Source organism: Lepus europaeus, chromosome 15 (assembly GCF_033115175.1).
Source record: "Lepus europaeus isolate LE1 chromosome 15, mLepTim1.pri, whole genome shotgun sequence".
Taxonomy (NCBI): Eukaryota; Metazoa; Chordata; class Mammalia; order Lagomorpha; family Leporidae; genus Lepus; species Lepus europaeus.
In genome coordinates, this window is record NC_084841.1 from 90,747,201 (window position 1) to 91,206,828 (window position 459,628).

At 48.1% G+C, this 459,628-nt stretch overlaps 4 protein-coding genes across 6 annotated transcripts; 2 read left to right on the forward strand and 2 right to left on the reverse strand.

The window, feature by feature from the left end:
* The first annotated feature begins 15,757 nt into the window (after positions 1–15,757).
* SSBP2 (single stranded DNA binding protein 2) lies at positions 15,758–325,469 on the forward strand. Of its 2 annotated transcripts, XM_062212479.1 has the most exons (17): positions 15,758–15,878; positions 113,511–113,583; positions 126,730–126,791; positions 141,145–141,229; positions 246,673–246,762; positions 267,666–267,725; positions 278,628–278,694; positions 279,411–279,481; positions 285,121–285,188; positions 292,822–292,870; positions 301,762–301,797; positions 303,469–303,523; positions 307,745–307,815; positions 309,688–309,766; positions 311,819–311,847; positions 319,738–319,836; positions 324,879–325,469. In XM_062212479.1, the coding sequence occupies exons 1-17, from the start codon at positions 15,817–15,819 to the stop codon at positions 324,906–324,908; spliced, it is 1,086 nt and encodes a 361-aa protein (XP_062068463.1). In that variant the 5' UTR covers positions 15,758–15,816; the 3' UTR covers positions 324,909–325,469. The 2 variants fall into 2 exon arrangements, with proteins under 2 accessions (XP_062068463.1, XP_062068464.1); XM_062212480.1 differs by lacking the exon at positions 246,673–246,762.
* A 19,862-nt stretch (positions 325,470–345,331) lies between these two features.
* On the forward strand, positions 345,332–390,255 carry ACOT12 (acyl-CoA thioesterase 12). The gene is made up of 17 exons (XM_062212482.1): positions 345,332–345,587; positions 346,512–346,581; positions 350,770–350,830; positions 359,709–359,810; positions 363,705–363,840; positions 372,830–372,986; positions 373,971–374,090; positions 374,925–375,075; positions 375,985–376,040; positions 376,338–376,401; positions 377,824–377,907; positions 381,529–381,662; positions 383,596–383,724; positions 386,500–386,626; positions 386,880–387,006; positions 387,714–387,795; positions 389,953–390,255. Exons 1-16 carry the CDS (start codon positions 345,458–345,460, stop codon positions 387,752–387,754), a joined length of 1,689 nt encoding a protein of 562 aa, XP_062068466.1. The 5' UTR covers positions 345,332–345,457; the 3' UTR covers positions 387,755–387,795; positions 389,953–390,255.
* Positions 390,256–403,891: 13,636 nt separating this feature from the next.
* Positions 403,892–410,943, reverse strand: ZCCHC9 (zinc finger CCHC-type containing 9). 2 transcript variants are annotated; one of them, XM_062212484.1, is made up of 6 exons: positions 410,878–410,943; positions 409,564–409,972; positions 407,677–407,827; positions 407,352–407,444; positions 405,452–405,520; positions 403,892–404,388 (listed from the first exon to the last, which is right to left on the reverse strand). In XM_062212484.1, exons 2-6 carry the CDS (start codon positions 409,945–409,947, stop codon positions 404,270–404,272), a joined length of 816 nt encoding a protein of 271 aa, XP_062068468.1. In that variant the 5' UTR covers positions 409,948–409,972; positions 410,878–410,943; the 3' UTR covers positions 403,892–404,269. The 2 variants fall into 2 exon arrangements, with proteins under 2 accessions (XP_062068468.1, XP_062068467.1); XM_062212483.1 differs by lacking the exon at positions 410,878–410,943 and adding an exon at positions 410,440–410,536.
* Positions 410,944–434,544: 23,601 nt separating this feature from the next.
* On the reverse strand, positions 434,545–455,560 carry CKMT2 (creatine kinase, mitochondrial 2). Its single transcript, XM_062212485.1, has 10 exons — positions 455,477–455,560; positions 443,442–443,611; positions 441,894–442,092; positions 440,793–440,888; positions 440,358–440,579; positions 439,087–439,172; positions 438,271–438,394; positions 437,740–437,874; positions 436,179–436,304; positions 434,545–434,806 (listed from the first exon to the last, which is right to left on the reverse strand). Exons 2-10 carry the CDS (start codon positions 443,591–443,593, stop codon positions 434,687–434,689), a joined length of 1,260 nt encoding a protein of 419 aa, XP_062068469.1. The 5' UTR covers positions 443,594–443,611; positions 455,477–455,560; the 3' UTR covers positions 434,545–434,686.
* Between the last annotated feature and the right edge of the window lie 4,068 nt (positions 455,561–459,628).

Sequence of the window (459,628 nt, forward strand, 5' to 3'; positions counted from 1 at the left end):
CTTAGATGAAGCCAGAACTGACTGTGTGGGTAGATAAAACCACAGTCTTCTCCCAGAGTTCAGAGGTGCTCTGTCACTCTCTAATGTTCCTTCTGGTTCTGTGAATGTACTTGATTGCATCGTATGTTTTATTAATTCTGTGATGTCCACTATACAGTATATACAGAAAGTGAAGAGAACACTACTTTCATATCAACATTAATTTTTCTGCATTTCTTCTGTTAATTTCCACTGGTATCTTATTATTAAAATTGATTTTGAATTATTTTCTCAACAGAATTTCCATGTTTCCGTAATTCTGAAGTAGACTGTAAGTATAGGAGACGCAGCCATGTGGCTGGAGCAATCTAGAGATGGTTATAGCAAGGCTAGGAAGATGCCTGGTTCTGGCTTTGAGCTCCATCAGACAGGGGCCCTCAGGTATGGGAGACACAGAGAGTAGAGGTCTCCCAGTCATGGACTTCGCCAGGTTTCTCAGAATCTGTCTCAGTTCTAAGAACCACCTCCCTAGAGATCACACCCTCCCCAGGGTGAGTCAGATGGTGAGTGAAGCCTGTGTCTAAAGACCAGGTGATCTTGACCAGACAAAACGTCCTCTGATAGACAATATTTGCTCCAGAGATTTCTACTTGCAGTTGGTTTATTTCTCTGTCCAATTTTGCTTCTTTCACTTTCCTTTCATAAGGTTGATCCATAACCAACATCTTATACCAAGGGGACTTCCAAGAATGAGGAGAAATGGAATACAAGATAAAAAACAAAAAAAATCAAAACTATTTCTCAACGTAGACTCCATCCAGTTCAAGATGCTTTTGTAACTTATGATGTCAGACATTAATCCACCCCTGAAGAACGGATGGCCTTGGGCGTTCGCCCATGTCACTGCCATCTTTTTACATTATACAATGAAGGAGTATGGGTGTCCTTACAGGATTCTGAAGTATGGCTGCTGTTAAGTTGCCACTTGTGATACCCACATCCCAAACTCATATGCTGGTTTGAGTTTCAGCTGCTCTGCTTCCAATCCAGCTTCTCGCTCATGCACCTGGGAAGGCAGCAGATGGTGACCCAAGTGCTTGAGCCCCTACCACCCATGTCGGGGACCCCAGATGGAGTTGTTGGCTCCTGGCTTTAGGTTTACCCAGTCTTGGCTGTTGTGGACATTTGAGGAGTGCACCAGTGGATGGAAGATCTCTCTCGTACACTCTTGCTCCCCCTCCCCACCATGTTCTGTCTTTTAAATAAATAATTATGAAGAATAGGAAATAAAACAGATCAAAAAGGAGCCAAGTCATGACTTTAATGTAGATACTTGATGATTTCCCATTGAAACCCTCACAAAATTTTGCTTATTTTACAAGAAGAAATGAGTGTGGACATGGCCCTGGTGGAGAAGAACTCGTTGGTGAAGGTTTCTCAGGTGTTTTTCTGGTAGAGCTTTAGCTAAATTTCTCAAAACATTCCTAATATAAGCAGATACTGTCATTCTTTGACCCCCAGAAAGTCAACAGGCAAAATGCCTTGAGTTCTCCCAAAAGCTGTTGACATGACCTCTGTTCTTGACTGGTCTGCTTTGCTTGGACCAGACCACTTCCACCTCTTGGTAGCCATTGCTCTGATCATGCTTTGTCTTTAGGATTCTACTGGTAGAATCATAATTGGTCTCCTGCTACAAGTCTCAGAAGAAAAGCTTCAGGATCTTGATCCCACTTGCTTGACATTTTCATAGTAAATTCTGCTCTTGTCTATAGCCGGTCTGGTTGCAACAGTTTTGGCACCTGTTGAGCAGATTTAATTTCTTGGTCAGAATTGTGCAACCTGAATCAGTTGAGATGTCTGTGGTGTTGGCTGTTGTTTCTGCTCTTAATCACCAGTTCTCTTCAATTAAGGCATAAAAAAACATGAATTTTTTTTTCTTGCAGATGGATGTGGGTGGTCTGACTTTGTAGCCTTCATCTTTGACATCACCTGGCCCCTTCCTAAAATGAGTTATCCATTTGTAAACTGCTGATCTGGGGGGAGGGGTCCCATAAACTTTTCATAAAGCATCAGTGATGTCCCCATTCTTCCACCAAAGCTTCCTCCTCAATCTGATGCTTGCTCTTGCTTCAGTTTTAGCAGAATTCACGTCTTCAGCTCATTTCAGACTCCGCTTTCAGAGGCTCAAATCTGAGAACTGGCATGTAGCGTGAGATGTGGAAACTGCCCCTGTCAAGGTGTGAATAATCCAAGCCAGAACTTTGAAATGTTCCTTTACTCTGGCCTATTCTTTAAGAATAATTTTTCTGGGGTTGGTGCTGTGGCATAGCGGGTAAAGCCGCCACCTGCAGTGCTGGCATCCCATATGGGTGCCGGTTCCAGTCTTGGTAGCTCCACTTCCAATCCAGCTCCCTGTTATGGCCTGAGAAAGCAGTAGATTGCCCAAGTGCTTGGGTCTCTGCACCTACATGGGAGATTCGGAAGAAGCTCCTGGTTCCTGGCTTCAGATGGGCTCAGCTCTGGCCGTTGCAGCCAATTGGGGAGTGAACCAGCAGATGGAAGACCTCTCTCTCTCTCTCTCTATCTTTATCTGCCTCCCCTTTTCTCTGTGTGTAACTCCGACTTGCAAATAAATAAATCTTAAAAAAAATTTTTTTCCTTTTGTTTGGTTGCGACTTTGTTTCTTTGGAGTTTATTTGTTTTCGGGAAGAACTGTAGGAAGCACCTCATAGATTAGAAACCTGAAGAGAGTAAAGTGTTGATTTCTTCATCAACTTTCATTGTGATTGAACAGAGACGTTTTGTAAAATATCCTTGAGTCTGCCACGTAAAATAAATCAACAATCAAAGACATTTATATGCAATATAAGGAGCAAACTCTCTGCCTACGTAAAATCTATGGGTCTTTAATTGATATACATCTCAAAAGAAGTTAATCCAATAGATCATCTTTGGCCTCTCCTTTGAAATGGGCGTACAGAAGTCTTAGTAGTTCGCTTCTCTCCATCTCCAGATCCCTTGCCTGGCTTCATCTGTTTACAGAGCCATCCCAAAGTACTGAATACAATAGAAGTGGCTGGAAAAAGTCCCCCTTGCCGTCCTTTCTTCTCCCTTCCTTAGCTCACCCAGCCTGGGTCGCACTGCTGGAGCTTTGACTTGGGTCCTTGTGGGATCCGCGTCGCTGGCTTCCCACCTCATTCTCCTTCTCCTTCACCCGACTTCAGAGTGAATTTTGTAAACTATAAAGCAGACCAGGACATTCATCTGCTTAAACTGCTCCTGTGGCTCCCCAAGGCTGTCCCAGGACTTAAAACCCAAAGTCTTTCACGGCGTTCAGAGAAATTCTTCCCGAATCATTCATTTCCGGCTTCATCTCCACACGTGCTCCCTGGTAATCCCACTGCAGGCACATTCCTTGAGGGTTCTGGGATGTTTTTGCTTTAGTACATGCTGCTCCTTTCTTGAAATGCATTCCTCATTTGTATCCCTATTTGTTATTAAGATAAGCCTTACACCATCATGGCTCCAGGTGAGCATCACCCAAGCTCTGGGTGGAGCTGTTCCTGCTTGGCCAGAGTGGCCCCTGGCACTGACATCTTTCAGAGCACGTGTGAAAGACCAGACTGAGCAAATGAGATGGATATACTCCCCGTTTCACCACAAACTCCTCGAAGACAGAGATTTTATATGCACACCTGCAGTCTTTCCTGCAGGATCCAGCTGATCATTGGAGCTCAATAACCTTTTGTGCCTTTTCCAAGGCTTCTTTATGGCAGCTCCTGCTTCTTCCAGAGTTTCTGCATCCCTTCCTCCACCTAGCACAGCACCGTGGTGCTCAATATTGCAGACAGCAGGTGCTCAGTGAGTGCTGAGCGGCGGCTGCACTGCTGGTGTATGTCCGTTCTACCTTGAATGAATGCTTCAAAGATCCCAGTTGTCAGAGTAGCTTAGAAAAACACGGGAAGTGTTGACTGATCGGGAGAAATCTCTCGAGATGTTTTTATTTCACTCCAGAGCAGCCACCTCCACCAGGAGCTACAAGCTAACGGTATTCACGGGGGAGAGACTCTGTCTGTTTGCCGAGGCCGTTTGTGATGTTAGCTATGCAAATAAATATTTTGATTGTTCATTTGGGAGAAGCACACTGCTTGATGGCTGTCTTGGAGTTTATGTAGGCTTATTATGAGGTGGAGGGTGGTGACGAAGTTTTTTTTCCCTACTGCTACAGCTGATTCAATGAGGAAAAGTACTCCTAAGTTGTACCACTAGTTAAAGGTAAGAAGGAACTTCTTCCTGGATCCCAGGGGTGACACTGTGGAAGCTGCCTCATTGCAGAAGTGACTAGATGACATCAGAAGCCCTGTTTGTACCCTTAATTCAAAACCAAGTCCTTGCAGGGACCAGCTGCTACCACTGAAGAGGCTCCTGCAATTGGTGTTGCACTCACCATTCGCTCTGTTCACAAAGGAGTTAGCGGGTTTGCACGCTCCGTGTAGGAGCAGCTTCCTGCTGAACCACAGCGTCATCCCCACTGCTGAGACTCACGGAGGTGACAGCCACAGGGAAGTTAGGCTTTAGTAAAAGATGGCTTATGTATGGGGTACTTCAAAAAGTTAATGGAATTAAATACGAATTTATGGGTGGGTGTTTGGTACAACGGTTAGGATGCTGCCTGGGACATCTGCATCCCATATTGGAGTGCTTGAGTTCAGGTCCTGGCTCAGCTTCTGGTCCAGGCTTCCCTGATGAGCACCCTGGGGGGCAGCCGGTCATGGCCCAACTCTTTGGGTCTACGCTGGCCACGTGGGAGCCATGAATTGAGCTCTGGGCTCTGGCTTTGACTTGGCCCAGCCCTAGCTATTGTGAGCATTTAGGGAATGAACCAGTATATGGCAGCTATCCCCCTCCCTCCCTCTCGCTGCCCTCCACTCCATGTCTGTCTCTGTCTCTCTGCCTTTCAAATAAATAAAATAAATGAGGAATTTAAAAACCACAAGTTTGTTGGGAAAAGGCTTGAAATCTCTGCATAGATTGTGTGTAAGACACGTCTTCCATGGCCTTTTTGAAGGCTCCTTGTCTATGAGACGGACTGTAAGAGCAGAGAATGGGTACCCGAGGATCGGGAGTTGGAGGGGAGTAGGGAAGGCAGGTCAAGCCAAGGACACCACGAGCACGCAGAGCGGCGCTGTGGACAGAGCTACCAGCCATGTTAGTTACTCTGTGGGTTAGACACCAGCCCTACTGATGTGCCAAGCACGGTGCTAAATCTCATTTAATCCTCTTCACCACCCTGATATGTGGTTAGTAACACCATCTCCTTTTACAGCTGATAGCTCTCAGTGCAGAGAATTCAAACTCAGTTCACACATCAGCAAAAGGGACTAAAATTTAATTCAGACACGTTAATAAATACTTCCCTAAGGCAAGGCACAAACTGACGTCAGGACTGAGGGGGCTGGGAGGCAGGGAAACGTCTTCTCCAACAGTGCATTCCCCCGGATCAAGGCCAACGGCAATCCTGCAGATGTCTGGGGAAGAAGAGACTGTTTGCAAGGATTCTGTACCCTACTGAGGAAGACGTGCGTACGTAATTACAATCTACTGAAGGCTCCACCTTCTGATGGGCCAGACCAGATAACAATCTGAAGGGAGAGTGAGTTTTCCGGTAAGCAATGGGGAGGCACTGAGGTTTTTGAGCAGGAGAGCGACATGATGGAAGCTTATTACTGAAAACTTAATCTGCTGACCGTGTGCGACTTGTTTCCTTATTGTCAGCAACATTAAGCCACTTGGAACTCCAAGCAAGCTAGATCTGTGGTGATAGCAAAGAGCAGAAAATATTTCTCTCTCTCGTGTCCTGCTCACCAAAATTCTACTAAATTAGTTTAGATGCTGGAACAATAAATTGGAGTAGGAGCAGAAGCCTAAAATCGAAACGTGTGCTGACATTGTCTGTCCTATCACGATGGTTTCTAAGAATATGAATAGTCTCAGGCTGCAGGGGTGGGGTGTGGGGCTGGAAAGGTTGCATGTTGCAAAAATCTACCGGGGCTAGGAGCAAAGCCTTGTCCTAGATAATGGTTGCAGAGTTCTCCATTCGTTCATCCAGTCTGTCGGTGGCTGTGTGTTTACTGAGGGCCGCTGTGTACCCGGTTCTAGGTCCTGGGATGGAGGGATCCAGTAGGAGAAGCACAATGAGGCCCCTGCTTCCATGGGGTTTTCATGCTCATCGGTCATTCAGACCAGAAGCATCTCCGATAGTGACCTGGCACCAGAGAGAAAAGGAGACAGAGCAACGGGCTGGGGAGGAGGAAGCAAGCACTCTAGAAAGAACTCAGAAAATTATCTGTGGCATTGACATTCCAGAAGATGAATAGAAAAAGCAGCCTCAGTGGGAGCAGAGGGGAGGGTGTTCTCGACAGAGGAAGCAGCCAGGGCAAAGGGCCTGAGGCTGACTGAGAAAGAGAGGCAGCAGGAACGTGATCTTGCGCCATGAGCCACACGGAGGACGTGGAAGAGACCCTCGGAAACCGTCGCTAGCGAACGCTGGGCCAGGGGAACGTTGCAACCACAGACGGTTCCAGGATTCTTCTTACTGTTCACCATGTGTGTCAATTTAAACGTTCTGCCAGAGACAAGGGGGTATTTAGAAAATTCATTTGGGAATAAGTCTACAAATAATAAAAATGAAATAAAGGTCATAGATGATAAGAAGTCAAAAATATGGATGAAGGGGTTCAGGAAGCTCACCTTGGGGAGGGTGGTGGGGAAAAACTGACATAGGAGGCCGAAAATCATGTGCTATGTATTAATTTAATAAATCTGTCCTGATGTCAATGGAATCGAATGTTGCCACAAAATAATGGTCTCCTGCTGCTACATAAATGTGGAGGCCAAGCTCTGATGTTTATTTTCAAGACAGGAGACATTGATCCCTCACTGATAGAATATTACAAGTTTATTTCTATTATGCTAAGGAACCCAGGTTGATTGCGTTGTTTGGTTTGATGGATGTCTGCGCTGTCAGAGTCGGAATGGCTTGGGAGGAGCAGGCCAAGAGGATGAATATTTTTTCCTTCTCATTAGGCATCCTTGGATTTCACTGTGGTGTAAAATCAATACAGGAAAACTTCGGGGCAGTTCGTCTCTGGGATCTTTCTTCGGATGCCCGAGGGACTGGGCTGATTTGGTACCAGACTCTTCTCCTCTGAGACCACAAGGGCTCTGGAGCCAGACAGTGGATGAGTTGGATGGGGGCCCCACTGAATTGGAAAGGCAACAGGAAATGTAATGAGAGGAAAAGGACAGCTACAACAATAGAAAGAGGAAGTGAAGCCAGGAGAACAGGAGGAGAAGGAAGAGTAGCAGTGAACTGCAAAAACCCACGGGGAAAGCAACGCTGTGCAGAAAACACAACCCAGCAACAAACCCGGCGGGAACCGTGAACTGCTGGTGAAGTTGCAAGGGACCAGTCTTCGGCCATTTTCAGAGGGAGGACACTGATGTCCAGGGACCCGGTGAATGGACAGGGCTGCCCAAGTTTCCTAAGAGGAAAGCGAATCACACAAGAATCTTCAGTTTTGGGTTGTATGTACCACAGATCGCACAGCCACACAGATCTGGGTGACTGAGCAAGCAATGACCAAGGTAAAGCCTGGAAAGAGACATGGACCAAGGGGAGAAACAAGGATGTCCACCTCGAGTTCACAGCAAATGCCGCACATCAGTGCGTCCCACCGGAGTCCAAGTACTCACTCTGCGAGAGTCAAAGAGGAGGAACTGTGGTACCAGACACAGGGCTCAGTGAAGTGGGCTGTGGCTCACTGGTCCTGATTTCGCCTCACCAGAGGGTACAGCGTGGAGAGCTGCATTTGGGCCAATGCACCATGCTGCAGGCAGGTCCCTTGAGCCTCACTGTGATGGTCCAAGCTGAATCCAGGGAGCAGATTGTCCCTTCTAGAATGACCACCCGTGACAGGGCGACCATGAAGAGGGCATGGGCAGGAGCAATTGCAGCAGACTGGGTACCAGAGTCTTGAAAGGGCCTGGCGAGAGGTTGCCTGCACATGAATGACAGCTCTATCATTTACGAGTTGTTGAAACAGACAAATCTGCAAATAATAATACCTGCTTGCAAGGCTTGTTAAACACATTGGCTGAGGTACGTAAAGCATGTTGGTGGTGCACTTGTCACATGGTAGGAACATGATAGATGTTAGGGTTAACACACAAGGTTAACACATAGGGTTAACAATAAGAAATCAGCAGGAGATGGTTGAACCATACAACAGAGCCAGCAGTCAACCATCTTTGACTTAAAAAATAGTGATTTTGTGTATTGAAATATAGTAAGTTCCCACTAAATTTTCCTATACTTTTCCCATTTTTTTTTCTTTTACCAAGGGTAAAGTGGAAGAGAAAAAGAGAAGGAAGAGGAGAGAGGGACAACAGGTGAGAGGAGGAGTGGGAAGATGGGGCTTACGAGCACCAGTGGGCTGGGAGAGCAGTGAGGAGACGCAGTCCTGCCCCCCACGCCCTTCCTCGCCCTGGGCTGAGCCCTCAAGATCTTCAGAAAACTCCAGAGACGTGGATGCGGCACCAGCGGTCAATACTTCTTTAAAGCAAGGACCCAAACTCCAGGCACGGACAACGGCAGTGGCACAGGGACACTCTTCCCACGTGGTGGGGGACACGCCCAGACCTGGGCTCTTCCTTGATCACGCGTGTCTGCAAACTACCTACAGCCGACAGCACACGCACTCCGCCTGCCTCCCTTCTGGGAGCCAGAACAAGCTGGACAGCCGGAGTCCATGGATCGAGTGCTCCCGAAGCCTCTCATCAGCATCAACCACAGAAATGAAGAGCATCACAGAGCGGGCAATCCTGGCCCAAAGCGAGCTGAACCAGAGCAGCAACGGCAGCCCACAGGGGCTCCACAGGGCTGCTTAAGGCTCTGCTCAAAGAACCAACAATTCCCTGTGAGTTAGGGGCAAGGAGGCACAGGGGCAGTAGTAGATCATGAGACATAAATGTGTTCCTTTTTAACTTTTTTTTTTTAAAGATTTATTTTATTATTTGAAAGGCAGAGTTACAGAGAGGCAGAGGCAGAGCGGAGAGAGAGGTCTTCCATCTGCTGGTTCACTCCTCAAATGGCCGCAGCACCCAGAGCTGCGCTGATCCGAATCCTGGAGCCAGGAGCTTCTTCTGGGTCTCCCACATAGGCACAAATACCTGGGCCATCTTCTACTGCTTTCCCAGCCCATAGCAGAGAGCTGGATCAGAAGTGGAGCAGCTGGGAGTTGAAACAGCACCCATCTGGGATGCTGGCACTGTAGGTGGCAGCTTTACCTGCTATGCCACAGCACCGGCCCCAAATTCTTTTTTTTTTAAATATAAAGATTTATTTATTATTTGTAAATCAGAATTACAGAGGGAGAGAGGGAGAGAAAGAGAAAGAAAGAGTGGTCTTCCACCCACTGGTTCATTCCCCAGATGGCTGCAATGGCCAGGGCTGAGCCAGGCCAAAGCCAGGAGCCAGGAGCTTAATCTAGGTCTCGCAGGGGGGTGGCAGGGCCCCAAACACTTGAGCCATTTTCTTCCCCAGGCCTTTAGCAGGGAGCTGGATAGGAAGTGAAGCATTAGGGACACGATGTGGTGCCCAGTGGGATTCCAGGATCACCGGTAGTGGCTTTATCTGCTATGCCACCATACCAGCCTTCCTGCTTAATTCTCCAAATACAGAAGGTGGGTGAGCTACTGGACCCTGCAGGGGGCATTGGCAGAGGGATTCTCCTATCCATGGCCTCAAGAATTTAGGTCCAAGGAAAAAGACCTGAGAAGTTTGGAATGCCGATGACAATGAGGCTGTGAAATTATTTACCTGGTGAGGAAGCTGACTGAAGGGTCACCTAGGGATATGCAACAATGCTGGCAGGTGGTAAAGACCCCCGCAGAATACACACAAATCTTTAGGAACCGCTGGGCTACACCACAACACACAGGAGATAGCCTGGTTGGTTTCAAAGACTTTTTGAGTTCTGAAAAATAAAGTATTCAAAGTGCCCTCTATGTCATTGGCAAATACCTATAACCAGGGTAAGAGTGTTTCTACATTACAGCTTAGGATCGGCAGTGGAAATCTTCAGCCATGACTTCAACAACTCCTTCCTCTTAAGCTGTACGAAGGCAAATAAAATGCAATGGTGGCATAATTTGTCCCCCTCCGTTCCTGCCACACGCGGTGAGGAGGAGCTGATGTCGTTGGGAAATGATGAAAAGTGAATGTAGTAGGTGTTGGCTTTCCTGTGCTTTCCTTTCCAGCAGAAGGAAGTGACAGTGCTGGAATGCTGCGTGGCCTCCCTCTCCGGACTGGGGATTTCGTCAGCGCCAGGAGAGCAAAGACATCACACGGGCAGAACCTTCCTGGGAGAAACCCATTGCGGAGATTTGGAATGGTTTTGAATGAAGCACGCTCTGGCACGCTTCCTATCACACAGCTCTCAACAGTTAATGACAAAAATCCAGCCGGTGAGCACAGCAACACTTGGAGTTTGTTTTGCAAAATGTGCTAAAGTGGACGGAATTGCCTTACAAGGTGGCCCGGGGTCTTCATTTTCACCACCTTCAGCTTATACTGAGTTCTTTGTATCTGGATTGTTTAATTTGATCCCAAGTTACTAAACTTGAAATTCTTGAGGGAGCTAAAAAAACAAAGAGATGAGGCTCTCTGGAGCTGGCATAGCCACATGCTGAGTCCCCTAACCCATCCGTCAGTGTGTATGAATGTGTACATTGGGATCTTTAAAATCCAGACTACTAGGTTAAGTCAACAGTCATTGCCTCCGATTAACTGATGTTAACCCAATAACTGAGGCGAATGACGTCAATGGGGCCCTGTGTTGCTCTGCGTCACCATTGCTGGGACCGCGCATTCCACTGCAGTTAGAGGACCTGAAGGTGCTGCGCGGTCCTGCAGGGGGGTGAAGTGTCCTGGGGTCGCTGGCATTCCTTTGTGGCACAGTCACGGCTGAGGCAGCTTCACAGTCTGGGAGCAGGACTCAGCGGGAGCATGGGCGTCCTCCTGGAACCAGCTCTGTTTCCTGTACGGATCGGTCCACGCCAAGGAGTCTTCCCGGGACCCAGCGTACCCAGCTTCAAAAGCTGGATGTCAAAGTCTAATTACTAAGGGCATATGACCTATTAACAAATGAGAATCAAGCGATTTGAAATAAAACGTTCCATGAATGCAACCGAGTCATTGTTTTCATAAACTGATTAATTTTATGAAACAAATAATAGAACAGTTTTATCCTTTGGAAAAATGATGCCCAAACCAGAAATTTATTTCTATTAAGTGGTTTGGTTTTATTTTTCTGAATAATTATTTTCTATTCTCAGTGGTTTCTGCTTGTAGTTAACGTGCAATGAGTTCTCCAGGATGCCAACATGATTAGCTTCCATTTAAACATGAGGAGGCAGTCTCTTTGTTCTGTGTGACATGGGACATCTTTTCTGAGGTTCCCTTCATTGTAACAGTGAAGCTATTATTAACCTTAATGTTCTAGAGGGAAAAAAAAATAGGATCAAAGAAATGTATGGCCAATCTAGAGCCTGAGCAGGGTGGTGTCATTAATGGCCTGTTCAAAAGTGATAAAGACTTCCAAGAAAAGGGGCCGGGTCCAAAAAGAGAACCCCATGCATTGTGCCCAAAGCAAGTAGGGGGGTGCAGGGGGCCTCCTGGTTGGGTCACTGGGGCGTTCTGTGCCTGGGAAAATTAAGTTAAGCAAACATCCCCAACGCAAGTGCTCCACTCCAGGGCCTCAGTTGGACTGTGTTTCCTACCCCAAATCCAACCCTGCCCCCGATTCAACAACCTGATTTGTGGGTTAAACAAACACCTCTAGAAGAGACATTGTGATTCTTTGTACCGGGAAGCTTTCCATCTCCAATCTCTTCCCTCTTCTTGAAAAATGAAAACAAACAAAACAATGGATCTTCAAGTCTGTGTCTGGGATCTCAGATTTGGCTCTGAATATGTGTTTCAAATCTCATTAATTACAGTATTGGTCCCAGGAGAGAGAGTTGCTGATGCAAAAAACACTCTTTGTATTCAAAATAATTTGAACCAGGGCAAAGAAGCATTTTATTTACATATGTAAACATCAAGAGGAAAATACAATAGAGATGGTTCAGGTAGCCACTGGGGTTTTTAATGATAATTGATTTGATGACTTGAGTTTTAAGGTTTCCATCCAGGGGGTACATATCCTTATAAAAGTCCCACTTTCGCTTTATTTGTTGGACATTAATAGTCTTATAAAGGTAACTCTGACGTTAACTTGGCAAGTTCTTTTAGCATTGTATTCTTTACAGCTACTAAGACCGGCTTGTTCTGTATCCCATATCCCACCGTCAGATCCATAATTTACTTACTTTTTAAATATCAGAAAATATGTCATTACCCAAAGGACTTTTCCCTATAACAGATCTTGCTAAAAACTAATCAAGTAAAAAAAAAAATTAACAGCAGTAGACAGCAACTGGTCCTCTTGTTTCCTTTCTCCATTTTCTTTTCAGTTTAGGAAACAGTGAATTAAACCAAGGCTATTTATAGTCTTTTACTATGAGAATACAGATAGTCACATATTTTCATCCTCTTAAGAAGTTTGTTGGCTCAGTAATTAGGAAATAAGGCCCATCATAAATATGTCTTGTTGCCTCTCACGTCCAGGGCCATCTGCTATGCACAGCCACACACATCTTGCTCTAAGCTCTCATGGTACCCACTGGTTATCTTGAACCACTTATGAGTGGCAAAGCCACCCTATGGACAAAAAAGAATCACTTGGAGCCTACAAAATACACAGGTGCCAGGGTCCACCCCAAAATTTTTGGATTCAATTCGTCGACAAACTAAAACCAACAAGAATAAATCCCCCAACTGCAGCTGTAACGAGCCATGACTGAGAACCACAGATAAGAGAACCCACATACCAGCGCGTTTAGTTTTCCATCACAGGACAAAGCCCACTCCTAGTTTCTAACAGAAACCTCCCCCCTTTCCAGGTGTGGACAGGAAGATAGGTCAGCAGGCGCCCAGCTCGCTCCTGGATGGCATTCTCTGAGCAGCACCTTTAGGCACTGTCCTGGAGGAGCGTCCTTGACATGCTGACCCTGCTCTGGGTTAGTCAGTGGAGTGGACGCAGATAATGGAACAACAGATTCCCGAATGCTACCGTTAAAGGTGGCGTCTGTGACCCACCGCGGTCTCCTACACTTCTGAGCGCTCTGAGAGGCCTCTGGGCTCAGCCTCACTCTGCCCAGGTCTTCCGTCCACCAGTGCCACACCCCACCGGCCCCATCATTGCCAGCCGTTACAAACACAAGGCAGAATTTTGGAGTTTGAAACAACAAAATACTCCTCTTGGAAATTAATCTACTGAAGCCAATATAATTTTCACTTTTCTTTATGCTCTTATTGGCTGAATTCTTGCCTTCTTCACAGAAGTACTTCTATTTTTCTTTTGGTCACAATGTCTGACCTCTATTATTTTCATTTTCTTGCCATCACATTCTTTAAAAAATTTATTTTCATTTTACTGGAAAGACAGAAAGATATTCGATCTGCTGGTTCATTCCCCAAATACCTACAACAGCCAGGGCTGGGCCAGACTGAAGCCAGGAACCCAGAACTCATTTAAGTCTCCCTCTAGGGTGGCAGGGACCCAAGTACTGGAGCCATACCTGCTGCCTCCCACCTGCACATGAGCTGGAAGCCGGATGGGAATCGGAGGAGCCAGGACTGGGCCAGGGACTCCGTACGGGGCGGAGCAGCACCATCACGTTCTCCGTTCTCATCTTCGATCTCACTCCTCCCCCACCTGCTTTCCCTTGGGGTCAGTGTAGCGGGTGCTTCTTTTTCTTTTCTCCCAGACTTTGGTTCATATTTGGTCTTCACAACCCCTTCTTCGAGTTCCCACCAGTCTGTTGGTTTTATTCCTTTCAGCTGTTTCTGCCCCTTCTCTGTGTCTATATGCATTTTTATGATGCTACCCCCCCCCCCCCCACACAAGGCTTCAAGCTATGTTTGTGGAACAGAGCGGGTCCCTAGCCGTCTGAACCCCGTTCCTCCCTCCGCACAGCTGTCCACCTGCAGCCCCCTCTCCTACCCAGCCCCCCCCAGCATCCTGAGCCTGCGCGGGCCCCCAGCCGTCTGAACCCCGTTCCTCCCTCCGCACAGCTGTCCACCTGAAGCCCCCTCTCCTACCCACCCCCAGCATCCTGAGCCTGCGCGGGCCCCCAGCCGTCTGAACCCCGTTCCTCCCTCCGCACAGCTGTCCACCTGAAGCCCCCTCTCCTACCCAGCCCCCCCCAGCATCCTGAGCCTGCGCGGGCCCCCAGCCGTCTGAACCCCGTTCCTCCCTCCGCACAGCTGTCCACCTGAAGCCCCCTCTCCTACCCACCCCCAGCATCCTGAGCCTGCGCGGGCCCCCAGCCGTCTGAACCCCGTTCCTCCCTCCGCACAGCTGTCCACCTGAAGCCCCCTCTCCTACCCAGCCCCCCCCAGCATCCTGAGCCTGCGCGGGCCCCCAGCCGTCTGAACCCCGTTCCTCCCTCCGCACAGCTGTCCACCTGAAGCCCCCTCTCCTACCCACCCCCAGCATCCTGAGCCTGCGCGGGCCCCCAGCCGTCTGAACCCCGTTCCTTCCTCCGCACAGCTGTCCACCTGAAGCCCCCTCTCCTACCCACCCCCAGCATCCTGAGCCTGCGCGGGCCCCCAGCCGTCTGAACCCCGTTCCTCCCTCCGCACAGCTGTCCACCTGAAGCCCCCTCTCCTACCCACCCCCAGCATCCTGAGCCTGCGCGGGCCCCCAGCCGTCTGAACCCCGTTCCTCCCTCCGCACAGCTGTCCACCTGAAGCCCCCTCTCCTACCCACCCCCCAGCATCCTGAGCCTGCAGCCAAGGACCTCCCACAGGTGAACGGTGCAGTTCCATGGGAAGCCAGGTAGTCTGCCTGTCTGGAACTTTGCGTGTTTAGGAACATGGGCTTGGGGATCTGGGTCCAGAAATAGTCCCGGGCAGCCCTGGCACCTCGGCTGGGGCCTACTCTGACCGGGCACCGGGCACCGAGGTCCTCCAGGCCTACTCCACGGCAGGGGTCAGGAGGCCGGCCCGCTGGCCTGCGATCCATCGAGGTGGGGGCCGGGCCCCCGGGCAGGTGCGCCCGGGGCGGCGGCGCCCAGGCCGGGGGTGTGGGGGGCGCAGGCCCTCCCCGGGGCCCCCGGGCCCGAGGTCCGGGGGGCGGCGCGGGTGTGCCCCGGCCGTCGGGGGGGCGGCGCGGGGTCAGGGCCCGCAGTCTGGGGCCGCCCGCTCCGGCTCCGCCGGCTCCAGCCGGAGACTCCAGGCCGCACTTTCCCCTCCGCCCGGCGCCTTCTCTCCAGTGAGGAGCCGGGCGCGGGCGGCGCGGCGGGAGGGGCGGCGGCGGCGAGAACAGCCAGTTGTTTAAAATCCTCCTAGAGCAGTTTCTAATTCCCCGCGTGCGCCCGGGCCGGGGGGGAGGGGGAAGGCGAGCGCGAGGAGGAGGGGGCGGGGGGGCGGGAGCCGGGGAGGGGACTGCCGCGGAGGCCGGAGCCGCCGCCGCGCGCGCCGCGGCAGCCGGCGGGGGGGGGGGGCGCCTGTCAGTCTCGGCGTTGCCGGGGCGAAGGGGGCGGAGCCGCGGCGCGGCGCGGCCAATGGTGGGGGTGGCTGCGTGGGTCGCCATGGGGACGGGGCTGTTCCCGGGGAGGCTGTGATGGGTTGACAGGTGCGTGACAGTGGGAGCTGCTCTCGGCACAAGCATGTACGGCAAAGGCAAGAGTAACAGCAGCGCCGTCCCGTCCGACAGCCAGGCCCGGGAGAAGTAAGTGTCTCCGCTCCGCTCCCGCCGCCGTCACGCGCGCGCGCTCACGCACGCACCGCGCTCGGGGCGAGGCGGGCGGCCCGGCCCCGGGGCCCGCGCGGTGGCCGCGGGGCCGGGCGGGCGCGCGGCGGGGCGCTCGGTGCGGGGGGCGGCCGCTGCCCGGGCGGGCGCGGGGGGCGCGGGGCGGCGGCGGGGGGACGCAAACTTGTTCGGGGGCTGGAGGGAGGCCACCCGCGGGCTCACCTCCTCGCAAAGTAACTTTGGAGCCGGGTCCCGGGGGCGCGGGGAGCGGCCGGCCGCGGCGTGGCGGGGGCGCGGGGCCGGGCCGTGGCGGGACGCGGCGAGTGCGCACCGCGTCTCTCCGGGGCGGCGCCCAAGTTGGGGCGCCCGGGGAGGGAGAGAGCGCCGGGCGGCGGCCGGGGCCGGGCGGCCGAGGGCCCCACAACTTTCCGGGACTTGAGGCTGCGCGCCGTCGGGGGGCGAGCGGGCTGCGGCCGCGGGGGGACACAGGTGTCACCTCGGGCGGCCGCGGCTCCGGTGCGGCTCCCGGGAGCGGCGGCGCCCGCGAGCGCCGAGGCCGCAGCCCGCGTCCCGGGCCCCGGGGGGCGGCGGGCGGCTCCCGCGGGGCCCCTGGGCGCCCAGGCTGCCCCGCAAAGTTAGTTGCGGCTCGGGGAAGGCGAGGTGTCCTCACGCCGGTGCGGCGGCCGCGGGCCTGGGGGCAGCAGAGACAAAAGTGCGTCGGCGCTGAGGTGTTTGCCGAGGCGCCGCGGGGAGGGTCCGGGGCGGCGACCCCCGGCGCCCGCGGCTGGGGGGCGGCTGCGGGGTGCGGTGCGCGCGGGGGCCGTTTGCGGGTCTCCTCGCTGGAGGCTGCGGGAGTCGAACGCGTGCAGGCTTTGGGGGCGCCGCAAGTTGGGAAAGTGATTTGGGGTTTCAGCCGGGCACCTAGGGATGCGGGAACTCTTGGCTCAGTCTGATCCGTATCCTTTTCTTTCTTTTTTCTTTTCTTTAAAAAAAAAAAAAAAAAAAAGGCCGTTGGTGAGCCAAGGGCGAGGAAGCGGGGCCTCCCCGGGCGTGTGCGGGGCTGCCCGGCCGCGCCTGGGCTGTCAGCTGGAGCGCGGGCCCGGCTAGGCGGTGCCGTGGGCTCCGGGCTGCGCGCCCGTCCGTGGCGCAGGTGAGGCGGCGGCCGCGCGGGCCCGCTGGTTCCCGCCCGAGTTTCTGGTCGCGGCCGTCCGCGGCCGGGGCGGACGCGGGGCTGGGCCCCGGCTGCCGGAGCGAAGTCTCGGTTTCACTTCGGCGGGGGAGAGCTGATCACCGCGTCCTCCCGAGACTCGGCCGGCCCTGCGGGGCAGCCCGGGGCCAGCTCCCAAGGCCCCGGGCGCGGGGCTGCGGGTGGACCGAGTGGGCGCCGCGTGTCTGTGGGGTGATTTCTAAGGCGGGAGGCCGACTGCACGAGGTAGCTGCTGTCCTGATGTGAAAAACCACAGAAACTACTGGGAAGTGCACTCCAGTAAAACCTGCGAAAACACGGCGCGGTGAGGGCGGTGTGCACGGGGAGAAGCATCCCTGTGTGATCGCGGATGTGTCTTCGAACACGAAGTCAGAGTGCAGTGGAAGCCGGCGCTTGCCTCCCTCGGGTTATTTTTGTCTCACTCTGAGAAGTCCTTGTAGGAAACATGGGCAGTTTATCTGGAGGCTTTACACAGTTTGTGTGCTTCCAGAGTGTACTCCTGCCCGTACAGACGGCCGGAGTCGGGCCGATGACTTGCTTTTAAAGAACCGGTCAGATCAAGTCTGCTCAAAGCTCTGGCTTAGGTTTAATGAGGGAGGGAGTGACTGAAAGCCCTGGGAGGTGGGATGAATGCGTAGAAATGCTAGTTCTGGTCCTCCTAGTTCACTTCTGCCTTTGCAGGCTTCCTTTGTAGACACTGCTCTCCACTGTGGTTAAATAACTGTGTAATTGTCTAACGTTCTGCTTCCCCTAAAGTGCAAGCTTCCTGAGGGCAGAGGATACCTGTCATCTCTTCTCTGAAGTATCTTCCACGTTAATACCAAAAGTACCAGATAAATCTTTGCTAATGATGATGATAGACCCAGATATTTTCAATGTGAAAAAAGAGTTTGTCGCCGACCTCCAAAGTAAGGTGTTCTAAGTTTTGAGTTTCACATTGTCTAGCTGAGTTGTATTTCCACAGTACCCCCAAACAACAGCGTCGCAAAAGTTACCCTTACTTATTTGCCATCCTATGTGCCATTCCCGGTGTTTAGCAGCCTTATCTGTATTTTCTCTTAATTCTCTTAACAAATTTGCAAGATAGGTGATTTTTTTTTTTTTTGCCTTAATTAAAGACATTAGAAAACTAAGACCATAATAACTCAGCCTGGTATGCACAGGGTTTCTCGTGAATTTCTTTAACTTTGGAACTGGCGGTTGTAGCTGCAAGATCTGTTCTTCAGTCTTCCAGATGGCCTTCCTGACCTGGGGTGGGACGCTGCAGATTTAGGGACCAGTGTTAGATGATCGGATGAAGCCACTTTGAACCTTGATCACTGGTGCACGCTGGGGCTGACATCCTCTGCTTTGACTGGCTGTAGGGATGTGTGTGTACTGTGAAAGGCACACGGATTTTAGGAGTGAAAGTTGGATGCCTTTAATAATGAACAATCCTCGTTCCTTCAGATTTTTAGCCCCCTGAAATTTTGTTTGATCATTGGCATTTTAAAATTAAATGTTAATAGCTGTGAACAGTTCCTATGTGAAATACTGCTGAACTTGAAGCCATGTGGCCTGGCACGTGACCACAGGAAGAGTAACTGGCAACTGTAAATAGATGAGTAGTGAAATAAATTTTTTATTACCCTAATTTGATCTTTGAACATTATCTTATAGCTCAGAAAGACAGATCACTAGGAAGCAAAGTGGGGAATAAGGTACGCATGGTTGACCGTGATATGTATTAAATGAACTACCCAGAAACTGTAGAAGCCAACTGTATCTAACCTGGGCCTCTGAGTAGTAGCTTTGGCTTTTAAGTTTTGGATCTTGTTGAATAGGCCAAGAAACAAAATACAGTGTGTCTGTTTTTAAGTGGTTACAGTGGAATGGTCATTAAACTGCTGCTTCGCAGGAGGGAGCGTTTACAGGGGTGAGTACCTGGCCGCAGGGTTGAGTACCTGGCTGCAGCACCTATCTCCCACCCCCACCCCCAACCCAAGGAGAGACTTGGCTTTCTGAAAGGAAAGAGGACGAGTGAAGTCACACAGATCCTTCAGAAACTTGTTTGACAGCCCATTTGCGCAGTTGAAGATTTCTGAAATTAGTGGAGGGATATCTTGGTGGTATTAAACCAACTCCCCACCTCTCAGTCTTCAGGATGCTTCCTGCTGATTGTGGAACGACTCCCATCCAAAATGCGGTCGCAGCCATGAGAGGTTCTTATTTAGTCTTGATTGATCTTTTCTGTTATTTTAAGAGACGTATCAAAAGATGTTTTTAAAGGAACAAATCTAAAAAAAGAAATTGTGTAATGTGTTCAGAGTTAAATTTTAGTTTTCTTTAACCCGTATTTATTGTAGCTCCAAGAAATAGGATACTTCATGAAGTTTGTGGAAGAATACAGTTAAATGATAAGTTTAGTTTGGTGCAAAAAATTTTGAAATCCATCCATACGCACAGTATTAACATCGATAATGTGTGTTCTCAGAGCAGTGAAAGAAAAAGCAGTAAAAGGTTCTCCCTGTACCTTCAAAGACAGTTTGCCACATAAAACTAGATCTGGCCGAAAAAAAAAAAAATCGGTAAATTTCAGTTCTGCAGTAGTAGATCAAATGTGTCTGACACCTTCAGTTGCTGCTTGAGAGTAGAATTTTTTGTCTTAAAATTCGAGGGCACTCTGTAGGCTTAGGACAGGGAGTCTGATGTCATGGTTTATGAACGCTTCACCTCAGCATTTTGGAGCTGAAAGTTAAACTTGGGGGAAACTCAGTTTGAATGTAGAATCTTCTTTCCTCCATGGCGATCACAGCTGTTGCGTGAATGTTGGGATGTGGCGCCGGGAGTAAACTACGGGGTGCAAATCACATGAAACTACTGCTGGGAGTGTAGGATTTAAAAGCGTGAACTGGAGATAATTATTACTTTATTTTGGAGTCCATGGGAAAACTTAACTGCCTTGCACATTGTTGCTTTGATGTCCGTTGAATATTTGCATGTTGCACATGTATAACATCAATTCCTGTAGGGTTTGTTAACATAGCTAGTACTGTGAGAGCTAACTAGTACTGAGAGAGTTAACCTGGTGGTAACACTAATGGCCGGCGCCGCAGCTCACTAGGCTAATCCTCTGCCTTGCGGCGCCGGCACACCGGGTTCTAGTCCCGGTCGGGGCACCGATCCTGTCCCGGTTGCCCCTCTTCCAGGCCAGCTCTCTGCTGTGGCCAGGGAGTGCAGTGGAGGATGGCCCAAGTGCTTGGGCCCTGCACCCCATGGGAGACCAGGAGAAGCACCTGGCTCCTGCCATTGGAACAGCGCGGTGCGCCGGCCGCAGCGCGCTACCGCGGCGGCCATTGGAGGGTGAACCAGCGGCAAAAGGAAGACCTTTCGCTCTGTCTCTCTCTCTCTCACTGTCCACTCTGCCTGTCAAAAAAAAAAAAAAAAAATTAAAACAAAAAACAAAAAAACACTAAAACCCCACGAATACTCCAGAAGGTGACCTGGAGGCTGTCCACCAAGACTAGCTGTTCCTGTTCCAGGCAGTGTTGGCTAGTGTCGGCTAGGATAGGCCGTGCTTCACTCCCCTGCACAGTGCACCTTATGATTGTGTGAGGATGCTGGAAAGTAGGTGGGAAAACACTTTCCAGGTTGCTTTAAATTTCTGGTTGGTCATAATGGGTAAGTGGTCATCTTTTTCATGGTGGGTTAAGTTAACAAGGGTTTTGAAAGGTGGGGTTATTGCTGTTTTTTTGTGATAAAAGCAAAACCAGTGGACCGGGCCAGTCTGGGCAGTCTCAGCAAAAGGGTGGGAATTACGTTTGTTATTTTTTGTTGTTCATGTTTCAAAAAACAAACTTCAGTTGGTGTCAATTCTTTAGCAACAACAGAATTGCTATTGTGTTTTACTGGAAGAAATTTGATTATCATATGCCCTGGGCTGCAGGCAACTTTGCAGCAGTAATGAGCCCACAGTGCTTTTTCCCTCACAGTTCGGCTGGACCAGTGGGTGACATGGCCATCTCCTCTTCTCTGTTGGTTTTGCTTCAAGGGCATAATGTCAAGCAAGCGAATCACTTTGTTGTTGATGTTCTGTTGTGGGCATCATGGAGTATGGTTTGAATGACCAATATAGCTTTATTTTTAATTGTTTTTAATCTGTCATATTAAAATACTGATGAAATAATTGTGAAGGCAAGAAAGTGGCTGAAAATGTACATGTGTCTCTGTCCACATAAGTTAAAGAGTTGATGCCCCAGACAGACTCTCCCCCAAACATAATATGGTTATTTTTCTTTGGTGAATTGATACTTCCTTAGTCTCGTTTTATTTTCCCCTCCAAGTTTGAGGAAAAGAAAAAAAAAAAAAACAACCCAAAGTTACTTTATGGATGTACAAAATCGTAGTAAATGAGTTATTCTATTAAAAATATTCTCATTTGTGCAGGATTAAAATGAATGTTCTGTGTAAAATTGCAAAATCCTAAAGCCTGCATGAAGAACAGGTGGAGTTTTGTCCTAGCAGGTTATTAGTTAACAGTAACAGGGAAGCCTGCTAGCATTTGAGTACTTTGTTTCTGTTTGGCACTTTCCTTGCATTATCTGGTTTAGTCCTATCAAAAATCCTGTAGTCTGTAGCTGCTATTTTAATGTTACAGGTGAAACGGAAGTTTGACAGTTTATCGGGCAAAAGCAAGAGGTAGAGAACGTGGCTTGATCGATGCCGTTTAAAGCACGTGCATAGGGGCCTGTGTTGGGCACAGTGGTTAAGCTGGGACTTGCGATGCTGGTATCCCTTATCCCTTATGCAAATGAGCGCCGGTTCCCAGGTGAGCGCCAGTTCAGGTTCCTGCTGCTCTGCTTCCCATCCAGCTCCCTGCTGAGGTGCCTGGGAAGACAGTGAAAGATGGCACCAAGTACTTGGGTTCCTGCCACCCACGTGGGAGACCCGGATGGAGTTCCTGTCACCTCCTGGCTGTTGCCTGCATTTTGGGGATTGCACCAGTGAATGGAAGATCTCTGTTTCCCTGTCTCCCCCTCTCTCTGTGACTCTGCCTTGGAACCAAACATTTACAAAGCGTACGCGCATGCACACAGCAAATAACAGTATCTGAGAGTGGTCTGCAGGCTTGATTGAGTACATCAGGAATGGCAGGGTTCAGGGTCCGCCGCTCTGCCCTGAGTGACGGGACATGACTCGGGTTCCCAGCATGGCTTCCTCACACGGAAGAGGAAGGACAGGATTTTTCTTTCCTGTCTCATCAGCCAGGGAGCAAAACCTTTTCTTGAAGTTGCGAAGGAGATATCTTCTTATATGCTATTAGAAGTGTAAAATTCCTCTCCCTAAACCACTTACGGACAAAGGTAATGGGATTACCATCATTGGCTTAAGTCAGTCACTGTTCATCGCCTGGGCTGGAACCACCGCTCCCTGTGCCTGGGCGACCCGGGCAGAACCGGGAGTCTTTGGCAGGGAAGATGTGTCTGGAGGATAAGCGGAGAATAAAACGGGTCCCTGCTCTCATGGTGCGTCCAGTCTGAAGGAGAAGTCTCTAAGGATCATTTCCCAGGGGCACTGGGCGACTGCGGACTCTCGTGTCACGCTGTCCAAGCCGCAGAACACACACGGTGTCCAGGGTGCAGGTGGGGTGTTGAATGTTCCAGTGGAGAAGGACCGAGGGGCGGTGTTGCTCCCGGCAATGGGGTAGGCGCCATCAGGCAGACTCCTGAGTCATGCTGAAAGAAAAGAGTCAGGGCGAGACTTGGGCGAGTGCGGTTCAGGCAGGAGCAAACCACCCTTGAGGAAACCCCAGCGTCAGTGTAGTTGCTCAAGCATGTGCAGAAATGAAGGCGCTGAGCTTGTCTGTGACTGCCGAACTGGGTGCCGGGTGCAGCGTATTTGACCTCCTAGAACTACAGTTGTCTTGCATCTCCCTCGGCCCTCTCCCCGGGGGGAGGAGGGGATGTGGCTGTTGCTAAGGAGGACTGTGATAGACATGGCCCAGCTGTGGATGTGTTGGTCTGCACAGGACAGCGCCGCACCTGCGTGAGCATTTCTTCTGTACCTCCAAGTGGGACGGGTGCGCTCGCAGCGACCTTCATTTTTGCTTTTCATGTCATAAGGCCCTGGTGAATTGTGTGACGTTTTGTGCCTCCGGTTGGAAACTCCTAGAGGACAAGGACCGAGGTGTGGTGTGTGCTTCCCATGTGTGCCCTGTTGGCACAGTGTGATGCTGTGTTTGTGCAGTGAAGGGAGGGGGGCTGTCACCAGTTGTGAATACATTGCTACAGTGCGTCATTAGCTCGTTTCCTCCCCGCCATTTCTAGTATTTGGTACCAGGGCTAATGTGTAATTTCTAATTATTTTTCTACTATGTAGGCACTTAGTAGTGTTTCTGTGAATCTCAGGACTATAAACGGTTATCTATGTACATTCCTAGGCAGCATGTATATTTTTAAATAAATATGTTAAATTTATTTGTACTTTTTTTTCAAAGGCTTAGAGACAGAGATTTTCTTTCTTTTTATTTATTTATTTATTTTTATTTAGTGAATATAAATTTCCAAAGTACAGCTTATGGATTAAAAAGGCTTCCCCACTCACAACTTCCCCCCTACCCGCAACCCTCCCCTTTCCCACTCGCTCTCCCCTTCCATTCCCATCAAGATTCATTTTCAATAGAGACAGAGATTTTCTATCCTGAGTCACCCCTCAAACTCCAGCAGTAGCCAGGGCTTACCCAGGCCAAGTCCAGGAGCCCAAGTCCAGACTCAGTCTGGGTCTCCCGTGTGGGTGACAGGGATGCAACCACTGGAGCCATCACCTGCTATGTCCCAGGGCACACACGAGCAGGAAGCTGGAACCAGACACAGAACCAGGACTCGAACTCAAGCACTCTGACGTGGGATGTAGGCATACCGAGTGATACCTGCTGTACTGAATGCCTGCCCTGTTGATAAAACAGTCTCCCTTTGTGTGTTGAGTTTTATAAGAGAAATGAAATTACATTTTGCAGTCTGTCTGCGTTTCCCAGTAACTCAGCGAGGTGGGCAGCAGCTGCATGGGTGAGGGATTTACAGTTGGAGGTTGACTCACCTGGCCGTGCGATGCAGGTGCTGTGTGGTGTGCCTGAGCCATATTTAGGTTCTTTGGGTTCCAGCATCAGTGTTCCTTGCATGATCTGCAGCTGCCTTTTCATGATACAAGAGTCATATAAGAAGCCTTAAGTACGGGTTTGACTCAACAGAGAACTATAGCTCAGATGATGGCTACAGGTTTCTGTCAATACTTTGACTAAATGAAAAATACACATAGCGTGGTAGGCACAATTCTGAACAATTCCTTAACCCAAGTATCGTGCCAGAAGTAAAATGTGATTTTTTTTTGGGGGGGGAAATCTTTAGGTTTTCTTGTTTAAGTGGGCCAATATGGGCTTTAGGGTAGTTTTGGGTTTTTCATTTGTGCAGGCTTTGTATAGTGTTTGGCAGTGTGCCCCTCTCTGTTGCTTTGCCAGTTAGCTTCAGTGTGAGAGTTGGGGTGGGGTAGAGAAACACGCAGGGGTTTTTCCTTCCAGGCCCCTCTCTAATCAGGGAGGGAAGGTCTTTGACGTGGTGGAGTGGTCTCTTCCCTTCCGTTGTGGTAGGATTCCCATGGTCTTACCCTTTGACCCCTTTTTGGGGGTAGTTCAGTGGCAGTCAGTGCGGTCATGCTGTTTGGGAGAGTCTGTCCCTCTCTGGGGCTTTTCTCCCGTCCCAGCCTGACACCCCACCTACCCTAGCGTCTGAGTGACTGGCCTGGTGTCCCACCTGTGTGGAATACTACAGTGTGTGCGCTTTGGTGTCTCTGCCTGCTTTTTTTGCTTAATTCCTACAGCAACTTCACAGAGTGTGTATAATCCCCATTTTACGTTTGGGGAAACTGAGTCTCGGGTTGTATATTTTGTCCAAGATCACTCAGTAAATCAGTAAATGACATAATCTGGATTCCAATCTGGGTTTCTTTTTTTTTTTTAATTTTTTTTTTTTATTATTTTTTTGACAGGCAGAGTGGACAGTGAGAGAGAGAGAGAGACAGAGAGAAAGGTCTTCCTTTGCCGTTGGTTCACCCTCCAATGGCCGCCGCGGTTGGCGCACTGCGGCCGGCGCACCGCGCTGATCCGATGGCAGGAGCCAGGTGCTTCTCCTGGTCTCCCATGGGGTGCAGGGCCCAAGCACTTGGGCCATCCTCCACTGCACTCCCTGGCCACAGCAGAGAGCTGGCCTGGAAGGGGGGCATCCGGGACAGAATCCGGCGCCCCAACCGGGACTAGAACCCGGTGTGCCGGCGCCGCAAGGCGGAGGATTAGCCTAGTGAGCCACGGCGCCGGCCCCCAATCTGGGTTTCTGCCTCCACTGCCCATTTTAACCATTTTGACTCAGTGTGCTTCATGTTTGACTATGGGGGTGGGAGGCAGGGGCGTGGATTTTCACGGTGGGAGGGGCATGCTTGGACTGTTTTCTCATATCCACCATTTTTAGTTGGGGTGGGAGGTCACAGAGAGTGAGAGAGAGGTTAGGGAGAGATAAGAGGCATTTTACAACTGCTCAGAGGTAGACAAGATTGTAGGTACCCAACAAGCCCCACAAATAGCTCCCAGTTCTTCGTCTGGTGACTGAGATGTGACAATGTGAATGTAAACCCTTGGCAGGGAGGGAAAGGCCAAGTAGGAGCTCAGGCTGTAATTTTAGATCAAGCTGTTTTCCTGAACTTTGGATTCAGAAAGAAATAGAAGAGGAATATGTAACATCAGCCAAAAACATTCTCCTGTAACGATGAGTCTGCCCTACTCCTGTCTTCCAGCCAGCATGTGACCCGTTGATTCTTGTTTTGGATGAAGCTGCCGGGCGAGTTCCCCCCCGTCCAAGGGCAGTAGTACCACCCTACTGGGGCCGTGCCCTGGTTGTGTCTGCAGTGCTAACTGTCAGAGAAGACGGAAGCGTTTCTCTCTGGTGGCTCTCACAGCATCGTATGCCGGCTGTCACCTACAGCTGGAGGAGAGTCAGGCTACCCACGTGTTCTGTCGGTGCGCTTTAGCAGTGGCTGTCGGGCGGAAGCTCTGGGGGTTGCCTCGGCGTTTGGCCTGAACTAAGGGACTAAGGCTGGTATCCCTTCGTCTAGAAGTACTGTGATGGAAGTGCTTGAGTGGGGTTTCTTTCCTGAAGGGTGTGCCTACATTGGGAGTAGTTTTCCCATGGGAGTTCATCTTGGGGGGGGGGGGGGGAGGGGGAAGACTCACTAGTTGATTTTGAATTGAGATTGAACCCAGTCGTCATGTGAGTGAGGTGGACTTAAGAATTCAGGGCCAGAAAGATTGGGGGAAAGGCAGGTTTGTCCAGAAACACGAAGTCTGTCCATGCCTTGCGCCTCGTGGATGAGGGAACTCAGAACACAGGCATAGCAAGTGCCTGCAGAACCACTTTTGTGCTTGTATTGGTCAGGTGGCCTCAGGACGACTCCGGTATGGGGCTAATTGAGAGGAGTTTAAGGAAGCTATGTGCAGGGTCAGGGTGGAGGGACGCTCCAGCGTTACCAGCCCAGGAGACTGGATCAGCCTGGGTCTGCAGGGAGCGGGAAAGAGCAGTTGCCAGGTTCTGTGGAGAGCTGCTCCGCACCAGCGGCTGGACACTCAGCAGGGAGGAGCCTTCTTCCCTCTGCTCCGATGGTGCCCTCTTCTTCTGCAGAGCCGTGCAGGAGCCACGTGGCAAGGGAACGGGGACCATCAGTTTCCAATGACAGCAGGCCAAGAGGGGCAGGCCGAGGACATCGGAACAATGTTCAGTTTTCAGATTTTTAAAAGATTTATTTACTTTGAAAGTCAAAGTCACACAGAGAAAGGGAGAGACAGAGAGATCTTCCATCTGCTGGTTTACTGTTTAGATGGCTGCAATGGCCCGGACTGGGCCAGGCTGAAGCCAGGAGCTAGGAGCTTCTTCTGGGTCTCCCACATGGGTGCAGGTGCCCAAGCACTTGAGCCTTCTGCTGCTGCTTTCCCAGACACATTAGCAGGGAGTTAGATTGGAAGTGGAGCAGCCAGGACTCGAACCACCGCCCATGTGGGATGCTGGTGTCACGGGCAGTGGCTTAACCTGCTATGCCAGAACACCGGTCTCCAGTTTTGAATTTTTAAAAAAATTCTGAAGCAAGGCTTTTAGTTCTTAATGTGGAATAGGTTAAGAAAGTAGAGCTGCTTTAAAAAAAAATGGGTTTTACCAAAATAACATTTAAAATCAGGTATTGAAGTTTGTTTTACTATTTCATGGTTGTATGTGCTTCTTTAGAATTTGTGGGATGGGGATCATACTCCTCCTGCTTTCTGTTCTCTCCCCTTCCTCCATTGCTGTCCAGAATGTTCCCTGTTCCATGTCAGCCACTGTTGAGCCCCTCAGTAACCCTGCGCAGAGGGTCCCTGGGTCAGCGCCCACCACCATGGTTCCCCAGCGCCATTCTGGGATGCAGCAGGTGCTATGGGGAGTAGTGAACCAGGGCTTTGCATTCAGCCTCTGAGGATGCGATTGTCAGATGTTTCCAGCAGCACGTTCACTGACAAGCATTAGCTGAGTTGCTGGGCGGTGGAATAAACAGTGTTCTAGGGGGCGGGAGGCCTGTGCAGACAGAGGGGTGTGGTTTGCAGGGGCATCTGTGGCCCCAGGGTTCCTGTGGGCGCCGCAGGCTGCGAGGTGCCCTGTGTTCGCCTGGAAGCTGTGCACATCCTGCCATCTACTGTCAATCATGGCTCGCTTGCTTGTGATCCCTGATAAATGTGAGCACTGTCTTAACTAGTTGTTACACTGTTTTGTTTAGGGAATAGTGAGAGAGAGAAAAAAAACTGGATTTATTAGGTATAGGCGCAAGTTTTTTCTCCCCCAATATTTGGATCTGTGGTTGGTGGTACTCATGAACACCAAGACCTGTGGTTTTGGCGGCTGATGTGTGTGCGTGGTTTCCAGCAATTTTTTGCATTTAATTTTATCTTCGAATCGCGTTTTCCAGGAACCTTAAGAAGCCCCCGTGCACATGGTGGGCTGCAGTGCAGTCGGTGACACGCTGAACAGGAACTACTCCCAGAGCAGCCGTGAGTGGCAGCCTGACTTGGCAGAGTAGAAGCAACTTTAGGCAGAAGGGTTACGTCACCTGAGGCATGTTTTAGAAGGATCATTCTGGAAGTGATTGGAGCATCGGTCAAGGAGGGCAGGCCTCTTAGGAAGCTGTTGTGGTGACAGAAGCGACACTCTTGTCACTGTTGTGCTTCTACCCCATGGCGGCTGGCGGCCTTGTGTCCACATGTGGCAACAGCAGCACCCGGTGGCCTCCATGTCAAAAACTTGGATGTTGGCCGGCACCGTGGCTCAACAGGCTAATCCTCCGCCTAGCAGCGCCGGCACACTGGGTTCTAGTCCTGGTCAGGGTGCCAGTTCTGTCCCGGTTGCCCTTCTTCCAGGCCAGCTCTCTGCTGTGGCCCGGGAGTGCAAAGGAGGATGGCCCAAGTGCTTGGGCCCTGCACCCCATGGGAGACCAGGAGAAGCACCTGGCTCCTGGCTTCAGATCAGCGTGATGCGCTGGCCACAGCGGCCATTGGAGGGTGAACCAATGGCAAAAAGGAAGACCTTTCTCTCTGTCTCTCTCTCTCTCTCTCACTTTCCACTCTGCCTATCAAAAAAAACCAACCAAACAACCAACCAAACAAAAAACTTGGATGTTTACGATGGCTGAATTTGTGGTGGTAGTTTCAGCCTCGGAGTTCGGGAGAACGTGGGAGGAAGATCTTGCAGGCTAAGGAGGAAGCCGATGGGTTCCAGCGCCAGTCAGAGCTGGAGATGCGCTCCTTCCCGAGGCTGGGGGCAATCTCCGCAGGAGGTGCCACACTGGGGAGGAGTGGGGACAGAAGTCACATTTGTACGCTTAAAGGGCATGTGTTTCAGGCACCATGCCACATCCTTGTCTGTCCCATCTCACTTTCTACACTGCTGTGAAGTGGGGATTCTCATCATCGATTTTGCTGGTGGGGGAACTTTAATAGGATGGTTTGGCCAAGTCATATATCCAGATCTGGAATGTGAACTTGGGTTTAGCTTATTCTTTATCCTTTTTAAAAAAAAAAAAAAACATTTTATTGGGGGCCAGCCCTGTGGTGCAGCAGGTTAAGCCACTGCCTGCAATGGCCGTATCCACATGGGTGCCGGTTCAAGTCCGAGCTGCCCCACTACTGATCTAGCTCCCTGTTAATGGCCTGGGGAAGCAGTGAAACATAGCCCAAGTCCTTGGACCCCTGCATCCATGTGGGAGACCTAGGTGGAGTTCTAGGCTCCTGGTTGCAGCCTGGTCTTGCCCCAGCTGTTGGCTGTTTGGCGAGTGAACCAGTGGATGGAAGATCTCTTGTCTCTCTCTCTCTCTGTAACTCTGCCTTTGAAATATTTTTTTTTAAACCACTTCATTGAGCATGATATTCATAGGTAAAAGTGCAAATATCCCCAGCATCAGCTTGGTGCGTTGTCGCAGACTGAGCAGCCTTGTCTGGAAGCTGACATTAATGCTGCCCCAGGTACTGCACCTGTGTTGCTGCCCCTGCCTGCCTTTTAATGGCATGGGTCAGTTCTACCTGCCTTCCCCTTCGATTTGGCCCATTTTTCTTTGCTTTTGCTTGAGGGTACTTTAAAAAGTTTGCAGAGAAAGGAATGAGAAGTTTATTTTGGTAGAGAAAATTTTGAAATCTGTGAGTGTGCAGGGAGGAGGGGGTCTTCGAAAAGTTCATGGGAGATGCATGTGGAAAAAACTGATAATTTTTTTTTTGTGTGTTGAACCAAATTTTTACCTCTATTATTTGGGGACCCCTTTGAAGCAGCCCTGTGTATGCTTTGAAGCTGTGAGGTGGCAGGGGGAGGGTGCCGAGACCAGAGCCAGAGCCTGGGGACATGGGGTACCAAGGGAGAGGTGGGATCGGAGCTGGAGGTTGAGCCCGAGGGGTCCGAGGGACCCTGGAGAGATGGGCGTCCAGGGCTCAGGCGAGCCTTGTTGAGGATGGAGGTGGGAGGTACTGTGCCGGACAGGGTGGGATCAGGCTGGTACACAGAGAGGCCATTGGTGACCTCAGGGAGAGCGGTTTCAGAGGAGTGACCCAAGGCCGTGGGTCATAGCTGGAGGAGCAGGTCTGACGTTAGGATGTGCAGGTGCTCCCTCGGAGAGGAAGTGCGGAGATGAGGGGGGACGACGCCTCGGCGAGGATGGCCTCGGCTTCACTTGGGGGGTTTGTGTGTGGATGTTAGTGGGGAGACACTTCCTGGTTTATCAGGTTGTAAGTTCCGACCACTGCTCTCTGTTAGTGTCTTTAAAACATGGCAGCGCCGTGAGGTGCACAAGGAAAGGAGTTGGAAGGTGAAGTGAGTTCAGCTTTAGTTTGCATTCACAGTGACCGCATGCGAAATTGCTAAAGGAATATTTAGGATGGGTTACGTTGCTAACTTCTGTCACCTTTTTTTTTTCCTCAAATTATTTGAGAGGTAGAAAGAGACAGAAAAACACAGAGATAGAGGTGAAATCCTATCCCCTGGTTCGCGCCCCAAATGCCTGCAATGGTCAGGGCTGGGCTGGGCCTGAAGCCAGGAGCTGGGAACGCAGTGCAGGTCTCCCACATGTGACTGACAGGGACCCAGATATGGGAACCATCACTGCTGCCTCCCAAGGTCTGCACCGGCGGGAAGCAGGTGTCAGGAGCCAGAGCCGGGAATGGAACCTAGGCACTCCGCCGTGGGCTGTGTGTGTCTTAACTTCTGGGCTCCTTGTCAGCTGATTGGAAAGAGCTTTTTTTGGATCATAGGAAATTAAAAGATTAAAGTGGTGATTTTCAAGTGATGCCTGGGCAATGACTTGGGTACAATTTTTTTTTTAAGACTTATTTATTTATTTGAAAGGAACAGTTAGGGTCAGGGGAAGAGACAGAGAGAAAGGTCTTCTGTCCACTGGTTCACTCCCCAAATGGCCACAATGGCTGGAGCTGGCCCCCTCTGAAGTCAGGAGCCAGGAGCTTCTTCCGGTCTCCCACAGGGGTGCAGGGGCCCAAGCACTTGGGTTATGCAATGCTGCTTTCCCAGGCACATTAGCAGGGAGCTGTATTGGAAGAGGAGCACCTGGGACTTGAACTGGTACCTATGTAGGATTCCGGCACTGTACTTGGTGGCTTTACTTGCTATACCGCAGTGCCACAGTTAAGAAAACCAAGTTACTGTTCACTTGTTGTGGCTACCAGTCAGTAGGCTGTTAACCCTTAAAGCAAAAGTGTGGTGTAGAATCAGTGTTGGAATCTCCCTGGCTAGCAGACTCTGCTTTGCCTGGGGGATGGGCTTTCTGCTTTTCAGGTTGGTGGAGGCCCTCTTGACAAGAGCATGAATTGAATTTAGTGATTAGTTTGCAAGTGCTCTTTACAGTACTCTGTTATTCAGCGTAGAAAATTTAAAAACACAAATAAAAGGAAAATAAAAATCACCATATTCTATATCCATACATGAACTTTTTCATAATATTTAAAAAGAAAAGCATCAAAACCACTTAACCAGAAAGCAGCTTCTTAGAATGGGGGTAGGGCAACAAAAGGCAGCTTTTGCGAGCCGCTATCATTTCTGAAGTTCCCGATAAACACCACCCTCAAAAACAAGTTAAGAAAGCGTGGTGAAATTAACCCAGCATTTATTCAGTCATCAAGCACTTGTTCCGGGGGCTCAGCGTTGTGGTGTTGCTGGTAAAGCCATCACTTGTGACACTGGCATTCCTATCCCGGCCACTCCACTTTAGATCCAGCTCCCTGCTAATGGCTGAAGCTCCTGGCTCCTGGCTTTGGCCTGGCCCATCCCTGGCCTTTGTGGCCATCCGGGGAGTGAATCAGTGGATGGAAGACCTCTCTCACTGTCTCTGTCTGTCTCTCCTTCTCTCAAACTCTGACTTTCAAATGAATAAATAAATCTTTTAAAAACAAAAACAAATGCTTGTTGCAAGCCCTGCTGTGTGCCAGGTACCAGGCAAGGCTGTGGGCAAGGGGAACCGTTTGGGAGGAGTGGGTGTCCAGGGCACTTGACTTGGGGAGCACCTTGAGGTGGGGGGAGGCAGTGTGCACGTGGCAGGTGCAGCGCCCTGGAGGGTGGCAGAGGTTGCGGGGCCCAGCCAGGCTGGTTCTTGAAAACCAGGCTTAGGGCTGTGAATTGGTGCTGAGGTCGGGGACTGTACTCTGAGGTAGTAAAGTGGGGACAGTGCTGAGGTCGGGGACTGCACTCTGAGGTAGTAAAGTGGGGACAGTGCTGAGGTCGGGGACTGCACTCTGAGGTAGTAAAGTGGGGACAGTGCTGAGGTCAGGGACTGTACTCTGAGGTAGTGAAGTGGGGACAGGGCTTGGATCAGAGGTGACTTTGTACCAGGCCGCAAACAGGAAACAAGTCGTCTGAGGTGGGAAAAAAATGCCAATTCTGCTTTACCCAGATGCGGTAAAGCACAGATGGGCTAGTAAATCCCTTTATCATTTGCAGCAGGGAAAACAACACACATATGTAAATGATAGGCAGTGCGGTTTATTACTGATACTTTGTTTTTATCTAAAATGTTGTGGTAAAATTTATAATATTCTGCTCTGTCAATAGAGAAATTTATAAAATGTGTTTTGAATGAGCATTTATGGAACATGGATTCATTGTTAAGAATGATTTAATTTAAAAGCATATAAAATTTTGAAATTTAAGGTGCAAGTTGGAAAAAGTCCTATGTGATATATCATTAATAACATACTTGTCTTTTTCATAAACCTCATGACCGTTTTATTAGAGCTTTGGAATGCCACCGACAGGATTAGGGCCACCAGTTTATATTCTGTCATGTAGTTATAAAGTATACAGTAAATTAGGTTTTATCAATATGTATTTGATATAGTTTGCAACATCCAGCATGAGATGAATTAGCTGAAATTTACCACCATTGCTGTTCTAAGCAAAATTCTTAACCACATCCTTTTGATCACTAATTACTTATGCTGGTATTCCTCCACAGTCAACAATAAGGAGCATATGCGGGTTAATTTCGTTTTCCTCTTGGGAACTTGGATAAAGTGGCATTTATTCCACCAGTCTTCCAGTAAGTGTGATGATCCTGATAGGTTATAAACACACAGAAATCTACTTACAGGGCTCGCTAAGTCGGTTCTCCTTTGCTGGGATACTGTTAATATGGAAGTAATACAACAACATCTGTGTGTTTAATAATTATAAAAAGTGAAGAAACAGGTCCAGGATGGTGTGACTTTCCTGTATCTGCTGATTAACTTAAGCTCCTTAGCCCAAATAAAAGGGTCTGAACTCTTGATTCTAATCAGAAAATGTCATCCAAAAAAAAAAAAAAAAAAAAAAAATGCCCGTGTAAGGGAAAGAGTACTTGCAATACACATTCATTTTCTGACATTTGATTTTTTTTTTAGATAATTGCAAGGCTGACTCCCTCTGGCAGGGTGGGGAACCGTTTGGTTTTGTGTCTTTGTAGGTATGAGGACATTTAACCAGTTGGAATAAATGCTACTCAGTATGCCGGGCCCTGTTCCGACAGAAATAGCCACTGTGGCTGGGGCTGATGGGAGAGCTTTCAGTTTCCTAAATTACGTGGCTCTAGGCACTGTACTGAGAAAGAAGTCTAATTGTGGCATTTGGTCAGATTAAGGTGAGGTGTATGGAAAAAAAAAATCGGTGAACTATATAGGCTTACGGGTTTCTTAGATTTTATAAAACATGGTCCATCAGCAGAGTTGTTGAATCTAGAACAGTTCTTGGGCCTGTTTGGTTGGTTCGTATCATGTGACACGTGGGGCCTGTTAGTGAGAAGTTTGAGCGCACAGTCGGTGAGTTTCTGCCGTGTGGCTGTTGATGTCTCCACACTGAGTCGGCTGCAACTAGCGACATGAGTCTGGCTGTAATTTGAATGGCTGGAGCCTGCCTCTCCCCTCCCTGCACGTGGATGGCTGCGTTACTGGTACTCTTGTATGGTTGACTTCGCGGTTGTGTTTTCTTTTTCGGTGGGATCCTGAGGCTGTTGAGGATTTCCGTTTTCTTCCCGGGCATGACTGACAGATTTCATCTTGCTGACTGACACTACAGTGAACTTAATGGGACTTTAACAGGACCTTTCCTGTTCCTGGGGAATTCTGGGCATATCGATTTTGCCCAACAAAGAAGTCTTCAATACTTAACATGTCTATTAAAATAGTGTAGACATTTCGATCTTTTAAAATTACTTGAGTTGGAAGGTCTAATAACTCTGAAATACTTTCTAAGACCTCTCCTACCAATGATGAGAAAATTCTTCGACTTTTTTTCAAGGTGGAGATGGAATGCCCTTTGAGGGTGCTGTTTTCTCATCGTCTACACCGACAAGGCACCACTTCCCCAGGGCTCATTCCCAAAATAGCTGAGCACAGGACCACAGGACAGGTGTCTTTGTTTTGTTTTTTAATGCTTACTACGAAGAGCGTAGGATTTTCTATTTTAGTTATACGTGCATCTGCACCGAACTAGAACTGTTTTCACCTGTAGTCAGAGTGTCTTCCAGATGAAGCACTCAGGGCCCACAGGCCTGCAAAGCATTGTACCCAACACAAAGGCAGCCATCTAGAGCTTGATTTGCTCTTATTTATTTGCATATGTAATTTATTGTATCGGTAAAACGGGAAGTTCTTATAAAAAGCAACAGAACAGGAAAAAACAAGCAAATTGTTATTTCTTCTGGTAGATGATTATTTAGAGCTTAGTTTAAAAATATTGAGTTTGGGAGGTTCCATTTAATCTTAGTAGAGTTTTGATGCAAAGTTGAACCTGTGAAAGCAAGAACAGTTTATTTAAAACACCAACAACATTAATTGTAGGACGCTCAGGGTAAATCCACACAGTGCATTGGTGTTACTGTTTACCACACCTGTTGGTTTCCAGGCTGTATGTTATGATGGCTCTGTTTCATAAAGACCACCAATTTTTCATGTGTTTATATTGAAGTATTTATCCATATTATGGATCATGTGTTATCACGTTATTTTAAAAAGGGGGAACTAGAGTTTTCATATTTAGAAACCGAGAAAAAAGACATTAAAAACTTGAAGAACCAGATGGTTTAACATAATATGCCATTAATTTTTGTGTATTTTAATTTCTGAAATAAATTTATTTAGCATTCTAGATGAGTATATTTGCTGCCTCTCGTATAGTGTGTTAAGGATTTCCGTTAAGACTTGCTTGTTCACATAGGTGGATGGGATTAGAGGAAACCTTGCTTTGACAGAAGACATCAAAAAAAGACCGTCTGGAGGCCAGTTTTAAGATCTTGAAGTTCACTGCTTCAGCGCGCTGCCGTGTTGAACCAGCCAAAGCGTTTGCTCTCCTGATACGATCATTGGAATGAGGATAAACCTTTTCATTTCTCCATTTGAGTTCCTATTATAATACAATTCAATTTAGAGTATTTTCACCTTCCCAAGTTATGCACAACCCATTAGAAGGAAAGGGAGCACAATTTTGGGTGTTATTCCTCTTAATAAATCGACAGATAAATGGTCCATTGGCCATAAGAGAAAGGAAAAGGGTGTCTTCTGGCTGGACGATGATCTTGTCTACAGACATATTGAAACCTGGGAACTGAAGAAGCCATGGTAATCAAACTGTATTTGAATAAGGCAATTGACTTTCTGTTTTTTAAGATTCTTTACTGGAATGGTTACAGGCACACTGGAAGTGGATAAGCATTTTTGCCTGAAGCTTATTAAGGCAGCCAGGAAATCTTTCCTCTTACTTGGCCTAAGCAGAGATACTTTTCCATAGGATATTGCCAAAAATTCATTTGGCTTGGCAGTCACATGGTCTGTTTTGCGATTGCTTTCTGAAGGCAGTAATTCTGCTCCATGAACCCGTTCGTCATCCTGCCTCAGGTCTGTGGCCATCTACAAAACGTAAAGGGTTTACATCTGATCTCTCAGCACTGTTGATGTCATCGCCTGGCCCCGGGACTTCACTACATCTGACCACTCTGGTGGCGGGGATGGTGCACTCTGTTCTGTAGCCGAGGATTCCGGGGCAAAAGCAGTTAGAAAGTTGGAGCCACACATTTTAGTGTTTAAAGAATCCGTCTTTGAGCCCGTTGTTTGCACTGAACCTTTGTTGTTTTAATGGGAGTAGAGTTTCAGTTTTGAAAGGTGAAAAAGTTCTGGAAATTGGTTTCACAACCGTGTGACCACACAGAAACGGTTCAGATGGTAAATTCTGTGTTACTTGTGCACGGTGTGATTTTCTTTGTGTTTATTATCAGATGAGTCTCTACTGGCTCACGTCCAGGAGGTGAAGTGTTCAGCATCTGGCTCGTCGCTCATCTGCTAGGCCTGCCTTTCATAGTCAGAGGAAATCAAGTTTCTCCTGAGGTGTAGTCTGAGCTGCTTAAAAGCCTGGTTTTCTCTCCTTTCTATCAGATTTATTTCGTCTTAAAATGCAGTCAGTGATGGGCCCCCATGAAGAAAGACATGAGTTAGAGTTCCTGCACCAGAGGGGGCGTTTGCTGTCCCTGTGAGTGACACGCCCACTTTTTGTGTTGAGATAAAATGGAAGCCTACAGATATTTAGAGTTATCAATGTGTTGTCGACTCTGTAAGTTTTTTTAAAGATACAATTAGGCGATAATGGTTTTCCAGTGGTGAACATGAAGCATTTGCTTTTAAAGTAAGAGTAGAAGGTGTGTATGTGCAAGAATTGTGCGGTTTGGTTTGCCAAGATATTTGTGATGCCTTTTCAAGTAGCAGGATAGACACCTGTCATCTCACTTAATTAAAAACAAATGACCACTGGCAGAATCTGGTCTTTTTTCTCTGTCTTCAGTATCTGGCAAGATTTACTTTGAGCACCTGAATTTTCTAAACTTGTTACTCTTTATTTTATCATTTAAATTAAAAAGAGATTAATATTGGGTCAGTCCTTCAGAATTGGATATTTTAAATCATGAGGTTAGTCTATTTATTTTGACCTATCTCTGTAACTATTTGGAACTCAATTCTCTCTGTAAGTATAAGTCATATATACAGAGCAGATAATTCTTGCCTACTTCCATTTCAATTTCTACAAGCCTACTCCAAGAGGAAACTATGTTTGTCCAGCTTGCTGTATGTGTATCCAGTCCCTGTTACTTATTTATTTATTTGAAAGATGAAGGTAGGCAGGCTGGGAGGTGGGAAGAGATCGGTCCATTCATCCATCCATCTCCCATCTGCTGGTTCACTCCCCAAATTCCTACAACAAGAGTTGGGCCAGGCCATATCCAGGAGCCAGGAACTCATTCCAAGTCTCCCATGTGGCTGGCAGGGACCAAAAAGTACTTAAGCCATCACAGCTGCTCTCCAGGGTGCACAATCAGCAGGAACATGGAATTGGGAGTGGAGCTGAGACTTGAACCCAGGCATGCTGATGTGGGATGTGGCTGCTACACCAAATATCTGCTCCCTAGGCCGTATTTTTAACTGTGTAGAAGATACTCTATTTTATATTGTTTAACTGCTTGGGAATTCTTTCTTCTCTCCCTTTTTCCCTCTATCTTTCCCTCCTTCCCCCACTCCTTTCTTTTGTTCCCAAAATCCAGTCTGTTTGAGGATACGCATGCAACCTGATTTTATAAAAAATAAGTTAATTTTAAACTTTGAAAATATCAAGAAATATAAGTATTATTTACTTCTTCGACTCATTCACCTTCTTCCCTGTGTAATTAGATCATGGCTGATTAGCATCCTTTATGTGAGCTTTCATTTTCTGTGGTGAGACATTTAAAATTTACTCTGTTCTTTTGAAAAACGCAGTAGTCATTGGCTTTTGAAAATAAGTAATTGAAAGACAGAAATTATTTCCCATCAAACACTAAGTAGTTTTCCTTCCTTTTTTGCAGTTGGCTATAGTGTTAAACAAGACCTCAGCTGCAGAAGGGATTTACTGAAATGTGTTGATGTTTTGTCATGTCATTGTTTTTTTTGACAGGCAGAGCGGACAGTGAGAGAGAGAGACAGAGAGAAAGGTCTTCCTTTGCCGTTGGTTCACCCTCCAATGGCCGCCACAGCCGGTGCACTGCACTGATCTGAAGCCAGGAGCCAGGTGCTTCTCCTGGTCTCCCATGGGGTGCAGGGCCCAAGCACTTGGGCCATCCTCCACTGCACTCCCTGGCCACAGCAGAGAGCTGGCCTGGAAGAGGGGCAACTGGGACAGAATCTGGCGTCCCGACCGGGACTAGAACCCGGTGTGCCGGCGCCGCAGGTGGAAGATTAGCCTATTGAGCTGCGGCGCCAGCCATCATTCCTATAAGTTTATAAATTGGCTTGGGCATTTGTAAAAATTAATTCATGCTTGAGGACTTAATATTTCAATGTTTAGGATATCAGCCAAGCAACCACATCTACTTATCATGAAAGCGATAAAGGATATAGTTTCTGGTTTATAATGTAGTTGGTGACACCCCCAGCCCTGTCATCGCTGCTGATCCACACTGCTAGTCTGTGTGATGAGCATGTCAGGTGTTTGTGTCCAGTTTTTCTCAAGAGGGAGTTGAGACTCTGGGCATTAAGTGGCTTGCACTGGGTCACCTGGCTATGAAGTCAGAGTCAGGGGTAGGGCTAGGATCTTCTGACTCCTAGACCTTCTTTTCTCTGCCCCCATGTTTTCAAACTTTGTTCTTGAAGGAGCCTTCATAAAGAGGAGACACAGAAGGACTTGAGGGCCACAGACGCCATCTTGGGGTGGCTTCATCCTTCATGTTTTTAGATAATGGGGTATGAAAAATGCTTTTCTTCCTTAAAAAACTTGCAGTAAAACTTAGAAAACTACTGCATTGTACTGCTGGTGGTCTTTTCACTTTGGAATGGAAGCTCTGGGTCCTCAGTGGTAACTCCATGAAAGAATGAGAAAAATAGTCTGTTTCTGAGATACTTACTGCAAGTACATTGTCTTGTCATGTCCCTTCCAGTACGTTTGTAAGAAAACACCAGCTCCTTACGGAGGCCTGCAGCATCCTGACCACTTGCCCTTTGCCCACTTCTCCAGAAGCACCTGTTGGTCTTTCCCTCTTACTGGAGACCCTCCGTGGCCCACTTGAGTTCCAGCTCACGCTGCCTGCGTCCCTTCTCCAGCCCTCGCACCAGCTTTTCGGTCATCTTAGAGAGGCCTTCTCTGCACGTCCTTTATGCAACAGGTGCTTCCTTATCACCAGCCAGCGCCTCGATGGCTTCGCACTCATCCTGGAACGCGGAGTGGAGTTACGTGATGACTCTAGCCTCTGAACTCCGTGTGGGTGGGGCTGTGTTTATCTCCCTCGCTGTGGAATCCTTTGTCTCTGTGCACAAAATTGGCCCTACACCAGTGTTTTTTGGATGAGTAAATGTCGAATGAATTGTGAGTTATTGAGCGATGCTTTCTTTATATTCACTGACCTCTGAGGGAAATCTTAAAGTATATAGATGGGGATTTACACAGAAATTGATTGTAGTGAGGCTGGCATTGTGGCATAGCAGGTTAAGCTGCGGCTTGTGATGCCGGCATCCCATGTGAGTGTTGGTTCAAATCCTGGCTGTCTCGCTTCTGACCCAGCTCCCTGTGAATGCACCTGGGAAAGCAGTGCAAAGTGGCTCAGATGCTCGGGCCCCTGCACCCATGTGGGAGACCTGGAACAAGCTCGTGGCTCCTGGCTTTCATTGTGGCCATTTGGGGTATGAATCAGTGGATGCAAGATATCTTGCTCTCCCTCTGTAAATCTGCCTTTCAAATAACTAAAAAAGACTTTAAAAATGATGTTAATGTTTGCATGCGTAACAATTTTTGGAATAATTAGAGCGGTAATTTAAAGAATCTTGTGCCAGAGCCTTGTGGGATGCCTCACGCTCAGCACAGCTTGGTGGGGTTAGTGGTGCATCTTCACCGTATCGGCGATGCCCAGAGACCCTGGGCGAGCCAGGGGGAGTCGAGCCCCTGGTCTGTCAGTGACTCAGCTCAGCTCTCGTTGACTCCACTTTGCCGCCCCCTGAGTGAATGCTGAAGTTGTCTTGAAAGTTCCCTTCTGATGAATTCTTGCCTTTCCCAGAGGCGCTGGATGAATGAGGTGTTGCTGTAATGAGGTGCTAATTGAATGGCACAGAGAGTAAGTGCAACAGAAATTAAGACGGAAGAGGTGTGTAGGGAAGGCACGGGAAACTTTTGGAAGTAGCTGTGCAACTTCAGTTCATTCGGGCAATGCTTTGCAAGCGTCTGAACGCTGGACTTTGTTGGCATTGGAGGTACAAAAAAGGACAGAGCAGAAACAAGGGCGTTTCGTTTGGACACGTTAGAAGTGGTGTGTGTGTGCTGGGGGTTGTGTTGGAGAAAAGTTGGATGTCCGTTTAAGAAAGGGGTGAGGACGACCGGAGGGTACGTAAGCCACACAGAATTTAATTTTTCCCGTTGTCATGAAGCACAGTGGCATTGTGAAAGAGAATCATATTTTAGGAGGTCCCAGTTCCTACCGGTAGTGTTTGATGCGCTCATTTGTTGATCTGTAGAAGTGGCACTGTGCTAAAGTTCGTCCGTTTCTCTTTTCACGTAGCATGTTAAAAATGGAATTTTGCGATAGCAAACTTCAAACACATACAAATATGGAAAGAATAGTTTAGCAAACCCCATGTGTGTGTCATCTAGTGTCAGTTACCCACCCATAGCCAGTCTTGGTTCTTTTTAACCATCCTTTCCCCAGTAACCTGTCCCCACAACTCCGCCTATATAGACCGTCTTACTTTGAAGCAAAAAAATTGGAGAATTCCCCCTTCCCACTATTTCAGTGTGCAGTATTTAAAGACGACGCCCCTTCCCCTGCCCGCCAACCCTGCCCGTCCATTTTGAGCTCTGTGTCTGTTTATACCTGGTAGCTGCTGTGGATATTTCCACACACATCCCTTCCTGCAGCCACAAACAACTCGGATTGATTTTGATTTTCATTCACGCCCTCCTAAGGCCTTTTGGGAGAATTTGGCTTTCCAAAGTGGGATCCCCGGATCATGAGGTATGCACATACTCGACCTCACTGAGTACTGCCAGCTTTATTTCCAGAATGTCTGTCTGGATCGAGCGTCCCTTCCCCCGAAATGCTGGGGACCGGAAGTCCTTCGTGCTGTTACGGGTTTTGAAGCATCTTCACACACATAATGGGATATCTTGGAGACAGGACCCAAGCCTGAGCCTAGCATCCATGTGTATTTCCCAGACTCCTCAAATACATAGCCTGAAGGTAATTGTATGCAGTGTTTTTAGTGCGGCTGCGTGTTTGCCTACACGGTGTCAGGTGTGGAAGTTTCCGCGTGCGGCATCACATCTGTGTTCAGAGTTTCAGCTTCTGGAGCATTGTGGACTGTGGGCTTTGGCGTAGGGACTGTTGGGCCCGTACCCCTTTACACTGATGCGCAGTGAGGAGAGCGCCCATTCTGCCCCGTGTCCCGCAGCACTTGGTGTTGTCTCCTGTCGTAGTTTGGCCAGTCTGCTATTTGTAAAGTGCTCGCGTGATTGCTTACGTTCAGCTGTCTGCCTGTGGGTCATGTCCACCCACCGACAATACTCCATGGCTTGCTTGTTTCATGTGACTTATCACAGAAAACACAGTAATTATTTATATTGCATGTTTGCTTATTTTGTCTGCTCGAGTTCTGTGAAGTCAGAGACCCTATCTATGTTGTTTATGCTGGTATCTCTAGCGCTTAAAAAAAAAGTAAGTACTCAAGGCAGGTGTTTGGCCTAGCGGTTAATACGCCATTTGCGATGCCCGTGCGGCTCCCGAGTCTAGATTCCTGCTAGACTGAGCCTTGGGAGGCAGTGACGATGGCTCAGGTAGTTGGGTTCCTGCTATCCATGTGGGAGACATGGATTGGTTCTTAGAGTTCCAGCTGCTGGCTTTGGCCCCTTAGCTATTGTGGGCATTTGAGGAATGAGCCATTGGGTGGGAGCTTTCCCTCTATTTGTTTCTATCCATCAAATAAATCGTATGAAATAATAAGTGAGGGCCTCGGTAAACATCGTCGATGGAGTCGGCAGGAGGTGACTGTTCGCATCCATCCTCAGCTCTCCTTGCTCAGCAGGTGCTTCTGGCCGTTGCGGACTTTAATCCCCGCTGTTTGTAGTCACTGGAAGATGATCTGCTCATTGTTTTCTGTAGGCGCTTCCTTCGGTAAGGAGTCATAGATTTCTGAGTGGTGCAGTCATGACATCACAGTAGACAGGTCAACACACTGTGATTCGTGTTTCTGTGGGCCGAAGCAGTCCTTTCCTGACCTGATATCCCAAATTCACCTGCATTCTACTTTTCTATACGTTTTACAATCATCTATTTTCCGTTTGGGTCCATTGTCCCCCAGGAATTTGCATTTGTTGTGAGGTACAGTTGAAATCGGAGAAGACCCCCCCCTAAAATTTACACTAAAATGTGACCCCTTAAAGTCCCATAGAAATGCTATCCAGGGTGCCACATGCGCTACCGGAATTTGGGGTGCATTACGATTTCACCATGGGCTTATTACTAAATCCCTGGTATTAAGAAGCCCGAGAGGGTTCTTGCCTAATATTTAGAGAAGAATTCTAAGTACCGGCACAGATAAACGAGGCAGAATGGTACGTTTTAAGCTTTTATTTAGTAAGAAAGATGCATAGGAGAGTGAGAGCTTTATCTAGGGGAGAGAGGCAAATAGGGGTTCATACCGAGCACCAGGAACCAGCCACGTGGATGAGCATCTAGGCCAGGAAGCCTAGAGCACATGGCCCGAAGGCCATGTGCCCTGGAGGCGCGGGGCTACAGCAAGCCCTGTCCTGGCAAGAGGCCGGGGAAGAAGAGCAGGCTGGGCACACTGTGCCCTAGGCTTTTAACCCACTTCCAACGGGGAGTGGTTAATTAACCTGATTGGCTGGTGGGCACCCAGGTGTGGCCAGGTAGGGGGATGAGGCCACACAGGGGTGTGGCGAAGGCGTGGTCTTCCAGCTCACAAACCTAATCCATTTTAACCTATATGCCTGCCCACTTCACAGTGTTAGATTTTCTTTCTCTTCCAGTTTGTACCTTTGCTCATGCTTTGGGGCACACTCTCACCGTGTGAATTCTCTCGCATAGTGTCTCGTAGCACAGTGCTTTTGTGGCAGTGGCTTTGCACTGTGTCTGACAGTTTGGTAGGCCAGTCTTCCCTCTTTTTAAAAATTGACTTAGCAACGTTCATAATAGCAAGAATCACAGTCAAATAACGAACCTGAAAGGAATGCACGAGACCATTAGAGAGGAATTAAAAACTCTATTAGAGGACATAAAAGAAGACGTAAGTAATAGGAGATGAATACCATGGGATGACTTAATGTTATAAAGATGTCAGTTCTCCCAAAAGTATTGCAAAAACTGAATACAATGAAAAAGTGTCAGGATTGCTTTTTTGCATACCTCAGCATACTTATTCTAAAATTTATTTGGACTTTATTAAAATGTGTCTGGAACTTATTTTTTAAAATTAATTTATTTATTTGAAAGTCAGAGTTACACAGAGAGAAGGAGAGGTAGAGAGAGAGAGAGAGAGAGAGTCTTCCATCTGCTGGTTCACTCCCCAATTGGCCGTAACGGCTGGAGCTGTGCCAATCTGAAGCCAGGAGCCAGGAGCCTCTTCTGGGTCTTCCACGTGGGTGCAGGGGTCCAAGGACTTGGGCCACCTTCTGTCGCTTTCCCAGGCCATAGCAGAGAGCTGGATCAGAAGTGGAGCAGCCGGAACTGGAACCAGTGCCCATATGGGATGCTGGCACTGCAGGTGGCGGCTTTACCCACTACATCACAGTGCTGGCCCCGTGTCTGGAACTTAATATAAATATATGTCAACCTTTGAAAGAAATGTATACTTTCCTAGTTCTTCGTGTGCTGTATTCTTAGTGGCTAGCTTTTCAGTTCTGATAGGAAGTTGATTGGCAGCCACAGAGAAGACAGAGGAGAGCCGGAGAGAAAAGTGATGGGAACTGTGGAGGTAGCAGCAAATGGCCCTCTCAGAGTAAGAGGAGAGGCGGATGAGGGCTCGTTGGATGAACACCTTGCTGCTTCCTTCTGAGTGTGGTGAGAACCAAGCACCGGCAGTTGCCCACAGCGTCTCTCACCGCCCGTGCTGTGCTGTGCGAGTGACCTAAATCACGCCTAATGCAGCGTCTGTATGGATGCTAACAGTTTACAGAGCAGGCATCGCCGAGATGCCACTCCGTGTCTGATGCCCATAACTAATACCGAAGCCTGGGTAACCACAAAGACCTCCACCTGTGTCCTCGATGCTATGTGTAAAGTGGCAGGAAATAGACACTGGGGATTTTCAGTAAAGGGCAGTTGAACTAAAGAAATCAGCACTTTGGGTAGAAAACCCCACGCTCTCAGTTACCCATTGGCTCAATTTTCAGAATCACACGTTTACCCTATTTCTTGTTCACATGTGATTGTGTGTGCTTACAAGCTGAAAATAGAATAAAATCACTCTGCTTTCTGGGGACTACCAGTAGAAGAAAACTGAATGTAAGAAAATGACCATCCTGATACCATACTGTCAGTAGTTGTCTGACTTGGAAGAGCTCTCTGGAAGTTAAGAAAGACATGGAAATGTTTTTAGGCCCTGTGGTTCTTCAGCCTGACCTAGAAGTATTAGGTTGATCATTCACTCGGAAGCCTGGGGGTTGGCTTGACAGGTTCTCACGCTGTGACCAACCCCCCATGAGTAGTGCGCTTCACATTGCTCGTGGGATCTGTTCAGACTTGACTGGCAGTTGACAGATTTTAGGGTTCCGACTCTTCTGAGTGTTTTACGAAATCCCTGAAAATGGCACAGTGGGGGCGTGAGCCTGGATGATTGGTAATCGTGCTAGAGAATGTGGAATGAGACCGCCATGTGACTGCTTTGCTCCTGTTCAATTTTATTTTGAAACCAGTAAACTACTAATACTTTGCTTTGTGCTGATTGCCTATCAAGCATGCCTGTGATGATAAAACAGTAAAAAGAAAACCCCAGACTGTCGATGCCCTGTGTTTGTGTGTGTGCTGTAACCAGGTCGTTTTACTTCTGTGGGGGATAATCAGACACACGTGGGTAGCATTTCAGCACTGAAAGGAATCTCAGCAGTTAAGAAGTCAGTATAGAGATTTTTTCCTGTGTCTAACTGCTGAATGAGGGCAAAAGGCAGGCTGTGGACTGGAAAAGCGCACGGCTGATGGAGGAGAGAGGAAATCTCAGAAGCTTAGCGGAGGAGGGGGCCGCCTGGATGCTGATCTCATCAGTGCAGGACCTCTCTTCCGTAAGAGAAATACATGTGCCGTGTATACACAATGGAATGTTACTCAGCCGTAAAAAAGAATACAGCCCTGACATGTACCACAAGATGGATGTGAATGGAGATTCTTGCGCTAGGTGAAACAGACCAGACCCTAAAAGAAGAATATCACCTTTTCTCTTATTTGTGGTAGTAGAGAGAGGATAAAGATTGTGTGGATGTCAGGTCCTTGGGTATGTAGTTACAAGTATTGCTTACTGAATCATACCATGTAAATGACAATACACTCTTAGTTCATTTATCTTTTTTTTTTTTTTTTTTGGACAGGCAGAGTGGACAGTAGAGGGAGACAGAGAGAAAGGTCTTCCTTTGCCGTTGGTTCACCCTCCAATGGCCGCCGCGGTAGGCGCGCTGCGGCCGGTGCACCGCGCTGCTCCGATGGCAGGAGCCAGGTGCTTCTCCTGGTCTCCCATGGGGTGCAGGGCCCAAGCACTTGGGCCATCCTCCACTGCACTCCCAGGCCACAGCAGAGAGCTGGCCTGGAAGAGGGGCAACCGGGACAGGATTGGTGCCCGACCGGGATTAGAACCTGGTGTGCCGGTGCCGCAAGGCGGAGGATTAGCCTGTTAAGCCACGGCGCCGGCCCAGTTCATTTTTCAAAAAAGAAGTGGAGCGGGGATAATAATACTCTGTTCTTAATTTGGTTGTTGGTCATGACTGTGATCAGATGGCAAACACTTCTGTGCGTTTCTTGGAGTGTGTATTGTAATTTAGTAAAATGTTAGAGAGGAGAGCGACCTGGCGATGTCTGAGATCCCGAGGCGCTCCTCTTGTTGGCGTGTTAGGCAGACATGTGGACAGAGGCGCTGGTGTAGACTGAAAGGCCCCCCGGGCACCGGGAGCTGCAGTGCCCTGATCGCTTGTGACAGCAGCGTGCTGCTTCTTCAGGAGCTGTGAAAGGCCCTGTCGTTACTCTGATGGGCTGTGATACAGGTTTCGAATGCGAATGCGGACCGTCAATGTGAGCGGCGTGGGGGGGGGGGGGGGAGCTTGCAGAAAGGGCGTTCACCACCAGCCTGTGGCAGTGGTGGCCCAGGTGGGGGTGGGCTGGGCTTTCAGCGTGGGGAGATCTCAGCTGAGAGCGGTCGGTGGTGCCGGAGTTTAAAACAGAAGTGACATCCGGGCGACCGCTGAACCCAGCAGCACAACCTGTGCTGCCTGAATCATGTTTTTAATTTTCTGTGTTTTAGGTTTTTTGACTTCTGGGGCCTTGCTGGCTAGGGACAGACTAGCCCTCCAAAGACTCCCCTGTAGGTGTGCCTGTCCTATACAGAGCAGCCAATCCAGAGCCCCTACCCCCACCACTGCACTGAGTCACTGCTTTCCTGCCCTGGTGTTACCCAAGGCCAGGTTCCAGGCCAGGCGGTGCAGTCCTCCCTCCCAGGTCATGCTGGAATGACTCAGACTCACCCGTCCTGAGCTGCTGGCCCTGCCCTCACCTAGCCTCTCCTGCAGGCCTGTGCCCAGCTGGCCCCTTTCTCCTGCCTTCGCCCAGCTCTGGTACTTTCCTGCTTGACCCCGCATGGCCGGGTGTGATGTGCTCCTGCCTCTTGAAATTCCCTCAAAGGCAGTTAGTTGTCTTGTGTCTGTCATCATTGACAATGAAAACAAATCTTAGCTAGATTTTGCTTTATTATTTTAGAAGCTTTCTGGGGGCTGGAGGTGGGGAGCATCCACTGGTCCACTCTCCACACCCATGTCAGGAGTCAGGAACTCGGCCTAGGTTCTCCCGCATGTGGCAGGAACCCAATCCAGGTTCTGCAATAGCAGGAAACTGGAAATAGGAGCCCAAGCCAGGCATTGAACCCAGGTCCGTGCGTGTGGGATGCAGGTGCCTTAACAGCAGGTGAAGTGCCCACTCCATGTTCCCCGTTGTGTTCTGGCCATGTCTGATTCCAAGCGCACAGTCTTGGTGGGTAGGAGGACCTCGGGCACTGGTGTTTCCCCTGCACGGTACCTTCCTGCCCTGCACACTGAGCTCTGGTAGTGAGAAGTCTGTGCTGGACCTCCCTAGGGAGAAGTGGCAGCTTGGGCTGTGTGGGGACAATCACCTGTCCTGTCGTTCTCTGGGACTGGCATTAGCTGGAGGAAGGTCAACCAGATGACCTCAGAGGAAAGCCCACCGTGGCCAGTGTTCACTGTAGAGGCATGTGCCTGGTCCCCTGACTGCGGCCATGATGATTAGACTGTTCTAGAACCTGTGGCGACAGCCTCTGGATCCTGGTGTACAGCAGGAATGATCCATAAGCAACAGTGATGTTGTATACTTCTACCCAAAATATATTCTTATTTTCAGTGAAAAGCGTGAATGGAGGAGAATTGGACCAAACCCCATGCATTTATTGTTCATGAGATGCAGTTATATTTAAAGTGAGAGGTTAATGTAAGGGTTTGTAGCAGCGTATTAGTTAGCAGTGGCTTTAGGCGTCTCCATTAGCATCTCTGCCCTCCTGGGTTAAGGCAGCTGCAGGCTTCCTTGCGAGCAGCACTAGTGAGTGCATTTCTCCCGTAGTTGCAGTCCCGTTGCGCGGTGACTGGTTGATGTGTTCTCTTTTCCTAGGTGGCGTTGTTGGGCATATCTGAAATGCAACATTTATTCTCTATCACAGTTGCGTTAATAAATGTAACTAGCGTAGGGCAGCCTCAGTTCAGAGCTGGTTCAGCGCAGCTGGTGAAATTCGGCCCCACCAGGAGCCCGTTCTGGCGGCCTCTGCCTGGGGGGTGGGGGGGAGGGAGGGGGCCGGAGCACTGCTGCTGGCGGCAGGATGATGGGGAGTTGCTGGATAACCTGGGCATGAGCTCCTCTGCTTTGCCTGCTTCCAAAGCCGGTGGATCTTTTCTTTTCCTGTCCCTGACATCCCTTGGTTTTCTCAGCAAGTCTGTTTCTCAGTGCCCCTCGGAGTCCTGGCCGTGTGGCACCTCAGTTTCTTAGGCCACAGTGCCCGGTGCCCTGGCTAGTCTTCCTCCTCCTTCTGCCTTCCCACATGGTTCCTGAAACATCTCCCCTGCTGAAAACTGGCTACTCTGAACTAACCTTGTCTTCTCCCCGTCCCTGTCTGTGGGACCCGTTATTTCATTTTTGCAAGTAGACGTATAAAAATTGTACCTAGCTACAGGTACCATGTGATGTTCAGATACATGTATATGTTGTGTGAGGTTCAGATGAGCACGTTGATCTCCTCAAACATCTGTTATTTCTTTGGGGTGAAAATCTTTAAAACCTTTTTTTCCCTGGTTTTACTGAAACACACAGTACCTTACCATGAGTTGTAGTAACCCTGCTGTGTGACTGGAGTCCGAAATTTACCCGGTCACTTGGTATCCATCGGCCAGCTGCTCCCCGTGTCCCCGCCCATTCTCCCCATCTCTGGAAATCTCTCCCGCTCTCAGTTTCTAGGACAACGACTCTTTAGAGTCTCCGTGTGAGTGAGATCACGTGGTCCTTATATTTCTGTGCTTGGCTTACTTCACATACCATAAGGGTCTCTAGTTCCATCCATATTGTTGGAAATGACAGAATTTCATTTTTTAAAAAAAGATTTATCTATTTGAAAGGCAGAGTGACAAGAAGGGAGGGCAGGATAAAGGGAGCGAGGGAGAAAAGGAGGGTGGGAGGGAAGGAGGGAGACAGACAGAACTTCCATCCACTGGTTCAGTCACCAGATAGCCACACAGCCAGGTCTGGGCCAGGCCGTAGCCAGATCTCCCATGTGAGTAGCAGAGATCCAAGCACCTGTGTATCTGCCATCTTCCCAGGTACATTAGCAGGAGGCTGGATTGGAAGTGGAGTAGCTGGGACTTGAACCAGCAGTAGCTTAACCTGCTGCATTGCAATGCCAGCCCTAGGGTTTCATTTTTTTGTTTTTTTTTTTTTTGTTTTTTTATTTTTTTATGGCTCAGTGGTATTCCATTGTGTATATGTCCCATGTTTGCTTTGTCTGTGTACCAGTTGGTGGGCACTTGGCTGTTGTAAATAGTACTTCTGTAAACATGAGAGTGCAGTGTCTTCTCGCCTTTTTAAGAAACTATTTTCTTAGTTGCTAATGTCTGGGTAGGGGGTGAAGGTCTGTTATCAACAAAGGAAAGCTTATAAATAAATGGTTAAAAATCAGTCATGTAGAAGTGGTACAGAGAGTTCTCAAGTGGCTTCCAAGACTAGAACCCGGGGCAGGAGAGGCACCAGCTTTCTTCGGCTGCATGTCAGCAATCCTTGTTTGCTTACTTGTTTTAGTGTGGAGAGGCCACAGCCACATCACCCCCACTGATTGTTTCTGGTGCCTTTTGGGACCCTCAGGCTCTATGAATTGTTTGAGTTTTCTGTTTGGAGAGAGGACACACAGGGAAATGCTTCCGTCTTAAGGAGTATGTAGCATAAATGAGAGAAGTGGAATCATGAAGTTTATTTGGTTGAGGACAAAGGACTTGAGGCAGTAAAAAGGGGAACATTGGCAAGAAGATGAACTTCACGTCGGGTGCATGCTGGGCCTAGTGGTTATGAAGCCTGCCTCCCACACTGGCAGTTCTGGGTTCGATTCCCGGAGGCAGCGGTGATGGCTGCTGCCCACGTGGTAGACCTGAATTGCATTCCCAGGTCCCAGCAGGGCCCTGGCCGGACCCTGGGCATTGTCGACATCTGGGGAGTATAGCAGCACAAGGAGCAGTTTCTCTGTCTCTCTACCTTGCAAATGAGCGAATGAAAAATTAAAAATAAGAGCAAATCTTAGGAAGTCAATCTTAGTAAATTAATTCAGTAGGATATGTGGATTTTCATATACTATGATTGTTTAAAATGGTGGTAATGAAGAAATGGCAGTATCATTCAAGATTTTAAACATGACGTATTTGATCCCAGAGCTCTGTAAATTGCTAAGAGGCAAGTTGATGGGTTTGGGACTTGGTGTCACTCTGTTTCTCTTTCGTGGGTGCTGGTAGAAGACAGGAGACTCCTCGGTCAGAGACGAAGGACTTTATTACTCAGTGCAGCAAGTATCATGTTTGCTTTGGCTTTGCTTGCCCATGGGCATGATGGAATATAGTGCAGACTGATGCTATATTACGGGTGGATAGCAGAGGAGAGCACCAAGCTTGGGCGTGTCCACTGCCCCGCAGTCAGCAGGACTCCTCTTTGTCCTAGAGGGTGACTTCACCTCAGCTCTCAAAGTTGCTTGCTGCAGACACAGCCTGGCCATGGCTCCGGCTGAGCGTGGCCAGGGTCTTGCATTCCTGTCACACTCAGCATGTGCAGGACTGCTGAGAGACCCTTAGGAGGGCTTCTCCCAGCACCTTGTAGTAAGAGTTAGAAAATTCTCTTCGGTTTTTCTTAAGTTTGAAACTGTAAATAATGCCATTTAGAGAAAAAATTAACTGTAGGAGCTTAATTTTTAAAAGCTTAAAAAATGTTATTCTTTTGAGAGAGAAAGAGAGAGTGCTGCCATTCACTGTTTTATTCCCCAAATACCTGCAGTAGCTAAGGCCAACGTCTAAAGCCAGGAACTCCCATATGGGTGTCAGCGGCCCAGCTGCTTCAGCCATCACGACTGTCTCCCAAGGTGTGCATTAGCAGGAAGCTGACACTGGGAACCAGAGCTGTGCACTGACTATGAGCACTCAGTGTGGATTGTGGATCTCAAAGAATGGTGTGACTGCCAGGCCAAGTGTTTGCTCCATAACTATAAGAAAAGCTTAAATCAGAGATTGTTCTAGTAGGTTCAAGCCATGTGTTTCCTTAATTGTACAAAATATCACAAAATGTATACCAAACTTTATAATACCCAATGTACTTAGAATACACGATCATGTTAAGCATTCATGCTGCCAGTGGTTTGGGGTGCTTACTATTTAGTACACCTCGAAGATACCTAAGCTGAATAGTACATAGCATTGACTTCCGTGCAGCTAGGCTCAGAGAGGGAAACGGATCTAAGATTCAAAGCCTGGGACTGATGGGACCAAAGTTGTTTTGAAGAAAATCACTGTAGTAACGCTGAGATTGGAAGGCACATGAGGTTAATGATAGAGGCCGGGAGACTCCTATTAAGCTACTGTAGTAATTCAGGTTGATTGGGTAAGGGACTGAATGAAGGCTATGGCAAAGTAAGTGGAGCAATGGACAGAGGGAGGGGGAGACAGAGAGAAAGGTCTTCCATCCACTGGTTCACTCCCCAAATGGCTGCAAGGTCCGGAATTGGGCCAGTCTACAGCTAGGAGCTTCTTCCAGGTGTCCCACAGGTGCAGAGGCTCAGGCACTTGGACCATTTTCCACTGCTTTCCCAGGCCAGTAGCAGAGAGCTGGATCGGAAAAGGAGCAGCTGGGACAAGAACTGGTGCCCATATGGGACGCCGATGCCACAGGCAGAGGTTTAGCCTACTATGCCACAGCGCCAGTCCCATCAGGAGAGTTTTAAATGCCAAGATGGAGATTTGGAAAGGATTTATTCATTTAACAAGTATTTATTGCATATTTGTTTCATATGAGGGTGCTGTGCTAAGCATGGAGGCCCAAGTGTTGAACAGCATTTGTTCTCACGTAGTTTACGTTCTCAAGGGCTACAGACGTTAAACAAGAAAATTGCAGACTGTTTTACTGAAGCTGTGCAGAGCGCTCCTGTTGCCCAACTCTAGCAGGTGCTGTTCACATGGAATGCAATGGGCAAGTTGGTGGTCCTGTTCAGCATGTGTAAGAGGTAGCTAAGAAAAGAGTTGGGAGAGGGAGGGAGGAGTGACTCCAGGCGGAGGAAACAGCATATGCCCAGGCTCTGGGGTAAGAAGGATCTTGGTGTGATCAGCAGACAGAAAGACTAATGTTGGTTGGATCATAAAGGACCAGAGAAAGAGTGTGAAAAGAGGCTAGAATGGCGTGAAGTGCTAGTGATGTTCTCAGGAAAGATTACGTAGGAGCTTGTAGACAGAGAAGCGTTTTGGAATTTATTCTAAAATCTACAGTGAACTATTGAAGGGTTTTAAGCAGGGTGATAGGAGCTTATATTTTTAAAGGGTCATTATGACTGTTAGGTGGAAAATGCTTTGGAATGGGGCAGAAGTGGAATCTGGGAGGTTAGTGAGGACTCTAGGCTGATGATAATCGCAGCTCGGGCTGGATGAAGGCTGGATGGAGGCAGTTGGGTGAGTGGAAGCTGATAGGTCTGAGTTACTTGAAAGGTGGAACTAACAGAACCTGGCGATTGGCATTTATCAAGGTATCATATTGTTCCTGGAGTCATCCAGAGTGAGAAGAGAAAAGGGAGGCTAAAACCCTGCAATCCATCGCCATGTCGGGGGGAGGCTAAGTGGAAGGAGAGACCTAAGTGGCCACAGAGAAGAAGGGAATCGGGAAACGCACCAGCCCAGGGATGGGCTTTGAGAAAGGGAAGCCCTGCTAAACTTCTTTGTGCCAAAGAAGTAGAAGAATGATGAGATAAAGGGTGCTGTTGGATGAGGGGGAGTAATTAAGACATTTGTAAAGAATATTTAGGCTGGCACCGTGGCTTAACAGGCTAATCCTCCGCCTTGCAGCGCTGGCACTCTGGGTTCTAGTCCCGGTTGGGGCGCCGGATTCTATCCCAGTTGCCCCTCTTCCAGGCCAGCTCTCTGCTATGGCCCGGGAAGGCAGTGGAGGATGGCCCAAGTCCTTGGGCCCTGCACCCGCATGGGAGACCAGGAGGAAGCACCTGGCTCCTGGCTTCGGATCAGCACGAATCACCGGCCGCAGCGGCCATTGGAGGGTGAACCAACGGCAAAGGAAGACCTTTCTCTCTGTCTCTCTCTCTCTCATTGTCCACTCTGCCTGTCAAAAAAAAAAAATATATTTAGGGCATCAGCAAGTGTTGGTGAAATAATGGTAATTGAATAAAACGTTGGGTAAATGTGCAGATTCAGCATGCTTACCATACTTTCTTTTAAACTCTACATAAGTATGTGGGCAGAAGAATATTCAGACAGTACAACACTATGTTGATAGCAGTTTTATCTAAATGGCGACATTCCTGTACTCATAGTCCGTGCAGTTTTCAAATTACAATGTATGCATTAATATTACTTGGAAAAATTCTAAAATTTTGACTGAATTTTATCAATTTTTTTTAAAGATTTATTTATTTACTTGAAAGGCAGAGCTACAGAGAGGCAGAGGCAGAGAGGACAATCTTCCACCCACAGGTTCAGTGTCCCAATGGCCAGAATGGCCAAAATTGGGCTGATCTGAAGCGAGGAACCAGGAGCTTCTTCCTGGTCTCTCACATGGGCAGGAGCCCAAGCATTTGGGCCATCTTCTACTGCTTTCCCAGGCCATAGCAGAGAGCTGGATTGGAAGTGGAGCAGACGGGACTCGAACCAGTGCCCGTATGGGATGCCAGCACCACAGGCAGCGACTTTACCCACTATGCCACAGCGCCAGCCCCTTACCAGTGTTTTACAAAGATATTTAAATAGGGTGTGAGGTTGGGGCCAGCGCTATGGCTCACTTGGTTAATCCTCCCCCTGTAGACCAGCATCCCATATGGGCACCGAGTTCTAGTCTCAATTGCTCCCCTTCCAGGCCAGCTCTCTGCTATGGCCCGGGAGTACAGTGGAGGATGGTCCAAGTGCTTGGGCCCTGCACCCCATGGGAGACCAGGAAGAAGCACCTGGCTCCTGGCTTTGGATCGGCATAGCTCCGGCCGTAGCGGCCATTTGGGGGTGAACCAACGGAAGGAAGACCTTTCTCTCTGTCTCTCTCACTGTCTAACTCTATCTGTCAAATAAATAAATAAATAAATGAATAGGATGTGAGGTAGTTTCGCGAAGCTGGTAAGGAAAGAGTGAAACATCTGCCGTCATTAACTCGTTTGCTGTCTCTCAGCTCCACCACCTTCATCAGTCTCGGCCTCGGGTTGTGGCCTTCACTCTCTCTTTTTTTTTTTTTAATTTTTGACAGGCAGAGTGGACTGTGAGAGAGAGAGAGAGACAGACAGAAAGGTCTTCCTTTGCTATTGGTTCACCCTCCAATGGCCGCTGTGGCCAGTGCACTGCGCTGATCCAAAGCCAGGAGCCAGGTGCTTCTCCTGGTCTCCCATGCGGGTGCAGGGCCCAAGCACTTGGGCCATCCTCCACTGCACTCCCGGGCCACAGCAGAGAGCTGGCCTGGAGGAGGGGCAACCGGGACAGAATCTGGCGCCCAACCGGGGCTAGAACCCGGTGTGCCAGCACCGCAGGCAGAGGATTAGCCTAGTGAGCCACGGCGCTGGCCTATGGCCTTCACTCTTAACTCCAGTAACAGACCGACACTGCCGCTGTCTGCCCTGACAGAGGCTACGTGTTGCATCCTATGGCCCGCCATGTCCCCACAGTCATTCACACGTCTCCTGCCTCTCTGTTCTCTCTAGATGATGACTCTGCCTTTGGTTAGGGAAGTCTTTAATGTTTGCCTGATTATCGGTGGCCCTGCCACGTGGTGTGTTCTGTGGTGACTTTGCCTCTCCTGCACAGTTGTGATGGCCGCTGTGGTTTAAACCTGGTTTGAGTGTGGCACCCAAAGGTTCCGGTTCTGGAATATTGGTCCCCAGTGTGGTGGTGTTGAAAGGTAGTGCCTTGGGCCGGCGCCGTGGCTTAACAGACTAATCCTCCGCCTTGCGGCGCTGGCACACCGGGTTCTAGTCCCGGTTGGTGCGCCGGATTCTGTCCCAGTTGCTCCTCTTCCAGGCCAGCTCTCTGCTATGGCCCGGGAGTGCAGTGGAGGATGGTCCAAGTGCTTGGGCCCTGCACCCCATGGGAGACCAGGAGAAGCACCTGGCTCCTGGCTTCTGATCAGCGTGATGCGCCGGCCGCAGCGGCCATTGAGGGGTGAACCAACGGCAAAAAGGAAGACCTTTCTCTCTGTCTCTCTCTCTCACTGTCCACTCTGCCTGTCAAAAAAAAAAAAAAAAAAAAAGAAGAAGAAAAAAGAAAAAGAAAGGTAGGGCCTTGAAGAGGTGGGGCCTGGTGCAGGGGTGAGGTCGTTTAGAAGAGGTTGATGCTGACCAGAGTGAGTGGTCACAGAGAGGGGGAGTCTGTCCCGCGGGTATCTCCTGTACACACGCATTGCCGTTTGCCACCAGCTTTCACTGGAAACCAGGCAGATGCGGTTGCCCAGTCTTCTTTCAGCCTCTAAAGCTTGGGGCTAAGTAAATAAACCTCTTTGTTTATTAAACGCCCAACCTCATGTATTTTGTTGTAGGAACAACTGGCATATATACACTTTAACGGTGGCTTAGTGTTCATTTATCCCCGAACCTGTCCTGTCTGTAAGTAGCCTCTGAATTATTCTGTGTGATAAAGCTCTAGACTCTCCCGACCTGTTCTCCTCTACGCGCTCTCTATCCCGGCCTTGCGCACAGCTGCTGTCCTGGGCTGTGGTCCCTCTGGTTCGAGTCCCAGCTTCCTGCTTTGCTTGTGGTCATGTCTGTAGCTTGTCCAGACACTCTGTCCAGCAGCATCCTGAGGGTTTGGTGGCTTCTTCTGACCTGGAAGATGGATTTCAATTCTGACAGTTTTGTTGAGTTTGTCCCTTGATTTCCTTTCCCCAGTCTCTGTGTGTATGTGTTCAGAGTTCTCTGTTATCTTTTTAAAAAGATTTAAGTCTTCCATCTGCTGGTTCACTTTCCGCATGGGCGCAACAGCAAGGGCTGGGCCATGCTAAAGCCAGGAGCCAGGAATTCCTTCTGGGTCTCCCCCATGGGAGTCATCTTCTGCCACCTTCCCAGGCACAGTAGCAGGAAGCTAGATCAATACTGGTCAGCCAGGACTGGAACCAGTGCTCTAACATGGACTCTACCGTCTCAGGGAGTTAACCACCAGCAGCACCACCACGCCAGGCCCCAAGAATGCCCGTTATCGTTGATGTTGTAGGAATTTGGACTGGCCCTCTAGTTACTTTTGTATTTTCAGGTGTTTTCCTCGTTGTTGTTTTTGATTTTCTGTCATTGAGAGAGATTCTCAGTTTTATCTTCCAACCCTGTGTAGATAAAAGCAGTGGTCAACTTTTGAAAATACCAGCTGTTCTTGTTTCATGGTTGCTTAAGTTCTTTGATTTCTTTCAGGGTTGACAGTGAACTTTACTTTCCCTATTACCTGTTTCTTCCGAGTTACTCTTGTTTTGGTTGCTTGCTTCGGCCTCCGGCTCCCCAGTTCCGGCTCTGCTTTAAGGCGTGGTGGGTCTGTTCACCGCCACATTCCAGGGCGAGTGGAGAAATCCTGACCAGCAGTTCTCTGCCTCTGGCTGAAGCTTGAGGACATACAGATTTCAGTTTAGGGGAATCTGGCTCTGCCGTGCGTTGGGGAACCTCTCTGATGTTCACCTTTGTAGACGTTTCATCTCCCTGGAGGAGACTGCCGCATGCCTGCGGAGTGCAAGCCTCACCGGGGAAGAAGCGCTTACCCTTCCTCTTTATTCTCTTCATTTTTAGTATGTTTCATCTGTTCTGAATTTACCTTATCCAGTGATAATACCATGAAAAAAAACCTCCTCCAGGGAATTGACCTGCAGCCTCCTGCAGGGCTGGGGCAGGGCGTTCACCTGATTGTTTGCAGTGAGCTAGGAGTGAGGGAAGGCAGAGTTTCAGAGAGACAGAGAGATCTTCCATCCACTGGTTCACTCCCCAAACGGCTGCAATGGCCAGGGCTGGGCCAGACTGAAGCCAGGGTCCTGGAACTCCATCTGGGTCTCCCACATGGCTGGCAGAGGCCCAAGCACTTCAGCCATCTGCTGCTGCTTTCCCAGATACATTAGGAGGGAGCTGGACCAGAAGTGGAGCCGTTGGGACATGAACCAGCACCTGCAGGGGATGCTAGGGCCATAGGTGCCAGCTTAACTCATTATGCCATAACACTGGCCCCTCTAACAGCTTTTTAAAATGATTTTTAAGCCACACCTCTGTTTATAATTGTTCTTTGCCACTTCCAGAAGTCCCTGGTGCTGCCACTTTAGCCTTTGAAGCGTCTTTCGTGTAACCCTAACCCTGCTATCCGTTTTATCTGCTTGGTATTCAGATTGCTTGGTCTGAAAGTGGTGTCAGTGTCTTACCTTGCAGGCGTCTCGTCCTTGTGAGCTAAAGCCTCAGAAGAAATCCTTTTCCTGTCACTTTGGTGGGAGAGTGTGCCGGGAACTGTACGTCAGTCCTCCATCTTTAGGGAAAGCAGTAACCCTGTTTTTAAAGACGTGACCTGTTCCCTCTTCTGACATGTAGTGACAGACACATTTCTGAATGACAGCCCTTTTATTAGAAGACTAGGTAGGGGCCGGCACTGTGACGTAACAGGTAAAGCTGTCACCTGCAGTGCTGGCATCCCATATGGACGCCAGTTCTAAGTCCCAGCTACTCCACTTCTGATCCAGCTCTCTGTTGTGGCCTGGGGAAGCAGTAGAAGATGGTCCAAGTCCTTGGGCCTCTGCACCCACGTGGGAGACCCAGAAGAAGCTCCTGGCTCCTGGCTTCAGATCTGCCCAGCTCTGGCCATTGTGGCCATTTGGGAAGTGAACCAGTGGATGGGAGGCCTGCCTCTCTCTCTCTCTCTCTCTCTCTCTCTCTTTGCTTCTCTATTCCTCCACCTTTCAAATAAATAAATAAATCTTTAAAAAGAGAGAAAAGATCAGGTGACTATCTACTTGTTCACAAGATGTCTCAGCTGACATCTCTTATGACTTACTTAGGTATCATTTTTTGTTATTTTACCTGAAGATCTAGTGTTTAATGATAGCTGCAGTAGCAATCCAAAGAAATGACTGAGGATTCAGGAGAGCTCTTTAAGCTATAGTAATAGCAGCAGAGGGAATAAAATCATTTGAATAGCTCACAGTTTTATACCAAGCTCTAGACCTTGAATTCTCTATCCATGTGTTAACTCTTTGTAGACATTATACCAGCCTTGTGGAATAGGAACTGTTGCTGTTCTCCATTACAGATGAAGGAACTGAGGGGCAGAAAGACTGTAACGTTGCCACAGTCGACACAGCTAAAGCAGGAGTAGAGCACTAAGAACAGAAATCTGGGGAGTCCTGCTCCAGGACCCCCCCCCCCCACCATTCAGCTGATGTGCTGACTTAATCCCAGACACTGTTGGCATTGCTGCTGCTGCTTTTTAAAATCTTTATTTATTTTTATTCCTTTGAAAGAGAGAGGGAGAGGGAGGGGGAGGGGGAGGGGAGGGGGAGGGGGAGAGGGAGACGCTATCTTCTGTCTGGTGCTTCGCTCCTCAGATGGCCGTAACAGCCCGAGTTGGTTCAAGCCAGTAGCCTGGCAGTCAGTCTGGGTCTCCCACGTGGGTGGCAGGGGCCCGGTGACTGAGACCTTCTTCATCTGCTTGCTTCCAGGATGCATTAGAAGGAAGCTGGATCTGGATCGCACTCCGATGTGCGATGCCAGCGTTCGAAGCTGTAGCTGGACTCACTGTGCCACAGGCCTGCCCTGGGATGGTTTCTTTTGGTTGAGATACAAAGGTTTTGGGACCAGCGCTGTGGTGTAGTGGGAGATGCAATGCCGGCATCTCAGGAGCATCACTTTGAGTCCTGGCTGCTTTACTTCTAATCCAGCTCTCTGCTGATGGCTGGAACTCCTGGCTCCCGGCCCTGCCCTGGCTGCTGTGGGCATTTGGGGAGTAAACCAGCAGATGGAAAACCTCTCTCTCTGTCTCTCCCTCTCTCTCTGGAACTCTGCCTTTCAAATAAGTAAAATAAATCTTTAAAAAAAAAAAAGAGATAAAAAGGCTTTAATTTTTTCCTATGAGGTAGGTCAGGTCATCTATCTCTTCCTTTAGGCATTGTCATAAATAGCCCACAGACTTACAAATCCTGCCTCCCTTGTTGGCCACTCATCTGCTAAAGTATTCTTGGCCCTGGGGATTTCTGCTGCCTTGCGTGATGCCCCCTGTGCTGACCCAGCGTTGCCTCAGCCTTCAGGCTCCCTCTGCTTCCCTGGGCTGCCTTTGCAGCGTGTGGTCCATTGCTGGCAGAGTGGCGAGCTGTGCGAGTTTCTCTTTTTGAGATACTATCAAGAGTTCTTTATCTTGAAGGGAGAATTTTCCGTATTTTTGGTATATTTGGGATGGATAGGTCATTGGTAACTTATTACATGGAATCAGCTGAGCTGAGTGTTTAACTATAAAGCCTTTTGTTTCATTGTTTCAGTGTGAAGAAAGATGCTCTTAAAGATAAGCATCTAATTACCTTCGTGCTTCAAGACATGAACAAGTAACTTTATAGAATTAAAATCGCCCTGCTCTAGGCTTTTGTGCCCTCCTAATTACTTAATTTATGCCTGAAAGGGAAGAATCGGGTTTGTAATTTTTATTGTTATTAAGTGAATTTTAAGAGCATAAAATTTTGTTGTATTCAAACGTAGGTACAAATATATTTTCTTGCCTGGTTCTTTAGGATTCATTTATTGTGGTATAATTAAGGTGCTAAAAATAATTGCCTTTCTTTAATGAATCGTAGTGGAGATGGTTGCTTGTCTTCATTCAAGGAAGAATTCAGGTGGGAGACAGAGGAGTGGTCAGCGAGGTATTGAGGGCTGATGGGGCAGGGCACCCGTCAGGGTGGATGGGCACCTCCCCAGTTGGAATCCCAGAGGGTGAAGGCGTACCTCCAGCCATTCAGACTGGGGTTAGCACCTGACTGGTGGGCGTCTCGGCAAAGACCTGGGAGAGCTGGGAGCTGGGAGCAGCACACCTGATGGCCAGGCCCACGTCACAGGAAAGGGCTCAGGGTGCCACCTGTGTTCAGACTGGGGCTTGTAAGCCAGTGGTGTCCAGGTCTTGCCGCCTTTTCCCCCCAATCCATTTTTGGACAAAGGGTTTTCTAGATGTGAAGTAAGTAGAACCTCTCCCCCAAGGTTTTTTGTGCAGTATTACTGCTCTGGGTAGCCCAGAGGATTCTTCTGCCTTCCTTTGGGGGAAGGCTGGGATCACCTATAAAGTTATTGGGGCATAGTTAGGGCTTTGTAGTGGAAAGTACTGGGCCGCTTCCAAGGTGTGTTCCCCAGGCTGCTGCATTCATTTCCAAGTGCTTTGTTTTCCTTAGGCCTCTTTCACACACAGGCCAGTTTCTCTCTATGTCACATTAACAATTGTTGGAATTTTTTAGGATTTTTTTAAAATTTGATTTGCAGGTTTTTATTTCCATGACCAAAGTAATGTTTTTTCTTGTTTGACTTTTGTAGAGTTTATCCTCTTAATATTTTTTTTCTTTTAAGTTAATAAAGAGTAAATTTGTTGAATTTGAGGACATCTTGCAAGAACCATCTGTAGATGAATGACTTGTTAGTATAAAATTAAAAGCACAAATAAAAGTATCGGTAAGAATTTATGTCTGCTTATTTTCCTTCTGATGAATTTTTGATTTTTCAAATTAAAATATTGAATTGAGAGAAGTCTGTGCCCCGACAAACTGACTCCTAAATTGTGTACAAAGGAATAATTCTCTCAGTGTTGCACCTCTGGCTAGGACAACTTTTTAAAACTTACTTTTATTGGATTCTTCAAACTTTTAAAAAAATCTGTTTATAAAGACTGTCTAATAAAAATGGGTATATATTTTTAAATTTCAGGAAGGAAAATGTTAAATTCTTAGAGATCGGATTATTTAGAAGTCTATTTTTTGTTTTCTACGTTTATGATTGAATTCCTGAAGCTGTGAGAGTGAGGCAGGATGGTGTCAGGTCTCTGGTTTCTCCTTTTTCTTTCTTATGTCACATTTTCTTATTTCTGCGTTTCCCGTGAGATATGAACCAGGTTAAGATTTGTTGATGCACTGTGAATTGTGATTAAGATGCTATTCAGGAATTACAAGGAATAGGCATATACTGGGTGCAGATATGGGAGAAATTATGTATTTGAAAAGTATTTGCTTAGCCACATTCCAGGAGAGAGAGCAGGAAAGGGGATGAGGTAAGACGCGAAACGGAAGAGATCAGGAGGTTGGGTATGGATTGGCTTCCGTTTCAATTTATTTATTTTTACTTGTTCTTTTCCCATTGAATTTTAAACTTCCAGAAAATGGGGTCATTACTTCTGCTGCCTTTGAAACTCACAGATTCTAATAGTGTCAACTCAATTATCCATTGAGAGATTATCTGCTTTGTGTTTTAGCCTTTGCAAATATAACTTTCCAGCTCCTATTGACATAAGTAAACAAAGAGGTTGATAAAGACTTTTGGAGTCATTTCACTGTTACAGGCTTGCTTTTGTGTCCCGGTGCAGCGTGCTTCCTAGACCAAACTACGGTAATCCTCCAACTTAAATTCAGAATGCATCTGTTATTTCACATTTTTTTCTTTGCTTTTTCTCCTTTAAAAGCGATCACAAAGTGCTTTTCTAATGGATTTAATTGTCTCTAACTTGCGTTTTAGTCCCCACCTTTCCCCCCATGCCACCACCAGGGGAGCAGAGTTGAAGCCGGCACAGCGTTTCTGTATTCCCAGTTAAGAGCACCATGCCCTGATCGGGGTACTCAGCTGGCTCCCGAGGACTTGGGAGAATCTTCAGCCACAAAGACAGCTTTCACTGGGATATACTGCCCATACATACAAGCTCTAGAAGCAGCGGTACCTTTTAGAAGGGTTGAAACATTAATTTCCTGGTTTTCTCTTTGGAAAATAAAACCCCAGCTAGCTAGCTTCAACTGTAATTCTTGTCCTGGCAAAAGAGAAGGATAAAACACAAACGCAGCAAATTATTAAAAAATACTAACGGTTTTTAAAAGTTCTGGGAGATGAAGTTCTTAATCTCTAACATGAAGCAATGATCAGCAAAGAGTTAAGAAGGAAAATTGAAGAATTTTTCAACTAACTCATGAAAGTGTTGTTTTATTATGTTGTCTAAAGGATTGTCAATTCTAGAATAAACATTATCCAAGTAGAGTACAGAAATATGTGTGCTCTAAGTATATCCTATTGTCGTTTATGTGACTCTTTAATCATGTCCTATTTCCCCTTTGGTAGAGAGTCCTTTGAAGGCAGGGACCATGTCTTTGAGTTAGGAATCTGTAAGATGTAGTGTAGATAAGTTTTCAGAACATGCATACTAAGTATTGGTGGAGTTAATTATTTTATGAGCAATTAATAGTAACTTTTTAAAGGGAAGATTATAGCATTTTTTATTTATTTGAAAGGTAGAGAGACCTTCCATCCTCTGCTTTGCTGCCCAGATAGCCACAACAGCCAGGGCTGGGCCAGGCTGAAGCCAGGAGATAGGAACTCCATCCAGGTCTCCCACTTGAAGCATCGTCCACTGCCTCCCAGGGTGTATGTTAGGGAGCTGCAGGTGACAGGGAAACCCCACCAGTCCACACCGCCTACTGGGCACTCACAGATGGATATTCTCCACGGAGCACTTTGACTTGTGTGTGTCTTTGATTTGATTTCTGGTTGATATCTGGAGTTATTAGCCTCTCAGACCCCATCCTCACAACAGGCTATGAGCTGGAACTTAACAGCTGAAGCCCAGAGTGCAGGACTGTTGGTTCCTTGCTCAGGGCTGCTTTGTGTTCACTTACAGCCACTTGGACAACTCGTTTCCTGTTTTACCTCATCCCGTGAGTCTTCTACGATAACGAAGTAGCATTAGGTTAGGGCTTCAGGGTAGAAATGTGTCCTTTCTCGGTTCCAGCAGCTGGAAATGGGAACTGCCGTGGTGACAGGCTGGGCCCTCCTGTGGTCAGGGAGCGAGGCTTTCGCAGGCCCTGTCCTCGCAGTGTGGACACGTGCCCCCTCGCATCGTTGTCCCTCCCTCAGTGTCTCTGTGTCTGCCGCTCTCCTGTTCATACAGGCAGCAGGCACTGGATTGGGGCCCACCCAGGGGACCCTGTTTCCAGACAAGGTCACATTCGAGGGCTGGGGCCAGGAGTTACCTTCTTAGGGCAGAGCCATCATGTACCTGGAACGTCGGCTGTCCGGGCAGTGAGGACTCCGTGGGAACCAGGGCTCTCCTTTCCCAGAGCTGCAGTGTAGCAGCTCCGTGAGCCTCACTGCTCAGTTTCCTCCCGGAGAAAACACCAGCCAACTTTCTGTTCTGGTGCTGAGAGAGCAGAATCCTCTAATGATCACTTTGTGGAAAGAATCCGTGCTCGGGCCGGGCGCTGTGGTGTGGTGGGTTAAGCCTCCACGTGCAGCGCCCTAATCCCCTATGGACACCAGTTCAAGTCCCAGACGTTCTGCTTACGATCCAGCTCCCTGCTAATGCACCTGAAAAAGTAGCAGAAGATGGCCAAGTACTTGGGCCTGTGCACTCATGTGGGAGACCGGGAAGAAGCTCCTGGCCCGGCTCCAGCCACTGCAGCCATTTGGGGGCTGAACCAGCGGCTGGAAGATCTCTGTCTGTCTCCCCTCCCCCAACTCTGCCTCTCAAATAATTTCTTTAAAAGAAAGAACCCCTGCTCATCATTTCATTTCCATGATGTTCTAAGCTGGAATACATAGAGCACACCGAGTGTGTGGCTCTCCCGTCACACGGACCTGTGCGCCCACGACCGGCTGTCAGGCAGGAAGGGGCCCCGAGGGAGAACGGAGTCCAGTCTGACGCTGAAGTAGCTGCTTCTGCTTTCAATCATTCCATAAACAAATGGTGAGAAGACTTGTTGGACAGTAAGACAAAATAAAGGCTGTCCTGGGACATGTAACCAGATCCCCTACCCGTGACGGCTGTCAGTAGGACAGGTCCATGAGGAATATTGAAGACAGTGGTCGCTTTGAGGCCATGCGTTCTTGGTGACACCCTCAGATGGGCTTTCTGATCCTAACTGATACTAGAAAGTGTGTCTTTGCCATAGGCATTAGGCATTAGGTCGTGTGCTCAGATCTTTGTCCTGATTCAGTTCCCAGCTAACTGAACAGCCTTGGGCAAGTTTTTCACCGCTCTGGGCTTCCTGGTTTGTTGTCTGCAGACTGGAGCTCGGTGGGATACACGTGTGAAACTGATGATTCTGTTTAACAGTTTGAGCGCTTACTCCTTCCTAGGTACAGTTCAGGTTTCAGAGGGAAAAGAAGCTGTTCCCTGCCTGGAGGGAGGTGACAGTGTAGACGCAAGGTTACTGAGTGACATGAAGTCATAAAGGAAGTGGTCACAAAACGGTCCTCTGGCTTCTGGGGGTTGAAGAAGGTGAGAGAGGTATTGGTAGGGTAGAACCGCCTGGAAAGTCACTGCCCAGAACAGCGGTTATGTTCATCTCACAGGCTGTGCACCTAGAGGGAGGTAGATGACAACCTGGTGCACCTACTGAAACATACAGGCAAGGATCGGGCTGGTGGGGAATAGTTCGGGTAAGTGTGTTCCCTGGTGTGCACCTTGAGAAAGATCTCTAGTTAAATAGATTTGGAAGTGTGGCCTGTTGTGTTTATCTCAGGAAATTCTTCATATGGATTAGCGCGTTAAAGATCGTGAGAAGTCACTTAAACTAGGGCTGCCTTTTAAACCCCTGAGTAGCGTGTGCCTGCGTGTGAGTGTGAGCACATGTGCCTGATGGTGTGTCTACATGCCACACTTGGGAGACCAGGGGTTTGTGTGTCATGTAAGGGGACAAGGGTCTTGGCAAGGTGGTGGGAACGTGGCTGCCGGCGATGGTGCTTCCTGAGAGTCGTTGCTGGCTTGGCAAGTGTGGGTGGATTCGCGTTGGTAGCAGTTAGTGAAGGGGAGTCACTGCCAGCCACACGGTGCTCGCAGATGGCCGTGGCACTTTCCTTCGTCACCGGCCACACTGGATGGGTCAGGAACAGAGAGCAAAGGGGCAGCAGAGAGCAGGGAGGACCCCGCCTACAGCTGCCCGTGGGGCTGAGATTCATTTGTTTATTTGAAAGGCATTGGGAGAGAGAGAGAGAGAGAGAGAGAGAGAGAGAGAGAGTCTTCCATCCGCTGGTTCACTCCTCAGATGGCCGCAACGGCTGGAGCTGCATTGATCAATGCAGGAGCCAGGAGCATCTTCTTGGTCTTCCACGCGGGTGCAGGGGCCCTGGGGTTTGGGCCATCTTCTCCTGCTTCCCCAGGCCATAGCAGAGAGCTGGATCGGAAGTGGGTCACCTGGGACTCGAACCGGTGGCCATGTGAGATGCCTGCACTGCCAGCGGTAGCTTTACCACTACACCACAGCGCTGGCCCACTTTTATTTTATTTTTGAAAGATTTATTTATTTGAAGGTCAGAGTTACAGAGAGAGAGAGAGAGAGAGAGAGAGAGAGAGAGAGAAATCTTCATCCACTGGTTCGTTCCCCAGATGGCTGCAGTGGCGAAGACCAGCAGCCAGGAGCTTCATTCGGGTTTCCCACACAGATGGCAGGGGCCCAAGGACTTGGGCCATTTCCTGCTGCTTTCCCCAGGGTATTAGCGGGGATCTGGACTGGAAGTGGGGCAGCGAGGTCTCTAGCCTTCTCCCATAAGGGATGCTGGCGTTGCAGGTGGGGGCTGTACCTGCTATGTCCCAGTGCTGGCCCCTTGCCTGGCTTTTTGCCTGGCTTGCGTGTTCGCTGACAGCTGCTGCCCGATTTCCTCAGCTCTCAGCTTTCCGTTCCCCTGTCAGGAGTGAACGCCCAGGAACGCTCAAGTCAGCTGCTCTTGGCAGTGATTGGTTTTGGGCAGCAACATTCCACTCTGCCTCCATGTATTTGTTATAAGCAAATATTCTAAGGAAAGAAACTAGAATTCTTCAATGGTTACAAGAAGAAGCAGGCACCAAATCACCAAATTGTGGATCTTTTTTCTTTTTTTTTTTCTTGACAGGTAGGGTTATAGATAGTGAGAGAGAGACAGACAGGTCTTCCTTCCGTTGGTTCACTCCCCTAATGGCCGCTACGGCTGGAGCTGTGCTGATCCGGAGCCAGGAGCCGGGTGCTTCCTCCCAGTCTCCCATGTGGGTGCAGGAACCCAAGCACTTGGGCCATCCTCCACTGAGAACCTGGCGCCCCAACCAGGGCTAGAACCCGGGGTGCCGGTGCCACAGGCGGAGGATTAGCCTAGTGAGCCACGGCGCCGGCTTAAATTGTGGATCTTAAAAGTTATTTTTTTCAAATAGCCAATCCTTGTGGTTGTGTGACTCCACTGATAAGTTTTTTTTTTTTTTTTTAAAGTTTAACTATTTGTTTGAAAGGCAGAGTGAGAGAGCGAGTGAGAGAGAGTGCTTTCATTCGCGGTGCAGGGAGCCCAAGCAGTTGGGCTATCTTGCACTGCTTTTCCAGATACATAAGCAGGGAGCTGGATGGAAAGTGGAGCAGCCAGGACTCGAACCCGCATCCCTATGGGATGCCGTTGCAGGTGGCAGCTTAGCCCGTTACGCTGCGATGCTGCCCTGGGTCTGTGGATTTTATAAAAGCTTGTTTAAACACACTGAAAGATGACCTGGAATGCTTCGACTGTTCCTAGCGTCCTTGTTGGCGTTTCTCTTTTCAGAGAAAAGATCAATGAACATTAGTAAATCCAGTGTTACGGAATACTAGGAAAATGAACACAAAAGTAGAAAACTCAATTTTTAGACAATTAAGTAAAAGAGGAATTGAATTTAAACAGTTCCATTCAGCAACAGTTCTTTGGACTTTTTCCTGGAAACCTGACTTGGGTTTTGCTCTGAGCCTGCTCATTACCCTGGTGCCGCTCCTGACCAGCCATGCCTGAGGCCGAGGGGTGGGCACTGATGAAGGTGGTCTAGGACGCCAGGACCTCCCGGGCTGCTGGCACCGCACTGATGTTCTCCCACAGCTAGGCTGGGTGTTCACAGCGCAGTATCTTCAGAGCAACTTGTGTATTCTCACAGCTCACTTTTAAGTCTAAATTATAAATTTCTATTAAGTTATTTAATTAATTAGAAAAAGCTGTGTAAACACTGAAGGTTTTTATAATGTAATAGGCAAACTGCTTTACCATTTAATCCTTAATTAAATATTGAACCACTTTAACAAAGTGGCTGCCACGAAAGGAATACTGAATAAGATACGTGCAAAACAGGAATAAAGAGGAAAAAAAGACAAAAAGCTTAGCCCTCGCTGAAATGGGTAGCTTGTCTGTCCCGGCAGACAGTGGTGAGAACGCAGCACGTGCTGGTACCCCCAGGTTTTGGTGTGCAGCTGTTTAGGGTCCCCTAGCCCGAAAGAGGGCTGCACTGGCAGCTAGGAGTAGGTCACAGGTCCTGGTCACGGTCGCTCAGCCGGCTGACAGCTGTGAAGTTGGGACGTAGCTGTTTGGGGGACAGAGTGGATGACAGCGAAAGTGAAGTCCAGTGTTATGCTCATATAACACAGTGACAGGGAAATACTGTGACCCAGTTTGAATTAGCATTTGGGTCATCTGACATAGGGCTCTTGGGACTGAGCGCTAGCAGAGAGCTCACGTCCCAGTGGTCAGATGAAATCGTAAAGTGGCAAAGGTGAGTCTGAGAAGCACAGCCTTCCTGCATTTGCTCAGAACTTCCTGGCATTGTGTTCCTTGTACTCTACCGATGTCTGTCTTGGATCGTCTGTTGCTTATGTTAAGTGTAATTGAGTAGCAGGAAGAATCTAGCTGTAGCTTCTAAATACTTCAGAATCTTGTTGTAATTGAAAAATTTATGGTATTGATTTCAGTGCCTTAATGGTCCCATGTAACTTTGTTTCTAGGTACACTTATTAATATGGTTAAATTTATACTGTAGTCATCTGAGAAAGCATTAATTCAGTATTTTATGAGCTTTTAATTAGTTACTTTATGCATTGGTATTGTAGGATCAGGGATTCTGGGATCAGATAGGTTTGTAGAATGGTGTGTGCTATCGCCCCTTTTTGGAAATTCCTGATGGACTCCATAATGTCAAAGAATCAGTCGCTAAATCAAATAATTATGCTTAATCTAGAGTTTCTTCGGGAGCAAACATAGGGTAAAGTAGCTTTTGTATTTCAGTTTTTTTTTAAAGCTTTTGGTTAACAAATATTACTTGTACACCCGTGTGGCGCACAGTGCGTGAGCTGATCCAGTCGGGCAGTCAGTGTCCCTGCCTCCCACCCTTCCTCCGGGACTTCACACAGCGTCAGTGTGTCACGGTGATCTGTGTCACCCTCTGTGCTGTGGACGCTGGAACCAGTTCCTTGTGCCTCACTGGGTTTTGGTGCCTTTCTACTCAGCCTCCCTCAAGCCTCTCTACTCCACTCTTCCCAGTCTCTAGTAGTCACCATGCTAGTTTGGATCTACTTTTTTTTTTTTTAAACTGCCCATGTGTGAGAGAATGTGCCATGTTTGTCTTTCTGTGTGTGGCTTATTTCGCTTAATGTAATGAGTCCAGTTCCACCCATTTTGCTGCAGACAGCTGGATTTCATTCTTATTTGTGTTACTGAATCATACTCCATTGTGTGTATTTTCGTTAAGCAGTGGTCCACTGGTGGACGCCTCGGTCGATTGTGTATCGTGGCTGTGTGAGCAGTGCTGCGGTGAACGTGGGCTGTGGGTGTCTGTTTCACGTGCGGACCTCACTTCCTGTAGGTGTAGACCCAGAGGAGGGATAGCTGGGTCATGTGGTAGACTTCCAGTTTCTTCTGCTTTCCACAGTGTCTGCACTGGTTACCATTCCACCCGAGTGTATTAAGGTTCCCCTTCCTCCACTCTTTGCCAGCATGCTGTATTTTGTCTTTCTGATGGTAGCCCTTCTGAGTGGAGCGAGATGATATTTTACCGTGGCCTTTGTTTGCATTTCCCAAATGGCTAATGATATGGAGCCTTTTTTTCATGTGTATGTTGGCCATTTCTGTATCTACTTGAGAAACATGGATTCATGTCTCTTGAGTGGGCTTGTTTTGATACTACTAGAGTAGAAGGCTACCTGAAAGTAGCCTAGTCAGTAAATACTGCTTCATTTGAGCCATCTTCAGTGGACTCACTTAGCAGTGTGTGGTACATAGGAGATGCCTACCAAAGGAACACGATTCAGGTTGTTCAGACTGATCGAGGATGGCCAGTGCACGTCCTGGGAAGTGTTTTCCTTAAATCATCCCTCTGACTTTGGCTTTCTGCCCTGGGTGCTCGGGGTCGGGGAGGTGGAAAGTAGGGAAACCAAGGATCCCAGGAGCTCTGGAGCTTCGAACCCAGGTTCACCAGGGGCTGTAAGAGCCCTCCATTGGGACGGGTTTTCCCTCTGTCCACAGTCAGTGGGGTATGTCATCCGTGTTCCTGGAGGGCACACTGCAGGGGCTGTGGGCTTGGAGTCAATCCAGGTGATGGAGTTTTCCACCATACTCCTCAGATTATTCCTCTGTTGTACTTTAGGCATCAGGACGGCTTGCACAGCTGGGGAGGTTCCATTTCTGACTCCTTCAATTGTATTTGAAAAGGAATGAAGGGGCCGGCGCTGTGGCGCAGTGGGTTAATGCCCTGGCCTGAAGCGCCAGCATCCCATATGGGCACTGGTCCGAGACCCGGCTGCTCCACTTCCTGTCCAGCTCTGTGCTATGGCCTGGGAAAGCAGTAGAAGATGGCCCAAGTCCTTGGGCCCCTGCATCCACCTGGGAGACCAGGAAGAAGCTCCTGGCTCCTGGCTTCAGATCGGCACAGCTCCGGCCGTTGTGGCCATCTGGGGAGTGAGCCATTGGATGGAAGACCTCTCTCTCTCTCTCTCTGCCTCTCCTCTCTCTGTGTAATGCTGACTTTCAAATAGATAAATAAATCTTTTAAAAAAAAGAAAAGGAATGAATATGGTTCCATAATGTGGTCAGGTTTATCAATATGTCAGTGCAGTTACTGCAGTAATAATGGTTACCCGTTGACTACAGTGTGCCAAGCTTTGTACTGGGTGCTTTGTGTAGATGACCTGTGACTCTCACAGCTTCTGGAGCTGACTAGTTTGTTCAATTTTATACACAAGAAGTACTCCCTAAGAGATGGATTTTTTGTTGTTGTTTTTGCAATCTTCCCATTAAATATCCATCGTTCATTTTTATAATCATAAACTCCTTTAGCTGGTTTCAACTTAGAGCCTTTTGATAGGACCACAATAGATTGACAGGGGGAGACCCCATGTATTTCTCTCCTCATAAAACTTACTCTTGTTTTTCCTCATTAGCATAGCCTCCTTTTTTACTGGCCCGTTGGCGTACTCCGTGTTTGGCTTCCTGCTCTGTCGGTATCTTGCCTGAAGTAATCCCACTGAGTAGAAAGATGCTTGCTGGGAGCACTGGACTACTTTGGGCCTGCTTTCCCCCACTGCTTGGCTCGCTGTGCGTGCAGTGAGCACAGGCCTGGCCATGGCGGTTGTTGAAGAGGTCTGGGTTACTGAGGGAGGGGGCTGTGAGGCTGAGATGAACACCATAATTCCTTGTCCTGCTGCCATCTTGGGCAAACAGGTGACATCACAGCTGCCTGGGTGTTCTTGGTGAGTTGTTTTTTTTTTTTTTTTTTTTTTTTTTTTTTTTGTAGATTGTATTTTGTGTTTGGGGACTGAAGAATTTTTTTTTTTTTTTTAAAGTAGCATTCAGTAACAAGAACAAGCACTCGATCTTATATTAGTTACCAATTATTTATTTGGATTGTTAACAGTATTTTTCCCGTTTTGAGGTCAAATCTTTGTCAGTCTCAGGTCAACACTACAATGTGTCGCGAGGACTTTGTGACGGAGATCAGGTGTGGTGTTAGTTCACTGAGACTCGTGGAGGCCGGCGTCTCTGAGGGTGCTGCCTCTTAGAGCTGAGCTCCCGTGCCACCCTCGAGGGCTCTGCTCAGGTGCTGGCGCCCACCTGGCTCTGCTGCTCTCCCCTGTCCTGGGGCTGAGGCTGTAAAGGGTTTTTCAGCCCTTGTTCCTCTCAGCCCTGGGCTCTTTCACCTCTATGTTGGCTGCACCGTTGAGTTTGGTGTTTATTATTTTGCAGGAGCACAAATGCTTCTTTTCCCACTCTGTCTGCCACAACTGAATTCTTCCTTTTTGCTGAAAATGGAGTTATTTGTTAAAAACTTGATAATTTGCCATGTCTTCAAACTAGGGTAAATTGAGAAGTGTAGAACCAGGTGGAACATTCACATAAACAGTGTTAAGTACCTGTAGTATACATAGCTTTGCAGAAGACTTTAGGCCAACTGATTGTATTGTATCCACGTAAAGTAGAAGAATTGCAATTAATATGCCTTCCAAAATCTTAAATTCTTTTTCAGTATAATCTGATTTTGTCATTGGTATTTTGTATTAAAATATTTTACTTTATATTTCCTTTATTGTACTTTCATATTCTGTGTTAGTAATAGTCTGGTTATTTTAAATGGTCATATAAATTTCCTAGTGTTATCTTAACATTTAAAGAGATAATATTTTAATGAGAAATTGAGTATAAAAACTCATTGGATCTTAATGGAGAATGGGACTGGCAAGGGGAGAGGGAGGAGGAGGAGGGGTGGGAGTGTGGGTGGGGAGAATCACTATATTCCTAAATTTATATATATGAAATTTGTATTCCTTAAAAATAAATTTAAAAAATGATTTAAAAATCCAGTTGGAATATAAAACAAATGTAAAGAACTTATTCTCAGAAGAATGTATAGATGATATTTTAAATAAATCATTTTACCTGATTTTATTTTTATAATGTTAATATTTGTCCAGTTGGTATGTTTCTTCTGTGATCTTTTTTTTTTTTTTTTTTTTTTTGACAGGCAGAGTGGACAGTGAGAGAGAGACAGAGAGAAAGGTCTTCCTTTTGCCGTTGGTTCACCCTCCAATGGCCGCCGCGGTAGCGCGCTGCGGCCGGCGCACCGCGCTGTTCCGATGGCAGGAGCCAGGTGCTTATCCTGGTCTCCCATGGGGTGCAGGACCCAAGGACTTGGGCCATCCTCCACTGCACTCCCTGGCCACAGCAGAGAGCTGGCCTGGAAGAGGGGCAACCGGGACAGGATCGGTGCCCCGACCGGGACTAGAACCCGGTGTGCCGGCGCCGCAAGGCGGAGGATTAGCCTGTTGAGCCACGGCGCCGGCCTCTTCTGTGATCTTAATGCTTCATTTGGATATTTTAATTATTACTGTCATTAGGGACTTGATAACTACAACAATAAAATACTTACTCAGCATTTTACCTTGCTTATTTTGGGAGATTTTTATCCCTTCTTTAAGTGTTTTCAGTGGTCTTCAGAAAAGTTACCTGGCAGAGCTGGAACCCCGAGTCCTGCCTTGCTTTGTTCTTCGAAACCTTTTCCCATGACATTCTAGAAGTAGGGAGCTGAAGACTGCATGGGCGGGTAGTCTTAGCAGTCAACTCCCGTCTTTACCTCTCTGCTTCATTTCTTGCAACATTGGTTTTGTTTCCATGAATGTCAGTCTGTTTATTAACAAAGAATTCTTTTTTAAAAGATTTATGTATTTTTTAAACATCTTTATTTATTTGAGAGGCAGAGAGCTACAGACAAAGAGAAGGAGAGACAGAGAGAGAGGTATTCCTTCCACAGGTTTGCTCCCCAAATGGCAGCAACAGCTGGAGCGGGGCCTGTCTGAAGCCAGGATCCAGGAGCTTCTTCCGGGTCTCCCATGCAGGTGCAGGGGTCCCAAAAACTTGGGCCATTCTCTACTGCTTTCTCAGACTGTAAGCAGAGAGCTGGATCGGAAGTGGAGCAACCGGGACTCAAATCGGCGCCCATATGGGATGGGGGCACTGCAGGCAGAGGCTTAGCTAGCCTACTGTACCACAGTGCTAGCCCCTAGCTAAGTACTCTATGTGACAAAACACTAGGTTATACATTCCAGCCCAAGCTGCCATGGACTGTTGTAATAAAAGCGTTCTTAGGCGTGTACTTAGTTAAGTGAATAAAATAAGAAACAAAACAAACAATAACCCGCGTAGACGGTCCCATCGGAGGTTTTCTGCAATGGCAGCTCTTTTCCATTCTCATTAGTTTTGTTCTGGAAAAAAAAAAAAAATGTCCTCAGTCCCTCATTTAATTTTTCCGGCTGGTTAAGTTGAAACCATTTATTTTAAGTTATCTTGTAGTGTTCCCAGTGAGAGATGACTTAATATCTCAAGTCTCAACTGGACAGGCCTAATTTTTGGCAGTCTGTCCTGGGTAGATTGGGTTTTTGGTTATGGATAAATGAAGATTGCTTTTCAGGGAATCTCTTGTAACTTAAGACCTAAAGAAGGCCCCTCGCCGGCGCTGTGGTGTAGCAGGTAAAGCTGCCGCCTGAAGCGCCGGCATCCCATATGGCTGCTGGTTTGTGTCCTGGCTGCTCCACTTCCGACCCAGCTCTCTGCTATGGCCTGGGAGGGCAGCAGAGGATGGTCCATGTCCTTGGGCCCCTGCACCCACATGAGAGACCAGGGAGAAACTCCTGGCTTCTGGCTTCGGATTGGCACAGCTCTGGCCGCTGTGTCCAATTAGGGAGTGAAGCAGTGAATGGAAGGCCTCTCTCTCTCTCTCTCTCTCTCTGTATGTGTATGTGTATGTGTATGTTTAACTCTGACTTTCAAGTAAATAAATAAATCTTAAAAAAAAAAAGTAGAAGAAGAAGAAGGCTCCTTTGTTTCCTGTCTCTGAAATGGCCTGTGTTCTGTCCCAGCCAATCAGGTTTGCACTCCTCAAAGATGGGGTCTCTGGGGGATGTTGGGCCTTTCCTGTCCCAAATTCCACTCACTCTCTTTCCCTGGATTTTTGTCCATTGCTTAAAGGGTGTCGAAGACTAGGTGAGGGGTAAGGTACTAAACCAGACATGCAGGGATCCTGGTGTTCAGCAGTGTCTAGTTTTATCTCCTGCCCCTTAGACTCCTCAGTGTAGAATACACATTAGAAATTCTACCTGCTGCTTCCTCTTTTCTTTATTATCTTTCAAAAGGGGATATGTAAATTGGCTTCTTTGATACAGAACACATATACCCAACACAGAAAATATTACAAATGATAGTCACATTTCCAGGTGGTACCCAGAATACAGCTGGACTCTAGAACTAAGAGTACTAGGATTTCCCTCCCATTGTCTTTAGGGGTGTGCATTCCAGCCGTGGATGTAAAATTTAGAGAAATGGCTTAGCTGTACAAGTAACTCCAGTAACAAGAAGAGCACCCCTGGCCCTGAACAGCAGGGGGCTTTTCCACTGGGTCCCCACCCCTCCCCTGGGCAGTACAGCCGGAGTTCCTCTGCCACCTGCTAGGCATTGGTGACAGGACGAGACAGGGCTGGTGAGAGGGCATGGTGAAGCCGGTGACTCGGAGACGAGCTATGAAAGGTGGTTCTGGGGGTGGAGACTCCTGAGCACTCCGGAAAGGGAGGAGCGGAGTTCAGGAGAGATGGGTAGTGCTGGGGTGGCATCAGGCTGGCGTTGCAGGAGAGGGGGCTGTGGGCAAGCAGCCTCATCTGGGCGTGGCTGTTACAGATGCAGCAGGAACGTTCCACGTCCAGTTCCAGTGCACCTGCTTCTCCTTACTCTGCCTTCTCATCGTCACTTCTGTGGGAGATTCATAAGGATCCAGAGTGCACAGATGAGGTTTTTTTTTTTTTCTTTTAAAATTTATTTATTTATTTGAAAGGCAGAGTTACAGAGAGGCAGGGGGGGGGGGGTCTTCCATCTGCTGGTTCACTCCCCAAATAGCTGCAATGGCCATAGCCGTGCTGATCTGAAGCCAGGAGCTAGGAACTTTTTCTGGGTCTCTCACACGGGTGCAGAGGCCCAAGGACTTGGGCCATCTTCTACTGCTTTCCCAGGCCATAGCAGGGAGCTGGGTCGGAGCAGCCAGGACTCAAATTGACACCCATATGGAATGCCGGCACTGCAGGCAGTGGCTTTACCCACTACGCCACAGTGCCGGCCCCTAGAGATGAGTTTCTAGAATGTTTCTTTCACTGCATTTTCCTGTAAGTTATATAATCTTCTAAATCTTTTCAAAGATAAAAATTATTCTACTTAGCATATATTAAAATACTATAAAATAAAACCCCTTAAGAGCAGAAAGCTCAGTATTAATTAGAAAATATGCTATTTAAATCTGACATAAAGTGAAGGAAGAAGTCTCTAGTCGTAATAGTCTAAAAGAAACATATTCATGGATTACAAGCAAATATAGAAAATAACATTAGTAATATAGAAAACGTCAAAGTTTATTTCTGACATAAAAGTTAGACATTTAAAAGTAATCATTTAAAGACTAAACCAGAATGATTGTTCTTAGCCACTTTTTAGTGGGATTTATTCTTTATTTGCTGCACTTCTATTGGTTTCCTAATCCAGTATGTACTGTGAAAATACAACCCCGGGACAAGGAATTTTCAAGTACAAAAATTACAGATACATTATTTCGGATTTAGCAAGTTGATTTAAAAATGGTTATTTTTCAAACGGGTTGTTTTTATTTGAAAGGCAGAGTTAGAGGGACACCTTCCACCTGCTGCTTCATTCCCTCAGATGGCTGCAGCGGCGGAAGCTGGGCCAGGCCGAGTCAGGAGCCAGGCTCTTCTTCCAGGTCTCCCACGTGGGTGCAGCGGCCCACATACTTGGGCCATCTTCCACTGCTTTCCCAGGCACATTAGCAGGGAGCTGGACTGGAAGTGGGGCAGCTGGACTGTAACTGGCACCCATATGGGATACCAGCACTGCAGGTGGCAGCTTAACCTGCTGTGCCAAACACTGGCCTCCTAAAATTTTATTTTTAACTACTCGAAAGGCAGAGTGACAGGGAGAGGGAGGGAGAAAGGGAGGAGGAGAGAGAGAGTGCGAGCAATTGATCTCCTATCGCTGATTGACTCTGCAAATGCCCATACCAACAAGGACTAGGTCAGGCTGAAGCCAGGAGCTCCATCCATGTCTTCCACATGGGTGCAGGGATCCAAGTACTTGAGGCATCACCCAGTGCCTCCCAGAATGTATTAGCAGGAAGCTGGATTGGAAGCAGAGTAGCTGGGACTGAACCAGGGCCTCCAATATGGGATGCAGGTGTCTCAAGTGATAGTCTAACCTGTGTGCCACAAGGCCTGGCCTAGAGTTGATTTTAGGTATTTAGGTACGTTGTTTCATAGAGTTGGCTTATGTTGTAAAGAATGGAACCTCAGTTACAGCAGTGTGTTTATACATATTTTACTGATTGTTCACAGCATGTTCTTTGGATCATTATGTTCAGTTGAAGACACACGGCAAGGTGTGAGACGTGTGTTTGAATTTGGAAAGGGCACAAACTCAAGTTTGCTGGTAGGGGGAGGTGGAGGAGGGGCAGGTTTTAAAAATCCAGGTACGTCATGCTTTGATTGTTGGTAAGAAGAGGAACTTCCAAAGCTGGATTGGTGAGGATGGCTGATCTGGGAAATTCAGCCCCGACCGTCACTAAGTTCCTATGTTAGTGACTTCTCTCCGTTTATTAAGTACCTACTCGTCTTCTAACTCACCATGTCTTATGAAAGTAAAATTTCAGTATAAAGAATTTTAAAATATAAAAAATTTTCCTCAGGCTTTTCTAGTGTCTTTCTGCTGTTTAACTAACATTCTCTGTTAAAGCTGGCTTACATGTTTCGTGTGAGAGCCAGGTATTTATGGAAGTGCCATTAATTTAGTGACTATTACATTTTGTTCAGTAAATTTACAATATGGATTTGATTTACATTAAAAATCCAACAGATCTTCATTTGAGTTGACTGTGCCTAGAATTAATTTTCATTTCATCTGTAAGGCATATATTTTTCAATTTGAGATGGGTCATTTTGGTGACATTTAATGAGAATGTGGCTGATGAATGTGGCTCTTTATTTTAAAAAAGTGAGTGGTTGAATGAAATACTGAGGCTCTCTGGATTCAATTAAAAATAGACTTAAATGGAGTAATTCTTCTTTTGTTGAAGCTTTTTCATCCCCTTAACTTTGGGGAACATCTTTGGGAAACACGGCAGGACGTCTCCAACATGCCTTGCAGAACCTCACTTGTGGAAGAATTGGAAGAAAGTTCTAGCTAATGCAGTCTGGGGGCACCCACTGCTCATTGTTTGTAGGGAAATGATGTGAATCATTACGCATGATTTCTAGAACAAATGGAGTCTTTTCTGGATTGAGCTTGGGCAGCCTGCATCTGGTTTGGATTGTCTGTGCTTTGTGGCCACTCAGTGGCTCAGCCTGCCCCGGATCTGACATGGCAAAAAGGATCCTTTGCTGCTTGGGTACCTGGAGCCCCACCTGGTGGGGTTTTGGACTGGCGTTCTGCTTGATACACTTGCAGCCTCTCCCCATGACATGATGGGGACATCTCTGCTCCTTCCCCAGGAACGGCAGCTGTTCTTTTATCTGCTCGGACAAAGCTCTGCTTTAACTGAAGTGTCAGGCCATGCAGGTTTGCAGTGATTGTGTTAGCTTGAGTTCTCCAGAGAAACAGAAGCAACAGGAGATTAGACGTGTGTGTACACACATGTGTGTTATTGTGAGGGACTGGCTCATGCAATCATAGGGGTGCGGAAGTTCTCCATTCTGCTGTCTGCAGGCCAGAAGCCCAGGGAAGCCAGTGGTGTGCTCCGGTCCAAGCCTGAAGGCCTGGAAAGCAGGGGCCTCTGGGTGTGAGTCCCAGTCTGAGCCCAGGGCTACAACATCGGGGGTCGGTGATGGTCCCAGTCGGCGTCCAGTGTGCAGAGAATCAGAAGCATCACCCTCTCGGGGCCAGGGAAGGGACACAGTGGATGGCACAGGTCCAGCAGGGAGCACACTTGCCCTTCCTCTGCTGTTTTGTTCTGTTCAGGCCTTGACCGCTTGGGCAGTGCCCACGTGGGTTGGTGAGGGCAGCTTTCTTTTCTCAGCCTAGCGCTATTCCCCGTGCTCTGTCACTCTCAGATGTGCTGGGCCAGTCCTCTGGCCAGCTTAACCCATTGGAGTAACTGTTGCTGGCGTGGCTGGCTGGATGTCTGGCCTGTGTGTGACTGTTTTCTAGTCAAAGTCCTTGTTCCTATTTTTGTCTTCCATACTTTTTTTTTTTTTTTTTTTTTTGCGTTTTGTGATTTTCATTGAGCATTTTATGTGTTTTCATTTTCTCTCCTCAGAATACCAGTTGTGTTTCTTTCTTTTTTTTTTTTTTTTGTAATGATTGCTTTAGAGTTGGCAATACACATTGACAACCAACCCAAGTATACTTTCAAATAATGCTGTACCACTTTATAAATAGTGCAAGTATTGGTAGCAAAATATGTTTCTACCGACATGTATTTTACTTACACAAGCATATGAAGTATATACATGCCTAACCAAGTACATTGTTCCTATTTTTTAGTTTTGAACAGACTTACCTGTTAAATCGGTTACGACCAAGAGGAACCCAGGTTTTGATTTTCGCTTTAGACATTGCTGCCCTACTGCTCTTCCTTCTTTTCCGTGTAAACCCAAGGCCAACCTGTGTTATTTTCCTTCTCTCTGAAGAACTTCTAATATTTCTTGCAAGGAGGGTCTACTGGTAATGCATTCCCTCGAGTTTTAAGCCTGTACCCTTCACGTTTGAAGGGCAAGATTCAAGGCTCGTGGCTTTTCCCCAGCCCTCTGACTGACCGCACTACCTTACGTGGTTCTGAGAACTCAGACCCGGTTCTTCCTTTTGCTCCTCTGGAGGTGAAGTGTCTTCTTTCAGACGCTTTCAGGAGTCTTTGCTGTCTTTGACCTTCTGAAGCGTGGACATGAAATGCTCGTGTGGTTTTTTTGGTTTGTTTTGGCGTGTATCCTGCTTGATGTTCTCGGAGCTTCTTGGATCTGTGGCTTAGTGTCTGACATTAATTTAGATAAATTACTAATCATTATGGCTTCAAATATTCCTTTTTCTCTTTCCTTGCCTTCTGGTTTTCACATTATACCTATGTTGCAATTTTTGTGGCTGTCCCACAGCTCTTCAGTTTTTCATTCTGGTTCTCCTTCAGTCTTGCATATTTCTGTTTTTCCGTTTTGGTTGTTTCTCTAGGGACAACCTCAAGCTTAGAGGCTGCTCCCCAGCCCTGCCCAGGCTGCCCCCACACCTGCCACACACATGCTGCATTTCCTACACACTGTTTCTCATCTCTCAGGTTAATTTTTTACTTCATAGAATTTTCAGCTCTGCTCACATCGTCCATCTCTCCTTGCCTGTTGGTCACCTTTTTTATTAAAGCCCTTAGCATATTAACGGTGATTTAAAAAAACTTGCTGCTCCGATAATCGCAACATTCCTGCCATCTCCGTTCTGATTTGTCCTCGGGGCCTTCAAGCTGTGCCATCGCTGGTTAGTACGCTGGTAATCTTTGCTAGAGGGGAGGTGACAAGCTGGGTAGGAGGGGCTTCTATCCGTCCTCTCTGGGTGCAGTGGTAAGGTGTAGGTGTGAACAGGGGAAGCTTCCCACGGGCCTGTGCTTGGCCCTCGGTCTTCTCGTGAGCTCCTGCGGTGCACTCTCGCCCGCTCTGTTAACCCGAGGGAGGGCAGGGTGGCTGCAGGGGCAGTAGTTGGGTGTTCCCTCTGCCTCGGGTTTGGCTGGCTCTGGTGAAACCCTGGCAGGTTAGGCTGTGACAGAGGAGTCTCTCCTGCGGGCCGGCCTCACTGGGGACAGAAGGCTGTGGTGGCTTGCTCCTCCTTGCGGAGGAGTGGTTTTCTCTGATACCAGGCTGGGTTCCTGGAAATAAAGCTCACAGGGTGTGGGCCTCAGTACCTTACCCCCTGGGGTTTTTGACTCAGGTTTGTCCACACCGAGCCTCCAGCCACAGGTCCCTCGTGGCTCAGGTGTCACCCAGTGTCGCTCGTTCCAGCTGGGCTTCCTTCTCTGTACCCAGCTGTCTCCCGTGCCCGTCTGTCTAGGTGCGTCGGTTTGGTCTGCGACCTCACTGATCTGATGGCTGTAGGAACAGTTGCTGGTGCTTCCCTTTGCTCAGCATTCCTCTTGTTGCCAGGACACAGCGGTGACTTCGAAGCTTCTTGTGCCCTGGACCAGAAACAAACGTCCGGTCGGCAACTTTGATGCCTTGAGGGCACGTTGGATTTATAAATGCATTTCCTGCCACTCTTAGAGAAAGTGGAGTATTGGGATAGGGAGCCAAGGAGAGTAGATCTGAAAGGAGCTTATTATTCTGAGACTGAAGTAGACAGGAGACACAGAGGATCATTGTACGTCTCCCTACCTGTTCATTACTGTGTGACCTCAGCTACAGTTTGAAATCTCCCAGGGTGTTAATTTTCCTCATGGAGTGGTTGTGAGGGTCACCGGAGCAGGCTTTCCTCTCTCCTTTTCTTTCCTTTCTCTCTCTTTTCTTCCTTTGTCCACCAACACCTGCCAGATGGCAGAGGATTGCTCTGGATGGAAGGAAGCTTCATGGTCAGGTTCCATGTTCAATTCTAAAAGAAGAACCAGGAACTGTGCTCCTCCTTAATGCCTGTAACACAGGTACCACGGGACAGAGCGAGGGGTGGGTGTGCTGACAGGAGAGGCTGCTGGGTGGGAAAGGATTCACGGCTAAGAGACGTTGCCTGAAGCCCAGGAGGAGGAGCCGTTTTCCTCCTCCAGCTGGCCTGCAGGATTCCGGGCAGAGACGGGGAGCTGTGAGCACTGCTGCTGTTGGGGCCCCGTTTACCCTGGTTCCAGTGTTGCACGTGATAGCAGATGAGACTGCAGAAGGAGGCCACTGCCGCATCTGTGAAGGTCATGTTTGCAGACGGAGGTGCCTGGCCTCTATCGTTAAGGTACGGGACTCAGGGAGCAACTTGAAAAAAATTGGTGCTTTCTCATGATCTTTGACTTCATCTGACAAGAGACAGGTGTCACCGGGAAGGAGAGAGGTTGGAATGTTCCTGCTGTAACCTGGGAGAATGACAGCGAAGACATTGCCAGAAGAGGTGGATGTGAGCCATTGACTATAAACGCCCACGTGCTCAGTGACTGATGGAATCTTTGGCAAGCATAGGGAGTTGACCACAAGGTTTTTGGTTTGGGCGGCTGCATGGGTATGGCGTGGTTAACTAAGAGGCGAACAGGGAGGAACGTGGTGTTGAAGCTGCCTAGGGGATATTGCGCTGGATCTGCCCAGTAAACAGCCCAGTCGAGAGACTTGGAGCTTTTCGCAAATTGAGCTGGAGACAGAGGTTTGGCAGGGTGGACTCTGTCTGTCGACTCTCCCAGTAGAGCTGACGACAGTCTCCAGAACGAGAAGGGGGCCAGAAGTAACTGCAAAATGTAGGTGCTTTAGGTGTAGGTAGAGGATGACAAAGTATACAGGCACAAGCAGGGTGTGATTGAACTTGGAGGGGGACAGGCAGCCAGTGATTGGCTTTATAAGATGAAGTCAGTTACCACCAGAATCGAGTACCCTGAGCCAAGGATGGCATGGCGACCTGTTTGGGTGGAGTTATGGGGAACTCATACCAGAAGAGTGGAGGGTAAGCCTGACTTTACCAGTGTGTGTATGGTTAGGGTCTGAATAGATGGCATGCTACAGAAGCAGTGAGATTAGAATTTATTTCTTCTTCATCGTAAGAGGTCAGAAAGTTGAGACTTCATGAATGAAATGGTAGATTTATGAAGTTTTCAGGAATCTGTAGCTGTCTGACCAGTTTATTCTGACATCCCTAAGGTAGTCTCGTTGCTGCGGTCACGATGGGGTTTGACACTGTAGCCATCACAGTTGCCTTAAAGCAGGATGAAGGAAGGCTGAAGTGTGTAACTCCCGGACTGAGTCCACCAGCGTGGGAGAGAGGACCTCATTTTGTGGGGAGGGGGAACAATGGTTCTAGCAAAACTTTAGTTTCCTGCTATGCAGGAGACAAATCCTGGAGGCAGCTACAGTCACTGCTATGGAATGGGTTAAAAGTATGTGGTGTGTGGGGTGCATGTGAATTTGGGTGAGGAGAATGGTTTATTAAGGCTTTGTGCATTTGGTTAATTTTTTTTAAAGATTAATTTATTCATTTGAATGAGTTAGAGAAAGAGGGAGAGACAGATCTTGCATCTGCTGGTTCACGCTGCAGATGGCTATCACCGGCCAGGGCTAGGCAAGGCTGAAGTTAGGAGCCTGCAGCTTCTTCTGTGTCTCTCACATGGGCGTGGGGGCCCAAACACCTGGACCCTCTTCTGCTGCTTTTCCCAGGCCGTTAGCAGGGAGCCGGATCAGAAGTGGAGCAGCCAGGACACAAACCAGCACCCATATGGGACGCTGGCACTGTAAGCGGCCACTTTACCTGCTGCGCCACAATGCCAGCCCCTAGTTTGTTTTAAAAATGGCATGGCATTGCTCCGGGACATCACTGTGGGTCATAAGAAAGGGGTTGTTGAAAGAGGAGTAGATCGTGTGGCAGTGTTTTGATCTTCAAGCCATTCTGCTTTCAAATACATTGAGTTTTGCAGATACTTAGGGCAGTCAATTAAGGAAGGATACCTTACCTAAAATGTTTTATTTACATTCTAGAAAGTATCTTTTGATTTGCTAAGAGAATTCTGAAATGGCATAGTAATCCGATTTAGTACTGTGAACCTATTATTACTCACTTTCCATTTAGATGACTTTATAATAGTCAATATTAGTGTAATTTATCCCCTTCAACTGTTTTGGAATGAAAGCATTTTTTTTTTTTAATTATAGGGTGGATTGAGTTTAAAGGATTCACTTAATATAGGTCATAGAAATTATCTGCTGGTTGAAAGGCTAACATGTAGGGGAGTTTGGAAGGAGTAAATGTGTTTAAAAATTGTGTATCATTTTAGATAAGAGTTTTATAGTGATATATATCTCTTAGCTTGCTTTTTTAAAAGATTTATTTATTTATTTATTTGAAAGTCAAAATTACACAGAGAGAGGGGAGGCAGAGAGGAGAGGCTGAGAGGGGGAGAGAGAGAGAGAGAGAGAGAGAGAGAGAGAGAGAGAGAGAGAGAGAGAGGTCTTCCATCCAATGGTTCACTCCCTAATTGGCCACAACAGCCGGAGCTGCATTGATCTGAAGCCAGGAGCCAGGAGTTTCTTCTGGGTCTCCTATGCAGGTGCAGGGGCCCAAGCACTTGGGCCATCTTCTGCTGCTTTCCCAGGTCATAACAGAGAGCTGGATTGGAAGTGGAGCAGCCGAGTCTTGAACCGGCATCCATATGGGATTCCGGCACTTCAGGCCAGGGTGTTAACCCACTGTGCCACAGCGCTGGCCCCATCTCTTAGCTTTTCTTTTTCTTTTCTTTTTTCTTTTTTCTTGACAGGCAGAGTGGACAGTGAGAAAGACAGAGAGAAAGGTCTTCCTTTGCCATTGGTTCACACTCCAATGGCCGCTGCGGCCGGCGCGCTGCAGCCGGCACACTGCGCTGATCCGAACGCAGGAGCCAGGTGCTTCTCCTGGTCTCCCATGGGGTGCAGGGCCCAAGCACTTGGACCATCCTCCACTGCACTCCCAGGCCACAGCAGAGAGCTGGCCTGGAAGAGGGGCAACCGGGACAGAATCCGGCGCCCCAACCAGGACTAGAACCCGGTGTGCCGGCGCCGCTAGGATCTTAGCTTTTCTTGTTTGGACTTCTGCTTGCTCTGAATGTACTCATGGATCTAACTGATGGTGAGGGAGCGGGTGACTTGAATGCCCTTTCCAGTGGGTGCAGGTAACCTTTATCTTGCTTGTTATGGTGTGGAAACCTGAGTACACAGACCCGTAATGAACCATGGATAGGGAACCCCACAGACTCAATGTTATGCAGAAACAGAGCTGATCTACTCAGTGTTTGAGTGCAGGGCAGGCTGGTGGGAGTGCTGGTGGTTGTGTAGTAGTTGCTTTAGGTGCACCCTTCTCAGGTGAGCCTGCCACTTCCTGGGTGCTATTTCCCGGGTAACATTTCTTCAAGGGAAGATGCTGAATCATGATATTTTTCAATATTTTTCTCCATATGGTAGACTAAGGTTTCTAGTAGATAGAGTGATCTGAACTCTTCTAGTAACTAGTTGGTTAGATTTGTAAGTTATTCGCTTCCTCTGACCATATGTTGATAATAATAAGATTATATACTCTTGTACTTAGGAGGTATTTGACACATCACCTAGTCAGAACTTCTGTTGAGTGAATAAGGTCCCTGAATACCCCAAGCTTCCACCTGTACTGTTATTTCAGCAATCGTGCACCCATATTTCTCAGCCCCCTAGAGGCCCATTTCCCAGGCCATAGCATTTTTGAGTAGCTGTAATGGTTACAGACAGGTCTTTGGGATTTCAGTTTAAAACTTGCCTTCTTATCCCTGAAACTCAAGGCTTTAGTTCAGCTTTTTTAGCTCTGAGAGGGAAGACCTCACCACTAATAGCTGGCAACTATGAAGTCTTTCAGCCTTTTCTTTTTACAAGCTAACATGTATTTTTTCCCTCTCCCTAGGACTGACTGTTACCTCTTCCCTTCTTCTTATAACATTTTCAAATATTTTATTTTGACTATTTTTATATAACAGGTAACACTGATGCAGTTTTGGGGGCAAATGGCCCAAAATTTCCAGGTTTCTGTACAATGTAAATGGCTCACACCAGGCAACCGCCTTTCCGCTTCCTTAACTTCTCAGTGTGCGAGGAGGCTACCAGCGCCTCGCCCCAGGGAGTGGCTGCAGCGTGCAGTGTGCGGTTGAGAGCTGCCGTCAGCCTCTGTGCCGGGCAGCACCCGCACCCGGGACTGCTGCCTGACCGTTTGGTCCCCGTTACCCAGCCGCCCCCATACCTTCCCAGCCTCCTGAAATCACTGCTCTCAGTTCAGACTGACTTTTTAAAAAACTTGCACCTGTGAGAGAGAACGTGCGGTATTTGTCTTTTCTGTGTCTGGCCTCTGTCACAATGTTTTGCAGCACTTGTGAAGATTTCATTCTATATATTTTTTTTACAATTGAGTACTATTCCATGGTGTTTATAGACAGTAGGTTTTCTTTAACCATTCATGCATCAGTGGGCAGTTACGCTGATTCTCTCTCCTGGTGTTGTGAACCGCGTTTCGGTGAACACGGGAGCACAGCTGTCTCATGCCTGTGCTGACCTCATTTATGTCAGGTGTATCCCCAGAAGACCGGTAGCTGGTTCCTGTGCATCACCAGTTTTTCGGTCTGGAAGAACGTCCATGCCGTTCTCTAATTGCTGCACTCGTTTCTGTTTCTGCCAACATTATGTAAGTGTTTCCCTTTCTCCACATCATTGCCAGGAGGGTTTTTTTTTTTGTCTTTATCATAACTATTCTTCCTGGAATAAGATGATACCTCATTGTGGTTTTGATTTTCATTTCCCTAATGGCTAGTGATATTGAATTTTCTCCACATATTTGTTGGTATTTGCGTTTCTTCTTTTCAGAAATATTTATTCAGATCCTTTGCCCATTTCTTTAAGAAAAAACTTTTTAAAAAAGCTTTGAACATGGGGCAGGGGGCAGTGGGGAATCTTGCATCTCCTGGTCTGCTTTCCACATGGCCAGAATGGCTAGGGCTCAGCCAGGAGTCAGGAGCTCCATCTAAGTTTCTCATGTGGGTGTGGCAGGAGCCCAAATACTTGAGCCATCATGCGCTGCCTTCGCAGGAGGATTAGCAGGAGGCTGGATCAGAAGTGAAGCAGCTGGGACTTGAACCGGCTCTCTGACATGGGATGCTAATGTCACAAACAGAGGCTTAACCCCCAGTGTCACGTGTTGGACCTCTGCCCCTTTCCTAGCTGCACTGTTGAGAGATCTGAGTTCCTGATGAACTCTGGGTGTTAATCCCTTTTCAGCTGCCTAGTTTGATGTTGTGTTCTCCCATTCTGTTGGTTGTCTCTTCACTCTGTTGACTCTTTGCTATGCAGAAGCTCCTTGGTTTGATATTATCCCATTTGTCTCTTCTGCTTTGTTGCCTTGGCTTTGGGGATTTCATCCAAAAAGCCATTGTCTGTGCCACTGTGTTTAAATGTTTCTCCTATGTTTTCTTCTAGCAATTTCGTAGTTTCAGGTCTTCCATTTAGGTCTTTGACGCATTTTGAGCTGGTTTTTGTATAGGTGAAGAAGTGAGGTGGAAGGTCTAGTTTCAGTTTTCTGCATGTGGAAGTTCAGTTTTCCCAGCTCTCTTTATTACAGAGACCAGCCTTTCTCCAGTGGATATGTTTTTGGCATCTTTGTCAAGAAGATTGAATTCATTTCTGGGGTGTCCATTCTGTTCCATGCTGGTAATATTTGGTTATTATTAGCTCTGTTGTGTACCTTGAATCTGGTATTGTGGTGCTTCCAGCTTTGTGCTTTTTATCTAAGATTGCTTTGGCTATTCAGAGTCTTTCCTGTATCCATATGAATTTTATGGTTCTATGAAGAATGTCATTGATGTTTTGATGGGTGTTACATTGAATCTGTAAATTACTTTGATGTGGTCATTTTACCAATAGTAATTCTTATAATCATGAATGTGAAAAGTCATTATATTTCTTGCATGTGTCTTTAACTCCTTGTAGTAGTGTTTTGTAATTTTTATTTTAGAGATTTTTCATGTTCTTGGTTACATTTATTCTAAGGTATTTTTTGGGTAACTATTGTGAATGAAATCACTTTTGTAATTTCTTCCTCAGTGAGTTTGTTATCGGTATAAACATGCTACTGATTTTTGTGTATAGATTTTATTTCCGCAACTTTTTGAGTTGATGTTGTCTTTGGGTTAAGTCTTTAGGTTTCTATGTAGAATTAAGTCATCTGCTAACAAGAATAATTTGCCTTCTTTCTTTCCTATTTGTATACCTTTTATTTCTTTCTCTTGCCTAATGACTCTGGCTGAAACATCCAGTGTTAAATTGAATAAGAGCCCTGAGAGTAGACATCCTTATCCAATTACAAATCTTAAAGGAAGTACTTTAATCTTTTCTCCCATTCAATATGATGTTGGCTGTGGGGTTGTCAGAAATAGCTTTTATTTTGAGAAGTATGTTCCTCTATACCTAATTTATTCAAGGTTTGTATAAATGGATGTTGAATTTTATCAAATGCTTTCTCTGCATCAGTTGAGATGATCATTTTTTTCTGTCTTTCTGTTGATGTGATATTTACTTATTTTATGAAACTGATGTTGTTGATATTTATTGATTTGCGTGTATTGAACCATCCCTGCATCCCTGAGACAAATCCCACTTGATCTCAAGAATGATCTTTTGGGTGTGTTATTGGATTTGATTTGCTGGTATTTTATTGAAAATTTGTGCGTTTATGATCATTAGAGATGCTAGTTTGTAGCTTTCTTTTTTGCTTGGGTCCTTATTTTTAGAGGAAAGGTAATGCTGGCCTTGTAGAATGAATTCAGAAAGATTCCCTCACTTTCAACTTTTTTAATAGTTTGTTAAGCATTGGTAGTAGATCTGTTTTAAAAGTTCAGTAGAATTTGATAGTGATGTCATCTGTTCCTGGACTTTTCTTTGTTTGAAAGCTTTTTCTTTTTAATTTATTTTAATCTACTTGAAAGGCAGAGCGAGAGAGCCATGAGAGAGCAAGAGAGCAGAAGAGGGAGAGGGGAGGGAGGGAGGAGGGGCCCAAGGAGAGAGAGCTGTTCTGTCTGCCAGTTCACAGCCCAAATGCCTGCAGTGTCAGGGCTGGGCCAGGTGGAAGACAGACGTGTAGAACCCGGTCCACGTCTTCCCTGGGGGTGGGAGGGGCCCAAGGAGAGAGAGCTGTTCTGTCTGCCAGTTCACAGCCCAAATGCCTGCAGTGTCAGGGCTGGGCCAGGTGGAAGACAGACGTGCAGAACCCGGTCCACGTCTTCCCTGGGGGTGGGAGGGGCCCATACTTGGCCTTTGTGTGCTGTGACTCCTGATGCACCAGCAGGAAGCTGTGCTGGGAGCAGAGTCAGGACCAGAGCTGGCCCCCAGCATGGCGCGTGTGCACCCCAAGCAGTGCCTCCGCCTGCCCTGCTGACCGCTCTCCTTGCTCACCATTGCTCTGCTCAGGTTTCCTGCTCATTCGTTACGCTTTGGTGGGTTGTATGCATCCAGCATTCATCCATGTCTTATAGGTTTTCTATTTTTTTTCTTACAGGTGTTCATTATAGTCCCTAGGGATCTTTGCATTTCTGTAGTATCAGTTGTAATATTTCCTTTTTTTATCTCTCATTTAATTTTTACAGTCCTCTCTTTTTTCTTAGTCTAACAAAAGGTATATGGATTTTCCTTATCTCTTCAAAAAGTTAACTTTTCATTTGATTGATTTTTTGTAATGTTTTTGAGTCTTCATTTATTTCTGCTTTAATCTTTGCTATTTCTTTCAATTTTGCTATGAGTTCAGTTTGATCTTGTTATTGTAAGCCCTTGAGATTCACTATTAGGTAGATTGTTTATTTGATAACTGTTTTTTATGTAGGTATTTATTGCTATAAACTCCCCTCTTTATGCTGCCGTTGTTGTGTCCTGTTAGTTTTAGAATGTTGTGTCCTTGTTTTATTAGTTTCAAAAAAGTTTTAAATTTCTCTTGATTTCTTCACTGTCCCCTTATACATTCAGAAGCATGTTGTTCACACCATGTATTTGTATAGTTTCTAGACTTTCTGTGGTTAATTTTTATTCTTTTTTTCCATTGTGATCAGAAAAGATACATGATACAATTTTGATTTTTTTTTAATGTGCCAAGACTTGTTTTGTATCGTAATAGATGGTCTTTCCTAGCAAATGTTCTTTGTGGTAATGGTGAGAATGTACATTCTACAGTTGTTGGGTGAAATGTTCTATAAATGTCTGTTAGATCGATGTGGCCTAGGGCGTGGCTTAACTGTGATGTTTCTGTGCATTGAAGAAAGTGGGATTTTTAAGTCCCCCACTATTGTGTTGGAGTTTATTTCTCTGTTTCCACCTAATAATGTTTTTTTTTTTTTTTTATAAAATTGTGTGCTCAGGCGTTAGGCAGGTACACATTTATAACTGTCACATCTTGTGGAATTGATCTCTTTGTGGAATATAATCTCTTTGTTATTATATATTATAGAATGATATATATGTCATTATATATATACATATATATAATGACATATATGATACAATGTCTCTCTATCTATCTAGAGATTATTTATTTTAAAGTCAGAGTTACACAGAAAGAGGAAGGGGGGTCTTCCATCTGCTGGTTTACTCCCCAAATGTCCTCAATGGCTGGAGCAGGACCCTGGAGCTGCTTCCCATTCTCCCATGCGGGTGCAGGGGCCCAAGCATTTGGACCATCTTGTGCTGCCTTCCCAGGCACATGAACAGGTAGCTGGATGGGAAGTGGAGCAGCCAGGACTTGAACTGACACCTGTGGGATTCTGGTGTTGCAGGCAGTGGCTTTACTCGGCTGTACGTCAGCCCACTGTCTCTTTTTTTACATTTTTTTCCCTTAAAACCTACTTTGTCTGATATCAGTATGCCTACTCGCTTTTGCTTTCCATTTCCATTTGCATGGGATATCTTCTTTCACTCTTTCACTTTGTCTGAGTGTGTCTTTATTGGTAAAGTGTTTTTTGTAGGCAGCGTATTGTTGAGTCTTGTTTTTTAACCCATTCAGCTAATCTGTATCTTATAAGTGGGGAGTTTAGCCTGTTTACATACAAAGTTATTACTGATAATTAATGAATTAGTCTTGTAATGAAAATTTTTTCTTAAATTTTGAGTATATTTTGTGCTTTTTCTAGTGGATTTTATACTTCCACATGTTTTCATGCTGCTAAATACTTTGTGTAGAGAGGTCTTCCTGAAGCACCTTTTTGAAGGGCCGTCTGGTGATGAATTCCTCTGTCTTGGTTTGTCTTGGAAGGCCTTTATTTACAGAAGATACTTTACTGAGTAGAGTTGTCTTGACAGTGTTTCTTCATTCAGAACTTGGGATATCTTTTTCCATTCCTTTGTCATCTAAGAGGTACCTTTTGAAAAGTCTGCTGTTACTCTAATGGTGATTTCTTTAAAAATGATTTGGTTCTCTTCTCTAATGGATTTTAAAATTTTCTTGTGTTGTACTTTTGAGCTGTAATGTGTTATTGTGAGGATCTTTTTTAGTCATGTTTATTTGGGGTCCAGGGGGCTTCCTGTACTGTCTTGTCTATGTCTATCTCCAGATTTCTGGAAATCTTCAGTTATTTTTTTCATTGAATAGGTTTTCTATGCCAGTACTCCTCTCTTCTCCCTCAATAATTCCCAAGATCCAAATATTTGGGTTTTAAAAAGATGTATTTATTTATTTGAAAGGCAGAGTTACAGCAAGAGGAGAGAGAGAGAGATATACAGAGAGATCTTCCATCCACTGGTTCACTCCCCAGGTGGCTGCAATGGAGCTGGGCCAGTCTGAAACCGGGCTGGTCTGAGGCTGGGAGCCTGGAGCTCCTTGTGAGTCTGCAGTGTGGGTGCAGGGGCCCAAGCACCTGGGCCATCTTCTCTGTTTTCTCAGGCACATTAGCAAAGAGCTGCATTGGAAGTAGAGCAGTTGAGACTCAGACCGGTGCCCAGATGGGATGCTGGCATCACAGGTGGCGGCTCAACCCCCTATGCCACAGCGCCGATCCATGGTATTTTTTTTTTTTTTTTTGGACAGGCAGAGTGGACAGTGAGAGAGAGAGACAGAGAGAAAGGTCTTCCTTTACCATTGGTTCACCCTCCAGTGGCTGCTGCGCCCGGTGCACTGTGCAGATCTGAAGCCAGGAGCCAGGTGCTTCTCCTGGTCTCCCATGCGGGTGCAGGGCCCAAGCACTTGGGCCATCCTCCACTGCACTCCCGGGCCACAGCAGAGAGCTGGACTGGAAGAGGGGCAACCGGGACAGAATCTGGCGCCCCAACCGGGACTAGAACCCGGTGTGCCGGCGCCACAGGCGGAGGATTAGCCTATTGAGCCGCGGCGCCGGCCCATAGTATTTGTTTTTTAATGGTGTTCCAAAAGTCTTGAAGGCTGCCTCCATTGATTATTTTGTTTCTCTGGGCTTTAATGGGATATTTCAAAAAGCCTGTCTTCGAATTTATTCTTTCTTCTGCTTGATCGAGTCTGTTGGTGAGGCTTTCAAGTGTATTTTTTATTTAACTTTTGGAGTTCACTTCTGGGAGTTTTGTTTGGTTATTCCTCAAGATCGCTTATCTCTTTGTTGAGTTTCTCATTCACATCGTGCATGGCTTTCCTGATTTCTTGGATTGTCTGTCTGCATTCTCCTGTATTTCTTTGAGCATTTCTTGAATAATTCCTTTTGCATTTTTAGCAGGCTTCTTTCTGCTGTGCTCTGTAGTCTGTTACTGTCGCATTATCATGTGCCTTTGGGACTTCCTGTTGGCCTGCTGTTTCATGCTTGTAGGTTGATATGTTTGTATCTGGTAGATCAGTTGTTCGGTCACCTTTGAAGGGTGATTTTACTGTCCGAGGGCTTTTTCCTGAAAATGTGCGTTCAGATGTGAGCTGGTGGGCTATGCCTTTAGCTTCAGTTGGACGCTGAGGTGAGGTCTGCCTGAATGTCCTCCCGTTGTATCGATGACAACAGCCGCATGGATGTGGAAGGGGCTCCTCAGCCTGGCAGGCAGTGTGGCTCCTGGTTGTGGCGGCAGGAGTCGTGGCAGTGCCAGATCCCAGTCTGTGCCAGCGTGTACAGCTGCCTGTGCCTGCCAGAATTGGGGTGGGCTTGGGAAGAGAGCTGCCAGGACCAGGCCTGAGCTTGGGGCAAGGCGTGCTACCCTGCAGGGCAGGCGGGACTGTGAGGGAATGGCCCCACGTCTGCAGAGCCAGGTCCGACAAGCAAGACCTGCCCTGCCTTGCTGAACCTCCTGTCTCCTGTACTGTAGGACCCTGCTTGTGCTAAGGCCCTGGGCTCACAGTTGCTGCTGGGTCTGGCCGGGTTTGTGAGGCTGCAGTCCTTTTTCGATACTGTTGTGGGAAGTCAGTGTGTCCCTGAGATGGGGCCGTGCAGGGCTCCTGTCCTGCAGGGCAGTGTTGATCCTGACAGCGACTCTCACATGTTGCCACACTGCCCAGCTTGTGCTCCGGGGATTGCTGGGGAGGCCGCGCCGAGTGCCAGCTCGGAAGCACAGCTCCCGTTTCTGCACTCCATGCCTGCCATCAGTGTGGCTCCCTCCAGGTGCAACCATTGCCACTGTCCGGCATCCGTGGAGCTGCGTGTGCCGGGGTCTCCCACTTGGATGTTCCTCTGCGTGGGGATTCTCCTTTGCTGTGGGGCCAGGGTCCCAGCTGCCGCGTGCTTGGTCCCTGTTTATGCTGCTGTTCCAGCTCTGGTCCTGTGGGCTCCTGGGTCCCCCTGCTCAGTTCCAGTCTTCTCCCTCAGGCGCTCACCGTACTTTGGGTGTTTTCTGCAATGGAGACACACGCCAGCCACCTGTTGGCCGCTGGGGAGCATCTCTTCCCTCTCCTTCCCTAGACCTTGGGGTCCGTCAATACGTTAAAGACAGAATTAGCTCTTCTGGCCAGGGCAGTCAAATACACTATTAAATTCATATTGAACTTAGAGTCAAGTCAACTGTGTTTTCATGTGCTCTGTTGTTAAGTCATATTTGTCACGATCTACGAGTTTTTTGGTTTAAACACGTACTTTATAGGTAGCTGTGAGGTTCAAAGTGTTTTTGTTGTTGAGAAGCTAATTTATGAATCTAGATAGTATTTATCTCCTTAATTTTATCTTGAGATTTGATGCTGATTCTGTGCCTGCTGCTCCAGAACCAAGGAGTTAGTCTGTTGATTTCTCCGTGGACTCCAGGGCGTCAGGTCTTGCTGGCTCACTCTCCTGTCACTGCGCGCTGAACACTTGTCAGTGCAGGCTGTTGTCTGGATAGGGTTTATTCCCCAAGGGTCTGTGTGTTGGATGCATGTCCCTGCTGGGACCCGGAAGAAGCAGTGCCTGCTGGGAGGCCCTGGGTCAGTTGGGGGCATCTCTCAGAAAGGGTTATGGGCCTGCAGGCTCTCCGGTTCCTGCATACTCTGGCCATCAGTCCGTCGTCATTAGGCCCTCACTGGAGGCCAAGCCAATCGGACTGCCCAGTGTAGGACTTCTAGTCTCCATGTGACTCTGAGCTCAGTAAGCCCTTTGCTTCTCAGTGTGCCCAGCCTCAGGTCTTTCATTCTCGTCATAAGAAATGGACGTTAATGTCTGGAGATTCGTTCGGTAGAGGCTCGTGCTGTATGTGATCCTGCTTTGCCTCATCCTGGCCTGGTTTGCTTTATTACCTATTAATTATTTTGGCTTCTGTGCAGAGAGACATCTTAAAACATTTGTTTGAGGCCGGTGCTGCGGCTCAATAGGCTAATTCTCCACCTGCATTGCTGGCACCCCGGGTTCTAGTCCCGGTCGGGGCGCCAGATTCTGTCCCGGTTGCCCCTCTTCCAGGCCAGCTCTCTGCTATGGCCCGGGAGTACAGTGGAGGATGGGCCAAGTGCTTGGGCCCTGCACCCACATGGGAGACCAGGAGGAAGCACCTGGCACCTGGCTTCGGATCAGCACAGTGCGCCAGCCACAGTGCACCGGCCGCAGCGGCCATTGGAGGGTAAACCAACAGCAAAGGAAGACCTTTCTCTCTGTCTCTTTCTCTCACTGTCCACTCTGCCTGTCAAAAAAAAAAAAAAAGAAATTAAAAAAAATTTGTTTGAGATATAAAAAACAATGGAAGAATTAGAATTTTCTAAATTTTAAAAATATAGACTATTTTGATGTTCGAAAAAATTGCGGGTTTTCTTTTGTGAGTTTTTGCTTATGAAATAAGTTCCTATGCTAAAAAGCCTTGTACAGTAACTTAAATTTTAATTACCAAGTGTACTTTTTAGCTACAAGTGCACATGATAAAGATTATTTTAATAAAAATTTAAAAATAGTTAATAGAACTATGGAAAACTCAATAAAATTGCTATAAGCTAAATAGTCTACTTTCATATGTGAACGTATTTTGTCAGTTAGAGACACTGTCAGTGTGTTTCTATTACTGTTTTGTAGTAGACGTAATGCTGTTGCATGTTGATCTGTAGAAATCTCAGTGCTGGGATGTTTTCACCTTGGTCGCACTGATAATCCTTCCACGCGGGTGCCCTTTCCCTGAGGGTCCCCCTCTCTCCCCGCCCCTCTGCCCTGGTTGCTGGGCTCAGGTGCTGTTTTCTGTCAAAGCCTTCTGCAGTCAGGTCTCTTCTCACAGCCTCTCCGTATCCTGAATTCTTGATGCTTTCATTGCCTGCTTACCAATCACATGTTGTCTTGTGTTATTGATCTTATTTTTAATTACATGTCTTCTCCCATTAACAAGTCTGAAAATTACTTTTAGGGTAAGATTTCTGTCTTCTTTTTTTTCATTCAAAACCCAGAACGGTGACAGAAGCTCGCTGATTGACATATTGTTGGTGACCGACATGATACGTGTTGACTTGTAAAGTTGCTCAGGATGTTTGAGAATGGTTTTCATTTTTAATGAATGCTTAGAATTATCTTTGTGCTACTGATTTGTTGAACAAACTCTTTCTTGGAGTAAAGATGCATTCCTTTACCATGTTGTCACAAGTTCTGCCTTAGTGGGTCTTGCATTAATGACAGTCCATTGATTTCTCAGTACTTCAGATAATGAAGACGTGAAATAGCGACCTCACGTTGCAAATGTTGTTGATGCCTGAGCACACAGAACCGAGGCTAGGAAATGGCCTAAGTCCCGATGGTGGGTGAGCACCCCTGTGATTCTGATTGTTTTCCTTAGAGCTTTCAAAAAATAGCTTCCAGTAATTTTTTTTTAATGATTTCCAAACACGTACATCCTGTGGAAACCAGAGGACCTGTCCAGCAGTGACACTGTCCTTGCCCCCACGGCACCCAGCTCAGGATCCTCTGCCTGTAGTGCCAGGCTCTCCAGTAGCACCTCTCCCCTGGTCTGCCCGTGCCTCCGGGGAGCAGCCTGGAGACGTTGCTGGGGTTTGTCAGAAAGATTCTTCAAGAATTCCTGTAGGGAAAATGGATTGTATAAGCGTTAGCCTCATTATTGGTGCATGTTAATGTGGGTGTGAAAATACGACTGAGATGCTCAGGATACTGTTACAGGCATCCCCAAAGGTCATGGCTAGATGAACTCAGAGATTTGGCCAGGCTCACGGGAGGCACAGGAAAACACTAAACACGGTGTAAGGAGTAGGGGACATAAGCTGAGTGGGAAAGCAGATCTGAGTGCCGAAACGGCGTGGACGAAGACGGGAGTCACAGGAGGAAGTAAGAACAGCACAAGTGGTGAAGAAGGAGGACCTTCCGAGGAAGGTGTTTCCAGGGGAACAACATCAGAATGCCCGAAAGCTTTTCCCATGTACCTTGTTTTCTTGGGATATGCAACTGATGCTGTTTAGAAAGAAGATGCTCCCTTGGCTGTAGTGTATTGATAGAACCTGTTCCCCAGCTATTACTGATCATATGGCCTCGAGGAAAATGTCCCATGTAGAAAGTAATTTGTAAGAAGCTTTGTGCTGAGGGGCATGTTGTAAACATTTAGTTTTTAATTATAGAACATTTGAAAAATAGAGAAAAGTATGGGGAAGTTAGTAAGAAGCTCCATTGTCCCCTGCGGTAACTGTTTTGTTTTGTTTTTTTTCCCAACAGATAGTGCTGTTCAGGTTCACAGCAAAGTGGGGGGAAGGTGCAGAGTCTGTGTCAACACAGACCCCAGCGTGGTATGAGCGCCACGTTGATGAGCCTGCTTCAGCACGTGGCCTGTGTTAGGCATTGCTCTTGGTGGTGCACATGCTGTGGTTTGGACAGCTGTGCAATGACAGAGTCGCCACTGCAGTGGTACACAGAGCTGCTGCTCTGCCTGTGTCTGCGCCCGTCACCTGTAGCTCCTGGCAACACTGATCTCTTACTCTCTCCATAGCTTTAACTTCTGCACAGCGTCACGAAGTTGGAGTTACCAGTCTGTAGGCCTTTTGGGCTGGCTTCTTTTACTTCCATAAAATGCATTTAAGTCTCTCCCAAGCCTTTCCACAGTCTCATAGGCTCACTGCTTTCCTAGTGCCAAATAATTTTATCGTTTGGATGTACCACAGTTTAGCTCTCCATTTACCTACTGAAGATCATCTTGGCGGTTTCTAAGTATTGGCGATTGTGGCTAATACTGCTGTAAACGTCACTGTGCAGGTTTTTGGTTATGCATGAATTTTCTGTGCATTTCGATAAATGCCACGGAGCACAGTTGCTGGGTTGCATGGTAAGAAAAGCCAAGCTCTGCCAGAGTGGCTAGCTCACTTTGCATTTCCACCAGCAATGAATGAGAGGCCCTGTAGCTCCATATCCTCACCAACGCTGGCTGTTACCACCCTTTATTCTAATTAACTTGTAACGTTGTGTTCTATGTGCTCCCATTGTTTGATGCACACAGGGGCAAATGTTACAAGATAATGATATCTGAGGAATTGAACAAATAGGTTATTTCCGTCTTTTTCTATCTGTGAAACTGTCATAAAATTCTTCATATAAGTGTCTGTGTCTACTTTCGTCTTTAGAATAAGTTTCAGAGCTGGTGTTTTAGCATCAAAAGGGTCAGGCGTTTGGCACAGTTTGAGGCTTGGCTTCAGACAGCCACATCCAGTATCCAGTATCAGTGTGCCTGAATTTGAGTCCTGGTTATGTTTCTTCTTCTTTTTTTTTTTGACACGCAGAGTGGACAGTGAGAGAGAGAGAGACAGAGAGAAAGGTCTTCCTTCTTGCCGTTGGTTCACCCTCCAATGGCCGCTGTGGCCAGCGCTTCGTGCTGATCCGAAGCCAGGAGCCAGGTGCTTCTCCTGGTCTCCCATGGGGTGCAGGGCCCAAGTACCTGGGCCATCCTCCACTGCCTTCCCAGGCCATAGCAGAGAGCTGGCCTGGAAGAGGGGCAACCGGGATAGAATCTGGCACGCCAACCGGGACTAGAACCTGGTGTGCCGGTGCCGCAAGGCGGAGGATTAGCCTGTTAAGCCACGGCGCCGGCCCTGGTTATGCTTCTAATTCCAGCTTCCTGCTAATGCGCACCCCAGGAGGCAGCGAGTGATGGCTCAAGTACTTGGACGCCATCCATGTGGAAGACCTGGACTGTGTTCTGGGCTCCCAGATTCGGCTTGCACCGGACCTATTCTTGCTGGTATTTGGGAAATGAACCAGTGATTGAAAGATAGATCTCTGTCTCTTGGCCTTTCAAATAAGTAAAAAATAAATATAAAAAATGTAAAAATTATATACTTTAATAAAAGTTTCAAGAGGGGGCCTGTGCTGTGGCACAGCAGGCTAAGCCTCCACCTGTGGCACAGGCATCCCTTGAGTGCTGGTTCATGTCCCAGCTGCTCCTTTTTCCGTCCAGCTCTCTGCTTATGGCCTGGGAAAGCAGTAGAAGACGGCCCAAGTACATGGGCCCTTGCATCCTCTTGGGGGACCGGGAAGAAGCTCCTGTCTCCTGGCTTTGCATTGGCTCTGCTCCAGCCATTGCGGCCATCACAAGAGTGAACCAGCGGATGGAAGACCTTTCTCTCTGTCTTTCCCTCTCTCTGTAACTCTGCCTTTCAGATAAATAAATGAAGTCTTTTAAAAAAAGTTTCAAGGTTATTAAGATAACTTTTGAAAAATGATTTATTTGTTTTAAAGGCAGAATCAAAGAGGGAGAAAGGAGTAAGGGGGATATTTCCATCTGTTAGTTCACTTCTCAAATAGCTGTAATAGCCACAGCTGGGCCAGGCTGAAGCCAGGATCCTGGAACTCCATTCCGGGTCTCTCATGTGGGTTTCAGGGGCCCATGTATTTGGGCCATCCTCTGCTGCTTTGCCGGGTGCATTAGTTGGGAGCTGGATCAGAAGTGGAGCAACCAGGACTGGAATTGGCAGTCCAATATGGGACGCCAGCATTGTAGGCTGTGGTTAACTTGCTGTACCACAACACTGGCCCCTTGAGGTCACCTTTGACCTCTCTAAAACGATTCTTCCTTAAAGTTTCTGTACAAATGGTGAGAACCTTGAGTATACATAAATGAAATGTAAGATTTTGCAAGAACGTAATTAAAGACACTAACTTCAAAAGAATAGACCTCGAGCTTGCTACACAAATATTTAATGTTCCTGAACTGATATTAATGTCACTGGCTACCTTTTTTTTTTTTTTTTTTACAGGCAGAGTGGACAGTGAGAGAGAGACAGAAAGAAAGGTCTTCCTTTGCCGTTGGTTCACCCTCCAATGGCCGCCACAGCTGGCACGCTGCGGCCGGCGCACCGCACTGATCCGAAGCCAGGAGCCAGGTGCTTCTCCTGGTCTCCCATGGGGTGCAGGGCCCAAGCACTTGGGCCATCCTCCACTGCCTTCCCGGGCCACAGCAGAGAGCTGGCCTGGAAGAGGGGCAACCGGGACAGAGTCCGGCACCCCAACCGGGACTAGAACCTGGTGTGCCAGCGCCGCAAGGCGGAGGATTAGCCTAGTGAGCCGCGGCGCCGGCCTCGCTGGCTACTTTAACCTGACTCTGAAGTGAGACCCGTAGGTCTTTACTGAATGTTCTTGGTAAAATCATTCTACTGTGTGTGGTCCATGGTTCTTTTCCTGCTTTGGTGGAATTTCACCCAACATATGGCCAAAGGGACCCCCATACAGGTCATCGGCGCTTTTAGCTCTCTCTTGTCTGGTCCTGTGCCTGACAGCTCCAGCTGCCTAAGTCTCTCCCAGGTTTGATCTCTTGACTCCAACTCCGGAGACTGCTGTTGTGTTTTTGAGTTTCTCCCTCTCTCTACTGTGCTTCCCAGTGTTCCTGGAGGTGGAGGCCTGGGAGCACCACAGGACTCAGCCTAGCACATGCCCTTCATCGTGAGCCTGCATGGCCTGCCGACAGCACCTGCCACAAGCTGTCTAATGTATTATGTCCAGTTTTTTTATTAAATATTTCTTTATTTGAGAGGCAGAGTTACAGACAGAGAGAGGGAGAGAAGGAAAGGTCTTCCATCTGCTGGTTCACTCCCCAAATGGCCTCAACAGTCATCACTGGGCTGATCCAAAGCCAGGAGCCAGGGACTTCCTTCAGATCGCCCACATGGGTGCAGGGGCCCAAGCATTTGGGCCATCTTCTAGTGTTTTCTCAGGCTTTAAGCAGAGAGCTGGATTGGAATAGGAGCACCTGGGACACGCACCAGCACCCATATGGGATGCCGGCGCCAGAGGCAGAGGCGTCGCCTGCTGTGCCGCAGCGCTGGCCCCTGTGTCCACATTTTGAGTTGTTTCCTCCTCCTTGGCGGAGAAGTGTGGTGTTACTGCCTGAAGAGACAGTACGGGACGACCGCAAAGGTTAGCCAGCAGGTATTAAGACACCATTAGCGTTCTGGGCGGGAGAAGGAGAATCTGATCTCTGCAGGGATAATGCAGACGGACAAAGTGAAGGCTGGGACTTAATCGATGCACATCAAGATTACATTGACGTGCGGGCCTGAGTATCAAGTGTAGCCTCCAGGTTGGATTGAAGTGGAGTAAATACTGTTATCAGGTGTATCCAGTACAGTACTTCCAGTGTCTACAGCTGAGCTCAAAGATCGGATGAGAGATTTTACTGAACTTCGGAAATGACTGTATTTCTGCAAACTGCCGATTTAATTAGATTTTTATTCTCAATCATGTATTTTTACCCCTTTGGGCTCACCTCACTTGAATGTGGTCATTCTAATTTTGAACTTACTTATTTGTATGAGGCACGTGTGTGTCTGATTCTGAACACACGAAATCATTTGCTTCCGAATCCATGCCCACAGCATTGCTTGCCTACAATATATTAATATCAATGCATCATCAGCCAAATAGTGAGTTTCAGTGCCCAGCTGTCCGTCCGATTGTTAGATCTTTCCTTGGTGTCCCTGTGTGAACTGTTGGCAGTTATCCTCGCCCTAGATTGTTACTGCTCATTTTAGGGTCCTCCGCATCTGTGCGTACACCAGCTGACTGTCTCTAGTACTGGCATTGAGGACATAGAAGAGGAAATAGACGGACGTTGAAAATGCAGTCTGGGTGTTAGTATAATTGTGTGGTTCCCTAGGCACTGTTTGCCACTCTGGATCTGTTTTGCAGCTTAACTGTTGATGATGAGGGACTTTACGACGACAGTGTTAGGAGCAGATTTCTAGTTTTCCGCACCTCCTTTATACTGGGTTGTGGGCACTGATGAACGTGTGATCAGGCTGGTATGGTTTCACTATCAGTGACTAATTACCATCCCAGGAGCAGTGCTAAGGGCTGCCCGGGGCTCCTCCCTCCTCCGTAGCGGCACTGATCCAGTAGTAACCTTTGGCGTTCGGTCACCTGGTAGTCACATTTGGACACCCCTGGCATTGCTGGTCAGCACTGGGATTTGCACAGTGGCTGAGGAGTGAGGGAGTTCCCTCTTTTAGATCCAGCGTGACTATGAAGACCCGCTCAGGAGAACCTGACATGTTCTAAATCCTCCGTCTCCAAGGCTTCTCAGATCACTGGTGTTGGGATTTAAGGATGAAAGGTGGGACGTGGAAATGAGAGGCAGAGTTCCGGACACGTGCTGCTTCCTGGTGCTGATGGCAACAGCCAGGCTGCTCTGTCCAAGTCACCCCCTCCACAGCACCGGCAGGGCTCTGGTCCCTGATCTCTGATTTGGTTTTTTTTTTAAGATTTATTTTTTTATTTGAAAGACAGAGTTACAGAGAAAAGTAGAGATAAAGAGGCCTTCCATCCGTTGGTTTACTCCCCAATGGCTGCAACAGCTGGAGCTGCACCGATCTGAAGCTAGGAGCCAGGAGCTTCCCCCAGGTCTCCCATGTGGGTGCAGGGGCTCAAGGACTTGAGCCATCTTCTACTGCTTTCCCAGGCCATAGCAGAGAGCTGGACTGGAAGAGGAGCAGCTGGGACTAGAACCAGCGCCCATATGGGATGCCAGCACATCAGGCCAGGGCTTTAACCCACTGTGCCACAGTGCTGGCCCCTGACTTGGTTTTATTTCCTTTTAAAAGGAAATACTCTCTGAGGATCTTTTTTTTTTTTTTAACTAAGAATAAAAATTACAACATTAAAAAATCCACCACCCACGATTAAATGGGGGCAATTTATTATTATTTTTATTTAACTTGCTTTTTGTAACAGAGCTTGGGAATCCACGTGAAAGAATGGTTTTGATAACATCCAACATCCAAGTTGTGGAAAATTCGGCATTTCTTTAAGAGGCCAGATCTCGGGGACAGTGAGGGATGCTATCCTGCAATAGGTGTCCCCGTGAAAACCCTACGCTTCTCCCTTGGGTGCCTTGAATGGAAGAAACAGGAAATTCTGTTATACTTGGGTGAATCACTGATTGAAAAATATTGGATGGGGGCCTACTGTTGTAGGTGCTGTAGATACAGAGATAAAACAAGACAGATGGGCCAGTGCTGCGGCTCAATAGGCTAATCCTCCGCCTGCGGCGCCGGCACACCGGGTTCTAGTCTCAGTCGGGACGCTGGATTCTGTCCTGGTTGCCCCTCTTCCAGGCCAGCTCTCTGCTATGGTCTGGGAAGGCAGTGGAGGATGGCCCAAGTGCTTGGGTCCCTGCACCTCATGGGAGACCAGGATAAGCACCTGGCTCCTGCCTTCACATCAGCGCAGTGCGCCGGCCGCAGTGGCCATTGGAGGGTGAACCAACGGCAAAGGAAGACCTTTCTCTCTCTCTCTCTCTCTCACTGTCCACTCTGCCTGTCAAAAACACACACACACACACACACACAAACAAGACAGATGAAGTGCATTACAGTAGCTTAATTTCAAGAAAAAACAGCACACTGTCTCCTGCAGCTGTTACTGTACCCCATCTCTCCTCTACCTTTGCACAGATGCTGCAGTGGCCAGAATTTGAAAGTTCCAGCTGAGGACTTTGCAGACTTTATGTGAATTTGTATCTTTTTGTTTTTCTTGCTAAGTGGGGAAAAAGGTGGCAAAAAGGAAGCAAAATCGTAGTGTTTGCTGAAGCTGGAGATGAATGGGAGTTTTCCCACAGTGAATGGCTGCTTTGCGTTTTCAGTTTCAACACTGTTTCTTTTTGGAATTTTAAAAAGGGTCTTTAGCAGGTAATAGAGGTGAAAAGCAGATACAGGATGTTAGGGTTAGGTTGAGGGACGTGGCAGGTGGACCTCTGGCTGTCTGGGCACTTAACCTAATGCTGTTTATGCATAATTCATAGCTCTGTCTACCTCACAGGGATACACACTGTGAAGCACAACTGTGTTGCGTTTACGTGGCACATTTTAGAGTACATTTCTCTGTGAGGTCTTACAAATATTAAGTCACATATTGTTGTAATTTGCATGTGTGATGTGAGTCCTGTGACGAACCCTTTCCTCTGATGCAGTCACGTCCACTTTAACTGTTCTTTAAGTTCAAATACAATGGAAATAAATATAAATTCAGATGTTTAAACCTAGGCCAGTTGTATGGGCTGACTTAGGAAGTAATGATTTGTTTTGTATTGCTGAGTATCTCATACTTATGTGCATAAATATGTAGAAGGAAAGAATTGGGAATCAGCTCTGAACCATAGGCAGCATTCAAATCTGTGTGTGGCTTGGTAAATCTGTTCACAAATTGACAATACCGTCCATTTTTATATCTTGCCCCGAGTTTCTGTTTTCTACAGTTCCTGCAAATTCAGCCTCAAAGTGGAGAGCTTCATTGTAGAAGGGGCTGGGTGAAGCAGTCGCCTTCCCTCTTCCTAGGCTGTAAGTTCGCTCGTGTACAGCGATGGGGAGTTTGCTGGGAGCAGACTCCGAAGCCAGTCTGTGCTGTAGATGCCCAGGGACGTAGTTCCTCTGCCCTCCTACTGGCCAGCATGGGCTTTGCTTCAGTGAGTGATGAAAATTCCAGGTTCTTTTAGGGTTTGTAATTTTTACATGGTAAGTTTGAAGTAATTTTCTTTGGTGTGGCAAGGGCATTTTTTTTCTCAGATTTTTAGTGTTAGTTAAACAGAGAAAAAGTTACTTAAGTGCGTACTGAATGACTGTATCTAAATTCTGAGTTATATTGATAAATGAAGTTAACTAATGTAAAATATTTACTGACAGCTTCAGTTTCTTTTTTTGTGTTTGTTTTTATTTTGTACCCTGTATATTCTTTGAACAAAAATCTTTGGACATAAAGGACTTCTACATTTAGAATAATCTCTTTAGACTAGATCCCAAGTAATACAATTATTGGGTCAGAGTTTTCAACTTTTTTAAAAGTTCTTGATTTGTTTATGGCAAGTGGGTTTTGTAATTTACTGCCTTGAACAGTGTTTGTGTATCCATTTCATCAGGTATAATGTATTTTAGTGGGAATTGAAATCATTATTATTTTAATACATATTTCTTCAGTTATCAGTGATGCTTAACACTTTCCATAATTTAAAATTAAGTTGTGAAGTTTCTTAGTCTCTGCCCATTTATTGATAAGGACTTGATATTTTTAAAGATGTTAGTTATGTGTTTATTTACAAATAAAAAAATTGCAAGGTAACATCCATCACCAAAAACAAAAACAAAACACCCCCCCCACCCCCACAGAAACCAAGAACTTCACCTAAAGTAACTCATTTAACAAACTGGGGAAAATAAAATATATCAGGCTTATTATTTTTATGTAGCTAAATATCTTGGATTTTTAATTATGAAACATTGGTGAAACAAAGTGACTAAGACACAAGTAAGTGAAAAGATATCTGTTTTCATGTGTTGGGAAAATTAGAATTGTTAAAATATCAACAAGGGATCTTTAAAAAATTTATGGAAAATGGATGCTATGAAAAAACTATGCATGGATTTCAAAATTTTTCTGTACCAAAATAAGCTTATCCTTTTCCACAGACTCTTGGAAGTGTCCTCAGGTACTGTCCAAAGTGATTTATTGTAACCCCTATCAAAATTACAATTATGTTTTTTCAAAGAAATAGAAAGGGAGCCCTAAAATTCTTACAGAACCACTAAAGGCCCTGAATAGCCTGAGTAATCTTGAGCAATAAGAACAAAGCCAGAGATATCAAAGTACCTGACTCAAAGCACCCTGCAAGGGGCCAGCACTGTGGCGCAGCCGGTAAAGCTGCCACCTGCACTGCCAGCTTCCCATATGGGCACTGGATTGAGTCCCGCCTGCTCCATTTCCAATCCAGCTCTCTGCTAATGTCCTGGGAAAGCAGAAGAAGATGGCCCAAGTGCTTGGGCCCCTGCACCCACGTGGGACACCAGGAAGAAGCTCCTGGCTTCTGGCTTTGGATCAGCACAGCTCCGGATGTAGTGGCTATTTGGGGAGTGAACCAGTGGATGGAAGACCTTTCTCTCAGCACCTGCCTCTCTGTAACTCTGCCTTTCAAATAAATAAATAAATCTTAAAAAAAAAAAAAACCACTCTACAAAGCAGTAGTAACCAAAACAGCATGATAATGACATAAAAATAGATACATAGACAAATAGAGCAAAGTAACCCCGAAATGAACGTGTACGTTTACAGTTGATTTTCAGCGGAGATACCGGGAACACACGATGGGGAAGGGCGGTCTCTTCAATCATGGTGCTGTGATCTCCACGGCTGGAGAATGAAATGAGAGCCTCCTCTTATACTACATAAACATAGACCGCACGTTTAAGTGTGGGGCCAGCGCTGTGGGGTGGGAGGTAGAGCATTCGCCTGCAGCGCCGGCATCCCATGTGAATGCCAGTTCAAGTCCCCGATGCTCCACTTCCAATCCAGCTCTCTGCTATGACCTGGGAGAACAGTAGAAGATGGCCCAAATCCTTGAGCCACTGCACCCGTATGAGAGACCCAGAAGAAGCTCCTGGCTCCTGGCTTTGGATCAGCCCAGCTCCAGCCATTGCACCCATTTGGGGAGTGAGCCAGTGAGTGAAAGACTTCTTTCCCTCCCTCTCTTCCTCCCTCCCTCTCTGCCTCTCAAATAAAAATAAAAATCTATTGAAAAATTTTAAATGTAAGACTTGAGATTGTAGAACTACTAGAAGAAATCATGGGGAAAGACTGTTGTGACCTTAGTTTTTAAAAAAGTTCTTTATTTTCATTTTGTTTGAAAGGTAGAGAGACAGAGACCTTCCATCTGCTAGTTCATTACCCAAATGCCTGCAACAGCCAGGAGCCCGGAACTCAAGTCTGGGCCCCTCACATGGATGGCAGGAACCCAAGTGTTTGAGCCATTGTCTGCTGCCTCCCAGGGTATGCACTAGGAGGAAGCCACATCAGAAATGAAGTAGCCAGGGCTCTAGCTAGGTGCTCTCCTGCGGGACGCAGGTGCTCCAAGCAGTGACCAACCGCTGTGCCAGACGCCCAGCCCATCCATGGCGTTAGTTTTAGCAGCACTTCATGGGTGTGACTCCAGAAGCACAGGCAACAAAAGCAAAAATAGACGAATGGGATTACATCAGACCCAAAAGCTTCTGTTCAGCAAAGTAAACAACCAACAGAGAGAAAAGATAACCCACAGAATGGGAGAAGATATTCACAACCAAGCACCTGGTGAGGAATTAATATTCCAAATATATTAGGAATTCAACCCACAAGGAAGAAAGCAACCTAATTAAATAAATGGATAGTAGACATAAATACACATTTCTCATAGGAAGACATCAGATGGCTAACAGGTCTGTGAAAAAATGCTCAACATCACCAGTCATCAGAGAACTATAAATTTAAAGCGTGATAAGGTATCACTTCACACCAGTTAGAGTGGCTACTAGGAAAAGACACGGAGTGACAAGTGCCGGCACGAATGTGGAATAAAGGGAACCCTTGTATCCTCTCGGTGAGCATGTAAATTAGTGCAGACATGGAAACCAGTATGAGAGTCCTCCAAAAATGAACAATAAAACTCCTGTGAGTCAGCAGTTCTGTGACGAGATATGTATCGTGTATATGTAAAGGAAATGAACTCAGTCTTTGGTTGAAGTATGTAAATCCCATGTTCGTTACTGCGCTGTTCACAATACCAAACTAAGGAATCAACCCGAATGTCTACCAGTGGATGAGCGCATTAAGAAAATGTGGATAAATACACAATGTACCCTGTGCAGCCTTGAAGAAGAAGGAAATCCTGTTGCGTGTGACAAAACGGTTGACTCTGGAGGGCATTATGTTAAATCAGTGAGGCGCAGAACCACAGCTGCTGCGTGTTCTCACTCACATGACTCGTAGTAGCCGCAAGTGGGGCGGTGGTTACCAGGGCCCAGGGATGCAGAGGGTTGGGGACGTTGGTCCAAAGAGACGCAAGTTCAGTTGGACAAGAGTGAGTCCAGTCAGCCTGGTGTTATACTTAATAATGTGTTGTATACCTGGGAATTGCTAAGAGGGTAGCTTTTAAGTGTTCTCACCAGAAAAGAAAATGGATAAGTATGTGAGGTAATAGGTACATTAATTAGCTTGATTTAGCCATTCAACAATGTGTGTGTGTATCAGAGGATCTTGTTGTATACAATACACACAGCAATATGATTGTTATGCATCAATGGAAAAACTAGAAACATAAAGTTGTAATTTGACTTTCACAAAATAATTATTTATTTATTTATTTATTTTTATTTTTGACAGGCAGAGTGGACAGTGAGAGAGAGACAGAGAGAAAGGTCTTCCTTTTTTCCGCTGGTTCACCCCCCAATGGCCGCTGCGGTAGGCGTGCTGCGGCCGGCGCACCGCGCTGATCTGATGGCAGGAGCCAGGTGCTTCTCCTGGTCTCCCATGGGGTGCAGGACCCAGGGACTTGGGCCATCCTCCACTGCACTCCCTGGCCACAGCAGAGAGCTGGCTTGGAAGAGGGGCAACCGAGACAGGATCGGTGCCCCGACTGGGACTAGAACCCGGTGTGCTGGCGCTGCAAGGCGGAGGATTAGCCTAGTGAGCCGCGGCGCCGGCCTACAAAATAATTTTTAAAAAAATCTAAACCCCTCAAAGGTCCTCTCCTTAAAAGTAACCAAAAGTAAACCAGACAAGACACCGGGAAAAAAAAATGCAAAACATATATCAGGGCTCCTATTCTTATGTAGACAAATATGTTAGATTTTTTTTAGTATGAGTGGCACAAAGTTGAATCACTGGAGGCACCATCTCCCACTCTGACTGTTAGAGGTCGGGCTTGTCCCAGGACACGCAGTGACATTTGCCCGTTCTCTGCATAGGCCTACTGGTATTACTGCTTTGCGTCATTTTTCTGCCCCACCCATCCTAGTTTCTCTACATCTGTCACTTATTTTTATTACTGTCTCTTTTTTAAACTTAAAGGCAGAGAGAGAAAGAGTGACGGATTGATTTTCCACGTGTGCGTTCACTCCCTAAGTGCCCCGAATCACCAGTGCTGGGCCAGTGGTGTGGGCGTGCCACTGCGCTGACCACCTGCCTCCGTTTGGGGAATTTTTAATTTTAACAATAGATTATGAGCGCGTCTTCATTTCATCAAATGTTTTAGGAAGTATCTAGTAGTTTCCCATCACATACGTATATCACAATCAGATATCTAGGCCACCAGTTTTCACTGCTATAATTTTGCCATAAGCATCGTTATATAGAAACTGATTTCTGAGTGTTCTTTAGAATATATTAGGATAAAAATTAGTGGGTCAAAGTATATTAAAAGGCTCCCTTTTCTAGTTGCTGATTTATTTGTATTTACATAAGTAGTGTAAGTCTAGGGACTGAAGAAGAATTCACAGTAAAGAAGTCTTCTCTCACTCCAAGGCCCTCAGTCCCTAGGGGAATAGTCTTGTGACAAAATGTCACGCTCAAGCTCCAGTGATCCTACGAGCATGGGGAGCATGAAGGTGGCACTTGTCACTCCGGGGCCGTGTGACACAGCCTCCCTGGCAGTATGTGCACGCTGTCCAGTGGGGGCAGATGACGCAGGCTGTTCTGCCCTTCCCCACCCACCTGTCACCTGCAGTCTGCGTCCCTGGGAGACCTGTACCACTTCCACAGTGCACCATGGAAACCTGGAGTGCTTTAATTTTTGAAAGCTCGCTATTTTGAAATACTTCTTATACTGGGCAGTTGAATGTTCTTCCATAGGGTCACTTGCTGTATGTAAACATTTGCCTTATTGACTTTTTTTTTTTTTTGACAGGCAGAGTGGACAGTGAGAGAGAGAGGGACAGAGAGAAAGGTCTTCCTTTGCCATTGGTTCACCCTCCAATGGCCGCTGCTGCGGCTGGCGCACCGCGCTGATCCAAAGCCAGGAGCCAGGTGCTTCTCCTGGTCTCCCATTCGGGTGCAGGACCCAAGCATTTGGGCCATCCTCCACTGCACTCCCTGGCCACAGCAGAGAGCTGGCCTGGAAGAGGGGCAACCAGGACAGGATAGGTGCCCTGACCGGGACTAGAACCCGGTGTGCCGGCGCCGCAAGGTGGAGGATTAGCCTGTTGAGCCACGGCGCCAGCAATATTTTAAAATTAAGTTCTGGCAGGTGATTTTTTTGTGCTCTTTATGTATCAAGCTTGTTAGCCTCTTGTCACCTCACTGATTGCATATCCTGCTTTCTTAGTTCCTTGTTACTTTTTAATTTCATTAGATTTTGTGTGGAATAGTCAGCTACTTAACATTGCTTAACATTTTATATATTTTTCATTTTTATATATTTTAACTCTTCCAATTGTATATTTTTAAATTAAAAAAAAAAAGCCTTTGGTTTTGTTAGACTCACGTGCACAATAAAGAGTAAGTGCCACCCCTCAGCCATTCCTGTTTGTAGCAGGTTAAAAAGGTTAGACTGTAGACCTGTTCACTACCAGATTGTTATGTTTTGAGTTCTGGAGGCCGATTGAAGGAGAGCTGACCCAGTCGCAGGGGAGATGGGTGGGATTTTCAGAGTGGAACTCTATCCTTGGTGGCGTTTTGTGTGTGCTGCCTGTGGCAGTGTGTGTGCAGGTGTATGACCGAGGTGCAGGGCTTCCCTGCACAGCACGTGTGTGGGGATGTGGATTGCTGTTTGCAGGGCAGCCCCCGTGGGCTCAGCCCTCGATGTTGCTCTGTGTTCTTCCTGCTTTAACCTCTGCTGTTGCCCTGACTCTTGGCGCTTAGGCTCCTTTAGTGAGCATGGAGTGACGAAGGCGTGGAGCTACATCTGAGTTTACACTTCTGGCTTTGGCGCCCTCTTTAAAATAGTCATGCTGATAGCCAGCTTAAAATGAGAATGAATGAAGATAATTTGAAGGTGTATGATCCATGAGTCATGGATATGCTTTTTAAATTAATCATTTTTAAAGAATTATTTATTTATTTACTTGAAATTCAGAGTTAGAGAAAGATCAAGATCTTCCATCCACTGGTTCACTCCCCAGATGGCTGCAACGGCCAGGGGTGGGCCTTGCTGAAGCCAGGAGCTTTATCTGGGTCTCGCCCGTGGGTGGGACTGTCTTCCTCTGCTCTTCTCAGGCCGTTAGCAGGGAGGTGGATTCAGAGTGGAGCAGTTAGGCTATACAGTGGCACCCATATGGTACGCTGGCATTGCAGGCAGCAGCTCTATGCAGTTAGCCACAGTGCCAGTCCCAATCAGTGTTTAAAAAAAGAGACTGGGTCTACTTTTTTTTTTTTTTTTTTTTTTGACAGGCAGAGTGGACAGTGAGAGAGAGACAGAGAGAAAGGTCTTCCTTTTTGCCGTTGGTTCACCCTCCAATGGCCGCCGCGGTAGCGCGCTGCGGCCAGCGCACCGCGCTGTTCCGATGGCAGGAGCCAGGTGCTTATCCTGGTCTCCCATGGGGTGCAGGGCCCAAGCACTTGGGCCATCCTCCACTGCACTCCCTGGCCACAGCTGAGAGCTGGCCTGGAAGAGGGGCAACCGGGACAGGATCGGTGCCCCGACCGGGACTAGAACCCGGTGTGCCGGCGCCGCAAGGCGGAGGATTAGCCTGTTGAGCCACGGCGCCGGCCTGGGTCTACTTTTGTAACCAGCTCTTAACTGCACGATTGTTAATTTTTTTCTGTGTATTTAGATTACATTATAAATTACTAGGTTAAATAACCACTCTGTATCTTATCAAATGTACTTAAACTTCTTAAAGGTCATTAAAAAATGAAAAAAAATTAAAAAGTATACATTGTATAAATATTTGTGTATTCAATATTTGTCTTTTAATATTGAACTCAGACTGTTGCCTTCTTACGTTTGGTGATGTCATGTCTGTGGGTAAGGGACTGAGCTGGGTTCCACCTGTGTGGGTGGACAGGTGTCACTCCCCACATCTGGAATCATCTGTGGTACAGCACTCTCCCACCAGAACTTTCAGGGCATTCTTGTATTTGGCAGCTGCAAATGGGAAATACTCAGTGGTGTCTGCGTCTGAAATAGAACCAGTAGCTCCTGGTGGTTCCTCGGGTGCAGGAAGGGAGTGGGAGGGAAGGGCCGGTGTGGGAGAGATTCTAGCATCAGTTCCACCATGTGACTTGGTCGCTTGTTACTGGATGTGTGAAAGTTAGTCAGAATTGTAACTATAGTGGTTACATTCTACTGTGCTTCCTGCTCTTTCCAACAGCACAAGCAAAGTATTATCTTCCCATTGGACAGATGAGTAAATTGAGACTCGGGAATTGTGTTTCATTCAAGGTGAGCGTAGGTTCCAGAGCAGCAGGTGCACGTGGTGAGTTTAACTTTGGACGTGATGAAAACTGGACATGGCTGGTTTCAGAGCGGCATCTTGCTAGAAACTTGGAACAGTAATTTGGAGATACAGGTTTGGAGCTTGGAACGGAGGGAAAGGGCTGAAGGGAAGGGTCTGGGAAACACTGAGCAGGGGGTGATTACTGTACAAGACCTGCTGGTCGTGTGCTGCGTGCCGACACTGTGGTGTGGGGACTCTTGTTCACGGAGGCGTTGCTCCACGCCGTGCTTTATGGAGGACAGGTTCCCACTGTGCAGGAAGCGCTCATCTTGTTCAAAGTGGGTTGTGGTGGTGTTTCAGGTCCTTTCTCAGCCCAGGTTCCCAGGTGACAGGGTGGGCACAGGGCCCTGCCAGGTGCTGCAGCCGCTCAGCTGTGCTTCCTCCACGTCCCGTGCACGTTTTAGATGCACTGTCCTAGGTCCATGGAGAGAGAAAGTGGAGATTATTGCTTTTAACTGCACTCTTAAGGAGGTATCCTTTGTTACTTAACAAGGATATGTAAATTCTAGTAAGACAGAAGACATGCGTTAGCTCCCTTAATACACAGAGAAGCAATTACAAGTCCAAGGAAGTAACTCTGGATTTGGAGGGATGGGCTTGTTGAAAGGAGGCAGCCTTAGCCACACTTGTGCTGTGGCCGTGAATGTTCTGAGGTCTATTCTCTGCCCCACAGTCCCACCGTGGAGCCCCTCGCCAGTCTGTTCCCCAGCGTGGTGGAGCTTCCTCACTGCTCAGCCTTTGGCATTGGCCTCAGTGTCTTGCCTGGCACACCAGGTGGAAGCCGGTGCGGTGAATGACCCAAGGTTATGTTGCTTCCTTGCTAGGCTGCCGCTGGCAGGTTTGTGAGGCTGCACAGCCTGCCTGGGAGCTTACCTCCCTGGCCAGTGGATGCTGTGAGGTGGTCAGGCACGGTTGCTGGAGGAAGAGCAGGTCAGCTCTTTGTGCTGGAAGAACGCGCAGAGAGAATGCACCGCAGGTCATTCCAGTTCCTGTGCCCTAGGGCGCACTGAGAGCCCGGCCACACCTCCACAGAGACACTACCTGAGGGGAGCGTCCTGTGGTCCCCAGGTGCAGCAGGGTAGGAGGAGCTGAGAAGCCTGGCCTGGGAGTGTCGTTGAACTGGCCTGGGATTCACTCACGGTGACATATCTTCTTCATCTGCTTACAACTCTGATGTCCACTCTCAAGGTGTTTCGTAGCTACAGAATTGTCTTCTTGCTGACTGCTGGGCGATTTTGGAAGGGAGGAAGAATTAAATGGACAGAGGAACTGGTTTTTGCGGGCTTTCTCTTTTCATGACAGATGTGTGGTATGTTTTCATAAAAATGAAGAAAATACTCACTTTCGCAAATGCCATCAATCTTTACCAATCAAAAATTTTCTTGGCAAGAGAAGTGGCACAGCTCTACAGAACTGTGGTTATTGTTACATTGTATTGTTTACTGTAAACCTGGTTCAATATTGGTAAATATAGTGTGGCAGAAACTGAACCGTTGTGAGCCATCTGGGCATGCGTCCAAGGTATCATTAAAAATACTGCCTCAGACTAATTTGGTTTATGAATAATATTTTGTTAACAGCTCAACTGAAATTGAGCCACATGGTGTGGTTTAGAAATTCTTAATCCACAAGATAATGAGAGTCATTTTATGTGTATACGGCACACTCAGTATTTTATTTCAAGTGATAAATTGATGCATAATTTTGTCTTAACCTTTATACTGTAAGCACCCATGTGCTTAATATGGTCTGATATCTTTAAAGTTCACAGAGTGCTGTGGTTTCCTTGACTGAGTGCTTTATAAACTAAACTGTTAATTGACTTAGCAATCTGACCTAAATAATAAGACAGGTTGCTGAACAAATACTAAAATCACTGTTCAGTACAAGTTCTGGAGCATGGTTCTACAAATAGGAGTTATACTAATAGTCACCAAAAGTGTTGAAGAACAGAAAGGTATAGGGGAGTTCCAGTAGCTTAATTTACTTCTTCTATTGATGGAAATAATTATTATCCTTAAAATAGACTTGGAGATCATCAGTGATTGATTGTAAATTATTAACTGCATTAAGTGTAACAAAGGGAATGACTACGTAAGATGAGTCAAGGAAAAAAATCCCTCCTTAGATATTTTTTTGCCAAGAAGATATGTATTTATCTCTTTCCTTGTGTGCTATATTTTTTAAAAGGCTTATTTATTTGAAAGGCATAATTAGAGCAAGAGACAGACAGATCTTCCATCTGCCTGTTCACTGTAAATGGCCACAGTGGACAGGGTTGGGCTAAGCCAGCGGGGAGCTTCCTCCAGGTCTCCCACGTGGGTGGCAGGGGCCCAAACACTCAGCCCATCTCCCACTGTTTTTCTCAGGCCATTAACAGGGAGCTGTACCAGAAGTGGAGCAGCTAGGGCTTGAATGGATGCCCATAACAGATGCTGACGTTGTAGGCTTACCCTGCTACACCACAGTGCTGGCCCCTTTATGCACTATTTTTAGCAGTTTAAGTTCTTTCTGAATATACATGTATAAATTCCCATTGAAAGGGTGTGGTGAGGGTTTGAGTTCTGTCATTGTTAGCATGTAAAATATTTTTGCCTAGAAAAATAAGTGTATTATTTAAAGAATGAATTTTAAGTGATGCCTTTTCTCAACAGATGTTTTATTTGTTTTCCAGGTTAGCACTCTATGTATATGAATATCTGCTCCATGTAGGAGCTCAGAAATCGGCCCAAACATTTTTATCAGAGGTATGTTTTATATATTTTGTGTATTAACTTTTTATATTCTATACAAATGAATGAAAAATACACTGTAGCAGCTATGTGGAAAACTTGATTGTTGTCTATTTATGGTGAATGTTCAGTAATCAGTAGTTGTGATGTCATCTTCGTAGAATGTGTATAGCATTTTCAGTGTCCTCAAATGCCACTTTTTTCTTAAAAAAAGATTTATTTATTTACTTGAAAGTCAGAGTTACACTGAGAGAGAGAGGCGCAGAGAGAGAGAGAGAGGACTTCTGTCTGCTGGTTCACTCCCCAACTGGCCGCAATGGCTGGAGCTGAGCTGATCCGAAGTGGAGCAGCTGGGTCTCGAACCGGCTCCCATATGGGATGCTGGCTCTTCAGGCCAGGGTGTTAACCCGCTGCACCACAGCACTGGCCCTAACTTTTTATTATTATTATTAAAGTGTTACTGTATTTTTTAAAGGTTTCAGTTGAACAGATTTATTTTATTAAGCAAATTATCCATTTTTTAAAAGAAGATTTTATTTATTTATTTGAAAGGTAGAATTACAGACAGTGAGAGGGAGAGACAGAGAGAAAGTTCTTTCCTTCCATTGGTTCACTCCCCAAATGTCCCAATGGCTGGAGCTGCGGCGATCCGAAGCCAGGAGCCAAATGCTTCCTCCTGGTCTCCCATGCAGGTGCAGGGGCCCAAGCACTTGGGCCACCCTCCACTGCCTTCCCGGGCCACAGCAGAGAGCTGGATTGGAAGAGGAGCAGCTGGGGCTCAAACCAGCGCCCACATGGGATGTTGGCTTTGCAGGTGGGGGATTAACCTGCGCTATGGCGCTGGCCCCCCAAATGCCACTTTTGTGCAGCCCAGTAACCTTCCAGTCCACTTTCCAGACACTTCCCTCTTCCAAATGGAAAGGTATTTCATTGTGGCAACAGGAACCAACAAAGCAAATTGACTTTTTAAAACACACACACACACACACCATATCCCTAGTTTCAAGTGTTGTATTTTGTCATTATTCATAATTTTGAAAAATAGTTTTTTTATTTTGCATAGATATGATTGTTTTCCTTGGGAAAATATTTTGATAATCTTATTTCAGATTCTTGTTTCACTTTGTCCTGCTTTACTTCTGACAGTTTTGAATCTGAGCCTTTTTACAGTGGTCCTTTTCCTCCAGTTTGTATTTTTGTGATAAGGATTCTGATGATTCTATTGGGTTCTGCTGTACACTGGGGGACACAATGTGGCCAGGAACTTCACACAGACAAGGATAAGTGTAAGTGTGTGTGAACTTCAGAATGTTCATGGGAAATGCATGGATTTCAAAATATTTTACATCAAGGTAAATTTAGTCTCATTTTCCTTGAGATTTTTGAAGTGAGCTGTATTAGCTCTGATTCTTTTATGAAATCTGCAAGGCTGGTTTATTTTACAACTTTAATAGATCCCTGTTTTACTGATAAATGATGTCAGAGCTTTCAGAGTTTACATGACTGGCTGGGGGTGTCGCACGGAGTTGTAGAACTGGAATTGAAACCTAGGTGTCCCTTACTCCCAGAGCCCCACCCTTTTCTTCTATATCTGCGCTATTTAACATGTAGCCACTACCTGTATAAGGATATTTGAACACTTAAAATGTGACTAATTTAGTTAAAAAACGCTATGTATATGAGATCCACATTAGATTTTCAAGAAACCCAGTGAACCAAAGAATATAAAACATCATTAGTAATTTGTAAAATTTGGTTACACATTGAAATGAGAATACTTTTGATAACACCAGGTAAAAAGTGTATCACTAAAATTAATTCCACCTTCTTTTTCGGTTTTTAACGTATCTGTTCGAAGTGTGAGAGTGCCTACGTGGCCGTCACCTGTGTTCCTTTCTAAGTCCAGCTGCACAGAGCTGCTCCTACTCATCCGGTCGCCAGAGCCCCACCGGGTCAGAGGTGCCACAGGTGGCCGTGGCCCAGGGCGCCCTCTTTGGGTGTAGCCTGCCTCAGATTCTCCTTCTCCCCAGACACATAAGGAAGCACACACACAGCCCCAGTCTTATTTGTCAGCTGATCAGTGTGTGTGAATTAGTAGTCTATTTGCCAAATTAGGAGTTTTAGAGATTTGGTGAGAACAAAGAACACAGGAAGGAAGATACGCTCTGTGATGAAAATTTGATCTGAGAAGTATATGCAGATAACACAGAAGTTTGTGTGTCTGCCTCCTTTGCTCACTCATTGGGGTTAACGTGGCCTCTCTGAGTCATGTTTACTGTACAGAGGAAGTGACTGAGCCCACAAAAAGGATGTGTTTCATGCTTGTGTGCTGACCACCACCAGCTCACAGCACGTTTAGAAGAAGCTAACTGGGCTGTGGAGCTGTGGGCATTTTACTGTAGTATAGTGGAGAAGTCGATGAAAAGTTTTACTGATATCTTTCATTGTATCCCAGACCATCTTGGATGGATGGGCTCAACTTGGTGAATCCTTGGGGGTTCCCAAGATTCTCTCTCTCTCTCTCTCTCTCTCTCCCCCTCCCTCCCTCCCTCTCTCTTTTCTTTTTCCTTCCTTTCTCCCTCCCTCTGTTCCTCCCTTCCTTGCCTCCTTTCTTTCTGATTTATTTGAAAGTAAAAGGGAGAGTGAGAAAGATACCTTCCATCCACTGGTTCACTCCCTGCTTAGCTGCAAAGGCCAGGGGCTGGGCTGGGCCAAAGATGAGAGCCAGGTGCTGCATCTCACATGGGTAGCACTTGGGCCATCTTCCCCTGCTTTCCCTGCACGTTAGCTGGGGGCTGTATGAGAAGTGGAGCAGCTGGAACATGAACCAGGACTCTGTGGCATGCCGGCATTGTAGGCGGTGGCTTAACCTGCTGTGCCGGACTGTATTTTCTTACCAGTGTTGTAAGATGTCAAATACAGGGGTTACTAAACGCCATCAGGAAAGAAAAACACTGCTTATGTAAGGAAGTCCAGGTGTCTGGACTCAAATGGGTGATGTGGTTTGAGCAGGTACCTACATTCTTTACTCAAAGGCCCCGAGCTCAATGGAAAATAGATACACGAAATTTCTAGGGCTGTTTGGTAGAAACGCAGTTAGCATATCAGAGGGGATCGGACATTTTGAGAAGTGTATTTTCTCTTGCTGCATTCGGAACACAAAACTGAGGATTTCTCTGCATTGTCAGTCTGGTTCCATTTCACAAAAAGAATCAAACTGCAAACAAACGACTGTCGCCAGGAAGACACAAAGCTTCTGGATTCCGGAGATACGTGCGTGTGCCTCTCAGAATTATTCATCGGTCTCTAGGTTGCCAAACTCCTGAGTAGCGATGTGAACAACACATCCTCGTTACCCAAGTAATCAGTATAGGGGATGTCTCAAATAATTGAGGCTAAAGTCTTCCAGGGTGTCGAAGATTAATTTGGATGTATTCGGACATACATGGGTAGATTTCCAGAACACTGTCTAATAAAATAAAGAAGGGGAAGTATGCCGTTTTTATGGAAGACCATGAACATGAACATTAAGCGATGCTCTATATTTTTGTGGGTGTGTATTTATGAGTGCAAATTTAGTTAAAAGTTCAGAAAGAACATGCCTGACAGTGTTGTTTTGGGGAGTCAGGGTGTTGAAGAGACCAGAAGTAATTTTATTCTTAGTTGTAGGATTTTTAAAACAAGGAACACATGTATTATTTGTGGAATTACTTAAAAATAAGAGAAAAAAGTACCGTCTCTTAAATTACCTGAATTGAAAGGGAGAAGCCAGGAGGTTGCTTTGCGAGGGTCCTGGCTGAGCGTGTTCCCTAGAGTTCCTGGTGGTCTCAGTGGGGTCGGTGTCCGTGGCTGGCTGGCTGCTCCCGCGTGTTGTGGGTGCTGTACTGTCTGCGCTGGGTTTGCCCAGTGGTGCACTCCTTCTGCCACCCCTGCCCTCCCCCACCTGACTGGCTCGGCAGTGGGTTTCTCAGAGAGGCTTTCCAAGGCTTCGTCCCTCTAAGCCTTCGGTGCCTTCTGTTGGCCCCTCCGTAGAAACTTCTGCATGGCCCAGGAGCGTGGACTTGCTTTTCTTCAGAGGCAAGGGAGCCTTTAAGATGCCCAAGAATGACGTCATTAGGTTTGTGCTTTGGTGTCTGTGTGTTCTTTCCCATGACCATGGACAGTGGACGAGAGGACACAGTGTGCTAGAGCTCAGTGCCCCGTGGTGTTCATGCTCTGTTTCGCTTGGTTCGTGTGGCAAGTTTAAGGCTGCTTGTTGTAGGATGACTTCTTAATTTGTTTTTATCATCAAGGATCATCTTATCTGAATCTTCCTTAGACTGTGTCTTGGTTCAAGGCAAAGTAGAATACTTCTTCCAGTTTGTACATTTTTCCTTAGGGTGAGTGACAGTAGGAATGACTGTTGCTTTAATGAGCTCTTACCTTTCTTTTGTAAGGGCTTATTCTTATGGACGAAGCTGGGAGAAGGCAGAATGGAAGCCCTAGGCATTAAGTGTTCAAGAAAGATGAGCACAAGCTTTCTAAAAGTGCCTCTGCTTGGGCCGTGAGAGAACGGGGCTGCTGACGGTGCCTGCTGTCTGTCAGAAGAGTGGAGGGAGGACTCACCCATGATTAGCAGCCACGGCTTTTCTTAATTAAAAAAGGATAGCATTGGACTACCAGTTGACATCGACACATTTTTCTAACGAGGTTGTATTAACTAGCTCAGTGTCATCTCAGATTCATGATAGATTTTAAACCACTATCCGAATCTTAAATATAGTTTGTGTGACTTCATTTTCTGAGACCCACGTGGAGAAAACAGAATCTCCTTTAGAAATATTCTTGAAGCCCTTCTCTGTTTTCTTTATTCTTCAACACTCAATGCCCACGGACAGAATGCTGAAGATCTCTCCAGGTCGGTGCCAATGTTTATGACTTTGGATTCTTTGGAAACTATACTTTTTTTGGTTGTATTGTTTTGTTATAGAAAGATAATTCCTGCTTTTTCCTCCAACCTTGCATGGTATTCATACCTCGGAATGAGGCTTGATCTTAACAAATACAATTAAGATTTAGAGCCTTGCAGTGATTCTAAATTTTCCTCCTTTCTTAAAATTTTTACATTTTTATATTGTATTCCCAGTCCTTATTTGCCATATGTTAGTAGCAAGCAAGTTAGCCTGAAATGGAAGCATAAAAACGTCAAGTGGACCTCTTCTGTAGATGGATCAGGGATGTTGAGCTATGAGACACCATGGGCTCCAGCATTCTGTGTCTTCCATCCATCTGTACCAGGACTGGGGGGCCTTTCTTCTGCCAGCTGCCATTTGGATGTGCTGGGCGTGCAGAATTATCAGCTTAGTAATTAGCCTGCTGTAGATGTATTGACTCTCACGTCCTGCCTTGGACGGCCCCAGTCTATGCGAAGAGAGATGTGACCGTTGAGGATCTCCTAACCCACGCCGTGTAAAAGCAGCCGCTCGGCGCAGATGCCTGGGTTTGAATTGTGTCCTAAATCTCATTTGTTTATAGTATAGAAGGAAGACAGTCCTCGTGGCACTTGAGGGTTGTGCTGTGGTTTCGATGGAGTGGTTAGGGCAGTGCCTGGCAGATCACATGTGCTTCACGTTGTTATTTTTCAAATTCTCAACCATTTTTTTTTTCTGTCTTGCCCCTGTCTTTGGGTGTCACCGGCCCCCGTCCCTGACAGTGTGAGTTACCTCAAGTCCTCTGCAGAATCTGGGAGTCTCCCAGGCCCATGTGGGGGATTTCTCTCTGCCCTGAGGATCCCAGCCCCACTCTGATTTCTTGTTCCCTTCACAACTCTACCGCCTCACTGCTCTTTGCATTAAAGGTTATTCCTGAAGGCCAGGGGGTGACTGGAGGGATAGAGCAGGGAACGGTGTGGCGACAGCCTTAGCTTGGGTGTTGCACCCAGCAGCCTCCATACCCCCGTGTTGCCCCAGGGGATTTCTCATTGGCCGTTTTCCGTGGGTGCTGTTGTGGACTCCTGGCATCCTCTCCGACCCCTCAGAGGTCACAGAGATCCCCCAGTCTTGTTATGTAGAATGCTGAGTGTTCGTTTTCCTGGGTACAATCCTTCCACTTCATGGCACTCCTGGTAGCCTCTGTCTTTCTGGGTCAAAAGATTAAAAACCAAAATCCCGAAAAGCTGTGTGGGTCTTCCGGGTGGAAAGGAGTCCTCTTCAAGAGGCTGCTTCCCTCCCACAGCAGAGCAACAGTGTCCCATCACGCATCCTGGGGTGATAGGAAAGGACCGCCAGTCTGTGCTGTGTGCTGAGTGTTGGGCACTTGGGACCTGGCTGGTGCCCCTTAACTTAACACTACTGGTGTCCTGGTCAACTCCAGCTGCACCCAGACATCTGCTGGCTTTAATGTTTTGACTTCAAATGTATAAGAGCCTACTTCAATTCTTTTTCCTCATTTGGCTTAGCATGTAGATGCACCCGTACTTCTCTGTGTGGGAGATTTTAGAAAATTAGTGGGAACCATGGCTAGAAGCCTCGGCAATCTTATTTGGTGACAAACCTACACGTAGGTATGCAGGCATGCTTCTTAACACAGGAACTGGTTTTATCCTTTTATGGTATTGAAATTTTATTTTAAATATCGATTAACATGCATGGACAGATTTAGGACTACTCTGAAAGAGGGGAGGGCCTTGAGCGTCACGGCTGCTGCTGTGCCACTGTGGTCTGGGATTTGGATCTGCCGGAAGGTCCTGATCCGGGGGGCCTGCCTCCCACCAGCGGCTGCTGACGTCAGGACTGCCCCACCCGGCTGCCGCTGCTGCCTCTGCGTCACTCCCGAGGCCGGGGCTGGAAGCCTCTCTTCTTCCTCTGGCCTTTTGATCTTCTGCTAGTGTCCCTGATGGCAGAACTTAACAGGGAGCCAGCTGGCAAGGAGGCTAGGAAGTGTCATTTCAAAATCTAATCCCAAAGCATAGGCTGGAGTCAAGAAAGGGGTGTGGCACAGAGAGAATGGGCAGGTGACTGGTGGGCCTGTCAGATGCCCACAGGATGAAAAGTTGAACAGGTGTGTGTGTGTGTGTGTGTACACTCTTGAGTGTGTATCGTTTTTTCTTGGTACAAATGTTAGTTTATTACACACTGTTCTGTGCTTTCATTTTTTTGTTTCACTTGTTAGGTTTTGGAAATTGTGCTATATTGGTTTGCAAAATGTCTTAATTCTCTTTTTATGGTTGTAGAGTATTTCACTCTGTGAAATGTGTTGTGATATATTTCATTAGTCCCCTACTGATGAACATTTAGTTTTTTTTCCAGTATTTGTTTTTTAGAAGATTCATTTATTTATAGGAAAGAGTTACACAGAGAGAGGGAAAGACACAGAGAGAGATCTTACATCCGCTGGTTCACTCTCCAGATTGCTGCAACGGCCAAGAATGAGCCAGGCCAAAGCCAGGAGCCAGGAGCTTCATCCAGGTCTCCCAGTGGGTGGCAGGGGCCCAAACACTTAGGTCATCTTCTGTTGCTTTTCCCACAGCTTTAGCAGGGAGTTGGATCAGAAGTGATGTAGCCTGGATACAAACGGGCACCCCTAAGGGATGCCAGCATTGCAGGCAGCGGCTTTAACTGCTATGCCACAGCGCTGCCCCTGTTTGCAATGATAAAACAATACTTCAATGAAAAGAGTTCCATATATGCATGAAATAACAATAATTTTGTACACCTGATCATCTTTATGGGATAAATGCTAAGTAGAAGGATTGCTATATCATATATTACATCATTTATAATTATGCTATATGGCATGTGTTACCCCTGTCTAGATACCTCTGCCCATGATTCAGTGTTTGGATCTTTGTGTAGTAATGTTGAACTTGCTCTGTCACAGGATAAAGAAAGTGTGATCACAGACCAGGCCTTCCAGTGAGGAGGAGGGCAGTGGAAAATGGCCATACTTCTGTAGGAAAGTATGGCTGGTCAGATGATGGAAGAAGAGTGATCGATAATTGAGCACAAATCTCAAGACTAGGGAAATACACATTGGGGCTGGGTCATGGAAGAGGGGAGGCTGGAATAGAGAGGGAAGTTGTTGGCCTGGGTGCCGCCCAAACACCTGAACAGTCCTGAGGCCCACAAAAAGTCAGTTCAGCTGAAAATACCTCTTCCTTCCCAAGTGACTGTTGGCATTCAGGGGCATTTTCTGGTCACTCCTCACCTCCGCCCATCACTAATACATTTCCTTAAGGAATGCTAAACTACATAGATTAGTATCATTTTAGAATGAAGGGCACCTTTGCTTTTTTCCAGATAATCGTTATAAATTCAGCATGATTTTTTTCAATACACACACACACACACATCCTTTTTTATCCCCAAACAGGAGAGGTTTCACAGTAAATATCTCCTCTAGCCTTCCCCATCTCCAGCTTGAAAAGCAAGAGAGCACAGCCCTCTTTCCATGTGGACCTGTCTCGTTCTTCTCAGTGACTGCACATGTCTGTCCACACAGGCCCCAGAATTCACTTCGCTTGCCCTGTTGGCAAGTGTGTCTCGGGTTGCTCCTTCCTGTTTTCCTAACAGGGCTGCGTGAGCGTGGTTTGGTTTTCTATCCACCAGGGTTCTGTTTTGCCTTTCCCTGAGCACTGCTTGGTGGTTTCTATCAACAAGTAGCCTCCAGAGCTGCGGGTGGTGTGGAGGCAGGGATGTCAGTCTTTATGGAAACACACTCCTGCTGGAGCCATCTCTGTTCTGGGGAGAACTTGAGACAGCTTGAAGTGTTGTTCATCGAGCCTTTGTGTCCGGTGCACAGCGAAGGGCCCCAGTCCAGACTGCTGCGGCACAGACGTGTGTTTAGAGTGGGAAAGATGACCCCTACCCACTACCACGCAGGTGTGTGTGAGGCAGTTTGAGTGTCTCTGACAAAGAATAAGATGTGAGACTGTTTAGTCTCCGCACGGGGTACCTTCAGGCTGCCTCTCCCCACGACTAAGCCACATAGGGCGGTTCCCAGAGCACTTCGCTGAAATAGCTGGCGATTGGCAGAGACGCCGTGGATGTGCAGAGAGAGAGGCTGGGGAACTGACTCGGTGCCGCGGGGCCTGTGGGCTCAGCCTCCTCCGGCTGCCAGGCACAGCTCAGTGTGGAGGCCACCGCGTGTCGCCTTGGTCCCTCCAGGACTCATCTCACACCCTTCTTTTCATGGAGGGCAGCTATGTGTTGTAAGACTCGGCTTTATTTTATGTTCTGTGAAGTCAGGATGAACTGAGGCGAGGTATCGGGACACTCTATGGAAGACCCTGCCGCTCACCCGGTGAGGCTGAGTCCAGTGGTAGGGGGTGTTAGCGAGTGTGGCGCACACCTGCCAGGTCCTCCTCCCGTACCCTTCCAGGACGACACCGGCCGGGACCATGGCTAGAGGAAAGAGTGAGGCAAGGATGAGGCAGGTTTTTGACTGAATTAAACCTGTAATAGGCCATCAGACTTACTTCTCGTAAGTCAGTCCCTAAATACTCTTCTTTATGGTGACCCAAGATGATAAAATGTGGATCAGCTAACATTACTCAATCAAAGTTGGCACAGATATGCAGATTATTTGTGTAACTACTTAGGATGATTCACGTTAGGATCTAGCTTACAGTTATACAACATGTTCTCTTCTTCTTATATTTAGTCTAAGTTCAAGCACATTAGCTTCTGGAATTTTTCCTTTTAGCTCTTTTTAAAAATGGCTGTCATATTTCTAATTTCTAGAAAATTTGTGTTTGGAGACCAGTTTACTTGTATGCCTCAAGGTTCCCATTGATTCACATTTTATGTACTTAAAAACTCCAAAAAATACAGGGACTTAAGTGGCACGTAAGTTTTCCCATCTCTTTCTTAAATAAGTTCTTTTTGCCTCTGGTGTTTGCAAATCCAAGGATGCTTTTAAAGCTCCTGTTTGAAAGATTAAAAATTATTTTTGAGTCCTTTTGGGATAACTGATTTCTGTTATGGGTGATGATAGAGTGAATTCCTTGAGTTTTTCTGAAATCAACAATTCTAATTGTTCACTGCTTTTCAAAGGGCCCCTGAGCCTGCCTTGTTGACTTGGGATATTGAGAAAAAAATGATTGTTAAAGCCCACCACTGAGGCCTTTACTTGGTTTCCAGGGTCGTGTCTGAGGCCTTCCTGGATCCGTTTTTAAGTGTGACTGACTTCACTGTTTCCTGTTTCTCTGTCCCCTTCACTGCTGGATGGTCCTGCACAGCATTTGTCACCCTCCAGTGAGCACAGCTTGTTTGTTTGTTTATGGCCTGTCTCCACTAAGCAGTCAGCTCTCTGAAAGAATGGACTTTTAGGTTTTGTATTTCCTGCTAAAGCCGCCACATAAATACCCATCTGGATTTCTGATTTCTCAGTTTACTTTGTAAAAAGTATTTAGCCAAGAGGCTGGCATTGTGGTGTAGTGGATAAGGCCATTGCCTGCAATGCCAGCACCCCTTTGGGGTACCAGTTTGTTTCCCAGCTGCTCCAATTTCAATCCAGCTTCCTGCTAATGGCCTGGGAAAGCAGTAGAAGATGGCTCAAGTTCTTGGGCCGCTGCCCCCTGCGTTAGATCCAGAGGAAGCTCCTGGCCCCTGGCTTTGGTCTAGCCCAGCCCTGGCCATTGCGGCCATCGAGGGAGTGAACCAGCAAGTGAAAGATCTCTCTCTGTCTCTCCCTGTCTTTCTGTACATCTTTCAAAATAAATAAATCTTTACAAAAAATAAAAGTATTTAGCAACTACTGATTCATTTTTAATAGTCATCTTGTTTAAAATTTGTGTTCTTGTAAAGTATAATCTTCTAAAATATAAGCTATGTGACGTCAGCCTCACTATGATTTTAACTGTTACTGTGTGAAAGATGTGTGCCTGCATGGTCCCATCCCTCAAATCAGGAATATATTCAGAAGCTTAATCCTTTGGGTACAATCGCCAGTCCACGTGGTACGCCCAGTCTGTCTCCATTTCTGGGCCCGAGGTGACCCCTCATGTTCAGAGTGATGTTAGGACAGTGATTTGGGTGCTCTCTGTGGACCTGAAATACCTCCTGTTTACAATAAATACATAAAATTGAAATTGAAAAAGATTTCAAAAGTTTGAGCTCTCTTTAGGATAATTTTTAAATGGTTGCCTGAATTTGGTCTGTATGATACCACTTGAACAGAATACTAATTCCCAAATGATTTTAAGTAAAGAGAAGCTCAATTTTCCTGTTCAAATGATTAATTTTTACTCTTCCCATTTAAACCAGGAGTCTAGGTGATTCTTTCTGAGTTCCTACTCTGGTTATTTTTTTTCTGGCTATATGTCTGCCTTCCATGACGGTACTTCACACTTTTCTGATTAGTAAGCTAAGATTTCTTGGCCACCCCTGAGTACTTGAATCCGGACCTGTGGAATTTCACTGGAATGTTCTGGAGCAGTGATGATGGGATACCTTGTTAGGAGGACGGTCTTGTAGGCAAAGGAAAAATAGTGGTGGCTAATGGTTGTCACACACAAACGTCTCAGTCGCTCTTTGAAGGGAGTTTCAGGTACTCACAGGCGCTAGACGGGACAGGTAGGTATAATTGGCACCATTTTGTAGAAGTGTGTGACACTGGGGAGAGAAGATCTACGTCACTTTGGCCAGTCCTCAATTACACAAGCACAATGCAGTCCAGCTGAAGTCTGTAGCCCTCCTTTGGTCAGGAAGAGGAGCACACGTCAGCATGGTCGCTTTCTGAGGGGCTGAGGGGTAGCGGTACACACTCCCGATGCTGCTCACACCCTGAGACATCTGCTCTCCCGTGTCCATCGCAGCGCAGTCTACGATAGCCAAGCAGTGGAATCAGCCTCCGTGCCCATCAGCTGACGGACAGGTGAAGGATCCAGGGAATACAGTGTGATGAATGCCACTCAGCCTTAGACAGGAATGAAGCAGTCATTTGTGAACACGTGGGTGGAACTGGAAGACACTGCGTTACGTGAAATAAGCCAAGCACAGAAAAACAACCACCGTGTGATCTCACTCCCCTGTGGAGTCTAAAGAATAGATCCCATGAAAGTTGAGAGCAGAATAAAGTAGAATAAAGGAGTTACCAGAGGCTGGGGAGGATAGGGAGGAGAGAGGGAAGCAGGAAGGTTGGCTAACAAGTACTGAAATACAGCTAATTGGGAGAAATAAGTCCTGCTTTTCTGTGGCACAGTAGGGAACCATGGGTAATGATAATATATTGCATGTTTCCAAAAAGCTAGATGCGAGGATGTTGTTTCCACCACAAAGAAATAGTGAATGTTTGAGAGAATGGTATACTAAAACTTACCCGGTTTTGAACATTACACAGTGTATACGTGAATCTGAACATCACATAGTATCCCATATAGAGGTACAGTTTTTATGTGTAAATTAGGAAAAAATGTTTAAACCACTTTAAGTCTTTCAACAGAATATAATGTAGAAAATGGTTAGTTTTTTTTTTTAAAGGCAAAAAGGAAACCAGAGATACGAAATCAATAATTGCCATAAACAGTCCTTAGGTCTGGGGGCCCAGTGGGAGGCAGTTGTGGTTATTGCAGACTTTCAGGGAGAAACCTCACAGCACTGAGTCCTGGATCTCTAAGGAGAGGGAGCTGCCTGCTGGGGGCCCCTCCTGGCTCCAAGATGCCATGCAGAACCTGGCTTCAGACCTCTGGGCAGGGGTTTGCCCCACAGGGTTGGTCTTGTGTGGGGCATGGAGACGCTGGCTCTGGTTGTCTGGGACAAGATGGAGTGGATCCAGCAGGTGGCCCTGGAGTGAGCTGTGGCTGCTGGGGTGGACCCAGCAGCTGGGAGTGGCCAAGCTGACGGCCCATGTCCTTCTGGACCTAGAAGGAAGCCGTTAACCCCTCAGGACCATGTAGTAGACACATATCCAGCCTCAGCATTTGCAAGGGCACTGAAGCTGGATTTGGCGCTAAGAGATAAGAGCTTAGCAGCTGGGACTGGCACAGTGGAAACCTCACAGGCTGGTCCAGTCCACACATCACTGTGTACAGTGAGTATTTGGAAGACTTGAATAAAGAATTATGTGAAAATGATGAAAAACTGAAATAATGCCATAATGTTTTAGATGGAAACATCGTTGCTTTGTAATATGTATGGAAAAAGGTATTAGGAAAGTATTTAATATCTCTTTTATTCATTTTAGATAAGATGGGAAAAAAACATCACATTGGGGGAACCACCAGGATTCTTGCACTCTTGGTGGTGGTAAGTATCTTTTATTCTGTTTTTTCTAGATTGATCATGTGTTCTAGTGGGCCTACACTGTGCCTGTTTATGACTTCTTGCTTCCACTTTCCTGGTTTTCATTTTCTACAATTGTTTTCTGAAAGATAGGAGATAACAAATGAAACTCAAAACCAGCGTTTAGTGTTCTTTAACTTAAAGATAATGTTATTGAGTCAAGATTGGAATTGGAATTCCAATATGTGGAATCCCCAACTCTCAAGTGTGACGTGGTGTCCGTCAGCTGGGCTGCCGTGCCACAGTGCCACAGAGGGGCTGGTCAAGCCGCAGGTGCGGTGCTGACTGTCTCTCAGTCCTGGGAGCTGGAGGCCCATGGTGAAGGTCGCAGCATGCTCAGCTTCTGGTGGGGGCTGTCTTCCTGGCTTGTGTGGGAGCAGCCACCTTCCCACTGTGTCCTACAGTGGAGAGGGAGAGGGAGAGAGCATGAGCTCTGTCTCTTCTTGTCAGAGCCCTGATCCCAGCCTGAGGCCCCCTCCTCACAGCCTCATCTGACCCCATCACCTCCTGAATGCTTCCCTCTGAGCACCATCAGTCTGGGGGTTAGGGCTTCAGCACATGATTACGGGGCGGGGATGTGATTCGGTCCCATCTCCTGGTGATAAAAGAGGGTGGGCCTTGTTCTGGCTCTCAGCCAGCTCCGAGAGTGCCTTCTGCCGAATGGGTTGTCAAGCCCTCGTCGTGCCAGACCCCAGTGCAGGCAAGCGTAAACTTTGGTGTGCCGTTCCACTTTGCTGTTTGAACCCATAGGTCTCCTCTTGGCGAGGCTCGGAGCAGGAGGTAATAATTTGATGGACACTTCTCGAATGGGCCAGTCCTGTCCAGCATTAGAGCCCCTCCTCAAACAAAAGACTCCATGCACAAGATGGGACTAAATGATAACTGAGCAGGCAGTGGCAGAAGTCTCCCTCGCTCTCCTGGGCTGGACGTGGGTGTTTGTGAGAAGCCACCGCCCGTTACGGTGCCCGGCAGATATGTGACCAACCACATGACTTCCTTTGCTTGGAACACGTACCTTTCGTACCTCTGTATGTCTTTGTACGTCTGTCTTCTGGTAGTAGTGTGTTTTGAAACTTGGCTCGTTTACGTTGGGCCTATTTCTCTATGCAAACCTTGGAAGGCTTATTTATTGCCTACCATTCACAAGTGCTTCCTGAGTGCCCTGATGTGCCAGGCGCCATGCCAGGTTCTGTGGACACATCAGGGAGTAAAACAGACACACCCCCTACCTGCCTGCTGATGGCAGTTTCCTGGGAAAGACAAAGGTCCCAGGCAGAGAGAAAGCAGCGTTGATGGGGACACACAGATACCTGTGGGCAGGTGCTGGGCACATTTCTTCTTGGGGAGCTGGCATCTGAGCCAAGGCCCAGGGGTTGTCTAGGAGTTGGCCAGAGAGATGTGGAGAGACGAGAGTGTCCTCGTAGGCATAAAGAAGGCCTTGCAACTGAAAGGCAGAGGCCATGGCTGTCCACAGTGTAGGCAGAGCTTCAGCCGGCTGCACCTGGAGGTGGTGAGGTGGGTGGGCTGGTTAGTGCCCTGGGAGCTTGAGTTTACTCCTAGAGAACACAGTGCAGCTTGGTTCTCAAGCTGGAGAGGCAGGATGTCAGTCTCCCTGCCTGTAGATCCCCGTGGTCCTGTGGCCTAGGAAGTCCAGGGCAGAGAAGCAGGTGGAAGGCTCTTGCTGGAAGGGGAAGGAGTGGTCACTGGAGCAGGAGTCCTCAGTGGCGGAGTGAGGGCTGCGAGTCTGGAGGCCAGAGGCGGCAGGATCTGGGGCGAGCTCCTGTCTGGGGGCTCTGAGGTTGAAACGTGTGTCATCCCCTTGGAAATGGGGAGGGGCAGCTGGCTGTTTGGGGCCCAGGTTCAGAAGGGAATGAGGTGGGCATACTGTGTTTCCTGCAAGGGAGGAGAGAACAGGGCTGGTCAGAGCCCTTGCCACTGCCACAGCAGCAGCGCCCAGAGGCCTCTGGGCCGTGAAGGAGGCAGATGGCCGGCGCCATGGCTTAACAGCCTAATCCTCCGCCTTGCAGCGCCGGCACACCGGGTTCTAGTCCCGGTTGGGGCTCCGGATTCTATCCTGGTTGCTCCTCTTCCAGGCCAGCTCTCTGCTATGGCCCGGGAAGGCAGTGGAGGATGGCCCAAGTGTGTAGCTGGAGAGAGAGGAGGGAAACCGGCTCAGCATCGCCTCCCAGAAACCAAGAGTAAGGGGGCACCTCGAGGCAGGAGGAACGTGACTGGCATCCACCACGGCCATCTAGATTTGAGTGAAAAGGCTGCTGACGGTTTCCACCAACTGTGCCTCGCCGAGTGCGGGGCCGGCGAGCCCGTGTGTCCCAGCCAGAAGAGTGGCTGGGAGTCTGGAGGCGGGAAGTGGTGGACACGATCAGTTCTTTCAGAAGCTCCTCCGAGGGGAGCACTGTGGATTCATGCTTAGTGTGTGAGGAGGGGCCGCCTCCAGGAGGCAGGGGGCGGGTCTCAGCACAGGTGTTGAGAGGTGAGAGGTGAGCAGAAACAGCGAGGCTGTAGGTTTCATGGGAAGAGATTGTTCTTACTGGAAGGGTCTGGTTTAGTCTCCAGGTGTGTGTGTGTGTGTGTGTGTGTGTGAGGTCTGAGAGTGCAGAGTAGTGTAAGAAGACGTGTAGACGCCCGGAGAACTGACTGGGAGCACACGGAAGGCTGAGGTAGCTTTGGAGCTAATAGGTTCACGGTAGCCCCTCATGCCCAGGAATGTGACTTACGTGTCATAGGAGCCCCAGTGTGTCCAGGTGTGTGACTTAGGTGTTCACAGTAGCCCCACATGCACACCTATGAGCCTTAGGTGTTCACAGTAGCCCCACATGTGCAGTTATGAGACTTATGTGTTCACAATAGCCCCAGTGTGTCCAGGTATGTGACTTATGTGTTCACAGTAGCCCAGCGTGTCCAGGTATGTGACTTACATGTTCACAGTAGCCCAGCGTGTCCAGGTATGTGACTCACGTGTTCACAGTAGCCCCAGCGTGTCCAAGTGTGTGACTCACGTGTTCACAGTAGCCCCAGCGTGTCCAGGTGTGTGACTTCTGAGTACGTGGTGGCCCTAGTCCTCCCAGGTATGTGGCTTACGTGTTCACAGTAGCCCCAGCGTGCCCAGGTATGTGACTCACGTGTTCACAGTAGCCCCAGCGTGTCCAGGTGTGTGACTTCTGAGTACGTGGTGGCCCTAGTCCTCCCAGGTATGTGGCTTACGTGTTCACAGTAGCGCCAGCCTGCCCAGGTATGTGACTTTAGTGTTTAGGTGGCCCCAGCCTGCCCAGGTATGTGTCTTTTCTGCAGTGGCAGTTCACAGTCCAGGTGTGTGACTGGACAAGGTATGTGTTTTTTCATTTCTTCTATTCAGAAGCATTTCCTGTCCAGTACCCTTTATACCCATTTCATAGCATCTTCTGCAAAAGAAAACACAAAAAACTCTCTTGCAGCGCCATGCTCATCTTCTCCTTGGTACGTTATTTGGTGCCATCTTTTTCCTGTGTGTCCGGAAAGCCTGCCTTTCCAGTCCCCTGGGGCAGCTGTGGTTGTAGATTTCCCTGTTTGTCCCATAAGGCAGAGACAGGTGCGTGCTTTACATCCCAAGTTGTTGCTGTGTTGCTGTGTGTGGGGCCCGCCATCACTGGTCTGTTTTCCCATGGGTTAAGACTGATCTCTAGTGTGGTGTTATGAAAGTGGGTTTTTTTTCTGGTTTTTTTTTTTTTGGCCAGGCAGCGTTAGACAGTGAGAGAGAGAGACAGGGAGAGAGAGTGATAGACAGTGAGAGAGACAGAGAGAAAGGTCTTCCTTCTGTTGGTTCACTCCCCTAATGGCCGCCAAGGCTGGTGCTGCGCTGATCCAAAGCCAGGAGCTGGCGGGTGCAGGAACCCAAGCACTTGGGCCATCCTCCACTGTCCTCCTGGGCCACAGCAGAGAGCTGGACTGGAAGAGGAGCAACTGGGACTAGAACTTGGGGTGCCGGCGCCACAGGCGGAGGATTAGCCAAGTGAGCCACAGCACTGGCCGAAAGTGGGTTTTTTAACTTGCGCAGAGATATCAAAAAATGATAAATAATGGGCACGTAAATACTTTTAGACTGTATTTGTCCAATTTACATCAGTTTTAAAGTCATGATGTTCTCTGAGAACTGCTGAAAGCTGTGTATCCTTCTTCCAGAAAGATCTCAGCTTTCTTGAGCATTGTATGTAGCGAAGCCATCGTCAATGGCGTTAAATCCTGCAGATGCCTGACCTTGTAACCTTAGCTTTTTAGAACCAGGCTTCGTAATCTGCTCTAGGTTAGGGACTCAGGAATATAATAATGGTTGCCTTACAAATAAATTATTTGAGAGACACTGAAAGAGAGAGGGAGACAAGGAGAAAGAGAAAGCTCGCCGCTGCTGGTTCCCTCTGCAGCAGGAGGAGCGGGGTCAGGCCAAACCTGGGGGCCTAGAACATAATCTCGGTCTCCCACGTGAGTGACAGGGAACCAAGTGCTTGAGCCATCCCCTGCTGCCTCCCAGGGTGTGACTTCGCAGGAAGCTGGAATTGGAAGTGCGGCCATCCCTCCAGCCCAGGTACTCTGATACAGGATGAGGGTGTCCGGGGGGCGTGTTAAATATTGTGCCCATTGCCCACCCCCAGAGACGGCCTTTCCATGTTGCCCAGGAGAGCTGTGGGAGCTGTGGAGCTCCAGGTGACTGGGATCACGAGCGCTCTCTCAGGAGCTCACTGCTTGCTCATTTGGTCAAAGTCAGGGCTCCTGGTGGAATTTTATGACTTCTCATTTCAAGGTTTTTTTTTTTTTTTTTTTGACAGGCAGAGTGGACAGTGAGAGAGAGAGAAACAGAGAGAAAGGTCTTCCTTTTGCCGTTGGTTCACCCTCCAATGGCCGCCGCACCGCGCTGTTCCGATGGCAGGAGCCAGGTGCTTCTCCTGGTCTCCCATGGGGTGCAGGGCCCAAGCACTTGGGCCATCCTCCACTGCACTCCCTGGCCACAGCAGAGAGCTGGCCTGGAAGAGGGGCAACCGGGTCAAGTTTTTTTTTTTTTTAATTTTTTACTTATTTATTTAAAAGGTAGAGTGATGGGGTGGGGGTAGGGGGAGAGTTTCCACCCACTGGTTCACTCCCAAATGCCAACAGCCAGAGTTTGGTCAGGCCTAAGGCAGGAACTCCATCTGGGTCTTGCCCATGGGTGGCAGGCATGCAAGCCCTTGAGTTGTTGCCTGCTGCTTCCAGGCGCGGCAGCAGGAACCTGGGTCAGAAGCAGAGTAGCCAGAACTCAGACTGGGACTCTTGATTGAGCATGTGGCGTCCTCAGAGAGGGCTTTAACTCACTGTGCTTCAGTTCCCACTTCTCAGTACGGTTCTTTAGTGGACTGTCCCGTTGTCCAGGCCTCTTCACTGAGGATTTACAGAGCTCAAAATCATGGCGCTCTTAAGGAGGTCAGTAGTAGGAGACAGACGCCCTTAGCGGTAGCTGCGGCAGAGGCATGTTCTGGTCACAAACGGCGGCTCTAGGGAAAGACTTGCGTCAGTTTGGGGAAGTTGGAGGAGGCCCCGTGCAGGACGGGGGAGCTGAACTGAGCTGCAAGCTGAGTGAAGGAAGGGTACCTGGGGGAGGAGCGCCAGGCGTCTGTAGGGCCTTGTTAGGGATAATAGAATGTAGGGCTAGAGGCAGAGGCGGGGGCCAGAGTATGAAGTCGTGGGATACATCAGAGATGTTTGGGCTATACCAGCAGCCCAAAGATGTGACATGATTAGATCTGTGCTTTCGGATGCTTGGCGTGGATAAAGAGACTGAGAACAGAGGCAGAGACTGGTTCATAGGGTGCTGGTAATCTTGTGGAAGAGGGGACAGGAGAGGCCCCAGGTGGCAGCGTGTGGGAGAGTTTGGAGGTGAATGAGTGATGGAATGGATGGTGACGCCGCTGATACAGTGAAAGAACACAGAGAGCAACAGAGCGGCTTCCACGTTCGGATGCCTGGGTGGTGTTCAGATAAACTGCCCTGAGCAAAGTCAGAGCGTGGGGCCTGTAGCTGTGACATAGCACCTGTCCCCCGGGGTTGATGGGCACGGGCGGCCAGGTGTGTTCGCAGTGGAGCTGCCCCTGTGTTAACCCGTAAAAGCAGGACCTGGGTTGGAACGCTGGAGTGAAACCAACCTTTAAACATGGACGGATAAGAAGAGCTGCCAAGAAAGGTAGAGGGAGAAGGAGAGGAGTAGGCAGGCGAGAACCAGGAAAGAAAGCATTCAGCAATCTCCCTGCGTCGGGAGGTGGCTGGGCTGCAGCCCAGTGGTGGGTGTGGTGGAGCTGGTCAGGGATGGCGTCGCTCTTCCAGCTCCTGGCTCCTTGTTCCAGCTCCCGGGCTGCTGTAGGTGTTGGCGTGGGCGAGGGCATGTGTGGACATCTCGGCCATGGCACTGAACAGGCTCTGATGGTCCGTTTTTAAAGCAGAACAGATAGGCAAAGCCTTGGTGGGAGGGTTGGGAGAGGGTGCAGAGGGCACGGAGCAGGCAGAGCGCAGAGCAGGCCGAGCGCCCTTGGGAGGAGGGGGCCTTCCTGCCCTCCGGGCGCGATGGAGGGAAGTGTGTGGGTTTGCTCTCCGGAGCCCTTTCCCCTCGTTTCTGATGGGATTTCCCTAATCACTTGTTTTTTTCTTTCCCGGTTTGCACCAGGCACACGCTGTAGAATTTCCCATGCTTTTGTGTATTACCTCAACCTGGATCACATCCCCTTTGAAAGCTCACTTCCTGTTTGTTCTCTTTACCGAATGTTCCCAACTCTTCTGTTTATTTCAGAAATAAAATGTCAAGAAAGTTGAGTCTGTCCTTTTCAACTTGGGCAGTTTCAAACTACAGGCTTTTAAAAACTTCCCACTTCTGGTTTTAATTGCAGAAACTATTCTGTGTTTTTATTTAATAGCATAAAAACACGAAACACCTTTTAAAGTAACTTTGGGCCCAGGTATTTACATCTTAAAATAAATATATGTGACATTGCAAAAAAAAAAAAAGAGTACATAATTTGTCATGAGTTTGATTTCTTCATTTGGCAGTTGGAAGTTAAATCTTGTAGTATAGTAACAGTAACACTTTTAGAGTCCTGTGGGTGGTTCAGGATAAAATTCAAGAATAACCAGATATCCCCAGGAAAGCAGTAGCAGTGGAGTTAGTCACTTGGCTTATTAGGATGGTACAGTATCTATAATTGGCTGAGTGGTTATTACTATTCTTGTGTGTTTTGCCTGCGATGGGCATTTCAGGTTAGATTATTGATTTGCCTTGAGTTACACTAGGAATCCATCTTATACAACAAGGTACATGACAGCTAAGATACGGGCAAGGTGAGAAGGAGAGAAAAGAGCGAGCAAGAGAGAAAGCAAGGAACAGAGGGTGTTAGGTCATGGAGAGAACACACAGTCTCACCCAAGACAGGAAGAAAGGAGTGTGGAACACAGAGGACAGTTCGGCGAGGAGAAGACTTTGTGGAAAACTGCCGGAATCTCCCATTAAATGCGGACGATTAGACCTGCAAGTGAGGCCAGTTTCACCCAGTTAATAAGAAAACTGTTTTTTTTTTTTTTTTCGCAGCTGTACTAGCTATGTAGGAGCTTAAAAGTACCTTTCACTTCATTTTAAAAGTACTGTGGCATGTATCATTTGTTTATATATCTACAAAATCCTGTGAAATATATAACAGATTTTTTTCTCTCTTTGTACATTAAGAAATTGAGGAACCAAGCAATTTGATCAAAGCCAAATTTAGATATAGGGTGGAAGTTTCCAGAATTGTATTCAGTGCTCATCCCAATAGCAGGTAATACTTCTCACAGAGCTGAGTTCAGTAGCTCACTAATGTTAATACGACATCAGTTACACTTTTTGTTTCTTTTTAAAAGACATTGATTTATTTATTTGAAAGAGTTAGAGACAGAGATCTTCCATCCGCTGCTTTACTCCCCAGATGGTCACAATGACCAGGCCTGGAATAAGCCGAAGCTAGGAGCCGGGAGATTCATCCAGATCTCCCACGCAGGTGCAGGACCCCAAGCACTGGAGCCATCTTCTACTGCTTTCCCAGGTGCATTGGCAAGGAGCTGGATCAGATGTGGAGCAGCAGGGACATGAGCTGGCACCCATACGGGATGCCGGCGTCATAGGTGACAGCCGTACCTGGCTGCAGGTGGACTTTGTTCTTGAGTGTTGTGACTGGCAGACTCCAGGCAGCACAGATAATGGGTCTCAGAGCCCTGCCTGTACTGCCGCTTCCATGGCACTGGCAGCTGCTTGTCAGGGTGCTTGGGAACCGTGCTGGAGGATGGAGGTCAAAGGTTGGATGCCAGCGTGCTTGCTGTGTGGTCGGGGAAGGTGTCTCCATTCCCTCCTGACTGGCTCATGCTGCTCTTCATCAGAATTAGAAGTCAGAAGACAGGAACTCTTAATAACGTACTCACATTAGAAGCAAAGTAGTGAATAATTAAGAGGTTTAAGCCTAGTTCTACCACTGGTGTATAAACTTAACAAATTATTTATTTGACTTCTCTGAGCCTCAATTCCCTCATCTACAAAATGGGGATAATAGTGGGGAGAATTCAATGCTCTTATACGATGTTTGAATTTAGTACATACTGAATCAATGCTGATTTTAAAAAAAAAGGATTATTGATTTGTTTATTTGAAAGGCAAAATGACAGAAAGAGTGAGACACAGAGAGATCTTCCCTCCACTGCTTCACTCTCAAATGGCCGCGGCAGTCAGGGCTGGTGCAGGCCAGAATCAGGAGCCAGTTAACCCTATCCAGGTCTCCTGCATGGGTGGCACGGGCCATCGTCTGCTTCCTTCCCAGGAGCATTAGCAGGGAGCTGGGTCTGAAGCAGAGCAGTCGGGACTCAGACAGCACTGAAATATGGGATATTGGTGTTGCAGGCAACAACTTAACCCACCGCGCCACAGCACTGGCCCCAGTGTTGACTCTGGAGCAATATTTAATAATTGTGTTTCAAAAATAGCGATGAGCAATAATACAGTCCTGGGACGAGCAGGTGCATGTCCTTGTCGTAGGAAACCATCCTTGGCCTTGTGACTGAGTCGTTTTCTTCAGTAAGGATTAGGAATAGCTAGCATTCCTTGATAGATGTTTGGACCAGAGAAATTATTTTCTTGCCAATTAAGAATGGAACTTGGGGCTGGCGCTGTGGCATAGCGGGTAAAGCTGCCGCCTGCAGTGCCGGCATCCCATATGGGCTCTGGTTTGAGTCCTGGCTGCTCTACTTCCGACCTAGCTCTCTGCTATGGCCTGGGAAAGCAGTAGAAGATGGCCCAAGTGCTTGGGCCCTTGCACCCACGTGGGAGACAAGGAAGAAGCTCCTGGCTCCTGGCTGCAGATCAGCGCAGCTCCAGCCATTCAGACATTTGGGAATGAACCAGCTGATGGAAGACCTCTCTTTCTCTCTCTCTCTCTCTCCCTCTCTCCCTCTCCTTCTCTCACTGCTTAACTCTTTCAAATAAATACACTTTTAAAAAAAGAATGGAACTTAATAATAACATGGCTTGTTTCTCATAAATAATTTCCTCAGGATTTTATTTGGTTTTGTCTTTGAGCACTTATTTGCAGACCGTTTTCCTCCTGGCCGGTGGCTAAGGTTATGTGACTGTCAGCATCCTGTCTCCTTGGGGGGTGTGGTGTGTTTATTCACTTGCAGACTTTTCTGACAGCCACTTTGCTCTCTGTGTTCCCCTGAGACATTTTTAACAGCTCTCAGCTACATCATTTCCACTCACGTCATAGGAATAGAAAGAGAAACAGTGTTTGAGTGAGAAACTTCAACATAGGAATGTCATGTTTTACCTTGATTTATCCAGGGAAAATTTTAATAATAAATGATGCAAGACTGAAGACAGTAATACTTGTAAGTCTTGGTTCTCTGTTTGGTTTTGGCATCTTCCTTTGTAAAATAACGATTTTCTCATTTGCTTCTGCTTAGGAATAACGAGGCTTTCAATTCTAAAACATCCATGAGGCTGCAGCACTGTATTTCAGGGGTGCTGTCTTGATTTCAGATCTAATAGACATAGGAATTAGAAGACTCAGGAAGCTCCCCGGCCACCAGGACCTCAGGTGTGCGTGGGGTCCTGAGTTTACTGTGTTTGGCCCTCCCGGGAGTCATGGACCCCGCTGAGTAGGTCATCGGAACAGGACAGCAGTAAAGACCCCTCAGATAACTTCTAACATTAGCACAATAGGATAACTGGGGTTGATCGCCGCTAATTGGATGTTGCAAAATAGCTAGCAGAGTTTTGAATGTACCGAACACAAAGAAGCAATAAATGTTTAAGGCGACAGACATGATGGATATGCCACTTTACCGATCTGATCACTACACTTTGTGTTGAAATGTCACATTGTTCCCCATAAATAGCTACAACTATTATGTTTAATTAAAATAAGATGTATATTTAGAAATACAATGCTCTAAGGAAACATTGCCATGAGCCTTACCTATTGAAAAGCCCAGTTCTTCTTCCAGAAAATAAGTCCATGTGTTCGATGGGTGATTGTCATATAATCATTTACCAAGAGTATTTGTAGCATTTCGGTGACATTTGAGATGGAACTACATTTGGGTGAGTTAGTCAATTGAGCAGTGTTCAGTTCAACTCAGCACTGCTTGGCTGTCACATTTGTACAATGGATTATACATATCCTTTGCTTGGGTAGTGTATGACACAGCATATTATACAGACTATGCATTTAATGGATGTTTGAAATATTACTAAAAGAAAATAATTATTTTTTAATCATGAAGATTCTTAGAAGTTTTCTAGCTTTTTTAAAAATTTTTTTAGAAAACTTTTATTTAATAAATATAAATTTCAAAAGTACAACTTTTGGTTGTTTTTTCCCCCCCATAACCACCCTCCCACCCGCAAACCATCCCATCTCCTACTCCCTCTCCCATCCCATTCTTTATAAAGATTTATTTTTAATTACCATTATATACAAAAGATCAGCATAATATATACTAAGTAAAGATTTCAACAGTTTGTACCCACACAGACACACACAGTATAAAGTATTGTTTGAAGACTTGTTTTACCGTTAATTCTCAAAGTACAACACGTTAAGGACAGAGATCCTACATGGGGAGTAAGTGCACAGTGACTCCCATTGTTGATTTAACAATTGACACTCTTATTTATGACAGTAATCACCTGGGGCTCTTGTCATGAGCTGCTAAGACTATGGAAGCCTCTTGAGTCCACAAACTTCGACATCACTTAGAAAGGGCCATAATGAAAGTGGAAGTTCTCTCCTCCCTTCAGAGAAAGGTACCTCCTTCTTTGATGGCCCGTTCTTTCCACTGGGATCTCACTCACAGAAAATGACCTAAATGAAAGAAGTCTTCTAGTTTTAAGCTCATTGTCTTCAGACACAGTACAGACTGTATGGCTCGTATTACTAGGGCAAAACATGAGTGAACTTTCTAGAAAGACAAAGTTTTGAAATGTCTTTTCCACTTGTGATGCTTAACTGTAAGAAAGATAAGTATATATAGGTATGTATGCTTATAAAGTGAATAAAGCAAATTAAAACATGAATATCATGACCCTAAACTAAATGTATCCACATTGAATTTTTATTAAATTTTATGCTTTAAGTTTTATAACATATACCAGTGTTAGATTATCATATACTTCATTATGAAATTCTCTTGATAAATAGGATTTTTATTTTATTTTATTTTTTATTTTTTTGACAGGCAGAGTGGACAGTGAGAGAGAGACAGAGAGAAAGGTCTTCCTTTTGCCGTTGGTTCACCCTCCAATGGCCGCCGCGGTAGCGCGCTGCGGCCGGCGCACTGCGCTGATCCGATGGCAGGAGCCAGGTGCTTCTCCTGGTCTCCCATGAGGTGCAGGGCCCAAGCACTTGGGCCATCCTCCACTGCACTCCCTGGCCACAGCAGAGAGCTGGCCTGGAAGAGGAGCAACTGGGACAGGATCGGTGCCCCGACCGGGACTAGAACCCAGTGTGCTGGCGCCACAAGGCGGAGGATTAGCCTAGTGAGCCGCGGCGCCGGCCGATAAATAGGATTTTTTAAAATTGAAGGCTTACTCAACTTTTGTGAGTATTCTTCAACTTGTTCTTTTTTAGAGCGTAACTTTCTGGTGGCCTTCTTAGCTGTAGGAGCTGAGAGTTGGTGGCATAGATTATGAATGCCCGGAAAAGAACGCACACTTGTCTGAGGCGCTTAAAGATGGGACCTGGAACACAGCTTGCCAAGGTGGATGTTTTTAAAGGATCTCTTTCCTTACTTTTTTCAAGGAGGTTGTATCTGACTAGCACAGAATTCCCAGAAACAACACATACAAACTAATCCCATGTACTTTAGTAATCCGCTTTATTATCTCTGAGCTGGATCTTGTAAACTTTGACTTCCCACTGAGTCCAAAAGTCAAACTTAAAAATAGAACAATGTTAATATCCTCAGATAAATATTTGACTTAATTATAGAAGTGTAGATAACCCTTTCTAATATTTGTTTGATAATATTTAGGGCATGTACAATGAAAATAATAGATTATTTCCCCCCAGTTCATTGAGTAAAACCACCTTTTAAAAGTAGCATATTAGAATAGTTTTTAGGAGTGGTCTTAATTGTAGCTGCTAGGATATTAGAGAACAAGTTGATATTAAGATGTTTGTCATAATGTTGTATGTAATATTCTGTGATTAAACCAAAAGATATAAAGGCTACAGTATGAAATTTTAGTTTTTGAGAGCCTGGAAGCTCCCTCCTTAAGAAGAAGAAAATAAGATGAATTACTCTACTCTAACTCTCAGCACCCTCGGGAGCTGCACCCTTGGGTGTCTCCAGGCTTTGAGTTTTTCTCCTGCAAGGCTCTGGGGAAGCCAGGTACAGCGTCCATTGCTTTCACTCTCCTAAAACATGCTGAAATTCACTTAAATTATTTTTGCTCTATTATCTTCTTTGTATGTCTTGCTTGTTGTGGGAATTTAATAGGCGGGGAAGGATTGGCTTTCCCTTCCATTTGCTAGGAGAGGACGTAAGTAAGGGACTGAAGTTCATAATGGCAGCACTCAGCCGTCCAAGGGTGATCTGTTCCTGTGTTACTTGTGAATTTACTTTGTGTTGTATGTGTTCTCCCAGCTGAGGGGAGGGAGACCAGACTGAAAGGGCTGTGAAAGTCAAAGCAGAAGTCCATTTACCGACTGTACTGTGGTGTTGCTACCTGTGCTGTCACCACAGCGGCTTGCCTTAAAAATGTACGTGCGTTATAAGCTTCTATGCAAGGGGACCTCAGTGTTGATGATAGTATTAACAATGAGCTTACTGTGTGTGAGACCCTGTGCTGAGGTAATTTTTCTGAAAAGCCCCATTGTATATGGGAGGAAATTGTGTTTCTGTTTAGGGTAAGCAGCTTGTCCCAGCACTCCCCAGCTAGTGACTACAGGGATGGCTGCTTTCTCCCACGTGTCTCCCAGCTGTGCTGCCAACTACTTAGCTTAGCCAGCTTCCCACTTCCATAGAACTGGAAAAGTAGAATAAAAAAATAATTCTGGCATGCATTTTGATTGCCTTTATTTGTAGCCAACACCTTCAGGTATTTGCTTTCCTGATTCTTTAATTCCTAGCTCATGATCACTGTGGATTTGATAAATGACAGGATGACAGTGAACCTAACCAGTTCACTTTGCTTTAGCTTCTTAGGTCTCTTCAATAGGAGAGAAAAGAGAAGAGTTAGAGTGGCTTCTCTTATTTTCAAGATTACTAATCCATGTGGGTAATTGCAGGAAGATATGGGAAAATAGATCTCTTTGGCCAGTGTAACTGAATGGTTAGGGTATTGCTGTACAAGTTGGACATCAAAACTATCTTGAAGAAATTAATGAACCACTTTATTCTTTAATTAATTAGAATATTATGCTCTTTCTATTCTTCATGGAAAAATTGTGCAAATACTGTAATTACTTCATTCATGTGTTGTAAGTTATATAAACAGCCAATTATAAAAATGACAAATGTTAAGTTGTTTTTTTAGATTATTTCATCCTTTTGGAAAAATCTTATTTAGCATTTCTGAAAGATAGCTAGAGGGTACCAGATAATTGCTTCAAGAGCCTTGCCTGAATGTAAATCTTACAAAGACAGATTTGTGCTGGAGGAGAAAATTCTGTATCAAGAATAATACACGCCTTCTGCCTTTGGAATTGTGGTTGTTCACATTGGTGTTGTATGATTGTCTTACTGCTCCCATCATTACCTTTTTTTTCTTTCTTTTTTTTTTTTTTAGTGTGTTTTGGGATCTCTACTGTGCAGCCCCAGAGAGACGGGAAACATGTGAACATTCAAGTGAAGCAAAAGCCTTCCATGATTATGTAAGTGACCATGAACCTACACAGTCACACCAGCGTTGCTCTTCTTAACTGAGCTCCATAGGAAAGGTTGGGCTTATCCGTCCTTAAGATACTGGTTTTCCTGTCCTCTTCAAAAGGAGGCTCTTGACTTCAAAAGTGAATACAGGGCTGCATTTGAGGTTTGCTGAAACTTAGGATAGAGTAACCTAACTTCAAGCTATTAGAGATATTTCTTATTTTTAAGCACTTCTGATCTGTGAAATTTCAGATTTATGGAATTTAAATAGAATTTTTTTTCTCCAGAAAGATTCATGGTACGATTTTTTCTGTAAACAATAAACTCTTTTTTTGTACATAAGATTTTAAAAATATATATGGAAATATTCTGTTCACTTGTTGCAGCTTTTGGTCTTATGTCATAAGACGAAATATGTCCACTGAATACAGTTCCTTAGATGAATTCATTGTTGACTAAAGGAAATACCAGTCAGAGCAGAAGTTTCTGTGCACAAGTAGAAGTGTGGTTTTTCTTTCTCTTAGTTCATAGAAGGGTAACGCACTGTCCTTTGCCTGAGCAGTTTTCACAAGGATGACAAATCTGCTCTTAGAGATCTGGGAGAATCAGAATATAATGGGAAGATTGGGAGGGAGCAGAAACAAGGGAGAATTCTTTAGAGCAAACTGGCCTGTGAGAATGAGGAGAAGGTGCTGGGAGGCTGTATGCCAGGCCTGACCGTAAAGAGGACAGACTGAGGTCGGCTGGAGGAAACCCAGTTGCTTCAGTGGGAAGTGGGCTTGGGGCTGGGACCCAAGGCAGCAGCTGCTAGTGGAGGGCCTTTGACAGAGCACGGCCTTCCTGCTGGGAGAGGGAGCGCCTGCTGGGCAGAGCCCTCAGTAGGACAGGCCTCACCTCCTAGAGGGGGCCCTCTGTGCAGGACCTCAGGTAGAACAGGCCTCACCTCCTAGAGGGGCCCCTCTGTGCAGGACCTCAGGGAGAACAGGCCTCACCTCCTAGAGGGGGCCCCTTCTGCTGGGACCTCAGGTAGGACAGGCCTCACCTCCTAGAGGGGGCCCCTCTGTGCAGGGACCTCAGGTAGAACAGGCCTCACCTCCTAGAGGGGCCCCTCTGTGCAGGACCTCAGGTAGAACAGGCCTCACCTCCTAGAGGGGGCCCCTCTGTGCAGGACCTCAGGTAGGACAGGCCTCACCTCCTAGAGGGGGCCCCTCTGTGCAGGACCTCAGGTAGAACAGGCCTCACCTCCTAGAGGGGCCCCTCTGTGCAGGACCTCAGGTAGAACAGGCCTCACCTCCTAGAGGGGGCCCCTCTGTGCAGGACCTCAGGTAGAACAGGCCTCACCTCCTAGAGGGGCCCCTCTGTGCAGGACCTCAGGTAGAACAGGCCTCACCTCCTAGAGGGGGCCCCTCTGTGCAGGACCTCAGGTAGAACAGGCCTCACCTCCTAGAGGGGCCCCTTCTGCTGGGACCTCAGGTAGAACAGGCCTCACCTCCTAGAGGGGCCCCTCTGTGCAGGACCTCAGGGTAAAACAGGCCTCACCTCCTAGAGGGGCCCCTTCTGCTGGGACCTCAGGTAGAACAGGCCTCACCTCCTAGAGGGGCCCCTCTGTGCAGGCCCTCAGGTAGAACAGGCCTCACCTCCTAGAGGGGCCCCTCTGTGCAGGACCTCAGGTAGAACAGGCCTCACCTCCTAGAGGGGCCCCTCTGTGCAGGACCTCAGGGTAGAACAGGCCTCACCTCCTAGAGGGGCCCCTCTGTGCAGGACCTCAGGGAGAACAGACCTCACCTCCTAGAGGGGGCCCTCTGTGCAGGGCCTCAGGTAGAACAGGCCTCACCTCCTAGAGGGGGCCCCTCTGTGCAGGGCCTCAGGTAGAACAGGCCTCACCTCCTAGAGGGGCCCCTCTGTGCAGGACCTCAGGTAGAACAGGCCTCACCTCCTAGAGGGGCCCCTCTGTGCAGGACCTCAGGGAGAACAGGCCTCACCTCCTAGAGGGGCCCCTCTGTGCAGGACCTCAGGGTAGAACAGACCTCACCTCCTAGAGGGGCCCCTCTGTGCAGGACCTCAGGTAGAACAGGCCTCACCTCCTAGAGGGGGCCCTTCTGTACTGGGACCTCAGGTAGAACAGGCCTCACCTCCTAGAGGGGCCCCTCTGTACAGGACCTCAGGTAGAACAGGCCTCACCTCCTAGAGGGGCCCCTCTGTGCAGGACCTCAGGTAGAACAGGCCTCACCTCCTAGAGGGGGCCCTTCTGTACTGGGACCTCAGGTAGAACAGGCCTCACCTCCTAGAGGGGCCCCTCTGTACAGGACCTCAGGTAGAACAGGCCTCACCTCCTAGAGGGGGCCCCTCTGTGCAGGACCTCAGGTAGAACAGGCCTCACCTCCTAGAGGGGCCCCTCTGTACAGGACCTCAGGGAGAACAGGCCTCACCTCCTAGAGGGGGCCCCTCTGTGCAGGACCTCAGGTAGAACAGGCCTCACCTCCTAGAGGGGCCCCTCTGTGCAGGACCTCAGGGTAGAACAGACCTCACCTCCTAGAGGGGCCCCTCTGTTCAGGACCTCAGGTAGAACAGGCCTCACCTCCTAGAGGGGGCCCTTCTGTACAGGACCTCAGGGTAGAACAGGCCTCACCTCCTAGAGGGGCCCCTCTGTACAGGACCTCAGGGAGAACAGACCTCACCTCCTAGAGGGGGCCCTCTGTGCAGGACCTCAGGTAGAACAGGCCTCACCTCCTAGAGGGGGCCCCTCTGTACAGGACCTCAGGGAGAACAGGCCTCACCTCCTAGAGGGGCCCCTCTGTGCAGGACCTCAGGTAGAACAGGCCTCACCTCTTAGAGGGGCCCCTCTGTGCAGGACCTCAGGTAGAACAGACCTCACCTCCTAGAGGGGCCCTTCTGTGCAGGACCTCAGGCAGAACAGGCCTCACCTCCTAGAGGGGCCCCTTCTGCTGGGACCTCAGGTAGAACAGGCCTCACCTCCTAGAGGGGGCCCTCTGTGCAGGACCTCAGGTAGAACAGGCCTCACCTCCTAGAGGGGCCCCTCTGTGCAGGACCTCAGGGAGAACAGACCTCACCTCCTAGAGGGGGCGCCTCTGTGCAGGACCTCAGGTAGAACAGGCCTCACCTCCTAGAGGGCCCCTCTGTGCAGGACCTCAGGTAGAACAGGCCTCACCTCCTAGAGGGGCCCCTCTGTGCAGGACCTCAGGGAGAACAGGCCTCACCTCCTAGAGGGGGCCCCTCTGTGCAGGACCTCAGGTAGAACAGACCTCACCTCCTAGAGGGGCCCTTCTGTGCAGGACCTCAGGGAGAACAGACCTCACCTCCTAGAGGGGCCCTCTGTGCAGGACCTCAGGTAGAACAGACCTCACCTCCTAGAGGGGGCCCTTCTGTACTGGGACCTCAGGTAGAACAGGCCTCACCTCCTAGAGGGGCCCCTCTGTACAGGACCTCAGGTAGAACAGGCCTCACCTCCTAGAGGGGGCCCCTCTGTGCAGGACCTCAGGTAGAACAGGCCTCACCTCCTAGAGGGGCCCCTCTGTACAGGACCTCAGGGAGAACAGGCCTCACCTCCTAGAGGGGGCCCCTCTGTGCAGGACCTCAGGTAGAACAGGCCTCACCTCCTAGAGGGGCCCCTCTGTGCAGGACCTCAGGTAGAACAGACCTCACCTCCTAGAGGGGGCCCCTCTGTTCAGGACCTCAGGGTAGAACAGGCCTCACCTCCTAGAGGGGCCCCTCTGTACAGGACCTCAGGTAGAACAGGCCTCACCTCCTAGAGGGGCCCCTTCTGCTGGGACCTCAGGTAGAACAGGCCTCACCTCCTAGAGGGGGCCCTCTGTGCAGGACCTCAGGTAGAACAGGCCTCACCTCCTAGAGGGGGCCCCTTCTGTACTGGGACCTCAGGTAGAACAGGCCTCACCTCCTAGAGGGGGCCCTCTGTGCAGGACCTCAGGTAGAACAGGCCTCACCTCCTAGAGGGGCCCCTTCTGCTGGGACCTCAGGTAGAACAGGCCTCACCTCCTAGAGGGCCCCTCTGTGCAGGACCTCAGGGAGAACAGACCTCACCTCCTAGAGGGGCCCCTCTGTGCAGGACCTCAGGGAGAACAGACCTCACCTCCTAGAGGGGGCCCCTCTGTGCAGGACCTCAGGGAGAACAGACCTCACCTCCTAGAGGGGGCCCCTCTGTGCAGGACCTCAGGGAGAACAGACCTCACCTCCTAGAGGGGCCCCTCTGTGCAGGACCTCAGGTAGAACAGGCCTCACCTCCTGAGGGGGCCCCTCTGTGCAGGACCTCAGGTAGAACAGGCCTCACCTCCTAGAGGGGGCGCCTCTGTGCAGGACCTCAGGTAGAACAGGCCTCACCTCCTAGAGGGGCCCTTCTGTGCAGGACCTCAGGGAGAACAGACCTCACCTCCTAGAGGGGGCCCTCTGTGCAGGACCTCAGGTAGAACAGGCCTCACCTCCTAGAGGGGGCCCCTCTGCTGGGACCTCAGGTAGAACAGGCCTCACCTCCTAGAGGGGCCCCTCTGTGCAGGACCTCAGGTGGAACAGACCTCACCTCCTAGAGGGAGCACCTGCTGGGCAGAGCCCTCAGTAGGACAGGCCTCACCTCCTAGAGGGGGCCCTCTGTGCAGGACCTCAGGGTAGAACAGACCTCACCTCCTAGAGGGGCCCCTCTGTGCAGGACCTCAGGTAGAACAGACCTCACCTCCTAGAGGGGGCCCCTTCTGTGCTGGGCCCTCAGGTGGACAGGGCTGCACTTCCTGGAGAATGCAGCAGCCTTAGCTCGCCATCATTAAGCTCGGAGGTAGCAGGAGGAAGAGGATGTAGATGAAGAGAAGGGAAGGTCTAGGGCACTGGTGGGTCTCTAATTCCTTGAGTGTGCATGGACGTGGTTAATATGAGGCTACTGGCAATGACCTCTGCTGCTGACTGCACCCAGACAGTGGCTCCTGGACGAGGGCAGGGACGGGTGCCGCTGCACGTGAAAGCCGAGGAGAGAAAAGGCTGATATGCGGGCACCGGGCTGCAGGATTTATCTGAATCAGATCCCGTTCTCTTTTTACTCTCCCGTGACGACAGAAAGTAACGCAAAGACCCAGCCATAAAGAGTCCGCACAGAGTGAGCTACCACGTCTCATCTCTCCTTGATGCCAAGAAAGATGAGCCTGGTGGGCCTAGTAGTCACGGGAGAAGTTCCTTTACCATGGATTTGATTGATCGGATGGCATCAGATAGTGCCACCACTCTCTTAAAGAAAACGTTCTATCTGACCATCTGGATTCTAAGAAATTACTTATATAAATTCTGGTATCATTTACAAAGATACACTATACTGTTCACAAAGGGGGTTTTTCTGAAGAGTACTGAACACATTTAGCAGGTCTTTCTAGGAACGTGTCGCACGTCATGTTTGTTGCCGTAGTTGCTTTCATCATCGTCATCATCATCATCATCACCATCATCACCATCTTAATTCTAGTTCGTAAGGCACGTTCCGAGTCTCAGGGTGTGTTCACATTACTGTCTTCGGACACCCCACGCGTGTATTTCAAAGTTCTTGAAAACGAGCACTGGCCAAAAGTAGGAATGAACTCGAGTAGATTTTAGAAGACCAGTTCCCTGCCATGTAATTTGACCCTAAAGAAAATGTAGTTTAGGAAGACTCGTAGCATTTGGATTTTATAATTCATTAGGAATATCTGCACACGTTTTATCAGGTGTGCAATTTTACTTTAAATATCGGTTTCAAGAGATTTCAGTCTTAAATGGCATTTTCGTTACATCTTCAAGCCAGCTTCTTTCCAGTGGTGAGATAGCTCCAGTCTCTCTTAAGTTTATGTTTCAGTAGGATTTGTAGAAATGTGTTTGTTTTCTGTAGCACCCTTTTATGACATTTTCCATGAATATGATTTCCTGAATTCTTGATAGTAGGCAATTTCTGAAAATTATCAGTGTAACTTATGTCTAACATGCAATTGTAGAAGTTTGAAAGAATTGAGAGGAAGAAAATGAGAAACATAGGAATAAGCAGTAAGATTTTGGTAAAAGCCTAAAATACTGTATTCCTGCTTTGGAGGCTATAATAGAGTCATGTTAATTAGTACATTTACCTACTGAAGTTTAAGGTAGATCTCAAGGAAGTTTTCTTAAAATCTTTTCTTGAGCAGCTGCATCTTTAGAGTGAAAGAAGTAATATCCACTTGCAAGCATACATTCTGATACATTTAAAAATTTGTTTTATAGTAACTTCCTATGGATAAGGTTGAATAGATAATGACAGCTAAACTACTTTTACAAGAAGTATTGGCGGTATAAAGTACAAAAGTAAATAGGAATAAAATCTTTTTAGTTAAGAGAAAGGTTTTAATGTTAAAGTGAGTATCTTGATGTTGGCATTGTGTATTATTTTTTTATTTTGTGTATATTTTTTATTTTCCAAATATCTGTAATTAATTTTGTGTTCAAGAAGTTTGCTTTAAAGATTAATTCTCACCTTTTGCTGAGTTTTTAATCTCTCTTCTGAAACTGGGAAACAGGAAACTTAGCAAATGAGTATTTAAAGGCAAAGGTAGTGGTGCCTTTTTATATTCTTTCGTGTCTATCCATAGGCTTTTAGCATTTTTTTTTTTTTGGCGGGCAGATTTAGACAGTGAGAGAAAGAGAGAGACAGAGAGAAAGGTATTCTATCTGTTGGTTCACCCCTCAAATGGTTGCTACGGCTGGTGCGCTGCACCGGTCCGAAGCCGGGAGCCAGGTGCTTCCTCCTGGTCTCCCATGCGGGTGCAGGGTCCAAGGACTTGGGCCATCCTCCACTGCACTCCCGGGCCACAGCAGAGAGCTGGACTGGAAGAGGAGTAACCAGGACAGAATCTGGCACCTCGATCGGGACTAGAACCTGGGGTGCCGGCGCCGCAGGCAGAGGATTAGCCTAGTGAGCCGCGGTGCCGGCCGGCATTTAGCACTTGTCGTGGAAGATATCTGTTGTGCTTTCACTCATGCACACACTGAGAAGCATCTGTAAGCTGAGTAGATGTAATTTTGAGCCATTTAGTAATTCATTAACTTATTTTAATTATTTTATTTGAAAAGCAGAGAGAGGAAAGTAGACAGACAGGGGAGGTGGGAGCTGGGAGAGAGAGCTCCCATCCGATGGTTCACTGTACTTTTTGGCCACTTTACCAAGGTACAGTGGACATACAAAGAGCTGTTGCTCTGCGACACAGACAGTTCCGTGTTTGGAGCAAGTACACCCTCTTGAAACCACGGTCTCCATCAACGCCATGAACTCATCTGTCACCTCCCAAAGTTTCTGCCCACTCTCTTTTTATTTTGGTTCTAACTTCGTTTTCCTTTTGCAGTGCTTAATATCAGATGAGCTCGTAGCAAATTGTAAAGTATAGGATGCAGTGACGTCCATCATATGCCGTATATCGTGGGCAGATCTCCAGAATGCGGTTCTCCTGTGTGACTGAAACTCTGTACCCTCTGACCAGTACCTCACCATTGCTCCCTGCTCTCAGCTCCTGGAAACCAGCAGGGGGACCATTCAGATTCCACGTAGAAGTGAGATCATGCAGTATCTGTGTTTGTCCTTTTGGGACTGGCTCCTCTCATTAGCTCACTGTCCTCCAGATTTGTCATGCTGTCAGACATGACAGGGTTTCCTTCTCCCTAAGACTGAATGGTGTGTGCTTGTGGATGGCCAGGGTCCCACAGTGTCTCCACTGATCTCACCATCAGTGGGCACGGACGTTGGTTCCGTATCAGGACTGCTTTGAGTACTGCTGCAGTATGCGTGGGAGTAGGGTGGTTATCTCCTGAGCTTCTTTGGGTGTATCTCCTGAAGTGGAATGGCGTGATCAGAGAGCAGTTATTGTTAATTGTTTGAGTAATGTCTGTGTTGTTTCCCAGGTTGCACCAACTTAACCTTCCCACCAACCAGGCAGAAGGTTCCCTCTGCTCCACGTGCTTGCCAAAACTTGTTCTCCTTTATTCTGCAGTTTTTGCTACTCGTTTTTGGCAGATATTATTATAGAAATGTTTTTACTTTTGGTATTTATTTATTTGATTTGTTTTCTGATGCTTTCCTTTTAGAGCATGGATTTTTGTTACTTTATTGTTTTATTTGCTGGATAATTATATGTGCAGTGTTGATGTCTTCCCCTCATAAAATCACCCTGTGTATACCTATTGTGAGAAAAGGGGGTAAAAAGGAAAATATTTAAGATGGATAAAACCTTCATCTTCTTGCATTTATATTTTAAAATATTGGAACATTTACATTTGGAGTGAAATATTACCTAAGACATGCTCACCAGTTCTTGTTTTAATAACTAGCTATGTAGTTCCAGGAAGGTCTTTTAGTATTTTGTTGCTCACTTTGTGTTTCTGTGTGAGTTTAGACGAGCCAGCAACCTGTCAAGACTGACAAATGAAGCAGAGCAGGTAGCAGGGTTCCACGTCTCGAGAGGCGTGGTGCTCTGGAATGTGGTGTGAGTAGGTTCAGTGGACCCTGTCCTTGTGGGCTTTCTGCATGGCAAAGGAGACGGTTTCTCAGGAAGTCCGGGATGTCGAATCGTAAGATACGTGCAGCACAGACTTACATTTGTGGGCTAGTCAAAACTGATAGACTCGTAAGAAAATGAAGTGACACCAGAGGGGCACGTAGCTTTTGATGTGTGCGTTTTGGCATGGAGCAGGCCCTTAGTATATGGTCATGAGTGAGTAGTGTCCCAGTGGACCCTCAGACTCCCCCCTGGGAATAAGTTGTATCTGAAGCCTTTAAGGTGATAAAGACTTTCACAGGTCTACATCCGTGTTGGTCAGCCTAATGTGTATGCTGTTGCTCACCTTATCGGGTGGGGATGATAAGAGATTTCTGTTTTTAGCCATGTTGCTTCTATCCTTGCTTTAATTCCCTGCAGGGTCCAGTTTAATTTCTTCTGCCACTTATAGATCTTATGAGCCCCTTGTATGCTTTCTAGCCTAAGGCAGGTTGTGTGTTTGTTTTTCTGTTTTGTTTGTTGGGGGCAGCTGTGCTGAAGTATATCTACTCACTTTACCTGGGGGGCACGGTTGTCCCTGTGGCCCAGGGTTGCTTTTGGGTGGCTCCTGTGTACTGCTCATAAGTGTATCAGTGGTTTTTCTGATTTTTCTTGGATCTGAGATTTCCTATAGGGCAATGTGTTTCAGTCCTTCCATGGGAAACATGAGCAAGGGAGGCGGCTGAGGTCACCGTCAGTGGCTGTGGGAGCGTTCTCTCCCATCCCAGAGTCTGTCAGCGCTGTGCTGGTCTTGTGAGCTACGTACAACACAGGTAAAGAAACTGGGGGAGACACAAAGAAAAAGAACCCGATGACTTGAATCATCGTTTATCTTATTGTGAAAAGTAATGTATTTTTTTCAAAGTATGTATTACAAAGAAACATCATAGGCTCCTTTCTCTCACGTAAATGTATTTTAATTAAAATTGAGAAAAATTTCTAAAGAATGTGAAAAAATGAATATGTAATGAGATTCTTTACTATTTTTGGTGCTGTGATTATGTTGCCAGTCATATACTTTTTTTAGAAGTATATTCTCAAAATTGCTTGCATTTGTTGTTTGCATATATATATGTATAAATATACATATATTAAGTAAATATCCTTTGTTTTTTAAAAAAAGGTTTTATTTATTTGAAAGGCAGCAACAAGAGAGAGAAGGAGAGATCTTCCATTCACTGGTTTGCTCCTCAGGTGCCCACAATGGCCAGGGCTGGGCCAGGCTGAGGCAAGGAGACAGGAGCTTCACCTGCTCTCCCACGTGGTGGCAGGGACCCAGGCATCCTCTGCTATTTGCTGAGACCATTAGCAGGGAGCTGGATTGAAAGTAGAGCAGCTGGGACTTGAAGCAGTGCCCACGTGGGATGTTGTTGTCACATGTAGTGGCTTTTACCCACTAGGCCACAATGCCAGCCCCAGGGTCAAATTCCTATAACCACTTTATTTTTATTTTTTATACAACTTCATTTAAAATGATTATGTTTTGGACTGTTTAGAAAAGTGAAGGTATCTCTTTATTTTCCCCTCTTGATATGAAGGAAACAAACAAAAATCATTGGCAAAGCTTATCTTTCACCTGCCCCAAAGTAGTTTTCAGTTATTGCCCTTTGGGTTTTGGTGAGGGTTGACAGAAGAATGTTAAGAGATTCATATCTGTTTTAAAATAAATAAGCCCCTCACAGTGTTAGGTATTATGTTTTTGGAAGACAGTATACTAGAAGTGAAAACAGTGGTTACTTAGCTAAGAAATAATGGCTAGAACTGTCACGATGTGACCTTCTGTTTTATGCTAATAAGTTTTCAGTCTTCACAAAATGTCTATATATTCATTGATTTGTTTTGAGTATTAGGTTTGTTTTATTCTACATATATTTGACCTGATGCTTTTCTCTTGCCTCTTGTGTTTGAAATCACAAATAACTGCTCCCACAGAGAAGGAATTACTCACAGCCAGGCATGGTAAATGGATATTGTTAGTTCCCAAAGACCAGGTGCCGACTTTTAAATCCTTGAATTCTGTAGATAGACAGTCTCTAATCTTTTGAATAAGAATGTACTTCTTTTGAATAAGAATAAATAAGTAAAATCTTTAGTATAAGAAGGAAGATATAAGGTTTTCCTTACCAAAGTCACATTTAACCTGTAAAATGTCTGTGATGTATTGTGTTACAATATCTGACTTTTGAAAGGCAACAAGAATACAGCTAATGGCTAGCATCACTGTGCTGTGGGAAGGATTACTCTTGAGAGAAGTGATTCTGATAGACATAATATAGGATTATCCTTCCGTTTCTTTAATTTTTTGGCCTACTTTGTCTTGAGAGTCCGTTCATGTACAAGTGATTCTGAGGCTATGGGAGGCACAGAGGTTTATGAAATTTTCTCTCTCCAGCTGCTCATAGTCTTTTTGGAGGGATAGATGAGCTGTGTATCAAGAGTTCGAGTCTCCATCACGTTCCAAAGCATTATAATAGCCATTTTTGGATCTGACCCCACCATTCACCCCATTTGAGAATTCTCTGTCAAGGGTTCTTGATAAAACCTGTTGAATGAGCAGCTTTTTTCATTAACTCCTGTTTATTTACAATATCTGAATCCTTAACAATCCATAACAATATCTGAATCCATAACGATACAAAAATGAGTCCAACAAACCCATTTTATTAGATAAGAAACTTGTTACATGGAGGTTAAAGTAACCATTGTTTAAAAATTGAGTATAGGCCAGCGCCATGGCTCACTAGGCTAATCCTCTGCCTGTGGCACCAGCACTCCAGGTTCTAGTCATGGTTGGGGTGCCGGTTCTGTGCCGGTTGCTCCTCTTCCAGTCCAGCTCTCTGCTGTGGCCCTGGAGTGCAGTGGAGGATGGCCCAAGTGCTTGGGCCCTGCACCTGCTTGGGAGACCAGGAGAAGCACCTGGCTCCTGGCTTCAGATCTGCACAGCGTGCCAGCCGTATTGGTCATTTGGGGAGTGAACCAACGGAAAGAAGACCTTTCTATCTCTCTCTCTCTCACTGTCTAAATCTGCCTGTCCAAAAAAAAAAAAAAAAAAAAATTGAGTATAGTTCAGCCCATAAAATGGATTTTCTAAATTTGACTCTGATGTTTTCCCAGTGATACTAGATGAAGCTTATGTATGCACTGGAGAATTGATAAAAAATAGAAAGTTTCATTTTAGGATGGTTAATCTGTAGGCACTGATGTAAGAGAAACTGAAGAAGAGGAGGGACTAAGAGCCTCCGCAGAGAGGGAGCTCTCCGAACCGTCCTGCTACGAGCTGAAACCCATCACATGGGTGACAGATGAAATTGCCAATAAAGAATGAAGATGAAGAAGAAAAAGGTGAAGCTGTCTAGTTGTAAGGATTGAAGAAAAGAAAAATAATCAGTAGTTACCATGATTTATGAGCTGAGAGATCAGACTTGAAATTTGGAAAGAAGAACATAGAAAAGTGGGTTGTGCTGTAAATTGATGAGGAAAGTAAAGGTAAAATATGAAGCGAGGCCTGGAGCCAGAAAGTTGCCAAAATGCTCACATTTAAGGGATGATCACAAGGAAGGAACTCGCATTCGGATGTGGGAGAGCAGAACCCAGTGAGAGGCACCCCTCACCCTGGCTGCACCACTTCAGCTCAGCTGGCGTGCTCTGTAATCCTGTAGGTTTTCCAAATCTGTTCCCGGTTTTGAGAGCTCCCTACCTGGGCTCTGCATCTCAGTGCAATTAAAAAGAGGTCATTTGATGTTAACACACTATCTTGAGTTCTGAAGACATTCAAAAACTATGGTTGTTGACCCAAGACTTGAGCCTCCAACTATTCAAAGCCTGAATGATTTCTGCAGTTTCATTTTAGAAAGCAGTCGTTGATTGTATGGGGAGAAAGTAGATTCAAATTCAGGAGGAACACTTGGTGAACTTAAATAATCTGTGGCTGGCCTCTCCTGATTCTGAAACACAGATGAGCAGGTGGCCGAGTTTTCAGCGTACTGCCCTCTGCTTGCCTTAGCATCTCGGTTTTTGTTTTGTTTGTTTGTTTGTTTTGTTTTTTGTTTTTGACAGGCAGAGTGGACAGTGAGAGGGAGAGACAGAGAGAAAGGTCTTCCTTTTTGCCGTTGGTTCACCCTCCAGTGGCCGCTGCGGCCGGTGCATCTCGCTGATCCGAAGCCAGGAGCCAGGTGCTTCTCCTGGTCTCCCATGCAGGTGCAGGGCCCAAGCACTTGGGCCATCCTCCACTGCCTTCCCAGGCCATAGCAGAGAGCTGGCCTGGAAGAGGGGCAACCGGGATAGAATCTGGAGCCCCAACCGGGACTAGAACCCGGTGTGCTGGCACCGCAAGGCGGAGGATTAGCCTGTTAAGCCACGGCGCTGGCCTAGCATCTTGGTTTTAGCAAGTGTGGGTTACAGGACCAGCTCAGTAAACAGCAGTGCACAGTGCTCACCCTTAGGGACGTGCGGATAGTTGGATCATGTTTGGTTTGGTAGCCTGGGTTTGTCCTTGGAGGACTGGATGGGTTGATGCAGGAGTGGCCTCTCAGGCCTGCTGTTGGTAACCCAGGTGTGATGCTGCTCTTGGGCCACTCTCGGGTAACGCTGGATGCCACGCTACATCCCTGCTGTTTTCCTTTGATTATCTCCTGTCCTGCTTAAAACCGGATTCCTCTCCTCCTCATGATCCTACCTTTGCTGGCTCTATGACTGAAATGAAAGGGAAAATAAGGAAAGTAATTGAGGGTTGAGGTCGTGTTCTAATTTTCATTGTGGAGAAAAGCTCCAATGCACAGATGAAAAAGGAAATCTTCAGCTGTCACAAAGTGACTTCTGTCTTTAAGGTGGGGATGTCTTCCAGATGCGATCTCATCCTTCCGTGTCCACATACACGAGGCTACCGCTTTCCTGTTTGCTCTGCTTTAGAACAGCCTCAGAAAAGAGGTTGGGAGCTCGAGTGTAAGCTGGGCCTCTTCCTAGCTCGAGTGTAAGCTGGATCTCTGGGCCTCTTCCTAGCTCCAGTGTAAGCTGGATCTCTGGGCCTCGTCCTAGCTCGAGTGTAAGCTGGATCTCTGGGCCTCTTCCTAGCTCCAGTGTAAGCTGGATCTCTGGGCCTCTTCCTAGCTCGAGTGTAAGCTGGATCTCTGGGCCTCTTCCGTCGCAGGCCACCACTCTGCACCCTTGTCTCTTCCAGTCGGTGAATGTAGCCTTTCATTTTCTTCCCCCATTTCCCTTTGTCAATTGCTCATCCGCTGTGCCCTGCTCCTTTCTGTAAGTCCCAGGTTTGAATTTGATCCCCTAGAGAGAGACACAGCAGGTGCGAACAACCCTCAGGAGGTTGCAGAGAAATGAGGCATCAGGTGGAGCCTTCCTGCTTCTGTCTCCACCTCCACACCCCTGATTGTTTATCGGGTTGTGGGTGTGGCATTGTTCGGTCTCTTACTTGAAGTTCATTCTCAGTGGATTCCTGCATCGATTCAATGGAAGCTCAAACATCTTAGAATTCAGACCATTGCTGCGACTTTCAGGCTGAAATTCTCTACCTTACAGAGAAACCGGGCTTCTGTGTTCCTGATGAGTATTTGGGTTTTCTGCCTTCTAAAATTACTTTTGTTTATTTACTTGAGAAGCGAAGAGGCAGAGATTAAGGCAGAGATGGAAGGGGAGGTCTCCTGTCAGCTAAGGCTGGGCTGAGTCTGGAGTCAGGAACCAGGCATTCAGTCCAGCTCTCCCAGGAGACTGGCAGGGACCCAGTTACTTGAGCCAGCACCCGTGACTACCAGGATCTGCATCAAAAGGAAGCTGGAATTGGAAGGCAGAGCCTGGTGTCAAAATCAAGCACTTCGGCCGGCGCCGTGGCTTAACAGGCTAATCCTCCGCCTTGCGGCGCTGGCACATCGGGTTCTAGTCCCTGTCGGGGCGCCAGATTCTATCCCGGTTGCCCCTCTTCCAGGCCAGCTCTCTGCTATGGCCCGGGAAGGCAGTGGAGGATGGCCCAGGTCCTTGGCTCCTGCACCCGCATGGGAGACCAGGAGAAGCACCTGGCTCTTGGCTTCGAATCAGCGAGACGCGCCAGCCGCAGTGGCCATTGGAGGGTGAACCAATGGCAAAGGAAGACCTTTCTCTCTGTCTCTCTCTCTCTCACTGTCCACTCTGCCTGTCCAAAAAAAAAAATCAAGCACTTCAATATGAGACGTGGGTGTCATGGCTGGCGCCCCAGCCACTGCACTGTATGTCCCTTTTCTGCCTTTCAGTGCTAGCCTTCTTCAGTTGCTTGCAGCTAGCCACTGGGTTTTCCAGTGTATCACCTGGATCGTCTGTTGAACTCTTGTCTAGAAATACTCATTGCTAGAACAAATATGACTGGGGGTCTGCACAGGGTCCCTACCTGCTTAGATCAGTTTCCCAGCTACTCTGCATCAATCCTCAATCGTCTTTTCCCAGCTTAAGTTCTTTTCAACTGCAGTCAACCTCAACAACAGTGGGGAAAGTTGGGCTTTCCTTACTACACCTGCTTCTGCCTTTGCAAGCTCTCCTTTTGCTCAGAGTAAAATCAAGATCTGCTCCTTCAGGGAGGACTTGCCTAGCTGTGCCAGGCTTAGTCAGTTACCCACTTAAGGGCTGGCAGTGTGACTTTGGCTATCAGCACTCTGCCTGCTGTTCTTTTCATTCAGCCTACTGTGTTTAAGTTGCTCTTCTTCTTTATTTTTATAGAGTTAAACCAATAGGAAGACCGAATTGAAACAACAAAAATATCTCAGCAGTACTCTTTGGCATTAAAATAAAGGCCAGCAGGGTGTTTCCCCGGCTTTGGGAGTGTGAGATGGGATCTCCTGTAGTCTGCCTGTGTGTGTGGTTCAGTGGGCTGCTAAGACCTGCTGGGAATGAAGGGCAGCCGAGGCTTGGCTCCCTCATACCGAGGAGAGCAGAGTCCAAGCTGTGTGCTTAGGACACTCAGGATCACTTGCTTAGTTTGCAGTAAAATATGTAGGACTGGCTCTTAGCTAAACTGCAATTTCTATGAAGCCCTTCTTATTTGTTTTTGAATTGCTGGTGGAAGTTGGTTAGAAATCTATTGAAGGAATAATCGATCGTGTCATTTACTGTTTGCAGTGAACAAAACTGTGTGCTTTCCCCTTGGCATAAGCCTAGGGAGACAGGTGCTCATTTTGCTGTGGTTGTGCTGTCAAGAATCAGAACATCAGAACTCTTACCTTTCTGTTGGAGGGAATCAAGGAATTGCATCAAAGTTAAAAGAAATTCATAGAGATGATCACTGACGTCATTCCCAGCTCCCATCCCGCTCCCTTCTCCCTCTCCTATCTCCTTCTTCATTATGGTTTATTTTTAGTATGACTTTATATACAGAGGACCAACTCCATGCTAAGCATAGACTTCAGCAATCCGCACCCAGGCACACACACAACATATAGAGTACAGTTTAGGGAGAAAATTTGCAGTTGATTCTCATATTACAATCCATTAGGGACAGAGGTCCTACATGGGGAGCAAGTGCACAGTGACTACTGTTGTTCCTTTAACAATTAACACTCTTTTTTATGACCTCAAGGTGGGGAATAAAGTAGGTTTTCCTTGCAAAGCACAGAGCGAGGAGCCAGGCAGCTAGCACCTAATTCCTGTACAATCCCAGGAGTAAGGGGTGGAGATTCTTATAGATTGAAATTGGGGCTGGGAGATGCATAATAGCTCACGTCCAAGCTCCTGGTTGGTCAGTGGTACTTGTAACCCCTTTGGTTTGTCAGTGATGCTATACTCTTTAGGGAATTTATGGTGGCTAAGTGGGATTCACTTGGTCTGGGGGTTATGTGAAGGTGGTAGTTAAATTCTGCCCAGACCTGGAGTTCCTCTAAACAAACCCCTCCATACAACAGTGGCCATCAAGGTTCTTATCTGTTGGAGAAGCAAAGGACTCCTTGAGTCCCGTGACTAGAACCTTGTAGGGCCAGTTCACTCCCTCAAGTCAGCGAATTCCTTTTGATAAAGGACAGACAAGGACATCGTGGGCTAAGGGAGGCAGACTAGAGACTGGGCCCTGCTTTTACGTTGTAGGAGTTTTCTTTCAGCTTTATATAAGGAACAGTTAGAGAAGAAGGTGACACAGCAAACTCATAGAATGGCAGATGTCCTAAATAGCACTCTGGCCTCAGAATCAGCCCTTAAGGCATTCGGATATGGCTGAAGAGCCCATGAGAGTATTTTAGGCATGGAAAGCCAAGACACTCTGGGAAAAAAAAAAAAAAAGGAGAAGACCTAAATGAAAAATCTCTGCAAGTGAGATCTCAGTGGAAAGAACGGGGCCATCAAAGAAGGAGGTACCTTTCTCTGAAGGGAGGAGAGAACTTCCACTTTGACTGTGACCCTGTCAGAATAAAATTGAAGTTGGTGAACTCAAAAGGCTTCCATAGCCTGGGCAACTCATGACTAGAGCCTAGGGAGATTTCTGATGCCATAAACAAGAGTGTCAAATTGTTAAGTCAACAACAGGAGTCACTGTGTACTTACGTCTCATGTGGGATCTGTCCTTAATGTGTTGTCCAATGTGAAGTAATGCTATAACTAGTACTGAAACAGTATTTTACACTTTGTGTTTCTGTGTGGGTACAAACTGATGAAATCTTTACTTAATATATACTATATTGATCTTCTGTATATAAAGATAATTGAAAATGAATCTTGATGTGAATGGAATGGGAGAGAGAGTGGGAGATGGGAGGGGTGCGAGTGGGAGGGAAATTAATGGGGGGGGGAAAGCCATTGTAATCCATAAACTGTACTTTGGAAATTTATATTTACTAAATAAAAAAAAGAAATCAGAAAAAAAAGGTGACAATCAGAGAAGGATCTTGAAATTTAGGAAAATATTGAATTTCTGTCAAAAATCGGTGTTTTAATGGGAAAATGATGCAGCCCTTTTACTTAAATATAAAGGCAAATTTTTGTCAGATTTATTAAAATTACTTAAAACTCTTATTTTGGAATTTCTTCATGTTAAGTGGAAAAAATATGTTCTTTAATTAAACTGGTCTAGAATATCCAAAACCAAGTAAAAAGTAAATTTTTGCGAAAATTTGAAGCTTTGGAGAGTTGTTACTAACATTTCTCATTAGATACTTTGTTTTCATAGTAGAATATGTTGTATCTTATACTATGTTACATGCTCAATGATGTCATTAAAAATATTTGATACTTCAGTGTCTATAATATATAAAATACCTAAGTTTGAAGATTTTGTTTTACATTGTGAACAGAAGAACTTAAGTTTTTAATTTATTTTTAAAATATTTATTTATTTATTTGAAAGGCAGAGTTACACAGAGGGAGAGAGGGAGAGAGGGGGAGAGAGAGAGAGAGAGAGGGAAAGGAAGATAGAGAGAGAGAGAGAGGTCTTCCATCTGCTGGTTCACTCCCCAAATGGCCACAATGGCCAGAGCTATGCCAATCCAAATAGAAGCCAGGAGCTTCTTCTGGGGGTGTGCAGGGGCCCAAGCACTTGGGCCATCTTCTACTGCTTTCCCAGGCTGTAGCAGTGAGCTGGATTGGAAGTAGAGCAGCCAGGACTCAATTGTGCACATATGGGAAGCCATTACTACAGGCGGCAGCTTTACCCACTGCGCCACAGTACTGGCCCCAACACTTAATTTTTAAAGTCTTTGCTGCCACTTTACTTGGAACTGAAGTTACCGTAGCCTTGTGGCCAAATTGAGCTCATTGTTTATTAAAAATATAAGCAAGACTATGGAAGCTGATGTCCCATGTTTCCACTAGACATATATTTAGCTTTTAGTGTTTACATTCATGATACCTGCCTCCTGCCCTCCAGGGGGAAAAAAGAAAGAAAAGATTTCTGTCTTGAGTCACCTAGCAATTTCAGAGTGAAAAAGAATAATCTGGAACTGGCTGCTTCCTCCTCATACCCAGAAATTCTGCGAGGACCCCCCGCCCCCCGCACATCCCACATTTCCTGTGGAAGCTGCTTTCTCATAGGTTTCCCTTCCATGACTTGGACGCATCACGTTCTGACTAGTTGATGGTTTGATAAGAATAGCTCCAAAGGGTGAACTTGAGGATTTCTTCACATCAAGTGACTGGCCAAGAAAAATCCTGCTTTTTCTTGCTGTAGAAACACACCGCACACTGCAGACACAAACGCAGAGGCCAGATCGCTTGTCTCCTCTACCAAGTGAACTGTGAAGATTTTACCTGGCACTGTCTTCCTTGGTAAATTGAGAACTCAGATTCATAAGTTCTAGGCAACCTTTCTTGTATGTTTAAGTCTCTGAAATTGTATGTTAAATGTCTCTGAAATTGGCTTGCATCTCATCATCAATAAGAAAGTTCCTCGCATGATCTCATTATTTGATGACAGTTTCCTTATTTTGTGTTAAATAACATTGTGTATTGTAAGATCAGCGACATCTTGGATCTGATGGAATCTAGTTACAGTAGACGTGTCTCCATCTTTGAGCTGGACTGTAATAGTAAGTTGTATTTTTTGAAGGCGTCTGCTCAGCTGTTACACCTCCTGCAATGTCAGTTGTATGAAGTTTAATGCGACAGTTTCAGATTTTTTTTCTTCATGTGCAATGTGGCAAATTATTTTGAATGATGATCTGCAAGTATTTTTATTATCCATTTTCAGTTGTGTTTGTAAATCTTTGGGTAGCACTAAACTATTCAGAAAGACATTCCGAGTTTTATTTGTATATGCTAATTTTATTTTTCAAAAATTTGGTACAATGTAGTAGAGATCATAGAACTGTTTTTTTGTGAAGTGTAACTGTCATAAGCACAGCAGGACTTAGTTTTTAGCATCATAAAAGGTGAAGTTGATCACAAATAATTGTGAAAGTTTTCTGTGTGTTATGCAGCAGTAGAGAATCAGCATAGAACTGAATACTGGAAGTGGGTGCCTGCAGTCAGCTTGAGGGCTGGGAAAGACAGTTCCTGATACCTGCAGGGACTCACGGAAACTGGTGCCGAGGGCTTGGGAGAAAGAGATGGCAGTGCTGTTGGGAGCTGGGAATAAGTTCTTTGTTACCTACCAGCAAGGCTGTCAGCCAGGGTAACATGGAAAGTAGAAAATAAGCCAGTGGGTCGTTTTCAGTCTCAGATCTGCAAAGATGTCCAGGCAGAAAGCGAAAGTATCCGCAGGTTCTTTGAGCTGTATCTCATGGGAATTCTTGTTTTCCAGCAAAGAGTTCCCACAATAACGAGGCACCTCAATGCCAATGTCAAATCCAGAGCAGATTTAGGAAAATGTGGTCTTGGGCACAGAAAGAACTAGGGCGTGACTGGAAACCCATTGCTCAGGCTGCAGACAGATCTGAGGTGGCACCACGTGGAGCTGGAGACGCGGCAGCTCCCAGGCATCTTTGTGGACCAGAAGGCTTCCAGAGTCCGAAGGGGTTCGCCCCATGGCAGCCTTACCAGGAGCCCCAGGGAGAGCAGGGCTGATTGCAGGGAGCTCTGTGCCTCAGTGAGAGGACTCATAATGGATACCCAGAAAGTCTGCAGAAGGAGTGCCAGGTAACAGGGCAACTCCAGGCGGAGAGGTTTGTGGGTCCTCGACCTTGCAGAGGCTGGAAAGCGAGCTGGGTTGCAAACGTGGGCCTCTTTTTGATGGAAAAGGAACACAAAAAAGTTCTCTCAGGGCGGGGGACTGGGCTCCTGCTGGGTGCCAGGATTCTCAGGACCCCTGATGCCTCACCCTCACCTCTGGGAATGAGAGAATCTGTGGTGCGTCTCCTGTCTCTGGGTAACGAGGGGCCTGGGCACTGGGGACCAGTAATTGTGTGTGGCTCCCAGGTCTTCACGGTGACAGGGCCTCCTCTAGGTGACCTGAGGACAGGCCCTACACTAGTGCTGTAGTCAGGACAGACCTGCAGAAGGGTGGAAAGGAGGTGAGTGTGTTGTGTGTAGGGATGGAGGTGAATTGTGGTGACCACAGGGAAGGTTATACAGATTCAGTTTTTTATACCATTATCTCATGTTATCAACGTGGATATACTTAGGAAAAAAAGAGTATGCATTACACATAACATTGTGTTATTGAATTGAGTCACTGAAATGACCAAGGCCTTCATTTAGATATTACACAGTGGTTGACTTTTCCAAACCAAATTGAGGATTTGTCTGTTAGTAAAATAAACAGCTATTATATAGGTGAAGACTGTTTTAAATTTGCTGTTTTTCCCACTCCTGTCCAAGGATGACGTAAAGCTCTGATAGAAGTACTTCATCTGCCTATGGTCGACTGTCTAATTTGATTGGGTAACGGTGTCATCTCCTCTACTTTGTACACCTTCAAGGACGAGCTCTTTGTTTTCTGGTGCTCAGCACACACAGAGGTAACAACTGTGAGAAGTTGTGAGGAAAGCAGTGGTGAGGGCAACTGTTCCTTTCTGTGCTACCTTAATATTTTCTTACTACATCAAGAAAAACAAGCAAAATAATTTGTAACGACTTTAGTGTTTTTCCTTTGGGTGGTTTTTATTTTAAAATTTTTGGTTATCAAATTATTTCTGGCTTATGCATCCCTTATCCTCTTTCTCTTATGTATTTCTTGTTCCTTAAATTTACCCTGTGATTCTGAAAGTGGTTGTGAGTTATTTATCACCATGCCAGAGCTGTTGTGGAAGGTTGGTGTGCATTTTCTGTTCTAACTAGGAAATATGCAGGATCTTCAACTCTGTGGAACGCTCATGGGTTAGGTGGCATATGGGTGACCCACAAGTAGAAATATCTAAAAACCATGATGTGTGTTTTAATCTTACTGCTAGCATTTAATCTATACCTCTGTTACTTTTCACAAGGCAGGTGGACCATCTCAACTCCCCTCTTTATTTATTTTGTTCTTTCTTTAATTAAAAGTATATTTACATGGTATCTTCAAAAGGTTCGTGGAAAATGCGTGCCATAAAAAAACTATGTGTGGATCTCGATTTTTTTTTTTTTTTTGCCAAAATAAATGAATGGTAACTTGTTCCGACATGTCTTAAAGGATCTGATCTGAGGCACTAAGAAGGCTGTAACTTCAGTTTCAGAAGATCCCCTCTGAGGACAACATGGATTCTGTTGAAATTGAAGCAAGAGTGAGGTCGGTTATGCATCCTGAAGTTTCTGAGGCCAGTGTCCCAAAGAAGTCAGCAGTGGACACATGGCTAGCTTGCTTTAAGAAGAGGCAAGATCATGTTGAAGATGAGGTCTGGAGTGGCAGACCAGCCACATAAACTGTCAAGGTCATAGTTCATTTTGTCCATGTCCCTATTGAAGAGGTCACCGGTGAGCAGCAGAAGCGACAGGTAACACCACAGACACCACAGCTGGTTCCGCTTACACAATTCTGACTCGAAAAGCAAAGCAGAGCAGACTTCCAGCTCAATGGACACCAAAACTATTCTGCCCAGATCTGCCCAAGACAGGGCCAGAGCTTTCCATGGACATTTTAAACCAGCCGGATCAGATCCTGAGGCTTTTCTTTGAAGAACTGTTCCCAAGAGATGAGCCTTCGATTTCCCAGTACCATCCTGCAGACACAGCACAGTCAAAGCAATGGCTACCCAGAGGTGGACATGGTCCGCTCAGAGCAGAGATCCTGGCAGTGGTTATGGGGATGCTCAAGGCATTTTTCTTGTTGGGTCTCTGGAGGGCCAGAGAAAGGTGACTCCTGCCTTTATGAGGGTGTTTGAGGAAGCTGACCAACGCTATGGTAGAAGCCCCAGCAAACCTGGCCCTGCTCACTCATCCCCTGTGAGGCTCCTGGTGGAAATCACTGGACATTCACGTTCAAGTTTCTGCCTTGGCTCCTTCTGACTTCTTTTCATTTCCTAACCTTGAAAAAAATCCATTGACAATGTAAGGGAGACTACACTGACGTGGTCAGATTCCCAAGACTCTCAGTTCTTTAGGGATGGAAATGGCTGGTATCCTTGCTTACCAAGATGTCTTGAGCTTGATGAAGCTTAGGTTGAGAAATTAAGTTTTTATGTTTAATTTTTGTCTTTTAATTCTATTTTTCCATGAACATTTTGAAGTCCCCTTGCTTTTTGACCTTGCCAGGAACAGCCTAGGTGCTGGGAGACTGAAATGAGAGTCCCGACCCTGAATGAGCGTCTGTCTGCTAGGGAGACGAGTTAACAGATGACTAAAAATACAGACAGCCAACTGCGGGACTTAGGCTTTGCTAAGCTTCACAGGAGCCACAGAGGGAGGCCAGATTCACCTCTGTACCCCACTGCTTACGCTGCTGCCCAGAGTACAACGGCCCCTCAGTCACGTTTGGTGATTTTAGACAACACAGAGATGTCCGAGCTACATTGTAAAGGACGATTTAGGAACCGGTTGAGTGAGGAGTGATTGAAAAAAGATTTCTTAATGGAGACGGCCATGTGTGCAAAGGCACAAATGCTTGATTAAAAATCCCTTCCCAAGGCCAGCGCCATGACTCAATAGGCTAATCCTCCGCCTGCGGCGCCGGCACCCCGGGTTCTAGTCCCGGTCTGGGCACTGGATTCTGTCCTGGTTGCTCCTCTTCCAGTGCAGCTCTCTGCTGTGGCCTGGGAAGGCACTGGAGGATGTCCCAGGTCCTTGGGCCCTGCACCTGCATGGGAGACCAGGAGAAGCACCTGGCTCCTGGCTTCGGATCAGCGCAGCGCGCTGGCCATAGCAGCCACTTGGGGGGTGAACCAACAGAAAAAGGAAGACCTTTCTCTCTGTCTGTCTCTCTCTCACTGTCTAAATCTGCCTGTCCAAAAATAAATAAATAAAAATCCCTTCCCAAGCCAGAGAATCTGACTCCAAGATAGTAAATCTGTCTGTCTCTCTGCCTCTCTGTTATTATTTCTCCATCTCCATCTCTGTCCCTCTCTGTCTGTCTCCCTCCTCAGCCTCTCTCTCACCCAGGTCTGTAACTACTGCTTTTCTAAATAAATTGCAATATGCATCTCTCTGATACCTCCCAGAAGTTGACTATAATATATAATATTTTAAAAATCCCTGTGAAAAGGCCTCTTCATCTGAAAATTTTGCTTGTTTTCGTTAAAGATGCTTTTCACTGAAGATAGGGGAAAATAGAAACTTGCTCCTGAATGTGAGACTGAGGCATTGCATTCACTGTTGAGCCTCCGTTGGTGATGTAGAGGAATTGAGATTGGCTGTCATCATTAGCTGGCAGTTTCTGGTCTGGGCAGAGGTGGGGCATCCTTCATCCTCGCAGTGGCCCACTGTCAGAGGCTCCGCTTTGGGGATCAGACACTCCCTTTGCTGTACACCCCCAAATGCCAGTCCCACCGTGGGTTCTGGGCCTTCAGGTTATCTAGGACTGTCGCTCTACTTAGAAGGACAGGAGTAGTGGTGGTGCTGGCAGGTGATTGCTTGACGTCACCTGGAGGATACAGGCAGAGTCATATTTCTTGGCATTTTTCATAAGGGATGGTTACAAGTTTTGTGATTAAGAATCAAAGTAGGATCTGGCCCAGAGGGAAGCATCTGTGATTTTGGTAAATCATAAAGCCAGCGTGGAATACGAAGTATATCCAGCTGAAGAGATTTCTGGTAGCTGACTGTGGGTAGAACAGAAGTTAGGAAGGAGAAGGCAGTGACTGTGTCTGGGAGGGTTTGAAGACCCAATCAGGAGGGTTTTATTTTCCCTGAGGGTTAGTTGGAGCTAATAGGGATTTTGACTTCAAAACATTCACTCAGGTATCAATTAGAAGGGTGGGTTGGAGGAAGCAAAACTAGACATAGGGATGTGCAACCCATTGTTATACTCACAGTGTCTGCATAACATACTACCCCACAGTAATGGTGCAGAGCAGTCGTGCAGTGCACTCCTAGTTCCCTTAGTCCAAGGGTTCAGATGGGGTACAGTGGGGCAGTGCGCTCCTAGGTCCCTTAGTCCAGGGGTTCAGATGGGATTGCCTTTGTTCCATGAAATTTGACACCTCCGTATTTCTTCTCCATTTTTAAAGATGTTTTTCTTGGGTACAGAATTCTCAATTAACTGTTGTTTTTGTTCCACGGTTCAGTGTGTTCTGTATGGCAAGTTTTTAGAAGAGAAGTTTGTTGTAATTCCTACCATTGTTTTTGTGAACGTAGTATGTATTTTGTTTTTCTGGATGCCTTCAAGATTTTTCTTTTTGTCTTGAGATCAGAGTAGGGTATGTCTAGGTGTTGTTTTCTTCTTGATATTATCTGAACAGCTGGATCTGTGTTTCTTGTCCCATGTATTTTCATTTACCAGTATGCCAGACTGGTGTCCCATAACCTTGGATTGTCAGTTCTGGTTCTTGATTGCTGCTTTTCTTTCTCCTTGTGTTTCAGGTCGAGTACTTTTTATTGACCTGTTTTCAGATTCACTGCTGTTTCCTCACTGTTGAGTCTGCGGATAAGTTCGTCCAAGGCAGTTTTCATCTCTGTTACCATGTTTTTTATTTCTAGCACTTCAGTTTGGTTTTCCTCTTGCTACTTGAGTTTCTTGTTTGTTCAAACGCCTGCTCTACCTTTCTATCAGAACCTTTAACATCCTTTGCCAGATACAGGTATTTTAAATTCCCCGATAGTTCCCATAACTTTGTCATATCAGCGTTTCTTTCTTTGTGGACAGTGTGTGGATTTTTCTTGTGCTTTCGCTGTGTGTACTTTTTTGTTGAAAGCTATCTTGTGTGATAGAAACAGAGGTGAATTTTATTGGTAGCTGAGAAAGGCGGTGTGTTCATTTTCTAGTTCCTCACTGTACGGGAAGAGCAGCTTTCACATCACCCAGGGTGAGCTGGGCCAGGCTCCCCTATTGCTCAAGGTCTCTGTTCCCCGCAGAGGCTGGTTTCCGGAGGGAGGGTTTGACTCTACGTCTGCCCTCCTGGATCGAGAGGGGATTTTCTTTCCTGCCTGCACCTCCTTCCTAGGTTTCGAAGTTGCCCCCATCTCCCCGGTCCTGTCCTCCCCAGTGGTGGGCAAGTCTTGATTCAGGATGTGTTCTGCTTCTGCCCCAGATTGGCGTTCGGGGACTTTGTTCTGGTCCCCCAGCTGTAAGGCGTCTTCCCCAGTGCCCTGATGGCTGCTGGGTTTCTTCCTTTCCCTTCAGTAGTTTCTGGGTTGTGGCTTCTGAGGGGCGAGGGTAGTGGGGGGCTACTTTCCTTTTCCCCCAAGCTGCTCCCTGAGGGAGTCTCCCTCTAGTCTCTCGCTCTCCCCATTTTCTTACAAGTTCTTGGGGGCGCTGGAGAAGAGCCTGGAGTGGCTGTAAGTGCTGGCACTTCAGGCCCCCCAGGCTGCTGCCTGCCCAGCCTCCAGCAGTTTGTTCAAGGTTGAGCTGAGGTTCTCACCAGCCTGCCTTCCGTCTGGCACCTGCTCACGGGATCAGCCGCGCCTGTCCTTTTTCTCCTTGGAAGTGTCTCTCTTTGCTTTGTGGAGCCCTCCGATGGGTCCAAGGAAATTTAGATTTTTTTTTTTAGACAATCCACCTTTTCTTTATTACACGGTTGAGACTGGGGCTCTTTCCAGCTTCCTGCATTTTAGGTGGACAGCGTTGGTGTCCGTTTGCACACTGAACTGCGCCCCTTGGGTTACTCACTGGGTGGCACATTTGACCGTAACAGGTCCACAACCCCCACTTTTCTGTCTGATAATACTTTTGTAATCTCTGGCCAGAACCTCATCCTTCTGACCCTCCTCACCCCACCCCAAACGTGTGAGAGAACTTACGAGAAACACGTTTTGAAACACTATATTGGTGGGGAAGGAAATCCCCTTTGTAAGAATTAGAAAAACCTAAAATCCTGTTGTCAGTACTTCTATTGTTGATCCATCTGGACTCACTCACTTATCTAGCTGGTCTTCCCTCCCACCTACCCTTTTTGAAAAGATTTTCAGAACTTCATTCTCTCGGGGCTCTTCCAAGACCCAAACAACATCCTGTGTATAAATGATCTCTGGAGAACATGAAACTCCATAGAAGTTGTGATATGCAGCTTGTCTTTTCCCTGTACACTTCTTTACCCATGAGTGCGTTTATTTTTACCAAGATTAAGTGGACCAGCTATAGTATATCTGACTTCCTGTTTTTGCTTTATTTAAAGAACTACTTATTATTTCAGAATACATCTTTGGTTTTAAAGAGTTATTTTACTTTATTGGTTGTCCAGGTAAGAGTTTATTTGCTATTGCTTGATGATTTTTGAAGTTCCAACTTTTTGATACGTGACCTTCATTTCTTTTTATAGTAAAGTTTCCAGGCCTCTTGTCATTATTGTTTAAAAACAACTTTTCACCAAAAGAAAATACATTTATTCATAATGTTTATTTTGAAAATTTGATGACCCCATGGCTGTTCTACGAGAAACTGGGCTTGATCTCCAGACGCTGAGGCCTCAACCAGCTGTGCTGACATCTGTGTGGTTATTCTATGTGGTGCAGACAGGTACAAAGTGACCTCAAGTAAGTCCACAACTCTGTTACAGAGGGAAGTTATAGCTGCATGGAGGAATGTCAAGAAGTTCATGGAAAATGGAATTATTTCACTCAAAAAGCTTTGAAATCCTTGCATAGGAGGTATCTTCACAAAGCTCACTGAAAAACCCGTGTTATGAAAAAAGCTACATGAATTTCCAGAGTGTCTTGGGTATCCAAACCAACTTATCTTTCTTTTATTTTAAAGGGTTTTTTTTCAATTTTTTCTTTTTTTTTTTTTTGAGGGAACCAACTAAATTTTATTTTAAAATCTTCAAATACCATCCACTGTTCACCCAGAGTCAGTTATCCAATACATACCAGTTAGATATTCATTTATTCCAGTACATAGAATTTTTTAAATGGCAAGAGAGAATGAAAATCACAAACTGTTTGGTGACAGAAATCCCTAATTTAAAAATTGTGTGGGCTTTGGGGTTTTTACTTAGTCCGCATTGTGGGTCAGAAGAGAGACGGTGTGGTCACAGGACTCTCTATTTTAGATGTTTTGTCTCCTGTGCAGTAGTTGTGAGGTGGCAATTCTAGGAATTGACGGGCCAAGCAGGTGCAGGGGCGACACTGTCAGTGGAGCCAACAGTTTGCAGAGAACACAGTGATGGGTAGAAGAAACTCCTCTTGGAGCCTGTGTTTGTGGGACAGAGCTGACAGGTGATGTGTGTCCGTCACTCTGGTGTTTACTAAGGCTGTCCCATACCCCCCGCACCGTGCCAGCCACAGGAGCTGGTAGTGAGCTCCAAGCGGCCCTTAAAGCAGCGTTTAAATCCCCATTTCTAAGCCACTGACCTGAAATGGCTCTTGTAGGTTTTTTCTCCTATTTAGAGCTGTTTGGTTTGTTTTTTTTTTTTTTAATTTTCAGTTTTTAACAGATTTAGTGTGATTTGTAGATACAATTTAAGAACTTAATGGTATTCCTTTCCTCCCTCCCTCCCTTCTCTCCCATGCTCTTTCCTTCTCGCTTTCTTTCCATGAACTTTTTGAAGTACCCGTGTCGGGGGCGGGGGGAGACACACGTGAACATCTAGATCCATTGTCCTGCCTTGTGCCCGAGTGTGGAATTGGAGTGGTAGACTCCGTGCTTCCAAATCATGGGGACCTCAGTTTGCGCTCCACCTCTGCAGCTTAGCAATGAGCTGTGCACAGATCAAGAGTTCATTTTCTTTTCTGGGAAATAAGGAAAACAGTCCCTACTTAGTAGCATCAGTGCGGTCTGCACCATTGTATACAAAAGCCTGCACCGTAGCAGGCCAGCAGTTGTCTTCGCAGGCCGCAACAACCAACATGTGCATCGCCCAGAGCGTGTCTGGACGCGTGGTCCCCTGGAGCAGCAGCCTAGAAAAGCTTTGCTGCCTGCGCCCCCCACCCCGTCCCGCCAACTCCCACCTCACTCCTTTCTCCTTCAGGCATTGTTTTCCTCTAACGGGTTTAGTTTTTCTCCTTTTCTAAACATGCCTTAGTTGTTCCTTTGCTTATCCTCTTACCATGGAAAGAACCTCAAGAACAACCCTAACCAGAAATGAGACAGATCTGAGCACTGTTACACGTTGGCTTTGTATTGAGGTTGAACCGTTCATCCATTTAATGAAAATGAGACAAATAATAATAACAGCTCGCGTCTGGGGTCTCCAAGACCACCGCAGACGCAGGCGTTTTCTAGGACTCACGGAAGCCAGGAGCACATAGTCATGTCCGTTGTTACGATTCATTACTGAAAATTCTCAGGAAGAAAAAGAGGAGGGCAGTCAGGAGGTAAAGGGGAAGCACGTGGGGGCAGTCTGGAGGAAACTGGAGGCGAGCTCGCGGGAGCCCCTGCCCTGTCTCGTCCCGCGGGGCGCACTCAGTTCCGCCGCCTTGACTCGTGCTAAGCGTCCCCCAGGGAGGGCCAGAGGGACCCAGTGCCCGAGTATTTTCCTGTGGGCTGGCCGTGCGTGCATCCTACCTGGCACACACCGAGAGCCCGGCTCCCAGCAGGAAGCAGGCATTCACATCAGCCGTGTGCTTGGTGGTTCTGGCGCAGCGAGCCACCCTTATCATTTTGTGAGTGCTGGACTCCTGGGTCCCAGGTCCCAGGTCCCCAGTGCCGGCCGCAGGCCACGCTCCTGTGCAAGCTGTTTTAGGCACAGCCATGGCAAGCCTGCTGTGCTTGCTGGTTTTCTGCACACTACGGTTAAACCCTGCAGGTCCTTCCAGAAGCCATCGGAAGCTCCCTTCACGCTCAGGACGGGGCTCTCAGATGTTGCCTCCTGTTCTGTTCACGGAGCAGACATAGCGTTTGAAACGAGCTGTTCTTACTCTATTTTCACTTCCTGACCGATGTAATAATATTGTGAAATAATGAATTACCTTTCACTTCAAATAGCATTTCTACTCTTGGAGAGTTTAAAAGGCTTTTGTGAGGAAATGCAAATTACAAACACAATGAGATGTCACTTCACACCTCTTAGGACAGCTACTCATTGAACAGACAAGAGATAGCAAGTGTTGGTGAGCAGGTGGAGAGAAAGGAACCTTGTATACCACGGGTAAGAATGTGAGTACAGCCACTATGAAAAGCATTATGGGAATTCCTCCAATTAAAAACAGAACATTGTATAATCTTGGAATTCCATTTCTAGATATACAACAAAAGGAAATGAAGTCGGTGTGTCACAGAGATGTTTACACTTCCATGGTCATTGTACATTGTGTCACTATTCGTAAGAACCATGTTACAGAATCAACATAAGCATCTGTCAGTGGGTGAATGGGTCAAGTAAATGGGATATGTGAGTAGACACACACACACACACACACACGAGGGGACTTCAGAACGTGTAGGCAGATTAAAAGATTATTTTGTTGCCCAAATTTTTGAGATCTATGCACAGGTTTTTCATAATACACATTTTCCATGAAATTTTTGAAGACCATATATATAAATAAATGTATATACACACATACATGTATATATACATACATGTATATATGTATATGTACCTATATCTGTACATACACACACACAATGGAATACTATTCGGCCTATAAAAAGAAGGAAGTCTCATTGTGAGAACATCAGTAAACTTGGAGGATAGTCCGTTAAGTGAAATAAGCCAGACAAGACAGACAGATGTTACATGATGTCACTTATATGTGAAATCTAAAAAGACAGATTCGTGGGTTCAGAGGGTAGAGTGTGGCTGACAAGGGGCTAGGCATGGAGGGAGTTGGGAGGTGGTAGTTACAGGAGATAGGAGTTTGGACAGCTAGGAGGAAGGTCGGTTGTACAACACGTGACTGTGGTTGTAGATATGTCGTACAACATGCGACTGTGTTTGTTGTACAACATGATGACCATGCATTATGTATTTGAAAATTGTTAAGGGAGTAGATGTTAAGCATTCCCACTATAGAAAAAGATAACTATGTAAGATAAGAGTTGTGACACTTAGCCTAATTTTGCCAATCCACAAAGTATGCATGTATCAAAACATGTTGTACACCATAAATATATACAATTATTGTCAATTAAAAAGATGTTTTAAAATATCTTTGGTGTAACAACCTGGAAATGTCATAAAATTTTATAGCACATTTTCTACCTCCCAGAGGGAATGGGATTGAAGTGAAGAAGGGTAGTGTAAGTAAGGTGAGGTGGAGAAACAGACAGGAGTTGTGGATGCCAGGGAATGGAATAGCCCAGCTCAAGGGCCTGGGGTGCACCCAGGCGCCGTGCCTTGGAGGGGCGAGGTCACGATGTGTCACTGCTCTCAAGCAGACAGCAGCTACGGAAGCTCGTGTGCCTGGCCCATGCCTTTCCTGTTTCTGTGGATTCCCAGGTGCTTCATGGAAGACCCACTTACTGAATAGTTTCTGTGAGATCCAGGGTGGGAATGGTGTTTTTCATTTTCATTAGGTTTCTTCAGCTTAGCTCACAAGGTTGTTTGAAGATTCAGTGAGATAATAGGAGGGCATTTCAAAAATCTCACAGGAGTGGGATTAACAGATACTTCATTTAGGGGCAGAGATGTTTTGAAATCCATGAGTATGCCAGATCTTTACAGAGTTCGTGGACAATGTGTATTCTTGAAAAACTGCATGGATTTCAGGGTTTTTTTACATGAAAATAAACATCTTTTAATTCTGTTTTTCCAAACATTTTTTGAAATGCCGTAGCGTATGTGAAAATTCTATATAAAAGTATCTCTGGCCACCATTAAAATCCGTATCTCATCCCAGTAAGTTAGATGAGGCATATGCTGAACACGTCTATTGTGTGGGGAATTTGTGCGCCCAGCAGTTCTAAGTGTTGTCCTCAGTTTGTCGTCACGTGCTTATGCAGTATTCCAGGACGGCGTCCTCTTGCTGCCCAGTGCTGGAGTTCCCTGTCGTGGTGTCCCCCTCTCACACTCTTGTCCGCGCTGTTTTGTTCTCTCTGTTCCCCTGGATCACAGAGGTCACTGGTTTGGCCTTTGTTGGCTCTGGCATTCCACCCAACCATTTGAAGAACAACTTTTATAAGAACGAGTCTGCTGTACCCTGTTCTCTTTCAACATTTTTCAATATTAAAACATGATGGGAAGAGTTGCCAGGTCCAGGAGAACAAAGCTGTAGAACAAAAGTTCTTTTCTGTTTATTCATAAGAGATGGAAGTTGCTTTGTGAATGCCTAGCCTAAAGGTGTGTAGGGTACTGTAGACAGGCAGACATAGTTGTTCTAACGTGAAAAATTAAGTGTATCTCTCCTTCTTTCAAATATGGTATGTACCGCATGAACTATTAGATATCGGGGCTAATTCTTCATTGATCCACAGTGGAATAAACTAGTATAGGCATCCAGATGAAGCATGGAAAACTTAAGACCACATATTTGAGCGTCTTATAAATAATCTATCTGTTAATGAATAGCTCAGTAACTGATTTATCCGAATCTCTCCAAATTTATGGCTTATGTGGAAACATATTAAAGTTTATTAAGTAACACATATGAATATTATTAACTATGACTCATGTCTGTCGAGCTAATTTTTGAGTATAGAAACTGCAAAAAATTCAAGAACAGCCACTTGTATGTGTAAATCTGATTTATTAACACTAGAATAACCGTGTTTGATGAAGGTGGACTTGAGATAAGAAAGGCTAGAAGATGGCCATGAATGGACTTCGCTGAAGCACCAGGGGCACTTGTAGCTGAACAGGAGTAGAAATGCCTTCTGTTCAAAGGCCGAGGAGCTCGTCAGAGATGGCGTATCTCTGTGTCATCAAAGACCTCCTGCGTCTGTCTGGACAACTAGTGGGGCAGCGCATGGGAAATACAGCAACATTGCTATTTCTAAGATGGAGACGCATACACGTGGATAGCAACTATTTTTTGTTTGATGTAACTTTCAGATGGTTCTTTTTTTTTTTTTTTGACTACTTGTATTTAAAACATCTACATGTCCAAGAGATTAGTATTCTCTCCAATTATGTGTTACTTTCAAATTTTAACAGTTACTACAGAAGTTTTCTTCAGATTTTTATCATTTTATCTAAAAGAGAAATGCATGTTAGAAAGTAAATTTTACTGCATACTAAAAGTTTAATATACAAATTTAACATAAATGTGTGAAGTTCAGCATAAACTTTTTCAAATGAGTGCTTTATTTGTGAATTTATGAGAATACTAACTATTTTAAAGATTATTAAAATGGAAAAGTGTAGTCTTTTGGGACTTGAATTTTTAAAGGCATATATTTCATAAAAATAAACATAATTCTATTCATTGTTTCACTTAATATTTCGTATTTAAAGTTTGTTAAGGGGAAAAATAATAGGAACTCATAGGCCGCTACCCCAGAGAAGAAAGCTTTTGCATAGTGAAGATGGCCTTTATCAGACGGGACGACCCAAGGTCACCGTAATACTTGGGCAGGCCAAGCTGTATACATTAGCGGAAGCCTCTTCACACTGAGTCTCGGTTTGCCGAGAAGACTTTAAAAAAAAAAAAAAAAAAAGATGTATTTATTTACTTAAAAGGCAGAATTACAGAGAGGGAGAGGGAGAGGGAGAAACAGAGAGACCTTCCATCCGCTGGGTCACTCCCTAAATGGCCACAATAACCAGAGCACGGCCAGGCCAAAGCCGGAGCCAGGAGTTTCTTCTGGGCCTCCCACGTGGGTGCAGGAACACAAGGACTTGGGCCATCCTCCACTGCTTTCCCAGGCGCATTAGCAAGGAGCTGGACTGGAAGTGAAGCAGCCGGGACTTGAACCAGCTCCCAAATGGGATACCAGCACCGCAGGCAGTAGCTTTACCCACTACGCCACAGTGCCAGCCCCTGGAAGACTTTTGAAAAACTGAGTTAAAAGCAAAGGAGTTTTCTGAGATAGAACCTGATTACTCCTGGTATATTTTGAAAAACTCTTAATTTCTGGTTGTTTACATTTGTAGCTAGAATTAGAATTTGTAGCTAGAACACGGTTTAAGTTTACCAAAGTATTTGTTTGAAGTAGTTATAAGACCATCACATTTTTCAATTATAGTGTTCTGTACACTTTGCTCAAATGAATCCCAGTGGAAAATGTTGAGGAGACAGGATATAGATCTCTTTACTCGAACAAGGCCTGCTTCAAATACACTGTTATGAATTTCATAGTGGTGTGTATATGTGTGTGTGTATGTGTGTGTGTGTGTGTGTATACATACATACACATGTGTATATAAAATGAGCTACCTTGGAGATGGGACCCAAATCTAAACAAAAACCTCATTACTGTTCCGTAAGCACCTTGGGCACATGGCCTGAAACTGTTTTTATGCAGTGTTTTTAGTACATCTGCATTTGAATTGCAACTCTAACATGAGGTCAGGTGTGAAGTTTCTGCTTGTAGCATTATGTTGGCACTCAGAACGTTTCAGCCTTTGCAGCCTGTTGGACTTCTGATCTTCGTTTAAGAATGCTCAAACTGCAATAGTATTAGTTCTAATAGCAACGTCAGAAATAACACCTCATATGATCAAGTGGTTGCTGTATACCAGCTTGTGCTAAACATGTTACTTGAATCACCTACTAGCATCTCTACTAAATACATATTATCATTAGCTCCTATTTTTTTTTAAGATTTATTTATTTGAAACAGTTACAGAGGGATAGATAGATAGATAGATCTTGCATCCACTGGTTCACTCCCTAGATGGTCTCAGTGGCCAGGGCTGAGCAGACGGAAGCCAGGAGCCAGTGAGCTACATCCAGGTTTCCCCTTTGTTTGACAAACTCTTGGGCCATTGGTTTTCTCAGGCCATTAGCGGGAGCTGCATTGGAAGTGAAGCAGCCAGGACATGAAGTGGCCCCATGTGCAATGCTGGCAGTATGCCAACATGTTGGCCCCTGTTAGCCCCTAAGGTTTAAAGAGGGCAGGGAAAATTAGCCTAATTAAGTGACGTGCCCAAGATCAGACAGCTTCCGAATTATTTGGCTGAGATGTAAGCCCAGGTACATAGAACTAAGACCACACTTCAAACTGGTCAGAGGTATGTTAAGAGCACGTTCTAACTGTATAGTTAATCCTTACATCTAGTTTTTCCTTCCATCAGCAATTACTTGTGGCTAGATTAAATGACAAGACAGAGGGAGTCATTAGTGACTGTTTCCAAGTAGGAGTCAGGAGGCTGGACCCGCAGCCCTCTGCAGTCTGCCCCCGGGCTGGTGATCTTGCCCGGCACTTGCTGCTCTCGGCTCCCTCTGGCCCCTTCCAAGGTCCTGAATGAAGGGCTCCGGAAGAGTCACCTGGCCCTGCAAGCACCATACTGACCTTGTGTGTGGGTTAGAAACGCTGACTTAGAAAGACTCCTCTGCGATTGAATTTAAATTGCTTCTGGATTTTTTTTAATGTGTACAATTTAATGAGAAAGGAAAGGACCAAAGAAGCAAAAAGTATTAAAGGGAAAAAGAAACAGGGAAAGGGGTGGGGTGGGAAATGAGTGAGTTAAAGGGAATGAAAAAAAGGAGAAGAGAAGCAACATAAAAGAGGAAAGAGTAAGATTACGAAAAGAACATTAAAATGTGCAGAGAAGTACCGTATGCAAGTGAAGGTGAAGGGGGAAAAGTAGCCGAGCGCAGAATGGTAGGCATCCGGGGGAGGCGCTCTCTTTCCAGACTTGTCTCTGGAAGCTGTGCGGAACTTGCAGGTCGCTCTGTCACTTTGTCCGTGAGCCTCGTTTATCTTCGTGAAGCATGGGAACCAAGATTCAAGGACCAAAATGGTGTATGAAATATGAAAATGTATTCTGTGCTTTCTGATTTCATCTTAACTATATTTTCTTGAGACACCATTCATCACCTGACATCCACAGTGCACTGCTACCTGGGACAATCTACCTTCTCTCACAGGCAAAGTCAGTGCTGCTTTCCCAAGCTGCCAGTAATACAGTTCTCATGAAGGAACCATACTAAAAGAATGAAGCTCTCCTGTCCTTTTTTTTTTTTTTTTTTTTTGACAGGCAGAGTTAGACAATGAGAGAGAGAGAGACAGAAAGGTCTTCCTTCCATCAGTTCATCACTTAAATGGCCGCTACGGCCGGCGCGCTGCACTGATCCGAAGCCAGGAGCCAGGTGCTTCCTCCTGGTCTGCCATGGGGGTGCAGGGCCCAAGGACTTGGGCCATCCTCCACTGCCTTCCCGGGCCACAGCAGAGAGCTGGCCTGGAAGAGGAGCACCCAGGACAGAATCCGGCGCCCCTACCAGGACTAGAACCCGGGGTGCTGGTGCAGTAGGCGGAGGAATAGCCTAGTGAGCCGCGGCGCTGGCCTCTCCTGTCCATTCTTTACAGATTATGTAACTCCTGAAATACAGGATTTGTTACTGAAGAACAGACTTAATAGCAGTACTTTTACCAGAGGTAGGTGATGTAAGCCCAAATTTAACCAAAAGGATACTTTATTTCACAAAATTAAGTGAATGTGTAATGTTAACTACAAGTTATTTAATCACTGGTGCTTATTCTTTTATAGATGAAAATTTAACTATAAATAAAATCTGCCTATAAAAGAACATTCACAGATTCACATCTGGATCAATGTATTTAAAATATATTGATAGGTGATCTGAAATATTTCTAGGTGATCTGAAAATACATTTGTGGAACATAACTGGAAATAGAAAATGCAACCACTTTAAAAAAAAATCCCATGTCGTACCTATTCTAGAAGAACCATCCCGTTTTGTAATTAGCTACCAAGTTAATCTTCCTAGTCAACAGGATTTTGTATGACGAAATCAAAGTGACCATGTCCTCTTGCCATCATGCCATGGTGTGGACACCACTTCAGTTTGGAAGATTTCGAGAAAATTTGAACATACTAAAGGAGATACTAAATAATGGCAATGGAATCTATTTATAGAAGTAACTTTGCAAGTTGTCAATAGATTCCTATGTTAAAAAAAAAAAAGATGCTGGCACTGTGGCATAGTGGATAAAGCTGCCATGTGCAGTGCCGCTTCCCATATAGGTGCCAGTTCGAGTCCCAGCCGCTCCACTTCCAATCCAGCTCTCTGCTATGGCCGGCAAAAGCAGTGGAGGATGGCCCAAGTCCATGGGCCCCTGCACTCTCATGAGAGACCCAGAGGAGGCTCCTGGCTTCGGATCAGCACGGCTCTGGCCATTGCAGCCAACTGGGGATGAAAGATCTCTCTCTCTCTCTCTCTCTCTCTCTCTCTCTCTGTAACTCTGACTTTCAGATAAATAAATAAATCTTTTTTAAAAATTTGAAAAAAAAAAAAGAAAAAGAACTCTGATATTGAATGGTTCTGGCATGTAGGAATAGGTGTTACTGTTCAGGAAAAGACTATACAGAGGGTTGGGTTAAAACTTAATTCACAGCTGTTATCATATCTTAGGCAACACCCACCTTCCACTTGCCCCTGTGTGGTCCCCTCACCCAGTCTGAATGTGAGGAAGGAACCATGAAGGCACAGTCAAGGAGTAACCTGTGGCCCTGGCTCCAGGGTTTTCCCACCACGTCTTTTCAGAGTGGAGACCCCCAAAGCACTGACTGCTTCCTCTGATGTCACCTTTCCTGCTGTACTCTGTTCAGCATATGCCTCAGTGGGAAATGGGCCAGTTAATGTGGATCTCAGAAATTTGCTGCAGACCCCAAACAAATAATTGTTTTAAAAAATATTTATTTATTTATTTAAATGGCAGAGAGAGAGACAGAGACAGAGAGAAAGAAAGAGAGAGAGATATCTTACATTTGAGGTTCACTCTTAAAATTGCTGCAGTAGCCAGTTCAAAGCCAGGAGCCAGGAGCTTCTTCCGGGTCTCCCAAGTGGGTGCAGGGGCCCAAGGTCTTGGGCCATCATTCCCTGCTTTTCTAAGGCACATTAGCAGGGAGCTGGATCAGCCAGGACTCAAACTAGTGCTCATGTCGGATGCCCTGGCACTGCTGGCGGCAGCTTTACCCACAATGCCACAGTGCTGGCCGCCAAACACATGAATTTTTAAAAATACTACTAGGTTGGTACAAATTAAGAGACAGACTCAGTGAGTTAAAAATTCTATGTATTTATACACTTGTATATATAAACATGCAGTCTTCAAAAAGTTTGTGGAAACTCAATATTGAGAAAAATCTAAGCTTGGATTTTAAAATTTAATGTATCCTCAAATTCTGTTTTTGCATGAACTTTCTGAAGGTCCATCATTTGTTATACCTAAATGAAAGTTTATTTTTTATTTTAGAGATCAGGAGGTGAGACTCAAAGATGTTCATTAACATAGTACACATCCGCAGTGCATGTCGATCACAGATCCACCCACTGGCCTGACCCAAAGACACTGTGTACTACTACACTATCTTCCATTCGAAATAAGTGTGGCAAAATAATAAATCATTCCACACTTATTAATAGTGACCCCAATAATTAAAACCTGTTTTTATTAATAACTGTTGCTGTATATGAAGAGGGAAGAGGTGGACCCTGTATGAAGCTATATCCACTGACAGGGTTAAAGGCTTTATGAGGACAATGATTTCTAAGGTGAGATCTCCGAGAGGGTCGGGTTTGACCATGTGTGTTCAAGCTTGGCGCAGGTAGACAGGACTGGAACCTGAACAGCACCTACAGAGTGCAGCGCAGATCGTCACGGACCTAAGTGCCGAGTACAGAAATCTGAAAATACTAGGACATCATGAAGCATTTCTGAGTAGAGGAATGAGCGGAGACCGGCAGTGTCGTGTCCTGAAGTCTGGCAGCAGGGAATGGGGCAAGTGGTAGTTGAGGGGGTGCTGGCAGAAAGAGAGAGGGAGGAGCCAAATACCAAAGACTTGGGGCTGGTGTTGTGGTACAGCGGATTAAGCTGCCACCTGCCAGTTCAAGACCAGGCTGCTCCACTTCTGATCCCACTCCCTGCTAATGCACCTGGGAAGGCAGCGAAAAATGGGTCCCTGCACCCTTGTAGGAGACCAAGATAGAGTTCCAGGCTCCAGGCTTTGGCCTGGCCTTGTCCTAGACAGTGCAGTCATGTGGAGACTGAACCGGTGGGTGGAGCATCTCTCTGTCTCTCCCTGTCTCTGTAATGTTGCTTTTCAAATAAATAGCTAAGTCTTTAAAAATAAAAAAAAAAAAAGAAGAAGTTTCAAGTCAAGAAGAAAAATTATGTCAGAAACAGAGTTATGAAGACCAGGAAGAGAAAGTTCATTTCTTACTTTTTTGTCATACAGTTCTTTGTTCATTTAAGTGTGCTGTGTGCTGGGGCAGGATGATTTCAGTTATTTTTAAAACATTGAATTCAACTAGACCAACTGGAGGAGCAAGACTAAAGAAAGTGGGGCTGGCGCCGTGGCATAGCGGGCGAAGCCACCGCCTGCAGTGCTGGCCCAGCATCCCATTTGGGCACTGGTTCATATGCCAGCTGCTCTGCTTCTGATCCAGCTCTCTGCTATGACCTGGGAAGGCAGTGGAAGATGGCCCCAGTCCTTAGGCCCTTGCACCCACGTGGGAGACCCGGAAGAAGCTCCTGGCAAAGCTTGAGAGGGAGTTACCCCAAAAGGAAGGTAGGAGGGATTGTGAAGGCAGAAGAAAACTTGGCAGAGTGACAGTTCTGAGTTAAGAGAGTCAGGGAGCGGGCATCAGGCTCAGTGACTGAGACGCTGCTTGGAGGCCCACATGCCATCCCAGCGCCCAGGCCCAGCTCTGCTCCCGACTCCTGCGTCCTGGGAGGCAACAGTTGAGGACTCAACTGCTTGGGCCCTGCCACCCACTTGGGAGACAGGGATTGAGTTCCAGGCTCCTGGCTCTCTGCCTTTCGAATAAAATAAAAATTAATTTAATGTAAAAACATTTTTCAAGGATGTAAGAGGGCTAACACAAGAAGAGGGACGGATGACATCATGTTAAAGTGTGCAGCCCCCATTCAGGGTGACTTCACAATGAGGTACCTGACTAGGGTTCCTAACTTGAGCCTTGGCTACTGCTGCTCCATGCACTACAGGGGCAGGGTGGGACATGCTCTGGATAGAAAAGCGAGATTTTCTACTGTGCGACTTCCACCGTCCGACAGTAAAAATGGCGCAGGCGCTCAGCACATGTGCAGGTTGTGTGGTCATTCAATGCTATCACAGGCAGCCCCTGGACACTACCTCGTGGAGGCCCAGATTTGCCAGTTCCTGTCCACACCAATGAAGTTCATACCCAGCAAGCTCTACACTTTGACCTCCTTTGCGCCGTAGAGAGATTCGTAAAAAGGGTACGATTCTTTTTTTTTCTTTCTCTCCTTCAGCTCCTAAGAGCGCATGCGTGTCGCCTAGTTCTACCAATCAGGAAGCAGGGAGGCGGGCGTTGGGGGGTGGGACTAGTGTCTGCAAACAGGAAGTGTGGCATTCCGCCTTCCGAACGGCAGGCCGGCCGCCATGGAGGCCTACGAGCAGGTCCAAAGGGGTCCCCTGAAGCTGAAAGGCGTCGCAGAGCTCGGCGTGACCAAGCGGTGAGAAGCCCGCTTCCAGTTTGTCTGCATTAACATTAGCCCTGCAGGCGGGGAGCTGGTGTCCTGTGAATTGTACTTAGTCAGATGCATGATTTAGGAGGAGCTTCTAGCAAGGTCCCGTACAATAAACAAAAATCACCACCAACTCTTGGTTTCCACTTGGAAGATTTGAAATGTGAGGGCGGAAGGTGTGAATTTTGGAAAACAGGCTTGTCTGTAGAATAAAAACTCCAGTATTTCTATTAGTTATTACCTATGTAAGATACTGAAGCAGATTCATAGAAATGACTTACTAACGTTACAAAAAAAACTTGTGAGAAATCTGTTTAACTGTGTAGAAATTAGATGGGAGAGAGCTGTTTAGGACAAAAGTGGTTTGTATTGGCAGGTGGAAGGAAAAGTCACGGTGATTCATCCAGAACACTGGAGGAATCCCACTCGGGTTCATGAATGTTTACTTGTCTACTAAGGAAGGCCTGGAGAGAGAGAGAAATTTACAGCTCAACTAAAAGAGTTACAAAATCAAAGTGAAAATCAAAATACATACTGTTTTTCTGTGTTCTGGTTTTAAACTCTATCTTTTTGTTTGTTTGTTTACAAATTTTATTTATTTGAAAGGCAGAATTACACAGAGGGAGAGAGAGAAGGAGATAGTCTATCTGCTGGTTCGCTCCTCAAATGACCACAGTGGCCTGGGCTGGACTGGCCACAGCCAGGAGCCAGGAACTCTAGCTGCGCGCCTTCCACACGGGTGGCAGGGACCCCAGCACTTGGGCCGTCTTCTGTTGCTTCTCCAGGTGCATTAGCAGGGAGCTGGATTGGAGCTGGAGTAGCTGGGGCTTGATCTGCCTCTTGTATGGGATGCCAGCATTGCAGGCAGCAGCTTAGTGCACTGCACCACAACACAAGCTCCTAAACTCTATATCCTGATATCAGTCCAGGACAAAGGAATCACTGTGTTGTATCCTAACCCAGTCTGTTCACATCTCCACGTTTTATTTTCTAATCTGCCCTGTGTTAGAATTACTTCATGACCCTGCTAGGTTGTTTCTGATGAAGGGAGCATATCTTACTATAAGTCCTAGTTCATTCTTGGGCCTGGTAGACTACAGCAAGTACATGTCTGCTCAAGGTCGAGCTACTTACAAGGAAAACATTGTAACTGGGATCCCCCTACAAGATTCCAAACGTAGGTAAGAAAAAAACTGCTTTGTTGATAGAAGGCAAGGACATACAGTGACACCAGATGTTAGCACCAAATGCTGATTACATAGTGTTCAGCTTCCATCGCAATCCTGGATCTTATGTTGTAAGGCACAGAATATTATACATAATCTTCAGTATAATTGGGTTTGTTAGGAAGGTCTTTAGACCATTTAATTTCTCAGAGCTAGAAATGGAGGAATCAGTGCAGTCCAAATATATGTTCTGCTTCTCCCTATAGCACTGAGTAAGCTCAGAGAAAGGTAAGTGGAATAACAAGTTCTCCAGCTCAAACACAACAACCGCCCACTCTGCTTCTCGTAGCTCTGTTAATGATGCAGTATCTTATGCAGAGGTGGGGAACCTATTTTCTGCCAAGGGCCATTTGGATATTTATAACATCATTCACGAGCCATACGAAGTTAGCTTAAAAATTAGCCTGTTATAGATAGTAATGAATTTTGGGCCCCACCTACGATTGCCTTGGCAGGGCCGAACCAAATGATTTCCTGGGCCTTATACGGCCTGCAGTCTGATGTTTGCCATCCCTGAAAGGGGCATCAGTTGATTTTAATTCAAGCTTTTCTTGCTTAACGTTGAGAGCCAGAGAGAAAGGAATAGTGGACAAGCTGGGCTGCAGGGTCTGCCGTCGGAGGCTGGAAGTAGGCACGAGGGGTGACACCTGCTGTATGTAGCAGTGCCCAAGAGGCCACAGGGTGGATCCCAGACCTGAGCAGGCATCCAGGTTAGATGTGGAAGGAAGGTGCTTGGATGATCAGAAACTCATGTGTCACTTTACATTCCCAGTGTCATGCTGGCTGTGCCTTGTTAGACGCCAGCAGAGCCCAGAGGCAGGGTCCATAGAACAGCAGTCATCCCACAGCACTGGGTTCCTGTGAAGATTTTTTGGTTTAACAACATATGTGAAAATTGTAATTTTTTAAAGGTAAAATATAAGTGAGTTGCATTGATTTGCAAGAGAAATGACTTTGTTTTCCTCTTTTTTAAAAAATTAATTTAAATTGCTTTTTTAGCAGATTCAGTGTGATTTGTAGATACAGTTCTAAGAACATAATGTCCCTCCCTCCCTCCACCTCTCTCCTTGTCACCCTCCTTCCTTCTCTATTACTTTTCTTTTTAGTTTTTGAGATAATATATTTTAGATTTACATTATAGTAAAAAGGTTTAATACTTGACCAAATAAGAAATTTAGCAAGTAAAAAGCAAAGACACTATTTAATGGAAATGTCAGCAGTGGCTATAAACAATAATTGAAGGGCTGAGCTCATTAACATTCCCAACAACAGTGTATAAGTGTTCCTCTTCTCCCACTTCCTCATCAGCATTTGTTAGTCTTCGTGTTTTGGGATTTAGCCGCTCTGACAGGGGTGAGTTGATATCTCATTGTGGTTTTGGTTTGTATTTCCCTGATGGCTAGTAGTGTTGAGCATTTTTTTATATATTTGTTGGCCATATGTATTTCTTCTTTGAGAACTATCTATTGAAGTCCTTTGCCCATTTTTTAATTGGATTGGATTTTTTTTTTTGCTATTGTTTTTTTTGTTTGTTTGTTTGTTTTGTTTTGTTTTGTTTTTTGACAGGCAGAGTGGACAGTGAGAGAGAGATAGACAGAGAGAAAGGTCTTCCTTTTGCCGTTGGTTCACCCTCCAGTGGCCACCGCGGCCGGCACACTGTGTTGATCCGAAGCCAGGAGCCAGGTGCTTCTCCTGGTCTCCCATGGGGTGCAGGGCCCAAGCACTTGGGCCATCCTCCACTGCACTCCCAGGCCACAGCAGAGAGCTTGCCTGGAAGAGGGGCAACCGGGACAGAACCCGGCATCCCGACCGGGACTAGAACCCGGTGTGCTGGCGCTGCGGGCGGAGGATTAGCCTAGTGAGCCGCGGCGCCAGCCTGCTATTGGTTTTTTAAGGTTTTGAAATATTTGAGGTTTTAGTCCTTTGTCAGATGGGTGGTTTGCAGATATTTTTCCCATTTTGTTGGATGCCTCTTCACTCTGTTAACTGTTTTCCTTTGCTGTTCAGAAGCTTCTGAATCTGATAGAGTCCCCTTTGTTTACTCCGCTTTTGTTGCCTGTGCTTTGGGGGCCTTGTCCAAGAAGTTGTCCCCTACACCACTGTCTGGAGTGTTTCCCCTAAGTTTTCTTCGAGCAACTTCATAGTCTCAGGTTTTAAATTTAACTCTTTGATCCATCGTGAGTTGATTTTTGCATATGGTGAGAGGCACGGGTCTCATTTCATTCTTCTACATATATACATGCAAAACTGCCAGCATCATTTGTTGAAGAGACTATCCTTACTCCACTGTATGGCTGAGCACTTTTGTCAAAAATCAGCTGGCTGTAAGTTTGTGGATTAACTTCTGGGATCTCCGTTCTTTTCCATTGATCTGTGTATCAATTTTTAGTGCCAGTACTGTGCTGTTTTAATTACTATAGCTTTGTAGCATGTTTTGAAGTCAGGTACTGTGATGCCACCAGCTTGATTTTCCCTTGTTCAGGATCACTTTGGCTATTCTGGGTCTTTTGTGATTCCATATGAATTTGAGGATTGCTTTTCCTAATTCTGTAAAGAATGTCATTGCTATTTTTATAGGCATGGCATTGAATCTGCAGATTGCTGTAGGCAGTATAGACAGTGTAATGATATTGGTATTTTGATCCACGAGCGAGCAGTATCTTTCCATTTTTGGTGTGCATCGTTGATGATTCCCTTGCTTTTCCTCTAGTTGTGTTTTTCCCCTCCTTTGACCCCGTTTACAAGACACCACATGCTGAGCTGGCATCCTAACTCTGCTGTGTCCAGAAAGGTGGACATTTACCCACTGTAGCTCTGGCCTCCTATAGGGCAGCAGGAGACACTGGGAACCCATAGGATTTTGAAAAGACCTAGAAATTGTTCTTCCCAATTCTTCCCATTTCTCTCACTAAGAGCCTACAAGTTTACGTGGTTTATAAGAAGATTTTATTTGTTTATTTGAGAGGTAGAGTTACAGAGAAAGGGAGAGACAGAGAGAAAGGTCTTCTATCTGCTGGTGCAGTCTGTGTATGGCCACAACAGCAGAGCTGAGCTGATCCAAAGCCAGGAGTCAAGAGCTTCTTCCAGGTCTCCCACACTGGTGCAGGGGCCCTAGCACTTAGTCGATCTTCCACCGCTTTCCCAGCAGAGAGCTGGATCGGAAGTGGAGTATCCAGGACTAGAACCAGTGTCCATGTGGGATGCTGATAGCACAGGCGGAGATTTAACCTATTATGCCACAGCGCCAGCCCCTTATTCTCTATTTTTTTAAAAAAAGATTTACATACTTATCTGAAAGGCGGAGGGGTCTTCCATCTGCTGGTTCACTCCTCAAATGGCCACAAGGGCCATGACTGGACCAGGCTAAGCCAGGATGCAGAAACTCCATCTGGGTCTCCGACGTGTGGCAGGGACCCAAGTACTTGGACTTCTTGCACTGCTTCCCCAGGCGTATTTGTAGGGAGCTGGATTGGAAGTGGAGCAACTGGGACATGAACTGGCACTCAAATGGGATGCGTAAGTCTCATGCCTTGGCTTAACCTGCTGTGCCACAAAAGTGGGCCCCCCAGTTTTTTAATCAGAGTATCAGTTTGTTGACATTTAATGTAAATGATGATTTATTTGGGTTTAAAGCTACCACTTCTCTACTTGCTACTTGTTCTGCTCTTTTTTATGCAATTCCTTCTTTTCCTTATTTTGTTTTGGTTTGGTAAGTTTCTGGCCATCTTTCCTACGTCCCCCCAAGCACTGGCTTCGTAAGTGTTTTTGTTGTTCTTCTCATGGTTACTCAGGAGGTCACACCACCCGTCCTGGATTTCCCGGGGTGTGACACTCTTCCTGTGCTGTGAAAGCACCTTCCACGTGAATGCATTGGCAGTCCACCCATTTAAGTGGCAGTGTGCTTTTGTCGGTGTTTCGAACACCATGAGGCACCATAATTATCACTATATTTGCAGAAAACATTTCATCCTGCATCGCCACACCTTCTTCTTCAAGCACCTTTCTGCTTCATACTTTGCCTGGAACTGCTTGTGGTAGGTTTCCTCCTTTTTCACTTGTTGGGGAAATGTCTTTATTCCATGGGGTGGCATTTTTGCCTGGCTCAGAACTCCAAGTTGATGGTTTTCTGTGCACGTCTTGAGGGTGTTGACCCCGGTATTCTGCATTCCCTTGCTTCTCTTTGGATTTCAGCTGTCACTTGCACACTCTCATTTTTTCTCATTTAACTTCTTACTATATTTACGGTATTTTTGCCTTTGGTTTTCAGACAGTTTTTACCGTGTGTGAGTAGGGATTATTTTCTCTGTCCTTACCCTGCTTAGTTGTATAGTGCTTCCTAAATCTGGAATTTCATATCTTCAGTTAATTTGGGGAATTTTCAGGTATTTTATCTTCAAATACTGCTTATGCCTCTATTTTTTTCTTTAAGTCCTTTCATCCTATGATTCCAAATATTTTTATGCTAGACATTTCAACCATATCCTGTGTATCATTTATGTTCTTTTCTGTTTCTGTCTTTTCCTTTCTCTATATTTTAATCTCCATATTTTCATCTCATGTATCTTTTAGCTCAGTAGTTTTTTCAGCCATGCTAATATACTATTAAATTCACCCTCCGAAGTCTTAATTTTAGTGATCATACTTCTTCGTTCTAGAACTTCCATCCAGATGTTGTTCTGTCTTCTCACTGACCTTCTCAGTGTGGTGCCTAGGTTATCACTAAACCACATTCATCATGGCTGATAGGCCCACTCTGTCATCCCCTCACCTGCGTCCACAGTGCACCTGTTTTCTGTTGCTGGTTTTTAGTTTCTGGTTTTGTTTTTTCCCCCGATGCTTGGCATTCTCACCTTATTTACCTGGCTGCTTTTTTTTTCTTTTCTTTTTTTGTTAATGTGTTTCAGCTGGTATATGTGAAAAATAATAGAGATAATTTGAGAGTTTGCGTGATATTTCTTTTTTTTAGATATATATTTATTTGAAAGTCAGAGTTACACAGAGAAGAGAGAGAGAGAGAGAGAGAGAGAGGTCTTCCATCTGATGGTTCACTCTCCAATTGGCTGCAACAGCTGGAGCTGCGCCCTTCTGAAGCCAGGAGCCAGGAGCCTTTTCTGGGTTTCCCACGCGGGTGCAGGGGTCCAAAGACTTGGGCCATCTTCTACTGCTATCTCAGGCCATAGCAGAGAGCTGGATTGGAAGTGGAGCAGCTGGGTCTCGAACCGGTGCCCATGTGGGATGCTGGTGCTTCAGGCCAGAGTGTTAACCCGCTGCACCACAGCGTTGGCCCTGGCATGATATTTCAAAGAGAATTTGAGACAGACAGAGGAAGATCTTCTATCTGATGGTCGGAAGTGAGGTGATTTAAAATTGCTTTATTTTCCGTGAGTGATGGGCTGTTTCTGACTCAGTACTTCACTTGCGTAGTGTTCAGATGTTGAGTGCTGATGTGACCCCCTCAAGTCTCAGGAGAGCTGTGTCTCCTGATCATCAGAGGGGCTTGGAGGTGTGGAAATCCCCCACCCCTCGGCTTCTGGGTCCTTGCAGGAAGTAGATGAAAATCCAGGATTTTACAGGTGTCGACAGGAGTGTTCAGTCTAAATTGGATTTCTATTAAATCAATTTTTTTTAAGATTTATTTTATTTATTTGAAAGACAGAGAGAGAAAGAGAGAGAGAGGTCTTCCATCCACTGGTTCACTCCCCAGATGGCCTCAACGGCCGGAGCTGCACAGATCCGAAGCCAGGAGCCAGGAGCTTCTTCCTGGTCTTCCATGTGGGTGCAGGGCCCAAGGACTTGGGCCATCTTCTACTGCTTTCCCAGGCCATAGCAGAGAGCTGGATAGGAAGTGGAGCAGCCGGGACTAGAACTAGCGCCCGTATGGGATGCCGGCGCTTCAGGCCAGGACTTTAACCCACGGCGCCACAGTGCCGGCCCCTCGATCAGATGTCAAGATATTTAGAAGCGTATTTTGAAAGATGACTCTCGTTGTTGATAGACCGATGCCCGGCCGGGCTTTGTCTCCCTGCGTTCCTGATGAGGAACAGAGCAGGTTCTTTGCCTTCTCTGATGACGCGGTCAGTGGCCTGGGTGTCAGGGAGGTGCCCATGAAGTAGAGAACCACTGTCTCTTTAGCTTCGGTGGTTAAACGACCGATCCCTTATGGCACTGTGGCTGAGTGGGCAGATGGGAGACAGAAGCAGTCGTGGGGGCTGCGGTCCCCCATCCCCCTGTGATGGAAGGATCTGCGCCACCTTTGGTCTGATGGCCATAGTCTCAGAGATGGCAGGATGATGGCGATGTGTGCGTTCTATCCTCACACAGCCCAGGCTTTGGAGAGGGCCCTGCCCTGTTGGGATGGATTCGAGAGGCTGGGATGAGGCAGGTTTCTGGGGCCAGGCTGCTGAAGCCGCATTTCCTGTGTGTGGCCTTGCCCACGGGCTGTCACTGTGGCTCTGTTAATTGGAGGCTTTTCTATGTACCTCTTACACAAGGAGACTTCACAGAGTTCCCGGGAAATGTGTACTGTGGGAAAACTACACAGAGATCTCAGAACTTTTGCACCAAGATAAACTTTCTCCTTAAAATGTGTATGGATGGATGGATGGATGGATGTGTTGGACAGGCAGAGAAGCAGGAGTAAGCTGCCATCCACTGGTTCACTCAGCCAGTGCCTGCAGTGATCTGGACTAGGCTGGCTGGGCCTAAGCTGGGCGCTGGGAGCTCCATCCAGGTCTCCCACGTGCATGGCAGGAACCCAATTGCTTTCTCCATCACTGCTACCCCTCGGGGAGGTGGGGTCAGGACCAGAGCCAGGTACTGAACCCAGGTGCTGCAGGATGGGACATGGTATCCTGACTGATGTCTCGACCACCCTGCCACATGCCCACCCCAGATTTACATTTTCAATCCGTTTCCTGTGAACTTTTGAAGTATCCTCGTACCATTTCTGAAATAGTTTCAACCCCAAATGCATTCATCCCGGGATGCTGCTAGCGCCATTGCTGTGTTCCTCGTACCACGAAGCCAGTACTATGAATGTATTTGCAGAGCGGGGACTCTGCTGTGGCCATTCCAGTCCTCTCTCTGGATCTGTGTATGGACAGGGTCCACGATGTGGTCCTCCCAGTCCTCCCTCTGATCTGTGTACAGACAGGGTCCCGTGCTGTGCTCTTTCCATAAGAGGACCATCCTGAAGAGAACTGCCGTCTCCAGTAAGCGTAATTACTATGACATCAAACTTGTCACAAAGGAATCCACTGGCATTAGAAGCCAAAATGGAGTTTTTCCTCCATACTTGTTTCAAAGGCTTTAAAATGTTACCATAAACTCAGAAGTTTCCTGTCATTACCAGATTTATTCTCAAGTTAGTTGGTTATTCAGTGTTTTCTCCGGAACCAGTTAATTGATATCTTTTAGAAAAGAATGTATGTATTGGCCGTCAGACAATGTGATGGGCCAGCGCTGTGGCTTAGTGGGTAACGCTGCCACCTGCAGTGCCAACATCCCATAAGGGCCATGGTTCTAGTCCCAGCTGCTCCACTTCCGATCCAGCTCTCTGCTGCGGCCTGGGAAGGCAGTAGAGGATGGTGCAAGTCCTTGGGCCTCTGCACCCACTTGGGATACCCGGAAGAAGCTCCTGGCTCCAGTTTGGCGCAGCTCCCACTGTTGCTGCGGATTGGGGAGTAAACCAGTGGATGAAAGACCTCTTTCTCTCTCTCCCTCTCGCTCTCTCTTTCTCTCTCTCTCTCTCTCTCTCTGCCTCTCCTTCTCTCTCTGTGTAACTCTTTCAAATAAATAAATAATTTTTTTTTTTAAAGTGAAAAGAAGCATACCTTTTCATTACATATCTGGCATTACACTAGGTTTAGAGACCTGCAGCGGATTTTCTCAAATTGATGATTTCTGATTTCTTGGAACTTTTAAACATTTACTAACTGTTTTGTGTTCTGCAGCTAATCAGTTTCATTGAAGTAGAAGAATTAGAAAGCACAGAAAATTACGAAGGGTTATTTTGTGTTAGATGGACCGCCATGATTATTTAAACAGGGATTTCTAGGGTCTTTCTAAAGTGTTCTTAGTTTGTCACATCGCTGAAATTTAAGGTCCTGTCGCATTGTTGTAAGGGAGACAGGAAGGGCAGCCGGGGAAAGAGGCATCCTTTTGCCTGCAGGACTTCCCAGCGATGGTGCCATTGAGTAGTTGACTTTGTCTTTTGTTCTGTTAAAATAAGAAACATCCTGGCCGCTGTGACTTAACAGGCTAATCCTGGGCCTTGCGGCGCCGGCACACCGGGTTCTAGTCCCGGTTGGGGCGCCGGATTCTATCCCGGTTGCCCCTCTTCCAGGCCAGCTCTCTGCTATGGCCCGGGAGTGCAGTGGAGGATGGCCCAAGTGCTTGGGCCCTGCACCCCATGGGAGACCAGGAGAAGCACCTGGCTCCTGGCTTTGGATCAGTGAGATGCGCCGGCCGCAGCAGCCATTGGAGGGTGAACCAATGGCAAAAAGGAAGACCTCTTTCTCTCTGTCTCTCTCACTATCCACTCTGCCTGTCAAAAAAATAAAAATAAAAAAAAAAAAAGAAAAGAAACATCCTCTCACGCACCTCCTGGAACTTATGTATTTTAATTTTTTAAAAAATGCGTAACCCAACATTAGTCGCTTACATGAAGTAACAAGCGAGCTGTACTTTCCAGTGGAGAAGCAGGAGGCTGGGGGAGGCGGGGGCGGGGCGGGGGGGGGGTGCTGGGCCCCACGCGGCATGAGAGCGGGGTCAGCTGCAGGGGCGATGCGCGGCAGTGGACAGTCCCCGATGTGGTAAGGGTCTGAGGCCGTAGGCTTGCTAAGTGCCCAGATTTGAGCGTTACGGGATGTGTATTTGTCGGCACATCGCATTGTACCCCCCAATATGTACAGTTACCAATATAGATTTAAATAAAGCCACAAACATCAATGGGCCACACTCGGAGCTTTGGAGGGTGGCCAGCGGGAGTGTGGTCTCCGCAGCAGCTGTGCGCCTCCCCAGCACCAAACCCGCAACTCTGCGCGCTTCGCTGGGCGGGGGCGCCGGCCGGGTGTGCCCTGGGAGTCCGTCTCCGTGGGCCGGTGCACCCTGGGTACCCATCTCCGTGGGCCAGTGCTCCCTGGGAGTCCATCTCTGTGGGCCGGTGCGCCCTGGGTACCCATCTCCGTGGGCCGGTGCGCCCTGGGTACCCATCTTCGTGGGCCGGTGCGCCCTGGGTACCCATCTCCGTGGGCCGGTGCGCCCTGGGTACCCATCTCCGTGAGCTGGTGCGCCCTGGGAGTCCGTCTCCGTGGGTCAGTGTTGTGGGAGTGACTGAGAGGCGAAACCTCAACGCTGTCGCTCCGAGCGGAGCGCCTCTTGAGAAAAGTTGAATGGTGGAATTCCCAAGTCCCGAGGATTTAATTCTGGAGCGCTCCGGTACTGTTCTGGTTACTGACGGAGCGGAAAGGACCCCCGAGGCCGGCCTGACGGGACCACAGCGTTTCTGACCACAGCAGTTAAGGGAGGAGCACCCGGGCTGGCGGACCCCCTGCCCGAGCGCGTGTGTGCGGGCGCCTGTGTTAGCTGCGCCTTTGCTGCCAGCGCGCGTCCTGCAGGTTTTCCGTTTCCGAGCGGAACAGAGTGCAGTTCGGGGTCTGCTCTCAGAGGACATGCACCCCGCCCCGTGGCCCCCTTAGACAAGCAGTGCAGCGTTCAGAATATACATGTGTACCGTTAGTATCTATTTGTGGGATGTCTTTTTCTAAAATCCGAGTTTTAAACAGTCTAAAGTCATTTTCATTTTATCTTAAAGTCGATCTGAAGGCAGCCAGTCAAGGGAGATAGATGTAACTGAAATTGATTCCAAAGTCTCCGACTTTAGGTTTCCCTGAGCCACTTTACTCTTTACGCCACGATTATTACCGTAACCGGCTTTAATTTGGTGTCACTTTGAATTTAGGCCACGATATCAAACTGCGCGAAGAGAAATTCTCCAGTGACTACAGCTATTCAGCAGCAGCTGTTGCGCTACCTGTGAAAAGATTAAAATTAAAAAAAAAAAAAAACCACCAGGACAGGCAGTCTGCTGTGGTGCCAGCTCTTGTGTGTGCAGCGCCCGGGGCTGCCTGTGGGTTGGGTTTGTTTTGATATTGCTGATCTAATTCTGTGGAAAGAAGTGGCTGTGGCGTGATGGTGCCAGCCACGGAGGCCACGGTGCGGGAGAGCAAAGTCAGCAGTGTGGCTCCGGATCTGACCGTCCCGTGTGTGCCCTGGGGCTCTGGAGGGTTCCTCCTGCCATTGCCACACACACCATGTATGTAGGCATGTACACGCCATGGTGCCCACGTACACGCGCTCTGTGTGTGCCGTCTTAAAACTACTCCACTGTCCACCCCTGCACCCCAGCTGCCCTTGTTCAAGGTTAAGTTTGAAGGTTGTGTTTGGATAGATCCTGGCAGCAGAGGCACGAGGTCCACCTGGGAACATAGACCTGTTGTGCATCGTGGCTGTGCTGGTGTCTGCACTGGGCTTTTGCCAGGACTCGTAGGAACAGATAGGTGCGTTTCACTGTATGTAGTTTGAAGAGAAGAAGCAAATTTTTTTTTTTTTTTTTTGACAGGCAGAGTGGACAGTGAGAGAGAGAGACAGAGAGAAAGGTCTTCCTTTGCCGTTGGTTCACCCTCCAATGGCCGCTGCGGCCAGTGCACCGTGCTGATCTGAAGGCAGGAGCCAGGTGCTTATCCTGGTCTCCCATGCGGGTGCAGGGCCCAAGCACTTGGGCCATCCTCCACTGCCCTCCCGGGCCACAGCAGAGAGCTGGCCTGGAAGAAGGGCAACCGGGACAGAATCAGGTGCCCCGACCGGGACTAGAACCCGGTGTGCCGGCGCAGCAGGCAGAGGATTAGCCTGTTGAGCTGCGGCGCGGCCAGAAGAAGCAAATTTTAAAAGATAGCCATCCTTTCTGTTCTCAGAAAATGCGGTACATAGTTTTAAAGATACAGGGCGCTCCTCCTGCCTTTTCTTTGGCTCTGAGACCCAGGTTAGTAACATCCAGGCAGAACCTCGCCCTCTCTAAGGCTGTAGGCATGGGTACTTGGTGAAATTTTTCAGGGTCCACACAGCATGCCATCTTCCCTCCCTCCTTCCCTCTCTCCCTGGTTCTCTCTCACCCTGTATACTTCCCTATGTACGTCTGTTTACAGTGTTGTCACGTGCTGTATTTCTAACAGACTCTCCAGGCTAGACCTCTTATGATCATTCACAGAAGACAACTACACGACTCCAGATACAGACTTGTAGGTTATGGACACAAGTTCTGTTTGCATGTGTAAGGTAAAAATTTTAAAAAATTTCATTTAAAAGAATCCAAATCTTGGTGACCAATTTTTTTTAAAAAAATAGTTGAGTTTTTTGATTTTCATCATGGTAGTAACGTCTGTACATAGGAGGCCACATTAGTTCGTCTTTCATCCTGCACAGTGCACATCAGAGGAACCTTCCAGACTGAGTAGCCCCCCTTATGCCCATGTGGGCTCAGTTGAGGGTGGAACCTTATATGCACACTGTATTGACATGGAAATAGTGCTGTTTGGTATAGTTATTTATCAGAGTCTAAGTGGGCTAGTAAACTGAATTGAAGGTATGTATGTTATGCACACACACCTTTAACAAATAACCCAAAAGTTCTATCCTCAGATTAGCATTGTCAGTTGTACACATGCATTAAATGGCTAAGGAATTTTCCTCCATCATCTTTTTGACCCTTGCTTCATGATAAGGAAGAAAGCGTTCTGAATGGAGGTTGCGCCTTATATTGCACTTCCCATGTCAGTTGTCTTAAGAGGGAAGTAGAGGGTCATGACCAGAAGAATTTCCTTTGCAACATTTGAGAGGCTGTAATTTAAAGATCAGCAGCCCCAAGGTTTCCAGTCGTTTTCCCTAAAATTTCCAGTGAAATGTACACGTATGTCATTCATCATCTCCTTTTGAAGTGTCGACTTTGGGGAGGGCACATTGTAGATGCTCCCTTAGTCCTTAGCCCTAGACACCAAGCCTAGGCAACGTGCAAAGGACGAAACAGACTCCTGGTGCCAAGGGCTGCAAGCCCAAGAGTGCGGCGCTGGTACCCACCAGCTCCTGGGGAGGCCCCAGGCTGTGCCGTCACGTGGCAGGGGCCTTGCAGGATGAGACAGAGCAGCTTGTCGGCTCAGGCCTCACTTCCCATCCTCACATGCCATACATGCCATCCCAGGCCCCCAACCACTGACCAGACGCCTCACCTCAAAATCCCATTAATACATGGATTTGGGGGTTCAGTTTCCAACACGTTCAAGGCATAGCGGGCAGATGCTGAGGACCCGAAAATCAGGGATCTGGTGGATTTTTCTTGACGAGGTTACCATCCGTGAGGGGAGAAGCTCACAGAAGTTAATATGATGTGGAAAACACACAACAGACACCTGCACTGGGGGTCATGGGAATGCAAGCAAACTTGGTTAGAGGAGGCTCATGTGATTATAAGGTAGGGAACAATTAAAAAAAAAAAAACCCTGTGTTATTTATGCATTTTGACACTTTGGAAAATCTTCGTGAGAAATTTGAAAAAAAAAAAAAAAACAACACATATTTCAATCTTCAGCATTTTAAGCCAGTGGTCTTGTAATTGAGTGATGTGAGGGAGCAAATTTACTACTGGTTTTTATTTTTTAAAACTTTCTGTTTTTTTTTTTTTTTTTTAAATCTTTACTTATTTGAGAGGCAGCTGAGAGAGAGAGAGGGAGAGCCAGAGTGTCCCCATCTGTTGGTTCCCTCTCTGTGTGCTCACAGTAGCCCGCTGGGCCTGGACAGCAGCCGGAGCTGAGAACTCAAGTCCCATCTCCCATGTGGGTGGAGGAACCCAGTGACTTGGACCGTCACCTGCTGGCTCCCGTAGCGCACGTCAGTAGGAAGCCGGAGTCAGGCACCAGAGCCAGGCAGCAAACACGGTTCTCCGGATGTGCGACGGCGGGAGTCGTAACCTGAGTCTTACTAGCTGGGCTAAATGCCCATCCCTTCAACAGCTTTTGAAAATTATTTTTGCTATGTTGTATGTATTTAAAGTCATGTACAAGAAACACAATTTAAAAACAGTCATGGGACTCTGGGGAAGTGAATCAGCAGATGGGAGGTCACTTGCTCTCTCTGCCTCTCAAATAAATAAATACAGTTTTTTACAGTTGCCATCACATTACCTTCTGGTTGAGTTTAAAGCAGGATTAACTTCAGATACTATGGTCCATTTTTGAGCTGTTTGAGAAAACCAGTCCCAGTCTTTAATTCAAATATAGATTCTGAATGGCAGAAGTTAATGACCCACTTCTGTGGTATTGTAAAAGCTCATTGGGCTTCGCACATGGGAAGGGCCGTCGAGAGGAAGGGAGACTCCGCAAGCCTTGTGTGTGGCGCTTGGTCCTCTTGCCAGGTTCGCTTAGAGTGGGGAGTGAGAGTCCAGGAGCTGGTCCCTGCAGGTGCCTTGGTGTTGTATTGGAACGTTAAGTGGAGACGGGCGCAGAGTGGAAGGATGGACGGACAGTGGTGCTTTGTGGGCAGCAGCTGATAAGATGTTTCCGGAAGTGAAAGGAAACAGCAAGGCAATGTTGGGTTTTCCCCTTTTATATTAATATGTAATTTAGTTGCAATAAACTTTACCCTGTTTAGTGTATATTTCTGCAAGTTTTGACAAATACATAGAGTTGTGCAGTTACCACCACAGTAAAGAGAAGGTGGTTCCATCACCCAGAAAACTTCCACTGGCTCTTCGTGCTCAGTCCATCCTAGCCTCCAGGGATCTGTTTTCTACCCTGTAGTTTGCTTTACTGGAGTGTCACAGAAATAGACAGTGTGAAACCTGTGAGTCTGGCTTCAATCATAGTAGAATATATTTGAGATTAACCCGTAGCACTGTGTCCTTTGTTACTGCTGAGCCGTATTCCACTGTGAGAATACACAGCTTGTCTGTACACTCTTCGGTTGAGACACATTTGAGCTGTTTCAGTTTGAAGCATTTATGAATTAGGCCACTACAAACCTCATATAGACTTTCATGTAAATAGAAGGTTATTGTGTAATTCTTGTTTATTTCCTTTTTCTCGTGTGGATAAATACTTAGAAGTGGGATTGCTGGGTCATATGGTGAGTGTTGTATCTGATTTTGCAAGAAGCTGCCAAACTGTTTTCTAGTGTCTATCATTTTACATTTGCACCATCAGAGTAGTAGAGTTCAGATTGATCTGCATATTGTCAGTTTATATTAGCCATTTCAATAGGTATGTAGTGTTTTTACATGTCTATTTTTTAATGTGGTAAGAGCCCCTAAAATTAAATCTATGAACTTAACAAATCCCTGAAGGTATAATATGAAGCTATTGGCTGTAGGTAAAACGTGATATAGTGCATCTCAAGAGCTTATTTATCTTGCTTACCTGACACTGTACACCCACTGGGTAATACCTCCCCGTTTTCCCATCCTTCCAGCCCCGGCACCTACTGTTCTACTCTTTGACTCTTTGAATTTGACTATTTTAGATGCCTTGATACATGGAATCATATGGTATTTGTCTTTCTGGGACTGGATTATTTCACTTGGCGTAAGGTGTGCAGGATTCATCTATGTTACATATTGCAGTTTCCTCCTTTTTAAAGGCTGAATAATATTAAGTGGTATGTACGTACCATATTTTCTTCACGTGTTCCTCTGTCTGTGGTCTTGTAGGTTGTGTCCACCTCTTGGCTGTTACGAACACTGCTACGATAAGCATGGGCATACTAGCTTGTCTTTGAGAGCCTCATTTCAGCTTTTTTTTTAAGTTAAATTTAAATTTTTGTTTTTACTTTTTAAAAAACTTTTATTTAATAAATATAAATTTCAAAAGTACAACTTTTGGATTATAGCGGTTTTTCCCCCCAGAACCTCCCTCCAACCATCCCATCCTCTCCCATCCCTACTCCCTCTCCCATCCCATTCTTCATTAAGATTCATTTTTAATTATCTTTATATATAGAAGATCAACTTATTATATACTAAGTAAAGATTTCATCAGTTTGCACCCACACAGACACAAAAGTATAAAGTACTCTTTGAATACTAGTTTTACCGTCAATTCACATAATACAACACATTAAGGACAAAGATCCTACACGGGGAGTAAGTGCACAGTGACTCCAGTTGTTGATTTAACAATTAACCTTATTTATGACGTCAGTAATCACCCATGGCTCTTGCCATCAAAGCTATGGAAGCCTCTTGAGTTCACAAACTCTGACCTTATTTAGACAAGGCCATAATGAAAATGAAAGTTCTCTCCTCCCTTCAGAGATAGGTACCTCCTTCTTTGATGGCCCATTCTTTCCGCTGGGATCTTACTCACAGAGATCTTTCATTTAGATCATTTTTTTGCCACAGTGTCTTGGTTTTCCATGCCTGAGAAACTCCCATGGGCCTTTTGGCCAGATCCGAATGCCTTAAGGGCTGATTCTGAGGCCAGGGTGGTGTTTAGGGCATCTGCCATTCTATGAGTCTGCTGTGTATCCCACTTCCCATGTTGGATCGCTCTCCTTTTTAATTCTATCAGTTAGTATTAGCAGACACTGGTCTTGTTTATGTGATCCCTTTGACACTTAGTCCTATCTTTATGATCAATTATGAACTTAAACTGATCACTTTAGTGACATGGCATTGTACATGCCACCTTAATGGGATTTGGAATCCCATGGCACATTTCTAGCTCTACCATTAGGGGTAACTCCGAATGAGCGTGTGCCGAACTGTGCATCTCCTCGCTCTCTCATTCCCACTCTTTTTTTTTTTTTAACTTTTATTTAATAAATATAAATTTCTATAGTACAGCTTTTGGATTATAGTAACTTTTTCCCCCATAACTTCCCTCCCACCCACAACCCTCCCATTCTTATTTTTTTTTTCCTTTGGACAGGCAGAGTGGACAGTGAGAGAGAGAGACAGAGAGAAAGGTCTTCCTTTTTGCCATTGGTTCACCCTCCAGTGGCCGCTGCGGCCGGCTCATCACGCTGATCCGAAGCCAGGAGCCAGGTGCTTCTCCTGGTCTCCCATGAGGGTGCAGGGCCCAAGGACTTGGGCCATCCTCCACTGCACTCCCGGGCCACAGCAGAGAGCTGGACTGGAAGAGGAGCAACTGGGACAGAATCCGGCGCCCTGAACAGGACTAGAACCTAGGGTGCCGGTGCCGCAGGCAGAGGATTAGCCTAGTGAGCCGCAGTACCGGCCTCCATTCTTATTTTTAACAAGGATCAATTTTCATTTAAATTGAAACACCTAAGAATAATTGTGTGTTAATTAAAGAGTTCAACCAATGGTATTAAGTAGAACAAGAAAATACTAAAAACAGTAAGCTGGTCCTCAACAGTCAGGACAAGGGCTGATCAAGTCATTGTTTCTCATAGTGTCTGTTTCACTTCTACAGTTTGCTTTTAGGTGCTCAGTTAGTTGTCACAGATCAGAGAGAACATATGATATTTGTCCCTTTTGGACTGGCTTTTTTCACTCAGCATGATGGTTTCCAGATTCCTCCATTTTGTTGCAAATGACCAGATTTCCTTTTTTTTTTTTTTTTTTTTTTTACTGCTGTATAGTATTCTATAGAGTACATATCCCGAATTTCATTTCTTTATCTAGTCTTCTGTTGATTGGCACATAGGTTGATTCCATGTCTTAGCTATTGTGAATTGAGCTGCAATAAACATTGAGGTGCAGACAGCTCTTTTATTTGCCAATTTAATTTCCTTTGGGTAAATTCCGAGTGTGGGATGGCTGGGTCGTGTGGTAGGGCTACATTCAAGTTTCTGAGGAATCTCCAAACTATCTTCCATAGTGGCTTAACCAGTTTGCATTCCCACCAACAGTGAATTAGTGTCCCTTTTTCCCCACATCCTCACCAGCATCTGTTGTTAGCTGATTTCTGTATGTAAGCCATTCTAACCAGGGTGAGGTGAAACCTCATTGTGGTTTTGATCTGCATTTCCCTAATGGCAAGGGATCCTGAACATTTTCATGTGTCTGTTGGTCGTTTGGAGTTCCTCTTTTGAAAAATGTCTATTTAGGTCCTTGGCCCATCTCTTAAGTGGGTAGTTTGTTTTGCTGTTGTGAAGTTTCTTGATCTCTTTGTAGTTTCTGGTTATTAACCCTTTATCTGTTGCATAATTTACAAATACTTTTCCCCATTCTGTTGGTTGCCTCTTCACTTTCCTAACTGTTTCTTTTGCAGTACAGAAACTTCTCAATTTGATGTAGTTCCAATTGTTAATTCTGGCTTTGCCTGCCTGTGCCTCTGGGGTCTTTTCCAAGAAGTCTTTGCCTGTGCCTATGTCTTGCAGGGTTTCTCCAGTGTTCTCTAAAAATTTGATGGTGTCAGGTCATAGAGTTAGATCTTTAATCCATGTTAAGTGGATTTTTGTGTAAGGTGTAAGGTAGGGGTCTTGCTCCATACTAATGCATGTATAAATCCAGTTTTCCCAACACCATTTGTTGAATAGATTGTCCTTGCTCCAGGAATTGGTTTTAGATATTTGATCAAATATAAGTTGGCTGTAGATGTTTGGACTGATTTCTGGTGTTTCTGTTCTGTTCCATTGGTCTATCCATCTGTTTCTGTACCAGTACCATGCTGTTTTGATAACAACTGCCCTGTAGTATGTCCTGAAATCTGGTATTGTGATGCCTCCTGCTTTGTTTTTGTTGTACAAGATTGCTTTAGCTATTCAAGGTCTCCTGTGCCTCCATATGAATTTCAGCATCATTTTTTCCAGATCTAAGAAGAATGTCCTTGGATTTTGATTAGATTTGCATTGAATCTATAAATTGCTTTTGGGAGAATAGACATTTTGATGATATTGATTCTTCCAATCCATGAACATGGAAGATTTTTCCATTGTTTTGGTATCCTCTTCTATTTCTTTCTTTAAGATTTTGTAATCCTCATCGTAGAGATCTTTGACATCCTGGTTAAGTTTATTCCAAGGTATTTGTTGTTTTTGTGGCTATTGTGAATGGGACTGATCTTAGAAGTTCTTTCTCAGCCGTGGCATTGCCTGTGTATACAAAGGCTGTTGATTTTTGTGCACTGATTTTATATCCTGCTACTTTTCCAAACTCTTTTATGAATTCCAGTAGTCTGTTAGTAGAGTTCTTTGGGTCCCCTAAATAAAGAATCATATCATCTGCAAAGAGGGATAGTTTGAGTTCTTCCTTCCCAATTTGTATCCCTTTAATTTCTTTTTCTTGCCTGATGGCTCTGGCTAAAACTTCCAGTACTATATTGAATAGCAGTGGTGAGAGTGGGCATCGCTGTCTGGTACCAGATCTCAGTGGAAATGCTTCCAACTTTTCCCCATTCAATAGAATGCTTGCCGTGGGTTTTTCATAAATTGCTTTGATTGTGTTGAGGAATGTTCCTTCCATACCCAGCTTGCTTAGAGTTTTCATCATGAAAGGGTGTTGTATTTTATCAAATGCTTTCTCTGCCTCTATTGAGATAATCATGTGGTTTTTCTTCTGCAGTTTGGTAATGTGGTGTATCACATTGATTGATTTGCAAATGTTGAACCATCCCTGCATACCAGGGATAAATCCCACTTGGTCTGGGTGGATGATCTTTCTGATGTGTTGTTGCATTCTATTGGGCAGAATTTTATTGAGGATTTTTTCATCTATGTTCATCAGGGAAATTGGTCTGTAATTCTCTTTCAATGCTGCATCTTTTTCAGGTTTAGGAATTATGGTGATGCTGGCTTCATAGAAAGAATTTGAGAGGATTTCCTCTATTTCAGTTGTTTTGAAAAGTTTGGGAAGAATTGGAGTTCTTCTTTAAATGATAGAATTCAGCAGTGAATCCATCCGGTCCTGGGCTTTTCTTTGTTGGGAGAGCCTTTATTACTGATTCAGTTTCTGACTCGGTTATGGGTCTGTTTAGATTTTGTATGTCTTCATGGTTCAATTTAGGTAGGTTGTATGTGTCCAGGAATCTAACCATTTCTGATAGATTTCCCAGTTTGTTGGCATATAACTCTTTGTAGTAATTTCTGATGATTCTTTTTATTTCTGTTGTGTCTGTTGTTACATTTCCTTTTTCATTTCTGATTTTATTGATTTGGGTCTTCTCTCTCCTTTTTTTAGTTAGTTGGACCAATGGGGTGTCAATTTTGTTTATTTTTTCAAAAAAACAGCTCTTTGTTTAGCTGATCTTTTGTAATTTTTTTATTAAATTATTTGATTTCTTCTCTAATTTTTATTATTTCTCTTCTCCAAAGAGTTTGGGCTTGCTTTGCTGTAGTTTTTCTAGATCCTTGAGATGCATTGAAAGCTCATTTATCTGGTGCCTTTCCAATTTCTTGATGTAGGCACCTATTGCTATAAACTTTCCTCTTAACACTGCTTTTGCTGTATCCCATAAGTTTTGATATGTTGTGTGTTATCTTCATTTCTTTTCAGCTTTTTTCAAATAAATTCTTAGAAGTGGGATTGCTGGATCATATGATAATTCCATTTTTAATTTTGGAAGGACCCTCCATAATGTTTTCCATAGTGACCGCACAATTTTGCATTCCTACCAACAATTCGAATTTCCCAAGGGTTCCAATTTCTCCACATCTTCACCAATACTTGTTGTTTTGGTTTTTTACAGTAAACATCCTGAGATCTGTGAGGTGATAGCTCTTAGTGGTTTTGATTTGCATTTCATTGATGATTAGTGACTTTGAGAATATTTTTATATACCTGTGAGCGATTTGTATGTCATCTTTAGAGAAATGTCTGTTAACTTTAGACCAATTTTTAATTGGGTTACTAATTTTTTGCTCTTTTATATGGAGATGTGGAAATTTTGAATATATTTTGAAGATTAGCTCCTTATTACGTTTATAGTTTGCAAATATTTTTTTCTACTCCACAGGTAGCTTTTTCATCTTGTTATTTGTTTCCTTTGCTTTGCTTTTTAGTTTGGTATTTTCCTTTTGGTTTACTTTTTGCTTGTGCTGTCTGTATTTTTGGTGCCGTAGTCATGGAGTCATTGCCAAGGCCAGTATCATGAAGGTTTTTTCTCTGTGTTTTCTTCTAGTAGTTTTACGATCACAAGTCTTTTGTTTAAAGTCTTAAATCCACATTGAGTTGGTTTTCATATATAGCTTTAAAAAAAGATCCAGTTTTGTTCTTTGATGATGTGTGGCAGCCTGGCTTTCTCAGCAGTGTTTGTTGAAAAGATAATCCTCTCCTTGTTGTATGTTCCTGGGACCCTGTTGAAGATCTGTTGACCGTAAACAAGTATGTGTGGGCTCGGTAATCTGTTCCAGTGGTCTGTATATCTGTTTTTATGCCAGTGCTGTACTATTTTAGTTAAAGTGTCCTTCAGAGGGGCTGGTGCTGTGGCATAGGGGTAAAGCTGCCGCCTGCAGTGCCAGCATCCCATACGGGCATCGGTTCGATTCCTGGCTGCTCCACTTCCCATCAAGCTCTCTGCTGTGGCCTGAGAAAGCAGTAGAAGATGGCTCAAGTCCTTGGGCCCCTGCACCCGCGTGGGAGACCTGGAAGAAGCACCTGGTCCTGACTTCAGATCGGCACGCAACTCTGGCCGTTGTGGCCATCAAGGGAGTGAAACAGTGGATGGAAGGCCTCTCTGTCTCTCTCTACCTCTCCTCTCTTTGTGTAACTCTTTCAAATAAATAAATAACTCTTTAAAAAATTTTTAAAAATAAAGTGTCCTTCAGAGTGCAGAGTTCTTATTTTGATGTAATCCATTTTATCAGGTTTTTGCATTTTTTTTTTGTGATATATCTTAAGACGTACTTGATGAACCAAGGTCAAAGGCATTTTTTCCTGTGTTTTCTCCTAGAAATATTTTATACTTTGTTTTTACGTTTTGTTCTATGATGTGCTTTGAGCTTTCTATTTGTTGTTTTCGCCTTTGAGTTCTATTTGTATTTTGTCTGTTTCATTGATCTGATTTTTTTCCTACTATCATGGTTTTTTTTTTTTTTTTTTTTTTTTTTTTTTGGCCAGGTAGAGTTAGTGAGAGAGATAGAGAGAGAGAGTTATAGACAGTGAGAGAGAGACAGAGAGAAAGGTCTTCCTTCCTTTGGTTCACTCCCCTAATGGCTGCCACGGCTGGCGCACTGCGCTGATCTGAAGCCAGGAGCCGGGTGCTTCCTCCTGGTCTCCCATGCGGGTACAGGGACCCAAGCACTTGGGCCATCCTCCACTGCCCTCCTGGGCCACAGCAGAGAGCTGGACTGGAAGAGGATCAACCGGGACTAGTACCCGGCGCCCCGACCGGGACTAGAACCCGGGGTGCTGGCGCCATAGGCGGAGGATTAGCCAAGTGAGCCACGGCACCAGCCAGCTATCATGTTATCTTGATTGATGTTCTTTGTATTAAGTCTTGAAATCTGGTAATATGGAACGTGCAACTTTACTATTCAAATATTTTTTACTTTTCTATTTTTTCTGTTTCTTATAATTTAACATTTATCTTATTTGAAAAGCAAAGTTACACAGAGAGAGAGGGATAGACACAGAGAGGGAGAGAGGGATCTTCTGTCTACTGATTCACTCCCCAGATAACCACAGTGGCCTGAGCTGGGTCAGACCAATGCCAGGAGCCAGGAGCTTCATCCAGGTCTCCCATGTGGGTGACAGGGGCCTAGGTACTTGTGCCATCTTCCAGTGCCTTCCCAGGCACATCAGCAGGGATCAGGAATGGAAGTGCAGCAACCAGGACTTGAACCTGCCACCCATATGGGATGCTGGCTCTGCAGGCTGTGGCTTTACCCGCTACACCACAGTGAGCTTGGTTGTTTTTAAGGTTGGTAATTTGGTATCAGGAATTGACTTAATTATTTCATGTAAAAAGGCATAATTTTCATAGTTTTACATTTGGATGGAAAATAACACAAAGGGGATTATGTCTTACAGTCCTCTCTCTTAATGGAACTTAAAAAGAGAGTGTTTCTTAAGATAAGCAACAAAGGTAAATAATGAAGATGGAGCGCATTTCTCGAGTTGGGCCACTTTTTGTTCTGCTTAGTCATTGTTATATAAGTACAAAAAGGCCTAAGCATTCTGATCGTGTTCAAGACTGCCTTTATATTTTATGTGATTCTTAAAAAGTCGTGACATTGCTTTAGTGAGTTTTCACGACCTTAAGAATGAATCTTTAATTTCATCAGAGGATGATGGATGAGAGGCATCTACAGTGCTCCGCTGCTGTCTGGGTGCCGTTCTACTTGTAGTGCTTTGTTGATTTCTCTCTTTCTGCACTGGCACTCAGGGTTCCCTCTCAGAGTCGCTGAAAACCAAGAACACTTCATGCTAGCTCTGTTTCACTTTTAGGCTCAATCCCCAAATGTTCTTAAATTATTATTTAGTAGAAGAGATTTGCTTAATAGTTTTGCTTGCTTGCTTATTTATTTATTTATTTATTTATTTTTACAGAGAGTATTTATTTGTGGGAAATAAAACCTAAGACTATTGGCCTGGACTAGAAGTCGTCCAATAGAGTTACATTTTAGGATTGCTAAATGGAAAAGTGTGTTCTATTTTTTTTTTTTTACAATGTCATCTTTTCCTTGAATATGAAGACAAGATTCTTAAAGATACTAAATAGCCATATTTTAGGAGACACGGTTGTCTCCTAAGTTTTAGAAGCCCATGAACAAAATTTCGACTTCTTTTCCATTCTTATTGTCTTCAGCTAGTATTTTAAGCAGAAAAAGAAGCAATTTTTTGGAGGAGAGAATTTATCAAGGAATTACATTATCAGGTGGTCATTTATTGATTCAAGTAAATCAGAAAACTAATTCCTAAAAGCATCAATTGTTTTCGAAGGTTTCTGGAGTTAGGTGGAAGTCCTCTGTAGAATGGAGGAGGAGGCCATGAGGATCGCTCTCCTGAGTCCTGCAGCCACTGCAGCCTGCTTGCTGGTCCTGTGCTTCCTGAAGTGTAACTGTAGTGATAACGCTGTATCCTTGAGATTTCCCGAGAGGTCCTCAAAGTGGTGACCACAGCACACACGCAGAAGCCGACAGTGGGAGCGTGCTGAACACGACTCAGCTGGACACGGGCTGACTCTCACAGTGTGTACGCTCTGTCAAATGCCTCAACTCTCTACAGCTTTTACGATGTACACCTCAGTAACGCTGGGAGAGTACATTGTTGCTCCATGGAGTTCGGAACGAATTCCTGAATTTGTAATGAAAAGAGAACCTCTGGACCGCGATTGCCCAGGCCGCTCAGTGCAGCCCTGCAGCAGCCTCTGTCCCCAGGCTTCGGGTCCTGCCCCTCCGGGTGAGTGGGCGGAGAGGAATGGGCAGTGGAGGGCATTGTGGGCCGTCCTGTCCCTGCTTGTCTGAGCACTGCTGCTGCCCACGTGCTGCCACCTGCCTTCCCGCACACTGAGGCTGGGGTCAAGGCCAGTTTCCTTTGTTAGACAGGAAATGCTTCGCTCCCCTCCACCCACCACTGGGGCTGGGCAGTACGAGGAGCTTCTCATGGTTACTTTGGGGGGCTTGATATGTTAAGGGCCACAGAAATATGCATGCACTTGAAATTCCAACACAACCTTTTATTTTAGCATCGGAAGTGACACTACACTGTAGTAGCAGCATGATTTTTTTTCCTAACCAGAGACTGTGATGCAGTTAGCCAGGACTGGTAATAGAAGGCTCACCTGATGTTCTTTTGCATCCTGTTTTTTAACGTAATTTATTAGCATTTTATTTTCAGGGGAAGTGATCTTGGCTTTCAGATGCTGATGGTGGGAACTTCATTATATGTGTTGAAATCACAAAGTAGTTGGAACTTACTTTATTCCTGATTTTTTTTTCTTTCTTTAATGGCATATTAAAAGCTTATTTGATAATTTGAGGGAGATTATGGACAAATGAAACTTCTGTTACCTTAGGCAATCCTCTGTTAGACTAAGGTTTATTTTTATGAAGTCAGATTTTTTTATAGTCTTATTTGAAGTTTTCTTAAGATTTTGACTTGATTTATATATAGAAATTTTTAATATTAATGTACTGGCTTGAATATGTAAAAGTCTAAATTAGTACTGTAGCAACATGTATTAAATGAAGGATGTACCTTTAAAATGTGGTTAAGTGGTTTTGATAAGAAAGCAAATTAATTATAAAGATGAATAGCTCAGAGAATTTAAGTAGAAATCTATTTCTAGCTTGTAGTTGGTTGCCGTTATTTGTTTCTTGTAACATTCTAAGTTTTTTTTTAAAGATTTATTTATTTATTTGAAAATCAGAGTTACACAGAGAGAGGAGAGGCAGAGAGAGAGAGAGAGGTCTTCCATCCATTTGTTCACTCCCCAGTTGGCCACAATAGCCAGAGCTGCACCTATCTGAAGCCAGGAGCTTCTTCTGAGTCTCCCACGTGGGTGCAGGGGTCCAAGGACTTGGGCCATCTTCTACTGCGTTCCCAGGCCATAGCAGAGAGCTCTATTGGAAGTGAGGCAGCCGGAACTTGAACCAGCACCTATATGGGATGCTGGCACTGCAGGTGGAGGCCCTACCCACTATGCCACAGCACCAGCCCCAATATTCTAAGTTTTTAGAACATCTTCTTAAGAAAGCTGAGTGTTTTGGACATGCCTCTGATGATTTTAGGCATCGTGACACTAATTAGGGCATGAGGTGTCCTGTTCTGAGCAGCCACAGTAACTGTGCATGCTAGCACCACTCTACAGAATAATCTGTTTCATTTTGACTATAACGTTTGGTCTGGAGGGGCCAGTGCTGTGGCACAGCAGGTAAAGCTGCTGCCTGCAGTGCCAGCACCCCATATGGGTGCCAGTTGGAGTCCCAGCTGCTCCGCTTCCAAATCCAGCTCTCTGCTATGGCCTGGGAACGCAGTAGAAGATGGCCCAAGTGCTTGGGCCCCTGCACCTGCATGGGAGACCTGGAAGAAACTCCTGGCTCCTGGTTTCGAATCACCCAGCTCACTCTGCCCATTGCAGCCATTTGGAGAGTGAACCAGCAGGTGGAAGACTTCTCTCTCTTTCTCTCTCTCTCTCTCTCTGCCTCTGCCTCTCTGTAACTGCCTTTCAAATAAATAAATTAATCTTGAAAAAAAGAAAGTTTGGTCTGGAACCACATGTCAAAGAGATAGGAGGGGAAGTAAAGAACATCTTAAAATAGATAAATCAAAGTACAAATGAAACACGCTTTTACACTCAGAAATACAGATGGTTCGTATTTACCAAGGAATAGAATTATGCCACTGGGTTGGAAAGTCATGTGGATTAGAACAATGGTGGTTCAGTCTTAGCCTATGTGAGTTAGAAAAGGGATACTTTGATCTTACACCGTGGATCTGTTCCTTTTTAAAAAGATTGATTCATTTGTGTGAAAGGCAGTCAGAGAGGGAGAAAGACACGGAGAGAAAGAGAGCTCTTCTGCTAGCTCACTCCCCAAGTGGCCACAGCTGAAGCCAGGGGGCTAACACTCCATCCGGGTCTCCCACGTGAGTAGCAGGGGCCCGAGCACTCACTCCATCTTCCGCTGCGCTTTCGTGGGTGCATTAGCAGGGAGATGGATGGTGAGTGTAGTAGTCAGGACTCGAACTGGTGCTCTTATGGGACGCCAACATTACAAGTGGCAGCTTAATCCTCTGCCCCAGAATGCCAGTCACAGCCAAAATGTGTTTCTGATACAGGTTTGGTTTAAACATGAAGAATTTTATGTTTTCACACATAGATACATGAGTTTTTGTATTTATTCAAGCAGCATATTCTATGCTGGATGTTAGGAATACAAAACATACATTGGTTAGTCTGAACTTAGTGTAGGGCTATGGCCTAAAATTAATGTTGAAATCCTGACTGCTGATGTGGTAGCATTTGGAGTTGGGGGCTTTGACTGACAGCATGAGATGAGGTCATGAGGGTGGGGCCCTGGTAATAGGGTCTGTGGCCTTATGAAACACAGGGAGGCTGCTGTCTGCCCTGGCCCCATGAGAGTGCAGTGAGAACACTGCCATCTGCAACAGGGTGACCTCTAACAACTCTGCATCTACCACAACCTGGGTTTTGGCCTTCCCAGTTCCCAGCACCTTGACAAGTAAATGTTCTCTGTGTAACATCTGGCTTTGTGTAATTCATTATGGCAGCCCAAGTACACAGCGTAGAAGGGCGGTGCCTCTGGAGTTCAGAAATTATTTCTAAATTCTGTGCTGCCCTAGTCCTGCCTGTAAGATATTCTATAAGCAAGAACCAGAAGGGTCAGACTGGTTCCAGGTAACTTAGCTGTGTCCCACAACAGAGCTCAGGAGCATGTGTAGAGTTATAAAATGCGCAGCACCCGAGGAAGTGCAGTTCACATACGTGACTTTCCATCAGACATTAGCAGGCAACGCAAGAGGCATGGAAATATGAGCCATAAGGAGGGGAAGAAGCCAAGCCAAGCAGTCTGTATCTGGCTCAGGTGTTAGAATTGGCAGGGAGTGACTTTCAGACAGTTGTCATAATGTGCCATGGATCCAAAAATTAGAAGATGGAACATGCTATATAAAAATACGGATATCTGGAAACAAAACCTTTAGAGCCGAAAAGTGCACTGCATAGAATTAACGGCAGATTGGACAGTGTGGAGCACAGGTGTGCAGACTCGAAGGCACGGCAGTAGGAGCCATCCAAGATACAACCGAAGAGGAAAAACAGAGACATCAAAGCTAAAGAAGAGGAGAGCAGCAGTGAGCCATGGGATGTCCTCAGGTCGCCTCATATACTTGGAACTGGAGCCACCGAAGGAGAGGAGAAGTGCAGGGAGCAGAAAAAACATGTACAGAAATCATCGTCGACATTTTCAAACTTTTAAAAGTACAAACTTCAAGGTGCAAGAATATAAAAAACTCAATCACAAAAGTATGAAGAAAAATAAACCAGTTTGTACCATGATGATCTAGTTGTTGAAAACCAGATACCAAGAGAAAAATCTTAAAAGCAACCTGTAGAAAAATCACACAGAGAAAAAATTATACAGTGGAAGAAAGATAAGGATTTCAGCAAATTTCTTGTCCCAAGCAACACAGTGAGAGGCAGTGGAACTAACAAGGTCCTGGGGAATCGAGCTGGCGAACAAGCAGTGAACCAGGGTCCCGCAGGTGCGGAGGGGCCAGGCCTCAGGGCTCTGCTCACACACCCTGAGGAGTCGCAGAATTTCCCAAAGCAGTCCATGCAGCAACAGGGCTCGGGTCAGAAAAAGCCCCAGGGATGTGGTGCATGGAATTTGTAGGGTGCTTTTACATGGAGTCTGCTGTGGACCAGGCACTGCTGTCAGCAGTTTTGTGCGTATTAATCACTTAATTTCCACAGCAATCCTCTGAGCTAGGTATTATTAAATCCCAGTTTTGCAGGTGAGAAAAACGCTGTACAGAGATGGTAAGCAAATTGCTCAAGAAAATGCGTAGTGAGTAAGTGACGGAGTCAGGATTTGAACCGCAGGTTGGGATCTTGACCCTCGTACCACGCTGTCTCAAAGCAAGATGAAGGACAGGAGTGAGGTTCAGGTTCAGCAGAAAGAATTCACTGAGACCTTAGGTCCATTTTCGTGCTCAGCGGGCGCTGTTATTACTGAGAATAATAAAGCAGTAAAGACTTAGAAAATATTTTGAGAAAATTAATATTCTAAAACTGTGAAGAGAATTACAAAACTGGAAGATATTTAAAAAGTCTCAAGTGATAAAAACCAATCCAGTTTATGAACTGACAACAGATTGTACATTTAGCCAGTTTATCTAAAAAAATTACGTAAAAATGTTAACAGTAGTTGGTTCTGAATGGTGAGATGCACTTGACTTACTGGTTCTTCTGTGTTTTCTGATTCTTTTGTATGATGACCGTGGTTGTCGTGTTAATAAAGGCAGCTAGTGGTGGGCAGGATGAGAACCTAGAAGCTGGAGCTGAGTGGAAAGTGAGGAGGACATGGCAGCTCGGCAGAGTGGCCTCCCTGGAGATGCTGCTCCATATGTCCCAGTGGAACTGCTTCCTGTTGGCTACCGAGGAAGTTTCGGGTGAAATCCTTACAGTTCACCAGAATTTACAAGATCTGGAACATACACAGTGCCCCCAAAACATAGTTTCCCACAAAAACAACAAAATAAATTGGAATTGTATACATCCTAGATTACAGTTAGGAACTTTTGGAGATGTCCCTTGTTTCCAAAGATGTTCAGATTTTCGAATTTCACCTGATGGAGATGTTCTTAATTTTGTGATTTACAGATAATGTTTTAAATTAACTATCTGTTTATAATTAGAACAATTAAGTTCAATTATTTTGCTATACATAGAGTTTGTAATTCAATATGTTATGGAAATGGAGGCTTTTATTTTTTAAGAAGACACAACCTGCCCTCAAAAAAAGGCAAACAGATTTATTTAGGCAAAAATAAGTCAGAAGTTAGAGAATGCTGCTGTTGGATGGAGTTACTGTATCAGCCAGCTGGTATTGTTGGTGGTTTTACTGTGGGGCTGACTCCAACACCTGCCCGGCAATACCACCAGGATGCTCACTGGGAAGCTCAGTGAATCCTGACCAACATGGCGTCCCTGGCTAGCCTGTGACATCGATAAAGAAAAGAAATAGGTTTTACCAGGTTTCGTCTCAGTCAACATGTTCTTATTTAAATGGCCATCATGAATGGTATTTATTATCTCCCAAATCAGTGGCTGAGAGCAATCTCAAGATTGAAGCTTAATATACCAACTACCAGCTTGCCCGTAGGTTGTCACTAAAACCAAACAGAAAACCAAAGCAAACGCCCATTCAAAAAAAAAGAACACCTTATTTTATTTGTCCTTTAAGTATGAGTCGAGTAGGTTGAAAATGCATTACCTGTAATTAATCTATACAGAAATTCTTATGTAACCTTGTTTAGAAAATAATAATTGAATCAGTAGAGAACGAGCCTCAGAACCAGAATGTGTGTCTGTAGACATGAAAGAACCTCAAAAATTCCTGAGAAACATGAAATTAAGAGATAATGTGCATTTTACGTGAAGACCTTCCCATATGTATGCAGTGTTTTTATATAAAATAACAAAATTTGAGTCCACCTGTGCAATTAAATATATAAATAACAGCTATATAAAGTGAAATATAATCATGTATTTAATTGTGCACACCTACACAGACACATGTGTGTGTGTGTGTGTGTGAGTGGTCTGAGCATGGGTAGTGGAATGATTGTGAATGAGAAAGCTCCAGCTGTAAGTATGTTTACAGTTAATTTTATGTTAATGAAATCCATTATGTTACGGAATTATTTTAAAGGGAAATAGTAGAACTCCGACTCCTTCTTGTTTTCAACAGTGCTCTAAAAAACCTACACATTGTTGAGAAGAGACTTAATTGGCTATAGATGTGCAGGATGTCCGAAGAGATCTTGTCCATACCTGGTTTTTATTACTCAAGTTCGTTTTGATCTCAGTGAAGACCGGAATCTGTGTTTGTTGCTTATACAAGCACCGTCTTTCTTAAAAAAATAATTAATGTGTTTCCCCTGTATTCAGGAAGTTGCTAATGGCATTTGGGGAGAGGAAGCTTATTAGCTTCCTTCCTGAGTAATGCACTTTTTATTTCTTGTTGAAACTGTGGTCTCAGCCAAAACACAGTGTTGGACAGAAAGTGGAGGCAATGAAAAAGGATGTAAGGGAAGGAGGGAGAGAGGGCAGGAAAGGATAGAAAGGAAAACAAAACAAGAAAGTTAACTACCTCCACCCTCAGCTCTCACCTGGAGGAACACATAAATTGTAAAATGTGTCACCAGAAGAGCGAGGTCCTGTCCTTGTCTCATTTCTGGTCCCCACTGCCATGATGCCATTTTATTCAGAGAGAAATGCAGGAAGAAGCAAAATGCTTGTTGTTGATGACGCTGTGTCTGTTACTGAATTTCTAAGTAACCAAAACATAAAGGAGGCTTACTCCCGTTGTAGTTTTTCCAAGTTTCCATGTGACGACAGGAAAACAGCCTGTCACAGGTAGCTGTGAGGTTTGTGGATATTCTGAGAAGAGTGGCCAGGAGGGCGGCAGGAAGGTGGGGGGGCCCATGCCTCAGTGTCCTGCTGGGGGGAGCTTGGTGGGTGAAGTAGTGTTTGATACAAATATTGTTACTTTAAAACTGTAGAGAGTAGATTTCCGCAAAACCTGGGCCTCCTAGGTTTACAGCAGGCTCTGCACGGAGCTGGGTGTCAGCCCCCACAGGCGCTCTGCAGAGTGGGGAAGGCGTTTCCCAAGGTGTTTGAGTTTTGAAAGATGACCACTTTTGTCATTCCAGATTATTAGAATACTACACTATTAGGTTGTGTCCACTCTGAGTTTGTCAGAGATCAAGCATTGTGGTTCATTTTTACAACTTGGCTATCATGTTTTGTTCCACTTAAAGACAAGGGAACGTACGACCAATATTTTGGGGATTCCTCCCTCTTACCATTTTAAAAAAATAAAATATTTTCCCTAACATAGTCTTCTAAGAGTTAATCCCTCAGCCTCTGTGATTTCTGTAAATATTCCGCCTGCATTAGAGAAAATGCAACATGCAGAGTTGTATGGAGGCTAGGTTTAGAGACAGGTGAAGGTTCGAACGTGTGTTCCACTCACATTTCGTCATGGCTCTGTTTGATCTTACCTAAGTGAGAAAGGAGAACTCAGGCCTAGCAGGGCACCGAGTTGAGGTAGCTCACCCACGGCCTTAGCACAGGCTATGGGGATAGGGAAAATGCTCACCTCCCCCTGTGAGTCCACAGTTGGCAGGCTCACGACCAGCACTGGATTTTGAACTGCTGCTGTGTTTACTTCCCGTGTGCATATGTGCCCCCTGCGGGACTCTACATGTTGGTTGGTTTGTTTTAAAGTTTTGTTTATTATTCGAAAGGCAGAATGACAGACAGGTCTTCTGTTCTCTGGTTCACTCCCCGAATGCCCACAACAGCCAGGGCTAGGCCAGGCTGAAGCCAGAAGCCAGGAATTCCATCGGGGTCTCCCACGTGGGTGGCAAATAGTTGGATTAAATGCTCGGTTCACCTGCTGCTGCCTCCCAGGCGCATTAGCAGGAGGCTGGATCAGAAGCAGAGGAGCCCGGGTTTAAAGCACCATTCTGATAGGCATCTCAAGCGGCTGGATAACCCTCTGGGCCACAGAGCTTGCCCCGTGCCCAGTTTTCACTGTTGCCTTTTCAGGTGGAAAGTTGCCGCGAGCTGTGTTTCATACACGTTACAGAGCAAAGGACCGAAGAATTTGTAAATTCCGATCTTACTTTGTTTTTCTGTGTTCTTTATAATTATTAAAAGTCTGTCACCATTTGAGTTTCAAGCTAACTGAAAAGTTCACCTGTGTAAAACACCTTTACATTATTTTCTGTAAATCTTATTTTTTCTTTGTTTTGAATATGTAAATCTCTGATTTCCTTTTTTTTTTTTTAATACTGGTTGGTTTCTTTTTTTTATTTTTAAAGATTTATTTATGTATTTGAAAGGCAGAGTTACAAAGAGGCAGAGGCAGAGAGAGAGAGAGAGAGAGAGAGAGAGAAAAACAGAGAAAGGGAGAGAGAGGTCTTCCACCCACTGGTTCACTCCCCAAATGGCTGCAATGACAGAGCAGCACTAATCTGAAGCCAGGAGCCAGAAGCTTCTTCCAGGTCTCCTACGTGGTGCAGGGGCCCAAGAACTTGAACCACCTGCTTTCCCAGGCCACAGTAGAGAGCTGGATCAGAAGTGGAGCAGCCGGAACTTGAACCGGCGCCCGTGTGGGATGCCAGCACTGCAGGCGGCAGCTTTACTCTCTATGCCACAGTGCCAGCCCCTCTGATGTCTTATATGCATACAGTTTCCAGTTATAAATACTAAGTTTACTCTGCTTCTGAAGTATAGATATTTATTCTGAATATACACTGTGTGAACCCAACTATGTCATGTGATTTTGAAAACTAGTGTTAAACATACTTTATAGACTCTTGTTTCTTATATATTGCTCTATATAAGAATTAATACAAATACCCACATATTCACTTGTGTAGCTAATGTCATTACACTTCATACTGCAAATAAATAAAGTCTGCCAGTTTTTTTCCTAATCCCAAATGAGTAATTGGAAAGGGAAAGTGAGATCACAAATATTTATAATAGGAAGTTAGGGAAATGTGAGTTAATATACTTGTGTCTTTATTCAATTAATTATTTTCTGAAAATAACCTGCTCTAAATTTTTGGATATTCCCTGAAATATATGACTAGCACCTTAAAGTATCGTTACTTCAGGGGCAAACATTTGCTATAGCATTTAATACACTTCTTGGAACTCCTTATCTGAGTGCCTGGTTCACTTCTCAGTTCCATGTTCCTGCCAGTGTATAGCCTAGGAGGGCTGGTGATGAGTAAGTACCTGGGTTCCTGCCACCCATGTAGGGGACCTGGAAGGAGTTCTTGGCTCCTGGCTTCAGCCTGGCCCAGTCCCAGATGTTGTGGATATTTGGGGAGTGAACCAATGGATGAAAGCTCTTTCTCTGTCTCTCTGTCTTTTAAATAAAATGAAAATAAATCAAAAAATTTAAAAAACAAAAAATTAAAAGTACAATTATTTTAGATATATTTAATGGTTAACTTTATTTTAAGATCTGTTTATTTATTTTTTATTTTGAAAGGCAGAGTTAGAGAGAGGGAGGGCAAGATAGAGAAAATCTTACATCCTCCAGTTCACTCCCCAAATGGCCACAAGCGCTGGAGCTGGGCTGATCCAGAGCCAGGAGCCAGGAGCTCCTGTGGGTGCAGGGGCCCAAGTACTTGGGCTGTCTTCTGCTGCTTTCCCAGCACATTAGCAGGGAGCTGGATTGGAAGTGAAATAGCCACTACTCAAACCAGCACCCATATGGGATGCTGGCATTGCGGGTGGTGACTTTACCTGCTATGCCACAGTGCCGGTCCCACTAGTTAACATTTTAAGACAGTAGTTTTATACATATTAAATAAAAAGTTATCAGGAAGATGAAATAAAAATTAACATAAATTATGTTTACATATCTTACACATATTTAAGTTCTAGAAAACTTAGTTTTATATTGTTTTGAGTACTGAAATATAATTACTAAATCCTTTTTAAAACTTAAGCAAAATTTAACTTGAGATCTTTCCTGGAGAAAATGCACTTACATTCCAATAAATATTTTTGGAAATTTCCCCTACAGAATCATTTGTTGTTCAGGTTTTCCCACTGAGAAAAAGTGATTCTAGACTGTCAAAATTTTATAGGTTAGCACTGTATAAAAACACATTTGCATTCTTGAAAGTTTTAATATGCGTATAATGAAATTCCAAAAACGGAAGCCTAAGGAACTTCACTTGAAATACAGTTAAGTAGGAAACTTGTGATTACACATTTGTTAAATATCTTCTAAATATAGAATCATCAAATTTATTGTTACAAAACAGATACATATACTTAAGGAAAATAAGATCTTGTGTTTCTAATTCCTTAAGCCAAATGTATTTTTAACATAATGAGATAATACAGAAGGAGAAAAATCTTAATGACTGCTCAGCTGTTTTAATAGTAAAAATAAATTGATACCTAGTTAATTATGCTAGTAACATGAGCTTTCTTTCTTCTATTATCACTAAACTTCTTCTCTAATAAAACCCAATGCCTGTGTCTTAGGAGCTCAGAAATAGCTCATTCAGTTCCTAGTCATGATTCTATGGAGTATAGACAGGAAGCCAAATCTTGATACTGTATCTGCATGGTTAACCAGCAACAGGGTCAGGTCACAGGAAGCTTTGTTGATCATGTGATTTATGTAAAGACTCAAATTATCTCAGTGATAGTTTCAGGTTCTTGGCCATTTGTACAAAATCACAAGTTCTCATGCTCCTCTTTTAAATGGTTGATTTTCATTGTCTCATTAACAAGGTTACTTAGGTTAAAACAAAAGTTGGAGCTATTTAATATAATATTTTTATAATTCTATTTTCCAACATATAACTACTAAGTCTAAGATGTCCAATGAGATTTTATTCAATATGAAAAGAATATGTGATTGTACTCAGAATTTGTAGCTTAGATAGGACCAAGGCCAACACTTGAAAAGTTATAGAAAAAAAGGTAATGTTAGAAAACATCAGAGGAAAAATAGTAAGAGAAGCATAGTTTTGCTTTCTGAATGTCCTAAAGCAGGCGTGTGGAGTATGACCCGTAGTTAAATGCCGTTTAGGTTCATGGCTCACATTATTTGTGTTGGTGTTTAGCTAGCACCAGCAAACATGAGTGAACAGATCAGCGCAGCCAACAGGACTCAGTGTGGCAGGTGTTTTGTTATTTCTTTCTTTGAACTGTGAGTCTAGAGACGTGCCTTTCAGATGAGGGTAAGAGGAGAAGAGGAACATAAAAAAAGAGATGGGGCAGGGGAATAGTGCTAGCTAGAAACAGGGCTCAGAAGGAGAAAATGGGGGCACCAAACTCTGAACTCACCCTAAGGTCATGACTTACGGAACTTTTGAAAAAAGAACTTAATGTCATATTCACAGGCAACAGTAATGATCAGTACAATTCCAGCCTGGGTGGTGATGGGTTCATGTATGTGTATTTACCCCTAGACACACTACATACAGTAGTTTTAAAAGTAAACCAGCAGGCCGGCGCCGCAGCTCACTAGGCTAATCCTCCGCCTGTGGTGCCGGCACACCAGGTTCTAGTCCCGGTTGGGGCGCTGGATTCTGTCTCGGTTGCCCCTCTTCCAGGCCAGCTCTCTGCTGTGGCCCGGGAGTGCAGTGGAGGATGGCCCAAGTGCTTGGGCCCTGCACCCCATGGGAGACCAGGAGAAGCACCTGGCTCCTGGCTTTGGGTCAGCGCAGTGCGCAGGCCACAGCGCGCTGGCCGCAGCGGCCATTGGAGGATGAACCAACGGAAAAAGGAAGACCTTTCTCTCTGTCTCTCTCACTGTCCACTCTGCCTGTCAAAATAAATAAATAAATAAATAAATAAATAAATAAATAAATAAATAAACCAGCAAAGTGGCATAGCAGGTAAAGCTGCCACCTGCAGTGCCGGCATCCCATATGGGTGCTGGTTCAAGTCCCGGTTGCTCCACTTCTGATCTGGCTCTCTGCTATGGACTGGGAAAGCAATAGAAGATGGCCCAAGTGCTTGGGCCACTGCACCCGCATTGAAGACCCAGAGGTAGCTCCTGGCTTTTGGCTTCAGATTGGTGCAGCTCTGGCCATTGTGGCCATCTGGAGAGTGAACCAGTGGATGGAAGACCTCTCTCTCTCTCTCCCCCTCCCTCCCTCTCTCCCTCTCTCTCTCTCTCTCTCCCTCTCTGTAAATCTACCTTTCAAATAAATAAATCTTAGGGAAAAAAAAAAAAAGTAAACCAGTGGTAAAACCAGGTCAAAGTAAGCCCTTCAATCAGAAGGATTTCCTCAAAGCCGATCATTTATCCCCTTAGCCCCCACTGGGCATGCAGGGCCCTGTGGCCAGCACCATTCTTTCCCCAGGACTTGTCGTTTTAGCTGGAAAAGCAGGTGCATGTTGGATAATGCAAGGCTGTGCCAGGATGCAAGGTGTGTGCGTAGGAGGCAGCAGTAAATTCAGAGAACATGGGGACTCACTGTAAGGCTGAGACATGTAGAATTCCTCTAGATGAATGAGACTCGGGGGAAGTAGTGAAAGCACCAGTGAGGTGGTCACGGGAGTGACACAGCAGCCCTGTCAGTGCTCAGTGACACGTTCAATGTGGAAGAAGTGATCTAGGGAGGAAGATCAATCAGGTGCTGTTCCTTTCACTGGAACCCTGAGGTATGAGGGCCTCAACTTCATGGATGAAAGGGGAAAAACGATTTCGTAATATTCAGAAATTTAACATTTTTAACACTGTAGGTCAGATTGTAGCTCATCAGTTAGAAGGTTACTTCAGTAACTTAAAAACCGTGATGTGTTGGACTGGTGTTGTGGCATAATGGGTAAAAGCCACTGCCTGCGATGCTGGCATCCCATATGGGCACCGGTTTGTGTCCCCAACTGCTCCACTTCTGATTCAGAACCCTGCTAAAGTCCAGGGAAAACAGCGGAAGATGGCCCAAGTGTTTGTGCCCAGCCATCCGTGTGGGAGACCCGTATGAAGCTCCTGGCTCCTGGCTTCAGCCTAGCCCAGCCTGATTATTGCAGCCATCTGGGGAGTGAAGTAACTGACGGAAGATCTCCCTGTGCCTCTCTGTCTCTGTAACTCTTTCAAAATAAATAAATAAATCTCTTTTTTAAAAGCGCTTTAGGCTTATCTTTCTGAGATAAAAATAAATTGATGTAATAAATAAATAAAAATAGGGGCTGGCGCTGTGGCGTAGCGAGTAAAGCAGTGTGGGCATCCCATGTGGGCGCCGGTTTGAGTCCCGGCTGCTCCACTTCCCATCCAGCTCTCTGCTGTGGCCTGGGAAAGCAGTGAAATACGGCCCAAGTCCTTGGGGCCCTGCACCCTGTGGAAGACCTGGAAAAAGCTCCTGGCTCCTGGCTTCAGATCAACGCAGCTCTGGCAGTTGCGGCCAATTGGGGAGTGAAGCGGTGGATGGAAGACCTCTGTCTGTGTCTCTCCTGCTTTCTCTGTGTAACTCTGGTTTTCAAATAAATATATATTTTTAAAAAATAATGTAATATCAAGTATGTACAAAAATTTGTTCATAAAAGATAAAACAGCCCTTCTATTATTGACATTTTTAAAGATGTCATGGCCCTTATTAGTAAATGCATTAAAGGAAGAGAAATCAAGGACTGTTTTTTAAGATATGATTTATTTATTATTTGAAAGGAAGAACGACAGACAGAGATCTTCTATTCTCTGGTTCGCTCTCTAAATGAAATGCCCATAGCAGCCAAGTCTGGGCCAGGCTGAAACCAGGAGGCAGGAACTCCATCCGGGTCTCCAGTGTGGGTGGCAGGGGCCTGAGCACTGAGCTCCTTCACTGCCTTCCCCGGTGCATGCGCAGGAAGTTAGATCAGAAGAGGAGTAACGGAGGCTGGAACTGGAGCTCCGTCATGGGACGCCAGCATCACACAGCAGCAGCGTAACCCGTGGTGTCAGGGTGCTGGCCCCTCAAGGACTGCCTTCTCTTTTAATCACACGAATGTCATGAAGTATCGTTTGAGCAGAAGTAATACACACTAGCTCTGTAGTTAGAACATTTTTCTCAAGAACTCCTAACCTGATGTGCTGCTGTCTTAGGAACTTTCCTGTGCCCTCCATCCCTCCTCTCCTCTCGTCTTGAAGACTGTAGACTTTAGGGAAGATCACAACAAGCTGAGAATTGAGAGATTTCCCATATACCTCCTGTGCCTGCCCCTCAGACTCCCACTTATCATGTCATTATCACCCAAAGTCCACAGTTTACTGTAGGGTTCACTCTGGCATTGGATTCTATGGCTTTGGGAAAATGTATGATGATCTGTATCCACCATTATAGTGTCATACAGGATAGATGCCTTGCCCTAAAATCATTCATTATTATTATTAATTAATCCCTCCCCTTCTCCCTTCCCAACCCCTAATAACCACTGTGTTTTTTGTTTTTGTTTTTGTTTTTGTTTTTTTATTGTCTGCTTTTACCTTCTCCAGAATGTGGTTTGTAACCTTTTCAGATGGGCTTCTCTCACTCAGTGATACCCATGGCAGTTTCTTTCATCCATGTCTTTTTATGACTCCATAGCTTACTGGTTTTTGAAAAGTGAACACTACCCCATTGTCTGCAGGGAACACAGTGTATTTCCCCACACGCCTACTGAAGCATGCCTCGGAGTTCATAAATATTGGCAAGTACAATAAAGTTGCCGCAGACTTCTGGGTGCAGATTTTCTTTGGGGCATAACCTGCCCTAAGAGACAAAATTTTTCCATTCCTTTGGGTAAACGCCAAGGAGAGCAGCAGTTGTTTTAATCACATGACAAGAGCATGTTTTGTTTTTGCTAAGAGACCAGGAAACCTTTTCAAAATGGCTGCGACTTCTTTCCTTTCCATCCCCAAGTAAATGTGGGTTCTGGATGCTCCACGTACTCAGCAGCATTTTGTGTTCTTACTCATCTGGATTGTGGCCTGATGCATATTTCCTTTTTTTTAAATGTATTTTTTTGAAAGGTAAATTGCAGAGAGAGGGAGAGACAGAGACAGACATCTTCCATCACTGATTTGCTCTCCAAATGCCCACAATGGCCAGGGTTGGGCCAGATCGAAGCCAGTAGTCAGGAGCTTCATCTGGGTTTCCCAAGTGGGTGCAAGGGCCCAAGGATTTGGGTCATCTGCTGCTGCTTTCCGGGGTCCATTAGCAGGGAGCTGGATCAGAAGTGGAGCAGCCAGGACTTGAACTGGCAATGAGACGCTGACATTGCACTGGTGGCTTTACCCACTGTGCTACCGTGCCGGCCCAGTGAACATGTATTTCGTGACAGGTTTCTGCCCTCTTTACTGTGAAAACTCACACTCTGAGTGGTTATTAGACCGGGTGAAAACTCCTAAGAGTCATTATGCTAATCTGTTCCAAGAGAATTCTTTATGAGTTGTATTTTGAGAAAACGTGTCTTTTAAGACCGTATCAATCATTTCATGACATCCTATAGTTAATGGTCGTAAGACTGGAATTGTGTTAGTAGGCAAATTCTTTCAAAAAGTCACTTTTTATAGAATAGTTCATAAGTAAACCCACTAATCTTCTGTTCTCCAGAATCCTGTCCAGCAGTTGCCAGGGATTCACAGCTTCCTTAAATCCACAGAGAGGGAAATAGAAGTGGCCACCTGTTCTGAAGCAGATGAGGCCATTGTAATAGAATAGCCGTACTGCCACTGGGGACACAGGACGAATTCTTCCAGTGCAACTTATTTTCTCTTAGACCTCCGAGACCCGTGATGATGGGCTGCAGCTTGGCAAGGGCCACAGCTCAGGCCATCTAAGGGCGAGATGCTGACAGAGTACGCACACTGCTGGGGGCAGCGGTCTTCTCTTCCCGGAGGGTGCCAAATTTCACCAAAAAATGGATTTTTAAAAAATGAGTTGTAGTAACTCAAACCATATAATGTGAAAACTTGACTAGGTTGAGACATAGAATAATCTGTCTGGAGTGTATCATTAGGGCAGCTCAGTGATCAAGAACACCCAGCTTTGGAAACAGAACTGAATTTAAGCAAGGAAATTGCTGGGTAAGAATTTCAAGTCAATCCAGTGACCAAGGTTGCCTCAAGTGGGCAGTGGGCAGATCCTAGATAGCCTTGGAATTCTGAAGCCTCTTTGTTCTCCAGGAGTCTGTCTGTCCACCTGTAAAACAGAGATGATGTTGTATTTACTGAATGATTGTGTTTTAATAAATAAGATATCATGGGTAAAAACAAATCTTATAGGGGGGTCTGGCTTATAATTTAGTTCTGTAATATTAGGTATCTTTATTATGGTTTCTGACGGAAAAACACCAACCTCAGGTACTGGTGTGTGGCAATGGTGTGGAAAGGGAGAAAGGATTTCCCATCTGTGCTCTGTAATAATGCTCAATCAGGACTGGCCGGAAGGATGCGGGGTCACTGTGAGATGCTATGGAGATTATTAGAAGACATTTGCTTTGAGGCAAATAGATGTGATTTTTGTGAAGTGAGAAAATAACAGCTGCTTTCTGAGGTCTTTACAAAGTCTCCAGCAAATTTAGTTTTCATTCTTTGTAAGGAGTGCCCATTTCCTTGAGAGCTGAAAGAAGTCGAAGTACTATGAATATATATATATATATATACATAAAAAAATCCCATCTTTGTTACTTTGGAGTCGTTTTATTTTTAGTGTCTTGAATGTGGAATTAAGCCTTGAATCTAGATTCCAGTAGGAGGAAGATAAGGGAGGGTATGATTAAAGATGATGTAAAAGATATGTGAGATCTGGTGACACAGCATGGAAGTTGCATGGGGACAACATGGCTCCTGAAAGACAAACATCAATCCAAAAATACTGCTCATTAAGGTGAACCTCTGAACTTCCACTGAAGATACTGTCAATTTCATATTTGTCTTAAGTCAGGTGACAAGCAAATTCATTTTGAGCAAAGACTCATAGATGCTTCAGACAGCTGAGATCAGATTAATAACCTTTTTGGAGTTCTTTGAAAGTGTTAACGTTTTGGTGGATGGAATAAAGTGGATTTAGTATAAATCAGTGTATATGGCAAGATTATGTACTACACAGGAGTGTGGCAGGTTGGGAGTTGGTGTCAAGAAAACTTGTGTTAAAAAATTTTAAAATGAGAATTACTTGAAAAAAAAGGGCATCTTTTAAGAAGAACTGCAGTTAAGATTGTAACTCTTCTACTTAGTACATAAAACATTGGAGAAGCTATGGAGGGTATTGTGGCATTGCTGTCTTAGTGAAGTGGGCAAGATCACGCCTACCCTTGGCTGTTATCATGGTGAGAAGAGATTACAGAAAGCCCCCGGGACAGTGCCTGTTGCTCAGTAGGTGCTCAGAAAGTGGAAGCCACTGTCCCTGGCTTCAGTATGATCTGCCAGGCATGTGCTTTAGCTTTCTCTGTAAAACTACTGGAGGGGGCCGGCGCCACGGCTCAATAGGCTAATCCTCCGCCTGCGGCACCAGCACACCGGGTTCTAGTCCCGGTCGGGGCCGGATTCTGTCCTGGTCGCTCCTCTTCCTGTCCAGCTCTCTGCTGTGGCCCAGGAGTGCAGTGGAGGATGGCCCACGTGCTTGGGCCCTGCACCCACATGGGAGACCAGGATAAGCACCTGGCTCCTGGCTTCAGATCAGCGCGGTGCGCTGGCCGCAGCGGCCATTGTGGGGTGAACCAATGGAAAAAGGAAGACCTTTCTCTCTGTCTCTCTCTCTCTCTCTCACTGTCCACTCTGCCTGTCCAAAAAAAAAAACACTACTGAGGGAAGGGGCCGATGCCGTGGCTCACTTGGTTAATCCTCCACCTGCGGCACCAGCATCCCATATGGGTGCTGGGTTTTAGTCCCAGCTGCCCCTCGTCCAGTCCAGCTCTCTGCTATGGCCTGGGAGGGCAGTAGAGGATGGCCCAGGTCCTTGGGCCCTGCACCCCATGGGAGACCAGGAGGAAGCACCTGACTCCTGGCTTTGGATCGGCACAGCACCGGCCATAGCTGCCATTTGGGGAGTTAACCCACGGAAGGAAGACCTTTCTCTCTGTCTCTCCCTCTCGCTGTCTATAACTCTACCTGTCAAATTTAAAAAAAAAAAAAAACAAAAAAAACACCACAACAACCCTACTGGAGGGAAAAGGAAAGGAAGGGGATTTTGCCTGCCCAGCTCGCCAAGATTCTGGAGGCATAGGTCAAGAAAAAGAAGGGAAAAGTTTTAAAAATACCCTCCCTACTTTTTTTACAAGTCTCCTTGCCTCGTTGTGCCACCCCGTGACACCTTTGGTAGTGTTAGAATTAAAGATTTTATAACCACACTACTTTCCCCTACTGGGCGTTTCTCGTTTTCGGTATTAGGCAGGAGTTGGTACTTGTCTAGGCCGCCCTGCTATGTCCCTGAAAGCATCCCACACGAGCTCCCTTCCAAGTCCTGGCTGCTCTGCTTCCAATCCAGCTCCCTGCTAATGTGCCAGGCAAGGCAGCAGAAGACGGCCCAAGTGCTCGGGCCCCTGCACCCACGTGGGAAACTGGACGGGGTCTCTAGCTCCTGGCTTTAGCCTGGCTGATCTTAAGATGTTATAACCGTTTGGGGAGTGAACCAGATAATAGATGATTCTCATTCTCTCTCTCTTTCTCTCCTTCTCTCTCTCTCTCTCTCCCTTTCTAAATACTTTTTTTTTAAACAGAAGAATGTTAATATGACTCGTCATTTCTTTGGAGGTCAACAGTGAAATTTTAAAATGCTTCAAAATTCCTTTCAGAATAATCTGTATTCTAAATATTGAACACTACCATATTGCTAAAATACAGTTATATTTGCTGTTCTAGTACCAAAAGTAAGGTAGTTTTTCCTGTCTGGTGTTACAAATTAAGCAGATTAGTGAAGCGTCGAAGAACATCTTGGTGGCTTCCAAGTGCTGGCAGTCATGAACAAAGCTGCTGTCAACATCTGCGTGTGGCTTTTGAGTTGACACAAGTTTTCAGCTCCCTTGAATCAGTACCAAGGAGAGTGACTGCTGGATCACATGTTTTGTAAGAACCTGCCAAGCTATCTCCCAAAGTAGCTGTACCATTTTGCGTTCCGCGCAGCAGTGAGTGAGCGCTCCGCCTGCTCCACAGCCTTCGTCAGCGTTTTCTGTTGTCAGTGTTCTGGGCGTTGGCCTTTCTGATGGACTCTCATCGTATGAATTTGTGTTTGACTAATAATATGTGAATGTGGCGCTTCATTTCATGTTGTTACTTGCCATCTGTGTATCTTCTTTGGAATGTCTGTCTGTTCACCATTTTTGTTGGTTGTTCGTCTTACTATTGTTGAGCTTTAATGAGTTCTTTGTATATGTTATCAGATATGTCTTGCAAATATTTTCTCCCAGTCTGTGGCTGTTCTTTCATTCTCTTGATGTTGTCTTTCACAGGAGAGAGTTGTTTTGGTTTTCTTTAAGGGTGTTAGAGAGGCAGAGGGAGAGCTCTCATCCGCCGGGTTATTCTGCACATGTCAACAATGGATAGGATGCTAAAGCCAGGAGCCAAGAACTCCATCATAGCTGGTGGGGACTCAACTACTTGAGCCATCACCGGAAGCCTTCCAGGGTCCATATTATCAGGGATCTAGAATGAGGAGCCAGAGCTGGGAGTTGAATTTACGTACCCTGATGTGGGGCATCCCAGCCTACATCTTAATGCTAGCCCCACAGAGACATTTGTTATTTTACTGAAGTTTACACTATGAATTCTTTGATGGATCGTGACTTTAGTATCCTGTGTAAAAGGTCATCTAGATTATTCTCCTTGTTATTGTGTAGGAATCTCTTAGCTCTGAATTTTATGTTTAGGTATGTGATTTTTTTCTTTTTTGAGAGAGAGAGAGACAGAGAAAGGGAAAAAAAAAGAGCTCTCATCCAATTGTTCACACCCCAGCAGGGCTGGGCCAGGACAAAGCCAGGAACTGGGCACTTAATCCAGGTCTCTCGTGGGTTGTGGGCGGCAGAGACCCAACCACGTGGGCCACCACCTGCCACCTCCTATGATGTGCATACATAGGAGTGGAGCCAGGTCTCAAACCCAGACACTCTGTCATGGGATAGAGGCGTCAGATGCCCACCCCTGGAACTCATTTTTGAGTAATTTTTGTTGTAAGATGCAAAGTCTGTGTCTAGATTCAGTTTTTGTAAGTGGATGTCCATTTGTTCCAGCTCCATTTATTGAAAAGCCGTTCATCCCCAATCTGTTGCCCTTTGCTCCTTTGTCAAAGATCAGTTGACTCTACTTACATAGAACTGTTTCTGGGCTCTGGATTCCATTTCATTGATTTATTTGTATTTTTGTTTTGTTTTGCCAGCATCTCACTGTCTTAATTGATGTAGCTTTTCTTTTTAAAAAAATCATTTATTTATTCTAAAGGCATATGTTTTCCCTGATCTGAGGTAACTATTAGAGTACCAAAAATGTAATGTTTAGGAGTGAAATTGACATTTTGAGATTTGATGATTGTTTACAGCCCTTTTTTCTACTGCTGCGGAACAGTGGTTTTTTCTTCTATTTGTTGAACTCTTTACTTAGTGTAGGGTTAATCTTATGAGTATAAAATAAACTGAAAGTAGACCATTGTAAAAATTGAGAGGGAATAAGAGAAAAAGGAGGAGGAGGAGGAAGTGTGGGAGTGTGGGCAGGAAGGAGTGTAGGGTGGGAAGTATCACTATGTTCCTAAATTTGCATATATGAAATACATGAAATGTGTTTACCTTAAATAAAATTTTAAAAATAAGTAAATAAATAAAAAAGAAAGGCAGAGTTACAGAGAGAGAGGGAGAGAGAGAGAGAAAGATCTTCCATTCGCTGGTTCACTCCTCAGATGACCACAGTTACCAGGCTGGGCCAAGCTAAAACCAGGAGCCAGGAGTTTCTTCTGGATCTCCCATATGGTTGCAGGGGCCCAAGCACTTGGGCCATCTTCTGCTGCTTTCCCAGGTGTATTAGCAGAGAGCTGGATCAGTAGTAGAGCTTCCAGGATTTGAACTGGTACCCATATGGGATGCCGGCACTGCAGGCCATGGCATTAACCCACTGCACCACAGCCAGCACCAGTTACTGTAGCTTTATAGTAATTTTTAAAGCCAAATAGTAGCTTCTGAGTTTGTTCTTTAATATTTTATTGGCTATTCTGGGTCTTTGGATTGTCTACACAAACTTTAGAATCAGTTTGTCAATATCCACAGAATAACTTGCAGAGTTTTTTTATTGGGATTGTGTTGAATCTGTAGGTCAATTGGGAAGAGATGACTTCTGGACGATATTGAGTCTTCCTCTGCAGGAGTGTGGGATATCTTACTTAGTTCTTTTTTCTTAAGATTTTTTTAAAGATTTATTTATTTTATTTGAAAGAAGCAAGAGACTCTGGAGACACACACACCCAGAGACGTACACACATGGTGGGGGCAGGGATGAGAGAGAGAGGGATCTTCCATCTCCATCTACTCGTTCATTCCCCCAGATGGCAGCAATGGCCAGGGCTGGACCAGGCCACAAAACCAGGTGCCAGGAGCTGCTTCTGGGTCTCCTGTGTAGGTGACAAACACTTGGGCCATCTTCTGCTGCTTTTCCAGGCCAATAGCAGAGAGCTGGGTCAGAAGTGGAGCAGCCAGGACTTGAACCATTGCCCATATAGGATGCCAGCGTTGCAGGTGGTGGCTTTACCCGCTATGCCACAACACCGGCCCCTTTGATTTCATTTATCAGTTTTGTAGCGTTCCTCCTACAGATTTGGTCCGTACTTTGTGAGATTTGCACCCAGGTCTTTCATCTTTTGGGGTGCTAATGTAAGTGGTGTTATGTCCTCAATGTCAGATTCCATATTGTTCCCTGGTGGTTTGTAGGAGAGCAGTCAGGGGTTGTATGTCACCCTGGTATCCTGACACTTGCTGTCGGCACTCTCTTTGCAGGGTTGCTGAGAATTCAGATGGGATTCTTAGGCAAGGTGTTCTGTGGTGGTTTTGTCTGTGGCCTGTTTCAGTTTTCCCTTGATCTTCCGTTTTCGGCTGTTGGTGAGAGGCCTGCGGTCAGTTTTTCGCCTGTTTCTGCTTTGTGGCCTTTACCCTGCTTGGTCTTCTCTGTGCTTCCAGTCGTGTGGTCTGGTGCCTGGCATTCATCTGCAGGAATCTCAGTCATTGTGGCCTCTGTTCCTTTTTCTCTTTCTCATGTTCGTGTTTCATGTGTGTTACACTTTTTGTAGGTATCCCAGACCTCTTGGTATTCTGTCTAGGCTGGGTGTTTATCTCCCTGCAGTCTTTGCTGTCCACTTAAGGAGTGTCTGTTGCTATGTCCTCAGGCCTGGAGATGGCCACATCCTGTGTGCCAGCGCCATCACCCAAGGCACTTTCTCTGCTGCCTTGCAGTGTCCTTCCCGAGAGCTGGCGGTGACGCCCGGGTGGCAGGAGCTGTGGCCGGCGGCCCGTCAGTACCATGGTGGTCTCTCACTGTGGCCTTCCCCTGTGCTTCTCAGTCCCTGTCGCCGCCTGTCCGTCTGGTGGGACAGGATGGCTGGGGTGGGCCGGAATGAGGATGTCCCTGGCCTCAGGACAGCAGGCTCTGAAGTACCACGGTCAGGTTGGTTTCTGTCTGGGGCCGAGCTGGTGAAGAAGAGCAGAATGCTGGATTCTTTGTCGTTTCCCTCTGCCAGGAGCAGGAAGACACCCCACCCCCCTCCACCAGTGACCATGGCTCCTGCTGGCAGGACCCAGAAGAGACCCCCTGCCTGGGCTCCCAGACCACAGCAAGCCTTCGGCAGTTGTCACCCAGCCTAGCTCCTGCCTCCTGGGGAGGCTTCTGCCCCTGGGCTCTGCCTCGGGCTGGCGTCCTGGTGACCTGAGCTCCCTGAGCCAGGCTGCTGCACCTTGGCCAGCACCCTGCCTCCTGTGCGGGTGGGGTGGCGACCTCCACGCCTCCCACACCAACACTAGACTCCCGCTTTGCTTTCCATGTGTTGTGGGGTCCAGTTTCTCTGAGTGTAAAAGGATATTTGGTTTGTCTGCATTGATGAGAGATGATTGATGTGTGGTTTCCTTTATCCTGTCTGGTTTTGCTGTCAGAGAAATACTAGGCTCATGAAATGAGCTGCACATTTTTATACGGGTCGGAGTCTTGTTAATGGGAGACGTTTGTTAACACACTTCTTTATTAAGTATAGTTCTGTTCAGATTTCGTATTTTCAGTCCAGTTTTAGCCATTATTTTTTCTCAGAATGTTCATGTATTCATTGCTGTACATTTATTTGTTAATAATATTTCCTTTTCATGTCGGCAGGATAAGTTTTGATTTCCCCTAACTCAGTTTTGACAAAGTCACTCTCCGTCTTCTCTCTGTTCCTTTTCTTCAGTCTGGTTTACTGTTCTAGGGCCTCCTCCAGGTGATTTGGTTACGTGAATTTTCCTTTTTTGTACTTTGTTGTTTTCTGCTTCTATTGACTATTTCCATTGTAATTAATGACTCTTGTTTTTCTAAATTTTTAGCATGGAAATTTTCTCATTGATTTTGATCTCTTATTTTATAAAATTTAATGTTGTACACAAATACTATATCCCACAAATATTGACATACTATTTTTACATTATTATGCAGTATAAAGCAGTTTTAAATTTTCCAGTAATTTTTCTTTTATCTAATGTTATTTAAAAGAATGACAGTTTATTGATTTTCTGTGTAATTGTTCTATCAATTATTGAGAGAGAAGTGTAAAAATTTCTGTCTTTAATTGTAAACTTGTCTCTCTTTCGAGTATTAACAGTCTTGGTTTCATAAACTTTCAAGTTTATTAAGTACAAAACAGTTTCTATTATCTTGTCTTTTTTTTTTTTTTTTTTTGACAGGCAGAGTGGATAGTGAGAGAGAGAGAGACAGAGAGAAAGGTCTTCCTTTTTGCTGTTGGTCCACCCTCTAATGGCCGCTGTGGCCGGCACATCGTGCTGATCTGAAGCCAGGAGCCGGGTGCTTCTCCTGGTCTCCCATGCGGGTGCAGGACCCAAGCACTTGGGCTATCCTCCACTGCACTCCCAGGCCACAGCAGAGAGCTGGCCTGGAAGAGGGGCAACCGGGATAGAATCCGGCGCCCCAACCGGGACTAGAACCCGGTGTGCTGGCGCCGCAAGGCGGAGGATTAGCCTGTTAAGCCACGGCGCCAGCCTATCTTGTCTTTTGATCATTTTTTTTTTGTTATGAAACTTTATTTTTCTCTGTTATTCTTTGTCTTGAAGTCTAATTTCTCTAATATGTATAGAGGCACTACAGTTTTCTGTTGATGATATTTGTGTGTGTGTCTTGTTGTGCCTTTGCCTATAACGTCCATGTTTTTATACATAGAGTGTATCTCAGCATGTAACATATCCCGTTTAACTGTTCAGTCTGAATTATCCCATTTACCTGAGTGTTTGTGCCACTTGCATTTGACATAAATATCTGGAATGTGTACTGTCTTGTGTTCTGTTTACCCCATTTAATGTTTGTTTCACTTTCCATTTTGAATTTTTGATTTGTAATAATACTTAGCTATTTAATATTTCACTTTATCTCTATTACTAGGTACTTCTTTAGTTTTTTTTTTTTTTTTTTGTAATTCTCTAATGCTTAAATATCTGCTATGTCCTTTTCCTAGAAAATAAAAAGTTCAGATTTAGAAAGTTATGACTGCTGTGAGCTGTGTACATACACTGACTAATCAATTACTATAATTTTAAACCAATGAGGTGTGGTTTGAAGGTCGTTGTTTGAAAGCCAAAATTAGTGAGTGCTCTGAGCAGCACTTTCCTGTCTGGCCTTGACCGTCACTGCTCCCCGCACTGAGGCCCATACTCTCACCCAGTAGGCGTCGTCCTCACGGGTGTCCATTTCTCACACACACTTGGCTGGTGTCCTCCTTGACAGTTCTGTTCTTCACTCTTCCACTGATAACTCATTTTTCCTAGCATCTGTTTCAAACTTCTTCCCGAATGCCACCTGTTCCAGTTTCTCTGTTGCCGAGGGTGACTGCATCTCTCTTGAGCAAGAGGATGGAGACTGGAGTACGGTGCGCGCTGCGCGGCTTCCCCATCATCCGATTCCTGCCTCCTTCCCCGGAGGTGACGACAGCCCTGTGCCCCGGCCGACTGGGAAGGAAGCCTCTTCCTTCCCGACTTTACTCCTCACGCCTTGTTCTCAGTTTCGCGTCTTTGGCTCTTAGAGACCCCAGGCTCCTAGTGTATCTTCCTCTTGCACTCCTTCCTCCTCTGATCCCAACCTCCACGTGACCACCTTGTTCAGAGACAACTACCTGTTTCTCAGCGACCCACTTCCTTCCTCACACCTTGTAATCGAGCTTCCATGCTAAAACTCACGACGAGTGCTTCTTCACCTGGATGAGTGTTATCTTCAGCTACTCTGAAATAACAGTTTGCAAGGAGCCCTCCCAAAACACGTAGGCTGGACTTCCTGTGGAAGCCTTCTCATTGGTGCGTCTGGCTCCCAGCAAACTGCATTAACCCCTTTAGGGCTATAACCATGTCCTGTTCGTCTTTATACTCTAAATATCTGATGAACAGTTAATTATTTTTAATTAACAGAAATTCAGTACCTTTTTCTCTCCTAAAATTTTGGATCAGCGTGTCATTTCAATGTTTTAGAAGAATTATTTGTGGTAGAGGGACAAAGATTCCATCCGCTGGTTAACTCTCCAAATGTCTGCAATGGCCAGCCGAAGGTGGGAGCTAAGAATTCTGTCCAGGGTTCCCATGTGGTTGGCAGGGCCCCAACTACTTGAGCCACTGCCTGCTGACTCCCAGGGTTCACATCAGCAGGAAGCTTGAGGCAGGAGCAGAGCCAGGACACAAACTAGAGAGGATGTGGGCATCCTAAGTGGTGTCTTACCAGCTGGGCCAAACACTCGTCCCTCATTCAACTTTTTTTTAAAAAAGATTAATTTATTTATTTTGAAAGTTAGAGTTACAGAGAGAAAGGGAAAGGCAGAGAGAGAGAGAGAGATGTTTCATCAGCTAGCCCCCAGATGGCCATAATGGCCAGCTCTGGGCCAGGCTGAAGCCAGGAGCCAAGACTTCGTTCGGATCTTTTATGTGGGCAGCAGAGGCCCAAAAACTTGGGCCATCTTCTGCTGCCTTCCCAGGCCATTAGCAGGGAGCTGGATTGGAAGTGGAGCAGCCGGGACTAGAACCGGTACCCCTCTGGTATCCTTGTGTTGCAGGCGGTAGCTTTGCTCACTGTGCCACAACACTGGCCCCTCACTCAACATTTTTAATCATCCAGCAGGAATTGTCTCCTTTCTTGACTTCTAATTTTTTTTTTACTCTACAAATTTATTTATTTTTATTTACAAATTCCCAGCTCTGGCTCCTGATGCCAGCTTCCTACTCATGCACACCCTGGGAGGCACTGCTGATGGCTCAAGTCATAGGGTTCCTACCTCCCACCTGGGGAGACCTGGACTGAGTTCCTACCTCCTGGCTTCGCCCTGGCATAGGCCTGGTTGTGGCAGACTTCTCAGGAGTGAACCAGCAGGTGGTAGTGTGCTTGCATGTATATGAGCTCACTTGCTTTCTGCTTCTCAAATAAGTAAATAAAAATTTAAAAAATAAAGTAAATACCAAAGCTGTCTTCCAGCCTTGCCCTTTCATGCTGTGTCAGCAAGTCTCACTGTGGATCAGCTCAAACTTAGCAAATCACATTAGCAATAGCTAATATGTATTGATCCCTTATTTTTTGCCAGACGTTGTTATGATTGCTTTCCCTAAATTAACTCATTTAGTCCCCCAGCAACTCAGTAAGGTAGGGAGCACAAGTATCCGCAGTGTCTGGGGGAGGAGCCTTAGCCACAGAGCTTCTGATGGAGCACAGGGTCCTGTTTGTTGTTGGTGGTGATGAACTGGTGCACAGGGTCCTGTTTGTTGTTGGTGGTGATGAACCGGTGCACAGGGTCCTGTTTGTTGTTGGTGGTGATGAACCGGCGCACAGGGTCCTGTTTGTTGTTGGTGGCGATGAACCGGCGCACAGGGTCCTGTTTGTTGTTGGTGGTGATGAACCGGCGCACAGGGTCCTGTTTGTTGTTGGTGGCGATGAACCGGCGCACAGGGTCCTGTTTGTTGGTGGTGGTGATGAACCGGCGCACAGGGTCCTGTTTGTTGTTGGTGGTGATGAACCGGTGCACAGGGTCCTGTTTGTTGTTGGTGGTGATGAACCGGCGCACAGGGTCCTGTTTGTTGTTGGTGGTGATGAACCGGTGCACAGGGTCCTGTTTGTTGTTGGTGGTGGTGATGAACCGGTGCACAGGGTCCTGTTTGTTGTTGGTGGTGATGAACCGGCGCACAGGGTCCTGTTTGTTGTTGGTGGTGATGAACCGGCGCACAGGGTCCTGTTTGTTGTTGGTGGTGATGAACCGGCGCACAGGGTCCTGTTTGTTGTTGGTGGTGATGAACCGGTGCACAGGGTCCTGTTTGTTGTTGGTGGTGATGAACCGGTGCACAGGGTCCTGTTTGTTGTTGGTGGCGATGAACCGTAGTGTAATGGTGTCTGAAACCTGATCCGGCCATTTCGCTCTTACCTTCCCTTCTCATCATCCGTATTTGTCTCCATCGCAGTTCCTGCCATCCACTTTCCCCACCTAACAACTTGAGTCATTTTGGGGGCTGGTGTCTCTGCCTTCAGCTTTTCCTCATTCCTTGTTCCTTTCTTTACTGCCAAAAAGGCTGTCACTGTCACCAGGTTACTGAGTTGATTCATGGCCTGGAGACCTGCAGTACCTCCGTCTTGCTGCTTGGATGCAATGTGTCTTCCTGTCCAAGAATCCCGGTATCTGTTCCTATCTCACAGAAGCGTTTTCCCGCCATGACCAGTGAAGGAGCTGTTTCCGTCTTCTTTAATTCTGAAATCATGACTTCCTGTATGCATACTCATGTTATTGTTTTCTTCTGAATCGCCTTTATTCCTTTCCGCCACTTTTAACTTTGCTTTAAGATGTATTTTAACCTAGAGTGGCTTCCATGAAGTTAACCCAGAGCTTGATGGTCTTTCCACTTAGTGTGATCTACGTCATTTACCTTGAACTGTGTTCTGAGTGATCAGCGCCTCCAGGAGGGCTGCCGTCTCCCGGAAGCTGGTGGAGACCAGCCCCCCAGAGCTGCTTCAAAGAGTCTGTGATGGCAGAAAGGTGGCGCTGCCCCAGGGAGACAGGAGACCCAGGCTCCTCACTAACGCAGAAGAGATACGAGGCGCTCTGACTGCGCGGAGGGACTGCAGCTCGGGAGCGCCTCTGCTCCCGCTGGCACGGCGCCTACTTCCTCCTGAGACCTTTCTCCTGCCTTTCCACTCTGGCACAGGTTAAGCAGTCAGCCTTGCTTTGACCTCCTCGCCATGTTTTTCACACTCTGTATTATACGTCAGTGTAAATGACCTTGTGTTGGTGAACCGATCGTTTCTTTCTCTTTACCAAAAATTTGAATAGACCCTTGAATTCCACTGTACTCTATTTAGCAAGCGCCATTTGGGTCTACAGTGGGAGGGATGCGCTAAGTACTGTCAGATTTCTATTGGAGGGATTTGTGAGTGCCCGTTAAATCAAACTCTTGTTGGGACCACATCTACGTTTTGGTCTGTTACTCTTGGAGTAATTATGGTTTCACTGATTTCTCTCTGTGCTTTTGTCACCTTTGCTATCTGTGTTTTGAATTTCCACTGCAGGTTTAGGATGGCTTACAAATCTTCCCTGCCCTCCCCTGTTCTTCAGTGAGGACCTGCCTGTACCACTCATGCTTTCTGTCTTAGGTTTTGTTTTGTTTTTGTTTTTAAATAAGTCCTCTGAACTTGCCTAGTTGAGTGGTCACCAATTGTGATTTCACAGTGAAAGATACTATTCTATGTCTCTATTTTCTTTTTTTTTTTTTTTTTTTTTTTGTTTTTGACAGGCAGAGTTAGTGAGAGAGGGAGATAGAGAGAAAGGTCTTCTGTCCATTAGTTCCCCCCCACAAATGGCTGCCATGGCCAGCGCTGCGCCGATCTGAAGCCAGGAGCCAGGTGCTTCCTCCTGGTCTCCCATGTGGGTGCAGGGCCCAAGCACTTGGGCCATCCTCTACTGCCTTCCCGGGCCACAGCAGAGAGCTGGACTGGAAGAGGAGCAACCAGGACAGAATTTGGCACCCCGACCGGGACTAGAACCCGGGGTGCCGGCGCCCCAGGCGGAGGATTAGCCTAGTGAGCCACGGTGCCGGCCTATAGCTCTATTTTCAAGATGGTGTCTAACACCTTGTTAACTCAATGACGATATGTAGTTGACACCATGTATTAGCACTGGATCCTGACATGAATTACGCGGTCTTTGTACAGGAGTCAAATTCCTGCTCAGATGACATGACACTAAAATCAGTTGGCATCTCCTGTGTAATGGTGCACTGCATCACCTACAGCGACTACTAACACAAAGCGTGTGTAGTGTATTTCACTTTAGTGTCCTTTAGAGCTGTCCAAGCCACGAGGACTTCTGCCAGTTTTTCTTTTAGGAGCTTGAAACCCTCCCTTGACATAAAGCAGCACAGGGTATTTTAGATTTAGGATAGTAGTAATTGTAGAATTCTAGTTTTATAGACTAGAATTTTAGACTTTTGGAATTATTGAGTAATTAATTCCATAAATGACAGAACAGTTTTTTGGGGGCAGACATAAACATGTCCTCAAAAGAGCTCTGGTTCAACTTCAGCCAACTTTTACTGACCTCTTGCCAGACACTGGTAACTGCGTGTGTACAGAGGAAGAAAACAGGCCTGGCCCTTTAGGGCTGATTTCAGCCTGAAAACAGAAAATTTCAATTTAATATTGTGGTTACTACAATCAAATTTATGGGTGAGTTATAGAAACTGTACGTTTTTATTCATTGTTTGCTGATGGTGATGCTAGAATTAATTATATACCTAGGCGGTCAGCTGTTTTCTCTGTAATATGGGGAAACTATGAGAGGGACTTAAACTGAAAGCAATGAGGTTGATAACAAGTGGGGAAGTGTGGAATTTTCTGGAAACCCCTCCAGGAATGGTGCTGCTAGGAAGTGTTCTTGCTGAATAGAGTAGACTGTCTAACTTGAGCACCCGATCCCACCCGGCCTCCTCTCCATCCCCCCTCTAACCAGGCACACGTCCAGTGATACCTGCCCTGTGCATCCCGGTGGTGCTTCTCCCAGAGAGCTGGCCTCCGCGTGATTTGTCCCCTTCCTCGCCCACTCTGACCACTCTCACCAGCGCCCCTCAGTTTCTGACTTCAGCTCCGCCGCACTTCTCCACCACTTCCCAGGCCACAGAAACACGTGTGCTAATCCTGAAGGAATCTAATAGATTTGATGGCTCTGTGCTGACTTTCCCAAAAGCCTTAGAGGACTTCCTGTTGATCCTGTGATAAAGGCGAAATCAGCTCATGCCATGCGCTGGAGTCCTGTAGTCAGCCACGTTGGCCATTCATAGTATTTCATTTGTCATTCTCCTGCTAACTCTGATCTTGGCTTTTTAGTTCTTGTAATTTGCAGTACTTTACTTCAGTTGTTCCCCTTTCTGATGCTTTTTCACCTCCTTGTCCCCAGTTCTTTCTTCAGGTTCCAGTTTTAATGCTACTTCTAGGGAATGTTCTAAGGCCCTCGAAGTCCATCTTTCCTGTCCCCTCTTTAACGTTTATCGTGTTGGTCAGTGATTACGTGTGTGATTATCCTGTCTCCTTCTCTAAGATTACAAACTCCGGAACACAAGAGCAAGGTCTGCTCAGCACAGTACCCGTCTCTCAGTCATAGCCCCAGTGTCCCAAGCGGCGTCGTAACCGCTACACCTAATGCTTGTCCTGTGTGAGTGGCTGGTTCAAGTCACTGCTCTGCTTCTGATTCCGGCTCCTGTTCATGTACACCGGGGAAAAGCAGATGGTGACTCAAGTAGGGGGGTTCTTGCCACCCATGTGGGAAACCCAGATTGAGTTCCTGGATCCCAGCTGCGGCATGGCCAGATGGCAATTGTTGTGAGCATTTGGGAAGTGAAACAGTGGCCCAGATCTGTCTCTACCTACCTACCTACTTATCTCTCTCTCTCTCTCTGCTTTTCAAGTAAATAAAAAAAAATTTCAAAAGGTGATCTGAAGTTTTCATAAATTTTTGAAGCCCCTCATGTAGTAGGTGTAAATAGTTGTTGGATTTAAAAAATGTACTAATGAATGAAAGTTAGAGTTGAATGATTGATTTAAAACATGTAAAAACCTAAAACATCTCAGTCATTTTGTCACTTTAAAAACCTCAAAGTTTTGAAGTTCCATTCAAAGCTGTTTTTTGGAAAACTATCATATTCAAATATTTTAATTGAAAATCAAAATTCAAAGTTTAACTCACAACTCTTTTTTCCACCCTCATTACTCACTGTTTTTGTAACACCTGAACAAATGAATTTTGCCTTCTTCTCTCCAAAAAGTAAGTGAACTTTTTGAGGGTGAAGGTTTTTTGCCTTGTGAATATCCAAAGAATTCAGTATGGTATCTGAAGGCATTTATTTGCAAAAGAGGTGGCAGCTCAGGTATTTTAGGCCCTGAGTGACTTCCTGCATGGGGCATCACTCATTTGTAAATAGAATTTTTGATATGTTTATTTCTAAAAGGAAGGAAGGGGCCAACGCTTCCGCTCACTAGGCTAATCTTCCACCTGCAGCGCCAGCACACCGAGTTCTAGTCCCGGTCAGGGCGCCAGATTCTGTCCTGGTTGCCCCTCTTCCAGGCCAGCTCTCTGCTGTGGCCAGGGAGTGCAGTGGAGGATGGCCCAAGTGCTTGGGCCCTGCACCCCATGGGAGGCCAGGCCGCAGCGGCCATTGGAGGGTGAACCAACGGTAAAGGAAGACCTTTCTCTCTCTCTTTCTCACTGTCCATTCTGCCTGTTAAAAAAAAAAAAAAAGAAAAAAAGAAAAAGGGAGGGAGGGAGGGAGGAAGGCAGGCAGGAAGGAAGGCAGGAAAGCCGCACTAACACTCTGTTGAAGCAGTAGGCGCGTCTTTCCATGCCGGCAGTATCTCATGCAGATTCCTGTGTGAGCCACAGTGGCCATCAGAGCACTGGCCTGGAGGTCACGAGGCTTGGCCCTGTGGGTCTCAACCACCGTCCCGGAAGACTTTGTTTTGTTTCTTATAAGCGAGTCTACAACATATAGTTTTGGTTTGTTCTGTTTTCTACTTTGCTTCTCGGTTCTTTCAGAAAGCGCCCGTTACTGCTGTTTGTTCTGCTGCACTTACGTGCGTTCTGTGTCTCCTTGAGATCTGGCGAAGGCAGTTTTTAGGTCATCTTCTAACACATTATGCTGGTGTAGAAGCACCCTTTGCAGGTCTCCCCGGGTCTGTGCGGTTGTCTGTGCTGATGTGTGACAGTGCTTTGCTTTGTTGTGTGGCCCCAAGTCAGTAGTGTAGTGCCCAGAGACAAACCGAAGTGAGCCGACTCAGTGTTAACAAAGCTGAGTGAGAGGCTGCCTCAGTGGCTTGGCTCCCCTTGCCCGTTTGGAACTAATGCAAACTAGTGTTTTCATTTATTATCAGATAACTTTCATGTTACCCCTTGTATAAGGAAAAAGTAACATCTTCTAAATCTAGGCAGTAGTGTTTCTGCTCAAGTTACTTTCTTTTTTTAAAAAAAAGATTTATTTATTTATTTGAAAGAGTTACACAGAGAGAGTAAAAGAGGCAGAGAGAGAGAGGTCTTCCATTCACTGGTTCACTCCCCCATTGGCCGCAGCGACTGGAGCTGTGCTGATCCGAAGCCAGGAGCCAGGAGCTCCTTCTGGGTCTCCCATGGGGGTGCAGAGACCCAAGGACTTGGGCCAACTTCTGCTGCTTTCCCAGGCCATAGCAGAGAGCTGGATGGGAAGAGGAGCAGCCGGGACTAGAACCGGGGCCCGTATGGGATGCCGGCGCTTCAGGCCAAGGAGTTAACCCGCTGCGCCACAGCGCCAGCCCCGGAGTTCTTTATTTTTGATGCTGGACGTATGGCTACCAGATGGCCTTTAGAGGTCAGAAGTCATCAGAAATGACAAAAATGAGAAGGCTGTGCCTTAAACGCCAGGTGTTTGTCAGAGGCTTTGAAGTGGAAAGAGGGCCCCATGGAACAGGGGAAGGAAGGTAAGCACTAGGGTTTGTCTCAGCTGCAATACCTTTAAAAACTTAAGACAAACAAAAAATTTTTCCCTGATTTGAAAGAAGCCTCACTAAATGCATGTTAGAGGACTTTTCTGCTGACAGATGTAACTGTTAGCTGGAGTGTAGCATGAGTTTGGAAAATAACTGGGCAGGAGACGGTTTATTATAGGAACACAGTTAAAGGAAAACGCAGCTCTGCACTTTAGCTTCAGACACAGCAGGCTTAAGGCAGAGAGGAAAGTCACTTGATGAAAGGGTAGGATCCACAGCAGCTGCCCAAGAGTTTCCCAAAGTTTGTGCTAAGGATAGCAGGTAAGGTGTATGAGACAAACACCGTGCAAACATATTTTATATATTTGAGAGCAAAGGACAGAAATCAGAGACGATGTGAAGTGTTAAGCCAATGAACAAAACTACACGCAAAACAATGCATGTTTGATTATGAAACTGTGAGAAATTATAAAAATTGATCATTGGTTGGACCAAAAAAGTTATTCAACAAATTCTTAAATACAGAGATTTTATAATAGATTCTACCTGTCCATAGTTAGGAAACTAAAATGAAAAATCAAAAATAAAACCTCCAACCATTTGGTGATTAAAGTTTATCTTTGGTTACATCTGCAAAGTTAGGTACTGGTATTGTCATTTTTCCACTAAATCATCTTTAATCAACGTAATTTTGATTTCCAGTTATAGCCAATAACTGGCAAATAAAAATTATACTCATTAGAGGATTTAAGAAAAAGATGTGAGACACTGGCTAAGATGTCTGCATCTCACGTCCGAGTACCTGGGTTTAGTTCTCCAGCTTCCAGTTCCTGCTCCTTGCTAATTCAGATCCTGTGGGCGACAGTAATGGCCTAACTGGTTCGGTTCCTGCCACCCATGGTTCTCACCACTGAGGGCATCTGGGGAGTGAACCTACTGTGGGGTGCCCCCTCCCGTTTTCTTTCTGTGTCCCTCCCTCTTCGTCTATCTGTCTGCCTCTTAAATAAAAAAAAAAAAAAAGTGAGTACCAACATCAAACTGCAGGTGCAACCAAATGTGAATCCAGAGCCACATTCATAGTTCTATAGTCTTTATTTAAGAAAAAAAAAAAAAGCGGCTAATTTAAGAAGTTTGAAAATACTAAAACATTAAAATGACAGGAACATGGACATGATTTGTTTTTAAAAGCTAACACAATATTAAAACAGAAAACAAGTGACTTAACGGACTAGTTTTTGGCAAAGACTAGACTGAGAGTGGCTGCTCAGTGTAGGAGAGAGGCGGGAACAAGTGGGGCTGGCGGCAGGCAGATGGCTCCACAGTGATCCAGGACCGGGGCAAGTGGGTGCTGTGCATGGCACAGGCTTCTCAAACATGTGGCTTCCAGATCATGAGAAGAGGAAAGAGCATACACAGAAAGCGTTCCAAACCCTCACACCAAAACCTAAAAATGGCCCACGCCTCAGCTGCTCACATCGCGCTAGACTGTGTTCCAGTCGTGGTGGGGACAAGGAAGGGCGAGGGACACGAGACGCCATGCCCTGATTGGGTTCTTTTGTATGGAAGAAGGAACTCAGGTCTTCACGGCCCACTGGCAGTGTGTCTCACAGCTGCTACAGGGCACGGTTGTGAAATGTGTGGCAGTGGGAGCTGTATGCAGGAAGCCACATATCTCAATGAAATGCTCTGGAAAGATTTAAATGAACAAAGTTGAAGGAGATAGAAGTAGAAAATATTAAAGGAATAATGACCATAATTCTTTGCAAAATTGCTTTGGTGTTCAGGAGGTTTTACTACTGCATATTTTAACTCTCAGTGATTAGACAAACACTTTATTACCTAACCTTCTTCAGAGCATTCTAAAAAAAATTTGCCATGAGTTCATTCTGAAAAGGCAGAATAATCGTGATTATCAAGTTGGAAAAATGTGAAACAGCAAGGAACGTTCTGGACTTGTCTCACCTAGAATATAGATGCAAAAGTCCTAAATAAAATATTAGCCAATATAATTGAGTAGCCTCTTAGAAGGATAAGCCATGGTAACCAAGCATGATGTAATCTGAGAAATACAATAATGATTTCCGTTTAGAAAACCACTAGCAGATGATTAGCTACATCACGCTTCCACAGAGAAACACCACCAATACCAGTCAGAGGTAAAAAGGCAAAAGGCGGCTCTACTTGTTCTTGGCTTCTTTGAAAATTGGGTGGTTTTTTTTCTGTACCAGGCACAGGAAGACTTCTTAGTATGATAAAGAATACATCTTCTACCAATAGCCAAAATATTTAACTTGGCTTTGCATTAAAGTTGCCAAGGCAACAGTCCTACTATCACCATTTTAAATGTTTCTCAAAAATTAAATTAACCAAACAAAGCAAAGCCTACCTGTGGCTTACGTCATAGTCTGTTGTGTGCTCCTGTAGCAGAGTACCTGAGCTTTATTTCATACAGTTCAGCAGGTGCAGCAATATAAGATCAGGGCACCAGCACCTGGGGGCAAATGAGGGCCTCTCTTGCATTCTCACATGGCAGAAGACAGAATGGCAAGGCAGAGGAACTGCTTCTGGACAGCTGTGTAATGGGGACACCAAATCCCATTCACAGAGGACACCCCTCCCATGGTCTAGTCACCCTATAAAGGCCCCAACTTTTAGCTATGTTGCATTAGCAACACCTGAATTTTGCTTGGAAACAGTATAAATGAAGGGGTTGACATCATGGAATGGTGGGTTGAGCTGCTCTGCCATCCCTTTATGGGTGCCTGTGTGTGTCCTGGCTGCTCCACTTCTAATCCAGCTCTCTGGGAATTGCTTGAGAAGCGTGGCGGAGGATGGCTCAAATACTTGGGCCTCAACTACTCAACTACCCACTTGGGAGACTTGGAAGAAGCTCCTCACACCTGGCTTCAGCCTGGCCCTGTTGTGGCCATCTGGGGAGTGCACCAGCAGATGGAAGATCTCTTGCCCACTTTCTCCCTCTTTTTCTCTGTAACTCTGACTTTCAGATAGATAGATAAATCTTAAAAAAAAAAAAAATATAGATGGATAATATATACTCTTTGAATTAGGCCTAATGATTTTCTGTGGATCCTGAGGTCGTGGGGAAATTTGTCATATGAATTTGGCGTAAACTTGAAAGACAAGTGTCAAAAATTCCAGCAATGAAAACAAAGAAATTTGGTACTTCATCCTTCCCATATAAAGTTCTGATACCAAAAATTTGATTCTTATTTAGTTTTCTGTTTCTAGGCTTATATTATTTATATTGCTACCATATGAAAATTACCAAGTTAGGGGGTTTGGGAAATCTACTTTTGAACAGTGTTGGAGTACCAGTTCGTACGTCCTTGTAGTGCTTATCGTCAGAGTGCCATTCGTTAATGCTCAGCATGGGATAGCAAATGTTACTCCAGGCTGAGCCCACACAGTATCCTACAAGGGGGAATGATGGCTTGTTAGTAAACCGTCCACATGGAAGACTCAGAAATGTGGCTCATGGAGTGAAGCCGGCACTGGTGCTGTGTCCTGGGTGTTCACTGCCTGTGTGTGCTTTGGGCGGTGGCTGGAACTGACCGTCACCCCAGAGAGCCATCTCACAGTGCTGTACGCCGCCATGCGCCATCCAGCTGTAAAACCCCTGATTTTCAAGACTCCTCTGTTAACTGTGTCCAAAGTATGAGTATGAGGAGAGAAACATCCCCACGAGACGGCTGAGCCACTGGGAGGGAATCCGCGCAGGCCGTGAGAAGTTGGAGCATCTTGGCCTGCGGGACCGGGCACCGGACAGCGCCAGGGCTGTGTGGGAATCAGTGTGTGGTGACTGTGACCTGACCCTTTCGTTGGAGTTGCTCATTGACTCTCCCTTGGAAAACGGTGATCCTTATCTACTGTCCTGAGAATGCTCTGTTGCCGTCTCTTTTTGTCCTCCTTAGATCACAGATAAATATGCTCATATTTTGTTTGCTTGTTGTTTCTCTTTTTTTTTTCTTTCCCCCATTATAAGCGTGTTAGCTTTATGATACGCCTATTGTCTCCTATCATGTTTACTGCTGTATTGCAGAATTGAAAAGGGTTCTCAACTACACAGAGAATAAATTGAATGTTTCGATTGAGTTTATTAAATAGTTTTAAAGGCATACAATGAACAATCATAAGACGTTTCAAAGATTTAACTTAAATATTCATCTGAATTACTTATCATGTTTCTCTTTTAAATAATAGCGGGAGGGGCTGGTGCTGTGGCGTAGCAGGTAAAGCTGCCCCCTGCTGTGCCGCATCCCATATGGGCGCCAGTTCAAGTCCCGCTGCTCCACTTCCTATCCAGCTCTCTGCTTTGGCCTGAGAAAGCAGTGGAAGATGGCCCAAGTACTTGTGTTGCTGCACTCATGTGGGAGGTTGGAAGAAGCTCCAGGTTCCTGGCTTCAGATCAGCCCACCTCCGGCCACTGCAGCCATTTGAGGAGTGAACCAGCGAATGGAAGACCTCTCTCTCTCTCTCTCTCTCTGTCTCTGTCTCCGTCTCCGTCTCTGTCTCTGTCTCTGTCTCTCTCTCTCTCTCTCTCTCTCTGCCTCTGCCTCTTTGTAACTCTGCCATTCAAATAAAATAATGTTTAAATAATAGAAAAAAAAAACACAGAGAATGTATATAATGATGAACATTGAAGGAAACAACCCAGCATATTATAGACAATGGCCTGCCAAAAAGGAAAAAAAAAAGTCACTAACCAAATATTTACCTGAGAATTTTTCCTGCTTGTTTCTAAAAAGATATTGATGTATTTGAAAGACAGAGAGAGAGAGAGAGATCAACCTTCCATCTATTGTTTCGCTCCCCAAATGCCCACAACAGCCAGGGCCAGACTAAAAGCAGGACCCAGAAACTCCATCCAGGTCCCCACAAGAGTGGCAGGGACACAAGTATTTGGGCCATCACCTGCTGCCTCCCCGGGAGTGAATTAGCAGGACCCACACCAGGCTCTCTGACTGGGGATGCGGCGTCCAGAGTGGCGGCTTACTCCACTCTGCCCCACACCTGCCTGCCTCCACCCGCGGCGTCCAGAGTGGCGGCTGACTCCACTCTGCCCCACACCTGCCTGCCTCCACCCGCGGCGTCCAGAGTGGCGACTGACTCCACTCTGCCCCACACCTGCCTGCCTCCACCCGCGGCGTCCAGAGTGGCGGCTGACTCCACTCTGCCCCACACCTGCCTGCCTCCACCCGCTGCTTCACCAGCAGGTTTACTTATTGATTTTTTTCTAACACTGTATATCACAATTTTACACAAGTTTAGTTAATATGAAAAAATAATTTCTTTCATTTTTAAATACCATGTCTTGCTATATAAAGTGAAATAGGACAATAATAGCAAATGATAAGTGTTCAATTACTGTACACCAAATGAAATGTCACATTTTCTTAAAATATGATGATAGACACGTCTCATCTGTATTACCCAGCAATTGCTGTTTCTGCTTTCACGTTTGTATGCTTTCCCAGAAGTTTAGCGTTTTATCAGAAGTTAAGCAGTGTTTCAGGTCCCTACATTTAAATCTAGACTTTCTCAGGGAACACCAAGTCCTCAGCTTAGTTACTAACACACATCAGCACTATACAACTAGCATGCATAATATTTTTACTAATTTCTGTGTGAGGAAATATGTGCTACAAATACACTTTGGTTTTAACGTCTCTAGAATATTGGGCACGAGAGAGGACACTGGACACCGGGTTTGTTCTTCATGGCAACACTGTTAGATTCAAACGGATCCGTCTTCAGCGTGTCCCTTGTCCCTTTGATTAGTACAAAATAATTGTCCTTGTCTGTGGGGGTACAGTGAAATGTTTTAGCAGATACCTACATTGCATAATGACCAAGGACGAGGAATCTGCATGTACATCAGCTCAAGTTATTTCTCCGTGTGTGACCGCTCAGCATCTTCCCTTCTCGCTGTCTGGAGATTACGTTGTGCGATTGTGCGGTGGACACCAGAACTCATTCCTGTTAGCCATCTGCAGTGTTGACCTGTTGACCAACCTCCCCAGCCACTACTCCCTCATATTCCCCCCAGGCTTTAGTTACTACCAGTCTCCTCCCAACTGGTAGAGTTCACCTTTTTAAAATTACAGCTGTGTGAGATCGTATGATCCTTGTCTTCCTGTATCTGGCTTACTTCACCTAACACAATGACCTCCAGCTTTATCTCACCTATCACAAATGACAGGGTTTCATCCTTTCCTTTTTTAAGATGTATTTATTTTGAAAATCAGAATTACAGAGAGAGAGAAAGAGAATCTTCCATCTGCTGGCTCACTCTCCAGTTGGCCACAATGGCCAATGCTGGGCCAAGCTGAATCCACGAACAAGTAGTTTCATGTGGGTCTCCCACATGAGCGGCAGAGGCTCCAATACTTCGACTGTCTTCCACTGCTTTTCCCAGGCCATTTGCAGGAAGCTGGATGGGAAGTAGAGTGGTCAGAATAGGGACTGGCACCCACATGGGATGCCTGCATCATAGGCAGCAGCTTTACCCACAATGCCACAGTGCTGGCCCCCGATTTCAAGAGTGGTGTAGAGCTGAATAATACCACAAGTGTGTGTATACCACGTGGTCTTCACCCACTCGCTGGTTGATGGATGCTTAAATTGTTTGCAGTCTTGACTGGTGGATAGTGCTGCAATGAACGTAGTAGTGCAGATACCTCTTTGACTGATTGTATTTCCTTTGGCTACATACCCGGTAGTGGGATTGCTGAGTTGTGCAGTTGTTCTATTTTTAACTTTCGGAGAAACTTCCATACTTATTTTCCATAATGACTGTACTCATTTACATTCCCATCTGGTTCCTTTTTGACTGTTCTTAGTATTTGTGACACATCTAATCAGGTTGAGGTATGAAATTCATGGGTCTAGAGCAGTGTCATATATAACCACCCTATGTAACTATTAAATCTTTCATCTTGATTTGATTACCAAGAGTCTAACTCAAAGTTTTTGAAATGCTAAGAGTCCATGAAATAATTTACAGGTGCAGTATTTTCAGTCCTACTTTTTTTTTTCATAATCTGTGTGAATCTAATCTCTCCAAATCTATTTTCTTTCTCTTCTTTAATTTCCTATTCACTTTTCCATCTCCACCACTCTCTAGTTACCTTTTGGCTACCAGTCACTGGTCATCAAAAAGTGCATAACAGGCAGAAAATAAGTGTTTATGACATAGAAAAAGCATACTGTAAATTATTTTTAACACCTCAGATCACCACCATCTCTATGCTTTTCCCTAAACATGTATCTGTTACTTGTTGATGTTGCTATTTCAGATGCCTAAGCCTGAACGGGAAACATTCACTGAACAACAGAGCTTTAACATTTTGTCATCTCCCTATTGGCATTTAATATATTATCCAAATGTACCTCCTTATTAAAGTTCTTTGACTTCACCAAGCGTAAGAGACCTGTTAAAACCAACGGGTCAAGCATTGTGGCACTGTGGCCCGGCATGCCACATGCGTGCCTGTTCTTATCTCGGCTGCTCCACTTCTGATCCAGCTGATGGCCTGGGAAAGCAGCAGAAGACGGCCCAAGTGCTTGAGTCCCTGCACTCACATGGGAGACCTGGAAGAAGCTCCTGGCTTCATCCTGGTGCAGCCCTCGCCATTGCTGCCATCTGGGGAGTGAACCAGCAGATAGAAGATTCTCTCTCTGTCTAACTCTGATGTTCAAATAAATAAGTAAATCTTTAAAAAAAATAGGAAAGGGAACAACCTACTCCATCAGCCATGTACTCAACTAACTGCTGTGTTTTAGTTCACCTGTGGAGTGGGGGAGGTGGTGAGGATTTGCTCCAGGAATGAAGAAGCCTCCTGCCTGTGGTCTGTTATCGGTGGTCTTTGGTTTTGCGCCTTCTCTGTAATGATACAGGTTTGTTTCTCCTTTATTCTTTGCAGAGTGCTGCAGCAGCTCCCAGCCCAGTGCTAGGAAACATTCCCCCAGGAGATGGCATGCCCGTAGGTCCTGTGCCACCAGGGTTCTTTCAGGTACTCAGAGAAACTGACAAGGAATGCTAAGGTCTAGGAGCTCCTGTGTGATTGTCTGAGGATGTGCAGCGTGAGGCTGTTTCCACGTCTGCGGTATTAGCGCTACTGTGCAGCCAACTCTTGATGATGCAGGCTGGCTACTGTTCTGTTGCCCTTCGGCCTGTGTTTTAGCCACTGTGAATTAATTAATTGATCACTCTAACCACTTCACCAATCAGTTATCAAAGAGAAGGAGTGGAGACGCAGATTAGCCCATTATACTGTGGCAGGTGCTCTGCTGGAGAAGAGGGAAATGAGGTTCTAGAAAGAGACGGCGTTTAGCCATCCTATCTATCCATGTTCCTGCAGGCTGCAGAGCGTCAAGATTTGGCTGTACCAAATCTTCTAGAGTTGGAATATATCACTTTTAATTTTGTAGTATCCGTGTCTTAAATCTGACAATTTTCTAACTCAATCCAATATAGATTATGAAATGTATTCTTAATACATACTTACTTTTATAACATTTTTTGAGACCACTAAGAATGCTAAGAGTTAATAACTGGAGTTGTAAGGCATTACAGGAATAACGCTGTATGGTTAATTCATTACATTTGGTATTTATAAGCTCATCTGTCACTTTAGTTTTATATATTTAAAATCCTTCACAGTCATTTGTTAGGTAATCCATTTGTCATTGCAAGACAGACCTATGTACTTATAAATATGAAGATGGAAAAATAAAATTATAAGTAATTTACCAGAGTTCACCCAATGAATTAAATAGTCTTAACTAGAGCCTTGGACACATTCTAGTCTTTGAGACAAGCTTGTTTGCTCAGCTCGTCTATACTGATGTTAAGTGTTCTAGAATAATCAGAGATCTCCTCAGAGCTGACATTCTGTCTTGGGGAATCACCATGTCAGATAATGAAAGCGAACAGTAAGTATTTGCTGTGTCATTGCTTCATTCTCAGCGCACTGTCGGTAAAAACGCTTCGTCGTCACAGCACCCCCAGGGTACCGTGCACATCACACCCTTCTCGCCGTGCGGTGGAAGCCGGTACAGAAGTGGTTTGCCCGGAGTCAGAAAGCGGCAGGGCTGGGGTTCAAATCAAGGCAGTCTGGACTTTGACCGTGAAATCTACCTTTTAGAGTTCATAGCTGATTATTATTCACGATGTGTCTTCAGCTCATTTTACTTTTCCCACACACTTTTAATTCTCTTGCCAGAGATGGGTGGAATCAGGGAGTAAATCAACAGAGTTCATCTGAGAGTTAGTAGAAGCTGTCTAAGGCACTTTTTAAAGAAGTAGGTTGGGAGGAAACCAAATTCTTTTATCCTATAGATGGGTCGAGGTATCTGAACTCATGGTTTTTTAAAAACTGATTGACTTGAAAAGTAGAGTTACAGAGAGAGCGGGAGACAGAGATAAAGAGAGAGATCATTCATCCACTGGTTTACTCTGCAAAGACCACAGCAGCCAGGCCTGGTCTCCCACGTGTGTGCAGGGACCCGAGTACTTGGGCCACCTTTTGCTGCTTTCCCAGGTGCATTAGTAGGGAGGTAGATTGGAAGTGGGGCAGCCGAGACTCAAACCGGCACTCATATGGGATGCCAGTGTTGCAGGTGGCGGCTTATGCTACGCTACACCACCAGCCCCTAAACCCTACCTTTTCATCTCCACATGTTGTAGGGTGAAACTTCTCTCCTTCCTTCCATGTCTGCTCTCTCAACATCTTGGTAAGAATAGTTGAAAGAGAGTTAATGGTGATAAATATTTGAGTTCTGCTGGGTGCCTAGCACTGTGGTAGATATCTAAAAACAAGCTGATATACTGTGTACCTTTTTGAAGTTCACCGTTTAGCTGGTAAGATGTTATTTAAGTAACCATAATACAGCAAGATATGCGACAGGGTGAAATGTGAAGTTCTGAGATGACCCAGAAGAGAGCTGCTGAATCTGCCTGGTTTGGAGAAACTGTCTGGCAAGGCAGGCGAAAGCATGGCCATCCGGAAAGTGGGAGTGGTATAAGCAAAAGCAAAGCGGCATCCAAGTGACCTCTGCACAGGTGTTGAGAGTACAGCATCCCGAAGGTGGAGGGCAGGGCCGGCTGGAGTTCTGAACCTGAAGCGGGAAGATACTCCATGGCGGGGAGTGGAGGAAGCTCTTAAAGCAAATCTGAAGGCCGCCACACCCAGTGCTGGGGAAGGCAAAGTCAGGATATTATTGAAATAGTAAGTGGACTCCTAGTTGTCATCTAGAGATGAATTAGGGCGGTGGCAAAGGAGGCAAGGAGGTAGGGAGAGCATTCGAAGAAGAGGGAAGCTATTTCCAGACATCCAGAGGGAAACAGCCTACGTAGCTAAAGGGATGGGGTCGGGCGCAGTTGGTGATGAGCTGGAGAGGGACGTTAAGGGGATTTGTAGGTTAGTCAAGAGTTAGAACTTGATCTTGAGGGCAGTATCAGCTGTTGAAGGAGTTTAAGAAGGAGAGACACAGGTTCATATTTTCTTTTTTTACACATTTATTTATTTGAAAGAGTTACAGAGAGAGGAGGAGAAAGAGAGAGAGAGAGAAGGAAAGAGAGCTCTTCCATCCGCTGGCTTATTCCCCAAATGGCAGCAATGACCAGGGTCAGGCAGAAGCCAGGAGCCAGGAGTTTCTTCCAGATCTCCCACATGGGTACAGGTTCCCAAGCACTTGGGCCATCCTCCATTGCTTTCCCAGGCTATTAGCTGGGAGCTGGATTGAAAGAGGAGCAGCTGGGACTCCAGCCGGCACCCATATGAATGCCAGTGCCACAGCACAGGCCCCATATTTGCATTTTTTAGAAAAAAGACCCTCAGGGCTGGCGCCATGGCTCACTTGGTTAATCCTCCACCTGCGGCACCGGCATCCCATATGGGCGCCGGGTTCTAGTCCAGGTTGCTCCTCTTCCAGTCCAGCTCTCTGCTGTGGCCTGGGAGTGCAGTGGAGGATGGCCCAGGTCCTTGGGCCCTGCACCCGCATGGGAGACCACCAGGAGGAAGCACCTGGCTCTTGGCTTCGGATCGGTGCAGCACCGGCCATAGCAGCCATTTGGGGAGTGAACCAACGGAAGGAAGACCTTTCTCTCTGTCTCTCTCTCACTGTCCAACTCTATCTGTCAAATAAATAAAAAAAGAAAAGAAAAAAGACCCTCACACTAGTTGCAGCGTGCAGTGAGGGCTGCAGAACAGGCCTCGAAGTAGGGAGACCGTTGGTGGTGGCTGCAGTAGTCCAGGGAGAGGAAATGGGGCCTTAGCTATGACAGTGGCAGTGGGTGTAGAGTGATATGAACAGATTGCGGAAAGAGAAACAAATGGGGGAGGCGTGAACCAAAGAATTCAAGGATAATATCCTGATTTCTGTTCTAATCTGGGCAGATGAAAGTATCATTTTCTGAGCTAGAGACTGCAAAACTGGGGCTGTGAGGCTCTGTGCAACCCCCAGTAAAGATGTCTGTTAGGCTGCTGGACCTACAGGTGGGCAGCCGAAGGCAGTGACCTAGACTAGAGCTGAGAATGGCAAGGGCGTCATCGTATCATTGTTACATCTAAATTACCCAGGGGGAAATGCAGCCTGAGCAGGTCAGAGGGCGAACCCCAGAACCACAAAGTCACTGACATTTAAAAGATGAACAGGGGCTCGCACGGTGGTGAAACGAGTATACCCACTATGTACAGGGTATATGCAGGTGGTATAACCTGCAGTGTCAGCCTACCATACAGGCGCCGGTTCAAGTCCTGTCTGCTCCACTTCCAATCCAGCTCCCTACTATGGCCTGAGAAAGCAGTAAAAGGTGGCCTGAGTCCTTGGGCGCCTGCACCTACATGGGAAAGCTAGAAGAAGCTCCTAGCTCCTGACTTCAGATCCACTCAGCTCTGGCCATTGTGGCCATCTGGGGAGTGAACCAGAGGATGGAAGACCTCTCTCTCTCTCTGCCTCTGCCTCTCTGTAACTCTGCCTTTCAAAGAACTAAATAAATCTTAAAAAAAAAAAAAAAAAAACAGAGACTGGATGCAGGGGTATCAGCAGATTGGCTGTTGCTTGGTCAAGGTCAGATCTGTAGGGTTAGAAAGGAAGCAAGTTCACAGTGGTGTGGGAAGCCTTGCGGAATTCACCAGACTGGTGGCAGAAGACAAGGAGCCAGAAGAATCAAGGTCGGGCTGAGGTTCCTACTTTGGGTCTCTGGGAACTTTGGTGTCTTTGTACACATCAGGAGAGACCGGAGGTTTGGAAAGGTTTGGAATATGTTTAAGTCTTGCCATGTCCTTTTTACACAAGCAGACTATTTTGTCTCCTCCCAAATACCTCTTCCTGCCGTTCACCATTTAGGTATGTCCAGCTTCTCTAAACATGCCTCTTGGAAATACTGAAACACTCAAACTGTAAAACTTCAAAAACGAACTATGATCATGTTGTCTTCCCCTTGGTGACGTGACGGATGGCTTCCCGCGTCCCAGCCTGGTTTTCCTGCAGTGGCTGGACAGTCCATCAGTGTGGTTCTGGCATAAAGCATGCTAACAGAGAGTAGCTGTCTGCCAGGAGAACAGAGTAACCCAGGTCCGGAGAATGGTGGCGCTGTCCTGTGTCAGCGTTCGTACACTGTAGCACCAAGGTCAGGCACAGTCCTGCTGGTAGTCCAGGGCCAGGCAAGGGAGACTGAGAGTCCCTGGGGAGGGGCTGCCTGGGACTTGTGCGAGTGAGCACATACCCAGGCTGGCCGGGATGGAGAGGCCACTGGGGGATGGGAGAAACGCTACTTCAAAAGAGACTGTTTGTCTCAGCAGTTCCCCCAGCCTCGGCTTCAGGACAGCCAGTAACTGCTGCAGGGCGGTGGCCTCCTGTTGCCCTTGACCTTTGGGGAGGGTGTGAGCATGTGTTTATGTTCTGCGTGAGGAAAGGCAAGGCTCGTTTGGAGATGCCGGGGTGGGACCAAGCCAGAAAAGGATTGAGCCTGTCAGATGAAATGAGCAGATAAAAGCAAAGAATTTATAGATGGCCCTTCGAGAATGAGCTGCTCTAGTTCTGAACTCTGCATACTTGGGGCTCTCACTGCAAAAGGACGGTGCGGGAGCTCCCCTAAAGGAACACACACGCCCCTCTTGTTCCCAGTACCCTGCCCAACAGCCCCTCTCTTCCACTGTAATGGAAGAATATTTCCCATACACTGGACTTAAGTGCGTTACAATCTCTGAGCTTGTAAATTCCTAACAGTTGCGTTTGAATAGCAATTAACCGGGACTCTGAGATAAACACTTGTGATTAATATTTTATATGTGGAATCAGTTCACTCTGGAAGGCCATCTTTAGTGTCTGTTTGTGACATTGTTCCTACTTAAACGTTGATGTTTTTATTGAAATGAAAGAACTTCAGTAGCTGTAGGAGACCGATTAGGGACAGGCAAAAGAAAGTATCAGTTTAGTGAAAGGAAACCATTTAAATATGACACAGCCATGGCTTTCTCTCAAGGAGTGGTATGTGTGAGAAACTCTATGCCTGCTCAGGGAAGAGTGGCCCCTGCCATGCACCTGGTGGGGGTCTCAGAGCCGCTGGGTTAAGCCAGGACTCTTGCTGCTTGGGGTGGGGGCAGGGAACACCGCGGAAGTGCTCATGGGTCTGGCCAGTGTCAGGCCGCTCCAGCAGAACAGAATGTGGTGCTGTGATGTGAGAGCGCACGCGGTGGGTGCTGTGCCGTGCTGGAGTACGATGGTTGAAGGCACCGAGCTGTGGCAGTACAGGTTGGCTGGTGCTGTGTCATGATGTGAGAGTGTGCATTGGTTGGAAGACCCCAAAAATGAATCTGTACCCTAAATCTCCTGTCGCTTACCCAGAGTTGTACATGGAAGTTTCACTTTTTAGGCTAAGAAATTGAAAGGTTTTCTTTTTTTAAGATTTTATTAATTTATTTGAGAGGTAGAGTTACAAATAGAGGGAGAGACAGAGGGCAAGATCTTCCATCTGCTAGTTCACTCCTCAAATGGCTACAATGATCAGAGCTGGGCTGATCAGAGGCCAGGAGCCAGGAGCTCCTTCCAGGTCTCCCATGCAGGTGCAGGGACCCAAGGACTTGGGCCATCTTCTACTGCTTTCCCAGGCCATAGCAGAGAGCTGGACTGGAAGAGGAGCAGCCGGGGCACAAACTGGCATCCATTTGGGATGCTGGCACCACAGGTGGAAGCTTATGGTACTGCACCACAGCACTGGCCCTGGAAGATTTTTTTTTTTTTTTAAGATTAATTTTCTTTTATTTTGAAGCCAGGAGATTCATCTGGGTTTCCCACATGAGTGAAGGGGCCCAAGCACCTGGGGCCATCTTGTGCTGATTTCCCAGGTGCATTAGCAAGGAGGTGGATTGGAAGTGGAGTTGTTGGCTCTTGAACTGGCGCCCATATGGGATGTTGGTACTGCAGGCAGCAGCTTAACTGCTGTGCCGCAAGGCCAGCCCCAGAGACCTGAGTTTTATATTGAAAGCATCAGGCTGCTGTTGATTTGTTCTCGTAGTGTTCATACACGGGCAGAGGCCTTTGGTTCCAACAATTCTATTGAAAGAAACAGCAGTATTCCTTAGACCAACTAGAGTTTCTTCCCACTTGCATATAGCAATCAAAATTATTTAGTAATATACACTAAACAAAGGAGAAGTTCTTAGGAATTGACTATTCCTTACAGAACATGGATGCAGTGGGCGCTTCCTGTGTCAACCAAAAATATTCTGAAGGGATGAAAGTGCTTCATTTTTTCCCTCCTTTCTACCACTAGAAAGTTGTTTTTGGTAAGAAAATTAGGCCTTCTCACTGAGTAAACACATTAGCATCTTTTAAATAAAAGCACAAAGCAATCTCTTAATAGATACTAATTTAACAATCTGAAACTGCGCCTAATGTGGCATGCACTTGTAAACAGCGAATTGTAAACTCTGCGTAGACTTCCGTTCGTGTTCGCCATGTGTTCTGTTGTGATTTTTGCCTTGATGCACTCACTCTAGTCGCTGGTGTAAACTGGTGACATGTTGATGTTGGCCTGAGATGTTAAGGCTTCGACATGCATAAGATCACAAATACATATTGGAGACAAAGTCTACCAAGCAGTTTAGTTTCAGATCAAGGTGGTCATCTGTGTCTCAGAATCCCAAACTCTGGGACAGCAGAAAATACGGTGCATCAGGTTTCCAAGTGGCATTAGGTTTGCAGACAGAATGGCAGTATTGAAATGGTAACACTGTCCCGCCATCTAGTGGTGGCCTCTGGGTATGGCCTCCCGATCTGCTCTGTTTTCCCCAGGTTCTATTTTTAGCAAGACTGCACTGTAGCCCGCTGACCTAATGCTTTGACAGGGCAATAAGGCAGCAAGGAGAGAAAACAGTGAGACATCCCTCCTCCGCATGGCTGTCACTGACTAGAGAAGGCGCAATAGGAGTGACATTCCTAGAGCAACCAGGACAAAAACAAAGCTCCGAGTAATACGGTAGTCTTGATGTCTTAGGAGAGAAAGACGCAAGGCATAAAATAAAAGTAATTATTTAATCTAGCAGTTAAAGCTGAAAAGCAAGAAGTGCCTTGATAAGACCCCTTGACGTGTTTCTGGGGAGCTGGTATTTATTCCGGGAGTTAGGTCTTGATTTTGAAAACACCTCAATATCTGCGTGACTGCTCTGTGATTCCGGCGCAGACTTGCCGAGTAGACTCACTTGGTGAGCGGCAGCCCCGGCCCCGCCAGTTATCCATGTTTGCTGGAACAGTCCACAGGCCCCCTTCCCGCTCCTCGGGGACATCCTCTTGTCTGCACCTCCCACCGTGCGCCTGGGGTCTTTCCTGACCAGGGTAGTTTCTGAAGGGAGTCTGGCCAAGTTCCCTGAGCCGGGAGGAACCCCCTCCTGCCTCCCAGAAAGCTGCTGAGATGCCCCTGAGAAGGCAGGTCGCTCATTTGAGGAAGCAAACGCTGGACCCCCGAGAGGAGTTCACGCAGTGAGCTGTCAGGTCTGCCTGACACACAGAGCTGACGAAGTGAGGCCTTGGGAAAGAGCGTTCCTCCAGACCGTGTTCACCAAGGTTCAGATGGCCGAGGTGGGGAAGGGTGCTGATGTGTCAAAGCTCAAGGGACAGAAGCGGTTCCATTTTCTCGCAAAGGTAACTTTGCATCTTTAAAGAACCCAGATTGCAAACGTGTTCCTGACAGCTGCCGGCTCTGACAGCGCCGTCCTGCAGGTGTGGTCATCGTTTTTCCGGCCGTGACCATTAGAACGAGCTCACTGCTCAGCTCGGAGCCCTGTGGCCATGAGGGAGGGGCGGCAGGTGGCAGGTGGCGCGCTTTCCTTGCCTTTCCCGTAAGAGTGGGATGAAATGCTCTGTTGTTGGAAATCCAGTGTGTGTGTGTGTGTGTGTGTGTGAAAGAGATAGAGAGAGACTGGCTCCTGCCTGAGTGGGTCTCCTTGCACTTCCACGCTGCTTCTGCAAGGTGTCAAGACATTCACTATGAAACTTCAAGACACCGCAGCTGACAATCACGTGTGTGATTCCAGCACTTAGCTGTCTTTCAGATAGTCTGAAAGCAAAGTTTTTTCTTTGGAAACTATCTGAGTATTGAAAATTCTTCCTAAATCACTACAGTTTTTATCAAAGTCCCTTAATTTAAAAAAAAAATTTTTTTAAGAGACAACAAAGTTCAAGTTTGCAAAGTCTACTGATAATCCGATGTTGCGTATTTATCTTGTAATCTGAGCGTGGCTTACAGGAACGCAAGTGGTCAGCCCTGTGTGGGAATGAGAGATGAGGCAGTGCCTGCCGAGGCTGGAGGGGGGGGGGGGGGGAGCATGGGAAGCCATCGGCGACAGCGTGCCACATGCGGTCAGGGCCGCATGCAAGTGTCACAGGCACGCATCCCGGTGGCCCTGTGCAGGTGCGGGCCCAGGCTCGCCCGCCGTGTTTGGGATGAGGACGGTGGGGCCCAGCTGTCAGGCACCGCAGGGGCATGGTGCGCCGCTTTTCCTGGGAGCCCCGCTGTGTCCTTCATCGCCGGGTGGTCTGCTCTCTTACCACCCGACGTGGAAGGCCCGGGCTCGGGGTGGAGGGGACTTAAAGCGATGGAATGCCAGAACCCCCGAACCCAGGCGGCCCGGTCTGGGAAGTCGCTGTGGCGAGCCGAGCGAAGGGGAACCCCTAGGTGCTGGGTGGCAGAGGAAAGACGCACCATGGAGCCTCGAGGGACCGCACGTGCTGAGCTTGAAGGCCCCGTACGTCGTTGGGGCACTGGCAAGATGTGGACAGGGTGCGGGCAGCCTAGGCAAGCGGAGTGACAGGTGGCACCCAGCCGCTGCAGGAGCGTGGTCAGGGGGCCTGGCCTTGGTTCCGGCTGCATGCGGGAGGCCCTCGTGGCAAGGAAAAGATGTCCACAGAGGAGGGGGTGCCCGGGCCACCCACAGCTCGGGCGCACGGCTGGACAAACCCGCTGCAAGAGCGGGGCGGCCGTCCCTGGTATGGGAGTGCGAGGGACGAACGTCGTGGCGAGTCAAGGACTGCGATGGTTGAATAGGGCGCCTGGACTTGTGTGGCCAAGGCTTGGGCTGAAGATGCTGCCTGTGGATGAGCCAGGATGGCGGCGCCCGGAGAGTGGACATCGATGGAGCAGCTGTGGCGCTCCAGATCCCAGGGCTGTGTAACGTGGGCAACTCGGGAGGAGGAGACAGGAGGAAAGCCAAGCTGGAAGCCCCCAGGGAGAGGGCGGATCTGCGGAGCTACTCACGGGGTGGGGACAGGCAGTGGCCGGTGCTGTGCAGGTGTGCAAGTGAGCTGTGTGTGCAAGTGAGCGCCTCCTACGTGCAGGTGAAAGCCTGCTTCATGCAGGTGAGCACTTTAGTGTGCAAGTCAGCACCTGCTACGTGCAGGTGAGCATCCTGTGTGCAAGTGAGCGCCTCCTGTGTGCAGGTCAGCGCCTACTATGTGCAGGTGAGCGCCCAGTGTGCAAGTCAGCACCTGCTACGTGCAGGTGAGCATCCTGTGTGCAAGTGAGCGCCTCCTGTGTGCAGGTCAGCGCCTACTATGTGCAGGTGAATGCCCAGTGTGCAAGTCAGCACCTGCTACGTGCAGGTGAGCATCCTGTGTGCAAGTGGGTGCCTACTATGTGCAGGTCAGCACCTACTATGTGCAGGTGAGCCCCTGCTGCACGCAGGTGAATGCTTTCTAAGTCTCACCCAGGATAAGCTGGGGAAGAGGGGAGTGGGATGCAGTGAGTGTGGCCAGCTCTTTCAAGGGGGGTTGCTCCGAAAGAGGGAGAAATGAAGCGGCAGCCACAGGAAAAGCAGGCCTGGGACCTCAGAGCAGAGAGGTGGGCAGTGCTGGCCGCCCCAGCTGCTCATCCCTGCGAAGGGCTGCGGCCGGGTGACACCCACTGTCCACATGGTCAGCACCCTCTGGAGCATGTGAGAGGCTCCTCCTATGTCGCAGCACCTGCCCATGTGACTCGGCTGCCTGCTGTCATTTTTCCGTTTCATAAGTGATCTCGGACTTTACAAATACCTTCAACGTCGATAAATATCTTCCTACTTGAATCTTTCTTAGCAAATACTGTGTGCATGTATCTACTTAAGATATGTGTTCCAAAATGCGTGTTTTAGGTAGGGAGAAATAACTGGTGTGTGATTTGGGTTCTCACTGACGTACACTGGTAGCATTGTTGAAATTAGTAAGCTTCAGTTTCGGAATAGACTTGTGGGGTGATAGCAGTTTCCGTATTATCTATAATACTGTAGTATAATACTATAGTACTGTAGCGAGACCGCCTTGCACGGTGCAGGAGTGAGCTGAGGGACCGCCAGTTTGGATTTCACTTGTATAGGTAACACCCCCAGAACAGGAGTTCACTTCATCTCTGAGGAACGTGGAGTCCTCACAGCCAGGCAGTTATGCCGCGAGACCAAGCCCTTGGGCCAGTGTCCTCTACCATGTGGCTGTCGCCGGGGGAAGTTTGAGAGGAGGACTGCCGAATCGGCAGAAAGCACCCGGCACATCAGGGGCTCTGATGAAGTGAATTGAAGGACCTGTTTGCAGCACTCCCAGCTCAAACAAGTCCACCTGAAGTGTGGGCATCTCCTCAGGAGGAGGAGGGAGAGCGATGCGTCTGCTTTCTTTAATAAGCTAAGGTGGATTTTAAAGTCACTGTTTCACTTTCTTTTTAAGTGAGTCAACCTGATACCCTAACGCACATTACAAATCTCACCTATTTATTTTCATACTCAAACTTACTTTTTAGAAAGAGATTTACTTATTTATGTAATTGAAAGCCAGAATGACAGAGAGAGAGGGAAGGCTAGAGATCTTCCGTCTGTTGGTTCACTTCCCAAATGGCCACAATAGCCAGGGCTGGGCCAGGCCAAAGCCAGGAGATGAGAACTCAATTCAGGTCTCCCACGTGGATCTCAGGGACCCAAGTACTTGGTTCATCTTCCGCTGCTCCCACGCACTTTATCGGGGAGCTGGATCTGAGGCAAAGGTGAAATTCAGACGTCGGCATTCGCGTGTAAGATGTGTGGTGTCCCCAGGAGGAGCTTAACCTGCTGCACCATCCGGCAATTCTTTGTTATTCAAGAAACAGAAAGACAGGCAAAGAGAGGCCCGGTCTCCTAGTTCACTCCATCCGATTGAGTCGTTACAGTGGTTTATGGAACGTTATTCAAACTTTTATAGTTTACTAGGCTGCATGGTTTGAATAACATTCCATAAACAACTAAAACGTTTAAGTAAGAAATAATAGTCTAGGGTGTCTTAGACATAGGCCATTCCTTATGAGGTCCAGTGACAGCAGAGGGGCAGCCTCCCCCGCCCATGGAGGCCTGCGTGTCGGGGACCAGTGTGGACACTCAGACTCGGTCCACGTCAGGAGAAGCAGCCGGAGCCCTGGGTCATCTTGTGTTGGACCTCTCAGTTGCAGAGATGCCCACTTGCTCGGGAGGACGCCCAAAGATCCAGACCAGTTGATGCAAAAAGCACGAGGTTTTTATTGAACGTTTGCGCAAACGGGCCCCCACCTCAGGCAGTGAGGAGCCCTGAGCGGCAGTTTCACACAGGTTATATAGGCAACGAATTAGCATATTCCTAATGTGCATGCATAGGATTGGTCAGTTCAGAGGGACCATTAGCATATGGAATGCAGTGGCAACACGGGATTGGCTGGTTCGGAGGGACAATTAGCATGCTGAGGAGAGTGCTGAGGGAACCAGCTGAGGAGAATGCTGAGGAGAGTGCTGAGGAGAGTGCTGAGGGAACCAGCTGAGGAGAATGCTGAGGAGAGTGCTGAGGAGAGTGCTGAGGGAACCAGCTGAGGAGAATGCTGAGGAGAGTGCTGAGGAGAGTGCTGAGGGAACGTGCTGAGGAGAGTGCTGAGGGAACGTGCTGAGGAGAGTGCTGAGGAGAGTGGCAGCTCTGCTCTGGGCATGCCTAGAGGTTCTCTGAAGGGGATTGACTTTTCCTTCCCAGAGAACGTCCTGCCCGCTGGACTCTGGGGAACATCTAACCTCTTAAGAAGCCCCTGATATCTGCCCAGGCCTAGTTTCTTGTCCCTCTCCCCCATAAGGGTCCTTCACTTGCAAGAACAGCACCAAGAAGCTGGATCTGTTCACCCTTCCCGCTTAGTCTGTGTCAGTTATTTCAGTTGGGCGCTAATACTGATGGGGTAGCTAAGAGATCCAGGAGATAAACTACGTCCTTAACTTCTCAGCAGAATACGCCAGCACAGGCCTGGCATTTTGTGAGCTTAGTTCAGTACTAGTTGGAATTAAAGTGTTAATCAAGAGCGTTTTACTCACTGGGCTGTCAGCCATGTCTGCTGGCGATGTCTGGGAGAAACAGAAAAGCAGCTGAACCCGGGTCGGCGTCTGAGCTGTGCGGTAGCTCTGACGACTCACCTGATGTGCCAATTAGGCATCGCTGCCTCGCCTACAGAAAACGTGTGAATCTGATGGATTCATACACATAAAAATACGTGAATATCCTTCTCACTTGAAAGATGGCTGAAATGAAATAAAGTCACAGTATTCTGTACAGATTTTCAAAATAATCTGAATAGTATAGAGAGCACATGATATCAAGAAAGTTAGCACATTTAACTTCAAAAAACATATGCTTATAAGTTAATATTTATTAGCAAAATATAGAAGTTATGTAACAAGAATTGGATTAACAGAAAAAAGACACACAACGAATAAAGAAATATATTTAATTTTTGAAAGAATGTTTACGGGGCTGATGCTGTGGCGCAGTGGGTCAAAGCCCTGGCCTGAAGCACCAGCATCCCATGTGGGCGCTGGTTCTAGTCCCAGCTGCTCCTCTTCCCATCCAGCTCTCTGCTATGGCCTGGGAAGGCAGTAGAAGATGGCCCAAGTTCTTGGGCCCCTGTATCCACATGGGAGACCTGGAAGAAGCTCCTGGCTGTTGGCTGCAAATTGGCACACCTCTGGCCGTTGCAGCCATCTGGGGAGTGAACCAGCGGATGGAAGACCTGTCTCTCTGTCTCAACCTCTCCCTGTAACTGTTTTTCAAATAAATAATAATAAAGAAAGAATGTTTATGCTTTTGATTAATTCTTACAATGGTTGTATATTTATTTTACCTTTCCAGGGCTATAAATAAATAATTAGATCATGTCATATTTATTTTTTTGTAAAATTACATTTTAGATCCTCAAATAATTTTTATGTCAGAATTGTGTCTTGTTCCCTGTTTTTGCTTACAAGAATACACTGAAAATCCCCCAGGGAAGAGTGAATATGTGGCTAGAGCCGTGTCTGCACAGAAACAGGAAAGACGGATCTCTGATCTGTGTGTAGTGACTATACTTCCACGGTAATCTGCTTTGTTGCAGGTTGTATTTCACTTTGTATGTTGTGGTTGTGGCTTTGCCTAAACATTTAGGGAAACAGTCTATTCTTTGTCAGATAACCATTTTCTTACAGATTTTTTTAAAATCTAAAGATGGTTATGTGGTAAAGAAGACGTGATATGAAGGTACTTCAAAAAGTTCATAGAAAAATGGAATTAGGCCAGCGCTGCGGCTCACTAGGCTAATCCTCCGCCTGCAGCACCGGCACCCCGGGTTCTAGTGCCAGTTGGGGCGCCGGATTCTGTCCTGGTTGCTCCTTTTCCAGTCCAGCTCTCTGCTCTGTGCAGTGGAGGATGGCCCAGATCCTTGGGCCCTGCACCCGCATGGGAGACCAGGAGGAGGCACCTGGCTCCTGGCTTCAGATCAGCGCAGCGCACCGGCCGCAACATGCCGGCCATAGTGGCCATTTAGGGGGTGAACCAACGGAAAAAGGAAAATCTTTCTCTCTCTCTCTCTCTCTCTCTCTCTCTCTAACTCTGCCTGTCCAAAAAAAAAAAAAAAAATGGAATTAAAAAGTTAGTTTATTTTGTTGCAAAAAAAAATCTTGAAATCCTTGGATCATTTTCTCATAATATGTATTTTCCATGAGCTTTTTGAAGACCCTCGTTTTTTGTAAAGTTCTATTTATTTGAAAGGCAGAGTGACAGAGAAATGGAAAGGCACAGAGAGATCTTCCATCTACAGGTTCACTCCCAAAACATCTGCAACAGCTGGAGCTGGGCTGGGTCAGGCCAAAGCCAGGATGTTGGAACCCCATCCGAGTCATGTGGCAGGGGCCCGTGCACCTGGGCCATCATGTGCTGTCTTTCCAGGCACACCAGCAGGGAGCTGGATTGGAAGCAGCGTAGCTGGGACTTGAACCAGCACTCACGTGGAATGCAGTGGCTCAGGGGACAGCTTAGCTCACGACACCCTGAAGGCACTCAACATGAGGAAAGCAGAATGCGTGGTGCTCTCGATGGACAGAGGACGCTAAAACCCACTTTGGAGGGCTGCGGATCCCGTGTGAGCACACAGCCAGGAGCTGAGCCGCTGGGCACGTCACAGAGAAGGCACGGACCCCCGTGCTGCTAAGCTCACCTGCTTGGCAGAGCTGCCTCAGGGTCCTTCTTTTCATTCCCGGTGCTGCCGCAGTAGTGAGAAGAGCCGGAGAGCAGTTAGGAGATCACAGACGGCTTCACCAGTGGTCCACCTCCTACGTCCTCGGCTCACTGCTCTTGGGGATGTTGGAATCCAGGCTCCGTGTCTTCGTGTAGGCTTGTCGGCCTCTCTGGGAGATCTTACATGTCCGGTCTGAGCAAGCAGGATTTTCCCTCCCAGACAACCACATATGTCTTACCAGTAGTGCGGTTTATATGTCACAGTAGTGGAAGATGCTACTAACTTTTAACAGGAATAACGGGTAGATCGGGTGAGATACTGTGCAAGAGGCTGTGTGTGTGTGTGTGTGTGTCTTCCTCTCGCTGTAACTGTGCCTTTCAAAAATGAAAGCAAACATAAATAATAACTAAAGTGTAAGCTGTCCTGTTACATTTTTCTATTCTGAAGAAGTTAGCACACTTCTGTACATCGCTGATTTGTTCTAAATTGTACCCAAGACTTAAAGTGTAGAATACAGAAAGTGTTAAGTGATTGGCATTTTAAAGAAAGTGGTTTTTATTACTTCTTAATGATTTTAAACTAATATTTACATAGTTTCTAAACCAAAATTCAGATGTTTAAGTGAAGTATAAGATGGCTTATACATTGGTAGGAGAGATTCTGAGACATGCCAGCTTCATTTCATAGATGGATTGCATTGGCCCGAAGGTGACCGCTCACTTTGACACGGTTTTGTGTGCTTCCCTCCTGGTGGGCTGCCTTCACATCCCGGCATGCACTGCCCTGCAGTGCCCTAAGTCCTTTGGGGTAGTGGTATGCACAGAGTGCTAATGAAACAGGGAGGGGCGCCTGCAAGGATTCTTAAAGAGAAAGAGACATGTAAACCCCCCTTAGGGTTTTAACACACGTGCTTGGCAGAGAGACTATGGAGTGACTTTAAGGAAGAGAGGATTTTTTTTTTTTTTTTTTTGACAGGCAGAGTGGACAGTGAGAGAGAGAGACAGAGAGAAAGGTCTTCCTTTACCATTGTTTCACCCTCCAATGGCCGCTGAGGCCGGCACACCACGCTGATCTGAAGGCAGGAGCCAGGTGCTCCTCCTGGTCTCCCATGCGGGTGCAGGGCCCAAGGACTTGGGCCATCAAGAGGATATTTTATTTGATAAATCATAGTCACATTTTTAAAGAAATTACTGATGTTAGAAAACATTAACAAATTTAGCAATGTTTGAATGATGTCATTTAAGTTGTGAAGTGTTACTATAAATCATAAAAGAAGTTAAGGTTTAAAATGGTTCGTATCACCTCAAATTTCAGTACTCATAAATTATTTATAAAACGATTCCGTTGAGGGGTCTGGGACCTTCAGAGTCGGGAAGCGTTGGGCTGAGTAATCCCAGAAAGAGCTGGTTACGTCTAATTCTTAGGGAATTGAGATAAAACACTGGGGCTTATGAAAGATCAAACACAAGAAGAGGGAAGCTGACTTCCCACCAGCAGAAGCAGCAAGGAATAAAGAAAAGGCTCTCCTTTTGTAAAGCAGAAGTTTAAAGTTCCATGAATAATTCTTGATATAATGGGAAATAATAACCTTTTAAAATTTCATGGCATTCATTCGGAAATAAATTATGATTCTAAGTGGTGTGATTTTTGTCTCTTAAGACTATTAAGAGGAAATGAGCTGGACACTTGGTTTGTGTTTCTATTAGAGTGTTCTTTTCTTTCATTTTGTCATCAAATATTTACTGAGTTCCTTTCCTTGGGTTTGTGTTTTTCTTTGCCTTGGGTAACCCCATTCATTCCTTGGGTTTGTGTTTTTCCCTGTCTTGGGTAACCCTGTTCATTCTTGGCCGCTGTAACCACGATGCCAGAGGCTGGTGGCCCCAGCCACGGCCAGCAACGGCCACTTGCTCCTCAGGATTCTGCAGACTGGAGGTCCAAGTTCAAGTCCAGCAGGTTTAATTCCTGAGTGGGGACCCTGGTGGTTTGTAGAGGGCCTTATGCTTGATCCCTCTCCTCGTGCCTCTTTGTGTGTGGACACCAGTCCCATCCATGAGGCCTCCACCCTTGACCTAATCACTTCCTTCCACGTATCATCACATCGGGATCCCTAGGGATTCCACATATGAATTTTGTGGGGGCATAGGCATTCAATCCATCACACAGGCAGAGAACAGGGCTGTACACACAGATGTGCAGTTTCCATAGGTCAGAGTCCCGACTGTGCTCTCGGGTTTATCTCATAAAGGACTTTATTCCCTGAGTTTCACGTAGCTTGGAAACCTTTTGAAAGCATTCCTCGACCTTCAGTCGTGCACAGCACTGCCTGCTCCACCCAGGAGGGCTGGTGTGGATGCCTTCGGAGGGAACAGACCAGACTGAAATGTTTTCTTTTGGTTTTCATTGATACTTGTCTGCCATTGGCTGCAGAGCGTTCTGTTTGTTCCAGATTAGTGGACTGATGTAGAAACCAATTTTTGCAGAAAATTCTTTCTCCTGTTAATGACAAAACTACAAACCTTGAAAACTCGCAAACAAGGGACAGTGGTCTTCACCTGCTGTGTTCCCTGAGTGTCCCCAACCACCTACCCAATAATGGGGGCACAAACGCCAGACCCTGGACTCCACTCAGCTGTTTTTCCAACACATAGTAAAAATAACTTTTTCAGGCTGGCGCCGCGGCTCAACAGGCTAATCCTCTGCCTTGCGGCACCAGCACACCGGGTTCTAGTCCCAGTTGGGGCACCGGATTCTATCCCGGTTGCCCCTCTTCCAGGCCAGCTCTCTGCTATGGCCCGGGAAGGCAGTGGAGGATGGCCCAGGTGCTTGGGCCCTGCACCCCATGGGAGACCAGGAGAAGCACCTGGCTCCTGGCTTCGGATCAGCGCGGTGCGCCGGCCACAGCGGCCATTGGAGGGTGAACCAATGGCAAAAAGGAAGACCTTTCTCTCTGTCTCTCTCTCTCTCACTATCCACTCTGCCTGTCATAAAAAAAATAAAAAATAAATAACTTTTTCAAGGGGAAGGCTTTTTCCCACTTAAATACTGCTTCCCCATCATATCATCAGGCAAATATTTGATGATTTATTAAAAAAAAAAAAGTATTACTCCAAATACAAAGAATAAACATACTTTCAGAACCAAGAACTCTTGAAAAACCAATTTCTCCCAGATTATCAGTACAGGAAGTGCTCACGTGTGTGTTGATAAAGTTCATATCACCAGGAGAAAGGCGACACAGGTATTAGTGCAGAATGCTCTCAGTCGCTGCCACGCCGGCGCTTGGCTTCAGGTGCTCCATCTACACAAGCTGATTCTTTGTGCAGTCAGGCTAAGTGGTTATTTAGACTAAAGTAAGGATCAGTATGACTATTAAGAGCTTCACACACCTCTAACTCTTCAGATTAAAAAATATTTTAACCAATGGAATAGATTAGGTTGAAGTAGTAGGTCTTTCTGTAAATTAGCTAGATCTGTCATTTTATAGTTTCACTGTGTGAATAGAGTTTGTAAGTGGTTCTCAATTTTTTTTTTTTAAAGCGCATGAATTTGAACTTAGAGGAAGATATTTAAGAGGAGACAACAAACTGGCTAAAAAACAGGCAGGATGGGTCTCTGCCAGCTTATTAAAGGAGCCTGCAGGCTCCTGGCTGCCACACTGCACATCCCTCACAGACGGGTCTCACTGCCAGGTAGGAGGGCACAGACAGTCCCATCCAGGAAGTCAGCTTCAGAAATTCTCTGATGAAGTGCTCTGTTAGGTTAACACATAGCGTATTTTACAACCAGGTGAACAGGCCGTTCTCAAATGCTCTTTCAAATAAGGCACTTCTCAACAATTTTTCTCAACATTGGATATTTAATCATATTTTTATATAACTTCCACCTTGTATTCCATTTTAATGTGATGTTTTCATAGAGAGGAATTTTAATTACCTTTGCTGCAAAAACAAACAAACAAACAAAAAACCAGTTTGGTATTACACTTTGCAGTAGAGAATGTGGCCTAAGACATCAACCTGTAAAAGAAAAGCCACCAGGGCTGGTGGCATGGTGCAGCAGGTTGAACCTCGGCCTGCGACGCAGGCATCCCATGTGGACACTGGTTCCAGACCTGGCTGCTCCGCTTCTAATCCACCTCCCTGCTACTGCACCTGGGAAAGCAGCAGAAGGTGTCCCAAGTGCTTGGGCCCTTGCAACTGAATAGGAGACCTGGATAAGGCTCCTGGCTCCTGGCTTCAGTCTGGGCTAGCCCAGGCCATTGCAACTGTTTGGGGGAGTGAACTAGTGGGTGGAAGGTCTCTGTCTCCCTCTCTCTGTGTTTAAAATAAATAAATAAATAATTCTTAGGAAAAGCAAAGCGATCATTGCAAGACCAATGACACAGTACTTAGTTACTTCACTTTCCAGTTGAACACAAGGATGTAAGACCATTCCTTAGGTGAAATTAGATCTAGAAAGTAAAGTGAAGACAAGAGAAGGAATGTTGATGTTTGAAGAGGTTGCTAATTGGCAGTATAGAATTACTTTCTTAAGTAATTAAGTTTTAGAAGTGATGAAAGAGAGACAGCTTTGATCAAATAGGAAAACCAAATATTTTAAAAATCAACTTTGTTAAAATTAGAAAATCTGCTTAAATTTTATCATATGGACAAGAAATACTACCTGAATGATTCACTGCCTCTGCCCATATAAAACAAACTCCTAGCCTGCAAGACCACAGTAAGCAAAAGCCAGATTCCTTGCTTACTTATAGAGCTCCTCTTGATAGTGGTACTCTTAAAAAAAAAATCTGTATTGCATAAATTTGTTAGAATTTTGGTTTTCAGAGTATGCCTTTTAAAAAGCCCTGGAAAACACGTAGTCATGAAATGTGGGCCTAATTTCTATAAATGTTTATAGAATGTACATTATAAATGTAGGATTTAATTCTGTAAAGTGCTATGAATTTGATTTGCTCTACTCTCTATTTCGTATGTATTGATTCCTAATTTATATTCATCTAAATCATATTCAACTCTTTATACTTGATATTTATTTATATTACAAATAGGGAATCTTACATTTAGATAGTTATAAATGGAGAGCTAATTAAGCAAAATTATAGTGTTCCATTTTTCATAAAAAATACTGAAAACGGAATTTCAAATAATTTAATATACATTTAAAATGTGGTGCCTAAGGCTGACTGGGCAGAAATATTCTTCTCCCATCCAGCGTTGAGTAATGGTGCTGTTAGGGTTGTCCTCCGTTTGTGGCCTGAAAGACTCAGCGTGCTTCTGCAGCTCCTGACTCTGGTGCCAACGTTAATTAACTCTTCTGATAAAAGACTGTTATTTTCTTTTGTTTAAGATACGCACTTCATAATCTACTAGGTCAAAGCGAGAAGAGAAATTTCATCTTGAAAACTTAGTCAATCTTGATTTAAAACAAACCCATGATGAGAGAAAGCCAAAGATTTTTTTGGCTACAAATGACGCTTAGGAAAGGAATTTCTTTGCCATTTTGAACAGAGCCACAAAAGAAAAAGTGAAACTTTAAACAAATTATTAGTTCCAGTCAGAAGACCTAATATGTATAATAATGTAGCCAGAAAGCCCCTCCTGAGGTTTTCACTGAGATTCTACTGCTTGTTTCTTCATCTTATTTTTTGCCAATAAAGTATCATTATCTTGATCATCCATATTTTTAAAAAATTTTGCTACAGTTACTTTAATCAGTTTTGATGTTTTTACATTTTCTTTGGAAAATTTTCCGGATATCTTGCAAGATAAAAATAAGTTAATTGTTCTTAAAAAGTGTTTGTTATACTAAAAGAAGACACTTAAAGTAAATTGATCTGTGTTTTGTATGATCCTGAAGCTTTTTAAAAGTAGCTCCTTTGCAGATCTGTATTTCACGCTGTGCTTTCTTTTGTTTGTTTGATAGCCATTTATGTCACCTCGGTACCCTGGAGGCCCAAGGCCCCCACTGAGGATCCCTAATCAGGTAAGATTTGCATGTAAGAATCGGTAAAGATCTGTAAAATGTCCCAAGATTTCCTGATCCTGAGAACTATGAAGCCGTCCTTTCTCCATCCCATTTAATGCTGGTTCTGCTTCTAGAGTTGGCAAGCTGCAGCCCACAGTCTAGCTGTTTTTGTATATAAAGTTTTATTGGAACACAGTTCTGATGTAGTTAGTGCCTGTGGGTTTTTTTACATCACAATGCAGATTTGAGTGTTTGGGACACAGGCCATATGTGGCTTGAGATCCTAAAATATTTACAATCTTTAGCTTCACAGAAAAATCCTAAAATATTTACTCTTTGTATCTTTGCAGAGAAAGTTTGCCAGCCCTTGGCATCTAGCTTACACTTTAATCCTAATTTTAAAAATTCATATGTAATTTTCGTAAATGCTGATTATCTTCTCATTCAAAGGATGGCACTGAAATTTTCTAGAAACATGATTTGATTTTACTGTCATAAAATGTATTCTCAATATCACAGTTCTAACATTCCTATGAATTTTACCCAATTATAAGTGTTATATCAGACAAGTAATTGCTACTTCTACTAGTAAATAATTATTTAACAGTAAACCTTACAAATTTTGTAATCCACAAGAGCTCTGTAATCTTATGTTCTGTTCTCATGTAGTTTTTTTTAATATGATAATATTCATTTGCTAAAGATAACAAAACATAATTTTTGCTTACAATTTATAGTTTAGTTTCAGGATGTAGGCAGTATGTTTTACAGAGTGAAACTGGATGCTTGCCAGTGTGGATTATTTATGTCAAAATAGCTGTCACTTCCTCTGGTGTTGCGATTTGTGCACCTCAGCATGATCCTAGATGTAAACAAGCCCTGTCATCACACTGAGGTCTCCTTTCCATCTTGCTCTCTTTCCGTATCTACATCCCTAACTACCAAAGTGCTGTTGGTCCACTAAGTAGCAGTAGAACTCCGCTTCTCCTCTCCTAACTCTGAGTGAAATCCTGCAGTGTCTTTGGAATATACCAGTTTGTTGAGCCTCTTTGCTGCTGGAGCGCAGCAGGAAGTGTAGCACCCACATTCACCACCAGGGGGTGAAAGCAGGAAGAATGCCCGGTCTTTGTCCTGACGGCAGAGTTTTCCAGTTCTCACATTGGCAGTTGGAGGTTTTTCTACAAACAGACTCTGCCTTCAATCCACTGGGCCAGAGAAACGTGGGGTGAAATAGCAATGAGAATTACACCTCTGCTCAGTGTTCCAACCCATGGGAGTTTTACCTTCTTTTTGGGTTAACCGTATGTATTGACACTCAGATCTGCTTGTTAAGTATTATGATAAACTTCTTTTTAAAGGACAAAAATTTGCATCTTGGGGCCTTCAGGGTGTTTCCAACATCCCATCCATAGCTTTATACATTACATAGGTAGGTCTAAGAGGGTCCTGGAAATCTGGATTAGGGAAATGTAGATTCTCTTGACAGGAGTGTTATGGTTCTAGATTGAGCACATAAAGACTTAAGTTGTTTGTACATGTATGTGACTGGGTGTTTGGAAGCTGGTGTAGTATCACTATAATGGAAGAATCCAAGAAAGAGTAATGGTATCTAAAATGGTAAAAGGCTACTCAGATTACAAAGATGTACACCACAGCGGGGCATGACCATGTGTGAGGAACTGTGTGGAACATAGAGATTGATTCCACAAAACGTATTCACTAGACACTGGCCCAGCTTCAGCTCCCAGAGGTCCTTCTTCCTGAGCGTCCCAGACCTGGAGGAGAGCGGGGATCTAGTCTCATGGATAAGATATCTCTCAGAACAATCCACATGCTCATTCAACACTGTGTGGAAGACATCAAGGCAACCAGAAATAGAGAAACTGGGGCCCGGCGCTGTGGCCTAGCAGGTAAAGCCAGCACCTGCAGTGCTGGCATCCCATATGGGCGCCAGTTCTAGTCCTGGCTGTTCCACTTCTGATCCAGCTCTCTGCTGTGGCCTGGGAAAGCAGTGGAAGATGGCCCGAGTCCTTGGGCCCCTGCACCCACATGGGGGACCTAGAAGAAGCTCCTGGCTCCTGGCTTCGGACTGGCCCAGCTTTGGCCATCATGGGCCTGGTGCAGCCATTTGGGGAGTGAGCCAGCTGATGGAAAGCTGCCCCCCTCCACGCCCCTGGCCTCTCTGTAACTCTGCCTTTCAAATGAGTACATACATCTTTAAAAAAAAAAATAGAAATACAGACTCTGTTCACTAGATGAGTGGTATCGGTTACTCAAGTATGGCTATGTTGATCCTACAGAATTGTGAAAGCTGATGTGTGAGAGCTGATACTCTAATTCTCCCCCTTGCTCAAACACTGTCCACAGATACATGGATGGAAACAATGCATAGTTAATGCTATGCTCCATTTTATACTCTAAAGCTGACCCTTCTACTGAAACTCTCAAAGGTATCTGTCCCGTAATAGAGCAGTGGATAAATAAATAAATATGCTATATCCAAATGATACAGCATGTGTACACTGAATAGCATGCTATAGAACTAAGTTTACTGATATGATAAAATATTTATGTTATCAAATCTAAAAAAGAGAGCACAAAATCCATATATCATGTCACCCCATGTGAATGTGAACTACAGACTCAGAAAATTTCCCCCACTCATCCATCCCTTCTTGCTGTACACACACTCAGACTTATCAAAAAGACTGGATTGTGAGGGGTAGAATTCTGAGTGACTTTGCTGTTTTCTGATTTCAATCTATTTAAAAGACTTATTTATTCATTTATTTGAAGGGCAGAGTGACAAAAGTCTTCCTTCTTCTGCTGGCTCTCTCCTCAAATACCCACAACAGCCAGGACTGGGCCAGGCAGGAACCAGGAGCCCAGAACTCCACCCCAGTCTCCCACATGTATGGCAGTGACCCTAGTATGTGGGCCATCATCCACTGCTTTCCCAGGCACAGGAAGCCAGGTCGGAAGCATGGAGGAGCTGGGAACAAGCACTCCAGTATCAAATGAGGGTGAACCAAGCAGCGGCTTAACCCCAACTCCAAAATTTCAGTATTTTAATGTGTGCCTTGGCAGGTATCCCATTTGTGATCAGAAAAAAGGTATTGCTAATTGTAAATATAGATAAATAAATAAGAAGATTTTATTCTTCTGGTAACTCAGTGCATGGTGAAGGACCCCAAATCTGGGAATCCAACGCGCTCAGGTGGTCGCCCAAAGACCCAAACTCCAGACCGGTAGATGCAAGAGCAAGAGGATTTTTATTAGGCGTTTGCACAAACGGGCTCCCCAGCACCACAGGCGGTCGAGAGTGAGAGAGAGAGAGAGAGAGAGAGAGAGAGAGCGCAAGCCCCCCCTCCCCCCCAGCAGGGGTTACAGGCAGTTTTTAAAGACAGTAGCCACCTGATTAACATATGTATGCGGAGCGTTTCGTGATTGGCTATTTTGAAGGGCAACAGGCATACAAACTCTTGACGCAATTTTTTAGCGAGGGAAGGGGTAAGTTTATACAATGGTCACTAAGTTACAGAACCTTATTGCAGCTCTTTTTGGACTCCTGCAAGCGTTATCCCGTGAGACAGTTACACAGAGCAGTTTCCCAAGGTTATTCTGCAGGCAGGTGGAGACACAGTTATCTTAAGGAATGTCTACCACCAGCAGCTAAACTTTTTAACCCTTTACTATAATATTATTTTAATACTTACTTTTAGCAGGGGTCTTACAATGGGACTATCTTTATTATTGCTGAGTGCACAGTTACTACAATGGTGAGCAGGGAAATGTGACGGATACTCAGGGGAAGGCAGTCTCAGAAAGACTTTTCACCCCTTCTCCAACAGGGGAAATGTTGGCAAACTTCTGAGCAGAAAAAAGAGGTTGGACATTCACTCATATACAGAAAATACACCTAGCGTCTCCCCGTGGGCGCCAGGTGCCTGTGTTTCCAGTGAGCCACACACTTGCTCTCCCTTACCCGCCCCTCCTTCTTCTCAGGGAAGATGGGAGTTAGCCAAGCCTTTACCTATCGTTTTCGACCTTTGTGATTTTTTTTTTCATGTAGGGTTTGATGTTTATTTGGTGATATTAGTAAAAGCATAGAAAGACTTCTGCAGCAGGGAGAAAAATATGGTCTACACTGAAGAAATAATCAGAGTCTTAGAACTGAACTGTAAGGAGAAGGGGTGTGGTGAATCTAATTTTGCAAAGGGAAAAGTTGTACATGTTAAATACAAAGTGGTGGTTAATGGTGGAAACATAAACGCTCCCTGGGCGTAAACCTTTGTGTCACTACAGTCGGCTTCTACTTGGTTACTATGACAACGATGACATTGTCTATCTGAAGAGTTAAAATCCAGAGAGACAGAACTAAAAGCACGTTATTTCTTTATGATTTTGAATTTATCATGGGATATATATATTTTTCCAATTATTTTCTACTTTTGTAGGATGAAGGCAATTCACAAATTCAATGTGTCTGGTAAAAATATGTATATATATATATATATATATATGTATATATATATTTTAGTGTGGGCTTTGAGCTGCCAGTTCAGACACCAACGTCCACGTTCCTGGGTTCAGTTCCTAGCTCTGGATCATGACTGCAGATCCCAGCTAATACAGACCCCAGGAGCAGCAATGGTGGCTCCAGTGTTGGGTTCCTGATACCCTTGATTATAGGCTCTTGCTTCATTTACTATAATTAGGAGCCCATTAGAAATCTTTGGTAGAAGTGAAAGTTTTACTTTATATCTTTAAAAAAAAAAAAAAAACTTTTGTAGGGAATTTGACTGAATTACATCTTGGAAACCCTGAGAAAGTCAGTGTCTCATCATCTAGTCCCTGTGAGTTGACTACATCATGGTAGTCAAGGAAATAGGTACCCAATCTTAATTTCTTAGAGGGGCTTACGGTGGAAGCCATGAGGAATCCTCTGTAGACTAAATAATTCCTTTCCGAAGCAAGCAGCTCCTCCACTTAATTACTTCTGTCTTAGTGAAGTTTTGTATTCATTTATTTTAAATCCTAGGACTTAAGGCTTGTCTTTCAGAACTTTTGGAGTATATGGATATGATTTTTAAGCCCTGACTGTGCTACCTTAACAATAGTATAACCAGGGGATACTTAACTATCAAATCTTGGCTTCTAATCAGAAACAATAATAACTTCCTTCCCTGCTTATGACAGTGACACAGTAAAAGTGAAGAGTTAGCGCACTTCCTGGCACACACATGCTGGCTTGCATGTGTACCTTATGTTGATATGTTTGTTGTAAGTAACCGCCTTGTTGTTATTATTTTTTCCATCAGGGTAAAGATCTTTAGTAGAACAAAGAAAATTGTGCCAAAATGTTGATAGGGTAAATAAGTCTAAATGGAATCCACTTAATATGTTAAAAATATGGAAAGAATGCCAGCCACACGATGTGTAAAGCTGTGGGTTCCTCCTGGTGTTAAAGGACTAAAGAATGCAGTGATGATGCTATGCTTCATGGTGGTCAAAGCTGTCACCTGGTCATCTCAGGACTCATGAGTGTTTTAAAACAGAGAACTGACAAATTCTGAAAGGCAGCCACTGATGAGTAAAGAAGCAAATTCAGATAAAGACACTCATTTGGGGAGGCAATTGGACATCGATCAAGATTTCTTCTGTTATGCTATTTTTAAAAACTATTTTATTTATTTGAAAGGCAGAGTTACAGAGATCTTCCATCTACTGGTTTACTCCCCAGATGGCTGCAACAGCCAGGGCTGGGCCAGGCTGAAGCCAAGAGCTTCTTCCAAGTCTGCCACGTGGGCGGCAGGGGCCCAAGTACTTGATCCGTCTTTTGCAGCTTTCCCAGGCACATTTAGCAGGCAGCTGGATCAGAAGTGGAGTAACCAGGACTCAAACCTGCACCCCTGTGGGATGCCGGCACTGCAGACAGTGGCTTAACCTGCTGCACCACAGTACCAGCCCCCCCTGCTGTATTCTTAAGTGAAGAAACAAGAAAGACTCATCGATATTCAAAGATAAAGTACAAAATGAGAAATTTTTAAGGGGTTATGAGTGATAGAATGTCATTGTCTGCCGTGAGACTTGGGAACTACCCAAGTCCAGAGTGCGTAACTGTGAACTCTCGGAGGCTCAAAGAAGAACTTCAGGTTCACAGTTGAAGGAAATGTTGCTCAGCCCATGTTTTCCTCGTCACACTGCACAGCCCGCAGAAGCGCCCGCCACGTTCTCCCCTTGAAACTCTCCTCATGGCTCAGAAATTCAGGTCTTGATTCCCCCCAAGTTTCATGATTCGTGCCCCACTTTTTTTTTTTTTAGTATTTCAAAGGATTGTGTCTCTTATATTTCTAATAATTCTTTGAAGTTTTTTCCATCCTTATAACTTTATTGTTAATGATTCCTAAAATGGCTCAACCTAAATCCTATTTTATTGATTTATTTCTCCTGGTATTTTTTATTCTGTAGATACAGATAGACCCCTAAACCTGCCGGCCTGGGTGGAATTAGCAGAAAGCGGGCCATGATAGGATGTCAGTTCCGTGGGAGAGAGGGGTAGGCCCTACCAGAACAGAACGTACAAGAAGTCCTGACTTTCCGTGTGCTCTACAGCTGCCTGGGGAGGGAGGGGCCACACAGGGATGACAAGAAAGGAGGAGTGTGGTGGGAGGTGGATTATACCAAGCCAACAAATAAGTGATCTATTGATGACAATGAAAGCCGGGTCTCCCAGTGTTGGAGAAAATACTTGTAAACCTGGAAAGGAAGAACACTAAAAACAGCCCCAAGGTATCTGAGAGTAACTGGAGGAGTTGAGTTGCGCTTGGAGAATACAAAGTTAGAGTGTGTATGCCTGCCGCACAGACACACAGTAGGTACAAAGTTAGTTACGGATGTGGGAGTGTGTGTGCACAGGCACACATACATAAACATAGAGTTTTAAGCTCAGTGTTTACTGAGAGGTCTTAAAACCAATGCCCCAGAGTAACAAGAACTTCCACCAAAAGGAGTCAGGAGGCCAATGCTGTGGCATAGTGGGTAAAGCTGCCGCCTGCAGGGTGGCATCCCATGTGGGCATCGGCTCGAGTCCTGGCTGCTCCATTTCCAATCCCGCTCTCTGCTATGACCTGGAAAAGCAGTAGAAGATGGCCCAAGTTCTTGAGCTGCTGCACCCATGTGGGAGACCTAGAAGAAGCTCCTGGTTTCAGATCAGTGCAGCTCCAGCCGTTGTGGTCATTTGGGGAATGAATCAGCAGATGGAAGACCTCTCTCTCTCTCTCTGCCTCTCCTTCTCTCTCCGTGTAACTCTGACTTTCAAATAAATAAATAAATCTCTTAAAAAAAAAAAAAAGAACCCTCTATGAAAAACACTGAGGGCCAGCACTGTGGCACAGCAGGTGAAAGCCCTGGCCTGAAGCACCAGCATCCCATAAGGGCACCTGTTCTAGTCCAGGCTGCTCCTCTTCTGATCCAGCTCTCTGCTATGGCCTGGGAAAACAGTAGAAGATGGCCCAAGTGCTTGGGCCCCTTTACCCACGTGGGAGACCCGGAGGAAGCTCCTGGCTCCTGGCTTCGGATCGGCGCAGCTCTGGCTGTTAGATCCAGTTGGGGAGTGAACCAGCAGATAGAAGACCTCTCTCTCTGTCTCTAACTCTCTCTGTAACTTTGTCTTTCAAATAAATAAAATAAATCTGAAAAAAAGAAAAAGAAAAACACTGATTCCAGGGCTAGGCCAGGAAACATGAGGTTGAATCTTGGGACATTTTATGCCAGGAAATAACAAAAAGCTCAAAAAAAGAAAAAAAAGATGGATAACTGTCAAAAAGACTTAAGAACAACGTAAAGGAGTTTCTATAGCCAAATCTGGGATAATTTCATTATGCGATTTATTGATGAGATTAGTAGAATGCGTGCTGGATAAAACAGCAACCTGTGAGTGAATGAGTAAGGAATACTCTTCCTGATGGTGCAATGTTGACTCTGATATAAAAAGAGTAATCAACATGGACTGTCTCCCACTTGGCACCTGTCTTGGTGGTTATCCGTTCGTTATTAGTGCAGGCTATGGCTGGTGGTTTGATAAAGGATTGATGAGGACTGACAGTCTGAGAACAGTTCTGAGACTAATGGAATCCGTCAGAAAGAGGAAAGTCATGACCTTGTCAGCCACCAGCACAAGGAGATGATGCAGGCTGGCGTTAGCAGTGGGGGTGAGTCACCATCCTGCGCCCTGTGGTGTTGTGGCTCCGGTGTTCCGCTGAGAAAGGAGGACTGCGTCGAGGTCATGAAGAAACATCGGAGTCATCCCGTAGAGTTCAAGGCCTGTTCTTCAAACACTTGAGGACCTTGTGGAACTAGGCATGGACTGGAGCAACAGGCAAAGAGCAGGAAGAGACATGACAACTCAGCGTAACGTGCCGCCTGATGGCCTGCTGCCAGAGAGACAAAAGGAACCTCACTGAGACCCATGGCAGGTGCACCTGAGACTCGTGGCTTCGGCAGTGACCTCACATCAGCACTGACTGCCTGGCTTGAAAGGTCATGTCCTGATGAGCGGAAGGACGTTCTTGTTTGCGGAGTGGCGTTTTGCAGCATCGATGAGTGGCGAGGTGTGGTGTGTAGCTTCCTTCGGGTATTTCTGAGAAAGGATTGGGGGTAAGAGGTGAGAGAGCGTGTGAGAGAGGATGAGGAGGCCAGTGTGGTGAAATGTTCACAGTTGGGGAACCTGGGCCAAGATACACGGGGATGCTGTGTACTGTTTGTGCAATTTTGCTCTGGGTTTGAAAGTATTAAATCCACATGCGCATGTGCACATAGAAGGATGGCAGACTGAACTCCAGCCTGGAGCCCAGGGAAGCGGTTTGTAGGTGGTGATCCCGAAACTGAGATCTGAAAGAGGCCAGCAGCAGCCACCAAAGGGTCTGTGAGCTCCCTGGAAGGAGAGAGTTTCCAGTTTAGTTTTTCTGTTTTGTTTTTAACGGTTGGCATTTAGATATTGTTGATGGAAGGAACAGAAGAATAGAAAAAAAAAAAAACCTAGAAAGCTTGGTGTGGCTGGAAGTTAACATGTCAATGGGACACTGGCAAGAACTCAGGCTGGAGAGGTAAGCAGGGACAGGTCGCACAGAAGGAACTCGGGAGCTAAGTATTGGATGTGCTTGTAAGCAAACACTCACCAGAAGCACTAAAAGGGCTTGAGAAATGGCAGTCCTTCCCCCACCTCAGGGACAGCCATGGCGAGACAGCTGTGATCTGGGTGTGTAGGTTCTTCCATGTGAAGTTTGTGTTGAAGCATTTGACTATTTTTACTTTTTAGATAGCATTTGCCTGCTTTTACATATACCAGGGGACCTTTATAGGGGAGCGTTTCAGGCATAGAAAGCCAAGACACTGTGGCAAAGAAAGACCTACGTGATGGACCTCGTGGGCGAGACCGCAATGGAAAGCAGCAGCCACCAAAGGATGTGCTTCTCTCTGAAGGGAGGAGAGAGCCTCCACTTTGCCTGTGGCCTTGTCGAAACCCTGAAGGAGTTTGTGGATTCAAAAGGCTTCCGTAGCCTAGGAAGCTCATGTCAAGAGCCTTGGGTGATCACTGACATCATACATAAGAATGCTAACTGTTAAATAAACAACTAGAGTCACCATGCACTAACTTCCCGCGCAGGACCTCTGTCCTCAAAGAGCTGTATTGTGAGACTTATAGTAAAACTTGTTCTCAAAGAATTCCATCATTTTAGTGTGTTAAGTGGAGGATATTCTTATGTCACACAAATTATAGTTATGTCTAAGTGTTCGCAAAAGATGTACCATTTTTGGGTTCCATTTTAAAAATAATAAAATTTCAAAAAAAAAAAAAAAAAGTGAAGTTGCCATCGAAGTGGAAGGACTTTGACCAGCCCTTGTCTGGGCTGTTGAGGAGCAGCTTTTGCTCTTATTTTTTTTAATATATTCTCTTTTTTTAGTTTTGTTTTTGTTTTGATTTGTTTTGATTTGTTTTCTCTCTTTATCTTTTTCCCCTTCATACAAAGTGCTGACCTCTACCTAGAATAGTTACGCTGTATGCAAAGTTAAATGAAAATAGATCTTAGTAATAAACAAGACTGGGAAGAGGAAGAGGGGTGGGAGGGTGGGTACAGTGGGAAGAATTACTACGCCTAGAGTTGTATTTATAAAATGTATACAAATAAAAAATAATGTAAAAAGAAATTCTCACCACCTGTGGGATTCTGTTTATTTATCGATGTGCTTATGGTGTCCCCCGGCTTCAGTAGTTTAGAACCAGCCCAGTTCTGAGTGCTGCTCAGACAACTGTTGGAACTCATGATCCAGTATCTTTCCCCACAAAAAACAAACCTTGCTTAATTTCCATCTTTTTCCATACCTGTTCTCTTTTCCCATACAACTGTATTGTTTGAACCTAATTGAAGTATTTTTCTAAATAGTTTTTTAGAGAAAATGTTAACTCCAAAAAAAATGTGTTGACCCCTTGGCATTTTGTCCTGCTGCTGTTGCATTCTCAGATGAATGAAATGTTCTATAAAAATAAAGAGCTTAAATTTCAGGGGAAAAAATCAGTTATTCCAGTATTATGTAAGTAAATTAACTGATAAATTAATTTTTGGAAAAGACATGATACTTCTCAGGAACAGATAGGGTAGTTTCTATGTAGATTTTTATTCTCCCAAAATACATATTTCGTTTGCCACAGAATGGGGCAAAGTGGAATTTTTCTATAACCAAGAACTTATACTAGATATATATTCTCTACAAATTCTAAATGCACGTGGAATGCCAGAAACCTCAAGAAATCTCCAAGTGCTCTGTAATTATTGTACAGAGTTTTAAAGGGGACTGTTGAAGCACTGGTTTCACAAATACTGACAGTACTGTTTTCATTTTGTTTGGTTGCATTGGCAGGCACTTGGAGGTGTCCCAGGAAGTCAGCCATTACTCCCCAGTGGAATGGACCCAACCCGACAACAAGGTAACTGCTCGCACGTGAGAGGAAACCAACGTGTAGAACCACAGAAGAAATCCTTTTGGTGGTCGTTGTTAAAGTGTTGCTAGTATAAGTGGTATGTTGTTATACCAGTTGCATTTCTTCAGGTAACATGGCTGACTAGTTTATATCTTCAGCTAACTGTTAGTTATGTGTGATAGTAAGGGTGCTGGTGACATAACAAAAGAATACACAAGTTTCCAAAACTCTGTATTATAACAAATAACGTCTAAAACCTTTTCTGTAACCTTTAACAAGTAGGAGCTCAGTGGTTATATCCCTTGGGATTCCCTCTGCCTTTTTCGGATGGAGGGGCTAGTGACGTGAAAGGTGAGCAGAAGGAAGAGGGGATCTAGCAACACATGACCTCAGGTTAACATTCCCAGTCATCACCTTCCTCCATGGCAGTATCTGGGTACCACGCGAAGTGTAAGACTCCATTGTACTGCTCAGGAAAAGAGGAGCAAATAGGGTGAGAGAGGTCGTTCAACACAGCGGTGGGAGAAAATGTCAACCGAGACGCTAATGGAGGGTGTGGGTAGGCAGTGGTCAGAAGCAGACAAGTGGCCAGGAACCAGGATGTGATGGTGTCAGTCACTCAGATACCTGGTGAGCAACCTTGTACCTAGCGAGAAGCAGCTGCCAGCCTTGGGTTGAGCCCCCATGGCCACTACACTGCTAACCTCTTCTTACTTTTTCAGGACATCCAAATATGGGTGGGCCAATGCAGAGAATGACTCCCCCACGAGGAATGGTGCCCTTAGGACCACAGGTAAAACATCTGTGTAGAAAGATCAGGTTGAGCTTTTCATCTTCATCTATAAACTGTATCAGCTCGTGAGCTTTCAGATGTTAAAGTTTCAATAGAGGATCTTGAGGCTGTAATATTTGTGACATGTCCACATTGATGCAACAGCAAAATGTGTTTTTATGGTGTCTTGTAATATATGAAAAATGTACTCTAAGAATAAATTAAAGTAGCATAAAAAGACAGCTATCACCCTTTTGCTGGTTACACTAAGGAAGTGACTACATTAAATGAAACCCACTTGGTTCAAAGTATCAAATAGAATTGGGAAAAAAAAATCTATACATGTTTTAAAGAACATCATTGGCATGGTTGACAGTTTATATATATACAGCCATATTTCTTTGTCCACTAGGGAAACTATTAGAGAATCTTTCAGAAATCAACGTTAAAATGAGTCTTACGGAAGAAGCGTGATAATACTCAGCTTACAGCACACGTTGGCCAAGTTCTCCCAAAACCTCCCAGAGCTGTACACTGAGGTCGACTCTGTCTGTGCTGTTCCAGAGTGGTGTTGTATTGTTTATTTTAGCTAAAACATCAGTTCCTCTCTCTTTCCTTCACCCCCCCCCTCGGGAAAATTGGTTGCAATAGGAATTATGTGTGTGGTGTTGTATCTTAAAGCAATGTAAAATCCAGAGCTTTAGATTTCTGACTCACGGGAAAGAGGCGAGCGTGTTATAAAGATGGTGAAAGAATGAATTTACTTACTTTTCCCTTCCAAGAACAGCGTTGTAAGTGACAGTTTTAGGGGCTTGTTTCATGTATCTCCTCTTAAAGAATAAACCACGTGTTTCGTTGTGGCCCCTAAGGAGTCAAAAACTTAAGAACCAAATTCCCAAATAATGTGATTGTGACTCAGATGTTTCCAGCGAGCACACAATAATATGTATGAACTCTACTGAGGCATGCAACTTAGAGCCAAATTTTGCAAAGATGCCATGTTACATTAAAAAGAAAAAAACTAACCATATTAATATCTGGCAGACCCAAATCCAGATGAAACCAGCATGTTTTTATTTAGGGTCAGTTCTTTCCTATGAATTTTCTTAAGGTTTTATTAAACTTTCATTCTGATATCCAAATTACTTTTCCCAACTCCTACTCATGTTGGAAATGATTGTGTTAACCCACCATCGCTGAACTGTTCATAGCAATTACAAATTACAAACTCCGTGGGATATTTCATTGACTAATCATACTTTTAGTCTTTAATAAACTAAGCCAACCAATTTGGCTGTGCAGAACCTAAAAGATTTTTTTTTTTTTTGGGAGAGATTTTCTTAATAGATAGGTCTATTTTAAATAAACATAAAAAATTCCATGCTTATAATTTAGTTCTCATTCTTCATTCAGTTCCCTTGTTTTTCAGCTTCTCCTTAAGCCTTCATCATCCCAAATTATTAGTAGTATTAGCTTTTAATGTTTTAGAAACTAGAATCTGATTTGAGTCAGCTTTGCAGTGTTTGAAGAGTTATAGCAGTGCTTGCCTAAGCTTTATGAACATCTTGTTTGAAAAATGCAGAAATAAAAAGCATATTGGTCTTTATAGGCTTGTTCTAAACAGCTATATGTTTGTGCTAAATGTAAATTACAGGAGAAAGTAACAGATTACTGTGATGAGTGATCTCTTATTGATGAGTGTTAAAAGCTTTGTAATGCTAGTGTGCATTCTTTCTTCACGTTTTCAAAGCCAGAGAGAGTAGTTTATTTCTTCCATTTAGATAAGCAGCACCCTCCTTCCTGTCTGTTTCTGTACCATATGAGGGGCAGGATATTTCGGTCTGAACTGATCTCCCAAATCAGAAATACCCACAGTTACTGTCGAAAATCGCTGTATACAAAGTAAAAGAGTTAAAGGAAATTATACATCTGCATTTAAGTGAAAGAGGAATCAGAGCATGTGAATGACACAATAGGAGCAGAGTCAGGTGACCTTCACTTGGAATGAGGGAGTGCTGTGATGTGTGTACTTCCTAACACCTGGCATACAAAATGTGTGTACTCTAAACTGAAATCTGCAGGTAATTTTATTTAAAAAATCTGTACATGCATAATATTTGGGGCTTAAGTGGTAAAAGGGGGTGGTAGTTACCTGTCAGAACAACTGAATTCTCAAAATGAAGGAGTATCTATAATCTAGTGATTCTTTGAAAATGCTGTTTCTGTAGACAAGATGCATACATAGAACATAGTAAATGTGCAACTCAAACATTTTGCATGGATGAAGAAATATAAGTATGTCACAAAAGCAGGCATTTTTCCCACCCTCTATTTTAATTGCAATGACAGTAATAGTACATGACTTTTAAATTTGTATCAGTGGCCTTTCAATAGAAAAGCAAAATTATCTCTTTAAGGACGAAGAGTGTCTTTCCTAAATCATATTTGAAGTCACTTTTGTACTTGCTTTTGTAATAAGATGGACTTAGTGAACCTGTGTTCTTAAGCTCAGTGAATGCCTTGTAACTCACAGAAAAATTTACCACCACCCAAATAGTTCTAATTCTTCTTGGAATCTGAAAGATAAATATGTTATCTACAAGTGGGAACACAGGATTTCCAAACCAGTTACTGAGGTAGAGAAAGAATAAGATGCAAATAATCTCTGATGGGCTCTCATGTAAAAAGAGACTCAACCGATTCTGCACGTTCGGGTCTAAGGTGGTAGACGTCAGCTCAGTACTTGGAAGAAATTTCTAGAAACTAAGCTGCCCAGTCTTGAGACGACTTCCTAGACTCCCCAGGCAGCATATGCACAGCCATTTTGCACTGGGCGAGATCAGGCCAGATGGAGTTGTGCTGTTACGTGAGCCTTCACATCCCGCCACCCTGAGCTAGCGCTTCCCGTCCCGCCTGTGTGGAAACCGCTCGGGAAGCCATTGTCATTCCCACCTATCTTCCTGATTTCTTCTTCTTTAGATTAGTTCAGAAGTGAAAATATGTTGTCAATATCTTGAATAATCCTACATTGAATAACTTCTGGCCCATTTCCAATGACAGTTCAGTCTCATTAGCCCATCATGTGTTGAAGGCTTGCTGTGTGCCTGACACAATACTTGAGCATTGAGTGTACAAAGAGGAGTAAAACATTCTCTGCCTTCAGGGCTCTTATTGTTTATCAAGAGATGCAGATACATAGAGAAGAACGACTATATAATAGAAGAAGTCTAGGAAAGAAGCGCACTTGTGATTCACGACATAAATGTAGCCAGGCAAGTAGATCTGTTAGCGCTGAGGGCGCACGGGGACAGAAAAGAGGACTCTAAGTTGTTTCTGTGTTGACTGGGATAATAAGAAGCTGGCAGCTAAAGTTTTTGAGCATCAAATGCTACACTTTTAATTTACCAAGCATTATGATAAGTGCTCTGTATTTCATTTTATCCTCCAAGAAGTCGAAAAGGGAGGCTGAATTATCACAACACAGATAAGGAAATTAAAATTGCATTCTATTGAGAGAATTACTGACCAGAGACCACACACATACAGAAAGAGGGACAGAGGGCACGGGGTGGTGGCCACAGAGATTCCAGCAGTGTCTGTCCACCTCCGGAGCTGCAAGGAAAACTGGTATCTTCCCTGGATAGGAAAAGGTCCGCGGAGACCAAGAGTGAGGGGAGGTCTTCCCTGTGAGGCATGTCTAGGATACTTAGATGCAGATTGTTTCCAGTCCCTGGCTTTCTTCCTGAGCTCCCTTGCCACCACCTTCCTGGACCCAGAGGTGAAGGGAGGTGGCTGTCCTCCCACCTAATGGCTCACACATGCATGGAAACCAGTCCTCTGTCTCGTCGTAGCTCTCCACTGGGGGTAGTTAAGTAAGATTTCCTGTAAGTAAAAGCAATAAGCAAAGAGATGACTAGGTCATTCTCCTTATCAACTGTGGCTTACTCTCTGGAGTTAACAGCCTTCCTCTCACTGATTTATTTCCTCTACGACCCCCCAAGGCCAAGGAAGATGAGTTAGCATGAGTATGACAGTGAACTTCGGGAAATCCGTAGGCTAGAGTACATGGTTGGGAGCCTGGTATGGAGAGGAGCACCACAGGAAATAAGAACAGGGAGCTTAGGCTGGCGCTGGCCGCGCCCAACTCATAGAGTCCTACCAAGGAGTTTCGACTCATTCGACAGGTGGTGTGGGTTGCCATAGCTTCTAGGTGACCTGGGTCATACTGAGTTGTAGGACAGCTCTCGAGGAGGTATAGAGAAAACAGATTAGGGCGGGGAGACACTAATCAGACTTGAACTAAATAAAAGAAGTCTTCTGGGTATGACAAAGATGGATGCTAGGACTTTGCTAACTGACTTGGGGTTGAAAGAAAGCACAGCCGTCAAGGGGCTCTTGGACCTTCTCAGCCTGGACTGTGGTGGAAGTGATGCCAGAGAGCTGGCTGTGGGAGGCTGCGGAAGAACTCCCCCAGGAGGAGAGACGCTGCCTTGACTTTGAATACAAGAGTACTTCAAAAGAAACTCTGTAGAAATGGAATGAAAAGTAGGAGTTTATTTTCTGTACAAGTCAATCGAGATCCATATAGTTTTTTTCATAAAACATATTTTACACATACAGGGAGGAAAAACTTGTATTTTTAATTCCATTTTCCCACAAATTCTTTGAGGTCCCCTTGTGTGTTGAGAGTGAGGTATCCAGACAGGAAACAGGCCCAAAGGAGCTCCACCACGAGTTACCCTGGAGCCCTGGAGGGGCTGTGACAGAGCATTCAGACTGGGGTGCCACGCACAAATAGCTCCCAAAAAACGATAACATAAATGTGTGTGTGCTGAAAAGAATGCTGTAGCAGGAACTGGGAGAAAAGCCACGTTTTTAAAGAGTTAGCAAAATAAAAAGGAGCCAGCAAAGAAAACTGGCATCAGAATAGTTGGCAGAATCGGGGTGTCCCAAAGCCAAGTGTGAAACCCGGGGGTAGGTCAAGATACGTCATTTTGACAGTGGCAGAACTAGCCCTTTGGCCCTAGGGCCACTGGACTTAAATGATCGCAATGTGTGTGTTGAACTAGGAGAGCGTTTTTAGTGCTTTGAATGCACGTAATAAATACTGAAGTTTATGGAGCTGTGTAAGTCCTGCATGCATATTTCGAGTATACTTTGCTTTTCATCTACTTTGTGTGTTTGTGTGTGAGTGCATTTCTCTGTTGGATGTTATTTTGTGAATAGAAGTTTGTATTCAACTTTCTGGGATTGGATTTGCCTGTTTTATATTTATTTATTTATGTAAAAAGTCTGACAATTTCAAACATTTTGAAAAATGTGGTCTTTAAAACAATTTTTTATTTGATAAATTCACTATTACACAAACAGTATGAAATTAATGAAGATCTGTCGAGTATTATAATTAGTCATAGCTTAATCATGTCACATACTCTGATGACCTTCCATGTTCATGTATTGTTCAGAAACACACAAACCGAAGTAAGGGTTAAAACAGAAACAAAACTGCAAGAGTGGATCCCTCAGAGAATGAATTACACAGGCCTTATCCAGTCAGGAGTCATGTAGGGAAGTCATTAACCAGCTCTCCTTTCTTTCCCCCTCCTCTTTGGTTTTGTTTTTTTGTTTTGTGGTAGTCTGACCCTTGGTTATCATTACAGAGCTATGGCGGTGCCATGAGACCCCCACTGAATGCTCTAGGTGGCCCCGGAATGCCTGGGATGAACATGTAAGCCAACCGATTTTCTTCTGTTGAGTCAAGTGTTGTGTTTTCCCTTGTCCGACATCACCCTCGTTTGTAAAAGCAGCTGGGCTCCTCAGGCCCAGGGCAGACCAGCAGGGAACTGCGCGAGAGCTGTGGTGTGGGCCTCGTTCCCGCAGCCTCACCTCTCGCCTGCTTCCTCCTTCATTGCAAGCTTTTCAGGTGCCGTAAGTCACCAGCCGCAGTCCGTTTCTTTTTGATAAGTACGTGGACACCAGGGCAGTAACAGACGTTCAGCGCTTCCTGACGAGGGGGGTCTGACCCCTATACGCACAGACGTGCCTTTACTGTAACTTGACTGACAACACAGGCAGAACCGCCTCCCACAGTGTATCCTGTGTTCAAGGACTGCCCATGGCACAGGGTGACGTTGCTTCTAAAAACGGAGCTTTGTAAAAATTCACAGTGGGAATGGGAGAGGGAGGAGGAAGAAGGGTTGGAGCCTGGGCAGGAGGGAGGGAGGGTGGGAAGCATCACTGTGTTCCTGGATTTAAAAATGTTAAAAAAAGGAAAATTCAAGATGTACTTGGATAGGAGGAAGTGAGAGGGCTTTGTTTTGTTTCCTCCTTTTACTGGGAAGGTCTTTCTAACCCAGCGAGAGTAGTTTGCTTCTGTCATTTCTGTTTTTTTTTTTTTTTTTTTAAGATTTATTTTATTTATTCTAAAGAGTTATAGAGAGAGGCAGAGAGAGAGAGAGAGAGGTCTTCCATCCGCTGGTTCATTCGCCAGATGGCCGCAACGGGTGGAACTGAGCCAATCTGAAGCCAGGAGCCAGGAGCTTATTCCAGGTCTCCCACTTGGGTGCAGGGGCCCAAGCACTTGGGCCATCTTCTGCTGCTTACCGAGGCCACAGCAGAGAGCTGCATCGGAAGAGGAGCAGCTGAGCCAAGAACCGGCGCCCATATGGGATGCCGGCACTTCAGGCCAGGGCTTTAACCCACTGCACCACAGCGCCGGCCCTGCTGTCATTTCTGTTTACCAATATAATATGGTTTATTAGGGAACTTTTATTTATTTTTCATTATGCAAATTGTTCAGTTGTCCAGGATGTGGCCTAAGAAGCTTTCCAGATAGAGTGAATGTGACCTGTGTTGGAGTGAGGGTGCACCCCCAACGTGTGTCTCCTCCAGTCTGTGTTTTACAATGCTGCTCTTGTTGCATGGCATGGAATAAATACGGGAAATAAGCTGTGTTGATGTACGGGGTTTTTCTTTTTCTTTTTCTTTTTTTTTTTTTTGAAGTTTCTGAAACCCATTTTCATGAAAGGGAAATTTTCCTAAAATTAAAAATAGGTTAATAGGTGAGTAGCAGCTAAACTCAAAACTAACAGAACCGAGCGGAAAAGTAGGTCACATTTTCCTGTCACATCTTTTGTTGTAAAATAAAAATGTGTAGACATGAAACCTGACTTTTGTTAAATTCTTCAAAGGCCTTTATTAATGGTTGTCACAGAAAGGAATGAATGATGTTTTGTGCTTACAACAAAGGATAGAATTCTTACCAGTAAGAGAGAGTTAATTTAAAAAATTTGTCTATATGATATTCTCACTTTTAAAAAAATTATTTTATTATTTGAAAGGCAAAATTATGGAGACAGAAGGGAGAGACAGAAAGGGAGAGAGATCTTCCATCCATTGATTTACTCCCCAAACGGCTGCAAAGGCCAGAGCTCGGCCGGGCCAAAGCCAGGAGCCAGGAACTCCATCTGGGTCTCCCAGGAACTCCATCTGGATGGCAGGGGCCCAAGCACTTGGGCCATCCTGCGCTGCCTTCCTAAGCACCCTAGCTGGGAGCTGGATCAGAAGTGGAGCAGCCAGAACTGGAACCAGTGCTCATTTGAGATGCTGGCACCTGAGGTAGCACCTAACCTGCTGTGCCACATGCTGCCCCAAGATAGTTGCTTTTAAATATAATAGGTTTTAAGGAATGTAAATTTGTGTACTCTGCCAAGTTGTAAGAAGCATATATATATTTTTAAAGATTTATTTTATTTATTTGAAAGAGTTTCAGGCCAGCGCCGCGGCTTACTAGGCTAATCCTCCGCCTGCGGCGCCGGCACCCGGGGTTCTAGTCCCGGTCAGGGCACCAGATTCTGTCCTGGATGCTCCTCTTCCAGTCCAGCTCTCTGCTATGGCCCGGGAAGGCAGTGGAGGATGGCCCAAGTGCTTGGACCCTACACCTGCATGGGAGACCAGGAGGAAGCACCTGGCTCCTGGCTTCAGATCGGCGCAGCGTGCCAGCTGCAGCACACCGGCTGTGGTGGCCATTTAGGGGGTGAACCAACAGAAAGTAGGACCTTTCTCTCTCTCTCTCTCTCTCTCTCTCTCTCTCTCTCTCTCTCTCTCTCTCACTGTCTAGCTCTGCCTGTCAAAAAAAAGAAAGAAAAAAAAGAGTTTCAGAGAGAGAGAGACAGAGAGAAAGGTCTTCCATCCATTGATTCACTCCCCAAATGGCTCTAAAGGTCAGAACTTGGCCAGACCAAAGCCAGGAGCCAAAACCTCCCTCCGGGTCTCCCACATGAGTGGCAGTGGTCCAAGTACCTGGGCTGTCTTCCGCTGCCTTCCCACATGGGATACTGGTGCTGCAGGCTGGGCCCTAACCCACTGCACCACAGCGCCGGCCCAAAAGGTATGCATTTTGAATACTATGACCAGCCCTGAGTTGTCACTAAATATTAGGAATGTATTCAATATCACTTTGTATATTAGTCCGCGTTATAATTGCCAGATGATCAACTTCAGGTGAATCTCTTTTAGCAGGTAGAGAAAAAAATTATTTTCATATAACCATTGAGAGGTTCAAATGACTACTTAAAATCGCTTAGTTCCTTTCTCACTTATACTTAAGCATTACAAATATGTATACATCTAATTCCTCAGACTATGAAGACTAAAAATATGGCTCAAATTCTATTTATTTTTAAATATAGCCCTTGTAAAAATTTTTAGTATTAGATCTATTTGGGATAGAGACAGAGGGAGAAATCTATTCCCTGGTTCACTCCTCAAATGCCTACAACAGTCAGAGCTGGGCGAGGCCAAAAGCAGGAGTTGGGAGTACAACCCAGGTCTTCTAGGTGGGTGACGGGAGCCCAGGGGCACAAGCCATCATCTGATGCCTCCCAGGGCGCATAGCAACAGGATGTGGGAATCAGAAGCAGAGCAGAAACTTGAACCAAGACACTCCGACACAGGATGTGGGTGTCCCAAGTGGTATCTTAAATGCTACATCTAAAATTTTTAATATGATTATTTTATTGATATCTGAGTTTGAGTTTCTTATTTAAGTATTCCAAATACCTTGAAATATTTTCTATTACATAACATTTCACTATTAATATAATTTATGGTTCTTTTTTAAAAGATTTTATTTCTTTATTTGAGAGAGAGTTACAGAGAGGGAGAGACAGAAAGTTCTTCCATCCGCTGGTTCACTCCTCAAATGGCTGCAACCAGCAGAGCTGGGCCCATCCAAAGCCAGGAGCCAGGAGCTTCTTCCAGGTCTCCCACATAGATGCTGGGGCCGTCTTGTACTGGTTTCCCAGGCCATAGCAGAGAGCTAGAGCAGAAGAGAGGCAGCCACGTGGGATACCGGCACCAAAGGCTGAGGCTTAGGCCACCCCACACACCCAGTGTAGAGGACCCTCTAAACCTGACAGACTGTGATCTCCATGTTTGCGGCTGTTTTGTTTGAGGTCTTACACCTCTTCAGGTTTCTGTAAATGAGCCTTCTTTCGGGACCAGCAAGCGTGTGAACCTTTACATCTGTGAATGTTTCCTGCTAACAGGGAAACTTCTGGAGCATGGAAGATCTGACCAGGGAAAATAATGATTGTTTTGACCGTGGCCCCCACGAAACAGAATTGAATTTAAAGAGACATAAAAATATAAGCACATTTTATCTCCATTGCTGTCCATGGAGTAAACTGTGTCAAAATTCACTTCACAACGCATTACCCTTCAAAACAAAGTAATTTTGCTTGATGACAAACAGGTATTCCTGACTCATATTTGTGTTTTTCTTCATGTCTTTTTTTTTTTTAACTTACTGGGTTCCTTGAAATTGGAAGGAAAAGGCATTAGAATGGTGCTACCTTAAGCTGAGTCTGTAAGCTGTTTAACTAAAATAACTGTGTGTTGGGGGGTCAGGAGCGACCTGCCAGAGTCCTACCTGGGCAGTTTTTCTTTAGCTTGTCACTTTTCACGTTTGCCACTAGAGTAGGAGAGTGAACAATGCTCCATGCTAGTCACATACTGTATTCTAACCGGTATCTGCATCTCTATTTATTACATATATACTTGCATATGTAATATTTATAATTTTATATATTTGTATACATATTTATATACATATTACATATTTTATGAAATATATACTGTATGTATGTTTATATACATAGTTACATATGTGATATATATATGTATATATAACATATATATGTAATCTTTACATGTCCATTCTCTAAACTGAGGAGAAACTACACAAGGTGTCGTTTAGAATGGAAATGGTGGTGGGCATTTCCCACAGCAGTTAAGATGCTACTTGGAACTCCTCCTGCCTCCTGTATCAGCGTGTCTGGGATCGAGTCCCACCTCCGCTTCTGACCCACCCTCCTGTTAATATGCGCCCTGGGAGTCAGCAGGTTATGGCTCAAGTTCTTAGGTTCCTTGCCACCCTTGTGGGAGACCCAGATGGGGGTTCCAGGATCCTGGCTTCAGCCTGGCACAGCTCTGGATGTTGCCACCATTTGGGAAGTGAACCGGCAAACAGTAGATCACTCTCTTGGTCTTTCTCTCTCTCTTGCTGTGCCTTACAATTAAATAAATAAATTTGAACGAAGTGATTTTGGGTTATGGAAGATTCTCCCCCGTGTAATCACAATTGCCTTAATTTCATCAAAGACATCATCCTTACCCAAAATTACAGGCTTCCTTCAAATTTGCTTTTTCCTGTAATTTAACTGAGGCAAACATGATTCTACTTCAGACTGTTACTAATGTTTAACTTAATGTTATTTAAATAAAACGTCTGATAACATTAACATCTAATTTGGCATGTTAATATTTTGAAACAATAAAATATTTTATACATAAAACTATTCATACAATACTTGTTTAGTCATAATATTTCAAAATTATGGGCTCATTATTTAGGTAGCATCATTGTATGCATGTATATGTTTGCCATGATTTGGCTGTGATAGGTTCTTTGTGTCTTAATACAAACGTTTCCAGTGTCTTTACTGTGTGACAGCATCAGACTCATAGCGTGGATCGGTCATAGCGTGGATCGGTCATAGCGTGGATCGGTCATAGCGTGGATCGGTCCTAGCGTGGATCGGTCCTAGCGTGGATCGGTCATAGCGTGGATCGGTCATAGCGTGGATCGGTCCTAGCGTGGATCGGTCCTTGCTGCCCAGGGGTGTGCTTGATCACATACACCCTGTGATTTGCCCTCGTTTCTATCCATGGGGACGACAGGTGCTGCATGTAGCATCATCTCTCCAGAGTGTTCCAGCAGTCAGTGAGGAGCTCATGGCTGTCATCCGGAAGAGGCAGCCATTTGCAGAGGAAAGACAGGTGCCCTCACCTTCTCCCATCACAGACTTTTGCCGTCCCCTTCGGAATCTTATCTTCCCTTCAATTCCCCAACCTGAGTGGGAAAAAAATTCCACTTGTGCATTCCTAGTAGACCCCAAGGGCAGAATCCTTGCCCTTCCCACTGCTTACGCTCCTTGGAAATCCTGAAACAAGTCTACGAATAACTCTCTGTATTCCAAGTAAGTAAGGTAATGCAGTAACTCGCTGTATCTAACATTCCAAACTTCAGGTTCAGAGTCCCTTGAATCAAGAGATTTTCTTTTCTTTCTTTTTTTTTTTTTTTTTTTATTAAAACTTAGACTCCAAGAGTGGACATTGTGGCTGGTGCCGCGGCTCACTAGGCTAATCCTCCGCCTGCAGCGCCAGCACACCGGGTTCTAGTCCTGGTTGGGGCACCGGATTCTGTCCCGGTTGCTCCTCTTCCAGTCCAGCTCTCTCCTGTGGCCTGGGAAGGCAGTGGAGGATGGCCCAAGTGCTTGGGCCCTGTACCTGCATGGGAGACCAGGAGGAAGCATCTGGCTCCTGGCTTCGGATCAGCACAACTCACCGGCCGTACCGGCCACTTGGGGGGTGAACCGATGGAAAAAGGAAGACCTTTCTCTCTCTCTCTCTCTCTCCCTGTCTAACTCTGCCTGTCAAAAAAAGAAAAAAGAAAAAAGAAAAGAAAAGAAAGAGTGGACATTGTAGCATAGTGGGCAAAGCCACCACCTGCACCAGTATCTCATATGAGTACCAGTTTGTATCTTGGCTGCTCTACTTCCAATCCAGCTCCCTAGGAAAAGCAGTAGGAGATGATGGCCCAAGAACTTGGGCCCTTGCCACCCATGTGGGAGACCCAGTTGAAGCTCCTGGCTTGGGCCTAGCTCAGTGCTAGCCATTGCAGCAAACTGGGGAGTGAACAAGCAGATGGACGCTCCCCACCCCCTTCTCTCCCTCTCTCTCACTCTCTTCCTCTCTCTCAAATGAATATATAAATCTATTTTTAAAATTCACTTTCGGAGCTGGCACTGTGGTGCAGTGGGTTAAAGCCCTGGCCTGCAGTGGCAGCATCCCATATGGGTACCAGTTCTAGTCTCGGCTGTTCCTCTTCCAGTCCAGCTCTCTGCTATGACCTGGGATGGCAGTAGTAGATGGCCCAAGTCCTTTGGCCTCTGCACCCATGAGAGAGACCAGGAAGAAGCTCCTGGCTCCTGGCTTCAGATGGGCACAGCTCCGGCTGTTGAGCCATCTGGGGAATGAACCAGTGGATGGAAGACCTCTCTGGCTCTACCTCTCTCTGTAACTCTGTCTTTCAAATAAATAAAATAAATCACTTTCAAGGATTAGAAGGAAAGAGAATTTTGAATGATTCTAATTACAGAAGAGCAAGTGACAGTAGTTAGCTCTTCCTAAGACTATTTATTCAAGCATACTTTGTACTGCAGCATGAAGAGACCGATTTAATTGAATATCAATATTATTAAAGATTTTTATGTTCTTTTAAGTTACATAATACAAGACGTTCTTTGTCATCCTAAAATGAGGTAATATGATACCAGTCCTTGGCATCAGCTCCCTCCTATTTTTCTCTAAGATTGACTCTAGCTGTCGCCCTGAACTGAAATCACACACACACACACACACACAAAGTGATTCCTCACTTAATAGCAACTAAAGTGTCAATGGCACTGAAAGATGGACTAATAGACATAATAGCAAATTTTTGAAAAGGAGGCAACTTAAATACATGCTTTTTGTGTGCATTAATTTATTTGTAACTTGATAATTGCAATCATTATATGTTTAGGCATTTTATAAGTAATTGTATTTTGAATGATAGAGGTAGTTCTTATATTGATGTCACAAGATTATAATTTATATTTATGTCTTAATGCACTTTATTCCAAAAGTGTGTTTCTGTACTAATTTGGGTATGGATAGTAACCAGTAATTACAGTTTATGATTTACTGTGAATGTTCAAAGCATGGGTGAAAACTCCCCTTTTCATACTGTTTTACAGGGGTCCAGGTGGTGGCAGACCTTGGCCAAACCCAACAAATGCCAATTCAGTAAGTTGGTTTTTTTGTTTTTTTGTTTTTTTTTTTTTGGCACTTTGCAATATTTGACAGAAACAAAACCCACTGCTTTGGAGAGACTTGAAAACTGTTGTATTTACCTTTTCTTCATCATTTGAAAAAAGAAAATCGGTGTATATTTTTAGCATAGTATGTGTTACTTTTGAAATTATGTATACTTTTTTTCACTTCGAGGTTTAATGTAAACATACATTCGGTGTCACTTTCAGAACGAAAGCTGGAAATGCTGTGAGTTAAGTATACTTTTAATAAACATGCGTAGTAGTCTGTCATGGTTACAAGTTGGCTTGATCTCCTGGAATAACTGCAGTGATAATTAGTTGCCAGATAAAATCTCCACTCTGATTTCTTCTATTAGAAGAAAGCAAACTATTATGATTACATCTGTCATATTAATTATACCCAGGTTTGCTTGCTTGCTGTCCCAGGAAGCAGGTGCACACGTGTGCTTTTTAGCTACCCTGCCATCCTTGCACATCTGTGTAGCTGACATCCTGGGAGTCTTCCTTGTATAGTTTTGGCAGTGATTCAAATGTTCTTGTTTCTTAATAAAGTCACGTAAGTATATCCACAGGTTGAAAATAAAGCTGTCTGAAAGTTGATGTGATTTTAATTTCATGATCCTGGAGATGTGTTTCCTTTTTGACTCTGAAACTGTCAGTGTTTGAGAGAGGTTTGCTGAGTGTGTTGGTGTGGTCCGTGCCCTGCACAAGCATGCCTGGATCCGAGGAGTCAGAGGGGCTAACTGCAGCCCGTGTCCCACGTCCCAAGTCTGTGGTCACCTACCCAAAAGGGAAGCCTTTTGCCAGTGTGCAAAAGGAGTCTTCATCGACTTGCAGCCGTGGCCTTAGTGCTCAGTAACATGGATCTGCGCCAGTGTTTACGGTTAACCTTCAGGAGAGTTCAGAGTGAGACGTGTGTGGTCTAGGGAGCCTGGTCCTCAACCCATTGCGGTTCTAAAGCAGAGATCACTTTGTTCTGATGCAAATAACTCAAATGTCTAGAGAAAAAACCTTGATAATGTGTATTACCTGCTTTTCCCTAAGTTTTAATCGCTGTCACATTTGCTAATTAAATGAAGTTATTTGCGGTGGAAGGAATGACAGTTGTTTCCAATGCAGTCTTGAACGGGCTACTTACTTTTAGTAAATCCTGCTGAGAGACGCCAGCCAGATTACGTTGTAACGGGAATGCATTCACTCCGCGGTTTGCTTGTGTGCCTAGAGGAGCTCACACTATTGTTCGCTCCTTCCCCTCCACCTGAACCAGTTCATTCAAGATTCCCCTTGAAAATGACATCTGGTTAGCCAGCCACAATATGTCTCTTGAGCTCTTACAGAAAGAACAATTTTTATGAAAATTCTGATGTTAGTGCCAGACTCTGGGAAGAATTTCCATTTTCTGCATGTTTGATAAAAAGGAATGAAAAGGTACAAGCCGTGGTCCACCTAGGCTAGGTGAGCCTTCCCACCTGGCAGCCCAGCCAGCCACACCCTGCTGCCTGAGGACGGCTCACCCCACTGCTCCCCTCCTCCCACCATGCCCCCTTTATACACTCACCCACTGAGGCTGGTGCACCAAACCTAGCAAGTGTCTTAGCCAAGCAAAGTATGAGGTTGAAGCGGAGAGGAGAGGAGAGCCCTGTGTCCCTTCTCAGGGGCTCCAGGTCTTCAGGGATCCACTGAGCTGAGCACGTGGGTCAGGTCAGCCGCTGTGCATCCCTTTAGACTCTGAGAAACACAAGTAGGGTAGGAGCCGTGCGCGTGCATCTGCTGTCCGGTGGTCAGGCTGCGACAGGGGTTTTACCAGCGTATGCGCAGGCAAGCAGCAGGGCTGAAAGCGGTCTTGCAGGTTGATGTGTGCCACCTGCGGCATCGTCCACCCCACTCACAGTGCGTGAACAGGGAGAAGCCAGGAGCGGCCTGTTTTCTCTTCCGAGAGAGAAAGTGGTCATCATGGAAGCGTGCAAAGGAAGGGCCTTCCTCTGAAAACGGCTCATGATGAGAGCAAGGAAGGTCGTGAAGTAGGAAGACTTTGTAGCAGAACCGTGGGGGCTTCTGCTGAGGGGGCACAGAGAATACCACTGACTGTCGCGCAGTGTCTGCGCATCTCTCTTACTTTGAATCCCAGGTTTCTTTTTTTTTTTTTTTTTTTTTTTTTGACAGGCAGAGTGCATAGAGAGAGAGACAGAGAGAAAGGTCTTCCTTTTTGCCGTTGGTTCACGCTCCAATGGCCGCTGCGGCCGGCACATCTCGCTGATCCGAAGCCAGGAGCCAGGTGCTTCTCCTGGTCTCCCATGCAGGTGCAGGGCCCAAGGACTTGGGCCATCCTCCACTGCCCTCCCAGGCCATAGCAGAGAGCTGGCCTGGAAGAGGGGCAACCGGGATAGAATCCGGCGCCCCAACCGGGACTAGAACCTGGTGTGCCGGTGCTGCAAGGCGGAAGATTAGCCTGTTAAGCCACGGCGCGGCCAAATCCCAGGTTTCTTAAACTCCCCGCGGACACTCCAGTTCCTGTCAGTACAGTAAGTCTGACTCCTCAGTGCAGTATGATCAAGCGGTTGCTTTGGTTTTGCCGTATGCAAATATGTTTTACTTTTTCGTCATTGGAATGTTTGGGAGTCTCTTCACATTTACAGGAAAGGTAGAACATAAGGCATTCCCGTGAGCCCCGGTCCCAAACGTTGACGTTTGCCCATGGTGGCCTTGTGGTTGCCTGTCTCTAAATAAGTGTGATTTTCCCGAACCACTTAATTTCCTGAAGCTTTATCCCTAAAAGCTCTACTGTGTTGCCTAGAGCCAAAGGCACTATCTTTCATAATCCCAGCATAATGACCAAAATAAGGAAACTACCAGTGATACGATGCATCCTACGACCGCCGAGCCTTAGACTTCGCAGTTGGCTCAGTTACGGTTTCATAACCAAAGCAAACCCCAGCCCCTCTGGCATCCGCTGTCACCTCTCTGTGTCTCCTTCAACCTGGAGCCGCCCCTCAGCTTCTCCTCCTTTCCGCACCCTATGGTTTGTTGAATGCAGGCCGCTTACTATTTAGAATGTCCATGGTTTGGTGTCGTCTGTCCTCGGGATTAGATCTGGGTTAACGTAGATGGCAGGGGCGCTGCAGAAGGAACTGTGTTCCTCTCGGTGCGTCGTGTCAGGAGGAGCGTGGTGGCGACTTCTGGTCAGCGGGTTCGGGTGGTGCCTGTCAGACAGGACTCCTATGTCTCCCTCAGTGGTAATGGACCCGAAGACGTAGCTAGACACTCGCCTAGGTACCCCCCTGCTCCGCTGCCTTCATCTGCTGTCTTTGGCATCCATGGATGCCCCTGCCTGAATCCTTGTGTACTTTTTGGTTGCCAGGTGGAATGTTAGGATTCTTCTCCCCTTCCCCTTTACCGGCTGGCTCTGCTCTCACAGGGTCGCTCTGTCCTCTCCGTTCGCGTTCCCTCGTGGGTATCAGCTGTGCTTCTGAATTAGTTTATTCAGCCAATACACATGCAGGAAGTGTCCAAGAGTTGCCCAGTCGAACCCCCTTGGGGCTGAATCATTTATCCACTTAGTACGTCCTTGTTATTCAACGAGCACTTTGAAGGCTGAAGCTCCACTCAGTCCCCGACCTCAGATCTGAAAACAATCGTTTGTCTCAGGAGCTCTGGGAGCTCGTAGTGGAGAATGCCGTTTAGAACCCGATGGAGTGACTGAGTTTCTTGGGCTCCCTCGGCCACAGACCCTGAACACAAGCCTGTGCAGAGCACGCTGACGCTTGCATGTCAGTCCAGCACCACCAGTCCGTCCCCACCCTGGGAAAAGCTTTCGTGTTAATGACTCACTTCCCTGAAAGCGTGGAACCTGCCTGCCGTTACCCATACGATGCTGCTTTGCTTAACCTTTGTCCATGGTTTTGACATGTAAAAGCGTTTCCATCAAACACTCTTGACACCCATCCGTGACAGCAGGAGAGGCAGTGTTAAGGCCCAGACTCGTGATTTTAAAGGAGAATAAAGGTGCTGGGAGTAACTCCAGCTGAACTGGCTTCGGGTTGCTGCTCATTCATTGAGCAGTTAGGGCAGGATAGGACATTTATCTGCCAGGCAAGGGTCACTTGTCTGCTCAGGCCGGGGGAGTGAAAATCAGAGAGATGTGGTTCATCAGAGAAAACAAAAGGAGCTGTTACTAGAAGATGAGACGACAAAAAACCAGCAAATGTCCGAGTTAGTATTGTTTTCGTCAACTCATGATGGGAAGCAGGCAGAGGCGGCTCCTTTGGGGAAGACAGTGGTACTGAAGCGTGTGGCTCCTCCAAGGCTCCGCTGTGCACGGCCGGACGCTCACTCTTTAAAGAAACCGCTGCAAAGGAGCAGAATGGCGTCAGCTTGCACTGGCTCCGAGACTGTCTCGGCTTTGCCATCCCGATTCTAGAGACCCAGTGCTTATCAGACAGAAGAAGGAAAGTACTGAGCTCTAATGTCACTGACCGTCTGAGAAAACACTGGCCAGGAGCTCTTGAGTGACTTCCGTGCCCCGCTACAGCACCACAGGCGTGCACCCTGGGACATTCTTTGCAGCTCTCGGATCCTCCGCCCAGCTGGGCCAGACAGTGTATGTGGCCCTTGGGTCCCTCATCTGTCAAATGATAGGTTCCCCTGGATTCTCCTGCTTGTCATCGTATTGTGATTTCTGTCTTTCCCATCATCTTCATGTGTGTTTGTCTTTCCCGTCATCTGTAGTCTGTATGCAGTATGGGATTGGAACGGAGGCGGGACCCAGGTTAGAGGCAAGGTAAGAGCTGAAGGTGATCTCAGGTCATCAAGTGCAGGTGTGTGTGAGAATGGCAGTAACATGGCGGAGCCAGGAATGGGGAAAGGAGCGGCGTTAGAGGGTAAGCAGTGAGCTGTTTTGTTTCTGTGGTGAACCGGGAGGACTCGCTCTCGCTCGCTCGCTCTCTCGCTCTCTCTCTGTCTCTGTCTCTGCCTCTCCTTCTCTCTGTGTGTAACTCTTTCAAATAAATCTTTAAAAAAAAAAAAAAAAAAAAAAGCTGGGGGAGAGGCGACTGATGGAAACCGTCTCTGAACCCTTCCTGGGCCTCACCCCTTGTCTCTTACACTTCCACTCACCCCGTCCTGAGACGTAGTGGTCTCCTTGCCTGCCATTCTCGGCACCACGTTGCAGCGCAGCCCCGGAAGTGGCAGGTGGGGCATCAAGAAGGGCTCCTCCGACCCCTCGGCCTGCTGCCACCCCCATGGCTGCCCTATCTCACGGCTCCTGTGACCTCCCACTTGTGAAACAAACACGACGACTTGTTTGCTGGCCTCGCCATTCCTGACCTCTGAAATAATTAATTCCTTGATTTTGTTTTCAATATCCGTTAGTTTCCTTTTCCACATTAATAATATTTGTTTTTACTAAAGAATTTCTTTTTATTGTTTATCTCTAGATGTGTCACAGAAAGGTTAAAAGTCTTGAGTCAGATAGTGTCAAGAATGAGCCTACTTTACACGTTTCCTCACCAAAGAGCACGTAACCCCTAACTTCTTAAAAATCTGGCGTGTTTGGCTTTTTATTCAATATTTTCTTTGGATTTTTATTCAGTCACATTACCCATCCTTTCTCAATGGGTAGTGTCTTCTAGTTACATATTACATATTTTTTTATTTTATTATTTTCATATGGTTTCAACTGTCCTTGCTCAAGTTATGTCTAGGAAAAAATGGAAATGTATTCACATCTAATCCTGATCTCTAATCACGTCTGGACTTCCTGGGTTTGTTGATCAGTGTCTACTAGTGCCTTCAATCAGTGTTCTAGATATTTCCTCAAATCTGCCTGGTTCTGCAACTCCCTGCATGTAACTGAGTAGCGCTGTCAGCCACCCAGTCATGAAGTTGAAACCTAGGAATTATCTTATTTCCTCCCTCCTGTGTCGGCCACGCCCTGTCAGCGCTCCCTCCCGAGTAATTTGTGAAATGACTCTCAAATTCTGCTTCTCCTACTTTTATCTCAATCAGCACTGCCTACTGCTCCCCACCTCATCTCTTGCCGGACTTTCTGAAATGGCCTTCTAACGTGTGTTCACGTTCCCCAATGCCTCTGCAGCCGTCTTACTAAGACATGAATTTGAACCTGGGACTGCTTACTCACTGTAGCATAAATTCACTCAGCCTGAGCGCGTGGCCTCAGCGGTTACCGTTCCCTGTAAAATTTCCCAAAGTAGCTGTAAACGTTCACATTCCCCCCTCCCATGCCTGGTCCTTCTCTGCCCTTCTGTGGGCAGTACCAGCTGCCCAGCTCAAATGTATCGCCTGCACCCACTACTTCTGCCTACATTGTAATAGTTGGTGTCTTTCACTCTAGCCTGTCCCATCCTGCCCATCACATCCAAGAATTCAAACTCAGTAACCTGAGAGGTGTAGGAGCCCACATGCTGATTTTCATTAATTTTGAATGAGGACGTCAAAGAATATGGAGTAGAAACAGTAAGAATAAGCCAAAATTTAAGAGTTTGACAGGGAGAAAAGTGGAGGGAAACCGACAACTAGAGATAAATTTAAATTTTTTAAAATGTTTACTATATTTAACTGGGTTTGAAGGAGCCGTGAGAAAAGAGAAAAAAAATTTAAATGAGCAAGGGTTTAGAAGATTGCTGGGAGGAGACGACTTAGAAAACACAAAGTTTTTCGACTTTGGATGACTGGGTGACATTCCGATCTATAAACCATGAAGTGCTGGGTGGGAAGTGAAGGCATTGCAAGAACCTGATGGCTTCAGTTCCGTTCTGGAGGGCGGAGGATCCCCCGGGCCCTGTAACCAGCATGAGGGCCAGTTCACGCGAGTCCCTCGTAAAACAGCCAGGAATTTCATGAGCTAATGTGGAACCCCTGGTTACTTGCAGTCTCTACCACGGGGAATATTTACACCACAGAAACTGGCAAATGCTACAGATTAGGACCCTTGACCCCCTGAAGTTCTCTCTTCCGTAAAGGCTGAGCCCAGTGCGTCCAGATATTAGCAGTGACCAGGTGGGAGTGGAAGAGCCTGATGATACTTTTGACCTTGTCAACCTAGTTTCATTTCCCTTCAGGAAACCTTTGCTGTACATCAGAGAAGTCAGCTAGGCAGATAATCAACAAGATGGGAGCCAACAAGGGAAGCTTTCGGATAACGGGCTTGAGATGTTGGAGGGAGGCATAAAACGCTAATGGTGGCATGAAGGAGGGGCAGGGACAATTCACTCATAATGCAGTGGAAAAATAATGGCTGCAGTAAACCCAGGGGAGTTGTGATGGGAAAAGATTCTGGTTGGAATACGGAGTGAGTTTAGAGTGTCTCATGAGAAATAAAGATTTCAGGCTGAGGAGTTGCTCCTGTATCTGTGTAAAATTAGCTTAAAATACTCATCAATGGAAGAGAAGGCAGTGTGAGTGTTGTCAGTTAAAGGAAGGCTCTGGACCACCCATTCCAGAGATCTGAAGGGTGAGGAGATCATGTCTTACCGAAGACTGACGATGGGCAGCATAGAGCGGCAGAAGGTGCTGAACAGGTGCTGAAGACGTGGGGAGACAGAGTTGGGCCTAAGAGTTGATCGAAGAATTGGTGATCTGGAGGCACCGGGTGCACATGTTAGAGATAGCGAGGAGCAGAGGGTGGAAGGTGGCTCGTGAACTGCTCAGCTCCGAGAGAGCCACACTGTGTTCACTCACCACGTCAAGTGAACACGGCCATGGAGGTTCTGCACTCTTCGGGGAGGTAGCGCTGAGCACCGTTGGTGCTGGGCACTGCGGGAGTGGCCCTCTGCTGTGCTGCAAGCCCCCGGACGGACCCAGCAGGGCCTCTGGGATAGGCTCTCTGTGATTAAGGCAAAGAAGGAAAAAAAGCTTTTCAGATAACTTCATGCTAAGTATTTCCAGAAAGTCTTCCATGAGTGAGTCACCAAAGGGAACTCGTGAATTCGTGTGCTTCCCGTCCTCGCGTTGTGGTTGCGTATTATCTTTGTGTCTAATTGTACAGCAGGTGTAGGGGTGGAAGGTCACTACTCCAGGTCCCCTGCTGGCTCTGCTGGCTGACTCCCAGCAGACAGCAGTTCACTGACCCTGGTATGAATAAGGGGACAGCGATGCCTGTGGGTTTACAGCGTCTTCACGAGAGTGAGCTTGTGTGGGAAAAAATGAAAACACTGGGTTTAACTTTCCCTGTTAATAACCACACTCGAGGGCTTATTTTTAAACACGTCCCAGTGTTTGCTTCGGAGGTCACTGCAGCAGTGTGGCGTCAGTGTCTTCTCGCCTCTAGACGGGAACTTGACCTGAAGGGGGAATTCGTTACCCATATCCGATCCCCAGAGACATGGAGCCTTTGGAGACTCACCTGAACACACCCTTCTGCTTCACGGGGTTTTCTGGTGCCTCACGGGGAAGGGGAGGCTCACGGGACGTCTGAACTGAGAGTTGCCCCAGGCCGCAGGAACAGCTAGCCGGAGACCTGACTTCAAAACCAGTGCAGGTGCCCGGAGTGGCATCTGTGAAGGCGACTGCTCGGGAAAGCTCTGGTCTCGTTTTTATGGTTTTTAGCTGCACAGACACTGTCTACTTGAGAACAAGTCTTCAGCATCAGGCACTGACAAGCAACCTGAAGCCACGATGACTTAGCGCTGTAATTCTGTCTGAGTTCCTCCTCCTTGTGAGTAAATCCGAGACAATGTGCAGTTACTAGGCTTTCGGCACTGAGCAGATGTAAATTCTTTGTCCTCCACTATCCTCTGTGATACATTATTGAATCTGAAGAAAGTCTGGAAAATATTCATCGTAGGTCAGACTCCGTCCTGCCACATGAATCAAAACTTTTCTCTCTGTGTCCTGTTCTCTTCCCAGATACCGTACTCCTCCGCGTCTCCCGGGAATTATGTAGTAAGTACACTGGGTTTGTTTGCTCGCAAGAATCGAGGTTGCGTTTTGTTTGTGCAAGGAAATGGTTGTCCGGGTGTTGAGAGGAGCCCTGCGTATTGGCCCAGAAGAGCACATCTTGAGTTGTCTCAGCGCGGCGCTCTCACTCGGTACCCATGCTGATGTCCGTCAGCGCGGCCGTTAGCAGTCTGGCCAGCACTGCCCTGAGCACTGTTCTACTCCAGCCTATGTTTCTGCAGAGAGTAGCACAAGCTCTGTCCGGTCAGGAAGAGAGCCGCCCCCAGATGCACAGTGAGGTGCTCAGACTTGCAGCTCCCAGGAGAATAACCCCACCCAGCCTCCAGCCTGCTCGCACACACACAGTCTCCAAAGACAGTGAACTTCTTCCCGGTCCCAGAGAGGATCAGGCAGCAGAATGGTGCCTAGGCCTTTAGAGGAATCTTTCAGGGTGGTTTTTTTTTTTTTTTCAATCTTAGAAATTGAGGATACCTACTTTCCCTCTTATTTAGTACTTACTAGATTTTCCCAATAATTTATATAGATATGAAGTCAGTGTAGCAGATCGTACATGCCTTTCTGAACACAAATGACCTTTACATCATCGTCACGTTAGGATTCTTGCTGCCACCCTAGAGGATAATGCGATGGGGAAAAGGGAAATCTTTTCTAGATTTATTCTTGGGGGGGGGGGAGGCAGCGAGGTGGTTAGAAAGGAGGGGTAGTGTTTGATTCGCATAGGAGAGACTCTCAGCACCCTCCAGGACCTGTGATCCTGGTGCTCAGTGTTCCTTTAAGCTGGACTAAGAAAGTCACGTTTTCTACAAAACAAAAATGAACAAAACAGTGAAAATATGGGTAGACCTATTATTAATAAATAAGCCTGATATTTAATGAATTGTAAGCTTCTATTTGGAAGGAAATTTAAGTCGTTTGTTAAGGAGCAAATATGTATGAGTATCTGAAATGAGTGGTAAGCTGGAGCTGCACATGTAGAAGTAGTGAGGCTGCAGCCATCTGTGAGCTGGTCTGAGCGCTGCACAAAGAGCTCCGGCGATTCTGAAGGCTGCACTTGAGGCGCTCATTCTGGTCATCTGCAGTAGTTAACTGCAGACTCGCCCAACCTCTGTTTCCCTGTGGCTATGTGGCTGCAGCCTTGCTAGTCAGTACTCATTGATGACAGCAACCAGAGGCCAAGAAGAGGAAGAAAGGGCACCCGGGTCTTTTAAAATATGAATCCCTGAGAGAATCACACATGCTTTCCCATAAAAACCCAAGATACAAAGTGTAAGGCCATAGCGGCAGAACGAATTCACAAGGGCACAAGAATTATTTCCATTTTATGGACTTGTGAAGGCCCTGTTGAATGGGGCCTTTCTCCTTAGCCTCTTCATACCTGATGTGATTAAGTTGTGAATAATAGATCAGTATGTTACAGGCTCGTTGTTTTTGGAAACTTGTCAAAACAGTCTCACCATATTTAAGCTAAATTATGTTTTCGCACAATACTGAAATGATTGTGCATTCAAAGAAAATAAATTATGGAGAAAACATATTTCTTCTATCGTTTTCAAACTGGATTGTTACAGAGATAAATCAGTCTAGCGTTTCTTCTGTTTGTCCTACACTGTGTAATGAAATGCCTTGTTTCCACTGAAATGTTTTATGATTGTTTAGGGTCCACCAGGAGGCGGAGGGCCACCAGGAACACCCATCATGCCCAGTCCAGCAGGTACTGTCCCCAGACCAGCCACCTGTGCATCCAGATAGTCAACTAAAATCGCAAGTAGAGACTTTGTGTGTGAAATAAAGTTTTACCATGCATCTCATGAGGGTTAAGTACAGTGAGGCAGCAGATGCAAAGAAACAGTGTTCTTGAGTAATTACTGTCCAGTTACTCAGACATTTAGAAAATTTCTGTTCCATAGGTAGTAGATTTAATCGGGATGAAAACTGTGTTGATCTGTCTGAACTGCCCCTTACCTTAAAGATTCCGTGACACTGAGAAGAAGTTGCGGATCTCACCACATAGAAATATTCTATAAGAGTAAAACATTAAATACGTGGATCTGTTGGGTCTAAGATAGCAAATCCGACCACCAGCCCTTTCGTCCTGCCAGGGCGGCTGGACTGTGCTTTGCTGCTACTCTGTCTGCAGCTAACAAATTCAGGGGAAAACGTTTCTTAATCTTACAAGCTAGATTACATCTCAGCATATCCTTAACAGTTTTATACAGTTATCTTAACTGACTGTATCCCTTATTCTTGAGACTTTCACACAGACTGTTAAATGGACGTGGGGTCTTCAATGGTGGCAACTTAGACTGGTACCGCCCTCCTGGTGGTGCTCTGGTACCTGCGCCAAGAGCCGTGGGAAGGCTCAGAGCATCGGGCTGTGCAGCCTTAAGGGTAGAAATGGTTCCAGATAGCAGCCAAGATTGATGTAGCAGGATGCTCATTTGTTACATTCAGGGAACTAGTGGATGTGGTCTTCATATCCAATGTGACTGTAGTGAAATTATTACATTAATTTTATAGCTTATAAATCTTATCAAAGAATTTTTAATGGCATGGAAAATAAATGTTCATGATTCACTACAATATGGTCATGATTTTATTTTATATATTTATGACACAAAAACCTGAAAGGTGGAAATGAAACAAATAAGCTAAAACTTGTATCAGGGATTACTTCTGAGTGATTGAATAGAGGGGGCATTTTTATAATTAGAGATTATTTTTAAACGTGTTCCAATGTCAAATTCAAATATTTTTATTTGTTGAAATTTAACATGGATGAAAGCTTGAAATTTTTCAGTATTACTCATCATACCAATAAATAGTAATTTTACGTTTTGAACCTCTTTAATTTAGAAAAAGCATAAGTTTGATAATTAATTTAAAAATTGTACTTTGCCTCACTAACTAAACCGTATCCATAAGTGTTTCATGGACAATTCTGCAAGCATCTCCATTAGAAATGGAAACTGTTGAAGATGTAGACACATGATCATCTCCCCCACATTCACGATCCTGTACGATGAAGTTAATGTTTAAGGTAGCACGTGATTAACACACACCTTGACACTAAACACAGTTTGGGAACAGCACTAAACATGGCAAGTTAAGCAGTCTTGTCACGTCTTTCTTAATGACAGTAATTGCCACCAGTGTACCTGCCTAGCCTGTTTGCACACTCTTTGGTATATGTGTCCATTATCACAGTCACTCCACTAATACTAAGCCAACACAAACCCCCAAACTGCAAGTGCTACAAGATCCACCTCATCGTAAACTTTTTCTGTACACAAAACAAAGTCTGATATTTCATAGAAAATACCAGCCTTATTCTCCCAAGTTTTTTCATTTCTGGTGAAATTATATATATATTTTTTTCTTTTTTTGGTGAGGTAGAGCTACTAACAGAGGGGGGAGAGACAGAGAGAAAGTTCTTCCATCTGCTGGTTCACTCCCCAAAGGCTGCAAAGGCTGAGCTGTGCCGATCTGAAGCCAGGAGCTTCTTCCGGTCTCCCACACAGGTGCAGAGGTCCAAACACGAGCCATCCTCCACTGCTTTCCCAGGCCAGAGCAGAGAGCTGGATGGGAAGAGGAGCAAAACGGCCACAAACCAGCACCCGTAGGGGATGCTGGCTCCCAGGCGGAGGCTTAGCCTGCTCTGCCGCAGTGCCGACCCCTGAAATCATATTCCTTTTTTTTTTTTTTTAAGATTTATTTTATCTATTTGAAAGAATTACAGAGAAAGGTAGAGCTGGAGAGAGAAGTCTTCTATCTACTGTTTCACTCCCCAAATGACCATAACAGCCAGAGCTGAGCTGATCTGAAGCCAGGAGCTTATTCCGAGTCTCCCACATGGGTATCTTCTGCTTTCCTAGGCCACAGCAGAGAGCTGGATCAGAAGTAGAGCAGCCGGGTCTCGAACCGGTGCCCATATGGGATGCCAGCACTGCGGCGATGCTTTAACTTGTGCGCCACAGCACCAGCCCCTGAAATCATATTCTTGACTGGTAGTGGAAAGAGAGAGAGACATTCTTTCTCTGCATATTTAAAATACGTAGCACACTTCACTGTCATGGAGAGCAAGGCTAATATATTTGAAAAACAATATGAAGGTTTCCTATGTTTAAAAAGCACCCTAAGGTTTTCTAAAGCTAATGTATGCGATAGAACTTATCCCATTGCCTAACCCTAAGTTATCAGATCTTTAATGTCTGTAGCCCACAAGATCAGTAAGACATGTTCTCCTTCCTGCCCCAGCTGGAACGGGAGAAGAGCAAGACAAATGGAGGTTAACTGCAATGCAGGCAGAAGTCAGGGTAGGGAAGCACTCACGCCCTTGGAATTGAAGTGGCAGGGAAGAGCTAACATTTCACAGGGGCCTTAAGTCGCCACAGTGTCTGCAGGTGGGACCCTGGGCAAAGATGCAGGCAGGCAGAGCAGACTCTGGAGCTGGGCGAGGTGGGCAGACGCCAGGAAGCCCAGGTGGCTCGGTCCACAGGAGTGCAGCACACGTGAGAGTCGGAGACTCAGGACACACAAGTCCGTCAGGCGTGTCTTTGAATAAGCAAATCAGGCTCACAACCAGTGGGCATTCCAGCTTTTTCATCATCTCTGTGTTTTCATTGAGAAGTAATGTTTAGATTAGTGGATCAGTATTGGCAAACACGCCTACTGTGTACGTGGTACACACCAACTAAAAAACCTTCACAAGGCTGGCGCTGCGGCTTAACAGGCTAATCCTCCACCTGCGGCGCCAGCACACCAGATTCTAGTCCCAGTCGGGGCGCCGGATTCTGTCCCGGTTGCCCCTCTTCCAGGCCAGCTCTCTGCTATGGCCCGGGAAGGCAGTGGAGGATGGCCCAGGTGCTTGGGCCCTGCACCCCATGGGAGACCAGGAGAAGCACCTGGCTCCTGGCTTCGGATCAGCGCGGTGCACCGGCCACAGCAGCCATTGTTGGGTGATCTCTCTGTCTCTCTCACTGTCCACTCTGCCCTTCAAAAAAAAAAAAAAAAAAAAAAAAAAAACCTTCACAAGACACAAGGGGACAAGTCATTGCCTGTTTCCCACCTTGTGCTTACAGCACAAGACAGGGGTGATCTATGCTTTCTGTCCTGAGTCAGTGCAAAAATTTTGAAACACAACCTTTTTCAAAATAGGCCTATAATATTTCAGAAATCTATCTCATTATGACAAAATGGAGAACCACAGTAATTAGTTATTTCCTCAATGTAAACTGATCTCTCATTCTAGGTGGACTTAATTAGGTTTTGCTAATAGACATTAAATGTAAATTTTGAAATTTCTACATCAGATGACCTGTCGTTATGTGGTTATACACTACAGTTATTTTTGTAATAATGAATCAAGGAGAAATGAGTAAAAAAATTTTTAAAATGTTGTGCTGAAGGAAACTGGCATTTACTTCAAGAAAGAGAATTTTTTATTCCATCTGTTTAGCCTTGTTCTAATCTCTGAGAATTAAGCCAGTGTATTATACCATCTTTTCCTAATTAACAAATCCTATTTTTCTATTTCTGTATGGGAAATCTAAGAAGATAATGAAAACTAAAAAGCTATTAAGTTTGAATTTTAAGAGATTTGTTGCTATGTATGTACGTAGAATTCCTTAGAGAGGTCAAAAAGTGTGTTTTATAAAAAAAGAAACACCTTACTGTGACCTTTTAGATCTTTAAAGGACTGTTCCTTTGACCTGAATTACGAAGGGATTAGCCCTCTCATACCTCCTCTGTGACCTTTGATCATTCTGGAGTCATAAATGAACTACCACGTATTTGCCTCTGACCTTGAGCAGTGCCTGCCTCAGGGGCTACAGCTGGCAGTGTGCATGTGAGTTCAGATTATCCGATCATTTCTCAGCGATGACTCGGTATAGATGATGAAGAAAGATGCTGACTGAGTAATATTTTGTTTCAGACTCAACCAACTCGGGAGACAACATGTATACTTTAATGAATGCGGTACCTCCTGGACCCAACAGGCCTAATGTAAGTATGAATTCTTGAAGTTACTTTTAGAATCGGTGTGAACATTTCCAAACTTTAAGTACATCCAATTTCCCACGTGGTGTCTGAACCTTGTATTTTATTATCCAGATGCTCATTGAACATCAAAGCACTTCCTTGTTATATCAATATAGTTTAAATGTAAAACTTAATCCAATCAAACTCTAAAATCTTGGTGCCTCACCTTCTTGTGTCTCTAGAACTTAAGGATTAATGTGGACTACGTGGGAACAGTAGGTCACTACAGCCATTTGTGTCACCCTCCTTTTCAGGATCATTCCGTTTTCTTCATGATCTTTTTAGTAATCCTAAGAAATTTGAAGCCAAACTAGAAAACTAGATGTGCTCATTTTTTCTCTACATTATGAGTTGTAGGATTTAAACATAGAACAGAGGCAGCTCTACAGGAAGAATTTTATGCTCTTCGTGAAGTAGATAATTATGATTTTACCACAGAAGTTCACAGGGATATATTGTATTTATGACTTAAGTCCGAAATGTCAACAAAAATATTTTTCAACAGATTGTAATTAACATGCACATTATATGCCTATGTATGTATTTATACACACACACATACGTAGGAAGGCTGGAATTGAACATGTATGTGTTGTGTGCTAAACTGCCCACACGTGCGTATGTGATCTGACATACTGTAGACTGAGATGGTATTGAGGGGAGCAGCTACAAAGCCACCAGAGTGGCCAGCAAGTTCCTCAGACTCCGTCTAAACCATGCCTCTGAAGAAAACAACTAAGTTCAAAGCCATATTCTCTGACTTATCAGTGAGCACATATATTCCGGTTGGTTTGCTGAAAATCAATCCACGTCTTTCAAGATACCTGGGTTTGGGCAGCGAAATTGGCAGCATGTTCCTGGGAAGACAGGTTAGCCGTGGCTTGTTTGCCCACCCGAGGGAGGGCGTCTTGCCCAGCCACAGAGAGGGTGGCCTGCGGGCTGGTCAGCTGCAGGAAGCTTTTCCCGGAAGCCCTCTCTGATCCATGGCCGCCACTGTCCCATCTGCTCACTCTTGCTCACACACACACACACACACACACGTGTACAGTGTGGAAGAGGCGTGTGGGTGTGGGGGCTCCGTCGTAACTGGAAATGTAGCATAATTGCACACGGATTCCTGCTGGGCCCCAGGCTTCCTAGAACGGTCTTGAGAGAAGAGGTGGAAATTGAGGGGCAGGCCGAGGGCTGCTCCTTACCAGCCCTGCAGAGCACATGTACACCCTCACTTGAAAAGAGAAGAGTTCCACTGCCTCAAAAAACATGAAACAGATGTGCCAGTGTCTGGTTGTCCCCGAGCTGACATCCTGGGGACTGCCAGGGAGAATGAGCTATATTCAGCTCTCCCCAAGGAGCTAAATGTGTTTAACCTGGAAGGGGAGATTATTTATTAGGTCCATTTGAAGAAAGATAGATTGTGTGCTAAGAAAAATGTTAATTTTAGCATAATGACGTTGAATTATTCTTCTAAGCCAGTACCTTTAGCAGCCTCTTAGAAAAACTACCCTTTATGATACAGTATTTGTCAGTGTCATGGAAGGGAAGGCGTACTTCTCATTTGCACTGCAATGTATATGCTTTCCAGTTGACATTAACTGAAGAATAAAACCTGGGACAAGATTGAGAATGAACCCAGACACCAAGAATGTAGAGAAGATGGGACGGGAGAGATGGGGTGAGGCAGTGCGTTGAGAGAGTTCACAAGGCTGGAAAACTCAAGAAAAAAAAAAAAAAAAACTTCCATAATGTGGGGAAGAAACTGTGGTAGTGTCTTGTGATGTCGAGGACAAGATGTTGTAGTGTCAAGATAAACGGTTGCTTTCTTCTTTTTCCACGTAGTTCCCGATGGGCCCCGGGTCAGATGGCCCCATGGGCGGATTAGGAGGGATGGAGTCACATCACATGAATGGCTCGTTAGGTAAGGAGCTGAAGTTTGATGGAACAAATTCAAAGCAATACCCTACTTACGTGGTAGGTAGTACTCGTGTGAAATACTTCAACTTTCACTGCAGGCTAAGAGCCCACCCTATAATACATTGGATTTGATAACTGGAGATAATCTGAAAATCAGAAGTATGAGAATTGTCCAGACCTAGCTAATATTCCAGGGACTTCCTGGAACCCCTCAGAATCTGAGTGTGTATGGTCACAGCTGCTGCTGCTCTGGCACACGTCCTGAGTGTCCCGTGAGTGTCCTCCAGCTGGTTTCTCTGTCCCCAGTGGTCTGCAGACACAGCCTGGGTGGAACATCAGTTGTATGCAAGGATTTCTTAGTTTTGTTTTTGTATTTTTAAGTTTGTCTCCTTATAAAAAGAAAGTTAGCAAACCTTCTGAATAATCTAAATGATGAGTGAACACTGACTACATTATCTTCAAGACAAAGCTGATCTCGAATGTGTAACTAATGGTTGGAAACATACTTCCTGAACAAAGCCCTCTTAGCCACAAGTATCGGCACGGTGAAACGGAGACAGGTGGTACCCAGTTGCTCTCATCACCTGGCACACTATTCACGTATAGGCAGACTGAATCCAAACCCCCCCCCCAAAAAAAAGACATTTTCTATTTGTATATGTTTAGGTTACAAATGACTACAAATAAAGATGGCTGACAACGGGGGGTACAGGTTGTGGTAATGTTTCTTCTGGAAAGGGTCCATCGTTCCTGGAAGTTGGAGAAGCTGCACCTGAGTAATCTAAGTTTGTGCGCGGATTTCGTTCTCTCGCCCACTCAAGGTCAGGAAATGCCTCCCTGTGAACACTGACAATCTGTGACTAAATAATCCAGGCATAATTTGCATCATATTGACAGACTTTTGTGCTTTTGAGCAACCATGCATATTTTACCTGAACTTCCAAGTCTTGATTTGTTTTATTTGTCCTGTCCAGTTACATCAGCCACTAGTCATGGTTGGCTATTTAATTTTTAAATAAATAAAAGTTCAAAGTCAGTTCCTCAGTTGTGTGCCATGGAGCAGGTGCCCAGCAAGCCTCCATGGGTAAAGACTGCCTCGGGGGGCACCCACGGAACCAGCCCCGTCAGCACACCAGGGCCTGCTGGGCAGCGCCATTCTGCAGTTTAGTTTTCCAGTTTATCATAATACTCGCATTCTGCAATTTAGTTTTTTAAGTTGTCATAAATACTCACTTTTATTTGTAGAGTTATTCACAAAAGAAGACATTTGGTCAGCGTTAGAAGGCTATCAATTACGTCATTAAGTAGAAACAAGTTTTTGGAAAAGTTTTACAGCATCTTTGGCATGTGGCTCATTACTTTTCTGTAAAGAGCATTGTTGTGTGTATTTAAATGTATTCACAACTCTATGTATGCATTCAGTATTTAGAATGTGTTAGGCCTGTTCACATACAAACGAATCATGCTGATAAGCTCTAACTTCCTTTGTGATGTTGAGTGAATGCTGCATTCTAAAGATGTTACAGTATTTTTATTAGTAAAAATAAAATAGTTTAAGATAAAGCTAACAGCCTTGCACAAATCTGATAATGTTCTTATTATGTAAGTATGATTCCATTTCTTCCTATGGGAAATAATTTGATACTGTTTATTTCCTCCCCTTCACCCCTGCCAAGAAGTCAGAAAATATTCTTAGGACTTACTTCTTTCAATATCTGCTCTATGTACATTTAAGCTATTTTAATTGACTGGGATATATAAATGACCACTCTAATATTTTTCTTCCCTGAATCTGTGATAAAAATAGTTTTCTTCATTCTGCCACTAAAACAAAAAAGTGACTGGAAACGAGAGGTAGAATTTTGTGCACTTGCCATCAGATGACAATGACTGGCCATCTCATTAATGAAAGGAAGAGGGTTTTAATATTCAAAAATTCAAGAGATACACTCTGGAGAGTATGGACAGTGTGCTGAGCTCACTTAAATTACAGCAGTTTCCAACGTGGCCGTGTAATCTCACCTAATAAAGGCTTCTTCTCCCTGTTTTTCTCCAGGCTCAGGAGATATGGACAGTATTTCCAAGGTGAGGACTCTGCACGCCCAGTGTTGTTTTTATCTGTAATGTATTCCACATGGAACTCACATTAAGTTTGTCAGAATAACCTTATGAGTTAGGCTCTCAGAAGAGAGTTTGAAAACCGAAGGGAGGGGGCATGTGATTAATGAGCAGTTGAAAGTGTTCGTGTCCATTATCTGAGGGAAAGGGTGAAATGAGTCTTCTAAGAACATTCGTGAACTCCCTGTAAGTCACTTACAGGACGTGCTAAACCCGGGTAAGTGACACCCAAATAATAGTTTAGTCACATCGTGATGTCACACATTTATAAAACAAACAGTTTAATCTTTTGAAAACAAGAGAGGTGTCTGAAGCAGTGTGTGAAGAGGTAACAGGGGAAAAGTGATTATTCTGTGTCCAAGGGCTTTGCACACATGCAGCATTGATACCCACAGTCATTATTCCACTCATCCAGTAGAGTTAGGGACTGTAGCAGTCCAGGCAGGAAGGTCAGCCTTCTGACAGCGTGTGGCTGCATTTCCCTGTTCAGGGGTTAGAGTATCTACTATTGATCCTTTGCTAAAATACCTGATATCTTGTGAAGACTAATACCTAAGTACTTTGTAGGTCATGGTGAATTTAAAATACCTCTCTGTGAGTAAAATATATTTAGAACGGCTAAGAAGAACTGATGAGAACTGCCGTTTAGAATGCCTCTCTTGGAAGTCTACTTCATGTTCCAGAAAAAAAGTAATGACTTTGTCTTCAATTTTATTTCTAATGTGTAGTCATATAATTATGTAAAATCCTTGATGTCGAGGAAAATAGTATAGATTGGTTGAGCTACAGAACATTTTACATTAAGACTTTAAGCAAAAAGGAAAAAAAAAAAGTTGTCATTCTGATTTTAGAAGCACCACCTGGCTGTGTGGCCCACTGCATCAGGTCCTTTGTTTGTGTTTAGCAACAATCACAAAGGCCTTATTTACTTATAATGGACACTAGCTCACCTCTGTGAGAAATGGTATTCATAAAGCCTGTTTGCTTTATCTTTTTCATGTTTTTTTTTAATCTTCCCTTTATTTGAAAGGCAGAGAGAGAAAAAGACAGACATCCTCCATCTATTGGCTCATTCCTTAAACACCTACAAGAGCTAGGGCTGGGCCAGGCCAAAGCCAAAAACTGGTGGAAGCCAGTCCAGGCTGCCTACATGCGTGACAAAGACCCAAGTACTTGAGCCATCACCGCTGCCTCGCAGGGTACACAGCGGCAGGAGACTGGAATGAGAGTAGAGCCAGGACTCACAGTCGAGTGCTCTTGTGTGGGATGCAGGTGTGTGTACTGCCGCTCTATGTGCGCTGAGTCCTGTTTTCAAAACAAGGTTCCCTGTGTCATTTCACTGGAGCCTTCTCCCTGGGAGGAGCCTTCACAAGCCGGTGACCGCGACTGTGTTGACTTTGAGGCAGTTCCCAGAATGGTGCTCGCCGAATCCTGTTTCGTGGTCCCCAGGGAAATTGCTGGTGCTGAGAGGCTTCTTGTTTCTAGACGTGATTGTAGCCACACCAAAGTGGGATTACCCAGATTGCCTCAATCCCTCTTCCTAAGCCTTCCAGGTGAGATAGATGTAAACAGGTCTGCAAGGGAAAGTTCTTTGTGGTTGAACCGCGCTCTAAGCACTTTAGACAGAGCCGTGACACCGAATCACACATCGGCTCGGCTGCAGCTCCCTCTGAGCTCACTTGCCCATTGCCCTCCCTGAGAGACCATGGTCCAGGATCCTGGGCCCACTGCCGAGGGCCTTCCCCGGCCTGGTGTTGCACTGTTTGTGCTCTGAGCAGTCATGGGCCACTCCCCGTGGACTGCCCTGTACTGGGTGTGGCCTCGTGCACTCCGGGGGACGCAGGAAAGACTTTGTAAACACAGACATGATGTCTGTCCTCCACGTGTGTGCACCACAAATCCAGAGATGAACGTGGCCTCTGCCTCAGGGAGCTCAGTTTACCTGCGGGCACCAAACCAGTGAGATAAGGAAAAGCTGTTGGGAACCTGAATCCATACACAGTAGGATTATCATGAGAATCAGCCCCCGAGGAATAAGCCTGCCACTGAGCTGGCCGGGCTGGAAGCCACTGCTCACCTCGTCCTCCACGGGCTCTGGGCCCTAACCCGGCCCTCGCTGGGTGCTGCACCGCCCGTGTCTTTCTCCTGCCTGCAGCCTTGTGGCGCTCCCCACCCCACAGCCTGACTGCTTCCTTCTCCAGCTCCTCACCCTGCATTTCCCAGCACCCCGGCTTTGCCACCATTCCTTTCCTCTATTTCAGGGGTCCCTTCGTTACCATTGTCTTCTCTCTCTGGTCCTTCCAGTTGGAGACTCAGGACAGGCTTGGCCACCCCTGCTTAGCAAGTTTGTTCCAAATCCCTCGAGCTGCACCTGTTTCTCCAGTTAAGTCTGCATTTGGTTGAGTACCAGAATTACACATTTGTTAAAGACTTAATCCACTTTATTTATTTTTTAAAGATTTATTTATTTATTTGAAAGGCAGAGTTACAGAGAAGCAGAGGCAGAGAGAGAGGTCTTCCATCAGCTGGATCAGGAGTGGAGCAGCTGGGACCTGAACTGGTGCCCATATGGGGTGCCTGCAGTGCAGGCAGTGACTTTAACCGCTGTGCCACAGTGCAGGCCCCAAGTTAATCCACTTTAAACACTGTTTATTAGTACTACTTTGGTTCTTTTTCTTCTGTGTAATGGCAGGCATGCTTTTATCCATTTTACCCATAAGATAAAGAGTAGGAAATTGAGAATGCAAAAGCCTGGTGCCACCATCCATAGATGGCAACAACAGCTTACTCGGTCTCTTGCAGGCTTGGTTTCCGTAGCTGTGAGAGTTTACAGTTCATTCATCCTCTGACTGCTTGGTCAAGTTTGAGGATCAAGTGTGAGCAGACGCTGACTGCTGTGGGTGTGTTCAGACGCTGTGTTACTGCTCCCTCTTCCTTCTCATTTGTCGCGCAGCCGTTCGTGGGCCAGGCTGGGAACACGTCCAGATCGCTGTGTCAGTGCAATGTGGGCTCAAAGTTTCAGAAATAATTTCCTGTTCAGTTGAGGAACCTCGTAAAACTCAGTTGCATCTTTCTCAACATGCAGAACTCAACTTCCAGTTAGAAGTCTTTTTTTTTTTTTTTTTTTTTGACAGGCAGAGTGGACAGTGAGAGAGAGAGAGACAGAGAGAAAGGTCTTCCTTTTTCCGTTGGTTCACCCCCAATGGCCACTGCGGCCGGTGCACTGTGCTGATCCGATGCCAGGAGCCAGGTGCTTCTCCTGGTCTCCCATGCAGGTGCAGGGCCCAAGCACTTGGGCCATCCTCCACTGCACTCCCAGGCCACAGCAGAGAGCTGGACTGGAAGAGGAGTAACCAGGACAGAATCCAGTGCCCCAACCGGGACTAGAACCCGGTGTGCCGGCGCCGCAAGGCGGAGGATTAGCCTAGTGAGCCGCGGCGCCGGCCCCATTTAGAAGTCTTTGAACGAAATGTGAAATTCCTTTCATCTCTTTCGCCCCTGAGAAGTCAGCGCTTAATCCGTGGAACAGAACATTCTCCCTGGGAGCTGTTTCGGACTGAGGGTGGAGAGACGCACCTGTAGACACCCTGCCACTCGCGTTAAGAGGCTTCACAGTTAGATTTCTGAGTTGGAAGGAAAATCATGAGCAGGCAAGACCTGATCACATCACATGTAGGAGACTATCAAAGGAGTCGCCAGACTCCGCTCTCTGGCTGTGAGGACCTTGGCTCCGGGTACAAAGGCCGCGGGGAGCTCTCGGTCCCCGGTGGGAGCCCTGCTGTGGTCTCAGTTGTGCTGGACCGAGCGCCAACCCGTCTGTGCCTGTTGGGAGTGGCTGGCCATGTGTACAGAGAGCACACCTTGGGAAACTCATTTTGACATGCGCCTATGAGAGATCAGCTCAAAATCCACTTCAAAGGACTTAAAGTAATATCAGTATTATTTTATTCTAATTATAGGCAGAGCCAAGGTTTCTACCTATGTTCACTTGTTTTGAGTTTTAAACGTTTAAAAAGATATGGGACAGTATTCAAGGAGGGAAGAAGAGACTTTAACTTAGGAGAGGATATAGAATACAAGAGTAAGTCAGAGAACAGAGAGTCTAACAGTTTAACATAGCACCCAAAAGAAATTGTGCATGTTGGCTGCTGTGTGTGCTAATCTATGCATAGACCATCAGACCTCCATGTGCCTGAGTTCTGCATCTGCAGAGTCAGCCAACCATGGATCAAAAATATTTGAAAAAGAAATCACACCTGTACTAAATGTTACAGGAGGTTGAGGGTGAAGGTGATCTAGGTTCTTGTCTCACATCAAAAAATTTCCACGCAGACTGGGACATTGAGCAAAGCAAATTTATTGAAAGCAAGAAACATGCCATAGCAGTCAGAGGGGGGCTCCAAGGGCAGAGTTGCCGGAGAACCTTGCCAGTGTGTATGTGCCTTTATAAACATGAAGTGGCTTTCTCTGATTGGCCCATTTCTGACAGTCAAACCTAGGTTTAACCAATCAGGGGAGGGGCAGAATAACAACTAATCAGAAGGTGAGGATTACAACCCTTTCTAGCTTTTAAAAACAACTGAGTGCAGTTAACCTAACGACCTCCCAACTGGCCTCACTGCCCTTCTAACTCCTCACATCCTCTCTTTCATAACCGTGTGTGGACTTTTGTTTCTTGTCATTATTCCCCAAACAATACAGGATAGCAAATACTTGCATAGCATGCGTATGGTGTTAGGTATTAAAAGGCAGCTAGAGATGACTGGAAACATGTGGAAGAACTGGATTGTGTACAAACACTGCAGCATTTCTGTAAGGGACTTGAACTCCTGTAGGTCTGGGGGAGTCTGCACGGGGTCCTGGGACCCATCTGCCTTGGATACGAAGAACAACTGTGTATTTGGGCACTCGAGTAGCAGAAAGGCTTTCAAGCTCCATGAGAAAATAGATGCAAATATAATTAAATCCTTGGAAGATGGGGTCAGCCGGATCCTAACTGTGGTGGAATGAGAAGGCCATGCCAAGATGGCCGCTGGCCATCAGTTACTCAGGAATGGCTTTGAAACCCACCTGGCAATGGAGCCTGCCTGGCAACAGGCTGTGATTGGCTGGGGCATAGACCGCCCCTTGACCGGATTGGCTGGTCTTGGCTATATAAGCTGTTGTACTAACTGAAATAAACGAGTCGGTGGGCTGCTGGCCTCTGGCCTGCTTTTACCCGGCTCCCGGGGGTCTGTGTGGTGACTCCGCGCCTCTTGCCCCCACCACACTCCTCCACTCAGAATGAATCCACCGCCACACCCAACTACAGGTTTTCAAGTTAAATTCTTAAGAGTTTCAGTAGGAAATAGCACATAAACAAACACAACCAGTGTGCCTGCTGACGATGCAAGTTGTCTTTACTTGGACGCTGGTGCTCAGGCACTAGGAAGGAGTGCTTTTTGGCCAGTCTGAGTCCTTCTGTGGGTCATATTCTGGCTTGATGATGAGCTATCCTGTAGACACTGCACACAAACATGGCTCCCTTAAAGCACCCGTAGTGCTTTGCCACCCACCCTCGTAGCCGGCTCAGGGCTAGGTTTCGGTACCACTGCCCTGGCTGCTCCCCGGCACTCTTGTTGAATGTGCTCTGTAGCCTGTACCTTCATCCTGTCACTCAGTGGTCATGGGCAACACAGCTCCCTTGGGGAACTTTTGTTTTCACAGAGGTCGCTTCAGGCAACAACACCAACAGCCCCTAGTTAGTCCTACCTCTGCATGCTGTTCCCGTGCGATCCAGCGCGCTGGGTCACAGTAGGTCTCAGATCTGGTATTCTCTCGGTTTTCCATGTTGAATGTGGCTCTGTGATCTTCCTCTCAACATCCTGTACCAAGCTGCTTCAGAAAGCTCATGGAGAATGTGTGTTATGAAAAAGTTATGCGTGGATTTAAAAAATGTTGTGTTGCTCCAGGAGGAACTTGAGTCCCATCTCTCCACGAACCTTCTGAAGTACCCTTGAATCATGCAGCCCCACCCCCAAAGAGTGTGGTGCAGGGCCACTGTGCTGTGGACAGATGCCATGCTCCAACACCAGGACTGTCCTGTAACTGTGTCATTGTTAGCAGCACAGTGGCACTTTCAAGCTCGGAGTGTTTTTAAATCAACACTTGATTTTAAGTCTGTCTTTTATAACTTCAGTGTTAGAAATCAAGAAACGATGTGTGGCACAAGTGTGGCAGGGCTTTAAGTTAAGGCCACCTGGGTCAGGGACATGCTGCCCTCCAGGGACCTGCTGTGCTGCGGGGCTGTGAGCATGCACAAGACTCGGGGTGGGAGGGGGCACGGGACATACGCAGCTCCCAGGTGCACCCGTGAATTCCTGTTTATATGTTGACTATTTTGATATTGCTAATTTCTCCATTAAGATCACAAAAATCACCTGTATCAGAAGGACTTAATAGAGTTTAAATAAATCTTAACTATTTTTATAAATTTAGCTTTGTTTTTGACCTAACACAGTGTTGCCACTCTTGTCTTCAAAGCACCGTTTATTATTTCATTAATAACTTTAATAACTGGGGCATTCCAACGTGATGCCATAGTTAAATTCTAGTCAAGTTTGTTTCTTCAGAAGATCAGGTTGTCCACATTCATTTCCAAGTACAGCTGCGTTTGTATAGCCTTGGGTAACTGACATGTTGAGAGACAGACTTACTGTAAACAGCAGGCAGCTCTTCATGCCCCGGAAGTGTGGTCCTGAGTCTGGGCCCCTGCAGGCTCCCGAGGATGCTTGTTCTGGGATCCTCTCCCCAGGGTGCACAGCAAGGTGGGTGCAGGCCCCTCGCCCATTTCCACTCACCGTTCTAGCTGTCTCTGCTCCAGATTCACTATATTCTTTTAAAATCTCACGTTCTTCTGGGAAGAATCCATTTGTGAAGTTTTAATGTTTATGAGATAGCTTGCTTTAGTTAAATCAAAATCCTCCGAGCAGTTTTCTTAAAAAAAAAAAAAAAAAAAAAAAAAAAAAAAAACTAACACCTTTTTCCAAAACAGAATATAAAATAGCTTAGGAAGAACAAACTCATCTTTCTTCACTTTGAATAAAAACAGATAGGAATATTTCGTACTGGAGTTGTGTCTGCCGAGTCAGTAAAATGGGTGAGAACCCTCAGGCATGGGTGTGCTGCCCCCCAAGGACGCCCTGGGGTGGCGGTGCCCGTTGCATTTGAGGCAGTCTCAGATACGCTGGCCGTGCCAGGACTGCTCAGCGGTAATGAGGCTAGCACATGTCAGTAGACCAGGAAGCCTTGCTGACGTAGTGTCTCAGGGGGTGGCTAAGCAGCTGTTGTATCTCAAAGGAGGGCTCCAGGGTATATCTGCTCTTAAACTCCTGACCAGGCAAAGTTGTCAGGAAGTTGCTTGTGAGCCCTCTTTTCCTCTACAATACCCGGTGGATGCTCACGCCCTCGGGCAGCTCTCCTGTTAACTGCTGTGGCTGCGCGCTTTCTTCATGTCGTCGCTAGGGGCGCTGCTGTCCCACCCCGGGCCGGCCCCGCGGGGATCGTTCCCCATCAGGCCCTGTGGGGATGTGCTGGGGCCCCAGAGCTGCAGGACCTCTGCGGGCCCAGGGTGGGGAACCGACTCCGTGCTGGTTCGGAGCCTAAGGACGTAGTAGGGGTAGGTTACTTGGGATTACTTGCTTGTTTTCAATTTTCACTTGGGAAAACATTGGTACTTTCAAGTTAGGAAGAACGCACCTGCCATGAACGCTGTAAGTCTGCTTTGTCCTTTGAGATACTGCCGTTTTTGAAACAGTACAGTACAAGAGGGACATTAAAATCTCCAACAATGCCTTGTTTTCTGAATCTTGTTTACAGAACTCTCCCAATAACATGAGCCTGAGTAATCAGCCGGGCACCCCGAGGGATGATGGCGAAATGGGGGGAAACTTCTTAAATCCTTTTCAGAGTGAGAGCGTAAGTATTCCCCGACTGTTGTTACAGCCGTATGTATTCCTGTAGCTCTCCTGTTAGAATGAATGCATGAAGCGGCCTTTGAAAAGTTAGCAGCTTTCAGCGAAATTTCTCTGGGGGAAAAAAAAAAGTTCAAAAACACCCTTCTTCTTTTCTTACTCCTTACTGAGGCTTACGAAAGTGGTAATGCTCACTTTCCCAGGAGCACGCCCAGTGCAAAGGAGCAGGCTGAACACAGGGTGCCTGCTGGGTGCTTGTCACAGGTTCCCTGCTACTGCCTGGTCTCAGGTCCCTGCAGGGCCTGGCCTGGCCGCAGGGCTGTGCTGAGGCTCTGGGAAGATCCTTTACGTGTGCCTGCTTCCCTTGCCGGGGGTCCGACAGCCTGGCACAGGCAGAGGCCCAGCCTACCGCAGCACAGCGCTAGCCCTGGAAGTCCCAGATTCTACCTAGTCACTTCTGACAGTCACTTCATCTCACTAAGAGACAGGCAGAAGTGCCCAGCATACACCACGCGATGCAAGACTTGACGTGCACAACGTGAATGTAGGAAGTGTTCTGCTACTCAGCCTCTCGCTTGCTTGTTGGGTCACAGCGGGGCCCTTCGTCCCAAGAAACAAAATGCCCCCAGCGCGCTGACTCTGTGCCATGTTGTCCGAGAGCTCAGAACACAAAAAGGCTTCTTTGGAAAAGTCATTCTTGACACCTCTCAAGTGAAGAAAGCAGTGCATCTCGTTTCCTGAATTCCCTGAGCAAAGTGTTTTCCGCAAGGTCTTGAACTGTCGGTTGAATAAACGTGAGGTTGAAATCGTGACATCAGACAGGAGACAGCAAGGCAGCCGGGCTTCTCCCGTTGTCCTGCCTGCCTTTCATCTCTCTGTGCAGTCGTAAAACAGTCACTTCTCATGTTGGTGTCGTCACACAGACACCAAGTTCACTTCTCATGCTGGTGTTGTCACACAGACACCAAGTTCACTTCTCATGTTGGTGTCGTCACACAGACACGAAGTTCGCTTCCCTTGAGCTTAGCACAGGGTAGTGGAGCTGTTGTCTATTTCTCTCCCATTAAGAAAGTAAGATGTTTCGACCCAGCAGTGTCGTGAGACAGTGGATGCCTGTGGTAGCTGCCGTGGTCCCTAAACTGGATGTAGCAAGGGGAAAACGCCAAGTTCATCTCCAGGTGCGCCATCTCCAATATGCTTTACATAAACAGGTAAAGTAGGCTGGCGTCTGTTTAAAGTAATATCTTCAGGTGTTACCTTTTTTGTTGAACCAAAGGCAGAGATGCTTTTAACAGCCCAGTGAGAACAGATTGGTCAGACGCCCAGGAAAGTTGCAGGACAGGGCAGCCACCTGGTAGCCCGGCATCCTGGCACAAGGTGCCCGTGAGTCCTCGCATCCCAGGGCTGCCATGTGAGAGACGCAGCAAGGGGTGCTCACAGCACACCGTGCACATCTCATGCCCCAAGCATGGTGCTCCCTTCACACCTGCGCTGCCTTCACTTCTGGAAAAATGTAGGCCCCCTCTCTAATAGCTGGGAGAATAGTAATGGTTGGAGAATTCCTCTGATCGTTCCTAGGAATTTTATGATTTCCTTAGTTTTACTGAGTTGAAGCAGTTTCAATAAAGGCAGCCACAGACGAGCAATTCGCAGCCTCAGGAGTTGCAAAGAGCACACCGTGGCATAATGTGACCAAAGAGCACGCCGCGGCATAATGTGACCCACACCGCGGCATAATGTGACCCACGCTGTGGCGCCACTGCGTCTGTGGACACTGAGGGGTGTGACCCACGCTGAGGTGCAAAGTACAGTCAGTACATTTTGTTTGCACCTTTTTTTTTTTTTTGGACAGGCAGAGTGGACAGTGAGAGAGAGAGAGACAGAGAGAAAGGTCTTCCTTTTTGCCATTGGTTCACCCTCCAATGGCCGCTGCAGCTGGCGCACCACGCTGATCTGAAGCCAGGAGCCAGGTGCTTCTCCTGGTCTCCCATGCGGGTGCAGGGCCCAAGCACTTGGGCCATCCTCCACTGCACTCCCAGGCCACAGCAGAGAGCTGGACAGGAAGAGGGGCAACCGGGATAGAATCCGGCACCCCAACCGGGACTAGAACCCAGTGTGCTGGTGCCGCAAGGTGGAGGATTAGCCCGTTAAGCCACGGCGCCAGCCTTGTTTGCACCTTTCAACACTTACATTATATTCAACGTCTGCTATTTCTTCTGAGTAGTGTTACTGAGAGGTGATTCTTCCTATCCTGAATATGACCCCATTTCTTTATGATTATGTCTGAGTTTTTCACTCACTTTCCTCCATGGGCAAACCTAGCTCTTTTAATTTCCCAGTGAGTTGCCAACAAATCACTTTCCCGTAAGATCTGCCTAAACATTTGAAACACCACAGATTGAAAATGTGAATAATTGGTAGTGTTGAGTGATGGTAGCAACCAATAAAAATACTTAATCACAGACATGCATGTGGAGGGTGGAGCTTCAAGAAGTTCTTAGAAATTTGTAATTAAATGAAATTCGTAATTAAAAGGTACAAATTCGGATGCAAATGATTCTGGAATCCACGTATTTTTTTTTTTGTGATACATGTTTTACATGAACTTTTCCAAGACCCCTTTTATGTGTGGATTTCAGAATTTCTTGCACCCAAACAAACTTTCGTTTTCCTTGAATTTCCTGAAGTATTATTTATTTCACATATATACATTTTTAACAATGTATATTAGAATGACAACCATTATATGTTTTTAACGCTATGCCCTAATTTTATATGATGTATGAGTGAACTGGAGTAATAATTACAAAAAAATTCAGTAATTTTTTTGTAATTTTTATTTATTATTTTTTAAAAGACAGAGTGACCAACAGAGAGGGAGACACACATACACAGAAAGAACCATGTTCCATCTGCTGGTTCACTCCCCATAGCCAGGGCTTAGCAAAGCCAAAGCCAGGCGCCAGGAACTCCATCCAGGTCTGTCGCAGGGGTGGCTGGGACTTAAACCATCACCTGCTGCACCTAGGTGCGTTAACAGGGAGCTAGATGGGAAGCGGAGCAGCTGGGACAGGAACCACACGCTGATTCGGGATGTGGGAGTTCCAGGCAGCATCTTAACCTGCTGCACCACAACGCCAGCTCGAACATCTTTAAAAATCCTAAAAAAAAAAAAATCCTGACTATTCAGGACGTGCATTAAATGAGTGATCTCTGCACGTAGCTGACTTAGCCAGAAACTTTCTTCTAGGCATTTCCTTTGCAAGTCCTCTCTGAAATGCTTTAGCGTATTTACTGTTTGAAGTTATTGGCACATGATACTCAGTAAAATCTTTGCTTCAAAACAATGTTGATTCGGTTTTGCTGTTGAAGTGTTAATGAGTTAAAATGCGATGCAGCTGGGTTTTCAGCTCCTGAGTCGCACTGGCTGCTCTCAGTAGCCCAGCGGACACAGCCTCCTGTGGCTGGCAGCTTCTGCCCGGGGCAGCCTCGGCCAGCAGGCACCAGTGCTGTACCCCATTTCTTATTACTTACAAGCAACAGCAGCTGGAGCAAGCATGGATTACAGTTTGCTGTGCCTGTTTTGCCCTGTTCTCTGGTTGTTTCCTACCTCCAGTAGGATCTCAGTTCTTGCTCTGAGAATCAGCCAACACAATAGACTTCTCTCCAGGCACACGCTGTAGGTAGTTGATTGGAGTGTGCTGAGACTGGGTGACCCGAGCCTGGGCCGGCCGTCTGGCCATCGCCATTCCTGCACAGGGCCGGGTGGGCTCCATGGCAGTGGCTGTTAGGGGGCTGGGTTTGGCTTGCCTGGCTTCTTCGCTGCCGTAATCAATCTGTCAGATTGAATCTCCTCTCTCTCCCCTTTTTTACCACCCAGCCCTCAGTGTAACCCGACTGTCAGCTCAAGTAGGTGGCTTGGTCATCCCGTCCTAAGTGACCACAAATGGCTTTCATCACTGTGACCCTGTTAGAGCAGCTGGGGTCCTGCCCCTGGGGTCCAGTCATCCCGTCACCAGACCTGCGTACCACCTTTATTCAGAATATGGCATTCTTTGATTTGACCTGGGATGGCCCCAAAGCCTGCCAGCTGAGCCCACACTCTGCCCCTTGCCCCTTCCGTGCTGGGTCCTCTGTCCGGGCTCTCTAGTGGAACCCCTTGTCGAATTTGCCCCTCTGTTCTCCGTGCTGCCTTCCTAAGTGAGACCCGCTGCCTCCCCAGGCTGGCTGCTGGGCCCGGGCAGCCTGGGACCAAGCCCTTTGACTCTGCCCCTCTTCCCAGCAAGCCCCATCAGTGTCAGCGTGTGCAAAGGCCGGGCCTTTCTCACGGCCTTTGTAAATGGTCCAGGGTCTGCGCAGTGCTCCCTGGGAGGTTCCTGTCAGTCTGTCCCCAAGCATATGAAGGTCACCAGCCTAATTAGCAAAAGGATTGCTCGCCCTTCCCCTCTGGATGGCTTTTGAGAGCCCTGCCCCTTATCATCGGTGCAGTGAGCTGGCAACAGAGTCCCTCTTCCCAGCCGAAATCAGGGGGCTGGGCTGGCAGTCCCCCGGGGCGAGGGGCCCGTGTGCTCAGCTGCAGCCCACAGCCTGAGGACAGTCCCTGGCTCCAGGAGAGCTGTGTGGTTTCCCACGCTGTGAACCTAAGCGCAGCACTGTGTATTTATTCGCAAATACACAGCTAAGGACTCAGTCTTTAACCCTGTAAGGTGGGCGCTGCCGGTAGACTCATCCTCCAGGTGAGACAGCAGCAATGGGGAAGCCCTGCACTTATCCAACGGGTGGGTAACGAGGGATAGATCAGGGTCTGCCCTCTCGCCCACCAAGCGTCCCTCTGCCTGGAAGGAAGAGGTTCAGGGCATGCGTGCAGACCGAGAGAACCTGGTGACACTGCAGAGGGAGTAGCCAGTCTGGATCCAGGGACCTCCTTTGTGGTTTTCTATTGCTCTGCTGAGGGTCAACACTGGAGCGGGAAGTGAGGAGGCACGGGCGTGCAGCCCGGGCCCGGCCTGTGGCAGAACCGCTAACGGGCTCCCTCTCTCCCCGCAGTACTCCCCGAGCATGACCATGAGCGTGTGAGCCCGCGGACCCCGGGGGAGCCGGCCCTCCACGGAACCACTACGGAAGACAATTACTCATCACAGCGTGCAGTCAACCCAGGAATCTCAGTCACACCAAGCCGACCTTTTTATTTCCTGCTCTCTCCCCTCTCTTGTGAAGAAAGCGGGTCCAAACGTGATTCAAACAACCGTCCGGAGTGGCAGCCTCGCGCTGCCCGCCGCGGAACTGCAAATCCTGCCCTGTGTGTGTCTGTGTGTGGGATGGCGGGTGTGCTGTCCATGTGTATGGTAAACGGACATAGGCACATGCGTGCGGTGACCCACAGGACACTCACAAACACGATCACGTGACATCTTACGTAGCGATAAGTAGGGACTTTTATTCCATCCTTTTTTTCACGTTTACATTTTAATTATTAAAAGTCGCTCCCGCCCCTTCCCTGAACTATTTTGTGCTGTGTATATCACTGCTTTATATAAGTTATTTTTTAAGGTGAACTCAGATGTTATGGTTTTGTAAATGTCTGCAATCATGGATAGGAATAAAATTGCTTATTTCAGAGCTTTCATGAAATCGCGTCCGATGCCAGCCGCCCCATGCATCAGCGTGTGCTGCCGCGGGACCCAGAGGGCAGCGGGGCCTCATCTCTGTCCAGCTCTCGTTGCTGTTTTTTATCTTGGTTACCTTCGTGCAAAGTAGTTTTGTACGGTTTACTTGAGAAAAACACTGCGAACCAACACAAGTTTGCCCAGGCCTCCCGTGGCCTCTCTCTCTCTCTCTCTCTCTCGCTCTCGCTCTCTCGCTCTCTCGCTCTCTCGCTCTCTCGGCAATAGCTACTCCAGACGGAGCTCTTGGTCTGTCTTAGATGCTAAGACCCTGCTTGGTCAGGTTACTTAGACCGTAGGCAAGGAAATGTCAGGGGCTGTCCTCCTCCTCTTCGCGTGATAAAGCTCAAAAGAGGCAACAGAAGGGTTTGCTCAGTCTGTCGCTTCTCACCAGAAATACTCCAGGTAAATTTGCAGCCCGCTGCTCCCCGCCTGGGGCCACAGGAGGCTGCTCCCATCCAGGTGCCCGGCGGCACAGTCTCTGAGCAACCCTGCACCCTGGCAGCTGATGCCTGTGCAGCTCCTGGTGTCTGGGAGGTAGGGCTTCTAGAAGGGCCGAGGCAGCTCATCTCCAGATCTGTTTGTGTGATTATACATACAGACACCAAGATCACAGTCAAAAAGTGTGAACTCTGTGGCTTTAGACCCTGCAAGGTAACTTGACGCTTTGTGTTAAAAGTGTGATGCAACAGGTAAGGTCAGCCAGCCACGGGCTCTGTATCCCCAGGCAGAGATCGCGAGAGCATCGGCATCCCTGCTCGCGGGGCGGGGCTGTCCTCTCTGCCTTTGAGGCCGTGGTGGCTCCGGTGAGAATCTGGCAGAGCACCTGCTGCTTCCTGGTCCCAGACATCTTCTGCTCTCAGCTCCGCTGCAGTGTATGGCTTCCGAGATAAAGGGGCCGCCTGTGCGGGGCAAGGAAACAGGACAGGGCTGCTCGGGGGAGAAAAGGAGGTGGAGTGAAACTCACGTTGCAGCTCAGAGCCAGAGTAAAACGCGTCACAGCCGAGCAGGGGCACGGCGGCATTCCGGGGACGGTGGCCTGGCGAGGAGAGCGGGAACAAAGGGCGCTGTCTCCAGCGAGGCCACATGGAGACTGCGCTGTTTGCAGACACGTGCAAGGACCCAGAATATGCGAAGCTGCGGTCCAGCAGTGGGCAGTGCCCTGGCTACGCCTCGTCCTGCAGTGCTGGGATTTGCAAATTGTCCGCCCTGCCGTTGACCTCGCACTCCTCTGTTGGCCTTCTGAGCGGTATCGGTCCTTTTCACCAAGAATTCTGAGCCTAATTTTGCTCTTTGGCGGTGAGCAAAGATTGAGAAAGCATCCTGGTTCCATTTTTCTAACCTGTTTGGTCAAAAACAAGGTACAATTTGTTCTTTTCCAAAGTATAGTCATTAATTCTTTATAAGCACGTATTTCTTTTTCTTTAAAATAACTATTTCAGATTTTAATTGCCAGAAATCATTGAAAAGTTAGGGTAAGTTTTTTTTACTTGATCTTTATATCCAAACAGTTTCCCATGCACTGGATGGAGGGTACTATATCTGAATATTTTTCTAGGTTTTTGAATCATTTAACCTGGTCCTTTTTTCTTAGAATAAGAACATTTAACATTTTCCTCTTGTATTTTCCCTCTCTGCCAACACATTTGTGCTGGTCTTTATATTCCACATTTCCCCTCACAGAATTAATATCAACAGTTCTTGCCTTTGCCAGACATCTGAAAAACACATGTAAAATGGAAAAACAAGTAGCATTTGAAAACACTGATTGTGTTACTCCGCGTTGTGTCCTGCCCAACTCATTACAGTTGAAACTGCCGGCCATACTCTAAGGTGAGTATGATTCTTTTTTTTAAGATTGATTGATTGAAAGAGTTACAGAGAGGCGGAGAAAGAGAGAGATCTTCAGTCCCCTGGTTCACTCCCCAAATGGCTACAAAGGCCAGGGCTGGGCTAGGCCAAAGCCACGAGACAGGAGCTTCTTCCAGGTATCGCATGTGGGTACAGGGGCCCACGCGTTTGAGCCATCTTCCGCTGCTTTCCCAGGCCGTTAGCAGGAAGCTGGATCAGAAGCGGAGTAGCCCATATGGGATGCCGGTGCTGCGGACCACGGCTTTAGCTGCTGTGCCGCAGTGCCGGCTGGAGTGTGATCCTTAACTGGCTGTGTTTGTCATAGGCAAGTTGCCATGGGGTCAAAGGCCCTGGACGCCGACCCCTCCATGTCTGGTGGGGCTGGGCGGGACCCTTCTGGTTTGGACTAGTGGCTGATGAACAGGAGTTTCACAGCTAGGAATCCAAGGTTAGGATTTCCTCATCGCCAGAAGAGTAACAAGTCAGTTCTGCTTCCCCAGCCCGATGGAGCCCAAACACGCCTTTCCACGGGAGGCAGAGAGAACCTGCCCTCCGTGCCCGTGAGTCCACAGTGTCAGAGCTCCACTCTCTTTCTGGGGTTTACAAGACACTAAATGAACATGGACAAACAGTCTGGGGCCTGTGGGAGCCCCGTCTGCCTATACCTTTGCATCATCATATCCTAGGGGCCACAGTGGGGTGTTCGGGACCGTGCCCTGGGCAGAGGGTGCTTTCCGAAGCCCTCACCACAGTGAGGTGCTGATGAGCTGTGTCCGTGGGGTCCCCGGCGCCTGCCCCCAGTCCCTGCCTCTTCCAGTGGGGTAGGACCTTGTCAGCACCTTTCCATGTTTGTCCTCACAGATGCTACTTCCTAGGTTCCTAGAGGAAATGCAATTCTAGTTTCTTGATCATCACCTGTTAATTAGAAGCATTGCCACAAATCATAGCTTCTTGATTTTTGAAATGAAATACAAGGAACCCACGTAGGGTGGGAAGGAGATGTCCAGGACCAGGGGGGAAGGTCACTGTGTGTCTTCCAAAAAGTAGAGTCATCTTTTATTTGAACTTTGGAGGAAGTTTCTTGCTTGGGGTGAGGAGCGCAGAGTTGCCCACGCCTTGACTAATTCTGCAGTGGAAGGTAAGGCGTGGTGAACCACTGTTCCTAACACTTCCCTAAGGTGTGGTGAACTGCTGTTCCTAACACTTCCCTCGGGCGCTGTGTGTGGGCCGGAGGGGGAGGAGCCTGCGTGCCCGTGTTGCGGATGGGAGTGCAAAGTTGGCTCACAGAGCTCCCCCCTGTGATTGGTGTTTGGCCTAGAAAGTGAGCGATGCCACCCGCGAGCAGGTGGAAAGAGCCTTGCACGCCCAGGTTTGATGTCTCCTTGGTAGCCTTCTCATGAGGACACTGTGTCAAGACAGGGCATACATGATCATCTGACCGTTGAACATTTCTGAATTATCACCAGCAATTGGGCAGGAACCAGAGCTTCTCGATGTAGACGTCTGTTGAGAACTTGGCATTTCCATTTCGCCGGAGCATTAACTTTCCCTGTGAACTGTGATTCAGACGGAGGGGTGACCACAGAGGAGGAGCCCACCGGAGGCCTCTTTAATTACGTTTCTCATCTATATTTTGAGAAGAAACCCTCATTTGGATCAGTCTCCCAAGAATTTCGTCCAAGATTCTCCTGCTAACTTAGTATGATTGATTTCCTGAAGAATGATTTCTGTGAAAAGTTGACATGTGAGTATTTTTGCTGTCTCCATCTTTAAAAATGAAATGTGGTATTACATATGGATATTATAAGTGTTAAAGTGGGAATAGGTGTTTCTATGTATGCCTTTACCGTGTCTCCTTCCTCTTTGCACATTGATTGGCTAATATCCGAATAAATGTCAGACCCGTTTTGATTATCCTAGTCCCTGAAGTGTTATGGCCTGTCCCTAAAATATTTAGCACTTCATTTTAAAAACGAGATGTTCCATTCCCATGACGAAGATGAGTATTACTATTCCCAGGAAGGAATGTACCAAGCATTTATTCCCGGTTAACACTCAAGTTTATCCCACTTGCTCTTTTGCACAGTGGCCGCAGTGCATTGCCAAGAGAATGAAATTGCACATGGTACAGTGTGTCAGGTAAATTCCCATCACCCCCGGTAAGATCGCTCAGCGTAGTGTAATTAGCCATATGATTGCCTACTTAAAGTACTTAACCATCTACTTACAAAAGACAACAGTTCCAATAATATTTCCAGTTTCTACCACTTGATGACAAATCTACTTCAGCAACACCTTGGAAATTTTCTAAGTATAACCCCTGATTGACAGGCGTGTAAGACTTCCTCTCAGGCCATGTTTCACAACATCTTACCTTGCTTGCATGGAGAGAAAGCATAGCGACTGTGTTAGAATCAACGAAGGACATGCTGTTGTTTCAAACAGGAAAAGTGGAGCCGTGTACATGGAATTCTGGCCTCATGATAGTCTTCAACGTACTGAATTGTTTAATTGTGATTTAGGAATGTAAGATGTGTTCTGACTGCAGGTGTTGTTATGTGTAGTGTCTTCCTGGGAAAACAGAATCATCTGTAAGAGTTTTATAAATGCACAGTTATGCATGAACACAGTTGGCATCTGGGGTCACTCTTGGTAGTCTTCTGCATTCAGCGATGGACACCAGCTGCCTGACACACTTTGTAAACCGAGTGGATGCACATGTGTGTGCACACGTTGTTCCCATGTGCGTGTGCACATCATTACGTTTCTTCTGAGCTCTCTCCTCGCATTTTACTCCAGTGCTTGAGTTATTCATGTCATGGGGACATCGAGATGGCTTGGATGCCCTTCACACTGGGCGGTGTGCACATCCAACTCTTTAGAACGTAGCTTTTCATTTCCAGCTTCTTTCCCGTCAGTTCCAGCCTTCACTCAATATGCAGTGAAAATGTGTAGGAAGTTGTTTGCATAGATCCAGCCTAAATGTGTTGAGTGACAGGTTAAAATGTAACGAAGGTGGCCATTCTGAGGTAGAATGGCATATTACGTCTGCTATAATGTTCAGGAGTCTCTAGTACCTTTTGTTAAAGATGTATTTATTTGAAAGTGTTACAAGAGCATCTAAAGTCAAAAGGACTTATGTGTTTTTAAAAAGGTTCTGATGAGTGGCTGACTCTCTGTGGTCAGTCCACTAAAATTTGAATGCTAGAAATAATATTAACAGGCCGGCGCCACGGCTCAACAGGCTAATCCTCCGCCTTGCGGCACCGGCACACCAGGTTCTAGTCCCGGTCGGGGCGTCGGATTCTGTCCCGGTTGCCCCTCTTCCAGGCCAGCTCTCTGCTGTGGCCTGGGAGTGCAGTGGAGGATGGCCCAAGTGCTTGGGTCCTGCACCCCATGGGAGACCAGGATAAGCACCTGGCTCCTGCCATTGGATCAGCGCAGTGTGCCAGCCGCGGCGGCCATTGGAGGGTGAACCAACGGCAAAGGAAAACCTTTCTCTCTGTCTCTCTCTCTCACTGTCTAGCTCTGCCTGTCAAAAAAAAAAAAAAAAAAAAAAAGAAAGAAAGAAATAATATTAACAAGGAGGGCTCTGTTGATACATGAACGATTGATATTTTACTCCACATAGGCTACACCGAGTGCGGAAGTCTGAAGCCGTTAATGCTGAAAATTCATGCAAAACTAAGAAGCCCCGTCAGCTCCGGCACCTTCCTGGTGAGCCGTGTACATGGGCACCTCCGTTCTTCACGATCATTTGCCCGGTTAGGTTCTGAGGCTGGTGCGTGTGCTGCTGCACAGACAAACCACCCCAGAAGGAGCAGGATGTGGAATTGAGAACACGTGAATCATTCGGTCAGTAAAATGGTTATTGCTGGTTCCACCTGCCTATGGCTTGGATCCAAATGGCACCTGCTGGTTCAGTGTGCAGCACGTTTGCACACGGCGGCCAGAAAGGACAGCGCTGGAAACCACGCTGGCCAGACCACAGGAGCCGCAGGTGACAAACTTCTTGGGATGCTGTTACCTCAACCGTCTCTCACTGCAACAGTGGTTCTGAGTGGCCATGGCGTGTTGTGGGTGCAGCACCGCTCACGGCGGACAGAACGGGCGTGGCTGCCCTCCCTCGCATGACCGACAGCGAGGCAGCCCTCCAGAGACGAGGCCGGGATGAGGGCTGCTACATTCCCAGCCCCAAGGAACTGGAGCACTTGAACCTGGAGTTCTTACAGCTCAGCCTGTCCTTAAAAGGGAAGGAACCCTTCCCATCCAAAGAAGCTCCAATGGAAGAAATTGTGGAAGATGCCTTCCTCACACAATTGGGTGAGGATAGAAAAGCGTGTGACAAGTGGACACTGTCCGTGTCGACATCGGGTTGTGTCAGTGCGCAGGGTCCCTTGAAACAGCTGTTGGGCTCGACTCGGTCACAGCTGCGTTTCTCAGCCACAGCGTGAGTTGCCCTCCCCAGGTTGAATCTTTGCATCTCAGAGCCTCAGTTCTTGATGGTAATAGGTTACCACCTCTTTCAAATGTGCTACCGGTAAAATGCTGGTGATCGTTGAGTGGGGAAGTTATGCTCGGTTGTACAAAGGAGCTCAGCATGGTCTAGGGCAGTACTGCTTCGGAGAAAGAAATGTGAATGGGTTGAAAAGTCAAGTGTATGCTTTATATGGCCTCCTAGACTATGGGGCCCACTGCTTTGTCACCAAGTTGGCCATTATTTACTTGTAACTGAAGAGATACTGCATGTACTTAATGTTGTCAGAATGGCTTTAATGACATGTGTCAGTCACCGAAAGTGGCACTGATTCGAGTTGTAACAACACAGCACTCTGTCATAAGCACAATCTAGCCATATATGTTCACGTCAGATAAGTTTATTGGGAAGTGCTTGCCTAGGCACATTTTTTAATTCAGTGGAAAGTCCTCAGAGAACTGAGCTTCTAGCCACTGGAACAGATAATCTGATTAACACTTTTAAAAATACAAACCACACACCGAAGTGTTAGAAGAAAATAGAAGCACTAACAATTGCAAGAGACCTATCGTACCGTTGAGGTTCTCAAGTCAATACCCAAATCCAAAATGAAAATGCTCGCTACAGTAGATACTGTTACATTTATTGGACCAAACAACCCAATCAGAGCCACTACAGGAACCGTATCTGACTCGTAGCCAGAGTAGCTTCACAAATCAGTCCAGTATCTTAAGGTAGTTTTCTCCACAAAGTCACATCATAATCAAACTTACAGTACTGAATCATCAGCTTCAAGTTTGATCCATTTACCAAAAACAGCACTTAAATAGGACAGTAATCTCGGACTCTTCTCCAAAATTGCTATCTTGCTTATAGATACCGGCACTGCGAAGCTACATGGTCCATGAAACGCTTCATGGCTTGGTGACACGTAGCACCTAAGACACCCACAGGGCATGTTCCATGTGGGGTGCACACAGAGTAACCCGGAAGCACACCTCTCCCACCACTTCACAGGCAGGACCTGTTGCTTCACTGGGCCGGCTCCGTCACTTCACGTTCCCTGTCGTGTAAGGCTTTGTTGAGAAAGGTGTTTCTACTACATTGTCGAGTTCAGCGAAGTTTTGCGTGATGTGTCTATGTAAGAAACTTACTGTGCATTTGCAAAAAAGAATAACATAGCAAAGATTTTTTTTTTCCTTCAAGTAACCAGAAATACTTGCTGGTTTGCTCAGGGCAGTAAGCAAATGAGAAAATATGAAATACCAATTGCAGGGGCAGGCGCTGTAGCATCGCGGGTCAATCCCACTGCCTGCCACGCTGGCATCCCATATGGGTGCTGGTTCAGGTCCTGGCTGCTCCACCTCCAATCCAGCTCCCTGCTAATGGCCTGGGAAAAGCAGCAGAAGATGGGGCAAGTACTTGGGCCCTGCCATCCATGTGGGAGACCTGGCAGAAGCTCCTGGCTTTTGTGTGGCCCAGCCCTGACCGTTGTAGCCATCTGGGGAGTAAACCAGCAGACACAAGATTGATTTCTGTAACTGTGACTTTCAAATAAATAAATGTCTTTTTTAAAAGTACATATTACAACAAAAGTATACCTTTCAGAAAACTTCCATGGTTATTTGAATTTTGTCTTACATTATGTTTCTGGCAGCCCTGGAAGTATGGATTCTCATCAAGTAACGGTGACTTAGGCTCTGGCCTGGGCCTCAGACACTGAGCCGAAGCAGCCCGGGAGGAGTTTTGCAAGCAACAAGGGGTTGAATCAGAAATCTTTGCCGTCTGACTTGCGAACACAGATTTCTTACTCCGGATGGGTGGAAGATCGGATTTCCCAAGGTGAATGACTGCGCTTTCAACTGCCGCAAGAAATGTCCGGCTCAGAAGTCCGATGCCTGGCCGTGACCTCCTAGCACACCGCAGATGGGCGTGTGCGCTGTGGGTTGTGTGGGTCCCTTGGTGATGATCTTCATCCCATTTCCCAAGAAGAAGCGATTTTCAGATACGCATCGTACTGATTCAAACTTCTAATCTATTTCTGGCAGAAAAACCTATGCACAAATGAAATGCAGAGTTGAGAAAGTAGGAATTTAACCAAAAAGAGAGTTGCAAAAAATTCCTCAATAATTTTGGCTTTGGAGAGAGCGCATGTGTGTGTACAGTGTTTCAGCTTTTGAACTCTTCCAAGTACATGCTTTCGTGTTTCACACATGCAGTTGAGATTTTCCCTTTTGTTTAAGGACTAACAATCAAAATTCAGAATGTGTTACAGCTCAGGACATTGGTTACTAAGTTACTGGGCTACAGAATTTTATTGATGTGTTCCCGTTCAAAGAGTACATATTTTTTAATTTTTCAAAATATTGAGACAGAATTGCAAGAGAACTGGATTCTGAGGGTTTCTGAGACAAACAGAACTGCAAAGCAGAGTCCTCGCCTGGGGGAACCTGGACCTTTGTGTCCCAGCAGGGAGGAGGTCAGAAGAGAAGTCTTGCTGCAGGGCCAGGGAACCCTGTCGCTCGCCCAGCCGCTCCTCTGCTGCCTTGGAGAGGGCTGTTGGCGTTCCCAGCTGGAGCTGGGCACTTCTGTTTCATATGAATACGACTTGTCCGCCTGGAGCTCACGCAAGGGTCTAGTCCCCGCAGTCTAATGTCAGTGGTGTTCAGAGGTGAGAGCGACAGGACTGGTGTTCCCAGGGCGGCCTCGGGAAGTTTCTAGATTCGATTAGCCCGTTCGGGACATGCCCCGGTGACCGAATCCAGGTGGTGGACACCACACCCGTAGGCAGACTCGCACCTCCCTGCCTTTGGCCAGGTGAGACTCTGAGCTGGGAGTCCACCAGCCGGAAGGTGGCCTGCCACCGAGTGACAGAGCCCGGAGGGGCCCAGGGCAGCCTGCACCTCTGTGAGTGAACCAAGCTTGTTTCCCTTTAGAGCCAGCCTACCAGTCATGAAAAGCTCGCCGTTACAGGCGGCGTGAATCACAAAGACTCATTTCTCACGCCGCACGTAAGACCAAAGACGGTGAGTTCACAAGGGGGAGCGGCATAGCAGCTTCCAAAAAGGAGCAAAGGCAAGCGAGGGGTCACAGCACAGGAAGTGCTCTTCCAGACAGTACAGAAACGAGTTATCCGGTCGCGTGTGATCTTGGTTCCCCGAAATCTGACTTGTGCAGGAAGAAGTGCACTTATTTGTGAGTGTAAGTTTTCCCCTGTCATTTCAGAGTCCCGCTACCTCTTGCATCCTCAGTTAATCTGGTGGTTAAGGTGCTCTGTGGAATCACTGAAGAGCTAACGCAGGTTCACAGTAGCTGTTAGCTACCAGGGTTAACGTGGCTCTTGAGACATCCACATTATTCCATAAGGAGTAGCTTAGGCCCTGGCACGAACAGGGTTTTACCTTTTTTTGGAACACTATGAAATAAAAACACGTAGTGAGAACATAGTCAACTTAAAGCCAAGTCAACGTAGCTCTTCAGCTACCATGGCTGCGGGCAAGGGCATCCATGATACTGCTACGTTTGACAGCGTGAAGTCCAGGGCCCCATGAAAAGGTCACGGATGACTCACCTTGGGTCTAAGCTCCTCGTCTACCCCAGGCCCCAATGTTTGTGCTCAAGCAGCCGACACAGCCTTTCTCCTCTGCCCTGTCCCTGTCCCGCCCTCTGGGTGCCTGGAGCCCGGCTGTAGGAGCCGTTAGGAAGCACCGCTGAACTGCAGCAGGTGCAGTTCCTCAGAGCGCATGCGTGGGTCACTGCGGCGTGTCCCCGCACCAGGGCCCTCGTCTGCTGGTCCCTTCAGACACCTGTGAAAATCTCTGCTTTGTGAACTCGCGTCTTCAGCGTGATGGAGCAGGCTCAGGGGCGGGAGAGTGTGTGTGCTGAATGGGCAGGGCAGGAGACGGGAGCAGGGCTATGGCGGGCAGACAGCGGGCAGCCTCCTGGCTCCCTTGTTTACTGCCCGGCTCCCTGCCCAGCCCATTCCACAGATGCGAATGCCAAAGCGTTTCTTCTTAAAGCCATCACATTTTGCTAACGATAATCATGCTGCCTCTCACACTGTGATGTCATCATGATCTACAGGTGGGAAATTATTCCTTGGTGAGAAATGGGCAGTTAGTTTTCTTCTCCTTCTTCTGTAATAACAGCAGGTTCAGGGACCTAACGTCTCTGAACACTGGCCACTGTTTTGAAGTTCACGTTCCTCTGTTAGTGGTCAGTTCTCCTGTTAGTAGTCCAATCCCCTTGAGAAGCAGTGTACCAACGTCCATGGTCCCAGCTCCAGCAGCTATGGGGGTGAGGGAGAGCGAGGGTGGCTCACTTCGCGGGTCCTCTGCAGGGAGATGGAGCTGCTGTGTGCCCCGCTGGATGGAAAGTGCTCAGGGCTCCCGGAGCTGAGCGCTGTGCTCCTGGACGCGCATCCAGGCTCCTGCGCACTGGCCTGGCGAACGGCTGACTGTGTGAGAACGGAGGTATTAGCAGATACAAGATATTTTCAGGAAGTCCTGTTCTCATGAGAGTTTCTGCTCTTCTTCTTCACTTGGTCAAGGAGACCAAGAATGCTTCGTGTCCACATGAGGGGCGGAAGCTGGCCTGATCATACCGCTGATGCAGCCCCGAGGGCTCAGGGCCCGGAGGTTTAGAATACGAATTTAGAAAAGGAAGAATAGACAGCACAGGAAAGCAAGTCTCATGAGAAGGTCTCCGTTAAAATGCCCGAAGCCTAAGAAACCACTGGATAGCTTAACCTCAGCTTTCCCAGACCCTTACTAATAATTTTGCAGGAAAAGAAGTGGAGGAAGACAAAGCAGCTGCCGGATCACCTAGGAGATCTTGGACATGAATCCTTTAAAATGTATTTGTCTGTTTATTTGTTTAGAAAGAGATTCCTACCCACTGGCTCACTCCTCAAATGCCTGCAACAGCCAGGGCGGGGCCAGGCCGAAGCTGGGAGTCTCCCATGTGGGTGGCAGCGACCCAACCACTTGAGCCATCACTGCTGTCTCCCGGGGTGTGCGTTAGCAGGAGGCTGGAATGGGGAGCTGAGCCAGGACTCGAACCCAGGCACTCGAACTTGGGACACAGGCATCCTAGGCAGTGTCTTTAACCCTTGTGCCAACCACCGGCCCTGGAACAGATCCTTTGCCAGTGCTTTTGTAAAGCACTTGTTAGTCTATGTTTGTTATGAACATTTTCCCTTACTTCATTGTCCAATTTGCTTTCAAGTATCCTATTAATTTGATGCACAGATTCATCAGATATATAGTACACACACACACACACACAAACACGGGCCCTTTCAAAGGTCCTGGGAAACAGAAGTAAAATATGTTTATTTTGGTGAAAACAATTGAAATTCATGCACACTTTTTTCCTAAGACACATTTTCTGTTAACTTTTTGAAGATTTCTCAGATAGCTGTTGTATCTTAATTCAGTTTTCTGTATGTGTGTTTTTTTTTTAATCTGCTGTTTGGGGAACTGTGATACAACTAATGCACAAGTATTTAAGTTGAAATGTTCGGAAACAGAAAAGTCTTTAAATTGAGTTTTATTGATGAACCATCCTTAAAAAGGTTAGAATCATATTCTTTCTATTGTCTATTCCTTTATCTGTTTTAGTGGCATCTGTGTTTGCAATTTTGTATAAATTTTAGAATAAAGCTTCATTTTATGAAACATTAAACTGTGGTTAATTTGTACAATTATAATCACCTAAAACGTCAAGTCAAAATAAATTTCAGATTAATTATGAAACTAACAATGACAGTATTATGAAGAGTAGCAATAGTACAAAGTATCTAGACAATTATTGTCCTGACCTCAGGCACTGTATTGACTCAGAGCCCGCGAGTGCTGGCTCAGTGCCTGGATCCATCGTCTCCCGCTGTGTGGCTCTGGGCAGCCTCCGCACTTTGCTGTGCCTCTGCTCTTAACTGTGGAGCAGGAAGAATTCATAGCGCCCTCCACCCATCCATGCAGGGTTGTGAGAAGCACGTGCAATGATGCACAGGAATCACTTTGTACCCTGTCCAGCGCAGTAACTGTCACTGCAGTCACAAAGAACAAAGCCATGGGATTCTTTTGCTTTATTCACTGGCATTTAAGAGAAACAGAAGTGGATATAAAAATTCTGGTACACTCATGCCTTTTGTAAGACATCTTGGGGATTCAGGCAGCTGCAGCCTGGTCACCCCCTCTGCCGTGGCCATGTTCCGTGCACAGACCATGGACGTGCGGGAAGACACGGAGGCACAGAGTCCACATTTGTTCCACCACGTACTCTCCCAGCCAAGCTGGCCAAAGGGACGTCACAGAGACCTCCATCAAGTTCAAGTTTCAGATGTGGCTCTGCGTACCCCTCTGATCTCAAGAGGTCCAGGGAGCTAAGCTGCCCAGGGTTGGCACTGCTGCCCGTGGCTGCCTCCTGCTCATCTCTCATCCCAAACAGTATTCCCCCAGGGAGCTCAAGCCACCCGTCCCTCCCGCACCTCCTGCTTTGTTCTCTTCCCAGCACGCACTGCTCTGTTAGGTTACCCTGCTGATGCGCTGCTGTGTTTGTCTTAGGTCCTCCCGCACTGCAACATGAGCTAAGAGCGAGAGCTGCCTGCCTTGCCCACTCCTGAATGAATGAATGAACGAGCACAGCGGCCCAATGTGAACTGCGTGAGCCGTGGGGCTGCCGTCCATCGTTACCCGGTAGTGTTGGAAGCGCTGAACCTCATGTGGTTAGATTCCCATCACTGCTTCCCCGAAATCTGCCCCTCGCGTGGGACAACAAAGTGCCCTCTCAGCCAAAGGAGCTCCTGTCCTCGTCCCCATGCTTGAAGGAGCTCTGTGTATCACGGTAGGCTCCGCCCAGCCCATGGACCCGTACACCCCAGCTCGGGCCATCTAGCACCACCCCAGGACATGCCCTGCGACAGGAACACTGTCCAGACCCTGCCTGCCGTGTGCCTCATTTTAACAGAGCTGTGGGGGTTGCTTGGACATGCGGGAAGCATTTGCACGAGAGCAGCTGGGGAAAGTGGAGACAGAAATGACCTGAACAGCTCTGCTGCGGGGTGGGTGCGCGTGCAGCGGCTGCTCCCACACACCAGCCATCGGCAGGAGTACCCTCTCTGCTCCTGCTTTTTCTCTCCTTTTTTGTTTTTATTCATGTCCGGTTCTTTCTTTCTCCACGTCCAGTTCCTGGCACGGGAGAGCCTCGGGAATCAAGGCAGGTTTGTGACAGTGGCATGTGGTGGGCACAGAGCTACTTCAGGAGGCGTTACTCCTCCAAACCCCAGCAGCCCACCGTCGGGACAGATGCACGTGATAATTAAACTCCATCGTGTTTCCTATCTTCCCAACTCCCTACTTTCTCACCATGAATGTACACTATTTAAGAGGGAAGGGCGGAACATATTTTATTTAACAATTTGCTCACTTGGTTTATAATCTGAAGCACGTAGGCATATGGTGTGTGGGCCTCCATTGGATTCTTGCTCGAGGCTCTGGTTTATAGGGACAAGCCTGCCGTCAAGAGACGGTCTTCTGTCCTGGGTCTCTCTTCTGGCTGCTGTTTCTACGGGTTATACTGCCTAACAGAATACCCCAGACTCAGCAGCTCACGATAACCACCTTGTTAGGAGAACTTTGCGCATCCAGAATACAGGGGCTGTTGGGCTGGGCAGCTCTCCGTTGGGGGCTCGCATGCATTCCCAGGCAGGCGTCAGCAGAGCTGCCTTCAGTGTCAAGGCTTGCTGGGCTGCTTGTCACCCGGACCAGCTGGCTGTCACCAAGTCCTCAGCTGGGGCCGCCGACTCTTCCGCGTGGCGGTCACAGGACAATCAGACTTCTTGCAGGGAGGACAGCAAATCCCAAGAGAACCAGACAGAAACTTCTAGACTTTGATGGTGCTCCTTAGTGCCCCGTGTTGGAAGCAATCACAGCCGACCCAGATGGAGGGGGAGCTGGGGGTGGCCGCACGCTCCAATGGGAAGTGTCTGGAGTTGCACTGTTTTTCTTTTTAATTTGGTTGACTTTTTCTTTTTTAAAAGATTTATTTATGTATTTGAATACAGAGAAGGAGAGGCAGAGAGAGAGACACACTCAGAGAGAAAGAAAGAGAGAGAGAAAGAAAGAGAAAGAGAGAGAGACAGAGAGGTCTTCCATCCGCTGGTTCACTCCCCAGTTGGACGCAAGGGCCGGAGCCGCCATCAGTAGTTTTAAAACACCACCCAGCCTCCATCCTGTACACCTGATCAGCTCCCTTTCCTTAGGGAGAGTGACTTCAGCCCGCTGTTTAAGGCCCCTGTATGGGGCGATGGAGAGGGGCAGATCTCCCCTCTCCCCAGCCCCGCTCTGCCGCAGCCCTGGGCTCCCGGGCAGACCGGCCGATGGCTTGACCTTGGTCGGGTGGCTGCCCTTCCCTGGGCCTTTCCGCGTGACAACGTTGCCCAAGGACGGATGGCGCGGGCAAGGCCATGCCAGACCCTCAGCGTCCGCAGCCCTGGTCTCCAAACCTCACCGATTCTGAGCGCCCCTGATGCCTGTGGGGCACGGGTCCTGCCGCGGGACGGGCCCGGCGCCACCTGCGCTGGGGTGCCCAGCTGGAGGCAGCCCCACCCCACGTCCCGCGGCGCCTGCACCTGACCTCGGGCAGCACCTCCTCTCCTTGGCGCCGCCCACCTGCGCACCTGGGCGCCCGAGCGCGCTCAAGAACAGGTTTCACCTGCCACCTGGCCCGGGGCCTAGTCCATCCGAGACGGTTTTAAAAACCTGGGCTGAACCACGGAGCACACGAACGGATCTCGGGCGGGAAAGGCCATCTGGGTACTGCAAACCCGTGGGCTTGCGGCGCAGTACCGCACGTGTCACGCGGCCGCAAGGAATATTCTGGGCTGTTTCAGGCCTCTCTGAGGGATCCTTCAACCTTGACGTTGAACCTGAAGACGTCGCCCCGGAGGCAGAGGGACCCCGACCCAGGGGAGGACCCCGACCCAGTGGGGCCTCCGCGGCGGCCGTTTGCCACCCAGAAATGCCTCTTTCCACAGGAAACGCGGCGTCTGCACCGCCACGCCCGGGATCCCGCGCGGCCCACGTCCGTCCGCTGCCTTCCGCGCCCCAGCGAGGCAGAGGGGGAGCCCTGAGGTGAGCGTGGACGAGGTGGCCGAGCGGGGGGCGGTCTGTGGGAGCGACCGGCGGCTTCCGACCCTCGCAGCGCGGAGGGAGAGAGCAGTTGGGGTCGAAGCCAGCGAGAGCGCGCCTGGGGCGGCCACGTGCTCTGCTGGCTTCCTGGCGGCCAGTGCCCGGGTAACGAGGGGTCCCCTGGGCGCGCGGTGGCCCTCGGCGTGTGGCGTGGCCCCAGCCTCCGCAGGTGCCCAGGGCAGGACCCGTCCGGCCTCTGCCCGCCGCTGGGGGCCACAGGTGTTCCCGGGCTCATGGCACCGGACGCATCGCCCCAGATCTGGTTGGCTGGGTGCGGGGCGCACCTTGCGCGTTTTTCCGTGTTGTGTGGGTCTTCTGGGACCCTCGTTCCAGCCGCTGCTCGCTTCCCAGCTCTGCCCACGGTGAGGGTCAGGCAGCCAAGGGGACGACTCACACCCTAACCTTGGCTTTGGCCGTGTCCACTGAGAGGAGCAAGCGCCGACTGGCAGAATACCTGGTTGGTTCCAGGGCTGAACAAGAAACGTGCAAGGGGAGCCTGGGATTCGTGACTGTCCTGGAAAACAGGGCGTTGCTAAAAGATAAAGTAAAGATTTATTTATTTGGGTTACAGAGAGAGGGAGAGACAGAAGAGAGAGACAGATTTTCCGTCTGCTGGTTCACACCCCAGAGGGCTGCAGCAGCCAGGGAGAAGCCAGTCCAAAGCCAGGGGCTGCTCCCAGTCTCCCCCGTGGGTGGCAGGGCCCCCAGACCCTTGGACTGTCTTTCACTGCTTTTCCCAGGCCGTTAGCAGGGAGCTGGGTTGGAAGTGGAGCAACCAGGGACGCACACAGGGAGGTGTGGACAAACACAGGTGCAGCGTGGGGGTAGACAATGTGGGGGTATGCAGCGTGTGAGGAGTGTTTACTCAGTACCTGGGCTTGACTTCACAGCTCTCTAAAGAGACTATTTGGAGATAAGGGAATCCACCCCAATAATAGTGTTTATTATTGGTTACATTTTAATCAAATTGCAACTGTATGAAGTAGGGAAAAATCCTCATTTTTCTTTTTTTTTTTTTAAGATTTATTTTATTTACTTGAAAAGAGTTATAGAGGTAGAGCCAGAGAGAGATCTTCCATCCATCACACAGTGCACTTCCACAAACAGTGTCACTGGGCAGTGCAATCTGAGGAGACTGCTGTCCATGTGACCCGCTGTTGATTGTGGCTGTACCAGCAGATAGATAGCACTGTGGCCAGGAGGGTTTCGGTGTGTGAAATCAGTCAGTGCACTCAGCACACGGACAGGCAGAGATGCGGTGGCACCCAGGAGACCCCAGTGAGCCCGGGACGGCCTAGCTTGAAGCTGGGACCCCGTCCATCTGGGGAAATAAGACCTGGGCACCGTCCACTTGGCTTTTGCTCAAGCAAAACCGAGCTCTGCGCTGCACACAGACCAGGGGACCGCTAGGTGGCTCCCCTGAGTCCGTCTGAGCTGGGGCCAGTCAGTCCGTCTGAGCTGGGCTTGGGGCTGGGAGGGACAGTCCGCGCTGAGCGTTCGCGTTCCCCAAGGTCGGGGGAGGATCCGAGGGGCGAGAAGGTGCAGCAGACCCTCCAGCCGCGAGGCTGACAGCCAGAGCATCAGAGGCCCCCGCTGGAGTGTTTGTGGGGAGCTCCGTGTTTACCCGGGGAGCCGCATCCACCTATATTTGTATTAGGAATTGGAAAGTGCTGACCTGGTGCAGCGGAGGAGAGACAGTCTGACGGAGGAGAGACAGTCTGACGGAGGAGAGACAGTCTGACGGAGGAGAGACAGTGTGATGATTGCTGACGAAGCTCCTGTCGGCATGACACGGCTCGCACACCCGGCCCGTGCCTCGGGCACCACCTCTCTGGGGCAGGACAGGGTGAGACTCTCGTTCTCCGTGCCTGCCCCTGGCGCCTGGGCACCCGGTCCATCCAGTCCTACACAAGCTGGCAGTGTCCTGCTGTCCTGCCCAGGTGAACCTCCTGCCAACAGCTTGCTGTGGTCCCACAGGCAGCAGAAGCCATGGCAGCCCACAGGTGGGAGGGTGAGACCCCAGGGACCCGGGAGGGGCGGCGGGGGCCACTCTTCCCAAACGGGAGCCTGCCTGGGATCCCAAGCCCGGATTCTGCTTCGGGGGTCTGGCTGGGCCTGACACTCGGCATTTCTCACAAGCTCCCATGGTGCCGGTGCGCTTGCTCTGCGGACCCCACGTGGGCGCCCCACCAGTCCTGTCATTTCCTGTCGAATAGGCAGCTTGCTCTCAAGTGCACACCAGAGGGCCTGGTGCTGGGGAAGTGTGTTGAGTTTTCACTGCTCCCTGTTGTCAGTTTTCACTAAGAAAAACCCTTGCACTCTGCCCGGGGCGTGCACTCCATCCCCTCACGTCTGGAATGACAGGTTCCACTGCCAATTCCCCTTCCCACTTCTTACGCTGTGGATGGTGGACCCGCCCACACTCTGATCCGCTTCTTCGCTCTTGCGAATGGCTGTGGAAATCAGGCTGGCTTCAGGTGCTCATCTTCCAGTGCTGTTTCAAAACACAAATGGAAAATGCAGGCGCGCAGGTCTTTTTCTCAAACATAATAGGGGAAACCCTGGAGACGGCAGTGTTCACCCAGGCAGAGCACGTTTTCATTGTGAAAGGAGAGAGACCATTCAGAAAAACAAGAATGGTGGTGGTTTCAGGCAGAGGCTGTTAAAATGAAAATCAGTGTGAAACCAACAAAAGATATGAAACCATAATCCAAAGACAGCCAAATAGGAGCTAAGAAGAAACTGAATCACTTAGTGAGTTTGTGTGCTGTGTGTGCTTCATGGTCGGACATCTCTGAATGTGTGTGGACACACGCGTGCTGTGCCCTTCAGATCCTCACGTGGGAAAGCTACCTTCTTTACGCCTATATATAGACTTTTTAAAATTTATTTATTTGAGAGGCAGAGGTACAGAGAGGCAGAGAGAGAGAGAGAGAGAGAGAGAGAAAGAGAGAGAGAGGTGTCTTCCGTCTGCTGGTTCACTCCCCAGATAGCTGCAATGGCCGGAGCTGTGCCGATCTGAAGCCAGGAGCTTCCTCCAGGTCTCCCACATGGGTGCAGGAGCTCAAGGACTTGCGTCCTCCATTGCTTTCCCAGGCCATAGAAGAGAGCTGGATTGGAAGTGGAGCAGTCAGGACATGAACTGGTGCCCATATGGGATGCCAGCATTGTAGGCTGCAGCTTTACCCACCACACCACAGTGCCAGCCCCTCCATGGATTAAGTTTTAACGGTTGTTTCAAAAAGCTTTTTTTTAAAAAAAAAAAATTTTTATTTATTTATTTGAGAGGTAGAGTTACAGACAGCAAGAGGGAGAGACAGAAAATTCTTCCATCCACTGGTTCACTCCCCAAATGGCCATAACAGCCAGAGCTGCGCCGATCTGAAGCCAGAAGCCAGGAGCTTCTTCCAGGTCTCCCACGTGGGTGCAGGGGCCCAAGGACTTGCGCTCATCCTCCACTGCTTTCCCAGGCCACAGCAGAGAGCTGGATGGGAAGAGGAGCAGCCGGGACTAGAACCGGCGCCCATATGGGATGCTGGCGCTGCAGGTGGAGGACTAACCTACTGCACCACAGTGCCGGCCCCTCAAAAAGCTTTTTTAAGCGACTCAAACCTCGTGCTTGCCTAACTAAGTGCATTTGGTTCCTAGATATGCTTATGTGGGCCAGAACCCTGCGTCCGGAGGATCCTGAAATCTCAGATCAGTGTTTCCTTATTAGCCTTCTTTCAGAAACAGTCTTTAGACAGAGAAGCAAAACGTCCAGAATCTCCATTCTGGTGCCCGGGGCTGGGGGCTGGCAGGCCCGGAGTGTGGTTGGGAAAGCACCACGCACTGGCCACCCACTGGCCTGGCCCGAGCCAGCCAGGTTTCCTGAGCTGTGCTCTGCAGGGCTGGGGGCCCTGGGTGGTCCCACACCCCCCTGCTCCCATCACTTCAGCCTCCTGCAGGGCAGCTGCCTCACCCCCCAAACCCCTTCTACACCCACGAAGGGGCTCCCTCAGGCACTTCTCCCATTGGTGGCGCTGTCCTGAGCTGCAGGTTCGCCCCTCCTCTAGTTGGGGGACCGTGTGCATCAGCCCCTCCCCCCCTCCCCTGTGTTCTGCAGTGGGAGTAATTTCCTAACAGCGTGAGCTGTGCAGTCGGCCTAGCATCCCAGGGATCAGAGGTGGATTTTGAGCTTCGGGCCACTTCCTGACCCAGGGCGTACCCGTGCGACCCATTCCGGCCACCTTTGTTCGCCCTGCTCGCGCCCACGTGTGCCCAGGGCTGCCTGCCCTGCAGGGGACCTGTCGCCCTTTAGGCGATGGCCCCTGCCCTCTGCCCTCGGCAGCGCCTGGCGGCCAAGAATCGCGGACCGGTCCGTGCAGCGCCCTTTGGAGCGGGGCGGGCCTGTGCGGACCGAACCAAGCTGAGCCGGTGCGCCGGGCTGTGTGTGTTGTGGCCATGGAGCGGCCGGCGGTGCCGAGCGAGGTGCTCATGAGCCAGGCCATCCAGCCCGCTCACGCCGACGCCCGCGGCCAGCTGAGCGCCGGGCAGCTGCTCAAGTGGGTGGATGCTGCTGCCTGCCTGGCCGGTAGGCGCGGGGATGACAGGGCTGGGGCATATGGCTGGGGGGATGGGGGCGTGGCGTCCGCAGGAGAGGGTCCTCGAACCAGGATGGAGGGACGGAGCTGAGCTGGGGGATGCGGACCGGGGGAGGGGGATGGGGACCAAGCCCGGTGGCCCAGGACCGGGCATGCAAGGCCAGGGATGGGGCCGGGGACTGGGACTGGGGATGTGAGAGCCTGACACTTCCAAGTTCTCTTCCTTTCATGGAATAGTACAGCAAGAAGCCCACCCTCTCTGCTCCACACTCCCACGGAGTCTGCTGTGGCTCATGTTCTGTGGGCTCAGCTCATGTTAGTTGTGTCTCTGGACGAACAGTTGCTTCCAGCTGGCAAAGCTAGAAGGTCCAGTTTTCTGCAGAATGAGCTGACCTGGGGAATGCATAAAACACCTGCCGTCTGGAGTGTCTGCTCCCCCTCTAGCTGGACTGCGGATTAATGTTCTGTGACAGGTGTAGCCCACAGCCGCTCCATGCTTACAGCGGCCAAGCGGCTCCAATGCATTCGGCTTCCAGTTAGTGGAACACTGGACACTTGGATGCTTTGTTTTTAAAACAGAAAGGTAGTACCTGACGAATAGTTAAAGTCTGCACCGGCTACTGAAATGACCCCATAATAGCTAGATATGCTAGGTATTGGTGTTGAATTTAAAACAAACACAAAGCCATATCATTTAAAGTTTAGGGGAAGTACAGTAATCAGTGCAGTAGAACACAACTTATAAGCAAAGGTGCTGCTCCGGCGCCAGATGTGCTGTGTGGTCACGGGAGTGCTGGAGTGAGTGAGCGATGCAATGCTAAAATAAGTCCAGTTACGTTTTATTCTTTTTCCCTTACGCTCAATCGGTTGAGCACAGCCACTAACGCCGCACGTTTTTGCCCGTCTTTTCAAAGCGGAAAAGCACGCCGGGGTTTCCTGCGTCACGGCCTCAGTGGACGACATTCAGTTTGAGGAGACTGCTAGGTAAGAGCCCCCGCTTGGTGCCCGCTGTCCCCTGGGCTCCAGGCTTCCTTGGTGACGTGTGTGTGGCGCTTGTGATGACTCACTCGATGTCACTGATCAAGCTGGCTACTAAAACGATACCATTTGACTCTGTCTGAGTGAGTTGCAAAACACCGCCCCGTGACTGTTTTAGTCACTTCTGTGAGTGCGAATTCACGACCTTAATTTTGTTAAGTCGTTCTCAGCCCAAGATGCCTCTGGCATAAAGCACAGCAAGACTGCTGTAAGCTGGTTCTTCATGGTTGCTTCATCTACTAGAAAAATAAAGAATGACAGTAAGTATCTCTGGGATGGTGAATTCCACCATCAGGTTGTTGGGAGCCACTAATTTGCTATCTAAAGATGGGAAGTTAGGAAAAAATTCTATGTGTAGAAGCACTTACGTGCTTCCTGTAGCTAATGTCATGCAATGCAAACATTTCAAATATGCATGAAAGTAGAGCAAATAATATCTAATGACCATGGCTAGCGCCATTGTGTCATTAATTATTGGTAAAATGTCATATGCTAATTCCATCATTTCTTCCTTTGCTCCCTGGCCTGTATCTGCTGAGGCAGTCTTCGTGTTGTAGTGACTGGGTCGCCCCAAGGTGAAGTTTGCCCAGGGAAGACAGGCCCTTCCCTTTACGTATGGTTGTGATGTGCCAGTTGATGCCTTTCAGTGGACTCCGGTGGGTGGGCTTGGATTCTTGCGATCACTGCCTGTCTTCCGGTAGGGGGAGCATCTTCATTTTGATTTCTAGGTTGTGAGGACGTGACCTCAAGGGTGCACATCTTTAATGTTTCCTTTGATTCCTGGTCTCAGATGTTCCCAGGAGTCCCGACGCCTCTTAGAAAAGAGAAATACAGGGCACGGTCTGGGCAGGGGAGGTTCTCACGGGCTTAGAGCTGGCCATCGTTTCTAGACCTGTACGGTGGACAAATTAGGAATTATGTGTTTTCAGAGTTTCTACTACACCCAGTAATTTAGGTGTCTGTTTAACGGTGGGTGTTCTGAGAAATGCATCGGTGGGTGCTTTTGTGTTGGGACATAAGCCACAGCGGCCACGGTGTCCCTAGGGGACCTCACATATGAGCATTGGCTAACACCTTGTTATACAGCGTATGCCCTTGTATAGTTTTACATAACTTCTTTGATCTTATGTTTATAACTCTTTGGTTTTTTATTTGTATGCTGAATATCTTCATGTTTAAAGACATCAGTGCAACATATTCATTTTAAATTAATATGTATGCATGTACCTCTTAACCAGTTTCTGAGCAAACATTCTGGTAATACAGCTAGCAACATTATTCCAGAAAGTATGATTTTAGAAAGATTATTTTAGCCTCCTTCTTGAACTACATCCAAACTTGTGCAGTCAGATCAGTGTATTTTGAAGTCACTTGAAAACATCCTTCTCTCTGTGGTAAAGCTACCACCTTCCTATGTAGTTACGTTCATTTGTTTCTTTAGGGATTGCTTTTTATTTTCATTTCATTTTCTTTTATAATTTAAAGCCTTTACAGTTACCAGTACCAAAGCTGGACAGCATACATTTGACTCTAGAACATTTGGTTCCTATTGAGCTTCTGTCCAGGCCCCTCCCTCTTTCTATAAATCATGCTTTTTTTTTATGGCTCATTCGCATGTCTTTAGGTGTAAGCCAACACTTAAATATGTGAATACCGTACTAAAGGCCAGCGCCGCAGCTCACTTGGCTAATCCTCCACCTGCAGCGCTGGCACCCCGGGTTCTAGTCCCGGTTGGGGCGCCGGATTCTGTCCGCTTTCCCCTCTTCCAGTCCAGCTCTCTGCTGTGGCCCGAGAGTGCAGTGGAGGATGGCCCAAGTGCTTGGGCCCTGCACCCTTATGGGAGACCAGGAGAAGCACCTGGTTCCTAGCTTCGGATCGGCGCAGCACACCGGCCATGGTGGCCATTTGGGGAGTGAACCAACAGAAGGAAGACCTTTCTCTCTGTCTCTCTCTCTCTCTCTCACTGTCTAACTCTGCCTGTCAAAAAAAAAAAAAAAAAAAACACACCCTACTAAAAAAATTCTGTAAGTTTCATATGGCTAGAGGTTAGGAGACTGGTTAAGGTGCCGTCACAGTGCCTGGTGTGACTCCCAGCCTGGACTCCTAATTCCAGCTTCTTGCCAGTAATATACACCCTGGGAAGCCGAAGGGATGGCTTTGGTCTCTGCCACCCATGTGGGAGACCTGGAGGAAGCTCCCTGCTCCTGGCTTCAGTCCCCCAGCCATTGGGAGCATGTACTCTCTTTCTCTGCCTCCAAAATTAATAAAAACAAAATAAACTTCAATGCGTTGATGGCTTTCTCCATGTAACTTTTTTCATATAACAGTATATCTGGAAAATCTCAACACACTAGTGTAAATACTCATCATTCCTTTTTGTTACTTTTAGAATTGTGTTCCTCTGAAGGACAGACAGACAGAGATGTCCCTTCTGCCGTCTCTGTCCCCAAATGCCCCCAACAGCGGAAGCTGAGCCAGGCCAGAATCAGGAGCCTGAAGCTCAGTCTGGGTCTCTGTTGTGCGTAGCAGGAACCCGTGTATACTTGAGCCAGCGCCGCTGCCTTCCTGGGTGCACAGTGGCAGAAAGCTGGAATTGGGGCAGAGATGGGACTTGAATCCAGGTGCTCCAATATGTGATGCAGTTAGCTTGTCTCCATTGTTGTTACGCAGCGACATGGCATGTCACTGTGTAGCTGCCCTCACCGGCTCCCCATGATGAAATTTGCACTTTACTATCACAAATAATATTTATGCACATTGGTATTTGGGGGATAAGTTCCTAGAAGATAGAATGCTGAGTGAGTCGGTAAATTCATGACATTTTATTGGACGCTCACAAATTTCCCTACAGGAGGGTTGTTGTGTGTGTTTTACCAGCTTCCGAAGTAGTAAATCTAGGCTAAAGATAAATGAAATTGTTCCCCAAATAAAGATTTGTTCAAAGTTCCAACAGCAACTTTTGTCCTAAATCAGTACACATTTGTAGGGTATCTATGCGGTTCCTTCCTTTACTCCCAGTGTCCCTGCCTGAAATGCCACAGGTGTGACAGATCCCACATAGCATCTGGCGGGTCCCACCACCCTTCCAGACAACCCAGTGATCCACCTTGTGACTGGGTGTAGTGCACTCCTACACTGCCAGTGCCCACCTCCTCAGGTTGTCACTCTGGTCGCTCTGTGCCTGTGAAGCGAAGCTCGCAGCCCAGGAGAGGGTGGGTGGCAGTGTGGAGCAGTTCTTCCTTCACCCGGCCTTGTTCATCACCGACCCCTGACAGCTGAGCTGAGTGTCAGACCCAGTCGCAGCTCAGCAAACATCTGTTCAGTGTGGGAGGAAGCTCAGGGATCCTCCTAGGAAGTTTCTAAAATCTTAAGATATAGAAGGTTTCAAAGGTAGGTGTTTGGAAGGAGAAGCCTTGAACATTTCCACAGACTGAAAAAAGGTAGAGATGGACAAGTCCAATAGAGGGAAGGGTGCCGGTGGAGCAGCCAGGGGCCAGGGGATGGGCTCAGGGCACAGGCGTAGCCAGAGACAGGTCACACAGAGGTCTAACTGCCTGCTTGCGAAATGGGTGAGTGATGAGAACAGTGAGAATGTAGCTCACATCTGAAGTTTAGGGAGAAAAGTTGAAGGGGCTGATCTTGGACCTGCTCTGACCTTGTGCAAAGAAGAAGGGACCCGAGGTGACTCGCATGGGCCTGAACACAGAGCTTTTGAAACAGCTCCAGCCTACAGAGTTCCTGCAGCCGTGGGCAGCGAGCGGGTTATCTAGTGGGATTTAGGGCCATGTTGACTTGGGGAGTGGATCAGTTTGCTTGCGTCCTCTCAGGGATATTTGCTTAGCCATCCGTTTGTTAGCTGAGATTTAGAAGTAAACATTGGCTGTGTAGGTTTGCTTGCTTGTGTGTCCTAACCTCCCCAGGCACATAGCTGCGGCACAGCCTGCAGTGGGTGTGCAGCCCCACCTGCCTGTCCAGTAGAGGCAGCCGCTAACACCCTTGGTCAGCACCATCTTCCTGGCATCATTAACCTCAGGTTGCACGCGTGAACGCTGTTGGCGTGCTTCGGGAAATTGCTTAATGACCCACATTAGGCCTGAAATGAGGATGACTGAGTTGTTTGTTTTGTTTTACTAGAGTTGGACAAGTTATAACCATCAAAGCCAAGGTCACTAGAGCCTTCAGCACAAGCATGGAGGTAAGAGGCGCCCTTCCACCAGCTCTTCATTGCTCACCGAGGCCCCGGGAGGCCCTGGGGTGGGTATCTGCGGTTAATGTGACTGTGGATTTGGCCAGGCCCTTGGATGGGCAGTCAGGCTCAGGGCGAACAAGAGGGAGCCGGTTCTGGACACCGCTACTCAGATGCCGTGTGAGCAATGCTCTGTTTTTACAAAGGGGACCTCAGAAAGCTCATGGAAAACTGAATCAAAAGAGAGATTTATTTTGGTACAAACAAGTTTTGAAACGCACGCATGCTTTCTCCTGATATCCGCTCTCTGTGAACTTGACGAAGCCCCTCCCAGAAGGACACGCCAGGGCAAAGGGCACCGTCTGGGTCCTTTTCTTCTGCGATTGCACTCTGCCATCGCCACCCCCGCGCACGGCCTGAGAAAGCCAGAGTGCGCGTCCGGGGGTCGGGGACGCGGAGCAGGTTTCTCTGTCCCCCGCGGTGGTGCAGACGGCCTTCTCGGGCTGCCGGTCAAGCTGGCGGGCAAGGACCTGCGGGCCCCGCCTTTGACTTGTAGGCTGGTCGGCCGGGGACAGCCCTTCCATCTGTGGACACAGAGGACACGCAGGGTTCTGTGCGCTTGTCTGGCATCGCCAAGACCGAGTACCGCACGCGGGGTGACGTCACCAGACACGTCATCTTGGTTCTGGAGGCTGGGGGCCCTGGATGAGGAGTGAGGGTGGCCCTGAGGGCTGGGGGGATGTGCGCGTGGTTCCCTAGGCTTCTACCGCGTGGCCGGGACCCGCGCCCTCCCGTGTGCGCGCTCTCCCGTGGGCGTGTCTGGTGCGGCTCCCCGGCCACCTGCCGCGTGACGTCATCCTCTGACTCCCCGAGGCCTCGGGCTCGGGTGGAGGAGCGCGTGGGGCTGCGGTTCCGCCCGCGGCGCCGTCTGGGCCGGGGTCGCGCGCGTGGCGCCCACTGCCCTGTGCGGCCGCCGTGGGCCAGCAGCCGAGAGGACACAGAGCAGGGCGAGAGCGGGACGCGGCGGGCCGTCCCCGGGCTCAGGGCTCCCTGGAAGGGCGCGTGGGGAACACGGTCCCCGGAAGGCGGTGGCCCTGGCGTTTGTGGTGCCAGGGCGACCCTGACGCTGTGTCACTGGAGTCCAGATGCGGGGGGTTGGGAGGCCAGATGCCAGCCAGCATGTTCCTTCCTGCGTGCAGCCGCGTGGCCCCGGGAGCCAGCCCACGGGGTTCAGCTCCCGCCACGGCCGAGCTGGCCCGAGGCCCGCCGCCCGCGGTCTCCGCCGCCCGCGTTCTCCCCCGCTGAGGGGAGTGCGGCGCCAACCCCGATGTAAAATCTGCCGGGCGCAGACCTGGCACTCAGGACGCCAACACCCACCGGCTGGGGGGGGGGGGGGGGCGCTTAGCCATGGGTGAGGCGGGGGGCCCTTAGCCGTGGGCGAGACGGTGGGGGGCTCTTAGCCGTGGGCGAGGCGGGGGGCCCTTAGCCGTGGGCGAGGCGGGGGGCCCTTAGCCCGTGGTCAAGGTGGCCGTCCCACCTCGGAGTGGCTGGGGTCAGGCCCAGCGCCCCTGCTGGTGCAGACCCAGGAGGCAGTGACGGGGATCCCGCTACCCACACGGGAGCCCCGAATTGAGTTCCTGGCTCCTGGCTCCAACCTCCGCCCAACCCTGGTCATTGTGGGCGTTTGCAGACTGACGAACAGATGGGAGCTCTGACTGTCTCTCTCTCTCTCTGCTTTCAAATCTCTTCTTCAACTCACTTTACACATTCTTCTGAGTTTGTTTTTAAAAGATGTATTCATTTATTTGAAAGGCACAGGTGCGGGGGGGGGGGGGGGGGAGGCAGAGACAGACCTCCATCTGCTGCTGGTTCAGTCCCCAAATGGCTGCAAAGGCTGGAGCTGGGCCAATCTAAAGCCAGAAGTCAGGAGCTTCCTTGGGGTCTCCCCCGCAGGTGCAGGGGCCAAACACTTGGGCCACCCTCTGCTGCCTTCCCAGGTGCACTAGCAGGAGCTGGATCAGAAGTGGAGCGCTGCCCATACAGGATGCTGGCCCTGCAGGTGGTGGCTTTCCCTGCTGTGTCACAGTGCCTGCTCCATTTTTTCAAGTTTTGGCAGTTACGCGGTTGGATGACCACGGTTCCAGAAGAGATGTAAGACATCATGCCCACTTCAGAGCCCCTTCATGCCCCTTTTTAACCAGTCAGCACCCTCAGCCCCCAGCCCCTCGACTGCTTTAGATCAATAACCTTTTTCTTTGTTGCATTTCATATAAGTGGAATTATATGCAGTTTCTACAGTGATTTAGGGCTCATTTAGCTTACCTAGCATGATGTTTATGGTTTTCTCCACTTTTCTGTTTATTTGGGATTTAATCTGGCATTGTTTTTCTAATGTCTTAGGGAAGATGCTTAGGAAATTGATTAAATTCTTCTTTTTAAAAAAAATATAAGTATTTTGGGGGCCAGCACTGTGGCATAGCGGGTAAAACCATCTCCTGTAATGCCGGCATCCCGGTTTGGGCACCAGTTTGAGTCCTGGCTGCTCTGCTTCTGATCCAGCTCTCTGCTATGGCCTGGGAAAGCAGTAGAAGATGGCCCACGTCCTTGGACACCTGCACCCTGTGGGAAACCGGGAAGAGCCTCCTGGCTCCTGCCTTCAGATTGGCACAGCTCTGGCTGTTGGAGCCATTTGGGGTGTGAACCAGCAGATGGAGGCCCTCTCTCTCTCTCTCTGCCTCTCCTTCTCTCTCTAACTCTGACTTCCAAATAAATAAAATCTTTAAAAATATATATGTTATTAAAGCCTTATGTTTTCTTTAGAGCATTGCTTTACTTGCATTAAAATATATTCTTATCCCCCTTCAAATTTTCCTTGATTCTACATTATCTGGATGTGTGTTGCTTAATCTTTGAATCTTTGGTAACTCTGCAGCTGTGTCTTGTTCTTGCTTTCTAATTTAAATTTATTTATTTACTTACTTGAAAGGCAGCGTGAAAGAGAGAGAGAGAGAAGCAGGGTGATGGGGGGGAGGAAGAAAGAGAAAAATTAATCTATTTGCTGATTCACTCCTCAAATTATTCAACGACCAGGGCTGGGCCAGGCCAAATTCAGGAGCCAAGTGCTTCCTCCCGGTCTCCCATGTGGGTGACAGGGGCCCAGGTACTTGAGCCATCACCTGCTGCTTCCCGGGTGCATTAGCAGGGAGCCCGATCAGGAGTGGAGTAGCTGGGACTCAAATTGGCACTCCAGTATGGGATGCTGGCATCTCTAGTGGCAGTTTAACCTTCAGTGTCAAAATGCCCACCCCTGATTTTTTTTTTAAAGTTTTAATTTATTTGAGAGGTAGAGTTACAGACAGAGGGAAAGACAAAGAGAAAGGTCTTCCATCTGCTGGTTCACTTCCCAAATGGCCGCAAGGGCCAGAACTGTGCCAATCTGAAGCCAGGAGCCAGGGGCTTCCTCTGGGTCTCCCATGTGGGTGCAGAGGCCCAAGGACTTGGGTCATCTTCTGCTGCTTTCCCAGGCCATAGCATAGTGCTGGATTGGAAAAGGAGCAGCCAGGATACGAATCAGCACCTATGTGGGATGCTGGTACAGCAGGCAGAGGCTTAGCCTACTATACCACCGCGCTGACCCTATCCCTGATTTTTAATATAATTCCTTTTCAGGAAGAAAATGTAATTTATGTGACTTCAATTGTTTTAAATTTATGGATATTTAAATCATTTTATGACCCAGAATATGGACTGCCTTGGTGAATGTCCATATATATTTGAATATAATGTATATTCTACTATGATAAGTGAAGAGTTCTGTAAATTTCTATTAGGCTGGTTTTGTTCATAGCATCATTCAGGTCTTCTGTGTTTTACTGATTTTTTTGTCTGTTTACTCTATGAGCTACTCAAAGGAGTGTTGAGTTACACAAAACTAGTTATGGAGTTGTGAATTTTTCCTTTCAATTGCATTGGTGTTGGCCATGTGGGATTGTTCATTCTGATGGATGACTTGGTCCTTTCATTGTTACAAAGTTTACTCTCATCTCTGGTTTTTGTTACGAAATCTTTGTCTAATGTTAACTTGCTATTTATTTAATTTGCATCTGCATATTTTTCCATTCTTTTCTTTCAACCTTCTAATTGGAATGTTTAAACTATTTACATTTAATGGTTATCTGTGTGGTAGGGTTTAAGTCTACTAGCTGGCTGTTTGGTTTCTGTTTGTTACATTCATTCTTTGTGTTTTTCCCCCATTTTTGCCTCCATTTTTTTAGAGTGAACAGAGTTTTAGTCAGGCATTTTGTCTTCACTATTAGCATTTTTAGCAGTATGTGTTTTGGTTTTGTTTCTAACTGTTTGCTCTGGTGTTCGCAGTATGTATACTTATCTGAGCCTCCCTTTTAAGTATGGAATAGTAATCTTCCCACAGCATGCCTCCCTTCCCACGTGCTGGCCTTCGTGCTATGTCATCGTCATGTTAGAAACTGTACCATTCGTTGTCATCTTGCTTTAGAGAGCCAGTTATCTTTTGAAGAGATGAGAAAACGAGAAGAATAGATTTTACATCTTCCTACACACAAGTGTTCGCCATTTCTTGTGCCCTTCATTCCTTTTTGAATCTTCAAATTTTCTCAGTATCATTTTCCTTTTGTCTAAGGATATTTCTTTAATATTTATTGTAGCATAAGTCTGCTGGTGGTGGATTTTTTTTTTTTTTTCAGATTTTGTTTGTGAGGAAGTTTCTTTATTTCACCTTCATGTTTGAAAGACATATCCACAAGGAGGAGAACCAGTGCTGCCCCTCACAGGTTGTCAAGGAGGTCTTCCGTTGTCCTTTGGCAGGCACAATTCTCTGAGAAGTCTGCTGTTACTTGTGTCTTCCTGAATGGTTTGTCTTGTTTTTCTTTGGCTGTGTTTAATATTTTCTTCTCACTAGTTTTTAACAATTAGATTATGATGTACCTTGTGATTTTCTTCACATTTATTCTGCTTGCAGATTTTCGAGCTACTACATCTGTGAATTTATAGTTAATAACAAATCTATCCTCTTTCTAGCTGTTATGTCTTCAAACATTTTTACATCGCTTGTGCTCACTCTTCTCTTGGATTTTGTAATTTTAAACGACTATCCCATAGGTCACTGGGTCTCTCTTATCTTTTTCATCAACCTTCTCTCACTATGCTACATTTTGTGTAACTTGTTGTCTTCAACTTCACTTATCTTTTTCCTGCACTATCTAATCTGATATTAGTCTTCTTTGATATATTTTAAATTTTAGGTACTATATCTTTCTTCTTGGAAAGACCTATTTGTGTATTATTAATATTTTCCATTTATTGTTTTCATATTTTTTTCTACATTAGGAGTAGGCAAACTATGACTTGTGAACCAGCTGTCTGTTTTGTTACAGATTTATTTTATTTATTTGAAAGGAAAATTTATATATATATATATAAAGAGAGAGAGGCCAGAGAAAGAGTCTTTTAGCCACAGGCTCACTCCCCAAATAGGTGCAATGGCCAGGACTGGACCAGACAAAAGCCAGGAGCTTCATCTTGGTCTCCCGCATCAGTGGCAAGGGCCCAAAGTACTTGGGGCATGTTCTGCTGCCTTCCCAGGTACATTAGCAAAGAACTAGATTGGATATAGAGCAGCTGGGACTTGAACTAACATATGGAATGCCAGCATCACAGGTGGCCTCTTAACCCACTGAGCCACAATGCCAATCCCCAACTAATTTTTTTTTTATAAATATAGTTTTATTGGAACACAGACACACCCATTCCTTTCCATTTGGTCTGTGCTGCTGCCACACTCCATTGACATGGTTGAGAAGTTGACAAAGAAGCCCTGTGTGACCACAGAGCTTAAATTAATTTCCATATCGGGGCAGGTGTTGTGGTGTATCAGGTTAAGCTGCACCTGCAATGCTGGCATCCCAAAGGGTGTGGGTTCACGTCCTGGCTGCCCTACTTCTGATCCGGCTCCCTGATAAGGCATCTGGGAAAGCAGCAGAAGATGGCCCAAGGACCCTGCACTCATGTGGGAGACAGATGAAGCTCCTGGCTCCTGGCTTCAGCCTGGCCCAGCCCTGGCCATTGTGGCCATTTGTGAAATGAGCCAGTGGATGGTCCATGGGACCCTCTGTAACTCTTTCAAATCAATAAAGCTAATCTTTAAAACATAGCTCCCATATGGCCTTGCCCTCTAGGAAGATGTTTGCTGACTCCCGCTGTAAATCCTTGGGCTCGTGGTGCATACTTATAACTTACAACTTAGAACTTCACCTTCTTTTGTTGTTGTTGTTGTTAATTCCATCATTTCTGTCACCTTTTTTATTTTTATTACTTTGCACTCAGCAATTTTCTGTGTCTTTTACTTTCTTACTGGAAGTTGAACAGTGTGGCTTTTACATAATTTAGTGCTTTTTTCCCCCTTATTTCTTTAGAAAGAATGTCAGATTTTGGCTGGCAGGAAGATGCTACTTGCTGACCAGGTTGAGCCTTTCAAGATCTGTGTTTGACTTCTTCTTCAGCAGGTCTAGAACAGTCTTTATTCTAGCTCTGCCTTAGCCCCTCTTCTAGATTGCGTTCTTCTGTGGCTTCCATGAATATGTTATGTATCCAGCGAAGTCTGGCTGGAGAGAAGTCAAAAGATTCTCAGGGCTGGCATTGTGACATAGTGGACTGAACTTCCACTTGCAACGCCAGCATCCCATATGTGCACTGGTTCCAGTCCCTGTTAATGGGCCCGGAAATGCAGAGGAGGATGACCCCAGAGCTTGGACCCTGCTGCCTATGTAGGAAGACCCAGATGAAGCTCCTGGCTTCAGCCTGGCCCAGCCCTGGCCATTGCAGCCAGAGTCAACTGGTGGATAGAAGATCTCTCTCTCTCTGTTTTTCTTTCCTTCCCTCCTTCTCTCCCTCCCTCTCTCTAACTCTGCCTTTCAAATAAATAAAGGGATCTCCAAAAGATAAAAAAAGATACATTCTCAGCTGTGTGTAAACTGTTGGAGTTGTTCCACTTATAGCTCCCTGGTGATTGGTTGTTTCTCTGGCCTTGTGAGCCTTCATCCTTTGTGTTCTTAGATTGGCATCACAGGACCCACATGCATTTTCTGGAATCCTTCGTTTTCATAGCTCCCTCCTCTCTGGTTTTCTCCTGCACGATTTCCAGCTGCCTTGAGCTTGTTGATTTCTAATTCCTCAATTCAACAAAATGAGGTTTCTCCTCGCTGGGAATAGTCTTCAGGCTCAGAGCCTGGGAGCTACAGTGTCTCGAGTTGCCTGTTGTCCTGTTGTCTTCTCAGGCTGTAATTCCACCCTTACTAACTGTGTCAGGACACAGCGAGAGTCCCCCTGGCGAGTTTTCGACACGTTTGGTGAAACTCAGCCAATTGTCCTAGTAACTCAGTGTCTGCAGTTTGTTGACTGCACCCTGTACCTGCTGCCTTGTTTTTACTGTCAGATACCTTATTTTATTTTTAATTTGACTGTTGCTCAACATGGGAAGCTATGGGGGGTCAGAAAAAGATGGTTTATTCTGGGTTTATCAGCATCTGGTTAACTTGGGTTTTACTATGCAATTACTTATTTGCAATTATACGACTTAAAGTAATTACTGACTAAATGTTAAATAGTGATTATAAATATGAATAAATGATGTTTGCTGTTTCATGGAATGCTGGGTGTTTTTGTACGTGGCGTACGTGGGTGGGTATATGCGGAGAAACAGCACTGTTGTTGCTAACGGTACTGGCCTGAGATGTCTGAGGTTGCCTCTTAGCCCAAGGCAGAAGTGCTGGGGGAGGCACGTGGGGGAAATGTGTATGAACCCGAGGCTGAAGTCCAGTTCCTGGGTGCGCTCACGCTTCTGTGTGAACCCAAGGCTGAAGTCCAGTTCCCGAGCCAGTACACTGTAGCCTCACCACAAAGCGTCTCAGCTGCCTTCTCTCTAATCCTGAGACGTGCAGCAAGGAAACAAAGCCACGGGTGACGTGCGCTTCCGCCCACGTCCTCTCGGCCGTAAAACTAAGGCCAGTAGTACAGCAAGGAATGGTGCCTCCCTCTCATGGCCTGTAGGGCAGTCGCTAGTATCTTGTTTTCAAAAGCATATTTTCTAGTAATGGAACACTTATCACATAATGCCAGCATTTTAAAAATTGGAATATAGAGTAGTATTACAATATGATCTTACATACATATGTGTGTGTGTATACATTTTCATTTCTGTAGATAAAAACTGGAAGAAAATTCAGCTAAAGTTTCGTAATTGTCATCTCTGGGTGATTACTGGTAATATATACTCTGGTTAGTCAGATTCCATGAATGTTCGATGGCAGGAACATGTAGTATTTTTACCACAGTGAAAAAAAAAAAGTTATTTGTTAGATTTTTAAAAGACTTTTGAGGTCGGCGCCACGGCTCAATAGGCTAATCCTCCACCTGCGGCGCTGGCACACCAGGTTCTAGTCCCGAGTCGGGGCACCAGATTCTATCCCGGCTGCCCCTCTTCCAGGCCAGCTCTCTGCTATGGCCCAGGAAGGCAGTGGAGGATGGCCCAAGTGCTTGGGCCCTGCACCCCATGGGAGACCAGGAGAAGCACCTGGCTCCTGGCTTTGGATCTGCGCAGTGCAGCGGCCACTGGGGGGTGAACCAACAGTAAAGGAAGACCTTTCTCTCTGTCTCTCTCTCTCACTGTCCACTCTGCCTGTCAAAAAAAAAAAAAAAAAAAAGACTTTTGAAAGAATAGTGCAACCAGCAAATGCTGGTTTAATTTATAAAAAACAGACGAGTGGTGGTGTACATCCCTGATTTTTTAGTGTTGCAGCCTAATCTTTTATCTGGATGACTGAAAGTTATTTATTTATTTTTGTTTTCCTTTCAGATCAGTATAAAGGTCACAGTCCAGGACACATTCACTGGGGTTGAAAAACTTGTTAGTGTGGCTTTCTCCACATTTGTAGCCAAACCACTCGGACAAGAAAAGGTACGTTTCTGTGTGATGACGTATCTAGTGTGGGGCCCAGGAACATAGCAACACTTGCATCAGAACTGTTATGAGATGGGCACCAGTTCGAATCCCAGCTGCTCCACTTCCAATCCAGCTCCCTGCTAATGCACCTGGGAAAGCAGTGGAGGATGGCCCGAGTGCTTGGGCCCCTGCACCCTTGTGGGAGACCCAGAAGAAACTCCTGGCTCCTGGCATCGGTCTGGCCCAGCCCTGGTAATTGTGGCCATTTGGGGAGTGAACCAGTGGATGGAAGATCTCTCTGTCTTCCTCTCTCTCTCTCTCTCTCTCTCTCTCTGTCTCTGTCTCTCTCTGTAACTCCACCTTGCAAATAAATGAACAAACCTAAAAAAAAAAAAAGAACTGTTATGGAAAAAAGAACATTTCTTCTCAGTAGGAGGTACCAAGGACACTTCAGAGAGTTCACAGAAAATGGGATTAAAGGTCAGCTTATACTGATGCAGAATTTTTTTGAAATTCATGCAGTTTTTTCATGTACCTTTTTCACGAGTCTTTAAAGACTCCCTGTATGCCTGAGTTTCAAAATATTTTGCACCAGAGTAAGTTTATCTTTTAGTTTCATTTTCCTGTAAATATTTTGAAATGTTGTCGTATACTGTCCTAAGATTTGTTACTCCCCAGTATTTATCATAAAAGGTATTCTGTGATAATATGGGCTTAAGTGCTCTAGAGAAAAAAACTGAGTTTTTTAAAGATTTAAACTTATTTGAAAAGCAGAGTTATTGGAAGAGAGGGAGAGACAGAGAGAGATCTTCTACCCTCTGGTTCATTCCCCAAATGGCCACAAAAGCCAGAGACAGGCCAGGCTGAAGCCAGGAGCCAGGAGCTCCATCTGGGTCTGCCATGTGAGTGGCAGGAGCCCAAGCACCCGGGGCCATTCTCTAGTGATTTTCCCAGGCTCATTAGCAGAGAGCTGAACAGGAAGTGGAGCAGTCAGGACCAGAACCAGCTCCCATATAGAATGATGGCATCACAGCCGGCAGCTTAACCCACAACACCGCAGCGCTGGCCCCACCACTGGGCTTTAAATGATCTGAGGGTCATACTGGTGCAGACTTGATGCTCACTGGTCTAGTTCTTCCTTCTGTGGCTATGTAACTTGAAAATAAAAAGCAAGAGAAATGTAGGAAGTGGTTGCATGTTACCATCCCCTCATTCTTTCTTCCTGAAGAGGAGTCAGAATTGCTGAGTTACTGGAATTTAAAAATAAGCTTCAGGGTACCTGGGGTGAAAGCACCCTTCTAAGCCACGCCCTGCCTGGTGCGTGCCCAGCTGCCCGCCTGGCCAGGGCCCAGATCTCCGCTGCAGGCCGCTGAGGGTTTACTCAGTAGAACTTCTTGGCACTCCTTTCCAGGGTCACTGGAAAAGGGACCACACTTAGTCTAAGCATTTTTCAAATGTAACAGTTCTGATGAAAATTTGAATCTTTCATTGCAAAGGCAGCTTCCGACTTGGGTCCGGTGGCTGCCCCCAGCCTCCTGGAAGCCACGAGGATCTTCTCACTGCCCCAGGGTGTTGTTGCTTGCCCTGCTGCCAGTCCCAGAGCAGCTGGGACAAAGCAATGTTTCCCCCACACCCAACAGAGCTGCAGCACAGCTGTCCTCACCTGGGTAGGGAGGCAGGCAGGTGGCGGGGTGGCGGGCACCCTGCCAGAGTTTTGTGCCCTGGGCACTTCTCTCACCCCAGGCCTGACACTCGATGTGACCCACAGCAAGTCCAAGACCAAGGGTGTTGCTTTCCAAACTGAAGTGCAGCTCAAACTCAGCTTTCTGGGCTACGCCTGGGACCTGCTGAGTTACAAGCAGCTGGATGGGGACCGAGAATCGCACGTTCCCTAGAACTTCAGGCTTTGACGCGGGTCTCGCCAGCCCTTATGTTTTTCCCAAGTACCTTCCCCTGCCGACCAAGTCTTCAGATTGCTGGGAACGAGAGTCCCCGTGTCTGAAAGCAAGTGATGGGCAGCAGCCACACAGCCCCCCTACTGTTTCCCTCTAGCCCCAGCCCTCCCGCTCTGAATTCAGGGCTGTGTGGAGAATGGAAGGGCCCCTCTTCAGTCCTGTCCCTGCCCAGGCTGGAGGCCTGGCCCCCAGCAGAGGAAGTCAGGCCCCTGCAGCGCTGCCCTCATCGGTCACACAGCCCCTTACCCAGGCTGCCGTCTTTTCCAGCAGGTAGCGCTCTTGTTCAGAATGCAGCACGCAGCCGGCGCTGTGGCTCACTAGGCTAATCCTCCACCTGCGGCGCCGGCACACTGGGTTCTAGTCCCGGTCGGGGCGCCAGATTCTGTCCCAGTTGCTCCTCTTCCAGGCCAGCTCTCTGCTGTGGCCAGGGAGTGCAGTGGAGGATGGCCCAAGTGCTTGGGCCCTGCACCCCATGGGAGACCAGGAGAAGCACCTGGCTCCTGGCTTCGGATCAGCGCAGCGCCAGCTGCAGCAGCCATTGGCAGGTGAACCAACGGCAAAGGAAGACCTTTCTCTCTGTCTCTCTCTCTCACTGTCCACTCTGCCTGTCAAAATAAATAAATAAAAATTTTTTTAAAAAGAATAAACAGAATACAGCATGCCAGGAAAAGTCGGGGCTGCTTTGAACTGAAGGGCTCCCTGGACCTCTGTGCGCAGTGAGCTTGTTCCAGGACTCCATGGGGCCTGGGGCCTGGGGCCAGGCCAGCGAGAGACGCCAGAGTGGGAGCGGACAGCTTCAGGGTCCTTGGCAGTCTCAGCAGAGGCACTTCCTCTGTGGGTCCGGAGTCATCCAGGACAGGTGCAAGTTGCCTTGGTTTCAAGCACTCGTTTACCAGTCCTGTGTACCCTGCCGAGGGCACAGCTGACACAAGGCTGCCTGGAGAACTGACCAGTGCTGTCCATCTGTCAGTCTGCACAGCCCTCAGCAAGTCAGACAAGCACCCAGGGCAGTCTGGGACCTCACGCAGCACAGTACCATCCTTCTCTCAGCCAAGGGGCAGCACCAGCCTGCAGGGGCCCTGGGAGGAAGCGTGGGGCTGTTGTAGTCCCCTGCAGGGTGAGCCCTGCCGACACACATGGAGGGTCACCAGCCCGAACGTGGGCTTGTGGCTCTGTTGCATCCTGTTTCCAGGTTTCTGGAGTCACCTAAAACTCTGACACATGGATTCTTTCTGTTTCATCAGATGATCAAATTTCCAAACCGGGAGTATCCCCTGCCACAAGATACCTTTCTCTAGAACAACTTTATTTCCAACCTTTTATGTCTTAATTTTGCAAAAATAGAAAGCGTTTCTTTTTAACATATTTATTTATTTCCTTGAGAGACAGCGCTCCCATCCGCTGGTTCATTCCCCAGATGCCTGCAGTTGGCAGGGCTGGGCCAGAGCCAGGACCCGGAACTCAAGCCAGATCTCCCACACAGATGCCAGGGATCCAAGGACCTGAGCCGTCACTGCTGCCTCCCATGGTCTACATTAGCAGGAAGCTGGAGTCAAGAGCAGAGCAGGGCAGGCACTTTGATGTGGAGTGCGCACCTTAACCGCCAGGCTAAACACCCACCCCTGAAAACATTTTTTGAAGACAATTCAGGGGCATCAGAAGTCCCTCTCCTCAATCACTCATTTGAAGATTTTATGTTCTTTAATCCTATTGAAAATTATTATAACCAAGGAAAACAAACAAGGAAAGCATTTAAATATTATATGAAGAACTAATTAAGCCTCTATTGATTTTTTAAATTTATAGGTATTTTAAGAAAAGAATTAGACACAGTGTGTTTAGGTCCCTTAAATACTCTATTTGCCCGAGTTAGAAAATGGTATCATTTGGTTCTCGTGTCGTGCTTTGTCGTTCTCGTGTCTGCTCTGACAGACAAGTGTGTTTCTTTCTCCAGATTCACTTAAAGCCCGTCCCGCTTCTCACGGAGCAGGATCGTGTGCAACATAATCTGGCTTCGGAGAGGAGGAAGGTTCGGCTGCAGCACGAAGACACTTTTAACAGCTTGATGAGAGAAAGCGGCAAGTCTGATGGTCAGTCGTCCCCCTGCAGGCACGTCTGGGGCCCCGGGAGCAGGCCCTTCCTCCAGTCCTGCTGGGCGCACCTGTCGCTGGAGGCGGGGGCTGGCCCCTCAGGTCTCCTGACCGGATGGGGCGGGATGTTCCAGTGAGGGACTGGGAAATCACTGGGGAGTAGTCAGTGTGGCTCCCCAGGGTGAGATGGGGCTTCACAGGTAGCTGGCGGCTCCCAGCTGTGACTGAGCGCACACAGGCTCAGCCGAGGAGGAAGCTGCAGCGCCAGGCGCTGGGAAAGAGGCTGGCAGTGAATGAAAAGCCAAGATCCCGCTGCTCTCTCCGGGCACTTCCCATGTAGCCCTGGGTTTTCCTGGGCCCTTTCTTAGTGCTCAGGCACTAATTTCTCCAGGTCTTTGAGGCCTGGTGGGGCAAGAATGGCGGAATGCCCCGGTGTCGGCCCACAGCTTCCATGGTGTGGGGCACCATGGAGGAGGGGAGTGGGCACCACCCAGCAGAGCAGGGGCAGCTCAGAGAAAGTCTGAGGCCCCTTGACTGAAGGAAGGCACAGGAAGCGGAGTTGGGAGACAAAGGCCAAGGACATGTGAGTTCTTAGGCGACTGAGAGGGAGATGTGCATGCCAAGTGGGAAGAGGGAGTCCCGGCAAGACAGGTGTGGTGCTGTACGCACCTGTAGCACCCTCACTCCTGGGCTGAGCTGTAGAGATTGCTGGGGCTGGGCTGGGGTGGGAGAGAGGTGTTCACCAGCTCTGCTTTGAGCACCTGGAGATAGAGGGACCAGGGATGCTCTAGAACTCTATCTCTCAGACTCAAAACCACTGGGCCCTGGCCCCAGGCTGACCCCAGGATGACTGGTCAAATAAGGAAGGAGGGAGAATGCGTGGAAACCTATTTATTTGCAAGCTTTAAGGGGCAGCAGCATTGCCAGGTTACGTTTACGGAAGGAGGACCTGCTCCTCATGACAGTGTTGAGCAGAGTGAGTCTCCATTCGGTACCAAAATCTGTGTGAAAAGGCAGCAGCCAGAGCAGGGGGACGGCCCTGAGACAGACAAGACAGCCCTCAGTCAGAGACAAAGCCAAGGCAGTCAGCCCCGAACACCTCGGGGAAGAGGGAAGGGGCGGCCAGACCCTTACTCAGGCTAACAAGCAGATGGCTAAGGTGTCTTAGGAAGACTCAGACATCTGACACAGCTATTTTTTTTTTTTTTTGACAGGCAGAGTGGACAGTGAGAGAGAGAGACAGAGAGAAAGGTCTTCCTTTTTGCCGTTGGTTCACCCTCCAATGGCCGCTGGGGCCGGCGCACCACGCTGATCCAAAGCCAGGAGCCAGGTGCTTCTCCTGGTCTCCCATGCAGGTGCAGAGCCCCAGGACTTGGGCCATCCACTGCCTTCCCAGGCCATAGCAGAGAGCTGGCCTGGAAGAGGGGCAACCGGGATAGAATCCAGTGCCCCAACCGGGACTAGAACCTGGTGTGCCGGCGCCGCAAGGTGGAGGATTAGCCTGTTAAGCCACAGTGCTGGCCATCTGACACAGCTATTAAGAGCAAGTGCTTTTACTCTGATCTCAACAGCCTGCCTTTTCACACAATTATTATTCTTCTAATTTTAGTTTTATTGTCTTTTTAAAAATATTTCATTTGAAAAACAGAGTTACAGAGAAAGGAAAGACAGAAAGAGATGCCCCATCCACTGGCTCACTCCCCAAGTGGCTGCAATGACCAGGGCTGGGCCAGACTGAAGCCAGGATCCTGGAGCTTCATCCAGGCCATCCATGTGGGTGGCAAGGGCCCAGACACTGGGTCCATCTTCCAGTGCTTTCTGATCCAGAGAGCAGGATCCAACACGGAGAAGCTGGGACATGAATGAGCACCCTATCAGATGCTGGTATCACAGGTCCCAGCTCAGCCTGTTACACCACAAAACTGGCCCCTTATATTTTTTAAAAAGCCTTCCACCTCATTAAAACTGTACTACTTGACTTTAGGAAAAAGGTTGAAATAAGCCACTAGGTGTTCTCTACACCAGTGGGAAGTAGCATTGGCATTTGGCAGGAACGCCATTCTCACAGGGTGTTTTCCAGCACTCGGGGCATCACGGTGGGGCCTGCTCCTTCCTGGTTTCGAGAACTGACCTCACAGAGAGCAGGGCCTCTGTCCACCACTCACCCACAGCCACCACCCAGAGATAGTCCCCCAGTGGCTCATTTACACCTGAGCTTGGGTCCTGCAGCTGGTGGGCCCTGGCCAGTCTGAAGTCACTCTTTCTGTTTTCTTGTTCACAATTCTCGCTGCCTGTAACCAAGACCTCTGCCTTTGCTCTTCTGAGCTCACTGAGGCAAGGTGAAAGCAAAACACTCAAAATGGCCAGTGTAAAGCCGCACTAATGAGGGCGTTTCTGTAGTAGGTTGGCATGAGAATGAAATGAGGTCATGGACGGGTGCCTCCAGAAGTTCATGGGAAAGTGGGACTGAAAGATGTGCCACAAGCGTTTTGGAGGCCCCCCATAGAGTAGCTCTGTGGGCCCTGCGTGGGGCACATAGAAGGTGCTATCTCACTGTCGCTGGAGAGGTGCCTGCCCACAGGAGGAGCTGGTGCACCTGTCAGAAGGCCGTACTTGGAAGGAACATGGCTGTGAAGGATGAGAGACGGCTTGGAGACAGAGGGGCCCTCCAGGGCACAGGGTGCTCCTTTTCAGACAGGGGAAGTGTGGCCTGGCTCCCAGGGGCTGGGGCTGGGGGCGAGAGTCTGGGAGGGACGTCAGACCCGTGCTCTGAGCCTTGCAAGTTGCTATGTGTCTGTCCTGGGAGGAGCGAGGGGCTTGCTGCTCCGGCCTGACGTGGAGGGGTGAGTCCGTTTGGGAGTGCTCAGGAGGGCGGTGACTGGAGCCTTCTCCATGCCCTTGACCCTGTGAGCCGGGTGAACTCGCTGGCTGTGTGTACAAGGTGTACCAGTAGACAGAAGCAGCACAGACAGTGTGATGCCACACACAGAGGGCACACTTGGCACTGGAGGCTTCTAAGTCAGCTGCTGACATACACAGTCTGCATTCAATGAGCGAGGCGTGGTTCCAGCTCCGTGTCAGGTTGTCCACGTCACGGCCACAGGCCTGGCTCACTTTAGATCTGTAGACATTTTGGTTTGTATTTTAAAGGCATATTTATCTGAAAAGCAGAAAGGGAGAGACTGAGCAAGAAAGAGATCTTCCATCTGCTGGTTGGGTTCACTCCTCAAATGGCTACAATGGCCATGGCTGGGCCAGGCTGAAGCCCGGAGCCAGAAGCTTCATCCAGGTCTCCCACGTGGCAGGCACTTGGGCCATCTTCTGCTGCTTTCCCAGGCACATTAGCGGCAAGCTGGGTTGCAGGAGGAGCACCCGTATGGGATGTCAGCAGCGTGGGCCACGGGGTAACCCACTGTGTCACAATGCCAGTCCTTTTAAACTTTTTAAACTCTGCTTTTATCAATATTCTATTTAATCTTCCTTAATATAGATTATTCTACAATCCTTAGCACAAAATGTAATTTTAATCTAACTCCATTGGTTTGTTCTTTTTGAAAATTGTACTAAACCCCAGACCCCCAAATGTATCTAAGCGCTTAAAAGCAGTTCCTGTGACAGAGTGGAAGGGTTAGACCTGACACTTCTAGTTGCTGTGGTGTGTGGTTCAGCTGCCTGATACCCTTGGTTCTGAAGGAGCTTGCTTTTCACTGGCCAGATATGTTCAGCTCTCTTACTGACCCATGTTGTTGGAAATTCAGGCTTCTACATTGGCTGAAACATCAGACGTGAAAGATTAAACGGTTTCCTAAGTGTTGGGTGATGGCAGTGAGTATTGTTGGAACAGAGAGAAACTGGAATTAGGTTATACACTTTTGGAAGGGAAGAGCAAATGATGAGATGGGATTTGGTAGAAGGAAGACATTTCTGGGTGTGCTCTGTACTGCTGTGTTGTTCGGAAGCATGGTGTATAGGGAAAACCTACATCGGAAGCGTTTTCAGTATAGATCCTGAGAGCATTCTCCCGGGTGGTTGTTTCTGAATCTGCAGAAAGAAAACGGGCTGCAATGACCTGGTTTCAGGTGAAAGATCCTGACCTAAGATGTGGGATGAAAGTCAAGTTGCCCAAACAGGCTGATGACACAATGCTTTCAGGACATCCAAAGTACAGGCGTTGAGCTTGGCCGGGCACAACCCGCAGGAAGGGTCAGTTCTGTTTACTGTACTCAACCCAGAGCAGAGCTGGGAGCCAGAACTGCTTTCTGAATGGGAAACCCTATTTTACCTTTAGTTAGCAATTACCTGCAAATAGGCATACTCTGCACCAAAGTCACCCCCACCCAGGGTATTTCTGCAAACGCGGCATGGCTGATAGCTGTGCAGTACAGTGCGACCTGGAAGCTGCTTCCATGGCCCCAGGTGTGCTGTAAAAGTCTTCGTGGGATGTGAGTGAGTGGCTTTTTCTTTAGAATTATGACTCATAAAAGGGGCTGCCTTCTACGCTTATTTAAGACCTTCTCAGGTTTTTTTATCTTAAAATTATTTTAAAATTATTATTAAATTGATAGTCTATGCACAGGGTAAAAGTTATGCCTCCCATCTCAGTCTGCAGTCACACAGTTTCCACAGACAATATTCTTACACACACATGTGCACACACACGCACTATGCCAACACATAGTGTAGCAGCGTTCCCCCAGTTACAGGCTTTGAGTGTTTTCATTTAGCAATATATTTTAGAGACAGTTTGTATCATATTATTTTGTACAAAATGTGCCATTTGAGTATCTGATTTTTGCCAGACAAATATCAATGCTAGTTTAGTTTTTGGATCATTGTGCATTTAATTCAGTAAAAAGAAGAGAGAGTATATGGAGGGGGTTACGGTTTTGCATTCTTTCTAAGATCACTTTAGGAAGTAAGCCAGTGTGGATTATAATAATGTATTGGCCTTCACGTTTGGGAAAACCATAATTCTAGCAAACGTTTCCAGACGCCTTTGTAAACAGAACTGAGCAGTCAGAAAAAGAAGGGAAAACCTTGAAGTCCAGAAATGCCCGGGAGGCACCAGTGCGGCAGAGTAGGGCTGGGCTGACTCTGGCGACTGCCTGGAGGACCTGGGACTGAGGAGCAGCGCTTGTGTTTAGCAGAACTGTGCCCAGCAAAGCCGGGGCCCTGTGCTGAGTGGGTGGTTGGGTCAGAGACCCTCCTGTGCAGCTGTGGCCTTCAAAAATGATGCTCTCAGTGAGTCAGCTAGAAAAGCCCCGCTCTCCAGAGAGCTGTGGTAGGGATGCTTTCCTGTCTCGGCCTTAGCCCAGAAGGGGAAAGAAGTTTCCGCTTGAGGATTGTGTCACAAGTGCACCCTCCTGTGGATTTGGTGTTGGAATCACCTGGTCTGTTTGCACTGAAGTGGACTCAGTGAGCTTCAGTTCGTGCAGGGTGGCCCCGTGTTGTTGGACCCCCGGGAGCAGCAGCAGCCAATGCAGTTTCCTCATGGGGAAATGTAATCCCAGACCCCAAGAATTTTCACTGAAGGATCCAAGCGATGTGAGCTCCTAGTCAAAGAACATGAAAGGCGAGAGTTAATAAGGCGCTGAGGTGTACAAGAGATACCACACACTCAAGATCTGGAGAGGCCCACAAAGATAGCAGGTGTTGAATTTACCGTATGAAGAATAGAAAGTAAGAATGTTAATGTGTTTTAGAAATAAAAGAGTACCAAAAGTATGATGCAGGACAACAAAAATGACCTTGAAGGATGGACAAAGAAGCAAAGAGAATTCCTACAAAGAATATATACTTATTAAAATTTAAAACACAGTGAAGTTAACAGCAGAAAAGATAGTTATCTAGAGTAAATCCTGATAGGCAAAAACATGGCAAAGAGCTGAGAGAGGTTAGGGGACATAGACAGTGCGGAGCTGAACGCATAGCCACTCCGAAGTAGGAGAGCAGCAAATGACAAGCAAATGACACAGAGGGACATTCGTTAGGGGTGACAAGAATGCTTACCAAACCCACAGAAAGATGTCAGAAGTCATTAGTCACAAGAGATGTGCAATTAAAGATCAAGTCTTACCTGGAATGGTTGTGGTTAACAGTGTTTCAGGTTTTAGACTATCTGCATATACACAGGGAGGGGTGTGGGGCACAAGTCTCACCACGACATCCGTGTATGTTTTACGCACACCTCGTATACACAGCCTGCAGGCTGTTTTATCCAGTATGCTTAGTGCACCTGTATTTTATCTGTGACCCACTAGGAGAAGTCAGCTGTGGCGTTCTGTCAGCCCTCAGAAAGTTCCCGAGTGCGGAGCATTTTGTATTTCCAGCTTTTGGATTAGGGATTCTCAGCTGTAACCAGCATGAGATAGTTTTCCACCAACTAAACCAGGAAGTTGAGTGTCTAGTGACACTATTTAAACAAAAAAGATGAGGAACGGGAGCTCTCAGCGACAGCGGGCCCCAGGGGAAGGTGATACAAGTTGTGCTGGGCCAGCCAAGATGGCCCAGTGTCCCCAGCACCTGGTGACAACTTCAACGGTGAAGATTATTGTTTTTCCGAGAGGAGCAAGACCTTTAGTCCTTTAACGAAATGGCAAGTCAGATGAGACAAAGATAGTGCCAAGTTAATTTTTTATTGCAAGCCAAACCCCCCACACACACACAAAACAACAGAACAAGTGAAAACAAACAAAAGGAATACATGAAAGGATGGGGAAAATATGTAAAAGGAAATTACTTGAGTGCAAAGTGCTGGTAATGAGCCAGTATGTCTATGAAGGCAGGTGTCTGTGTGGCCAGGCAGCGGGCCCCTTAGGGTGGTGCTCGATGGTCCAGATACCGCCAGGCCGCCCACAGAGGGCTTTTCACCCCAGCAGAGCCTGGTGAAATCTCGCAGAGTGGGATCCCAGCAAGCTGTGCCTGCGATGGGAGTCTGAAGACTCTAGGCGTGTCAGTTGGCAGCCTTGGAGAAAGCGGTGCTGGACCCAGGCCCTCATCTGCGGGTGGGCACGCCGTCGTCGCTGTGGTTGCCAGCGGTGAGAAGTAACGGCCTCCTTGCCGTCGGCCCGCCGTTGGCTCAGCCACCGTGACTTCTAAGGAAAGCTCAGAGTGCAGTCCTGTTAGTCACAATGGAGACAGCAGTTCACTTAGCACAGTGAAACAAACATCACAGCACAACCCTGCATTTCTTTACTTAGCATTATTCCATCAAGGGTAAGCACCATGAATGTGGAGTGGAGTTAGTTCACTCATGTATTCATTCCACAAATACTTGTTGAAGACCCAAGTTCAGGAATGAACATTAAAAACATTTCCTAGTTCCTGCCCCAAAGAGCGTAGGCTCTAGTGAGTCAGATAATCGATGCCCACACAAACAAGCATACAACTAGAGCTTTACAATAGAGGTCTGTGGGGGACTGGGGGCGTCAGGATGACTGGGAGTGGGAGGGGTGGTGGTGCTGGCCAGAGGGGACTGCCGCAGGCAGAGGGGACATGTGCAAGTGCCATGGTGTTGAAGACAGCACTCCCTTGGAACCACTGGGGAAAGACCCGCGTGACTGGTGCAGAGACAGTGGGAGGATATGGTGAGGTTGGTGGTGGTGGTAGTGGCATTCAGACCAACAGGGCTGGAGAGGGAAGCGGAAGTCGGACAGGACGAGGGACTTGAGGCCACAGCAGGATGTGGGGTTTTATTCTGGAACAGTGGGCTGCTTCCAACCTGTTTTAAGTCAGGGAACAGATGCGCAATGGGGTGATCTAATTGCAAATCTAAAAATTCCACTGGAGGCAGACATTTTCACAGCAGTAGAGACGCCACTTGGAAGACCACATCCTTAGCAAAGTCCCTAGGCTCCAAGGTCTGGCTCTGCTCAAGCTGCCTGCTGACGAGCACCCTAGGAGGCAGCTCAGGTGTTGGGTCCCTGCCTCCCACATGGGAGGCCTGCATTGAGTTCCTGGCTCCTGACTTTGGCTAGCCCAGCCCTAACTGTTATAGCAGATGGAAAATTAATCTGTCTCCTCTCAAACTGAATAACAGAATTTCTGTTAGCAAGTGGCATTAGAGATCTGTAGCCATACTTCTTATGCGTACCTAGATGGGCTTGTGCCAGGAATGACTGCCCAGGCCCTGGTCAGCTGTCGTTGGAGCAGGAGCTGGGCACAGCTGCACTTTCACGTAGCACGCGCAGCTCTGTTTCTGACGCGTACGTCTTCCCCCACGTCCCCTGAGAGCACAGGAGACGGCAGGCTGGCTGGTGTCTCCCCTCAGAGAGGCAGGAGGCATAACCGAGTGCATTTCACTGCTTTGCAGCCAGAGAATGATTTCTCCATTGTCGAGAGTAAAAACCAATTTGTCCGTAAATGAAGCAAACAGGATTCCGGGCAAACAGGAGGCTTTGAGAAATGCTGTGGATGCTGTCTTTCCTGCTTCCAACCCAGTCTGTCACCAGACAGCTTCCCCAGGAAGCCGTCCATGTTCGCCTGCTGAAGTCTACAGCGCACCGGTCTCTTGGTGTCTGTGCCCTTTCGGGGCTCTGATTCCTTTACTCTTAGCCACTTTATTGAGGTGTAATTGGCACATGACAAATGTCTCATATTTAAAGCATGCAATTTGGCAAGTGTTGACATCACTCTTCACCCATGAACACAGCGTCAACACAAGGACATACCCGTCACCTTCGTAATTCCTGACAACTCCTCTCCTGACCTGCCCTTCTACCACTCAAACAGCGCAAGTCCACATGTAACCATTCTGTCCATCAGGATTCTGATGAACTTGTTAGATGGTTGGAACTCGCTCTCCTAAAGGCCCTTTCTGATCTATTCTCTTAGCCCAATTCACTGCAGAAACCCGCTGTTTGGATGACCATCACTCCACAGTACTCAGCTTTAAGTTTTTGGGAACAGAAGTCCCAGCGTTTGGTGTGTTGCTAGGGAGGAGGATGGGCCCTCAGTGGACCCCCCTGTCACTACCATTTTGTACTTTCAGATCCAGTTTCTGCTGAAGAGGAAGGGACAGTGTCCACCAAGGGCACCTCTGCTCAGAGCGTTGAACTTGTCCTCCCGCCCCACGCAAACCACCACGGAAACACATTTGGCGGCCAGATCATGGCCTGGATGGAGACCGTGGCTGCTGTTTCTGCAAGGTTCCTGCTCTGACCTCCGCTTGCTGCTCTAGGACCAGTGGGGAGAAAACAAAGTCAGGGATGCGCTGGGCCAGCTGGGGGTCAAGGGACCACGGGCTGAGGAAAGGGCGCCTCCTACCAAAACGAGGAAGTTATAGTCACTTGGTTGCTTGCCTTAGGATTAATCCGTCCTTGGTTCAAAGGTCAATGTTAATTTCTTCACTCAAAAGTGAAAATGAAACAGGAGTTTGGAATCTGTATTCTGAATTCTGAATACTGACCTTGTGACATCTACAGATATGCCTGTAGTTAGAAACATGTAGTTATCCTTTCTGAGTTGTGCACAATATGAGAAGCCTTGTTTTAAAAATGAGATTGTCCCTCCTAATGACAGTGCAGCTCTCAGACATGTTCTGTCATCAAGACGTACCATATAACTTAGCTGTGGTACAGTCGGCTCGCATAGTGTTGGCATAGCTATTTAACTGAAGGAATAGCTATCTAAAATGTGGAAATAACGTTCTGAAATGCTGTGAGATGTGAAAAGCTCACCTCTCAGTGTGTGGTGAAGTCAGCTAACTGTGAAGCTAACGAGTGGCGGTGAGCTGCACCTGCTGGCAGCTGTTCCCCACTGCTACCGGGCGTACAGAGCCCTGGGAGAGCAGTCACAGGCTGTCGGACAAACATAACCAGGACAGAAGGCACTGGCTTGTTTTTCAGAGGGACTTCCATCGGGGACAGACAAGAGCAGTCTGTTAGCCCAGGAGCAGAAGTACCAGTATCTCAGGAAAGACCCCACGTCTCATGGACACGTGCTTCCCTGAAGGTGTGCGGTTTGTGTGCAGAGTCACTGTGAGCACACAGAATCCAGTTACCTATCTCACTCGAGTTAGAAGAGAGGTTTTGTGCAGAAAATGGGCCAAGAACTTGCCCGCCGCGTCGGCTCTGCCTCAGTGCTCCCGGGGCTCTGCAGGGAATGAGTGCTTTGTTTCTTGTCTCCCTCAGCCGCCTGTGTCATGCGCACCCCATCCTCAAGTCCGTGGATATGTTCAAGTTCCGGGGCCCGTCCACAGTTGGAGACCGGCTTGTCTTCAATGCCATTGTCAACAACACCTTTCAGACGTGGTAAAGCATGCTCCCAGGCTCCTGGGCGCTGACTCAGGCTTGCACACACATAGTTGTTCATTTTGTTTAAATCTGGAGGTAAATAAGGGGATTAAAAGGACCAAGTTACGTCTAATTTTTTTTTGAAATTTCATTCCGTCTTTAAAATCTGAGGGCACACGTGTGAAGTCGGTGTCCTCCCACTGAGCACATAGCGACTGACAGGGACGTTGGTCTCCTAGGGTCTTAGGGCAGTTGTGTGGCCCAGGGTGACCCTGGTGTGTGCCTGTGGTCCTGGCATCGTGTTTAACTCTGTTTCCTGCCCTCCAGAGTGCCCCAGTGACAGTGCCATCAACTGACCCACCATGGGCCCGGTACTCACTGCCACAAAGTCCAAACCACTTTCTAGTTATTTTTATTATTCTTAAGAGTAAAAGGCTTTAAATTAGTATTTTTTCATCTTAGATATAAAAACGTGGTACCTTTGTCTCCCCTCTAATTTCCGCGTTTGATTCTTTGACAATGCTGAACTACTGTTTTTAAGGACGAGAACTTGACTCTGGCAGTATAAACCCCCTCCCATAACCAAAGTGTGCTCCTGAAGGTGTGTTCCGTGGGAATCCCCAGGTGGCCTGTCACCTGCGTGCAGGTGGAAGTCAGGTGGAAATGCTTTTACAGCCCTGGACAAGCTGGCTCAGTGGCCTGGAAATGGATTAGAATAGCGCTCAGATTACAAGGAACCAACGAGAAAATCCAGCACTTTCTTTCTCCTCTGTTGTCGGAGAAGCGGAAAGAACAGGCGGGAGGGCTTGACATGTGTGGTTCTCTGCCCACGGCCCCATCTCGCCCTTGCAGTGTGGAAGTCGGAGTGCGCGTGGAGGCCTTTGACTGTCAGGAGTGGGCCGATGGCCATGGCCGGCACATCAACAGCGCCTTCCTCATTTACCACGCGGTCGACGACAGGGGCGAGCTCCTCACCCTTCCCAGGGTCAGACCCATCTCAGAGGTCGGTGATGGTCACGGGAGCTTCCACAGTCACACCTGGGGTGGCAGAGCCCTCCCCACCTCCTGTTCCCACCTGCAGCAACCCCCACGAATATTTCCTCTAGTTTTCTGCACACAAAGTAAAACAGACTTTCCCACCCCAGATCACACTGAGCCCTGGCTGAGATGTCAGAGGCTCTCCGGGCTCCCCTGGGCTCAGCTGTGCTGCTGTGGACTGCGCCGTATCCTGCCACCCCCTCTGCACCTGCTCTCATTTCCCACATCCAGTTCTGAGCCATTTCCACCTTCCTCGGAACCCCGTCTGTCCCTCATCCTGCAATTGCCGTATCACCAACATTCTTTTCTAGCAACGCTGTCACAAGACTTAATGCATAATAAAAAGAAAACAGCTGTGAAGGTGCTACTTTTGTCCACACAGCAGCCCTTTGTGGGTTCTTTGACTTGAGAACAGTTCAGAGATACTATGTCCCTGTTAGCCTTTTGGGCTGGCTTCAAAGAGGTTTACTTAAGGACTGTGTTGGGGCCAGCACTGTGGCACAGCGGGTTAACGTGCCGCTTGCGACACAGGCATCTCATAGGATCGCTAGATGGAGTCCCGGCTGCTCCACTTCCCTTCCAGCTCCCTGCTAATGCAGCTGAGGAAACAGCAAAAGACAGCCCAAGTGCCTGGGCCCCGTCACCCAAGTGGGAGACCAGGGTAGAGTTCTGGGGTCCTTGCTTCAGTCTGGCCCAGCCCCAGCCGTTGCAGCCATTTGGAAAAATGGAAGATCTCTGTGTGTCTCCCTCTGTCTATAACTCTGCCTTATAAATAAACAAATCTTTTTTAAAAACAAAATTAGGATATATATCACCAAACTGTTAGATATTCATTGATTTTACTTTGGTTTTTTTTTTTTTTTTTTTATTCAAGGATGATTTCAGGCGCTATCGGGGAGCCATTGCACGCAAGAGAATTCGCCTAGGCAGGTAAGGGAAATAAAAGAGCAAGGGAGCTGTGGATTCTCTCCCATCTGAGGAACTGCACAAGGAAAAGCCCCTCTCGGGGTCTCCTCTCCCCTCCGTGTGAGTAGAGAAGGCCAAGCTGTTTGCTGGCCGTGCCAGCTGCACACTGACCGGTACGGCGGTTCTTCCTGACTCTCTCTGCAAAAAGAGCAGCTTCTAAACTGCCAATTTCAGTTCTAGAAAGTGTCGCGGTGCTTGTGCCTTAAACGGGGGGACGGAAACTACTATTTAACATTTCTTTTTTTTTTTTTTTTTTTTCAGAAAATACGTAATTATGCACAAAGAAGAGGTTCCACATTGTACCCACTGGGACCTAAGCAAGCAGGTAACCCTCTGAGCTTTGGCTCACGTGGTGTAAAAGCCCTGTCACCACCCACACAGAAACTCACTTGTTGAGCTGATGTGGGTTGTGTCTACACAGGTCAGGTGAAAAGGGGGATTCTATCACCAGGCTTTTCAGAATGAAACTAAAGCAAGCGATTCATAACTGGTGCCCAGCCAGTGGTCTCTGTCTTGTTAGGCTTCCAGTGTGGTTCCCAGACGACCTGGGTGGCCTGCTCTCAGCTTTGTCCAAGCAGCATGGTGCACAGTGATCTGCTATTCTCCTGTGACCTGTGCTGAGTGACACCCACAAGCTTGCAGTTTTTAACACAACGTAACAATAGTCATTCTGTTTTGACTGTAAAGAATCCATATTTACTTGTTCCGCATTGGTTATGATGGTGCTTCAAAAAGTTCATGGAAAATGGCATTAAAGTGGGGCAGGCGTTGTTGTGCAACAAGTTAAGGCACTGCTTGGGACGTCCACTTCCCATATCATAGAGCCTGGGCTTGAATCCCACCTCCGCTTCCGATCCAGCTCCCTGCTCGTGTGCCCCCTGGGAGGCAGTAGGTGATGGCCCAAGTACTTGGGTCCCTGCCACTCATGTGGGACACTTGGGTGGAGTCCCTGGCTCCTGGCTTCAGCCTTGCCTGGCCCTGGCTGTTGCAGGCATTTGAGGAATGAACCCATGGATGGCAGATCTTTCTCTCTCTCTCTCTCTGTCTCACACACACACACACACATACACACACGCACCCACACACAACATATCTTTTTGTCTTGATCTTTCCAATAATAGCTTTTTTTAAAAAAGAAGTTTATTTTGGTGCAAAAAATGGAAATTTATGCACAAGTGTTTTTTTTTCAGAAATTTTTTTTCCAACTTTTATTTAATAAATAAAAATTTCCAAAGTACAACTTTTGGATTATAGCAGCTTTTCCCCCCATAGTCTCCCTTGCACAAGTTTTTCACAGTATGCATGTCCATGGACTTTCTGAAGAACCCATATGTGCGTGGATTTCGATATTTTTTTGCACCAAAATAATCGTGTACTTTAATTCATTTTCCCATGAACTTTTGGCAGTGCTGTCCTCTAAGTCATACTGCCTTTGCTGAGGATACCAATTAAAGTGATAGGACGTCGCCAGGCATGGGGTCACCGTGTCTGGAGTCTGCATTTAGAGTCTGAGATAGAAGCAGTGAGTAGCTGTAGTTTGGTGCTATGTGTCACAGTGCTGCTTTGGCTCCACATAACCTCCCCAGCAGGAGATAGAAGCAGTGAGTAGCTGTAGTTTGGTGCTATGTGTCACAGTGCTGCTTTGGCTCCACATAACCTCCCCAGCAGTGCCCATGCTCTAAGCACAGTCTCTGACCACACAGGGAGGATCTGCACTGAACACACACTTTTCAAATATCTGTCTCAGGCAGTGCTCAGCAGCGGCAATGTGGAGGCGCTCACAAGGCTGGCAGCCAAAAGCGGCTGGGAGGTGACCAGCGCTGCGGAGAAGGTAGGAGGTGGGCAGGTGTTGCAGAACCACTGTCCCTCCCAGGTGAAGCTGTGCTGGTGGCCCCGCTGCATCTGCCGTTGCTCCTAAAACAGCAAGAACCTTGGGAAACCGCCCCCAGCCTCTCTCTCCACCCGGCCACTCGGGCTCCTGCAGGTGCATCTGGCCCGTGCCTGCCCCTGAGCAGCCCCTCCTCCTCACGTCCACCTTCCCAGCCCTTCCTGGTCTCAAGATCCAGAGCTGACGCTTGTCCCTAGGGCCACTCCCAACTTGCCGGCCGTCTCCCTCTCCGGCTCCTTTGGTCCCAACCTCCTGCAATTAATCTGGCAGTTAATCAGGCATCACTTGTGACGTTTCTACCTGAGCCTTCCATGGCCCCTGAGCTGTCTACTGTCTGTGCAGGGTCTGTTTTCCCAGGCCTGATGTCTTCTCTACCTCTTAACGTCCAGCCTGCCTTGTGTGTTACCAGCCTCCAAGCCCCTCCACACTTGGATTTGTCTCTAGCTTCAGAGGCCTGCCGGGAGTCCCTTGAGGCGGATGGCACTGTCGGCTCTCACAGGACCCTTTGCTCCCCACTGTGCTCGGGGACATTGTGGTGCTGGCTTCAGGCTCAGCTCCATGTGCGCTGTTCTCTGTCAACAGTGAAGGGTGGCCCGTGACCTGGGGTGGCCAGGTGTCCTGATTGTCTGGGGACAGTCCTGGCTCACACGTGATGTGTTGTGTCATCATATCCTGATTATTAACCGTGCTGCAGTCTGGTGGATAAGCCTTGCCGTCACCTTCCCCAGAAACCCAGGGACTACAGGTGCCTCTCCAATGACTGCGGGCGCCTCTCCACGCCCTGGCTCGGACCTCCTCCAAGTGTTCTGTGTTTGGCTGTTTGCTCTTGCTACCACGTTGTCCTCATGACTACGTCCTCCCAGGGTCTTCCTCATTCCTTTCCGCCCAGTGTCCCCCGTGCTTCTCACAGGCCTAGCACAGTTGAGGTGTATGTTCTCACTGTCACTCAGACACAACACTTCAGTGCCTGGTCTGCTGTGCTGATGTGAGAGCTGCCTCTCGCTGGCATCTCAGCACTCAGCAACAGCCGTGGGATGAGCAGATTCACATCCAGGATGAAGCCAAAGGCCACGTCCAGTGGCATTCAGGAGGCTATGGCCAGAACAAAACCAAACTCATCAACTTGCTAGTGTCCTAGGAAAATCATCATTGATTCATTCTGCATTTCTGTGTGGAAAGTTATTAGAGAATATTGTGTAATTTTAAGGACTCTTAAGTTATTAGGGAATACTGTATACTTTTAGGAATTCTTATCTCAGTTGAGTTTGAATCTTTTTAAAAAGTACAACCAAGGGGCCAGCGCCGTGGCGCACTAGGTTAATCCTCCACCTGCGATGCCAGCATCCCATATGGGCACCGGTTCTAGTCCCAGCTGCTCCTCTTCCAGTCCAACTCTCTGCTGTGGCCCGGGAAGGCAGTGGAGGATGGCCCAGGTGCTTGGGCCCCTGCACCCACATGGGAGACCAGGAGAAGCACCTGGCTCCTGGCTTCGGATTGGCACAGCTCCATCCGTTGTGGCCATTTGGGGAGTGAACCAGTGGAAGGAAGACCTTTCTCTCTGTCTCTCTCACTGTCTGTAACTCTACCTCTCAAATAAATAAATAAATAAAATCTTTTTTAAAAAGTACAATCAAAATAAGATTAAAATATTTTTCTGAGTTTTTCTTTTTCTCTACTAGTTTTACACTTTAATTTTTTTATTTTTAATTTATCTATTTGTTTGAAAGTCAGAGTTACAGAGAGTAGGCGACAGAGACAGAGCTCTCCCATCTGCTGGTTCACTCCCCAGATGGCTGCAACGGGCAAGACTGGGCCAGGCTGAAGCCAGTCATGCACCCAGCGCTGTGGCCAGCACTAGGCAAGGGGAGCGAGCTCTGTGAGGGTGGAATTGCATGGGGCTCCTGAGCTTTGGCTCCAACAGAGGAAGCAGAGAGTGTGTCTGCCCCCCGGGACGCAGCTCCTGGAGACGTGCTGACTCATTTCCAAGGGCTGCCATAACGGAGCTCCCCACACTGGGTGGCCTCAGCCTTAGGAATCCACTTGTCTGGGAGCTGGGGAGTCTGAGAGCAAGGTGTCAGCAGAGTTGGGTTCTTCCCAGGGGACAAGGAGTCTGTTCTGAGCCTTGCCCCCGCTGCAGGTGGCTGCTGGCCCGCAACTCTGGCATCAGTTCACTGCACTCTCACTGTACCTGTGTCCTTGGCTGACACTGACGTGGACCCCAGCCTGCTGGCGTACGGCCTCAACCTAATGAGCGGGCAAGACCCTATTTCCTTCCCAAGTCACATTCGTCGGTAGAGGCAGTGTTAAGCCTGCAGCCGATGAATTTGCAGGGCCCAGAGCACAACGTGACTCTAAACAAGTGCTCGGCCCAGCATCGCAGCCTCCCCTGCACTGGGCCCACGCTGCTCCAAGGCCACAATGTGAGCAGGCTGTGGGGTTCGCTCTGGGCAGCTGCTCTTGGCTATTCTGAGCCTTGATCAGTGGCCTCACCCTGCACTGACACCAGTGAGGCTCCTCCCATGCCCCTGCACTGAGAGCAGAGGTGGGCACCTCCATGCCTATGCCCTGCTGGTAGCATGATCCCAGAGACCACCAGAGCCCTGATGTTCTTTGTGTCTGGTCTGTGCCCACGCTGGGTCATGTCTTCCTTTGCAGGCTTGGCCTCAGGGTGAATTGGAGAAGCATCCACATAAGCCAGCGGTCCCTTGTACTCCCCCTAAGCTGCTTCCCGTCTGCTCCGCATGTCGTCACATGTGTTGACGAGGGCAGGGCTCTCCCGCACAGCCCAGCTCTGCCTTCTGCTCGAGTCCTGCAGGGAAGTCCTGACCCTGTGCTTGTCTGTCCACACCTTGCTGCCACAGCAGTGGCTGTGAGATGGCAGAGTTCACCACTAACTTTGAGGCGCCCTCCAAGAAGATGGAGAAAGTGGGCAGGAATGCAGCGTGCTCGGACCCCAACAGGCATCTCTGATTACTGTCAGAGAGGCAGGAGGAGCAAAGCTCAGAGTGACAAGGGATGCATGGAAGTTTAAGTCCGTGTCAGGTGGCTCCTCTTAGCTAAGGAGTCACACGCACTGGAAGCCCTGGAGTCGGCCTCCAAAAACACGAACCCTCGTGACTCATGAGAGTGCTTTGTGCTGGGAGAGCTGGGTGCTTCAGTGGTTGAGCTTCCTGGGAGAGTCCCCTGGCACCCAGGACAACGTCCTGAACCTCAGCCTGGCGCCCAGGGCTCTGGGGGGGTCAGAGCACCAGCAAGTCCAGCAGCCTGGTGATGTTTTCTGCTATTCCTGGATAAAGGCGGGGAGGTGGCCCCAAGACAGGAGGGAGAACGGTTTATTCCTTAGTTTTCCATGCTGCACAGCTGTCCAGCTGCTGTGTGGGGGCCACCTCTACAATCCAAGTTCTTGCAGTGAAATTGTTTGGCTTCACTTTCATCCAGGTACAAAGGTGCCTTGCTGGTGGCTTCTACAGCTACATACGTGTGCGTGCTTTGTAAAATAGAACGTCGATGTTGCCTGCATACCTGTGTGCCCCTCATCATGTGATGTTTCTTGCTCCCTTTGAGATAAAAATATACACGCTGGAAGAGCAGGATGTCCTGTCCATCTGGGTGGAGAAGCGTGTGGAGAGCCCTGCGCACCTGGCCTACCATCTGCTGTCTGACTTCACGAGGCGACCTTTGTGGGACCCACATTATGTGTAAGGACAAGTGCCAAAGCTTTCCCGAATCAGCCCTGCCGTCACGTAGGAGCACCCTCTGCAGGGCGGCCCGCCTCCGCTGCCCGGTGTGGGACCTGTTGTTTGATTGATTAGACAGCATGTGCCGCGTCTTGTGCTGCCCCAAACACTGCCTCGGGCGATGTTAAGAGACACACTGCTAAAATTACTGTACTCCTTGACTTCCCCTCCGCTGCACGTTGGCTTGCGTCACCCACATCTGTTGGAATCCTCCCAGAAACTTCAAGGCCAGTGCTGTTCCCACCGAGTTGGAGAGAGCGATGTGACAGAACCTGAGTGGCACCAGGGCCACCAGGCTGAGTCCTCCCATACTGTGATGTACAACCTGTGCTCTGGAGGACGTGACCACCCCATGGCACACCTGATACTTAGTTGGCAGCACCTTTGTCTGCAGAATGGCACCCCCTGGGGAGAAGCCCCGCTGGGTCCTGGTGTGAAGGGCATTCCTCCCTGCCCACCCTGTGTGACAGTGTGTGCTCCCGTGCACCTGTGTCTCTCACTCTTCCTCCCTGTGTTGGGCCCTGCTGCACTCCCTCACTTCCTAGAATTCCTATCTGGTTTTGCCCTCTGTGTTGGTGGGGATTCAACCAACTACAGATCACAAAACAGTCAGGGGGAAAATTGCATCTGTTCTGAACATGTACAGACTTTTCCCCTTGGTGTTGTTTCCTAAATGATGCAGTTAACAATGACTGAGATAGTGTTTGCATAGCAGCGGGTGTTGTCAGTCACCTAGGGATGGCTTAAGGTTTATGGGAGCACGCAGATATTCTATGAGATACTACGCCGTTTCGTATCAGGACATGAGCATTGTTGGATTTTGGTATCCACAGGGGGTTGGAGCCCCCACCCTCTGTGGATACTGAGGGACAGCCATACAGAGTTGAGTGCCTTGTCACCCACCCTGGCAGTGGAAGGTGGCACTCAGACCCAGCCCCCGCTGCTCTAGCGCCTTGCAGGGCCTCACAAGGGAAAGTTTGGTCATAGTAAGCTCTACGCTGTTTCTCAATCTTGACAAAGGAGCAGTTCATCCTTAAAATTCCTAAGACTCTCTGTGATGAATGCCATGTGATAGACGATATTCAACCCCAGAAAAGTGAAAAGGCAGCCCTGGGGTCAGGCGCTACATTTGTAGATGGCAGAACACCACACTCTGGCCGATGCCTCCATAACAAAACATTGCCAGAGGAGTGGACGCACTTCTCAGTTTCCTTCATCCATGTTTATAGGTATTTTATAAGCACAAAGCTTGTAAGAACAGTGCTTAACCTTTGCTGTGAGTTCTTGTAAAATGTTGCACCCACTGTTCTGTGTGTCACCTGATGTCCCAGCCCAACTGAGCTTGAATGAAAGGAATGGATGAACTGATTCTGATGGAGCTAACTTCCTTGGACGTCAACTGTTTTCACCTGAGCCACACAGTGAGCCCATGGGTGTTACCAGCCACACACTGCAGATGAGAGAGTAAGGTGACCTGCCTGACAGGGGACAGGCACACCGGGACAGTCTGGGAGTCCCAAGCAAGCTGTTGGCCTCCACACTTTCTTTCCAACTGGTCCCCTTGCTGTACCTGGTAGTCCTTCTTGGATCATCCCTCTAATCCACCCATCTTCAATAAGTTTTACTTGAGCCTAGAAAAAATAATTTTATGGAAAAGAGCTCAATGCCTTTCTCGAAGTATTGAGGGCTGTGAACCTGGAGTTGGTTGGCCAACCTGCATCACATGCAGAGTTCTTCCTTCTGACCAAACAGCTCATGTGAAGGGGACTTTGGGCAGTGATGCTGGTGTGGGGGGAAGGTTTGGGTGAGCTGAAGGAGACAGCTCTGACAGTGATGAGATCAATTAAGCAAAGAAGGGAAGTGAGTACCACACTCCCCCTTTCCGTTCACACAGGTCCTGTGAAGTGATAGACCGGGTGAGTGAAGACGACCAGCTGTACCACATCACCTGTCCTGCGACCACTGGGGACAAACCCAGGGACTTGGTAGTGCTTGTGTCACGAAGAAAGCCTCTCAGGACGGGGTGAGTGTGTGCAGTCCCAGTGGCACGGCCATGTGTGTAGTCTAAATTAGAGATGAAAACTTGATGTGAAAATGAGGAAGTTAGGTTGGGCTTGTAAGCCCAGTCACTAAGGCTGCTGTGCCCCACGTGGGAGTATCTGGGTTGAATCCCCAGCTCTGGCTGCTGACTCCAGCTTCCTGCCAGTGCAGACCCTGGGAGGCAGTGACGATGGCTCAGGTGAGTGGGTTCCTGCCACCCACGCAGGAGGCTGGATTGAGTTCACACCTCCAAACCAAGGACCACTGTAGTTATCTGGGGGCTGAGCCATTGGTTCGGAGTGTGTGTCCTCTCTATACTTCCTCTGCTTCTCAAATAGATAAGTTATTTAATTTTTTAAAGATTTGTTTATTTGATAGTTACAGATAGAGAAGAGACAGAAAGAGAGATCTTCTATCTGTTGGTTCATTTCCCAAATGACTGCAACGGCCAAAGCTGGGCTGGTCCGAAGCCAGGAGCCAGGAGCTTCTTCTGGGTCTCCCATGTGGGTGCAGGGGCCCAAGGACTTAGGTCATCCTCCACTGTTTTCCCAAGCGCATTAGCAGGGAGCTGGATTGGAAGCGGAGCAATGGGGACTCGAATCTGTGCCCATATGGGATGCCTGCACTGCAGACAGTGGCTTAACCTGCTACGCCACAGCATCAGCCCCAAATTACTTAATTATTTAAAAAAGGAAGTCAATATGGGGAAGTCAGTATCTTATATGATATTTGAAAATGTTTAGGGGCCGGCACTGTGGCACAGAGGGTTAACGTCCTGGCCTGAAGCGCCCATATCCCATATGGGCGCTGGTTCGAGACTTGGCTGCTCTACTTCTGATCCAGCTCTCTGCTCTATCCTGGGAAAGCAGTAGAGGATGGCCCAGGTGCTTGGGCCCCTGCACCTGCCTGGGAGACCCGGAAGAGGCTCCTGGCTCCTGTAGGATCGGCGCAGCTCCAGCCATTGTGGCCAACTGGGGAGTGAACCAGCGGATGGAAGAGCTCTCTTTCTCTCTCTCTCTCTCTGTAACTCTGACTTTCAAATAAATAAATAAATCTTTAAAAAAATTTTTTTTAAACTAGATATCTAGGTATAATTTAACAAAAAGTTAAGTCATACAGTAAGTGCCAACTGAATACAAAGCACCAAACAAAGATCCTGTAGTGCTTCCTTTCCCTATTTATTTTGTGGTTGCAAACTGATACTTAGTGAACCTTCCAGCAATTCCATTACCAAGAAAAAAAGTGAAATTAAAATCAAATCAAACACCAAAAATCGGTTTAGAATTCACCAAGGCTCGACTGTGTGGCTATCAGCCTGAGCTGTGAGTCGGAGCACCACATGTGGTTTTTCACTGTGTGAGGCCATTCAGAGCACCCCGAGTACCCCCGCACATGTGTGAGTGTTAATGTCCAGGAATGCTCTGTGTAATGTTGCCTGTGTCAAATGATATCTAACCTAAACCAAAGCTCTACTTAGGCATTATGGCAGATCCATTCTACAGTGTGCATTAAAAGGATGAAGTGGTCGGGCCAGTGTTGTAGTGTAGTGGGCGAAGCCACCACCTGCAGTGCTGGCATCCCATATGGGTGCTGGTGTCCTGGGTACACCACTTCCAACCCAGCTCTCTGCCAGTGACCTGGGAAAAGCAGCAGAAGATAGCCAAAGTGTTTGGGCCCCTGCCACCCATGTGGGAGACCCAGAAGAAGCTCCTGACTCCTGGCTCCTGGCTTTGGCCTGGCCCATTGCTGGCCATTGTGGTCATCTAGGAAGTAAACCAGTGGATAGAAGATCTCTCTCTGTCTATCTGTCTCTCTGTAACACTTTCAAAATTAAATGAATAAAAAAAAGATTAAGTAGGTAGCTGTCAAAACTGTAATATAAAAACACCTCCAGAGATATATTGTTAGGTGAAAAATCAAATTGTAGACCAGTATGTATAAAATGCTCATATTTATGTAAAATCCTTAGGTTCACATTTAGTTCTGTGTCGTTATTATGCGAGTTTAACAAGGTCCAGAGAGCTACAGCAGATTGCTAAGAACACAGGTCAGCTCCAGGGTGTGGAGAAAAACTGGACCTGGTGTAAGCTGTATCCTTCGAGGACTCTTTAAAGTGATGGTTATCATTTTTTTGATTTTTTAATTAAAAACGGAGGTGGGGTGGGCAGGCATTTGGCCTGGCCGTTAAGACACTGCGAAGACACCTGTGTTCAGCCTCCGGGTGCCTGGTTTGAGTCCTGGCTCCAGGTGCTGACTCCAGTTTCCTGGCGATGCAGATGCTGGGAGGCAGGGGTGATGGCGCGGGCACTGGGTTTCTGCTGCCCGTGTGGAGACCTGGACTGAGTTCCTGACTCCCAGCTGTGGCTGTGGCCAGGTCCAGTTGCAGGCATCTGGGGAGTGAACCAGCAGAGAGGATCTCTGTCTCTTTGTATCTCTGTCTCTCAAAAAAAAAAAAAAAAAGTAAAAAATGAGAGGGAACTGAAATTACCCACGTTTAGGGCACAGTGAAACTTCAGTGTGGGGGCTAGCCCTGGTTTTAAGGAGTTAGCCCAAGCTAGTGCAGTTCTGGGGCAGGAAGTCCCTGCTCTTGAGGGTTCCCGAGGAAGAGGTTTTCAGAGTCAGACGCCCCTCTGGGAGAGGAGGGTCTTCTGCTTCTTCTCTACCTAGCTAAATAAATAGCAGGTGTTCTAGGAATTTCGTTTCTAGCGGCGTTTCTTCGTTTCTCACAAGGTTTAGAAAATGCCTGCTTCCCTCCCAGGAAAGCCTACACCGTGGCGGTGAAGTCGGTCGTGCTGCCGTCCGCCCCCCCATCTCCTGACCACACCAGGAGTGAAATCATTTGTGCCGGCTTCCTCATCCACGCCGTCGATAGCCGTTCCTGCACCGTAAGCTTGATGAGACATCTGCTCATTGATTTGCTCTTAGAGATAAAGGAAAACCTCAATTTAGCGGGGCTCCCCATTAATTATAATCCTGTCGCTTGTGTCCATGCTAGGAGAATCCCAAGATGAACCTCTCAGACCTTTTCCAGAAGGTCCTGGGGTCTTAGCCTCCCCCACACCACCAAGATTCAGCTCCCAGCTTACGGAAGCTCCAAATCAGTTATAAATTACGGCCTGGGTTTTCTTCTTGACACAGGTGTCTTACTTCAACCAGATGTCTGCTAGCATCCTTCCCTACTTTGCTGGAAATCTGGGCGGCTGGTCCAAGTCCATTGAAGAAGCGGCAGCCTCTTGTATTAAATTCATAGAGAACGCGACTGATGGTGGGTTTCTGAGCGTGTCTTAAGGAGTCAACTGTCAGTCACCTGTCACTTGATTTCTCACTTTTTATCCAAACACCCTTAGCCCTGACACTGGGGAAGTTTCGGGGTCACACAATAACTTATTATCAGCCTAGGGAAAGTGCAGTTTATGAAAAGGTTAAAAACCAAAATGCATCTCAAGTCCACTATCAGTCATTTGGATTGGCAATGAAAGAGGTTTAAAATTCTGCTTTAGAACATCCACGGCTCTGCCTCTTTCAGAGAGAGAATGGAAAGTTACCTGTTGCCATATTGTGCATTCTGTGAAAAAGTACAAATTTAATTACAATGGTCATAAAGCTTTTTTAAGTTGCAGGGTAGAGTGTGTGTTCTGATGATGTGCTGTGAGTTGGCCCGTGCACTAATGTGTGTCATTGTTCCGTGTGCAAGAGACGCCTGTGGTCAGGAGTACCTGACAAGACGTGTTACGTGGTGTAGAGAAGACATTACAACATAATAGAATCCAGTCCATTTCAGTAATAGGAGCTGCTTTGCTAGTGTCCTTAACACAGGTTCGAGGTGGCTGACCCATTTCATATCTATCACTGCACACAGACAAAGCACCTGCAACTTGTGTTGCAGCCCAACTCTTCTTCCAGAGTCTTCTCACAGCACTCTGTGCCCCAGACCCAGCATTCATTATCTGCCCCTCTGATTTGTCTCAACAGATCAGAATCCATCGCGTCAGCCTCAGCAAGACGGCTCGTGACGGCTGCAGGAGCTCCCCGTTAAGTCCAGAGTGTTCCTCAGGTTAGACACTCTCCCTCAGCTCCCCTCTCACTTCCTGCCCATCCATGCACACAGTCCAGGTCTGGTCACAATTCCTTGCATTTGCCTGTTTCGCTGTTTTCCTGTGTATGAACTTTAGACTCAGATACATTTCTTATATTACTGTTGTTAAAGATTTATTTATGGGGCCAGTGCTGTGGTAAAGTCGCCGCAGTGCCGGCATACCATATGGCTGCTGGTTCTAGTCCCAGCTTCTCCTCTTCTGATCCAGCTCTCTGCCATGGCCGGGGAAAGCAGTAGAAGATGGCCCAAGTCCTTGGGCCCCTGCACCCATGTGGGAGACCTGGATGAAACTCCTGGCTCCTGGCTTCGGATCAGCTCAATTCTGGCCATTGCAGCCATTTTGGGAGTGAACCAGTGAGTGGAAGACCTCTCTCTCTGCTTCTCTGTAACTCTGCTTTTCAAATAAATAAAAACAAAGATTGATTTATTTGAAAGGCAGAGAGAGAAAGAGAGATCTTCTGTCTGCTGGTTCATTCCCTAAATGCCTGCCCAGCCTAAAGCCAGGAGGCTGGAACTCTCTCTGTTTCTCCCACATGGGAAGGCAGGGCCCCAAGCACTTGGGCCATCTTCCACGTCTTTCCCACACACATTAACAGGGAGCTGGATTGGAAATAGAGCAGCCAGAAGTGTGTTGCATTGAAGGAATTGACATTTATGTACAATAAGAAGAGTAGATATAGAAATTAAAATGATTATTTATTACATTTTAGAAGGAGGAAGAAAGTTTTTTGAGAATATATTTACCTATTTTTAAGAGAGGAAACAAAACTGAAATAAAGGGCGTGCATTGCACTAAAGCTCTGCACCCTAAAGTCTTAAACCAGGGGAAGTAGAGAAATCGAGACATCCCCAAGCACTGTCTGCCTCACCTTGCTCTTTGAATTCCTATGAATTTATTTATTTTTGGGGTCTCCACGTAATCCTTTCAAGTTGTGCTTGGCCATGGATAGCTGAAACCACAGAAAGCGAGATTATGGGTGAGAGTGATAGGGCACAACCATAACAATACATGTGGACCACCAAACTTTCTAGAAATCACTTTTCTGCTGAATGCTTTTAAGAAAATTCAAAATGATATTTTTTGTAAAGATTTATTTGAAAGGCAGAGTTATAGAAAGAGAGGGAAAGAAAGAAAAAGATACAGAGAATTGGTCTTCCATCCACTGGTTCACTCCCCAAATGGCCACAACAGTTTGGGCTGGGCTGGGCTGGGCAAAAGTCAGGAGCCAGGGGCTTCTTCCAGGTCTTCCACATGGCTGCAGGGCCCAGGAACTTGGGCCATCCTCCGCTGCTTTCCCAGGCACATTAGCAGGGAGCTGGGTCGGAAGTTCAGCAGCCGGGACTAGAATGGGAGCTCATAAGCTATACTGGGGTTGCAGGCGATGGCTGAACCCGCTGCACCACAACTGGTTCCCATCAGAATGATTATTTAATCTTAATTTGAACACCACTAATTTGACCAGCATCATTGACTTTCTTATTTTAAAAAAATTTTACTTATTTGTTTAAGAGGTAGAGTTAAAGACAGAGAGAGAGACAGAGAGAAAGGTTTTCGATCCACTGGGTCACTCCCCAAATGGCCACAATGGCCGGAACTGAGCCATTCTGAAGCCAGGAGGCAAGAGCTTCTTAGGGGTCTCCCACACAGGTGCAGCGGCCCAGGTACTTGGGCCATCTTCTACTGCTTTCCCAGGCCATAGCAGAGAACCGGATCAGAAGAGGAGCAGCCAGGACTAGAACCGGCGCCCAGACGGGATGCCAGCGCCGCAGGTGGAGGTTTAGCCCACTATGCCATAGCACTGGCCCCAGCATCGTCTGCTTTCTGTGGATTAATTAAAGGGACCTGGATATAGTTTTGAAAATGGAATAAATATATAACATATACCTGCATTGTTCAGTGTGGGAGCCACCAGCCACATCTGCTATTTAAGTTAAAATTAGGGGCCGGCACTGTGGGCAGGTCCTGTGTGTGTCCCATGTTCACCCCCCTGTCCCAAACAGTGCCTTCCACGCTTTCTAAAAGAATTCACCCGTGTGCTCTGAACGCAGGCAAGGGCCCGTCACCTGGCTCTGCCTTGAATCCTTCCGCAGTCTCAGCTGAAGTCTCGTTTCCAGGATTCCTGCACCTCCGAGACTTTGAAGGCTGCGACAGAGAAAGATGGCAATGCTTCGGGCAGCACTCGGGAGGTGGCGGTGTACTGCCTGAAACAGTGCCGCGACGCCCGGGGGCGTGCTGGCCCTGGAGTTCGGGGGCAGTCCTTGGGGCGCGTCCCCCTCTGAAGTGAGAGTCTCCTCACGCTTCCATGGAGTGAGCATCGAGCTGGCTTTGCACCCGACACTTGTAGGTACTACGTGTTCAACCAGACCGGAAACATACTGGTCATGCCATAAGTAAGCAAATAAATACTCTGAATGTCAGGAGGTGTGTTACTGGGAAGAGTAAGGGAAATGGTTGCTGGGGGGGAGGGGGAGTGGCAGTGTTTATTGATATTAAAATTAGGTGGGCCCAGTAAGCTTCACTGAGGAGACAAAGCAGAGAAACTGGCAAGGCTTTAAGCAAACTCAACTGTGGTCATCAGCCATACCCCCTGCAGACCAGGGAGAGAGGCACGAGCAAAAATGTGGCCATGCTAATTCTTTCCTTTGGACTTCATAGTATCCTGGAAGAATGCTCGAGATTTTTTTCATAGTAAGGGTTTTCAAGTGCTAAGGACTGAAAGCTTTTGATTAAGAAAAGAGACACCTGGCCGGGGCCGCCGTGGCTTAACAGGCTAATCCTCTGCCTTGCGACGCTGGCACACCAGGTTCTAGTCCCGTTCAGGGCGCCGGATTCTGTCCCAGTTGCCCCTCTTCCAGGCCAGCTCTCTGCTATGGCCCGGGAAGGCAGTGGAGGATGGCCCAAGTGCTTGGGCCCTGCACCGTCATGGGAAACCAGGAGAAGCACCTGGCTCCTGGCTTCGGATCAGCACGATGCGCCGGCCGCAGCGGCCATTGGAGGGTGAACCAACGGCAAAAAGGAAGACCTTCCTCTCTGTCTCTCTCTCTATCCACTCTGCCTGTAAAAAAAAAAAAAAAAAAAGAAGAAGAAAAGAAAAGATACTCCTTCCTATTGGTTCTTCCTGGCTTTAATGCAGCTGAGTTCATTTTTTTCTATTCATTTTGTTTTAGAACAAATCTAGAGAAAGAAATGTGAAAATTGATTATGGAGTCCTCTTGTACTCAGACACTGTTAGAGAATGATGGATGACAATTTTAATGAAAGTTAGAAGAAGCTAGAATATTTTTATGCATGCCATACATGATTTTGTTTGTATTTTTCCATGCACGTTTCAGAAAAAATCATGGACAATGGTAGCAGTAGTAGTTTGTGGTTTAGAGTAAGTTACGAGCATGAGAGCTGTGACCACCTTTGCACCTGTGAAGGTAACGTGAACCACTGGGTCGGGCGATGCCCTGCTCGCTGTTGCTGGGGGATGACGCTGCTAGACTTCTTGCCTCCCAGTTCCGAGCAGTTCCTGCAGCTAGTCCCGTGACAGCAAGGTAGGTCAGGGTGACCCCAGCCTCACCTCTGTGTAACTGCTCGTTCTCTGGGAAGAAGTTAGGCCGGCTTGTTTGCTGCTTTTTAGAGTGCTTGCTACTAGTTCAAAAAATGTTGGTCCCTGGCCCCCTGAGTTGTGACATAAAATCCACAGTGAGCGTGCATCTAGGTCCCTCTTGTCACTACAGTGGAACCGGGCGTTGGGGGGAAGGCAGCACCGGTCTGCTGATACCGGGCTGCTTGCTGTGTCGTGAGGAACACACCTTTGTCCGGTGTGTTCCTTTGAGCCAGGAGTCTGCTGTGTTCTGCCAAGATTCTCAGAGTGATAACAGGCTAACTGCCGGCTTACTGGGAGTTCCAGACCCTTCACCGTTCTTAGCAATGACCCTACTCTAGATTCAAGAGTCGGACAAGTCTCCAATCTAAACATGCCTTTCTGATTTTGTACCGGCGATGATCAAGTGCCGTGGTGACAGTTACAAACCCGACACCATTTGGTGACACACATAGGGACACTGGAAAATGGGAATGGGTATTTCTACCCAGGGCGCCCCGCCTTGTCCTCCGGCCCTTTGACCTGTCAAGGTGTACGATCCATCGCTGTGCTCGCTCCCCAGAGAACACCGCACCTCTCTCCTGCCACTCGGCTTCCCAGACGAGACCCCCAGATGCCCATGCCCTGCCCTGCTCTGAGAAGCTGAGAATCGTGCGTTGGTCTCCCTTTCAATGGGCGACCACAAATCACAAAGAGTATTCAGGAGCCTGGGAATCCTACATTTCCCTTCAGCTTCTCACGTCTCCCACCCCGCTCAGCGTGTGGACTCTAGGAAACGCGTCCTTAAGAAAGCACAGCCATTAGGTAAGGGTCGCCTCGTAGTCCTCCCCTCTGCCTTCCCTCCAGTTCCAGCGGGTGAGGCAGTTGTCAGCCACCAGCAGCGAGCACTTCCATCCACTGTTCACTCCCCAGCTGCCCACAACAGCCCCAGGCTGGGGATCCAAAGCTGGCGACAAGAACTGAATCCAGATCTCCCACGTGAGTGACAGAAGCCCAGTGTCCGGAGCCAACAGCAGTGTCTGTATGAGCAGGAAGCTGGGGTCAGGAGCAGAGCCAGGACTGCAACCCAGGTGCTCTAACGGGCCACCTGTGCACGCTCACTTGTGTCTGCACCATGAGGCCAAACGCCCTTCTCTAACCTTCCCCAGGGCTTCCCGCCTTCCACCTCCCTTTTCTGTGTATCAGGAGTTCCTTTACCTCCCCTGGGGTATTTCTGTACCCACCAGTGTCTCTTGTTTTGCGACAAAACAAAAAAGCAAGCAGCACTCTGACCCCACCCAGCTCCGTTCGGTCTCCGTTCGGTCGTCTGTAAATGAGGCCTTGCACGGCTTTCACTGTTCTCCCCTGTAGAACATCTGAGTCCTCCCCGTGCCCAGTCTAAGGCGCGGGTTCTCGACGTAGGAGCTTCTGACCGGCTCCAGGGGAGGAGGCTGGCTCCTTCTCTTGGCAACATCTCCTCTCCTTGGCTGCACCATGCTGTACCCCGAGGTGTCCCCACCGCACAGTCACTGTTTCAGCCCCCTCCTGTGCTGCTTTTTCTCCATCAGACGTCCCACTGTTAGGCTGCCCCAGGGCTCCGGACTTGATCTCTTCTCTGTCTCCACTCCTCAGTGAGTCTGCCCAGGGCTTGAATTCCCAAAGCCGTCCTCTTGCCAACCACTCCCATATCTGGGAAGCCTGAACCCCATCCTTGCGTGTTTGTCTGCTCCCTTGATGTTTCCACTACGCCAGTGGTCATCGCAGTCGGCGTTTCCCAAGCAGTTGTCTTGGTTCTGGCACCTTTCCCTCTGCCAAATTCCTTTCCTGGGGCAAGTGGTCTTGGCTCCATGTTAATATTATCAGGGCCTGACCACACGTAATCAGTGCAGCCCCCGCACCTCCGACCCAGAGCAGCCGCTTCTCTCCCCTCCCTTCACGCTTCTCAGCCCTGCAGCCTGCTCACACCCACGTCTCTTCACAGCCATGCACAATCTTGCACATCACAGGGGAGGACCAGAGTCTGCGCATGGTCTGTATGGGTCAGCTCAGAGGTGTTCCCGCTCGCACCATCCCCACCTCCGGGAATGCAGTGTAACTTTCTGCTTCCTGTCTCTGGGCTTGGCCACGTGACTCTTCAAGGGAGTGGTAGCAACCAGCGGCATGAAAATGTGTTAGCAAAGGGGCTCTCCCTCTTACATCTATGCCACGGGAAAGAGAAATACATGCCAGGGTTAGCCTTCCAACCCCAGGAAAAGGAAGAGAAGGGAACAGAGTTCCGTCATCTGAGCCCGGCTTCAGTGAACCAAGCGCGAATCAAGCTGCTGCTGAGATTCGCAGAGCTGCCTCAGCCCAGCCGAGACCTCTGACCCAGGCCTGGGCTAAAAGCAAGTGCTTGTGACCGACTGTTCGTGGCTGAGATGCTTGTGACCGGCTGTACGTGGCTGAGATGCTTGTGACTGACTGTATGTGGCTGAGATGCTTGTGACCGACTGTACGTGGCTGAGATGCTTGTGACCGACTGTACGTGGCTGAGATGCTTGTGATCGGCTCTACGTGGCTGAGATGTTTGTGACCGAGTGTACGTGGCTGAGATGTTTGTGACCGAGTGTACGTGGCTGAGATGCTTGTGATCGGCTGTACAGGGCTGAGATGCTTGTGACCAACTGTACAGGGCTGAGATGCTTGTGACCGACTGTTCGTGGCTGAGATGCTTGTGATTGGCTGTACGTGGCTGAGATGCTTGTGACCGACTGTACATGGCTGAGATGCTTGTGACGGACTGTACGTGGCTGAGATGCTTGTGACCGGCTCTACGTGGCTGAGATGCTTGTGACCAACTGTACGTGGCTGAGATGCTTGTGACCAACTGTACAGGGCTGAGATGCTTGTGACCGGCTGTACAGGGCTGAGATGCTTGTGACCGGCTGTACGTGGCTGAGATGCTTGTGATCGGCTGTACGTGGCTGAGATGCTTGTGACCGGCTGTACGTGGCTGAGATGTTTGTGACCGGCTGTACGTGGCTGAGATGCTTGTGACCGGCTGTACGTGGCTGAGATGTTTGTGACCGGCTGTACGTGGCTGAGATGTTTGTGACCGGCTGTACGTGGCTGAGATGCTTGTGACCGACTGCACGTGGCTGAGATGCTTGTGACCGACTGCACGTGGCTGAGATGCTTGTGACCGACTGTACGTGGCTGAGATGCTTGTGACCGACTGTACAGGGCTGAGATGCTTGTGACTGACTGTACGTGGCTGAGATGCTTGTGATCGGCTGTACGTGGCTGAGATGCTTGTGACCGACTGTACAGGGCTGAGATGCTTGTGACCGACTGTACAGGGCTGAGATGCTTGTGATTGGCTGTACGTGGCTGAGATGCTTGTGATTGGCTGTACGTGGCTGAGATGCTTGTGATTGGCTGTACGTGGCTGAGATGCTTGTGACCGGCTGTACGTGGCTGAAATGCTTGTGACCGACTGCACGTGGCTGAGATGCTTGTGACCGGCTGTACGTGGCTGAGATGCTTGTGACCGGCTGTACGTGGCTGAGATGCTTGTGATCGGCTGTACGTGGCTGAGATGCTTGTGATCGGCTGTACGTGGCTGAGATGCTTGTGACCGGCTGTACGTGGCTGAGATGCTTGTGACCGACTGTATGTGGCTGAGATGCTTGTGATTGGCTGTATGTGGCTGAGATGCTTGTGACCGGCTGTACGTGGCTGAGATTCAGTGCCTGTTACTTGGCAGTCAGCAATGACAGGGCTCACAAAACACGACTCTGGTTCACTGTCTGGTCTTCCGCTAGTGTGTCCCGCACTTCTTGCCGGCAGTACTGTCCTCTGCTGTTTCTGACCGCTACCTGCTCCTTAGTGTAACTGCCCTGTCTGTCCCTCACCACAGGACGCGTAAGCCTTCGTCCCTCACCTGCTCCTGGTGTTCTTGTAAGGTCCTGTTCTTCTTGCTCTAAGACACCCTTCCAGGGAGCAGGTGTGTAGCCTAGTGATGACGACGCTGGTTAGGATGCCTGTGTCCCCCATCTGTGTGCCTGCGTCCCAGGCTCTGGCTCCTGACTGCGGCTGCTATTGTAGACCGTGAGAGGCAGCGGTAATGGCTCAAGCGACTGGGTTCCTGACACCCGCGTGGGAGACCTGGAGTGCGTTCCCAGTTCCTCCCATCCTGGCAGTGGTGGGCATTTGGGGAGCCCCCAGCAGGTTCATACTCATTCTCTCACTCTCTCCCTCCCCCCCTCGGCCTTTCTGCCTCTCAAATAGCTTTTTATAAAGATTTAGAGACGGGCGTTTGGCCTCATGGTGCAGACACAAGTGAGCGTGCACAGGTGGCACGTTAGAGCACCTGGGTTGCAGTCCTGGCTCTGCTCCTGACCCCAGCTTCCTGCTCATACAGACACTGCTGTTGGCTCCGGACACTGGGCTTCTGTCACTCAGGTGGGAGATCTGGATTCAGTTCTTGTCGCCAGCTTTGGATCCCCAGGCTGGGGCTGTTGTGGGCAGCTGGGGAGTGAACAGTGGATGGAAGCGCTCACTCTCTCTGCCTGTCAAATAAACAAATAAGTAAATATTTTGAAAAATAATTAGGATATTTGATATGAAGAAAAGATTTTTTACAAAATTCAGAAGGGATCTTCTGAGCCCGTATTTAGAATTGAAATTCCCTTCCCCCAAGAATCCGCTTTCTACCTTGTTTTCATTTTTCTTTTTAACATTTGCCCTTATCTAATGTATTATTAATACTTTTTTTTTTTGACAGGCAGAGTGGACAGTGAGAGACAGGGAGAAAGGTCTTCCTTTACCATTGGTTCACCCTCCAATGGCCACTGCGGCCGGTGTGCTGCGGCCGGCGCACCGCACTAATCCAAAGCCAGGAGCCAGGTGCTTCTCCTGGTCTCCCATGCGGGTGCAGGGCCCAATGACTTGGACCATCTTCCACTGCACTCCTGGGGCCACAGCAGAGACAACTGGGACAGAATCCGGCGCCCCGTCCGGGACTAGAACCCCGTGTGTGGGCGCCGCAGGTGGAGGATTAGCCTAGTGAGCCGCGGCACCGGCCAATTTATTATTAATACTTACCATTATCATATTATGCATGTTAGTAATTAGTATAGCATGTATTTAAAACTTAACTTTATCTAATGTGTTACATACTTAATACTTACCATTATCTTTTTTTTTTTTTAACAGGCAGGGTTAGACAGTGAGACAGAGAGAAAGGTCTTCCTTCTGTTGGTTCACCCCCCAAGTGGCTGCTATGGCTGGTGTTGTGGCCAGCACGCTGCACCAATCCGAAGCCAGGAGCCAGGTGCTTCCTCCTGGTCTCCCATGTGGGTGCAGAGCCCAAGCACTTGGGCCATCCTCCACTGCCTTCCTGGCCACAGCAGAGAGCTGGAATGGAAGAGGGGCAACCAGGACAGAAAACGGCACCCCAACCAGGACTAGAACCCGGGGTGCTGGCGCTGCAGGAGGAGGATTAGGCTAGTGAGCTGCGGCGCTGGCAATACTTACCATTATCTAATGTATTATGTATTTTACCTAGTTTTTGTCTGTCATTCCCAGTTAGAATGCTCTGAACTTCATGAGAGCCAAGCTAGCTGCCTTTTTCATCATTTTTTCCCCAGGATGTATACATAATATTACCTGGGGGCTGGCATTTTAACACAGCAGATAAAGCTACTGCTTGAGATGTCAGCATCCCATATGGGTGCCAGTGTGCGTCCCAGCTGCTCCATTTCTGACCCAGCTCCCTGCTCATGGCCTGGGAAAAGCAGCAGATGGCTTAAGTGCTTGGGCCCCTGCCACCCACGTGGCAGACCAGGAGGAAGCTCCTGGCTCCTGGCTGTAGCCTGGCCCAGCACTGGCCATTGGGGCCACGTGGGGAGTGAACCAGTGGATGGAAGATCTCTCTTGGCCATTCACTCTTTCTTGGTAACCTTTCAAAATAAATAAATAAATAAGTTTTTTTTAAAAAAAAAAAAAAAAGACAATATTACCTAGCATGTACAGGTATTCTATAACTTTTCTTTGAATAAAACCCCCATCTTCCCCATCTCAGTGACAAAGTCTAAAAGTTTAAAGTTTGTTTCTTTTCTCTTCACAAGAACAATAAAGTAGAAGGCGTGTATGCTACGTTATCTGTAAGTCGCCCATTGTCCTTCCTCTTTGGGCAGTATTTGCTTCACTTTATCCACACACAGGCTCGTGTGTTTGCATCCCATTCTCTCTTGTGTTGTGGACTTGGCATCTCACATAACTGGCTGCTGCCCCAGTACAACACTGAGAATTTTCTTTAGTGAGGAGCTTCTCGTGGTAAATTCTGTTTTATTTACCTTTGATGAGTTTAGCTTTGGCTTATTCTTATAAATAGAATTTCAGTGGGCATACAGGGCTAAGTTGGAAATCCTGGCACAGTGGAGTTCTGTCTCCTGACTGCACTACTTTGCCCGTGGTGTAGCAAGTTGTTCTTCCTTTTAGGTAATGCCTTTCCTCTCTGAATGATTGTAAATTTCCTCTTTATGTTGGGGTTCCTCACCATAACCCCTAACTATACACATTTTTTACTTGCTTGGGATATATTGAACTTCTGGAAGGAAAAACAGATCCTCAACAATTCTAAGAAAATTCTTGACCGCTTGTAGTTGTCTCTCTTCTGTTATAAACTTGTGAGACTTTCTCATTCTACCCTGAATGTTTGTTAATATGTTCTCTCTCTCTCTGTGTGTGTGTGTGTGTGTAGTGATTCTCACAACCTTCTATAATGAATTTGAGATAATTTCTTTGGATCTATCTTCTAGTTCAGGGATTCTGTTTGCCGAGTCATTTTTTACCTAAAATTGACTTTTTAATTTCAGTTATTCTATTTTTTAATTCTAAAAAATTCAGTTGGTTAGTTTTCAAATGTTCAGTTTCTGCTGTTTTTTTTTTTTAATTTTTGTTTTATTTATTTCAGAGACAAATAGCTATATATGTATAGAGGTGACAGAGGAAGTTCCCGACTGCTGGTTCACTTCCCAAGCACTCACAATGTTTGGGGCTTGTCCAAGCCAAAGCTGATGCCAGGAACTCGATGCAGGTCTCCCACAGGGAGGGGTTTCTGGTAAGCCAGGAGCTCAGTCTCCTGAGCCGTCACTGCCTCACCCCAGGGTCCTCTGCCGGGAGCTGGAGTGAAGAGCCAAGGGCAGGTGTTAGTCTCGGGCACTCCGACGTGGGACACGGGCATCTTACCTGGAGTCTAAACACCCTCCCCTGTTGTTGCTGTCTGTAACGATCTCTGCTTCGCCACTCAGATTATCAACATCATTTCCTCTCTTTCTTTAAATAGATGAGGTGAATATTTGTCACACCCCGATTCACAAGCTGGAGCCCTAACCCCCAAAGGTGACAGCGCGAGGTGGGGCCTTTGGAAGCTGATTCAGTCCCAGAAGCAGGGCCCTGGCGAATGGGGTCAGCGCCCAGAGCAGAGACCCAAGACAGCTTGTTGCCTCTTTCCCATGGGAGGGCACAGCAAGATGGTGCCATCTGTGAACCACAGCACGGGCCCTCATCTGCCATGGAACCTGCTGGCACCCTGCCCTTGGCCTTCCCGGCCTCCCGAGCTGTGGGGTAGCTTCTGCTGTTGCTAGGCGCCCAGGCAGCGGTGTTCCATGACAGTGGCCAACGGGGATGAGACACGAGTGTCCTTGCTCAGGTTTTGTGCTTGATACTTCCACAATCCGAACAATCAGGGCGGTTCCACCACCCGTGTGTGCTGCCTGGCGTTCGTGACGTCTTGTTTTCCTCTGTCTCCTGTGGTTCCATCGTGGACCCTGACCCCCTGCAGTTTGTGTGGATTCCTTGAGGGCTAGGCTAGGTCAGAGCTGAGGGCTGTTGGCATAGGCTGTGAGGTTTCTGCCCAGTTGTGGGTCCTTTTTAAATTAAGATCTCAAACAGGCCACTTGGGCCAGATAAGCAGTGGGAATTCAGGCGGCCAGCCCGGTGCTGCCCCATTGGGGTTTCAGGTTCTCAGAGAATGGTCTTTCCGTGTGGCTGCATGGCAAGGTGGGGACAGTCAATGGGTTTTCTGTCACGGCGGGCTCATGTTTATTTCCCATGCATCCTCCAGTGAGGAAAATGCCCTTTTGTCTCTGCTCAATGCAGAGCTCTTCCACGGTACTGCTCATGTTTCATTTTATTTATTTGAAAGAGTGATGAGAGAGAGAGAGAGGGAGAGACAGAGAGGGAGAGAGAGATCTTCCATCCGCTGATTTGCCTTCCACATGGCCGCAGCGGCCAGATCTTGGCCAAGCATAATCCAGGAGCCTGGAACTCCATCCGGGACTCCCGTGTGGGTGCGGGGGCCCTAGCGCTTGGGCCATCCTCTGATGCTTTCTGAGGTGCGTTAGCTGGATGGGAAGTGGACCGGCCTGAACTCACTCCGGCACTCCTGCAGGGGATGCCGGCAGCGCCAGCAGCGGCTGTGCCCACTGCACCGCACTGCCGGCCTGCGGGTTCCTTTTTCTAAGTGAGGATCCAGCAGAGCCCTGGGCCTGAGAGCTGCGTGCCGCTCATGCTGGGCCTCTGCGTCCTCACTTTCTTGTAAGCGTAGTGACGTCCTCTGGGCCAGGTTGTTGGGGCAGTGTTCAGAGGTGAGACCTGCTAGTCCAGCCACCTGCTGGGGCACAGCTCGGGGGCACTGCTGTCCACCCGCGGCCCCTCACCCTCCTCCAAGAAGCGCTCTGGCTCCGCACCGGCTCCTGCTTCCTGTCGCCCTCGGTGAGACAAACAGGTGATCCCCGGCTGGCAGAGGACGGTCAGAGCGCGTCACGTCCTTGCCTAAAACTCCCGCGGAGGAGGACAGGCCAGTCAGTGGACAAAGATGGCCCGTGGTGGCCGTGGCCGGGATGGGGAAGGTGCGTGCTGTGGGCACGCGGGTCCCCGGGGGAATGAAGGTGCTCCCACGGCCCCGGTTACGGCTGCACGACCCTCAGCCAGCCAGCTGATAGGCTATGTGGACTGCACTTCCAGAAAGGCGTTAGGAGAAAAAAATAAAAATAAAAAAGCATCAACTTTGCAGTGGGGAGAAGCCTTCCACACCGGTGACCTGGGACCCTCTGAAATTCCTCCCACCCCCACCCGAGGACAGAACTGTCCAACTTTGCCCAAACTCTGGGAGCTGACCAAAGGCTGGCGCGAGGGGATGCACGTGCCGGGGCTCTGGACACACACAGCAAACGGGTGAGGGATGCGCTCGCCCCCACTCCAGGCACCCTGAGCTGGGAAAATGAGCCTCAGCAGTTCCTTTTGCTACGGTGTAACCCCCTGGTTAAGTTGAGGCGAGCTGGCGCACTTGTGCGCTTGCAGCACGATGTGGTCTCTTTAACGGGAGAGGCCCTACACCCGCCTTCCCAGGATGCACCTGGGGCCACACTCATGCTCACACCTCACTGCCCAGCCAGTGGGGCTCCGCCTCTTCCCTGTAAACGGAGTGGAGAGCGAGACAGTGCTGTCAGCGTCGGTGTTGTGGACCTCATCTGCAGGTATGGCTGAGTGGAGGGGCGCAGTGTGGGGTGTGTGTGTGTGTGTATGGCTGGGTGGAGGGCCGTGGTGTGGGGTGTGTGTGTACGGCTAGGTGGAGGGGCGCGGGGTGGTGTGTGTGTGTGTGTGTACGCTGGGTGGAGGGGCGCGGTGTGGGGTGTGTGTGTGTGTGTACGCTGGGTGGAGGGGCACGGTGTGGGGTGTGTGTGTGTGTGTACGGCTGGGTGGAGGGGTGCAATGTGATATGTGTGTGTGTGTAGGTACAGCTGAGGTGGAGGGACACAGTGTGGTGTGTGTGTGTGTATGGCTGGGTGGAGGGGCGTGGTGTGGTGTGTGTGTGTGTGGGTATGGCTGGGTGGAAGGACGCGGTGTGGTGTGTGTGTATGGCTGGGGTGGAGGGACACAGTGTGGTGTGTGTGTGTGTAGGTACAGCTGGGGTGGAGGAGCGCGGGGTGGTGTGTGTGCATGTCTACAGCTGGGCTGGAGGGACGTGGTGTGTGTGTATGTGTGTGTGTGGGTACGGCTGGGTGGAAGGATGCGGTGGTGTGTGTGTGTGTAGGTACAGCTGGGGTGGAGGGACATGGTGTGGTGTGTGTGTGTGTGTGTGTGTACGGCTGGGTGGAAGGATGCGGTGTGGTGTGTGTGTGTAGGTACAGCTGGGGTGGAGGGACATGGTGTGTGTGTGTGTGTGTGTGGGTATGGCTGGGTGGAAGGATGCGGTGCGGTGTGTGTGTAGGTACAGCTGGGGTGGAGGGACATGGTATGGTGTGGTGTGTGTGTGTGTATGGCTGGATGAAGGGACATGGTGTGGTGTGTGTGTGTGTGTGTGTGTGTACGGCTGGGTGGAAGGATGCGGTGTGGTGTGTGTGTGTAGGTACAGCTGGGGTGGAGGGACACGGTGTGGTGTGTGTGTATGTGTAGGTACAGCTGGACTGGAGGAATGCGGGGTGGTGTGTGCATGTCTACAGCTGGGCTGGAGGGACGTGGTGTGTGTGTGTGTGGGGGGTACGGCTGGGTGGAAGGACACGGTGTGGTGTGTGTGTGTGGGGGGGGGTACGGCTGGGTAGAAGGATGCGGTGTGGTGTGTGTGTGTATAGGTACAGCTGGGGTGGAGGGACACAGTGTGGTGTGTGTGTGTGTGTGTGGGTACAGCTGGGTGGAGGGGCGCGGGGTGGTGGGTGTGCATGGGTGTGTGTGTGTGGGTACAGCTGCTGGAGGGGCGCGGGGTGGTGGGTGTGCATGGGTGTGTGTGTGTGTGTGTACGGCTGGGTGGAGGGGCACGGCGTGTGTGTGTGTGGGTATGGCTGGGGTGGAGGGACATGGTGTGGTGTGTGTGTGTGTAGGTACAGCTGGGCTGGAGGGGTGCAGGGTAGTATATGGGTGTGTGTGGGTACAGCTGGGTGGAGGGGCGCGGGGTGGTGGGTGTGCATGGGTGTGTGTGTGTGTGTGTGTGTACGGCGGGGTGGAGGGGTGCGGCGTGGTGTGTGTGAGTGGGTATGGCTGGGCTGGAGGGGCGTGGTGTGGTGTGTGTGAGTGTGTGTACGGCTGGGGTGGAGGGACACGGTGTGGTGTGTGTGTGTGTGAGGGTACAGCTGGGTGGAGGGGCGCGGTGTGGTGTGTGTGTGTGTGTGTGTAGGTACAGCTGGGCTGGAGGGGCACAGTGTGGTGTGGTGTGTGTGTGGGGGGGTACAGCTGGGTGGAGGGGCGTGGGGTGGTGTGCGTGAGTGGGTATGGCTGGGCTGGAGGGACATGGCGTGGTGTGCATCTGTGTGTCTGTGCACACCCACATGCACTGTGGTTTCTTTGCTCTCTGGTTTTGGGCGGCTTTGGCCCGCTCGTGCTGGGTGTTTGTGTGGGGCAGGCTGCACACCGTGTGAACGGATGGTATTCCCTCACCACCAGATCAAGTGTTCGCTCTGCACATCCACCAGTCACCGCTGGCTGTGGGAGGAAGAATGTGGATCAGAACCCGAGGCGTGTGCCTTGGGGACAGGCTGACGCCCACCTCGGGCGCCCACTGGGCTGCCTGGATGGGCCGGGCGCACCTGCGATTTATTTCTAGGGCTCATCTACCGATCACCGACTGGTATGCAGACTGGCCCTTGTGGTCAGGGAAGCGGGGCGGGCGGGGCAGGGGGTGAGTGAACAGAGGGGCAGGGAGGGTCCCAGCGGGGCACACTCAGCCCTGCACCCCTCCATGCCGCAGCCTCCGGCACGAAGATGCCGTAATGAACACGTGTGTGCCGAGCGCCACACCACCATCGTGCTCCGGAGCCCACCCAGACTGCACTCTCGTCACAGGGTCAGCTGGGGCACCCCCAGTGCCAGGGAGGGGCGGCCTGATGGGCCGGGGCTGTTCCCCCGGAGGCTGTGGCGCACTTCTCTGGTCTCTGAGTAAATCCTGCCCCCTTGCACTTTATCCACACACGAGCCCAGAGCCCTGGAACAAACCCAGCGGGGGTTGGGCAGGGCAGGCCCGGGTATGCAGCCCCCATGTGAGGACGGTACCCGTCCCCGGCTGCACGGCTGGCACTGGCCTCGCCTGCGCTGTGCCCTGCGAGGCCGGGCCGCTCCTGTTTGAACAGCGGTGAGCCGAGTTCCTTGTGCTGTTTGGTGAATGGGATTCGCAGCTGCTTCCTCGAGTTCTGAATGGCTTCAACCAGGAGCCTCTCATGTGGAACGCATACTAGGTGCCTCGTGGCCGCGTGGATCAGGTACGCAGGCCGCCAGCAGCCAGGGGACCCACCCTAAGTGCGGCTAGAATTTCCCTCTGAGACTCGGGGCAGAGAGCGCACCCATGAGGCCATGCTGTTCCTCTATTTTAGCATGAATGCCTTATAACCCTTCTTATAAAACAACAACGAGCTAAACCCGTTTATCCTTGGGATGCATACAAGACCTTGTGTTAACAGATGTTAATAAACAGTGGTGGTTTTAATCCAGAATGGGGCAGTCAAAAAAATAAGCAAATAGTAAATGTGTTTTTATTCACTATTTTTAAAATACATTATTTCATGTCAATTTGTATAAATAAATTTCTGTTATAATAAAAATGGATACTCTGAATCCAGAAAAAAGTACGTCTAAAAAATTCACTGGCAATGCAGGTGCCCTGTGTCCAGGGGCAGCTCCCGGGAGTGCAGTCAGGACTAGAACCGCGCAGGGACTTCTTGGTCTGGTAAGAATGCGTCCTCTGGGGAAACCCACCGTCCTCGGTGGCTTCTCCGGACAGCGCAGAAGTGCTTCCTTGGCCAGGCAGGACGGCTCACTGCACACTGCGAGCGGCGTGGCTCCAGCGCGCCCAGTTTGGAAAGTGACAGCGGCGGTTCTAATCCTTACTAAAAATGAACAACCTTCGGGACTTTTGTTTTGGGTTTCTGTGGCTTGGGCACATCCAGAATGTCTTCATAGTCGGCACTCATTCCCTTCGCCCAGCGGCCAACCGTGACCAAGCGCTCTGTGAAGGAAAAGGAAGTCCGAAGGTGAGGAAAGCGAGCCACCGGGACGGGCGCTGTCTCCGCTCAGGAGCGGATTTGAGATGGGCAATCGCGGGGCGGGGGATGGCAGCCCTTGACTTCAGTGCCATGAATTTCTCATCCCAATTAGGGAAACGCAGCGACTGCTTTCAAGGCACAAACTGATGAGGAAGCTCTAACGCCCTTCTCAGCGTTCACCACTGCCGGCAGTGAGCTCAGCAAGACGGGAAACGCCCCCTGTGAAAGTCCACGTCTGCGCGTCAGCCTTGTCATCTGGGAACGGCAGTCGTCCCGGGAGTCCTGACGCCTCCCGCCTCCCTACAGACTCCTCCTGCCGAGGCTCCGCCCGGGAACTCTGGCTTCCACAGGCTTGCTACCTTGGGTACTGAAAAGGAATGTGCTCTTGTTTTGTTTTGTTTTCCAAGAAGCGCTGCTGGGCTATGCTCCGTCCTGCTTTCTCCCATACACAATGATCGTTCTAAACCAGGCCACTCAGTAGCGCCATGATCTCCACCTCCTCAGAAGTTTACTGCAGGCGGAGTGAGGTCTCTGATCAACAAGGCTAGTATTCCACTAGGCGGAAAATAAAATCCAAATGCTGCGTGCATAAAAAATCTTGAATATTTATGCAGCTTTTGCAATCAACTCTGAAAGCTTCAGGTGTGCCCAAAGCAAAACACAGAAGAAGGCACTCGATCGTACGACCTTCTCGATCGCATGACCTTGAAGCTGTTTGCATTCTGTCGTTCTGTTCTTGGGGAATCAATGTACTTCTGTAAACAACGGAATCTGCTCTCACTAAAGTCCTTACTTAGCGAATACAACTGCTTGTGATTAGGATGGTCTGTAAGATCAGGCTTACCGGCTGCTTTCTTCTCAACAGTTAACTGGCTGCTCCTCGGCCCTGTACCGTGCTGACAGGGCAGAGGTTAAGTCGCTGCTGCAGCAGGGAAGCAGGAGTGCCGCAGAGTTCCTAACAGCAAACACACAGAGACACAGAGGAATGCGGGCCCATCTCTCGTTAATGGAGGCCCAAGGTCTCACCTGAATTCTGAGCTTCAGGGCAGTCTTTCTTCAGATGTTCCACAGAGCCACAAAGTTTGCAACCACCACCTGTTGTTAAAAGAACAGTCACTGCGTGCCACCCCAGACTGACACAGGGGTCTGGGTCTCAGAGCACTTCCGTGTCCTGTCCAATCCTCTTAGGGACACGGGTAGTGCCACTGCTTCCTGCACCGGGCCTTTTGGGTAAAAGTCAACGGAGAAGACCGCTGCCGTGGCAGGCATGTGTCCAGGAGCCACTGCACGTGGATGGGAACCTAAGGGTCTGGAGACCCTGGGCCTGCAAACACTGTGTGGATGTATTTTCTGAGGAGCGCAGCCGCAGTTTTTAAGATTTGCAAATAAGCAACTACTCAAAAAAGGTTAGGATCCCCTGCTCTGGTCTGTAAGTCAGGGAGGGATAAATATGTATGAGAGGAAAAAACAAACTTGTTTCAGTGCCTTCTATCTGCCCAGCACCCAAACCCTAATGAAAATGCCCACCTGTGATTCCAGGATTGTGAATTACATATGGGCTCAGAAATGAGTCTTGATCCAGCCCTCTGCTACAGCCTAGGAAAGCAGTGAAGGACGGCCCAATTGCTTGGGCCCCTGCACCCATGTCAGAGGAAGCTCCTGGCTCCTGGCTCCTGATCAGCCCAGCTTTGGCTGCTGCAACCATTTGGGGAGTGAACCAGCAGATGAAGACATTTCTGTCTCTCCCTCTCTGTTAACTCTTCCTCTCAAATAAAAAAAAAATCTTTAGAAGCAAGAAAAAAATGAGTCTTTTAACAGTCAAAACTGATTGCTACAACCATTATCATGATCATACTCATAATGGCGATGACACTCTAAGATATAAGCTTGGCTGAATTCTCACATCTATGTGACCTGCTCTCTGTGTTGTGCTTTTGTTCTCCTAATCTAGCCCCTTGGGCTGAGCATCCAAAGTGATGTTTGCTCATCACTTTTCTAAACCGGTCTTTTTATTATTTTCAATGCCATAATGAAATAGAAGAGGATGTGAATAATCTGTTCCGAGCCTCATCAACAACTCTTCCAAGGAAATACCATGACTCATCAAGTCTAAGACATCACTGATCATGTGGTGTTATCACACACCTCTCAGGAAGGAAAGAGCTGTCAGTTGTGTGGGAGCCACCAAGGGTGTAAGACGTGCTCTGGTCTCTGAGCAGTGAACTGTGAACAGTGTGCATCTGGGAGCCAGAGAAGCACAGGTGAGAAACATGGAGAGGTTGGTGACTCGGCTCAGCATGCCAGCTGGTGAGTCTGGGCGAGGACTGTCACCATATCTCAGTGTGTCCAAAGCTGCGCTTTCTCACTGGACTTCCTCGGGGGGAACCTGGGAGGTGACGTAAGAGACATCTGGGATGAACAGCACCAGATGGCTTTCTCCTGAAGACCCTGGACACCAGAGACGTCACTGTGGGGACCTCACAGCAGCTGAGCCAAAGGTATGGAAGCTGTATGATGCCAAACCATGTAGGCAGCTAAGGACTCAAACAAAACTAGAGACTGAAAAATGGGGGCCAGCCCTTCCACAAAACGGCACATTGGGCAGAGGTGCAATACACCACCATTTTTAAATCTGACATTAACCGGAGGTGTAACCCCTTTGCTGCTACTACACTGTAAAGCAGAAACGCATGACCACTCAGAAATGCGGAAGCGAGTGCAGCTTGATAGACACACTTCAGTGTTTTATTACTATATCACGTCATGTTGCACAAAAAGCCCAGGACATGGAATCGCAGCTGATAAAAATGAAACTCTGAAGGTTTTGCTACTTACTCAATTTATGCAGGAACTAATTAAGAATGTAAATTAAATCTCAACTCTGCATGACTCCCCATTCTTCAGACACAAGGGGACCATGACTCACCATCAGCGTAGAGTCCTTTGGGGTTGTCAGGACAAGATCTGGACAGGTGCCCCATCTCCCCGCACACAAAACATTTTGCAAAAGGAAATTCACCTGTGAAAATCAACAGTTCACACTGATTATGTATATAATAATCGTGTAATTCACATTGTACAATAGTCTCAGTAGAAAATATTTACATAACTTAAAATTCAACCTCGTACGATTTCACAGCATTCATTATGTGGCTCATTTAAAACAAAACCTGTTAACAAAAAATTACTCAGTTGGCTATCTATGGGCCACAGTCCCCATTAAACCACACAAGAAACAAAGGAAAACCTACCAAGAGCCGGGTCTACTTTGGCCTTGCACTTGGTTATCTCGTGCTCTGTGGACCCACACCGGTAACATATTCCAGTGCCCATTTCTTGATTTTCCAGGGCAGCCGGACAATCTGCGATCCCATGGCCAGGCTGCCGACAGTGGAAACATACCTGCGAACCCAAAACATGAGCTTCCGCAACGCAAACCTACACCCGGCATACATGTCTCATGAACATGGACCCTTAAAACATTTCTCACTTTAAATTACTTAGCCTTTTAAAACTCGGTATTTTAGAAAAACAGGCTGCACACATTCCTAAACAATGAAATGTCATTTCCATCAGTCTCAGAGCTTCTGAAAACCTTCAGTCCATAAACTCAGGATTCCCAGAAACAGTTTATACAACGGCTTTGTAAAAGACAGGTGCTTAAATGGACGGAGCAAATATGGACCATCCATTTCATTAACAGAAGTACCTGGACCAGAAAAGTGGAGTTTACAGTAAAAAGAAAACAACTGCTATAAATAGCATCACTGGAATTAGTATTTGTACTTTAAAGATCACGTAATTGAATGAATAAATTTGGGTCAAATGTTTCTATGTAAATTATGATTCAAATCCTCACACAGACTTCCAGCAGAGTATATATTCCTTGTTTTGACAGCCTTACTGAGAGTCTTTGATCCTGAGAAATAGGTTTCATTTTTAGAATATAAACAATTCAGTTTAAAAGAACAGTTTATTCTAAAATGCACTACGTGGCTCCAGTGTAACTGAACAGTGCTGAGTTACTTATACGCTACCTAGTGATCTGGAGGGGCTCTTATTTTTTGTCGTAAAGAATAAGACCACTACCAACAATCAAAGGCAGCAGATACTCCAACAATTTCATTTAAACTGGAAGAAGGGATTTATATGTGTGTGTGTGTGTGTGTATATATATATATATATCTTGAGTAATAATCACTTAACTATTTTTTCAAAATAAGCACAGGTTTTTTTAAGAAGCAACTTAAGGCAAAATGAAACATTTTGCAACTCTGTGCTCATTTTCTTCTTTTCCCGTTTTAAAAGATTTATGTACTTATTTGAAAGAGTGGCAGAGAGATTCATCTGCTGGATCACTTCCAAAATGCCTGCAGTAGCCAAGGCCAAGCCAGACCCAAACCAAGAACCAGGAGCTCCATCCCCAACTGCCACCTGGGTGGCAAGGACCAAGTCCTTGGGCCACCACCTACTCCTTCAGCAGGAAGCTGGACTGAAGCCGAGTAGCCGGGGATTCCAGCACTCCCATACGGGCCGCAGGCATCCCGAGTGGTGGCCTACCCTGCTGCACCACGGTGCCCGCCCCAGAATATAGTGTTTTAAAGTGAGACACACTCTGTGCTGAGCTACTAGCTGTGCTGGCTGCTAGCAAAGAGGCTTCCAGCAAGTGACTTCACCTGTGTGCACACCAGTTTTTCTGTCTATAGTAAGGGAATAACATCACCCTTGTAGTGTTGCTGTGCTAATGAACCAGTGTCTGGCGTGTATATGCACTGCAAAAGCAGAAGGGTTTAAGATGCTCCAGAAGTCCAAGTCCGCAGCCACCAGACTCTGCTAAGGTACGGATGTGTATGACTGTAAGAACAACAGTTTCGTTCAAGTCCCAGCAGATGCACCTGGGAAAGCAGCAGAAGATGGCCTAAGTCCTTGGGCCCCTGCACCAGTGGGAGGCCACGAAGAAGCTCCTGGCTCCTGGCATCAGACCGGCCCAGCTCCAGCCGTTTTGGCCTTTTGGGGAGTGACCCAGTGGATGGAACCCTCTGCCTCTCTAACTGTGCCTCTCAAACAAATAAATAAATGATAAAAAACAGAAGGAAGAACCGTTTGCAGGCTCGCAGCGGCTGCCGGCAGGGCCTCACCATCGCGTTTTTCTTGGCTGCTTGTCTCTTCAGCCGGCGCCCTTCCCGGCGACTGTCTTTCTTGAGAGCGCGTGCAACTTCCTCCCTGACGTCCTCACTGTCCGCGGCCAGAACCTCCCCCTGCGGACCCCCGTGCGCGTGCTCTCTTAGGTAGTCCATAAACCCGTTGACGTCCTCATTCAAGTACTCTTTTTTCTTCCTGTTCTTTTTCCGTTTGGCCTGGGGTGCCTCGTCTGGCACGGGCGGCCGGCCGGCCCCGGGCTGCTTGCGCCTCGGCAGGTTCTGGCCGGTTCCCTCCGAAGACCCCTTCCTCAGGTCCTCCCAGGACGTCGCAGGCAAGGGCCTCTTGCTGCGCGTGGTCGTGACGCGTGCCCACCTGGTCATGGTGTCGGCGCAGGTACCTGTGCATCTGTGAGACAAGCACGCTGGTCGGTCATTGACGCAAGCACCCTGCTTCACCTACGTCCCGTGTTAAAGTTGTCCGTGCATTTACATTTCTGCACGGAATAACAGACGCGGTGCACAGATCCGCCTCTGCCCGAGAAGCCACACCGCCTGTTCACGAGCGACTTCACAGGCCAGGCTGTGCTGTGCATGGCGCAGCCGCGCAGGGCTCGCGCGCCCCCGGTCCTGCAGTCCTGGCCGCTGTCCCCCAAGCCCCAGGGCGGCTTCCCCGCGGTCCTTGGCCGTGTTCTTCCCTGAAGCCTCCCCCTGGCCAGCGAGCTCGCAGCCCCCTGCAGCCCGGCGGCCTGGAATCCCCTCCCGCTCTCACTGGCGCCGGCCCTCCAATGGGAGGGGGCGTTACCCCGCTTTTAGACCCCGAGCACCCCGCTATTGTCGGATGCTCAGAGGCGCGGGCTCCGGCGGCGGGCACACCTGGGGCCTTCCGGACGCTCGCGCAGACGCGGATCCCCGACGTTTCCTTCGGTGCCAGACAACCTCAAAGTCCTGAAATCCTGCACCGCCCGTTCCCACCAGCATCCCACCCCCCAGGACTTCCCGCCCCACACGCACTGTACACGCGGGACCGATCCCAAGAGACCGGCTCCGACCTAAAGCCGAGCGGGGACAGGGGTCCCTCACGGGCTCTCGGCCCACCGGGAGGGCGCCGGGCTTCCGCGGCAGCGACCCCCGATGTGTAGGGGGTCCGGGCGTCCGGGGGATCGGGCCGGCGGCCGCGCGGCGCTGAGGACCCCGGCCCCTGCAGCCAGCCCTCGGACCTCCCGGAGGCCCGCCAGGTCGCAGGGAACAAACGAGAAGGCCCGAAGGCATCCGGCGACCCCCATCTGCCTGCGCCCAGCGAGCTTAGCCTACCCGACGTGGATCCTCCAGAGCAGCCGAGGGAGCGAGCCAGAGAAGCCCGTCGCTCCGGAAGTGACGGCCGCGGAGGCGCGCGAGACCGGAAGCACAGCGTCCCCGAGGCGCGTCACTTCCGGCGAGCCGACTCCGCCTGGTGTGGCGCGCCGTTCGAACTGCGAGTTCTTCTCTTGGGGAGGTGGAGCCGGTTGTCTGTGTTGCGGGTCGCCTAGTGTCTGGAAGGCCGCCGGGGTGCCCGTCGAGGACACAGAGACGAAGGGTGCTCCGGGCCTGGCGTGTGAGCTCACAGCTTGCTGGGCGGGGCGGACGCGAGCGCCAGTGGGGCGCGAGGTGCGGCCGAGTCGCCCTTGGGGAGGTGCCCGTTGACCTGGGCTTCGAAAGACAAAGAGGTGGTGAGGAGCGGGGCTGGAGGGCGTTTCGACGTTCCTCCCACCCGGGGGGCCCTGAGCGCCCGTCGGAACGGGCTCTGCGCCTGGCCCGCGCTCGTGCCGGTCACCGCCTGGGCCCCTTGCACCTGCCAACGCCGTGTCCGTTTCCAAAGTCGCCCCAGCCGGTCCCAGCCAGCCTCCGCGCCCCGCAGCCTCTTCTCTGATGGAAGACGCCAGCCGGGGTGCGCCGCCTCTGCAGGCCGGCTGGCTTCGGGTCCCCACGGAGGCCCCCGCCCAGGCGCCCTCGCGCTCTCCAGGCCGTCTGTGCTCGGATGCGTCTTTGACCTGTGTGGGTCCGTAAGTAGCTGTGGGTTGTATCCGCGCGGTCGGGGGCGCACGTGGGGACGTTGGTTTGCAGCCGACGGGGACGCGGTGCGTTGCTGTAAGCGGACAGGTTGGAGCAGAGCCCCCGGGACGTCAGGCTGCGCTAGGTCTGAAGGTGCTGCCGCCCTGACGACGCCTCCTAGGGCACCTGGGTTCCCGATTCCGGCTTCTGTTGGTGCGCACCCTGGGAGGCAGCAGGTGATGGCTCAGGTCATTGGGTCCGTCACCCACGGGGGAGACCCGGCTCGAGTTCTGGGCTGCCGGCCTCAGCCTCTCCCAGCCCTGGCTGGTGTGGGCGTTTGGGCGCTGAACCAGCAGATGGGAACAGCTGCATGAAAGAAATGTGATGGTGCTGCTGGGACCCTGGGCACAGCCGGCTGCCTGCAGGTGACCGGCCGACCGACTCGCCGTTATTGCTTTATTTCTTTTCTTTCATGTATTTATTTATTTGAATGGCAGGGTTGGAGGGGGGAGATGCTGGTTCACTCCCCAAAGGGCCGCAACTGCCAGAGCTTGGCTGACCCAAAGCCAGGAGCCTCTTCCGGGTCTGGTTCACTCCCCAAAGGGCCGCAACTGCCAGGGCTGGGCTGACCCAAAGCCAGGAGCCTCTTCTGGGTCTCCCACTTGGATGCAGGGCCCAGCACCTGGGCCGGCCTCTGCTGCTTTCCCAGGTGCATCAGCAGGGAGCTGGATAGGAAGTGGGGCAGCCGGGACTCAGCCGGAGCCCATGTGGGATGCTGGCGCCCAGGCAGCAGCTTTACCCGCTACGCCACAGCACCGCCCTTTTTTTTTTTTTTTTAAAGACTTATTTATTTACTTGAAGGGCAGAGTTTCTGCTGAGAGAGAGAGAGAGAGACAGCATCAGTAACATTTCTTTTTATATTTTTAAAATTTTATTTAAGGAATACAAACTTCATGCATTTCATATATACAAGTTTAGGAACATAGTGATTCTTCTCACACATTCTCCCACCCTTCCTCCCCTCCCTCTTCCATTCCCATTCTTATTCTTTACAAAGATCTATTTTATACTCATAAGATTAACCTTACACTAAGTGGAGAGTTCAAAAATCGGATGAGGAAAAAGCAAAAAATCAAGAAAGCATTCCTTACCTAGATTTTTAGTGTACAGTGCCTGGTACTTGGGACGTAACTGAGTACCACTAGAGGGCGCACTCAACTAAAACTTTAGTAATGAGAATTTTCGGACTGGAAGGACCATCTGCATTTGTTTTGTGAAATTGCGGCAGATCAGGATTAGTGGCTGTCAGAGAGGACGCAGCCGGGAGACTGTGGAGTTCTGTAGGTGACACTGCTGTTCCTGCTAATAATGCCTACTGTCACGGAGCACTCTGTGGGTGCCTACTATCATGCTTACTACTTCACACTCAGTTCCTTTTTGTTTTTCTTTTATTTGAAAGAGTTATAGAGAGACCTTCCATCCATAGCTCCCCACATGGCTGCCAAAGCCAGGAGTCAGGTCTCCCAGGTGGCTTCAGGGGCCCAAGCATTTGGGCCATTTTGCAATGCTTTCCTAGGCCATTAGCAGGAGCTGGATGGGGAGTGGAGCAGCTGGGACCCCGGCGGTTTAACCTGTGCCACAGCGCCAACCTGTTAGGTTGATTTTCTAATGAACTCACCTGGTATCCTGCGAGGTGGGTGTTACTGTTCTCCATTTTACAGTGCGTGGACAAGCTCAGCTGACGTCACTTACCCAGGCACATAGCTAGTGAGAGGTAGAGGCAGGACTTGCACCAAGACCCCGCTCCAAAGCCTGCGTCGCCGCTGCTTTGAAGCACCGTGCAGACCGTTTGCTTGAGCACGTTTTACAACAGAGCATCGGCTTACCCTTGCCCTGTGAGATTAAGAATGTGTCTATATTTGCTTTGTAATCTGTTTTCCCACTCACTCACTGAAATACTATAGATTTTTTTTTTTTTTTTTTTGACAGGCAGAGTGGACAGTGAGAGAGAGAGACAGAGAGAAAGGTCTTCCTTTTTGCTGTTGGTTCACCCTCCAATGGCCGCTGCGGCTGGCGTGCTGCGGCCGGCGCACCGCGCTGATCCGATGGCAGGAGCCAGGTGCTTCTCCTGGTCTCCCATGGGGTGCAGGGCCCAAGGACTTGGGCCATCCTCCACTGCACTCCCTGGCCACAGCAGAGAGCTGACCTGGAAGAGGGGCAACCGGGACAGAACCCGGTGTGCCAGTGCCGCAAGGTGGAAGATTAGCCTATTGAGCCGCGGCGCCGGCCTAGGTGTTGTTTTCATAGCAGCCATGTTAGCAATGATTAGTGAGGAGTCGAGGTTCTGATTGTGAAGGGCTGGTACCTCATTTTAAAAAGCTACAAAGTGTGTCAGGTATTGAAAAGGATGGGAGACAGATGAACTAAGTGTGGAACACGTGTTGTGTTGCCAGCTTCGTGGCGTAGCAGGTAAAGCTGCCACCTCCGATGCCGGTGTCCCATGCAGCTGTCCCACTGCAGTCCGGCTCCCTGCTCCTGTGCCTGGGAAGAGCCGTGGAGGGTGGCCCACGTCCTTCTCCCCGGGCCCACGTGGGAGACCTGCAGACAAGCTCCTGGGTGTGGCTGTTGCGGCCGTCTGGGGAGTGACCTACATGAGGATCTCTTCTCTCCTTGTCTCCCCTCTCACTCTGTAAGTCTTTCAAGTAAATAAATCTTTAAAACAGTAAAACACATTTCTACAAATATTATCCAGCTTTAGAAACTGACCGTTTCTAGATGCTGTTTAGTTATACTGATGTCATTGTTTACATGGACAGTGCCTTTTAGGTTTCTAACAAAATAGGGGCCAGCGCCACGGCTTACTAGGCTAATCCTCCGCCTGCGGCGCCGGCACCCCGGGTTCTAGTCCCGGTCGGGGCACCGGTTCTGTCCTGGTTGCTCCTCTTCCAGGCCAGCTCTGCTATGGCCCGGGAAGGCAGTGGAGGACTTGGGCCCTGCACCCCATGGGAGACCGGGAGGAAGCACCTGGCTCCTGGCTTCGGATCAGCGCAGCGCCAGCCCTAGTGGCCATTTGGGGGGTGAACCAAGGGAAGGAAGCCCTTTCTCTCTGTCTCTCTCTCTAACTCTACCTGTTAAAAAAAACAAAAACAAAAAAACAGGGTGTGTGAGGATGTGATCTTTCCACAAAACATCGCTAATCCTGACGATAACTAAATTCAGATAGAATGAAAAAACAATTGCCTGAGGATTCTGAAAAGAAAATAGAAGTTGGCGATTTCCGAGCCAGAATGTGTCGGGATTTGAGCTTCCCTGTGCACGTGTTTGTGTGGGAGTTTGCCTGAGTGTGCGCCGTGGCTTTAAGGTGGCGCAGCGTGAGCAGCTGGGATCCCAGGGGAAGCTGTTTCTTAGCACTGGCCGAGGGGCCTTTGAAATCTGGGCTTTGCAGGATTTTCCTCCTGCTGTTTGTCTTTATGCTGGTTTGTGTGTCCTGTCTTCTGCAGTCTCTGGAGGAGACCCGGTGCCTGGAAGGGGCTCGTTCCGCCTTCCGGGGAGTTGGAGCCTAGGATGGGAGGGTGGAGTCCTCACTCTGGCCCTGCTCTCTCTGTGGGAGGCGCTGGCCAGGCGGTGTTGAGGACGAGGAGTGCCCCCGCCAGGCCTGGTCTCACACGGGCGAGCCGCTCTGAGGCAGCCGCTTAAGCTCCAGGGTAACTGGCCGTGAGGGATGGCGGGTCTGGAAAGGCTGGGACCAGTAAAGTGGGACCTGTGCCCTTCAGGGGCTGCGCAGGGGAGCTGTGGCTGGTCTGAAGGCCAAACAGCAGGGCCCGTGACGTAGCCCAGAGACTAGGACTGTGCAGGAACGCCCCGCCGTGGTGCCGGCTCCTCAGAACTGGGGATCCTGCTGTGAGGACAGAACCGACGCTCAGGCCCGTGACGCGCTCCCACTTCTTCCTTAAACATCTGTGCGTGGTTTTAGCTGCTTTTTATTCTTCAGATAAGGCCCACGGGAGCAGAATTCTGAGTTCCTTTTTCTTTTCCATGTTTCAGTTTTATCACTGTTCTTCCGTGAGTACTAGTTGAGTGAGAATTGTTATTAAAGTGTGTTTTTTTTTTTAACCCACATGAGTCTTGACACAGCACATGAGTTTCCAGTCACAGGTTTGTTTGTAGCGATACATACGTTCTTCAGTCCTGTCCTGTTTCCCCGAGTGGTCAGTGATGAGTCTGAGAAGTGATTGCCGTTGGCACAGGGCCCGTGACAGAGCTTTGTGCCTGCGGGGTGCACGGCGAGGGCCCCATGTTCACATGCGCTGTGGGTTCCTGGCTCTCAGTCCCGGGGTGCTGCTTTGTCTCAGAAGTGTGATGCCATGGCACTGGAAATGGCCAGCACCAGAAACCCACTCGTGCACGGTACTAGTGGTCACCGGCAGTGAGGAATGGGGGCCACAGGAAGTTCGCACCTCCCCCAGGAGCCCCAGGAGCTTGACGGTCATCCTGTCCTGTCCTTAGACATGACGGAGCGTGCCGAGCAGTGAGCACGGCTTCCACAGCGTCCAGCTCCCCCAGCCTCCTGGGTGTGTCCTCAGGCTGGAGCTCCCAGCATGCTTTGTGCCGGTCAGGGTGTCCAGTCCACGCAGGCTTCCTTGTGTCTGAGGAAGTCACACCTGATGTGGGCCTTAGACTGCGCTCAGAGGAACGGTGGGAAGTCCCGTGGTGGCCTGGCATTCTGTGAGGTGGGACAGGTGAGGAACAGTCGCTTGGCAATGGCTCCTGTTGGCTAGTACCTTGTAAAGTGCTGGATGTACGGAAATGACGGTCTTTGCCGGTAAGCAGCCGGCAGCCTGCAGTGGGAAGACATGCGGATGTGTGAAATGTGGGTGATGTGTGTGAGAGAGGTGTGGACGTGTGCGTGGTGGGGAATGCGTGTGAAAGAGGTGTGGACGTGTGCATGGTGGGTATTGTGTGTGATGTGTACGTGGTAGGGAATGTGTGTGAGAGAGGTATGGATGTGTGCATGGTGGGGAATGCGTGTGAAAGAGGTGTGGACGTGTGCATGGTGGGTATTGTGTGTGATGTGTACATGGTAGGGGATGCGTGTGAGAGGTGTGGACGTGTGCGTGGTGGGTATTGTGTGTGATGTGTACATGGTAGGGAATGTGTGTGAGAGAGGTATGGATGTGTGCATGGTGGGGAATGCGTGTGAAAGAGGTGTGGACGTGTGCATGGTGGGTATTGTGTGTGATGTGTACATGGTAGGGGATGCGTGTGAGAGGTGTGGACGTGTGCGTGGTGGGTATTGTGTGTGATGTGTACATGGTAGGGAATGCGTGTGAGAGAGGTGTGGACGTGTACATGGTGGGGAACGCGTGTGAAAGAGGTGTGGACGTGTGCATGGTGGGGAATGTGTGTGATAGATGTGTGCATGGTGGGTAATGCGTGTGATAGACATGTGCATGGTGGGTAATGCATGTGATAGACATGTGCATGGTGGGTAATGCATGTGAAAGAGGTGTGGACGTGTGCATGGTGGGGAATGTGTGTGATAGATGTGTGGACGTGTGCATGGTGGGTAATGCGTGTGATAGACATGTGCATGGTGGGTAATGCGTGTGATAGACATGTGCATGGTGGGTAATGCGTGTGAAAGAGGTGTGGACGTGTGCATGGTGGGTAATGTGTGTGATAGATGTGTGGACGTGTGCATGGTGGGTATTGTGTGTGATAGATGTGTGCATGGTGGGTAATGTGTGTGATAGACATGTGCATGGTGGGTAATGCGTGTGATAGACATGTGCATGGTGGGTAATGTGTGTGATAGACATGTGCATGGTGGGTAATGCATGTGAAAGAGGTGTGGACGTGTGCATGGTGGGGAATGTGTGTGATAGATGTGTGAACGTGTGCATGGTGGGTATTGTGTGTGATAGATGTGTGCATGGTGGGTAATGCGTGTGATAGATGTGTGCATGGTGGGTAATGCGTGTGATAGACATGTGCATGGTGGGTAATGCATGTGAAAGAGGTGTGGACGTGTGCATGGTGGGGAATGTGTGTGATAGATGTGTGGACGTGTGCATATTGGGGAATGTGTGTTATAGACGTGTTTGACAGACATGTGCATGGTGGGTAATGCGTGTGATAGACGTGCGGACATGTGCATGGTTGGTAATGTGTGTAATTATGTAATGACCAGTGAAGGACTGACAGCGCCAGTGCAGATTACTGATGGATGGATTCTTCCTGGGAGCTTTTGGGGACCCGTCACAGTAGAATGTGTCGTGACAACTGGCAGGGATCAGGGAGGTGACAGGAGGAGTCAGTCTGGCCTCTCCAGTGAGCTGGGATGCTTTTGCACACCAGGCAGACACGTATGTACACACGCCTAGGGCTACACATTTACACCAGCACTTGCTAAAAGGTACATGGGTGCGTGAGTGAGTGGCCAAAATGTCCAGCAGAGATCGGGCATTCATTGTAGAGTCTAGCTGCATCCAATTCAAGAGGACCCCTGGGAGGAGACAGATAGCCTGTCACCGGCTGTGGCATAGCAAACATGGTCCCAGGGAAAGAGGTCTCATACCAGGAAGATGGACAAAGTGGTGGACGTATGGGTGCGGGAAGGCGTGGGAGTGTGAGAGCAAGCCTTAAGGATGGCTGGTGCCCTGAGGACACCAGAGCAGAAGGCGGGAAGCTCCCCCAGGGGTTAGAGGAGGGAGTGCAGGTGTGCGTGCTATGCGTGGTGTGCACGGTGCAGCTCAGTACGGGAGCCGCCGGGAGCATTGCAGACCCAGTGTGAGCTTCCTCAGCCTGGATTGCTTGGACTCTCCCAGCTGCGTATCTTGGAAGGGCACCAGCCCCCCAGAGTTCACGTAAGGCCTGAAGCAAGGCACAGTGCTCAGTCTAGGCTGGAGGTTTCAGGAAGTTTGTGGAAAGGGACATTAGGAAATAAGTTTATTTTGGTACCAGGAAGATTGTAGAAGTGTTGCCACTTTTCCTCAATGGGGTATTTGTTTTAAAAGCTGATGTTCAGGACATGATGGTGGTGGAGTGGCCGTGTAGATGTGCCTTGTGTAGCCAGACTGAACACTTCATACTAGTGAGGATGGTAAATTTTGTGTTGTGTTTTACCACTTTTTTTTTTTTTTTTTTTTTTTTTTTTTGGACAGGCAGAGTGGACAGTGAGAGAGAGAGACAGAGAGAAAGGTCTTCCTTTTTGCTGCTGGTTCATCCCCCAATGGCCGCTGCGGCCAGCGCGCTGTGCCAATCCGAAGCCAGGAGCCAGGTGCTTCCTCCTGGTCTCCCATGCGGGTGCAGGGCCCAAGCACTTGGGCCATCCTCCACTGCACTCTCAGGCCACAGCAGAGAGCTGGAATGGAAGAGGAGCAACCGGGACAGAATCCGGTGCCCCGACTGGGACTAGAACCTGGTGTGCCGGCACCACAGGTGAAGGATTAGCCTATTGAGCCGCGGCGCCGGCCTGCTTTACCACTTTTTAAAACTTGATATTTACCTTTTTTTAAAGATTATTTTCATCTTGATTCCCGTAAGGCTTATTTTTAACATTTTTCCTTTATTTACTACTTCAGAAGCTGTTCTTAAACTTAGTAATCAAAATGTCAAATGTGGAGTTTGCTTTTCTTATCACAAAATCCATGTAGAAAGTGCTATTTGTGGAACCCAAAGCTTTTTTAATGATAATAATAGACAGTATTTATTAAGATCTTATGCTCTGAAACTTCCCCGATAATTACGAATGGTAACATTCATTCTATCAGTGTTCCCAGACAGTAATAAGCATTCAGACTTGGGGAAAAGTGCTAATGTCACGTTTGCCAAAGCTGAATACAGGGTGGTTTTGTTTAGGGGCAGAGAACGCAGGCGAGCTCCCATCTGCTGCTTCACTCCCCGATGCCCACAGTGTGGAGACCTGGGCGGGGCTCAAGCCGGGAGCCAGGAAGTCAGTGCAGGTCTCCCAGGTGGGTGACGGACACCCAGGTACCTGGGCCATCACGGCTCCTGCAGAGCCCTCGTTAGCAGGAAGCTGGAGTTGGGAGTAGGGCCGAGGCTCGAACCAGGGACCCTGGTCAGGACCGTGTTGCCTTGCCACCTCCCAGTGGCTGTCCAGGACCTCCTTTCATCTTTCCCAGGCTAGTAGTAAAAACATGCTGAGGGGTGGCGTCGTGGTGCAGCAGCTTAAGCCACTGCCTACCACCCCAGCGTCCCATGTGAGCGCCAGTTGAGTCCCAGCTGCGCTACTTCCAGTCCGGCTTCCTGCTAATATGCTGGGGAGGCAGCAGAGGATGGCCCAGGTACTTGGCCCCTGCCACCCATTAGGAGACCTGAATGGGGTTCCAGGCTTCTGGCTTCGGGCTGGCCCAGCCCCAGAGGTTACGGCCATGTGGGGCGTGAACCAGTGTATGGAAGATCAGTCTCTGTGCCTCTCCCTCTCCCTCTCTGCCTCCCCCCCCCCCACTCTCTCCTCTCATCTTTCATTTCTCCCCATCTCTGTAACTGCTTCTCAAATAAACCAAACAGAATCTTAAAGAATGAAAAGAACTCAAGTGCTCATCTTTCCTTGCTGATTTCGTTACTGGTTTGCTGCTGAATCTTCTAGGAGCCGTGTTGGCTCCCCACCCCCCACCCCCCCAGGATGAATCTGTTCCTAGAAAGGGTGAAAAGCTTTAGGCCTTATTGCTTGGGAAAGTGCCGGGGGCTGAATGAGAGAAAAGCCTGTCTTAGCATAGAGACACAATGTGGGATCTGAGAGAAGGTGACTGCTGGGTTTCAGCAGGGAGGCGGAAGACAGCTAATGCAGTTTTAAGGAAGTTCACCCAGCAGGCCCTTCCAGTGAGTGCTGAAGGGACGTGCGGGAGTGCAGCGCAGAATGGGAGACTTAAATAGAACCTTGAGTACGGAGATGTTCACCTGTCTCCCAGGGGGCTGTGACTGCACCCTAACCAAACAGTTGCTAAATGGATACAATGTCTAAAAGACCTTAATACCAGCCCTCTTTTATTCATTAAAGTCTTCGTGTGCCTCGTTAATTTTAATGGTGTAATCAAGTTCTGATTGAAGCGCACCTGAACGCGGTTAGCGCCTCATCAACCGTGATGAGTCCCAAGTCACCCCCGAGCCGCGGGGCGTGCCCAGGTCTGTGTCTGCACAGCTGGCGGAGTGTGGGGCCCACTGTCTTCCTTTCGGGCCTCAACTGTATTTTATTTTCCGATTCCATAGTCGCTTCTATGCTAGCAGCCGAGTTCGTGCAGAGATTTTGTGGAGGTGCCAGAGTTTGTGTTTCTCCCTCAGATTCTCCTTGCATACAGATACAGCCAGTCAGCTGAATGCACCTTGAGAAGCGGAGTCTGATGTATTAATTAAAAAGTAAATGACAAAATTAGTTCACTGCATCGCTGCCATGAGTTTCATTAAGAGTAATTTTTAAAAAATCTCTCCTTAAATCCTGCTTTTACGCTCCTGTGACTGCATCTCTCGGGTGAGGCGTGCTCCTGGTCAGCGGGGCTGTGTTTACAGAGTGGACCGCGGTGAGTCAGGGTGCACGTCCTGGATCCCGGGCCTCTGCCGTGGGCGTTCTCAGGTCCCATCAGTGACTCACGGAGCACAGGGAAGGGCAGACTCACCCCTTCACAGCGCTGAACGAGGGAGGATTTGGATGTTGGTATCAGAGGGACAGAGCTCACCCCAAAGGTGCTGAAGACTCAGGCCCGGGGAGAGCTCGTGGCCTCTTTCCCGAGCTTTCCTGGCAGTCACGGTGCTGTCCAGGAAGGGTAAAACGCAGTGGGTGCAGCTTCTGTGTCTGACACATCCAGGCGGCTTGTGGGGTTTGCTTTGGCAGATGACTGGTTATTGTATGCAGGTTTCCTGGTTTACTCCTCACATGGAAGATTTGTAGTGTTTTGAGGGACCTTCATACTTGCTCTGTCTCCCAGGACAATTTTAAACCCCTTGGTACTTCCCTGCACATACGAGACATAGAATAAATGTTTCTAATGTAAAGATATGATGGTTATTTCTACCTTGTCCATCGGATTAAATGATAGATTATTATATATCTCATTATAAATTAGATATCGCTTATTCACATTTAAAAGCTGTGTTTGATTTGGTTTACAAACTTTTAAGGTGGTTATGAAACATTGTTGATGTTCAAAAAGGAATAAGAGGTTCCTGTGAGGAGGAACCCCAGGTGACAAGTCCGTGTCATGAAGGCAGTAATCCCCCCTGAGCAGAGAGGTGAAGGAGAGAGGAAGATGAGGCCATCCTTTGTCCCATTTTAACTGGACAGATTAGTGACGCAGTCCTGGCCTGACAGAATGTCATTGCCAAGGATTCAGGATTGAAGGTTTGGGGCTGGAGCTGTGGCGTAGTGGGTAAAGCTGCCGCAGGCAGTGCCGGCATCCCGTATGGGCGCTGGTTCAAGTCTTGGCTGCTCCACTTCCGATCCAGCTCTCTGCTATGGCCTGGGAAAGCAGTAGAAGGTGGCCCAAGTCCTCGGGCCCCTGCACCCGTAGGAGACCTGGAGGAAGCTCCAGGTTCCTGGCTTCAGATGAGTGTAGCTCTGGCTGTTGCGGACAACAGGGGAGTGAGCCAGCAGATGGGAGACCCCTCTGTCTCTACCTCTGCAACTCCACCTTTCAAATAAATCAAACTTTAAAAAAAAAAAAAAAAGATTGAAGGTTTGACTTGGCCTACAAGGAAGGCCCCCAGGGCCTGCCACGGTGCTCCATGAAGGTGAGGGCAGTTTAGAATGGGTGAGGGAGGACGTGAGGAAGAGCACTGGTTGCCTGCTTTAGTTCGTGCGGCTCCCCTGCCTTTCCTAGGATCTTCCTCAGGGAGAGATGGGAAGGCCGTGGGACGACAGCCTCCCGGAGGTGGTGCTGGTAGCCATGAGAGGGTCCGCTGAAGCCCAGTGTGGGTACCTCATTCCTTTGTGTAGAAATGCTAGCATTTCTTATACAGGTCTGCTAGTACTGAACTTTTTTCAGTTTCTTTCTTTCTTTTTTTTTTTTTTTTTTGTCTGAAAAATGCATTATTTTGGTTTTTTTCCTTTTAGGTTTATTTTTGCTGGTTATAAAATCCTGGGTTGACAAATTTTTCATCTGCATAAAAAGTCATTCCACAAATGGCCACATAAACAACTAATGAGTTAGCTCAAGATCTGGTAGGAGTTTGAGGGCTTTTTGTCTGTAAGTGCCGTCTTTGGTACCCAAACTGCCAGGCATGCTGAACTTGGGTCTGTTTCCCAGAGATGCTGGTGAACAGCTAAAAAAATCTTGTAAGCAGTTGGGTGGAAATGACACATGAGAAATAACCATTTGCATGACCTTGAACCTTTGATACAAACTTGGAGACCAGAAAGAGTAGAACAGATACTGAAAGGATTAAAAGATAAGGAATGAGAGAATTAATTGAGCCTGATAAGTAGTTCTGCACTTTGAAAACGGAATTATATCCCATTAATATGATGTGAAATCAATTCAGTAGATTACCATCAGAATTCTTTGAAACTGGAAGAGAGTAAGATGGTATAGAGTAGAAAAATAGCAAGGTGCATCTCAAATAATAAGTATAAATACAGTATATGAAACTTTTATTTCGATTTGGCATATGTTCACTTGCACACTCATTTAGGTGACTGGAGTTCTAATGCAAAATGTAGTTTTTCCATATGTTGAAAGAAAAAAGTCGTCCGGTACCACGGCTCACTGGGCTAATCCTCCACCTGTGGCGCCAGTACTCCAGGTTCTAGTCCCGGTTGGGGCGCCAGTCCTGTCCTGGTTGCTCCTCTTCCAGGCCAGCTCTCTGCTGTGGCCTGGGAAGGCAGCGAAGGATGGCCCAAGTGCTTGGGCCTGCACCCGCATGGGAGACCTGGCTCCTGGCTTCGGATTGGTGCAGTGCGCTAGCCATAGCGGCCATTTGGGGGGCGAACTGATGGAACTCACTCTCTCTCTCTCTCTCTCTCACTCTCTCTCTCACTAACTCTGCCTGTCAAAAGAAAAAAAAAAAAGAAGTCATTCCTTACAGCATAGGATGATAAAAACTTTGTAAGGCAGGAATTACCTCCATTTTACAAATGAAACCAAGACACTCTTAAGTAATTTGCCTATGGCCACCCAGGTTACTGATGGAACCTGATTTTAATGCAGAGCTCTTGACCTCAGAATAGCTTTCTCTGGCTCCTTCAGAACCTCTCAGTTATGTCTGGTCCAAGGGGAGATGGCAGACTCACTGTGGTAAGAAGAGCCCTCAGGAGACCCCCACGTCATGGAAATTACTGTTTTCTGCCTCACATACGAGGAAAGTAGCAAACTAGACAGGGCCTCGTGACTCAGAGCGTGCTCTGTTGACATCGCTGTTTTGTGAGTATCAATTGAATTAGACCTCAAGGTAAAAATTCCTGTTTGCATGCTATGACTGCTTGGGATGACGCAGCATTTAACTAGGATTTTAGTTAATATTTAAAAGCCTCTTTTACCTTTTCCACTAAGCTCATGTTTCATCTGAAGACCTTTTATTTTCTGTAACGTTGCCTGTGTGCTTGTTTTTTGGACAGAATTCTGACTTAGCACACAGGTGCGTGGCAGAGTTTGAGAGGAGAGGATATTTGTGAATCCAGCGTAGGAGCTGCTGCATGATCTGAGACTTGTCTGCAGAGCTGTCGGGGAAGGATGCTTGATGAATATGGAGAATTCTGAGAAAAACAAGGTGCCCGGTCGATGCCGAGGACTCTGCTCCAGACTTGGTTTAGAGTTGGGATATTTTGTTCTCAGAGTGACGTCACACACGAATACGTTCTTGGTGGCAGACTGGTGGTGACAGAGCCCTGCAAGTCAAGAGTCAGATAGGAGCCACGTCAAGGTCACGTGCTGTCGGAGCAAGTCACCACGGAGTGTCACATCAGTGTGGTTCCTGGTGGGGTTCTCTGTCTCACTCAGTTGATGCAGTGATTACTAGGCCTGCTTTCTTGATCAGCAATCACATATTTTATGCCAGCTTTTCTTCTAAAACTGTGGATACCATTTTCTATGCAGTGCTGCCTCCTCTCTCCATCTCTGTATGCTGTGCTCCTACAGCCCTGTGCTCTTGCCTTCCTTTTCCACTCAGCTCGAAAGACAGGGACCATCTGCCTTGATGACTTGCCCTAAGTGACCCTAGTCAGGGGTATTCAGAGATGGAGTAGTATTATCATAGTGATTTCTTTATATTTATTTATCAAATACATACTCCTTGGTATGTATCGGTCACTTCTTGTTAAAAAGAATTTTTTTGTTTGTTTGTTTCTTGGAAAGGCAGAGTTCCTGAGACAGAAGGAGAGACAGAGTGGTCGTCATCCACTGGTTCACGCCCCAGATATTCGCAACAGTGGGAGCTGAGCTAGGCCAAAGCCAGGAGCCAGAATCTCCTCTCAGGTTTCCCACATGGACATCAGGGTCCCAGCTACATGGACCATCTCCCACTGCTCGCAGGCCCGCTAGTGGGGACCTGGGTCAGAAGCAGAGCTGCTGGGACTTGAACCGGTGCTCCCATATGAGATGCTGGTGTATCAAGTCTTGGCCTACCCCACCACACCACAAAGCCAGCCAGGTGTTGAGCACTTGGAAAGGAGCTTTTCCAGTGCTATTTTACCCTCCCAACAACCCTGTGGGATAGGTGTAGTTGTTGTTTTCACTTTGTACAGAGGAACTGAGGAACGTGACAGGGAAGTTACTCCGTGCCACATGCGGGAGTGGAGACTTCGCCCCAGCAGGGTGGCCCCAGCACCAGTGTTCCCAGCAAAACCCCGCCATCTTCTCTGGCCCCAGAAAATACCAGCCACTGCCTGGGGCTGTCCTCTGGCTTTGGTCTCCAGACGTTGGCTGGCGGAGGGGCCCCTCGCTCATGGCAGGCAGGATGCGCAGGACCCTGTCCCCGGGTGTCGGGTGTCGTTTCCTCTCTGAGCAGTGCCTGTTAGAGGGGCACAGCTGTCTGCATACCGCAGGAGAGGAGACGAGCGCTGAGCTGGTGGTGCTGGTTCAACTGTGGCCCTGCCGTGCTGCCTCTGTGGAGCACACAGCTTACCCCCTCTCGGTTATTCAGGCTGACAGCGCTCGTCTTGTGTGGAGCGGTTTCGTAAGTGGTTACACAGCCCATCGCCCCACCTCCTGTCGTGCCTTCAGGTTACAGACATCACAGGACGATGGGAAGGGAGTAGAAGTTTCTGGATACGGCTGTGCACGCTGAGGGTTCTGGATACGGCTGTGCGCGCTGAGGGTTCTGGATACGGCTGTGCGCGCTGAGGGCTCTGGATACGGCTGTGCGCGCTGAGGGCTCTGGATACGGCTGTGCGCGCTGAGGGCTCTGGATACGGCTGTGCGCGCTGAGGGCTCTGGATACGGCTGTGCGCGCTGAGGGTTCTGGATACGGCTGTGCGCGCTGAGGGTTCTGGATACGGCTGTGCGCGCTGAGGGCTCTGGATACGGCTGTGCGCGCTGAGGGCTCTGGATACGGCTGTGCGCGCTGAGGGCTCTGGATACGGCTGTGCGCGCTGAGGGCTCTGGATACGGCTGTGCGCGCTGAGGGCTCTGGATACGGCTGTGCGCGCTGAGGGCTCTGGATACGGCTGTGCGCGCTGAGGGCTCTGGATACGGCTGTGCGCGCTGAGGGCTCTGGATACGGCTGTGCGCGCTGAGGGCTCTGGATACGGCTGTGCGCGCTGAGGGCTCTGGATACGGCTGTGCGCGCTGAGGGCTCTGGATACGGCTGTGCGCGCTGAGGGCTCTGGATACGGCTGTGCGCGCTGAGGGCTCTGGATACGGCTGTGCGCGCTGAGGGCTCTGGATACGGCTGTGCGCGCTGAGGGCTCTGGATACGGCTGTGCGCGCTGAGGGCTCTGGATACGGCTGTGCGCGCTGAGGGCTCTGGATACGGCTGTGCGCGCTGAGGGCTCTGGATACGGCTGTGCGCGCTGAGGGCTCTGGATACGGCTGTGCGCGCTGAGGGCTCTGGATACGGCTGTGCGCGCTGAGGGCTCTGGATACGGCTGTGCGCGCTGAGGGCTCTGGATACGGCTGTGCGCGCTGAGGGCTCTGGATACGGCTGTGCGCGCTGAGGGTTCTGGATACGGCTGTGCGCGCTGAGGGAAGAATTCACCGTTCCAGCTATACCGCAGACAGTCCGAGTATCCAGGCATCAGATGTTTAGTTGCTTTTGAGAAACCAAACACACAGATAGACAGTGGCCAGATACAGCAATAGAACTCGCCACAACCTTAGAGCAGCTGGTCGGGAAGCCAGAGCGGAGCCCCTGCCGCCTGCGGCCGGCACGTCGGGAACTGCTCAGTGACTCAGCTGCCCTGATGTGTGCCTCTGCCTCCGACTCGGGAGCAAGCGGCACGGCCACATACGCTTCTTCACCCCATCACCCAGGCAGGCCACGTCCCTGCGTGCTCGCCTCCCTTTCCCCAGGCCTCCGGCCTCCGTCAGGACGCCTGAGCCGCTTGTTTCACCGTGAGCCCCTGGCTGCCTGGGATCCGTGCCAGCCGCCAGTGGTGTGGCTAGCTCCTGCTGGAACAAGTTCCCCCTCTGTACAGTTCTGCTGATCACACGTCTCATAGGAAGATTCCCTCCTGCTCGCTCTACGGGAAACTTTTTTTTTTTTTTTTTTTTTTTTTTTGACAGGCAGAGTTAGAGACAGAGAGAGACAGAGACAGAGAGAAAGGTCTTCCTTCCATTGGTTCACCTCCCAAATGGCTGCTACGGCCAGCGCTGCACCAATCCGAAGCCAGGAGCCAGGTGCTTCCTCCTGGTCTCCCATGCGGGTGCAGGGCCCAAGGACCTGGGCCATCCTCCACTGCACTCCCGGGCCACAGCAGAGAGCTGGCCTGGAAGAGGGGCAACCGGGACAGAATCTGGCACCCTGGAAAATTGATTTTTTAAAAACAAAGTTTGACAAAACTATATTTGTAGCATTACTGATATTTTTCTTTTGCTTTATTTATTTATTTTTTAACTTGAGCTGCCAAAAAATTAGAGAACATGCAGTATCTGTTTTTCTGGATCTGACTTATTTCACTCAACATGATGTCCTCCAGTTGTATCTGGTTTGTTGCAGATGGTATAATTTAATTCCTTTTTATTGCTGAATAATATTCCACTGTGTTGGACGTCTTGGTTGACTCCGTATTTTGGCTATTGTGAACAGTGCTGGTGTAAACATGGTGGTGCAGATATCTCTGGTAGAAATGTTCTTGACTTCTGGACATAGAGCCAGCAGTGGTGTTGCTGGGTCATATGGCAGGTCTATTTCTAGTTTCCTAAGAACTCTCCACACTGTTGTTCAGAGTGGCTGCACTAACTTACATTCCTGCCAACAGTGTATATAAGTGGTCCCTTGATCCACGTCCTCGCCTGCGTTTATTAATTTGTCTTTTGGATGGTAGCCATTCTGACAGGGATGAGGTGGTAATTATTTGTGGGTTTTTTTTTTTTATTAATTATTTACGTAAGGTGAACAAATTTCATGTATTTTATATATACAGATTTAGGAGCATAGTGATACTTCCCACCAACTCCCCCTTCCTCTTTCCCTTCTTTTAATTTTTACAGTAACATACTTTTTTATTTTATTATCGGAAGACTAACCCTCCACTAAGTAAGGAATCTCATTGTGGCTTTGGTTAGCATTTCCCTGATGGTTAGTGATGTAGAGCATTTTTTCCGGTATTTGTTGGTCATCTGCACTCCTTCTTTTGAGAACTGTCTATGGAGATCCTTTGCCCATTTCTTACTGGGTTTTTTTTGCTGATATATTCTGGATGTTAATTCTCTGTGAGGAAGCCTGCAAGTCTTTTTTCCCATTCTGTGTTTGTGTCTTCATTCTGTTGATCATTTCCTTTGCTGTGCAGAAGGTTCTCAGCTTGATACAGTCCCATTTGTTTAGTTTTGTTTTTTTTTTTTTAAGATTTATGTATTTATTTCAAAGTGAGAGCCACACACAGTGAAGGAGAGGCAGAGAGAGGTCTTCCATCCGCTTGTTCACTCCCCAGTTGGCTGCAACAGCTGGAGCTGCGCTGATCTGAAGCCAGGAGCTTCTTGTGGGTCTCCCACGTGGGTGCAGGGGCCCGAGGACTTGGGCCCTCTTCCAAGGCTTTCCCAGACCATAGCAGAGAGCTGGATTGGAAGTGGAGCAGCTGGGACACAAACCGGCGCCCATATGGATGCCGGCACCGCAGCTTTACCCACTACGCCACAGCACTGGCCCCTGTTTAGTTTTGCTTTTGTTGCCGGTGCTTTGTTGGTCTTATCCAAGAAGTTGTTCCCTAAACCAATGTTGTGGAGTGCTTCCCAGCAACTTCATAGCCTCAGGTCTTAAATTTGGGTTCTGTGATCCATCTTGAGTTGATTTTTGTATATGGTGAGAGAGATGAATCTAATTCCATTCTTCTTCATATATGTACCCAGTTTTTGTAAGCGTCGTTTGTTGAGGAAGTCATTCTTACTCCCGTGAGTGGTCTGGGCACTTGTGTTAAAAATCGGTTGGCTGGATGTGTGTGAATTAATTTCTCTGTTCTGATCCGTTGATCTATGTGTCAGTTTTTATTGCAGTACCAAGCTGTTTTGATTCCTGTAACTTTGTAGTATGCTTTGAAGTCAGGTATTGTGATGCTTCCAGCTTGATTGTTTTTCTTCCCCACTCAGGATAACTTTGGCTGGTTTTGGTCCATTGTGATTCCATATGAGTTTCAGGATTTATTTCCTAATTCTTTAAAGAATGCCATTGGTATTTCGATAGTGACTGCATTGAATTTGTGGATTGCTTTTGGTAATATATATAGACATTTTAATGATATTGATCAGTCCATGAGCAAGGGATTTTTTCCATTGTTTTTTGTATGTGTGTCCTTGCTAATTTGTTTCTTCAGTGTTTTATAATTTTCACTGTAGGTAGCTTTCACTTCTTCGGTAAATGCTTAAATTTTTCTTTGTGGCTTCTGTGACTAGGATTTCTGTCTTGATTTCTCTTCCAGTGAGTTCATTACAGCATATAAAAAAGCTACTGGTTTTTGTTCTGTTGTGTGACTTGTACCTTTATTGACTTGGTTTATCAACTCCAGCAGCTTTTTGGTGGAGTGTTTGGTTTTTCCACGTGCAGCATCCCGTCATCTGCAGACCTGGGTAATCTGATCTCCTCTTTTCCTATTTTGGTTCCTTTTCTTTCTCCTCCCTAGTTGCTCTTGTTGAAACTGCCAGTACTGTGTTGAATACGAGTGGTGGAAGTAGACATCCTTGTCTTGTTCCACATCTGATCTGCTTTCAGCTTCCCCCTCCCCCCCGCTCTGTGTTCTCTTGGCTGCTGGTTTGTCATACGCAGCCTTTGTAATTTTAGGTATGTTCATTCTAAACCTAACTTGTGAATGGTGTCTACCATGAGGGGCTGTTAAATATTATCGAGTGCTCTCTCTGCATCTATTGAAATGATCATTAGTTTTTGTTCTTCATTCTACTGATGTGGTTTATGACATTTCTTGAATTGCAAACATTGAAGCACCCTTGCTTCAGTAGGATAAATCCCACTTGATGGTGATGTGACCTTTTACTTGCGGTGTTGGATTCTGTTTGCTAGTATTTTGTTGACAGTCTTTGTTCATCAAGAATATAGGTCTGGGGCCACAGTTGTGTAGTGAGTCAAGCCACTGCCTGCATTACGTATGACTGCTGGTTCAAGTCCTGGCTTCTCCACTTCTGATCCAGCTCCCTGTTGATGCACATAGGAAACAGTGGAAGATGGCCAAAGTGCTTGGGCCCCTGCCCCCATGTGGGAGACCCAGAGGAAGCTCCTGGCTTCCGTCTGGCCCAGCTCTGGCCGTTGCTGTCATTGTGAGGTGAACCAGTGGATGGAAGATTTCTCTGTCTGTGTCTCTCCTCTCTTTCTGTAACTCCGCCTTTCAAACAAATAAAATTTATAAAAGGAAAAAAGAACATAGGTCTGCAGTTTTCATGTTATGTCTTTGTTCAGGTTGGGTATCAGAGTGATACTGGATTCATAAGAAGTTTGGCAAAGTTCCATCCTGTTCAATATTTTGGAATAATCTGAAAAGTATTAGACTTCCTGTTTGAATGTTTTGTAGAATTCAGTGGTAAAACCACCAAGTCTTGGACATTTCCTTGATGGAAGACTTTTGATAATTGCTTTCAATCTCAGTGCTTGTATTGGGTCTGTTTAAATTGTTTATATCTTCTTGATTTAATCCTGGTAGGTTGTAAGTGTCTAGAAATGTATGTGCTTCTGCGGTTTTCCAGTTCATAGTAGTATTTCGGTGGTGTTGGTTGTAATGTTTCCTTTTTAATCTCTGATTTCATTTATTGGAGTTTTTCTCTTTTTTTGTTAGTCTGGCTAAAGATTTGTCTATTTTGTTTCTCTTCTCAAAAAGCCAGGTTTTGGTTTGTTGATCTTTTGTATTTAGTTTCAATTTCATTTATTTCTACTCTCTGATCCTTCTCACCTGCTGCTGATTTTGGATTTGGTTTGTTCTTGTTTTTCTGTCTTAAAGATGCATCATACAGTCATTTATTTGAAACATTTCTGGGTGTTTTTGTTGTTACTGTTTTAAAGATTTATTTATTTGGGGGCCTGCGCTGTGGCGTAGCAGTTAAAGCTGCAGTCTGTGGTGCCGGCATCCCATACGGGCACTGGTTCAAGTCCCAGCTGCTCCACCTCTGATCCAGCTCTCTGCTATGGCCTGGGAAAGCAGTAGAAGATGGCCCAAGTCCTCGGACCTCTGTACCCACGTGGGAGACCCAGAAGAAGCTCCTGGCTCCTGGCTTCAGACCGGCACAGTCCAGCTGTTATAGCCATCTGGGGAGTGAACCAGAGGATCAAAGTGTCTCCCCCCCCCCCCTCCATGTGTGTGTGCGCGCGCCTCTGCTTGGGCCCTCCTCGGCTGCCTTACCAGGCGCATTAGCAGACAATTGGATCAGAAGTGGAGCAGCTGGACTCAAACCTGTGTGCATATGGGATGCCTGGTATGCCACAGCAACAGCCCCTCTGTTTCTTAGAATGTAAGCACTGAACTGCTACAGACTTCCCTCTTAATACTGCTTATTCTGTATCTCACAGGTGTTGATACAGTGCTTTGAGTTTCATGGAAGTTTTTTATTCCCTTTTTAATTTCTCCAGTGACCCATTGATCATTCAGTAGCATAGTAGCATGTTTAATTTCAGTGTATTTGTGAGTGTTCCATTGTTGATGTTTAGTTTTAATACTTGAAGGTGTGGGAAGACTCATGGTGTGACTTCAGTCATTTTAAACTTACTGAGACTTGATTTGTGGCCTGATACACTACGGTCTTAGCAAATGTTGCATGTGCTAGTGAGAACAGTGTGTATTTTGTAGCTGTTGGGTGAAATGTTCTGTAAATGTCTGTTAGGTCCATTTGCTCAACAGTGTGTTTCAACTCAGATGCATCTTTGTTGATTTTTGCCTGGATGATCTATACATTGATGAGTGGGTATTGAAGTCACCTACTATTTTTGTGTTGAGATCTATCCCTTTAGGTCTAATAGCATTTGCTGTATATATCTGGGTGTTCTTGTATTGGGTGCATATATATTTATGATGTTTTATCTTCTTGCTGAATCAAACCTTTTATCAAAATATAATGCCTTTGTTTTCATGGTTTTTGATGTAAAGTCTGTTTTATCTGATTATTTTTGGTTTGTATTTGTCTGATGTTTCTTTTAGCAGCCCTTCACTTTGTCTATATGTATATTCATGTGTGAAGTGAGTTTCTTGTAGGTAGCATATAATGGCATCTTTTTTTGTGCGTTCAGACAACATAAATCTTTTGGTTGGATAATTTAATCTATTTACATTCAGGGTTGGTGTTGCTAGATAAGAACTAGGACCTGCCATTTTGTTGAGTTGATACTAATTACACCTGCTCTGAGAGTGAATCGGCAGTGTTGTGTGTTTCCGTGTTCACTTCTAATGCAGGACTCCCTTCAGTGCCAGTCCCGCTCCCTCACTGTGAAGATTAGCTTCACTGCATATCATATTCTTGGTTGAAAGTTTAAAATCCTGAATATATCATCCCATTGTCTTCTGTACTGTAAGGTTTCTGCTGATGTTAGTATACAGGTTGTCTTTTACATGTAACTTGATGCTTTTCGCTACTGTCTTTAGGATTCGCCCCTTGTCCTTAACTTTTGACAGTTCAACTACAGTATGCCTTGGGGAAAGTCCTTTTTGAGGTCTTTTTGAGTCTGCTTGGGATTCTTTGAGCTCCTTGTATCTGGATGTCCATGTCTCTTTCAAGATCTGGGAAATTTTCAACTATTATTTAGCAGGTTCTCAATGAGTTTTTCTTGCTCTTCTCATTCAGGAACACCTATAATATGGATATTGGTTGTTTAATTGTATCCCATATCTCATATAGACTTTCTTCGTTCAGTTCTTTTCATGTTTGTCCGATTGGGTTCTTTCAAAAAGCTCATCCTCGTGGTCAGATTGTTTCCTACACTTGGTCTGTTCTGCTGTTAAAGTGTTCATATTCTTTATGTCACTGATGGAAGATTTCTCCTCCAAAATCCTACTTGGTCCTCCTTAATGAGTTCTATTTGCTTAGTAATATTTTCATTCAAGTCACTCATTGCTTTCCTCATTTCTTCAAGCTGTCTGTATTGTGTTGAAATGCCTTGAATTTCCTTAAAATCATCTCTTTAGATAGTATTTCTGGCATTTTGTAGATCTTCAGTTTATGATCTAATTCTGGAGAACTGTTGTGTCCCTACATTGACGTCCGTGCATCTGGTGGTGTTTACAGAGTGTTTTATTGGAAAACAGCTTATGGTCTAGTGGAATGCAGGGTACCCCTTGGCTCTGGGTGGGCTCAGGAGTGTGGTCTGAGTTCTTTGGCTTTAATCGGTGTCAGCTGTGTGAGTAACAGGGTCAGGTCTGCTGCAGTTTGCAGGGGTGGCATTGTGACTTGCAGGAACACGGGTTCCCAGGGTGTGTAACTTAGTCCACAGACTGGGGACTGGGACATCCAGCGCCTTGTTCTTGGTGCTGAGCGACGAAGGTGGCTGTCCCCTTGTGCCACTGCCAGCCTGAGTGATGGTGGGGCTGTGTGATGTGGATGGGCCCTTCTTCAGGGCCTGCTAGCAGAGTGCAGCTGATGCCGTGGCTTTTAACACCAGCGGCCCACGTGCCAGGGCGGGGGACATGAACTGAACCCTGCTCCAGCCCGGCTACATGGTAGACACATGTTATTCTGGAGGTTTGGAATCCAGAGATGTGGAACACACGTAGGTTCTTCCCTACGTCCGCCAGGTGGATCCCAGTGGGATTGAGGAAATTAGAACTGATTGTTATAGGGTACAATGGAGTCATTACCCAGCTGTCCCAGGGTAGGACCAGGTTTGGGGGCGGCTGCTAGCCCCCAGAGGCTAAGAGGGAACAGCTCTGGATCACGAGGAGTGCACTAGCACAGTTCCAGGGTTTAAGCCCAGAAACCAGCCGATTCGGGGGTCTGTTGTCTGCCTTGCACAGTGCAGGACGCTGGGTCTGCTGTGTGAGCAGATTCCTGCGCTCGGTGGGGGCGGGGTGCAGATTCCAGCCGATGCTGAGACCCTCAGCTCCCCAGCTAGAGAGAGCCAGTAGGTGACTGTGGATTTCCTCTGTCCCCCAAAGCTGGGTGGCAGGGGGCACAGCCGTGTCTTCCTACCTTGGCCTGAGAAGGCAGCAGCTGCCAGCGTCTGGGGACTCCATTGTCACTTCTCAAACGAAAGCATCTGTCAGGCCCCTGGAACTGGGGTCCTTCCGTTTCTTCATAGCCTGTGGCAGCTGCTAACAGTGTGGCAGCACTCTGCGGCCATCTCTGGGTTCCACCCCAGAAACCTGGTTTTACTAGCTCAATTTCCAATGCTGTCATTGGATTAAATGGGCAAACACACCAAAGGTATTAAGGAGAGTTTTATTGTAAAGATAGGCAGGACCTACAATTGTACATTTTTCCACGTCTACAAAAACTCTCAGAGTAGGGATTTCTTCGTGTCTGTCGTACCAGCAGACAGATCATTTATAAACAGGGAGGAGGGATGGTCACTTCTTGCCAAACTGGGGCAGAGGTGGTGGCACCTTAATGTCTTGACCTCTCTCCAGCTTCTTCTCACAGTCCACCAGGTAGTTGACGCCGTCAATGACGATCTGGACGAGCTCCACCTGGAGAGGAAGGGCTCAAGGGTGAGAACTTGCCCTGGCTGCACTTCCCAGCAGTGTCTTCCTTCTCACTGTTTCCCCACAGAATATGGGGTGGAGCCGTCTAGAGGTCATGGTCAGGGAGGAAAGGCCGAGCTATCACAAGGCTTCCTGTCTTGTCTTAGTGAACATGGGGTCACCACTGTGTGTGCACTTATTTCATACGGAAAACCGTTTGTTTCATACCTTCTCCCCCACGTCTTTGCTGTAAAATGTTTGTCTATGATTCTGACCTCTTAGTGGTCTGAGCACAGAGTATGCTGTCGTTAAGGGATCGTCAGCTAACATCCAGTGTTTGGCAACTCAGTCATGGGCACAGTGCCAGGGAAATAGTCCTCCAAGGAAACCCTCAAGTAAGTATGTGCAACGCTCTCTAAAATTCGTGCTTAAAAATACAGTGTGAGAAGTAGGGTTTCTGTACACTGTGTTTGCGTAAATCACAGCACCTGTACCTGTGTTTGCTCCACCTCTCTCATCACCTCTGCACTGACCCAAGACAAGTGAACTACACTATCATGGACGAAGAGCAAGGCTCAGAGGTCCCAGTGCACTGGGGCTGACGGAGTCCATGCGCAGGGCACTGGTTACACTTTTTCTGCTTAGCCAGTTGACCCAGTGTCTCGGGAGGTTTGGTCTCCTGGTCAGTGCCTAGAGAATTTCTGGTCAGAAGGAGGGCCTCCTTGTTTTTAACCCAGGAATTCTCCTAAAAATGCATCCTAGTGAGGGAACGTGAGTTGTGAGTTGGGAGTAGAACGTACAGAGATGGTCGCAACAGCCAAGAATCAGGACAACAAGGGAAGGGATCCTCCGTCCTCTGCTGTCACTGAGAGAGAGCATTAGTAGTGAAGATGCTCCTCGGGTAACTCCTCCAGTGTGTGTTACAGTACCAAATGTGTGGTGTAATTACTGTAAGGGGTCTTTTCAGATAATTCTTAAATTATGGAAAGCAGTCTAGAATACTGTTCAAAGTAGTAGCTAGGGTCTTCAAAAAATACCTTTGGAGACGTGTTTCCGGCCGTTGCAGTGGTTACCTGTTGGCTTACTGCTACGTTACAGCTTGACTGGCCATGCGCGTGGGGCAGTGGGCAGTCCCCGTCATTCTCGGCTTCCCAGCCTGGCCTGCCCCTGCCGTCGGTGTGTGCTGGGCCTGCAGATCTGGTGTGGCCTTGAAGCCCCTCACCTCCCTCCAGGTCTACACGCGCTGCTGGAGGGGGCGGAGCAGCTCCCACTTCCAGGGAGCTAGTCGATTTGCCCACGCACCCTCAGGTTACAGGTGGCCTTGGAATGCCAAGATTGGTTGGCGGTTGGCTCCCATAGGGCCGTGCAAGGGCAGTACCTCCGACCGGCCGATCCGATCGATGTTGGAAATGTCGTACACGTCGGCCACCGCCGCGGTGTCCACACCACCCGTGCCGCGCTTCTGCAGCCTCAGGTTCTCCAGGATCTTGGAGAAGCGTGGGTCCTAGGACAAGGACAACACTCAGTGCCGGGGCAGCAAAACCCATCACCCATCATTGGATGAGAGAGGAGAGCGAGGGCGCTTCCCTTGCACCCGGTAACTGGGTATTGTCTTGTCTTTGTCTGCTGTGGCTGTTAGGAGCACCTGAGAAGGGGTTTTAGAAGGAGCTTTCCTGTGCTCACTGAGGCCCAGGAAGCCGAGAGCGCTCTGGCAGAGGCCTCCCCTGGAAGACAGAGCCAGCGTCTAGCCTGGGGCTCCCGTCCTCTGTACAAAGCCACTGAAGCCACCACAGAGCCCCCTCATGACCTCATCCCATCCTGATTCCTTCCCGAGGGTCCCACTCCCAACACAAGTAACACAGGAATTGGAGGATTGGAACCGAGTCTGCCGTGGCCAACCCCAGTCTGTGGATCAGGCACAGAACTTCCCTGGCACACACTGGCTCAAGTCACACAGCTGCAGCTAGGAGGGCCCCTGGCTCCCACTAGTGTTCCTGACTGCTTTTCACATCCTGCTGTCAGCTTTGGTATTGCAGGCGTTGTGAGTTAAATCACTTCCCATAATTTAACATTGGGATTTTGAGTTTTTTGTTTTTTGTTTTTTTTTTTTTTCCCAGAAAGCACAAGGGAAAAACCATTTGGTGTCCTGTGACAGAACCGTGTACCTCTTTCAGCGTTGGAGTCAAGGCACCACTGGCTACGGAACCAGCAGGTAACGCAGTCCTTCCCAGGCCTGACCTGGCCCCTTCCTGCAAGCAGGGCCTGGGACCTTGCAAGTGAGGACGATGCCCCTTCACACGTCCCCTGAGCAGCAGCCTGTCACCGAGCATCGTGTGAGAGATGCAGAGTCTGACCACAGGATCCAGGAGCGGCTCACGTGCTCGAGTTAGAGACCTGCTCGCTCCAGGAGCCACGTGCAGCAGGCTGCCGACCTATCCAGCTATCCAGACCGGTCCCCGGAGGGACACTCAAAGGTCTCGTTTGGGGGTCCATGCTGTGCAGCAATGCCAGTATCCCACGTGGGTTCAGCATCCCTGCTGCTCCACTTCCAATCCAGTGCCCTGCTCATGTACCCAGAAAGGTAGCAGATAATGGTCCAAGTATTTGGGCCCCTCCCTCCCATGTGGGAGACCAAAGTGGAGCCCCCGGTGTCAGCCTGGCCCAACCCTGGCTGTTGCAGCCCTATGGGGAGGGTGCCAGCAGCTAGATGCTCTCCGTGTCTGTCTCTTTGCCTTTGAAGCAAATAAAATAGCTTAGAAAGAAAAAAATCAAAGGTCTCATTCTTGACATTCTTGCAGCCATCATCCCTTGATCCAGGCCCCTGCACTCTCATTTTCTCCCATGATCGGACCAAGCCCAGGGCTGGGGAACAGGCCGCGGTGTTCCCTGTCCACACAGCAGTCAGATCAGAGCCCCACGAGGCCAGGGAACAGCCTTACCTTGCTGAGCTTGGGGATCCGCACGTGCACACCAGCCCGTAACCCCGTGCCAAGGTTCGAAGGGCAGGTCAGAATGTAGCCCAGGCGCTCGTTCCACATGAACTCCCAGCCTCGTTCCTGGATCAGCCGCTCCACCTGCAGAACAGTGAACACGAGGCCGAGTTCCCCAGCGTCCATTCTCTCAGCAAAGCCCTGGGCACCCTGTTTGCTGTCAGCACATTAACGGGATGCTGCCTGGAGGCCTGAACACAGGGCCTGCACACACGAAGCGCTGCGCGGCAGCCATGTTCAGGTTCTGTCAGTTGCTGTGTCTGTGCTCAGAATGGCCAAGGGCAGCACTGAAGGAAGGCGGAGCGCCAGTGACCCCCAGACTTCCCCAGTGCAGAGTGGACTCAGGGGGGAAGCGTCAGGGCTTTCTGATAATGACGCACCCCACTGCAAATGCCTGTCCCACAAGTGCGGGGCTCCCCCGACGGGGCGCTCCCCCGCGCCGGGCCTGCTTTCTAGGAGGGAGAACACCATGCGTCTTACCTCCTTGAGCCCACGACAGAAGCGCTCAAACACCCGCTTCATGTTGCCTCCCTTCTCCATGGAGATGACCCGGGTGTGGTCCTCCTCGTTGATCCAGATGAGGAACGTCTTGTCATAGTTGTGCCTGGGGAGGAGCGAAACAGGGCGAGGCACATCAGCACTCAGACATCCCCGCGGCCTCCAGCTTCACCGCACCTCCGCTGTGCCTGAACGAAGAGCACAAAACGGTGGGGCCTCCGCAGAAGGAAGAGGACCCCGCCCTAGCGGTGGCACGTCTCACCCGACAAGGACAAGGACGGCAGGTCGGGTGGCGGGCATCGGCCTTGGTGAGGGGGCTTGGCACGCTCCCACCACCACTTTGTCCACAGATTCGACATCGCACGGCACTTCCAGAAAGACTTCCCACAAGGCTTGATGTGCCTGCTGTGCAGACCCTGCCCGTCCGTCCCCTCCGCTCCTGCCGGCGCAGTCGTGACCTAGCACGGCACCCAGGCAGGGTGCACCAGGACGGCACATGCGTGCCACACACGCCTGCCTGTTTTCCTTAAATCCTCAGCATTCAGGCTTACCGTCACGAGAAACAAAACAGCTGCTCTGGGAGCCGAGTGTTGCTTTTTTCTCACGGAACTCGTGCAGACAAGCTCACCCTGCGCACGCCTTGCAAACATCGCAATGCTTAGGTGCACACCCCCAAGTCGCCTGTCCCCTCCAGGAAGCAGAAGCCAGGCACGCTGTCAGCTGCAGCTCACGGCACCCCGAGGTTAGGGCAAGGCGCTGCTCTGCACCAGCGTGGCACACAGGGAAACGCATCCGTACCAGATTCCCCGGGCATCGGGCCAGTCGCGGGCCATCCCGGCGCACGTGAGCAAAGGGGACACTGGCTTGTCAAACAGAAAGTGGTCCTGCAGGCCAGAGGGGGCGCCAAGGAGGTCAGACGTGTCAGCCAGGGCCAATGCTCCCTCATCTCAGCAGTAACGGCTGAGCCCTCGTGGGCAGGGGTCTCAGCACGGCTGCCCCGGGAACAGGTGAGAGAAACGGGAATGCCTGCTTCCCATCGTCCAGATTCCGACCTCCCTCGGTGCCAGTCCTGGGCGAGGGCAGTCAGGCGTAGCCAAGGCTGCAAGACCACTCGCTCGGCCCAGGCACAGATCTCTAATGACCACTGCGGAGTGTGCCCGGCCACTGCCCAGCTGGTGAGAGGGCGGCGTGGACTAGGAGGAGCCGAGGGGCCTGGACCTGGAGGGAGCTCTTGCACTGCGGGCTCCCTGCTTTCCTAACGAGCGCTGGGCACAGCAGCGATCCATCCATCACAGTAGCCACCCTTACTGCTCACCACGCGACACGCTCTACACTCACGGCTCTGTCCCCTGGCATGACAGAGCTGTGACACAGGTGCAGGTATCCTACTCTGGAGGTCAAGGGAGGAGATGCGGAGGGACCCAACCACCACGCAGCGTCACCGAGGGAGGAGCAGGCTCCTGGGACGCCCAGCCTCCGGCCTTTAGCCACCGGCACCCTGCACCCCACAGTTGAAGCCGGTGTCCCTGCTGTGGGTCAGCGACTCCCCGCGGCGGTCAGATGGCGCTTACTCAAGTGCGGTTAACTGTCGTCTGCTGAAGACGAGCTGGGCAGTGACCATCACTCGGCCCTCGGGCCAGGGCAGCCCTCCGAGCTGAGTGGGCCTGTTCTGTCTCGGCGCACAGCGTGGTGGCCGGGCAGAGCCAGAACCGGCCGGCAGAAGGCCTCACTGGCCGCCAGGTGTGGAGCTGGGTGTCCGTGACATTTAGGATGTCAGGGTTCTAGCTCAGCTCTTGTTTAGAACCTAAGTTACTTTTCAAAACGCCGTCTGGTTTCACCTTCACTAAGGGGTCCTGGGTGTTTGGGGGCAGCGGGAGACTGCGTTTCTGGGGGTCCTGGAGAGTACCCTGGGGGCGGGGCACAGGCAAGGCGTCCAGGCTCCCAGCTCGCCAGCCCTATCTGGGTTTCCTCCACCAACCTCAGCCGCAGAGGATCCCTGGGCTCAACCAGGAGGGGTTCAGGCTCCTCCTCCCTGGAAATACCCCATCTGCCCGCGCGCAGCCACTCACGTCGATGAGCCGCTGCTGGTCCTGCTCCGTCATCTCGGACAGCCTGTAGTAGCGGCCGGCCAGGTCCCCCTTGAGGCCCTCCAGGGCGGTGATGGCCACGTTCTCCACCTCCCTGCGCTCGGCGCGGCTGCAGGCGGGCGGCAGGCTGAGGCCGCGAATGCTGCGGCCAGTGCGCACCCGCGACGACAACACGTAGCGCTCATCGAACTGCCCCTGGGTGATCTGCGGGCAGCGCACGGCTCAGGTGGGCGTCCCAGGGACCCTCCGGTGCCACGCAGCCCCGTGCCCTCGGTGTGCACGGGGGACAGACGCTCCCGCACCCATGCAAGATCTCCCCCACCCCAGCCCACCTCCACCTGAGACATTCCCTGCCGCCCTCCCCGGAGGACCCGCGCTGGTGCGCTGGACTGGGCGAGCAGCCCTCCCCTCTCCCACCTTGGATGCATCCAGGTCCGTGGGGTGCTTCATCACCCGGGGGTCGTAGCCGTTGTGCCTCAGTTTGATGACTGGATCAAACAGGTCAGCAAACACCTGTGGGGCAGAAGGCGCTCCAGTTCCCCCGAGGTCCCCACCAGCCATCCACAGGCCATGCTCAGGGGGTATCAGAGGGGGACCAGGGGGGATGAGGACCACAGTGGGCTGGGACCCAAGGGCACCTGCCAAGGCCATCCTGCCCAGCGCTGGGCAAGAAACCCCTGGGGCTAACAACTGGAAGGGGTGGCCAGAGGACCCGGTAGCCCTGGGCAAAGCAGTTTTGCGCTCCCAAGTCAGGCTGTGCAGGGTAGAACCGGGCTGCCCCTCAGCCCGAGAGGACCGCTGGGTTTTGTGCAGACTCCACTCTAAAAATACCCGCTTCCAGCAGGGCCCTTGGTGCCATCACAGGAGGAGCACCCGCACCCCTGGGCCCTGTGGGGTTTGGGTCCAGGGGGCCAGCTGGTTCAGGCTGCGGAAGCCCCGAGTAGGCACTGCTGTGTCAGGATGGCCGCCGTGCCCTGGCTGCCCGCCTGGGAGATGCCTTCAGCCCCCAGCAGCGCAGGGGGGCAGAGGAGCCATGTGGGGGGTGGGCTGTGGGCCTTTAGCAAGAGGCTGCTAGGGTCGGGGAGCTGCACACTGCTGGCTTCTGTGCTGCCCTGACGAGGCGACACTGTAGGGTTTGGCCAAGCAGCGTGGTCAACTCAGGAGTCTGGGCCCTGCGGGCTAACTGGTCATAGCTGGAAGTTCTCAAGCTAAGCCACAGGCTTGCAGCCCCATCAGCTCCCAGGACCTGCACACACTGCTGTGCCAGTTCAGCCCTGGCCATACATCTCACTCCCCCATGGGGACAGATAGGAGGGCAGCAGCAAAGGCAGCTCGTGGCCGAGAAGTCACAGGCTGCGTGGCGCCAGAAAGCATTCCAGATGGTTCTGTGGGAACCGATTTCCCTTCATGGGCACGCTTCCCAAGAGGCGCAAAGCTGGCCCCACAGGGACAAGGACTGGGGGACTGAGCTCCCCAAAACACAGAGCGCCCTCCCGGGGAGAAAGCCACCCCCACTACCTCGTAGGACTCTTCGTCGCCTGCCACCATGCCCACAGTCTTGATGAAGGGGTGGCCGGGGTTGTCCACTCCAGTCTGGATGCACTGGTCCAGGGTGTAGCCATTGGGCGTCACCTTGTTACGGAGCTTGGCGTAGATGGAGGGGGTGAGGCACTCGGCCATGCAATTGTTGTGCTTGCGCAGGTCCGGGTAGTCCGCACTGCGAAGGGACAGCTGGTCAGCCAGCAGCCCAGCACGGGAGGATCCTGCAAGGACCTGGCTCCTGCTCCTACCCCACCCCACCCCACCCCGGGCTCGCATCAGCCACTGGGCATGGGATATGTGGCTGTAGCCGCCCGGGAACCACGGCTTCAGGAAGCGGCTCTACACGCAGCGTTTCCAGAGGGGTGCAGCCGTTCAGACACCTCTCGGGACAGCCACGTTCCAAACCCGAGTGGTTGCTTCCTCCTCACGTGGACCCTGGGAGACGCCAGTGTGGCTCAAGTCGTCCCACCCACACAGGGACCTGGGTTGAGTTCGTGGCTTCTCGCTCCACCTGGCCCAGCCCAGGCTGTGGGGGCATTTGGGGAGTGAATGACTTATGGGGCACTCACTCCCTCCCTCTGCTCTCAAATAGCTCAGGTACTAGAACAACAAACAGCCCAGGGAGCTGCTGGAGGGAGGGTGCTGACCCGGCCAAAGGCCCGGCCCAGGGCTCAGGGACGGGGGATTGAATGGAAGCCACCGGAAAAGGCATGGGAATCCAACAGCACAGTCTGTCCCCTGGGTCAGTGGAGAGAGACCAGGGGCCCTGCCTCCTGGACATGGAAATTGTTTCCGCCTTCATCTTCTGTCCACGGCGCTGCTCCCTGGGAGCAGGACTTTGCCCCTTGGAGGACGGCGCCCAGCAGGGACCTGTGGCTGTCATACACAGGGAGGCGCCGGACAGGTGCTCTCCCACCCCGAGGCAGGCACTGGGCGAAGACCAGAGTGCTCTGAGCAAACCGCAGCGTCTCCCTCAGCGACAGCGAGCGAGACCTCGGAGAAAGAGGCAGTGGGCTCCGGTCACTCGGCTCTAGCTGCCGGGGGGGCGGGGCTCCCAGCACTGACAGGACGCACCTGCTCCCACGCTCCTCCTCCCCCGCTTCCCACGGCAGCGCCCGGAGAAGCTCACGCCTGCCGCGGTACCGTGACATCCCATCTTCCAGGGGACGGTGGAGTGGTGAGTGCAGCAGGCGTGCACTCCCGGGGTTGCCTGGATTTGCATGGTAGCGGTGGCTCTGGCTGCGTGAACTTGGCCACCACTCGGTGAGTGGCAGACGGCACACACCGGGTGCTCTGGGTCTGCTCCCCGTCACAGCTGCTTCTCACTGCAGCAGTGCGTGCTCTGGGCAGTATGCAGATGCTACACTGCCTCCCACTCACCCCAGTCCCCGGGCCTCTGTGTCTCAAAGCTGTCAGTGTGACCTTGTCACCCTCATGGTGAGCCAAGGAGCCCTCCTATGAGCTGCGGTGCTGCACAGCAAATCCTCAGCCAGCGACAGTTACCCTGAAGCCGCCAGGACTCACCTTGGGGGGAACAGCTTGTGCTGATCCCGGGCCTCGGCACACACCTTCTGCCGGTTCGCCAGGTAGCCAGTGGTCAGGGCGCTGGTGCCCAGGGTAGCGAACAGCAGAGAAGCATTGCGGCCAGTGAGCAACTTCGAGAAGGTGCTGGCCATCCTTCCTCGGGTCAGAGTCTGCAAGGCGAAGGCGGCAGTGAGACGGGTTCACCGGCAGGACGGCGCAAGCCAGAGCCAGCCCTGCGGAGCTGCGGCCTCTCCTGCTTCCTTGACAGGCCTTGTTTTCCTTTCTTCCTTACGCAGCTTAGGGGAATCGAGGTGGTTTTAGATGCTGCACGTATGTAAGTCCCTGCCATTGACTCCAGCCATAGGAGCAAGAAAACCCAACCACAGTTTCTTCCTCCACCTGCCAGGCAGACCAGGTGCTCTTGGGACACTGCTTCTGCCCAAGCAGGCACAGACAAGGAAGATTCCTGGGCTTCCAAGAGGCAGGGAAAAAAAATCAGACCCATGCACCCCTCCCCACCCCCAGGTCAGCTGGTGTCTGAGCTGGGAGTGACAAGCCAGGCAGTGTGGGAAGGCCCGTGCCCACCTGGATGCAAAGGCAGGATGCCAGCCATCAGCGCGGGGCTGTCCGGGACTCCCCCATGGAGCCAGGACCCTTGGAAATGGCTGCAGTGGTCCAAAGTCTGCAGACCCCAACCCCTGGCTCGGCAGAAGCAGAGTCAGAACCTCTCGGAGTAAGTTATGCTCCATGTGGGCCCTGGTGCCCACGAACAGCCAACAACAGGCCCTGTGAGGCGCCAAACCCAGGGAGAGGTACAATGCGTGCACATCAACAGAAGATGTGACCGGAGTTAGACCTCCCGCGGATGGAGGCATCAGAATCGTCAAAAATACAGATCAGCTCTCAATGGATCAAGAACTAAGTGTAAGAGTCGTAACTGGAAGTAAGAAACCAGACGAAACTGATTTGAAAGGGACCCACATGGAATTACTCAGTGTGATGTAGCTGGAGGAGGACAAATGACATGGCACACACATCTTAAGTACCCAGAATGCAGGCCAGGGACACGGGAAGGTGAGGTGTCAAGGTCAAATCCACATCTAATTCAAGTCTCAGAGGTTGAAAAAGGGAAGTCATATTTGAAGAGAATTGACAGAATTCTCCAGAATGACAGAAGCCAAGGAACCATGAATCAAGAGGCACAGCACAAGCCACAAACCAACAAGGAACCGGACACCCAGAGGGCGCTGGTGCAGCTCAGAACGTCACTGACAGGTGTGGCAAGGCGGGATGGGCATCCACAGCAAACACCTGCAGGTTCCAGCAGGGGGCCAGAGGAGGAGGTTTGGAAGCAGAGAGGAAGCTGTATTGACCTAAACACGAAGATCTCGTCTAGCCTTCGTCAAAATGACAGTGAAAAAGATAAAACAGATCAGTCATTAAAACTACCAGCAATACACCTGAGCTAGCAAGCGACAGCAGGAAGCACCCAGGCTGCATGGAACACGCAGGGACATGGAGGCGCTTTGGAGAGTTGGTGGACGACGTGATGAGAGGCAAGTGTATCTTGTTGCAAACAATTCGTGAAATCCATGCTTTTCACAACACAGCCTCACCGTGAACTTTTCACAGATCGCCGGGCATGTGGGTATGTGATTATCAACAAACGATGAAAACCACGATGAACACGCACGGACAGACACCCTGCCGGGGCCCCTCCTGCCCGGGGGTCAGCGGGGCCAGCAAGCCCCGGGCTCTGCTGGGCAGGGAGCTGCGTAGTGAGGGGCTTCCAGTAGAAGACAGGGCAGGGCAGCGCTCCGTGCTCCCGGGACGACCCGGCAGACAGTGTGCACCCCCGCCACACGGGAGCGTCTCCTGGGACTGTGCTGCAGCTCAGGTGGACAGGTCCCTCCCAGGAGCTGGCTGACGTGTGCGTCTGTGCCTGAAGACCTGGCCCCGGTGACGGCTAAGCCCCGCCTGGCAGGGCGAGCCCTCACGGCACACACACGACTAGGAGCCTCCTCTGGGGTCGGCTGTCCTCCTGGATTGCATCTGGGAACTTCCCGCCTGCCCAGTCTCTAACCTTGAACGTCCCAACTGGAAACCATCAAAGGCCTTAAACGCTCCACAAGTTGTTCTACAATACCCCAGGGAAGGGGGCAACCAGCCAGCCCATCTTCTGTGCTGATGTCTATGGGCAGTTTTCTTAATCCTCAAGACAGCAAGCAATGACAGAAACAGAAGCGCGAGAGCCATTTCTCAACAGTCGTACTGGGGACCCATGGTGGCCGAACACCGACCTCATCACCTCCTCTGCTCTGGCCCCTGCTGGACTTCACGCTGTTGGCAGTGCAGCTCCTGAGAGCGGCACCAACGCTTCCGCCCTCGGCAGCACGCCACCAGAACACACAGCTCCCGGGCTGACTCGTGGCTGCCACACCCCACGTCCGCCTCCTCCGAGGCTCGCTGCACTCTCACCAAAGGGAGAGCAGCTTTGCCCAGGGCGCCTGTCAGCGGCACGGGGCTGACGGTACGGGACACAGCGTGCCAAAGCCAGAGGATGCATCGCAGCACATCTGGCTTGAGTCTTCTCTCCTTTCGCTGCCTGCACACTGACAAGTCTGCGTCCAAAATATGCTTGAGGTCCTCAACTTTAGGAAGTAGAGGAGCAGGGAGGGAGGGGTCGGTCCCCACGTGCAGCCCAGCGCCCACTGCCGTCTACAGAGGGCTGCTCCCCCGGGAGGCCAATGGGAGGGTGGGGGCTGCCGCCTGCAACACCGGCTTCGCAGAGGGGCACTGCCTCCCTTCCTGGCTGCTCCACTTCCGACCTGGCCCCCTACTCATGCTCCTGGCAAGGCAGCAGAAGATGGCCCAAGTGCTTGGGACCCTGCCACCGACATGGGAGACCCAGATGAAGCGCCTGGCTTCAGCCTGGCCCAGGTCTGGCAGTTGCTGCCTCGTAGGCGACTGACACAGCACCGGGATGTGGCGGCGTGACAAGTTCCTGCTGCCCTGAGCCCCTTTCTCTGTGTAAGGCACAGACACACGTGGAATCCCGCCACTGCGGTCCCGCTGCTGTACCCTGTGCGAGACCAAAGTGAGGCTCTCCTTGCCTAGCGGGGTGAACGCCCGAGACCAGGGCCAAGCCCGCGGTGGTGTCACTGTCCCTATGACTCAGCGCAATCTCCGTGGCCTCGGTCCGTGAACAGCTGCACACCGCCAGGCCCCCGATGCTACACAAACACCAGCTGTAGCCGATCGCCCTGCTTGGAAGAGCCCAGGGGATGACAGGTGACAGAAACGGGCAAAGCGGGGCAGCTGTGTAGACGTGAGGGTAAGCTCTCTGTGCCGCAGCCTCCTGCCACGGGCTTTGCTGGGCTCCAGGAGATGTACCTGTCACTACTCAGCCTGAGGCCACCTGCAAAGCCTTAAGCCTACTGAGGCGCCCTGTCCCGGGGTCGCTGGGATGGGGGTGAGGGCCCCACATCCAGACACCCCCTCTGAGGGCTCCACCCCCACAGCCAGAGGGCGTGGCTGTTCCCGTTTCTTCCCGGAGCTCACCTTGGCTGGCTGGTCCAGCCTCCCCATCAGCACACGAGGCTGAGGGACACGGGCTTCCAACTTCATAGCCACCTGCGCACCTTGCCACTCTGCAACTGGCTCTCTGATCTCATGGCCCCCAGCTCGGACAGCCTTAGGCCAGCTGTGGGCTGCCATTAGTAGCCAAGTAGCCCGTGGCTCAGAGCGTGCCCCTCGCCAGGCAGCAGGCCAAAGACACGCGATGCCCACCTTTAGGGACCAGCATCATCTTTGTGGGACAAGGTTAAAAATAAAATACAGCACCACAGCACGGAGGGATGCAAAGCAACAGGCGAGCAGGGAGCTGCTCAGAGAACGGGAGTGACGCCTGAATGTCCACAGCTTAGTCTGGCAGTGAGAGCAGAGCGAAGCCTTGTCCTTGCACAGAGAGGGGGCGGGGCTGTGGCGCAGGAGCAAAGGGGAGGGGCCTGCAGGAGGGGTGGGCAGGTGTGGGGAGCCGGCCCAGCAGAGCGGACCACAGGCCAGCCGGCTGCTGCCTGTGTGCAGAATGGCTTCAAGGGCGGGGCAGGTGGGAGCCCAGTGATCTCTCCGCTGTCAGAAAGCCCTGGACATGGCCCCGGGGAGAACCTGGTGCCCAGGGGAGTCAGGGAGAGGTGTTTGCCCTCTGCTCTGGGCAGAACAGATGGACTCGAACAATCCTGCGACTCTGGTCTGAACAGCTGGGTGCCGGCAAGGCCCCCAGGCTGGGGCTGAGCAGGGGAAGCTGGCGCTGCTGTCCACCCTCTGCTGTCCCCTGCTGCTGGCTCCTGGGACTCTCGGATTCTTCCCAAGTCCAAGAGCAGAAGGCCTGGCCTTGGGGCCCGGGGTTGTGCCCTGCCCCATGGTGAGGCCCTCAGGGCTCCCCCAGGCCCCCTCCCGACAGCGCCAGCTCCAGCTGCTGTCTCGGGCCTGCCATGTCTAACAGCAGCAGGGTCCTCAGGAGGCGGTGGGGAGGGGCAGCCATGGGGACCCGCTGCCGCAGACACACTGTGGGCTGCCTACCCATCTCCTAAGAGAGACACGAGGGATCTGGGGGCACCCCTGCCCCAGCTCCAGCCAGGTCCCCCCACCTCCGCTGTGGATGACAGGCGACCCCCTCACCCTCCCCAAGCTGTCAGAGGCAGCTACAGCTGACGGCACAGCCTTGCACAGGCGCCCTGGGGACCACCGTCACGTGCCGACGTCACTCACGCTGTCCCTGGCATGGGACTCCTCGATCTAAAGGGTGGACAAAGAGGGAAGGCAGCCAAGGACCTAAACACCACAGGGAACTTCTGCAAATTTTAAAAAAAAATAGAATTAAAAGTGGTTTTTTTTGGTGCAAAAAAGTTTTGGGACCATGCATAGTTTTTTTCATACTACACTCGTTTCACGAACTTTCTCAAGACCGCTCATAAGGATGAATTTCAAGAAATGTTTGCATGAAAACAAACTCATCTTTGAATTCCATTTTGCACAGGCACTTGGAGGATGCGGGGTGGGAGACAGGGCTGGGCAGGCAGTAGTTGGGTTTCCATGGAAAGTGGCGTCCCGCCTCCTGTCTGCCAGGATGGAGGAGCCGGTGGGCAGAAGGGGTGGGGGGTGGGGAGGGGGCGTGCCTCGGGCAGCTGCTAGCGCCCTCGTGTGGCAGCCTGAAGGCATAGCAAGTCCACGCAAACTGCAACTTAAAAATCGTCTTCGCTACATTTCCTGCACTCAACCTTTTTTTTTTTTTTTTTTGACAGGCAGAGTGGACAGTAAGAGAGAGAGAGAGAAAAAGGTCTTCCTTTGCCGTTGGTTCACCCTCCAATGGCTGCCATGGCCAGCGCACTGCAGCCGGCGCACCGCGCTGATCCGATGGCAGGAGCCAGGTGCTTCTGGTCTCCCATGGGGTGCAGGGCTCAAGCACTTGGGCCATCCTCCACTGCACTCCCGGGCCACAGCAGAGAGCTGGCCTGGAAGAGGGGCAACCAGGACAGAATCCGGCGCCCCGACCAGGACTAGAACCCGGTGTGCCGGCGCCGCAGGCAGAGGATTAGCCTATTGAGCTGCGGCGCTGGCCAACCTTCTCTCAAGTGCACTTTTCCCTGGACTTGGTGAGGTGGCCTGGCATGGGGTGTACGTCATGCAGAGGCTCCAGGCTGCTCTTGCGGGGGCCCTGCGCCCCATCCTAGTTGGTTGCACAACCAGGCTAAGCCCCTCAGCCTCACAGCTGGCCTGGACCGCTCAGGCCAGGGCAGGCAGGCGAGGCCTCTCCCAGGATCCCTGTGGCCCATGGCAGGGAACCCCCGGGCGTGGCAGGGGTGGCCCAGCGATGCTACCGTGGCCAGGCAGTTTCTGTGATTTCCAAGCGCACCCAGTGCCATGCTGGGAGACTGGACGCCCCTTGGCTCCCAACTCCGGCCCACGCTATGGAGGCCTTGGGGGAGCCTCACCCCCCCCAGAGACCCTCCTTCCACTGCAGCCCACGCCATGTGCAACAAGACAGAGCGCTCTCCTCTGATCGAGTTCTACCAAAGAGCAGAAATCAGCTGAACGAGGCTGCGTTAGGGAGCTCAGTGCAAGTGCAGATCGGGCGTCAGGGATTGTCAGGGGGTCCCGGACACCCCAGACAGGGGGCCAGCCTGGCACCCAGCTGTCCAGTCCTGCCTGATCCAACCCGGAAAGCCAGGCGGCTCTGTCCGGCCCTCTGTCATTCGCCCATCCCTCTGTCAATCACCTGTCCAGTGCTCTCCATCTGTCATCTCTATCCCACCCATCGGTCTCAAAGCATTCGTGTCTCTTTAAAAGCACTGCTTCGCCGTGGGTACTTCCATGCTCTGTGGCAAAAGGGTTCCTGGTTCTCCCTCTCACTGCCCCTGCAGCTGGGATGCCTACGGCCACTTCCCTGCCTCCCTCGCCACGGCCTGGCGTGGTCTCTGCCTGGTCTGGTCCCTCCTTGCCCAGAGCCCTGCCGTCCCTTTCCTCTCCGTGTTCCCACTCAAGGAACTCCTGCCACAGCTCCTGGCACGGCGTGGCCGCTCCCCAAGCCTCCCCGCCACCGTGAGCAGCGCTGTGTCCGACTTCCTGTTGCCGGGCTGCAAAGGTGCCCTCGTGCATGACCCTTCCCCGAGGCCCGTCCCCGGCACCTCTGCCTCCTTCGCCCTTGTCAATCTGCTGCCGAGTCCCCGGCTGCGTCCAGAGTCCCCGTATGAGCCACCTCCCTGGATCCCAGCTTCATACAATTAGCTCCTGTCTGGATGCTCAAGGCCCACCCTCGACAGCAACCAAGGGAGCCGCAGCTTTGGTTCTCGGCACCTCCCAGGAGCTGCTCCTGCGCGGGGCCGGCCAGCGCAGGCTCCGACCTGCAGCCCTGACGGTGTGGACCCTGGGCACCTGCTGTGCCCTCAGGGGTTTACCCAGGGGCCCGGGGGGTGGAGGGAAGGGAAGCCGCCAGGCAGGGCCAGGGCCAAAGTGAGCACGCCCTTCGTTTTTAATGTAGGGCCCCTCTGAGTGAGCAGCGAGGGAAGACGGGATGTGGTAACGAGAACTGGACGCTGGGGAGATACAACCTCCTGCCACCCTGGAAGTTCCTGTCCAAACAGCCAAGAAAGAGCCGTCTCCTTCCCGAGTCACCGCAACACCAGAGCGTGGCATGCACCACAGGCTACGGAGAGGAGTCTCAGCCCAGCCCAATGCACACCTGCTCTGGGGAGCTCGGGTCACAGGGGACAGTGCCATCTGTCACACAGAAGTCACCCCCGGTCCACCTGGTAACGCAGGCGGCCATTCCCGTTAGTTTCCTTTATGCACAAGCAGAATCAAGGTCCTGCAGATCCGTGACAGCCCGTAGGTTTGCACGGTAGCCAGGTGCCTCAGGTCAACCCTGGCCCCCAGAGTGGGCACTGCCAGTGCAGGCTGCCCCGAGGACACAGCGATGGCTTCCAGCCCGGCAGAGAAACAGCCCTGCGTGGCCAACTGGAGGGAGACTTGCTCAGATTTTACCAAGGTGGACAAACACAGCAAGGGGCAGAGAAACCACAGCAAATTGCCTGACTGAAACGGAGGGGACTCTGCCGCTCGCACCAGGGACCGCGACTTCCTCCCCTCCCCTCCGCTCCCCGGGTGCTGGACAGGGCAGCAGGAAGGGCAGGTGATGGCTGGGGACCAATCCCACACTCCGAAGACCTGACAACCTAGGGCAGACGGGCTCGCTCCGTCCTGCTTGAGGGCCACTGCCCTGCACAGGACAGCTGGGCAGTCAATGCCTGAGTGAGCGAAGTGGCACAGGGACCTGGCACAGTGGACAGACACAGGACTTCCTTCTCCCCGGCCCTCCTTAAATATGGGCCCTGTTGGGGATCGCCCCACTTCCCACAGTAACAATAACGATCATGACTTTTCTGGAGCAAACCTACGAGGTACCAGGGTATGTTTCTAAAATTAAAATTATCTCACCGAAGTGCTGTGAGCGTTCTGAAGGCCCACTGTCCATCTCCACGCTTAGGTCACCCGCAGACCATGTGACAGCATCGTCCTGGACCAACCTCCCCCCCTTAACCCAGTGAAACCCCACTTCCGCTAAACCTCCTGTTGTCACCTGTCACTGGCTGTGGACTTACGGCTCACTGCCGCCCTCTTCTGGTCAGGGGCGGAGCTGCCTCTCCAGTCTCCTCTAGCTCCGCCTCTTCTGTCCCTTCCTCCTCTAGCCCTGCCTCTCCTGGCCCCTCCCTCCTCTAGCTCCGCCTCTCCTGCAAAGCCCTCGCCCTGTCCCCCAGGGAGGGTGACATCCCCACAGATTTCTCACCTCCTCCACAAAGCGCTCCCTGATCTGCCAGGTGGATCTGGGTCTTCTCTTTAATATTTTTGCCCTAGGTCTGTTACGATGATCAGCGATCTGTCTGCCCCGACAGAGGGTACCGAGTCCTGTGCAGGCTCCATGAGGGCATTCCCCGTCTCTGACACGGGGATGCATGGGGGTGGGGCAGATGGATAGACTGGCGGACGGATGGGGGGACAGACGGATGCGTGGGAGAAGGGGAGAGGAGCAGATGGCTATAGCAAGATGGGTATGTGGGCAGGTGGATGGAAGGACGGATGGACCAAAGGCTGGACTGGATGGGCAGACAGACAGATGGATACGGGAAGATGGATGGACTCCAGAGCTCCGCTCTCGGGCTTCTGTATCCTCTTGTCTGGGTGGGAATCCCCCGGGCTGCACTCAGAACTGCTCCAAGCGTTCTGGAACAGGAGCTAGGAAATGGCGATTGACATTTGAGACGCCCGGCCCACCGGGCAGCACACTTCGGAAATGTATTCTACAGGACGGAGGCAGAGGGAGCCTGCGGGGACACTGTCTGCGCTGTGAAAGTTCGGCAGCAACCTCCTGCCAAGCTGGATCACCCATGGCGCATCATCCCACAGCTGCTCCAGGAAGACGCCCAGCTGCCTCCACCTACCTGGATGAACCTGGGACACCTGCTCAGGTTAACAGACGCCTCCTTCTTGCCCAGGAGAGAATGAGTGGCTCCAATTTGGTAACAAGCGTGCATGTATACTGTTCATGTTTGCATACATCTGCATGAACAATATCACTCTGTCTCACTTGTAAAATATGCACGTGATCATTTCCTGATGAGTAAGAGGTAAACAGCCATCGTGAAGTGTGCGAACTCCAGGTTTCTCGCTATCTGCCAGAAATGGGGTGGTCACCCACAGGTCAGAGCCAAGGCCAGCTGGGTGTGGGACCCTGCACGGCCCCACCTGGGCCCCAGCAAGGAGGCAGGCTCTCGGGGCTGTGAGCAGGAAGGGACGCGTAAATCCGAGTCCCTTAAAGACTCCAGCCCCGGGGCTCGTCAGCCTCTCTCCCCCCAAAGCTTGTGGGTTTAGCATTTTTGCCTTTCGAAGTGCTTTCACTAAATTGCATTTCGCCACCCGAGGTGCTGGTCACATCCTTCAGCATCCCCTGACAACCAGCACCAGGCTCCCAGACCCCCTCCCAACAACGCCTCCAGCGACTTCCCGGCTTCCGGGGACAGGCCCGCCCCTGCACCTGTCCAACTTCCTGTCTCTTCCCGAGCTGCCCTCATGCTATCTTCCATCTTGATGACAATCCCGCTGGGCAGGCCTTAGTGTATGCCAGGGAACACTGGGACCAGGCGTCGTCGCCTGCCCCAAGCATCAGTGCTGGCACGTTTGCAGGGCTGGCGTCTGAGCCCAGGTCTGCCTCGGCAGCCGCACGCTGACCAGCAGTGGGAGGGAGCCCAGCCTTGCGGCTTAGGACCTGGGAGAGCCACAGGGGCCCCGCCCAGTTAAACCCCAGCTGGGCCTTGCAGCAGCTCCTGGGCACGGGGCTGCCAGATTGTCTCACACCATGTGACTCCTCCCAGGGCCCCAGACTATTCTAGGCTGGTCCTCCCTCGCCATGGCCAGGCTCTGCTGACGCGAGCAGGATGCCAGGGCTGACGCCATGTGCCCAGGAGCAAGCCTGCCCGCCGGCCCCTGTGCACATGGCCCAGGCAAGCTTCCTCCCTCCTTCCCTCCCCCACTCCCACTGCGCAGAGGTATCGAAGCAGCCTCGGCTCTCACACCACAGAAGCCGCCTGCCTCAGTTTCCCTAAGTCACCTCCGTGACTCCCCGGTTGTAAAGCACTCTTGGCAGTATTAGGGCTGAGACCGTGCAGAATCCCTGGACCGCAAGCCAAGGAGATGCAGATGAACAAGGGCACAGCCTGATGGGGCCAAAGGCAACGGGGCCCTGTGCGTCCCACACCTGCCCTCCACCGAGAGCCAAGGGCAGCCTGTCAGGTCCCTGAGACACACACAGCTGTCTGCCCCACGCAGGCAGGCGCCCTGGGGGTCTGGGTCCCAGCCTGAGGGCTTCCACACTCTGCTACCTCCTGCCACCGCCACAGGCCGAGCCTCCGTGGCACCCTGCACGTCCGGGACACAGAGCCAGGTGTGCCTTTCTGCTGATTCAAAGTTATTTCTGGTCCAGCTGCTCCTGCCTGGCATCCGTGGGCCCAAAGGGCACATGGCAAGCAGGAGGAGGACCCGTGTCAGCTTCCCAACCAGAGCGCCACCCCAACATGGGATGTCCTTGGGGCTAGCCCAGCTCCACGGGACACAGCAGATTCCTGTGGTGCCAACCTCCCGGGCCCAGGGAGAACAGCTGTGCCCTCCTCGTCCTCAGGGAGCAAAGGGCTCAAGTGACTCTGTGACCGCTGGGCACCCGGGCAGCCGTAAGGGCACCTGTGACTTGTCCGTCGTGCCGGGCCAGGAGATGTTGCGAGTCCGCCTTTCCTGGGTTTCCTTGGGGGTAAAGACTCAGGACCACTGGCAGGTGCAGCTCTGTGGGGTCAACCATGACCTTGGAGACCACAGGAGCCTGGGGTCTTGCAGCCCTTCTGGCTGCCCCTTCCCCAGCCCAGGGCCCCCAGGCAGGGGCGGGTGTGCCCTCCAACAGTCACCTGAAGCCGGCCCTCAGCACGCTCCTCACCACTCCCTCTGGGGGATAGCTGAGGCCCCGTGGCTGCGGCAGAGCCGGGCCACACCTGCCCGAGAGCCTTTGGTGGCCTAAGCCTCCCCATTCTGTGTCCCACTTTCTACCCCTCCCCCCCCCCCTTAGGGACGTTGACCTTGCCCGGGGCCCATTCGCTGAGCACGTGATCAGCAGAGCCCACAGGGTGCCCACGGCCCTCCTGGGGCCCGGCTCACAGCTGCCACGCTCTCAGGTGCCTTGGAAAGGACCCGTCTGTGCCGAGGGGCAGGGGAGCGTGCTTGTCCACCGGTGATGCCCGGGGCTGCGGCTGCCGGGCACAGGCTCCAGCCGCCTCCTGGGGGAGGTGGACTCCCTCCCCTTGAGCCAGGGCAGAGAACACGCCAAGGACACATGTTCCCTGTGCAGACGCCCGTTTATGTGGCGTGGCCGTGGTCTCAGCGCGGCCAACGGTCGCGGGCAGCCCTGAGGAGCTCCTTTGGCCCAGGTCACTCTGCACAAAGCAAAGCATCCCAAGCGGTCAGGGCACAAGAGAGGCCGGGCAGGGACCCCCTGAGAGCCACCAGCAGGCCACTGGCCCTCTGAGTGGGGGTGGGCTGGGGCCGCTCCCAGCACTGCTTGCGAGTTCACCCAGGTCCAGCTGACGGGCTTCTCCGTAATTAACCAGCTCCTATGGAAGGCCTCGCATTTTACTTTCCCGGTTGGTTCCTCGCGAGTTTTTCCTCGCACCTCCTTGGGTGCTGTGTCGGAACGCTCTTCCCTCGGAAGTCGCAAGGGAGAGCCAAGCCGGCCCCAAGGCAGCAAGCAAGCGCCGTCAGAGCGGGCGCGGGGCGCGGGGTCCTCCGCCCACGACTGCCCCTGGCCGGTGCGCCCAGCCACCCTCCCCCAGGCCCTCACCCGCTGCGGCCCGCGGCCCCCGCCCCCGCGCGCTCCCCCAGGACCCTCTCCCGGGCTCCAGCAAGCCGCCCACCCTCTTAAGCAGCCTCACGGAGCCACTGACCTTGAAGCCGGAGTCTCTCGGCGTCGTCCAGCCCAAGTGTAACGCGAGCCGGCAGCCCGGCCTAGAAAAGGCTCGGGACGGGGCGGGGCGAGCGGCCGGGCTCAGCCAATCCGGGCCCGGGTCCTGGGCGCACCTGCTGCGCCCGCCGCGCCCTTGAAGGTCGGCCCCGGGCGAGTCTGCGCCGCGGCCTGGGCTCTCCGGAGCACCTGCGCCGTCTCCGGGGCGTTCCCCTCCCCCTAGCTTCCTGGAGGGCTGGAGGGGGAGTTGCTGCTCCTCCCGTCGGGAGCGCAGTCCCGGGGCTCGGCTCAGCTCTGCAGGCCGCGGAGGCCCGGCAGGAGGAGGGGTCTGCAGTGGCCCTCGCTGGCCGGGCTGGATGCTGGGACAGGGACCGCACCCCTCAGCCTCCGGGAGGCCAGGCAGGCCACATCCCTGCTTAAAAATAGCCCGTGCACCACACGCCGCGAGTTCGCCCGCCCGTGGGCCCGTGGCTGGGGCGGCGCAGGTGGAGCCAGTACAGCAGCGCCCACCTCGCTCGTGCCCTATCAGTTTCCAACGCTTCTGAAAAAATGGGGCCCATGGCAAAATTTTATACTCGACCTCGGCCTGCGGAGCTGATCGGAGGGCACGGGGAGGGGTCGTGGGGGAGGGCGGGAAGGTTCTTGGGTGGAGGTGCACTTAGTGCAATGCAGTTTTCTTCTAAGCTGCTTTTCCTGCGAACTTTAACAGACAAAGCATCTGCACGGCTCCTGGCTGTGAGGGAGACGGTGCGGAGACACGCGGGCAGGTGAAATAAAGAAACCAGTGAGCGTTCCAAGCATTCACAAAAGGCGAAGTTTAATCTGCATTCAGGCATAACCCACACCTCACTGGGCAAGTGTTGGGCCACAGGGTAAACCATTCTGCTGGAACCACACATGTGCAGAGTACTGGACACACGGTATGCTTCTCAGACTGACACGTGTGTCACACACACAGATACTCGAGAAACACACATCTTCTGCGAGAGTAACCAAGTCACCTGTGAGGTCAGCGCATCCCTGTCCCACCGTGGTGGCCGCTCCGCCCACTCGGCCGCTGAGGCACGCACCAGCCCCAGGCCTTGGGCGGTGGGCGATGACCTGGGCCAGCTCCAGGCAGGGATGCTCAGCGCTCCTTCAGAACCTGCTCCCTGCACACAGCGCACTGGGGTACACCAGACACCGTTCGGCCATCAGGTCAAGTGCAACCAGTGCCAGGGGCGTGCTGGGAGGCGGCTGCCTCGAGTCACTCTGAATCACTCGTGTTTGCGCCTACAAGAAGCCACGGCTGCTTTCCACGTCGGTTCTGCTCTGCCTTCGCTTGAAGCCACCGGTCGCCACTGAGCAGTGACACCCGGATGAGACTTTATGGGCTCAACCTCGTCACCGAGAACCACCCAGCAGGCTCCACGGTCAAGTCCGATCATCACAGCATTGGAGACGGGGGCTATTTGGAGATCCCTTCTGGCCCTCCGTCATAAAGGGTGTGTTATCTTTTATGCCATTTCAATAGTAGTAAAAATTAGAAACTGCGGGTTGGGTTGAAAACATTTTATGCTTTCTAGCAAGGGCAAAACTTCTTTTCAAGGGGGAAATGCCATCCAACTTTGAAAAGAAATGCAAAAGAAAATCCTGTGCTTGCAAATAAACATTGGTTTCTCCAAGATGGCAGTCTCCCAGGGAGACTTCTAGGAACTTCGTGCCTCCCGCTCACTGCTGGCCCCGGGCCTCGTCTCCCGCAGCAGCAGGAGGGAAACCTGCGCACCTGTCTCAGTCCACATGGCAACAGGAGGGTCCCACTGGTGCGTGAGGAGTGCTTACGATGCACTGGTGTTTAGCCAACAGTGAAGGCAGGCTTGGTGCCAGGGCACCTGGGAACCTCACAGCCGCGGTCAAGCTTCCCTCTCTGAATCCCCCCAGAGGGGCCCCACGGAGAAGCAGCAGCGCTCAGCGTTCTGCCTCACCCCTGAGTTGGCTCGGGTGAGAGCTCTGCCCTGTAGCCACCCCGGATGTCTTGTGCAGGACCAAAGGCATCCTGCAGGAGTGCGTAGGGCATCCCGCTGATGGTGCAAAACACACGTATCCATCTCACCCTCACGGCACGAAATGCGATTTGACTTCCGGTGCTCTGGGTCAACGGTGCGGTGCAGGACGCACACTGGCTCTCGGCCGCCACAGGCTGGCCTCCCATCCCCTCCTGGAATCGGGCCTCATAGACCAGAATGGAGGAGACACCCCAGGAGTGCACCCACTGGGTGCCGCAAGCACATGCTGACAGAGCGGGAGGGGCTGGGCACCTAGTCAGGGAGAAATAAAAACACCACACATTGCTCCTGGACAATTTAAATGTGACCAGATGGGGCCTTCAGAACCCGTGGCCCACAGAAGACACAGGTCTGTAAAGGGCCTTGACCCAGGGGGAGCTGGGGTGCTCTGGGCTCAGCCCCAGGAAGCAGCTCTGTCAAACGCTGAAAGGTGGCAGAGCGACTGGCAGTGCCCACAGCTGACCACTGAGCGGCGCCCTTCAAGGTCCCATGTGGGGCAGGGGCCAAAGCTTTGTCCCTGGCTCAGGAAAAGCTGCATTCCCAAAGCGGAGGCTCATCTGAGAACTCTTCTCTGTCCCATTTTTCTCCCATAGGAATGGCTGCAGTGCCCCTGGAACATTTGCAAGGGAGAAACAGAATCCAAACTCGCAGCTGCCCCCCCCCCCCACCTTGCACAGGTCGTGGTGACCCCATGGTGACCCTGTGGCTGTCAAACGCACTCGGTGCGTGGTTCTTACATGGGTTTCTCTTGGTTTCAGCTCACCTCCCAGGAAAACTGATCCCTGCCAGACTTGGTGGTGTTTGGTGTGAGTGGCGTCTGCCATTTCCAACCCTCAGCTTCTGAGCACTGAGCAGAAAATCTCAAGTTAGGCACGGGTAGAATCCGGGCAGCCATGCCCTTGTCATCATGCATCAAGACGCACCAATCTCTTATTGGAAGCCAAAGAGCAACAAGCAGCCTCAAAAAGAACATCAGGTATCAGTAAGGAACCCGTCGCAGGCTCGGTGCTGTGTTGTTGGATAACAGAAGCTACTGAAAATATTTCTGAGTCCTTAGACTGCGATGACTATTTTGGTGACTGATGTGGTAGTTCAGTAGATAGCGGTGTTCGGAGAGGGCCCCTCTGCAGAAGCTATGTACAGATGGCCGCTGAGGCCGGCTCTTCCACCGGCTCTTCCGAGCCAGCAGTGAACCCCGTCAGTCGGCCGTCAGTCCTAACAGCATCGCTAAAGTGCAATGAGGGGGGAGCAGCCACGGAGACCCTGTGCCCAGGTCAGCGTCAGCGAGCGCCGTGCTGCTTCCGAGACCAGAGGCCAGGTGCGGCAGGCTCGGCTAACAAGAGCTCCACTCTCTCTTCCTCCTTTGAGAGCAGCAGTCTCCCTGAGAAGAGAGGAGGGAGGTAAAGGGGGACGTAGCCCTGTTTCTTCAACACCTGCCACTCTCGGGAAAACTAAGGCCATGTCCCGGGCTCCAGGGAGCGGGAGGAGCACCCTGTGCCTGGCGTTCGGCAGGCAGAGCTGTGGGGCAGCAGGGCCCCTTCTCCTCGCGCGTGCAGTGTTCCCGCTCAGACTCACCTCGGGATCCTCTCAAGCCACGGGGCCTGGGTGGGGGAGCGCTGATCCACAGCAGCACGTGGACGAGTGAGCACTCAGGAGGAAATCCCACTGGCAATTTTATTCTCTCTCTCTCTCACACACACACATGCACAGGAAACGCTGACCGTGGACCTACAGAGGTCTGTGTAAATCAGACGAGGCCCCCATCCTACTGGAAGGGCGAGAGGAAACCCGCAGAGCCAGGTCAGAGGTGACCCCAGTAACACCTGCCGCTCCACCTGGAGACCCACCGCGCCCGAGCACCCTGTGGCCTGCTCTCTTGGGCCACAGTTTTGTGGGTGGGGCTGAGCACGCAGCTGCCTCCCCAGGGAGGTCGGCTTCTTTGGGACTGGCAGTCTCAGGAAGAGGCCCCAGCTCGCCTCTGCCCCACGACGGCCTCTGGCTGCAACCCTCTGGGGTCCGCCGTTTGTATTTAAGCAATGATCCACACCGATGGATCCACCTGTTTTCCGTCGTCTCCTTCCTGTCCCGCT

Excerpts from the sequence above, each read along its gene's own strand:
- SSBP2 (XM_062212479.1), top strand. The coding sequence starts at position 15,817 with ATGTACGGCAAAGGCAAGAGTAACAGCAGCGCCGTCCCGTCCGACAGC. Across the intron at positions 279,482-285,120 it reads TGGTGCCCTTAGGACCACAG|AGCTATGGCGGTGCCATGAG; the intron begins GTAAAACATCTG and ends TTATCATTACAG. Across the intron at positions 311,848-319,737 it reads ATATGGACAGTATTTCCAAG|AACTCTCCCAATAACATGAG; the intron begins GTGAGGACTCTG and ends TCTTGTTTACAG.
- ACOT12 (XM_062212482.1), top strand. The coding sequence starts at position 345,458 with ATGGAGCGGCCGGCGGTGCCGAGCGAGGTGCTCATGAGCCAGGCCATC. Across the intron at positions 375,076-375,984 it reads GGGTCAGACCCATCTCAGAG|GATGATTTCAGGCGCTATCG; the intron begins GTCGGTGATGGT and ends TTTTTATTCAAG. Across the intron at positions 387,007-387,713 it reads CATAGAGAACGCGACTGATG|ATCAGAATCCATCGCGTCAG; the intron begins GTGGGTTTCTGA and ends TTGTCTCAACAG.
- ZCCHC9 (XM_062212484.1), bottom strand. The coding sequence starts at position 409,947 with ATGACCAGGTGGGCACGCGTCACGACCACGCGCAGCAAGAGGCCCTTG. Across the intron at positions 407,828-409,563 it reads CAGCCAAGAAAAACGCGATG|GTATGTTTCCACTGTCGGCA; the intron begins GTGAGGCCCTGC and ends TTGGGTTCGCAG. Across the intron at positions 405,521-407,351 it reads CAAAGGACTCTACGCTGATG|GTGGTGGTTGCAAACTTTGT; the intron begins GTGAGTCATGGT and ends TTTTAACAACAG.
- CKMT2 (XM_062212485.1), bottom strand. The coding sequence starts at position 443,593 with ATGGCCAGCACCTTCTCGAAGTTGCTCACTGGCCGCAATGCTTCTCTG. Across the intron at positions 440,580-440,792 it reads CGGACCTGGATGCATCCAAG|ATCACCCAGGGGCAGTTCGA; the intron begins GTGGGAGAGGGG and ends CGCTGCCCGCAG. Across the intron at positions 438,395-439,086 it reads CCCGATGCCCGGGGAATCTG|GCACAACTATGACAAGACGT; the intron begins GTACGGATGCGT and ends GCTCCTCCCCAG.